A 439,189-nucleotide genomic window follows, 5' to 3' on the forward strand; every position below is an offset into this window, starting at 1 on the left:
ACTCGAGAGTAGCAACTCTCCTCCGGGTAACCAGAGTGCCACAGCGGACAGGCATCGTAAGGACAGGCCTCGGAGAGGAGAGGGGCTACCCGAGGATGGCCTCAAAGTATGCATAGGAGTTGGGAAGGCAGAGGAACAAGTGTGTTCAGAGACGCAAGGTCGTAGAGGGAAGGAGAAGGAGGGTGCTGGGCGGTCGGGCCGGATTGTGAGGGTCTCTAAGGCCAGCTGGGGTGTGGAGCCTTTATCCAGATGGCGATGGGAACCATCTGGGATTCACGCTGAGAAACTGGAGTCTCAGGAAGCGCCCCGGGCACAGATGGAGGGTGTGACAGGGCTGCGTGAAGCCAGCTGAGAGGCCACCTCAGTCAGCCCTGGGAGAGTGACCTTGGGGATGGAGAAGAGGAGTTGATGGTTCTCAGGCCTGGAGCTGTGGATCCCGGGACTGTCTGGACGCGGGGCCGCAGGTTGCCTCTGCATTACCCTGAGAGCTTTCCGAATTACTTCCCCGCTGCCTCACATTTACAGCCAGTTTCTGCCCACTACTCAGGATTGTCTGCCGTGGTGGCTTCTCACACAAGCCTGTACTTTCCTGTTGGAGAATATTTCCTAGGAGATGCAGCCTATATTCCAGTTCATCTCTGGCGTCATAAATCATGACTGTGTAGAAAGGCTTGAGTAACTTGAACCCATTTTACAAACCCATTTAATTATCCTAATGTTGCTGAATATATCACATAGGGTGTTAGCATATAACTAACTGAACCTAGAATAATCCAGGGATCCCAGTGAACGCTGATAGCCAGCCTGCTGGACAGACCGGTGGCTGTGTCACTTGTGGTGAGGAGGGGCCAGGACCCTCCCTGGGCTTTCCCCTGTGCACTCCGAGCTGCTCCTCCCGACCTCTGGGATGGAGCAAGTAAGAGAAAGAGGAAATGCAGAGCCCCCACTTCCTGATATTTTCTCCTGACTTCATACCTCCTGTTTTCACGCTAAACTGCCTGGCCCCTCTGGGATGACCTAGGATGAAGAGAGCCTCTCTTCCTGCATATGATGGTCCTTGCTGTGTTTCCTCCTGTGCTGCAGGATGTTTGATACAGCTTCGTGAGTGGTAACTACATGTGCACATTTAGGCTCCAAAAGAGTCTGCATCTCAGCCTCGATAGGACCCTTGGCAACTGACTTAGGCTCACTGAGCCTCCATTTCCTATTCTGCAAAGTTAGAATCTTAGTAGCTCCTCGAATATGGGGGATTGTAAGGGTGGAGTGGCTGATGTAGATATTTAATTTTTTTTTTTTTTTTTTGAGACAGAGTCTTGCTCTGTCACCCAGGCTGGAGTACAGTGGTGTGATCTCGGCTCACTGCAACCTCCACCTCCCGGATTCAAATGATTCTCCCGCCTCAGCCTCCCTAGTAGCTGGGATTACAGGTGCCCACCACCACACCTGGCTAGTTTTTGTATTTTTAGTAGAGATGGGATTTCACCATGTTGGCCAGGCTGGTCTTGAACTCGTGACCTCTGGTGATCCACCCACCTCGGCCTCCCAAAGTGCTGGGATTACAGGCATGAGTCAATGCACCCAGCCTGATGTAGGTAAAACACCAGGACAGGTGCCTGGCACACATATGACAACTCTGTTATTAGTTGTCTGCCTGGTGATGGTCTGGGATGTGGCGGTCTTGTGCCATATATTTCCTCCTGGGGAAGAATATGCTCACAAACACTATGGGCAGGCCAGTGGCCTGACCTTGTCCCAACCCAGGCTGTTACAGCTTCACAGACCCCAGTCAGTGTGGGTTGGGCTACTTGAAACGCAGGAAAGGATGTTTATTTTTTTGTTTTTGTAGAAACCACAGGAGCTATGGCTTTCCACAGATTTAAATCAACATGCCTCTGGTTCCTGTGTGGTTAATTAGCTCCACCCAGCCTGCAGGCTCGGGGAGTTGCCCTCCTCAGAGTGGATTCCTGGCTGTTAGCAGACCTCCAGGGTCTTTGCTGCCCTGGTGACAAAGGGCACAGCACAGTGGACCCAGGAGGACCTGAAAATGTGAGTTAGAGGTGCCCCTCCTCTCCTGTCAAACTCTCCCAGTTCTGTTTCATTTGAGGAGCATCCCCAGGAACATGCCTGCTCTGTGTTCATTCACCCCTGACATTCAGCCCAGGGACTCCTGTGGACCATGGGATGGTATTGGCCTCTGGTTATCTGGGGCTCTGATTCAGTCTCCCATTTTCATTCACTGTCCCAGAGGCTGTTTACCTCCTCTTGATCTAGACTGGGGCTCCTCAACAGCAGGACCTTGTCTGACTGGTCCTATCCCCTGGGCTGGCCTTCAGCAGGCCCTCTGGGGCTCATGGTTGTGCTGGGTTCTCCGTGAGGCTCTGAGCATTTCCCTCACCTGCGCCTCTAAGGGGTCCACCAATCACCAGGCTTAAAAGCACTCAGAGAGATCTTTGGCTTTAGCTGCTGACCTAATAACTAAGAGGGAGAGTGCTGGGATTGCATCTGGTTTCTCCTCATGGAGGGGTTGTTGATGAGCTCTCTTCACTCATCCAGGAAAATTCACTAGGCTTGACTGTGCTTTATGACAAATGAATAAACAAATCTTTCAGTTTGTGCAAGCCAACTGTGTGGTGTGTCAAGTTTCACTTCCTCCTGGGTCCAACTGCTGCCCCACCAGGGACAGGATAGATCTAGAGACCCTGCAGGAGTTTCCCAGTCCCCTAAGCTTCACTTGCTGAAATATCTTCTTCCCACTTCAGCATAACATGTGACACATGTCAGCCATTTTGGAGATGGCCAGGTGAGAGGACAATCAATCCACATGCCTAAATGGAACCAACGGACACGCGCCAGCTTGCTTCTCCAGCCTATGCTCTCAGACACTTGTAGAAGACCAGAGGGAAAATGGAATCAGAAAAAACAGCAACAACAACAACAACAAAAAGCCATCCAGGGCCATGCACAGTGGCTCGTTCCTGTAATCCCAACAGTTTGGGAGGCCAAGGCAGGTGGATTGCTTGAGCTCAGGAGTTCAAGACCAGCCTGGGCAACATGGTGAAATCCTTTCTCTACTAAATACAAAAACTAGCTGGGTGTGGTGGCATGCACCTGTAGTCCCAGCTACTCGGGAGGCTGAGGTGGGAGGATCACCTCAGCCTGGGAGGTTGAAGCTGCAGTGAGCTGTGATGGTGCCACTGCACTCCCACCTGGGTGACAGAGCAAGACCCTGTCTCAAAAAAACAAAACAAAACAAAACAAAAAAATCCAGGTGGGAAAAGGCCCAATCAGTGCCAACTCACTGCTGGGATTAGTGGAAATGATTAGTCACCGGAAGGCAAATCGTGGAAGAATGAAGAGATGACAGAACCTCAGGAACTACACCCAGAGGCCAGCTGTGCCGTGGGCAAAGCATCATGCAGGTCATCCCCAAGAAGGGGAGAAGGGGTAGAGCTCAGACTCTTGCCTGCTTCCCCATAAGTCCAGTTTACTCTGGGCTGATCCTTTCAGCATGGCAGCCTCCATGGGGAGGCACGAGATCGAAAGATGAAGATGTCTATGGGGGTGAAGAAGAATGGCAAACTTTGCAGGCAAGAGTAGGCATTAGAGAGATCAGAGGAGGAAGACAATAGAGAAGGATGACACAGGACAGGCTATATCTAGAGGATATAGTGCCATGGACTTTGGACTATTCCAGAGAGGCTGAGAGACCTGTCTCCTGCCTACAAGGCTCTTTGAACCGTACCCTTCTTTTTGCTAAAGTGCTGCTGAGGCCTGTCTCACTTCCCAATGAAAAGCAACTCAGGAAATTGGCTTCCTGCCCCGCTTCTTCTTTGGGAGAGAGAAACAGAACTGAAGAGGAAGGAAGGAAGCCCAAAGAAACAGAGGCTTTCTTTCCTGGCTGAGATTTGTTGGCACTGCCCACTAACATAGAGAATAAGGCGGTTCCCTAAGCAAGCCTTAAGCTGGCATGAGGCTACAAACAAGTGATTGTATCTTCGTTCTGCTCAGCAGCCCACCTGGGCTGGCCTGGACAACTTCAATTGTGTACTGAGGTCTTAAGCTGGCCATGGCCCTTGGTAAAGCAGGAGAAAGGAATAAGGCTGGAAGATACAGAATTTGCTTGATGCCTTGCCTATATAATTCCTTTGCTGTTGCAATTGGCAACTCTTTGCTTGCATTATGTGAAAAAAGGCGGTAAAAAATTGTCAGAAATGTTTGCCACCAGCCTAACCCCACCTCCCATGCATTGCTCCCAAGAAAGCTAATTAAGACCCATTGCTATTAGAGTTACATGATTCTGAAGGCTTGTTATGACAAGAAAAAATAATGAAGACATGGTTCCTCCAAGTCATAAGCATCCAAGTCAAAACATACTGCATCCCAGCCGAGTGTGGTGGCTCACGCCTGTAATCCCAGCACTTTGGGAGGCCAAGGCAGGTGGATCACGAGGTCAGGAGTTTGAGACCAGCCTGGCCAAGATGATGAAACCCCGTCTCTACTAAAAATACAAAAATTAGCCAGGCACAGTGGCGGGTGCCTGTACTCCCAGCTACTCAGGAAGCTGAGGCAGGAGAATCGCTTGAAACCAGGAGGCAGAGGTTGCAGTGAGCCGAGATCACACCACTGCACTGTACCCTGGGCAACAGAGCAAGACTCCATCTCAAAAAAAAGAAAAAAACATCCTGCATCCCTTGTCCCTTTGTGTTCCCCTAGACAAGCCTCTGGGCTGGCTTTGCCTATCTCATGCACGCAGGCAGTCATCCTCCTTCGGCCGGTGCATACCTGACTCCTACTCAGTGCCAGGCCCAGAGAAGACTGTGAGACCTGCCCTTGAGGAGCTCTGTTTGCAGGAAGAGAGTGATAGGCACACAAATTATTTCCAATAAACTACAGAAAATGTCACCAGAATCTCTATTGTGATCCTGTCCCCCACCCATCTCTGTTTCATAGATTGGGGGAGAACAGGCCTGGGTGGAAAGTCATGCACTTATGCCCTCTCCTGACCAGCCCACATGTCCTACCCCAGACAACAGTGGTTCAGGCATGACTCTGACTTCTCATGGGAAGGAGAAGCTTGCTCAGCCCCTCCATCAGACTCATTTCTGCATGTCTTTAGGGAAGTCTCTCAGAGAGGTCCCCACCTCCTGACTCCTCTGTGGCTCTTCTACTGCAAACCCAAGGACACTTCTGAGAATCACCCTTTACCATCAGGAATCTCAGGCCACGGGACATAGCCACTCTCTCCACTGAGCTCTATCTCTGTCCTAATCAGAATGGATTGTAGTAGGGGCTTGTTTGTTCTATCATCTTTACCAAGTGCCCAGGGAGCTTCTAGAAGCCACTGGAAAAGCTTCTGCCTTCCAGGAAAGATAGAATGGGGTAGGGAGTGAGTCCTTGATAGTGAAGCAAGAACCTGTGGCAAGGAGGAAGGTCCATAGTGCCAGACCAGGTGGCTCATGCCTGTAATTCCAGTACTTTGGGAGGCTGAGGTGGGCAAATGGCTTGAGCCCAGGAGTTCAAGACCAGCCTAACAACATAGTGAAACCCATCTCTACAAAAAATACAAAATTAGCCAGGTGTGGTGGCATAAGCCTGTAGTCACAGCTACTCAGGAGGCTGAGGCGGGAGGATCACTTGAGACCAGCAGGCAGAAGTTGCAGCGAGCTGAGATCGTGCCACTGCACTCCAGCTTGGGCAATAGGGTGAGACTCTGTCTCACAAACAAAAAATTGGCACTTTTTGAGCTCTAGGATGAGGACAGCACTGTGCCAGGCCCCAGGATACAGCAGAAACCAAGACTGCTAAACCCTTCTGCCCTCACTGAGCTTGTGATCTTGAAGTCTGGTCTTTGCCTGTCTGCTGCTCAAACCAGGCCCTGAACCTGGAGGGCTTGACTTCTCGCCCTCAGTACAGGACCACTACCCTGCCCTATAGTGGTGGGTGTAGTCACAGCATCACCAGGCCAGGCCATGAGCACTAAAATAATACTCAGGTATCAGGGTTGTCTTAGGAGAACCCCTCTTGGCTCCTCCAGGTTCTGGGCTGGGTGGTAGCAGGTATCAGTCAGGTAACCACATCTGGGTTACCACAGCTATGTATGTATTAATAACCCCTCCAGCTGGAAGGCCTGGCATGGACATCAGCTTTCTGAGAAGGCAGTCTTTCTGACAATGAGCTAACAGTACAGACTGAAAATTCCTTTTAAGGCTGGGCAAAAGACATCATCTGCTACCAAGAGAACAAGAAAGGCCACATATTCAGCTGAGATTCCAACCAGGCCCACCTTCCATCTCCAGCTCTGCTCCAGGGATCTTCTTGGGGTTCACAGGGTTGCCACATCCCTCTCCTAGCCCTGCATGATCATGAGCCTCTCTGAGGAGGATGGAGTTCCAGGAGTAAGCTCATGTGCTGCCTGAACCCAGGGCAGGGTTTGGGGCACAGTGATTGCTGAGTCAGAGCCACTGGGGTCATACTCAGTACCTCTTCAGCCTCTCATATGCATTCTAGTCATTACATTGGACACAGGAAGGCAGAGTTACCCCCTGCCCCCAGCATACCATGTGCTCCTCAAAGAAGCCCAGGAATACACATCTTCAGCATCCCCCAGGAAACTGTTAGGAAGATGCATAGGAAGAGAGCAAGAGACAGGAGGCAACTCAACAGCCAAACAGGTTTATTTACAGGAATAAGCCTGAGAGGGGTCCCAGTCAGGAGTCTGCCTGAGACCCTGATCGATTACAAGCTGAGGCTTTTATAATAAAGTTTCTATTGGGGAGGGGTTGGGGAAGTGCTGGCTGGCTGGGACTGTTGTGGACTTTTCCAGCTGGGAGTAGATGTAGTTAGGGCCGTTATGCTCTGTTGAAGCTGTAGGCAGGGTTGACATTTGCTTTGTTTCTGAGAACACAGTGGCCAAGGTTGTAAAATGGCATAACTATTGTTAGTCCTCATATTCTCCCCCTCTTGGTTTTAATTATCTCTTTGGATAGGGTTTTTAGCAGAGGGGCAGCTACTCGTTCTGACCGCTTCCTGCTGGTTTAGGGGTGATGGTGTGGGGGGAGGTAGCCTTCCTCTGGTGATGAAGTCATTCGTTGTTGCTGCGGCAGGAATGCCGCCTTTATATGTCCCATTGTGGTGGCCCAAGCAATTGAAGTAACTCTTTCTAAAATGAACTTTTGAAAACAATTTAGCGGCAGGGTGCAGTGGCTCACGCCTGTAATCCCAGCACTTTGGGAGGCCGAGGCAGGCAGATCACGAGGTCAGGAGATCGAGACCACAGTGAAACCCCGTCTCTACTAAAAATACAAAAAATTAGCCGGGCATGGTGGCGGGCGCCTGTAGTCCCAGCTACTTGGGAGGCTGAGGCAGGAGAATAGCGTGAACCCATGAGACAGAGCTTGCAGTGAGCCAAGATCGGGCCACTACACTCCAGCCTGGGGGACAGAGCAAGACTCCATTTCAAAAAACCAAAAAAAGAAAAAAAAGAAAACAATTTAGCAAGCAGGGTAAAAACAATGAAAGGACTGATGAAAGGGAGTGCCCAAGGGAGGAAAGAACCGAAAAAGTCATTGGGGGGTTGTTGGGGTAGACATTCTGCAATCTTTCTAAGTTTGGATATTCCTTCTTTTACCAATCTAGATTTGTTTGTAAAGAAACAGCATTCTTGGCTGGGCATGGTGGCTCACGCCTATAATCCCAGCATTTTGGGAGGCCGAGGCAGGCAGATCACCTGAGGTCGGGAGTTTGAGACCAGCCTGACCAACATGGAGAAACCCCGTCTCTACTAAAAATACAAAATTATCCCAGTGTGGTGGCTCATGCCTGTAATCCCAGCTACTTAGGAGGCTGAGGCAGGAGAATCACTTGAACCCGGGAGGCAGAGGTTGCGGTGAGCCGAGATCATGCCATTGCACTCCAGCCTGGGCAACAAGAGCAAAACTTCGTCTCAAAAAAAAGAAAAAGAAATAAAGAAATAAAAAGCATTCTTCTTACAGGAAGAGGCATAGACCTCCCTTTTTTGCAGTGAGGATGTCTAGTCCCCTATGGTTTTGAAGTACTACTGCTGCAAGGGAGTTTATTTGATCTTGTATGTGATCCAGTTGAGTTGCTATTTCCATTAGTCCCTCCTTTAGTTGGGTAGACAGGGAAACTGAAAAAGCTATAAACTTGTGGAACTAAAGCCTATTGCAGAAGAGATTCCAAGAGCAGCGAGGATTGGAATTACCTGGATTGCCCTTTTTGTTTTGGCGTGTGTGTGTGTGTGTGTGCGTGTGTGTGTGTGTGTGTGTGTGTGTAGTAGGAGGAGAAATTCTTGGTCCTTTGTGGCAACAGACAAGGGAGGCATAACTAAGCTAAAGTGCAAGTTCCAGTCCAATTAACAGACAGGCAGCTGTAGAAATTATGTCCACATAAGAAGAAATAAGGGCTGGAGGGGGCTAGACAGGCAGCAACATATGCTTGAAATAATAGGTGGTAGTTTGTGGGCGGCAAGCCACCCAGGCGCCGAGGCAAGAGACCGAGGACACGAGCTGTTCCAGTATAATAAAATATAAAACAAGAATAGTCATACCAGATATAGATCTTAGATATGATTATATATGAATATCATTAATCATTAGTTGGTAGTAATTACTCTTTATCCCAATATTATAATAATCCCTGCTCTATAATCATAACCTAGGAAAAACCAGGCCATACAGAGACAGGAGCTGAGGGGACATAGTGAGGTGTGACCAGAAGACAGGAGTGTGAGCCTTCTGTTATGCCTGGACAGGGCCACCAGAGGGCTCCTTGGTCTAGCGGTGACGCCAGCATCTGGGAAGATGCCCGTTGCCAGGCGGACCATGGTCTAGCGGTAGCAAAAGGTGTCAAGGAAGAACACCCGCTACTTAGCAGACCGGGAAAGGGAGTCACCTTTTCCCCGGGGGAGTTTAGAGAAGACTCTGCTCCTCCACCTCTTGTGGAGGGCCTGACACCAGTCAGGCTTTCCCGCAGTTATCCGGAGGCCTAACCATCTCCCTGTTATGCTATGCTTCAGTGGTCACGCTCTTAGTCCACCTTCATGTTCCATCCTGTACACCTGGCTCTGCTTTCTAGATAGCAGTAGTAAATTAGTGAAAGTACTAAAAGTCTCTGATATGTAGAAATAATGGCATAAGCTGTCTTTCTCTATGTCTTCTCTCTCTCTCTCTGCCTCAGCTGCCAGGTAGGGAAGGGCCCCCTGTCCAGTGGACACGTGACCCATGTGACCTTACCTATCATTGGAGAAGACTCACATTCTTTACCCTGCCCCTTTTGCTTTGTATACAATAAATAACAGTGCAGCCAGACATTCGGGGCCAATACCGGTCTCCGCGCATTGGTGGTAGTGGTTCCCCGGGCCCAGCTGCCTTTTCTTTTATCTCTTTGTCTTGTGTCTTTATTTCTACACTCTCTCGTCGCCGCACACAGGGAGAGACCCACCGACCCTGTGGGGCTGGTCCCTACAGTAGTTTGAGGCATCCCGACCTGATCCTCCTTCTCATTCAAATGACACAAAAGAGGAAGCTAGGTGGGCATAGGTTAATAGTTGGAGAAGGGGGTAATGAGTTACCAAAGGTATTTCTGAGAATAGTCTGTGTTCAGATGAATCAAGAAAGAATTGGGTTGGACCTGGAAGGGGAAGAAGTTGGCATTTGGATTTTTCATGTCTACCATAGATATTGAATAAAGGCAACGTATTAGCTGGCCCTTACACTGCAAAAATCTGACCCTTGAGGCTGGGTGCAGTGGCTCGCGCCTGTAATCCCAGCACTTTGGGAGACCAAGGTGGGTGGATCACTTGAGGTCAGGAGTTCAAAACCAGCCTAGCCAACATGGTGAAACCCCATCTCTACTAAAAATACAAAAATTAGCCAGGAGTGGTAGTGGGTGCCTGTAATCCCGGTTACTTGGGAGGCTGAGGCAGGAGAATTGCTTGAACCTGGGAGGCGGAGGTTGCAGTGAGCCAAGATCACGCCACTGCACTCCAGTCTGGGCAGCAGAGCAAGACTCCGTGTCAAAAAAAAAAAAAAAAAATCTGACCCTTAGTTACATTCATAAGCGTTACTACATGTAGGGAGAGAAAATCTTCTTTTTTGTTTTTTGTTTTTTTTTTTTGTTTTTTTTTTTTGACACGGAGTCTTGCTCTGTCGCCCAGGCTGGAGTGCAGTGGCGCAATCTCGGCTCACTGCAAGCTCTGCCTCCCGGGTTCACGCCATTCTCCTGCCTCAGCCTCTCCAAGTAGCTGGGACTACAGGCGCCCGCCAGCATGCCCGGCTAATTTTTTTTGTATTTTTAGTAGAGACAGGGTTTCACCATGGTCTCGATCTCCTGACCTCGTGATCCGCCCGCCTCGGCCTCCCAAAGTGCTGGGATTACAATCGTGAGCCACCGCGCCCGGCCAGGGAGAGAAAATCTTAAGGGGTAAGAGGGAGTGGCTATGGCTGATGAGTTGGGTCACTGATGAGAATGGGTCACTTCCTCCTGTTGTAGAGGAATAACTAGAATCTGTTGTGTGAGAGAGAGAAAGAAAGAGGGAGGTTACAGTCCGAGCATTTTAAAGACCCTTCTGGAACTCCGTTTAAGGAGCAGGTGAAACATATAAGGGCCTGAGTAGTGAGTGGAGTGGTGGTTCCTATAGGTCCTGTAACCATGCGGCTTTGGATAGGGGATAAAAAGTTGTTAGTTGTTTGAGAACGGCCTGACGCACCTTTTTGGCTATGGCTGTGGCAGGATCAGTACTTGGTTCCCAGAATGCAGATCCTAAGGTAGTTTTAGTAATGGTGAGGGTTGCCAAGGAAATTGGTCCAGGCTTCTAAAGGTCCAGGGAGATAATGGTATATTGGGGACAAGGGGGGCATGCAGACCCAACAGAGTTCTGTGGAGCCTAAGTTGGCTTGTTTTAGTAAGTTGTAAGACAGCTGCAAGGTATGGTTTAAGTAAGGGGAAGAGTGGTACTAGAAGGAGACAAAGAACAAAAGAAAAAAAGGACATTTGAGATGGAGTGTAGTCTGCAGAAGTTTCCTGCAGCCATATCTCATAAAAGGAGAAGAAATAAATTATGGGGGTGGGGGGAGCCTGGATACCAGGAAAGGTCTTCTACAAGGCAGCAAATAAAATTACTGAAAGAGTTGGTGGTTAAAGAATTGTGGGGAGTCAAGTGATCTTGAGTTTGGTGGGTCCTGTAAGAAAACAAGAAAATTGAGACAGGTTGGGATTAAGAGGAGGAGCCCTTTTAAGTTTTGAGAAATGTATCCAGGGAGCTATGCCCTTTAATTTTGCTGCAGTGGGGGGATTGGTGGTTGTTAAAATGCCAGCTTTTAGTAATCTGGTGATGATGGGTTTTATTCCCTTAAGTCCAGCCTGACTGAGGGGATATTGGGGTTGTGAAACAATTTGGGAGGGGTCCTTAAGTTTTATTAGAAACGGCTGGTGGTATATGGCAACAGTGGGCTGAGAAGTGTCCCATACTATTGAGTTAACTCCTTGGATTGAAATTGTTGAGGACTGGGTTTGGGCTTCATTGTTTTCTGGCTGGCAAAGGAGCCAGTATGCAGGCACCTGCAGTAAGGCATTCAATTGTAATGTGGCCCCAAATTTATTGAGTATATCTCTTCTAATAACGGGTGTAGGATACTGCGGAATTACTACAAATGAGTGAGTAAAGGCAGTATTGAATAAGGTGCAGTATAATGGAGGTGTTTGAGAGTTAGCGATAGGGTGGCCATCAACCCCAACAACAGAAATGGAAGAACAATTTAGGGGTCCATAATACTCTGGAAGAACTGAGAAACTTGCCCCAGTATCCAATAAGAAGGAGATTGGCTTACCAGATGCCATCCCAATTACCCCGGGTTCTGGAGACTCACATGGCATGGGTACAAGCAATCCCGGGCACCGTCAGTCTTTGGCCACTAGCGTCAACAAAGAGCAGAGGTGTCCCTGCAGTGGGTTTGGGGACTGACTGGAGGATGCTGTTGAATGGGAAGGGCATTCTTGTTGAGAGCAGTCCATTTTCCAATGTCCCCATTTGCCACATATAGGGCAAGGCTTTGTTGGAGGCCATGGGTTTGGGCAGGCCTTTGCCCAGTGTCCCGGATTGCCATGCCAAAAACAGGTGCCGGGGCCCTGAGAAGGTGATTTCTCCTTGGAACCTCTCTGGAGGGCAATGGCCAGCATCTGGTATTTAATCTTAGCCTGTTTCTCCTTTTGCATTTTATGTTCTTCCTCCCTGTTATTGAAAACCTTGAAGGACAGATTTAAAAGGTCACTTTGTGGGGTTTGGGGTCCCTCCTCTAGTTTTTGCAACTGTTTCCTGATATCTGGTGCTGATTGTGAAATGAAATGTAAGTGAAGATAGGTTAGACCCTTTTGTGATTCAGGGTCTAGTTTTGTGTATTTGAGCATAGTCTCTAATAACCTTGATAGGAAAAGAGCTGGATTTTCATTTGGGCCTTGGGTTATTTCTCTAATTTTTTCATAATTTACCTTATCGGCATGGGCACATTTTTCCATGCCAGCCAGGACACAAGTGACCACACGGTTACAGCATTGGATGCCAGGGTCCCCCTGTTGGTAAGTCCATTCGGGGTTGGCTAGGGGAACAGCAATGGCCGCAACAGGATTATGGACTGTATCCTGCTGATGAAGTGTGTCAGCATGGGCTTGAGCAGCTAGCCAAATGTGCTCTTTCTCATCTGGGGTGAGAGTGGCTGAGAGGATAACATAAATGTCATGCCAAGTAAGGTTATGTGACTGAGTAATATAAAGAAATTCCTTCCGGAAGTGGGATGGGCCAGTGGAAAAGGAGCCAAGGAGCCTCTCAACCTCTGACATGTCTGAGATTGAAAAGGGAACATGAACCCTGACTATGCCTTCTGCCCCGGCTACTTCGCAGAGGGGAAGGGTGGCCGGGGTCTGATTTTTTTTTGAGACAGAGTTTCACTCTTGTTGCTCAGGCTGGAGTGCAATGGTGCAATCTCGGCTCACCACAACCTCCGCCTCCCGGGTTCAAGAGATTCTCCTGCCTCAACCTCCCAAGTTGCTTGGATTACAGGCATGTGCCACCACGCCTAGCTAATTTTGTATTTTTAGTAGAGATGGGGTTTCTCCATGTTGGTCAGGCTGGTCTTGAACTCCTGACCTCAGGTGATCTGCCCGCCTCGGCCTCCCAAAGTGCGGGGATCACAGGCATGAGCCACCGCACCCAGCTCTGATTGTTTTTTGAATGAGTGACAGGTGGATAGGGGAATGAGGGAGGTGGCAATGGTGCTGGTGGCTCTTGAGGAGCCTGGGGCTGGAGATATGGTGGACGTTCCTCAGCAGGGTTGAAATTCCTTTCAGGGGCTGAAGGGGAGGGGTGAAAAGGGGACTGGGAGTTTTCGTTTAGCAATAAAACTCGATGAGGGGAGCAAGACTGATAGAGGGAAAGTTTTGAGTGTAAATACATAAAATCTTGGATATAAGGGATCTCGGACCAGTTGCCATTTCGTTGTAAGAAATTGTTAAGATTGCTCGGGCTGGGCCGAGTGCGGTGGCTCATGCCTGTAATCCTAGCACTTTGGGAGGCCAAAGTGGGCAGATCATAAGGTCAAGAGATCAAGACCATCCTGGCCAACACGGTGAATCCCCTTCTCTACTAAAAATACAAAAATTAGCTAGGCGTGGTGGCATGTGCCTGTAGCCCCAGCTACTCGGGAGGCTGAGGCAGGAGAATCGTTTGAACCTGGGAGGCAGAGGTTGCAGTGAGCCAAGATTGTGCCACTGCACTCCAGCCTGCTGACAGAGCGAGACTCCATCTCAAAAAAAAAAAAAAAAAAAACGATTGTTTGGGCTGGGCATTGTGGCTCACGCCTGTAATCTCAACACTTTGGGAGGCCGAGGCGGGCAGATCACCTGAGGTCAGGAGTTTGAGACCAGCCTGGCCAACATGGCAAAACCCCATCTCTACTAAAAATGCAAAAAACTAGCTGAGTGTGGTGGTGCACGCCTGTAATCCCAGCTACTAGGGAGGCTGAGGCAAGAGAATCTCTTGAACCTGGAAGGCAGAGGTTGCAGTGAGCTGAGATTGTACCACTGCACTCCAGCCTGGATGACAGAGCGAGACTCTGCCTCACAAAAAAAAAAAAAAAAAAAAAAAAAAAATTGCATTGCATTGAAGTTGGAGATTGAAAGTGCCACTTTCCGGCCAGTAACTCAGTAACTGACATTATCCAATTTGTACTGTGGCCAGGCCACGGTGCAGAAGAAAATTAACTGTTTAGGTTTTATAATGTCAGTAAGTCCCAAATGAACGCTGATTTTGTTGTTTTCGTTTTTGGTTTTTTTGACAGAGTTTCGCCTAGGCTGGAATGCAGTGGCGCGATCTCGGCTCACTGCAACCCCCACCTCCCGGGTTCAAGCGGTTCTTCTGCCCCAGCCTCTCGAGTAGCTGGGACTACAGGTGTGCACCACCACACCTGGCTAGTTTTTGCATTTTTAGTAGAGACAGGGTTTCACAATGTTGGCCAGGCTGGTCTTGAACTCCCAACCTCAGGTGATCCACCTGCCTTGGCCTCCCAAAGTGCTGGGATTACAGGCGTGTGCCACTAGGCCCGGCCTCTCTCAAGACTTTTTGCAACGGAAGTGGGAAGTGATCCTGGACTACTGGCTCCGATTCCCTAGAAAGGGAGCTGGTCTGGCGTCAGCTCTGGACCATTTTGGCAGGCCCCAAACTTGGTTTTGCCCTATATAGCCTAAGGATGCGACACCATGCGGACAGAAGACAACAGCACCCTCAGTCCTGGCCCTGGCCAGCTCCCAACTGGATGTTCTCTGCTGTCCCAATGCGTGCCTAGAGCTGTGGAGACAGCTTTGGGAAAGGTGTTTCCTGGGGCTTCAGGGTACCCCCCCCACTCAGGGAAAGAGTCGCCAGCAGCCTCATCCCCCGTCTGCTTCTAGTGCCAAGTAGGGGGACCCAATCACACAAGTGGAGGCACCTCATCTCCATCCAGTACCCTCCCAGATCTCACAGTACCCTATCAGGCTACCCCTCTTAGGCGGTGCCCTCAGGAGCTCTCTGGCTGGAGGAAGGAGAGACAGAGAGGCTCCCGCAAGCGCTGAGCTCTGTCTATACCGTGTGCGGGTCCCGCGCTGGGCTCCGTGGGGCACGGGTCCTGGAGGCAGGCAAACGCTAAGGCGAGGGAGTGCGCACAGGAGGGCTCCTTATTGGTTCCCCACCTCTGAATTCAAGGTTTGCTGTCTGGGGTCTCAGACAGCAAATAAGAGGGGCCCCAGACTCGCCCCTCTTATTGCCTGCCCGCTTCCCTTGCCCAGGGAGAAAGGCACTGGCGAATCACAGGCTCCCCGGGTTGCAGCTACACTCGCCCCGATGCCCTCACGGACTGTGCCGGCAGTGGTGGAGAGAAAAGTCTAGTTACACCACCAGCTAGCGGCCGCGCTCGGACTGGCTCCCAGCGCTTGGGCTACACGCGGGCTCCGCCCTGCCCGCCCCACGGCCTTAGCCCTGCCCGCCCCACGGCCTTAGCCCTGCCCACAGTCCCGCTCGGCCCCGCACTGCCGGAGATTTTCGTCCACTTCCGGGCGGCCTCACCTCGACCCACGGCCGGCCTCCTGACTAGCGCTTTCCGGGAGCTGGCGGCGTTCTTAGCCCCGCTCACAGCCCAACTCTTCAGCCCCGCCCACCGCTGGCAGCTTAATCCTCTGGCGCCACCTCCTGGGAGGCCGCGGACACTGTCTCCCTCTTCGGCCCAGAGCTGCTGCTGGCAGTCCACTCGGCTGGGCTCACCTGGGGGGCATCTGGAGCCGCTACCAAGGTTGGGAGCTCTCCCTATCCCCAGCCCGAACCTGCCCAAGGCCGTGCGTCTCGCCACACAGAGCCTTCACAGGGACATGGACAGAACAATTCCTCCGACCCGAACTGAGACTCTAGGATAATCGCCACCAAAGCTGGGGGTAGTGGGGCTAACCAGGGCCCCAGCAACGCGGTCTCCATGCTGCCCATGCCCTAGGCTGTCCTTAGGAGGGCCCCTCCTGCAGGAGCACCCGAACTCCAGCTGATGGGAGCCCCCACTTTGAACCTCTTGCCGAACCTCCTCTAGATCTTCTAGGATCCCCACAGGGAAATGGTACCCAGCATTTCTCCACAGGTGCTTCAGATAATTCTTTGCTGCTCTACAACAGGAACAAAATTTCATGATCAGAATTAAACCTGGCCGGGCACGGTAGCTCACGCCTGTAATCCCAGCACTTTGGGAGGCCGAGGTGAGTGGATCACCTGAGGTCAGGAGTTCAAGAGCAGCCTGGCCAACATGGTGAAACCTCGTTTCTACTAAAAATACAAAAACTAGCCGGCTGTGGTGGTGGATGCCTGTAATCCCAGCTAATCCGGAGGTTGAGGCAGGAGAATCGCTTGAATCCGGGAAGTGGAGGTTGCAGTGAGCCGAGATGGCGCCACTGCACTCCAGCCTGTCCACCAGAGCAAGATGCTGTCTCAAAATAATAATAATAATAATAATAATAATAATAATAATAATACCTAAAGTGTTTGGGTCACACTTAGAACTGAACACGCCTCACACTAGCAAAAAGACCCAGACCAATAACTCCCTTGCCCTCTCTGGGCCTCAGTCACTTTGCCTCAAGGTAGGTGAAGAAGGTGAGCAAAACATGGAAAGAGTCACCAATGGATTTGGATTTTTAAGATACTGAAATCCCAGGCCAGGCACGGTGGCTCACGCCTGTAATCCCAGCACTTTGGGAGGCCAAGGCAGGCGGATCACGAGGTCAGGAGATCGAGACCATCCTGGCTAAAACGGTGAAACCCCGTCTCTACTAAAAATACAAAAAAATTAGCCAGGCATGGTGGCGGGCACCTGTAGTCCCAGCTACACGGGAGGCTGAGGCAGGAGAATGGCATGAACCCAGGAGGTGGAGCTTGCAGTGAGCTGAGACTGGGCCACTGCACCAGCCTGGGTGACAGAGCAAGACTCCATCTCAAAATAATAATAATAATAATAATAATAGTATAAAAAATGAGCCAGGCGTGGTGGCAGGCACCTGTAGTCCCAGCTACTCGGGAGGCTGAGGCAGGTGAATCGCTTGAACCTGGGAGGCAGAGGTTGCAGTGAGCCAAGATGGCGCCACTGCACTCCAGCCTGGGTGACAGAGCGAGACTCTGTCTCAAAAAAAAAAAAAAAGGAAATCCCAGCGCTTTGGGAGGCCGAGGCGGGAGGATCACTTACTTGAGGTCAGGAGTTCGAAACCAGCCTAGCCAAGATGGCGAAACCCCATCTCTACTAAAAAAAAAAAAAATACAAAAATTAGCCGGGTGTGGTAGCATGTGCCTGTAGTCCTAGCTACTTGGGAGGCTGAGACATGAGAATTGCCATAACCTGGGAGGCAGAGGTTGCAGTGAGCCAAGATCATGACACTGCACTCTAGCCTGGGCCACAGAGCGAGACTTTCAAAAAAAAAAGGAAAAAATAGGCCGGGTGCAGTGGCTCATGCCTATAATCCTAGGACTTTGGGAGGCTGAGGTGGGTGGATTGCCTGAGTTCAGGAGTTCGAGACTAGCCTGGGTCACACAGTGAAACCCCGTCTCTACTAAAATACAAAAAATTAGCCAGGTGTGGCAGCACGCACCTGTAGTCCCAGCTACTCAGGAGGCTGAGGCAGGAGAATTGCTAGAACCCAGGAGGCAGAGGTTGCAGTGAGCTGAGATCGTGCCACTGCACTCCAGCCTGGGCGACAGAGCAAGACTCAGTCTCTAAAAAAAAAAAAAAAGAAAAGAAAAGAAATAGAGAAATGAAGCTCACTCTCGAAAGACTGATGCTTGAATTGGGCCTTCTTTGCTTTAGGGGAGCTAGGAAAGGGCCTCTCCTAGGAGCTTGTTCAACCTGTTGGCAACAAGGGGAGGCAAGGCTGTGGGCTACAATGAGGTAAGTAGTATGGAGCCTCTAGTCCCCCCAAGACTGGTGGTATTCTTTTTTTTTTTTTTTAAGACGGAGTCTCAGAGTCTTGCTCTGTCCCCCAGGCTGGAGTGCAGTGCAGTGGTGCGATCTCAGCTCACTGCAAGCTCCGCCTCCATGGTTCATGCCATTCTCCTGCCTCAGCCTCCCGAGTAGCTGGGACTACAGGCACCCACCACCATGCCCAGCTAACTTTTTAATATTTTTTAGTAGAGACAGGGTTTCACCATGTTGGCCGGGATGGTCTCATCTCCTGACTTCGTGATCTGCCTGCCTCGGCCTCCCAAAGTGCTGGGATTACAGGCGTGAGCCACTGCGCCCAGTCCCAAACTGGTGGTATTCTAGAAGCCAGGCTGGCCTAGACACACCACAACATTTTCCAGCTAACAGCCCTGATCCCAAGACTAGCTCAAAGATCTAGGCTTAAGGCAGTGCCTAGATCTTTGTGCCAAGAGAAAATGCAGATTCCTCTAGCATTTTCTAGAGACCAGCACTGTCTCCAAGCCAGGCCAGAGTCATTCCAGGTCAGAGGAATGTGTGAAGGCAGATTCCTGTAGGTCTGATGTTCCTTCTTTCCTACCCTCCTGTCTACGACCCTCTAACCCCAGCTTGAAAGACCTGAGCAGTCCTCATCCAAATCAAGGAACAGGGATCTGGCAGGAGTGCCAGGGGTCAAGGGTCTGCTGGGCTAAACAGCGGATATTCCCCCATCCCCCAAGAGGCAGGGCAGAGCAGAGGCCAGAGGTCCTTCTGGCTTTAATGTTCTCTGCCAAGACCAAGTATTCCCTTACTTGAATTCAGAACAGTGAGTCCACTCATTACCCAGTGGCTTCAGGTTAGATGTTAAGCAAAAGTTTCTGAGGTCAAGAGAGTAAGGATGGAGTAATTTCCTGGGCCCCTGCTGCTAGGCCTAGGGAGTGAAGTGTGTGCTGGGGACAGCCTTTCCTGGCACTTAGCATGGTGCACATTCAGGTCCTAACTCCAAGTAGTTGTTGGACCTTCAATAACCCCCCACCTTGGGACTCAGCTCTTGCCTGCAATATCGGACCAGCCTCTCTGGGTCTTGAAAGCTTTGAGCAGAGGAGCAGTGGTCACGGTAAGGAGCCAGTGATGGCAGAGTTGAGCCCAGAGGAGGCACCAGTTGTTCTGTGACCAATCACTCGATTCTGCCCCTTTGCCCCTTGAAACACAGCTGCTGCATCTCCTGCCGCCCACACTCTTGAGCAGTGTCCTAGGACAACCCATCTGCCCCTTCCTGGGCATTGAGTCATGATCAGCCTACCCAGCTGGCCTGTCCATCCCAAGCCAGGGACTGAAGATCACCCCCCAACCCCCAGAACCTACAGGCCAACCAAGGCAGAGCAGCCTGGCCAGAAACCATTGTTCCCACCCCAAGGCCAACACAAACCTGCCTTGAGACTACCTGGGAGACTAGCCAGTCCCAAGCCCACAAGACAATGCGGGCAGGAGGTGAGGTAGAGCTGCAGCCAGAGGTATCCCTAGGTCCCCATCTTCACAGAGACCTGGCCTGAAGGACCCCTACCCAGGAGGTACAGGGGCTGACCCACTCTGGGGCAGAAAACCTGTGACATCTTTCCCACCATCCTCCTTCCCAGCCAGTCTCACTGGGTTCTCTGCTATCCCCCACCCCTTACAGATGAGGAACTGAGGATGTAGGAGACTTGTCTTAGCTGACTCACAGGCAGAAGAGGGGTGAAGGGGGCATTACATGTTGGCAGAGTTTCTGGAGTGCACACCCAGCCCTCCCAGCACAGAAATGGTAAGGTTTACGTGGAGGCCACTGGGCCAACCCCAAGTGGACCTGGCTGAGTCTCCTCTTCCTCGTCACATGAGCCCCCAACCCCTCCTGTCCAGGAACCTCTCCAGATGCCAGGGAAACAGATGCCCAAATGCAACGGTGTTGTAATAAAGACACTGCTTTTATTTAGTTTGATATGTTTCTTTACAGAATGCAGAAAACACATCTTAAAATCATATAGAAGGAAATCAAAACACATCAGTGGTTGGTGAACACTTGAATGTGAGATTGGCTCTCCATCTCAGAGTCCAGCGGCCATCACCAGCCCAGCGCTCAGGGGAGCAGGCTGCCTGCAAAGGCATTGTTGCTGTTGTTATTCTGTTCACTGCCCCATCGCCTCCAGTTGCTATGGCAACAGGCCATTCTGGGCCAGCCACGTCTCTGCATGGCAGTGACCAATGGTGGAGTTGCTAGGGGCGACGGAGCTGTTTGGAAGGCCTTTCAAAGCCCTCACCTGGAACATTGGGAATTGTTTATTTTTTGATGAGGTCATCAGAAATAATCTCACCAGGTCAGATCCCACTTGTGCTCCTGTCTCTGGGGCACCAGGGAAACTCTGACTTGGAGGCATGAGCCCAGTCACCAGTGGTCCACTGAGCCTGCATTTACAGGCTCCCCCACAGGGGCACTGCTCACTCCAGAGTACCCCCTGGGGACTGGGGCAGGGGAGAGGAGCTGGGCCCTGTGGGAGAAGGCGCAAGGGGAAATGCCCTCTGGAGAACAGTAGGACGGAGACCCCTCCCCTCCTACCAGCCCTCCCCTCCTGAGGCAGCACACACAAATCCTCTGCAAAACAGTCGATATGGCTTAGAAGTAGCTGCTCCGTGTGCAAAGGGAGCCTGGGTCCACCCACCCACCCTTAATCAGGGAAGGGATACATTATTGCGAAAGGCATTCCTCCCTAAAAGGTACTCAAAATAACTCTTCAGACAACAAGAAAAGTCATGCTCAAAATGGTTTCTTCCACAGGAGGAGAATCGAAGCAGAGTGGGCGCCCCTGAGTCATGGGACAGAGATGCAGATGGACGGACGGATGTTCTGCTAAAAAAGACAAAAGAACCCCAGTGTAATTCCAGAATTTAAACCATTAGGAAAAGTAGGGGGAAAAAAATCAAAATAAGCAAAGCCGTCAGTTCCATGGAATCAACACTAAGAGCTCGTACAAACTGCTGTAAGCATCACCATTTTTAATCTTTTTTTAATAAAACAATTTGAGGCTGTATAAAAACTTTAGTAAAAAATTAGCTTTGAGAGCTCACAGATTTTTATTATGAACTATTGCTGGCACTCCTCCCCAGCCACCAGACCTTTTCCAGTAGTTCAGGCCCAAGGCCTGGGACTGGAGTGCCAGAGAAAAGGGATGGGGTGGGTCGGGGCAGGACTGTGGACTGTTAGGACAAAGTGGCCAAGGTCAAGTGAGGAAAGAGCATCACATGACATAAAAATATTGCATCTTCACCAAAATGTCCCCCACTGAGTGTTTCAAAAAACCATGATATTCCTTTTAGGAGGAAAAAAAAACAACGCACGCACAGAAGAAGGGTAAAACAAAATAGGTTGATGTGGTCGAGACCTTCGACCTCCCAGGTGCCCCCGCAAGCAGCTGGCCCACCCTGGAGCACCAAAGTTGGGGGTCACAGCCACCGCTGCCTCTTGGAGTCCCTTTTTCTTGGAAATGAAGACCCCTTGGTGGTGGGCCACTAGTGTACATGGGCTGGAAGTGGGGATGTCCATGGCCCAAGAGACCCCTCCAGCTTCCAGCCCCTGGCAACAGCGGGAGAGCAAACCCAGCACCAGGGACCTGGCGTGAGCCAGGGCCGGGAGGCCCCCAATCAGGCTCTGGGGTATCAGAGCAACCAAGTTGACGTAGTGTGAAAAAATAGTATTCCTTTGATAAAAAATACTGTCCCTTGGTCTTCTCTAAGTTTGAAACACCCTGGGAGCTTATTTTTAGCAAAGCAATTCCCCATACCCACCCAAAAATTATACATACAATTTTAGGTAAACAGCAGATTAAATGTAAAAACTTAACCTTAACTTCTGAAAGTCCTTTGAATTTAATCTTTAGTTACTGTTTTCCATGTTACATCCTGCAGCTACACACACGTGAATAGAAAAAACAGTACAGTTAGTGTTAAAGGCAAAACGCAGAGAGCCAGGGGGCCGCCCGGCACTGCCTGCGAGTTCATTCATGGTTCCTCGCTCCCTCCACCTCCACTCCACATGGTGCTTTCAGAGTCAGCCATCAAAAATGAAGCGAAGAATTCTCTATGAACAAACCAAAAGCTGTTAGGCAAAAAATAAAAATAAAAAAGTCCCCAAAGTCTCTCCAGCTGCTTTGGGGTTTGGGAGGACCAGAGAGGGCGGGCTTGTCCAGGTCCCTGTGTCAGTGTGTGCTAGGTCAGGTGTCGGCTCCCGGTGGGCGATGGTCTGCAGGCCACCGGTCTCCACAGACAACACCATGTTGTCTCCAGGCCCCTGCCCTACCCTGCCTCCACTCAGGCGCTTGCGGGTTAAGGAGGGACATAGGGAGGAGGTGACCGGTATGGGGTCATGTTCTTGGGACGGGAGCCCTTGCCCTCCATGGGTGCTGTGAAGGGCGGTGGGGGCTGGTAGGGAGGCGCATTGGGATCCTCATCCCGCAGGGGCGTGTACTCTCCCACGGTGTCCTGGTTCAGAGGAGTGGTCTCGGGCACACTCTGGTTGGGGTACTCGGGAGGGGGTAGGGGAGCCTTCTCCTCCTGCAGAATGAGTGGCATGCTGGAGGAGGGTGGGGGCTTGGAGTCGTCCAGTTCATCTGCAAAGATGATAGGCACCCCCTTCTTGATGAAGGTGGCCTGGTCCTCAAGGGTAAGCTTGCCCTTCCGCTTCTTGCGGTAGCAGATCATGGCAATGATGCCAGCAATGAGCAGGATGGCTGCGACCACCACGGCCGGAATGACTGTGTGCAGGTAGACGTCATCCTCACTGCTCTTCTCAGGGTCCCTGTCAGGCACTTCTGTGGGCGGCATCTCTGAGGGCACTCTCCTGGGTGGTGCCACAGGGATAAACTGTAGGTGCCGACAACTGCCAGAGCCCATCACAGCGATGCTTGTGGCTTTAAAGTCAGGCTCTAGGGCGTTGGAGAAGGCAGGCCGAGGTTTTCCATCATCCTCCGCGATCCGGCGGCTCAGCCCAGCGATCTGCTCCTTGGGGCAGGGCTCCAAGGGCAGCGTGTTGTTGGTCCACTCCACCACGATGGAGCCCCGGGTGATATTCTGCAGGGTGACGGTGCTACAGTTTCGGTCTCCAAAGGCGAAGGCCAGTTTCTTTACCAAGGCAATCTTCTTGTGGATGTCATTCAACACCAGTGCCGGGTCACCCACAAACTTGGCCTTGAACCTTGCAGGAGCCCTATCTCCTTGGGGGCGCCTGTGGACGTGGATCTCGAAGGCATCCACAGCCGACAGGCCCCCCTTGTCTGTGGCGTGCATGAAATACTCGTGTTTGCCCACGTGGCTGCTGTCGGGAAGGCCATACATGAGCTGGCTGTTGCTGTTGAACTGTACCCAGGACTTCTCGCCGACCAGCTGCTGCTCCCGTAGTTTCAGGGTCAGCTTCAGCTTGTCAGTGGTGGTGTCCTCATGGTCATAGAAAGTGTCTGACGGGATCTTCACCTCAAAGTAGGTGCCAACCCAGGCATCTACCCTATCAATATGGTTCTTGAGCTCTGGGCGCTGGTTGGGTTCTCCGCCATGGGGCACTCCACTGGTGGTGATGCGAATACGAGTAGGCGGTGAGGCAGTTTCCAATCTGGTGATGGGAACTTTGGTGGTGACCCGGGGCACTGGCCGGGGTGTCCGTGGTTTCTTGGTCGGCCTGCGAGTCGTGGTGGTAGAGGAGTCAGTTGAAGGCGTTGCTGGTTTTGGTGTGGATACTCGTGGCTTCTTGGTGGTGGTTGTGGGAGGGGTAGCAACTGCAGTAGGCTCCACATAGCCAGGAATGGTCATCGTTGGGCGAATCTGGCCAGGAACTGTGGTGCTGGCTTCTGACACCCGAGTAGGCTGGATGGGGCCTAGGGTTGGGGTTTGAATAATGGCGCCTCGAGTCCGGATGGTGACCGTGGGTTTTCCAGGAACAGGATCCCTGACTGGAGGAGCCATGGTCTCTGTTGGAGGAGCAATGGCTGGAGATGTGGGGGTTGGCACGATCCTGGATGGGGGCTCCTGGATAGCCGTGGTTGGGGGCCCAATGGCAGTGACAGGTGTGGGTGTAGCATGTATCTGCCTCCGGATGCGTTTGGGAAGAGGGGGCTTCTTATTGGCGATGTGCCAACCCACCACAGGGTAGCCAAGCTGAGCAGACATTGCGCCCTCCCTGGCAGGGGCCTCCACACCACGAATGTCAGGCACACTGTTCTGGTTCAGGGAGCAGCCCAGCTTCCAGGAGAGAAGGGCCCCATTCTCCACCACCTTTTTTGCATTTCCCGGGCCAGCCATGAAGGCCGACATGTCAAATAGTCTGTTATTCACCACTGGCACTAATTTCATGTTGTGAAGCTCTACTTCTGAGAAGCTCCGCATCCTGTGCAGGAGGTCAATCCTTTGCTTTGGGGCCATCTTGGTGAGGTCAGCATCCAAAATCACCGTCAAAACAGTCACAGGTTCATCCGCAGCACAGGCAGATGATACCACCTCACCAGGGTCTGGGGAGGCTGTCCTCACCGACTGCAGCTCACTGTGGTCTTCAGGGTAGACCTCGATGGAGAACACACTGGAGGTCTGGGGGATGTGGCTCCCGTTGGCCCCCAGCCGTGCAGCGCTCACTGAAATGTAATGCATACCCTTATCAGTGTCAAGGGGGAGGCCCTCCAGGGTGTGGCTCTGCGAGTCCCAGTGCAGCCAAGATGGCAAAGCCTCCTTCCCTGCCGCTGATACCTAGAAGAGACACAAGCATAAATTAAAAGTACTATTGTCACTGCATAACCTGAATATGATCACAACAGTTAACCTGAACTGTGTGACAGGCTTAAGGTGTAATTCAGAATGCCTGCTGGGGAAGCTGATTCCTCTCCCCTAGAGAGACACAACTGAGTTTATTTACCTGTCACAAGACTAGGGCTATGAGACGGGCTAGCTTGGGAGGCAAATATCTCACCCAAGGCCACACAGTGGGGAGACAGCAGTGCTGGCACTCAAGCACATGTCTCATTCCCGAGAACTGATGCCATGGAGCTCACGACCGTTGTGGATTTTATAACAGTGACACACCCTGCCACCTACTTGCCCATTCTACCTGAAGAATCAAGTCACATTCCAGCCCTCAGCATTCCTTTCCACCCTTGCCTCAGACTTCTCCCCGGCCCTCTGCAGACACCACATCCTTGCTCAGGTCACATGCCTGGCCTGGAGGACCGTTCCTGCCCCAAAGTGGAGATGCACACAGGTCTGGGTACAAGGGAAGGCTCAGCGCTCTGAAGGACTCACATTACAACATCACGTTACATTCAAGTGTAGTGGGGCACATTTGTGTAGCAAAGAGAGTTAGTTGTGTCTAATGTTTTCATTTACCCTGCTTCTCAAATCTCAAGACAAACTGTGGTGCCCAGGGAGCAGAGACTAGAATCAACTATTCTAGAATAGTGCTTATTAAAGGAATCCCAAGGAGCTCTGGTCTCTCTAAAAGAGAGAGGTTCTACAGTCAATCAAGTACAGGAAATACACAGAGCCCTCTTTTGCTCTTGGAGAGACCAGGCACAGAAGCAGGCCTAAGGAGCTCATCACCTTATTCCACTCAACAGCATCTCCCAGACTTCTTTTGGTGTGGAGTCCCTTTCCACAGAGATATAACTGGTCATACTCAGAGCACCCAAGGAAATGCCACCATAGAAACCTACACCATCAGCTGACAAGAGGAAAATATGACTTAGCCCTTGCCCCGGCCCCATCTGTGGCGCCTCTTACTTTTGGGAAACACCTACTCCTGCCCCAATGCAAGAAAGGTGACACCCCCCATTCTCTGGTTGGCCTGAAGGCACTCCCATCTCCATTGTCCTATAACAAGTACCAGAGACAAACTGGCCAAAACACAGTACATCACACTGCCAGCCTCAGCTCAGGACTGCCCTTCATGGCCACTGCTTGTCAATAGGGGGACCCTAAAATGCTTCCCTCCCTGTGGCAGGAAAGCTAAAGCCACTGACTGCTGGATTCCCCAGTGGCTCTGGTTCCCTGGGCTTCCTCCTGCCAAAAGACAAGGTACTTGAGTGATTTGGAAAGGAGACCCCAGGCTTGTACCCAGGTGTCCAGGCAGCAGCCTTATAAGAAACTAGGTAATTTTCCCCCTTTAAACTAATTTAAACAGGTTTCCTACACCCAGCAAAAGCGTATGAGAAAGCTGGGCATGGTAGCTCATACCTATAATCTCAGTACTTTGGGAGGCCAAGGCGGGAGGATTGCTTGAGGCCAGCAGGCATTAGAGACCACCCTGGCCAACACAGTGAGACCCCCATCTCTATTTATCTCAAAAAAAAAAATTTTTTTTAAACCATGAGATGACTGACATTGTTAGGAGTTACTATTACTGGGCCAGGCATGGTGACTTACCCCTGTAATCCCAGCACTTTGGGAGGCCAAGGTGGGCAGATCACCTGAGGTCAGGAGTTCGAGACCAGCCTGGCCAACATGGCGAAACCCCGTCTCTACTAAAAGTACAAAAATTAGTCGGATGTGGTGGCAGGCACCTGTAGTCCCAGCTACTCAGGAGGCTGAGGCAGAAGAATTGCTTGAACCTGGGAAGCGGAGGTTGCAGTGAACTGAGATCGCACCACTGCAACCCAGCCTGGGTGACAGAGTGAGACTCCATCTCAAAAAAAAAAAAAAAAAAAAAAAAAAAAAAAAAAAAAAAAAGGAGTTATTATTATCAGGGTTATCATTTCCTAATTGCTCTCTGAGCCGCTCATTAAGGGTCAGCAAATAGTGTTTCTTTTGTGATACCACATTACATCAACTCTAAGATGTGCCATCATCTAATTAAGAATCCCCACCCTGAGGCCGGGTGCGGTGGCTCACGCTTGTAATCCCAGCACTTTGGGAGGCTGAGGCAGGCGGATCACGAGGTCAGGAGATCGAGACCACAGTGAAATTCCGTCTCTACTAAAAATACAAAAAAAAAAAAAAAAAATTAGCCTGGCATGGTGGCGGGCGCCTGTAGTCCCAGCTACTCGGAGAGGCTGAGGCAGGAGAATGGCGTGAACCTGGGAGGCGGAGCTTGCAGTGAGCCGAGATTGCACCACTGCACTCCAGCCTGGGTGACAGAGCGAGACTCCGTCTCAAAAAAAAAAAAAAAAAAAGAATCTCCCACCCTGTCACTCACCATCAAACATCAGAAATGTTAAAATATCTGTAAACATGGGTGTCTTCAAATTCATGAAAAACACTAAATATATTTTTCTAATATTTTTTAACTATAAAAATCACACTTATTGGCTGGGCGTGGTGGCTCACATTCCTGAATGGCTAGGCACTCCATCAGTGTTGATAAGTCAGCAGGCTGTTGCCTCTCCAAATCTGTCTTCAACTACACAAGGGCACTTTTTTTTTTTTTTAGACAGAGTCTCTATCACCCAGGCTGGAGTGCAGGGGCGTGATCTCGGCTCACTGCAAGCTCCACCTCCCGGGATCACGCCACTCTCCTGCCTCAGCCTCCCAAGTAGCTGGGACTACAGGCGCCCGCCACCATGCCTGGCTAATTTTTCGTTTTTTTTTTTTTTTTTGAGATGGAGTCTCGCTCTTTCGCCCAGGCCAGACTGCAGTGGTGCTATCTCGGCTCACTGCAGGCTCCACCTCCCGGGTTCATGCCATTCTCCTGCCTCATTCTCCTGTAGCTGGGACTACAGGTGCCCGCCACCGCACCCAGCTAATTTTTTGTATTTTTAGTAGATACAGGGTTTCACCATGTTAGCCAAGATGGTCTCGATCTCCTGACCTCGTGATCCGCCCGCCTCAGCCTCCCAAAGTGCTGGGATTACAGGCGTGAGCCACCGCGCCCGGCAATTTTTTGCATTTTTAGTAAAGACAGGGTTTCACCGTGTCAGCCAGGATGGTCTCAATCTCCTGACCTCGTGATCCGCCCACCTCGACCTCCCAAAGTGCTGGGATTACAGGCGTAAGCCACCACACCCGGCCACAAGGGCACTTTTTAACAGAAAACAGAGAAGGGCCCTGCCTTCTCAAAGCTTCCCAGCCTGGCTCACTTCCTATTCTGCTGACTCCAATAGCCAAAGTTCTGCTATCAGGCAGTTCCTACAGAACAAACTCGGGCCATTCTATAGGAAGGCTCCCACGGCGAAGCCATCCTTGTAAGCCATACACTTACTTTAACTATGCCAAGTAACTTAAAAACATGTTAATATCATGTAACAAACAATAAACACTAAAGAAAACCTCAGGTTTCACCAAAGCAAGTTATAATGCTCAATTTCAAATTGGGAGATGGGAGATGAGAAATGTGCTTTATTTTGACTACTGAGAACAAATTCTTTCACTATTTATTTAATTTTATTTATTTATTTATTTTTGAGACACAGTCTCACTCTGTCACCTGGGCTGGAGTGCAGTGGCATGATCTCAGTTCACTGTAACCTCTGCTTCCTGGGTTCAAATGATTCTCCAGCTTCAGCCTCCTGAGTAGCTGGGACCACAGATGAGTGCCACTATGCTCGGCTAATTTTTTTTTTCTTTTTCTTTTTTTAGAGATGAGATTTCGTCATGTTGCCCAGGCTGGTCTCAAACTCCTGGCCTAAAGTGATCTGGCTGCCTCAGCCTCCCAAAATGCTGGGATTACAGTTGTGAGCCACTGCACATGACCAGATTCTTTTACTATTGTCTACCCATGGCTTTGTAGCCATGTAAAGTTTACCCATGTCTTTGGGGCAAGTCATGTCAGAAAAACAGAGCTGATATGGTTCACATCAGTGTCACTGCCCAAATCTCATGTCAAATTATTATTCCTAGTGTTGGAGGTGGGGCCTGGGGAAGGGGACTGGATCATGGGGGTGATTTCTCATGGATCGTTTAGTACCATCCCCCTAGTGCTGTTCTCATGATAGAGTTCTCACAAGATCTGGTTGTTTAAAAGTGTGTAGGCCGGGAGCAGAGGCTCACGCCTATAATCCTAGTACTTTGGGAGGCTGAGGTGGGTGGATCACTTGAGTTCAGGAGTTCAAGACCAGCCTGGTCAACATGGTGAAACTCTGTCTCTACTAAAAATACGAAAATTAGCCGGGCATGGTGGCAGGTGCCTATAATCCCAGCTACTCAAGAGGCTGAGGCAGGAGAGTCACTTGAACCCAGAGGGCGGAGGTTGAAGTGAGCTGAGATTGCGCCACTTTACTCCAGCCTGGGCAAAAGAGCGAAACTCCAACTCAAAAAAAAAGGCCGAGCGCGGTGGCTTACGCCTGTAATCCCAGCACTTTGGGAGGCCGAGGCGGGAGGATCATGAGGTCAGGAGATCAAGACCATCCTAGCTAACACAGTGAAACCCCATCTCTACTAAAAATACAAAAAATTAGCGGGGCGAGGTGGCGGGCGCCTGTAGTCCCAGCTACTCGGGAGGCTGAGGCAGGAGAATGGCAGTGAACCCGGGGGGCAGAGCCTGCAGTGAGCCGAGATCACGCCATGGCACTCCAGCCTGGGTGACAGAGCGAGACTCTGTCTCAAAAAAAAAAAAAAAAAGTGTGTAGCACCTCCCCAAGCCTTCCTCCTGTTCTGGCCAGCCGTGTGAAGTGCCAGCTCTCCCTTTGCTTTCCACTATGACTGGAAGTTTCCTGAGGCATCTCCAGAAGCAGAAGCCACTATATTCCCTGTATAGCCTGCAGAACCATGAGCCAATTAAAACTCTTTTCTCTATAAATTACCAGTCTCAGGTATTTCTTTATAGCACCATGAGAACAGACTAATACAAGAGCCAAGCCTCTCCAACCTAGTCACCTGCTTTCCCCTCTGCAAATTTTGACTCCCCAGGGTCCTGAAGTCCCAGCCATTATCTGGCTGCAGGACAGGTGTCTAGATCTACAGCCCTAAAGGCAGTCACTCCACGGTCATGGGTACTACTCAGGAGGAAAAAGTACTAACCTGAATGTTCTAAAACCCCTGCATCTCCAGTCTTGGTACTGGTAACATCAGGCCTAAGCAGCACTTTGGTACTGGTGACATCAGGCCTAAGCAGCACTTTGAGTGGCAATGATTCTTTATATACATATATGTATATATAAGGGTCTCACTCTGTTGCCTAGGCTGGAGTTCAGTAGTGTGATCATGGCACATTGCAGCCTCAGGCTCAAGCAATCCTCCCACCTCAGCCTCCCAAGTAGCTTGGACATAGGCACGTGCCTGGGTATTTTTTTTTTTTTTTTGTAGAGACAGGGTCTCATTATATGGCCCAGACTGGCTTTAAACTTCTGGGCTCAAGCAATCCTCCTTCCTCAGCCTCCCAAAATCCCGGGATTACAGGTGTGGGCCACCATGCCCAGCCCTTAAATATACATTTTTTGAGCCAGGGTCTCACTCACTGTCACCAGACTGGAGTGCAGTGGTGCAATCACAGCTCACTGCAACCTCAAACTCCTGGGCTGAAGTGATCATCCCACCTCAGCCTCTTGAGTAGCTGGGACTACTTGAGCCAGGTGTGTGCCACCAGGCCTGGCCAATATTTACTTTTTTGTAGAGATGGGGTCTTCCTATGTTGTCCAGATTGGTCTTGAACTCCTGGGCTTCAGTGATCCTCCTGCCTCAGCCTGCCAAAGTGTTGGGATTACAGGTGTGAGCCACCATGCCCAGCCATGATTCATTTTAATAGAAGGGCTACAGGAAGCAAAACAAACCTAATTTCCACAAGGAACCTGGCCAAGTCACAGGCACACTGGCACCTCTGCATTTTCAAGGCCATTTGGGGAAAGCCCCTACCTGGAAAGTCTGAATATGACTGAAGGTTTGGCAGTGTCCACAGTCCCCAGAGGATGCCACTAGGAGCCCTACCCTCCCAAAGGGACTCAGCTCAGGGCTTAGCTCATCCCGGAGGTGCTTGGGGATAAAGCACCTGCTCTACCCTAACAAAGCAAGAGCCCCTCAGTCCACGGGAACTCTGGATACCTCCTCAGCTTTCAAAACTTATAGGCTCTGGATCACTTCTCTTCTTCTCAGGGCCTAAGGGTGAAATAGGATATGAAAGTTCCTTCTCACAGATGCAGACCAATGACAAGCCAGGACTCATCCCCTTAACAATGGGGATAACAATCCTCATTCTCCTACTCCATGAGAAGGCCCATCTTTCACTGCGAATCCCAGCTCCAGGCTGGCTGGCACTTGACCCAAGCTTGGCCCCAGTGTCCTCATCTGTAAAATCAGGGAAACAATCCCAACCTCATATGATTATAGTGCCAGGCACATGACGGACTCTGCCAATAATGGTTCCTATGGCTCCCATGGGCTCTGAGAAGAACCAGTAAGTAATTTGAGGCTACTGCACAAAGGGGCCCAGGGCATGTCCAGGCTCCTCTCCCTAGTTCTCCTTCCCAACTGACCTTGGACCCAGTGCACAGCGGGGTCCTGTCTCCCTGTTCATACCACAAAACAGAAGCTCAAAGCATCTAAGGTAAGTGGGGAGGCAACAGGCAATGAGGGAGCCAAAATCATATAGAGAAACAAAGATGAGGTTGGGCAAGCTCAGGGAGTTGCCTGTCAACACTTGTCTGCCAGAAGTAGATGAAAACACTAAGGGGCATGGGGGAAGTGGGGGACCTGCTGCAGGTGAGAACCCAAAGACCTGCTTTCACCTCTTCAACCTAAAACAGGTGGACTAGGCCAGGCACAGTGGCTCACACCTGTAATCCCAGCACTCTAGGAAGCCAAGGCGAGAGGATTGTTTGAGGCCAGAAGTTCAAGACCAGCCTGGGCAACATAGTGAGACTTTGTCTCTATAATTAATAAAATGGGTGCACTAGATCCTGGCACATTTACACATGGGATTTTGACTATCCTTAGAGTCCTTGGTTTGCCTGGTATAAAGATTTCTGCCTACTGTACCATAGCCACCCACAACTAATCCTCTAAAGGCTGCCAGGCCAGGGGCCAGGAAGGGCAGAAAAGAGGCAGGAATTGGGGCTGTGAGGTCCTTAGCAGCAGAGGCACAGAGGCACAGGAGTTTGGGGTGACAAGCTGGTCCCCACCGTGGAACTCCTCCAGCATTTCAGGTCACTCTACCAGCCAACACCAAACGACAACACTGCCTTGGAGCTGGGAGGGGCAAGGCCTGCTGACCTTATAGTTGCTGTCTTGAAAGAAGCCTTCAGACAGTTACTAGGCACATCTGCAGGAGGCAGAAACTGCACAAGAAAGCCTGATTTAAGGAGATCACAGGCTGTAGCTCACAGGCCACCCAAAAGGCCAGAAAACTTTCTGGTTTCGGCAACCCTTAGAGACAATGTGCTTCTGAGATAGAAAGTGAGTCTAGCATTAAGGAAAAAAGATCTTTTTTTTTTTTTTTTTTTTTTTTTTTTTTTTTTTTGAGACGCAGTCTCGCTCTGTCACCCAGGCTGGAGTGCAGTGGCGCGATCTCGGCTCACTGCAAGCTCCACCTCCCGGGTTCACGCCATTCTCCTGCCTCAGCCTCTCCAAGTAGCTGGGACTACAGGCGCCCGCCACCACGCCCGGCTAATTTTTTTTGTATTTTTAGTAGAGACAGGGTTTCACCGTGGTCTCGATCTCCTGACCTCGTGATCCGCCCGCCTCGGCCTCCCAGAGTGCTGGGATTACAAGCGTGAGCCACCGCGCCCGGCCAGATCTTGAAAAGCCTATAACCAGCTTCTGAAATCCTGACCCACAAAGTGCATCCCAAAACATTAAGAATCAAAACCACAAAACCTGGGCAGATCCACAAAAAGTTCCAAAGACTGAGCTGGGCATGGTGGCTCACACCTATAATCCCAGCTACTCAGGAGGCTGAGGCGGGAGGATCACTTGAGGCCAGGAGTTGAGCCCAGCCTAGGCAACATAGCATGACGCAGTCTTAAAAAAAAAAGGGTGGGGGGGTGGGAGGGGGGCGAGCATGGTGGCTCAAGCCTGCAATCGCAGCACTTTGGGAGCCGAAGCGGGTGGATCACGAGGTCAGGAGTTCAAGAGCAGCCTGGCCAACATGGTGAAAGCCCATCTCTACTAAAAATACAAAAAAAGGGCCAGGCACAGTGGCTCACGCCTGTAATCCCAGCACTTTGGCAGGCTGAGGTGGGCGGATCACCTGAGGTCAGGAGTTCGAGACCAGCCTGGCCAACATGGTGAAACCCCATCTCTACTAAAAATACAAAAAAAATTAGCTGGGTGTGGTGGCAGGCACCTGTAATCCCAGCTACTTGGGAGGCTGAGGCAGGAGAATTGCTTGAACCTGGGAGGCGGAAGTTGCAGTGAGCCGAAATCGCACCACTGCACTCTAGCCTGGGGGACAAGAGTGAGACTTCGTCTCAAAAAAATAAATAAATAAAATACAAATAAATAAAATTAAAAAAAATTAGCCGGGCATGTTGGTGCGCACCTGTAATCCCAGCTACTTAGGAGGCTGAGGCAGGAGAATTGCTTGAACCCGGGAGGCGAAGGTTGCAGTGAGCCAAGATCATGCCACTGCACTCCAGCCTGGGCGACAGAGCATGACTCCGTCTCAAAAAAAAAAAGCAAAGGTCTAAAACTGTGATGCCCACAATAAATTACCATGACCAACGACCAGGGAACTGCCAAATTTGAACATTTTGGTCAATTTTGGTCACTCCTCAGTCTCTGGGACACTCCTCCAGCTGCTTTACTGGTGCCCTCCTGTACACAACAGACCATCAAACACTGACTTTGATACAAAGATACAGCACCTGTAGGCACTAAACACCATCAGCCTGGGCAACACGGCGAAACACCATCTTTACAAAAAACACAAAAATTAGCTGGGTATGGTGGTCCCAGCTACTCAGGAGGCTGAGGTGGGAAGACTGCTTGAGCCTGGGGAAGTCAGGGCTGCAGTGAGCTATGATTGCGCCACTGCACCTTGGCCTGGGTGACAGAGCAAGATCTGTCTCAAAAAAAACAAAAGTGGCCGGGCGCGGTGGCTCATGCCTGTAATCCCAGCACTTTGGGAGGCCAAGGCGGGTGGATCACGAGGTCAGGAGATCGAGACCATCCTGGCTAACATGGTGAAACCCCGTCTCTACTAAAAATACAAAAAAAAATTAGCTAGGTGTGGTGGCGGGTGCCTGTAGTCCCAGCTACTTAGGAGGCTGAGGCAGGAGAATGGCGTGCACCCAGGAGGCGCAGCTTGCAGTGAGCCGAGATCGCGCCGCTGCACTCCAGCCTGGGCGACAGAGGGAGACTCCGTCTCAAAAAACAACAACAACAAAAACAAAAACAAAAAACAAACCAAAACAAAAAAAACACCATGAAACTCAAGCAAAGTCTCTCATCCCAAGCCAGTACCATTCCACACCTGAAGAAAGAGCAAATGGGTGGAGGAGCTTCTATTACTTAGTTCTCATAAAAGCAGGTTTCCACCCATAGTCTGAGTCAGTTATGCATAGCTGAAAAACAAAACTGAAGAATTAGGCTCTCTCTAGGGCCAAATAATTATAATTGGCTTATGAAACCAAGAAAACACAAGCTTTATCATTCAGGGCCCACAAGATGATGTCTTATCCATGCAAGAGTTGCAGGACTTAGAAATGGCAAGCAAAGACTCTAGACAGATGGACGAGCACTTTTACAGCTGATGATGGCCAGTAAAGAGGGATCCTAAGAATAACATATAATCGAGAAACTGATTTGGTGAGCATTCTTTCTCACTACAAATCTTTTGGAGGGAACTTTGGGCCTTTGTGGTGGCACCTTCCACCAATACCTCTGGACGTGTCAGCCCTTAAGGTGTGAGCTGGGCCCTTCCCCGTGTCCCCCAACAGACCCATTTCAAAGTGATACAGGCTGCTGCCCTGTGACATCCCAATGCTGGACCTGTAGAGGCCTGCCTTGGCAAAGTCCCTGCCTTCCTTCAGACCTGGTCATCAATTCCCGACCTTTCAGCTCCCTCATCCCTAGTCAGGCTGCAGAGCTGGGCCAACCTGCAGCCATCTATGGCTGGGTACCATAGAAAACATCCTGGAGGCACTCCCACATGAGACAGTCAAGGCCTCCTCATCGCAAGCTGACTGTGTGTCCTCTGCTCAGGGAAGCAGGAGACGGACCCTCTGATGGAGTATTAGCCTTGGTGCTGACTCACACTCAGGGTTATCCTGTGTCTGTGCCATGGACTAAGACAATGAGATAAATCTGCTCTGTGGCCTTCTGCTAATGAGGAACATGGGCAGTCACATGGCTGTGCTGCAGGGAGATGGCACAGACCAACAGGAAGAGCCTCTAGCTTAAGGTCAGAGGGCCAGGCCTTTGTCCCCACTGAGGTAAAAAATCATGAAGGAAGTTAAGTACATGTGGCCTTAGCAGAGCCACACCCACAAGAGATTATCATTGGTCCTGCTGTTAGACGTGTAAACCTCAAAGCAGAACCTGGCCCCTGCCACAAACACCAACGCCACAGGATCAATACTGAACACACTGTTCAGCCCAGTCAACGCCCTTCTGGTCTGAGCTACAAAGCATTTTATCTCATGTTCACTGTTCTCATCTAAAAGCAAAAATTAGTCTTTTTCCCCAAAAAAGTAAAGGGCAGCTTAACATAGTTAGAGCCACTAATAAAATCCTCAGAATCAGTCCTTCAATCTGGAGCCCTGACATCATCTATTTTACTTTGTCGTGTTCTCCTTCAGTCTTTGTCAGTGATTTTTTTAAACATAGAAGCCTATATTTTCACTAAGTATTTGAGTTGATGAGTCTGGGCAAATGCCATTCTGACAGCCCACCCCCAAGGATGCCTTCCATCGCCAACCCGCATTTCCCGGTGTGCTTTGTTCACAAGGGGTCCATTCAGAAATGGGGAACACCCACTAGAGGCAGGAAGAAACTGCAGTTCATCTCACACAGGCGGGGTTGCCACAAAGCTCTCAAGCATCCAAAGAAATGCTCCTTTCATGAACTCCCCTTCCTAGCCAAAGAGAGTGCCCATTGTTCTCAGGGGAACAATTGGGGGCCCGTGCCAGCAGCTGAGAGCACAGTCCCAGGAAGGGCTGCTCCCAGCCTGCCAACATCTTGGGCTGAGGGAAGGTCCACATTGTCTGCAGGCAAGAAGGCTAAAGGGAAGCAGGGATGAAAAGCCATCCTTGCAGGCTCTACCAAAATAAGACATCTGAGGGGCAGCCTGGACATTTCATGAAATGTAAAGATGTCTCTCCCTGACCACCTTCGAGGAGAGGTTAGAACATCTCCTGGCATATAATCACATTTCTCAGCCAGTCCCACACTCAAGTCAGAGGAGAGATGCCTGCAGGGATCTAGCACCAAACCCAAGGGAGACAAGAGTGGCTCATATTGTGGCCAGCCCAGGACAGGCCAGGATACACTGAGTGAAGTCCAGGTTGGCTTCTGTGGGACCCATCCCCACAGACCCTGATAAGGAGAAAGGGTCCTCTCAGCTCCAAAAGTAGCTGTGAGAGCCAAGGACAGTCAAGAGCTGGGCTGAGCTTTGTATACAGGCATCCAGTCTGATTCAAGGCAGCAAACATCAAGACTATCTGCTTTAGGGTTTCCTAAGGCCACAAGAGAGGAGACAGGGGCCAGATGGCACAGGTCTCTCAAAAAAGCTATGCTGGCCATGAGGACCTCGAGGCAGCCCACAGCCCCTTCTCACACGTCTGGTCAAGGCAGTCCATGTGTGAGTTAAGCTGGGGTCAATAACAGAACATCAATTCTCAAGGCAGAACTGGAGAACAGCATTGGTTAAGCAACAAGTGCTGGCCAGGCTGAGACTGGACAAGGGCTGTCAGAACATGAAGGAGTGTCAGGGGTGGCGCAGAGCAGAAGAGCCAGGATCTTGGGGCTATACCCTCCGGGCAGGCAGGTCCCTTGTTTAATCTCCTGACCCCGCAGACTGACGTGTAAAATATACACCAACATAAAATGTAGCGAAGCACTTGCTTCAGGCGCTTTGTTGGGTATATCAACAGACTGACACCAGGCAGCACAACCTCCTGAAATAAAGAAGCCCACACAGGTCAGGCTAGGCTTTGCAGGCAGTCAACACAGCTCACTTAGAATGAGAACTTAATTTTCTAGCCCTTCAACAGACCAGCATCTAAGTGTGCTACAAACACCGGATTATTCTACCATCAACCCCCATGCATATCCCCTAACCAGTCAGCAAGTATGACAACTATGCCATCTAATCTCACCAGGTCTTGGGACAGACCGTGCAGATCACGTTCCACCTGAGTCTTCATTTGGCAACTCAGCCCTGCCCAAATAGACCAACCCTCATCTGGACATCCCACATGGGGCTTAGGAGGAAGCACGCCAGGCTCAGTACCTCCTACCTCAGTTCTTCACCAGCTTCTTCTTCCTCTGATACTTGGGGAAGAAAGCCTTTGAAAAGCCCCTTAGGGACCCACTTCTCTCTCTGTTTACTTTCACTTAAATTGACAACCCTGCCACATGTGGGCACTGGCCTTTCTCTGCTGAGGAGCCCAACTCCATGTGCTCCCAACAACTTCTCAAATTCCCCACATGGAGCTCTGCAACCCACCACTGTCCCACATGTCTTCCCATTGTTGCTCCATCTCTGTTAATGCTTTATCACATAGCAAGCCTTTAATTAGGCATCTACTTCGAAACAGGTCCTATGCCAAGTATCTAGAACCCTACACAGGGAACAATGATAGCTTACCAGCCAGACATCACCTTTCACTCAGACTGTCCTTTCACTTTCACCAAGGTTGGCCCTGATCTTCCAAACCTGTGGTCCTGCAGCCTTCATTCCAAAAGCCAGAACTGTAAACCAGCCATTTACTTAGCAATCAGTTTTGGGCCCCATGGTAGGTCAGCTTCTGCTCTGGCTCAAAGATGCCCTCATGCATGGCAGGTTGTACAAACCCGTCTCATCACATGTGACACCATCCATGTCAAGGCATACCCAGTGTGTCTCTCTCTTCCACAGCTCTGCAGTGTCGGAGGTGGGAGGCAGGGTAACAGACAACTACAAGGGAAGTCTTCTAAAACTGACTAGAACAAAGCATTCAATTATAATTCCAAAGCATGCTGACACACAAAATAAACACAGGTCAGTTACCTGAAGATAAGACCTTATATACTACAGGCTCAAGAAGCCTCTTGGGGGCCGGGCGCGGTGGCTGTCTCCTGTAATCCCAGCACTTTGGGAGGCCGAGGCAGGAGGATCACAAGGTCAGGAGATCGAGACCATCCTGGCTAACACAGTGAAACCCCGTCTCTACCGAAAACACAAAAAATTAGCCGGGCGTGGTAGCAGGCACCTGTAGTCCCAGCTACTCAGGAGACTGAGGCAGGAGAATGGCATGAACCTGGGAGAAGGAGGTTGCAGTGAGCCGAGATAGCGCCACTGCACTCCAGCCTGGGTGACAGAGCGAGACTCTGTCTCAATTAAAAAAAAAAAAAAACCTCTTGGGTGCTCCCTACAAACTAACTCTGTCCCTACAAGGTATGTGCTCCAGGATAAGTCACTTAGCTATCACTTCGTCATCTAAAAATGGAGCCACACTATCTGCTGAATGGCTCACAGAAGCAAGGAAATCCCAGTGGCAATGAACTCACCTAGCACCCAGATCTGAACCCCCAGTAACATTCACCACAGAAAGGAATCAGGCTCCTTGAATAAATGGCTGAGGGAGGGTGAATACAAGACAGGCCTGGAGCATCTTATCCCAGAAAGTAAGGAAGCACTCAAATGATTGACAGGGGCATATCACAAGAATACAGGAACCAACTTAAAGGGGCTCCCAGTGGTCAAATCTGGGACAATTTGAACACCACAATAATTAAGATGAGCAATAAACTATTGAATATTAGGAAACAGTGAGTTTGTACTAATAATGGATCAATAAACACACAGTCAAGAGTTAGAGGGACAGGGTGGGGCCACTTTCCAATGCGAAAATACAGTAAGAAGTCATTTGAAACTGTGTGTGTCACAGGGCCTGAGGCCTCAAAACACGGCAAGGCCATAGTACACTGTGGGGCAGCAGGTGAGCTTACTCTCTTGCTGCCCCAGCACAGGCTAGCATTTCTCCCTGCATACAGCAAGGCAGGCTTTGACAATCCAAAACAGGTTTGCAAGTGCTAAATGGGTCCTCATTCCCTCTGCCAGCCTACAAACATTTGAGGGCCTACTATGTGATGGAAGGCAAACATGACTAACAAAAAAACAAGAATTTCAAGTACAGAAATCTGCTAAGAAGAAGATGACATAGAGTTTTGTGGGAAAGCTGCTTTTACCAGGGTGGAAGGAAAGGGCTCCAACAGATGATGTCCAAGTTGAGCCTGAAAGATATGGCTGTACTCATGACAAAAGAAGAAAGAATCAAAAGCTTGGGGTGGACCCTAAGCTAGGTGTGTTCACTGGGCAGAAAAGGACCAGTGTGGCTGGGACAAAGTACACAAAGAAAAAGATGTGGGAGAAGAGGTCACAGGCCAGATCATATGGGGTTCGATTCTTGGTGCAGCTCAGTAAAAAGGGATTTTGAATAGATGTAAGCTTTAGAAAGATAAAGACATCTCTTGACTCAATATGGAGAACAAATTGAGAGGTCAAGAACAAAGGCAGGGGGATCCTAGGAAGAGGTAAGCAAGCAGTAGCTTGGATGAAGGGCAGTACCAGTGGGTGCAAGATATGACTGGGGTTGCTTCAACAAGCATCCTTAGGACCAGTATCTGAAATGTTCCTCACACACTCAAGAACAGTGGGCAGGCTGGGCGTGATGGTCATGTCTGTAATCCTAGCACTTTGAGAGGCTGAGGCAGTAGGATCACTTGAGCCTAGGAGTTCAAGACCAGCCTGGGCAACAAAGTGAGACCCATCTCTACAAAAAAATTTAAAAATTACCTGGGTGTGGTGGCACACACCTATAGTCCCAGTTACTTGGAAGGCTGAGGTGAGAGGATTGCTTAAGCCAGGAAGTGGAGGCTGCAGTGAGCCATGATAGCGCCACTGCACTCCAGCCTGGGCAACAGAGCAAGACCCTGTCTCAAAAAAAAAAAAAAAAAAAAAGAATATTAGGCAGCCATTAAAAGTTACATTCCCACGTAACATTTAATGACTACGGGTAAAAAAAAACTCAAGCTACAGTGAATGAAAAATGTTAAAAAAAAAAAAAAAAAAATAGGCCCGGTACAGTGGCTCATTCCTGTAATCCTAGCACGTTGGGAGGCCGAGGCAGGCTGATCACCTGAGGTCAGGAGTTTGATACCAGCCTGGCCAACATGGTGAAACCCCGTCTCTACTAAAAATACAAAACGTGGGCTGGGCAAGGTGGCTCACCCCTGTAATCCCAGCACTTTGGGGGGCCAAGGTGGGCGGATCACGAGGTCAGGAGTTCGAGACCAGTCTGGCCAATATGGTGAAACCCTAGCTGGGCATGGTGGCGCATGCCTGTAGTCCCAGCTATTCAGGAGGCTGAGGCAGAAGAATAGCTTAAACCCGGGAGGCGGAGGTTGTACTGAGCTGAGATCACGCCACTGCATTCCAGCCTGGGCGAAAGAGCAAGATTCCATCTCAAAAAATGTGTGTGTGTGTGTGTGTGTGTGTGTGTGTATATATATATATGCCAGGAGTGGTGGTGCAAGCCTATGTATGTATGTATGTGTGTGTATATATATATATATGCCAGGAGTGGTGGCGCAAGCCTATAGTCCCAGCTACTCAGGAGGCTGAGGCAGGAGAATTGCTTGAACCTGGGAGGCGGAGGTTGCAGTGAGACAAGATCATGCCATTGCACTCCAGCCTGGGCGACAAGAGCAAAACTCCATCCCCCCAAAAAAACACAAAAATTAGCCAGGTGTGGTAGGGCATGCCTATAGTCCCAGCTACTCGGGAGACAGAGGCAGGAGAATCATTTGAACCCGGGAGGTGGAGGTTGCAGTGAGCTGAGATTGTGCCACTGCACTCCAGCCTGGGCAACAAAGTGAGACTCTGTCTCAAAAAAAAAAAGGTTAAAAAATATATCCACTATGATCCTAGGTCTGTCTAATATGTTAAGATGTCTGTGTGCGTATGCGGCATGAACACCTCTTGATGAGCACAGAAAATGGTAGAGGACTTCACTCTGAATGGTAGAAACCACAGATTTTCTTTTTCCCTTTCTATATTGTCCACAATGTACATTTACGCATCATTATTATAATAAGAAAAAAAAACTCCTTTAATATAAAGACTTTCTAAATCCTGCTTTACAGATGCAGAAACCAAAGCTCTAGGAACAAGATCAGGCTTTCTGACCTTCTGACTCCCCAACCCATATAATCCTGGTGGTTAAGACTGGAATGAAGAGTCACACATCTTCATCTGTTTTTCTACAAGCTCATCAGCTACTAAATGATCTGCTTTCCACAGATAAATATGCTCAGATAAAACCCTGTTTTCTCAGTAAAATCTCTTCACCTCCCTGGTAACTAAGCCTATTAAACATCTCTCTGCCAAATACCACAAATATCTAGTTTGCTGTATCAGTTCAAGGCACTTCTGGCCAAGATTAATACATGTAAAACATTCCAATGGCTACTGGAACAAAGGCAACCAATGCAGGGTATGGATATTCAGGATTAAATCTGAAGCTGGGCAAGAAATGTACCTTCCAGAGCCACCACTCTGTATCTAATGGTCAGATTAGCATCTGGCTTGCTGGGATATTACAAAGATTACAAGGAAACTTCATGCAAACACTCTGCAAACTAGGAAGAGCTCTGTGAGCTGCTACATGTGAGCTGCTACATGGGCCAAGATCTTCAGAAATACGGTTGCCCCAGAGACCAGAGGTCACTCTGAGAACAAGCCACGGCTTAAAAAGAAGGGGACCAACAGGGAAAAGGAGGCAAGCACAAGAAGGGAGCAGGCTGAAGGGGAGGTCCACCCAGATTCAGGGAAAAGGGCACAGACTCACCTCTGCAAGGAAAGAGTGGCATAGAACTTGTGGCCATTTCTAATCTAGAAGCCTGGGGCTTGCAGGTCAGGGGGGCAAGCTGGTAAACACCCATCAGAGCCTATATGTGCTTTGACCAATGGAGTAAAATGGAAATGTTGCTGTGCAAGTTCCCAAGTCTGGGCCTTAAGAGATTGGGCAGCTTCCTTTCCTATTTCTTGAAATATCTAATCTTAAAATCCAGCTATCGTGCTTTGAGGACACCTAAGCAGCCCATGGAGAGGTCTACATGAAGAGGAACCAAGGACACTGACCAACAGCCCCAGCTAAGCTCCCTGTCAACAGGCAGCATCAACTTGCCAGCCATGAATGAGCCAACTTAGAAGTGAATTTCTCAGCCCCCGGTGAGCCACTCTACCTAGTATCATGTGAAACAGAGATAAGGTTCCTTATCTCTGAATTCCTGGCCAAAAAATGTTGAGCAAACAAGCTGGTTGACTTAAACCACTGTTTTGGTGGTTTAAACACACCAACAGAAAGCCAGAACACTAAATGTATGTAGAAGTCTGAATGCAGAGAACATACAGAAAATACCTAACAAAGTATAGGTCTTAGAATACTTTTAGTTCACATGAAGGCCACACCTCTAGAGAAGGAATGCTGTAGGGCAGGAACCAGAAGTTTGAGACCAGCCTGGGGGACAGAGTAAGACCCTATCTAAAAAAAAATTTTTGTAACTAATTTTTGTATTTTTTGTAGAGTTGGGGTTTCACCATGTTGCCCAGGCTGGTCTCAAACTCCTGGACTCAAGCAATCTGCCTCCCTCAGCCTCCCAAAGTGCTAGGATTACAGGTGTTAAGTCATCACGCCCAAACTAAAAAAAAATTTTTTTAATTAGCTGGGTGTTGCGAGGCTGAGGCAGACAGATCACCCGAGATAAGGAGTTTGAGACCAGCCTGGCCAACATGGTGAAACCCCATCTCTACTAAAAATACAAAAATTAGCCAGGCATGGCGGTGCGCGCCTGTAATCCCAGCTACTCGGGAGGCTGAGGCAGGAGAATCACTTGAATCTGGGAGGTGGAGGTTGCAGTGGGCTGAGATTGCATCACTGCATTCCAGCTTGGGTGACAGACAGAGACTCCATCTCAAAATTAATTAATTAATTAAAATAAGTTAAAATTTTTAAATTAGCTGGGCGTGGTGACGTGAGCCTGTAATCCTAGCTACTGAGGAGGCTGAGGCAGGAGAATCACTTGAACCCAGGAGGCGGAGGTTGCAGTGAGCCAAGATTGTGCCATTGCACTCCAGCCTGGGCGACAAGAGCGAAACTCTGTCTCAAAAATAAATAAATAAATAAATTAGCTGAGTGTGGTGGTGCACACCTGTAGTCCCAGCTACTTGGAAGGCTGAAGAGGGAAGAAAGCTTAAGCCTGGGAGGTTAAGGCTGCAGTGAGCCATGGCTGTACCACTGCACTCCAGCCTGGACAACAGAGCAAGACCCTGTCTCAAAAAAAAAAAAAAAATTGTAAAAGAATATTTCTTTCTTGACATACGAAATTCAAAAATCTGTTTCAGGTCAGAATGGGACTATAAGTGTAAAAAATTAAAAAAGAAAAGGTATCCACAGTAAAGTTTTATTGCCCATTCATTTACATATTGTAAAGGCTACTTTAACACTACACAGGCAGAGTCGAGGAGTCCTGACAGAAACCATATGGCCTGCAAAGCCTAAACTATTTACTGCCTGGAGCTTGGTGCAGTGGTACATGCCTGCAATCCCAGCACTTTGGGAGGCCAAGGCAGGAAGATGGCTTGAGCTCAGGAGTTCAAGACTAGCTTGAGCAACATGGCAAAACCCCATCTCTACAAAAAGTACAAAAATTAGCCAGGTGTGCTGGTATGTGCTTATTGTCCCAGCTACTTGGGAGGCTGAAGTGGGAGAATCACTTGAGCCTGGGAGGTGAGCCATGATCATGCCAGTGCACTCCAGCTTGGGTGAAGTGTGCTGACTTCTGCTCTAGAAGATGTTCATAACTTGAGGGGTACATCCCACCCACCTGTCCATGAAACAAACTCACTCAGGATCTAGGGGAAATTCCATGGTTCCACAAACTCAGACAGAGAGATGGTGCTTCATCACACAAAAGCTTCGTATTTCACCTGATTTCTATTCTGGGTCAACCAAGACACTCTTCTCTACACGGGCCTCAGATTCCATTGTTCTCTGGATGGCTTCTCCAAAGGATATGGGGCAAGGCTGAAGTTTGGGTACTAATTTTGGTTCTTAAGTGATCAATTACATCAGCAAACATACATCAGCAAATTAGAGCAGAACTCCTACATTTATTTATATCTTACTTTAAAAAGTAAGTTCAAAGCATAGAAGTCCTATATTTCCTGGGTTTAACTCTGTGTTTTATGAAAGGTAACCTTTCCCTATACATGTGACAGACCTTTCCAACAAATCCCTAAATCAGTGTTCAGTAGAACTTCCAGAGTAAAGGCTACTACATGGTGATGCCCTCAGAATAGGAAGGAACAAGAATAAAGTTTAGGATGCTATTCTGAGTATATAGAAATCCTCTTATGAACATCAGTGGCTGTCCCTCGTCTAAGGGGGTACTGAAAGAACTAAGCTCAGAATTGGTGGAGCTTAGACTTGGAAAGGAAAAGCCACCAAAACTAAAATGGAAGATGAGAACTCTTCCTCATTTATGCTTTATATCCAGTCTCACCTTGATGATGTCTCCACTGGAGGCAATCAAATCTGTTGGAATGGTCACTCGAAATGAGCGCCCGACGACAGCCGTGCCATCAGGAATGCCAACCACTGTGGGAACAGCCTCATGGAGGTCTGAGAGCACTGAGTGCATGGATGCCTCAAGCTGGTTTTCCCAGTCGCTGACAGCCTCTGAGGGTTCACTGGGCCAGTGGGACTGAGCCATAGCCACAGAGAGCAGGAGGAGAAAGGTCCTCCCGCAGAGGGGGCGCAGCAGTGAGAGGCCCACAGACATCCTCATCCCAGGCCCAAGTTTGCTCAAGTCGATAGTCTTGCTAAGTAAGGAAGCAAGTGACTTGGTCCCAGAGCTGGGTTCTCACCCTCTGCACACCTGCTCCATCCCGGAGCACACAGAGCCTGAAAAAAAAAGAAAAGCAGATTCAGACTTGAGCAATTCCAGTGGTTCAGTCATATACTATCCTCCAGGAGTTACTGTCAAAAACATCTACCCCAAGTTGGATCAAGCGTCTTACCCCCATGCTCTCTTATACAGAAGCCAACAGTTTCGTGCAACTCCTTAGCACTGGAAATGTGGCTGGTCCATTAAATATAAAATACACACTGGATTTTGAAAACTTCATAAAAAAGAATGTAAAATGCCTCATTAATACTTTTAAAATATTGATTGCAAGCTGAAATGATATGTATTAGTAATATTTTGAATATAGTCAGATATATTCAGTAAAATATATTAAGTAAACAATAAGTATTAACAAAGAATAAATAATAATGTATTAAATAGGATGGGCGCCGTGGCTCACGCCTGTAATCCTGACACCTTGGGAGACTAGGGCGGGTGGATGACTTGAGGTAAGGAGTTCGAAACCAGCCTGGCCAACATGGTAAAATCCTATCTCTACTGAAAATATGAAAATTAGCCGGGCACGGTGGTGGGTGCCTGTAATCCCAGCTACTCAGGAAGCTGAGGCAAGAGAATCACTTGAACCCGGGAGGTGGAGGTTGCAGTGAGCCAAGATTGCACCACTGTACTCCAGCCTCGGTGACAGAGCGAGACTCCACCTCAAAAAAAAAAAAAAAAGTATTAAGTAAAATATATGATTGAAATTAATTTAATCTGCTTTTCTTCATGTGGCTACCAGGAAAATTTAAGTGACATATGTGGCTCATGTTATATTTCTCTTGGGTGGCACTGCTTTAGACCTAACTTCCAATTTACAGGAAATATGGGAGCCATGCAAAGAAAATCACACAAATCTAGAATGAGATCTTCTGCAAAACAACTGGCCTGGTCTCTCCAAATGCTGACATCCCTAAACGTCAGATGACTGTTCTCGATTTAGAGACAGCAACCAGACTTGATGTGTGTATCTTTCTGGGGGTGGGGGAGTGGGGACAGAGAAGGCTCTTGCTCTGTGGCCCAGGATAGAGTACAGTGTCATGTTCATAGCTCAATGTAACCTTGAACTCCTGGGCTCAAGTAAATAGCTGGGACTTCAGGTGCACACCACTCCACTCAGCTAGTTTTTAAAAATCTTTTGTACAGACAGTGTCCCACTATGCTGCCCAGGCTGGCCTCAAACTCCTGGCCTCAAGTGATCCTCCCACCTCAGTCTCCCAGGATTAGAAAGGTGAGCAATCTTGCCAGGACAATGTGTACATCTTGACTGGATTCTGGATTTACTTTTTAAAAAACACATGAGCCCAGCTCCCAGAGGGGTAATTGAGGAATTTTGCATGTAAACTGGAAATGAGATTTACTGTTAATTTTCTTAGGTGATATGATGGTAGTAAGACTCTACAGGGCATCATCCTCAATCTTACGAGTTGTATTTTGGAGTACTTAGGGATGAAGTGTCAAACACTCTGCAACTCACTTCAAAATGATTCAAAGAAAAAAAAAATGTATACATGTATATATAGAGATACATCCGTGTGGCAAATGTAACAATGAGGCTTAGAAAAATACTTTGAGGCCGGGCGGACGCCGTGGCTCACGCCTGTAATCCCAGCACTTTGGGAGGCTGAGACAGGCGGTTCACTTGAAGTCAGGAGTTCAAGACCAGCCTGGCCAGCATGGTGAAATCTTGTCTCTACTAAAAATACATGCCAGGCATGGTGGCTCACGCCTGTAACCCTAGCACTTTGGGAGGCCAAGGCAGGCGGATCACCTGAGGTCAGGAGTTCGAGACCAGCCTGGCCAACATGGTGAAACTCCGTCTCTACTACAAATACAAAAATTAGCCAGGCGTGGTAGTGCGCGCCTGAAGTTGCAGCTACTTAGGAGGCGGAGGCAGGAGAATCCCTTGAACCTGGGAGGCAGAGGTTGCAGTGAGCGGAGATTGCACCACTGCACTCCAGCCTGGGTGACAGAGCGAGACCGTCTCAAAAACAATAAATAAACATAGACATACATACATACATACATACAAATACAAATACAAAAATTAGCCAGGTGTGGTGGCGCGTGGCTATAATCCCAGTTAATCGGGAGGCTGAGGCAGAAGAATCGCTTGAACCCAGGAGGTGGAAGTTGCAGTGAGCTGAGATCATGCCACTACACTCCAGCATGGGCGACAGAGCAAAATTCTATCTCAAAAAAAAAAAAAAAAAAAAAAAAAAAAAAAAAAACAAACCTTGGGCTGGGCGTGGTGGCTCATGCCTGTAATCCCAGCACTTTGGGAGGCTGAGGTGAGCGGATCACAAGGTCAAGAGTTCGAGACCAGCCCGACCAAAATGGTGAAACCCAGTATCTACAAAAAATACAAAATTAGCTGGGCATGGTGGCACATGCCACCTACTACTTGGGAGGCTAAGGCAGAGAATCACTTGAACCCAGGAGGCAGAGGCTGCAGTGAGCTAAGATCACATCATTGCACTTCGGCCTGGGCAACAAGAGCAAAACTTCATCTCAAAAAAAAAAAAAAAAGAAAAAAAAACTTTGAAAAGACTAAAAAAAAAAAAAAAAGCCAGTAACTGCATAGAGAAATGCAGCACCTGCCCACTCCTCACACCCACCCTAAGCACTAATTACAGGACCCATTTATTAAACACATATTTGCAAACTCCACGCCAGTAAACATGCCCCACACCCCCAAGAAAGTGACTAGAAATTTGCACATTGTACTCTGGTCCCCCATCAGTTTCAGGTAGTTCAGGACACCTACTCTAGGCTGGCAGGCACACAGATGCCTTACAGAACTTACTGGCTGCCCACAGGTGACAAGAACCATCATGAGCAATTCCCATTCTGGAAAAAGATTAAACTCTGCCCTGAGCCCATGCTGTTAAGGGGTCAAGTGACATTTTCTGACCTGAGTAATGCAAAGTAAATAAACCCAAAATTGCTAAAGAAAACAAAGCTACTACGGCTAGGTGAGGTGGCTCACACCTGCAATCCCAGCACTTTTGGAGGCCGAGGTGGGTAGATCACTTGAGGTCAGGAGTTTGAGACCAGCCTGGCCAACATGGTGAAACCCCGTCTCTACTGCAAATACAAAAATTAGCCAGGCTTGGTGGTGCACTCCTATAGTCCCAGCTACTCAGAAGGCTGAGGCAGGAGAATCGCTTGAACCCGGGAGGCAAAGGTTGCAGTGAGCAGAGACTGCACCACTGCACTCCAGCCTGGGTGACAGAGCGAGACCCTGTCTCAAAAACAATACATACATACATACCTACATACATACAAACAAACAAATACAAATATAAAATTTAGCTGGGTGTGGTGGCAGGCACCTGTAATCCCAGCTACTCGGGAGGCTAAGGCAAGAGAATCACTTGAACCCGGTAGACAGAGGTTGCAGTGAGTGGAGACTGCACCACTGCACTCCAGCCTGGATGACAGAGCAAGACCCTGTTTCAAAAACAATACATACATACATACACACAAAGAAATACAAACACAAAAATTAGCCAGGTGTGGTGGCAGACACCTGTAATCCCAGCTGCTCAGGAGGCTGAAGCAGGAGAATTGCTCGAACCCAGAAGGCAGAGGTTGAAGTGAGCCAAGAATGCGCCATTGCATTCCAGCTTGGGCAACAAGAGCAAAACTCCATCTCATTATTTAAAAAAAAAAAAAAAAAAAAAAAAAAAAAAAAAGGCAAAATAAACCAAAAGCAAGCAGAAGGAAATAATAAAAAGCAAAAAACCCCAATGAAACTGAAAACAAAAACAGAGAAAAACCATTGAAACAAATAACTAGTTATTTGAAAAGATTAACAAAATTGATCAATCTCAAGAATGATAGAGGAAAAAAGAGAAGACAATTACTAACATCAACAATGAAGCAGGAGATATCACTAGATATTGCAGACATCAAAAGAAAAATAAGGAAACACTATAAACAACTCTACACAGACAAATACGAATCAAACTAAACAGATTCCTCTCAAAAAATACAAACTACTACAACTCATCCAATATGATATAATTTCTATTAAGAAAATTATTTTACAGAGGCAGAAAGGATAAAATTTTTTAAAGACAGAAGTCCCAGCTACTCAGGAGGCTAAGGCAGGAGGTTGGCTTGAGCCCAGCAGTTCAAGGCTGTAATAAACCATGATCATACCACTGCACTCTAGCCTGGGTGACAAATTGAGACTGTCTAGAAAAGGAAAAGGAAAAGATAAAGGAAAACGAAAAGAAAAGGAAAGAAAATTATTAAGGAAATTGAATTTGTAATTTATTTTTATTTTTATTTATTTATTTGAGATGGAGCCCTGCTCTTTCGCCTAGACTGGAATGTAGTGGCACAATCTTGGCTCACTGTAACCTCCGCCTCCCAGGTTCAAACAATTTTCCTGCCTCAGCCTCCCGAGTAGCTGGGATTACAGGCTCCCACCACCACACCCAGCTAATTTTTAATAGAGACGGGGTTTTGCCATGTTGGCCAGGCTGGTTTTGAACTCCTGACCTCAGGTGATCCACCCACCTTGGCCTCCCAAAGTGCTGGGATTACAGGTTGAGCCACCACGCCCGACCCTGAATTTGTAATTTTAAAACTCCCACAAAAAGAAATCTACAGGCCTGAATGACATCAGTGGTAACTTCTACCAATCTTTTCATTTTTTTTTTTTTTTTGGAGAAGGAGTTGGCCAGGCTGGTCCTGAACTCCTGACCTCAAGTGATCCACCCGCCTTGGCCTCCCAAAGTTCTAGGATTACAGGCATGAGCCACTGCCAGGCACAAACTCTTCCAGAAAGCAGACAAGGAGGAAACACATCCTGATTCATTTTGTTTTAATATATTGAATTTTCTTTATTTAACTTTTTACTTATTTTTCTTTTTTTTTTTTTCATTTTTCTTTTTTAGAAATGGGGTCTTGCTATGTTGCCCAAGCTGGATTTGAACTCCTGGGCTCCAGCAGTCCCCCCACCTCAGCCTCCTGAGTATCTAGGACTATAGGCATTTGCCACCACACTTGGATCCAATTCATTCTATTAAGGTAGCATTATGCTGATACCAAAATCAAACCAAGATATTACAACAAAACTATAGACCAGTATCTATCATGAAAACAGACACGAAAATCTTTAAGAAAACATGATCAAACAGAATTCAGCAATATATTAAAAGAAATATATACCATGACCAAGTGGTACTTATTCCAGAGATGCAAGGAGAGCTCAATATTTGAAAATTAATCAGCTCAATATTTGAAAATTAACCATATTAACAGGCTACCGAAAAAAAATCACATGGTCATAACAATTGATGCAGAGAAAGTATCTGACAAAATTCAACACTGATTCATAATAAAAAAAACTCTCAGACAAACAGGAACAGAGGGGAACTTCTTCAACTTGATAAAGAGCATCTACCAAAAACCCCTACAGCTAACATTGTATCTACTGGTGACAAACTGAGTGATTTATCCTTAAGAACAGAAACAAGGCAAAGAATGTCCACTATCACCATTCATGCACAACATAATGTTAGAAGTTCTAGCTAGTGCAATAAAGTGAGAAAAAAGTATAGTGGCCAGGCGCAGTGGCCCACACCTGTAATCCCAGCACTTTGGGAGGCCGAGGCGGGCAGATCACAAGGTCAGGAGTTCAAGATCAGCCTGGCCAACATGGTGAAACCCTGTCTGTACTAAAAATACAAAAATTAGCCAGGTGTGGTGGCAGGTGCCTGTAATCCCATCTACTCAGAGGCTGAGGCAGGAGAATCGCTTGAACCCGGGAGGCAGAGGTTGCAGTGAGCTGAGATCACGCCACTGCATTCCAGCCTGGGAGACAGAGCAAGACACTGTCTCAAAAAAAAAAAAAAAAGTACTTAGTGAAAAGTGCCCACTGCAGAAAGATACAATACTATTAAGGTAAAATGTTTATGGGAGGCTGAGGCAGGAGAATCACTCGAGCTTGGGAGGCGCAAGTTGCTGTGAGCTGAGATCACGCCACTCCACTCCAGCGTGGTAGTGCTGGAGACACTGGTGTGGGAGACAGAGTGAGACTGTTCACGCTTGTAATCCCAGAACTTTGAGAGGCGGAAGCAGGCGGATCACTTGAGGACGGCAGTTCGAGACCAGCCTGGCCAACATGGTGAAACTCTCTCTCTACTAAAAATACAAAAAAATTAGCTGGGCATGGTGATGGGTGTCTGTAATCCCAGCTACTCACGGGGCTGAGGCAGGAGAATCACTTCAACCCAGAAGGTGGTGGTTGCAGTGAGCTGAGATCACACCATTGCAATCCAACCTGGACAACAAGAGCGAAACTCCTTCTCAAAAAATAAATAAATAAATAAAACAAAATAAAATAAGTAAGCAAAATGTTTAAATTACATATTGTTTATGGATTCACATATAATAAGAAAATCACACAGAGGTTCATAAACACTAAATTCAAGATTTTGGTAACTGCAAAAGGAGGGCAAGGGGAAAAGGAGGGGTGCAAAAGGGTCTCCAACTTTGTGTTTTACTTTCTAAATCTTATAAAAATATGGAACGGGGTGGGCGCAGTGGTTCACGCCTGTAATCCCAGCACTTTGGGAGGCCGAGGCGGGTGGATCACTTGACGTCAGGAGTTCCAGACCAGCCTGGCCAACATGAAGAAACCCCATCTCTACTAAAAATACAAATTTAGCCGGGTGTGGTAGCACATGCCTGTAATCCCAGCTACTCTGAAGGCTGACACAGGAGAATCGCTTGAACCTGGGAGGCAGAGGTTGCGGTGAGCTGAAATTGTGCCATTGCACTCCAGCCTGTGCAACAGGAGCGAAACTCTGTCTCAAAATAAAATAAAAAGAATACAAAAAAATTAGCCAGGTGTGGTGGTGGGCACCTGTAATCCCAGCTACTCAGGAGGCTGAGGCAGGAGAGTCACTGAAACCCAGGAAGCGGAGGTTGCAATGAGCCAAGATCGTGCCACTGCACTCCAGCCTGGGCAACAGGGCAAAACTCTCAAAAAAAAAAAAAATAAATAGGAAAAGAAATAAAGAAAGAAACAACATTAAGATGTGACAAAGTAGTTGGGTGGCAGATACTTAGGGGTATGTGATGTTAGGCTATGTTCTCTACTGAGTACTTGAAACACATGAAGGTGCAGAGCTTGATTGAATTCTGTGATCTCAAAGTTAAAAAAAAAAATCCTGGCCAGGCGCAGTGGCTCACGCCTGTTATCCTAGCACTTTGGGAGGCCAAGACGGGCAGATCACGAGGTCAGGAGATCGAGACCATCCTAGCTAACGTGGTGAAACCTCGTCTCTACTAAAAATATAAAAAATTAGCCGGGCGTGGTGGTGGGCGACTGTAGTCCCAGCCACTCGGGAGGCTAAGGCAGGAGAATGGTGTGAACCCGGGAGGCGGAGTTTGCAGTGAGCCGAGATCGCACCACTGCACTCCAGCCTGGGCAACAGAGCGAGACTCCATCTCAAAAAAAAAAAAAAAAAAAAGAAAGTTAAAGATGTCTTACAATTTAGCACGATACAATTTGATTGATTCCTGTCATCAATGTGAGATAAGCAATAGGTAAAACATTGTCCTCTTTCCTCTTTACTACCTTGTTCCACACTCCAAGGCCCATAGAACCAGGTGGCTCTCACAGGATTTCAGACCCATTCCTCCACAGGAACCTTCCCTCCCTGCCATCAGTAGATGGCTGGGTCACTTTTGCCCACCACAGGCTCACCAGCAATGTTAAGTGCCACACTCAGCAAAAGGGACCAAATGACCATGTACATAGATGGAGGAGCCCTATGGGCATCAGTTCCAAGAACCATTTAACTTCCAGTGATGTCTGAGGGGTCCTCCACCAGGAACTCCTTCTCAACAACCAGCACTCCCAGTACTCTGGTGAGGGTCTTCTCCTCAGAGCTCTATAAAGTGCTCCAACTTGAAGGTTTTTCTTCAACTCCTTTCTGTGTAGTTTTTGTTTTGGTTTTTTGGTCACCTAGGCTGGAAATGGTGTAATCACAGCTCACTGCAGCCTCAACCTCTGGGCTCAAGAAAACTTCCTATCAGCCTCTCAAGTAGCTGGAACTACAGGTGTGTGCCACCACACCAGGCTAATTTATAAATTTTGTTGAAGAGATACAGACTATATTACCCAGGCTGGTTTCAAACTCATGGGCTCAAGCAATCCTCCTGCCTTGGCCTCCCAAAGTGTTGGGATTACAGGCATGAGCCACTGTGCTTGGCCTACAGTTTTCTTTACTGTTGCATAGTGTTTTCTTTACTGGCGCATAGTGTTTTCTTTACTGGCCTTTTCCTTTCTTATGCATTTTAATCCTTTTTTTTTTGGAGAGGGAGTCTCGCTCTGTCACCCGGGCTGGAGTACAGTGGCGTGATCTTGGCTCACTGCCTCCGCCTCCCAGGTTCAAGCAATTCTCCCTGCCTCAGCCTCCCGAGTAGCTGGGACTACAAGCACCTGCCACCACGCTTGGCTAATTTTTGTATATTTTTTTTTTTTTTTTTTTTTTTTTTTTTTGAGACGGAGTCTCGCTCTGTCGCCCAGGCTGGAGTGCAGTGGCGTGATCTCGGCTCACTGCAAGCTCCGCCTCCTGGGTTCACGCCATTCTCCTGCCTCAGCCTCTGCGAGTAGCTGGGACTACAGGTGCCCGCCACCACGCCCGGCTAATTTTTTGTATTTTTAGTAGAGACGGGGTTTCACCGTGGTCTCGATCTCCTGACCTCGTGATCCGCCCGCCTCGGCCTCCCAAAGTGCTGGGATTACAAGCGTGAGCCACCGCGCCCAGCCAATTTTTGTATTTTTTAATGGAGACAGAGTTTCGCCATGTTGGCTAGGCTGGTCTTGAACTCCTGACCTCAGGTGATCTGCCCACCTCGGCCTCCCAAAGTGCCGGGATTACAGGTATGAGCCACCGTGCCCAGCCGCATTTTAATTCTAATTTAGTAAATGGCTCAGCTCAACCAACACCCCCACAAGACTGTAAGTTGTGGGAGAGCAGGGATACATCTGCTGCAATCACTAATATGTGTCCAGCACTCATCCAGTGCCAGACATACACCATACACCTAATGAATGAATGGGGAGACACAGGACCTTTCTTTTAGGTTCTTCCCATCATCTTTAGTCTTTACTTCACTTATTAGATCCAGCTGATCTTTCACTATTCCAATCTCATTCTCAATTTTAGAATTCTCAGCTTCTTTAAAAAGTCAGTTATGAGACACACCCTGCCCTACCAGGAACTTAAGCTGTCTGCTATCTGCGGACACATGACGACATGGGGTGTCTGTTTCATGGGCATGACTAAGTGCTCTGCATTTAGCAGGCAGGCGATGTTCAGGGTACAACTCCAACTACTATGTGTTGGTTTTCCATGCTCTAAGGAGAAAAATTTTTTGCAACTTGGTAATAAAACACCCTTTTGTCTTTCTGATGCTGGCTTCCTATAAGCAAGGGTCATGTCTGCCTACGCTAGGAATCTGATAGGTTGCATCCATATACTTGTATCAGAATGTCCTTCTGGAAGTTTTTTTTACACAGTCTCATACTCATACACTCGGTCATTCAGATAGAGGTACTACAGAGATCCTCCTCCTCGTGGTTCAGAGACCAAGGTCCAAACAGAGGTAAATATTCAATCGTGATCACATACAGCTTGGTGGCCAGAACATGTGGGAGAAAAGAGTGCTTGGAAACCACAGAAAGATTCCGGCCACAGCCACCTAGTCTTCCTGACACAGCTACCCAATTTAACACCTCACACTCATTCACATTATATCCTCTAAAAGAGTAGGAAATGCTCAAGGCAGCCCAAGAACATGTCTTAGATGGATTCACCACTGGCTGACAGGAGCTACCGAAGCTCTCCTTTTCGAGTAGCTGGAATGGGAGCCTATTCCTCTGTGCCAGTACCCAGTGCAGTACCCACAACTGAGTCTAAGCTCTCAGCACTGCCCCAGACCCCAGACCCTGAGACTCACTGCAGATAAACACCCTCAGCCAGAAGAACCAGAGCTAGTTGGTGTAGGGCCAGTAAGTGGCTCGCATCTGCCAATGACAAGGCACTCCCTTCCTCCCAGTTGTGATATGTGGGACTCTCAAGTGATGGGCAGAAGTAAAATGTCAGGCCAGGTGCAGTGGCTCACGCCTGTAATCCCAGCACTTTGGAGGCTGAGGTGGGCGGATCACGAGGTCAAGAGTTCGAGACCAGCCTGGCCAACATGGTGAAACCCCATCTCTACTAAAAATACAAAAATCAGCCGGGCATGGTGGCAGACACCTATAATCCCAGCTACTCAGGAGGCTGGGACAGGAAAATTGCTTGAACCCGGGAGGCGGAGGCTACAGTGAGCCAAGATCACACCACCGCACTCCAGACTGGGCAACAGAGCAAGATTCCGTCTCAAAAAAAAAAAAAAAAGAGGCCGGGCGCGGTGGCTCACGCTTGTAATCCCAGCACTTTGGGAGGCCGAGGCGGGCGGATCACGAGGTCAGGAGATCAAGACCACGATGAAACCCCATCTCTACTAAAAATACAAAAAATTAGCCGGGCGTGGTGGCGGGCGCCTGTAGTCCCAGCTACTCAGAGAGGCTGAGGCAGGAGAATGGCGTGAACCCGGGAGGCAGAGCTTGCAGTGAGCCGAGATCACGCCACTGCACTCCAGCCTGGGTGACAGAGCAAGACTCCGTCTCAAAAAAAAAAAAAAAAAAAAAAGAAGTAAAATGTCAAGTTAGCAATAATACCTAAAAGGTAGTGACCTTTGTAGCCAAAATATATTAAAGCTACCCTAGAGGCAGGTATATTTAAAGTTTATCAGATCAGTCATCAGGGATATAACTAGGAAATCAAAAACATTATACAGTAACTGGCAAGGACACCAGGCATCCAAGGGTATGGTTCAGCAGGTAAGGATCCCACAGGCCCCTCCCATCACCACCACCAATACCATCCCCAGGAAGATGCAACCAAAGGATGTTGCTTGGTGGGAGGAAAGGGGAGATGCCCATGAGAAGCCAGGCCCTTATGACCCCATTCTGTCCAGACAGCTTTATGGAATGGGTGGCTCTGTTCCACTCAGGCTGCCTCCCCAGAGCTATGAGTGCCCACGCACACGTGGAACTCAGTTAATAACTGCTTTCCACTCAACAGATGTGAAGAACAAATGCACATGTGGCACCAACTCAATTTGCCATAAACTTAATGTTTCCTCATCCATAGAAAAACCCAGTGAATGAAACTTTCAGATATATATATTTTTTAAGTACCTCTGTTTTTAGTTTTAAGACAGGGTCTCACCATGTTGCCCAGGCTAGAGTGCAGTGGCTATTCACAGAAACAATCATACCTCACCAGCCTTGAACTCCCCAGTGATCCTCCTGCCTCAGCCTCCCAAATAGGAGACTATAGGCACAGGCCACTGCACCAGGCTCTGAAACTTTCAGACATCTTAACCTAAAAACTCTGAAAGAACAGCTATTAGTTTTTCCTTCCCAAGAATAAAAGGAAAGTTGGGAGACTCAACCCATTATTAACTACACAAAATTTGGCAGAGGTAGCCCATCCCACCACTCCTAGGAGCCCCTACTCCCAAATAGCTACGCTACCTAAAAATAGTAGTTAAGCTGTTAATTGCTATCATTTGCAACAGTAATTAAAACATTTAAGGAATGGCCAGGTGCAGTGGCGCACACCTAGAATCCCAGTACTTTGGGAGGCCGAGGTGGGCAGATTGCTTGAGCCCAGGAGTTCAAGACCAGCCTGGGCAACATGGCGAAACCCTGTTTCTACAAAAAAGTACAAAAATTAGCCAGGTATGGTGGCGCATGCCTGTAATCACAGCTACTTGGGAGGCTGAGGTGAGTGAATTGCTTGAACCCAGGATGGTGAGATTGCAGTGAGATTACAACACTGCACTCGAACCTCGGTGACACAGCAAAACCCTATCTCAAAAAAAAAAAAAAATTAATAATAATAATAATAAAGAAAATGGGATATTCATTTTAAAACCAGATTAAAATAATACCATGTTCCTATTTTAAATGGTTTTGGAAAACATAAAAAGCAGAAATCTTAACCACTTCAGGTTCAATCTAGCAAAAAACACTTTGACCAGTTAAATATTAACTGTCAGTCCAACATTAATATAAAGTTTCTGAAAGGTTAACCAGTTTAAAACTGCTCAATATCATGGCCAACAGGATGTACTCAACACAATGGAAAACAGTGGTGTGAAGTCACTGTTTATTTGAGCTCCAAATATAAAAAAAAAATGGCAGATGTCTCTGTTTCTAGTTAAAAACAGGCCTTTTTGACTCCTTGGCGTCAGATGAGAAAGGTCTGAAGCCAAGCAACTGGTGACGATTCAAGGTATCACCCTAAAATTAAAATTGCTCAGTTCAGGGGATAGATGAGGTTTCCCTGACATGGGACAGGTTCCTACCTAAACTGCAGACAATGTGGAAATACCACCAGTGATATGGAGGGAGCCCCAGGACCATCAGGGAACTGGAGGACCAACCAAAGGGAGCCAGGGTCACATATACAGCGAGAGATTTTTTTTTTTTTTTTTTTTTGAGACGGAGTCTCGCTCTGTCGCCCAGCCTGGAGTGCAGTGGCGCCATCTCGGCTCACTGCAAGCTCCGCCTCCCAGGTTCACGCCATTCTCCTGCCTCAGCCTCCCAAGTAGCTGGACTACAGGCGCCCGCCACTACGCCCGGCTAATTTTTCTGTATTTTTAGTAGAGACGGGGTTTCACCTGTTAAGCAGGATGGTCTCGATCTCCTGACCTCGTGATCCGCCCGCCTCGGCCTCCCAAAGTGCTGGGATTACAGGCGTGAGCCACCGCGCCCGGCCCTACAGCGAAAGATTTAAAGGTAAAAATATGTGGGAGAAAAAATACCACCCCTGAGAGGCAAGCACTACACATTCTATCAAACATAAAAGCTACTTTGAACACTTCTCTCACTTGGAAAATTCTTGCAAATTCTCACTTATCACAGATAAACAAAGGGCAGTGGCTTCTGCTGGCGGTGGTTTGGTTTTTTCCAACGAAGACAGGAAGCAAAGGTTTAAAACCTAGATATAAATCCACCTAGGTACAGACATGTTCTAGGGAAGGGAAAGAAAAGCAAGGTTCAAAACCCAGAACAGTCATTCTCCACTGAACCATGGCTTTTAATCTGAGTAGATTTTAACATGATACGTGATGGGGCTCACTGAAAGAATTCCTTCTACATTCCACTGAAGTCCATACACTGCACTAAACATTATTTATTACCGAACAGTATACTTGACTTTGAAGATGGTTAAGTTTTGTACTGTGTTTTTCACAATTTAAAAAGGTGGGTTTGGGTTTTTTTTTTTTTTTTTTTGAGAGTCTCTCAATCTATCACCCAGGGTGGATGGAGTACAGTGGTACAGTAATAGCTCACTGTAACCTCGAACTCCTGGACTCAAGTGATCCTTCTGCCTCAGCCTCCCACAGCTGGGACTACCGGTTCATAGCACCATGCCTGGCTCATTTTTTAATTTTTTTTTTTTTTTTTTGAGACAGAGTCTTGCTCTGTCACCCAGGCTGGAGTGCAGCAGCACAATCTTGGCTCACTGCAACCTCTGCCTCCTGGGTTCAAGAGCTTCTCTCGCCTCAACCTCTTGAGTAGCTGGGATTATAGGTGCCCACTACGACGCCCGGCTAATTTTTGTATTTTTAGTAGAGATGGGATTTTACCATGTTAGCCAGGCTGGTCTTGAACTCCTGATCTCAGGTGATCTACCCACCTCGGCCTCCCAAAGTGCTGGGATTATAGGTGTGAACCATCATGCTCGGCCATTTTTTAGTTTTTATTTTGTAGAGACAGGGTCTCACCATGTTGCCCAGACTGGTCTCAAACTCCTGGCTCAAACAATCCTCCCGCCTCAGCCTCCCCAAGCACTGGGATTATAGGGACGAGCCACTACAGCCAGCCCCTAAAAAAAACGTTTTTAATGGTTAAGATGTTATATTAAAATATAAGCCTGGGCAACACAGTGAGATCCCCATCTCTACAAAAAAAAATTTAGGCCAGGCATAGTGGCTCACACCTATAATCCCAACACTTTGGGAGGCCGAGGTGGGTGGATCACAAGATCAAGAGATAGAGACCATCCTGGCCAACATGGTGAAACCCCATCTCTACTAAAAATACAAAAATTAGCTGGGTGTTGTGGTGCACGCCTGTAGTCCCAGCTACTCAGGAGGCTGATGCAGGAGAATCGCTTGAACCCGGGAGGTGGAGGTTGCAGTGAGCTGAAATTGTGCCAAAAAAAAAAAAAAATTTAGGCCGGGCACAGTGGCTCAGGCCTGTAATCCCAGCACTCTGGGAGGCCGAGGCAGGCAGATCACAAGGTCAGAAGTTCGAGACCAGCCTTGCCAATATGGTGAAACCCTGTCTCTACTAAAAATACAAAAAAAATTAGCCAGGCCCAGTGGCGCACACCTGTAATCCCAGCTACTCAGGAGGCTAAGGCAGGGGAATTGCTTGAACCTGGGAGGTGGAGGTTGTGGTGAGCCGAGATCGCACCACTGCACTCCAGCCTGGGCGACGGAGTGAGACTCCGTCTCAAGAAAAAAAAAAACCAAAAAACTTAAATTTTAAAAAATTACGGCCGGGCACAGTGGCTCACGCCTGTAATCCCAGCACTTTGGCAGGCCGAGGCGGGCGGATCACGAGGTCAGGAGATCGAAACCATCCTGGCTAACACGGTGAAACCCCGTCTCTACTAAAAATACAAAAAATGAGCCGGGCATGGTGGCAGGCGCCTGTAGTCCCAGCTACTCAGGAGTCTGAGGCAGGAGAATGGCGTGAACCCGGGAGGCGGAGCTTGCAGTGAGCTGAGACTGCGCCACTGCACTCCAGGCTGGGCGACAGAGCGAGACTCCGTCTCAAAAAAAAAAAAAAAAAAAAATTTTTTTTTAATTAGCCAAGTACGTAGGTATGCACCTGTAGTTCCAGCTACTCGGCCTCAGGTGGGAGGACTGCTTGAGCCTGGCAGGTCGAGGCTACTGTGAGCCATGACTCCACCAATGTGATCCAGCCTGGGTGACAAAGCAAAATAAATAAATAAATACACCATCTTTATGTTACGTATATTTTGCCACAATATTTTAGAAAACATTACTTAGAGTTACACCAATTAGACTTCAGAAGAAAATACTTTAGGAGGCTTTGAGGGGCATATCCCCGTGATGACATGGTCCAGACCTTTAATCATCAGTGCCCAGGTAAGACACTGAAGACAGAAAAGGATAAACTGAGGCCAAAGACAAGGACCAGGCCAAACCATCCATTTGAGTTTTTTTTCTGTTTTGTTTTGTTTTGTTTTGAGACGGAGTCTCGCTCTGTCGCCCAGGCTGGAGTGCAAGTGGCGTGATCTCGGCTCACTGTAAACTCTGCCTTCCGGGTTCAAGTGATTCTCCTGCCTCAGCCTCCTGAGTAGCTGAGGCTACAGATGCCTGCCACCACGCCCAGCTAATTTTTGTATTTTTAGTAGAGACAGGGTTTCACCATATTGGCCAGGCTGGTCTTGAACTCCTGACACTGTGATCCGCTCGCCTCAGCCTCCCAAAGTGCTGGGATTACAAGCATGAGCCACTGTGCCTGGCCCTAACTGTCCATTTGGCTGCAGCAGCTAGAGTGGGAGGTGCAGTGGTGGTGGAGGAATAAGTCTGAGAGGTGGGTGGCCAGCCTCAGCAGAATCCAAGTGGGAATGAATTACCACATCCTTGCACCTGTGTGGTATCCAAAAATGTAATTAAAGCAAACTACAATTCTCAGAAGACAGCCCAACAATTAACACTTTAGCACATGTTTACCAACTACCTACCCTGTGCTAGGTGTGAGGCTTTATTTGCTATAGATGTGGTCTTTCCAAGTTTCACACAAAAATATTCAATTAAGATTTATATACATTACTAAATCAGGAAACACAAGTGGTAACAAACCAAGTATTTATACTAATACATTATAAACAGCCATTTTCCAAGTGCTTACTGTAATAGAAACTGAAAGTTGCCTTCTGACTTCCCCAAACTCCCCCTGGCTATCCCATCCCTTCCCCAACTCAGTACAAAGGTACAGTGGGGTTACGCTGTGGGGGCAGGATGATCAGTGTCTACTGGGGGTCAAGGCTGGATGCCAATGGTTCCCTTGAGAGAAAAGCGGGAGAACAGGTCCACTACAGGGGTCTTGACAGCATTTACTCTTCTGCTTTCTCTCCCAGTAGATGCCCGGCACCAAGCAGGTACTCAGCAGATGCCTGCAGAGTACAGGAAAGGAACTTCCACTAAATCCCCTAAATAATTCACCAAGCGGCCAGGCGCCGGTGGCTCACACCTGTAATCCCAGTACTTTGGGAGGCTGAGGCGGGTGGATCACAAGGTCAAGAGATCGAGACCATCCTGGCTAACATGGTGAAACCCCGTCTCTACTAAAAATACAAAAATTAGCTGGGCATGGTGGCAGGCACCTGTAGTCCCAGCTACTCGGGAGGCTGAGGCAGGAGAATCACTTGAACCTGCGAGGCGGAGGTTGCAGTGAGCCAAGATTGTGCCACTGCACTCCAGCCTGGATGACAGTGCAAGACTCTGTCTCCAAAAATAATAATAATAATAACTCACCAAGCATATAGGCAATGATCACCTGATTTCACACTTTGAAGTTCAATGCTGAGCTTTCTGGCATTTTTTCCATTACACTACAAAAGATTAAAAATAAGTGCCATAGCTCAAAATTAATATGATAATCTAGCAATGATGAATTAAATTTAGAAAAAGTGTGCTGGCTGCTGGCCTTTCTGACCCAATTGGCTAATCAGACTCCAAAACAGAGAAGTGAGGTGAAATGTCAGGGAAGCTCCAGGCAACCCAGCCCTTGACCCTGCCAGCAGCCCTATAATAAAGGCTTGGGACCCTAAGCACGATGCCTCAGGAGCCAAACAGGTATGTGGGAGTCCTGGCATATTCACCGCAGAATATTTATCTAGGCAAATGCTTCAATCTTCAGTGTTTAAAGTGGTGACTTGCTTTTAGCCACATTCTTGTTTTTGGCTACATTCTTAATGCTCAACCATCAAAAACATTTCACCCATGCCAGGAACTGCCGTATCAACACACTGTGTTTATAAAAGAACAAGACAAAACTAGCACCCACTCCCTTTGCTCAGGTTTTCCTTCCTGCTAACAGAATTCCTTCCCTCCCACAGATGGTTCTAATTGGCCCTTTTACCTGCTTCAGCCTTGCCACAGCTACAAATTCTAAAAAATCACAAACTTCTCTGACGTACTTCCAAAAGCTAGAGCAAAAGAGCCAAAAGACATTCTTCCATTCTCACAATCCCTGCTCTGCAAAGCTACAGCCATTCTATGACCAGTGAAATGGTGGGCCAGGCCAACACTATGGACAGGGATGCCCACCACACCTGATTTCAGAATCAGGCTTGCATAGAGGGGCCTCAGAGAGCACCAGTTCCCAGTGACCTGGTGAACGCAAGGCTCCTGGGCCAGGCCCCACTAGCTCCCACATTGCTGGCCTTCCCCAGCAAAGGATGTTGGGCTGCTTGTTAAAGACCACAGCACAGGCCGGGCGCGGTGGCTCATGCTTGTAATCCCAGCACTTTGGGAGGCCGAGGCGAGTGGATCACGAGGTCAGGAGATCGAGACCACGGTGAAACCCCGTCTCTACTAAAAATACAAAAAAAAAAAAAAAAAAAAAAGACCACAGCACATATCTGGAAATATGACCAGTTCAGGCTCTTCTATACAAAGTAAAATCAAGAAAACCCATTACTCTCAAGTGCTTTCCTCCTCCTCAAAACTTCAGGGGATCCTCAGCTGCTGTCTGCCACAAAGAATTTGCACCCAGATTAACAAGACTGAAGAAATCCTTAAAGATGCCCTTGCTCTCACCTTCTTCTGTCTCCATCTCTTTTCTTTGATCTTTGATCATTCTCTCAGCACACAGGAAAAAGTGGGATTCCATTCCATACTAATTATTTGGAAATTAATTCCTGCATTTTAGAAACCAAGGATTAAAAATGAAAAGCAGGCAAGGCACAGTGGTTCATGCCTGTGATCCTAGCACTTTGGGAGGCTAAGGTTGATGGACTGCTTGAGCCCAAGAGTTTGAAATCAGCCTGGGCAACACAGGGAGACTCTGTCTCTGCAACATATGAAAAAATTGGCTGAGTGTGGTGATGCATGCCTACAATCTCAGCTACTCAGGAGACTGAAGTGGGAGGATCGCTTGAGCCTGGGAGGTTGAGGTTGCAGTGAGCCGTGATCATGCCACTGCACTCCAGCCTGGGTGACAGAGCAAGACCCTCTGTTGTCTCAAAAAATAAAAAATAAAAATAATGATTTGCATAAAGACGGGAAAGAAATTCTGCAGGGCATTTATGTGCTCACATTAGAAGCCAACTGAAGATACATGAGAAATGAAGATAAAGCATCTGAAGAATTAAGCTGTGGGCTGGTGGGATCTCCATCCGCCTGAACTGTAGGAGTCAATCCATGCCTGAGTGGCCCAACCTGGAAATTCAGGAGATCCCAGGGCTATTTGGAAGAAGAAAACACCGTCCATGCATCAGCAGATTAAGGCCACCACTGAAAAGTACCTTAGAGCTGCTACTCCACCTCCCCATCCAGTACTTAGAAATAGATAAATTATAATAGCACCCTTTTGATAAGATGGAAGATCTCCTGCATTTATCCTTTTAAATTTTCCTTTAAAGATACAGGGTCTCACTCTGTTACCTGGGCTGGAGTGCAGTGACACGATGATGGCTCACTGCAGCCTCACCCTCCAGGTTCAAGTGATCCTCCTACCTCAGCCTCCCAAATAGCTGGGATTACAAGCATGGCACCACTACACTTGGCTAATTTTTTACCTTTCATAGAGATGGGGCCTCACCATGTTCTCCAGGTGGTCTCAAATTCCTAGGCTCAAGCAATTCTCCCACCTCAGCCTCCTAAAGTGCTGGGATTACAGGCATAAACCACCATATCCAGTCCAAATCATTATTTCAACTGGCAGCTAACTACTTAAAGGTCTTATTTTGTAAATAAAACATTTATTTTATGTATTGTTATGTATCTGTCCAGTGAATCTTAAATCAAAAGTTCTGTGGTCTTAAGAATAGACTTGGGGCCAGGCTGGGTATGGTGGTTCATGCCTGTAATCTCAGCACTTTAAGAGGCCAAGTAAGGCAGATCACAAGGCCGGGAGTTCGAGAACAGCCTGACCAACATGGTGAAACCCCGTCTCTACTAAAAATACAAAAATTAGCTGGGCTTGGTGGCCCATGCCTGTAATCCCAGTTATTCAGGAGGCTGAGGCAGAATTGCTTGAACCCGGGAGGCAGAGGTCACAGGGAGCCGAGATCTCACCACTGCACTCCAGCCTGGGCAACAAAGTGAGACTCCGTCTCAAACAAACAACAAAAAAAAAGAATACACTTGGGGCCAGGCGCGGCAGCTCACACCTGTAATCCCAGCACATTGGGAGGCCAAGGCAGGAGGATCACTTGAGGTCAGGAGTTTGAGACCAGCCTGGCCAATGTGGTGAAACCCCGTCTCTACTAAAAATACAAAAATAGCCAGACATGGTGGCAGGTGCCTATGATCCCTGCTACTTGGGAGGCTGAGGCAGGAGAACTGCTTGAACCCAGGAGGCAGAGGCTGCAGTGAGCCGAGAACACGCCACTGCATTCCAACCTGGGCGAAAGAATGAGACTCTGTCTCAAAAAAAAAAAAAAAAAAAAAAAAAAAAAAAAAAAAAAACTTGGCTGGGAGCAGTGGCTCATACCTGTAATCCCAGCATTTCGGGAGGCTGAGGCAGGAGGATCACTTAAACCCAGGAGTTTGAGAGCAGCCCTGGCAACATAGTGGGACCCCATCTCTATTAAAAATAGGCGTGGTGGCTCACGCCTGTAATCCCACCACTTTGGGAGGCTGAGGCAGGCAGACCACCTGGGTCAGGAGTTCGAGACCAGCCTGGCCAACATGGCAAAACCTGTCTCTACTAAAGTAAAAATTAGCCAGGTGTAGTAGTGCGTGCCTACTCAGCTACTCCCCAGCTACTCAGGGAGACTGTGGCAGGAAAATTGCTTGAACCTGGGAGGCAGAAGTTGCAGTGAAACTCCGTCTCAAAAAAAAAAAATAATAATAATAAATAATTTAGGAGTAGGCCAGGTGTTGTGGCTCATGTCTGTAATCCCAGCACTTTGGGAGGCTGAGACGGGCAGATAGCTTGAGCTGATGAGTTTGAGACCAGCCTGGGCGACATGGTGAAACCCCGTCTCTACAAAAAAATACAAAATTAGGCCAGCATGGTAGCCTGCACCTGTAGTCTCAGCTACTCGGGAGGCTAAGGCAGGAAGATCGCTCGAGCCTGGGAGGCGGAGGTGGCAATAAGCCAAGATCTTATCACTGCACTCCAACCTAGGTGACAGAGCAAGAGTCTGCTCTGTCCTAATAAAGACCCTAATAAAAAAATTAGGAATGAAGAGGCATCATCTCTGTCAATTACTCATAGATGGTTCAGAAAAAAAGGTATAGATAGAAAAGAGAATGACAGAGCAAACATAGCAAAATGCAAACAAATGATGACTCTAGATGGAGTATTTGGGAGTTTCTTGAATTATTCTTGCAATTTTTCTGTAAATTTAAAATTATATCAAAAAGAATTTTTTTTTTGAGACAGAGTCTCGCTCTGTCGCCCAGGCTAGAGGGCAGTGGCGCGATCTCAGCACACTGCAAGCTCCACCTCCCAGGTTCACATCATTCTCCTGCCTCAGCCGCCCGAGTAGCTGGGACTACAGGTACCTGCCACCACACCTGAGTAATTTTTTCTATTTTTAGTAGAGACGGGGTTTCACCGTGTTAGCCAGGATAGTCTTGATCTCCTGACCTTGTGATCCATCCACCCTGGCCTCCCAAAGTGCTGGGATTACAGGCATGAGCCACCGCACCCAGCCAAAATGGAAAAAAACAAGTGGTAGAGAAAGGAACACGGGTCATGGTCCAAGTCCCCTCTCAGGATGTCCATGCCAAAGCAGGTGTAGGTACCGACAATTGTGAAGCAAAGTCAACAGGTAAGCTCTGTAATCTGTGACAGCTATATAACCCTCCCCCTACCCCACCCCACTTACCTCAAACCCCAGCGCTTTGTCCAGTAGGAATCTGGATTCCAGGCACTAATCCCCCAGACAGCATGATTCAAAACACATACCCCACCAGGTCCCAAGTCCTCCCAAGTTTACAAAGGGAAGTGAGGATATTTTAAAAGCATTTTCCTCTAGAAACATTACAAACACAAAATATACAAAAAAAGTATTTTGTTTGTTTTAAAAGTGACTTGGGTTATAATGGAAGAAAATGTCACACTAGGGCCCAAAATTACTACATTGAGCTATGTTTTCTTGAGATTAAAAATAGATTCTATCTTCCCTTCCCAGGAACCTTCCCTCCTAGAGGAAAAAAATCCCAAATCAGACCATTACCAAGTTCAGAGGTCCCAGAGCTAAGGGCAAAATGTGGGCAGGCTGCATCCAGTGTTTCCCAATATCCGATTCCCTACTATTGGTTCCCAGTCTATCTCACAATGATGTCATCAGCTGTCTGGTCCTCCCCTTTGACTTAATGCAATAAAAGTAATTCAAGGGCCAGGCACGGTGGCTCACACCTGTAATCCCAGCACTATTGGAGGCAGAGGTGGCGGATCACCTGAGGTCGGGGATTCGAGACCAGCCCGACCAACATGGAGAAACCCCTTCTCTACCGAAAATACAAAATTAGCCAGGCGTGGTGGCACATGCCTGTAATCCCAGCTATTCGGGAAGCTGAGGCAGAATCGCTTGAACCCGGGAGGTGGAGGTTGCGGTGAGCCAAGATCACGCCATTGCACTCCAGCCTGGGCAACAAGAGCAAAACTGTGTCTCCAAAAAAAAAAAAAAAAAAAAAGGTAATTCACATGGAGGTAAAATAAATTCCAACACCACACTAGGACACAAATGAAAAGCAGGTCTCCTTCCTAGGTCCTCAGGTGAGCAGACTGAGTTTCTTCAGTAGCTCTCCACAAATGACATATTGAATGTGTATCTCTAAACACATAAACAAGCACATCTCTTCTAATTTCATTCTTAAAGTTCAAATGAAATCAAATTCTTCAAAACTGTTCCTTTTTTTGCCGGGCGCAGTGGCTCACACCTGGCAGGCGGATCACAAGGTCAGGAGTTCGAGGCCAGCCTGGCCAACACGGTGAAACCCTATCTCTATTAAAAATACAAAAAATTAGATGGTCATAGTGGCGCGCACCTGTAATCCCAGCTACTCAGGTGGCTGAGGCAGGGGAATCGCTTGACCCTGGGAAGCAAAGGTTTCAGTGAGCCAAGACCGCGCCACTGCACTCCAGCATGGGCGACACAACGAGACTCCCTATCAAAAAAAAAATAACTGTTCCTTTTTCTAATTTAGCAGAACTGAGAGACCTCAGCCCCAATGGGTAGATCCTTCTCATTCACCCCTATTGTGTGTGGCACATCTAAATGTCTAAGTATCTTGCATATCTTGCTCTCCAGGGTGTTCTCATACTCATCCTTGCATTCTTCTTAGAACATATCTAAGGATATAATCTTAGATGTGGAATTGCTGGGTCAAAGGATATGTACATTGGAATTGTTAGATTTGGCAAAATGTCCTTCAATTTACATTCTCACTTAAAGATACAAACAACTTTTCTCTTATTTTCACTAACATTTAAGTATTGTCAAACTCTTTCATTAATAACATAAGATGGATGAGGAAGGAGGTGGGGCAGTTTGAAACAACATGAGACAGCAGTTTGCCCTGCCCTTATTGTTTAATGGGCATACTGGGCAGCAGGTGTCATAAATTCAATCTAGGAGTAATGGCACTTAATAGTTAGCCAGTATGATAATACAGGAGGGTGAGCATCTAGACAACTAATGAATCAAAACATGATGCTATGTTTTTCTAGTAAAACTTGAGTACCTCAGGAAAATTGCTATCAAGAATTTATGGGGCTGGCCAGGCATGGTGGCTCACGTCTGAATTCCCAGCACTTTGGGAGGCTGAGGCGGGCAGATCACGAGGTCAGGAGATCGAGACCATCCTGGCTAACATGGTGAAACCCCGTCTCTACTAAAAATACAAAAAATTAGCCGTGTATGGTGGCGGGCGCCTGTAGTCCCACCTAATTGGGAGGCTGAGGCAGGAGAATCGCTTGAACTCGGAGGCGGAGGTTGCAGTGAGTCAAGATCACGCCACTGCACTCCAGCCTGGGCGACAGAGTGAGACTCCATCTCAAAAAAAAAAAAAAAAAAAAGAATTTATGGGGCTAATTACTCCAAATAATAACACATATGTAGTACTGTTGTTGCTTCCATGTGGTTTCCTCCCAGGTATCTCTCTGGACCAAGGCACTTCCTGGGCCAACCCCAGAAGAACACAGGGCTCAGGGTAGTGAGAACACAGATACAAGTGCTGAGCACACGAAGGGCAGAAGAGGGAAGCTAGAGAGTAACTTTGGTTCTAAAGTCTAACCTTTATACTGTAGTTTTACTGTTCTGGAAAACATTAACCTTTTGCAAATTCATACTGCCAAATTTAAGTTTGTTGCCTGTTGTCCTACTGAAGACAGGGTCTGGGAGGAATGCAGGAGCCCAGCTGTTCTGTAGGTTGCACCCTCCAGGGTCTTAACGTACTAGGGGAAGAACCGTCCGTCTGTCCTAGGCCAGTGCAGCCATCTGGGATAGACAGTCATGTGCCTAGGCAGAGAGGAAGAACCCCATCTCTACAAAAAATACAAAATTCTCAGTAATTAAAACATCAGGCCAGGCAACGGTGGCTCACACCTGTAATCCCAGCACTTTCGGAGGCCAAGGCAGGTGGATTGCTTGAGCAATCCAGGAGTTCGAGATCAGTCTGGGCAACATAGAGAAACCCCATTACTACTAAAAATACAAAAATTAGCCAGGCGTGGTGGCACGTGCCTGTAATCCCAGCTACTGGTTAGGCTGAGACAGGAGAATCACTTCAACCTGGGAGGCGGAGGATCCAGTGAGCCAATATCACACCACTGAACTCAAGCCTGGGCAACAGAGCGAAACTGAATCTCAAAAAAAAAAAAAAAAAAAAATCAAATACTATATATCTAACAGTTCACTCTTAGGTATATACCCAGAAGACACTGTCAAGAATATTCATATCAGGCTGAGCGCAGTGTCTCACACCCATAATCCCAACACTTTGGGAGGCTGAGGTGGGCAGATCACCTGAGGTCAGGAGTTCGAGACCAGCCTGGCCAACAGGGTGAAACGCTGTCTCTACTAAAAATATAAAAATTAGCCAGATGTGGTGATGCACACCTGTAATCCCAGCTACTTGGGAGGCTGAGTTAGGAGAATCACTTGAACCCGGGAGGTGGAGGTTGCAGTGAGCCAAGATCATGCCACTACACTCCAGAGTGAGACTCTGTCTCAAAAAAAAAAAAAAGAAAAAGAAAGGGCCGGGCGCGGTGGCTCACACCTGTAATCCCAGTACTTTGGGAGGCCACGGCGGGCAGATCACAAGGTCAGGAGATCGAGACCATCCTGGCTAACACGGTGAAACTCTGTCTCTACTAAAAATACAAAAACTTAGCCGGGCATGGTAGCATGCACCTGTAGTCCCAGCTACTCGGGAGGCTGAGGCAGGACAATGGCGTGAACCCGGGAGGCGGAGCTTGCAGTGAGCCGAGATTGTACCGCTGCACTCCAGTCTGGGCGACAGAGCGAGACTCCGTCTCAAAAAAATAAACAAACAAATAAATAAATACATAAAAGAAAAAGAAAAAGAAAATAATGGTATAAATCTCTCTTGCAGAACATTCAGCCCTCCCCTCACCACCCTGGCTTCTGCTGGCAGTCTGACACCATACCTACAGGCGGTTCCAGAGCAGTGCCTCCCCCCCAGGCCTCTCCCATGCCTCCCTGACTCTGGAATTCCTTACATTCTCCTCCTAAAGGACGATCCTCAGAAAGCTTGGATTCAAAACAAGAAAATAGGCTGAGCATGGTGGTTCACACCTGTAATCCCACCACTTGGAAGGCTGAGGTGAGAGGATCACCTGAGGCTAGGAGTTTGAGACTAGCCTGGGCAACCTAACAACACCCTGTCTCTACAAAAGGAAAAAAAAATAGGCTGGCATAGTGGCACATGCCTGTAGTTCCAGCTTTGCAGAAGGCTGAGGCAGGAGGATGGCTTAAGCCCAGGAATTCAGACTGCAGTGAGCCATGATCATGCCACCGCACTCTAGCTTGGGTGACAGAGTGAGACCTTGTCTCAAAAAAAAAAAAAAAAAGAAAAGAAAAGAAAAACAAAACCTGATCTAGGTCTAAGCAACCTAAGTGGACATAAAGATGAAAAAATCTAAATTTGGCTTCAAAATTATTTAAGTATTTACAAAAATGAAATTAAATGTGAAATAATAGCAAAACAAACAAAAGTACCACAGGCACATGTTAAGTGTCCCAGTACTAGGGAAAGGCTTGATAAATTCTGGTATACTACATGACACTTTTGGGGCAACTTCCACCTCAAAGACTCAGGCCACGGTTTCAGGGTCATTAACAAAGATAAAGGCCAGACACAACCAAGGCTTTTTGTCTCCAAAAGGTTACAGTGAGCCGAGATCGCACCACTGCACTCCAGCCTGGGTGACAGAACAACACTCTGTCCTTGGCCGGGTGCGATGGCTCATGCCTGTAATCCCAGCACTTTGGGAGGCCGAGGAGGGCGGATCATGAGGTCAGGAGATCGAGACCATCCTGGCTAACACGGTGAAATCCCATCTCTACTAAAAATACAAAAAAAATTAGCCAGGTGTGGTGGTGGGCGCCTGTAGTCCCAGCTACTCGGGAGGCTGAGGCAGGAGAATGGCACGAACCCAGGAGGCGGAGCTTGCAGTGAGCCGATATTGCACCACTGTACTCCAGCCTGGGCGACAGAGTGAGACTCCGTCTCAAAAACAAACAAAAAAAGACTCCGTACTCACAGCAACAGCCAATCACGCAGTGGCTCTGTCTCTCAGGTGAGCAACGAGTTATCCTCACACAAGACACGGGCTTGGGCTGCCTACCAAATATCAGGGTAAGCTGGAGTGGGGCCTGCACACAAGAAAACCAAGACCAGTTGACAAGCTCCTGGGCGTGGAGTCTGAGACCACCCTACAATTAATCAACATTCTGCCCCTCCAAGTGATCAAAATTTCAGCCACCTGCCAGCATAGCAGCAGCACTAGCAGTGAACACACCTCCTATCCTGTAAGGCCAGTCTCTACCCAGAGCTTGAGATCAGCAGGTGAGGCCATGACCACAGACACAGCCTTCCATATTCACCCCAGCCCACCCGGCTTGATAACATAGATATGAAAAAGACTCAATTCCAGCTGCTCTAACTTCTACATTTCTTTACAGCTGGGCTATGCCCTACAGGGAGAAACAAGGAACTCCTTTAAAACAGCATTCAAACACAGAAAAAGTTTTTAAACAGAAAAGTCATAAGACAGAGTCTGAGGCAACCATTTAAAAATCAAGACTGGGGCTGGGTACAGTGGCTCACGCCTGTAATCCCAGCTCTTTGAGAGGCTGAGGCAGGCAGATCACTTGAGGTCAGGAGTTCAAGACCAGCCTGGCCAACATGACGAAACTCTGTCGCTACTAAAATTTTAAAAATTAGCTGGGCGTGGTGGCGGGCACCTGTAATCCCAGCTACTCGGGAGGCTGAGGAAGGAGAATCACCTGAACCTGGGAGGCAGAGGTTGCAGTGAGCCGAGATTGCACCATTGCACAACAGCCTGGGTGACAAGAGCAAAACTCCGTCTCAAAAACATATAAATAAATAAGATCAAAATAAAATAGGCCAGGCACAGTGGCTGACACTTGTAATCCCAGGACTCTGGGAGGCCGAGGCAGGTGGACCACGAGGTCAGGAGTTTGACACCAGCCTGGCCAATATGGTGAAACCCTGTCTCTACTAAAAATACAAAAATTAGGCCGGGCGCGGTGGCTCACGCTTGTAATCCCAGCACTTTGGGAGGCTGAGGCGGGCGGATCACGAGGTCAGGAGATCGAGACCACGGTGAAACCCCGTCTCTACTAAAAATACAAAAAATTAGCCGGGCGTGGTGGTGGGCACCTGTAGTCCCAGCTACTCGGAGACGCTGAGGCAGGAGAATGGCGTGAACCCAGGAGGCGGAGCTTGCAGTGAGCCGAGATTGCGCCACTGCACTCCAGCCTGGGCGACAGAGTGAGACTCCGTCTCAAAAAAAAAAAAAAAAAATACAAAAATTAGCTGGGCATGGTGGCACGCGCCTGTAGTCCCAGCTACTCAGGAGGCTGAGGCAGAATAATCGCTGGAACCCGGGAGGCGGAAATTGCAGTGAGCCGAGATCATGCCATTGCACTCCAGCATGGGTGACGAGCAAAATTCCATCTCAAAAATAAATAAATAAAAAATAAAACAAAACAAAACGTCAAGACTGGCTGGACGCAGTGGCTCACACCTATAATCCCAACCCTTTGGGAGGCCGAGGTGGGCAGATCACCTGAGGTCAGGAGTTCCAGACCAGCCTGGCCAACATGGCAAAACCATGTCTCTACTAAAAAATTACAACAATTAGCCAGGCATGGTGGTGCACACCTCTAATCCCAGCTACTTGAGAGGCTGAGACAGGAGAATCGCTTGAACCCGGGAGGTGGAGGTTTCAGTGAGCCCAGATCGAACCACTGCACTCCAGCCTGGGCGACAGAGCAAGACTCTGTCTCAAAAAAAAAATAAAATAAATAATAAAACATCAGGACTAAACTTATTTTACAGATGGGGAAACCTAGGTTTCCACAGTCCCCCAGGTGGCGAGTGATTGAGCAGTATGAGAACCCCTCTCCTAATTCCCAAACAACTTTTTTCCAATCAGCACACTACACAAACGGGGAAAGGGAGAGAGAAAAGCTGAAAAGAAGGGACAAGATGGCAGACAAACAGCCAAAGGCAAGGAAGCTGAAAGTCAGGGGAGGGGCATTGTGAAGGAAGAAGTAAGGACCTAAGACGGGAACAGTGCTGCAAACCCCTCCCACCCAGTGACCCAGGGCAGTGTCACACCCACACTGGGGGGACTGGTTTGACCAGGACTACTGGGTCAGCCTCTCCTCAGGCCCCAGTCTTCCCACAAAAGTAGAGCTCTGAGTACCGGCTATGACCATAGTGTGGGATAAGTGGACGCCACAACTCCAAAAGGAAGACCCAGACCACCCCTAGCCTTGCCAAAGGGACCAAACCTGAGGCTGATCAAGCCTTCAGATCCAGCTGCCTATTCACAAGAAATAGAGAGCAATCCTAAGACGCAATCAGCTAAGTGTGGACTGTGGGAAACTCTACAGGACCAGGTTCTTCAACAGACAATTGTAAGGAAAAGGAATAGAGGGAGAAACTAGATTAAACAGACTTCAAAGACACACCAATTTCGAAAACCAGAAAAAATTAAACTACAGTAACCAAGGATGCAAACTTGGGGGATACAACTATAAAGAAACAAGGAGATGGGCACAAAAAGTAAGGCTGGAGATCAACTTTGGAAGGAAACGGGATGGGGGCCCATGAAAAGGCCTATGGTGGGGCTAGTAAAGTTTTTTTTTTTTTTTTGGTGAGACAGAATCTCACTGTCGCCCAGGCTGGAGTGCAGTGGCACTATCTTGGCTCACTGCAACCTCCACCTCCCGGGTTCAAGCGATTCTCCTGCCTCTGCCTCCCAAATAGCTGGGAACAAAGGCGTCCACCATCACATCCAGCTAATTTTTGTATTTTTTTGTAGAGATGGGTTTTCACCATGTTGCCCAGGCTGATCTCCAACTCCGGAGCTCAAAGCAACCCACCCATCTCATCCTCCCAAAATGCTGGGATTACAGGTGTGAGCCACTGTACCCCACATTTTTTTTCAGACACTGTTTCTCTCTGTCGCCCAGACTGGAGTACAGTGGTGCAATCACAGCACACTGCCACCTCAACCTCCTGGGCTCAAGTGATCTTCCCACCTCTGCCTCCTGAGCAGCTGGGACTACAAGCACACCACCATGCCTGGCTAATTTTTGTTTTTTGTTTTTGTAGAGATGAGGTCTTGCTATGTTGCCCAGGCTGGCCTTGAACTCCTAGCCTCAAGTGATCCTCCTGTCTCAGCCTCCAAAGCACTGGGATTACAGGCATGAGTCAATGTACCCCACCAATGCTCTATTTCTTACTATATAATTAACCAAGTTATACATTTTTTTCTGTTTTTTAAATATCTGGCCTCACTGAATCATATACTTTTTGGGGGGCCTTTTTTCTGTATTTTTATTTTATACTAATGAAGTAAAAACAAAAGGTGTAAAATATATTTTTAAAAATCAGATGGGCCAGGAATGATGGTTGACGCCTATAATCCCAGCACTTTGGGAGGAGGTGGGAGGATCACTTGAGGCCAGGAGTTTGAGACAAGCCTGGCCAACATGGCGAAACTCTGTCTCTACTAAAAACAGAAAAATTAGCCGGGTGTGATGGTGCACAGGCCTGCAGTCCCAGCTACTCAGAGATTGCAGTGAGCCGAAATCATGCCACTGCACTCCGGCTTGGGTGACAGAGCAAGATTCCATCTAAAAAATAAAAATAAAAAATAAAAAGCCTGTAGCTTCTCCTACTTGGAGAATCATACTCTGGCATTTCACATCTAGTTCTAAAGTTGATAAAGCCAAAATAAAGAAAACAAGAATTAAAAGTTCAATTTCATTCATAAATAGATTAATCTTATGCTTTCCAGTGGATTCAGAATATAGGAAAGGCCTGAAGGGACAGCCCAGCCTCCTGTATCCAGGCATTCAGCTACCCGTGGGAGGAGCAGGCCTGCTTCTCTAAATATGGCCCCATATCTGCTACAAGAGTGAGCTTAGGCCTGCAAAACGATCCACAAAAGCGTTTATCAAGACATGACAAAATCAGGGGGCAGACCTAGAGGCAAACAAAGTACCATCCTTCAGAACACTCCTGAAGAACAGGGTAGCATGTAAAGAAGCAATGGCGGCCGGGCATGGTGGCTCACGCCTGTAATCCCAGCACTTTGGGAGGCCCAGGCGGGTGGATCATGAGATCAGGAGTTCGAGACCAGCCTGGCCAACGTGGTGAAACCCTGTCTCTATTAAAAACACAAAAATTGCCGGGTGCGGTGGCTCACGCTTGTAATCCCAGCACTTTGGGAGGCCGAGGCGGGCGGATCACGAGGTCAGGAGATCGAGACCACGGTGAAACCCTGTCTCTATTAAAAATACAAAAAAAAAATTAGCCAGGCGTGGTGGCGGGCGCCTGTAGTCCCAGCTACTCGGAGAGGCTGAGGCAGGAGAATGGCGTGAACCCAGGAGGCAGACCTTGCAGTGAGCCGAGATTGCGCCACTGCACTCCAGCCTGGGTGACAGAGCAAGACTCCGTCTCAAAAAATAATAATAAATAAATAAATAAATAAATAAAAATAAAAACACAAAAATTGGCCGGGAGCGGTGGCTCACGCCTGTAATCCCAGCATTTAGGGAGGCCGAGGCGGACAGATCACGAGGTCAGGAGATTGAGACTATCCTGGCTAACATGGTGAAACCCTGTCTCTACTAAAAATACAAAAAATTAGCCAAGCGTGGTGGTGGTTGCCTGTAGTCCCAGCTACTTGGGAGGCTGAGGCAGGAGAATGGCGTGAACCTAGGAGGCGGAGCTTGCAGTGAGGTGAGATCATGCCACTACACTCCAGTCTGGCCGACAGAGCGAAACTCCATCTCAAAAATAAAAATAAAAATAAAAATGGCCGGGCGCGGTGGCTCACGCCTGTAATCTCAGCACTTTGGGAGCCTGAGGCAGGCAGATCACGAGGTCAGAAGATTGAGACCACGGTGAAACCCCGTCTCTACTAAAAATACAAAAAAATTAGCCAGGTGTGGTGGTGGACGCCTGTAGTCCCAGCTACTCCAGAGGCTGAGGCAGGAGGATGGCGTGAACCCGGGAGGTGGAGCTTGCAGTGAGCTGAGATTGCCCCACTGCACTCCAGCCTGGGCTACAGAGTGAGACTCCATCTCAAATAAAATAAAGTAATAATAATAACAATAACAATAAAAATACAAAAATTAGCCCGGTGTGGTGGCGTGCGTCTGTAATCCCAGCTACTTGGGAGGCTGAGGCAGGAGAACTGCTTGAACCTGGGAAGCGGAGGTTGCAGTGAGTAGAGATTGTGCCATTGCACTCCAGGCTGGGTGACAAGAGCAAGACTCCATCTCAAAAAAAAAAAAAAAAAGGCAGCATTGGCTCCCTGAGCTCCCAGCTCCTTGGCACCCAGTGACCACAGCAAACTGGACACAGAGACCACAGTAAGCCTGACACTGAGGCAGAGGACTGTGCCTTTGGGTACAGCCCACAATGGACCCCATTCTCGCTGGAAGCCCATAGCAGGATGGAAGCAAGGAGGCCAGGACATTCCTCCACCCCCTCACACAGATGTAAAGGACACAGGCAGCTCAGGGCAGCAGAGCCCTCCACAGGAAGAAAGCATACGGAGCCATTTTTATCTCCAGCTATTAGAATCAAAAGGAGACCCTCTTCTCCAAAATAACAGAGGTACCATCTGATTAAATCAGGTAATCAGATGGCCTACATAGGAGATCCCTCTCTAGTCAGCAATGTCCAACTAGAAGAGAAAAAGGCTCAGGGCTCTGAAGAGACAGGGGTCCGTCCCCACAGGACCTGTCAGGTTAGGGCTAGCACTATAAGCAGAAGAACCAACGTCTCCTGCTAAGATTTCTTCCCTACATGAAAGAATCTGGTCACTTTCTAAACTACTTTTAAAATTGGAAAAAGCACATCCTCAGACTTGCAAACACAATGTTTTAGGACCACACTGTTGACCCTTCTGACAAAATATTATTCTATTTTCTAGGTAAGCAGATGCAACAGCTGGTAACACAAACCCAAAGCAGGAGAGAGTCAGACAGAAATCCTACTGTTATCTATTTGTGACTTTAATGAATTCTATTTTTAGGTCTTTAATAAAGAGCCTCTCTTCTACTCTCTTCCTACCAAATTTCTCCACTCAGGTGATTCAATTGTTCCAACACTGCTCAAAAGTCTAAAAACATAAGACACTTCTGGGCCAGGTGTGGTGGCTCATGCCTGTAATCCCAACACTTTGGGAGGCTGAGGCAGGAGGATCCAGCCTGGGCAACATAGCCAAGACCTCATCGCTACAAAAAAATTTAAAAATTAGCTGGGCATAGTGGCACATGCTAGTAGTCCCAGCTACTCAGAAGGCTGAGGTGGGAGGATTGCTTGACCCCAGGAGGTCAAGACTGCAGTGAGCAGGCCTGGCGCAGTGGCTCACGCTTGTAATCCCAGCACTTTGGGAGGCCGAGGCGGGCGGATCATGAGGTCAGGAGATCGAGACCACGGTGAAACCCCGTCTCTACTAAAAATACAAAAAATTAGCCAGGCGTGGTGGCGGGCGCCTGTAGTCCCAGCTACTCGGAGAGGCTGAGACAGGAGAATGGCGTGAACCCGGGAGGCGGAGCTTGCAGTGAGCCAAGATTGCGCCACTGCACTCCAGCCTGGGTGACAGACCGAGACTCCGTCTCAAAAAAAAAAAGACTGCAGTAAGCTATGATTATGCCACCACACTCCAGCCTAGGCAACAGGACAAGACCCTGCCTCTCAAAAAACAAAGAAAACACAATTTCTTCAATCATATATCGCGTAAGAGGTAGAACTTCCTCATTTTCTCCAAGACTTGGAATCCAGCCGCTGCTCAAGGACTACTCATCAGACTGGTCTCCAATATAAAAAATCCTAGAAGGCAAGGCATCCTTGACCACCCCAGAGGCCAGGGCAGATTGGACACAGAGGTGACCTACAGACTGGGCATGGTGGCTCACGCCTGTAATCCCAGCACTTTAGAAGGCCAAGGCAGGCAGATCACCTGAGGTCGGCAGTTTGAGACCAGCCTGACCAACATGAAGAATCCCCATCTCTACTAAAAATACAAAAATTAGCCAGGTGTGGTGGTGCATGGTGTATCATTCCAGCTACTTGGGAGGCTGTGGCAGGAGAATCACTTGAACCCGGGAGGTGGAGGTTGCAGTGAGCTGAGATCACGCCATTGCACTCCAGCCTTGGCAACAAGACTGAAACTGTCTCAAAAGAAAAAAAAAAGAAAAAAAAATGACCTACCAGCCCAAGCAGGAGTGTTTACAGGACATTTACAGTAATCAGATGCATGTTTTATGGAAACATTCCATAGTAAAATTAGGGCCCAGAAAATGGACGTTATCCCAAGTTCTGATTAATAGCCAAATAAAAAGGAAATCTTATTTGGAATTCCATTATTGACTACATCATTTTTCTTGGCAAAAGCTGGCTAGAGAATCAATCTATCCCTGGAGAACAACTGAGCTAATTAACAGAGGTGTTTATGACAACCAAGACAGAACTGGTTCACTTCTGCCCTAGACAGCCTTGGGAATCTTAAGTAAATCTCCCATCAACCCCTAGGATGCCTGGGGGGAAATGTTCCCAGCACAGTGAAAAGGCTAAACAGAGATACCTACAAAATCAAAAGAATTTGACTCCAATTCCACTTCTCTGTTTTAATACATTTACAAACTCTTCCCTCGGTATCCATGAGGGATTGGTTCCAGGATACCAAAATCCACAGGTGCTCGAGTCCCTTATATAAAATGGTGTAATATTTGCATCATAATAAGGACAAAAACATATGAGCAATAGAATCTACGTCATAATTAAGGGAAGGTACTGTGACTAGACGTACACATAAGCCAGATTTATGTTTCTCTCCACCCAAAGATCTCAGTGGAGTAAAGAATAACAAGGCAGCATTGCTGCAAACATGTCTCGCCTCCCCCCATAGGGTGGTTTTTCTCCTATCTCAGAATTGAACAAATGTACAATCGGGTTTCATACCGAGACATTCAGTTCCCAAGGGCAGGCAGGAGACAGTGGCCTTCCTCTATCTCAACTGTAAGAGGCTTTCCTCTTACCAACCCACCTCAGCACAGACCCTTTACAGGTGTTGGGCTGGGGGACGGTCAGGTCTTTCTCATCCCACGAGGCCATATTTCAGACTATCACATGGGGAGAAACCTTGGACAATACCCCGCTTTCAAGGGCAGAGGTCCCTGCAGCTTTCCGCAGTGCATTGTGCCCCTGGCTTATTGAGACTAGAGAATAGCGATGACTTTTACCAAGTATACTGCTTGTAAACATTTTGTTAACAAGGCACATCCTGCACAGCCCTGGATCCCTTAAACATCTTCCTGTATACTTTAAACATCCCTAGATTACTTATAACACATAATACAATGTAAATGGTATGAAAATAGTTGTTCTAACATTTAGGAAATGATGACAAGGAAAAAAGTTTATTCGTGTTTCATACGGACGCAACCATCCTTTTTTCCCAAATATTTTCAATCCACAGTTGGATGAATCCACAGATGTGGAATCTATAGATACAGAAAACTGTGTACCAATTAAGAGAAAGAACTCTGTAAGAGGTGCTTGTTTGTAGATTCTCATACCTCATATACAAAAACAACATCTATAGAAATGAAGAGTAAATGCCAAAACAGGGAATCAAGCGCTACTGTTTCCCTGAATACGACATATCCTTCCAAGTGCTTCATTCATCCTTGAGCTCCCCACAACTGGCACACTTCCCTATACTTAGGGTATCCAAGGGCCGTGACTGCCTCAGCAAGAATGAATCTGTGGCTCCTCATGCCCCCAAGGGCAGGGAACACTGAGACTAGGTCTCCACGTTGCTATAAAAATCACAAATCCATGCAAGTCACAGAAAAGGGACTACAGAAAATGAGCACAATACTTAAAAATAAAAATCAATACAAATCTGCCTTACTTGACATTGATAAATGTGCTTATACAAAGCTGTAAATCACAATTCACTTCTTTTTTTTTTTTTTTTTTTGAGGCGGAGTCTCACTCTGTCACCCAGGCTGGAGTGCAATGGAACTATCTCAGCTCACTGCAAGCTCTGCCTTACAGGTTCAGGCCATTCTCCTGCCTCAGCCTCCCAAGTAGCTGGGACTACAGGCGCCTAACACTACGCCCGGCTAATTTTTTTTTTTTTTGTATTTTTAGCAGAGACGGAGTTTCAATGTGTTAGCCAGGATGGTCTCGATCTCCTGACCTCGTGATCTGCCCACCTCAGCCTCCCAAAGTGCTGGGATTACAGGCGTAAGCCACCGCGCCCGGCCACAATTCTTTTTATGATACAAAAAACTCTTTTAAAAAACTTTATGTGGCCGGGCAAGGTGGCTCACGCTTGTAATCCCAGCACTTTGGGAGGCCGAGGCGGGCGGATCACGAGGTCAGGAGATCGAGACCATGGTGAAACCCCGTCTCTACTAAAAATACAAAAAATTAGCTGGGCATGGTGGCAGGCGCCTGTAGTCCCAGCTACTCGGAGAGGCTGAGGCAGGAGAATGGCGTCAACCCGGGAGGCGGAGCTTGCAGTGAGCCGAGATTGCGCCACTGCACTCCAGCCTGGGAGACAGAGCGAGACTCCGTCTCAAAAAAAAAAAAAAAAAAAAAAAAAAAAACTTTATGCAGGCCAGGCGCAGTGGCTCACGCCTGTAATCATAGCACTTTGGGAGGCCGAGGCAGGCGGATCATGAGGTCAGGAGATCGAGACCATCCTGGCTAGTATGGTGAAACCCCATCTCTACTAAAAATACAAAACATTAGCTGGGCATGGTTGCAGGCAACTGTAGTCCCAGCTACTCGGGAGGCTGAGGCAGGAGAATGGCGTGAACCCGGGAGGCAGAGCTTGCAGTGAGCCGAGATCGCGCCACTGCACTCCAGCCTGGACAACAGAGCAAGACTCCATCTCAAAAAAAACAAAAAAACTTTATGCAGAGATGTTAACTGCAACATTATCTATTACAACCAAAGTAAGAAACAGCCTCCTTCCTGTAGGAGAGAGCTAAAACAAATAAGAAGAAAAACAAACAAAAAAAGAACCAAACTGTCTAAGAACTAGGGACAGATTAATCATTAGAAATGTTATATTCGCCGGGCAGAGTGGCTCACGCCTGTAATCCCAGCACTTTGGGAGGCCAAGGCGGGCGGATCACGAGGTCAGGAGATCGAGACCATCCTGGCTAACAGGTCTCCTGGCTAACACAGTGAAACCCCGTCTCTACGAAAAAAATACAAAAATTTAGCCGGGCATGGTGGCAGGCACCTGTAGTCCCAGCTACTCAGGAGGCTGAGGCAGGACAATGGTGTGAACCCAGGAGGCGGAATTCACAGTGAGCCGAGATCGCGCCACTGCACTCCAGCCTGGGCAACAGAGCGAGACTCCGTCTCCCAAAAAAAAAAAAAGAAATGTTATATTCACGGCCAGGTGCAGTGGCTCACGCCTGTAATCCCAGCACTTTGGGGGGCCAAGGCAGGTGGATCACGAGCTCAGGAGTTCGAGACCAGCCTGACCAACATACTGAAACCCCGTCTCTACTAAAAATACGAAAAAAAAAAAAAAAAAAGAAATTAGATGGGTGTGGTGGTGCGTGCCTGTAATCCCAGCTACTCAGGATGATGAGGCAGGAGAATCGATTGAACCCAGGAGGCGGAGGTTGCAGTGGGCAGAGATCGAGCAACTGCACTCCAGCTCGGGTGACAGAGGGAGACTCAGTCTCAAAAAAAAAAAAAAAGTTATATTCAGGCCGGCGCGGGGGCTCACACCTGTAATCCCAGCACTTTGGGAGATCAAGATGGGTGGGATCACCTGAGTTCAGTTCGAGACCAGCTTGGCCAACATGGTGAAACCCAGTCTCTACTGAATATACAAAAATTAGCTGGGTGTGGTGGCACGCACTTGTCGTCTCAGCTACTCAGGAGGCTGAGATAGGAGAATCGCTTGAATCCAGGAGGTGGAGGTTGCAGTGAGCAGAGATCGAGCCACTGCATTCCAGCCTGGGCAACAGAGAGAGACTCTGTCTCAAAAAAAAAAAAGAAATCTACACTCAAACTTGGTAAAAACACTGCCAAGGGCCATCTCTGGAGGAGACCCAGGAATTAGGGGGGATCACAACTGTCTCTGGAAAGGCGAACCACAGGCTGAGGGGATAGATGGAAGGAAGGTTCCTTTCCCTCCTTTGTATAACCCTTTTGAACTTTTAATTAAGTTAGTACCATGTGTTGTATTCCCTATTTACAGAAAAAATAAAATGGGATGGCCTCACGCCTGTAATCCCAGCACTTTGGGAGGCCGAGGTGGGAGGATCACAAGGTCAGGAGACCAGCCTGGCTAACACAGTAAAACCTCGTCTCTACTGAAAGTACAAAAACTTAGCTGGGCGTGGTGGTGGGCACCTGTAATCCCAGCTACTCAGGAGGCTGAGGCAGGAGAATCGCTTGAACCCGGGAGCCAGAGGTTGCAATGAGCCGAGATTACACCATTGCACTCCAGCCCAGGCAACAGTGCAAGATTCCGTCTCCAAAAAAAAAAAAAAAAAAAGGCAGGGGACAACAAGAGACTTTTCCTTTTTATTTTTTGAGCCAGGGTCTCACTTTGTCACCCAGTCTGGAGTGCAGTAGCGTGATTTGCTGTGATGAAAGCTCACTGCAGCCTCAAACTCCTAGGCTAAGGCCCAGTGGCTCACATCTGTAATCCAGCAGTTTGTGAGGCTGAGGCAGACAGATCGCTTAAGCTCAGCAGTTCAAGACCAGCCTGGGCAACATGGCAAAACCCTCTCTACAAAATATTAAAAACAAAACAAACAAACAAAAAAAAAACTCTTAGGCTCAAAAGATGCCCCCACCTCAGCTTCCCCAGTACCTAGGGAATGTGCCACCACACTCAACTAATTTTTTTATTTTTATTTTTTGTAGAGACAGGGTCTCTCTTTCTTGCCCAAGCTGGTCTCAAACTCCTGGCTTCAAGTAATCCTCCCACCTTAGCCTCCCAAAGTGCTGGGATTACAGGCATGAGACTGGCCTCCTTTTCTTTCCACTTTTTTTTTTTTTTTTTTTTTTTTTTTTTTTGAGACAGTCTCACTCCATCGCCCAAGATGGAGTGCAACGGCACGATCTCGGCTCACTGCAAACTCTGCCTCCCAGGTTCAAGATTCAAGCAATTCTCCTGCCTCAGCCTCCCAAGTAGCTGGGATTATAGGCGCACACCACCATGCCTGGCTAATTTTTGTATTTTTAGTAGAGACGGGGTTTTACCATGTTGGCCAGGCTGGTCTCAAACTCCTGACCTCAAATGATGTACCCACCTCGGCCTCCCAAAGTGCTGGGATTACAGGTGTGAGCCACCACGCCCAGTCCTTTTCTTTCCACTTTTTTTTTGAGATGCAGTTTCACTCTTGTTGCCCAGGCTGGAGTGTCATGGCGGGATCTCGGCTCACTGCAACCTCCACCTCCCATGTTCAAGTGATTCTCCTTTCTCAGCCTCCCAAGTAGCTGGGATTACAGACACCTGCCACCACATCCGGCTAATTTTTCTATTTTTATCAGAGACAGGGTTTCGCCATGTTGGCCAGGCTGGTCTCAAACTCCTGACCTCAGTTGATCCGTGCACATCGGCCTCCCAAAGTGCTGGGATTATAGGTGTGAGCCACCGCACCCGGCCTCTTTCCACTATTATCTTCCATACTACTTAAATGTATGTATTATCCAACAGAGCTTTTCCTGCGCTATTAACGTTTTAAAATTCTAAGGCAGGTGCGGAGGTGCATGTCTATTAATCACAGCACTTTGAGAGGCTGAGGTCAGAGGACATTTGAGTCCAGGGGTTTGAGATCAGCCTGGACAACATAGTGAGATCCCATCTCCACAAAAAGTCACAAAAATTAGCCGGGCACGGTGACATGCCCCTGTAGTCCCAGCTACACGGGAGGCCAAGGTGGGAGGATGGCTTAAGCCTAGTAGGTGAAGGTCTGCAGTGAGCTATAATCATGCCACTGCACTCCAGCATGGGTGACAGACAGAGATCCTGTCTCAAAAACAAATAAATAAGCTGGGCGCGGTGGGTCACTCCTGTAATCCCAGCACTTCAGGAGGCCGAGGCGGGCGGATCACCTGACGTCGGGAGTTCCAGACCAGCCTGACCAACATGGAGAAACCCCGTCTCTACAAAAAATACAAAATTAGCTGGGCGCGGTGGCACATGCCTGTAATCCCAGCTACTTGGGAGGCTGAGGCAGGAGAATTGCTTGAACCCAGGAGGCAGAGGTTGCAGTGAGCCAAGATCACGCCATTGCACTCCAGCCTGGGTGACAGAGCAAGACTTTGTCTCAAAAAAATAAATAAAAATAAATAAGTATAATTCTGTGATTATCATTTTGGCCAGTATGTGATTATTCCTCAACTTTCTTTTGCAGAAATGTCTCTTTTCAAGTACCTTACCTCACCTTCTAGTGCTAGGCTGCTTTAAAAGCCTTATCTTCCTGGAGAGCAGAGGCCCTGCAGGAAAAGGAGGAAACAATATTGGTGAATGCCCACAACTGAAAAAGAATTATACCACACTGACCAACTCCAGAGGAAGTGGGGAATGCCACTGAGTCTCCTGCCCACACCACAAATTACTCACCCTTCTTTGTCAAAGGTCACAGTAAGAAAATGAAACATTTTCTGTACAGTCAATCCAGAACCAAAAATTATAAATAGTAAAATTAATTTCAGTGTATTTTAGACAGTGGTACTTTTTAAAACGATTAGCTCAAAAAGGTATAACTGAGAAGAAAAACCTCAACACTGCAAAACCTCAAACTTGGCTCACTGCAACCTTCACCTTTCAGGTTCAGGCAATTTTCCGCCTCAGCCTACCAAGTAGCTGGGATTACAGGTGCACGCCACCATGCCCAGCTAATTTTTGTATTTTTTAGTAAAGAAGGGGTTTCACCATGTTGGACAGGCTGGTCTCTAACTCCTGAGCTCAGATGATCCACCCGGCTTGGCCTCCCAAAGTGCTGGGATTACCGGTGTGAGCCACTGTGCCCGGCCCAAAACCTCAACACCATTAAATGTATCTCATGACAAGCAAGATAAAGACATTTGGTCATAAAAGTAATTTTTTAAATATGCAGCTGATTGTTCCAATAGAATCCTGCTTTTAAAACATAAATATAAATTAAGTCAACATACTGCTAAAGTTCGTTCAGATTTAATCACTTCAACACAGAACACAGACCAGCTTCACCAACTTTGACACCCTCAGTTTATGATCTTCTACCATTGCATCTCATCCATCTTTCTACCCTGGACCCTGAGTAAAACTAAGAAAATGCTTAGCTATGGCTGGGTGCGGTGGCTCATGCCTGTAATCCCAGCACTTTGGGAGGCAGAGGTGTGCAGATCATGAGGTCAGGAGATCAAGACCATCCTAACATGGTGAAACCCCATCTCTACTAAAAATACAAAAAATATATATTAGCCAGGTGTGGTGGCGGGTGCCTGCGGTCCCAGCTACTCGGGAGGCTGAGGCAGGAGAATGGCGTGAACCCAGGAGGTGGAGCTTGCAGTAAGCCAAGATCGCACCACTGCACTCCAGCCTGGGTGACAGAGCAGACTCCGTCTCAAAAAAAAAAAAAAAAAAAAGAAAATGCTTAGCTATCAAACCTAAGAAATTGGAAAATAGAGAATCCTATTCATTAAGGCTAAATTAAGCCTTCTGGCTGGTGTAATTTTGTAAGCTACTCTAAATTCCTATTTATAGAAATTGCTGGCCGGGCACGGTGGCTCACGCCTGTAATCCCAGCACTTTGGGAGGCTGAGGTAGGCAGATCACAAGGTCAGGAGTTCAAGACCAGCCTGACCAACATGGTAAAACCCCATCTCTACTAAAATTACAAAAATTAGCAGGACGTGGTGGCACATGCCTGTAATCCCAGCTACTTGGGAGGCTGAAGCAGGAAAATCACATGAACCCAGGAGGCGGAGGTTGCAGTGAGCCAAGATCATGCCACTGCACTCCAGCCTGGGCAACAGAGCGAGACTCCATCTCAAAAAAAAAAAAAAAAAAAAAAAAAAAAAAAAAAAAAAAAAAAAAAAAAAAAAAAAAAGCTGGCCAGGCAAGGTGGCTCACGCCTGTAATCCCAGCACTTTGGAAGGCCGAGGCAGGCGGATCACCTGAGGTGGAGAGTTTGATAACAGCCTGACCAACAAGGAGAAACCCTGTCTCTACTAAAAATACAAAATTAGCCAGGTGTGGTGATGCATGCCTGTAATCCCAGCTACTTGGGAGGCTGAGGCAGGAGAATTGCTTGAACCCAGGAGGTGGAGGTTGCGGTGAACCAATATGGCACAATTGCACTCCAATCTGGGCAACAAGAGTGAAACTCCATCTTTAAAAAAAAAAAGCTGGGCACAGTGGCTCACGCCTGTAATCCCAGCACTTTGGGAGGCCAAGGCAGGCGGATCACGAGGTCAGGAGATCGAGACCATCCTGGTTAACACAGTGAAACCCCGTCTCTACTAAAAATACAAAAAAACTGGCTGGGCATGGTGGCTCACGCCTGTAATCCTAGCACTTTGGGAGGCCGAGGTGGGCGGATCACGAGGTCAAGAGATCGAGACCATTCTGGCCAACATGTTGAAACCCCATCTCTAGGCCGGGCGCAGTGGCTCACACTTGTAACCCCAGCACTTTGGGAGGCCCAGGCGGGCGGATCACGAGGTCAGGAGATCGAGACCACGGTGAAATCCCATCTCTACTAAAAATACAAAAAATTAGCCAGGCGTGGTGGCGGGCGCCTGTAGTCCCAGCTACTCGGAGGGGCTGAGGCAGAATGGCGTGAACCCAGGAGGCGGAGCTTGCAGCGAGCCGAGATTGCGCCACTGCACTCCAGCCTGGGTGAGAGCGCAAGACTCCGTCTCAAAAAAAAAAAAAAAAGAAACCCCATCTCTACTAAAAGTACAAAAATTAGCTGGGCGTGGTGGTGCGCGCCTGTACTCCCAGCTACTCGGGAGGCTGAGGCAGGAGAATGGCTTGAACCCAGGTGGCAGAGGTTGCAGTGAGCTGAGATTGCACCACTGCACTCCAGCCTGGTGACAGAGCGAGACTCCATCTCAAAAAAAAAAAAAAAAAAAAAATTAGCTGGGTGTGGTGGCGGGCGTCTGTAGTCCCAGCTACTCGAGAGGCTGAGACAGGAGAATGGCGTGAACCCGGGAGGTGGAGCTTGCAGTGAGCCGAGATCACGCCACTGCACTCCATGCAGCCTGGGTGACAGAGCAAGACTCCGTCTCAAAAAAGAAAAAAATTAATTAATTAAAAAAAAAATGGCCAGGCATGGTGGCTCACGCTTGTAATCCCAGCACTTTCGGAGGCTGAGGAAGGCAGATTGCTTGAGCTCAGAAGTTCGAGACCAGCCTGGGAAACATGGAGAAACCCCATCTCTACAAAAAATACAAAAATTAGGGCGGGGGGCAGTGGTTCATGCCTGTAATCCTAGCATTTTGGGAGGCCAAGGAGAGTGGATCACCTAAGGTCAGGAGTTCCAGATCAGCCTGGGCAACATGGCGAAACCCCATCTCTACTAAAAATACAAAAATTAGCCGGGTGTGGTGATGCATGCCTGTAATCCCAGCTACTTGGGAGGCTGAGGCAGGAGAATCACTTGAACCCAGGGGGCAGAGGTTGCAGTGAGCCAAGATCGCGCCACTTCACTCCAGACTGGGCAAAAGAGCAGAACTCCACCTCAAAAAAAAAAATTAGCCAGGTGCGGTGGCTCACCCCTGTAATCCCAGCACTTTGGGAGGCCAAGGCGGGCAGATCACGAGGTCAGGAGTTGGAGACCACCCTGGCTAACATGGTGAAACTCCAGCTCTACTAAAAATAAAAAAAATCAGCCAGGTGTGGTGGCACGCGCCTGTAGTCCCAGCTACTCGGGAGGGCAAGACAGGAGAATCACTTGAACCCGGGAGGTGGAGGTTGCAGTGAGCCGAGATCACGCCACTGCACTCCAGCTTGGGCGACAGAGCAGGACTCGGTCTCAAAAAAAAAAAAAAAAAATTTAGCCAGGAGTGATGACATGCGCCTGTGGTCCTAGCTACTCAGGATGCTGAGGTGGGAGGATTGCTTGAGCCGGGGAGGTTGGTCGAGGCTGCAGTGAGCCAAGATCCCACCAGTGCACTCCAGCCTGGGTAACAGAGTGAGACTCTGTCTCAAAAAAAAAAAAAAAAAAAAAAAAAAAAAAAAAAAAAAAAGGCCAGGCGCAGTGGCTCACGCCTGTAATCTCAACACTTTGAGAGGCCGAGGCAGGCGGATCACCTGAGGTCAAGAGTTCAAGATTAAGCTGGCCAACATGGTGAAACCCCATCTCTACTAAAAATACAAAAAATGAGCCTGGCCACTGGCAAGTACCGGTGATCTCAGCTACTTGGGAGGCTGGGGCAGGAGAACTGCTTGAACCTGGGAGGCAGAGGTTGCAGTGAGCCAAGATCACGCCACTTTATTCCAGCCTGTGTGACAGAGCAAGACTCTGTCTCAAAAAAAAAAAAAAAAAAAAAAAAAAGAAGAAGAAGAAGAAAAGAAAAGAAATACGCTCTCATCTGCCTCCACAAGGATGAACACACATTGACTCTCACAGGTTAAGATGCCTGCTGTGCGCAAGAGGAAATGCAATATCCCAGTTCAAGTAGGAGATAAAGTTTTTTGTTTTTTTTGAGACTGAGTCTCGCTCTTTCCCCCAGGCCGGACTGCAGTGGCGCTATCTCGGCTCACTGCAAGCTCCACCTCCCGGGTTCACACCATTCTCCTGCCTCAGCCTCCAGAATGAGTAGCTGGGACTACAGACGCCTGCCACCCCGCCCGGCTAATTTTTTGTATTTTTAGTAGAGACGGGGTTTCACCGTGTTAGCCAGGATGGTTTTGATTTCCTGACCTCATGATCCACCCGCCTCAGCCTCCCAAAGTGCTGGGATTACAGGCGTGAGCCACCGCGCCTGGCCAGTTATTTTGGTTTTTTTTATTTATTTTTTTTTTTGAGACCAAGTTTTGCTCTTGTCGCCCAGGCTTTCAGCTCACTGCAACCTCGGCCTCCCGGGTTCAAGCGATTCTCCTGTCTCAGCCTCCCGAGTAGCTGCGATTAAAGGCACCCGCCACCATGCCTGGATAATTTTTATATTTTTTAGTAGAGACGGGGTTTCACCATGTTGGCCAGGCTGGTCCTGAACTCCTGACCTCAGGTAATCCACCTGCCTCGGAATCCCAAAGTGCTGGGATTACAGGTGTTAGCCACCACGCCTGGCCTGGAGAAAAGTTTTTTGTTTTTTGTTTTTTTGAGACAGAGTCTCACTGTGTCGCCCAGGCTGGAGTACAGTGGCTCTATCTCAACTCACTGCAAGCTCCGCCTCCCAGATTCACGCCATTCTCCTGCCTCAGCCTCCCGAGTAGCTGGGACTACGGGTGCCCGCCACCACGCTTGGCTAATCCCTGTGCTGGGATTACAGGAGTGAGCCACCGCGCCCAGCTTATTATTACTTGGCTAATCCCAGTTTCGCTCTGTCGGCCAGACTGGAGTGTAGTGGCATGATCTCAGCTCACTGCAAGCTCCGCCTCCTAGGTTCACGCCATTCTCCTGCCTCAGCCTCCCAAGTAGCTGGGACTACAGGCAACCACCACCACGCCCGGCTAATTTTTTGTATTTTTAGTAGAGATGGGGTTTCACCGTGTTAGCCAGGATGATCTTGATCTCCTGACCTCGTGATCCGCCCACCTCGGCCTCTCAAAGTGCTGGGATTACAGGCGTGAGCCACCGTGCCCGGCTATAAAGTTTTTAAAAATCAAATGCCAGGCCTCCTTTCCTACGCATCGACTGCAGTCTAAGTGGTCCCTAAGTGGTCCCTCCAAATCCCACCATCCTCAACACTAACCAGACATAAGCAACTCTGTGGGCCACTATACCAGGTAGGCAAGAAGGAATTTAAATCCTTGGTTATGCTTGGTCTTCTGGCCCATGGATTCCAGAATGTAGCTCCTCCCCCATCACGGCAGGACATCCCCTCTGTACTACCTTTTCAGTCTCTCTTTTCTGATGGCTCCTTCTCCCTCCCCATCTCTCCTCTGTTAGCTGACTTAACTGCCAGAGGTCCTGACTCCCTCCCTCTTCCTGCCACTCCACCAGCAATATCTTTCTAAACATAGGTCTGGGTCACACCACTCTACTGATTAAAAGGCTCCCCAGACTCCTGCACCCCACATACAAAGCTGGAACTCCTGAGCACAAGGCAGGCCCAGAGCTCCCACCTGCCAAGCTGGAGGACTCCCAAGCACTATTTTAGGTGCTCATGTACATGTGGTTCCCTGTGTCCAGGCCTTGATGTCCCCCACTAATTCCTGCTGGCCCTGAAAGCCACAGCTCAGGAATTCCCTCTCTCCTCAGGCTACTATGCGAGCACGCTTAGTGGGCAGACACTATTAATCATGGGTTCCCCGGTCCCCACTGCCCCCTAAACTGAATTCCTTAAGGGCAGAAGCAGACTCTTTTACATGGGTCCCTAGGATCTACCACAGAATTTGGCAGGTAGTGAATCAAAATATTTGTTAAAATGAATAAATGCATTTTGCCAAATCAATTTTTAAGAACAGTGAGGATTTGCACTGTGCCTCTTTTAACAAAGGCACATGTCAACACAAGCTTTTATATCTCACAGGATCTTCACATGATGGATCCAACTCCCTACTGAAATCTGATTTCTCCAAAATACAGGACACAGGCCATGAGCTCTTCTTCCTTAGTTCACAGCAAAAAAAAACCCACAAAAGTTCAACTAAACTTCTCCATCCTCAAACTATGGATTTTTATGCCTCCAAAATGTAGTACGGTTGAATTCTTTTTTAGAACAGGAACATTCCAAAATAAGGTCTCTGAACTTAACTAAGCACAGAACCTGATAAAATTGCAATACCCCATCTACACCAGACTTTCCAAAACACCTGAAAGCACATCCAACTCTTTATCTGGAATTATGTCCTATAAACACCACCCTCCCTTCACGGAGTCTGGCTTCTATGCCAGGAGTCACTTCTACTCGCTTATTTAGGGAAGCAGCAGGCTAGAATCTTAAGTTAGACTCTGCGCTATGAAGGTGCTGTCCCAGGCTCTTGCCTCAACCAGTCAAAACTTCATCGTCACCATTAAAACTAATTCTGAAATAACTCGATTTACAAAAATAAGAACTTTTCAAGTTATAGAGATTAATGGATGCATTTTAAGTTACCAGTTGAGTTTGTAGGAAACTAACTTAGAATTTATGGCAAAAAGATTCCAAGCCGAGACGACATTTTCTGTGGAGACACTATCCAAATACTCGCAGGTGAACCAGGTCTGCCAAATACAAAGTGAAAAGGTAGTAAGTAAACAAGCTTCCAAAGGAGCTCAAGTAAGGATGAGGGAACCCACCAAGGCTCTGAGCAGCTCTGACAGAGCAGTGGCGGCAGCGGTGCCCTTCCCTGCCTCTGGCGGGGCTCGATGCCCCACAGTCAGAATCCGGCCCAACTGGGCCACAACGCCTATTGGAAGCCCGGGAGGCGGCCCGCAGGCGGCTCACAACCGCGGCCAAGGCGCAGGCTCCGCGTTCCCGGGAGCGCGGGCCGAGCTAAGGCCTGGCCCATCGCCGCGGCGCGCGGCCCGGGCCTTGCAGCCGAACGCTCCGAGCCTTTGCCTGCGGAACCGAGAGCAAAGGGGCGGCTCCGTCCGGGCGGCACCGCCTCCTCACCCACAAGGACGTCCGCGGCCGTGTCCCCGCCCCGGGCCGAACAGCGAGCAGCAGCAGGTGTTCCGCGGAAGGCTCAGCCGGCAGCAGGGATGGGGGCCCGAGTAGCCAGGCACAGCGGATAGGGGCGGGCGGTGCACTCACCCAGCGCCGGCGGGAGGACCGCGGCAGGTGTTCGCTCCTCCCGGCCCCAGGACGCCGCTACCGCCTCTCCCCGGGGACTCGGCGCGAAGCTGCCGCCGCTGCCGCCGCCAAGCCTAAGGAGCGCGAGCGCCGCGCCGCAGCCTCCGCGCGAGCACGTACCGGGCGGTGAGAGGGCGCTGAGCGCGAGGGCGGGGCGCGCGGCCGGAGCCTAGCAACCGCCTGACACGCGAGTGTTGCAGCCAATCCAGCGGCCAGCTCCGCGCGGCGCCGACTGGCTGTCCGAGCGCCGCCCGCTTCTGCCTGCGTCGGCCGCTCCGCAGCGCGCCGCACCCGCGCGCAAGCCCCGCCCCGGCCCGCACCTTTCTGCTCATTGGCTAGCCACTCCCCCGCCCTAAAAGTCACGCCCCATTATGGAAGCCTCGCCCTCACGGCCAGGGAAATCTGTCCCGGGACACACCCCGGCGGCCGGTCCCGGTCACTCGGAGCCTTCAGAACCAGTAGTGTGGGGGAGGGGCGCCCCGCCCAACTTCAGGCCTTTGGGCCTCTAAGACTAATCAAGGGACAGTCAGGACTGCGAACTGGCCCAGCAACTGGCCACCCGCCGACTGCGTTCAGCCCTCCTTATTTCCTTCGAATGCAAATCAAGGGGTATTTCTAAGCCATGAGAACAATCAGGAGGCGTTCTCTCAATTGCAAAGGATGAAAGCCTTCCTGCCCGGCCCTTACACGGATGGGAGACTGAGGCCAGGGACAGGAGCGGTAAGCTAGCTCATCTCCTAGAGCCTCGCCCACAGCAGGCTGGGGAGTCGGAAAGCGCCTCAGGCCTAACCCTCGTCCCCCTCCCCCTGCCTGGAACGCTGGAATCCGATGCCTGCTCTCCTGCCCAAAATAGCTCTAACCCGCAGGCGCTGGTCACTCACTCCTAGTGGCCGGCATTCTTTGGGTGGGGGAAGAAATAAGAGAGGGGGGTTGCTGCCTGGAACATTCAAGGGAGGGTCCTAAAGTAGCTCTAGCTCTCCCCAGGACTTATCTGCAGCCCCCCACCCCAAAAGTCCCAGACTTTACAGTTACTGAACCTAACAGTTACCGGATGGGTCTGGGAATGAGACCCGTGGTGAGCTCTGCTTCTCATCCCCACACTATACGCAGGATGGGTCCATTACCTCCTTGGCCTGTGGCCAGGCTGGAATTCCAGGCCTGCACTCTTGACAGCAAGCACATTCTGAACACAGAACTGGCTGCCACCAGCCATGGTTTCCTCCCTGGATCCCAGAGAGCTCTGGGGCTCCCTGACTTTCCCTCCCTCCTCAGGAGTGTCTGGGAGAAGCAAGTTACAGAGAGAAGAAAGGAATGCGCCATCTCCCAAAAACATACCTTTTTGCAATTATCTATACTTCAGTGTCTAGATAGACAGTAGCTATCTACTCATTCACAGAGACAAGAAAAGGAAGGGGCTAGGTGCTGTGCTCCCGCCTGTAGTCCCAGCACTATGGCAGGCCGAGGCAGGCTGATGGATAACTTGAGCTCAGGAGTTCTAGACCAGCCTGAGCAATGTGGTGAAACCCTGCCTCTACAAAAAAGTACAAAAAAAAATTTTTTTTGACCAGCCGCGGTGGCTCACACCTGTAATCCCAGCACTTTGGGAGGCCAAGGCGGGTGGATCACCTGAGGTCAGGAGTTTGAGACCATCCTGGCTAACACGGTGAAACCCCGTCTCTACTAAAAATACAAAAAAAAATTAGCCGGGCATTGTGGCATATGCCTGTAATCCCAGCTACTCGGGAGGCTGAGACAGGAGAATCGCTTGAACCAGGGAGGCGGAGGTTGCAGTGAGCCAAGTTCACACCACTGCACTCCAGCCTGGGCAACAAAAGGGAAGCTCTGTCCCCCCCCCCCAAAAAAAAAAAAAGTCAGGAGGCTTGGCTGACGAGACCTGAACAAGCCACTTAGGAGGCCTAACCACCCCCCACCAGAACCCAACCAGCCCCCACTGGAGTCCATACCAAAGTTGACACAGAAATAGCTGTCTTCATGGTCCCCTAGACTGGCTTGGGGCTGTAAAGTTAAGGCCTCGTTACTCCCTTTAGTTCTTTTTTTTTTTTTTTTTTTTGAGACGGAGTCTTGCTCTGTCCCCAGGCTGGAATGCAGTGGCGCGATCTCGGCTCACTGTAAGCTCCGCCTCCCGGGTTCACGCCATTCTCCTGCCTCAGCCTCCCGAGTAGCTGGGACTACAGGCGCCCGCCAACACGCCCGGCTAATTTTTTGTATTTTTTTTTTTTAGTAGAGACGGGGTTTCATCGTGTTAGCCAGGATAGTCTTGATCTCCTGACCTCGTGATCCGCCCGCCTCGGCCTCCCAAAGTGCTGGGATTACAGGCTTGAGCCACCGCGCCCGGCCTACTCCCTTTAGTTCTAAGAGTCAAAGCCTTTACCCTCAGTGGGAACTGCACAGCCTACTCTAGAGTTCAGCACAAGGTCCCCAGTAACTTACCTTCCAAACCCCAGCAGAGCCTAGGCCGCTCCAGGCCAGGCTTGGTGCTCACAACCAGTTGGTGGGCAGAACCAAAAGTGAGGTCTGGGCCAGGCTCAGTGGCTTATACCTGTAATCCCAGCACTTTGGGAAACCAAGGCAGGTGGATCGTTTGAGCTCAGAAGTTCAAGAGCTGTCCATGGCCATACCACCCTGAATGCACTCAAGCTCGTCTGATCTCAGAAGCTAAGTAGGGTCGGGCCTGGTTAGTACTTGGATGGGAGAAGTTTGAGACCAGACTGCGCAACATGTTGGCAAGACCCCCATCTCTACAAAAAATTAAAAAATTAGCGAGGCATATGGCACCCATCTGTGGTCCCAGATACTCAGGAGGCTGAGGTGGATCACTTGAGCCTGGGAGGTGGAAGTTGCAGTGAGCTGCAGTCATGCCACTGCACTCCAGCCAGGTGACAGAGCAAGACCCTGACTCAAGAAAAAAAAAAAAAAAAGAGGCCGGGCGCAGTGGCTGAAGCCTGTAATCCCAGCACTTTGGGAGGCCGAGGCGGGCAGATCACGAGGTCAGGAGATCGAGACCATCCTGGCTAACATGGTGAAACCCCGTCTCTACTAAAAATACAAAAAATTAGCCGGGCGTGGTGGCGGGCGCCTGTAGTCCCAGCTACTCGGGAGGCAGGAGAATGGCGTGAACCCGGGAGGCGGAGCTTGCAGTGAGCCGAGATCGCGCCACTGCACTCCAGCCTGGGTGACAGAGTGAGACTCTGTCTCAAAAAAAAAAAAAAAAAAAGAAAGAAAAAAAAAATGAGGCCTGGGTTACTCCCAGGAGCAGCTACTCAAAGGATCCATGTGTCCATGTGGTATGGACTGGGGAGGACTGATCAAGAGGCAAAGAATGAGGATCTTCAGGCCTGTCAGTCCCCAACTCTCTTGGGCCTTCAGCCCCAAGTGTTTCCTCCACATAGACCCTCAACCTGAGGATTCAGGAAGATTATCTGATTAAGGTTTGTCTCCTCCACTGAAGTATGAGCCCTTGATGCTAGAGACCAACTTGCTTGGCCCCACATAGCAACCACCACCTAACAGCAAGTGGCAGATAGCAGAGGCTCAATTTTTTGGTTTCGGAAGGAAGGAAGCAAGTTGCTTCTCCAAAGGTCCATGCCCTGTGCAAAGCCCAAGGCAAATGTCCTGGTGTTTGCTTGGGGCTCATGTGACTTAAACTAAGACCTTGGTTTTAGTTAGAACAAATTCAAGGGACATTACCTGGACCAAACTTCCTGATGGTCCTAGGATTCCAGGGCTTTTCACCCTGGCGTGTTTCCAAGAAGCTGAGGGTCAAGGACCAGTGCCCATCCTCAGATTCTTCCCAGGGGAGGGAGGCCTCTGCTGCTGATTCCTCTCCAGGCCTGACAGAGAGGGGCAGGGGCTGGTGCTGGTCAAGGGTGGAGGCTCCTGACCCAAATGCCAGGCCCACAGGCCTGCCTGAGTCAGAGGGCTAGCAAGCAGGGCCAGCCAAGTCACGGCAAGGGAGGAGTCCCTTTTGTCTGGATTTAACAGAAGGCAGATTGTTTGGCAGCTCTGGCAGAAAGAAAGGACTGATAAGTTCACCCGAGATAAATTGCCAGTAGGCGTGTTTGTGGGTCACCACCAGCCTTCCCAGAAGCCAGTTCCTCCCCTTGCAGGGCCCTCCACTCCAGCACTTCCACCAGACCCCTCCATACATGGCTGGCAAAGAGCATTCCTCCAGTCAACTGGGCCACAGCTTCCACACCTGTCCCTCTAGGAATGTAGAGTCCTATGGGGCAGGAACCCCATAGCAAGGGGGAGTGTTGGTTGAATAAATAAAAGACACCTTTCTTTTTTTGAGATGGAGTTTCGCTGTTGTTGCGAACTCCCAACCTCAGGTGATCCACCTGCCTCAGCCTCCCAAAGTGCTGGGATTGCAGGATTGCAGGCATAGTCACCGCTCCCGGCCTATTCTTTTTTTTTTTTTTTTTTTGTGACAAAGTATCTCTCGTCCCCCAGGCTGGAGTTTGATGGCGCGATCTCAGCTCACTGCAACCTTCGCCTCCCGAGTTCAAGCGATTCTCCTGCCTCTGTCCCCAGAGTAGCAGGGATTACAGGCGCCTGCCACCACACCCAGCTAATTTTTGTATTTTTAGTTGAGACGGGGTTTCACCATGTTGGCCAGCCAGGCTGGTCTCAAACTCCTGACCTCAGGTGATCCATCCGCCTCGGCCTCCCAAAGTGCTGGGATTATAGTTGTGAGCCACCGCGACTGGCCTTCTTTATTTTTATTTATTTATTTATTTATTTTTAAACAGAGTCTCCCTCTGTCACCCAGGCTGGAATGCAGTGGCGCAATCTTGGCTCACTGCAACTTCTGCCTCCTGGGCTTAAATGATTCTCCTGCCTCAGCCTCCTGAGTAGCTGGGAATACAGGCGCGATGCCTGCCACCATGCCTGGCAATTTATTTATTTATTTATTTATTTATTTATTTATTTAATCTTTTTTTTTTTTTTGAGACCGAGTCTTGCTCTGTCGCCCAGGCTGGAGTGCAGTGGCACGATCTCCATTCACTGCAAGCTCCGCCTCCTGGGTTCATGCAATTCTCCTGCCTCAGCCTCCTGAATAGCTGGGACTACAGGCGCCCACCACCACGCCCAGCTAATTTTTTGTATTTTTAGTGGAGATGGGGTTTCACCATGTTAGCCAGGATGGTCTGGATCTCCTGACCTTGTGATCCGCCCGCCTCGGCCTCCCAAAGTGCTGGGATTACAGGCGTGAGCCACCGTGCCTGGCCAATTTTTTTTTTTTTTTTTTTTTTGAGACGAAATCTCACTCTGTCGTCCAGGCTGGAGTTCAGTGGCTCCATCTCTGTTCACTGCAACCTCCGCCTCCCGGGCCCAAGCGATTCTCCTGCCTCAGCCCCCTGAGTAGCTGGGACTACAGGCGCCCACCACCATGCCTGGCTAATTTTTTTTTTTTTTTTAGGCGGAGTCTCACTCAGTCACCCAGGCTGGAGTGCAGTGGAGCAATCTCGGCTCACTGCAACCTCCGCCTCCCAAGTTCACGCCATTCTCCTGCCACAGCCTCCTGAGTAGCTGGGACTACAGGCGCCTGCCACTACACCCAGCCAATTTTTTTTTTTTTTTTTTTTTTGAGACGGAGTCTTGCTCTGTCTCCCAGGCTGGAGTGCAGTGGCGCGATCTCCGCTCACTGCAAGCTCTGCCTCCCGGGTTCCCGCCATTCTCCTGCCTCAGCCTCTCCGAGTAGCTGGGACTACAGGTGCCCGCCACCACGCCCGGCTAATTTTTGTTTGTATTTTTAGTAGAGACGGGGTTTCACCGTGGTCTCGATCTCCTGACCTCGTGATCCACCCGCCTTGGCCTCCCAAAGTGCTGGGATTACGAGCGTGAGCCACCGTGCCCGGCCTTTTTTTTTTTTTTTTTTGTATTTTTAGTAGAGACGGGATTTCACGGTGTTAGCCAGGATGGTCTCGATCTCCTGACCTTGTGATCAGCCCATCTTGGTCTCCCAAAGTGCTGGGATTACAGGCGTAAGCCACCACGCCTGGCTTCTAATTTTTGTATTTTTACTAGAGACGGGGTTTCACCATGTTAGCCAGGCTGGTCTCGAACTCCCGACCTCAGGTGATCCGCCCACCTTGGCCTCCCAAAGTGCTGGGATTACAGGCATGAGCCACTGCGCCTAGCCTCAGCAGAGGCTTATTCTTTACATGTACACACTGGAGAACGTGACTGATTAGCTAACATTCACCTTTTATTCCTTTATTAGTTCACCTCAGGATGGCTGGAGGACCACTCTCATTCATCCCAGAAATGTCAAGCATTCCCTACACTAGAGATAGGGCTCTCAGAGGCCCTTCCTGTCTCTGTCAGCACCCAGCCTAGAGGCAAAAGCTATATTTTCACCTGGATCCAACACTTTCCAGTGTTTCAGGGGCATACTCATCAGCCATGACAGAAGGGTCAGAGTCAGTGTTTGCTTGGTGCCCCATCAATGTCTCTGACTAAAGGGCCACTGAGGGGTGCCCAGGCCAATGAGAAGGACAGACCCAAATAAGATCTAGCCAGCTCTGAAAGAGGTGTTTCTGCCCTAGAAAAGCCTCTGGTTGACCCCTGAGCCAGATTTGGACTGACATGTGATGGAGAAGAGAACAATTCTGCTAAGCTGGACGAATATGGGTGGTGTCCCCCACGACTTTGGGTTTAGGGGCTAGCTGGTCAGTAACTGAAGAGAATGAACAAACAGACCCCCCAGCTTTGCTTGCTTCCACTGACTGCCTGGCTAGACTAAACCTAATCTAGTGTTTAGTCCAGTGCTCAAGGTCACAGACACAGTGTTTTGGGAATAGCCATGCAAAGTCAGTCTTGGGGGACTATCTTATCCCAGAGCCAGCAGGGAGCGGAATGTAGCTAAGGGAGGGGGCATTGGACATGTATGTCCACCCACGGGGAAAGGTGTTTTTTGGCCAGGTGTGGTGGCTCATGCCTGTAATCCCAGCACTTTGGGAGGCCGAGGCAGGCGGATCACCTGAGGTCAGGAGTTCGAGACCAGCCTGACCAACATGGAGAAACCCCATCTCTACTAATAATACAAAATTAGCCGGGCGTGGTGGCCTATCCCCGTAATCCCAGCTACTTGGGCGGCTGAGGCAGAGGAATCGCTTGAACCCAGGAGGCAGAGGTTGCAGTGAGCTGAGATCACGCCACTGCACTCCAGCCTGGGCACTGGGCAACAAGAGTGAAACTCCATCTCAAAAAAAAAAAAAAAGTATAAAGAATAAGCCCCTCCTGGCCAGGCATGGTGGCTCATGCCAGTAATCCCAGCACTTTGGGAGGCCGAGGTGGGCGGATCACGAGGTCAGGAGATCAAGACCATCCTGGTTAACACGGTGAAACCCTGTCTCTACTAAAAATACAAAACATTAGCTGGGCGTGGTGGCGGGCGCCTGTAGTCCCAGCTGCTCAGGAGGCTGAGGCAGGAGAATGGTGTGAACCTGGAAGGCAGAGCTTGCAGTGAGCCGAGATCATGCCACTGCACTCCAGCCTGGCGACAGAGTGAGACTCTATCTCAAAAAAAAAAAAAAAAAGAATAAGCCTCTGCTGAGACTCAGAGCTGAGTTCACTGTATGATTTTGCAAAGCTGCTTGCCCTCTCTAAGCCCCTTGGTCACCTCATCATCAAGTGACCTCATGTGTGGGCTGTGGTCCTGTCTGCTCACTAAAAGTGACAGAAGACCAGATTATGTGACTGAGTCACGGCCAGGGTGAAACATCCATCCATGTCTTGTTGAATCCACAGATATTTACTGAGTCTATTGTATGCTAGGAACACAGCAAGAAATAAAAGGGACAAGTCCTTCCCTTGTGGAGCCCAAATTCCCCACAAATAAGACAGTAAATAAAATAAGTAAATACAAATGTAATAATCAGGTAGTTACAAAGGGGATGAGAGGGAAGGGGGGAACCGGGGTGTACTGTGTGGTGCAGAACATCTGAGAAATCCACTCTTTGAAGGCAGAGCCTGTAGGAGGTGATGGAGGAAACCCTGGGGTTTTCTGGAGAGTGAATGGAATAAGCCTAAAGAAAGGCCACAGTGAAGGCTTAGGAGAATGTGGGCAGGGCAGGCCTGAAAGACCTTGGAAATCCCCAAGGCCTGAGCAGTGAATGGAGTGGTGATAAAGCAGAGAAAGCAACAGATGGGAGAGCAGGCACCAGCGCTAGATTTAACCAGGCTGGGCTTTGCCAGAAAGGTAGGATCCCAGGAGCAAGGGGCATGGTAGCTGAAAGATGGGAGCAAGGAGGAGGAGGAGGAGGAGAAGGAGGGTGGGAGGGCCAGGGCAGGCAGTGCCCTCAGGCCTCCAGGAAGGAATGCAGTTGGGCGAGGGGTGAGGGGACAGCAGCTGAGCTCCAGGCTTGCAGCACTTCCTTCCCCTGTAGGTGGGGAAAGAAAGGTGGGAGCACAGAGGAGGGCTCGGGGAGGAGAGAGCAGGCAGAGTGGAGGCAGAGATGGGGGTCATGTGGAGGAGAGGCAACAGGCATCAGGGAAGTCAAGTCAGAACAAGCATTTAGAAAGAAAATTTCTCACTTGTCCTGCCTCCACCTTCCCTGGAATGCAGAGAAGCCACTCCCCTCCTTCCAGCCCCAGGAGAGAAAGGTCGAAGGGGAAGGGACGTGGTGGAGGAAGGGCTCCCTTGGGCCTGGATAACTCCATATGTAAGGACCTCAGGGGAGACCCAGCATGGCCCATCAGAGAGGGCCCAGCGTCAACTGCCTGGGGAAAGGAAACCCATGGACTGCGCCAAAAGCAGAGGTGGGAGAAAGGAGAGAGTGGAGAGGAGAGGGCAGCTGGGGAGCAGGGAGCAGTTGGGGAAGGTCCTGCCTTAAGATGGATTCCAGGGCAAACCCCCACCTACCTCCCCCAGAACTACTGCTTGACACAAGCATGCTGGAGGCCTTCAGGACACGTGCAGGGTCACCTGGTAGGCACAAAGCGCAGGCCAGCTGTCCCATCCATCTCTGGGATGCTCTGGGCCGGTGACCCTCAAACGTCCTTCCCAGCAGCTGTCACTTAACCAAGCTGGACAGAATTTCTGGCTGGGGTCGCCCACGAATATGTGTGACTCTCAGGTAAAGGTCTATGTCCATCAGATGAATTAACTATGCTGGACCTGGCAGGGGACCCCAGGGACTAGGAAGGCCTGGAGTGGGAAGTATTAGGGGCTGAGCTCAGAACTGGCCTTTAAGGTAAGAAAGAGAGAGACCCCAGCTTGCAGCCCAGGCTGTGGGCCTTCGGGGGTAGGCATGACTGGCTATAGCATGGTAGTGGCTCTCTGCAGAGGCACTGACATGTCCCCAGTACTGTACAAAAACCCATTCATGGTGTGTGGAAGGTTTTTCTAGAAAAGGTTAAAAGAAATATTTCATCATCTCCATGCCCCGGAATACTTAAAAGAATGTAGCAGCTGATAAAATATAAAGGTGAGGACATGTAGGTGTGAGGAAGGCTGCTCCAGGGCCCAGCAGCTGCTCCTCCTACTTTGGGGAAATCCCAGGGAGAAAGCCTGGTCTCAGCTGACCCCCTATTCTCCCTCTGCCCAAAACCCCCCTATGCTCACTCTGCTGCCTGGGGCTCTCAGCGATTTGTTCATGGTCAGCAGCACTGAGGCCCTGGCCAGCACAGAAGTGGGAAATCTCAGGCCTCCTCAGGACACCTACAATGACTGGGAACAGACTTGTTTCTAGTAAGCCCCCCTGAGCTCACAGGAGGCAGAGCTCAGGGATGCCCAGGCCACTTGCTGTTACAGTCAAGGTCTTACCCAGGGTCAAGGCCCCAAGGGCTGGGTGTGCACAAGCAGGTGCGCTGGTGCCTGCCTCTGACTGACTGGGGCCTTGGGCAAAGACTTCTCTCTGTATCCTTTCCCCCTGTGACTCCTGTGGACCAGAGCTTTCCAAAGGGCCCTTAGGAATCCTAGGTTCTGTTTGCTTTTTTTTTTTTTTAGATGGTGTCTCACTCTGTCACCCAGGTTGGAGTGCAGTGGCACAATCTCGGCTCACTGCAACCTCCACCTCCTGGGTTCAAGCTATTCTCCTGCCTCAGCCTCCCGAGTATCTGGGATTACAAGCGTGTACCACCACACCCAGCTAATTTTTGTATTTTTAGTAGAGAGAGGGGTTTCGCCATGTTGGACAGGATGGTCTCGATCTCCTGACCTCAGGTGATCTGCATACCTTGGCCTCCCAAAGTGCTGGGATTACAGGGGTGAGCCACTGCGTCTGGCCTTCTGTTTGCTTTTCTTCCTAGGAATAGGATCAAGCCACAGGAGTGGATAAGGAAAGAGGAGGGTGGGGAAAGAGGAAAATTAAACCCAGGAATGAGGAGTGGGGGGGAGTCCTGAGGTGGGGCTGAGCAGCCTAGGAGGATAGCCTTTGGGGGAACCTCTGGAAGGAAGAGGAGAGCACTTGGTTCCCTCCCTACTCCCGATCCCCCACCCCCACACATTCTTTCCCTGAAGAATTCCAGCAGCATTTGCATGCATGAGAACCAGGCAGTCCCTTTGGCATGGACATGCTTCCGTCCCAGTTTCCTGGGTACCCTCCCTCAATTCCCTCCCACCCGCACCAGCTCTCCTTTCCCATGCTCAGGCAACTAGAGAGCTTCCTCACCTGCTGCTGCCAGGCCTCCTCCCTCCCTCTTCCTGCAGCTGTTCCCAGACAGCTGGATGAGGGTGGGACACTGTCCCTGGCTGACCTGCCAAGACCTCCTCCTCCCCTGTCTTGATGGCTTTGCTGCCCACCCTTTCAGATGTCCTTGGCCTCAAATTCTGGAGACCCTCACCCACTGGCCACCACAGACGTGGGCTGCCTACCCGCTTGCCTTGCCAGCAGCAACAGCTGCTGCTGTTCCCAGGCTCTTCTAGGGCCAAGGTCCCCCTGCCTCCTATCGGCCTGAGGTGCCAGCCTCTACCCTGCACCCCCCTTGTCTTCTTGGGCCTTGGTCGTCTGAATACCTTCTCCCTCCTAAGAACAACGGCCTGCAGAAGGAGGGGCTACAGGGCCCTGTCCTCAGCTGGAGACTCTGTGTGCAGCACGCTGCTAATCCAGTCCACTGTGGCAGCAGCCAGAGCTAACTTCCAAACCCAAATCTACCTGTGATCCTGCCCCGCTCAGCATTCTTCCTGTCTTCCAGCTGCCGGAGGACAAGGATCCCTCACTTCCCCCCTGACCAGCCTCCTGGTCCTATCCCCTCCACTTTACCTCACCTCTCCCTGCTTCTTCACCCTCCACTTCTCCCCATGCCTCTCCACTTCCACATCTTTCTTTTTTTTTTTTTTGAGACGGAGTCTCGCTCTGTCGCCCAGGCTGGGAGTGCAGTGGCGCAATCTCGGCTCACTGCAAGCTCCGCCTCCTGGGTTCATGCCATTCTCCTGCCTCAGCCTCTCCGAGTAGCTGGGACTACAGGCACCCGCCACCACACCAGGCTAATTTTTTGTATTTTTAGTAGAGACAGGGTTTCACCGTGGTCTCGATCTCCTGACCTCATGATCCACCAGCCTCGGCCTCCCAAAGTGCTGGGATTACAAGTGTGAGCCACTGCGCCTGGCTCACATCTTTCTTTTTTCAAATGGAGTCTCGCTCTGTCGCCCAGGCTGGAGTGCAGTGGCGCAATCTCGGCTCACTGCATCCGCCTCCTGGGTTCAAGCAGTTCTCCGCCTCAGCTTCCCAAGTAGCTGGGACTATAGGCACCCGCCACCATGCCCAGCTAAGTTTTGTATTTTTAGTGGAGACGGGGTTTCATCATATTGGCCAGGCTAGTCTTGAACTCCTGACCTTGTGATCTGCCCGCCGGCCAAAGTTCTGGGATTACAGGCGTGAGCCATTGCGCCCAGCCATGAGTGAAATTTTGATTGAAAATTAGGCCTCTAGCCAGTCACGGTGGCTCATACCTGTAATCCCAGCACTTTGGGAGGCCCAGGCGGATGGATCACCTGAGGTCAGGAGCTTGAGACCAGCCTGACCAACAAGGTGAAACCCCATCTCTACTAAAAATGCAAAAATTAGCTTGGCGTGGGAACGGGCACCTGTAGTCCCAGCTACTCAGGAAGCTGAGACAGGAGAATCGCTTGAACCTGGGAGATGGATGTTGCAGTGAGCTGAGATCACACCATTGCACTCCAGCCTGGGTAACAAGAGTGAAATTCTGTCTCAAAAAAAAAAAATTAATTAATTAAAAATACAAAAAATTAACTGGGCACGGTGGCATGTGCCTGTAATCCCAGCTACTCCGTAGGCCGAGGGAGAAGGATTGCTTGACCCCAGGGGGTGGAGGTTGCAGTGAGCCGAGATTGCGCCATTGCACTCCAGGCTAGGCAACAAGAGTGAAACTCTGTCTCAAAAAAAAAAAAAAAAAAAGGAAAAATAGGCCTCTTGGATCTTTTAGTCTGCGCTGGAGACCTGTAGCCTTCTGGAAAGACCTTCCACAGAGTCCCATTGGCAATTTTTTTTTTTTTTTTTTTTTTTTTTTTTGAGACGGAGTCTCGCTCTGTCGCCCAGGCTGGAGTGCAGTGGCGCAATCTCGGCTCACTGCAAGCTCCACCTCCAGGGTTCACGCCATTCTCCTGCCTCAGCCTCTCCGACTAGCTGGGACTACAGGCGCCCGCCACTACGCCCGGCTAATTTTTTTGTATTTTTAGTAGAGACGGGGTTTCACCGTGGTCTCGATCTCCTGACCTCGTGATCCGCCTGCCTCGGCCTCCCAAAGTGCTGGGATTACAAGCGTGAGCCACCGCGCCCGGCCTCCCATTGGCAATTTTGAGCCCAAATTCCACAAGCCCACACACTTTCAAGGACGTGAAAGGATGTCCAGCCTCCTGCAGAATAAATTAAGCCCCACCCTCACCCTATCCTAAGCAACAGGGACCTCCATGTGAGAAGGCCACATGGAGGAGGAGCTGGTCAAGACTTACCAGTCTCCTCCTCTCTCCTTGACCCCCTATAGACGCTCTCACTTGTGAGGGTTCCTCTTCCACCTACCCAAGTTTTGCCCACCCCACTCAAGAACAACACCCCCAAGCCTTCCTGACATCTGACTCCTCATTGTCTAGGAAACCTCAAGCTTCTAGAGGGCAATGATTGCCCTTGATAATACGTTACCATCACTGAGCGCTGTCCTATATCCTTGGCACACAATATCTCTCCATGCCTTCCAATAACCCTCTGTCACAGTTATTATTGGCCCCACATTACAGATGAGAAAAGTGAGGCCCAAAGGTTAAGTCACTTACTAAAAGTCCCATAGCCAGTAAGTGGCCAAGCTATGAATCTGTGCTTATCTTTGTAACCTTTACTGGGCCTGGCCCAGAATAGGAATTCCACTAATGCTTGCTGAATGAGTCAATGAACAGATACAATTCCATCAAACCAGTAGCTACCAGGACCTATCCAACCCTAGGGCCCAGGACACAGAGGCCTTGGAGCCATGTAAGGGGCTTCCAGGCCAGTCCAGGAGGAACAAGGCTAGGTTTCTTTTTTTTTTTTTTTTTTTTGAGATGGAGTCTCGCTCTGTCGCCCAGGCTGGAGTGTGCAGTGGCGCAATCTCGGCTCACTGCAACTTCTGCCTCCCAGGTTCACGCCATTCTCCTGCCTCAGCCTCTCCGAGTAGCTGGGACTACAGGCGCCCGCCACCACGCCTGGCTAATTTTTTTTTGTATTTTTAGTAGAGACGGGGTTTCACCGTGGTCTCGATCTCCTGACCTCGTGATCCGCCCGCCTCGGCCTCCCAAAGTGCTGGGATTACAAGCGTGAGCCACCGCGCCCGGCCACAAGGCTAGGTTTCTGTCCCTCTCCCACCTTGGGCATGTGGCCAGCAGCTACTTTGAACTTACCTTGGTGGAGTCTTGACACTGTTGAATTATGGTAGTAGTCAGGATCCAGAGACAGAGAGAAGAGGCTGCAGGGCAACATCAGCAAGGAAGAAAAGGCAGAGGCCTCCAGGTTGGCTCACCCCCTTAAAAAAGCAGCAAAAAGGCTGGGTGCAGTGGCTCACGCCTGTGATCCCAGCACTTTGAGAGGCCAAGGCAGGTGGATCACCTGAGTTCAGGAGTTCAAGACCAGCCTGGGCAACATGGTGAAACCCCGTCTCTACTAAAAATACAAAAATTAGCCAGGCGTGGTGGCATGCACCTGTGATCCCAGCTACTCGGGAGGATGAGACAAGAGAATCGCTTGAACCCGCGAGGTGGAGGTTGCAGTGAGCCAAAATAACACCACTGCACTCCAGTCTGGGCAACAAACAGAACGAGACTTCCTCTCAAAAAAAAAAAAAAAAAAAACAGCAAAAAGGCCTAGGGCCCATTGGATGAACAAAGATATTCTCAGGGTGGCCTGATTATAGGGTCTTCTGCAGTTCTGGGGTTTAGTCTAAGCCCACTTCAGTCGTTATTTGTAATCAGGGTAAGGAATTGGGAGAAGGGCAGGGAAGTGGCCAAATCAAATCATAAAGCCCTTTACTGAGCACCTACTCCATTCCTAGACATTCAAGAAGGCAAAAAGCAGAGAAATAGAAGTCATAGGCAGGGCAGCTGAGAAGCATGTGTTTCTGCTCTTGGGTAGCAAAAGCTGCACCCAGGAAACAGAGGTGTGAGGGCCTGGTCTGAGAAGGCCACATGGAGGAGAGGTCACTGTAGTGGAATCTTTGGAGAGGGGAGCAGCTGAATTTCCTACTGGCTTGGTGAACTCCCAGGAAGAGTTCAGCAGTAGCAGGACATGTCCAAGCCTGGCCAGATGGACAAGAATGGTGCAGAGGTGATTGTTCCAGCAGGCCTTGACCAGGCATCCTAGACTTCGCTGGAACTTGCCTGACTCTGAGCAGAATGATCTGGAGTATGGGTCAAGCAGGGGGAGCACAGGGAACAAGATAGGGGAACTGACAAGAGAGCCAGCTGGTCAGCCTCCTGGCCTTGCATTGCCCCACACAAAGGTCATCCATTCCTGATTCCTTTCATAATGAAATAAAATGTGCCCATAATGAGGCCCATGGTGGGACATGGTGGGACCTGGTGGGACCCAGTGACTTAAGCAGCAGGACATGGGTCCCAGGAAATCCAGTGAAGCACAGGCATTCCTTGGCTCCCTGTTCCCAGCAGCTGCAGGAAGCTGTTCCAAGCTGCCGGCTCTCCCAGCAGCCCCCAAGGACCGGAGAAAATCTTGTTTCCTGCCATCCCCCTAATTGGACACACAGAGTCCTGGATGGGGGCAGCTGAGTACTCCATGGCATGCCCCAGGGAGATCATGGGCTGCCAGACTACATTTAGGAAGGCAGTGTGGACCCTGTCTCGAGACCAAGCCTGGGAAAGGGATACCATGGATTTCATACCTTATGGTAGGGTCTCCAACCTTCCTTATCTCCACTATATGAAAAAGCTATAGACAATTTTTCCAGAAACACACCCTCTACACACACCATCTTGCTGCAATTTAAAAGAGTCCCTGAGGCCGGGCGCGGTGGCTTAAGCCTGTAATCCCAGCACTTTGGGAGGCCGAGGCGGGCGGATCACGAGGTCAGGAGATCGAGGCCATCCTGGCTAACACGGTGAAACCCCATCTCTACTAAAAATACGAAAAATTAGCCGGGCGTGGCGGCGGGCGCCTGTAGTCCCAGCTACTCGGAGAGGCTGAGGCAGGAGAATGGCGTGAACCCAGGAGGCGGAGCTTGCAGTGAGCCGAGATCACGCCACTGCACTCCAGCCTGGGTGACAGAGCAAGACTCCATCTCAAAAAAAAAAAAAAAAAAAAAAGAGTCCTTGAAAGTTCTGCAGTACTAGGAGCTCCGGCAGTGTTCTTAAGGTCAGAGAAATTCCAGTGTGGTTCTGTCTCAACTGGCTGTGAGCCCTGGGCCCACCCTTGGCCACCTTGACTTGCACTGCCCTCTAGAGCCTGAGGGGTTGGGCTAGGAAAGCCTTGAGAGACTCATCTGCTCTGTCACTTGCTTAGGGCTACTTCAAATCATCCTACGAGAGAGTGGAAAAGAAATGGCAGCTTCTGGTTGGGTATGGTGCCTTGTGCCAGTAATTCCAGCACTTGGGGAGATCTAGATGGGAGAATTGCTTTGCTTGAAGCCAGGAGTTCAGGACCAGCTAGGGCAACATAGCAAGACCTTATCTATAAAACAAAAAAAAAAGAAAAAAAATTAGCCAGACATGGTGGCATGCATTTGTAGTCCCAGCTACTCAAGAGGTTGAGCTGAGAGGATCCTTTCAGCCCAAGAGATCGAGGCTGTTGTGAGCTGTGAACATGCCATTGCACTCAAGCCTGGGTGACAGAGACCGAGTTTCTTTTTTTTTTTTTTTTTTTGAGACAGAGTCTCGCTCTGTCACCCAGGCTGGAGGGCAGTGGCACGATCTCGGCTCACTGCAACCTCTGCCTCCCGGGTTCACGCCATTCTCCTGCCTCAGCCTCTCCGAGTAGCTGGGACTACAGGCGCCCGCCACAACGCCCGGCTAATTTTTTGTATTTTTAGTAGAGACGGGGTTTCACCGTGGTCTCGATCTCCTGACCTCGTGATCCGCCCGCCTCGGCCTCCCAAAGTGCTGGGATTACAAGCGTGAGCCACCGCGCCCGGCCGAGACCGAGTTTCTTATTTATGTATTTATCTATTTTTGAGAGTCTCACTCTGTCACCTAAGCTGGAGTGCAATGGCTCAATCACGGCTCACTGTAGCCTCAACCTCCCAGGCTTATGCAATCCTCCCACCTTACCCTCCCAAGCAGCTAGAACTATAAGCACATGCCACCACGCTCGGCTAATTTTTTTGTTTGTTTGTTTTGTTCTTTTACAGGCAGCCTCCTGAGCCAGAGTAGACTCCGAAACACCCCTTGCTATTTTGTAATTTTTGTAGAGATAGCGTTTTGCCATGTTGCCCAGGCTGGTTTCTAACTCCTGAGCTCAGGCTATCTGCCCGCCTTGGCCTCCCAAACTGTTGGGATTTCATTCATGAGCCATCTTGCCTGGCCAAGACCCTGTTTCTTTCTTTTTTTTTTTTTTTTTTTTTTGAGACAGAGTCTTGCTCTGTTGCCCAGGCTGGAGTGCAGTGGCACAATCCCGGCTCACTGCAAGCTCCGCCTCCCGGGTTCAAGCCATTCTCCTGCCTCAGCCCTCCCAAGTAGCTGGGACTACAGGCGCCCGCCACCATGCCTGGCTAATTTTTTTGTATTTTTAGTAGAGACGGGGTTTCACCGTGTTAGCCAGGATGGTCTCAATCTCCTGACCTTGTGATCTGCCTTCCTCGGCCTCCCAAAGTGCTGGGATTACAGGTGTGAGCCACCGTGCCCGGCCAGACCTTGTTTCTTTCTTTCTTTCCTTCTTTCCTTCCTTCCTTCCTTCCTTCCTTCCTTCCTTCCTTCCTTCCTTCCTTCCTTCTATAGAGTCTCATTCTGTCACCCAGGCTGGAGTGCAGTGGTGCGATCTTGGCTCACTGCAACCTCCGCCTCCGCAGGTTCAAGCAATTCTCCTGCTTCAGCCTCCCGAGTAGCTGGGATTACAGGCTCCTGTCACCACGCCAGGCTAATTTCTTTGTATTTTTAGTGGACACAGGGTTTCACCATCTTGGCCAGGCTGATCTTGAACTCCTGACTTTGTGATCCACCCGCCTCAGTCTCCCAAAGTGCTGGGATTACAGGCGTGAGCCACCGCTCTTTCTTTTTTTTTTGAGACGGAGTCTTGCTCTTGTCACCCAGGCTGGAGTGCAATGGGCTCACTGCAATCTCCGGGTCCCGGCTTCAAGCAATTCTCCCGCCTCAGCCTCCCCAGTAGCTGGGATTACAGGCACCATCCCCCGCAAACCACGCCCGGTTAATTTTTGTATTTTTAGTAGAAACGGAGTTTTGCCATGTTGGCCAGGATGGTCTCGAACTCCTGACCTCAGGTGATCCACCCGCCTTGGCCTCCCAAAGTGCTAGGATTACAGCTGTGAGCCACTGTGCCTGGCCAACCCTATTTCTAAAAAAAAAAAAAAAAAAAAAAAAAAAGAAAGGTAGTTCCAAACTCAGTTGAGAAGCTAGGCCTGCACTTGTGAGTACAGAACAGAGCTGTCCACACACAATAGATTTGCCTAGACCATCAACATTGCTTCCTTACCTTCTGCCCATCCAGATGGGTCTGGCTGCCAGCTTGTGGACTCCTGGAGGCTTTTGAGGCTCTGAGCTCTCATCCACAAACACACACATCCATCACCAATCCTTCTGTTTTTCCTTTTATTTATTGGCAGTATGAGTCACTCACTACATTTATATGTGTGTGTGTCTGTGTGTATGTATGTGTGTTTGTATATGTGTGTGTATATATATATATATATATATATATTTTTTTTTTTTTTTTTGAGACACAGTCTCACTCTGTTGTCCAGACTGCAGTGGTGATCTCAGCTCACTGCAACCTCTGCCTCCTGGTTTCAAGTGACTCTCCTGCCTCAGCCTCCCTAGTAGCTGAGATTACAGGTACAAGCCGCCACATCCAGCTAATTTTTTGGTTTCTTTTTTTTTGGTTTTTCTTTGAGACGGAGTCTCACTCTGTCACCCAGGCTAGAGTCTCGTGGCAGGATCTCAGCTCACTGCAACCTCCACCTCCCAGGTTCAAGCAATTCTCCTGCCTCAGCCTCCCGAGTAGCTGGGATTACAGGCATGCACCACCACACCCAGCTAATTTTTTTTTTTTTTTTTTTTTTTTTTGAGGCAGAGTCTCGCTCTGTCACCCAGGCTGGAGTGCAGTGGTGTGAGCTCTGCCTCCCGGGTTCACGCCATTCTCCTGCCTCAGCCTCCCGAGTAGCTGGGACTACAGGCGCCTGCCACCACGCCTGGCTCATTTTTTGTATTTTTAGTAGAGACGGGGTTTCACCATGTTAGCCAGGATGGTCTCGATCTCCTGACCTTGTGATCCGCCCGCCTCGGCCTCCCAAAGTGCTAGGATTACAGACGTGAGCCACCGTGCCTGGACTAATTTTTTTTTTTTTTTTTTTGAGACGGAGCCTCGTTCTGTCGCCCAGGCTGGGAGTGCAGTGGTGCAATCTCGGCTCACTGCAAGCTCCGCCTCCTGGGTTCACATCATTCTCCTGCCTCAGCCTCCCGAGTAGCTGGGACTACAGGTGCCCGCCACCACACCTGGCTAATTTTTTTTGTATTTTTAGTAGAGACGGGGTTTCACTGTGTTGGCCAGGATGGTCTCGATCTCCTGACCTCGTGATCTACCTGCCTCGGCCTCCCAAAGTGCTGAGATTACAGGCGTGAGCCACCGCACCCAGCCAATTTTTGTATTTTTAATAGAGATGGGGTTTCATCATGTTGGCCAGGCTGGTCTCGAATTCACGACCTCAGGTGATTCTCCCACCTCGGCCTCCCAAGTGCTGGGATTACAGGCGTGAGCCATCACGCCTGGCCAATTTTTTATATTTTTAGTAGAGACAGGGTTTCCCCATGATGGCCAGACTGGTCTTGAACTCCTGACCTCAGGTGATCCACCCACCTCGGCCTCCCAATGTGTTGTGATTACAGGCGTGAGCCACCATGCCTGGCTTTTTTTTTTTTTTTTTGACAGATCTTGTTTTGTGGCCCAGGCTGGAGTACAGTGGTGTGATCATGGCCCACTGCAGTCTTGAACTCCTGTGCTCAAGCAATCTTCCCACCTCAGCCTCCCAAGGAACTATTTTATCTTATTTTATTTTATTATTATTATTATTTTTTGAGACAGAGTTTCGCTTTTGTTGCCCAGGCTGGAGTGCAATGGCGCGATCTCAGCTCACCGCAACCTCCGCCTCCCAGGTTCAAGCAATTCTCCTGCCTCAGCCTCCCGAGTAGCTGGGATTACAGGCATGCACCACCATGCCCAGCTACTTTTGTATTTTTAGTAGAGACGGGGTTTCTCCACGTTGAGTCTGGTCTCAAAGTCCTGACCTCAGGTGATCTGCCCGCCTCAGCCTCCCAAAGTGCTGGGATTACAGGCGTGAGCCACCGTGCCCGGCCTATTTTATTTATTTATTTATTTTGAGACATAGTCTTGCTCTGTGGCCCAGGCTGGAGTGCAATGGCCCAATTTCTGCTCACTACAAACTCTGCCTCCCGGGTTCAAACAATTCTCCTGCCTCAGCCTCCTGAGTAGCTGGGATTATATCCGCCTGCCACGACGCCCAACTAATTTTTTGTGTGTGTTTTTAGTAGAGATGAGGTTTAACCATGTTGGCCAGGCTGGTCTCGAACTCCTGACCTCAGGTGATCCACTCACCTCAGCCTCCCAAAGTGGTGCTGGGTTTACACTGCACTCCAGCCTGGGAGACAGAGCGAGACTCCGTCTCAAAAAACAAACAAACAAAAACTCTATGAGAGCAGAACCTTTGCTGTATGTTTCTGTGAGAAAAGTGTTCAGTAAATAATAGTTTTTTATTTTATATATATATATATATGTTTGTTTTTTCTTTTGAGATTGAGTCTTGCTCTGTGGTGCCCAGGTTTGAGTGCTGTGGCGCGATCTTGGCTCACAGCAGCCTCTGCCTCCTGGGTTCAAGTGATCCTCCTGCCTCAGCCTCCCACGTAGCTGGGACTACAGGTCATCATGTCTTGCTAACTTTTGTATTTTTAGGAGAGAGGGTGTTTCACAATGTTGGCTAGGCTGGTCTCAAACTTCTGGCCTCAAGATCCACCCGCCTTGGCCTCACAAAGCGTTGGGATTACAGGTGTGAGCCACCGTGCCAGGCCTATATTTATTTATTTATTTTTTCAGAGACAAGGTCTCACTATGTTGCCCAGACTGGCCTCAAACTCCTGGGCTCAAGCAATCCTCCTGCCTCACCCTCCCAAAGTGCTGGGATTACAGGCATGAGCCACTGTACCCAGCAAAATATTTGTTAAATAAGAAAAATCATAAAGCTGAAACTAGATCTATATACAATTTGGCAGAAGGATTCTATGACCACTCATCAGCTGTGTGGCTTTGAGCAAGTTATTCAATCTTTCTATTTTTCCATTCAGTTTTCTTACCTTTCCACTCAGTTTCTTTTCTTTCTTTCTTTTTTTTTTTTTTTTTTTTTTTTTTGAGACGGAGTCTCGCTCTGTCGCCCAGGCTGGAGTGCAGTGGCGCAATCTCGGCTCACTGCAAGCTCTGCCTCCCGGGTTCACGCCATTCTCCTGCCTCAGCCTCCCGAGTAGCTGGGACTACAGGCGCCCGCCAACACGCCCAGCTAATTTTTTTTTGTATTTTTAGTAGAGATGGGGTTTCACCGTGTTAGCCAAGATGGTCTCGATCTCCTGACCTCGTGATCCGCCCGCCTCGGCCTCCCAAAGTGCTGGGATTACAGGCTTGAGCCACCGCGCCCGGCCTCTTTCTTTCTTTTTGAGACAGAGTCTCGCTCTTGTCACCCAGGCTGAAGTGCAATGGCTCGATCTCGGCTCACTGCAACCTCCACCTCCCAGGTTCAAGGGATTCTCCTGCCTCAGCCTCCCGAGAAGCTGGGATTACAGACGCCCGCCACCATGCCCGGCTATTTTTTGTATTTTTAGTAGAGAAAGGGTTTCACCTGGCTGAGCATGGTGGCTCACGCCTGTAATCCCAGCACTTTGGGAGGCCGAGGTGGGCAGATCATGAGGTCAGGAGATCGAGACCATCCTGGCCAACATGGTGAAACCCCTTCTGTACTAAAAATACAAAAATTAGCTGGGCACGGTGGCATGCGACTGTAATCCCAGCTACTCGGGAGGCTGAGGCAAGAGAATCGCTTGAACCCGGGAGGTGAAGGTTGCAGTGAGCCGAGATCACATCACTGCGCTGCAGCCTGGCAACAAAGCGAGACTCCGTCTAAAAAAAAAAAAAAAAAAGAGGGAGACAGGGTTTCACCATGTTGGCCAGGCTGGTCTCAAACTCCTGACCTTGTGGTCCGCCGGCCTCGGCCTCCCAAAGTCCTGGGATTGCAAATATGAGCCGCCACGCCTGGCCCATTTACTACAAGTTTATGCATACTTCCTCTGAGGGCAGGAGTTCTTACCTTGAAGGCTGTGGGCAGTCTTTACGGGTCTCTGGAAAGAAAGAGAGAGAAGGAGGGAAGGAAGGATGGAAGGAAGGAAGGAAGGAAGGAAGGAAGGAAGGAAGGAAGGAAGGAAGGAAGGAAGGAGGGAAGGAGGGAGGGAGGAAAAGAAAGAAAGAAAGAAGAAAGGAAGGAAGGAAGAAAAAAAAGGGCTGGGCAGAGAATGAATGGGCTTGCAAAATACTCTTTCAGCCAGCCATTTCCAGAATTCAGGTGTGGACCATACAAAAGGGAGCCTGGCACAGTGTTGTTTTTCATTGTCTTGGTAATACAGGACATAAGAGCTGAGAAAAATCTTTGGAAAGTTGGGGATCCAAGGTTAAGGTAAGGAATATCATTCTAGGCCCCATCAGCCTTGGATAGAGGAGCTTGATTCTCAGAGGCAGGTGATGCTCCATTCTCCAGCAGATGGCGCTAACTGTCCTTATTATATCTGAGGGTTGCCAGCTTAGAGACTGTTCTCGGAGACCTGAGATAGGGACTGGTCGCAGGAAATGGTGCCAAGGAAACGGAAGGTCATTCATTCACTAATTAAACAAACACCAACTAAACACCTATGTGCCAAGACCTATTCTAGACACTGAGAATTTGGCCATGAACAAGACAAAGTCCTACTTTTACAAGGGGTGCATTTTAGAGATGTGTTGTCAAATATGATAGTTACCAGTTTACACATGGCTACTGAGCACTTGAAATGTGGCTAGGCCGCGGGGCGCGGTGGCTCACGCCTGTAATCCCAGCATTTTGGGAGGCCGAGGTGGGCAGAATACGAACGAGGTCAGGAGTTCAAGACCAGCCTGACCAACAAAAATACAAAAATTAGCCGGTTGTGGTGGCAGGTGCCTGTAATCCCAGCTACTCAGGAGGCGGAGGCAGGAGAATCACTTGAACCTGGGAGGCAGAGGTTGCAGTGAGCTGAGATCGCACCACTGCACTCCAGCCTGGGCGACAGAGCGAGACTCTGTCTCAAAAAAAAAAAAAAAAAGCTTGCTTCCTTCCTTCCTTCCTTCCTTCCTTCCCTCCCTCCCTCCCTCCTTTCTTTCTTTCTTTCTTTCTTTCCCTCTCTGGCCCAGGCTACAATCTACTCGGCTTGCTGCTGCCCGCTCCGCGGACTGCCTGGGACTGCCGGCGCGCGCCACCGCTGCCTGCCTTTTCTCCTTTGGACGCAGGCACGCGTTCGCCATCTTGGCCACGCTGGTCGCCAGCTCCTGACGCCGAGTGCTCTGCCTGCCTCAGCCTCCCGAGGTACTGGGACTACAGACGGAGTCTTGCTCACCCAGTGCTCGGTGTTGCCCGGGCTGGAGTGCGGTGGCGTGGTCTGGCCTCGCGGCAGCCTCTACCCCCCGACCGCCTGCCTTGGCCTGCCAGGGTGCTGGGATTGCAGCCCCTGCCCGGCCGCCGCCCCATCTGGAAGGTGGGGAGCGCCTCTGCCCGGCCGCCCCGTCTGGGAGGTGAGGAGCACCTCTGCCTGGCCGCCCCGTCTGGGAAGTGAGGAGCGCCTCTGCCCGGCCACCTACCGTCTGGGAAGTGAGGAGCGCCTCTGCCCGGCCACCCACCGTCTGGGAAGTGAGGAGCGCCTCTGCCCGGCCACCCTGTCTGGGAAGTGAGGAGCGCCTCTGCCCGGCCGCCCCGTCTGGGAAGTGAGGAGCACCTCTGCCCGGCCACCCATCGTCTGGGAAGTGAGGAGCGCCTCTGCCCGGCCTCCCATCGTCTGGGAGGTGAGGAGCGCCTCTGCCCGGCCGCCCCGTCCGGGAGGAAGTGAGGAGCACCTCTGCCCGGCCGCCCCGTCCGGGAGGAAGTGAAGAGCGCCTCTGCCCGGCCGCCCCGTCCGGGAGGAAGTGAGGAGCGCCTCTGCCCGGCCGCCCCGTCCGGGAGGAAGTGAGGAGCGCCTCTGCCCGGCCGCCCCGTCCGGGAAGAAGTGAGGAGCGCCTCTGCCCGGCCGCCCCGTCTGGGAAGTGAGGAGCGCCTCTGCCCGGCCGCCCCGTCCGGGAAGAAATGAGGAGCGCCTCTGCCCGGGCGCCCCATCCGGGAAGAAGTGAGGAGCGCCTCTGCCCGGCCACCCATCGTCTGGGAAGTGAGGAGCGCCTCTGCCCGGCCACCCACCGTCTGGGAAGTGAGGAGCGCCTCTGCCCGGCCGCCCCGTCTGGGAAGTGAGGAGCGCCTCTGCCCGGCCGCCCCGTCTGGGAAGTGAGGAGTGCCTCTGCCCGGCCGCCCCGTCTGGGAAGTGAGCAGCGCCTCTGCCCGGCCACCCCGTCCGGGAAGAAGTGAGGAGCGCCTCTGCCCGGGCGCCCCGTCCGGGAAGAAGTGAGGAGCGCCTCTGCCCGGCCGCCCCATCCGGGAAGAAGTGAGGAGCGCCTCTGCCCAGCCGCCCCGTCTGGGAGGTGAGGAGCGCCTCTGCCCGGCCGCCCCGTCTGGGAGGTGAGGAGCGCCTCTGCCCGGCCGCCCCGTCTGGGAGGTGAGGAGCGCCTCTGCCCGGCCGCCCCGTCTGGGAGGTGAGGAGCGCCTCTGCCCGGCCGCCCCGTCTGGGAAGTGAGCAGCGCCTCTGCCCGGCCGCCCCATCCGGGAAGAAGTGAGGAGCGCCTCTGCCCAGCCACCCCGTCCGGGAAGAAGTGAGGAGCGCCTCTGCCCAGCCGCCCCGTCTGGGAGGTGAGGAGCGCCTCTGCCCGGCCACCCATCGTCTGGGAGGTGAGGAGCGCCTCTGCCCGGCCACCCATCGTCTGGGAGGTGAGGAGCGCCTCTGCCCGGCCACCCATCGTCTGGGAAGTGGGGAGCGCCTCTGCCCGGCCACCTATCGTCTGGGAAGAAATGAGGAGCGTCTCTGCTTGGCCGCCCCGTCTGGGAAGTGAGGAGCCCCTCTGCCCAGCCGCCCCGTGTCTGGGTAGAAGTGAGGAGCTCCTTTGCCTGGCCGCACCGTCTGGGAGGTCTACCACGGAGGCCAGAAGCAATGTGGGGGCTGGACGTGGTGGCTCACGCCTGTGGTCCCGGCACTCTGGGGGGCGAGGCGGGTTGATGACTTCGGGCTAGGAGTTCGAGACCAGTCTGGCCAACTTGGCGAAACATGAAGAATACAACAGACAAACCAACCAACCAACTCAGTGACAACAAAACAGGTCTACCCTGGAGTCATACTCTAATTTTTTCTATTTTCCTCCCTTTCTGATCCTTTATCCCACTTTCTTTTTCTTCCTCTTCCTTCTCCCTCTTCTTTGTCAAATAGAGGATTGAGTTATTATCACTGATCCATATAAAGTCCCTCTCTCATTTATTTTAACTCCCACCCCCATTTCTATTCCCCGACTTCCCATGTGCAACCTTCCTAATATGTTTGATATGCATCTTTTTGTATGTATTTTTAGAAAATGTTTATTGTTTTTGTATGCAAAAAAAATTAATTAAAAAAAAGACTACAATGAAATTCACTAAATGAGATGCAAATGGAATGAAAATGGTTAAAACATTTTGAATAAATTAAAGTTGCCAAATAAACAGAAAAAAAAAAAAAAAAAAAATAGGGCCAGGCGCTGTGGCTCACGCCTGTAATCCCAGCACTTTGGGAGGCCAAGGCGGGCAGATTGCCTGAGTTCAGGAGTTCGCGACCAGCCTGGGCAACACGGTGAAACCCTGTCTCTACTAAAATACAAAAAATTAGCCAGGCGTGGGTGCGCCTGTAGTCCCAGCTACTTGGGAGGCTAAGCCGGAAAATTGCTTGAACCCGGAAGGTGGAGGTTGCAGTGAGCCGAGATCGTGCCACTGCACTCCAGCTTGGGTGACAGAGCGAGACTCCATCTAAAAAAAATAAAAAGAAAAAAAGAAAAGAAATGTGGCTAGTTTAAATTGAGATGTGCTGTAAGTGTAAAATATACACCAATGTCAAATATTTCGTATGGAAAAAATAACCTAAACTAATATTTTAAACATTAATTTTTATGTTGAAATGATCATCTTTCATATACAAGTGAAATAGCCTATTAAAATAAATTTAACCTCTTTCTTTCTTTCTTTCTTTTTTTTTTTTTTTGAGACCGAGTCTTGCTCTGCTACCCAGGCTGGAGTGCAATGGCATGATTTTGGCTCATTACAACCTCCGCCTCCTGGGTTCAAGTGATTCTCCTACCTCAGCCTCCCAAGTAGCTGGAATTACAGGTGCCCACCACCACACCCAGCTAATTTTTGTATTTTTAGTAGAGACGGGGTTTCACCATGTTGGTCAGGCTGGTCTTGATCTCCTGACCTCAGATGATCCACCTGCCTTGGCCTCCCAAAGTGCTGGGATTACAGGCGTGAGCCACCGTGTCTGGCCTCACTACGTCACCCAGGTTAGAGTTTAGTGGCATGATCATGGCACACTGCAGCCTCCACCTCACAGGTTCAATCGATTCTCATGTCTCAGCCTTCCCGAGTAGCTGGGATTTATAGGCAGATGCCACCGCACCCAGATAATTTTTTTTTTTTTTGAGATGGAGTCTCGCTCTGTTGCCCAGGCTGGATGGAGTGCAGTGGTGCAATCTCGGCTCACTGCAAGCTCCGCCTCCCGGGTTCTTGCCATTCTCCTGCCTCAGCCTCCCGAGTAGCTGGGACTACAGGTGCCTGCCACCACGCCTGGCTAATTTTTTGTATTTTTAGTAGAGACAGGGTTTCTCTATGTTGGCCAGTCTGGTCTTGAACTCCCGGCCTCAAGTGATCCACCTGCCTTGTCCTTCCAAAGTGTTGGGATTACAGGTGTGGGCCACCTTGCCCAGCCGAGACTTTTTATTTATTTAGTTATTTTGAGATAGGGTCTTGCTCTGTTGCCCAGGCTACAGTGCAGTAGTATAATCATGGCTCACTGTAGGCTCAAACTCTCCAGGTTAAGCAATCCTCTTGTGCCTCGGTGTCCCAAGTAGCTGGGACTACAGGCATGTACCACCATGCCCAGCTATTTTTTTTTTGGTAGAGATGGGGTTTCCCTCTGTTGCCAAGGCTGGTCTTAAACTTCTGGGTGCAAGTGATCCTCCTGATTGGGCCTCCCAAAGTGCTTGGATTACAGTCGTGAGCCACCTTGCCCGGCCGAAGGGAGACTTTGTGAGTTATATCTATGTATGTTTATGATATTAGAAATTAGAACTGAGAAAACTTTAAACTTTTTTTTTTTTTTTTGTCTTTTTAGTAGAGACGGGGTTTCACCGTGTTAGCCAGAATGGTCTCGATCTCCTGACCTCGTGATCCACCTGCCTCGGCCTCCCAAAGTGCTGGGATTACAGGCGTGAGCCACCGCGCCCAGCCTAAACTTTTTCTTTTTGTTTGTTTGCTTGCTTTTTATTGAGACAGGGTCTCACTCTGTCACCCAGACTGGACTGCAATGCTGAGATCACGTGTCACTACAGCCTTGACCTTCTGGGCTCAAGTGATCCTCCTGCCTCAACCCCTTGAGTAGCTGGGATTACAGGTATGTGCAACCACACCCAACTAATTTTTCTTTTTTTCTGCAATGTTTGTGGAGATGGGGTTTTGCCATGTTGCCCAGGCTGTTCTCTAACTCCTGATCTCAGGTGACCCACCTGCCTTGGCCTCCCAAAGTTTTGGGATTACAGGTGTGAGCCACAGCAGCCGGCTACTATTTGCCTATAAACAATAGGCCGGATGGGTCACCTGAGTATTAAATCATATTTATAGCAGGCCATTGGTTTGGGTAGAACTCCTGTACTAGGCCCAAAAGACCAAACCAAAATTGAGTTACTTGTGCTGAAGTGCCATTCCACGAAGCTGCAACTAAATTATTTATCTAATCTTCTAAGAAATCGGGAGAGAGAGACCGAGTGCAGTGGCTCACGCCTGTAATCCCAACACTTCGGGAGGCTGAGGTGGGTGGATCACCTGAGGTCGGGAGTTTGAGACCATCCTGACCAACATGGAGAATCCCTGTCTCTACTAAAAATACAAAATTAGCCAGGCGTGGTGGCACATGCCTGTAATCCCAGCTACTAGGGAGGCTGAGGCAGGAGAATCGCTTGAACTCGGGAGGCGGAGGTTGCAGTGAGTGAAAATCATGCCATTGCACTCCAGCCTGGGCAACAAGAGGAAAACTCCATCTCAAAAAATAAGAAAGAAAGAAAAAGAAAAGAAATCAGGTTGGCCGGGTGTGGTGGCTCACGTTTGTAATCCCAGCACTTTGGGACGCCAAGGCAGGCGGATCACGAGGTCAGGAGATTGAGACCACGATGAAACCCCGTCTCTACTAAAAATACAAAAAATTAGCCGGGCGTGGTGGCGGCCACCTGTAGTCCTAGCTACTCGGAGAGGCTGAGGCAGGAGGATGGCATGAACCCGGGAGGCAGAGCTTGCAGTGAGCCGAGATTGTGCCACTGCACTCCAGCCTGGGCGACAGAGCGAGACTCCGTCTCAAAAAAAAAAAAAAAAAAAAAGAAATCAGGAGAGAGAGAGATAATAGCCAAATCTCCAAAACAAGTCAATTTTAGACAACATGATGCAGAAATTCCCTCTGCTTTAACCTCTACAAAGAACATACTTTTGAAAGAACCAATCCCCTTTTGTTCACTCTTTCTGCTTTCCTCAACCCTTTTCTGCCTACACAGCCAAACTGCTCTGCTCAGTTCATCAGAACACTCACTGTATTTTATGTTATTTTATTTTTTTGAAACAGAGTCTCACGCTGTTGCCCAAGCTGGAGTGCAGTGGCGCAATCTCAGCTTATTGCAACCTCCACCTTCCGGGTTTAAGAGATTCTTGTGCCTCAGCCTCTGGAGTAGCTAGGATTACAGGCATGTGCCACCACACCTGGCTAATTTTTGCATTTTTTTAGTAGAGACGGGGTTTCACCATGTTGGCCAGGCTGGTCTTGAACTAGATCCACCTGGCTCTGCCTCCCAAAGTGTTGGGATTACAGGCGTGAGCCACCACGCCCAGCCTCATTCTATTTTATAGAATGAAGTGTTGCCTGATTGTGGAATCATAAATAAAAGCCAGTTAAGATCCTTAAACTAGCTGGGCACGGTGGCATGCACCTGTAGTCTCAGCTACTCAGAAAGCTGAGATGGGAGAGTCACCTGAGCCCAGGAGTTCAAGGCTTCAGTGAGCCACTCCACTGCATTCCAGCCTGAGCGACAGAGATTCTATCTCAGAAAGAAAAAAAAAAAAGAAAGAAAAAAAAAAGAGAGATCCTTGCTGGGCGCAGTGGCTCAAGCCTGTAATCCCAGCACTTTGGGAAGCCAAGGCAGGTGGGTCACCTGAGGTCAGGAGTTCAAGACCAGCCTGGCCAACATGGTGAAACCCAGATTCTACTAAAAATACAAAAATTAGCCAGGCGTGGTGGCGGGTGCCTGTAATCCCAGCTACTCAGGAGGCTGCTGCAGGAGAATCATTTGAACCTGGGAGGCAGAGGTTGCAGTGATCCGAGATCGCGCCATTCTACTCCAATCTGGGCAACAAGAGCAAAATTCCATCTTTAAAAAAAAAAAAAGCGATCCTTAAACTAAATTTGTTGTGATTTTGTTTTTGACAAGATTGGAAGATTGGATTAAAAGAGATAAGATCCAGCTATATGCTGCCCCCAAGAGGCTTACTTTAAATATAAGGACACTTTGGGAAGTTGAGGTGAGCAGATTGCTTGAGCTCAGGATTTCGAGACCAGCCTTAGCAACACCATGAAACCCAGTCTCTACAAAAAATACAAAAATTAGCTGGGTAGGGTGGCCTATGCTTGTAGTCCCAGCTATTCGGGAGGCTGAAATGGGAGGATGGCTGAGATAGGCCACTGCACTCCAGCCTGGGCAACAGAGCTAGACCTTGTCTCAAAGAATGAATGAATGAATGAATGAATGAATGAATAAATGGCCGGGCGTGGTGGCTCACACCTGTAATCCCAGCTCTTAGGAAGGCAGAGGCAGGAGAATAGCTTGAGCCCAGGAGTTCCAGACCTGCCTGGGCAATATAGCGAGACCCCGTTCTCCACCAAAAAAAAAAAAAAAAGACAATAAATAAATAAATAAACACAAAGAAATTATAAGAAATGGCCGGGCCGGGCGCGGTGGCTCACGCTTGTAATCCCAGCACTTTGGGAGGCCGAGGCGGGCGGATCACAAGGTCAGGAGATCGAGACCACGGTGAAACCCCATCTCTACTAAAAAATACAAAAAATTAGCCGGGCGTGGTGGCGGGCGCCTGTAGTCCCAGCTACTCGGAGAGGCTGAGGCAGGAGAATGGCGTGAACCCGGGACGCGGAGCTTGCAGTGAGCCGAGATTGCGCCACTGCACTCCAGCCTGGGCGAAAGAGCAAGACTCTGTCTCAAAAAAAAAAAAAAAAAAAAAAAAAAAGGAATGGCCGGATCCAGTGGCTCACGCGTGTAATCTTAGCACTTTGAGAGGCCGAGGTGGGCAGATCATGTGAGGTCAGGAGTTCAAGACCAGCCTGGACAACATGGTGAAACCCCGTCTCTACTAAAAATACAAAAAATTAGCTGGGCGTGGTGGTGGGCGCCTGTGATCCCAGCTACTTGGGAGGCTGAGGCAGGGGAAGCGCTTGAACCCAGGAGGTGGAGGTTGCAGTGAGCCGAGATCATGCCACTGCACTCCAGCCTGGGGAACAGAGAGAGACTCCTTCTCAAAAAAAAAAGAAAAAAAAGAAAAAAAATTGTAAGAAAAAATAGCTCACAGCAGTCTGAGTTATGTGTGGTGTGCAGGCACAGAGAGACTTCCGGTATGAAACTTCAGTCATGCTCCCTCCCTCAAGCCCATGCCTGGGGGCAGTTGTTTAAGGTTATTTTGGGTCAGGCACAGTGACTCATGCCAGTGCTTTGGGAGGCAGAGGCAGGAGGATCCCTTGAGGCCAGGAGTTTTATACCAGCCTGAACAACATAGTGAGCTCCTGTCTTTACGAAAAAAAGTAAAGAAAAATATTCTTGCTGTAGCCTGAGCCTGTAGTCCTAGTGCTAGTCCCAAGAGGAGTGCTTGAGCCCAGGAGTTTGAGGCTGCTGTGAGCTATGATTAAAAAAATGACTTGAAAAAGAGTCATTTTGTTCTTGACTGCCTCACCCATTATCTTCATGCTCCTGGAATTTGTGATATAAAGAAACAATGGGGCCTGGGCAGAGTGGCTCACACTTGTAATCCCAGCACTTTGGGAGACTGAGACTGGAGGATTGCTTCAGTCCAGGAGACCAGCCTGGGGAACATAGTGACACCCTGTCTCAATAGAAAAAAAGAAAAAAGAAACAATGTATAAGCAATCAATGGCTTATGTTATTTTAATGTAAGTTATTGGTAACAACTCAGGAATTGCTTCTTCTTTCCTTTAAAAATCCACCTGTACAGCCAGCATGGTGGCTCATGCCTATAATCCCAGCACTTTGGGAGGCCAAGGCAGGCGGATCACCTGAGGTCGGGAGTTCGAGACCAGTCTGATCAAAATGGAGAACCCCCCCCCACCATCTCTACTAAAAATACAAAATTAGCTGGGCGTGGTGGCACATGCCTATAATCCCAGCTATTCCAGAGGCTGAGGCAGGAGAATCGCTTGAACCTGGGAGGCAGAGGATACAGTGAGCTGAGATCTCGCCATTGCACTCCAGCCTGGGCAACAAGAATGAAACTTCATCTAAAAAAAAAAAAAAAAAGACCAGGCTGGGCTCAGTGGCTCACGCCTGTAATCCCAGCACTTTGGGAGGCTGAGGCAGGTGGACCATGAGGTCAGGAATTCAAGACCAGCCTGGCCAAGATGGTGAAACCCAATCTCTACTAAAAATATAAAAATTAGCCAGGTGGCAGGCGCCTGTAATGCCAGCTACTCGGGAGGCTAAGGCACAGAATTGCTTAAACCCGGGAGGCAGAGGTTGCAGTGAGAAGAGATTGTGCCACTGCACTCCAGCCTGGGCGACAGAGTGAGACTCAGTCTCAAAAACAAAACAAAACAACAACAACAACAACAAAATGGCTGGGCACCGTGTCTCACACCTGTAATCCCTGCAGTTTGGGAGGCCAAAGGGGGCAGATGACAAGGTCAGGAAATCGAGACCATCCTGGCCAACATGGTGAAACCCCATCTTTACTAAAAATACAAAAATTAGCTGGGTATAGTGGTGCATGCCTGTAATCCCAGCTACTCAGGAGGCTGAGGCATGAGAATCACTTGAATCCAGGAGGTGGAGGTTGCAGTGAGCCAAGATCACACCACTGCACTCCAGCCTGGCGAAAGAGCAAGACTCTGTCTCGGCCGGGTGCGGTGGCTTACGCCTGTAATCCCAGCATTTTGGGAGGCTGAGGTGGGCAGATTACCTGAGGTCAAGGGTTCGAGACTAGCCTGGCCAACAAGCTGAAACCCCATCTCTACTAAAAATACAAAAATTAGCCAGGCGTGGTGGTGGGCACCTGTAATCCCAGCTACTCGAATGGCTGAGGCAGGAGAATCGCTTGAACCTGGGAGGTGGAGGTTGCAGTGAGCCAAGATCGCGCCATTGCACTCCAGCCTGGGTGACAGAGCAAGACTCCGTTTCAAAAAAAAAAAAAATAATAATAATCCACCTGTACTTGCTACTAATCAGCATATGTGTGTATGTATATATATATATATATATATTTTTAGACCCTGTTGCCCAGGCTGGAGTGCAGTGGCATGATCTCAGCTCACTGCAACCTCCACCTCCTGGGTTCAAGCGATTATCCTGACTAAGCCTTCCAAGTAGCTGGGATTACAGGTGCCCACCACCACGCCCGGCTGATTTTTCTATTTTTAGTAGAGACGAGATTTCATCATGTTGGCCAGGCTGGTCTTGAACTCCTGACCTCAAGTGATCCACCCATCTCAGCCTCCCAAAGTGCTGGGATTACAGGCATGAGCCACCTTGCCCGGCCAATTTCTTATACTTTTTGTAGAAACTGGGCCTCCCCAGAGGTTGCAGTGAGCCGAGATTGTGCCACTACACTGCAGCCTGGGTGACAGAGTAGGACTGTCAAAAAAGAAAAGAAAGGGCCGGGCACAGTGGCTCACGCCTGTAATCTCAGCACTTTTGGAGGCTGACATGGGCAGATCACCTGAGGTCGGGAATTCGAAACCAGCCTGACCAACATGGTGAAACCCCATCTCTACTAAAATTACCAAATTAGCTGGGTGTGGTGGCGCATGCCTGTAATCCCAGCTACTCGGGAGGCTGAGGCAGAAGAATCGCTTGAATCTGGGAGGTGGACATTGTGGTGAGCCAAGACCACACCATTGCACTCCAGCCTGGACAACAAGAGCGAAACTCTGTCTCAAAAACCAAAACAAAACAAAAAAAAGCCGGGGGTGATGGCAGGCTCATGTAGTGCCAGCTACTCGGGAGACTGAGGCAGGTGAATCGCTTGAACCCAGGAGGCAGAGATTGCAGGTAGCCGAAATCTTGCCATTGTACTCCAGCCTGGGTGACGGAGCAAACTCTGTCTCAAAAATAAATAAATAGGCTGGGCGCGGTGGCTCACACCTGTAATCCCAGCACTTTGGGAGGCCTATACAGGCGGATCATGAGGTCAGGAGATCAAGACCATCCTGGCCAACATGGTGATACCCCGTCAAAAATTAGCTGGCCGTGGTGGCGTGTGCCTGTAGTCCCAGCTACTTGGGAGGCTGAGGCAGGAGAAACGCTTGAACCCGGGAGGCAGAGGTTGTAGTGAGCTGAGATCGTGCCACTGCACTCCAGCATGAGGTCAGAGCAAGACTCTGTCTCAAAATAAAAAAATAAATAGGCCCATGCCAGGTGCAGTGGCTCACGCCTGTAATCCCAGCACTTTGGGAGGCCGAGGCAGGTGGATCACCTGAGGTCAGGAGTTCGAGACCAGCCTGACCAAGATGGAGTAACCCCGTCTCTACTAAAAATTACAAAATTAGCAGGGCGTGGTAGTACATGCCTGTAATCCCAGCTACTTGGGAGGATGAGGCAGGAGAATCGCTTGAATTCCGGAGGCAGAGGTTGCAGTGAGCCGAGAATGTGCCATTGCACTCCAGCCTGAGCAACAACAGCGAAACTCCGTCTCAAAAAATATATAAATATAAATATAAATAAATAAATAAATAAATAGGCCAGGCGTGGTGGCTCACGCCTGTAATCCCAGCACTTTTGGAAGCCAAACAGGGTAGATCACGAGGTCAGGAGTTCAAGACCAGCCTGGCCAAGATGGTAAAACCCCGTCTCTATTAAAAATACAAAAATTAGCTGGGTGTGGTGGCAGGTGCCTGTAATCCCAGCTACTCAGGAGGCTGAGGCAGGAGAATAGCTTGAACCTGGGAGGTGGAGGTTGCAGTGAGCCAAGATCGTGCCACTGCACTCCAGCCTGGGCGACAGAGTGAGACTCCATCTCAAAAATAAATAAATACATAAATAAGGCCGAGCATGGTGGCCCATGCCTGTAATCCCAGCACATTGGGAGGCCGAGGTGGGTGGATCACTTTAGATCCGGAGTTCGAGACCAGCCTGGCCAACATGGTGAAACCCTGTCTCTACTAAAAATACAAAAACTAGCGAGGCGTGGTGGCACACGCCTGTAATCCCAGCTTCTTTTGAGGCTGAGGCAGGAGAATTGCTTGAACCTGGAAGGCAGAGAGTGTAGTGAGCCAAGATCGCGCCACTGCACTCCAGCCTGAGCGACAAGAGTGAAAACTCTGACTGTAACAAAGAAAATAAATAAATTAATAAATAAAGCCAGGTGCAGTGGCTCACACCTGTAATTCCAGCACTTTAGGAGGCCAAGGCGAGTGGATTACTTGACATCAGGAATTTGAGACCAGGCTGGCCAACATGGCGAAACCCCATCTCTACCAAAAATGCAAAAATTAGTCAGGTGTGGTGGCACACACCTGTAATCCCAGCTACTCAGGAGACTGAGGCAGCAGAATCTCTTGAACCTGGGAGGAGGAGGTTGCAGTGAGCTGAGATTGTGCAACTGCACTCCAGCCTGGGCAACAGAGCAAGACTCCATCTCAAAAAATAAAAATAAAAAATAAAACTATAAAAAGGACAGTGGTAGGCCGGGCACAGTGGCTCACACCTGTAATCCCAACGCTTTGGGAGGCCGAGGTGGGCGGATCACCTGAGGTCGGGAGTTTGAGACCATCCTGACCAACATGGAGAATCCCTGTCTCTACTAAAAATACAAAATTAGCTGGACGTGGTGGCGCATGCCTGTAATCCCAGCTACTAGGGAGGCTGAGGCAGGAGAATGGCTTGAACTCGGGAGGCGGAGGTTGCAATGAGCCGAGATCGTGCCATTGCCCTCCAGCCTGGGCAAAAAGAGCAAAACTCCGTCCAAGAAAAAAAAAATAAAAGGGCAGTGGTAGTTATATGTATATAAACAATTTGTTTTTGGAGAGTCAGGGTCTGGCTATGTTGCCCAGGTTGGAGAGCAGTGGCTATTTACAGGTGTGATCAGGTATGTGCAATCTCTTTTGGCTGACTGGTAATTTTGAAATGAAGGCCAAACATTGTAAATTTTACCTTTTCAAATGCTGGATAGTATTGTATTCCTATAGATATTTTTGAGCATTGTTCTTTAATACATTTAAACATTTGATTATTTTGAGGCTTGATTTTAATCTTCGTTAGGTAGGATCAGAGTAGATTTTGGCCTTACACAAATTTTCATCCATAATGTATGGCAATACCCTTTTTTTTTTTTTTTGAGACAGAGTATTGGTCTGTCGCCCAGGCTGGAGTGCCCTGTCGCGTTCTTGGGTCACTGCAACCTCTGCCTCCTGGGTTCAAGCAGTTCTCATGTCTCAGCTTCCCAGGTAGCTGGGCTTACAGGTGTGCACCAACAATACACCTGGCTAATTTTTTTTTTTTTTTTTTGAGACAGAGTCTTGCTCTGTCACCCAGGCTGGAGTGCAGTGGCACGATCTTGGCTCGCTGCGAGCTCCGCCTCCCAGGTTCATGCCATTCTCCTGCCTTAGCCTCCTGAGTAGCTGGGACTACAGGCGCCCGCCACCACGCTCAGCTAACTTTTTGTATTTTTAGTAGAGACGGGTTTTCACCGTGTTAGCTAGGATGGTCTCCATCTCCTGACCTCATGATCCGCCCGCCTTGGCCTCCCAAAGTGCTGGGATTACAGGCGTGAGCCACCACGCCTGGCCACACCTGGCTAATTTTTGTATTTTTAGTAGACATGGGGTTTCCTCATGTTGGTCAGGCTGGTCTCAAACTCTTGGCCTCAAGTAATCCACCTGCCTCAGCCTCCCAAAGTGCTGGCCAGCAATACCCTTTTTTTCTGAGAAGGAGTTTTGCTCTTGTTGCCCAGGCTGGAGTGCAATGGTGCAATCTTGGCTCACCACAACCTCTGCCTCCCAGGTTCAAGCGATTCTCCTGCATCAGTCTCCTGAGTAGCTGGGATTACAGGCATGCGCCACCACGTCCAGCTAATTTTGTATTTTTAGTAGAGATGGGGTTTCTCCATGTTGGTCAGGCTGGTCTCGAACTCCCAACCTCAGGTGATCTGCTCACCTCAGCATCCCAAAGTGCTGGGTTACAGGCATGAGCCACCTCACCCGGCCTTTTTTTTTTTTTTTTTTTTTTTTTTTTGAGATGGAGTCTCATTCTGTTGCCCAGGCTGGAGTGCAGTGGCGCAATCTTGGCTCACTGCAACCTCTGCCTCCCGGGTTCTAGCGATTCTCCTGCCTTAGCCTCCTGAGTAGGTGGGACTATAGGCGCGCATCACCACACCCGGCTAATTTTTTATATTTTTAGTAGAGACGAGGTTTCATCATATTAGCCAGGCGGGTCTCGAACTCCTGATCTTATGATCCACCCCCACTGGCCTTCCACAGTGCTGGGATTACAGGCATGAGCCACCGCACCCGGCCCAGCAATATCCGTTTAAGCGTGCTACACAATGCCCCACGAATTAGGAGGGCTTTAGCTATGTTTGGTGGAAACAATTTCTGGCTCAGACTAAGAGTTGGTGATTGTTATTTTACTCTTTTTAGGTAATTCTTTCACTGGCTTGGGTAGTTTCCTCACATACTCGTAAGATTTGGTGATAGTTATCTTATTCTTGTTTTTTGTTTGTTTTTTTTTTTTGAGACGGAGTTTCGCTCTTTTTGCCCAGGCTGGAGTGCAATGGCGTGATCTCGGCTCACTGCAACCTCCGCCTCCCAGGTTCAAGCAATTCTCCTGCCTCAGCCTCCCGAGTAGCTGGGATTACAGGCACGTGCCACCATACCCGGCTAATTTTTTGTGTTTTTAGTAGAGACGGGGTTTCACCATGTTGGCCAGGATGGTCTCGATCTCTTGACCTCGTGATCCGCCCACCTTGGCCTCCCAAAGTGCTGGGATTACAGGCATGAGCCACCGTGCCCGGCCTAGTTATCTTATTCTTTTTGGGTAATTCTCTCCCTGGGGTTGGGTAGTTTCCTCACATACTTGTGCTGATTATCACTCAGCTGAAGCCTCAAGCAACCGCCTTGGAAATCGCCTGTTATCTCTCTGTGGAGTTCCGTCCTCTCTAATCTCTAACCATTTTTGCTTCTCCAAATTGCCACTTTGTTTCTTTTATTTTTTATTTTTCTTTTTTTAAGATGGAGTCTCCCTCTGTCACCCAGGATGGAGTGCAGTGGCGTGATCTCAGCTTACTGCAACCTCTGCCTCCCAGGTTCAAGAGATTCTCCTGCCTCAGCCTCCCAAGTAGCTGGGACTACAGGTGTGCACCACCACGTCCAGCTAATTTTTGTATATATTTTTTTATTTTCAAGACAGAGTTTCACTCTTGTCACCCAGGCTGGAGTGCAATGGTGTGATCTCAGCTTACTGCAACCTCTGCCTTCCGGGTTCAAGCAATTTCTCCTGCCTCAGCCTCCCAAGTACCTAGGATTACAGGCGCATGCCACCACACTGGACTTTTTTTTTTTTTTTTTTTTTTTTTGAGACAGAGTTTCGCTTTTGTTGCCCAGGCTGAAGTGCAATGGCTCGATCTTGGCTCACCGCAACCTCTGCCTCCTGGGTTCAAGTGATTCTCCTGCCTCAGCCTCCCGAGTAGCTGGGATTACAAGCATGGGCCACCATGCCCGGCTAATTTTTTTGTATTTTTAGTAGAGACGGGGTTTCTCCATGTTGGTCAGGCTGGTCTCAAACTCCTGACCTCAGGTGATCCGCCAGCCTCGGCCTCCCAGAGTGCTGGGATTACAGGCATAAGCCACCGCGCCCGGCCTTTTTTTGTATTTTTAGTAGAGATGGGGTTTAGTCATGTAGGCCAGGCTGGTCTCGAACTCCTGACCTCAAGTAATCCGCCTGCCTTGGCTTCCCAAAGTGCTGGGATTACAGGTGTGAGCCACCTTGCCTGGCCTAATTTTTTTTTTTTTTTTGAGACAGAGTTTCGCTCTTGTTGCCCAGGTTGGAGTGCAATGGCGCGATCTTGGCTCACTGCAACCTCCGTCTCCCGGGTTCAAGCAATTCTCTTGCCTCAGCCTCCGAGTAGCTGGGATTACAGGCATGCGCCACCACCCCGGCTAATTTTGTATTTTTAGTAGAAACGGGGTTTCTCCATGTTGGTCAGGCTGGTCTTGAACTCCTGACCTCAGGCGATCCACCCGCCTTGGCTTCCCAAAGTGCTGGGATTACAGGCATGAGCCACTGCGCCTGGCCAATTTTTGTATTTTTAATAGAAACAGGGTTTCACCTGTTGACCAGGCTGGTCTTGAACTCCTGACCTCAGGTTATATGCCCACCTTGGCATCCCAATATTCTGGGATTACGAGTGTGAGCCACTGTGCCTGGCCAGTTTTGTCCTTTTAACTCAGGGAACCTACCAGACTCTACCTAGTTTCCCCCTTATTGTACTTGGAAACTATCTGCAGACAATAAACTGGTAGTAATCACTGAGCTCATTTTGTTCTTTTTTTTTTTCTTTTTTTTTTTTTTTTTTTGAGATGGAGTCTTGCTCTGTTGCCCAGGCTGGAGTGCAGTGGCGCAATCTCGGCTCACTGCAAGCTCCGCCTCCTGGGTTCACGCCATTCTCCTGCCTCAGCCTCCCGAGTAGCTGGGACTACAGGCGCCTGCCACCACGCCCGGCTAATTTTTTGTATTTTTAGTAGAGACGGGGTTTCACTGTGTTAGCCAGGATGGTCTCGATCTCCTGTCCTCGTGATCCACCCGCCTCGGCCTCCCAAAGTGCTGGGATTACAGGTGTGAGCCACCGCACCCGGCCTACACTGAGCTCATTTTGTTTGTATCTTTTTTTTGAGTCGGAGTTTTGCTCTTGTTGCCCAGGCTGGAGTGCAATGGCGCCATCTTGACTCACTGCAACCTCCGCCTCCCCGGTTCAAGCAATTCTCCTGCTTCAGCCTCCCCAGTAGCTGGGATCACAGGCACCTGCCACCACACCTGGCTAATTTTTATATATATTTATTTATTTATTTTAGACAGAGTCTCGCTCTGTTGCCCAGGCTGGAGTGCGGTGGCACGATCTTAGCTGACTGCTAGCTTCGCCTCCCGGGTTCACGCCATTCTCCTGCCTCAGCCTCCTGAGTAGCTGGGACTACGGGTGCCTGCCATAATGCCCAGCTAATTTTTGTATTTTTAGTAGAGACGGGATTTCACCGTGTTAGCCAGGATGGTCTCGATCTCCTGACCTCATGATCCGCCCGCCTCGGCCTCCCAAAGTGCTGGGATTACAGGCGTGAGCCACCGCGCCTGGCCTTTTTTGTATTTTTAGTGGAGATGGGTTTTCACCTTGTTGGCCAGGCTGTTCTTGAACTCCTGACCTCAGATGATCTGCCTGCCTTGTCCTCCCAGATTGCTGGGATTACAGGTGTGAGCCACCACACCCAACGTTGTTTGTATCTATTTTTTCAAGTATCACTCTCTTGTGTTGCCTGATGTACAAGGTCTGAAAAGCACTGTATGATATGTTTTGTCTGTTTATTTTATTTTATTTTCATCTATCTTTCTTTTCTTTTCTTCTCTTTTTTTGAGAGTCCTGCTCTATTGCCCAGGCTGGAGTGCAGTGGCACAATAACAGTTTACTGCAGCTTCAATTTCCTGGGCTCAAGCGGTCCTCTGGCCTCAGCCTCCCGAGTAGTTGGGATGACAGGTGCTTGCCATCATGCCCTGCTAATTTCTGTATTTTTATTGTAGAGACAGGGTTTTGGTCTGTCATTAAGGCTGGTCTCGAACACCTGGACTCAAGTGATCTGGTTTCCTCGGCCTCCTAAAATGCTGGGTTTACAGGGGTGAGTCGCTGTGACAGCTCAATTTTTTTTCTTTCTTTTTTTTTTTTTTTGAGATGGAGTCTTGCTCTGTCGCCCAGGCTAGAGTGCAGTGGCACAATCTCGGCTCACTGCAACCTCCGCCTCTCAGGTTCAAGCGATTCTCCTGCCTCAGTCTCCTGAGTAGCTGGGATTACAGGTGCCTGCCACCATGCCCAGCTAATTTTTGTATTTTTAGTAGAGATGGAGTTTCACCATCTTGGCCAGGCTGGTCTCGAACTCCTGATCTCGTGATCCACCCACCTTGGCCTCCCAAAGTGTTGGGATTACAAGCGTGAGCCATCAAGCCCGACCCTTTTTTTTTTTTTTTAGATGGAGTCTCGCTCTGTTGCCCAGGCTGGAGTGCAGTGGAGCAATCTCAGCTCACTGCAAGCTCCGCCTCCTGGGTTCATGCCATTCTCCTGCCTCAGCCTCCTGAGTAGCTGGGACTACAAGCACCCGCCACCATGCCCGGCTAATTTTTTTTATTTTTATTTTTTATTTTTTTTATTAATTTTTTGCACACAAAAACAATAAACATTTTCTAAAAATACATACAAACAAAAAGATGCGTATCAAACATATTAGGAAGGTTGCACATGGGAAGTCGGGGAATAGAAATGGGGGGTGGGAGTTAAAATAAATGAGAGAGGGACTTTATATGGATCAGTGATAATAACTCAATCCTCTATTTGACAAAGAAGAGGGAGAAGGAAGAGGAAGAAAAAGAAAGTGGGGGCCGGGCGCGGTGGCTCACGCTTGTAATCCCAGCACTTTGGGAGGCCGAGGCGGGCGGATCACGAGGTCAGGAGATCGAGACCACGGTGAAACCCCGTCTCTACTAAAAACACAAAAAATTAGCCGGGCGTGGTGGCGGGCGCCTGTAGTCCCAGCTACTGGGAGAGGCTGAGGCAGGAGAATGGCGTGAACCCAGGAGGCAGAGCTTGCAGTGAGCCGAGATTGCGCCACTGCACTCCAGCCTGGGTGAAAAAGCAAGACTCCGTCTCAAAAAAAAAAAAAAAAAAAAAAAAAGAAAAAGAAAGTGGGATAAAGGATCAGAAAGGGAGGAAAATAGAAAAAATTAGAGTATGACTCCAGGGTAGACCTGTTTTGTTGTCACTGAGTTGGTTGGTTGGTTTGTCTGTTGTATTTTTCATGTTTCGCCAAGTTGGCCAGACTGGTCTCGAACTCCTAGCCCGAAGTGATCAACACGCCTCGCCCCCCAGAGTGCCGGGGCCACAGGCGTGAGCCACCACGTCCAGCCCCCACATTGCTTCTGGCCTCCGTGGTAGACCTCCCAGACGGGGCGGCCAGGCAGAGACGCTCCTCACTTATTCCCAGACGATAGGTGGCCGGGCAGAGGCGCTCCTCACTTCCCAGATGATGGGTGGTCAGGCAGAGGCGCTCCTCACTTCCCAGACGGTGGGTGGCCGGGCAGAGGCACTCCTCACTTCCCAGACGGGGCGGCCGGGCAGAGGCGCTCCTCACTTCCCAGACGGGGCGGCCGCATGCCCAGCTAATTTTTGTATTTTTAGTAGAGACGGTGTTTCACCTTGTTAGCCAGGATGGTCTTGATCTCCTGACCTCATGATCTGCCTGCCTTGGCCTCCCAAAGTGTGAGATTACAGGTGTGAGCCACCATGCCTGGCCTGTGCCAGCCCAATTTTTTTTTTTTTTTGAGACAGAATCTTTGGTCTGTCGCCCAGGTTGGAGTGCAGTGGCACAATCTCGGCTCACTGAAAGGTCTGCCTCCTGGGTTCATGCCATTCTCCTGCCTCAGCCTCCCGAGTAGCTGGGACTACAGGCGCCCGCCACCACGCCTGGCTAATTTTTTGTATTTTTTTAGTAGAGACGGGGTTTCGCCATGTTAGCCAGGATGGTCTCGATGTCCTGACCTCATGATCCGCCTGCCTCGGCCTCCCAAAGTGCTGGGATTACAGGCGTGAGCCACCACACCTGGCATACCAGCCCAATTTTAATTTAACTTTTTTTTGAGACAGAGTCTTACTCTGCTATTGTCCTTTTTTTTTTTTTTTTTTTTTTTTTGACACAGAATCTGACTCTGTCACCAGGCTGGAGTGCAATATAGTGATCTCGGCCCACTGCAACCTCCTCCACCTCCCGGGTTCAAGAGATTCTCCTGCCTCAGCCTCCCAAGTAGCTGGGACTACAGGCACGTACCACCACGCCTGGCTAATTTTTTTGTATTTTTAGTAGATACGGGGTTTCACCATGTTGGCCAGGATGATCTCGATCTCTTGACCTCGTGATCCACCCGCCTCGGCCTCCCAAAGTACTGGGATTACAGGTGTGAGCCACCATGCCCGGCCTATTGTCCTTTTTATATTCTTATTTTTTGTAATCTTGGCTTACTGCAGCTTCGAACTCCTGGCCTCGGTGATTCTCCAATGTCAGCCCCCTGAGTAGCTGGGACTACCTGCATGGGCCACCATGCTTGGCTAATTTTTGTATTTTTTGTAGAGACGGAGTTTCACCATGGCTGACCTCAAACTCCTGGGCTCACGCAATCATCTTGCCTCAGCCTCCCAAAGTGCTGGGATTACAGGCATAAACCACTGTACTCAGCCTTTTTTCTTTTTTCTTTCTTTTTTTTTTTTTTTTTTGAGACAGATTCTCACTCTGTCACCTATGTTGGATTGTGGTGGTGTGATACAGCCGTGACTCAGGCTCAAGAGATCCTCCAGCCTCAGCCTCCTAAAGTGCTGGGATTATAGACATGAGCCACTGTGCTTGCCTATCTGGTTCTTTTTTTTTCTTTTGAGATGGAGTCTCGCTCTGTCACACAGGCTGGAGTACAGTGGCGTGATCTCGGCTCACTGCAACCTCTGCCTCCCGGGTTCAAGCAATTCTCCTGCTTCAGCCTCCCAAGTAGCTGGGACTACAGGTGCGTGCCACCACGTCTGGCTAATTTTTAGTATTTTTAGTAGAGGCAGGGTTTCACAGTGTTAGCCAGGATAGTCTCAATCTCCTGACCTCGTGATCCACTCGCCTTTGCCTCCCAAAGTGCTGGGATTACTGGTTTGAGCCACCGTGCCCGGCTGCATTTTTGAGACGAAGTCTTGCTCTGTTGCCAGGCTGGAGTGCAGAGGCGTGATTGTTGCTCACTGCCACCTCCGCCTCCCGGGTTCAAGTGATTCTCCTGCCTCAGCCTCTCAAGTAGCTGGGACTACAACTGTGCGCCACCATACCCGGCTAATTTTTGTATTTTTAGTAGTGACAGGGTTTCACCATGTTGGCCAGGCTGACCTTGAGCTCCTGATCTTGTGATCTGCCCACGTCAGCCTCCCAAAGTACTGGGATTACAGGCGTGAGCCACCGTCCCGGCCTCCATCTTGGTTTTAAGTGGAAGTTCCTAACACCAAACAATATGGGCATGGTGGCTCTGGGAGGAAACCTCAACAATTAGGGAGGCAGAGGTAGGAGGATTGCTTAAACCTAGGAGTTCCAGACCAGTTGGCAACAAAGCAAGACCCTTATCTTTTTTTTTTTGAGACAGATGGAGTTTCGCCCTGTGGCCTAGGCTGGAGTGCGGTGGCGTGACTTAGGCTCACTGAAACCTCCACCTCCTGGGTTCAAGCCATTCTCCTGCCTCAGCCTCCCTAGTAACTGGGACTACAGGCACGTGCCACCATGCCCAGCTAATTTTTGTCTTTTTGGTAGAGACGGGGTTTCACGATGTTGGCCAGCATGGTCTGCATCTCTTGACCCGGTGATCTGCCCTCCTCAGCCTCTCAAATTGCTGGGATTATAGGCATGAACCACCACGCCTGTCCTCTGTTTTGCTTTATAAAGATGTGTGTCACACTATGTTGCCCAAGCTGGTCTTGAACTCCTGTGCTCAAGCAATCCTTTCACCTTGGCCTTCCTACATGTTGTGATTATAGGTGTGAGCCTCTGTGCCCTGCCTTATTGAGAGCTATTGGACATGGCTGTAAAACAGAGAGAATCAATGAGGATTTAACATTGAAAAACCTGCCTGCCACAATTGGGCAATGTATTGAAGGGGCTGGAGTGAAAGTGGCTGTTTACCAGCAAGCTAAGAGGTGAAACTCATCTGTAATGAGGGGCCATACAGTTCTGTGTCTGCTGGTGGCTGTGCTCACAGAGATGGGACCTAAAGCCAGAGCTTGTCTGTATCCTCCTGATGCCCAGGGGGTCCACACTGTAATCCATGGGATTTGGGAAGGCCTCTGCTTCAGCACAGGCAGGCTTCCTATAGGGGAAAATCTCAGGAACATGGAGGGAGCTACTCAGTGAATCATTAGCCTGGGTCAAAATGGAGATGGCAATGATCAGACCAGTCCAACATTAGAAATTGTCTTCCCCTGGCAACAGCCAAGGAGGAGGCAGGGAATGTTTTCTGTTACTTAAGGTCACCAGGCCTGGAGTGGGAAGGCACAGCTCCTCTAGGCCATTCCTTGGGCTGGCCTGGAATCATGTGCCTGGGCTTGTTTGACTGCAAATCATGAGAGCCCCATGGGCTGTGCAGGATCTGTGTCTCTGGGGCCCTTCAATATAGAGTAGACACAGGTTAACTGAAGCTGACCATTGCCTGGGGTGTTCTGACCTGTGAGATGGGAGCCAAAGGGAGGCCAGGGTTCCGGCTTTACTCCACACTGTTTTCCTGGGTTGGGGAAATTACTGGACCTCTTCTCTCTGAGCTTTGCCATCTATAAAACGGGTTTGGCTGGGTGTGGTGGCTCACATCTGTAATCCCAGCACTTTGGGAGGCCGAGGCAGGCGGATCACAAGGTCAGGAGTTCGAGACCAGCCTGAGCAACATGGAGAAACCCTGTCTCTACTAAAAATACAAAAATTAGCCGGGCGTGGTGGCACACGCCTGTAATCCCAGCTACTCAGGAGGTTGAGGCAGGAGAATCTCTCGAACCCGGGAGGCAGAAGTTGCAGTGAGCCGAGATCGTGCCACTGCACTCCAGCCTGGGCGACAGAACAAGACTCCATCTCAAAAAAAAAAAAAAAAAAAAAGCGAGAAGGGGATGGGGGAGGGAGTGATTGTGGGGGGAAAAAATGAGAAGGTAAAGCAAAAAAATAAATATTGACTGGGCACGGTGGCTCATGCCTGTAATCCTAGCACTTTGGGAGGCTGAGGCAGGTGGATAGCTTGAGCTCAGGAGTTCGAGACCAGCCTGGGCAACATGGTGAAAGTATGTCTCTACAAAAAATACAAAAATTAACCGGGCGTGGGGGTGTGTGCCTGTGTAGTCCCAGCTATTTGGGAGGCTGAGGTGGGAAGATCACTTGAGTCTGGGAGGTCAAGGCTGCAGTGAGCCTTGAAATTGCATCACTGCACTCCAGCCTGGGTGACAGAGTGAGACCCTGTCTCAAAAACAAAACAAAAACAAAAAACACACACACAATTTAACCATCATATTTATCATCACCATTCTTCCAAATACTTGTGGAAGTATATGCCTCAGCCTCCCAAGTAGCCGGGACTACAGGTTCGTGCCACCACGCCTGGTTAATTTTTTGTATTTTTAGTAGAGATGGAGTTTCACTGTGTTAGCCAGGCTGTTCTCGATCTCCTGACCTCAGGATCTGCCCTCCTTGGCCTCCCAAAGTGCTGGGATTACAGGCGTGAGCCACCGCGCTTGGCCCCTTCTTGCTCTTAAGATCATGTTTATTTAGGTATAATTTAGATACAATAAAATGAACAAATCATAAGTATTCTGTTTATTTGTTTGTTTTTTTAGAGACAAAGTCTCACTTTGTTACCCAGGCTGGTCTCAAACTCCTAAGCTCAAGTGATCCTCTCGCCTTCATCTCACAGGGTGATGGGATTACAGGCCTGAGCCACCCTGCCTGGCCTATGCATTTCTTTATATTGATGAGTAGTATTCCATTGTATTGATATAGCACAATTAGTTTATCTGTTCATCTGTTGGACATTTGGATTTTTTTCAAATTTTGGTTATCATGAATAAAGGACTTTGGTGTTGTTATGCTTCCATTTATCTTGGGTAAATACTTATGAGTGCAATGGCTAGATCATATTGTAGATATAAATTAAGAAAGACCCTGTTTTTCCAAGTGGTTGGAGGCCGGGTGTGGGAGGCAGGAGGATTACTGGAACCCAAGAGTTTGAAATCAGCTTGGGCAACATAGGGAAAAATAAACAAAACTAGGCCAGGCGCGGTGGCTCAGGCCTGTAATCCCAGCACTTTGGAAGGCCAAGGTGGGCAGATTGCCTGAGCTCAGGAATTGGAGACCAGCCTGGGCAACAGGATGAAACCCCATCTCGACTTAAAATACAAAAACTTAGCAGGGTGTGGCAGCGTGCGCCTGTAGCCCCAGGTACTTAGGAGGATGAGGCAGGAGAATCCCTTGAACCCGGGGACTCGGGAGGCGGAGGTTGCAGTGAGCTGAGATCGCATTGCACTCCAGCCTGGGCAAAAAGAGCGAAACTCTATCTTAAAGATTAAAAAAATAAAAAGGCCGGGCGCGGTGCCTCATGCCTGAAATCCCACCGCTTTGGGAGGCCAAGGTGGGAGGATTACCTGAGTTCATGACCAGCACAACCAACATGATGAAACCCCGTCTCTACTAAAAATACAAAAAATTAGCCGGGCACGGTGGCTCACGTCTGTAATCCCAGCATTTTGGGAGGCCGAGACGGATAGATGGCGAGGTCAGGAGTTTGAGACCAGCCTGACCAATATGGTGAAACTCCGTCTCTACTAAAAATACAAAAAAATTAGCCAGGCGTTGGTGGCGCATGCCTGTAACCTCAGCTATTAGGGAGGCTGAGGCAGAAGAATTGCTTGAACCCGGGAGGCGGAGGTTGCAGTGAGCCGAGATTGCGCCACTGCACTCCAGCCTGGGCGACAGAGCGAGACTCCGTCTCAAAAACAACAACAACAACAACAACAAAAACAGACTACCGCCCTAAGCAGTGAAAGAAACCCAAAGGGAGCCGAATGGCTTGCATACAGAAAGGCTGGGCAGTTGCTAGGCGCGGCTCGCGGGTAGTCTCTAAGCCTCGCGCAGTGACTGGCTGAAGAAGAACTTCCGTGGGAGGGGCGCGGTGACCCATGCCTGTAATTCCCGCACTTTCGGAGGCCGAGGTGGGCGGATTACTTGAGGCCAGGGATTCGAGACCAGCCTGGACAATATGGTGAAACCTCGTCTCTAGTAAAAATTAAAAAAAAAAAAATTAGCCGGGCATGGTGGCGGGCACCTGTAATGCCAGCTAGTAGGGAGGCTGAGGCAGGAGAATCGCTTGAATCCCGGAGACAGAGGTTGCAGTGAGTCGAGATAACGCCACTGCACTACAGCTGGGGCGACAGAGCGAGATGCCGTGTTAAAAACGAAAAAAAAAAAAAAAACTTCCGCAGGCACTTCCGACTCCCGGCCGACCCTGAGCGTCGGTGATTGGCTGGGCTGGCCGTACGCGGGACCTCCCGGGAGTTGTAGTTCTTGAGGCTCGGCTGAGGATGCCGGGAAGGGCTGGTGGTCGGGGGCCTAGAGCGGCGGTTGCACTTAGTTGCGGCTGCTGTCACCATGTCCCGCGTTTTGGTGCCTTGCCATGTGAAAGGCACCGTAGCCCTCCAGGTGGGCGACGTGCGGACCTCCCAAGGCCGGCCTGGCGTGCTGGTCATCGATGTCACCTTCCCCAGCGTCGCTCCCTTCGAGGTGAGCAAGCCTGGTGGGCGCGACCGAGGCTCCCGGGCGGGGCCGACCTGGAATCTCGGTCGTTTCCCAGGCATTTAATCTTTTACAGGAAAGCCTCTGCCGTCTTCCCTGCGCTTGCAGATTAGTTAGTCATTCATTTATTTAGTCCTTCAGTTAACACATTTTTCCTAGAATTGAGCTTCCTGTCTTGTTCTCTGCTGTCTCTTGCCCACATCCAGGACAACGCTGGCATGCAGGTGGCCAGAGTGGGCTAGGTTTTGCTGGAAATACCAAATAGTGAACCAAAATAGAAGTTAGGGGTCATTTTTTCCCTGGCCACAGTTGGGGATCGCTAAGCAATGATTTACCCCAAAACCTGCCGCCTCCCCCCGCCCCCCCGCTTTTTTTTTTTTTTTTTTTTGAATCGGAGTTCACTCTTGTTGCCCAGGCTGGAGTGCAATGGCACTATCTCGGCTCACCGCAACCTCCGCCTCCCGGATTCAAGCACTTCTCCTGCCTCAGCCTCCCAAGTAGCTGGGATTACAGGCATGCACCACCATGCCTGGCTAATTTTGTATTTTTAGTAGAGACGGGGTTTCTCCATATTGGTCAGGCTGGTCTCGAACTCCCGACCTCAGGTGATCCGCCCACCTCGGCCTCTCAAAGTGCTGGGATTACAGGCATGAGCCACCGCGCCTGGCCACTCTTCCCCATTCTTATAGTCCCTGCCAGAGGTCACTTACCTCAACACCATCCCCATAATGACTCGAGTTGCCAATCTCCAGTTGCACTTCCACATCACTTGATAGAGTGACTGGACACTGTATGACTCAACAAAGAGGGCAAAACCCACCTCCAATGGCCTGGCATTGAGAGCCCTTTGTGTCTGTGTCCCACCTGTTTCTGTCTCTTTTTTTTTTTTTTTTGAGATGGAGGTTCACTCTTGTTGCCCAGGCTGGAGTGCAGTGGCACTATCTTGGCTCACTGCAACCTCTGCCTCCTGGGTTCAAGCAATTATCCTGCCTCAGCCTCCCAAGTAGCTGGGATTATAGGCACCCACCACCACACCCGGCTAAATTTTTGTATTTTTTAGTAGAAACGGGGTTTCACTGGCCGGGCGTGGTGGCTCAAGCCTGTAATCCCAGCACTTTGGGAGGCCGAGGTGGGCGGATCACAAGGTCAGGAGATTGAGACCATCCTGACTAACACGGTGAAACCCCGTCTCTACTAAAAATACAAAAAATTAGGCCGGGTGCGATGGCTCAAACCTGTAATCCCAGCACTTTGGGAGGCTGAGGCGGGCGGATCACAAGGTCAGGAGATCGAGACCATCCTGGCTAACACGGTGAAACCCCGTCTCTACTAAAAATACAAAAAATTAGGCTGGGCGCGGTGGCTCACGCTTGTAATCCCAGCACTTTGGGAGGCCGAGGCGGGCGGATCACGAGGTCAGGAGATCGAGACCACGGTGAAACCCCGTCTCTACTAAAAATACAAAAAAATTAGCCGGGCGTGGTGGCAGGCGCCTGTAGTCCCAGCTACTCGGAGAGGCTGAGGCAGGAGAATGGCGTGAACCCGGGAGGCGGAGCTTGCAGTGAGCCGAGATTGCGCCACTGCACTCCAGCCTGGGGGACAGAGAAAGACTCCGTCTCAAAAAAAAAAAAAAAAAAATTCAAAAAATTAGCCGGGCGTGTTGGCGTGCGCCTGTAGTCCCAGCTACTCAGGGGGGCTGAGGCAGGAGAATGGCGTGCACCCGGGAGGCGGAGCTTGCATTGAGCCGAGATTGCACCACTGCAATCCAGCCTGTGGGACAGAGAGAGACTCCGTCTCAAAAAAAAAAAAAGAAACAGGGTTTCACCATGTGGGACGGGCTGGTCTCGAACTCGTGACATCAGGTGATCCACCTGCCCGGGCTTCCCAAAGTGTTGGGATTACAGGTGTGAGCCACTGCGCCCAGCCCTGTCTCTCTGTCTCAGGAGCTTTGTGCTGTGGTGTGTGGTTCTCCCCCAAGCTGTTCCTTACCATCAGCTGGGAAACTTAATTAAAGAGCCCAACCTTGGAAATCCTGACTTAGTAGACTAAGGTGAAGCCTGGATAATTTATTTAGTAACACATTTTCTTGGGTAATTCTGATGAGTATCCAATGACAAGATCCACTGCAGTAGTCAAGCCGAATCACTGGCTGTTCCAGTGGCACACCAGGTTCTCTCACCCTTTGGCAATTATTTGTATATGCTACTTTTACATTATCTACATTTCTTTTTTTTTTTTTTTTTTCCCTAAGAGGGAGTCTCGTTTTGTCACCCAGGCTGGAGTTACAGTGGCTTGATCTTGGCTCACTGCAACCTCCACCTCCTGGGTTCAAGCAGTTCTCCTGCCTCAGCCTCCCGAGTAGCTGGGACTACAGGCATGCCACACCACGCTCAGCTAACTTTTTGTATTTTTGGTAGAGATTGGGTTTCACTATGTTGGTCAAGCTGGTCTCGAACTCCTGAACTCAAATGATCCGCCCGCCCCAGCCTCCCAAAGTGCTGGGATTACAGATGTAAGCCACCGCACCCAGCCTACATTTTCTACATTTCTTATTTTTGAGACGGTGTCTCGCTCTGTCGCGCCCAGGCTGGAGTGGAGTGGCGTGATCTCAGCTCACTGCAAGCTCCACCTCCTGGGTTCACTCCATTCTCCTGCCTCAGCCTCCCGAGTAGCTGGGACTACAGGTGCCCACCACCACGCCTGGCTAATTTTTTGTATTTTTAGTAGAGACGGAGTTTCACCATGTTAGCCAGGATGGTCTCGATCTCCTGACCTCGTGATCCGCCCACCTCGGCCTCCCAAAGTGCTGGGATTACAGGTGTGAGCCACCGTGCCCGGCCACGTTTTCTACATTTCTTAGTCCACTTGGTGAACTCTTCCTCCTTCAGGCCTCATATGTACATTTTCTGCCTCTTCCAGGGTTAGAACTCTGCCCTCTAGCAGCATCTTGGACATGTGGCAAGATCTGCAGTCATGGTTTGTTTCCATGACCTACTCATTTAGACTGTGAACACCTTTAGGAAGGCAGAATTGTCTTTGGGCCCTAGTGATACTTGTTGAAATTGTTAATTTAGTAGAAGAGTACATTCAAAGGGGAAGAGGCAGGTGGATCACCTAAGGTCAGGAATGTGAGAGCATCCTGGCCAACATGGTGAAATTCTGTCTCTACTAAAAATACAAAACAATTAGCTGGGAGTGGTGACATGTACCTGTAGTCCCGGCTACTAGGGAGGCTGAGGCAGGAGAATCGCTTGAACCTGGGAGGTGGAGGTTGCAGTAAGCTGAGATCACGCTACTGCACTCCAGCCTGGGCAACAGAGCAAGATTTCCTCTCAAAAAAAAAAAAAAAAAGCAGGGAAGGAAGAGGTGGCATCTTTGACCTTTGAGCTTTTCAGGCCCTGGGCCTGGGTCTGACTTGTTGTAATGGGTTGTATGTGTTCTAGTTGCAGGAAATCACGTTTAAGAATTACTACACAGCTTTTTTGAGCATCCGTGTCCGTCAGCACACCTCAGCACACACACCTGCCAAGTGGGTGACCTGCCTGCGGGACTACTGTCTAATGCCCGACCCACACAGTGAGGAGGGAGCCCAGGAGTATGTATCGCTGTTCAAGCATCAGGTCAGCTGGGCCTCAGGATGGCCAGGGCAGCCCAGATGAGGACTTATCAGAGGTGGGGGTATTGGATCAATATACCAAGAGGGAAGAGGGGGCCAGTCTGGCCTAGACTGTGGCTTCCAGGGAAGTGCCTTGGAGGGACTACTGTTCCTTCCTTCCCAAAGGCCTGCGGGGTGGGCAGCATTCTGGCTCATTGCTGGTTGGGAGGCTTTTGGGCAGTGAGCTGGGTCCTCGCTGGGTCCTTGTGTGTGTGTGTCAGATGCTGTGTGACATGGCTAGAATATCGGAGCTGCGCCTGATTCTGCGGCAGCCATCACCACTGTGGCTGTCTTTCACAGTGGAGGAGCTGCAGATCTATCAGCAGGGACCAAAGGTAAGTGACTAGCTCAGCTGCTGGCTGGCCCTTTCCCCAGAAAGCTTCTATGACTGGGAAAGCTAGGTGGTGGGGTGGGTAATGGGTGAAGATTGTGAATGGGGCCTTCATGGAGGTTAGCTGGGTGTGAATGCTGGAAGCTCACAATGAGAGGTGAGGCCATGTCCCTACATCCCCTGACCTTTGGGGCCACCTGCTACTTTCAGAGCTGGAGCCTTTAGGTGCCGGGAGACACTTTTGAGCTTATGTTTCTGAGGACTCTGTCTGCACAGCAGGAGAACTTAGGTAGTCTGACTGTCCCTTTAGGTCTCTGTGGGCTCCCTAAACAGGGTTTTCCCAGTGTCTGAGGCCCAGGGGCCCTTCTCTTTGCTCCTAGGACCTTGGAACCTGGTCCCAGAGCTGTCCACTTTGTCTCACTCAGGGCAGTACATCTTTGCTTTGCAGAGCCCCTCCGTGACCTTTCCCAAGTGGCTCTCCCACCCAGTGCCCTGTGAGCAACCTGCACTCCTCCGTGAGGTAAGCCCTCACCCTAGGTAAGAACCACGTGTGAATGGCTCTAGTGTCCAGCACAGGCCAGGTGGACCCCTTCCTGTAAAATTCTGGGGCTGGGCCCAGGGCCCTTGGGTGTTATCTTCCTCCTGGGTATTCTGTGGGATTTGAGGCATCTCTGTTGTGGGGCTACATCAGGCCCTAACCTCATGTTTCATAAGCCATCTGAGAATGTTCTTGGTCTCAGCTGGAGGGCCCCTAGCCCAGGTTGGCCTCTCTGGAGCCCTAAGGGCACTGCTGGGGAGAGACCCATGGCCACTGACCCCTCCTTCTGGAGCAGGGTCTCCCAGACCCCAGCAGGGTATCCTCCGAGGTGCAGCAGATGTGGGCACTGACAGAGATGATCCGGGCCAGTCACACCTCCACAAGGATCGGCCGCTTTGATGTAAGTAATCGCTTCCCTCTGCTTGGCTTGCTTTGCCCTGAGCAGATCAGACCTGATGGTCTTTTGTATTTCAGGTGGATGGCTGTTACGACCTGAACTTGCTCTCCTACACTTGAATGGTTGCTCCTAGCCAAGATGTTGGCCTTTCTGTGCCCACCCAGACTTGGTTTTGGCCACCAGAGGCTGAAGTGTGTTTCCTGTGCATTCCAAGTGTTGCCTGCATGCCTGTTCTGTCCGGGCCACGTTCACAGATTCAAGATTCTCAGGGGCTTACCATGTTACTTCAGCATGAGCTCCTGGCAGGGGGTGCTCTGTCTTCGCCTGGCTGCAACTCAATTCTTCCTTCTACCCAAAAACACTCGTCAGTTATACTTACTGAGAATCCCTGAGTGCCCTCTGCCCCTTCTGCCAACATGCACATTCCTGTCTTCTGCCTATTCCCTCACCTCAGTGCAGTAGGGCTGGGCTGACCTACTAAAACCTGCTCCATGTATGGACCTGGAAGGCCATTGCTGCCATGGCACTTGGGACACTTGAGGAAGAAACAGAAACCTTATTTCTTCCTGTGTGTCCCCTAGTGGTTTTCTTTCCATTTGTGTTATGCCACAGAAAGAAATTTCCTGTCTAAACTCTTCTGCTGCCTGCCTAGGAAGGAAACCTGAAGATTTGGGCAGCCTGAGTCTCTCGGTTTCTGAGCTGGCTCCTGAATATATGTTCAAGTGGGTGTGCCCATAGGGCCTGGGCACGTGTCTCTAGCAAAACCAGGGCCTGAGAATAAGAACTGGGACCCTTCTAGGCAGGGCGCGGTGGCTCACGCCTGTAATCCCAGCACTTTGGGAGGCCAAGGCAGGTGGGTCACCTGAGGTCAAGAGTTCCAGACCAGCCTGACCAACCTGGAGAAACCCCGTCTCTACTAAAAATACAAAAAATTAGCTGGGTGTGGTGGTAGGCACCTGTAATCCCAGCTACTTGGGAGGCTGAGGCAGGAGAATCTCTTGAACCCGGGAAGTGGAGGTTGCGGACCTGAGATCGTGCCATTGCACTCCAGCCTGGGCAACAAGAGCAAAACTCCATCTTAAAAAAAAAAAAAAAAAACAACTGGGACCCTTCTGCCATCTGACATAGCCCAAAGCACATCTCTATCCTTTCTCCCAGTTGCCCCTCTCCTTTTTTGTTGTTTTTTTTTTGAGGTGGAGTTTTGCTCTTGTTGCCCAGGCTGGAGTGCAGTGGTGCAATCTTGGCTCATTGCAACCTCCGCCTCCCGGGTTCAAGCGATTCTCCTGCCTCAGTCTCCTGAGTAGCTGGGATTACAGTCATGTGCCACCATGCCTGGCTAATCTTGTATTTGTAGTAGAGACGGGGTTTCTCCATGTTGGTCAGGCTGGTCTCGAACTCCCGACCTCAGGTGATCCACCTGCCTTGGCCTTCCAAAGTGCTGGGATTACAGGCATGAGCCACCGTGCCCGGCCTGCCCCTTTCCAAGAGATATGCTTAGCATGATGAGAGATCAACCACGGTGGGGAGTGGGTCTAAGTAAGGGTTCCCATTGTTGCATTTTAAGAGGCCTAGGTCCTCCATTAACTCAGGCCAACTATTAAGTGATGCAGGCTGCTCTTCCTTCATGTGAGAAAAACCTGTTTCCCTCTGGTTCTTCCTGGCTTTGCACCTGGTGGCTATTACAAAGCAGTACTGCAGTATGTCTTGGACCTGGAAAGTTGGACATGTGTGTGGCTCAACAGTTTTCTTGGGGGAGTTCAGTGACCTTTTGGTGGCCACCCTCTGCTCTCACCTGTGAGTTCTTGCAGGTGGCGACTTTATCTGCAAGGTCACTTACATAGCCCCACTCAGCTGCTTCGGAAAGCGTGATGGAGCAGTAGTCCTCAGTGTGTGTGTGAGTGAAGAGGACCTTATGGTAGCAGAGACCATGCTTCATTCCTGGCTGTGTCCCCATCCGAAGGCCTGGTATGCAGTAAGATCAATAAATACTTATAGAATGCATGACTGCTGGCTGTCTGCCTGGTGGGAGAGCTGTGGAACTAGGGGTCCACATGAGGACAGACTACTGTGGTGCTGCCTACCTGCCAGGCTGGCCCACCTTCCCCACCCCCACTTGACCTTACTCTCTTGAGGTACTAAAGGTATGATTCAGACCTTTCAGCCCTTTCCAGAACTTTGACCCTTTGGAGACAGGGTGGTTCTGCAGAGGGCGGTTCTGCAGGGGGCGGTCTAGCCCCTAGCTTTGTTCTGGGCAGCCCAATCAGCTCTGGATTGCCCAAGCTGCCCTGAAGAGCCAGCCGAAAGAGCCGGAGGCTGTTTCCCTGTGGTTGCGAGTTCCTGCATTCTCTGCTCTAAATCCCAGCCTGCCCTCGGGGCTGCCCACGCCCCCTTCAGATCCTTTGCTCCGGAGAGAGACCTGTCCGAGCAGAGGCCTGGACTACATCTCCCGGCGTGCCTGGCAGTGTGGTGGCCTCTGTGCGCCGTCTGCACTCGTTGCAGGCGACGATGCAGAGGGCTGTAAGTGTGGTGGCCTGTCTGGGCTTTCGCCTGCAGGCATTCCCCCCGGCGTTGTGTCGTCCACTTAGTTGCGCACAGGTGGGATAGAGGGTGCGGATCCTGGAGGGTGGGGGAGGGAAGCGGCTGGGGGCTAGGGCCCTGGTGGCACTAAGCCCAGCCGCCCGCAGGAGGTGCTCCGCAGGACACCGCTCTATGACTTCCACCTGGCCCACGGCGGGAAAATGGTGGCGTTTGCGGGTTGGAGTCTGCCAGTGCAGTACCGGGACAGTCACACTGACTCGCACTTGCACACACGCCAGCACTGCTCGCTCTTTGACGTGTCTCATATGCTGCAGGTGAGCCGGGGGAGCACGCTGGCCGCCTGATCAGGCCTTCCTCCCTGTTTACAGTGATCCACTCCTTGGCTTTGTTTGCTGTGAACTGGATTCCAAGGACAGCCTTCCCAGAAGAGCTAGAGGTCATGGGGGTGTCATGGATAGGTCAATGGCCCCAAGGAAATGAGCTCAGAGGGTCTCATCATCTCATCCTTCTAGCTTGCCCCAACTAAGTGGTGTGCCTTAATGTCCTGGGTTTTCCAGGGCTGACACCCACTCTCATGTATTGGGCTGGGTGTTGGTTTGAAAAGGGGTTATTTCAGGAAAGTGCTAGGTCCTGTCCAGTTCCCTGGCAGTCCCCCCGCACAGAGTGATGGGGGAGGTCAGGAAATCAGAAGGTGGTCCTTTGCCACGTACAGAACCAAAAGACTGGTTAGTCACTTTGGGTGGGCTGGACTGCACTGTGGATGGCAGGGAGGATGCATCCTTGCTTAGTGGCCTTTTGGATTGTAGCTGTTGCAATGGCCTGAGGCTTTCAATCTCTTCCCCAGACCAAGATACTTGGTAGTGACCGGGTGAAGCTGATGGAGAGTCTAGTGGTTGGAGACATTGCAGAGCTAAGACCAAACCAGGTGGGCCCTTTTGTTTCTGCTCTATGAGTTTTCTTAGTCATGAGCCAGCAAATGGGCTGAGTCCCTACCTCAGGCTTAGGGGCACAGAGATGAGTCAAACACAGCTTCTCAGGGCTTGCAGTCTTGGACAGAATCCCTGAGTCATTTCCAGAGACACAGACATTTGTAGGGAGGGGAATATCCCAGCCTTACTACATCAGGCTAGGAGGCCAGAAACCAAGGTTAATATGCTACTCTCTGGCCATCCTTTCTGCCTAACCCCTCTCTATTCAACATGTGGTCCCTGGCCAGGCGACGTGACTCAAACACCTGTAATCCCAGCACTTGGGGAGGCCAAGGTGGGTGGATCACCTGAGGTCAGGAGTTCGAGACCAGCCTGGCCAACATGGCAAAACCTCGTTTCTACTAAAAATACAAAAATTAGCCGGGCGTGGTGGCACGCGCTTGTAGTCCCAGCTACTCGGGAGGCTGAGGCTGCAGCGAGCTGAGGTTGCACCACTGCACTCTGGCCTGGGTGACAGAGCGAGACTCAGTCTAAAAAGAAAAATAACAACAAAGTGTGGTCTCTAAACCAACGTCTTTGGAGCTTGTTAGGAATATACTCTCAGGCACTGCTCCAGACCTGCTGAATCAGAACCTTCATTTTAACAAGATCCCCAGGTGATTCATGTGACCCCTCAACCTCAGGCTTTTTGTCCATCCAGTGGGGAGGCTAAGGAAGTTTTTGGGGGGCATTGCTATGGAATACTTAGGAGAGCCTGAGATCATCAAGATGACCTTTGAAGCTTTTGTTCTGTGGGTTGGCACATGGGCTGAGTCGTCCCAGGTTTGGGTAGGTGAAGCAGCAGGTCCTAGGTGTCATAGATTAAGCGTCAGATGGGGCTCTCAGTACAGAGTTGGGGGCGGTGCAGAGGTCTTACCAGATCAGGGAAGCACCCCAAGGTAGGGAGGGGATGAAAACTTACTTGGTGCATGAGGATCAAAGACCTTGGACTTGGGCCCAGACTTGTACCTTGCACACCCTGAGTCCTTCACATTAGGGTTCATAACCTTTTGGTAGCTAAGTGGGTCCAGGGTTGTGTCTGGCTCACCCTTGGCTTTGCCCTCCTGGACCTGGAAGCCAAAACGCTCCACTTTGGTCCTAGGGGACACTGTCGCTGTTTACCAACGAGGCTGGAGGCATCTTAGATGACTTGATTGTAACCAATACTTCCGAGGGCCACCTGTATGTGGTGTCCAACGCTGGCTGCTGGGAGAAAGATTTGGCCCTCATGCAGGTACACCCCCTCTGTGTTCTAGGCACCTCGTCTTCCTTGTTCATAGAGCAGCATCCTTGTTGTCCAAGACAGGGTTGGCACAGACAAGGGACCTGGAAAATGGCTGAGTGAATGAACAGCTATGAGACTCAAGAGCAGGCCCTCTCTGGAGCATGCCAGGGTTTGGTGGTGGGGGATTACCAGGCATGGGGAGGGGGTCTTGGCCCCTCTGGTGTGAGGTGGCAGAACTGGGATTGGGTCATCTCTATCACTTAGTAGCTATGTGACCTTATAAGATGGGAACCAGCCTACTACCTTTTTTTTCCTCCCTCCTCCTCCTCTCCACTGTCTCACTACTGTCCAGCTCTGCAGTGTCCAGCCCATGGTAGGTGCTCAGTAAGTGGCCCCAGATGCTCTTGTGTTTCTGTCTTTTAGGACAAGCTCAGGGAGCTTCAGAACCAGGGCAGAGATGTGGGCCTGGAGGTGTTGGATAATGCCCTGCTAGCTCTGCAAGGTGAGAGGGCTGGGCTGGAGTTGGAGCCAACCTTTGCCTTCCTGGCTTCATTGACTGCTTAGCACAGAGGCCATACCAAGAAGAAGGTGTGGAAGGTGTGATACTTGTGTGCCATAATTTTAAGTTTGGTATCTTGCCCTCTTCCTACCTACCACAAGGGTCCATGGGCTAGGGACAAGGGCATCTTCTCCCACTTACAGAGTAAGATGTGCTCAGGGCTTGTTCTGGTCCCTGAATAAGGCTTTAGTCCAGCTTTGAGGGATGCTGGGACCTGGATATTTGGTCACTGGCTCCCTGGGCTCAGGCCCCACTGCAGCCCAGGTACTACAGGCCGGCGTGGCAGATGACCTGAGGAAACTGCCCTTCATGACCAGTGCTGTGATGGAGGTGTTTGGCGTGTCTGGCTGCCGCGTGACCCGCTGTGGCTATACAGGAGAGGATGGTGTGGAGGTGTGTCAAGAAGTGGTGTAGGGGGCAGTACAGGGCAAAGATGCATGTGAGGGGTTGGGGGTATGTGGTACAGGGAGCTTCCCATCTGCCCTCTGGTGTTTCATACAGATCTCGGTGCCAGTAGCGGGGGCAGTTCACCTGGCAACAGCTCTTCTGAAAAACCCAGAGGTGAAGCTGGCAGGGCTGGCAGCCAGGGACAGCCTGCGCCTGGAGGCAGGCCTCTGCCTGTACGGGAATGACATTAATGAACACACTACACCTGTGGAGGGCAGCCTCAGTTGGACACTGGGTGAGCTGGGCCAGCACTCAAGGATAGGGTCCTGGAGGTTGGGGTGACCCTTAATAAGACTAGCCAGCCCATGACTCCTCCAAAGGTTATGTAGCCTGGAGCCTTCTTGAGCCTCCCTTCCCTGAAGGTGCCACTGTGGCTTTGCCCATTAGAAACTGAAGATGAGGCCGGGCACGGTGGCTCATGCTTGTAATCCCAGCACTTTGGGAGGCCGAGGCGGGAGGATCACGAGGTCAGGAGATCGAGACCATGGTGAAACCCCGTCTCTACTAAAAATACAAAAAAATTAGCCGGGCGTGGTGGCTGGTGCCTGTAGTCCCAGCTACTCGGGAGGCTGAGGCAGGAGAATGGTGTGAACCCAGGAGGTGGAGCTTGCAGTGAGCCGAGATTGCGCCACTGCACTCCAGCCTGGGCGACAGAGCAAGACTCCGTCTCAAAAAAAAAAAAAAAAAAAGAAACTGAAGATGTTGGCCGGATGCGGTGGCTCACACCTGTAATCCCAGCACTTTGGGAGGCCAAAGCGGGCGGATCACGAGGTCAGGAATCAAGACCATCCTGGCTAACACGGTGAAACCCCGTCTCTACTAAAAATACAAAAAAAAAATTAGCTGGGCATTGTGGCGGGCGCCTATAGTCCCAGCTGCTCGGGAGGCTGAGGCAGGAGAATGGCATGAACCTGGGCGGTGGAGTTTGCAGTGAGCCGAGATCGCGCCACTGCACTCCAGCCAGGGCGATAGAGCGAGACCCCGTCTCAAAAAAAAAAGAAAAAAAAGAAACTGAAGATGCTGCCGGGCATGGTGTCTCACACCTGTAATCCCAGCACTTTGGGAGGCCAAGGTGGGTGGATCACGAGGTCAGGAATTCGAGAATAGCCTGGCCAACATGGTAAGACCCCATCTCTACTAAAAATATAAAAATTAGCCAGGCATGGTGGCGGGTGCCTGTAATCCCAGCTACTCAGGAGACTGAGGCAGGTAAATCACTTGAACCTGGGAGGCAGAGTTTGCAGTGAGCTGAGATCGTGCCACTGCACTCTGGGCCTGGGGGACAGAGTGACTCCATCTCAGAAAAAAAAAAGAAACTGAAGATGCTCAGCAGGTGGGCAGCATGGCCTCTAGGGGATAGGAGGTGGTTGGTTGGCTGACGGCAGTGAGGGGAGGAATAGAGCCTGGAGTAGCCCAAGCGAAGGGGCCTTGATGCTAGATAGTGTGTTACTTGAGGACCTCATAAGGACCTCCTGTGGCCAGGACTTCTATGGGCTGTGGCTTATGTCTCGTGTCATTCTCCAGGGAAGCGCCGCCGAGCTGCTATGGACTTCCCTGGAGCCAAGGTCATTGTTCCCCAGCTGAAGGGCAAAGTGCAGCGGAGGCGTGTGGGGTTGATGTGTGAGGGGGCCCCCATGCGGGCACACAGTCCCATCCTGAACATGGAGGGTATCAAGATTGGTAGGTGGACCAAGGAAGCTGGGAAGCCCTTGTCTCATCCCCAGGAGGGTGGGGGCACTGGCAGGGTGGTGCTGATGCATGGCTTATGCTTGCTTGACAGGTACTGTGACTAGTGGCTGCCCCTCGCCCTCTCTGAAGAAGAATGTGGCGATGGGTTATGTGCCCTGCGAGTACAGTCGTCCAGGGACAATGCTGCTGGTAGAGGTGCGGCGGAAGCAGCAGATGGCTGTAGTCAGCAAGATGCCCTTTGTGCCCACAAACTACTATACCCTCAAGTGAAGCTGGCTCAGGGTGGGGCTGTCCCTTCCAGGAGTTTTGCCCCTACAAGGGGTCAGTCAAGAAGCTGAGGCAGAACTCACTGGGGGTGGGCAGTTAAGGTGGAGGCTGATTCTAATTGTCTGGTTGAGGAGCCACACCACCTATTCCCCCCACCTAACTCATGCCACTCCAGCTTCCTTCAGGACCCTGCTTCTGAGTGACGGACCAGCTCACACAATGTCTTGTTTCAGTCCATGATCCCACTGACCTACTCTTGCCTGCTGGAGAGTAATGAGAAGCTTTGGTTCTGCCATCTCTCCCACTCTGCCAGGTGCTGGCTGTGGAGCAAAGGCTCACCTTTGCGGGGAAGATAAAACCTGCCCAACCTACCTCACCATGGTTTTTCACATTGCAAAGGGTAATAACATGGGTAGTGTGGACTTAGGCTACCCCCTCCAGTTTGCTTTCCATAAATGCAAATTGTACCTACTGCAAGTCAGGAATGATTGCTGACTCACAGTAGGGCTGCTATGCCTGTGTGTAAACTTGGGGATGGCTGAAGGAATACAGACTCACTCTTCCACATTCCCAAGTTGGTCTAGTGTGCTGCCCAGTGGCAAACCATGGCAGGCTCACCACCTATTCTGAGCTCCAGGGGTGTTGTAGGGCAGGGTGGGCTTCCTCCCAGACTTGCCTTACCCTGGGCTGACCTTTGCCCCTGGTATGCATTAACGGACTCCACTGAATCCTAAAAAAAAAAATTAAACTTCCTTCTTACTTGCCAGTCTCTAGCTTCATAGTTCTCTGTTCACAGGGTTCCTGAAATGCCAACCCAATGCCTGCCTTCCTGGCCTCCAAGACAAGCTTGGAATAGGTTCTCCTTGAAAGGGGCCAGTCTATAAAAATGGAGATATTGCCCCTGTTGGGCACCCCATCCCTGCTCCTCCAGGGAGCTGGCATCACCTCTCCCCTCCCTGCAAGTTGTTGCATCTGGGTCCCAAGGGGCAACAGCTTCCAGGATGTTCCCTCTCTCACTGCCCCTGTGCATGCACACCCTTGTTCTGTCTGAATAACCACAACAACCGATGCACTTCCGTGTTTAATAAGCCACATCCTCAGTTGAGCCTGGGGTGAAATGTGAGATCCTGACTCTGTGCAGTAGTATTAGTGGGTGGGCCAGGGGCTGTGAATAACATTATCCTCAGTACAGCCGCAATTCCAGGGCCCCCTACCACAAAGATGGCTTAGGCAAAGGCAGCCAGATGGAAGTGTGACATCCAACAGGGAGGAAGTAGGCAGGGGTCACTAAAGTGGCTGGTGGCCCAGCAGATGGAAACAGAAGTACGGCCACAAGGGAAGGAGGCAGGTCCAGGGCTACAGTGCTTTCAGGTACTGGTGTTTCTATAGGGGCATTTGCCACCCACATCTTTGGAAACTACCCTGGCCTACTGTGACATGGCAGGGCTGCCTGGTTCTTGAAGGCAGAGAAGATGCTAGTGGGGAGGAGCTGAGCCTGTGACGTGCATTTGCGCCAGGTCCAGATGGGAAATGATGAGGCTGCAGGCTATGATGGGGCCACTGTGCACTAAATGCTTGGTACCATCCTATGAGGGCACAAGGTACAGACTCACATTCCCATAGGCACTTAAGCAGTGGTGGGTAGGAGGCTACCCCAGGGGTTCAGCTGTCCTCCTTCAGGTACTCAGCTTACCCCCAAGAAGGACTGAGAGGAATATGAGTAGGACAGTTGGCAGATGACAATTTCCTTTGCCTGGCTCACAGGAGAAGTCTGGTTGGGCCAGGTATGTGGGTGTTTGGTGCCTCCATCTGGATGATGCCAGCAGTTACACCACCCTGCCTTATACCTGAATGGCCAGCTAAATAACCATAGAGCTTAAGGTCTGGTTCAGGTCAGGATTCCCTGGCTCCTTGCCAACAAAGCAAAACCAGAGATTCAGAAAACTCAGGGCCTAGGAGAAAACAGACCTGCCTTACAAACCCCAGAGCTGGTCAACCTCAGGCTTCCTCTCAGGAAAAAAATTTTTTTTTTTGAGATGAAGTCTCGCTCTGTCGCCCAGGCTGGAGTACAACAGTGCAATCTCGGCTCACTGCAACCTCTGCCTCCCAGGTTCAAGCGAATCTCCTGCTTCAGCCTCCTGAGTAGCTGGGATTACTGGTGTGCGCCACCACACCCGGCTAATTTTTGTATTTTTAGTAGAGATGGGGTTTTCACCATGTTGGTCAGGCTGGTCTTGAACTCCTGACCTCCTGATCTGCCTGCCTCAGCCTCCCAAAGTGTTGGGATTACAGGCGTGAGCCACCATGCCTGGCCAACTCAGGAAAAATTTTTATGGGGTCACATCTTGGAGATGGGAAGAGGGACAGGAAAAGAAACGTAAGACAAAAGAACTGATGGTCTTCCCAACCCAGAGGCTTCCTGAGTTATCACCCCTGAGAGAGGAGGAACACAATCTCTCTCCTTAAGGCACCCAGATAAGGGTACAGGCAAACTCTTCACTTGCCCAGTGCCTGGGTGAGGGAGCAGGGTCAAGAGGCAGAAGAGGCCCAGCCCTGCAGGCACTGGGTACTCCCTGCTACCAACCCTGAACCCCCGACAGTTGTCCCTGATGTCTGGGGAGTAGCAGAACCCAGTGTAGAAGCCAGCAGACCCAGTGATGCCCTTGGAGACCCTCTCTGCTGCCTTCCCTTATTCTCTGTGGGTTTTGAGAGGTTCATTTGCTGCCATTTCCCTGAAAGTGAAGGAGAGAGAGAAGAGAGAGGGGTTATTCCATGGGCAGAACAGTTGCTGAAATTGGCTCCCCCAAGCTCCTTCTTGGGGGCTGAGCTAGGCTCAGTAAAGTCACATAACAATCCAGACCTCTCTGCTGATCTCCCACAGCCCACCCTGGGCCCAGCACCTTCTCCCTGCAGACCCATTCTTCTTCCTGGTTCTCCATGTTAGTACGGCATTGCCATCCTTCTCTAGTTTTATTCTTTTTATTTATTATTATTGTTATTACTTTTCTTTTTTTTGAGACGGAGTCTCGCTCTGTCGCCCAGGCTGGAGTGCAGTGGCGCAATCTCAGCTCACTGCAAGCTCTGCCTCCTGGGTTCACGCCATTCTCCTGCCTCAGCCTCTTTGAGTAGCTGGGACTACAGACGCCCGCCACCACGCCCGGCTAATTTTTTGTATTTTTAGTAGAGACGGGGTTTCACCGTGGTCTCGATCTCCTGACCTCGTGATCCGCCCGCCTCGGCCTCCCAAAGTGCTGGGATTACAAGAGTGAGCCACCGCACCCGGCCTACTTTTCTTTTTTTGAGACGGAGTTTCACTCTTGTCGCCCAGGTTGGGGTGCAATGAAAAGATCTCAGCTCACTGCAGCCTCCACCTCCCGGGTTCAAGCAATTTTCCTGCCTCAGCCTCCCAAGTAGCTGGGATTACAGGCGCCTGCCACCACACCCAGCTAATTTTTGTATTTTTAATGGAGACGAGGTTTCGCCATGTTGGCCAGGCTGGTCTCAAACTCCTGGCCTCAGGCGATCTACCCTCCTCAGTCTCCCAAAGTGCTAGGAACAGGCGTGAGCCACCGTGCCCGGCCTGTTATTTATTTGAGACAGAGTCTCACTCTGATGCCCAGTCTGGAGTGCAGTGGCGTGATCTGGGCTCACTGCAACCTCTGCCTCCTGGGTTCAAGTGATTCTCATGCCTCAGCCTCCTGAGTAGCTGGGATTACAGGCGTAGGCCACCATGCCCAGCTAATTTTTTCTATTTTTAGTAAAGACGGGGTTTCCCTGTTGGCCAGGCTGGCCTCAAACTCCTGACCTCAAGTGATCTGCCCATCTCAGCCTCCCAAAGTGCTGGGATTACAGGCATGAGCCATGGGGCCTGGCCTCTTCTCTAAGACAGAAACCTGGGCAGTGGCAGCCTTTCTAACCTCTAGTCCTAACTCTTGGACCCCTTTATCTACTTGCCATGAAGTAGGCATTTATAAAGGCAAATTAGATCAGACCACAGCCTTGTTTAGTCTCTCAATGGTTCCCAGGGTCCAACAAGCTCTCACATTCAAGCTCCAGCATCACAGTCTTACCTATTCTAATATGTCACCCTTATCCTTCCCTCTTAGCCTTGCTCTATCCATTCACTTTGCTTGGTACACTTTGTTGCCCTGTGGCCTTTGATCTCGGCTTAGTTGTCTTTCTTGGGAGAAGCCTTCCCTGACCACCCTTGCCCCATGCATTGCTGCCCTCCCCTAATAAATCCCTGGCTCCCCATGAGCAGGGCCCGGGTTGTCTTTGTTCTCTGGGCCTCGTGTGGCCCCTATCATGTGATAGGGGCCTAGAGATTATCTGAATGAATGCCCTGATTAGTGAGTGCATGTTTTGCAGAAGAGGAGGCTGACCCTGATGAGGTCAATGTGCTAAGGACAGAGATTACTGCCTTCCCAACTGAGGGGATTGTGCGGAGTGGAATCCAACAAACCTGTCAGTTCATCTCTCTGAAATTATGACAATACCACCACCTATCCTACAGGCTGCTGAACAGCATGCCGATGGACTGTCCAGACCTTGCTGTCATCCTAACTTGAAGCCTGAGCTCTGCGTGCAGACTTGAAGCTTGCTACAAAGGCCATTAAGCTGGTGGGCTTATAGCCTGAGAACTCCCCTCTCTGTCACCAGCACAGGAGTGTCCTTGGAACGCCAAGCATGGGGTTGCGGTATGGACAGATTTACTCACCACGAAGGGAAATGGGTGGAGCCATCAGGCGTGGATCCATTCTGACCACCCAGACCTGGAGGCAAAAACACATCCAGAGCTGCAGCAGGCTGGGATGGGAATCTGAGCAGGCATCAGCCCAGGTCAGGTTACAGACCACTGGTATTGTTTGGTGAAGTCTGGTGAGGGTCCTAAGGGACTAATGGTATTGCCAGTTGAGAGTTCTGAGGAACAGATACATTGTGATGGGTGGACTGGTGGGGATTCTGGCGTAAAATGGTACGGTGGCATGAGTCAGGGCACAACGTTAAGTTCTCCCATCCAAGTACCTGGCTTAGCTTCCGAGGTCAGATGCGTTCAGGGTGGTAAGGCCATGAACCAATGTTAAGTTCTGATGAGCCTCTTGCAGGATAGTGGGGAACCCAATGGTACAGTCGGGAGAGGGTGGGGGCGGGGGCGGCCAGCCCACGGAGGTTCATAGGAAGCCTCACCTGGACGGTGATACAACCCGGTCACTGTATTCCCGTAGAACCCCCACGCCAGCTGGATGCCCAGGAGACTTAACACCAACCACAGCAGCAGCAGCTTGAAGAGGGTCACGCGCATGTCCTGCGCCTCCCACTCCCGCAAGAACTCGCCGCCCAGCGCGCCCAGTACCGTGGCCGGCAGAGCCTGCAAGGCCTGCCCAGACCAGGACTCCGCCATGACTGGCCCTCGCCCCACCCGAGGTACTGTCACCGTAGTCCCCACCACGCACGCGTGTGGTCTTCTGGGACCAGGCCCGTTAGTGCGCACGCGTAAATCCAGGCAGGGCGGGGCCTACTTCGCATGCGTGAAGAGTTGGCAGTTCGGGGAGGAGTATTAAAACCGCGCACGCGCACCTAACCCCACCCCACTTGCTTAAGGGATGAGTGACTCCGGGAGTACAAAATAGCAACCAGGTCTTTTATAGCGCCGGAGTTCCCGTGATGCCCCACGCGGCTGCAATGATTGGTTAAGGGTTTTGCTTTTAGGGCGTGGACGGGCTCCTGAGCAATAGTGGATGAGCTGTGAGTGCGCGCGCGTGCGCGGGGCCGCGACCTGTGCCGGCTCGAGCCCGCTGGGCACTCGGGGGCGTGCACGTCGTTCCCCGCCCTCCCGCCGCCGCCCGCCCTCGCTCTCTCGCGCTCCCCTCCCGCAGCTCGCGGTGCTCCGTGGGTTCTCTCGTTAGTCCACGGTCTGGTCTTCAGCTGCCCGCCTTCGTCTCCGAGCTTGCGACTCGCGGACCGGCGTCCCCGGCGCGAAGAGGCTGGACTCGGATTCGTTGCCTGAGGTGAGCGGAAGGGTTCCCTCCAAGCGCCGCGGGGCCCCAGGCCCGCCCGTCCGGGACTCTTCCGGCCGGCAGGCCGCCGCCCCGCCGCGGCCGCGGCCGCGCCCCACTGGCTGCTCGTGGCCGAGCCGCCCCTGGCCGAACCGCCCCTGGCCCCTGACCCTTGACCTGACTCGCAGCCCGGGCCCCGCGCCCCAAGCGGGGACCCCGCCCGCGCAGTCCCCGGAAGCGCGCCCCGTAGTCTCCTGTGCCCCTTCCCCCGCCCGGCCAGGCCTGGTGGAGCCCAAGCTGCCCGCCTGCCCGCCCTCGGTCCCGCAGCTTCCTCTCCTGGCAGCGCCGGGCAGGGCGGGGGCTTTGGGCCGGGCCCCGCGACCGCGCAATGTAGCCGGCCGCTGAAAGCGCGCGTGGCTGTCGGAGTTGAAATGGGAAAGTAACTCTTTACAACTCCATTTTGCTTTTTACGTTTAACGAGAAACGATAATCACTGTTTTATATTGATTAAGGTCCAGTTACACTTTGGGTAGGTTTTCTTTTAATGCAGACTTGTTGGAGACTGTGTAAGTAAGTAAAAGATTGTATTGAACTCAGGGGTATGATCTACGGCCATACCACCCCGAACGCGCCCGAACTCGTCTGAAAGCTTTGGGGTCTGTATTGAGTGGAAAAGGGGTATTTTCCAGTTGGAAAAATAAAAAACACACTCAAAACTATAAATGATTTAAGCGATGTTGCATGAAAATAGATGCAATGTTGCTTAGTCGAAGTCGCTGTATTGATTAGGAATGACCTAAACATCTGTGCCTTAGTTACTGATTGGATCTACAGTTACAGGTTGTCTTCATTGAATAGCGCTATTTGCATCCCAGTTGATTTGTTCACAAACCTTGTTTAGTAGTTTACGGTGGAAAATTGGAATCCTTTTTACCTCAGAGTTGGTTCCACTTGTGTTTTTTAATAGTTCTGATTTTAAATTTTTACCTCTGTTGACGTGTTTGGTTCTTTTTGTCTTGAAGAAAGTCTTTTAAAATAAACGTTTCTTGCGGGTGTGTAAGTAGATTATATTTCACTCTGCCTTTCTGAAGGACAAAAATTGAAAAACCAAAAAACATCCATAATTTAAAATGTTGTATGTGGTGAGAATTTTTCAACCACTTAGTATCACCCAGATGTGTAATGTGTACCATGTGGATGATAGTCACCTTAGATGTGGCTAGATTGGCGGAGGTACTGTTTTGAGCATTTGGCACAAGTGACGTTGGACTGAAAAAAGACTAGTTTTTAATTGTAAAGAATGACTTATTGAAGGATCTCTGGATAACTTGTCTTAATTGGTTCCATCTACTTTTGTGGCGCACTGATGGCTCTTGGGGACATTAAATATATAAGGTGCACCTTGGTTTGAATTAAAGTCTGGTGCTAGATTTATCCTCTCTGTTCTCATAAAAATCTGTGTTGGAGGGAAGAAGAGAGTAGGGATACTGTATAGTTCTTGAGTTTTAGATTTAAGAGGAATCTTTCAGGACTGGTTGTCCAACCCCATTTGCAGATGAGCAAACTTGAGTCCCAGAGACTTAAGTAAATTTCCCAAGATTATCTATCTAGTCAGGAGCAGACCAGAACTGTCTGCTCTGTTAAGGTATTCTCCATTTACTCCCAAGCAGTTGGCCTCCAGAGTCAGCTAAAATTCAGGACTTCCAGCTTATTCCATTGTTTCTTCTTTTAAACCTTGTTGATGGTGAATAGTTTGGGAGAAACTGTTCATTTGCCAAAAAATTTCAGTTCATTGGCTTACACAGCACTCTCCCCTTGTTAACTGTATGGTCTTGCCTTCAATTGAGGGAGATAGATGAAGGTAGGAGGGTGCCTGGCTGGCCTAATCATGGCTTTAAGTGTTGGGATTTTTTTTTAAGGGACCAACTTCTAGAGCAAGGCCTACACTTTACTGCTTCAAAACCAAGATATTTAGGTCAGGCTAAGATATTTTTAGTTAACTGTGGGCACTTTTGACTATTGATCTGGGGTACTGCATGTATCAAACAATTCCCTGTGCACATGTATGTGGTGGTGGTGGTGGAGTATTTTCGTAGTCTTGATTTCTTTCCATTTGTCAGTTAACTCCTTTTTGAAAGTTTATTCTGGTCATATGGGGGTGTAAGTTATTAGGAGAGTAAAAACAGGCAGCTCTTCAAGCGTTTCTTGCCCATGGGGTGGAGTCCATGCAGTGACTGGAGAAGGTGCTAGTTTGCGTCTTTTTAATTGTGGTAGAGAGCTGAGAGATTTATGTTAACTCTGAGAAGAAAGACTGATAGTTCAGCTTCTAAGAGAGCTAATTTGAAGCTGCTGGCCTTCTGTAGACAGCACCTTGGGTTTAATTGCATTGTGGTTACTAGTGATTATGATAAATAGTACATAGTCACTGGATTTTAAAATTGGCCATATAGTTGTAGCTTTATATTTATTTTTATTTTTGAAATGGAGTCTCTGTTGCCCAGGCTGGAGTGCAGTGGCGCGATCTCAGCTCACTGCACCGTCTGCCTCCTGGGTTGAAGCGATTCTCCTGCCTCAGCCCCTGGAGTAGCTGGGACTACAGGCACCCACCACCATTCCTGGCTAATTTTTGTATTTTTAGTAGAGACGGGGTTTCACCGTATTGGCCAGGCTGGTCTTGAACTCCTGACCTCAGGTGATCCGCCTGCCTTGGCCTCCCAAAGTGCTGAGATTACATGGGTGAGCCACCACGCCCACCCATATTTGTAGTTTTGAAAGGATCCTGGCTGGGCGCGGTGGCTCACGCCTGTAATCGCAGCATTTTGGGAGGCCGAGGCAGGCAGATCACGAGGTCTGGAGATCGAGACCATCCTGGCTAACACGGTGAAACCCTGTCTCTACTAAAAATACAAAAAAAATTAGCTGGGCGTGGTGGCGGCCGCCTGTAGTCCCAGCTGCTCTAGAGGCTGAGGCAGGAGAATGGCGTGAACCCGGGAGGCGGAGCTTGCAGTGAGCTGAGACCGCGCCACTGTGCTCCAGCCTGGGCAACAGAGCGAGACTTCGTCTCAAAAAAAAAAAAAAGGATCGTAAGTATTTTGCCTGACTCTACCATTTAGTTTATTCCTTTGTTTACCTGTCCAATGGAACTGTTTGCTTGTAACTACACATTAATACAACTAAATTTTGAACCTGTTAATGTTACATGCCTTGCTATACTTGGGGCTCTTTGGGGACATTCTCATTAAGTATTTGTGGGATTAAAATTTCCAAGACAGTTTGAAGTTTGTAATTACTGTAAAATCCCTCATCTTTAATCTGTGGAGCTGTAGTATTAAGTGAAGGCCTCGGTATGTTCATAATTACGATAGTCATGTGACTGAAAATCAAGCACTGAAGCTGCTCATTCTGGGTGTTGGTCTCAGTTTATTGATGCTTTCTCCAAATACATTTTTATAGCTAGTAATAATGAAAAACATCAAATACACTTGCTAAATTGCGATCGGTATGCAGTTTATGCCAAACTGAGCTTGATTTCATTTTTTAAGAGGATGAGTACATATATTTAAGCATATGTATGTGTGTGTGTATATATATACGTATATATGTGTATGTGTATATATGTACGCGTATATGTGTATATGTATATATGTATGTGTACGTATATATGTGTGTATATACATGTGTATACATGTGTATATACATATATATAGCATATATGTGGATATACGTATATATACACACATATGTACGTGTGTATATATATGGGTGTGTATATATATATTTTCTCTTTTGAGACTGAGTCTCACTCTGTCGTCCAGGCTGGAGTGCAGTAGCACCATCTCGGCTCACTGCAACCGCCGCCTCCTAGTTCAAGTGATTCTCGTGCCTCAGCCTCTGGAGTAGTTGGGATTACCGGCATACGCCACTGTGCTCAGCTAATTTTTGTACTTTTAGTAGAGACGGGGTTTCACCATGTTGGCCAGGCTGATCTCGAACTCTTGACCTCAGTGATCTGCCCCCTTTGGCCTCTGAAAGTGTTGAGATTGCAGGTGAGAGCCACTACACCTGTCCATATTTAAGCATATTTATAATAGTATCTTACATTTAAGTGAAGGGAAAGAGGAAAACATACACAGCCAATGAAGTAAGTTTGAAGTGGAGTGAAAGGAAAAGTTGGAGGTAAAAAGAGGTTAGAGAGGTGGGCAGGGGCCAAATCATATAGGGCCTTTAGGACATGGGAAATTCTTTGGATTTGTTCTGAGATTAGACGTCATTTAGATATTCTTTAGAAAGGGGATGACATGATCTGATATTAAAAAAAAAAACTAGAATCACTGTGAGTAGGAATAGATCTAATTCCATTCTGACTAAATAGTAAACTAATATGGTAGTTTGGAGAAATACAAAAAGGAATTCCTGGCTGGGAGCAGTGGCTGATGCCTGTAATGCCAGCACTTTGGGAGACCGAGGCAGGTGGATCACTTGAGGTCAGGAGTTTGAGACCAGCCTGGCCAACATGGTGAAACCCTGTCTCTACTAAAAATACAAAACATTAGCTGGGCGTGGCGGCAGGCGCCTATAATCCCGGCTATTCAGGAGGCTTAGATAGGAGAACCACCTTAACCTGGGAGGCGGAGGTTGCTGTGAGCTGAGATCCCGCCATTGCACTCCAGCCCGGGAGACGGTGCGAGACTCAAAAGAAAAAAAAGGGAAAGGATTTCATAATATTAATTTCGTTGACTTAATGACTTCAGCCTATTTTATTTGAAGTCATTGGTTCTTCTCTTCTCTTGAGACAGGGTCTCACTGTCACCCAGGCTGGAGTGCAGTGAGTGATCTTTGTTCACTTCAATCTCTGTTTCCCAGGTTCAAGCGATTCTCGTGCCTCAGCCTCTGGAGTAGCTGGGACTACAGGTGCGTGTGTGTGTGACCATGCCCAACTAATTTTTGTATTTTTAGTAGAAACGGGATTTCACCATTTTGGCCAATGGCCTAGATCTGTTGACCTCGTGACCCCATGACCTGCCCATCTCGGCCTCCCAAGGTGTTGAGATTACAAGCATGAGCCACCAAGGATTTGTTTTTTAAATTTTTTTGCTTTTTTTTTCTTCTTCTTTTTTTTGTACTAGAGTTGGGGTCTTGCTATGTTGCCCAGACAGATCTTGTACTCCTGGGCTCGAGTGGTCCTCCTGCCTCAGCCTCCCAAAGTGCTGGGATTACAGGTGTGAGTCAAACGATTCTCGTGCCTCAACCTACCCACTAACTCGATACAGGTGCCATCCACCACCTGCCCACCACCCTCGGCTAATTTTTGTATTTTGTATTTTAGTAGAGACAAGAATTTTACCTTGTTGGCCAGGCTGGTCTCAAATTCCTGACCTCAGGCAATCCACCCGCCTCAGCTTTCTGCTGGGATTACGGGCGTGAGCTACCATGGCCAAGATTTTTAATTTCTGAAGCTTACAGCTGCTCTAAAGCACAAGGATTCAGTTCCATGATTTAAAAAAGTTGCTTGTTTTGACTTCAAGTATATGGTTGAGCATTCTAGCTTTTGTGTACATTTTTATTTTACTGTATTCTTATGGCCATTGTATCCTACTCTGTATGTTGCAGATGAGTTGTGATTCTCTGGTGTCTCTTCCATGGACCTAGAGATCATGTGCTCTACTACTGGGATTTTTTTTGTAACTTTGTTGTTTGGGATATAGGCTTTGAGAGGTTAAGGAAGTAAATTTAAGATGGATATTTAATGTTGTAACACTTCGTTAATGCTTTTTTCTACAAGATAATTTTATTATGTGATATGGCAGCTTTGTTGGAAATACCTGTTTTTTTGTGTGTGTGGAAAATTTCTTTTCTGGATGAAATCTCTTGTTTAACTTTTCCAGTTATTCATAATGAAGCACTGTTTATCTTTTGAAGATCTTAAGTTCAGAAAAGGAAGGCAGGCTGCGTACAGTGGCTCATGCCGGTTATCCCAGCACTTTGGGAGGCCGAGGTTGGGTGGATCACCTGAGGTCAGGAGTTCGAAACCAGTCTGACCAACATGGTGAAACCCCATCTCTACTAAAAATACAAAAATTAGCCGAGTGTGTTAGTGGGTGCCTGTAATCGCAGCTACTCAGGAGGCTGAAGCAGGAGAATCGCTCGAACTTGAGAGGCGCAGGTTGCAGTGAGGCAAGATTGCTGCACTCCAGCCTGGGCAACAGAGCGAAACTCTCTCTCAAACACACACACACACACACAAAAGAAGGAAAGAAAAGGAAGGCACTAGAGTATCTTATTTAAGAGCATGGATTCTGGAGAGAAACTGACAGTTAAATACTAGCTCTGACACTTGGCTTGAGACCCTTGACAATAATATGACTCCTTTGTAATTCAGTTTTTTTCTTCTGTAGAAAGGGAATGGTAAGGGAGCGCCATGAGATTTCAGTGAGAGAGAAGCACTTACCTCAAATGCCAGACCTGTAGCCCGTCAACTAACTTATTTTACTTACTTATTTATTTATTTATTTATTTATTTTTTTTTTTTTTTGAGACAGAGTCTTGCTCTGTCGCCCAGGCTGGAGTGCAGTGGCGCAATCTCGGCTCACTGCAAGCTCCGCCTCCCGGGTTCACGCCATTCTCCTGCCTCAGCCTCTCCGTGTAGCTGGGACTACAGGCGCCTGCCACCACGCCCGGCTAATTTTTTGTATTTTTAGTAGAGACGGGGTTTCACCGTGGTCTCGATCTCCTGACCTCGTGATCCGCCCGCCTCGGCCTCCCAAAGTGCTGGGATTACAAGCGTGAGCCACCGCGCCCGGCCTACTTATTTATTTATTTATTTATTTATTTATTTTATTTATTTTTTTTTTTGAGACGGAGTCTTGCTCTGTCGCCCAGGCTGGAGTGCAGTGGCGCAATCTCGGCTCACTGCAAGCTCCCCCTCCCGGGTTCACGCCATTCTCCTGCCTCAGCCTCTCCGAGTAGCTGGGACTACAGGCGCCCGCCACCACGCCCGGCTAATTTTTTCTATTTTTTTTAGTAGAGACGGGGTTTCACCATGGTCTCGATCTCCTGACCTCATGATCCGCCCGCCTCGGCCTCCCAAAGTGCTGGGATTACAAGTGTGAGCCACCGCACCCGGCCTACTTATTTATTTTTTGAGATGGAGTTTTGCTCTTGTTGCCCAGGCTGGAGTGCAATGGCGCGATCCCAGCTCGCTGCAACCTCCACCTCCCGGGTTCAAGTGATTCTCCTGCCTCAGCCTCCCGATTAGTTGGGATTACAGGCACATGTCACCAAGCCCAGCTAATTTTTTTTTGAGACGGAGTCTTGCTCTGTCACCCAGGCTGGAGTGCAGTGGCACAGTCTCGGCTCACTGCAACCTCTGCCCTCCGAGTTCAAGCAGTTCTTCTGCCTCAGCCTCCCGAGTAGCTGGGACTCCAGGTGCCTGCCACCACGCCCGGGTAGTTGTTGTTGTTGTTGTTGTTTTTTTTTTTTTTTTTTTTTTTGTATTTTTAGTAGAGACAGGGTTTCACAGTGTTAGCCAGGATGGTCTTGATCTCCTGACCTCAGGTGATCTGCCTGCCTCTGCCTCCCAAAGTGTTGGGATTACAGGTGTGAGCCACTGCGCCTGGCCTACTTTTTTTATTATTATTTTTTTGGAGACAGAGTCTCGCTGTGTCACCCAGGCTGGAGTGCAGTGGCGTGATCTCGGCTCACTGCAAACTCTGCCTCCCGGGTTCATGCGATTCTCCTGCCTTAGCCTCCCGGGTAAACTGGGACTACAGGTGCATGCTGCCATGCTTGGCTAATTTTTTTTTTGCGTTTTAGTAGAGACGGGGTTTTACCATGTTGCCCAGGCTGGTCTCCATCTCCTGAGCTCAGGCAATCTGCCTGCCTTGGCCTCCCAAACCAAAGTGCTAGGATTACTGTGAGCCACCGTGCCTGGCCTTCTGGCTTTTTTTTTTTTTTTTTTTTGGGACAGAGTCTTGCTCTGTTGTCCAAGCTGGAGTGTAGTGGCACAATCTCTGCCTACCAGGGTCCAAGCGATTCTCCTGCCTCAGCCTCCCAAGTAGCTGGGCCTACAGGTGTGTGCCACCATGCCCAGCTAATGTGCGTGTGTGTGTGTGTGTGTGTGTGTGTGTGTTTTACTAGAGATGGGGTTTCACTTTGTTGGCCAGGCTGGTCTCGAACTCCTGACCTTGTGATCCACCTGCCTCGGCTTCGCAAAGTACTGGGATTACGGGTGTGAGCCACCATGCCCGGCCTTTTTTTTTTTTTGAGAGATAAGGTCTTGTTATGTCATCTAGGCTGGAGTGCAGTGGCACAGTTATAGCTCATGGTGGCCTCCAACTTTTGGTGTCAAGGTATCCTTCCGTCTCGTCCTCTCTAGTAGCTGGGACTACAGGTGTGTGTGACACTGCGCTCAGCTAATATTTTTACATTTTGTAGAGACAGAGTCTCACTGTCTTGCCCAGGTTGGTCGCAGACTCCTGGGCTCAAACAGTCCTCCCACCTCAGACCCCCAAAGTGCTGCAAGTATGGGCATGAGCCACTGAGTCCAGCTATCTTCAACTTTCACTATTCAGGTTACAGTTTGTAGTACCTTTTTTCGGGGGTGGTGGGGAGGATAGCGGGAGTAGCACCCTAAGATTTCTTAGAATAAAACAGGGCTTACTGCTTGGTTCCTGGTACATGAGAACAGTGGTTCCTAGACTCGACTGTTCCCAAACTGGGAATCCAGTTCCCCAAGTTGGAATCACCTGAGGTTTGTTTTAATTACCTTCATGGAGGTATAATTTACATACAATAAAATGCACATACTTTAAATGATAGTTTGATAGTTTTTTTGTTCTTTTTTTTTAGACATAGGGTCTTGTTCTGTCACCTAGCTGAAGTGCAGTGTCGGAATCATGGCTTACTACATCCTTGACCTCCTAGGCCCAAGAATTCTCCACTTTAGCCTCCCGAATAGCTGGGACTGCTGGTGTGCATCACCACACCTGGCTACATTTTTATGTTTTAATTTTTTTTTTTGTAGAGAGAAGGGTCTCACTATGTGCTCAGGCTGGTCTTGAACTCCTGGCCTTAAATGATCCTCTCGTCTCAGCCTCACAAAGCCCTGGGATTATAGGCATGAGCCACCACAAACCGCCAGTTTGATAAATTTTGATAAATGTGTATACCCATGTAATTGCCACTCAGTCGAGTTAAAGAGCATTTCCTCAAGGCTTTAAATTTTTATTTATTTTTTTTGAGACAGAGTCTTGTTCTGTCATCTAGGAGTGCAGTGGCGCAATCTTGGCTCACTGCAGCCTCCGCCTCCCAGGTTCAAGTGATTCCCCTGCCTCAGCCTCCCGTGTAGCTGGGACTACAGGTGTGTGCCACCACACCCAGCTAACTTTTTGTATTTTTAGTAGAGATGGGGTTTCACTATGTTAGCCAGGATGGTCTCGATCTGATCTTGTGATCCGCCTGCCTCTGCCCCCCAAAGTGTTGGGATTACAGGCGTGAGCCACTGTGCCCGGTGGTTTTTTTTTTTTTTTTGAGATGGAATCTCGCTCTTTTGCCTAGGCTGTAGTGCAGTGGCGCGATCTCAGCTCACTGCAACCTCCGCCTCTCGGGTTCAAGCGATTCTTCTGCCTCAGCCTCCCGAGTAGCAGGAACTACAGGCACCTGCCACCACGCCCGGCTAATTTTTTGTGTTTTTAGTGGATACGGGGTTTCGTCATGTTGGCCAGGCTGGTCTCGAAGGCCTGACCTTGTGTTCCGCCTGCCTCGGCCTCCCAAAGTGCTGGAATTACAGGTGTGAACCACTGCGCCTGGCCTGAAGTTTTTTAGACTAGTTTTTTTGTTCATTCGTTTTATTTGCTTGGCTTCCTAGAATATGGCAAGTTTTGGTTTGTTTTTGAGAGAGAGTCTTGATCTGTTTTCCAGGCTGGAGTGCAGTGCAGCTATCATGGCTCACTGCAGCCTCTAACTCTTTTTTTTTTTTTTTGAGACGGAGTCTCACTCTGTCGCCCAGGCTGGAGTGTAGTGGCGCAATCTCGGCTCACTGCAAGCTCCACCTCCCGGGTTCACGCCGTTCTCCTGCCTCAGCCTCTCCGAGTAGCTGGGACTACAGGCGCCCGCCACCACGCCCGGCTAATTTTTTTGTATTTTTAATAGAGACGGGGTTTCACCGTGGTCTCGATCTCCTGACCTCGTGATCCGCCCGCCTCGGCCTCCCAAAGTGCTGGGATTACAAGCGTGAGCCACCGCGCCCGGCCTGCAGCCTCTAACTCTTGTGCCCGAGTAATGCTCCTGCCTCAGCCTCACGAGCATCTGGGACTACAGGCAAGCAGCACCATACCCGGTTAATTAATTTATTTTTTATAGAGATGATGTTTTGCCATGTTGTCCAGGCTGGTCTCTAACTCCTGAGCTCTGGCCTCGCAAAGTGGTGGGATTATAGGTGTGAACCACTGCACCCGGCCTAGTTTTTTATTTTAAGAAATATATATACTTGGTAAAAGTAAAATCCTGCAATAAGGTTTACAATAAGCATATATAAATTCTTTTTTTTTTTTTTTTTTTTTTTTTGAGACGGAGTCTGGCTCTGTCGCCCAGGCTGGAGTGCAGTGGCACGATCTCGGCTCACTGCAAGCTCCACCTCCCGGATTCACGCCATTCTCCTGCCTCAGACTCCCGAGTAGCTGGGACTACAGGCGCCCGCCACCTCGCCCGGCTAATTTTTTGTATTTTTAGTAGAGACGGGGTTTCACCATGTTAGCCAGGATGGTCTCGATCTCCTGACCTCGTGATCCGCCCGCCTCGGCCTCCCAAAGTGTTGGGATTACAGGCGTGAGCCACAGCGCCCGGCCTAAGCATATATGAATTCTTAGCCAGCTCACTGGGAGGTACCTAATGGTTCATTTTTCTCTGTCAGTTTTACTAGATACGCATTGTCTTAGAGGCAATGTAAGTTTGGAATTAGGCCAAAGTCAAATCCTGATTCTGTGCATCCATTGAAGGTTAACCTTATAATGTTTACAATTTGAGGCCGGGCGCGGTGGCTCACGCTTGTAATCCCAGCACTTTGGGAGGCCGAGGCGGGCGGATCACGAGGTCAGGAGATCAAGACCATGGTGAAACCCTGTCTCTACTAAAAATACAAAAAAATTAGCCAGGCGTGGTGGCGGGCACCTGTAGTCCCAGCTACTCGGAGAGGCTGAGGCAGGAGAATGGCGGGAACCCGGGAGGCGGAGCTTGCAGTGAGCCGAGATCACGCCACTGCACTCCAGCCTGGGTGACAGAGCAAGACTCCGTCTCAAAAAAAAAAAAAAAAAAATTTACATTTTGAGATAAATGATTTCATGCTCTTATTTAGGAAACTTGAAGGTATGTTACCTCAGGGATTGTTCCTTGCCCGTCTTTCCCCAAAGAACTTGAGTTTGAAGTGATTTTCACTTGGCAGAAAATTGAAGGTTTTCTTCGTTGCTTACCACCATCTGCCTCATGCCTGCTGCTCTTGATCTCCATGTGCCCTTACTGCTACAGAAAGGAAAGCTCTTGAACTAACACCAGCTCTTGGCAGCCACTTGATCAGGATGGCCAAATAATGGCAGTACAGGTTGAGTATCTGAAATGCTTCAAGATCCTTTTTGGGTGCTGGCATGACATTCAAAGGAAATGCCTAGTGGTGCCTTTCAGACTTTGAATTTTTGGATTTGGGATACTGAACCAGTAAGTATAATGCAGATATTCCAAAATCTGAAGAAATTCTGAAATCTGAAACACTTCTGGGCCCAAGCATTTTGGATAAGCCGTACTCAACCTATACCAGGCTCAAGTTCATTATGGACAGATGGATGGATGGTAGTTTGGCCCTTTCATCAGGAATTTCCCATGCAGTCAGTAAACAAAATAAACAGCTCTATGTTTTCAACTTCATTTCCCCAATTTTTTTTTTTTTTTTTTGAGACGGAGTTTCATTCTTGTCGCCCAGGTTGGAGTGTAGTGGCCCGATCTCCACTCACTGCAACCTCTGCCTTCCAGGCTCAAGCCACTCTCCTGCATCAGCCTCCCCAGTAGCTGGGATTACAGGCATGTGCCACCACGCCTGGCTAATTTTTTTTGTATTTTTAGTAGAGATGGATTTTTGCCATGTTGGCCAGGATGTCCTCGAACTCCTGACCTCAGGCAATCTGCCCGCCTCAGCCTCCCAAAGTGCTGGGATTACAGGCATGAGCCATGGCACGCGGCCCTATTTCCCAAAAGTTTAATGGTATTTCCTCTGTGCTATGCACAGTCTTGGTTGTGGGTAAAGTTGGGGTTGATAGACAGGACAGGTTTCTACTAATTGCACTGAAACAGTTTTGGGGTTTTATTTTTTTATTTTTCTTTTGATACAGAGTCTCACTCTGTTGTGCAGGCTGGAGTATAGTGGTGGCATCTTGGCTCACTGCAACCTCTGCCTCCTGAATTTAACCGATTTTCCCACCTCAGCATCCCATGTAGCTGGGATTACAGGCGTCAGCTGCCATGCCCTGCTAAGTTTTGTATTTTTAGTAGAAATGGGGTTTCGCCATGTTGGCCAGGCTGGTCTTGAACTCCTGGCCTCAAGTGATCCACCTGCCTTGGCCTTCCAAAGTACTAGGATTACAGGCGTGAGCCACTGCGCCTGGCCGAATTCTTGACCTACTAAAAGTATCCTAACTGGTAGCTTCACTGCTGTGGTGTGCAGCTGATCCAACTGTGGTGCGCAGCTGATTGTGAAACCATTTTCTTTTTAAAATCTCTGTGCCACAAATTGGTTATATAATGTTTCTTTGCTTCTAGAAATTTGTTTTTTTCAGCAATTTGTTTGAGCACCCAACTAGGTGCTTGTGCCTGTGCTTGTCTGAAAATGGTGAATAAGACAGATACGTTTCTTACATTAATGGAGTTTGGCAAGTAGAAACTTTGGAGGAAAATTATGTGCTCTTATTTTAGACAACTCTGTAAGTCTGATTGGCCAGTAGCACAGTTCACAGCAGTTTAGAAAAATGCATGCTTGGGGCTGGGTGCAGTGGCTCACGCCTATAATCCCAGGACTTTGGGAGGCCGAGGCAGGCGGATCACGAGGTCGGTAGATCAAGACCATCCTGGCTAATATGGTGAAACCCCGCCTCTACTAAAAATACAAAAAATTAGCTGGGCATGGTGGCACGCGCCTGTAATCCCAGCTACTTGGAGTCTGAGGCAAGAGAATCACTTGAACCCAGGAGCTGGAGGTTGCAGTGAGCCGAGATCATGCCACTGCACTCCAGCCTGGGCAACAAAGTGAGACTGTCTCCAAAAAAAAAGAATGCATGCTTGGGTGAGAAGGTGGTGTAGCCTGTGTTTAAGAACATAGAAGACAGGCTGGGCGTGGTGGCTCACACCTGTAATCCCAGCACTTTGGGAGGCCGAGGCCGGCAGATCACTTGAGGCCAGGAGTTCGAGGCCGGCTTGGCCAACATGGTGAGACTTTGTTTCTATAAAAAATAAAAAAATCAGCTGGGCATGGTGGCGTGGGCCTGTAGTTTCAGCTACTCGAGAGGCTGAGGCAGGAGAATTGCTTGAACTCATGAGGCGGAGGTTGCAGTGAGCTGAGATTGCGCCACTGCACTCCAGGCTGGGCAATAGAGCGAGACTCTGTCTCAAAAAACAAACAAACAAAAAAAAATTAAAGTAACAAATGCGGTAAAAATGTGAAAATTAAGTCACGTCCAGAGCTATGCTGTGTAGATTCTATTTCTTGGATAGTTGAGAAACGGAAGAAAGCTTGCTGTAATCATCACTCTTTCTTTTGCAGAATGAGCTCTTTGGAGAATTATGAGGTAAAATTATAATTATTTTAAGTATGATGAATTAGTCTTTTTTTTTTTTTTTTTTTTTTTGAGATGGAGTTTTGCTTTTGTTGCCCAGGCTGGAGTCAGTGGCATGATTTCGGGTCACCACAGCCTCTGCCTCCCGGATTCAAGCAATTCTCCTGCCTCAGTCTCTGGAGTAGCTGGGATTACAGGCATGCGCCACCACGCCCAGCTAGTTTTCTACTTTTAGTAGAGATGGCGTTACTCCATGTTGGTCAGGCTCATCCCGAACTCCTGAGCTCAGGTGATCTGCCTGCCTCAGCCTCCCAAAGTGCTGGGATTACAGGCATGAGGCACCATGCTCAGCCGAATTAGTCATTTTTAAGGCCATGATTATTTTATCTCCATGGAAATTTATTCATTATCCTTCCAAAATATTGTAAAGATCTTGATCTGGTAGAAGCACCATAGTTATACAGTTGAGTTATTTCTAATTCTGTTTCTTGGCTGGAGAACTGTTTTGTGTTGGCTTATAGTGATTGGCTGATAAATGTGTTCATAATGCATTCATTATAACCTAGCACCACCTCAAAACATCTTTTGTGGTTTATTATATGCCAAAAGTAAGCTGAAAATTGTGCAAAGAGGGAGATTTGCTGTGAATGTAAGAAAATAAGTATTGTAAAATGTGTAGTTCATAAACAGGTTATCAAAATTATTCAGCTAATTTGGGTTGTAAGAATTTTTTTTAGTGTCAGGGTCTTGCTTTGTCACTCAGCCTGGAGTACAGTGGCACCATCATAGCTCACAGCAGACTTCAACTCTTGGGCTCAAGTGATTCTCCCCCTTCAGCCTCCTACGTGGTTGGGACTACAGGCATACAGTACTGCACCCAGCTATTTATTTGGTTTTTGAGACAGGATCTCACGCTGACACCCAGGTTGGAGTGCAGTGGTGCGATTACAGCTCACTGAAGCCTTGACTTCCTGGGCTCAGGTGATTATTCCTCCTCAGCATCCCCAGTAGCTGGGACTACAGACGCAAGCCGCCACGCTTGGTTGGCTAATTTTTGTGTGTGTTATAGAGACAGGGTTTCGCCATGTTGCCCTGGCTGGTGTCAAATTCTTGGGCTCAAGCAATCCATTTGCCATGGCCTCCCAAAGTGCTGGGATTATAGGCATAAGCTACCTTGCCTGTGTGTTTTCATATTTTTTTAAGAGATGAGGTCTCACTGTATTGCCCAGACTGGTCTCCAACTCTTGGCTTCAAGCAGTCCTCCTACCTCCCAAAGTGCTGGGATTGCAGGTGTGAGCCACCGCACTTGGTCAGGAGTTTTACATACTATGCGTTGTTACTTGTAGATCTTGTTTGGAAAGAAGTAACTTCCTAAGGCCAATTCAGAAAAGAAGGGTAGTAACTTAGAGGAAGTACATTTGAAGGCCCTAGTGTCTGATATTAGTAATTTGGGCTTTGGAAATTAACTCTTTTTTTTTTTTTTTTGAGACGGAGTCTCACTCTGTCGCCCAGGCTGGAGTGCAGTGGTGCAATCTCAGCTCATTGCAAGCTCTGCCTCCCAGGTTCATGCCATTCTCCTGCCTCAGCCTCCCGAGTAGCTGGGACTACAGGCGCCCGCCACTATGCCCGGCTAATTTTTTTGTATTTTTAGTAGAAACAGGGTTTCACCGAGTTAGCCAGGATGGTCTTGATCTCCTGACCTCATGATCCGCCTGCCTCAGCCTCCTAAAGTGCTGGGATTACAGGCGTGAGCCACCATGCCCGGCTGGAAATTAACTCTTATATACCATCCCCCTACCTCACCTTTTTGGCTACAGTCTTGCTCTGTCACCCAGGCTGGAGTGCAGTGGCATGATCATAGCTCACTGCAGCCTTGAATTCCTTGGGCTCAAGGGATCCAGCTACCTCAACCTCCTGAGTAGCTAGGATTACAGATACATGGCACCAAGTCCTGATACAGCCTTCTCTACCAGAACAAAGTATTGATTCAAGCTCACATAGGCCTGAAAGAGCACTGAAAGACGAAGTGCTGTAGGAGTTCAGGGATGAAGAAGAATTTATAGTGGAGTAGCCATGAAGCCACTGAGGCCTCTGGTGGTGAGGGTGTAACTCTTGGCCTTTAAAATGAGGTTTAGGGGAAATGTTATGAGTAGTGGGAATCAACCCTTGGCCTGAACACAGATAATCTTGTTTTATCTCCTTATAGAAACAGGAGGTGGAGGGTGGCCAGTTTTGGTTAGACTAGGGAAGATGTTGGGAGAGAGGGGGGCAGTATGCTTCTGTAGTTTCTTTTTTTTTTTTTTTTTTTTGAGATGGAGTCTCGCTCTGTCGCCCAGGCTGGAATGCAGTGGCGCAGTCTCGGCTCACTGCAAGCTCCGCCTCCTGGGTTCAAGCCATTCTCCTGCCTCAGCCTCCTGAGTAGCTGGGATTACAAGCACATGCCACTATGCCCGGCTAATTTTTTTGTATTTTTAATAGAGAAGGGGTTTCACCATGTTGGTCAGGCTGGTTTCGAACTCCTGATCCACCTGCCTCGGCCTCCCAACGGGCTGGGATTACAGGCGTGAGCCACCGTGCCTGGCCGCTTCTGTAGTTTCTTGAGTTCAGATTCAAAGATGGATTTTTGCATATTTATTGCTTTATTTCTTACCCCCTTGATATAATCTACTATATAAATCTTTCAAAGTCCATACATTTAAAAATTTACCTTGTTCGAAAACATAATAGTTTTATTTGGTAAATTCAAACAGTGCAAAAGGATATATGGCCCCTAGAGGTACCTGTTGTGTTTCTTGTAGACCAGTGCATGTAATCCCAGCACTTGGGGCAGCTGAGGTGAGCTCAGGAGTTCTAGGCCGCAGTGAGTCATGACCACTCCACTATGCTCCAGCACTGCAGCCTGAGTGACAAATCAAGACCCTTTCTGGAAAAAAAAAAAAAAAAAAGGTCCTGTGTACTGTTCTAGAGACAGTCTATACATATACCAGTGTTCATTGGTGAATATTGTGTACCTCTGCCAAGCCCTGTTTTGTATATCTGTACATCCCGCCATTACACTATAGTATGATAGCATATGACATATTTGGCACCTCACCTTTTTCATTAAATAATCTTGTCTCAGAGATCATTTGTTAACACACTTTTTTTTTTTTTTTTGAGATGGAGTCTCGCTCTGTCGCCCAGGCTGCAGTGCAGTGGTGCAATCTCGGCTCACTGCAAGCTCCGCCTCCCAGGTTCACACCATTCTCCTGCCTCAGCCTCCCGAGTAGCTGGGACTACAGGCACCCGCTGCCACGCCCAGCTAAGTTTTTGTATTTTTTAGTAGAGACGGGGTTTCACTGTGTCAGCCAGGTTGGTCTCGATCTCCTGACCTCGTGATCCGCCTGCTTCGGCCTCCCAGAGTGCTGGGATTACAGGCGTGAGCCACTGTGTCCAGCCTTTTTTTTTTTTGAGACGGAGTCTTGCTCTGTCACGCAGGCTGGAGTGCAGTGGCCCAGTCTCAGCTAACTGCAACCTCCGCCTCCCGAGACAGCAATTCTCCTGCCTCAGTCTCCCAAATAACTGGGATTACAGGCGTGAGCCCCCAGTATTAAAGCCCTGTAATAATACTGTAATACTCAGACAGCAAAATTCTTTTTTTTTTTTTTTTTTTTTTTTTTGAGACAGTCTCGCTCTGTCGCTCAGGCTGGAGCAGTGGCGCGATCTCGGCTCACTGCAAGCTCCGCCTCCTGGGTTCACACCATTCTCCTGCCTGAGCCTCCAGAGTAGCTAGGACTACAGGTGCCCGCCACCATGCCCAGCTAATTTTTTTTTTTTTTTTTTTTTTTAGTAGAGACGGGGTTTCACGGTGTTTTAGCCAGGATGGTCTCGATCTCCTGACCTCACGATCCACCCGCCTTGGCCTCCGAAAGTGCTGGGATTACAGGCGTGAGCCACTGCGCCCTGCCAGCAAAATTCTTTAAGCCCCCACTGGGGCTTAAAATCTATTGATCCTACTGCCTACCCTTTCACTGCTCCTCACCTTTAGTTTATCACTGTAATTACCCCCTTTTATGTATTCTCCACTCCCTGTTCTGTCTCTCATTTTATCTTACCTGGCAAAATCTCAGCCCTGGTTTAAATCTTACTTTTTTTTTTTTTTTTTCCAACAAAATCTTGCTCTGTTACCCAGGGTGGAGTGCAGTGGTGCGATCTCAAGGCTCACTGCAACCTCCGCCTCCTGGGTTCAAGCAATTCTCGTGTCTCAGCCTCCCGAGTAGACGGGACCACAGGAGCGCACCACCACACTTGGCTAATTTAGTAGAGATAGGGTTTCACCATGTTGGCCGGGGTGGTCTCAAACTCCTGACCTCAAGTGATCTGCCCACCTCAGCCTCCCAAAGTGCTGGGACTACAGGTGTGAGCCACCGCGCCTAGCCTAAATCCTACTCTTTACCTATTCTGTGCTTTTGACTGAATGTAGCGAAAGAAAAAATTCACTGACTTGTCTCTCTTTGAACTCATGGACCCTTGACCTCAAAGGTGGCTGCTTTTAGCACTGCCTAGCAGTCCCACTAAGATTCCTTAGTCCGTTTATTCTCCCGCTTTTAGGATAATATAGCACCATGTCCTTTGGTTCGAATCTCCTGTTCCCTTTCCTTGTCTCTATCAACTGTTAGGATCTTGCTTCTTACTTATTTCTCTATTCCTGTGGATCAGTCCCTTGGGAGTCCATTGTTCTATCTAAGGTCAGCCTTTCCACTTGCAAGCTAAATCTCATTCCCCTCTAATCTGGTAATGTTGCTCTAGCAGTTCTCTCCTCTCCTGCATCATCATTTTCTGCATACAGTCTGTTGGTCAGATCTTAATACCCCACCTAGCTGCAGTGAATGCTGGGAAATGGAGTCTTTATAACTGGCAGCCGTGTGACTATGAAGGGGAAAGCTATTGAGGCAGATAAGCAGGCAGTCTCTGCCATACTTTCAACGCTTATTTAAAAAAAAAAAAAGAAAAACCAACTATTTTGGGAACAATTTTACTGAGATATAATTCATATATCACACCATTCATTTGAAATGAACAGTTTGGTGGGTTTTAGTATATTCACAGAGTTCTACATGTATCACTACAGTCAATTTTAGAACACTATTATCACCCCAAAAAGAAACCCTGTGCTCTTCAACTGTCATCTTCAATCTCCCTATCACCACACCCAGCCTTAGGTAACCACTAATCTACTTTGTGTCTCTATAGATTTGCCTATTGTGGATATTTCGTGTAATGGAATCATATATTGTCTTTTGTGACTGGCTTCTTTCATTTATGTAATGTTTTAAAGGTTCATCCATGTTGTAACATTTATTTTCTGACTTTTTTTTTTTTTTTTTTGAGACAGGATTTTGCTCTGTCATCCCAGCTGGAGTGCAGTGTCTTGATCGCTACTCACTGCCACTTTGCCCTCCTGGGCCCAAGCGATCCTGCTGCCACAGCCTGCAGAGTAGGTGGGACCACAGGTATGTGCCACCACGCCTGGGTAATATTTTTATTTTTTGTAGAGACAAGCTCTCACTATGTTGACCAGGCTAGTCTTGAACTCCTGGGCTCAAGTGATCCTCCCACTTCAGCCTCCCAAAGTGCTGGGATTATAGGCATGAGCCACCAAGCCGAGGCTGATTACTTTAAAAAATTTTTTTTAGTAAAGATGTGATCTCACTATGTTGCCCTGGTGTTGAACTCCTGCTTAAGCAATTCTCCCACCTCAACCTCCCAGAGTGCTAATAACTGCACCCGGCCTTTTTTTTTTTTTTTCATGATGAAGTTTTGCTTTTGTTGCCCAGTCTGGAGAGCAGTGGTACGATCTCGGCTCACTGCAACCTCCACCTCCCAGGTTCAAGCGCCTCCTTAGATTGTGCCCATTCCACCTCCCCTTCCATTAGGGTTCTTTCTTCTGGGCACCCTCGTACCCTTGCCGTAGTTTTCTCATCCCTATCCAGTTAACCACTCAGTCACTTTGCTTGCCCTGCCAAGGCTCTGTTCTTCTTCTTTTTTTTTTTTTTTGGAGACAGAGTCTCGCTCTGTTGCCCAGGCTAGAGCGCAGTGGTGTGATCTTGGCTCACTGCAACCTCCACCTCCTGGGTTCAAGCGATTCTCCTACCTCAGCCTCCTGAGTAGCTGAAATTATAGGCACCCACCACCACGCCTGGCTAATTTTTGTATTTTAGTAGATATGGGGTTCACCATGTTGGCTAGGCTGGTCTTGAACTCCTTACCTCAGGTGATCTGCACCCCCCTCAGTCTCCCAAAGTGCTGGGATTACAGGTGTGAACAGCCGTGCCTGGCCAGGCTTTGTTTCTCTATTAATTACAGACCTAATCATGCTGGTCCAGTGGCTTTCCCTTCCTTACAGAATAAAATGCAGATTGCTCTGCATGACATACGATATCCTCCAGTCTAACCATCACCCCATCTTTCCAGCCTTATTTTCAAAAATCTCCTTTCCAAATTCTTTTTTTTTTTTTTGAGACGGAGTCTCGCACTGTCATCCAGGCTGGAGTGCAGTGACGCGATCTCGGCTCACTGCAAGCTCCGCCTCCTGGGTTCACGCCATTCTCCTGCCTCAGCCTCCCGAGTAGCTGGGACTACAGGCGCCCGCCACCACACCTGGCTAATTTTTTTGTATTTTTAGTAGAGACGGGGTTTCACCGTGTTAGCCAGGATGTTCTCAATCTCCTGACCTCGTGATCTGCCCGCCTTGGCCTCCCAAAGTGCTGGGATTACAGGCGTGAGCCACCACGCCCGACCACCAAATTCTTGTACTACTGGTCATTGAGGTTATTTGCTCAAGCTGTTTCCTCACCTTAGAAAGTATTCCTGAACCATCATTACCACTCTTCCCAGGGGACTTGCCCTCCTTCTTCAAGGTCCATCCAGGTCAGATATCATCTTATCTGAAGCCCTCTGGCAGAATCACTTGCTTTTTCTCTTGAGTTCATACCAGAGAAGATAAGCTTTTGTTACAGCACTTAATTACATTGTGCTGTTTTCCCTAAGAGTGTTTTCCAGATAAAGCTACATCTCTAGTAGCTAGAACAAGGAATGGCCCATAGAAGACAGTGGTTTGGGGCCGGATGCAGTGGCTCACGCCTGAAATCCCAGCATTTTGGGAGGCCAAGGCAGGTAGATCACTTGAGGTCAAGAGTTCGAGACCAGCCTGGCCAATATGGTCAAACCCCATCTCTACTAAAAATACAAAAATTAGCTGGGCGTGGTGGTGTGCACCTGTAATTTTAGTTACTCGTGAGGCTGATGCAGGAGAATTGGTGGAACCCGGGAGGAGGAGGTTGCATTGAGCTGAGATCACGCCACTGCACTCCAGCCTAGGCAACAGAGAGAGACTCTGTCTCAAAAAAACGAAAACAAAAAAGTGGTTTGTTTGAGACTGGTCGGGGCAATAAGAATTGAGACAAGGAGCCGGATGCAGTGGCTCACGCCTGTAATCCCAGCACTTCGGGAGGCTGAGGCGGGCGGATCGCGAGGTCAGAGTTCGAGACCAGCCTGACCAACATGGTGAAACCCTGTCTCTACTAAAAATACAAAAATTAGGCCAGGGGCGGTGACTCACATCTGTAATCCCAGCACTTTGGGAGGCTGAGGCAGGCAGATCACGAGGTCAGGAGATTGAGACCATCCTGGCTAACACGGTGAAACCCTGTCTCTACTAAAAATAAAAAATAAAAAAATTAGCCGGGCATATTGGCGGGTGCCTGTAGTCCTAGCTACTTGGGAGGCTGAGGCAGGAGAATGGCGTGAACGCGGGAGGCGGAGCTTGCAGTGAGCCAAGATTGCGCCACTGCACTCCAGCCTGGGCAACAGAGGAGACTCCATCTCAAAAAAAAAAAACAAAAAATTATCCAGGCATGGTGGTGCACGCCTGTAATCCCAGCTACTCAGGCGGCTGAGGCAGGAGAACTGCTTGAACCCGGGAGGCAGAGGTTGCAGTGAGCCGAGATTGCACCACTGCACTCCAGCCTGGGCGACAGAGCAAGATTATGTCACACGCACACACGCACACACAGAATTGAGACAAGGGACCTGTAGTCCCAACTATTCTTGAGGCTGAGCATGTGTCTTAAAAAAAAAAAAAAAAAAAAAAAATGGCCAGTGCAGTGGCCCACGCCTGTAATCTCAGCACTTTGGGAGGCCAAGGCAGGTAGATCGCTTGAGCCCAGGAGTTTGAGACCAGTCTGGCCCATATGATGGAACCCCATATCTACAGCAATTAGCCAAATGTGGTGGTGTGCACCTGTGGTCTCAGCTACTTGGGTTACTGAGGTGGGAGAACTGATTGAGCATGGGAGGTTGAGGCTGCAGTGAGCCATGATCACGCCACTGCACTCCAGTCTGGGTGACAGAGGCAGACCCTCTCTGATAAAAAAAAGTTGACACAAGGCCACTGGGCCTGGCAAGGAGAAGATCACCATTGCACTGCAGTAGTAGGTGGTAGAGTGACTAAGAAGGAAGCATAAAAGATGGATGGGAGCACTTAGAATTTATCTTTAAAGTACCTGATTTTTATTTTTTGAGACAGAGTCTTGCTCTGTTGCCGAGGCTGGAGTGGTGCGATCTTGGCTCACTGCAGCCTCCGCCTCCCAGGTTCCAGCCATTCTCCTGCCTCAGCCTCCCAGGTAGCTGGGATTACAGGCACGCTCACCATGCCTGGGTAATTTTTGTATTTTTAGTAGAGATGGGGTTTGACCATGTTGGCCAGGCTGGTCTTGAACTCCTGATCTCAGCTGATCACCCCCCTTGGCCTCCCAAAGTGCTAGGATTACAGACGTGAGCCATCACGCCCGGCTTCTAAAAGACCTGATGTTTGTGGTGACCATTTTCTAGAAAAATTTGTAACATTAAATTGTGGATATGTCTTCTTTTGACCAATCCAGCAGCTGTGGGAGACATGTTTAGAACAGCGCTGTCTTTCTGTGATGGTGGACATGCTGTATATCTGCACTGTCCAGTACCGTAGCTCCCAGCCACATGTGGCTATCGAGCATTGAATATGGTCAGTGTGGCCAAGGAACTGAATTTGAAAATGAAAATTTTTAGGCCAAGTGCAGTAGTTCACACCTGTAATCCCAGCACTTTGGAAGGCTGAGGCAGGCAGATGGCTTGAGCTCAGGAGTTTGAGACCAGTCTAGGTAACATGGCAAGACCTTTTATTCAATACTTTAAAATTTTTACTTACTTGATAAAAAGGAAGAACATTTTAAAATTTAAACATCCGTTTTTTGTTGTTCTTGTTTTTGACACAGGGTCTCACTCTGGCACCCAGGCTGGAGTGCAGTGGTACGATCATGGCTCACTGTAGACTTGACCTACTGGCTGAAGCTGTCCTCTCACCTCAGTTTCCCACCCTTACCCACCGAGTAGCTGGGATTACAGACGCTCACCAACATGCCTGGCTAATTTTTATTTTTTGTAGAAATGAGGTCTCACTGTATTGCCCAGGCTGGTCTCGAGCTCCTGGACTCAAATATCCTGGGATTACAGGTGGGAGTCACTGTGCCTGACAAGCATTGTTTTTTTGTTTTTCTTTTTTGTTTTTTAACGATAAATTAATTCGCTATGTGCGGTGGCTCACGCCTGTAATCCCAGCACTTTGTGGGGGCTGAGGCTGGTGGATCACCTGAGATCAGGAGTTCGAGACCAGCCTGGCCAATAAGACAAAACCCTGTCTCTACTAAAAATACAAAAATTAGCCGGACGTAGTGGTGGATGCCTATAATCCCAGCTACTTGGGAGGCTGAGGCGGGAGAATCGCTTGAACCTGGGAGGCAGGATTGTACTGAGCTGAGATCGTGCCATTACACTCCAGTCTGGGGGACAAGATGGACTCTGTCTCAGAAAAAAAAAAAAAAAAAAGATAGGCTGGGCACAGTGGCTCACGCCTGTAATCCCAGCACTTTAGGAGGCCAGGGTGGACGGATCACCTGAGGTTGGGAAGTTCAGACCAGCCTGACCAACATGGAGAAACCCTGTCTCTACTGAAAATACAAAATTACCCGGGCATGGTGGTGCATGCCTGTAATCCCAGCTACCGGGGAGGCAGAGGTTGTAGTGAATTGAGATCGCGCCATTGCTCTCCAGCCTGGGCAACAAGAGCGAAACTCTGTCTTAAAAAAAAAAAGTCACATGTGGCTACTAGCTACCACATTGGGCAGTGAAGCTGTGACATTACCAGTTTTAGGATTGAATGCAATCCAGACTTTGTTGTGTTCACATTTGAAGCAGTGACTCTGCTCCCTAAATATGTATAATTTTTACTTTTTTTTTTTTTTTTTTTGACGGATTCTCACTCTGTCACTCAAGCTGGAGTGCAGTGGCACGATCTTGGCTCACTGCAGCCTCTGTCTCCTGGGTTCAACTGATCTTCCCGCCTCAGCCTCCCTAGTAGCTGGAACTACAGGTGTGTACCACCACTCCCGGCTAATTTTTGTATTTCTTTTCTTTTTTTTTTTGAGACGGAGTTGCTCTGTCACCAGACTGGAGTGCAGTGGTGCGATCTCGGCTCACTGCAACCTCTGCCTCCCAGGTACAAGCGGTTCTCCTGCCTCAGCCTCCCAAGTAGCTGGGACTATAGGTGTGTGCCACCACGTCTGGCTAATTTTTTGTGTTTTTAGTAGAGATGGGGTTTCACCGTGTTAGCCAGGATGGTCTCGATCTCCTGATCTCATGATCCTCCTGCCTCAGTCTCCCAAAGTGCTGGGATTACAGGCATGAGCCACCACGCCCAGCCAAATTTTTGTATTTTTAGTAGAGATGGGGTTTGACCATGTTGGCCAGGCTGGTCTCGAACTCCTGACCTCAAGTAATCTGCCCGCCTTGGCTTCCCAGAATGCTGGGATTATAGGGGAGAGCCACCACACCTGGCCCCTTAATCTTTTAAATTGATATCCATGACGCCTTTTACCTTTTCTGAAATAGATTTTTTCAGTTTCTCTACTGTCACTCTATCAAAATTTGTAAATTTTCCTTGGAATACTAGACAGAGGATTAAGCCACATGTTTTTCCAGTCCAACTTTTGTTACATCTGTATTTTCCTTTTACATGTTGACTGGTTCAAACTGGCTAGCATCCCAAGTAAGGTGTGAATTAAATCCTGACATGGGGCTGGGCGTGGTGGCTCATACCTGTAAGACCAGCACTTTGAGAGGCCAAGGCAGGCGGATTACCTGTGGTCAGGAGTTCAAGACTAGCCTGGCCAACATGGTGAACCCGTCTCTACTAAAAATACAAAAATTAAGGCTGGGTGCAGTGGCTCACGCCTGTAATCCCAGCATTTTGGGAGGTCGAGACAGGTGGATCACAAGGTCAGGAGTTCAAGACCAGCCTGGCCAAGATGTTCCCCATCTCTACTAAAACTACAAAAATTAGCCGGGCGTGGTAGCGGGTGCCTGTAGTCCCAGCTACTTGGAAGGCTGAGACACGAGAATCGCTTGAACCCGGGAGGTGGAGGCTGCAGTGAGCTGAGATCGTGCCACTGCATTCCAGCCTGGGTGATAGAGTGCGACTCCATCTTAAAAAAAAAAAATTCCGCCGGGTGCTGCGGTGGCTCACGCCTGTAATCCCAGCACTTTGGGAGGCCGAGGCGGGTGGATCACGAGGTCAGGAGATCGAGACCACGGGTGAAACTCCGTCTCTACTAAAAATACAAAAAATTAGCCGGGCGTGGTGGCGGGCGCCTGTAGTCCCAGCTACTCGGAGGCTGAGGCAGGAGAATGGCCTGAACCCAGGAGGCGGAGCTTGCAGTGAGCTGAGATTGTGCCACTGCACTCCAGCCTGGGCAACAGAGCGAGACTCCGTCTCAAAAAAAAAAAAAAGAGAAAATTGCCAAAGACTGCTATGTGAAATGCAGAGAATTGCTCATTAATGCATGGTTTTAATTTACCTACTGAAGCATAGTCAGTAGCCACTGTAGCATCTGAAGAACATATGATAGACACACCACTCCCACACTCAGCACCCAGGTAAACAAGGCAGGCAGCAGTGCAGATGAGCTATAGTTATCCCAGGAAATCACTTTGACTTGTAAAGCGTGAAAAGGACTGGCCTTCACTTATCATTCTTTCTATAGCAGAGCTCCCTAAAGCTCAGAAAGCCACAGCTGGCTGGATGTCATGGCTCCACCTATTATAATCCCACCACTTTGGAAGGCAGAGGCGGGTGGGTCACTTAAGCCTAGTAGTTCATCACTGAGCCCAGGAGTTCGAGACCAGCCTGGGCAACATGGCAAAACCCCATCTCCACACACACACACACACACACACACACACACACAAATACAAAAAAAAATTAGCTGGGAATGGTGGCACACACCTGTAGTCTCAGCTACTCGGGAGGCTGAGGTGGGAGGATCACCTGAGCCCAGGAGTTTGAAGCTGCAGTGAGCCGTGATGACAGCACTGCACTCCAGCCTGGGCAACAGAGTGAGACCTTGTCTCCAGGGAAAAAAAAAAAAAAGAGAAAGCCACGCCCTTCCTTGACATCATCTGTAATGAGTAAACAGACATTAAAACACTCAGAGTAAACAGGTGTAAGACATGCTAGAACCAAAGAACCAAGAGTTGATGATTTCAGAGTGACTCAAACATATGTGACATTATTTCTTCCTCTGGTGTGTACAGAAAAAAGATACACACATCTAAAAGAAATGTATGCAAAAACATCATAAACTATCGCAAGGACAAAAAACCAAACACCGCATGTTCTCACTCATAGGTGGGAATTGAACAATGAGAACTCATGGACACAGGAAGGGGAACATCACACTCCGGGGACTGTTGTGGGGTGGGGGGAGGGGGGAGGGACAGCATTAGGAGATATACCTAATGCTAAATGACAAGTTAATGGGTACAGGAAATCAACATGGCACATGGATACATATGTAACAAACCTGCACATTGTGCACATGTACCCTAAAACCTAAATTATAATAAAAAAGGGTAGAAAACAAACATAATAGGATTTTTGTTTGTTTGTTTTTGTGACTCGGAGTCTCCCTCTGTCCCCCAGACTGGAGTGCAGTGGCGCGATCTCGTCTCACTGCAACCTCTGCTCCCGGGTTCGCGCCATTCTCCTATCTCAGCCTCAGTAGCTGGAACTACAGGTGCCTGCCACCACGCCTGGCTAATTTTTAAAATTTTTAGTAGAGACTGGGTTTCACCGTGTTAGCCAGGATGGTCTCTATGCTGATCTCATGATCTGCCCGCCTTGGGCCTCCCAAAGTGCTGGGATTACAGGCGTGAGCCACCACACCCGCCCCCTTTTTTTTTTCCCCCGAGATGGAGTCTCGCTCTGTCACCTAGGCTGGAGTGCAATGGCACGATCTCGGCTCACTGCAGCCTCCGCCTCTCGGGTTCAAGCGATTTTCCTGCCTCAGCCTCCCAAGTAGCTGGGACTACAGGGGCATGGCACTACGCCTGGCTAATATTTTGTATTTTTAGTAGAGACGGGGTTTCACCATGTTAGCCAGGATGGTCTCAATTTTCTGACCTCATGATCCGCCTGCCTCGGCCTCCCAAAGTGCTGGGATTACAGGTGTGAGCCACCACGCTCGGCCTGTGTTTTTTTTTTTTTTTTTGAGACGGAGTCTCGCTCTGTCGCCCAGGCTGGAGTGCAGTGGCGCAGTCTCGGCTCACTGCAAGCTCCGCCTCCCGGGTTCACGCCATTCTCCTGTCTCAGCCTCTCCGAGTAGCTGGGACTACAGGCGCCCGCCACCACACCCGGCTAATTTTTTGTAGTTTTTTAGTAGAGACGGGGTTTCACCGTGGTCTCGATCTCCTGACCTCGTGATCCGCCCTCCTCGGCCTCCCAAAGTGCTGGGATTACAAGCGTGAGCCACCGCGCCCGGCTTTTTTTTTTTTTTTGAGACGGAGTTTCTCTCTTGTTGCCCAGACTGGAGTGCAATGGCGTGATCTTGGCTCACTGCAACCTCCGCCTCCCAGGTTCAAGCGGTTCTCCTGCCTCAGCCTCCTGAGTAGCTGGGATTACAGGCACCCGCCACCACGCCTGGCTAATTTTTTTTTTGTATTTTTAGTAGAGACGGGATTTCGCCATGTTGGCCAGACTGGTCTCGATTTCCTGACCTCAGGTGATCCATTTGCCTCGGCCTCCCAAAGTGCTGGGATTACAGGCGTGAGCTGCCACGCCCGGTCATGTAAGTTTTAAAAAGCCCATATGGTCACACTGAATGTAGACATAGAGTTAATGAAATACATCAGAGACTGAGTTTGTGAAGTTAAGGAAAAATATTAAAACTAGTTAATCGCCCTAAGTTACATATTAATTAATCGAGTCTTTCACAGTGTCACCAAGGTTTGCCTGAGTAGGCAAAGGAGAATAATATGCTAAAACTGTAGAATCACTTCTCTTGACGCAGGGAAGGAAGGAGGGTAAGAGAGTGGAATGTTCAGAAATGTGGACTCTGAAACGGATTGCTTAATTTGCTTCAGTGTCCAATTCTGCCTCTTACTGGCTAGCAGTGTGACTGACGTTGAACAAATTAGCCTTTCCGTACTCAGTTTCTTCATCTGTAAATGAGAGTATTAGAACTTACCTTACAGGAGGACTGTTGCGAGGATTGTCTGTTTAAAGTTTATAACTACATTATTTGTTAGCTGTTTCTTACATTTTTCCTCTTCTACAAAGTAGTGGTGGGAGACAAGGCTTCCCTACCTTTAGTTTGATGCCTGTGGTTCTAAGTATAAGGAGAAAACGGAAGAGAGGAAAGAGGAAGTAAAAAAATGAAAGATGATCTAAATAAATGGAAAGGCGACCATGTTCGTATGTCAGAAGACTTAACATTGTAAAGATGGCAGTACTCCCCAAATCAGTCTATAGATTCAGTGTAATTCCTATCAAAATTCCAGCTGGCTTTTTTGCAGAAATTGACAAACTGTTCCTAAAATGCATATGGAAATTCAGGAAACCCAGAATAACCAAAATAATCTTGGAAAAAAACAAAGCTGGAGGACTCACACCTCCAGATTTTAAAACTTACTGCAAAGCAACAGTAATCAAGACTGTGGTACTAGTGTAAGGGTAGACAATATAGACCAATGGAATAGGATTAATCCAAAAGTAAACCCTCAGTTGATAATTAGTTGATTTCTCAAGTGTGCCAGGACCATCCAGTTGGGGGGAAAATAGTCTTTTCAGTAAATAATGCTGAGGCGACTGGATTTCCAAATGAAAAAGAATGAAGTTGGACCCCTTACCTCATATCATGTATAAAAATTAACTCAAAATGAATCAAAGGCCTAAAGTGTAAGACTTAAAACTATAGAAAGAAGCATATATATATTTTTTACGACCTTGAATTTGGCAGTGGTATTTTAGATATGCCACTAAACCATCAGTAACCAAAGGGAAAAATAGATAAATTTGACTTCAACAAAATAAAAAACGTTGTGCCCCAAAGGACATCATCAAGAAAGTAAAAAAACTGAGTTTAAAAATGGGCAATAGGGGCTGGGTGCGGTGGCTGACTCCTGTAATCCTAGCACTTTGGGAGGCCGAGGCAAGTGGATCACCTGAGGTCGGGAGTTTGAGACCAGTCTGGTCAACACGGTAAAACCCCGTCTCTACTAAAAATACAAAAATTAGCCAGGTGTGGTGGTAAACGCCTGTAATCCCAGCTATTTGGGAGGCTGAGGCAGGAGAATTGCTTGAACCTGGGAGGCGGAGGTTGCAGTGAGCCGAGATCACGCCACTGCACTCCAGCCTGGGTGACAGAGTAAGACTCTGTCTCAAAAAAAAAAAAAGGCGGGCGGGGGGCAATGGGCCAGGTGCAGTGGCTCACGCCTGTAGTCCCAACACTTAGGGAGCCAACATGGGAGAATCACTTGAGGCTAGGAGTTTGAGACCAGCCAGGGCAACACAGCAAGACCCCATCTCTACATAAAAGGCAATTAAAATTTTTTCCCCTGAGACAGAGTCTTGCTGTCACCCAGGTTGGAGTGCAGTGGCGCGATCTCGGCTCACTGCAACCTCCGCCTCCCAGGTTCAAACAGTTCTCCTGCCTCAGCCTCCTGAGTAGCTGGGATTACAGGTGCCTGCCACCACACTAGGCTAATCTTTGTATTCATAGTAGAGAATGGTTTCACTATGTTGGCCAGGCTGATTTCGAACTCCTGACCTCAAGTGATCTGCCCATCTGAGCCTCCCAAAGTACTTGGATTACAGGCGTGAGCCACTGCACCCAGCCAAGATAATTAATTTTTTAGAAAGTGGGGGCATCACTTGAGCCCAGGAGTTTTAAGACCATCCTGGGCAACATGGTGAAACTCTGTCTTTACAAAAAAACCACAAAAATTAGCTGGGCGTGGTGTGTGTGCCTGTACTCCCAGCTACTTGGGAGACTGAAGTGGGAGGATTACCTGAGCCTGGGAAGTCAAGGTTGTGGTAAGCCATGATAACACCACCGCACTCCAGCCCGGATGACAGTGAGACCCTGTCTCAAAAAAAAATTAAAAATTGTAAAAGAAATACTGTTATTTGTATATTGTTACTGGTGACTTAATTAGATATAACTGACTTTTGGATAAATAAACCTCTACTCCAAACTCAAGTTATTTCTGAGACTAAACCTATCCTGGAAAATGACACGTCTGGGAGAGCGAAGCGTGATTTCCTTTCTTGACAAACCATGTAATTGTAAAGAACGCTGGATTATAGCAAAGTGGAAAGGAAAGATAATTCTGCAAAGTTTCTCCTGCATTTTTCAAGGAAAAAACAGCAAGTTTGATTTTCTGTGCTTGTACTTTTTACTTCTCTTTTTTCTGAGACACAGTCTCACTCTGCCACTCATGCAGTAGTGAGATCTCGGCTCACTGCAACCTCCACCTTCCAGTTTCAAGTGATTCTCGTGCCTTAGCCTTCCGAGCAGCTGGGATTACAGGCAGGTGCCACCATGCCCAGCTAATTTTTGTATTTTCAGTAGAGACAGGGTTTTGCCATGTTTGCCAGGCTAGTCTCGAACTCCTGACCTCAAGTGATCCACCCACCTCGGCCTCCCAAAGTGCTGGGATTATGGGCATGAGCCACTGTGCCTGGCTGGACTGGGGTCTTTAAACGTGAATTCCCTCCCTATAAACAAAGGTGGAGACAGAGTCTGGACATTTCTAGGAAGGGAAGGCACAAACAGAATAGAAGACATATGCAGTAATCTCAAACACACCAAAGCACCCAGAAGGAATGGAGTGCAGGCTGAAAGTGCAGGGAGGAAGGTGGGGCTGGAGAAGGCCCAAGAACAGGCAATGATTTATTCTCTATCTATAAGGATACTTTTCAAACCATAACAAGATTTAAGTCAATACTGGAACAAATATTGTGGGCATGTTGAACTATAAACAAAGCAAAGATAGCCTTTTTTTTTTTTTTTTTTTTGGGATAGATTCTTGCTCTGTAGCCCAGGCTGGAGTGCAGTGGTGCGATCTCAGCTCACTGCAAGCTCCGCCTTCCGAGTTCATGCCATTCTGCCTCAGCCTCCTGAGTAGCTGGGACTACAGGCGCCCGCCACCATGCCCGGCTAATTTTTTGTATTTTTAATAGAGACGGGCTTTCACCATGTTAGCCAGGATGGTCTCGATCTCCTGACCTCGTGATCTTCCCGCTTCGGCCTCCCAAAGTGCTGGAATTACAGGCGTGAGCCTCCACACCTGGTCGAAAGAGGTTATTTCTCAAGAATTGAATGTCTTCTAGGTAGGATGCTTCTCAAAGGTGGCAGCCTTTTCTTTTTCTTTTTTGGATACGACGGAGTTTTGCTCTTGTCGCCCAGGCTGGAGTGTAGTGGCGCTAACTCGCGTTAACTTGGCTCACTGCAACCTTTGCCTCCTGTGTTCAAGTGATTCTCCTGCCTCAGCATCTCAGTAGTTGGGATTACAGGTGCCCACCACCACGCCCACCTAATTTTTGTATTTTTAGTGGAGATGGGGTTACACCATGTTGGTGGTCAGGCTTGTCTTGAACTCCTGACCTCAGGTGATCCACCCACCTTTCAAAGTACTGGGATTGCAGGCATGAACCAGCACACTTGGCCAAAGCAGCCTTTTCTTGAAATGGGGAGTTCCTGTTGACATTTCTTTGCATCCCATAGGGTCATGGTTGTTTGACTTCGGGCAAAAACCCATACAGATTAGGCCTTATGAGAGATGTAAAGTTTATTAAATCTTTTTTTTATTTTGTGAGACAGTGTCTTACTGTGTCACTCAGGCTGGAGTGTAGTGGCGTGATTTCAGCTCACTGCAACCTCTGCGTCCTGTACTCAAGTGATCCTCCCACTTAGCCTCCTGAGTAGCTGTGACCACAGATGCACACCACCACACCCAGCTAATTTTTTGTATTTTGGGTAGAGATGGGGTTTCACTGTGTTCTTTAGGATGGTCTCCAACTCTTAGGCTCAAGTGATTTGCCTGCCTCGGCTTCCCAAAGTGCTGGGATTACAGGTGTGAGCCACCGCGCCCAGCGCATTTTTTTATTTTTATTTTATTTATTTATTTATTTTTGAGACGGAGTCTCACTCTGTCACCAGGCTGGAGTGCAGTGGCACGATCTTAGCTCACTGCAAGCTCCACCTCCTGGGTTCACGCCATTCTCATGCCTCAGCCTCCCAAGTAGCTGGGACTACAGGCACACCCTTCAGACGCCCGGCTAATTCTTTGTGTTTTTAGTAGAGACGGGATTTCACTGTGTTAGCCAGGATGGTCTGGATCTCCTTACTTCGTGATCTTCCCGCCTCGGCCTCCCAAAGTGCTGGGATTACAGGTGTGAGCCACCACGCATGGCCAATTTTTTTTATTTTTATGAGATAGGGTCTTGCTATTTTGCCCAAGCTGGTCTCAAACTCTGGACTCTAGCTATCTTCCCACCTCAGCCTACTCAGCCTCCTGAGTAGATGGGATTACAGGCATGAGTTGCCACACTTGACTCTAACTGGGGAACTTCACTCTCTTTTTTTTTTTTTTGAGACGCATTTTCACTCTTGTTGCCTAAGCTGAAGTGCAGTGGCACCATCTCAGCTCACTGCAACTTCCACCTCCCGGGTTCAAGTGATTCTCCTGCCTCAGCCTCCTGAGTAGCTGAGATAACAGGTGCGCACCACCATGCCCAGCTACTTTTTGTATTTTTAGTAGAGATGGGGTTTCACCATGTTGGTCAGGCTGGTCTCGAACTCCTGACATCGTGATCCACAGGCCTCGGCTCCCAAAGTGCTGGGATTACAGGCGTGAGCCACCGTGCCCACCCTTTTTTTTTTTTTTTTGACAGAGTCTCACTGTGTTGCCCAGGCTGGAGTGCAGTGGCGCGTTCTCAGCTCACTGCAACCTCTGCCTCCCGAATTCAAGTGATTCTCATGCCTCAGCATCCTGAGTAGCCTTTCAGGGGTTACAGGTGCCTGCCACCAACCCAGCTAATTAATTTTTTTTTTTTTTTTGAGACGGGGTTTTTCTCTTGTTGCCCAGGCTGGAATGCAATGGTGAGATCTCAGCTTACTGCAGCCTCTGCCTCCTGGGTTCAAGAGATTCTCCTGCCTCAGCCTCTCGAGTAGCTGGGTTATGGGTACATGCCACTACATCCAAGTTATTTTTATATTTTTTGTAGAGATGGGGTTTCACAATGTTGGCCAGGCTGGTCTTGAACTCCGGACCTCAAGTGATCCGCCTACCTCAGCCTCCCAAAGTGCTGGCATTACAGGCATGAGCCATTGCTCCCAGCCTTGACTGCATGCTTTTGTTTGAAGATTTGTATTGAGCACATTTCCCTATCATCGATATGCTTCTTATTGTGCTTTCATGATTAGTAGTATCTCCAATTTACTCCCTTTTTGCAAAAAAAAAAAAAAAGTTAAATCACTAGATTTTGTAGATTTGGATAAAATTCTATAATATCTATATCTATCTATATATATACGTATTCACTGCTATATGTAATATTGTCCTGAGAATTCACAAATGAGTAATGGCAGCACTGTCAGCCCTCTGAGTTTTTTTGTTTTGTTTTCATTTTTTATTTTTGTCATTGTTGTTTGCCCTCTGAGTTTTATTCTGGTACCCCTGGGGATTGTCTTATCCATTCTGGTTGGGGAACATAACCTTTAGACAGTATAGTTTTGATAATGAGTATTTATTATTATTATTATTATTTTTGAGACAAGAGTCTCTGTCACCCAGGCTGGAGTGCAGTGGCATGATCTTGGCTCACTGCAACCTCCACCTCCTGGGTTCAAGCGATTCTCTTGCCTCACCCCACCATGCCTGGCTAATTTTTATATTTTTAGTAGAGATGGGGTTTCATATGTTGGCCAGGCTGGCCTCAAACTCCTGACCTTGTGATCTGCCGGCCTCGGCCTCCCAGAGTGCTGGGATTACAGGCGTGAACCACCATGCCCAGCCGAGTATATATTATTTAGGATTAGTTTGACTACAGGTAACAGAGACTTGAAAAATACCACCTTAAATAAGACAGTCATTTATTTCTCATTCATGTGGAAGACACATGGAAGGTAGGCAGTCTTGGGGCTGAGATGGTGGCTCCCAAGATCACCTGAGATCCAGGCTCCTTTTTACCTTTTGGTTCCTCCAACCCCACGGTATGGCATTCATTCTCACATACCTGGATGGCTGCTTAGAAACCAGCCCGCTCTTTAGATTTAAGCAGCAGGAAAGGAGGAGGATAATGAAGAAGACTTCACTTTAAGAAACACTTTCTGGAAATCCCACAACATACTGCTGATTCTCACATCTCATGGTACATGGCCATGTCTCCAAGGGAAGCTAGGAGGTGTAGTCTACCACAAAGTACATAGCTAAAAATTGAAGTATGGTCTAAGAGAGAAGGGTGGGAATTGGGATGGTTGACCATCACTGTCTGCCAGATGGAAGGAATCTGCAGATTTCTTTTTTTTTACCCCCAACTGGGGGCAAGAGTGGTGGTAACAGCTTCATTGAAATATAATCCACATACCTTACAATTCACCTTTTTTTTCTTTTTTTTTTGAGACAGAGTCTCGCTGTCGCCCAGGCTGGAGTGCAGTGGCGTGATCTCGGCTCACTGCAGGCTCCGCCCCCCAGGGTTCACACCATTCTCCTGCCTCAGCCTCCCGAGTAGCTGGGACTACAGGTGCCCGCCACCTCGCGTGGCTAATTTTTTGTATTTTTAGTGGAGACGGGGTTTCACTGTGTTAGCTAGGGTGGTCTCGATCTCCTGACCTCGTGATCCGCCCGCCTCGGCCTCCCAAAGTGCTGGGATTACAGGCGTGAGCCACCGCGCCCGGCCCTACAATTCACCTTTTTAAAGTGTGAATTATATATACTGTGGGCTGGGTGCGGTGGCTCATGCCTGTAATCTCAACACACTGGGAGAGACAGAGGCGGGAGGATCGCTTGACCTCAGGAGTTTGAGAGCAGCTGGGGCAACGTGGTGAAACCCGGTCACTACTAAAAATACAAAAAATTAGCTGGGTGTGGTGGCATGCACCTTTAGTTCCAGCTACTCGGGAGACTGAGATGGGAAGATCACTTGAGCCTGGGGAGGCTAAGGTTGCAGTGAGTGGAGATCGCACCGCTACACTCCAGCCTGGGCAACAGAATGAGACCCTGTCTCAAAATAAATAAAATGTGTGAATTATATATACTATAATCAATAGTTATAGTATATTCATAGAGTTGTGCAGCTATCACCACAATAATTTTGGAAAAGTCTTTTTACCTGAGAAACTCCACTATTCCATTAGTCATTTTCCATTTCTCTCCACCCCCAAGTCCCTGCCCTGGGCAACTACCAGTCTGTTTTCTCTTTCTGAATTTGTTTATTGTGGACAATTTTATATAAATGGAATCATGCATGTTGGTTTTTGTGACTGGGTTCTTTCACTTACATAACATTTTCAAGATCCATCCATACTATAGCATATATCAGTACTTTATCCTTTACCACTGAATAATAATTCCATTCCATTGTATGGATATATTACATTCATCAGTTGTTGTATATTTGGGTTCTTTACATTTTTTGACTATTATGAATAATCCTACTATGAATATTCATGTAGAGGAACAAGTTATTATGTGGACATATGTTTTTGTTTCTCTTAAGTATATACCTAGGAATAGAATTGCAGGGTCCTACCTACTCACATCCTTTGCTCATTTTTTAATTGGATTAGATTATTTGTCTTTTTATTATTGAATTGTAAGAGTTCTTTATTTTTTAATTTTTTCTATATACTGTATTTAGGCCTGGTGAGGTGGCTTATGCTTGTAATCCCAGCACTTTGGGAGGCTGAATCGGGAGGATTGCATGAGCCCAGGAGTTCAAGACCAGCCTGAGTAATATAGTGAAACCCCATCTGTATAAAAATTAGTCAGCTGTGGTGGCAGGAGCCTGGTAGTCCCAGCTACTGGAGAGGTTGAGGTGGGAGGATCACTTGAGTTGAGCCTGGGAGGCAGAGGCTGCAGTGAGCCAATATTGCACCACTGCATTCCAGCCTTGGTGACAGAATGAGACCCTTTCTGAAAATAACTACATAATAGATAAATACATAGATAGGTTAGATAGGTACATAGATTGGATAGATGCATAGATAGATGGGCGGTAGCTCACGCCTGTAATCCCTCAGCACTGTGGGAGGCCGAGGCGAGTAGATCACTTGAGCTCAGGAGTTGGAGACCAGCCTGGGCAACGTGGCGAAACCCCGTCTCTGCCAAAAAGACAAAAATTAGCTGGGCGTGGTGGCACATGCCTGTGGTCCCAGCTACTGGGGAATCTGAGGTGGGAGGATCACTTGAGCCTTGGAGGTGGAGATTGCATTGAGCCAAGATCACGCCACTGCATTCCAGCCTGGGTGATAGAGTGAGACCTCATCTCAAAAAAAAAAAAGATAGATAGATGGATAGATAAATAGCATGCTGTTGTACTTCATGCCAGAAAGAGTTCTCTCTTTTTTTTTTTTTTAGACACAGTTTCACTCTGTTGCCCAGGCTGGAGTGCAATGGTGCAATCTGGGCTCACTGCAACCTCTGCCTCCTGGGTTCAAGTGATTCTCCTGCCTTAGTCTCCCGAGTAACTGGGATTACAGGTGCCCGCCACCACACTCGGCTAAGTTTTGTATTTTTTGTAGAAACAGGGTTTTGCTGGGTTGGTCAGGCTGGTCTCGAACTCCTGACCTCAAGTGTTCTGCTCGCCTCAGCCTCCCAAAGTGCTGGGATTACAGGCGTGAGCTACCGTGCCCAGCCCAAAAAGAGTTCTTTATGACTTCAACCTTGCAAGAGATCCTGAGCCAGACCACCATCCTAAGCTGTTTTTTTGTAGTTGAGTCATAAGAGTTTTGAGACAAGGTTCCACTCTGTCACTCAGGCTGGAGTGCAGTGATGCAGTCATAGCTCACCATATCCTCCACCTCCAGGGCTCAAGCAGTCCTCCCACCTCAGCCTCCTTGGTAACTGGGACCACAGGTGCATGCTACCACAACTGGGTGATTTTTTTTTTTCTTTTCTTTCTTTTTTTAGAGACAGCGTCTCACTGTGGTTCCCCAGGCTGGAGTGTAGTGATGCAATCTCAGCTCACTGTAGCCTCCACCTCCTGGGCTCAGGGGATTATCCCACCTGAGCCTCCCAAGTAGCTGTGATTAGCGTGCACCACCGCTCCTGGCTAATTTTTTGTATTTTTAGTAGAGACAGGGTTTCACTATGTTTCCCAGGCTGGTCTTGAACTCCTGGACTCTCAAGCAATCCACCTGTTTCGGCTGCCCAGATTGCTGGGATTACAGGCGTGAGCCACTGCGTCCGGCCCTTTTCTTTCTCCCCTCCCCTCATGCTTCTGTCCTTCCTTTCTCAGTGTCTCACTATGTTGTCAGGGCTGGTCTCTTAACTCCTGGGCCTGAGCATTCCTCCTGCTTCAGCCTCCCAAAGTGTTGGGATTACAGACATGAACCACTGTGCTCGGCCTCAGCTGATTTTTCTTTTTCGAGACGGAGTTTCGCTCTTGTTGCCCAGGCTGGAGTGCAGTGGCACGATCTCGGCTCCCACAACCTCTGCCTCCCAGGTTCAAGCAATTCTCCTGCCTCGTTCTCCCGTGTAGCTAGGATTACAGGCATGTGCCACCACGCCCGGCTAATTTTGTATATTTTTAGTAGAGACAGGGTTTCTCCATGTTGGTCAGGCGGTCTCAAACTCCCGACCTCAGGTGATCTGCCTGCCTTGGCCTCCCAAAATGCTGGGATTATAGGCGTGAGCCACCACGCCCAGCCAAGAATGCTGTTTCTTTACAAACAAATCTAGATTGGTAAAAGAAGGAATATCCAAACTTAGAAAGATTGCAGAATGTCTACCCCAACAACCCGCCAGTGACTTTTTCGGTTCTTTCCTCCCTTGGGTACTCCCGTTCATCAGTCCTTTCATTGTTTTTACCCTGCTTGATAAATTTTTTTTTTTTTTTTTGAAATGGAGTCTTGCTCTGTCACCCAGGCTGGAGTGCAGTGGCCCGATCTTGGCTCACTGCAAGCTCTGTCTCCCGGGGTTCACGCCATTCTCCTCCCTCAGCCTCCCAAGTAGCTGGGACTACAGGCGCTTGCCACCGTGCCTGGCTAATTTTTTGTATTTTTAGTAGAGACGGGGTTTCACCGTGTTAGCCAGGATGGTCTCAATCTCCTGACCTTGTGATCCGCCTGCCTCGGCCTCCCAAAGTGCTGGGATTACAGGTGTGAGCCACTGCGCCTGGCTCAATTGATTTTTTAATGTTAATATTGTATCCTGCAACCTTACTGAACTTGTTTATTCTAAAAGTTTTGTTTAGGATTTCCCACATTACAAAATCATCTCATGTATGAATTGAGATAGTTTTACTTCTTCCTTTCCAATTTGGATGTCTTTTATTTCATTTTCTTATCTTATTGCCCTGGCTAGGACCTCCAATATCCTGCTGGATAGAAGTGGCAAGAACAGGCCAGGTGCGGTGGCTCATGCCTGTAATCCCAGCACTTTGGGAGGCTGAGGCAGGTGGATCACCTGAGGTCAGGAGTTCAAGACCAGCCTGTCCAACAAGGTGAAACCCTGTCTCTACCAAAAATTCAAAAATTAGCTGGACGTGGTGGTGCATACCTGTAATCCCAGCTACTTGGGAGGCTGAGGCAGGAGAATCGCTTGAACCCAGGAGGCTGGAGGTTGCAGTGAGCTGAGATTGGGCCAGTGCACTCCAGCCTGGGCGACAGAGTGAGACTCCATCTCAAAAAAAAAAAAAAGAAGTGGCAAGAATAGACTTTCTTGTCTTGTTCCTGATCTTAGGGGGCAGACCTTTTTTTCAGTCTTTTACCATTAAGTATAATGTTAGTTACGAGTTTTTAATGTATAACCTTTTGGTGCCAGGTGGAACGGTGTACTAGAAGTTTGAATTTGAGTATGCTAATAGAGACTTATGCCCTGTGGTTACCAAAGCATGTGTCATAGCCTGTAAGTTACCTATGGCTTCTTGTGCATTGCAGGTAACATCTGTGTTTTGTGTTTCAGCAATGGCTGCCATCCGGAAGAAACTGGTGATTGTTGGTGATGGAGCCTGTGGAAAGACATGCTTGCTCATAGTCTTCAGCAAGGACCAGTTCCCAGAGGTGTATGTGCCCACAGTGTTCGAGAACTATGTGGCAGATATCGAGGTGGATGGAAAGCAGGTGAGTATACTTTTCATAACAACTGATGCCATTTTCCATGTTAGAATATTTATGGAGCATGTAGAGAATTAGAGCTTTTTGCCTCTTCAGTATACTATATAACAAAAATGTTGGAAAGAATAATCCATTCTCATCCTGCCATCTTAGTCTAAGTTTGTTCTTTTTTTTTTTTTTTTTTTTTGGAGACGGAGTCTCATTCTGTCGCCTAGGCTAGAGTGCAGTGGCTCAGTCTTGGCTTACTGCAACCTCTGCCTCCCAGGTTCAAGCGATTCTCCTGCCTCAGCCTCCCAAGTAGCAGGGATTACAGGCATGTGCCACCACGCTGAGCTCATTTTTTGTTTAGTAGAGATAGGGTTTCACCAGGCTGGTCTCGAACTCCTGACGTCGGGTGATCCACCCACCTCAGCCTCCCGAAGTGCTGGGATTACAGGAGTGAGGCACTGTGCCCAGCCTTCCCCCAGGTTTAAAGGATTCTCCTGCCTCAGCCTCCCCAGTAGCTGGGATTATGGGAATGTGCCACCATACCTGGCTGATATTTCTATTTTTAGTAGAAAAGGGGTTTCACTACGTTGGCCAGTCTGGTCATGAACTCCTGACCTCAGGTGATTGGCTGTTTTTTCATTTTTAACTGTTACTCATCCAGATTTTGTTTACCTTCATACGTATTTCACATGGTGTCCTTAGCATATGTGTTGTTTTTTTGTTTGTTTTTTGTTTTGTTTTGTTTTTTGAGACAGAGTTTTGCTCTGTCGCCCAGGCTGGAGTGCAGTGGCGCAATCTCAGCTCACTGCAACTTCCACCTCCTGGGTTCAAGCAATTCTTTCGCCTCAGCCTCCAGAGTAGAGTAGCTGAGATTATAGGTGCGCGCCACCACGCCTAGCTAATATTTGTATTTTGTTTTTTTTTTTTTTTTTTTTTGAGACGGAGTCTTGCTCTGTCACCCAGGCTGGAGTGCAGTGGCACAATCTCGGCTCACTGCAAACTCCGCCTCCCGGGTTCACGCCATTCTCCTGCCTCAGCCTCTCCGAGTAGCTGGGACTACAGGCGCCCGCCACCACGCCCGGCTAATTTTTTGTATTTCTAGTAGAGACGGGGTTTCACCGTGGTCTCGATCTCCTGACCTCGTGATCCGCCCGCCTCGGCCTCCCAAAGTGCTGGGATTACAAGCGTGAGCCACCGCGCCCGGCCAATATTTGTATTTTGTAACGATGCAGTTTTGCCATGTTGGCCAGGCTGGTCTCAAGCTCCTGACTTCAGATGATCCACCTGCCTCAGCCTCCCAAAGTGCTGGGATTACAGGCGTGAGCCACCTTGCCCAGCCATATGTGCTCTTTTCAAGTTTACTTATATTTGAAGTTTAGTTCATTGCCATATAGATAATGCTCAGATGAACTTCTCTGTATGCTTGGACTTTTAAAAAAATTCTGTCAAAGTATTTAATCAAATGTCCCAGTATTAGATTACCAGTTCAAGCTCCACCTCCTGGGTTCCTGCTATTCTCCTGCGTCATCCTCCCAAGTAGCTGGGACTACAGCCACCAGACCGGCTAATTTTTTATATTTTTAGTAGAGACGGGGTTTCACCATGTTAGCCAGGATGGTCTCGATCTCCTGACCTTGTGATCCGCCCGTCTCAGCCTCCCAAAGTGCTGGGTTTACAGGCATGAGCCACCGTGCCCGGCCAAAAGATTTTTTTTTACTTTAACATAAAATAGCCTGCCACAATTGTTTTATTTTATTGTCATTGATAGTGAGGACCGTGCTTCCCCATTTCTGTCCTAAAAGCCCTCTGGCAAGACTGGAACAAAGCTCTTGTGAAATTGGAGGGTTTTTTTAGGTTTTAATTTTGGTTTTGGTTTGTTTGGTTTTTTTTTTAATCTTCTGCTTCCTTTTGTTGTCTTAAGTAATGCTTTACTTGGCCTCTCATTTTTTTTTTTTTTTTTTAAATAAAGAGACAGGGATTTTACTTTGTCTCCCAGGCCTAGAGTGCTATGACATGATCATAGTTCACTGCAGCCTTGAACTCTTGGGCTCAAGTGATCATTCCACCTCAGCCTCCCAAATAGCTGGCACTGTAGGTATATGCCACCACACCTGGGTAATTTATGTTTTTAGAGATGAGGTCTCCTTGTGTTGGTCCAGCTGGTTTCAAACAACTGGGCTCAAGTCCTCCCACCTCAGCCCCAAGTGGCTGGGGTTACAGGCACAAGCCAGCATGCCCAGCTGTCCTATACATCTTTTGAAGTGGGTCAGCTGAAAGGAAAAAACGCCTAAAACTAGAATGAGGTGCTTTTCTCCAACATTCTCGTTTTTCTTGGGCATTCAGTTATATGTCTCATATGCTGCTGACACTTGATATATTAGCTTCCATTAATTCATCCCCTTTCTCCTTTCTTACTTTGTTTTTGTTTGTTTGTTTGGAGACAGAGTCTCCCTCTGTCACCCAGGTTGGAGTGCAATGGCACGATCTTGGTTTACAACAACCTCCGCCTCCCGGGTTCAAGTGATTCTCCTATCTCAGCCTCCCGAGGAGCTGGGATTACAGGTGCCCACCACCAAGCCCGGCTAATCTTTGTATTTTTAGTAGAGACGAGGTTTCACCATGTTGGCCAGGCTGGTCTCGAACTTTTGACCTCAGGTGATCCGCCCGTCTTGGCCTCCCAAAGTGCTGGGATTACATGCATGAGCCACTGCGCCTGGCCACTTCTTACTTGTCTACATACTTATTTCTTTCTGTCCCAGGGCCACCTAGCCTCCTTTTGTGGCACCGTGTAAGGAATGTGGGTTAGATCAGCTGCTCAGAGCTCCAGGGTCCCTCATTGTAGGGCTTCCTGATAGTTGTTTGACCATCAGTAAGCTGCCTGACCTTTGAGCCTTCTTCATTTGTAAAACGGTTTTTATAGGTGACATCAGGGTTTTGTGAAGTAACGGAAAATGTTTGGAAGCACCAAAGCGCTTTCTAAGAGATGAATACTGCCATGCTCAAAACCCTCTTTTATAGTTTGTAGTCTTTTTTTTTTTTTTGAGATGGAGCCTCGCTCTGTCACCCAGGCTGGAGTGCAGTGGCGTGATCTCTGCTCACTGCAACCTCTGCCTCCTGGGTTCACGCCATTCTCCTGCCTCAGCCTCTGGAGTAGCTGGGACTACAGGTGCCCACCACCACGCCCGGCTAATTTTTTGTATATTTAGTAGAGACAGGCTTCACCATGTTAGCCAGGATGGTCTTGATCTCCTGACCTCGTGATCTGCGTACCTCCCAAAATGCTGGGATTACAGGCGTGAGCCGCGGCGCCAGTCCTGTAATTTGTAGTCTTTTTTTATTCAAATACAGAGTGAGCCACGATGATTGCTCTTATGCTAATAGGAACTTTAAGATACTTTTTGGCCCAAGTATAGATGGCAAAAATACAACAAATACCAGCCTAACAGAATTTTGGGATGTACCCTGAAGGTGGCAAACCAATACAGAGTGTTAATTCAGCCTCAGTCTTCTGCATGGATGCTTGGACATAGGTGTTTTTGTGGTCCTGATAGGAAGACTGATTTTATATGGACACAGGGCCCAGTTGTGACAAACTAGGTAGAAATGTGATGACATCTTCAGGATTGGTGTCAAGTTATAGCCCTCTTACTTAACTTAGATTGATACACCATACCTAGAAAGATCCATTGGCTTGGGGAAACAATGTCAGGTTGGCATTTTCATAGCTCATTTCTCAAAAGCCTAGTAGTGAATGTGTATTACTGGTTGTATCCTAACATTTTCTCCAGAGAGTGGCTGTTAATTGCTGCATGTCTGTGAGCCTGAATTGGAAGGGTCTTTTCCATCTGTGGCAATATGTATGTTTTAGAAGCAGCTCTTTGGTTCTCTTGGAAACATCATCTCTGCCTGGGCATCTTGGAACAACCAGAATCTTGCCCATAAGAAATTTAGAGACCTTAACTTAAAACCTTGAGGCATGGTCTGTGAGTATTTTTCTTGTGCTGCAAACCTTGGACATCACTGACCCTCGCAAGATAGGGGGAGGTCCTCACTTGAGGAGAGTCCCCTGGAATAAAAGTGTGTGATTGAAGAGCATATCACAGACTACCTGCCTGCCTCAGAGCAACTCAAGAGTCCCCAAGATGGGAGAGGGTACTGTGTAGGAATATTCGTTTAACAGTATGCAATAATACAAGGCCAGATGCGGTAGCTCACACCTGTAATCCAGCACTTTGGGAGGCTGAGGCAGGAGGGTCACCGGAGGTCAGGAGTTTGAAACCAGCCTGCCCAACATGGCAAAACCCAATCTCTACTAAAAATACAAAAAATTAGCTGGGCGTGGTGGCGGGCACTTGTAATCCCAGCTACTCGGGAGGCTGAGGCAGGAGAATCACTTGAACCCGGGAGGCAGAGGTTGCAGTGAGCTGAGACTGTGCCACTGCACTCCAGCCTAGGCGACAAGAGCGAAACTCTGTCTCAAAAAAACAAACAAACAAAAAAAACAGGCAGTAGTGCAGCCTAGGGAACCATACAAGATTGTAGGTGATTAGGCCGGGCGCGGTGGCTCACGCCTGTAATCCCAGCACTTTGGGAGGCCGAGGCGGGCGGATCACGAGGTCAGGAGATCGAGACCATCCTGGCTAACACGGTGAAACCCCGTCTCTACTAAAAATACAAAAAATTAGCCGGGCGAGGTGGCAGGCGCCTGTAGTCCCAGCTACGTGGGAGGCTGAGGCAGGAGAATGGTGTGAACCCCGGGGGGCGGAGCCTGCAGTGAGCCGAGATCGCGCCACTGCACTCCAGCCTGGGTGAAAGAGCAAGACTCTGTCTCAAAAAAAAAAAAAAAAAAAAAAAAAGATTGTAGGTGATCATGGTACCAAGAGTAGGCCTGCTCACAATGAAAAGGCCCCTTCTGATATGAGACAGACTCAATACCTTGGAAGCATTTTATCAAGTGCCAATAGAGGCTGGATATATGACTAAACACCATGGGGTGGAGGGGGCTGGGAGAGTGGGATTTGCCAGGGAGTAAATGAGCTCCATTATTGTGAGGGCAGACAGATTGTGATAATTGGGCATCAGTATATCTTAGTAACACACGCCAGAATGATGGTGTACATGACACAAGTACAGTGGGCCTTGTGGAGGTTCTTTGTGATGCATCCTGGGGCAAAAGTTGGGGGGTGGAAGAGCCATCAATTTTAAGGAAGAAATCATTTAGAAACAAATTTGAGTTGTGAAGGTGCTAAGAGAAGAAAGATGTGTTCCAAGTATTGGAGGGAGACCTCCTGGGCCTCTGTACAGAGGATGTTTAACATGGAGTCTGGTGATAACAGTGGGATAGCAGAGCTGGGTGCAGTGCTGGACAGTGTTGAATGGGACTTGTATTCAGAGCCCAGGCATCAGTTTACCCTTCTACCACAGGAGAGTGAGGATGTACCCGGATGTGAAAGGAGTACTCTCACCTTATGTGATGCATTATTTCAGACATTTCTTGAGTAGTAAAGGCACAGCCAAAAAGGCTTTCCTGTCATCTCAGGCCTTGCCTAAGAGCCAGCATGGTGTCTTTTCCTACCTACCAACTCAAAATACAGATTTGTCTCCATGGTTTCCACATTATAGCAGAAAATTTACATAGTCTTATATCTTCCTCTCTTGCCTGTATGCCTGGTGGAATGTTATTTAAAATTTGATTTCTTGGCCGGGCGCGGTGGCTCAAGCCTGTAATCCCAGCACTTTGGGAGGCCGAGGCGGGCGGATCACGAGGTCAGGAGATCGAGACCACGGTGAAACCCCGTCTCTACTAAAAATACAAAAAATTAGCCGGGCGCGGTGGCGGGCGCCTGTAGTCCCAGCTACTCAGGAGGCTGAGGCAGGAGAATGGCGTGAACCCGGGAGGCAGAGCTTGCAGTGAGCCGAGATTGCGCCACTGCACTCCAGCCTGGGCGACAGAGCGAGACTCCGTCTCAAAAAAAAAAAAAAAAAAAAAAAAAAAAAAAAATTTGATTTCTTCCCTCCTATCTGCTTTCTTTCCTAGTAGAATGTTACTTATAATTAAACACTTTTATAAGCTCCAGAGTTTTTTTTTTTTTTTTTTTTTTTGAGACGGAGTCTCGCTCTGTCGCCCAGGCTGGAGTGCAGTGGCGCAATCTCGGCTCACTGCAAGCTCCGCTGCCTGGGTTCACGCCATTCTCCTGCCTCAGCCTCTCCGAGTAGCTGGGACTACAGGCGCCCGCCACCACGCCCGGCTAATTTTTTGTATTTTTAGTAGAGACGGGGTTTCACCATGGTCTCGATCTCCTGACCTCGTGATCCACCCGCCTCGGCCTCCCAAAGTGCTGGGATTACAAGTGTGAGCCACCGTGCCCAGCCTGTAAGCTCCAGAGTTATTTTTGACCTGACATTTTGAATTACGCCACTTGGTTCAGTTCTAGTATCTGTTTTGTTTTTTTGTTTTTTTCTAATTGTGTCAAGGTCTCGCTGCCTAGGCTGCAGTGCAGTGGCACAATCTCTGCCTACTGCAACGTCTGCCTCCTGGGCTCAAGCAGTTCTCCCACCTCAGTCTCTCAAGTAGCTGGGACTACAGGCATGCACCACCACAGTCAGCTAATTTTTTTTTTTTTTTTTTTTTTGTGATGGAGTTTCGCTCTTGTTGGCCAGGCTGGAGTGCAGTGGTGCAATGTTGGCTCATTGCAACCTCCGCCTCCTGGGTTCAAGTGATTCTCCTGCCTCAGCCTCCTGAGTAGCTGGGATTACAGGCATGCTTCACCACACCCAGCTAATTTTGTATTTTTAGTAGAGATGGGGTTTCTCCACATTGGTCAGGCTGGTCTCGAACTTCTGACCTCAGGTGATCCACCCGCCTTGGCCTCCCAAAGTGCTGGGATTACAGGCATCAGCCACTGCGCCCGGCCCACACTCAGCTAAGTTTTATTTTTTATTTATATTTTTGTAGAGACAGAGGCTCACTTTGTTGCCCAGCCTGGAGTGCTGGAGTGCAGTGGCGTGATCTCAGCTCACTGCAACGTCTGCCTCTCGAGTTCAAGCAATTCTCCTGCCTCAGCCTCTTGAGTAGCTGGGATTACAGGCGCACGCTGCCACGCCTGGCTAATTTCTTTTGTATTTTAGTAGGGACGGGGTTTCACCATGTTGCCCAGGCTGGTCTCGAACTCCTGAGCTCAGGCAATCAGCCCGCCTCAGCCTCCCAAAGTGCTAGGATTATAGGCATGAGCCACCGTGCCCGGCCACACTCAGCTAATTTTTAAGGTGTTTTTGTAGAGGTAGGCTCTCAGATTTTCAATTTTGAGAAATTTCAACCTAAAATAATTTAAACATACTCTCATTTGAGCTTGATGCTCATAAAAGTAAATACTCGGCCGGTGTGGTGACTCATGCCTATAATACCAGCACTTTGGGAGGCCGAGGCAGGCGGATCATGAGGTCAGGAGATCAAAACCATCCTGGCTAATGTGGTGAAACCCCGTCTCTACTAAAGGTACAAAAAATTAGCCGGGCGTGGTGGCAGGCGCCTATAGTCCCAGCTACTCAGGAGGCTGAGGCAGGAGAATGGCATGAACCCGGGGGCAGAGCTTGCAGTGAGCCAAGATCTTGCCACTGCTGAGCAACAGAGTGAGACTCCATCTCAAAAAAAAAAAAAAAAAAAAACCAGGCGCGGTGGCTCACGCCTGTAATCCCAGCACTTTGGGAGGCTGAGGCGGGCAGATCATGAGGTCAGGAGATCCAGACCATCCTGGCTAACACAGTGAAACCCCGTCTCTACTAAAAATACAAAAAATTAGCTGGGTGTGGTGGCGGGCACTTGTAGTCCTAGCTACTTGGGAGGCTGAGGCAGGAGAATGGTGTGAACCCGGGAGGCGGAGCTTGCAGTGAGCAGAGATCGCGCCACTGCACTCTAGCCTGGGCGACAGAGCAAGACTCCATCTCAAAAAAAAAAAAAAAAAAGAAAAAATGTAAATACTGCTATGTTTTATTGTTTTAGACCGTCTGCCATTTCAGTGTACTATGGTAAGTGTCACTTTTTCTAAAAGTGGGTGGGGGGATTAACCTTGCACCCCTGTGGTTGTTTTTCCCATTGCAGGTAGAGTTGGCTTTGTGGGACACAGCTGGGCAGGAAGATTATGATCGCCTGAGGCCCCTCTCCTACCCAGATACCGATGTTATACTGATGTGTTTTTCCATCGACAGTCCTGATAGTTTAGGTGAGTGGCCCTGCACCCTGATGTTTATCACTGCCTGTGTAGCTAGTTGGCATCTGGTTTCTGGGCATCAAGTGGCTGAAAAGCAGACATGAACTTCAGAGAAGCAATCATCATCAGTGGCCGGAGTCCTGGAGTTTGGGATTGTAGAGCGTGGGCCTTGGGTCCCTTTCAGCCTAGGTCTCCTGTGGCTACTGTATTTAAAATGTATCCACCTAGGCAGGGCACGGTGGCTCACACCTATAATCCCCGCACTTTGGGAGGCCCAGACGGATGGATCGCCTGAGGGTCAGGAGTTTGAGACCAGCCTGGCCAACATGGTGAAACCCCGTCTTTACTAAAAGTACAAAAAAATTAGCCAGGCATGGTGGTGCACGCCTGTAGTCCCAGGTACTTGGGAGGCCAAGGCAGGAGAATCGTTTGAACCTGGTAGGCAGAGATTGCAGTGAGCCGAGATTATGGCACTGCATTCCAGACTGAGCGACAGAGCAAGACTCTATCTCAAAAATAATAATTATTATTATTACTAAACAATATTAAATGTTATTTAAAAATCTAACTGCCTTGTAAACTAGATGAATTCCAAATACAAAAATGAGTAAACTAAGGCTGGTGCGGTGGCTGACACCTGTAATCCTAGCACTTTGGGAGGCCAAGGCTGGCAGATCACCTGAGGTCAGAAGTTTGAAACCAGCCTAGGCAACATGGTGAACCCCTGTCACTACTAAAATACAAAAGTTAGCTGGGTGTGGTGGCATGCACCTGTAATCCCAGCTATTCCAGGGGCTGAGGCAGGAGAATCATTTGAGCCTGGGAAGCGGAAGTTGCAGTGAGCCAAGATCGTGCCACTGCACTGCAGACTCCATCTCCCAAAAAAAAAAAAAGCAAACTAGATGAGTTCCAAATGTAAAGCCATCTCTTTTGGGGAGAGACTGTTCTTTTTTGGTTGCTGTCTTAGCCTTTTTCTGAAGTGTCTTAGCTGATAGAAGATTGAATGTGATCATTTCATTAGCCTAAACACAGCCACATAATTCAGAAGTCAGTAAGTCAGTATTCTTTTTTTTTTTGAGACAGAGTCTCGCTGCCGCCCAGGCTGGAGTGCAGTGGCGCGATCTTGGCTCGCTGCAGGCTCCGCCCCCTGGGGTTCACGCCATTCTCCTGCCTCAGCCTCCTGAGTAGCTGGGACTACAGGCGCCCACCACCTCGCCTGGCTAATTTTTTGTATTTTTAGTAGAGACGGGGTTTCACTATGTTAGCCAGGATGGTCTCGATCTCCTGACCTTGTGATCCGCCCGCCTTGGCCTCCCAAAGTGCTGGGATTACAGGCGTGAGCCACCACGCCTGGCCCTTTTTTTTTTTTTTTTTTTTGAGAGGGAGTCTTGCTCTGTCTCCCAGGCTGGATTGCAGTGGCTCGATCTTGGCTCACTGCAAGCTCCGCCTCCTGGGTTGACACCATTCTCCTGCCTCAGCCACCCGAGTAGCTGGGACTACAGGTGCCTGCCACCACACTGGCTAATTTTTTGTATTTTTTAGTAGAGATGAGGTTTCACCATGTTAGCCAGGATGATCTTGATTTCCTGACCTCGTGATCCGCCTGCCTCAACCTCCCAAAGTGGTGGGATTACAGGCGTGAGCCACTGCGCCCGACCCAGAAGTCAGTATTCTTTAGAAAAAGACTGAAGAATGCTGACCTGACATTCTGTGAAACCAGGCTTGAAAAAACTTGCTTTCAGTTTGTGCTGAAGATGATGAGGTATCTATTAATAAACTTGTGCTGCAGCCCTCCCTGTCATGACAGGGCAGCAGGTGAGTCAAAGATGTTGTCATCATTACCACCAACAGCCTTTGAGGGTCTACTTGTGGCCTCGGGTTGCGTTAGTGTTAGAGTGATTGTGTTGTTATGGTTGTCCACACCTTAATGATGATAACTGGGGTTGCTCCAATACATTGAGCCACTTGTTTAAGGTCATGCTGGCCCAAGGAGCCGAGCTAAGATTGAGTCCTCTGTGCAGTATGTCCCAGGACAGAGTAAGAGCACGTATTCCATGCCATTGGTTCACTTAGATCATTTTCAGCAGTTGTGATTGATTGATTGATTGATTATTTAGAGGCAGGGTCTCGCTCTATTGCCCAGGCTAGAGTGCAGTGGCACAGTCTCGGCTCACTGCAACCTCTGCTTTCCAGGTTCAAGCAATTCTCCTGTCTCAGCCTCCCGAGTAGCTTGGACTACAGGCATATGCCCCCACACCTGGCTACTTTTTGTATTTTTAGTAGAGACTGGGTTTCTCCGTGTTGGCCACGTTTATCTTGAACTTCTGACCTCTGGTGATCCACCCACCTTGGCCTCCCAAAGTGCTGGGATTACAGGTGTGAGCCACCGCACCCAGCCTAGTTTTGGTTTTCAAACTAATACGGCTTCCTTTTGTGAAGCTGCTGGAAGGCCCTGGAGGCTGGGCAGAGCTTTAGGCCACAGAGAAAATTTGAGCTAGTTGACACTCTCCAATCAGATACACACATAAATAACTTCACCTAGATCCTATCGGAACGAGAAGGACTGTGTGCCTTTGCCCTCGATATCTAGGGTATAATTCTTGAGGGAAAAAACTGCCTCCAGAGCAAAACATTTTGTCTCTTCAGTCTCACTCTTTTCTTTTTGAGACAGGGTCTCCCTTTCTTGCCCAGTCTTGAGTGCAGTTGGATGATTCAGCTTACTGCTGCCTCGACCTCCTGGGCTCAAACAATCCTCCATCTCAGTCCCCCCCAGTAGTTGGGACTACAGGCACACACTGCTGTGCTTGGTTAATTTTTATTTTTTTAGGCCGGGCATGGTGGCTCACGCCTGTAATCCCAGCACTTCGGGAGGCTGAGGTAGGCAGATCACCTGAGGTCAGGAGTTCGAGACCAGCCTGGCCAACATGGTGAAATCCCATTTCTACTAAAAATACAAAAATTAGCTGGGCGCGGTGACTCATGCCTGTAATCCCAGCTAGTTGGGAGGCGGAGGCAGGAGAATCACTTGAACCCGGGAGGTGGAGGTTGCAGTGAACTGAGATCGTGCCATTGCGCTCCAGCCTGGGCAACAAGAGCAAAACTCTGTCTCAAAAAATATATATATATATATATTTTTGTAGACATGGGGTTTTGCAGCCAAGCGTGGTGACTCACATACCTGTAACCCCAGCACTTTGGGAGGCCGAGCCGGGCAGATCACTTGAGGCCAGGAGTCTGGGACCAGCCTGGCCAACATGACAAAACCCCATCTCTACTAAAAATACAAAAATTAGCCGGGCATGGTGGTGCGAGCCTGTAATTCCAGCTACTTGGGAGGCTGAGGCAAGAGAAAATCGCTTGAACCCAGGAGGCAGAGGTTGCTGTGAGTCGAGATTGCGCCACTGCACTCCAGCCTGGGTGACAGAGTGAGACTATCTCAAAAAAAAAAAAAAAGAGAGAGATGGGGTTTCTCTATGTTGGCCCAAGTTGGTCTTGAACTCCTGGCCTCAAGTGATCTTCCCACACCTTGGCCTCCCAAAGTGCTGGGATTACAGGTGTGAGCCATCCTGCTCAGCTTATTTTTGTTTGTTTTGGTTTGGTTTAGATAGTCTTGCCTTGTTGCCCAGGCTGGAGTACAATGGCACAATCTCAGCTCACTGCAACCTCCTCCTCCCGGGTTCAAGCATTTCTCCTACCTCAGCCTCCCGAGTAGCTGGGATTACAGGCGTGTGCCACCACGCCTGGCTAATTTTTTTTGTATTTTTAGTAGAGGTGGGGTTTCACCACATTGGTCAGGGTAGTCTTGAGTTCCTGACCTCAGGCAATCCCAAAGTGCTGGGATTACAGGCGTGAGCCACTGCACCCAGCCACCAGTTTATTTTCTTTTTATTTATATGGTATACTCCTATTTAATAGCTCTTTATTTTGTTGATACAGACATTTGACTTCTGATGACACATGTTAGTGAGGCAAACTACTGGTGGGATTCTGCCGACTCCCTAGTCAAGATAACTGAGAACTTTTAAATGGCCCATAACAAAATCAAGCTAGGTCAGTCAGCTCAGAAAAAGGGCCCCACCTATCTATTAAACTCTCCTGCAATGATAACTGGTCAGAGTGCAGCATTCTCCACCATCCAGACCCTATCCCCAGGTGTGCATCAGAGAGGAGACCAATTTGCCTATTCACTTTCTACTGTGGCTCTCTTCTCTAGGTCTTGCCCTCTGTGGGAGGGGCCAGAACGAAAAAAGTCATGACTATAGTATAAAAAAGGAAGAGGTTGAAAGCCAAAGACCTCCTTTGAAACCCAGAGATACTGTTTTTATTTATTTATTTAATTTATTTTTTTTGAGATGGAGTCTTGTTCTGTTGCCAGGCTGGAGTGCAGTGGTGCGATCTCAGCTCACTGCGACGTCCGCCTCCCAGGTTCAAGCGATTCTCTTGCCTCAGCCTCCCAAGTACCTGGGACTACAGGCATGTGCCACCACGCCCAGCTAATTTTTGTATTTTTAGTAGAGACGGGGTTTCGTCATGTTGGCCAGGATAGTCTCGATCTCTTGACCTCGTGATCTACCTGCCTTGGCCTTCCAAAGTGCTGGGATTACAGGCGTGAGCCACCGCACCCAGCCTAAGCTTTTAAATTAATATATAGACCAGGCACACAGTGGTTCACATCTATAATCCCAGAGCTTTGAGAGGCCGAGGTGGGAGGATCACTTGAGCTCAAGAGCTTGAGACCAGTCTGATCAACATAGTGAGACCCTATGTCTACTGTGGGCAAGATTTTATTTTCTGACTCCTGATGTAGATAAAGATTTCTTTTCTCTATTTAGTTCTCTGGAATTCCCAAAGTCCCCCTGTGAAACCCTACTGTAAATCCGTGTAATGTGCCCTGATATGATCACATTACTTTGGGGCTGGGAGAGATTACACGTGATCAACATACTGAATTAAACATTTAAAATTAAGTTTGGGCCAGGTGCGGTGACTCATGACTGTAATCTTAGCACTTTGGGAGGCCAAGGCCGGCGGATCACCTGAGGTCAGGAGTTTGAGACCAGCCTGGCCAACATAGTGAAATCCCGTCGCTACTAAAAATACAAAACTTAGCCAAGTGTGGTGGCATGTACCTGTAATCCCAGCTACTGAGGAGGCTGAGGCAGGAGAATTGCTTGAACCTGGGAGGCAGAGGTTGCAGTGAGCCGAGATCGCATCACTGCACTCCAGCCTAGGTGACAGAGTGAGACTCTGTCTCAAAAAAAAAACAAATAGATAAAGTTTGAAAATTTATTCACCAAAAGTGACGAGTCAATTTATTCAAATTCTATGTACCTCAAACTCCAGGAAGGGGGTAGACTATTGGTATAATTTCACATATTCAGGAAATAACTACAGCACCTACTAATAGAACATCTATTCTAGGCCAGGCACTGTGGCTCACACCTGTAATCCCAGCACTTTGGGAGACCAAGGTGGGTGGATCCTGAGGTCAGGAGTTCAAGACCAGCCTGGCCAACATGGTGAAGCTCTGTCTCTACTAAAAATACAAAAAAATTCATCCGGACGTGGTGGCAGATGCCTGTAATCCCACCTACTCGGGAGGCTGAGGCAGGAGAAGTGCTTGAACCTGGGAGGCAGAGGTTGTGGTGAGCTGAGATCGTGCCACTGCACTCCAGCCTGGGCGACAGAGCAAGATTCCATCTCAAAAAAAAAAAAAAAGAACTTCTGTTCGAGATGAGGGAAGACAGAATAGGCTCCCCTCAATGCCCCCAAAAAAGTAAATCAGAAAATAACAACAGTAAACCCAGTAACAGTAAATATTACAAATAACATTTGTAGAGGTGGGTCATGGTTGTATGCTGTTTTATTTATTTTTATTTTTGTTTTTTTGAGACAGACTTTCTTTCGCTCTTGTCACGCAGGCTGGAGTGCAATGGTGCGATCTTGGCTCACTGCACTCTGCCTCCCAGGTTCAAGCACTTCTCCTGCCTCAGCCTCCCAAGTAGCTGGGATTACAGGCATGCACCACCACGCCCGACTAATTTTTGTATTATTAGTAGAGACAGGGTTTCAACATGTTGGCCAGACTGGTCTCGAACTCCTGATCCACCTGCCTCGGCCTCCCAAAGTGCTGAGATGACAGGCCTGATGAGCCACTGTGCCTGGCCTATTTATTTTATTTTATTTATTTATTTATGTTTTTGAGACAGAGTCTCGCTCTGTCGCCCAGGCTGGAGGGCAGTGGCATGATCTTGGCTCACTGCAACCTCCACCTCCCTGGTTAAAGGAATTTCCCTGCCTCAGTCTTCCTAGTAGCTGGGATTCCAGGCGTGCACCACCATGCCCAGTTAATTTTTTTGTTTTGTTTTGTTGTTTTTGAGACGGAGTTTCGCTCTTGTTGCCCAGGCTGGAGTGCAATGGCAGGATCTCGGCTCACCGCAACCTCCGCCTCCCCGGTTCAATCAATTCTCCAGCCTCAGCCTCCCGAGTAGCTGGGATTGCAGGCATGCGCCACCACGCCCAGCTAATTTTGTATTTTTAATAGAGACGGGGTTTCTCCATGTTGGTTATGCTGGTCTCAAACTCCCGACCTCAGGTGATCCACCCGCCCCAGCCTTCCACGGTGCTGGGATTATAGGCGTGAGCCACTGCGCCTGGCAATCTTTTTGTATTTTTAATAGAGATGGGGTTTCACCATGTTGGCCAGACTGGTCTCAAACTCCTGACCTAAGGCGATCCACCTGCCTCGGCCTCCCAAAGTTTTGGGATTATAGACGTGAGCCACTGCGCCCAGCCTATTTATTTGTTTTTAAGAGGTGAAGTCTCACTTTGTCACCCTGGCTGGAGTGCAGTGGTAGCGTGATCATAGCTCACTGCTACCTTGAATCCTGGGCTTCAGTGATCCTCCCACCTTAGCCTCCCAAGTAGGTGGGAATGTGGGCACATGTACCACTGTAAACTGCTAAGTTTTTGTATGTTTTTGTGGAGATGGGTTTTTTATTTTTTTGATACAGAGTCTCACTCTGTTGCCCAGGCTGGAGTGAGTGTAGTGTGGTGATCTCGACTCATCACAACCTCCACCTCCTGGGTTCAAGTGATTCTCCTGCCTCAGCCTCCCAAGTAGCTGGGACTACAGGTGTGTGCCACCGCACCCGGCTAATTTTTGTAATTTTAGTAGAGATGAGGTTTTGCCATGTTGGCTAGGCTGGTCTCGAACTCCTGACCTCTGGTGATCCACCCACCTCAGCCTCCCAAAGTGCTGGGATTACAGGCATGAGCCACCACGCTGGCTGGAGATGGGGTTTAGCCATGTTGCACAGGCTGTTCTTGAGCTCCTAGGCCCAAGCTGTCTACTTGCCTCAGCCTCTCAAAAGTGCTGGGATTACCAGTGCGAGTCACCACGCCCAGCCTCTTTTGGTTATTTTCAAAAGTCACTTTTTTTTTTTTTTTTTTTTTTGAGACGGAGTCTTGCTCTGTCGCCCAGGAGTGCAGTGGCGCGATCTCGGCTCACGGCAAGCTCTGCCTCCCGGGTTCACCCCATTCTCCTGCTTCAGCCTCCAGAATAGCTGGGACTACAGGCGCCTACCACCACACCCGGCTAATTTTTTTGTATTTTTAGTAGAGACAGGGTTTCACTGTGTTAGCCAGGATGGGCTCGATCTCCTGACCTCATGATCCGCCCACCTCGCTTCCCAAAGTGCTGGGATTACAGATGTGAGCCACCACTCCCGACCAAAAGTCACTCTTGAGCCATTTGAAATACCAGTAAACCCCATAGGGTAGAAGTTACGCTGACAGTCCATGAACAAGTTAGAGCATGTGGACTCTGGGTCAGCTGCTGCCCTAGAATGGGGACCCCTTCTGTAAGCTATGTCAGAATCATCTACCAGCAGTGACAGATGTCCTGTAAAGTGTCTGCCTTTGTGGGGCAGGAAGTACCCCCCATGAAACTACCTTGTGTTGTGGATCTTTTGCTCCTCCAGAGCCCTTACTCGGGGCCCACCTACAGAGATGCTCAGCACCACTCTCGGCTGGACTGAGAAAAAGCTGGTGGTTCTCTGTTTAAAGGAAAGGGATTATATTTCCCCTTTTTTATGGTTTTGAAACTAGTGGGTTTCGTTAAATGTCTGGCATTCTTCGGAAGCCACAAAGAAAGTGTCTCTGCAATTTCACTGAGGTTCTTGGAAAGTCTTCAAGATAGAATTGTATGTATCCCCAAATTCTCCACATTTTTCTTTCAGAAAACATCCCAGAAAAGTGGACCCCGGAAGTCAAGCATTTCTGTCCCAACGTGCCCATCATCCTGGTTGGGAATAAGAAGGATCTTCGGAATGATGAGCACACAAGGCGGGAGCTAGCCAAGATGAAGCAGGCATGATCTGGGGCAGGACTGTCTTGTAGTGTTCTTGAACTAGGGCCCCAAGTTTGGAGGTTTGGGGAGCCCAGCAGGAACCTTCACAGGCCAGGTTGTTTTAGAGGCTCAGAAGCCCCTCTGTGGCCCTCTGTCCCTTATTAATTGGGATAAGATAGTTCACTAGTCCTGTGAGATGGAATTTTTTTTATGAGGTAGTGCTATGCCCATAAGGACTGCTGGCCTGAGAATGAACCATTTCATCAGTAGCTAGTAGTCAGTGGCTATAGATGTAGGAACTTTCTTTTTTTTTTTTTTGATACGGAGTCTCATTCTGTCACCCATGCTGGAGTGCAGTGGTGCAATCTCAGGTCACTGTAACCTCCGCCTCCGGGGTTCAAGCGATTCTTCTGCCTCAGACTCCCGAGTAGCTGGGACTACAGGCGCCCTCCACCATGCCTGGCTAATTTTTTTTTTTTTTTTAAAGTATAGATGGGGTGTCACCCTGTTGGCCAGGCTGGTCTTGAACTCCTGACCTCGAGTGATCTGCCCGCTTTTGCCTCCCAAAGTGTGGGGATTACAGTTGTGAGCCACTGTGCCCGGCCTCTGTTAGACTCTTATTTTTATTTCTTGAGACACAGTTTTGCTTTTGTCACCCAGGCTGAAGTGCAGTGGTGCTATCTCGGCTCACCGCAACCTCAGCCTCCCAGGTTTAAGTGATTCTCCTGCCTCAGCTTCCCAAGTAGCTGGGATTACAGGCATGTGCCACCATGCCTGGCTAATTTTTGTATTTTTAGTAGAGATGGGTTTTCTCCATGTTGGTCAGGCTGGTCTCAAACTCTTTTTTTTTTTTTTTTTTGAAACGGAGTCTCGCTCTGTCGCCCAGGCTGGAGTGCAGTGGTACAATCTCGGCTCACTCCAAGCTCCGCCTCCCGGGTTCACGCCATTCTCCTGCCTCAGCCTCTCCAAGTAGCTGGGACTACAGGTGCCCGCCACCACGCCCGGCTAATTTTTTGTATTTTTAGTAGGGACAGGGTTTCACCGTGGTCTCGATCTCCTGACCTTGTGATCCGCCCGCCTTGGCCTCCCAAAGTGCTGGGATTACAGTTGTGAGCGACCACGCCCGGCCCTGTTAAGACTCTTGATTGCCTTCCCTAGCTATTACTTTGGTACATGTGAGGCCAAAGATAAATTAGTGGCAACTGAAAGATAAGGAAATCATGAAGGCTGGGAGTCCAGATAGAAAGCCCTAATGCCTTCCCTCTCCCCCACTCCCAATGCCTTTTTATTTTTATTTTTATTTATTTATTTTATTTTATTTTATTTCATTTTATTTTTTGAGACAGAGTCTTGCTCTGTCCCCCAGGCTGGAGTGCAGTGGCTCAGTCTCAGTTCACTGCAAGCTCCACCTCCCGGGTTCACACCATTCTCCTGCCTCAGCCTCCCGAGTAGCTCGGACTACAGGTGCCTGCCACCACGCCCGGCTAATTTTTTTTTTTTTTTTTTTTGTATTTTTAGTAGAGACGGGGTTTCACCGTGGTCTCGATCTCCTGACCTCGTGATCCGCCCGCCCTCACCTCCCAAAGTGCTGGGATTACAAGCGTGAGCCACCGTGCCCGGCCCTAATGCCTTTTTAAAAGTGATGATGGATGTGGCATCTTGGCCTCTCAGAAACCAGCTGGCCTAATGGCAGGGCTTCCTCACTGGAGGAGAAGCATTGAGATCTTCAACCTAAGTTCTCTTACTCAGGTTTCTCTGTCTGAATGTCAAGGGTAGGCTCTATTTCCTTCAGGGCATTTAGTTCTGGATTGGTAGCTTGAGTAATTTTGCTCTTGATTGACTCCTTAACCTTCCAGGGCTCCTCTGACCTCTTCCCTCTTTCTACTTCCCAGTGAATACCATGTTTATTGGAGATTTTATGTTTGGTAGGGGTTAGTTACCATATGTCAGTTTTAAAATTTCATAAGTTTAGCAGTTTTTTTTTTTTTTTTTTTTTTTTTGAGACGGAGTCTCACTCTGTCACCAGGCTGGAGTGCTGTGGCACAATCTTGGATCACTGCAACCTCCGCCTCCCAGGTTTAAGCAATTCCCCTGCCTTAGCCTCCTGAGTAGCTGGGGTTACAGGCGCCCACCACCACACCCAGCTGATTTTTTGTATTTTGGTAAAGAGGGGTTTCACCATGTTGGCCAGGATGGTCTTGATCTCCTAAACTCGTGATCTGCACAGCTCAGCCTCCCAAAGTGCTGGGATTACAGGTGTGAGCCACCACACCCGGCCAAGTTTAACAGCTTTTGAAAGTCTTTTTTTTTTAGTCTGGGTACAGTGGCTCATGCCTGTATCCCAGCACTTTGGGAGGCCGAGGTGGGCAGATCACTTGGTCAGGAGTTCGAGACCAGCCTGGCCAAAATGGTGAAACCCCATCTCTACTAAAAAATTAGTTGGGCGTGGTGGTGGGCACCTGTAGTCGCAGCTACTCGGGAGGCTGAGGCGGGAGAATCGCTTGAACCCAGGAGGTGGAGGTTGCAGTGAGCTGAGATCATGCCATTGCACTCCAGCCTGGGCGACCGACAAGAGCAAAACTGTCTCAAAAAAAGAAAAAAAAATCTTTTAGCTGAATTTGAATACTCTTTACTTACTATATGTATGCGACACTATTAGCTAAAAGGACTATTTTTTTCTCTTTGCTAGGAGCCGGTGAAACCTGAAGAAGGCAGAGATATGGCAAACAGGATTGGCGCTTTTGGGTACATGGAGTGTTCAGCAAAGACCAAAGATGGAGTGAGAGAGGTTTTTGAAATGGCTACGAGAGCTGCTCTGCAAGCTAGACGTGGGAAGAAAAAATCTGGGTGCCTTGTCTTGTGAAACCTTGCTGCAAGCACAGCCCTTATGCGGTTAATTTTGAAGTGCTGTTTATTAATCTTAGTGTGTGATTACTGGCCTTTTTCATTTATAATTTACCTAAGATTACAAATCAGAAGTCATCTTGCTACCAGTATTTAGAAGCCAACTATGATTATTAATGATGTCCAACCCGTCTGGCCCACCAGGGTCCTTTTGACACTGCTCTAACAGCCCTCCTCTGCACTTCCACCTGACACACCAGGCGCTAATTCAAGGAATTTCTTAACTTCTTGCTTCTTTCTAGAAAGAGAAACAGTTGGTAACTTTTGTGAATTAGGCTGTAACTACTTTATAACTAACATGTCCTGCCTATTATTTGTCAGCTGCAAGGTACTCTGGTGAGTCACCACTTCAGGGCTTTACTCCTTGACAGATTTTGTTGGCATAGCTCTGGGGTGGGCAGTTTTTTGAAAATGGGCTTGCGGCCGGGCGCGGTGGCTCACGCTTGTAATCCCAGCACTTTGGGAGGCCGAGGCGGGCGGATCACGAGGTCAGGAGATTGAGACCACGGTGAAACCCCGTCTCTACTAAAAATACAAAAAATTAGCCGGGCGTGGTGGCGGGCGCCTGTAGTCCCAGCTACTCGGAGAGGCTGAGGCAGGAGAATGGCGTGAACCCGGGAGGCGGAAGTTGCAGTGAGCCGAGATTGTGCCACTGCACTCCAGCCTGGGCGACAGAGCGAGACTCCGTCTCAAAAAAAAAAAAAAAAAAAAAGAAAATGGGCTCAACCAGAAAAGCCCAAGTTCATGCAGCTGTGGCAGAGTTACAGTTCTGTGGCTTCATGTTAGTTACCTTATAGTTACTGTGTAATTAGTGCCACTTAATGTATGTTACCAAAAATAAATATATCTACCCCAGACTAGATGTAGTATTTTTTGTATAATTGGATTTCCTAATACTGATATTTGTCATCCCCAAAGAAAGTGTATTGGTTTTTTAAAAAAGAAAGTGTATTTGGAAATAAAGTCAGATGGAAAATTCATTTTTTAAATTCCCGTTTTGTCACTTTTTCTGATAAAAGATGGCCATATTACCCCTTTTCGGCCCCATGTATCTCAGTACCCCTATCTGGAGCTGGGCTAAGTAAATAGGAATTGGTTTCACGCCTGAGGCAATTAGACACTTTGGAAGGTGGCATAACCTGTCTCACCTGGACTTCAGCGTCTGGCTCTAATTCACAGTGCTCTTTTCTCCTCACTGTATCCAGGTTCCCTCCCAGAGGAGCCACCAGTTCTCATGGGTGGCACTCAGTCTTCTCTCCAGCTGACTAAACTTTTTTTCTGTACCAGTTAATTTTTCCAACTACTAATAGAATAAAGGCAGTTTTCTAAACTTCCTGTATCCTGTTGTTTGTGTTGCTGTCTCCAGGGCTTGGGGCAGGAGGATGCAAGGACTTCCTGGCCTAGCTCACCCTGGAGAGGTTTGTTGAGGGTGCAAAAGACTAGCTTGTGCCCCACCTCCCTCCCACCCAGCAGCTAATCTGGTCCCTCTCAACAACACGGAAATGATTACCCTGTACCGCATTCTAGTCAGATTTGGGGGTAGGGTGAATGCAGCCTACTGAGGAGGCCAGTGAGGGAGGACTCGGGCCGCGTTTCCTTGGCCCTGGCGAGCTACTGGGCTCCACTTCAGGAGGCTGGGGCAGAGCTTCCAGGACTCTGCCCTGTTAGAAAACCCGCACGAGGGCGGTGCCGCTTTGGAGACAGGGAGGAGGGAGACCGGAAGCCTAGATCCCTCTGGCTGTCCCCTGCACTGCCGGTAACATGGCACAGGAGAGGAGGGCTGTTTGTGTATGGGCAGCTCCTGCAGCTGCTGCCGTCGCCCACCAGCCTATGCCAAACCACACATCCTAATTGAGGAACCTCTGAGAAAAAACGGAGCCCTCGAGGGCCCCAGCCCTTGGAAGGGTAACCTGGACCGCTGCCGCCTGGTTGCCTGGGCCATACCAGACATGCCCGCGGCTCCTCCCCGATTGGGAGGAGCACGCGTCCCGCTCGGGCGCACTCTCCAGCCTTTTCCCGGCTGAGTAGGAGCCGAGCCCTCCGGGTAGGGCGGGGACCGGATGAGGTGGGACCCTCCGGTACAGAAAACTGCGCCACGTGACCCGCCGCCGGCCAGTTAAAAGGAGGCGCCTCCTGGCCTCCCCTCACAGTGCTTGTTCGGGGTACTCCGCTGGCTTGGACAGTTGCGCCATGTGTGCTGCTCGGCTAGCGGCGGTGGCGCCCCAGTCGGTGTACACCTTCTCGGCGCGCCCGCTGACCGGCGGGGAGCCTGTGAGCCTGGGCTCCCTGCGGGGCAAGATACTACTTATCGAGAATGTGGCGTCCCTCTGAGGCACCACGGTCCGGGACTACACCCAGATGAACGAGCTGCAGCGGCGCCTCGGGCCCCGGGGCCTGGTGGTGCTCGGCTTCCCGTGCAACCAGTTTGGGCATCAGGTGCGCCGGGCGGGGTGGGGCGGGGTGGGGCGGGGGCGGACGTGCAGTGGTGGCTGGGGGTGCTGGCGGTGTCCTGGTGGGTGCCGTAGGCTCCATGCGCGGAGAGTCTAGCTACCCTCTCGCTTCCTTTCTGTTGCTCGTAGCTGCTGAAATTCCTGTCCGCCCTTGGGATTGCGCATGGAGGGCAAAATCCCGGTGACTCATAGAAAAACTCCCTTGTTTGTGGTTAGAACGTTTCCCTCCCCCTCTTGACCCCGGGTCCTAGCTGCCCTTCTCTCCCGTAGGAGAACGCCAAGAACGAAGAGATTCTGAATTCCCTCAAGTACGTCCGACCTGGTGGTGGGTTCGAGCCCAACTTCATGCTCTTCGAGAAGTGCGAGGTGAACGGTGCGGGGGCGCACCCTCTCTTCGCCTTCCTGCGGGAGGCCCTGCCAGCCCCCAGCGACGACGCCACTGCACTTATGACCGACCCCAAGCTCATCACCTGGTCTCCGGTGTGTCGCAACGATGTTGCCTGGAACTTTGAGAAGTTCCTGGTGGGCCCTGACGGTGTGCCCCTACGCAGGTACAGCCGCCGCTTCCAGACCATTGACATCGAGCCTGACATCGAAGCCCTGCTCTCTCAAGGGCCCAGCTGTGCCTAGGGCGCCCCTCCTACCCCGGCTGCTTCGCAGTTGTAGCGCTGCTCTCTGGGGGGTTTTCATTTATGAGGGTGTTTCCTCTAAACCTACAAGGGAGGAACACTTGATCTGTCAGGAAATACCCCCTCGAGATGGGCGCTGGTCCTGTCCATCCCAGTCTCTGCCAGACCAAGGCGAGTTTCCCCACTAATAAAGTGCCGGGTGTCAGCAGAACTGTGTGTATGTCCTGTGTCATTGTCATTTGGGGATACTTTTTCTAACCTCATTGTCGTAGTGGTGGGAACTTAATCCTCCTTCCCTTATCCTAGCCAAGTCTGAACTTTCTGTCCTTTTGTCTGCAGCGTGTAGGATCCACTCTTTCTTTTGTGGGAAGTCTGGCTCCTGGCCTGCATTTCTGCCTTCACCAGAACATGCAAAGGGCCATCCCAAGACCCAGTTAAAACAAAGTCCTTACTTCAAAAAAGACACATGGCAAGGATTGACTGCCTAACTCAAATAATAGACTTCTGACTACTTGCTGCACACGGAAATGACTGTCACAAAATAACATGAGCCCCCACTCACGTTTTGAGTCATGGCCTCTCCAATTGTTAGGTCCACACAAGCCCATTTTGCACAGTTGGAAACTCATGCAATGTTATAAATTCTGTTATTTCGCTAGATCTTTCCATGTTGCTACCAAGTGCTTGTAACTGCTGTGATGCTGATCTTACAAGTTTCTGCCTCGTGTTCAAGAGTGAGAAAACTACAATTTAACTGGCCTTTCTGAGTATGCCCTGCCCAACACTTAAACGTGCAGTTGCACATTCAGGCCCAGGATAAGGGCTTGTCTTTGAAGCCAGCTGCTGCTTCTCGGGCACCACTCAGGTCCAGCCTATCTGTTGACCCTGCTGCCAATAATCTTTAAATTTTTTTTTTTTTTTTGAGACACAGTCTTGCTCTGTCGCCCAGGCTGGAGTGCAGTGGTGCAATCTCGGCTCACTGCAAGCTCTGCCTCCCGGGTTCACGCCATTCTCCTGCCTCAGCCTCCTGAGTAGTTGAGTAGCTGGGACTACAGGCGCCCGCCACCACGCCCGGCTAATTTTTTTCTACTTTTTAGTAGAGACGAGGTTTCACCGCGTTAGCCAGGATGGTCTCGATTCCCTGAGACCTCGTGATCCGCCCGCCTCGGCCTCCCAACGTGCTGGGATTACAGGCATGAGCGGCAATAATCTTTCAAGACAGATTTGGAGCCATTTCCTAACGCAGTGCAGGGGACTGCAGGGCCTGGGTGTAGCTTCCACTTGTGCAAACAGGTACCCAGAGACATGGTAGTGCTGTTCACCCAGCTGACTGTGGACCAGAGGTTCTGGAGTCCCAGCATTTGTGTTCAAATTCGTGACTCAAGGTCCTTATGTCTGAACCAACTCTCAAGGACTTTTCCTCTTGCCCTAAGCAGCGATCTTTGCTGCTGCTTTCCCCCTTTGTCTGCCCTTAGGTCACTAAGGATTGTAGGGCCTTCTGGACCTGCTCTGGCTCCATCCTGAGAACTGAACAGGCCCACCTCCCTCTGGTTCTCTCTGCCCCAGCCTTTGAGTCCCCCTTGAGGTGACCCAGGCAGAACTATTAGCTTCCCCTTTGGACCTCACTCTGTGTTGTTCCTTGGAACTCTCAGGAGTCTCATACTCTGTTGCCCAGGCCGGGGTGCGGTGGCATGATCTCAGCTCACTGCAGCCTCCACTTCCCAAGTTTAAGCGATTCTCCTGCCTCAGCCTCCCCAGTGGCTGGGATTACAGGTGCCTGCCACCATGCCTGGCTACTTTTCATATTTTTAGTAGAGACGGGGTTTCGCCATGTTGGCCAGGCTGGTCTCGAACTCCTGACCTCAGGTGATCTGCCCGCCTAGGCCTCCCAAAGTGCTGGGATTACAGGCGTGAGCCACTGCGCCCTGCCAGAGTGGAATGTTATTATATTAATAGACCAGTATTTGTGATGAATATCATATGCTGGGCCCTGTGGGCCCTGAGATGGCTAGCCCCTGTACCCCTCCTAGACTGTTAACTTTTGGGGAAGAAGATTAGTCATTCACAAATGCAATCAAGACTCCTGAGTGGCCAGTCATGGACGCTCACACCTATAATCCCTGCATTTTATAATCCCAAGTAATCCAAGGAGGGCAGGTCACTTGAGGCTAGGAGTTGGAGACCAGCCTGACCAACATGGTGAAACCCCTGCCTCTACTAAAAATACAAAAATTAGCCAGGTGTGGTGTCGGGCGCCTGTAATCCCAGCTACTTGGGAGGCTGAGGCAGGGAGAATTGCCTGAACCTGGGAGGCGGAGGTTGCAGTGAGCCGAGATCACGCCATTGCACTTTAGCCTGGGCAAGAGCGAGACTCTTTCTCAAAAAAAAAAAAAAAAAATCCACTCAAATGGTACCAAGGCTTTTTGACATTTGTAGACTTCAAATCTGACTCCTGGAATGGAGAATAGCAACCTGTAAATCTGGGTAGACCCAGATTACCTGTGACCCCTAATGTCCTACATGTCTTTTCCCAAAAGCACTTTGCTCCCTTATTCATTCATAATCCAGTCCTGTGCCATGTGCTCTGCCAGGTTCCTGAAGAAGTCAGAAGGACAGTATATAATTAGCAAAAAAGCATGTTTTGTGCTTTGAGAATAGGAAAAAAAGACAAGAATAAAATTGGGCACCTTAGCCGGGCGCGGTGGCTCACGCCTGTAATCCCAGCACTTTGGGAGGCCGAGGCGGGTGGATCACGAGGTCAGGAGATCGAGACCACGGTGAAACCCCGTCTCTACTAAAAATACAAAAAAATTAGCCGGGCGTGGTGGCGGGCGCCTGTAGTCCCAGCTACTCAGAGAGGCTGAGGCAGGAGAATGGCGTGAACCCGGGAGGCGGAGCTTGCAGTGAGCCGAGATTGCGCCACTGCACTCCAGCCTGGGTGACAGAGCAAGACTCCGTCTCAAAAAAAAAAAAAAAAAATTGGGCACCTTACGCTAGTTAAAAAAAAAGAATAAATAAGAGGACCAGGCCCAGTAGGGAGGCTCATGCATGCCTCCTGGAAAACGTGACAGTGAGGCTGGGTGTGGTGTCTCACACCTGTGATCCCAGCACTTTGGGAGGCCGAGGTGGGCGGATGGCTTGATGGCTTGAGGTCAGGAGTTTGAGATGAGCCTGGCCAACATGGTGAAACCACGTCTGTATTAAAAATATGATAATTAGCTGGGCGTGGTGGCGGGCGTCTGTAATCCCAGCTACTCAAGAGTCTGAAGCAGGAGAATTGCTTGAACCTGGGAGGCGGAGGTTGCAGTGAGCCGAGATGGTATCACTGCACTCCAGCCTGGGCGACAGAACGAGACTCCATCTCAAAAAAAAAAAAAAAAAAAAATAGCTGGGCGCGGTGGCTCATGCCTGTAATCCCAGCACTTTGGGAGGCCGAGGCGGGCGGATCACGAGGTCAGAAGATCGAGACCATCCTGGCTAACACGGTGAAACCCTATCTCCACTAAAAATACAAAAAATTAGCCGGGCGTGGTGGCAGGCACCTGTAGTCCCAGCTACTCAGGAGACTGAGGCAGGAGAATGGCGTGAACCTGGGAGGCGGAGCTTGCAGTGAGCCAAGATTGCGCCACTGCACTCCAGCCTGGGTGACAGAGCGAGACTCCCTCTCAGAGAAAAAAAAAAAAAATTGAGACTGAAAAGAAGTCAAGAAGCAGTTGGTTAAGGAATAAGCTGATGGCGGGTGGGGAGGCAGGGAGTATAGTGTGTGAGATCCTGAGATGAGAAGTTGGCATTATTGACTGAGTCGGCAACAGGTGGAGCAGGTTTTGGGGGTAGGTGGATGTGTTCAGATTCAGATATATTGCATTAGACATGCAGACAGAGGTATCTGGGGCAGGCAGTTACAAGAGGCGCAGAAGAAGAGACTGTTTAAAGGCAATGGTCTAGCCACGGGAGCAGTAGCCACTGGAGAGGATGAGGTCACGTGGGGAAAGTGGCAAGAAAAAGATTAGGGGACCTGGGCCTGAGGCCTATAGATTCACAATCCTTCCAGATTAGATGGCAGAGAGAAATAGCTGGGGAGGAACAAGGCTGGAGAAAGGAGCCAAGGGAAGGGACAGTTCCTAAAGAATAGTTAGCTGGAACCCATGCTTCTGGACCACCTGCAGTCTCAGGGGGCATCTGGAACCAAAGCTAGAAAGCCATGTGTCTAGGAGGTACCAGGTCCTATTCTAGGAGATGAATATATAGTGCCCAGGAGTCACCCAGCTACTTATGAAAATATATGTTCCATGACCCACCTCCAGAGACGCTGAAGTGGAAAGTCTAGGGACCTAGGGTCCTACTCAGTGTTCTCCAGCTGGACCTGTGAGAAGAGACATCCCACTTCAACTTTCCCCTTTCCTGTACAGGGTCAATGTGGCCTAGGCCACACTCTCTGGTTAGGCTACAGGATGGGAACCCAGAACTTGCCAAAAAATTCTAACTTCTCTCCAGGATGCCTGGTGATTCACCCCTCCTTGCCCCATGCCACCCCCACCATCTCAGTTTATGCCTTGGACTACCAGTGAAGGGAACTTTTTTTGGTTTCCCCTGAAATTACTCAGCTTCAGTAAAGGGAACTTCTGAACTCCCAGTATGCCTGATCCTGGCTGGAGAACATTCCTCCTCAGACTTTAAGCTGTATGCCTCCTCTCTCAACTAGAAGTCATTTCTTTTTTCTTTTTTTTTTTTTTTTTGAGAGGGAGTCTCGCTCTATTGCCCAGGCTGGAATGCAGTGGCGCAATCTTGGCTCACTCCAACCTGTCTCCCGGGTTCAAGCGATTCTCCTGCCTCAGCCTCCCGAGTACCTGAGACTACAGGCGCCCGCCACAATACCCAGCTAAATTTTTTGTATTTTTAGTAGAAGCAGGGTTTCACCATGTTGGCCAGGCTGGTCTTGAACTCCTGACTTCAAATTATCTACCCACCTGGGCCTCCCAAAGTGCTGGGATTACAGGCATGAGCCACCATGCCTGGCCAGTCCTTTCTAACTCTCTCTTCTCCAGGAAGTTTCAGAGTAAAGCCAGTTAAGACTTCACTGTCTTCCCCCAACACACACAGACACACTCTCACACATACACATTCTTTTCATTCAACCATGCAACTGCTACTGCTCTGACCGATACCCACCCCACCCCATTGTGAATCAGCAGCTCAAACGAACAAGTAAAAGAGTAGAAATCACATTCAGCCTGTGTGAAGTCCTGGCTTTAAAAGCAGAAATGGCTGCAGAGCATTGCTCGCACAGAAAACACATACAGCATTTAGGCCACTGACCTAGGTTCAGAAACTTCCATTTTCAGCAGTTCTTGCAGAAGGGCTGCTTTTGGGTTTTTTTTTTTCAAACATTAAATCTGATAAAATTAGGTCAGGCATTTCTTGCACAATTAGCAGTTGATCAAATGACTTCCTAGGCCGGGCTCGGTGGCTCACGCTTGTAATCCCAGCACTTTGGGAGGCCGAGGCGGGCGGATCACGAGGTCAGGAGATCGAGACCACAGTGAAACCCCGTCTCTACTAAAAATACAAAAAAATTAGCCGGGCGTGGTGGCGGGCGCCTGTAGTCCCAGCTACTCGGAGAGGCTGAGGCAGGAGAATGGCGTGAACCCGGGAGGCGGAGCTTGCAGTGAGCCGAGATCACGCCACTGCACTCCAGCCTGGGCGACAGAGCGAGACTCCATCTCAAAAAAAAAAAAAAAGACTTCCTTATTCTGACTCAATGTAGTCCTAAAAACAACATTTAAAACAAGTTTATTTTCAGGCTCGGTGCAGTGGCTCACACCTATAATCCAAGCACTTTGGGAGGCTAAGGTGGGCAGATTGTTTGAGCTCAGGAGTTTGAGAACAGCCTGGGCAACATGGCGAAACACTGTTTCTACAAAAAAATACTGGCCAGGCAAGGTGGCTCGTGCTTGTAATCCCAGCACTTTGGGAGGAAAAGGCGGGTGGATCACGAGGTCAGGAGTCCGGCCAATATGATGAAACCCCATCTCTACTAAAAACACAAAAATTAGCTGGGCGTGGTGGCGCACGCCTGTAGTCCCAGCTGCTCCAGAGGCTGAGGCCGGAGAATCGCTTGAACCTGGGAGGCGGAGGTTGCAGTGAGCTGAGATTGGGCCACTGCACTCCAGCCTGGGTGACAGGGCAAGACTCTGTCTCAAAAAAAAAAAAATGAGCCAAACTTGATGGCACATGACTGTGGTCCCAGCCAGCTACTTGGGCAGCTGAGGTCAGAACATTGCTTAAGCCCAGGAGATCGAGGCTGCACTGAGCCATGATTGCGCCACTGTACTCCAGCCTGGGAGACAGAATGAGACCCTGTCTCAAAATAAATAAAACAAGTTTATTTTCAGAAAAGCATTCCTGGCCTGATAAGTCTAATAAATCTGTTACATTTTAACTTTTGGATAAGATAGAGTAAAAAGTACCGGCTAAAGATTTCCCCAAGGGGCCAGGCATGGTTGCATGCACCTGTAGTCCCATCTACTCAGGAGGCTGAGGTGGGGGAATCACTTGAGCCCAGAGAGTCAAGGCTGCAGTGAACTGAGATTGTGCCACTTCACTCCAGCCTGCGCGACTCCAGCCTGGGCTGTCTCAAAACAAACAAACAAACAAACAAAAAACCCCCCAAAAAACCAACCTGGCCAACACGGTCAAACCTTGTCTCTACCAAAAAATATAAAAATTAGCTGAGTGTGAGGTGGGCAGATCATGTGAGGTCAGGAGTTTGAGACCAGCCTGGCCAACATGGTCAAAACCCATCTCTACTAAGAATACAAAAATTAGCTGGGTATAGTGGTGCGCTCCTGTAATCCCAGCTACTTGGGAGGCTGAGGTAGGAGAATTGCATGAACCTGGGAGATGGAGGTTGCAGAAGCCAAGATTGTGCCACTGCACTCCAGCCTAGGCAACAGAGTGAGACTCCATCTCAAAAACAAAAACAAAATTAGCCAGACATGGTGGCATGTGCCTGTAGTCCCAGCTACTTGGGAGGCTGAGGTGGGTGACTCGCTTGAACCCAGGAGGCGGAGGTTGCAGTGAGCTGAGATCGTGCCACTGCCCTCCAGCCTGGGCAACAGAGAGAGACCCTGTCTCAAAAAACAAAATTTTTTTTTCCCAAGAAAACACAGCATGAGTTTATTTTTATTTTTATTATTTTATTTTTTTGAGACGGAGTCTTGCTATGTCGCCCAGGCTGGAGTGCAGTGGCACCATCTCGGCTCACTGCAAGCTCCACCTCCCAGGTTCACGCCATTCTCCTGCCTCATCCTCCTGAGTAGCTGGGACTACAGGCGCTCGCCACCAGACCGGCTAATTTTTTGTATTTTTAGTAGAGATGGGGTTTCACCATGTTAGCCAGGATGGTCTCGATCTCCTGAGCTTGTGATCCACTCGCCTCTGCCTCCCAAAGTGCTGGGATTACAGGCATGAGCCACCACGCCCGGCCAACAGCATGGGTTTATAAAGAGCAGGGCATGATCCCTATCAGAGTACTCTGAATTGACATGTTTTTGTTACTGCACTCACCAAGTAAGCGGGAAGAGTATGCATTCATATACAGGTGTGACACACCTGGGCCGGCACTAAAATAAAGCCCAGCTCCAGCCAGCCACAGAAATTAATGGGTATCTGCCTCACATCAGACACTGACTGATTGGGAGCTGAGGGGGACAAATGTCAGAAGTCCTTGTCCAAGGAATGAGGTCTCATAGGCCTTGGCCCTGAAATGGTGTAATTCTCACTGCCTCTCAGAGAGGCTTTGTACAGAGACATTGCTGATCTCTACTCAACAGCCATTCCCAAGTCCTTCCTCCTGGCTGGCTGGCAGAATCTACTTTCCTGCTGTAAAAATAGGGGCAGGTGACCTAATCTTGGCTACAAAGAGATGCAGAGGCTCCTGGGAAAGCCCCCATGATCCCAGGAAAGAGGATCCTGTTTCCTCTCTCCCTTCTCACTGGTGGGTGTTGTTGAGGGTACCCAAAATTCTGGGAGCAAGGCAGCCACGTTGGAGCTTTGAAGGCAAAGAACTAGAAGGCCCCAGAGAAACAAACTGATGTCTTTCAGCTTTAACCTTCCCAAGAACTCAACTCCAGACGTGTCATGTGAAAAAACAAGAACCACCAAATGGGTGGGCCAATTGCTGCTGGGGATTCTGTTAGTTGCATCTAGAAGCAATGAGACTGACATGACATGACAGTGGTGTGTTGGGCAGGGGTGCTAGGCAACTTGTTGCCCCTAACTGGCTGGCAGAATATTTTCCTAGCCAGCCTTACCTGTTGTAAATGTAAGAGCAGGTGACCTGATTTTGGCTGTGAAGAGACGCAGAGGCTCCTGGGAGACCCACTTTTAGTGCCCCTCACAGGTCCAGTGTAATTGTGGCCCTCAAGACCAGTAGAGGAGACCACAAAGCAAGCCCACTTGATCCAAATTCCTAGCAGCATTTTTCTAGCAGCATTCAGGAACAAATGTAGCTTACCCTCAGTGGTGTCCTACAGTTCTGAAGACCACCTGGCTTCATAGGGAAGCAAGTAAAGGGAATCTAAATCTCCCTGCAGCAGAATACCCCAGTTACCTTTGTCCCCAGCACGTGACTGTGTGTGTGTGCATGTACAAGTGAATGAATCTAAAGTCCAGGTCTCAGGCCAGGTACAGTGGCTCACGCCTGTAATCCCAGCACTTTGGGAGGCCAAAGTGCGTGGATCACCTGAAATAAGGAGTTCAAGACTAGTCTGGACAACATCTAACATGGCGAAACCACGTATCTTTTTCTTTTCTTTTTTTTTTTTTTTTGGAGTTTTGCTCTTGTTGTACAGGCTGGAGTGCAGTGGTGTGATCTCGGCTCATTGCAACCTCTGCCTCCCGGGTTCAAGTGATTCTCCTGACTCAGGCTCCTGAGTAGCTGGGATTACAGGCGTCTGCCATCATGCCTGGCTAATTTTTTGTATTTTTAGTAGAGATGGAATTTCACCATGTTGGCCAGGCTGGTCTTGAACTCCTGACCTCAGGTGATCCACTGGCCTCGGCCTCCCAAAGTTATAGAGTTACAGGCGTGAGCCACCACGCCTGGCCCAGCGAAACCACATCTCTACCAAAAATACAAAAAAAAAATTAGCTGTGTGTGTGGTGGCACGTGCCTGTAGTCCCAGCTACTGGGGAGGCCAAGGCATGAGAATTGCTTGAACCCAGGAAGTGGAGGTTGCAGTGAGCCGAGATTGTGCCACTGCACTCCAACCTGGGCAACAAACTGAGACTCTGTCACATACACACAAAAAAAATAGTAATAAAAAAAATAGGCCGGGCACGGTGGCTCACACCTGTAATCCCAGCACTTCGGGAGGCTGAGACGGGCGGATCATGAGGTCAGGAGATCGAGGCCATCCTGGCTAACACGGTGAAACCCTATCTCTACTAAAAATACAAAAAAAAAAAAAAAATTAGCTGGGCGTGGTGGCAGGCGCCTGTAGTCCCAGCTACTTGGGAGGCGGAGGCAGGAGAATGGCGTGAACCCGGGAGGCGGAGTTTGCAGTGAGCCAAGATTGCGCCACTGTGCTCCAGCCTGCTCCTTCCAGACAGAGTGAAACTCTGTCTTAAAAAAATAAATACATAAAAATAAAAAATAAAGTCCTCGTCTTCTGAGCATCCTTTGTGGATGTCATCATATATACCCCCAAAGGCCAAAAGGAATATTAAGTATGCCTTTGCTTTCTACACTAGTTGCTTAAGTTTCCTTCCCAGAGAAGTATCTGCAAGCATGACCCTTCATGTTCTTGTGACACTTTTTTTTTTTTTGTGACAGAGTTTTGCTCTGTCGCCCAGGCTGGAGTGCAGTGGCTCGATCTCGGCTCACTGCAAGCTCTGCCTCCCGGGTTCACACCATTCTCCTGCCTCAGCCTCCCAAGTAGCTGGGACTACAGGTGCCCACCAACACACCTGGCTAATTTTTTTGTATTTTTAGTAGAGACAGGGTTTCACGGTGTTAGCCTGGTTGGTCTTGCTCTCCTAACCTCGTGATCTGCCCGCCTTGGCCTCCCAAAGTGCTGGGATTCCAGGCATGAGCCACTGCACCCAGCCCTTGTGACACTTTTATCACACAACATGCAATACTGTATTACATATGTAACCATCCTCCATCCCTAACCACACTGTGAACCCCTGGAGGGTAGGGACCATGAGCACATAATACTCAAATACTATTAGTCCAGTGAATAAATGACTAATAGTTGGATCATTCTTTCTTTCATTTATGCAAGAAATGCCTACTGAGAATTTGCACTGTGGAAAGGGCAAAGGATACACGCGAATTAATGTTAAATACTGGTTCATGGTTAAGACTGTGATGGTAATAGAATTACAGGAGGGATACAAGACACTGGCGGCATCTGGGCCCAGGCTGCCACACCCTCTGCTCAAAGAGGGCTGGCCATAAACACAAGTGGCATAACCAGAATGGAATCTGTCCATTGGCACAACTTCCCCATATAAAAAAAGTGATCCCACTTCCTCTCTGTGAGATTTGTTCAGTTTTTTGCCTCTATTATCTTCTGCAATAACCTAATCCTTATATAACAGAGGTTAGAAATCACTGAGAAGACATTTAATTTTTCTAAAGTGTACTTCTAGAGTCTTTTTCTTTTCACAGTCCCCTGGGCAGGTTAAGGAGGCACAGGTGAGAAGGAACCAAAAATATTTCTCCCCTGTTGCCACCTCCAATTAAAGTATGTCTAATATTTGTGAATACTGCCATGTGTGCTCTGTTAGTGCTGGCCAAGTGTGGACCAAGAATAACTTGGGAGAGCCAAGTCCTATCAGGTGTAAAGAAAACTGTGGTAGCAGCTAAGACAAAAACCTTATGATCTGGAATCAAATAAAGCTTAAAGGCCAGGCGTGGTGGTTCAAGCCTGTAATCCAAGCACTTTGGGAGGCCGAGGTGGGTGGATCACCTGAGGTCAGGAGTTCAGGAACAGCCTGGCCAACATGGTGAAACTCCGTTCCTACTAAAAATACAAAAATCAGCTGGGTGCGGTGGCAGGTGCCTGTAATCCCAGCTACTAGGGAGGCTGAGGCAGGAGAATCCCTTGAACCCAGGAGGCGGAGGTGGCAGTGAGCTGAGATCGCGCCACTGCATTCCAGGCTGGGCGACAGAGTAAGACCTTGTCTCAAAAAAAAAAAAGCTTACAGTTCACATACCCAGACATTATTAATCTTTTTTTTTTTTTTTTTTTTTTGAGACGGAGTTTCGCTCTTGTTGCCCAGGCTGGAGTGCAGTGGCACGATCTTGGCTCACTGCAACCTCCGCCTCCTGGGTTCAAGCAATTCTCTTGCCTCAGCCTCCCAAGTAGGTGGGACTACAGGAATGTGCCACCATGCCCAGCTAATTCTGTATTTTCAATAGAGATGGGGTTTCACCATGTTGGTCAAGTTGGTCTCAAACTCCTGACCTCAGGTGAACCACCTGCCTCAGCCTCCCAAAGTGCTGGGATTACAGGCATGAGCCACCATGCCCGGCCCGACATCATGAAACTTTTTTTTTTTTTTTGAGATGGGGTCTTGCTCTGTTGCCCAGGCTGGAGTGCAGTGGCGCAATCTCAGCTCAGTGCCAGCTCCGCCTCCTGGCTTCATGCCATTCTCCTGCCTCAGCCTCCCGAGTAGCTGGGACTACAGGCACCCGTCACCACGCCTGGCTAATTTTTTGTATTTTTAGTAGAGACGGGGTTTCATTGTGTTAGCCAGGATGACCTCGATCTCCTGACCTCGTGATCTGCCCTCGTTGGCCTCCCAAAGTGCTGGGATTACAGGCGTGAGCCACCGCGCCCGGCCAACATTGTGAATATTTAATTAGACATCACAGTCGAAGATCAACCAGTACGTGACCAATAAGCCAGGTTTTCTTCTAGCTCCCTTCCTGGTTTCTCTTCTGTTCTTGTGGCCCAAGGTCCTCTGGTAATGGATGGATTGTCCACTTCTGGGATCTTGGTGTCCTACCGGGCCTATGGTTCTCTCTAGGATAAAGTGGCTCAACATAGAACACAGCCCTGGGGCCAAGATGTCTCCAGAGCTGAATCAGTTACCCTTGTCATTTCCTCCCAAGTCCCTAGGTCACTACCACAACAGGAACACGCAGGCAGATGTTCATTATTTTCAGTTCTCTTTTTTGTTTTATTTTTGAGACAGGATCTTGCTCTGTCACCCAGGCTGGAGTGCAGTGACACGATCATAGGATCACAGCTTTCTGCAACTTCAAACTCCTGGGCTAAAAAGATCCTCCCACCTTGGCCTACTCAATAGCCGGGATTACAGGTGCACGTCACCATGCCAGGCTAATTGTTTTATTTTAAATTTTTAAATTTTTTTTTCCTTTTTTTGAGATGAAGTTTCGCTCTTGTTGCCCAGGCTAGAGTGCAGTGGCGTGATCTTGGGTCATGGCAACCTCCGCCTCCTGGGTTCAAGTGATTCTCCTGCCTCAGCCTCCCAAGTAGCTGGGATTACAGGCAAGCACCACCATGCCCAGCTAATTTCTGTGTTTTTAGTAGAGACTGGCTTTCACTAGGTTGGCCAGGCTGGTCTCAAATTCCTGACCTCAAGTGACTCGCCCACCTCAGCGTACAAAAGTGCTAGGATTGCAGGAGTGAGCCATGCTTGGCCCCGTTTTTTTTTTTTTGCCTCCTAAGTAGCTGGGACTACAGAGTGAGATCTGTCTCAAAAAACAAAACAAAACAAAAAACGGCTCAGCGCGGTGGCTCACACATGTAATCTCAACACTTTGGGAGGCAGAGGTGGACAGAGCGCTTGAGCCCTGGGGAGCAGGGCAGAAGTTGCAGTGAGCCAAGATTGTGCCACTGCACTCCAGCGGGGATGACAGAATGAGAACTTGTCTCAAAAACAAACAAAAAGAAACCCCCACCATTTATTTATTTATTTATTTATTTATTTATTTATTTATTTTTTTGAGAAGGAGTCTCGCTCTTTCACCCAGGCTGGAGTGCAGTGGCGCAATCTCGGCTCACTGCAGGCTCTGCCCCCTGGGGTTCACGCCATTCTCCTGCCTCAGCCTCCTGTGTAGCTGGGACTACAGGCGCCCGCCACCTCGCCTGGCTAATTTTTTGTATTTTTAGTAGAGACGGGGTTTCACCGTGTTAGCCAGGATGGTCTTGATCTCCTGACCTCGTGATCCGCCCGCCTCGGCCTCCCAAAGTGCTGGGATTACAGGCGTGAGCCACTGCGCCTGGCCTATTTATTTTTTGAGACGGAGTTTTGCTCTTGTTGCCCAGGCTGGCATGCAATGGCACGATCCTGGCTCACCACAACTTCTGCCTCCCGGGTTCCAGCGATTCTCCTGCTTCAGCCTTCTGAATAGCTGGGATTACAGGCGCATGCCACCACGCCCAGCTAATTTTTATTTTTATTTATTTTTATTTTTATTTTTTCTTGAGACGGAGTCTCGCTCTGTCGCCCAGGCTGGAGTGCAGTGGCGCAATCTCGGCTCACTGCAAGCTCCGCGTCCCGGGTTCACGCCATTCTCCTGCCTCAGCCTCTCCGAGTAGCTAGGACTACAGGCGCCCGCCACCACGCCCGGCTAATTTTTTTTTTTTTTTTGTATTTTTTTTAGTAGAGATGGGGTTTCACCGTGGTCTCGATCTCCTGACCTCGTGATCCGCCCGCCTCGGCCTCCCAAAGTGCTGGGATTACAGGCGTGAGCCACCGCGCCCGGCCCAATTTTTATATTTTTAGTAGAGATGGGGTTTCACCATGTTGGTCAGACTGGTCTTGAACTCCTGACCTCGTGATCTGCCTGCCTTGGCCTCCTAAAGTGCTGGGATTACAGGCATGAGCCACTGTGCCCGGCCACCCCCACCATTTAAATCAAACAAACTCGCTAACAAAGTTTAAAGACTTTGTAAATAATGGTGACCTTGTAGTCTGGCACATGACTGGAATCCCAGCACTTGGGAGGCCAAGGAGGGAGGATCACTTGAGGCCAGGAGTTCAAGACCAGCCTGGGCAACATGGTGAAACCCTATCTATACTAAAAATACGAAAATTAGCTAGGCATGGTGATGCAGACCAGTAGTCCTAGCTATTCGGGAGGCTGAGGTAGGAGGATCACTTGAGCCCAATAGGTCGAGGCTGCAAGTGAGCCGTGATTACATCACTGCACTTCAGCCTGGGCAACAAAGACCCTGTCTCAAAAAAAAAAAAAAAAAGGTGATCTTCTAACTATGGAGTTCACTTTATTCTTCACATTTCAACTACCAGCATTTTGCAATCTTTTATTTATTTATTTTTCTTTTTTTCCCTCCAAATACCCAGATATCAAGAAGTATATTTTGCAATCCTAATATTAATTTTTAAGGACTACCAATAATTAGTGCGCTATTTTCATAGCTATTAAAAGCACTAAATTCCTGACTTAAAAATATTGTCCAAATTTTTCATTTTTATAATTAGGTTTTGTCCCCTTTTCTAGTGGTGCTGAGGACTTGTCCTACTTGTCCTCCTTAAGACTGCCATAAATGGTTTGGTGAAATTTCTAAAAAAAGAAGAGGGAAGCAGACACCCTGAAATGTAGATTCTGAACCGATGTCAGTAACCAACTTTCTTTTTTTTGTTTTTGAGACAGTCTCGCTCTGTCACCCAGCCTGGAGTGCAGTAGTATGATCTTGACTCACTGCTACCTCCATCTCCCATGTTCAAGCGATTCTCCTACCTTAGCCTCCTGAGTAGCTGGGATTACAGGCGCCCGCCACCATGCCCAGTTAATTTTTGCATTTTTAGTAGAGACAGGGTTTCACCACATTGGCCAGTCTGGTCTCGAACTCCTGACCTCAGGCGATCCGCCTGCCTTGGCCTTCCACAGCCAAAGTGCTGGGATTACAGGCGTGAGCCACCGCGGCTGGCCTCAGTTTTCTTTTTCCATAAATAACAGGACTAAACGTAGTGTTTCTTTTTTGATAACATTTTTAAGAGTTTCAGCCGGGCACGGTGCCTCACACCTTTTTTTTTTTTTTTTTTGAGACAGAGTCTCGCTGTTTCACCCAGGCTGGAGTGCAGTGGCGCGATCTCGGCTCACTGCAGGCTCCACCCCCCGGGGTTCACGCCATTCTCCTGCCTCAGCCTCCCAAGTAGCTGGGACTACAGGCGCCTGCCACCTCGCCCGGCTAATTTTTTGTATTTTTAGTAGAGATGGGGTTTCACCGTGTTAGCCAGGATGGTCTCGATCTCCTGACCTCGTGATCCGCCCGCCTCGGCCTCCCAAAGTGCTGGGATTACAGGCGTGAGCCACCGCGCCTGGCTCCTCACACCTTTAATCCCAGCACTTTGGGAGGCTGAGGCTGGTGGATCATGAGGTCAGGAGTTTGAGACCAGCCTGCCCAACATGGTGAAACCCTATCTCTACTAAAAATACAAAAATTAGCCAGGCGCTGTGGCGCACACCTGTAATTCTAGCTACTCAGGAGGCTGAGGCAGAAGAATCACTTGATCCAGGGAGGCAGAGGTTGCAATGAGCTGAGATTGCCCCACTGCACTCCAGCCTGGGGGACCCAGCAAGACTCCGTTTCAGAAAAAACAAACAAAAAAAAACAAACAAAAAACGAGTTTCAAAGAACTTTCATAGAAGCAGACTTGTTAGGGTTGGCTCTGCAGATGTAGAATCATCATGTCGTGGTAACTCTTATCTACAGGGGATTAATTGCTATGTGGTTATTTAAGGCAGTTTTTTTTTTTTTTTTTTTTTTTTTTTTGAGACGGAGTCTTTCTCTGTCCCCTAGGCTGGAGTGCAGTGGCACGATCTCGGCTCACTGCAAGCTCCGCCTCCTGGGTTCACGCCATTCTCCTGCCTCAGCCTCCCAAGTAGCTGGGACTACAGGCACCCGCCAACACGCCCGGCTAATTTTTTGTATTTTTAGTAGGGACGAGGTTTCACTGTGTTAGCCAGGATGGTCTCGATCTCCTGACCTCGTGATCCGCCCGCCTCGGCCTCCCAAAGTGCTGGGATTACAAGCGTGAGCCACCGTGCCCTAATGGTTCTGTGTCTGAGTTACACCACCGTGGGCGTGAAGCACCCTCAGCCATTTTGTCTCTGCTCCAAAACTTCCTACAATGCCTGCCTGCCTTTTAAGGCAGGATATATGGTCTGTCTGGCCTCCTTTCTAGCTTTAGATCCCCTTAGGCTGTTGTTGTGTTATAGTGCCCGGCTCAACTGGCCTAATCCCCACTCTCTGATCCTGTCCTGCCTGTTCCAGAAATTATCTTCTGGTTCCTTGAGTCTCCCCTCCTGTAACATGCATCCTCATCTTTATTCTGCCAGCATTTTTTTTCAATACTGCACTCAAATGCCACTCAAGTCAAAGGCTTCCTATGAGAGCGGGGGTTGTGCCTGGCGTTCTATAACCTTCGGTTCACACTCTTTTTCTTTTTTTTTTTTTTTTTTGAGACGGAGTCTTGCTCTGTCACCCAGGCTGGAGTGCAGTGGCGCAATCTCGGCTCACTGCAAGCTCCACCTCCCAGGTTTATGCCATTCTCCTGCCTCAGCCTCCGGAGTAGCAGGGACTACATGTACCTGCCACCACGCCCGGCTAATTTTTTTGTATTTTTAGTAGAGACGGGGTTTCACTGTGTTAGCCAGGATGGTCTCGATCTCATGACCTCGTGATCCGCCCGCCTCGGCCTCCCAAAGTGCTAGGATTACAGGCATGAGCCACAGCGCCCGGCCTTTTTTTTTTTTTTTTTTTTTAGAGGGGGTCTCGCTCTGTTGCCCAGGCTGGAGTGTAGTGGCGCAATCTCGGCTCACTGCAACCTCTGCCTTCCAGGTTCAAGCGATTCTTCTGCCTTAGACTCCCGAGTAGCTGAGACTAGGCGTGGGCCACCACGCCTGGCAAATTTTTTTTTGTATTTTTAGTAGAGACGGAGTTTCACCATATTAGCCACGCTGGTCTCGAACTCCTAACCTCGTGATCTGCCCTCCTCGGCCTCCCAAAGTCCTAGGATTACAAACATGAACCACCGCGCCGGGCGCCCGGCCTTTTTTTTTGAGACGACATTCGGTCTCCACGTTGGTTAGGCTGGTCTTGAACGCACGACCTTAGGTGATCCTCCTGCCTCGGCCTCCCAAAGTGCTGGGATTACAGGCATGAGCACCGCGCCTGGCCGGTTCACACCCTTTATTTGTATTTATTTATTTTTTTGAGACAGGGTCTCACTTTGCCTTCCAGTCTCGAGTGCAGTGGTGCCATCTTGACTCACTGCAACCTCGACCTCCTGGGCTCAAGGGATCTTCCTACCTCAGCCTCCCGAGTACCTGGGACCACAGATGCGCGCCACTGCCTGGCTAATTTTTGTATTTTTTGTAGAGACGGGATTTCGCCATGTTGCCGAGGTTGGTCTCTAACTCCTGGGCTGAACCTATCCTCCCGCCTCAGCCTCCCAAAGTGCTGGGAGGACAGGCTTGAACCACCGCGCCCGGCCTGGTTCACACCCTTTAATGAAACTTACCACATATGGCTAGGCATTGGGGTTATTTCTGAAACATCTCTTCTTTCCTACTAGATTCTATGAGGGCAGGAACTAGGTCTTATTTTTCTCTGAGGACAAGGACTGTTAGACAAGTGTATGGAGACGCATCTAGACCAACTGCCTGACTTCCTCTTTCCTCTGGGTTTACTTCTCCCTCCAAGAGGAAGGTTGTGTGTGTGAGCGGGGCGACTGGAAAACATAGTGTTCAGGACGTTGTATCTTGTTCCAGGAACTAAGTACGTGCCTGGGTAACTAATGTGGAGTACCTCTCCTTTCCCTGTTGCTATCGCCCCTCTGTGGCTGCTTGGCAAGTAGCTCAGCATGAAGATCTGACGGAATTCTGCGGTGGGCCAGGTGGCTCTGGCGTCGATTGTTTAAGGCGACTGTTAATGACTACAGCACACCATTGAGTCTTGGTCCCAAGGCGCTGGTGCACATGGTACTTCCCGAAATCCCTGCAGGGCCGCTGGAGCAGGAGCCCTGATCCCACGTTTGGGCAGCTGACTCGCCTAAGGTCTCCAGCTGAAAGCGGAATGGCAGGGGTGAGAATGAGCAGACCTAACTACCGGGCTTCTCGTACCTGGCCTGCATTTATTTAGTACCAGGATAACCTCGAAGGCCAGGCTCGGGTGCCCGATGGGTCGTGGGCTTGCTGTCTAACTCCCTGAGATCGGCGGGCTGAACAGAGCTTCGGAGTGTAGCGCCATCCTGAACAGAGGAAGGGGAGCCCGACGGCCGCGTAGCGGGCGGCAGGGCGGGAGGAAGTAGCAGCTGCTGCTCCCCGCCCACCCCTCTCGCGTGTGCCTCTCCGCTCCACTGTTCGCCGGTGAGCTAGGTGGCGCGAGAGGGGAGGGGAGGAAAGACAGCGGCCGCAGGAGCCGAAGGCCGCGGCTCGAGGTGGGGCAGGGGCGGGCACGCGAGCGTGCGTGCGTGGGCGCGGTCTATAGCACGCCGCGCGCGGGGCGGATGTCCGGGCCGGCTGGGTCGGGGACGCGGACGAGATGGCGGAAGGTGGAGGCTGCTGTGAGCGACCGGATGCGGAGACTCAGAAGTCCGAGCTTGGAGCCTTAATGAGGACCACACTCCAACGCGGGGCGCAGTGGTGAGCTCCCGGCTCGTTCTTCCTCTGTGCAGAACCAGGGGCCGAGAAAAAGGGGCCTCCTTTTTCTCTGCTAGAGTAGGGGCTGGGCGGGGATGATATGTAGTGACCCTGGAAGAGTAGCCTGACACCTGCCCCTCAGGAGAAGAAGTCCAGGATCAGCTCTGGGAAAGCGCAGGCGGGGCCTGAGGGTCGTCTCAGCTCATTTGGAGCCCTAGGGGGCGGGCCCGGCGGGGGCCAGGAGGAAGGATGTGGAGAAGGGGAATGTTGGTGGGGACCCTTAAGGGTGGGGAGAGCCCTTTACCATGAGGACTCGCCGTGTGACCTTGGGCGAAGGTGTCACAGACCTGGATTCCTCACTGTTAAAACCAGGATAGCAATATTTGGCTCACCGCCCTCAGTGGGTTGAGGGGAAAATCAGAAGTAGATACTTTGTAACTTGTAAACTTCCAGCAGATGTCAAGGTCAGAAGCTGAACAAATGTCTGAGAACCCCAGATTATTTTGGTAGCAAGTGTCAAAAATATTTGCGGCAACAGTATCTCGGAGTGGGAGAGGAGGATAGCCTAGGTCCTGGAGCTAGATAGAAGATAAAGAGTCCGCTCTCTTCCTCGGCGCTGCCTACGAAGGTGGCAGCCATCTTCTCCTCGGCATCATGGCCGCCCTCAGACCCCTTGTGAAGCCCAAGATCGTCAAAAAGAGAACCAAGAAGTTCATCCGGCACCAGTCAGACCGATATGTCAAAATTAAGCGTAACTGGCGGAAACCCAGAGGCATTGACAACAGGGTTCGTAGAAGATTCAAGGGCCAGATCTTGATGCCCAACATTGGTTATGGAAGCAACAAAAAAACAAAGCACATGCTGCCCAGTGGCTTCCGGAAGTTCCTGGTCCACAACGTCAAGGAGCTGGAAGTGCTGCTGATGTGCAACAATGGAATTTTCCAAGTGTGTTCAGGGCTGTCTTGCTCCTTACCTACTTGATTCTCTTACAGATCTTACTGTGCCGAGATCGCTCACAATGTTTCCTCCAAGAACCGCAAAGCCATCGTGGAAAGAGCTGCCCAACTGGCCATCAGAGTCACCAACCCCAATGCCAGGCTGCGCAGCGAAGAAAATGAGTAGGCAGCTTGTGTGCACATTTTCTGTTTAAATAAATGTAAAAACTGCAAAAAAAAAAAAAAAAAAAAAAAAGAAGATGAAGAGTCCAGAATTTAGAAGACCCAGGCTGAGTTATTAGGCATCTTAATAGATTGTTTAGTAGAGGGGACAATACTTTGTACTACTACTGGAGAGATTCCTGGGTGGTATTATTGTGTAGGAGTAGAAAAACTAAGGCTAGACTTTGCACTGAGTATGATTGTTACCCATCTTGTTTTGTTTTGTTTTGTTTTGAGATGGAGTTTCACTCTTGTTGCCCAAGCTGGAGTGCAGTGGCGTGATCTTGGCTCACGGCAACCTCCGCCTCCCGGGTTCAAGCGATTCTCCTGCCTCAGCCTCCCGAGTAGCTGGGATTTACAGGCTCACACCACCACGCCCAGCTAATTTTTTGTATTTTTAGTAGAGACCGGGTTTCACCATGTTGGGCAGGATGGTCTCAAACTCTTGACCTTATGATCCACCCGCCTCGGCCTCCCAAAGTGCTGGAATTACAGGTGGGAGCCACCGTGCCCGGCCCGAGTGTTACCCATCTTTAAGAAATCATTGTGGTGATGATCTGCAGAGGAATTGAGCGGGAGAATAGAAAAATTGGGGTTACGAGGAGTACAGATAACAGCTTATGTATTCACCTTGAGCTAACCAGTTTGTGAAAGGCAAGGTAAACAGAGGTACCTTTTTTGTGTTTTCTTTTCTTTTTTTTTTTTTTTTTTGAGAAGGAATTTCGCTCTCGTTGCCCAGGCTGGAGTGCAATGGCGCGATGTCGGGTCACGGCAACCTCCCCCTCCCCGGTTCAAGCGATTCTCCTGCCTCAGCCTCCCCAGTAGCTAGGATTACAGGCATGCACCACCATGGCCGGCTAATTTTTTTTATATTTTTAGTAGAGACGGGGTGTCTCCATTTTGGTCAGGCTGGTCTCAAATTCCTGACCTCAGGTGATCGCCCGCCTTGGCCTCCCAAAGTGCTGGGATTACAGGCGGAAGCTACTGCGCCCGGCCTAGCAGAGGTACTTTTTAAGTTAACCTGTATAGGGTTCATAAAGAATACTCAGCAGAAGCAGAGGAAGTTTAAGATAGACTAAAATCATACAGTAAAATTGTATGGAAGGTATTGCTCAAGGGATTTGGAAGAAAAATAGCATTTTAGAGACGGATGTGTTTATGAATTCTTGTGACCTCTGGGAAGCTGCCTGACCTCCTCTCACATTTGTTGGTTATAAAATTTTAAGGATGCACCAATATAATTGTTGATGCTTTGTTGCTCCACAGAGATTCTGTTTAAATTGTTAAACAGCATAGTGATACTTTTTTTTTTTTTTTTTTTGAGACGAAGTCTCGCTGTGTCACCAGGCTGGAGTGCAGTGGCACGATCTCAGCTCACTGCAATCTCTGCCTCCCGGGTTCAAGCGATTCTCATGCTTCAGCCTCCCGAGTAGCTGGGATTATAGGCATGCACCACCATGCCCAGCTAATGTTTGTATTTTTAGTAGAGTTGGGGTTTCACCATGTTGGCCAGGATGGTCTCGATCTCCTGACCTCGTGATCCACCTGCCTCAGCCTCCCGAAGTGCTGGGATTACAGGCGTGAGCCACCGCTACCGGCCAGTGTAGTGATAATTTAAAAATATAAACAGGTCTGGTGCAGTGGCTCATGCCTGTAATCCCAGCACTTTGGGAAGCTGAGGCAGGAGGATCACTTGAGGCCAGGAGTTCAAGCCCAGCCTGGGCAACATAGCAAGAGCTAGCCTCTACAAAATAAAAATAAAAAAATAAATTAGCCAGGCATGGTGGTATGTGCCTATAGACACAGCTACTCAGAGGCTGAGGTAGGAGGATCACTTGAGCCCAGGAGTTTGAGGCTACAGAGAGCTATGATTGTGCCACTGCACTCTAGCCTGGGTGATCCTCTCTCTAAGGAAATAAATAGGTAAATAAAATACCACATTTGCTTACATTTAAGTAAAAAAGTGGTAAGTTGAATATGAAGCACAACTTAATGCATTTTGACAAGATGAACATACCTAAGCACTATTATATGTACATGTGTATGTGTATATTTATATATGTACCTGCATGTTATATACTTTTTTTTTTTTTTGACAGGGTTTTATTTCTGTCGCCCAGGCTAGAGTGCAATGGCGTGATCTCAGCTCGCTGCAACTTCTGTCTCCCGGGTGCAAGTGATTCTTGTGCCTCAGCCTCCTGAGCAGCTGGGACTGCAGGCATGTGCCACCACGCTTGGCTAATTTTTGTATTTTTAGTAGAGACAGAGTTTGTTGCCCAGGCTGGTCTTGAACTCCTGAGCTCAAGTGACCATCCGCTTCAGCCTCTCAAAATGCTGGGATTACAGGTGTGAGCCACTGCGCCTGGCCTTGTGTGTACATTTTTGGAACTCATTTGGTCCTTAAAGGAAAACTGAAGTGGGTGGTGTTTCTAACCCATTTTCAGAAAGAGCATTAGTTTAGTGCTGTTCATGTCAAGCAAAACAGTGTAACCAAACTCTCTGCCTGGACTGGACCTCTGTAAAGATCATTATGAAATTAATGACTTGGGGCTGGGTGCGGTGGCTCACGCCTGTAATCCCAGCACTTTGGGAGGCTGAGGTGGGCAGATTACCTGAGGTCGGGAGTTTGAGACTGTCCTGACCAACATGGAGAAACCCTGTCTCTACTAAAAATACAAAATTAGCCAGGCGTGGTGGCACATGCCTGTAATCCCAGCTACAGGAGACTGAGGCAGGAGAATCGCTTGAACCCGGGAGGCGGAGGTTGCAGAGAGCCGAGATCACACCATTGCACTCCAGCCTGGGTGACAAGAGCGAAACTCTGTCTCAAAAAAAAAAAGAAGTTAAAAAAAAGAAGTTAATGACTTTTATGGGTAATTTTACCCATAAAAAGACTCCATTTAGGCTGAGTGTGGTAGCTTATGCATGTAATCCCAGCACTTTGGGAGGCCAAGGCAGGAGGATCACCTTAGATCAGGAGTTCGAGACCAGCCTGGCCAACATGGTGAAACCCCATCTCTACTAAAAATACAAAAAAATTAGCTGGGCCTGGTGGTGCATGCCTGTAATCCCAGCTACTTGGGAGGCTGGGGCAGGAGAATTGCTTGAACCCAGGAGGTGGAGGTTGTAGTGAGCCAAGATCATACCACTGCACTCCAGCCTGGGCAACAAGAGTGAAAATTCTGTCTCAAAAAAAAAAAGAGGCCGGGCACAGTGGCTCATGCCTATAATCCCAGCACTTTGGTAGGCCGAAGTGGGTGGATCACCTGAGGTCAGGAGTTTGAGACCAGCCTGCCCAATGTGGTGAAACCCCGTCTCTGCTAAAAATGCAAAAATTAGCTGGGAGTGGTGACGGGCGCCTGTAATCCCAGTTAGTCAGGGGGCTGAGGCAGGAGAATCGCTTGAACCTGGGAGGCCGAGGTTGCAGTGAGCCAAGATTGTGCCACTATACTCCAGCCTGGGCGACAGAACAAGACTGTCTAAAAGAAAAAAAAAGAAAGACTCCATTTAAATAAGCATTTTGAAGCCACTTGTTTTCTTTCTTTTATTCACTCTTTGAACAATCATTTCACTTAATGGATGCATACCCTGGGCCAGACTCTCTGTGCCATGTGAGGCCTGGGCCCTGCTCTTGCTCTTGTGACAGTGTTTTTTAGTGTGGATTGCATATGCCCCAAGTGGAAGGACCATAAAAAAGATTAAGGAAGCAGCTGCAGAAATTTATAATCTCAGCTTTTCTGCTACAGTAAATTTTTGTCTCTCTCTAGGTATCTTATTGACAGCCGGTGGTTCAAGCAGTGGAAGAAGTATGTGGGCTTTGACAGCTGGGACATGTACAATGTGGGTGAACATAACCTATTTCCTGGCCCAATAGACAACTCTGGGCTATTTTCAGGTATAGTAAATGTTGCTTTTCTAGCTAAACATTCACCTGGGCAGTGGCCTGATGTTATGTGCATCTGTAATATGGATGTTGTGAACTTTCCTAGTGTGAGGAGATAGAAACAAGTATCCTCATTTTGCATCTATAGCAGAAGTCTTTGCAAACCCTTAATGAGAAGTTAAGCTACTTTTTTCCCTTAAATTAACTGCATCTGATAAGAGCATGCTTCTAACATTTTAACTTTCTCTCTTTGCAAATTAGTTCTGCTAGCTATTTCACATTTTAAGTTAGTATATGGAATGGAAAGAAATAGGATGTCATTTTGAAATCGTATCTAAAATTTAAGAACCAGAATTTTTTGTTACCTTTGCAGTGGAACAAATTGTAAACCTGTGAACTTTCATCAAGAATTCCTGTGATGGCTGTTTTTATCATATAACTAGTGTGAGGAGAGGTTGAAGGTCAGTAGACAGAGTTATGACTATAGTCAGCTCCCAGTGGGAACTGTGGGAAAAGCGACATGTAACACACTAGAGGTTTGCTTGCACTTGTACATGCACTGAGATGACAGAGTCAGCTTTTCCCAGGCTTTCTTCTGCCTGACTTCAGACCTCTTTAAAGTCATGATAGAGGTGATCTATCATGGGTGTCAAAAATCAGGGCAGTGCCAGGAGTGGTGTCTCATGCCTGTAATCTCAGCACTTTGGGAGGCCGAGGCAGGTGGATCACCTGAGGTCCGGAGTTCGAGACCAGCCTGGCCAACATGGTGAAACCCCGTCTCTACCACGTTGGCTAGGATGGCCTTGAGCTCCTGGGCTCAAGCTATCTTCCTGCCTCAGCCTCCTTAGTCAGTGAGACTACAGTGTTCTACCACTCTCAGCTGTTTTTTAAGTTCTTTGCTAGAGACGGGGTCTTGCTATGTTGCCCAGGCTCGTTGAACTCCTGGCCTCAAGCCATCCTCCCACCTTGGCTTCCCAGAGTGTTGATGTGAGCCACTGTGCCTGGCCTAACTTGGATATTTTTAAAAATGAGCAGTGCTTCAGCTCAGACCTTGTTTTAGGAGAGGTCTACATGGTATAAACAATATCATTTACTTTGTTTCCTGAAATAGGTCAGATGGTGGCACTATGCCACGAAGTTGCCCTAAGGAATCATTTCATTATGTTCACATTTTGTTCTTTTTCTCATTTTTATGAAATGGAGAATTCTTAAGGTTTTAAATTCAGGCATACTTTGGCTTATTGTGCTTTGCTTTATTATATGTTGCAGATACTGCATTTTTAGCAAATTTTGTAGGTATTTGGCAACCCTGCCTTGACAATCTGTCAGTTCCATTTTTACAACAGCATGTGCTCACTTCATGTCTCTGTTACCACATTTTGGTAATTCTCAAAATACTTCAGAGTTTTTCGTTATTATTTGTTATGGTGATCAGTGATCAGGGAGCTTTCTTTTTTTTTTTTTTTTTTTTTTTTGAGATGGAGTTTTGCTCTTGTTGTCCAGGCAGGAGTGCAGTGGCACGATCTTGGCTCATGGCAACCTCCGCCTCTTGGGTTCAAGTGATTCTCCTGCCTCAGCCTCCCGAGTAGCTAGGATTATAGGCATGTGCCACCACACCCGGCTAATTTTGTATTTTTAGTAGAGACGGGGTTTCTCCATGTTGGTCAGGCTGGTCTTGAACTCCCGACCTCAGCCTCCCAAAGTGCTGGGATTATAGGCGTAAGCCACTGTGCCCAGCCAACAGGGATCTTTCATGTTGCTATTGTAATTGTTTTGGGGCATCATGAAGGGAGCCCATGTAAGACAGTGAACTTAATTGGTAATTATTGTGTGTATTCTCGCTGCTTCACCAACCAGCCATTCCATCTCTCTTTCTTTCCTCAGGCTTTGCTATTGCCTGAGACACAATGACATTGAAATTAGGTCACTTAGTAACCCTAACAACATCTTCTAAATGTTCAAGTGAAAAGGAGAATTGCATGTCTCTCACTTCAAATCAAAGCTAGAAATGATTTGAGTTTGGTTCAGGCAGCCGAAATAGGTTGTAAGCTAGGCCTCTTGTGCCATATAGCTAGCCAAATTGTGAATGGAAATGTAAACCTCCTGGACTTAAGTGATCCTTCCACCTCAGCCTCCTGAGTAGCTAGGACTACAGGTGCTTGCCAGCATTCCTGGCTTATTTTTATATGGTTTTTTTTTTTTTTGGTAGAGATGGAGTTTTGTCATGTTGCCTGGGAGATGGAGGAACCCAGGAAATGGTGATTTCAGTGAGCTGAGACTGCGCCACTGCACTCCAGCTTGGGCGACAGAAGTGAGACTCCATCTCAAAAAAAAGAAAAAGTGCTACTCTAGTGAACACATGAATTATAAGAGCCTGAAACAGCCTTATTGCTGATATGGAGAAAGTTGTTTATTCATTTATTTTTTTTTTGAGACAAGGTGCCACGTTGTCTCAAGAAAAAAAAAGGTAGCTAACCTTGACCTTCCCAGGCTCAGGTGATCCTCCCACCTCAGCCTCCTGAGTAACTGGATGGGCCCCACCACACCCGACTAATTATTGTATTTTTTGCAGAGATTTTTTGTAGGTTTTGTCATGTTGTTGAGGTTGATTTTGAATTCCTGGGCTCAAGCAATCCTCCATCCTTGACGTCCCAGAGTGCTGGGATTACAGCTGTGAGTCACTGCGCCCAGACTAAACAACAGGTTTTATTTTATTTTATTTTATTTTTATTTATTATTATTATTTTTTTGAGACAGAGTCTCACCATGGGGTTTCACCATGTTGGCCAGGCTGGTCTCAAACTCCTGACCTTAAGTGATCTGCCTGCCTCGGCCTCTCAAAGTGCTGGGATTACAGGCCACTGTGCCTGGCCTAAACAACAGATTTTAAATGTAGACAAAACACCCTTCTATTGGGAAGATGCCATCTACCTCTTTGCTGCTAGAGGGGAAAAGTCAGTGCCTGGGTTCAGAGCCTTTTTTTTTTTTTTTTTTTTTTGAGACAGGGTCTTGCCCTGTCACCCAGGCTGTAGTGTGTGATCACAGCTCACTGCAGCCTTAACCTCCTGGGCTCAAGTGATCCTCCCACCTCAGCATCCTGAGTAGCTAGGACTATAGTTGCTTGCCACCATGCCTGGTTGATTTTTATATGTTTGTTTGTTTGTTTTTTGTAAGACAGAGTCTCACTCTGTCGTCCAGGCTGGAGTGCAATGGCACGATCTTGGCTCACTGCAACCTCCACCTCCCAGGTTCAAGTGATTCTCCTGCCTCAGCTTCCCAAGTAGCTGGGATTACAGGCATGCACCACCACGCCCAGCTAATTTTGTTTTTTTAGTAGAGACGGGGTTTCTCCTTGTTGGTCAGGCTGGTCTCGAACTCTCGACCTCAGGTAATCTGCCCAAGATGGCCTCCCCAAGTGCTGGGAGTACAGGCATGAGCCACCACACCCGGCCTCCCAATATTTTTTTTTTTTTTGAGACGGCGTCTCACTGTGTCATCCAGGCTGGACTGCAGTGGCATGATCTCGGCTCACTGCAAGCTCCGCCTCCCAGGTTCACGCGATTCTCCTGCCTCAGCCTCCCGAGTAGCTGGGACCACAGGCGCCTGGTGCCTGCCACCACGCCCAGCTAGTTTTTTTGTATTTTTTTTTTTTTTTTTTGAGACGGAGTCTCGCTCTGTCACCCAGGCACCCAGGCACCCAGGCTGGAGTGCAGTGGCGCAATCTCGGCTCACTGCAAGCTCCGCCTCCCGGGGTCACGCCATTCTTCTGCCTCAGCCTCTCCGAGTAGCTGGGACTACAGGTGCCTGCCACCACGCCTGGCTAATTTTTTGCATTTTTAGTAGCGACGGGGTTTCACCGTGGTCTTGATCTCCTGACCTTGTGATCCACCCGCCTCAGCCTCCCAAAGTGCTGGGATTACAAGCGTGAGCCACCACGCCTGGCCTAATTTTTTTGTATTTTTAGTAGAGACGGGTTTTCACCTTGTTGGCCAGGATGGTCTCGATCTCCTGACCTCGTGATCCACCCATCTCGGCCTCCCAAAGTGCTGGGATTACAGGTGTGAGCCACCGTGCCTGGCCTCCGGCCTCCAGCCTCCCAATATTTTTAGCTCAGTGTTGAGACCTACTGCTCAGAAAAAGCACTGAGCTAATCTTATCAAAATGTTACTGCTGCCGGGTGCAGTGGCTTACACCTGTAATCCCAGCACTTTGGGAGGCCAAGGTGGGCGGATCACGAGGTCAGGAGTTTGAGACCATCCTGGCTAACACGGTGAAACCCCGTCTCTATTAAAAATACAAAAACAAAATTAGCTGGGTGTGGTGGCGGGTGCCTGTAGTCCCAGCTTCTCAGGAGGCTGAGGTGGGAGAATAGCATGAACCCGAGAGGTGGAGCTTGCAGTGAGCTGAGATTGCGCCACTGCACTCCAGCCTGGGGGACACAGCGAGACTCTGTCTCAAAAAAAAAAAAAAAAAAAAAAGTTACTGCTCCATTGCAATGTACCTAGTTACCCAAGAGCTCTGATGGAGATGCATGAGGAGATTAATGTTGTTTCATACCTACTAAAAACATCCATTCTGCAGCCTGTGAGTAAAGAAGTAATTTCAACTTTTTTTTTTTTTTTTTTTGAGACAGAGTCTCACTCTCTTGCCCAGACTGGAGTGCAGTGGCTCAATCTTGGCTCCCTGCAACCTCTCCCTCCCAGGTTCAAGCAATTTTCCTGCCTCCTCCTCCCAGTTTCAAGTGATTCTCCTGCCTCAGCCTCCTGAGTAGCTGGGATACAGGTGCCCGTCCCTCCACCCGGCTAATTTTTGTATTTTTAGTAGAGGCTGGGTTTCACCATGTTGGCCAGGCTAGTCTCAAACTTCTGACCCCAAGTGATCCTCCCACCTCAGCGTGCCGAAATGCTGGGATTACAGGCCTGAGCCACCGTGCCTGATTTGATTTCAACTTTCAAGTCTTATTATTTAAGAAATATATTTTATAAGACTATCTGCCATAGATAGTGATTCTCCTGAAGGATCTGGGCAAATTAAATTGAAAACCTTTTGGAAAGGATTTACCATTCTAGATGCCATTAAGAATATTCATGATTCCGCCAGGTGCGGTGGCTCACGCTTGTAATCCCAGCACTTTGGGAGGCTGAGGCAGGCGGATCACGAGGTCGGGAGATCGAGACCACGGTGAAACCCCGTCTCTACTAAAAATACAAAAAAAATTAGCCGGGCGTGGTGGCGGGCGCCTGTAGTCCCAGCTACTCGGAGAGGCTGAGGCAGGAGAATGGCGTGAACCCAGGAGGCGGAGCTTGCAGTGAGCCGAGATTGCGCCACTGCACTCCAGCCTGGGCAACAGAGCGAGACTCCGTCTCAAAAAAAAAAAAAAAAAAAAGAATATTCATGATTCCACCTGGTGCAGTGGCTGATACCTATAATCTCAGCACTTTGGCAGGCTGAAGTGGGTGGATCCTTTGAACCCAGGAGTTGGAGACTAGGGTGGGCAACTTGGCAAAACCCTATCCCTATAAAAAGTACGAAAATTAGCTAGGCCTGGTGGCATGCACCTGTAGTTCTAGCTACTTGGGAGACTAAGGCAGGAGCATTGCTTGAGTCTGGGAGGTCGAAGCTGCAATGAGCTGTAATCATGCCACTGCACTCCAGCCTGAGTGACAGAGTAAGGCCTGCCACTCCCACCTGCCCACACACATGCACAAAAATATTCATGATTCATGGGAGGAGGTCAAAATCAACATTAATAGGAGTCTGGAAGAAGTTCATTCCAACACTTACGGATGACTTCAAGGAGCTCAAGACATCAGTGGGGGGAGTAACAGCAAAAGTGGAAATAGCAAGAGAACTAGAACTAGAAGTGAAGCCTGAAGATGTGACTGAATTATTTATTTTTTATTTTTGTTTTTATTTTTTTTGAGATGGAGTCTCCCTCTGTCACCCAGGCTGGAGTGCAGTGGCGCCAATCTCGGCTCACTGCAACCTCCGCCTCCTGGGTTCAAGCAATTCTCCTGCCTCAGCCTCCCAAGTAGCTGGGATACAGGTGTGCACCACCATGCCCGGCTAATTTTTGTATTTGTAGTAGAGACGGGGTTTCACTACGCTGGCCAGGCTGGTCTTGAACTCCTGACCTCATGATCTGCCCACCTCGGCCTCCGAAAGTGCTGGGATTACAGGCGTGAGCCACTGCGCCTGGCCTATTTTTAATTTTTATTTTTATTTATTTTGAGACAGAGTCTTGCTCTGTCATCCAGGCTGGAGTACAGTGGGGTGATCTCAGCTCACTGCAGTCTCCACCTCCTGGGTTCAAGCAATTCTTATGCCTCAGCCTCCCGAGTAGCTGGGACTACAGGCACGCGTCACCACGCCCAGCTAATTTTTGTATTTTTACTAGAAACGAGGTTTCACCATGTTGGCCAGGCTGATCTTGAATTCCTGACCTCAAGTGATCCGCCTGCCTCAGCCTCCCAAAGTGCTGGAATTACAGGCATGAGACAACATGCCTGGCCTGAATTGCTTTAATCTTGTGATAAAACTTGAATGGCTGAGGAGTTGCTTCTTATGGATGAGCAAAGAAAATGGTTTCTTGAGATGGAATCTACGTCTGGTGAAGATGTTATGAGCATTGTTGAAATGACAACAAAGGAACGCTGCCCTGAAAAAGGCGTGTAAACTAGTCGGAGGGATGGTAGGAAACCCTAACCACCTCATGTATGATTTATTTATTTTTGAGATGGAGTCTCGCTCTTTCACCAGGCTGGAGTGCAGTGGCGCAATCTCGGCTCACTGCAACCTCTGCCTCCCGAGTTCAAGCAATTCTCCTGCCTCAGCCTCCCGAGTAGCTGGGACTACAGGCGCCCGCCACCACACCCAGCTAATTTTTGTATTTTTAGTAGAGATGGGGTTTCACCACGTTGGCCAGGATGGTCTTGATCCCTTAACTTCATGATCTGCCCGCCTCGGCCTCCCAAAGTGCTGGGATTACAGGCATGAGTCACCTTGCCTGGCCAATTTTTTTTTTTTTAACATTGTTTTGCCTTGAGTTACAGGTGAGTTGCACCATGGGGTGTACATTTTACTTTTACAATTTCATGGCCTCATTGATCATCGGGAGAACAGTGGCTTCCACTGTTCTCTGAGTGGCTGTTGATGGGCATAGCCTTGGCAGGGAAACTCCCATCGTGAGAGGTGATCAGTCTTCCCTCCTTTCTTTGAGCAAGTGTGTTTCACCCCATGGGTGATCAGTTCTGACTCCCAGTACTGTTGCCTGTCTGGTGGGTGTAAGATGAATGTTTAGCATGTTGCATATGTTCTTTCTCCGCTCCACAGGGGATTATGCAGCTGGGCTTTGATTTAGAGTGTTTAAAGCTAAAAATGCTAATTGACTGTTGATTAAATGAATTTAACTTCAGTGCCTTATTTAGTTTCTTAAGAAATCTTTCAGAGGAAGACAATATCTGACTTTAATGTGTTATCACTAAGAATATTTTGGCTGGGTGCAGTTGCTCACACCTGTAATCCCAGCACTTTGGGAGGCCGAGATGGGTGGATCACCTGAGGTCAGGAGTTCGAGACCAGCCTGGCCAAGATGGTGAAACCCCATCTCTACTAAAAATATAAAAATTAGCCGGGTGCAGTGTCAGGCGCCTGTAATCCGTTACTTGGGAGGCTGAGGCAGGAGAATTGCTTGAACTCGGGAGGTGGAGGTTGCAGTGAGCCAAGATCGCTGCACTCTAGCCTGTGCAACAGAGCAAGACTCCGTCTAAAAAAAAAAAAAATATTTTGACATCTGCGCGTGGTGGCTCACTCCTGTAATCCCAGCACTTTGGGAGGCTGAGGTGGGTGGATCACCTGAGGTCAGGAGTTTGAGACCAGCCTGGCCAACCTGGTGAAACCCTATCTCTATTAAAAATACAAAAATTAGGCCGGGTGCAGTGGCTTACGCCTGTAATCCCAGCACTTTGGGAGGCCAAGGTGGGTGGATCATGAGGTCAGGAGATCAAGACCATCCTGGCTAACACGGTGAAACCCCATCTCTACTAAAAATAGGAAAAATTAGTCGGGCGTGGTGGCACGTGCCTGTAGTCCCAGCTACTCTTGAGGCCGAGGCAGGAGAATTACTTGAACCCAGGAGGCAGAGGTTGCAGTGAGCTGAGATCATGTCACTGCACCCCAACCTGGGTGACAGAGCGAGACTGTGTCTCAAAACAAAACAAAACAAAAAAGACAAAAAGAAAAATTAGCCAGGCATGGTGGCAGGCGCCTTTAGTCCCAGCTAGTCGGGAGAATGGTTTGAACCTGGGAGGTGGAGGTTGCAGTGAGCCGAGATTATGCCACTGCACTCCAGCCTGGGCAACAGAGTGAGATTCCACCTCAAACAAATATATATATATATATATATATATATATATATATATAGACAGATAAATATTCATAATGAACAATTTTTATTGTGGAATCTGGAAGCCCTTTGTAAATTGGAGTTTGTTCTTTTTTTTTTTTTTGAGATGGAATCTCACTCTGTCGCCCAGGCTGGAGTGCAGTGGGGTGATCTCAGCTCACTGCAAGCTCTGCCTCCCAGGTTCATGCCATTCTCCTGCCTCAGCCTTCTGAGTAGCTGGGATTACAGGCCCACACCACCACACCCAGCTACGTTTTGTATTTTTAGTAAAGATGGGGTTTCACCATGTTGGCCAGGCTGCTCTCAAACTCCTGACCGCGTGATCCGCCCACCTCGGCCTCCCAAAGTGCTGGGATTACAGGTGTGAGCCACCACGCCCAGCCTGGAGTTTTTCTTTTTTATCCTCTTCTCTCCCTCCAGTTATAGAAGAAATACAAATTACTCATAAAATGTTCATGGATAAAGACAAAACATGGATAAAGACAAAAGTCTGCTCTGTATAATGACCAGTGACAGAATTTTAGAATTTCATACCTGTTTCTTTCTGTAAATAATTTTCTTATTTCTGAAAAGTATATGGAAATCATGTAAAACCATCATTTCTGGGGCAAAGAGCAGTGACTTATGTGCTCTTTTCCTTTTTTAGATCCTGAGAGTCAGACCTTGAAAGAACACTTAATTGATGAATTGGACTACGTATTGGTCCCCACCGAGGCCTGGAATAAACTACTAAACTGGTACGGCTGTGTAGAAGGCCAGCAACCCATCGTCAGAAAAGTGAGTTATGTGAATTGTCCCACCTGCTGGTCACTATCTGCAGGTGCTTTCTGTTGGACACTGACTAGTGTTTGCTAGGAAAATGAACATACCTCAGTGGTTGAATAGTGGTGCTTGAGGCCTTGTTTCTGGATCTCTTTTTTTTTTTTTTTTTGAGATGGGTCTTGCTCTTGTCGCCCAGGCTGGAGTGCAACGGCACGATCTCGGCTCACTGCAGCCTCTGCCTCCCGGGTTCAAGTGATTCTCCTGCCTCAGCCTCCTGAGTAGCTGGGATTACAGGCGCCTGCCACTACGCCCGGCCAATTTTTGTATTTTTAGTAGAGACAGGGTTTCGCCATGTTGGCCAGTCTGGTCTCGAACTCCTGACCTTGTGATCCGCCCGACTCGGCCTCCCAAAGTGTTGGGATTACAGGCATGAGCCACCACGCCCGGCCTGTTTCTGGTTCTCTTTAGGAAATTGTGGTTGTGAGCGAAGTTGCTCACCCAGGATATTATCATGAGTGGCCTCTAAACATCAGAGCTGCCCAGTGGCTTGGAATGTGCCCAGCAGTGCTATGAGAGCACTTTCTGGAAAATTCTATGAGAGAGTTCACTGGGGGCATATGGACATATAGTTAATGTCCTGCATCTTGTTTATCTTAAAAAACCTTTATGATACTGCTTTTCCCTCTATGCTTAAGAGTCTTTGAGCCAGGCGCAGTGGCTCACACCTGTAATCCCAGCACTTTGGGAGGCTGAGGCTGGCGGATCACGAGGTGAGGAGATCAAGACCATCCTGGCCTGGTGAAACCGTCTCTACTAAAAATACAAAAATTAACTGGGCGTGGTGGCACATGCCTGTAGTCCCAGCTACTCAGGAGGCTGAGGCAGGAGAATTGCTTGAACCCAGGAGGCGGAGGTTGCAGTAAGCCAAGATCACCCCACTGTACTCCAGCCTGGCAACAGAGCGAGACTCCATTGCAAAAAGAAATAGAGTCTTTGATCAGGCCGTGCACGGTGGCTCATGCCTGTAATCCCAGCACTTTGGGAGGCCGAGGCAGGCGGATCACGAGGTCAAGAGATGGAGACCATCCTGGCCAACATGGTGAAATCCTGTCTCTACTAAAAATACAAAAATTAGCTGGGTGTGGTGGTGGGCCCACTGCACTCCAGCAGCCACTGCACTCCAGGCTGCTGACAGAGGAAGACTCTGTCTCAAAAAAAAAAAAACAAAAAACAGTGAAGAATAGGCTTCTCTCTAATATCATCAAGATACTCTTGGTCTTAGTGGGTAGAAAAATATATATATATATATATATTTTTTTTTTTTGCGGGGTACAGAGTCTCGTTCTGTCGACCAGGCTGGAGTGCAGTGGAGCAATCTTGGTTCACTGCAGCCTCCGCCTCCTGGGTTCAAGCGATTCCTCTGTCTCAGCCTACTGAGTAGTTGGGATTACAGGCACATGCCACCATGCCTGGCTAATTTTTGTATTTTTCGTAGAAATGGGGTTTCACCATGTTGGTCAGGCTGGTCTCGAATTCCTGACCTCAAATGATCCACCCACCTCAGCCTCCCAGAGTGTTGAGATTACAGGCATGAGCCACCACACCCGGCCAGAAAAAATATTTTTAAACTCTTTGTCCAGGCACTGGTAGCTTTAAAAATCTGTTCTTTCGATTCCTTGATCAGTAAAGGAAATGGATTATCATGAGTTTTCTGCTTTTTGCTTCTGATAAGATATGCTACATCCAAGACTGCCCAGCTGCAAAACCGCTCTGCCCTCACCCCTGCCTCTTGTTCATAGGTCGTGGAGCATGGCCTATTTGTCAAGCACTGCAAAGTCGAGGTGTATTTGCTGGAACTGAAGCTCTGTGAGAACAGTGACCCCACCAATGTGCTGAGCTGCCATTTCAGCAAGGCAGACACCATTGGTGAGAGGCTGGGCTGGGGTCCCTGGTATGTGGTGAGAGAGTGTAGGACATTGTGGCTGATGGGAGGGAAGAGGGCATTATTTTATATTCCCTCTTTAGATTTGTTACCCAACTCATCTCGAGCTGTAGTTGCCATTCCTGACCTGGAAGCCTATTCCCCCCAGGAATTCTTATGGAGAGAACACTGGGCCTGCTCCTTGCCCATTTGTCTATGATAACGAAGATAAGGAAATGTAGATCCAAAGAAGTTTAAGAATAACTTATTTAAAAATCTCAGCAAGGTTTACAGTGAGCTACAATCCCACCACTGCACTGCAGCCTGGGCATCAGAGCAAGATCCTGTCTCTTAAAAAACAAATTGCAGCCAGAAAATGGCAGAGCTAGCTTTTGAAGCCATATCTGAGTTAACTCCAAAGATAAGCTTTCTCACTTTCTATGTTGCTTTTGCCCTATAAATGAGAGACACACGTTAGAGAAGAAGCATAGGGAGACTTTCCAGGCATATGAGTGCAAGAGGCCACCCATGGGAGATGATTGATTTTAAGAGTTATCAGGGGGTTGATCCAGAGCACCTGTGAGCATCTGACAAGAAAGAGGATGAGCATTAGTTTGCCATGGCTGTCTTTAGCCTTGCATGTGGACAAAGCCCCAAGTAATATTTCTGCCTGTTCGTAGCAACCATCGAGAAAGAGATGCGGAAGCTGTTCAACATCCCTGCGGAGCGAGAAACACGGCTCTGGAACAAATACATGAGCAACACCTATGAGCAGTTGAGCAAGCTAGACAACACTGTCCAGGATGCTGGGCTATACCAGGGTCAGGTAGGAGGGCCCAGGCCATTCCCCAGCAGGTAGCTCTGCCCAGGGTGTGTGGCCAGATACTTTCTTCTAAGCATGTTGGAAGCGCGGTGGTTTGAACTCTCCTCATTTGGTTTCCCCTTTCACTCAGGTGCTAGTAATTGAGCCTCAAAATGAAGATGGCACATGGCCCAGGGAGACCTTGCAGTCAAAGTAAGTGAATTTCTTCTCCCTTGTCGTAGGCTCACATGTGCAAAAGAGACAGTCTTTACTAAGGCAGTACTTGTACTAAGAAAAATTGTTCTGATTCAGATGAACAACGCCTATTTTGTATATCCAGAGTTCATGCTTCTGGATGAAGACCCTGGCTTTTGGTAGCAGGGCAGCATCTAAGGGAAGCCTGTCAGGATATCTCAGCAAGGTGGCGAGCCTCTCCTCGTGGAGAATGAGAAAAGGAGGAAGAGATCTGAGGGATCAAGTCTAAGGTTGCTGCTCTACCAAGAGGTTGCTTTGTTTTTGTCATGCTTTTATTTTCTCCACCTGTAGTTAGAGGCCTTGATGGATAAGAGGAAAGCTAAGGCATGGGGTTTTATATGACTTAAAAGTGATAGTTGGCCGGGCGCGGTGGCTCACGCTTGTAATCCCAGCACTTTGGGAGGCCGAGGCGGGCGGATCACAAGGTCAGCAGATCGAGACCACGGTGAAACCCCGTCTCTACTAAAAATACAAACAAAAATTAGCCGGGCGTGGTGGCAGGCGCCTGTAGTCCCAGCTACTTGGAGAGGCTGAGGCAGGAGAATGGCGGGAACCCGGGAGGCGGAGCTTGCAGTGAGCCGAGATCGCGCCACTGCACTCCAGCCTGGGCGACAGAGCGAGACTCCGTCTCAAAAAAAAAAAAAAAAAAAAAGTGATAGTTGAGGCCTGAGCACGGTGGCTCATGCCTGTAATCTCAGCACGTTGAGAGACCGTGGGAGGTGGCTCACCTGAGGCCAGGAGTTCGAGACCAGCCTGGCCAACATGGTAAAACCCTGTCTCTACTAAAAATACAAAAATTAGCCAGGCATGGTGGCAAGTACCTGTAATCTCAGCTACTCGGGAGGCTGAGGCTCGAGAGTTGCTTGAATCCAGGAGGTGAAGGTTGCAGTGAGCTGAGATCGCACCATTATACTCCAGCCTAGGTGACAGTGCAAGACTCTGACCACCCCCCCGCCCCGCAAAAAAAACAAAAAAAGGTGATAGCTTGATTCCACCTGTTTCTGCCCAGTGGCCTGTTACTCATTGTTGCCCTGGGAGCTTGCTGGGTGAATTGTTCATCTACAAAACTTGGACTAAAGACACATCTGTCTCAAGAGATATTCATGTGGTATGTGGAACTGTGCATGTTCTTAGGGAGATAAAGAAGTGATGAATTTTCCTTATGGTATAAGTTTTGGAAATTATATCTGTGTTCCAGGAGTTATGGGAACAATGTTGCGCTCTGTCCTTTTCCCTCTGTTAGGCCTTGGACTGTGACCATTACATAGTAGTGGGCTCCTAGGTCATTTGAGAACGATGAAAACTATGAGTTCTTAAGAGGAGAAACGTTAGACCCCCTGAAGTCCAGTCATGGACTCCAGTTTAAGAAACCCTGGTTGCCAGTTGTTGACAAGGTGAATAAAATAGCTGTGGCAGGCATAGCTGTGCTCATCTTCACCCTGAGATATCCATATCCTAATTCCCAGAATCTGTTTCAGAATCTGTCACTATGTCAGGTGACATGGCAAAAGGGACTTTGCAGATGGGATTAAGCACAATGGTGAGTGCCTGTAGTCCCAGCTACCTGACAGGCTGAGGTGGGCACATTGCTTGAGTCCAGGAGTTTGAGGCTGCAGTGAGCTATGATTCTGCCATTGCACTCCAGCCTGGGCGACAACAAGACCCCATCTCTATTTTTTTTTTTTTAAAAGGCCAGGCGTGATGGCTCACGCCTGTAATCCCAGCACTTTGGGAGGCCGAGGTGGGCGGCGGTTTGAGACCAGCCTGACCAACATGGAGAAACCCCGTCTCTACTAAAAATGCAAAATTAGCCGGGCATGGTGGTGCATATCTGTAATTTCAGCTACTCGGGAGGCTGAGGCAGGAGAATCGCTTGAACTGGGGAGGCGGAGGTTGCAGGGAGCTGAGATTGTACCATTGCACTCCAGCCTGGGGAACAAGAGCGAAACTCCATCTCAAAAAAAAAAAAAAGTCTGTTCACCAGTGAGTGAAGACAAGCTATAAGCCATACAGTGAGAGAAGAGATTTGTAATCCATGTCTGACAAGTTGTGTCCAGAATTTTTTTTCTTTTTTTTTTTTTTTCCCCTGTGATGGAGTCTTACTCTGTTGCCAAGGCTGTAGTGCAATGGTTCGATCTCAGCTCACTGCAACCCCCACCTCCTGGGTTCAAGTGACTGATGCCTCAGCCTCCCAAGCAGCTGGGACTACAAGCGCCCACCACCATGCCCAGCTAATTTTTGTATTTTTAGTAGAGACAGGGTTTTACCACGTTGGCCAGGCTGGTCTTGAACTCCTGGCCTGTAGTTATCTGCCTGCCTCAGCCTCCCAAAGTGCTGGGATTACAGGTGTGAGCCACCACACCTGGTCGTATATCCAGAGTTGCAAAGAAACTCCTACTAGTCAATACGAAAAGGTCAGGCAACACTAGTAAAAAAAGAGGCGAAAATGTAGAATTATATGCACATGCTGCTACTCAACAATCCTGTTGTTAGGCGTATAACCAATAGAAATATATCCCATGTTCTCTTAAATACATAGTTCAGGATGTTTGTGCTAGCACTGCTTGTCATAGTTACAAACTGGAGCTAACCCAAATGTCCACCAAAAGTAAATGGATAAACTGCAGTAAGTGTAAGCACACAATGAAATTCTGTACAGCTTTGCACAACAATGATGAGTCTAATGAAAAATGATGAATGAGAGAAGGTGGAAACAAAGCAGGGCATAATGATTCTGTTGACATAAAACTTTATAACAGGCAAAATTAACCTTGGGGATTCATGGTCAGGACTGGTTAGTGTTGGGAAGAATTGCGACTGAATCGTGAGAAGGACACCTAGGGGTCTGGGGGTGTCCTGTTTCTTGGTCAGGGTACTGGTTACATGGATGTATCACTTGGTGCAAATTTCTTGATTTTATACACTCAGGAGTTTTGTTTTTTTGTTTTTTTATAGACAGAGTCTTGCTCTGTAGCCCAGGCTGGAGTGCAGTGGCATGATCTCGGCTCACTGTAACCTCCGCCTCCTGGGTTCAAGCAATTCTTGTGCCTCAGCCTCCCGAGTAGCTGGGATTACAGGTGCACGCCACCCATGCACAGCCAATTTTTGTATTTTTAGTAGAGACGGGGTTTCACCATGTTGGCCAGGCTGGTCTCGAACTTCTAGCCTCAAGTGATCCGCCTGCCTCGGCCTCCCAAAGTGTTGGCATTACAGGCCTGAGCCACTGCGCCCAGCCAAAAAAAATCAATAATAGGCCAGGTGCAGTGGCTGGCCAACATACTGAAACCCCATCTCTTAAAAAATAGAAGAAAATTAGCCAGGTGCAGTGGCACATGCCTGTAATCGTAGCTACTGGGGAGGCTGAGGCATGAGAATGGTGGTGGGGATTGCAGTGAGCCTAGATCGTGCCACTGCACTCCAACTTGGGTGATAGAGTGAGACTCTGTCTCAGGAAAAGAAAAAAAATAGGTACAATAATAATCAAGGTTTAAGAAAGCAACTAATATCTATAATATTCCAGAGATAAATTCTGGGTAATTCCAACATAGGTGAGGGGGCAGGAATTAGTATAGAGCAGAGAGAGATGAGAATGTCCAGAACTACTATTTCTGGGGATGAGAAAGGTGAACAATCGTAAGTTTATGTAATTTATGGGGAAAAATAAAAATAGAGGTCCTAATAAGTTAACGGAACAACTAATAGAAATGGAAAATTGAATGTATAACTTTGAAACATGCTATGTTAGTTAGGAAAGGCCTGCTGGCAGGTAAGAACAATCTGCGAATTAGCATATTAAGCAAGATGGAGGCTTACATCTTTCTGAAAAGAATTTCTGATGTAGGCAGTCAATCCATTGCTGATGTAGCAGCTCCATGGCAATATTAAACCCAGCTGACCTACCTCTTCCTTTTTAGGACATTTCTCAGATATCATACATCAAACCTTCCTTTGTATCTCATTGGCTAATCGTATGACAATACCTGGCTTTCAGGAAGGCTGGGATGTACTGTATAGCAGGACTGCATCACGTCCAGCTAAAAATTGGGGTTCTCAAACTAAGGAAGGAGGGAAAATAGCTATCAGGAGGCGACTAGCAAACTGCCACACCTGCAAAAGGAAAATTAATAGAAGGCAAGAATGAAAGGGGAAAAAAAACTAAGAAGTATGATAATTAGAAAACATGTTAGAACATGTGGAAAAAGGGGAAAAAAAAAGAAAAACTGAAATAAGGAGGCTGAATTAAATTCAGTTAAGTCTAATAACAGCATTAGAATCATTGTAGATGAGTTAAATTTACCAACCTAAAAACAAACTCTCAGATCAGACTTTAAAAGACAAACCACACCAGGGATACAGTGGTGTGTGCCTATAGTCCTAGCTACTCAGAAGGCTGAGGAAGCTTGCTTGAGCCCAGGAGTTTGAAGTTACCGTGAGCCATGATTGCATCATTGCACTCCAGCCTGGGCAACAGAGTGAGACCCTGTCTCTTTCTTTTTCTTTTTTTTTTTTTTTTTTATTTAAGATGGAGTTTCACTCTTGTTGCCCAGGCCGGAGCGCAATGGCACGATCTTGGCTCACTGCAACCTCTGCTTCCCGGGTTCAAGCAATTCTCCTGCCTCAGCCTCCCGAGTAGCTGGGATTACAAGCATGTGCCACCACGCCCGGATAATTTTGTATTTTTAGTAGAGATGGGGTTTCTCCATGTTGGTCAGGCTGGAGACCCTGTCTCTTGGAAAAAAAGAGTCAGGCATGGTCGCTCATACCTGTAATCCCAGCATTTTGGAAAGCTGAAGTGGGAGGATTGCTTGAGGATAGGAGTTTGAGACCAGTCTGGTCAACATAGCAAGACTCCTGTCTCTACAAAATTTTTTTTAAAGATTAGCTGGGCATGGTAGCTTGTGCCTGCAGTTCCAGCTACTTGGGAGGCTGAGGTGGGAGGATCCCTTGAGCACAGGAGTTTGAGGCTGCAGTGAGCTATAATTGTGCACTGCACTGCAGCCTGGGTGACAGAGCAAGAGCTTGTCTCAAAACACAAGAAAACAAAACAAGGCTGGGCGCAGTGGCTTATGGCCTGTAATCCCACTTTGGGAGGCAGAGGTGGGTGGATCACTTGAGGTCAGGAGTTCAAGACCAGCCTGGTGAACATAGCGAGACCCCCTATCTACTAAAAATACAAAAAATTAGCCAGGAGTGGTGGCGTGCACCTGTAATCCCAGCTACTTGGGAGGCTGAGGCAGGAGAATCGCTTGAACTCAGGAGGCGGAGGTTGTAGTGAGCTAAGATGGCACCATTGCACTCCAGCCTGTGTGACAGAGCAAGACGCCATCTCAGAAAACAAACAAACAAACAAACAAAAAACATGTTTAGTAATACATTGTGTGTCAAAGACACAGAGAAGTTGAAATTGAGGGAATGGAAATAGTGGCTTACGCCTGTAATCCCAGCACTTTGGGAGGCCGAGGCAGGCAGATCACCAGGTCAAGAGATCAAGACCATCCTGGGCCAACATGGTGAAACCCCGTCTCTACTAAAAACACAAAAAAATTAGTTGGGTGTGATGGCATGCTCCTGTAGTCCCAGCTACTCGGGAGGCTGAGGCAGGAGAATCTCTTGAACCCGGGAGGCGGAGGTTACAGTCAGCCGAGATCGCGCCACTGCACTCCAGCCTGGGCGACAGAGCAAGACTCCATCTCAAAAAATAACAAGAAAACATACTTAAAGGGAATATGTCATTGAAGGAAGGTCACTAGTTGGCTTAATAACTTTTTAAAAACCTACCAATAGAGTCAGTTTTATATATTTCTTTTTTTTTTTTTTTTTTTTGAGATGAAGTCTTGCTCTGTCACCCAAGCAGGAGTGCAGTGGCGCGATCCCTCCCAAGGTGGTGGAATTACAGGTGTGAGCCACCATGCCTGGCCAATATATTTCTATTTATTTATTTATTTATCCCTCAACAGTTCTCCCTCCAATTTTATATATTTCTTGGCAGAGGATAGTAAATGTTTCCATGGATGGATTCCTTGGTGGTGGTGGTGATTGTTTATTTTTTTTTTTTTGAGGTGGAGTCTTGCTCTATCGCCCAGGCTGGAGTGCAGTGGCATGATCTCGGCTTACTGCAACCTCTGCCTCTCAGGTTCAAGTGATTCTCCTGCTTCAGCCTCCTGAGTAGCTGGGATTACAGGTTCATGCCGCCACGCCCGGCTAATTTTTTGTATTTTTAGTAGAGACGGGATTTCACCACGTTGGCCAGGCTGGTCTCGAACTCCTGACCTCAGGTGATCCACCCACCTTGGCGTCCCAGAGTGCTGGGATTACAGGTGTGAGCCACCACACCTGGCCGGTTGTTTATATTTAACTGTCTTTTTTTCACTAATGAGGACCACCTTGTAAATTCTGGGCATTTTCAGAGTTTTCTCTTCCATGTGAATTGCTCCAGCTAACTTAATATTAGTTTCTCAAGGGTTTCGGTAGACCTGGCTTTGTCTCTTTCCATCTGTTTCTTTCTTTCACTTTAATGTCACTTGCCTGAGGTCTATAAAGGCCCTTTAAGGTTGCCAGCCCAGAGCCAGAAGAGATTGGTGTCCCTGCAGTTAAGAAAGCCACCTTTTGCCTACAGATGGTGTTCACAGTGTTGGTGTGGAGTCACAGCTTGACTTTTGGGAAGGCAGCAAGTATTCTGACTGTTAAGAGTTTATTGTGGCTGGACACTGGTAGCTCATGCCTGTAATCCCAGCAGTTTGAGAGGCTGACGTGGGAAGTTTGCTTGAACCCAGGAGTTTGAGACCATCCTAGGCAACATAATGTGACCCTGTCTCTCAAAAAAATAAAACTAGGTTGGGCATAGTGGCTCATGCCTATAATCCCAGCACTCTGGGAGGCCGAGGCAGACGGATCACCTAAGGTCAGGAGTTCAAGACCAGTCTGGCCAACATGGTGAAACCCTGTGTCCACTAAAAATGCAAAAATTAGCCAGGCGTGGTGGCGTGTGCCTGTAATCCCAGCTGCCTGGGAGCCTGAGGCAAGAGAATCGCTTAAACCCAGGAGGCAGAGGTTGCAGTGAGCTGAGACTTCACCATTGCACTCCAGCCTGGGCAACAAGAGTGAAACTCCATCTCAGGCCGGGCGCCGTGGCTCACGCCTGTAATCCCAGCACTTTGGGAGGCCGAGGCGGGCGGATCACGAGGTCAGGAGATCGAGACCATCCTGGCTAACACAGTGAAACCCCGTCTCTACTAAAAATACAAAAAAATTAGCTGGGCATGGTGGCGGGCGCCTGTAGTCCCAGCTACTGGGGAGGCTGAGGCAGGAGAATGGAGTGAACCACAGGGGGCAGAGCCTGCAGTGAGCCGAGATCGTGCCACTGCACTCCAGCCTGGTTGACAGCGAGACTCTGTCTCAAAACAAAACAAAACAAAACAAAAAGAGTGAAACTCCATCTCAAAAAAAAAATTGGGGGCCCTAGGAGATGTTGACCCAGCAGGGCGTGGCGCTGCAGAACTACGACAGCAAGCTGGTCAAATGCATAGAGGAGCTATGCCAGAAGCAGGAGGAGCTGTGCCGGCAGATCCAGCAGGAGGAGGACGAGAAACAGCGGCTGCAGAATGAGGTGAGGCAGCTGACACAGAAGCTGGCCTGCGTCAACGAGAAGCTGGCCCGCGTCAATGAGAACCTGGCACGCAAGATTGCCTCTCGCAGTAAGTTCTACCAGACCATCGTGGAGACGGAGGCCACCTACCTCAAGATGCTGGAGAGCTCCCAGACTTTGCTCAGTGTCCTGAAGAGGGAAGCTGGGAACCTGACCAAGGCTACAGCCTCAGACCAGAAAAGTAGCGGTGGCAGGGACAGCTGACCAGACCATGGGCAGGGCCTGCCTCTGTGCGCCCCTCAACTCAGCCCCAGCAAGTCTGTCCACAGAGTGTCTTCTTCATGGCAGCAGCTGCCTTCTTTCACTGTCTCAAGTGCTAAGAGGGGCAGCTGCCAACCTCCACTGGCATCAGTGACAAGCCCGGGGCACAGCCTGTGGGTCCTGGCTTCGTGCTCACACGAAGATGGTGGGCTCTAGGTCAGCTCTGCAAGGGGCCTGTCTCTGTGGCACCCACACTCCTGGGCTGCCAGGGAGGCCCTAGTCTGAGCACCATGGGGGTCCCCTCAGCCAGCAGAGGCCCAGGGCAGGGAGCAGGGGTTCTCCTTCATCCCAGAACCCAAACCTCGGAGCTCACCCCTGTGGCCTGTGACTGTCAGTAAAGATTATCTTTGTAAAAATAAATAAATGATTGAATGAATGAATAAAAAATAAATTAGCCAGGCTTGATGGCTCATGCCTATAATTCTAGCACTTTGGGAGGCTGAGGCGGGCAGATCACTTGAGGCCAGGAGTTCGAGACTAGCCTGGCCAACATGATAAAACCCTGTCTCTACTAAAAATAAAAAAAATAGCCAGGCATGGTGGCATGCACCTGTAATTCCAGCTACTCAGGTGGCTGAGGCATGAGAATTGCTTGAACTGGGGAGGCGAAGGCTGTAGTGAGCTGAGATTGGACCACTGCACGCCATCCAGTGTCTGGGTGACAGAGTGAGACACTCTCAAATAAATAAAGTTAAATTAAAAGAGTTTGTCATTATCTTAATTATAATTCCAGGTACCAGACTCTGGATACTTGAGGTCAGTCTCTTTTTTTTTTTTTTTTTTTAAGATGAAGTCTCGCTCTTATTGCCCAGGTTGGAGTGCAGTGGCGCGATCTCGGCTCACCACAACCTCCACCTCCCGAGTTCAAGTGATTCTCCTGCCTCAGCCTCCGAGTAGTTGGGATTACAGGCATGTGCCACCATGCCTGGCTAATTTTGTATTTTTCGTAGAGATGGTCCTCTGTGTTGGTCAGACTGGTCTCGTGTTTGAGTTGTAATTGATAATCACGTGACATGCCTGGGGAGCAGGACTTACCAGTAGAAAGGTGCCTGGGAGTCCAGAGGCTTGACTACAGTGTCCCTTAGGAGCAGAGGTATCCTTGTTTGGAAGCATGGTGTCTGTTTTCAGAGTGTGGCATGAGACCCAGTCACAAATCAGAGTGAGATCTTGCTTACCTAATATATATGCCTGAGATTCAGACATTTCCCCTGGCTGCCTATTTTCCAGCCTGTAATGCCCAGGGTGTGTTCCACAGTTGCCTGAAGGTCTAGAGACAAGTCCCTGCCCTAGTGCTCAGCATTTCCCAGATTGTAGTAAATTTTCTGAAGAGAAGTTTTGCTTCTGACTTGTCTGTCAAAGATAGAGTATTTTTTAATAGATAGGGTCTTGCTTTGTTGCCCAGACTGGAATGCAATGGCATGATCATAGTTCACTGCAACCTCAAACTCCCGGGATCAAGGGATCCTCTCGGCTCAGCCTCCCGAGTAGCTAGGACTGCAGGCACGTGCTGCTATGCCTGGCTTTTTCTGTTTTGTAGAGACAAGGTCAGCCTCCCAAAGTGCTGGGATTGTAAGCATGAGCCACTGCACCCAGCGTAAGGATAGAGTTTTTTTTTTTTTTTTTTTTTTTAATCTTACTGTGTAAATTTTCAAGCATATAAAAAGTATCCTTATATGCCCTTAATTTGGTTTCTTTTTGATTGAATTTACTATGAAAACTACTGGCAGTATTTTCTAGAACATTTTAAACGTCAAATAAAATTTTTCTTTAATTTCTATCACCTGGAAATGTTGTCTCTTTAAGAAATTGACAGGTCTTGGATATCTCAAATGATTTGTATGGATTTTTGCCCTTTTTAAAAATAAATAAATAAATAGAGACAGGGTCTTGCTATGTTGACCAGGTTGATCTTGAACTCTTGGCCTCCAGCAGTCCTCCCACCTTGGCCTCCCAAAGTGCTAAGATTATAGGCATGAGCCACCAGGCCCGGCTGATTTTTGCCCTTTTAAGCTCAAGAAAATAGATAAGTTATCAATGAATAGTTACTGAAAAGAGGAGTGCCGTACTATGTATCTTGAGGTTCTGTGGATCAGAATTTGAATTTCACTATTCTGTCTTACCTGCCCTCGGTGCTGAGATGACTGAGTCTGCCATTGCATATCAGACCAGCCTTGGGCAGCAGACTTTCTTTATGCATAAGAGGCTAGGAAATCACACTGGACATCTCACTGGACAGGATTGAACGCATGCATGCTTAAGTCTCCCATGTGGTGAATGAGAGTACCCTTGGCTGTGGTGAATCTCACTTAGTGCAGCTGCTTGAATTCTTGGACTCCTTTGTAGCATGAGGATGAAGCTGTGTGAACGAAGTCCTCTTTAGGATTAGAGAAGGGTACATTTCCTTATGGGAAGGTGAGAGACTGAGGAGCCCTCATTCTCCCTTACTGTGACCGCATTGTGGAGCAAACCTCAGTTCAGGTACCTGCTTAGGCCCTATATAATTTCCTGATGTGCCCACTGCTGGTATACAAGATCATACTTGTTTTTGCTGCCACGTTTTTCTTCTCACAGGGAAGCCAAGCTGAGATCAGATCCCATGAGGGTGAACACTGTGTGGGAACAGCACATCTTCTTAGTCATTTTCTGTATTCTAAAAATAACCCAGTATTCTAGAAGGGAAATCCCAGTTTTATATTTGAAACAATGGAGGAGGATTCACTTTCTTCTTTGGCTGAATGCAGTGGCTCATGTATGTAATCCCAGCCCTTTGGGAGGCTGAGGCAGGAGGATTGCTTGAGTCCAGGAGTTTGAGACCAGCCTGGGCAACATAAGGAGACTGTTGCTATGGATTACAAAAAAAAAAAGGTAAAAATTAAAAATTTTAAAATAAGATTTACTTTCTTCCTTATGTCCTTATATAGATTCTAGCAGATTGATGAAATTGATAGCAATTTAAAATTTGGGCAATTAGCCCTTGAATTAATTTGAAAGTAGAAATCTAAAATAAGAGCCTGAAAAATCTTAAAACATGAGTTTGAAACAGGTTACACTGGCAAATTTGGAGAAACAAAATTCTCCATAGAAGGCGTAGTGAAACCAAATTGCCATTTTTCTGTTCTCATGTCCTTATAGCCAGCTATTTAATTTGCATCCAGCCTTTTTGGGGAAAGTCATCTCTTATTGCTATTTCTCTTTTTTTTTTGAGATGGAGTTTTGCTCTTGTTGCCCAAGCTGGAGTGCAATGGCACGATCTCGGCCCACTACAACCTCTGCCTCCTGGGTTCAAGCAATTCTCCTGCCTCAGCCTCCCAAGTAGCTGGGATTACAGGCATGCGCCACTAGGCCTGGCTAATTTTTTGTATTTTGGTAGAGATGGGGTTCCACCATGTTGGTAAGGCTAGACTCGAACTCCTGACCTCAAGTGATCCACCCACCTCAGCCTCCCAAAGAGGTGGGATTATAGGCGTGAGCTACCTCGCCTGGCCTTATTGCCATTTTTCTTTGCCTTTCACTGATAATTTTTAAAATTTAGGGAAGCAGGCCAGATGCGGTGGTTCACACCTATAATCCCAGCACTTTGGGAGGCCAAGGCAGGCAGATCACAAGGTCAAGAGATCGAGACCATTCTGGCCAACATGGTGAAATCCTGTCTCTACTAAAAATACAAAAAATTTAGCTGGGTGTGGTGGCACGCGCCTGTAGTCCCAGCTACTCGGGAGGCTGAGGCAGGAGAATTGTTTGAACCCGGGAGGTGGAGGTTGCAGTGAGCCAAGATTGTGCCACTGCACTCCAGCCTGGCGAGAGAATGAGAATCCGTCTCAAAAAGAAAAAAGAAAAAAGAAAAAAAATTCAGGGAAGTTTATGATTTGTAAATCAAACCAGGATGCTTGAAGATGAACCTTGTGGTTTTTTTTTTTTTTTTTTTTAAGAGATGAAGTCTCGCTCTGTCACCCAGGCTGGAGTGCAGTGGCGCAATCTCGGCTCACTGCAACCTCCGCCTCCCGGGTTCACGCAATTCTCCTGCCCCTCAGCCTCCCCAGTAGCTGGGACTACAGGCACATGCTGCCATGCCTGGCTAATTTCTTTATTTTCTTTTTTTTTTGAGACAGAGTTTCGCTCTTGTTGCCCAGGCTGGAGTGCAATGGCGCGATCTTGGCTCACCGCAACTTCTGCCTCCTGGGTTCAAGCAATTCTCCTGCCTCAGCCTCCCGAGTAGCACCATCACATCTGGCTAATCTTTTTTTTTTTTTTTTTTGAGATGGAGTCTCGCTCTGTCACTAAGCTGGAGTGCAGTCGTGCAGTCTCGGCTCACTCCTGGGTTCAAGTGATTCTTCTGCCCCAGCCTGCCGAGTGGCTGGGATGACAGGCACCCGCCACCACGTCCAGATAATTTTTGTATTTTTAGTAGAGATGTGGTTTCACTGTGTCTTGAACTCCTGACCTCATGGCCAGGCTGGTCTTGAATTCCTGACCTCATGATCCTGACCTCATGATCCGCCAGCCTTGGCCTCCCGAAGTGCTGGGATTACAAGGGTGAGCCACCTCACCCGGCCTAATTTTGTATTTTTAGTAGTGACGGGGTTTCTCCATTTTGGTCAGGCTGGTCTCAAACTCCTGACCTCAGGTGATCCGTCTGCCTCAGCCTCCCAAAGTGCTTGAGATTAGAGGCGTGAGCCACTGCGCCCGACCTGGCTAATTTCTTTTGCATTTTAGTAGAGACAGGGTTTCACTGTGTTGTCCAGACTGGTCTCGAACTCCTGAGCTCAGGCAATCTGCCTGCCTCGGCCTCCCAAAGTGCTAGGATTACAGGCATGAGCCACTGCGCCTGGTCAGCCTTGTAGTTTTTCACACTGAAAGGGTATGTGGTGGTGTGGACTGATGTGACAGGAAGACCACTTAATTTGTGGACTCTTCAAAGTTTACCTTGAAGTAGTATGAATACAGGCTTTTTGCAATTTATTTTAACTTAATATGAAGAATATTTATTCCTTGAGAAGCAACCTAAGGCATTAAATAGGGCTTGCTCTTTGCAAAAAGTCAGTAGCATTGTTTCTGCTTCTCTCTCCCAGATCAAGCACTGCGCCTAGCAGAAATTTTACTACCTCTCCAAAATCATCAGCAAGTCCCTATTCCTCGGTGTCTGCCTCTCTCATTGCAAATGGTGATAGCACTAGCACCTGTGGGATGCACAGTTCCGGTGTCAGCAGGGGGTAAGAGCAGGTCCTTTCACTCTGCTTCCTTTCCCACGGTCCTTTCCCAGGCTGTATCTTGAGAGCTCATCTGCTGCTACACTAAGCATAGTGGGGTTAGAGTTCCTCATGGGAACATGCTGCATGTAGTTTCTCACTCCATTTCATACCTACAGTAAAGTGTGCTTCCAAGTTCTGATCTGTGTTGCTTGTCCTCCTGTGAGCTGGTGTTTTCCCCACAGCCTACATCACAGGTAGTCTCGGGGGTGGGGGGGTCACTGCATTTGCTTATGAAGGGATGGGCTGGCACATATGGCAGAATAGTTGTGAAGGGACAGTGCTTAGCTGTAGATGTCCGTGATCCTTTCTCCAGGCATTTCAGGCACACCTGCCACATGGCATAGATGTGGGGAAGAGGGCGAATGAGGTGAGGAAATGTGCATGAACTTTCAGGGCCAGTCAAGCCTGGGTGTGGCGTGGTGGGTGGTAGCAGATGCAAGCTCTTAATAACTAAAATGGTCTTCCCTAAAGTCACCTGGCAAAATTAGCATTTGCCAAAGCCTAACAGGAAAATTCAAATAGCGTTTCTTTCCTTAAGGATGTGTTTACCAGCTGCTAGTGTGTCAAGTAAAGGGTGGGGCAGGTCTGGAGGGCAGGGGAGGGGGCAGAGGGAATTTGCATCATGGGCTTAGTACCACACAAGTTCTAGAGGCCCCCATAGGAGCCTCAAAAAGCATCTTGAGGGCATGTGTTTTGCACTTGCTTTTATTGCTGATGTGTGTTGTGTTTTCCAGTGGATCTGGCTTTTCTGCTTCGTATAATTGTCAGGAACCACCATCCTCTCATATACAACCTGGGCTCTGTGGACTTGGAAACCTGGGAAACACCTGCTTCATGAACTCTGCTTTGCAGGTAGAGGAGAGAACTTCCATTCAAATAATACAGCATCTTGAGGTTTGGGTGGAAGTGGCTTGCAAAGGTACTTGGTGGATCCTCTCCCAGGAGTCCCTGCCTACCCCTTGTTAGTGCTTCAGTAGTCTCTGCTAGGGCATCTCCCACTAGGTGGTATAGAATGGCTTCATCAGTGTTTGTGGACCCCAGATGTCTTTGTAGTCAGCTCTGTGTTTGGTTTTATAGTAAGATTATTTTGAATTTTATTGACTGTTGAGGTATGATCTCTCTAGAAAATATTGGAGTGCATCCCTGATTGGTCTCTGGTGGGATGAGGAAAACTTACAGCAGGTGATGCCAAGCTCAATTATGCCTTGCTGAAGGCTGACTACCTTTTCACTAAAAACAGCTGTCCCAGCTGGGCGCAGTGGCTCACGCCTGTAATCCCAGCACTTTGGGAGGCCGAGACGGGTGGATCACGAGGCCAGGAGTTCGAGACCAGCCTGGCCAATGTGGTGAACCCCCCCCCCACCCCCAATCTCTACTAATGATACAAAAATTAGCTGGGTGTGGTGGCATGCGTCTGTAATCCCAGCTACTCAGGAGGCTGAGGCAGGAGAATCACTTGAACCTGGGACGCAGAGGTTGCAGTGAGCTGAGATCACGCCACTGCACTCTAGCCTGGGCGACAGAGTGAGACTCTGTCTCAAAAAAAGAAAAAAAAGTCCGGGTGCAACACAGTGGCTCATGCCTGTAATCCCAGCACTTTGGGAGGCTGAGGCGGGTGGATAACCTGAGGTCAAGAGTTCGAGACCAGCCTAGCCAACATGGCAAAACCCCATCTCTACTAAAAATACAAAAATTAGCCAGGTGAGGCCGGGCGCTGTGGCTCACGCTTGTAATCCCAGCACTTTGGGAGGCTGAGGCGGGCAGATAACGAGGTCAGGAGATCGAGACCACGGTGAAACCCCGTCTCTACCAAAAATACAAAAAATTAGGCGGGCATGGTGGCGGGCGCCTGTAGTCCCAGCTACTCGGAGAGGCTGAGGCAGGAGAATGTGGCGTGAGCCCGGGAGGCGGAGCTTGCAGTGAGCTGAGATTGCGCCACTGCACTCCAGCCTGGGTGACAGAGCAAGACTCTGTCTCAAAAAAAAAAAAAAAAATTAGCCGGGTATGGTGGCACACACCTGTAATCCCAGCTTCTCGGGAGGCTGAGGCAGGAGAATTGCTTGAACCCAGGAGGCGGAGGTTGCAGTGAGCCGAGATTGCGCCATTGTATTCCAGCCTGGGCAACAAGAGTGAAACTCCATTTCAAAAAAAAAAATAGCTGTCCCACCCCATGCTCCTTACTAGAGAAAATCCAAAATCCCCTCTTTGAAACTTGTTTATTGGCCAGGCGCAGTGGCTCACACCTGTAATCACAACCCTGTGGGAGGCTGAGGGGGTAGTATTGCTTGAGGCCAGGAGTTTGAGGCCAGCCTGAGCATCATAGCGAGACCCTGTCTCAAAATGGAAAAGAAAATAAACCTTGTTTATTAATTCATCAAATATTTATTGGGCATATATTATGTGACACACTGTAATAGTCATGGGCTGCAAGGAGTTAAAGTCAAGCTTCAAAGTTAGGAGGGCACAGTCCCCAAGACTGCTCTCATTTCCGAAACCAACTGCAAGTTTGCAGGTTTCCAAGACCACCCTTAGTTTTGGTAATTTGTTTAGAAGGAGTCATGGAATTTACTTAAAGTTATGATGATGGTTTATTGTGGTGAGTGGATGTAAACTAAAATCAGCCAAGGGAAGAGGCATACAGAGCAGAGGTCAGGAGGATCAAAATGTAGAGCTTCTGTTGTTTTCTACCTATGGAGTCAGTACGTGGTACTTTCCTTTTTTTTTTTTTTTTTTTTGAGACAGCATCTCTTTCCTCTCTCTGTTGCCCAGGCAGGAGTGCAGTGGCGCAATCTTGACTCACTGCAACCTCCGCCTCCTGGGTTTAAGCAATTCTCATGCCTCAGCCTCCTGAGTAGCTGGGATTACAGGCACATGCCACCACGCCTGGCTAATTTTTGTATTTTTAGTAGAGACAGGATTTCACCATGTTGGCTAACCAGGCTGGTTTCAAACTCCTGACCTCAGGTGATCCACCCACCTCAGCCTCCCAAAGTGCTGGGATTACAGGCATGAGCCACCGTGCCTGGGCAGAACATGGTGCTTTCCTGGCATTGATGTGTAATGATGCATATGGAGTGCTGCAAACTATGGAAGCTCACGTGAGCTTCAGTGTCCAGAATTTTTATTGGGGCTTCATTGTATAAATATGATTGACTGGCAGGGCATGGTGGCTCACGCCTGTAATCCCAGCACTTTGGGAGGCCAAGGTGGGCGGATCATGAGGTCAAGAGTTTGACAACAGCTTGGCCAACATAGTGAAACTCCGTCTCTACTAAAAATACAAAAAATTATCTGGGCATGGTGGCGGGCACCTGTAATCCCAGCTACTTGGGAGGCTGAGGCAGGAGAATCTCTTGATCCCGGGAGGCGGAGGTTGCAGTGAGCCGAGATCATGCCACTACACTCCAGCCTGGGTGACAGTGCGAGACTCTGTCTCAAAAAAATATATAATAAAGTATAAATATGATTGACTACCTAGGTGAACTGATACCATGTGACCCAAAGCCCCCACCCTAAGTCACATTTTTGGTTTTTCTGGAGTGGCTAGCCCTTCTCAACCTAAGACTAGACTGTACAGTTCTGATCAGCCTCTTCTCCACCTCCAAAATTATATTGTTAGATTATCCAGTATGACCCAAGGCCCACCAGGCATAACATTCCAGGGGCAAATAGATTATCTCCCAGAAGCCAAGGGCAAAGCTAGACCTTCTGTTTGAGCAAAGCAAAATTCATTTTTTTTTTTTTTCTTAGAGACAGGATCTCTCTCTGATGCCCAGGCTAGTGTGCAGTGGCATGATCATAGCTCACTGTAACCTTGAACTCCTGGGCTCAAGTGATCCTCCCACCTCAGCCTCCCAAATAGCTGGGACTACAAGTTTGTACCACCAGGCCTTGCTAATTATTTTTTCTTTTTGTTTTGTATGTGTGTATTTTGTTCGTTTGTTTGTTTTTTTTTTTTTTTGTGGAAACGGGGTCTCACTTATGATGCCCAGGCTGGTCTCAAACTCCTGGCCTTAAGCAGTCTTCCTACCTTGGCCTCCCAAAGTGCTGGGATTACAGGTCTGAGCTACTGCACTTGGCCCAATATTCTTTACATAGGGACTCAGTGGTAAGCAAACCAGCAATGGTTTTTATCCTCATAAAATTGATAATCTGGCTGGGCACAGTGGCTCACACCTGTATCCCAGTGATTTGGGAGGTCCAAATGGGAGGATCACTTGAGCCCAGGAGTTTGAGACCAAGCCTAGCTAACATAAGCAAGACCCTGTCTCTAAAAATTAAAAAAAAATTTTTTTAAAGACTTACATTCTCACCTTTTTTTTTTTTTTTGAGACACAGTCTTGCTCTCTTGCCCAGTCTGGAGTGCAGTGGTGCAATCTTGGCTCACAGCAACCTCTGCCTCCCGGGTAGCTGGGATTACAGTCATGTGCCTCTACGCCCAGCTAATTTTTTGTATTTTTAGTAGAATGGGGTTTCAACATGTTGGCCAGGAAGGTCTTGAACTCCTGGCCTCAAGTGATCCACCCTCCTTAGCCTCCCAGAGTGCTGGGATTACAGGTATGAACTACCACACCTGGCCTACAGTCTAACTTTGAATTTTTTTGTAGCGTGAGCAAAAACATAAAACATTTGTTGAAAGATTAGATAACCCTTGGGTTTTGAAATTATTTTCCGGCCGGGCGCGGTGGCTCCCAGCACTCTGGGAGGCCGAGGCAGGCGGATCACCTGAGGTCGGGAGTTCCAGACCAGCCTGACCAACATGGAGAAACCCCATCTCTACTAAAAATACAAAATTAGCTGGGCGTGGTGGCGCATGCCTGTAATCCCAGCTGCTCGGGAGGCTGAGGCAGGAGAATCGCTTGAACCCAGGAGGTGGAGGTTGTGGTGAGCCGAGATTGTGCCACTGCACTCCAGCCTGGGCAAAAACAGCGAAACTCTGTCTCAAAAAAAAAAAAAAAAATTATTTTCCTCTTGTGGTGAGGTGGAAGTAGCCTAATACTGAAGAAGAGGTGTGATTTGGCTTTTCATGGGCAAGTTTTTCCAAGTCTTTGTACCCTCAATTTTCCTCAGCTATTGAGTGAGGATAATGATGAGTTTTATAGTTCTAAATGTAAATATTAGGGCAAAAAGGGTTAAAATTTCATGATTTAAGCTTCCATCTCATGATGCTAGGAAAAAGAACCCAAAGGAAGTAGAAGGAGAGAAATAATAGCGTTAAGAACAGAAACTAATGAAAAAGGCTGGGCACGGTGGCTCACTCCTGTAACCCCAGCACTTTGGGAGGCCGAGGTGAGCAGAATATCTGAGGTCGGGAGTTTGAGACCAGCCTGGCCAACATGGTGAAACCCCATCTCTACTGAAAATACAAAAATTAGCTGGGTGTGGTGGCCGGCGCCTGTGATGTCAGCTACTCAGGAGGCTGAGGCAGGAGAATCGCTTGAACTCAGGAGACAGAGGATGCAGTGAGCCAAGATTGCGCCATTGCACTCCAGCCTGGACAACAAGAGCGAAACTCTGTCTCAAAAAAAAAAAGAAACTTTTTCATTAAACAAGAATTATTCAATTATTCCGCTTTTTTCCTAAGGTAGTTTTTTTCAGAGACAAAGTCTTAGCCAATGCATATGCTGTCCTCTAAGACCACGTCCCTCAGAGATTAGCTGCAAGGGGTCCACCAGCTTGGCCTCCTTGAGGCTATGCTTTACTGTCGTGAGCCTTCAGAGAATCTCCTGAGTGCCTCATTTTGTTGGCATTGTCCCTCAGTGACCCTTTAGAACTTGATTTATCTTGTATCTCTGGTACTGTCTAGAAGGTGTGTAAAGCCCTCATCATGTTCTGTTTCAGTGCTTGAGCAACACTGCACCACTGACTGACTACTTTCTCAAAGATGAGTATGAAGCCGAAATCAACAGAGACAACCCTCTAGGGATGAAAGGGGAAATTGCAGAAGCCTATGCCGAACTCATTAAGCAGATGTGGTCTGGAAGGGATGCCCATGTGGCACCTCGCATGTTCAAAGTAGGTAGACATATATATATGGTTGAGTATCCCTGTATATAGATGCCTGGGACCAGAAATGTTTCGGGACTTCAGGTTTTTTAGGGGTGTTTTTTTTTTTTTTTTTTACAGTATTTACATTATGCTTACTAGTTCAGCATCCCCATTCCAAAATCTAAAATGTTTCAATGAGCATTTCCTTTGAATATCATGTCAGTGTTGGAAAGGTTATGGATCTTTAAGCATTTGGATTTCAGATTTTCGGATAAGGGATACTCTCCTGTACTTTTTCCCACTTTGGGGAGAGTGGTTTAGTGTTGTTATGAGGCATTCCTTTTGTCGCATTTTGGGATTAAGATGGGATCTGGGCCAGGCGCTGTGGCTCACGCCTGTAATCCCAGCACTTTGGGAGGCCGAGGTGGGTGGATCATGATGTCAAGAGATTGAGACCATCCTGGCCAACACGGTGAAGCCCCATCTCTACTAAAAATACAAAAAGTAGCTGGGCGTGGTGGCATGCGCCTGTAGTCCCAGCTACTTGGGAGGCTGAGGCAGGAGAATCACTTGAACCTGGGAGGTGGAGGTTGTAGTGAGCCGAGATCGCGCCACTGCACTCCAGCCTGGTGCAGAAGTTATTTGTAAGCTGCCTCCTCAGAATGCTGTATTCTGTGGTGGCAGTATTTAAATAAATGGTCAGTTTCCTAAGCCAGACTACAAAAATTCAGTTTCTTGGAAGGCTGAGGTGGGAGGATCCCTTGAGCCCAGGAGTTTGAGACCAGCCTGGAAAACATAGTGAGACTCTGTTTTTGTTTTGTGTTGTTTTGTTTTGTTTGAGACAGAGTCTCACTCTCTTGCCCAGGTTGGAGTGCAGTGGCATGATCTTGGCTCACTGCAGCCAACACCTCCCAGGTGCAGGCGATTCTCATGCCTCAGCCTCCTGAGTAGCTAAGACTACAGGTGTGCGCCACCATGCCTGGCTAATTTTAGTATTTTTAGTAGAGATGGGTTTCGCCATGTTGGCCGGGCTGGTCTCAAACTCCTGATCTCAGGTGATCTGCCTGCCTTAGCCTCCCAAAGTGCTGGGATTATAGACATGAGCCACTGTGCCCGACCAAGTCTCTGTTTCTTTAAAAACAACAAAAAAGTTGGCCAGGCGCAGTGGCTCACACCTGTAATCCCAGCACTTTGGGAGGCTGAGGCGGGCAGATCACAAGGTCAGGAGATCGAGACCATCCAGGCTAACATGGTGAAACCCCTTCTCTACTAAAAATACAAAAAAAAAAAAAAAAAAAAAAATTAGATGTGATGGCAGGCGCCTGTAGTCCCAGCTACTCGGGAGGCTGGGGAAGGAGAATGGCGTGAACCCGGGAGGCAGAGCTTGCAGTGAGCCAAGACTGTGCCTCCGCACTCTAGCCTGGGCGACAGAATGAGACTCCGTCTCAAAGAAAAAACAACAACAAAAAAGTCCGGGCGCGGTGGCTCATTCCTGTAATCCCAGCACTTTGGGAGGCTGAGGCGGGCAGATCACGAGGTCAGGAGTTCGAGATCAGCCTGACCAACATGGTGAAACCCCATCTCTACTAAAAATATAAAAATTAGCCAGGCGTGGTGGTGCGCACCTGTAATTCCAGCTACTCAGGATGCTGAGGCAGGAGAATCGCTTGAACCTGGGAGGTGGAGGTTTCAGTGAGCCGAGATCACGCTACTGCACTCCAGCCTGAGCGAAAGAGCAAGACTCTGTCTCAAAAACAACAACAACAACAACAACAAATTAGCTGGACATGGTGATGTACCTGTAGTCCCAGCTACCAGGGAGGCTGAGGTGGGAGAATTACTTAAGCCTGGGAGGTCAAGGCTGCAGTGAGCTGCAATTGTGCCACTGTACCTTGGCGACAGAGACCCTGTCTCTAAAAAAAATGAAAATTCAGTTTAACTTCTAGTATCATCTGAAGGCTGTTTCCAGGTTCTCTGAGCCTGGATTCTACAGGCTTTGTGGTTTGAGTTGGGACCCCCTGAGTTAAGAATTGGGCTCACATTCTTGGAAGGTGATGTGAGGGGCAGTTATCACTGGGGTCCCTCAGCCAGGAAGGTTTAAGGAGAAGACATGGATACACTCAGAGCAACTTGGGCTTTCCATTGCCCCAAATGCTTTTTCCTGCTGAGGTGGAGGTGCCTTGCTCCCTCCCGCTCAGCAGATTTAAGCTGAAATCTGAAAGATCCTATTTAGCCTGTACCACTGGGATTCATGGAGCTTCATGAAGCATATGATAAGACATGCATATTTATGATTCAGAGAGGAAAAAAATAGCACCTTAGCTCAGTGAGAAAACTAAACTCTCAGGTGGTTTGTTGAAATTGAAAACTAATTATCTTTCATCCCCTTGGTCACATTAATCCCTGGGAAATATATAAATGACTGTTCACATACTAAGTCACAAAGAGACTAGAATTGGGTGGCAACGGCTGGGTGCGGTGCCTCACATCTGTAATCCCAGCACATGGGGAGGCCGAGGTGGGTGGATCACTTGAGGTCAGGAGTTCGAGACCAGCCTGGCCAATATTGTGAAACCCCATCTCTACTAAAAATACAAAAATTAGCCAGGCGTGGTGGCACATGCCTGTAATCCCAGCTACTCGGGAGGCTGAGGCATGAGAATTGCTTGAACCTGGGAGGCGGAAGTTGCAGTGAGCTGAGATTGCGCCACTGCACTCCAGCCTGGCAACAGAGCGAGACCCTGTCCCAGAAAAAAAAATAAAAAAGAATTGGGTGGCAACACACTGTGCTGAAGCTAATGTAAATAAACAACTGGAAGGTAGTGTTTAGGGATATTAGGGAAGTGTGGAGCTTCCTCAGTGATGGATGTGTTATATATATCTGCACTGTGTTATGGTAGCCACCAGCTCAAGCACCTCTGAGCACTTGAGATGTGGTTCATTTGACCGAGGAACTGAATTTTTAATGGTTTTTATTGTAATTAATGTAAATTTAAATTGCCATATGTGGCTAGTGGCTGTGGTATTAGAGAACAGGTGTAGAACGGCGGTTCTCCATTTTTTTTTGTTGTTGTTGAGACAGCCTTGCTCTGTCGCCCAGGCTGGAGCGTACTGGCACAATTTCGGCTCACTGCAGCCTCCGCCTCCTGGGTTCAAGTGATTCTCCTGCGTCAGCCTCCCACGTAGCTGGGATTACAGGTGTGCACCACCATGCCCAGCTAATTTTTGTATTTTTAGTAGAGATGGGGTTTCACCATGTTGGCCAGGCTGGTCTTGAACTCCCAACCTCAGGTGATCTGCCTGCCTCAGCCTCCCAAAATTCTGGGATTATAGGCATGAGCCACCGTGCCTGGCTGGCTCTCCATAGGATACATCACAATCTCTGGGAGTGCTTAATACAAGACAGACTGCTAGACCCATCCCCAGAGTTTCTGATTGAATAGGTTTGGTGTGGGGCCTGAGAATGTGCATTTCTACTAAGCTCCCAGGTGATACTAATGCTGCTGGCTGGGGACCATACTCTCAGAATAACTGGTGGAGAGTAATACTGGACAGACAGTATTTAGGGACCTGAGGGCTGTTATGTACAGGAGGATTCCTCCAGCTGATGAAAGTATCGTTTGTAATGTCCTTATGGAGTTTAAGACTCTGAACCAAAGAAGGACATGTTAGAGAGGGATTCATGTCAGTACTTGGGTGTGGTTACTCAGGGTACCCCACCCTTCCTCCTTAGGACTTAACGGCAGTGGCCCAGGTTCCAGGTTCATCCTCCTGGCTCTCTGATCTAGGCCTTCTCTCTGGTGGGAACCACTGGCCTCCTGGAGGCTCTTCAGGAGTTAATTGGACTACTCAACCAAGTGTTCTCTCTCACTGCCCCAGCTAACTCCTCAAAGCTATTTTTGATGACAATTCTTATTTGATTTAACTAGTTCTTTACATATTATGCCTTCTGATGCAGTTGCTTTTGTTGTAGACTCAAGTGGGACGTTTTGCTCCTCAATTTTCTGGCTACCAGCAGCAAGATTCTCAGGAGCTCTTAGCCTTTCTTCTAGATGGATTGCATGAAGATCTGAACCGAGTAAAGAAAAAGCCCTACTTGGAGCTGAAGGATGCCAATGGGCGGCCAGACGCGGTATGCCATTAATGATGTCTGAACGATAATATGCCAAAGAAGCTGCCTCCTATTGAGAGTGCAGGGATATTCTTCTGGTCTTTGAGTGTTGTTGCCAGGGCCCTGGTTGCTTCTCACTGTAGCTACGGTTATAGGGATATGGTCTCTGGTCAGAAAGGGGCTAACAAACCTAAAAAAAATTAGCCAGCCATGGTGATGCATGCCTATAGTCCCAGTTACTTGGGAGTCTGAGGCAGGAAGATCGCTTTGAGTCCAGGAGGTCGAGGCTGTAGTGAACCATGATCACGCCAGCCTGAGCGACAGAGCAAGACCATGTCTCAATCAATATAATATATATTTGAAATATATATATATATATATATATAAACGTGAAATATATATATGTGTGTTGGGGTGGGGATTGGGTGTAGAGCTGGCATGTGGTATGAGTATGATACACTAAGAGTAGTCCTGGCCTTGCTTGTCCTGGATCAAGCTCTTGGCTGTACAGGTTGCCACCTGATTGATCTCCAGGTTTGCTGTGAGTCATTCTGGATGCAGGGGCAAGGGGTGAGAGGTGTTGAGAATGTCCTATTTATCCCTTTCACGCAGGTGGTGGCAAAGGAAGCCTGGGAGAATCACAGGTTGAGGAATGATTCTGTGATTGTGGATACTTTCCATGGCCTCTTCAAATCTACTTTGGTTTGCCCAGAATGTGCTAAGGTTTCTGTGACCTTTGACCCATTTTGCTATCTAACACTGCCACTGCCCTTGAAGAAAGATCGAGTTATGGAGGTTTTCCTGGTTCCTGCTGACCCTCACTGCAGACCTACTCAGGTGACAGAATCCACACCCTTATGGCACCCCTCACTGCAAGTGGTCTCCAGATCCCAGTGGGACTGCTGCTATCTGCTGCATTGGCTGCCTCTGAGTCCCCTTGGTACTTGCCTGGGTATGGGCCCTTGGCCTCCATCAGAGCTTCGTGTAATCCCATATCATTTAAGGCCTATTGTGAAGGTCTTTGGGGCCTCTCTGCTTCTCTGTCACTTTTTTTTTTTTTTTGAGACAGAGTTGCTCTGTCGCCCATGCTGGAGTGCAGTGGCATGATCTCAGCTCACTGTAACCTCTTCCTCCCAGGTTCAAGCGATTCTCCTACCTCAGCCACTCAGTAGCCGGGATTACAGGTGTGCACCACCATGCTCAGCTAATTTTTGTATTTTTAGTGGAGATATAGTAGAGACAGGATGTTACCATGTTGGCCAGAACTCCTGACCTCAAGTAACCTGCCCATCTTGGCCTCCCAAAGTGTTGGGATTACAGGCGTGAGCCACCGCACCCAGCCTCTGTCACTTTTTTGGCCACACGTCATTCACGCGACCAAAGTAACCTGATCTACTAAGTGGTTCTTGAATCTGAATGTTGGGGAACCAGAAGCAGGGTACTTTTCGTACTCAGATATACCCTCAAATAACCTAGGACAGCCTGTACAGAAGATTAGACCATATGAGAGGTGTGAGCAGCAGGTCTTAGTGTCTAACCCTGCTGATGGCTCACTGAGTAATTGTATTGCTTAGCCTTCTGGCTTTGGTTTCTTTATCTCTAAAGAAAGTTGAGGGCCGGGAGCGGTGGCTCACGCCTGTAATCCCGGCACTTTGGGAGGCCGAGGCGGGTGGATCACGAGGTCAGGAGATTGAGACCATCCTGGCTAACACGGTGAAACCCCGTGTCTACTAAAAATACAAAAAATTAGCCGGGCATGGTGGCGGGCGCCTGTAGTCCTAGCTACTCGGGAGGCTGAGGCAGGAGAATGGCGTGAACCCGGGAGGCAGAGCTTGCTTGCAGTGAGCCGAGATTGCGCCACCGCACTCTAGCCTGGGCGACAGAGTGAGACTCCGTCTCAAAAAAAAAAAAAAAAAAAAAGTTGAGGCAGGCGGGGTGCCGTGGCTTACGCCTCTAATCCCAGCACTTCAGGAGGCCAAAGCGGGCAGATCACGAGGTCAGGAGTTCGAGACCACCCTGACCAACATGGTGAAATCCTGTCTCTACTAAAAATACAAAAATTATCCAGGCTTGGTGGTGTGCACCTGTAATCCCAGCTACTCAGGAGGCTGAGGCAGGAGAATCGCTGGAACCCGGGAGGTGGAGGTTGCAGTGAGCCAAGATCACGCCACTGCGCTCCAGCTTGTGTGACAGAGCGAGACTCTGTCTCAAAAAAAAAAAAAAAAAAAGAGAAAAAAGAAAGTTGAGGACGGGCTTGGTGGCCAACACCTGTAATCCCAGCACTTTGGGATGCTGAGGTGGGAGGATTGCTCGAGGCCAGGAGTTTGAGACCCTGTCTCTACAAAAAATAAAAATAAAATAAAAAGGTAGGACCAGATGGCAATTTGAATTTGTATAATTTTAGCAGTTCTTTAGAAAGTACTCTAAAGAATTAAGAATAAAATGAGGCAATGTTTGGAAGAGAAAGAGATGGCCTAGCCCACATGCTGCTGCCTGTGTACTGAGGAGGATGCCGACATAGAGGTCTTGCTTATTTGCTCTGCTTCTGACTCATCTGTACCCTGACCTCACCATACGCTGTTTCTAGAAGGGCTTCTCTGCCCCTGGTGATGCCTGCTTCTCCTAATTCATTTCGCACCCTTTGTGGGGCACCCCTGTGACCTTGACCATCTCTGTCTTACAGTACCGTGTGACTGTGCCGCTGATGGGGGCTGTGTCCGACCTGTGCGAGGCTCTCTCCAGGCTGTCTGGCATTGCTGCAGAAAATGTAAGGCGGGGTGATCAGTGGCACTCGGTCTATTTGGGATCCTTCATAGCATTTGGAGTTTACGTTCATCCTTGAAGCCACTTTTTGGGGTTGTTGTTATTGCCAGCACAAATGTGATTATTTGTATGTGTCTGGATGCCTCACTCATTATGCACACTGTGGCTGAGACTGTCCCTTCCAGCTCCAGGAAACACTATCTTTCCTTCATTGGGTTCACACTAGCCGTGGTCGAAGGACCAGGAGTAGTGCTCTGCTGTCAGTTCTGTGCACTGAGGGTGGCATAGAGACTGCAGACTGTGGAATACTCCAGAGGCTCTGAACAACTGCTGGTTTCTGGTTAGCACCACACTCCTCGCCCTTCCTGCCACTCCAGGGCAGATGCTACCAGCATGTTCAGTTCTGATGGCAGCCATGCTGCTCCCCCTTGGGCCTTGGCCCTCAGCTCTCTGGGGCTGTTTGTGTGGTGGTTTCTCTAGAGGCAACACTTGAGTATGGGTATTTTTTTTTTTTCATTTGTTTCTGGTTTTAAGCAGTTAGTAGGGGTACTCTTAGCCATTCTGTGGTCTGTTACTGTTCATTCTTAGATGGTGGTCGCAGATGTGTATAATCACCGATTCCACAAAATTTTCCAAATGGATGAAGGTTTAAACCACATCATGCCTCGGGATGACATTTTCGTGTGAGTACTCAGCAGTTTCTGCTGCAGGTCAGGTCAGAGGACACATTCTAGAGACTTTGCTGCATTCATATCTCCAGAACAAAAATTTGGGCAGTCATTGCTCATGCGGATTGGCCCTGACCCCTGGGTGCAAGAGATACATATTGAGGGCATCGTGGGCAGCCATCAGTGCTCAACCCCTCCTGCCCTGCAGAGCTAGACATTCTGATAACTCTCCTCAGCACAGCCACAGCCTTTTTTCAACAGTTTTGCCTATGAAGAAGGCCAAATCACTGCTCCTACAGATGGTCCTACCATCAGAGATGCCTTTCTTAAGAGGAATCCCAGCTGTGTGATGGGAAGATGGTAGTAGGGGTGTGGTACGGAAGGATCTTGTCCTTTCTCTGCCACAGGCTTTAGCTTCTCAGTGAGTACAATGATACTACCATCCCCAATGCAGAAATGACAGGGAGGGCCGATTTAAACAGCTGTTTTCAGCTAAAACATTCTGTAAGCTCTGAGACTGAGTTTCTTCATCTCTGTGAGGACAATACAAAGGTCTCCTCTGCCTTCCCACATGCTGCTTCATGGCTGCTCTGTGTAATTGTATGTGTGTCCCTCTTCCAGGCACAGTGGTGTAATAACCTGCCTGCTGCTCCCATACATGAACTTGCCTGCTGCTCCCAGGCAGCCACTTGCCCAGGAAGTATGGAGCACAGCCGTACTGTCCCTCCCTCTTTACCTCTCACTCAGGAACTTGCCTCTGCTGAGAAAGGGTTTTAGGATTTTGTTTTGGTTTTTGTTTTTGGCTGAGGAATTCAGTATGTAAAGGAGACAGTTCCTTCCCTTTACATTTTTGGGCCTATGACTTCTGGATCACTCTAAAAGGAATAGTTCCTAGCCACACCCAAGATCTATTTCTGTTCTCACTTGCACAGGCACAGCCAAGAGCTGACACTGTGCCAAGGGCTAGAACATGGGAAAGTCCACTTTCACAGCCATTTATAACCCCAAGCCCTTAACATGGTCTCTATAAATTCCAGAAAGTAGTGTTTTCACACACCTGAGCTGAAAGGAACTGGAGGATTACCCTGTGGGGAGCTTAGCAGACCACCAACAAAGGAATTTTCAGAGGGCCTAAGGGCCAACCATTGGAAAAACAAATTCTTTTATACATGAATTTGAATTGACAATTGTTTTATGAAAGCAATAGTAGCATCTGGTATTTTTATTTTATTTTATTTTATTTTTTTTAGACAGAGTCTCGCTCTGTCTCCCAGGCAGGAGTGCAGTGGTGCAATCTTGGCTCACTGCAAGCTCCGCCTTCTGGGTTCACGCCATTCTTCTGTGTCAGCCTCCTGAGTAGCTGGGACTACAGGCACCTGCCACCACGCCTGGCTAATTTTTGGTATTTTTAGTAGAGCCAGGGCTTCACCATGTTAGCCAGGATGGTCTCAATCTCCTGACCTCGTGATCCGCCCGCCTCGGCCTCCCAAAGTGCTGGGATTACAGGCGTGAGCCACCGTGCCTGGCTAGCATCTGGTATTTTTTATTTTTTATTTATTTATTTTTTTGAGATAGAGTCTCGCTCTGTCGCCCACGCTGGAGTACAATGGCATGATTGTGGCTCACTGCAAGCTCCACCTCCCAGGTTCACGCTGTTCTCCTGCCTCAGCCTCCCGAGTAGCTGGGACTACAGGCGCCCGCCACCACGCCCGGCTAATATTTTTTGTATTTTTAGTAGAGACAGGGTTTCACTGTGGTCTTGATCTCCTGACCTCATGATCCGCCTGCCTCGGCCTCCCAAAGTGCTGGGATTACAGGCGTGAGCCACCGAGCCTGGCCTTTTTTGTATTTTTAGTAGAGATGGGGTTTCACTGTGTTAGTTAGGGTGGTCTTGATCTCCTGACCTCGTGATCCGCCCCCCCTTGGCCTCCCAAAGTGCTGGGATTACAAGCGTGTGCCACCGTGCCCGGCCTGCATCTGCTACTTTTTAATGTGTTATACACTGTGCTACTAAATTATTTAATTCTTACCACACCCTTTAAAGTGAGTAATCCCATTGTCCACCGAATAAATAGACTAAGAAGTTAGGTTGCTTATTACTAGCAGCCAGAAAATGGCAATGTGGACCTGGAACCTGGGGCAGCTGCACTCCAAGGCCTGGTTCTTTACCACTGTGCTGGACCACAGTATTTACTCAAGAGCACACCTTGGACATTTTTGTGTATTCTTAGAAATTCCTCCTGCATAAACTTAAGTCAGGACTGTTTGCTAGGCATTTGGGGAGGGGGTGTGTGTGTGTGCGTGTGTGTGTGTGCGCGTGCGTGCACGCATATATATTTAGTTTCAAAATTTGAATCAGTAAGTTTGTGTCTCCCCCTATAGGAAGAGGGAAAGACTACAGTCGGTTGCCAGCAATTTTGGTAACATCTGTTCCAGGATAAAACATCTATAAATCTCCTCAATCTCATGTATTCACTAAGTAAGACACATTTTTCAAAATCATTGATTTGTATCTAGCAGTTTCTTTGGTTATCTCTGATGTTTTTCAGAATTAGATATGATTCTTTTACTTCAGTGTTTTTGAACAAAGATGACAATTAGTTTTATAAATTTGCTTGCTCATTTGGAAAAAAAGAGCCTTTGGCTAATATCCTAGGTGTACATCTTTGTACAGTATTTGGTCTTATTAAAGGGCAGGGCACTCAATGCATTTTTTTTTTTTTTTTGAGACGGAGTCTCGCTCTGTTGCCCAGTCTGGAGTGCAGTGGCGAGATCTCGACTCACTGCAAGCTCTGCCTCCTGGGTTCACGCCATTCTCCTGCCTCAGCCTCCCGAGTAGCTGGGACTACAGATGCCCGCCACCATGCCTGGCTAATTTTTTGTATTTTTAGAAGAGATGGGGTTTCACCGTGTTAGCCAGGATGGTCTCAATCTCCTGACCTCGTGATCCGCCCGCCTTGGCTTCCCAAAGTGCTGGGATTACAGGCCTGAGCCACTGCGCCCAGCCAACTCAATACGTTTTTTAAAGATGAGCTCTTTGATGACAAAAGATGAACTTGGTGGCTGGGCCCAGCTGTGTGCCTTTGTGTTCAGAGTGATGATCTGAATGATGGCTGTTATCTGTGTTGGGTCCCAGTTGAAGGACCACAGAGTTTGAGGCCGTGGTTGGAAGAAGGAGTATCACGATTAGCCCTCAGTCCCAGGTTGTATAGGTTCACATTGTGCTGACAATGGTCCTTCTTTGGATTCCTGACTCAACCTCTAGAAACATCTTGGCAATAGTTATAGCCACCTTTTCTACTCAAATATGCTCTGTCCCAGTAATCATAGCCCTGGCCACCACATAGCTTCAGCTCAGATCTCTGTTGTTCACAAGGACCTACTACTAAAAGTGCCCTCTTGTGTGATTGACGCAGGTATGAGGTCCGCAGCACTTCTGTGGACGGCTCGGAATGTGTCATGCTTCCAGTCTACTTCAGGGAGAGGAAGTCCAGGCCATCAAGCACTTCCTCCGGGTCAGCGCTATATGGGCAGCCACTGTTGCTTTCTGTCCCCAAGCACAAGTTAACGCTTGAGTCTTTGTACCAGGCTGTTTGTGATCGTATCAGGTTGGTGGCAGGAATGTGATTTGGTTGTTATCTGAGATGAAGATATACCCAGTAATAGTAGTGGCAACTCCTGCCAAGTGGCTATGTTGATCCTATATGCTCACCTCTGTAAGAAATGCATTTGCCGGGTACAGTGGCTCATGCTTGTACTCCCAGCACTTTGGGAGGCCAAGGCGGGCAGATCACCTGAGGTCAGGAGTTTGAGACCAGCCTGGCCAAGATGGTGAAATCCGTCTCTACTAAAAATACAAAATTAGCCAGGCATGCCGGTGGGTGCCTGTAGTCCCAGCTGCTTGGGATGCTGAGGCAGGAGAGTCGCTTGATTCTTGATTTTCCCGGGAGCTGGAGGCTGCAGTGAGCCGAGATCGCACCACTGCACTCCAGCCTGGGTGACAGAGTGAGACTCCATCTCAAAAAAAAAAAAAAAAAAAAAATGCACTTGTGCCAGCCCCTGGATGGGCCAGGGCAGGTGCTATTGGGATGAGCCACCTGGCACATCTTAGGTACCATGATCCTAGGAGTCCAGTCCTCTTAGAATCATTTTCAGGGAGGCTAGCACTTTGATGGCATTTGTATTTTATTTCTGAAGTGTTCCACTATCGTTCTGAAGCTGGAAATTAGGATTATTGGGAAATACCTTCAAAAATGATGGTGCCACATGACTTTCATATAAGACTCGAGACAAACTTTCTTAGAGTCTTCATTGGCTAATTTCTTGTGGGTTTTTTTTTTTTTTTTTCCTTCCAAGATGGAATCTTGCTGTGTCGCCCAGGCTGGAATGCAGTGGCGCGATCTCGGCCCACTGCAACCTCTACCTCCCAGGTTCAAGTGATTCTGCTGCCTCAGCCTCCCAAGTAGCTGGGATTACAGGCATGTGCCACCACACCTGGCTAAGTTTTGTGTGTGTGTGTGTGTGTGTGTGTGTTTTTGTTTGTTTGTTTGTTTGAGACGGAGTTTCACTCTGTTGCCCAGGCTGGAGTGCAGTGGCACGATCTCGGCTCACTGCAACCCTCACCTCCCAGGTTCAAGTGATTTCCGGCTAATTTTTGTATTTTTAGTAGAGAGGGGGTTTCACCATGTTGGCCAGGCTAGTCTCAAACTCCTGACCTCAAGTGATACTCCCACCTCAGCCTCCCAGAGTGCTAGGATTACAGGCATGAGCCACCATGCCTGGCCTAACTTTTGTATTTTTAGTAGAGATGGGGTTTCACCATGTTGGCCAGGCTGGTCTGGAAATCCTGACCTCAGGTGATTGCCCACCTCAGCCTCCCAAAGTGCCGGGATTACAGGTGTGAGCCACCATGCCCGGCCATTTGTGTTTTTAATTTCTTAAAATATTGAGCCACTGCGTTATTTTATTTTATTTTATTTTATTTTTTGAGACAGAATTGCTCTCTGCCCAGGCTGGAGTGCCTAGTGGCATGATCGTGGCTCACTGCAACCTCCGCCTCCCACGTTCAAGTAATTCTCCTGCCTCAGCCTCCTGAGTAGCTGGGATTACAGGCATGTGCCACCATGCCCAGCTAATTTTTGTAGTTTTACTAGACATGGGGTTTCACCATGTTGGCCAGGCTGGTCTCGAACTCCTGACCTCAGGTGATCCACCTGCCTTGGCCTCCCAGTGTGCTGGGATTAGCCACCACATCCGGCCCAGTGGATAATTCTAAAGCACTTCTATTTACATAAATTGCTTTGTGAGTAGCTATCATCCATATAAATTATGAACTACTTCTTAGCCGCATGGTGGAAAAAATAGATAAATGTTACAACTAACAATCTTTTTCTTTTCTTCTCTTTTTCTCTTTTTGAAGCCGCTATGTGAAACAGCCTTTACCTGATGAGTCTGGCAGCTCACCCTTGGAGCCAGGGGCCTGCAATGGCTCCAGGAACAGCTGCGAAGGTGAGCATGCACCATGCTGTGTGGCTGTCACTGACCAAATACCTCCTGTTTTCCCTCTTCTTCTAAAGGTGTTATACACATGGGAGAAGGGGGTTAGGACTGGGTTGGGGCTCTGCCTACAGCAGCAGCCTTAGGAGTTAGGTCTACAACATTCTACTCTGCCAGTGCCTGTTGTCCAACTTTGCTACCTTGTGGAATCTTCCTTTTTTTTTTTTTTTCCAGATAGGGATCTCATTCCTGTCACCCAGGCTGGAATGCAGTTGTGCAATCATGGCTCACTGTTACTTCAGACTCTTGGGCTTAAGTGATTGTCCCACCTCAGCCTCCGGAGTAGCTGGGACTACATGTGCATGCCATGACACCGAGCTAATTTTTAAATTTTTTGTAAAGACCAGGGGTTGGCCGGGCGTGGTGGCTCACACCTGTAATCCTAGCACTTTGGGAGGCCGAGGTGCCGAATCACGAGGTCAGGAGATCGAGACCATCCTGGCTAACACGGTGAAAGCCCGTCTCTACTAAAAATGCAAAAAATTAGCCAGGTGTGGTGGCGGGCACCTGTAGTCCTAGTTACTTAGGAGCCTGAGGCAGGAGAATGGCATGAACCCGGGAGGCAGAGCTGGCACTGAGCCGAGATCGCTCCACTGCACTCCAGCCTGGGCCACAGAGCGAGACTCTGTCTCAAAAAAAAAAAAAAAAAAAAAAGACCAGGAGTCTTGCCATGTTGCCCAGGCTGGTCTTGAACTCCTGACCTGAAGCAATACTCCTGCCTTAGCCTCCCAAAGGGCTAGGATTACAGGTGTGAGCCACCCCACCTGACATGTCACTCTTCTTTTTGGGACTTAGGTGACTCAGTGGCTTTATTTCTGTAAAACCATATATGTCTTTCAAGCTCGTGCTGTAAATTTTTTCTTTTCTTTTTCTTTCTTTCTTTTTTTTTTTTTTGAGATGGAATCTTGCTCTGTTGCCCACACAGGAGTGCAGTGGTGCGATCTCGGCTCACTGCAACCTTTACCTCCCGGGTTCAAGCACTTCTCTACCTCAGCCTCCCAAGTAGCTGGGATTACAGGCGCATGCCACCATGCCTGGCTAATTTTTGTATTTTTAGTAGATACGGGGTTTCACCATCTTGGCCAGGCTGGTCTTGAACTCCTGACCTCGTGATCCACCCGCCTCAGCCTCCCAAAGTGCTGGGATTACAGGTGTGAGCCACCATGCCCAGCTTTTTTTTTTTTTTTTTTTTTTTTTTTAAGAGAAGGGTCTTGAGGCTGGGTGCGGTGACTCACACCTGTAATCTCAACACTTTGGGAGGCCGAGGTGGGTGGATCACGAGGTCAGGAGATCGAGACCATCCTGGCTCACACAGTGAAACCCTGTCTCTACTAAAAGTACAAAAAATTAGGCATGGTGGTGGGCGCCTGTAGTCTCAGCTACTCAGGAGGCTGAGGCAGGAGAATGGCATGAACCCGGGAGGCAGAGCTTGCAGTGAGCCGAGATCATGCCACTGCACTCCTGCCTGGGTGACAGACTGAGACTCCGTCTCAAAAAAAAAAAAAAAAAAAAGAGTAGGGTCTTGATTATCACCCAGTCTGGAGTGCAGTGGTGCAATCATGGTTTACTGCAGCCTCAACCTGCCAGGTTCAGGCTATCCTTCCTTCCACCTTGCCCTCCTGAAGTGCTGGGATTACAGGTGTGAGCCGCTGCGCCCAGCACATAAATTCTCAGTTGCAGACGGGTGCGATGGCTCACGCCTGTAATCCCAGCACTTTGGGAGGGCAAGGCAGGCAGATCATCTGAGGTCAGGAGTTCAAGACCAGCCTGGCCAACATGGTGAAACCCTGTCTCTACTAAAAAATACAAAATTAGCCAGGCATGGCAGCGTGTGCCTGTAATCCCAGCTACTTGGGAGGCTGAAGCACGAGAATCGCTTGAACCCAGAAAGCGGAGGTTGCAGTGAGCTGAGATTGCATCACTGCACTCCAGTCTGGACGACAGAGCAACATTCCATCTCAAACAAAAACAAAAACCAGCAAAAACAAAAAATTATCAGTTGCAAAACCAGATGTCCAGATTCCTCCAAGACGTGCAGTCCTAGAAAGTGAGAACTGACTTTAACTAATTAATTTATTTCTATATGGAGTCCACTTTGTTGGCCAGGCTGGAGTGCAGTGGCACAATCTTGGCTTACTGCAGCCTCAGTCTGTTGGGTTCAAGGGATTCTGCCACCTCAGCTTCCCGAGTAGTTGGTACTATAGGTGTGCGCCACCACACTTGGCTAGTTTTGTATTTTTAGTAGAGATGGGGTGTCTCTATCATGGCCAGTCTGGTCTCGAACCCCTGACCTGAAGTGATCTGCTCACCTCCGCCTTCCAAAGTGCTGGGGTTACAGGCCTGAGGCACTGTGCCCAGCCAAGAATTTACTTTAAAAATAATGACCACAAGCCTCCGTCATCAAGAGATACTCCAAATTATTTTTGGCATTTTAGGGTTGAATACGTTTTATTATATTTGGATTCTTTGTTTTAGACAGGTTCACACTCTGTCGCCCAGGCTGGAATACAGTGGTGCAATCATGGCTCACTGCAGCCTTGACCTCCTGGGCTCAAGCAATCCTCCCACCTCATCCACCTGAGTAGCCAGGACTACAGGAACGTGTCACCATACCCAGATAATTTCTTTTTCTTTTTTTTCTTTTTTGTAGAGACAAGCAAGGTCTTCCCATGTTCCCCAGGCTGGTCCTGAACTCCTGAGTTCAAGCAATCCACCCACCTTGGCCTCCCAGAGTGCTGGGATCATAGGCATGAGCCACCACACATGGCCAATATTTGGATTCTTTTTTTTTTTTGAGACTGAGTCTCGCTCTGTCACCCAGGCTGGAGTGCAATGGTGGGATTATAGGCGCCCACCACCACGCCTGGCTAATTTTTGTATTTTTAGTAGAGATGGGGTTTCACCATATTGGCCAGACTGGTCTCGAATTCCTGACCTCAGGTGATCCACACACCTCGGCTTCCCAAAGTGCTGGGATTACAGGCATGAGCTACTGCATCCAGCCCCAATATTTGGCTTCTTATTCTTGCCCGAAATGTTATGTTCATTTCCCACTAGGGTTAAACAGGAATATATTTTGTGTATAGGTCCACCAGCAGAGGTGTTGGAATGGTAATAGTAGTCTCTGAACAGACCCTGGGTGATCTGTGACACTCTGGAAGCTAAGGCAGTCTGATCCCCAGCTCAAGGTATGGGGTGGACTTGAACAAGTCACATCATCCCTCTGAACCTTGGTTTACCTGTCTGCAAAAGGATATCTGCTTCACAGATCTGCAATTACAATTTGAGGTCATGTGATTAAAGGACAGGGCACATGAAAGGCACTCAATCAGTAACAACATCTTGTGAGTGTGTTTGCTATTTTTACTGCTAACCCTGCTTCTTAGGCATGTCCGGGACAATGAGTGTCACCTTTTGAATCCTACAGGTGAATCTTGGTGTGTAGACTTCAGACCTTGTTTAAGCATAAAGGTTTTTTTGTTTGTTTTCTTTTGCTCTGTCGCCCAGGCTGGAGTGCAGTGGCACAATCTCAGCTCACTGCAACCTCCGTTCCCTGGGTTCAAGCAATCCTCCCACCTCAGCCTTTTGAGTAGCTGGGAACTACAGATGTGTGCCACCATGCCCAGCTAATTTTTCTTTTTTTTGTAGATACAGGGTTTCTGCATGTTTCCCAGGCTGGTCTCGAACTCCTGGGCTCAAGCAATCCATCCACCTCAACCTCCCAACGTGCTGGGATCATAGGCATGAGCCACTGTGCCCAGCATAACCACAAAGCATTTTTAGCCACTACTGCCATGGCTCCTTGTTAGGCCTGTGACTGCTGACCTTTAGGTCCCCTGCTGATTCTCTGAGTGACTTTGGGTAGCTGCTTTCAGTGGATCCTGCTTTTTCTTTTTCTTTTCTTTTCTTTTTTTTGAGACGGAGTTTTGCTCTTGTTGCCCAGGCTGGAGTACAATGGCGTGATCTCAGCTCACTGCAACCTCTGCCTCCCAGGTTCAAGTGCTTCTCCTGCCTCAGCCTCCTGAGTAGCTGGGATTACAGGCACCTGACACCATGCCTGGCTAATTTTTGTATTTTTAGTAGAGATGGGGTTTCACCATGTTGCTCAGGCTGGTCTTAAACTCCTGACCTCAGGTGATCCGCCTGCTTCAGCCTCCCAAGGTGCTGGGATCATAGGCTGCTTTTTTTCTCATCCTGTGAAATACAGTCCATGGCATTTAATTCTGACTGCATTGGCCCAAGGCTCCTGGCATTATCCAGGTAACTGGCAGCCAGTGGCATGGGCCAGGACAGAGTTCTTATAAGTATGAGGGCACTGCTCATTTCCTGAGTGGGACTGAGGCAGTTTTGGGTTCTGCCCTTCTCCAAGAGGCATCAGGCAGGGCAGGTTTTTCCTTGCCAGTGTAGGAGGGGGACAGGCTTATTGTGTGTAAAGGGACAGTGTCATGTCTCAGGAGTTAAGCAAGTTCGGAAAGGAACCTCCATGAGAACCAGGGGTTGTGGGCTCTTAAATAGCACATTCTCCTTTTCTCAGAATTTCCGTTTTTACTGATCAAGTATGTAGATTCTTTGTTTTAAATCTGCTCTTCTCTGTTACTTTTACACCAGCTTTTGGAGTGGTCCCCATCTTTGCTAAAGTTACTTATTTGATACTTTAACTTTCCCTTTAGACTGTGTGCTCCCCTTATGGAGCCCTGGAACCTAGCATGGTACCTGCACCTAAGAGACCTTTAGTAAATACTAAAGGAAAATTCAGGATAGGTTTTTTTCTGGAGGAACTGAATACTTATTATTTGTGTTTATTATAATATTTGAAAATAGCTGGGCCTGGTGGCTGACACCTGTAATCCCATCATTTTGGGAGGCCGAGAGGGCAGATCACTTTAGGGCTGGAGTTCAAGACCTGCTTGGCTAACATGGAGAAACCCCGTCTCTACCAAAAATACAAAAATTAGCTGGGCGTGGTGGTGCGTGCCTGTAACCACAGCTATTCAGGAGGCTGAGGCAGCAGAATTGCTTGAAACTGGGAGGCAGAGGTGGCAGTGAGCCGAGATTGCTCTAGCAATCTGTACTCTAGCCTGGGCGACAGAGTGAGACTCCACTTCAAAAAAAAAAAAAAAGACAACTGACTTTTAAGTTGTGTTTCTTGGCCGGGTGCAGTGGCTCGCACCTGTAATCCCAGCACTTTGGGAAGCCGGGGTGGGCAGATCACGAGTTCAGGAACTAGAGACCATCCTGGTGAACATGGTGAACCCTTGTCTCTACTAAAAATACAAAAAAGTAGCCGGGTGTGGTAGCACGCACCTGTAGTCCCAGCCACTCGGGAGGCTGAGGCAGGAGAATTGCTTGAACCCGGAAGGTGGAGGTTGCACTGAGCTGAGATCACGCCATTGCATTCCAGCTTGGACGACAGAGTGAGACTCCGTCTCAAAAAATAAATAAATAAATAGGGCCAGGCGCGGTGGCTCACGTCTGTAATCCTAGCACTTTGGGAGGCCAAGGCCGGTGGATCATCTGGGGTCAGGAGTTCGAGACCAGCCTGACCAACATGGTGAAACCCCGTCTCTACTAAAAAAATATAAAAATTAGCCGGGCATGGTGGTGCACGCCTGTAATCCCTGCTACTCAGGAGGCTAAGGTAGGAGAATTGCTTGAACTGGGAGGTGAAGGTTGCAGTCAGCCGAGATCGTGCCATTGCACTCTAGCCTGGGTGACAGAGTGAGACTCCATCTCAGATAGATAGATAGATAGATAGATAGATAGATAGATAGATAGATAGATAGATAGATAGAGTGGCTAGAGTGAGACTGTCTCGGATGGATCTGGCTGGCTGGATGGATGGACGGAATGGATGGATGGACGGAATGGATGGAATGGAAGATAGTGTTTCTCACCAAGCTGTCTTCTTGAGTGTTGAGTATGTGTTTCATTTAAGCCCTTTTCTCTCTGTGGGCCTAATGGTGAAGTTGCAAGAGTGAGAGACCATGTGCTGTGATGGCCAGTAGACAGGATGGCAGGGCTTCTGAATCTCATTGTGCCTGCGGGTGGCTCATTTAAGCTCTCTCAGACTGTGCCTCCTCATCGTGGAATAGCAGTGCCCAGTCTGCCTGTCTTGCAAGGGTGTGGTGAGAGTCACATGTGAATTCAAGTTAAATGCAAAGGAATAGATTTAACTTCATAAACACAGAATAAAATCTGGAAGGAAACACCATAGTTATGTATTAAATAAAATTTTTAACATTGAAATGGTGGGAAATTATATACATATTGTTTTCCATTTATGTGCCAGGAGAAGATGAGGAAGAAATGGAGCATCAGGAAGAAGGCAAAGAGCAGCTTTCAGAAACAGAAGGCAGTGGGGAAGATGAGCCAGGAAATGACCCCAGTGAGACCACCCAAAAGAAGATCAAAGGCCAGCCCTGCCCAAAAAGGCTTTTTACCTTCAGTCTTGTGAACTCCTATGGAACAGCTGACATAAATTCACTTGCAACTGATGGAAAACTACTTAAACTCAACTGTAAGCACTTTTTCTGACGTTTCAAGCTGGGCTTTAGGGACTTAGGATCTGTTTGAAAATCCTTGCACTCGACACTCACTGCATTGGGCTTTCACAATCTCTGTGCCTCCAGGAGGAGCACTTGTATGATCCTTGGCTTGAAGCCCCCTCAGGACTGTTTCAGAGATCCTCCTACCTTTTAGGCTTTTCTCCTGAGTCCCTGATGACCTCGGAGGAAAGTAGGTCTCCCTCCACTCCCTCTGCGGGAATTTGCTGTGTGTCGATAACCTTTCCCGTGGCCACCCTTGGCAGCAACATTTCCCCATACTTGCTCACTTATAAGAATAAACGCATATTTATTTTGTTCGTTAATACTCATGAAATGTGACCCATTCAGAGGATGGTCATGGATTTTGTAGCCTCACCGACACATGGAGGTTGTAATGGGGACTGCTGTACAGACAGGAAGAGGCATTCTGAGGGATTGTGTGAAAAGCACAATTGGCCAGTGAAGACACCTCTGCCAGTTGGGGGAGGAGAAGCATCTCTGTCTTTCAGCTCCCTTCCCACCTCACCCTCCTGAGTAGCTGAGACTACAGGCGTGCACCACCACACCCAGCTAATATTTGTAGTTTGTGTAGAGACAGGGTCTCACTATGTTGCCCATGCTGGAACGCCTTGCAAATTCTAGCCATCTTCTCAAACTCCAGTCTTTGACTCTTCAGCTTAATCTTCTCCTCTCTCCCCTATGCTAAGTCCTGGAAACTGCCTGCAGGCAATCAGCTAGGGTGATGTAGGGGTCTCTTTTTTTTTCCTTCTGTCAGGGATCTCCTTCCTGCTGTATCCAATGTCTGAAAACAATTCTTTCATCCATTTTGTCAGGTTTTTTTGTGGTTTATGGTAGGATGATAAATCTGGTCCCTATTACTCCATCTTGACCTGTGCCCTTTGAGAATTCTCAATAGTTAGTTCCTTTGTAGCTTATCCGTATCACTGAGGAAGTCCTTGCGAAAGGCTTTTTGGGGCTGGGGATCAGAAGGGCTGGCCCATTGCAGAGCATTGCTCTTGGCAGTGGCTGCTGATGTGGGAGAAGGTGTTGATGGTGTGGCCTGAGTGTGGTCCTTCTCACTCCTGTCACTCGGAGAGCCTCTCCTATTGCTTGCCATTCCATAACAAGTGACATTTTGGTCCTCCTCAGCTCGATCTACACTGGCCATGGATTGGGACAGTGAAACTCGGAGCCTTTACTATGATGAGCAAGAATCTGAGGTATGTCCCTCGGGGTTCGTGGTCGGTGGTGTCTGCTGGTTTCTGCACCGGATGTGGACTGCGATCACTTTCACCAGTTGGACAGCAATTTAGCAAGTTATATTTAAGACTGAGAAGGAAAAGCACTTCAAGATTTTGTCATTTTATGTTCAGAGGCTCTAGAAAGTGTACTGCATTCCAGGTGGGAGAGCCTCTGTAGGCCTTCATGTCTTAATGCAGTAAGATCTTTTCCTCCAGCAGAACTGAGTGCTTTGTTTCCCATAGGCCTATGAGAAGCATGTGAGCATGTTGCAGCCTCAGAAGAAGAAGAAGACCACAGTGGCCCTGAGAGACTGCATCGAGCTGTTCACCACCATGGAGACCCTTGGGGAGCATGACCCCTGGTACACAGCTCCTGCCTGTCTGGGCAGAGGCCCCATGCACCCCAGGACTCAGATCTGCTAGGGCCATCTGTGCACATCAACCCCTTTGTATTTGGATGTGTCACTTCTTTATATAGCCAACCCTACAACATAATCCTCTGTGAGTTGAGTTTTCCTAGGAAAGCCGTCACACCATTTTGGAAGACAGGTCCCTGGCCAGAAGCAGTAGTGTTGAGTGCTGACTGAGAGGATGGCAACTGTCAGGACTGCAGCTGTGCCTCCATGCATGAGTGCCCAGGTGGCACTGGCTGCCAGCTTGCCCTACTAAGTGGAGGTTTCTCTTTTTAGGTACTGTCCCAACTGTAAGAAGCATCAACAGGCCACAAAAAAGTTTGACCTATGGTCCTTGCCCAAGATCCTGGTGGTCCACCTCAAACGTTTCTCCTACAACAGATACTGGAGGGATAAGCTCGACACAGTCGTAGAATTCCCAATCAGGTGGGTCATGGTGACTACAGTGTTAGGAACATTTAAAAACAGGCAGAAAATCTTGGCACTGATTGGCTGAGCAGTTTGCCACCAAAATTTCTGAGTAAGGATGTGTGTTGCCGGGGTCTAGGAGGTCAGAGTTTAGCTGTAGTTACCCCTCCCGTCCCTATCCTCCCATCTTTGGGGAAGAGACTCTCCAGTGGAAGTATTTGCCCAGACACAGGCTGCTGCCAATCACTCCTCCCACTGCTAGTTTCCCTCTCGAGTCACTTAGGCCACCTAACTGGCCTGCCTGTCCATCATGTGTCACAGGTAGCCTCACCTTAGCAGAGGCAGCACAATAGGTGACAAGGCAACCAAGAATAGCCTGTCAGGGAGAGTTGGGTTATTATTGGGGGCTGCATGTGGGCTGCATACCTGCCATGATCCTGTCCCTGGGGTAGGGACTGGGACTGGCTGTCTACTCATATCCTCTCAAGCCCCACAGTATAGACTGTAACTAAGAACAGGAAAGTAAGTCAACAGATAGATGTTCCCTGGCTGGGCACAGTGGCTCACATATCATCAGTTTGGGAGGGCAAGGTGGGAGGATCACTTGAGCCTAGGAGTTCAAAACCAGCCTGGGCAACATAGAGAGACTTCCTCTCTACAATAAATAAAAAATATATTTAAAAAAGATAGGCTGGGCACGGTGGCTCATGCCTGTAATCCCAGCACTTTGGGAGGCCAAGGTGGGCGGATCACAAGGTCTGGAGATCAAGACCATCCTGGCCAACATGGTGAAACCCCATCTCTACTAAAAATACAAAAGTTAGCTGGACGTGGTGGCGCACACCTGTAGTCCCAGCTACTCAGGAGGCTGAGGCAGGAAAATCGCCTGAACCTAGGAGGCAAAGGTTGCAGTGAGCCAAGATCGCGCCAATGCACTCCAGCCTGGTGACAGAGCGAGACTCCATCTCAAAAAAAAAAAAAAAAAAGAGGCTGGCACAGTGGCTTACACCTGTAATCCCAGCACTGTGGGAGGCCAAGGCGGGCAGATCACTTGAGATCAGGAGCTGGACACTAGCCTGGCCAACATGGTGAAATCCTGTCTCCAGTAAAACTACAAAAATTAGCTGGGTGCGGTGGTGCACACCTGTAATCCCAGCTACTAGGGAGGCTGAGGCAGGAGAATTGCTTGAACCCACTTGGCGGAGGTTGCAGTGAGCCAAGATTGTGCCACTGCACTCCAGCCTGAGCAACAGAGCAAGCCCCTGTCTCCAAAAAAAGAAAAAAGAAGGGAGTTGCCCACAAAATGTAGATTTTAAAATGCTTTCTGGGGGAAAGAATAGATACATGAAGTATAGCATGTCAGCAGGAGACTCCAGGTGATGGATAATAAGTATTTGTTGTAAAAATTCTTTATCTTGGCTGGGCGCGGTGGCTCACACCTGTAATCCCAGCACTTTGGGAGGCTGAGGTGGGCAAATCACGAGGTCAGGAGTTTGAGACCAGTCTGACCAACATGGTGAAACCCCATCTCTACTAAAAGTACAAAAAACAATTAGCCAGGCATGGTGGCACATGCCTGTAATCCCTGCTGCTCGGGAGGCTGAGGCAGGAGAATCACTTGAACCCAAGAGGCAGAGGTTGCAGTGAGTCAAGATCGCGCCACTACACTCCAGCCTGGACGACACAGTGAGACTGTCTCAAAAAAAAAAAATTCTTTATCTTTTCTGTGTGTTTGAACATTTTTAAATAAAATATTGGAGGAAGAAAGCTTTCTGGGGCCTGTTTTGGTTGAGTTTAAATTATTATGGCACCAACTGTAATTCTGTTAAGAACAGCCATTTCTGCATACTTGCTGAAGCCCTCTGTGTGTATCTCTAGACCCTCATCACCATTTTGTCTGGTGCTGGAGTTACCCAGAAAGAGGTTCTCCCATTTTCTTTTGTTGTTGTTGTTTGTTTTTTTTTTTTTTTTTTTGAGACGGAGTTTCACTCTTGTCGCCCAGGCTGGAGTGCAATGGCACGATCTTGGCTCACTGCAACCTCCACGTCCCGGGATCAATCTGATTGTCCTACCTCAGCCTCTCAAGTAGCTAGGATTACAGGTGTGTGCCACCATGCCCGGCTAATTTGTGTGTGTGTGTGTGTGTGTGTGTGTGTATATATATATATGTGTGTGTGTGTATGTGTATATGTGTGTGTGTGTATATATGTGTATATATATGTGTATATATATACTTTTTTTTTTTTTTTTTTGAGACAGAGTCTTGCTCTGTCACCCAGGCTGGACTGCAGTAGTGCGATCTTGGCTCACTGTAAGCTCCGCCTCCCAGGTTCACGCCATTCTCCTGCCTCAGCCTCCTGAGTAGCTGGGACTACAACCATACCCAGCTAATTTTTTTTATTTTTTAGTAGAGACAGCGTTTCACCGTGTTAGCCAGGATGGTCTCAATCTCCTGACCTCGCAATCCGCCTGCCTTGGCCTCCGAAAGTGCTGGGATTACAGGCGTGAGCCACCGTGCGTGGCCTAATTTTTGTATTTTTAGTAGAGACAGGGTTTCACCACGTTGGTCAGGCTTGTCTCGAACTCCTGACCTCAGGTGATCCACCCGCCTTGGTCCCCCAAAGTGCTGGGATTGCAGGCATGAGCCACTGCACCTGGCCCCATTTTCTAGCCTGAATATGTCAGTGGTCAGAACACGGATCCTAGGGTCCCTTCCATCATGGTCTTTCTCGAATAGTTTGAGTGCCTCCCTGTGTTCTGCCCTGTTGCATAACAGAGGTTGCTGGGTTACTCTAACTACTTTGGGTTTAACATATTCAAGAACTATTTTTGTGTTTTGTGCTCAGAGGGCTGAACATGTCCGAATTTGTCTGTAACCTGTCAGCAAGGCCTTACGTGTACGACCTCATTGCCGTGTCCAATCATTATGGAGCCATGGGGGTTGGCCACTGTAAGTACTGACATCTGCTTCCTTCTGAGATGTTGAAATATGCTCGGCCATCATCTCTCACCAGTGGACCAGGCATTGCCCTAAATGCTTTGCTTATGCAGTTTCACGGGCTTCATGCTGCAGGCTTTCTTCATACTGATTCCACTCTCTGTTTTTTTTAATTCTTTTTTTTTTTTTTTTTTTTTTTTGAGATGGAGTCTCGTTATGTCGCCCAGGCTAGAGCACAGTGGCGCAATCTCCGCTCACTGCAAGCTCCGCCTCCAAGGTTCACTCCATTCTCCTGCCTCAGCCTCCAGAGTAGCTGGGACTACAGGCACCCGCTACCAAGCCTGGCTAATTTTTTGTATTTTTAGTAGAGATGGGGTTTCATCATGTTAGCCAGGATGTTCTCGATCTCCTGACTTCGTGATCCGCCCGCCTTGGCCTCCCAAAGTGCTGGGATTACAGGCATGAGCCACTGAGCCTGGCTGGTTTGCTCTTTTTTTGAGACAGATTCTCACTCTGTCACTCAGGCTGGAAAGCAGTGGCGCAGTCTCGGCCCACTTGTAACCTCCACCTCCCAGGTTCAAGCGATTCTCGTGCCTCAGCCTCCCGAGTAGCTGGGATTACAGGTGTGTGCCACCACAGCTGGCTAATTTTTGTATTTTTAGTAGAGACAGGGTTTTGCCATGTTGCCCAGGCTGGTCTTGAACTCCTGGGCTCAAGCAAACCACCCTGCCTTGGCCTCCCAAAGTGTTGGGATTACAGGTGTGAGTCACCGTGCCCAGCCTGTGTTCATTTTTATTTGCTAATTTTTGCACACAAACATACCATTTGGGCAAGTTTCTCATCCTCAGTTTTCTTGTCCATGAGGTTAGGCTGGTTGTGTGAGGGTCCACATTGGGCCTACAGTTGGAACTTCAAAATTGAAAGCCACCATTGCTGCTATTGTGTCAAGCACAGACTGTGTGAACTGGCCTTGGGCACCTTCTCTGTTGCCCTTTCCCATGATCCTCACCACCACTTTGTGTAGTCAATGCTATAGTGAGGAAACTGAGGCTGAAGTGTTAAACACCTTACCTAAAGCCACACAGTAAGTTGACACTGGAAATCAGATCTCCATTGGATTCTGTAGTTTCTGAGAATCTGGGTGGAGCAGGAACTGGGCTGGGATTGCTGTAATAAACACATCCTGCTTGGGAATAGTGTAAAGTCAAGACAAGAAGCATTGCCTGTGGGAAATGCTTGAATCATTGTGGGAAACTGTTACCCAACCACAGACTCTGGACTTCTAGTTTTAGAGAAAGATAATTTTTTTTTTTTTTTTATATGGAGACTAAGGTATGTTGTTCACGTCCCAGCTCTGCAAACCCAAACACCCAATGTTCCCCTAACTGGGATTATTCTGCAGGCTCCAGAGGCACTATGTATTCTGTTGATGTTAGTAGCCACCTGCCTAGACGCAATGGGGGAGATTGACTTGGCATGTCCTTGTGAGAGCTATTGTTTTGCTTAAATCTTAGAAGTTTCAGCTCCTTTTATGGGTTCCCTGGTTTTGGATTATTGCACATAGCCATCCTGAAGATTAGCACTGAATAGCTCTATTTTTTGGATTAGTTTCCCAAAATTATAGTTTAAAATCTTGGTCCCTGACAGCTCCATTTTTAGCCTTTTGATCCTGTTTGAGAAGGAACAGATTAGAAAAGAAGGTGAGTTGTTTTTTGGTTGTTAAGACACACACTGTAAACTATTTTTAATTTCAGGGGTTTTGTTTTGGGGATTTTTGTGTTTATTTAGTGCAAGCCTAATAAACTAGCCAGATTAATTCTCTGGAGACCGCTAGAGTATTTTCTTTGTTGACTTGGCAGACACTGCATATGCGAAGAACAAACTGAATGGGAAATGGTATTACTTTGATGATAGCAACGTGTCCCTGGCCTCTGAGGATCAGATAGTGGTGAGTAGGCCATGATATGTGGTTCTTCCTCATGTCTTTATGGATTAAAGCTGGGAAGAGCGTCTATCAGGCTAGTTGGTTATTTCATCATCCTGATGTGACAGTGGGAGCTAGGTGTGACAGAGCTGGCTGGCATTCCTTCAGGGACCTTCATAAATGAGAAGCTCAGTTCTCCTCAGAGTTCTCTGCACAAGGCTCCTTCCATTCCCTGCTCCCTGGCAGGGGCATCCATCTTCAGGTGGAAGGGTCTCCTGTGTGTGGATATGGAAGATCCTTGAGGGTTTTGGACAGCTAGAGAAAAGCTGGGGAAAATGGGTGATTTTTCCAACCACTGAATGGTCTTTCCCTCTCTTGTATTTCAGACTAAAGCAGCTTATGTGCTATTTTACCAACGTCGAGATGATGAATTTTATAAGACACCTTCACTTAGCAGTTCTGGTTCCTCTGATGGAGGGACACAACCAAGCAGCTCTCAGCAGGGCTTGGGGGATGATGAGGCTTGCAGCATGGACACCAACTGATGCTGACTCCACGATCCTGCCACCCTGTAGCGCCAGTGTAATCCCCCAGGAGAACATCTTTGACACTCTGCAGACTGCTAGTGTTCTGTCTAAAAACTAGACAAGGAAATACCCTTCTTTTATTAGCAGAAGGAAAAAAAAAAAAAAAAAGACCGTTTACCTAGAAGAAGCTATGTCAAGAGGCTGAATTATTTTTATTTTTAAACAGGTGGTGAGAAATTTCTGTGAAACCTGTGAAGCTGAAAAGGGGGTGGGATGGGGGTACACAATGGAGTATGTCTGATGGATCCCAAAGAATGGAGAGGAACACAGGCGCTGAGTTTGGAGCAGCCTGGAGACCCACCCCACCTGCAGGGCTGCCCTGAGCGCCTGGATTTCTGGTTCTGATGCTGATACTGGTCACCCCAAGTAGTCTGCTCACAGTAACCCAAGCCTCAAGTAAACTCCCCTTTCCCTCGCTACGTGCACTGATATGGGTTTATAATTTTCTGAAAGTTACCCACTGAAGCCCATTTCTCCGTTGAGCCATCTTGTAATTTCCAGCTTTCTCCCCGCTAAGGAAATGAAGATATCTAGTGTTGGGGATCCTGGCCCCGCAACCTCGTGTGGAACCCAGCAGTTCTGTTATATCCCCTGCTACCCTAGATGAATTAAGACAGTTAAATACTGTGTAGCACTTTTATTACATAACCCACTTTTTATTAGATAACGCTTAAAGGAAGTCAGTACATAAAACTGCCCGGTGCTGTGTCCCGTCCAGTTGTTTCCATGTTGGCTTGTGAACAGAAATCTTTATGGGAGTTAGCCGGGAAAGGGCTCCAGTTCATGCCAATTTAGGGTAGTAATACATTTTGGTGTTACCCAGATGCTTTCTAGAACGGGTTCTTCCCTCATCCCTGCCAAGACTCTTCCCAGGGCCCCCAGTCGAAAGCCCCGTCCCCACTCCCACCGCGGGGCCAGCTGCTGCGTGTGGGCAAGGCCTTAAGGAACCGGACTTACGGATCCGGGCTTTTTTGTTTGACCTTTAACCTAATCCGTGGGGGTTTGGGGCCTGCGCGGGGCACGCGCATGCGATGACCGTTGGCTGGGTCGGCGTCACTGCGCTGCGGGTGAGGACAAGGACGTGGCTGCCGACCCGCCGAAGCGCGGGGTGCCGGTACGGCCGGCGGCCTGGGAGCCTCTGTGGGGCGGGAGGCAGTGGCGGGGCGGGCCAGGAAGCTGTGGGAAGTGGGGCGGGGCGTCTTTGGGGCTTCTGGCAGATGGCGGGTTCCTCCGCGAGAGCCGAGAACCGCCTACTCCAGGAGGAAAGCCCGAGGGTTGTGGGTCCTGCTATAGCCAGGGCCAACCTCCAGAAAATCGTGGCCGTTCAGGGGTAGTTTGCAGCCTCATTTGTAACATTGTTGTGTTATCCTGTGCATTTCCAATGCATTACATAAAGACATGGTCGCTTTTAGGAGAAATGTCTGAAAAACTAAGAAGATGCAGAAAGGAACTGACTGCAGCCATTGACCGGGCCTTTGAAGGAGTTAGTTATTCCCAGGAGTGCACAGGCCAGCAGAGGCTGGAACTGAGCGCCGCGCCGCTCTCCTCCGCGCTGCCTGTGCCCAGGCTCCTCTGCAGAAGACATCCTCTGGCAGCCTGCTCTTCTGCTGCTCCTTTTGCTGCTGTCCCATGTGCTCCTAAGAATGAGAACCCTGCCTTTGCAACAAACCATGCCCCGGTAAATGCAAAACCACATGCTCTGTGCCCCGAGAGAAAACCTCTGACCAGCAAGGAAAATGTATTGATGCATTCCTCCATTTTGGCACCCGAAAGAGAGTCTTGGAGAACTGCAGGAGAGGGGGAAAACTGGAGAAAAGAAAATTTAAGGTGATTCTAATTTTGATAGCTTAATAGCTACAATTAAGGGGATTCTTTTTTTTTTTTTTGAGACGGAGTCTCGCTCTGTCACACAGGCTGGAGTGCAGTGGCGCAATCTCGGCTCACTGCAAGCTCCGCCTCCCGGGTTCACGCCATTCTCCTGCCTCAGCCTCTCCGAGTAGCTGGGACTACAGGCGCCCGCCACCGCGCCCGGCTAATTTTTTGTATTTTTAGTAGAGACGGGGTTTCACCGTGGTCTCGATCTCCTGACCTCGTGATCCGCCCGCCTCGGCCTCCCAAAGTGCTGGGATTACAAGCGTGAGCCACCGCGCCCGGCCAATTAAGGGGATTCTTGTTTCTGAAAAAATTGTTGAAGATCCTAGATTCAGTTCATGACAGTGCTCTTGCCTCCTTTTGGCAGCTCTGTGACTGCATTTGGGGAGTTCACAGACATTCTTCAGAATCTGGCCTAGGAAACAGTTACATTTTGTGTATATGTTCCAGTTGAGGGGCTAGTTGTCAATCGTTGATGTCAAACCAGTCACGGAAACCACTTTGCAGTACCCAAAGGCGTAGTGGACGTAAAATAACCTGGTTTTAAAAATAACCTTATTTTTTAAGTTGCAGAAACAAAAGTCTTAATTCCATCTTAACTCCTGTGTTTGAATATGGACACTGGGGCCTTTGATACCCTCCTTTGCCCACATTAGGGAGAGGCTGAATTGAAGGCTGGGCCCTACTTCCTGGCTTCATCTTTGCCTCTGCTCCCCACTCTTACCCCAGAGCTTTTTGGGCCATCATCAGGTCTCCTCTAGACTTTCTTCTCCCAAGTAACTTGAAATTGCCTGGTCCCAGGCACCTTGACTTGGAGAAGGGATGAACATATGAGATGAAACTTCCGGCCGGGCGCGGTGGCTCACGCCTGTACTCCCAGCACTTTGGGAGGCCGAGGCGGGCGGATCACGAGGTCAGGAGATCGAGACCATCATGGCTAACATGGTGAAACCCTGTCTCTACTAAAAATACAAAAAATTAGCCGGGCGTGGTGGCGGGCACCTGTAGTCCCAGCTACTCGGGAGGCTGAGGCAGGAGAATGGCGTGAACCCAGGAGGTGGAGCTTGCAGTGAGCCGAGATCGTGCCACTGCAGTCCAGCCTAGGCGACAGGGCAAGACTCCGTCTCAAAAAAAAAAAAGAAACTTCAAAGTTCTGCCATCTTGGCTGCTTCATAGGAAGGGAATAAAGAGGCCATTTAATTGGTTCAACTCCACAAAAAATTTTTTTCCTTCAACTCCACAAATATTTATATTGGTACTCATAAGCAGTGCAGGCCTTGCCGGGTGTGGTGGCACGCCTGTAATCTCAGCACGTTGGGAGGCTGAGGTGGGTGGATCGCTTGAGGTTTGGTGAAACCCCGTCTCTACTAAAAACACAAACATTAGCCAAGCGTGGTGGCACGTGCCTATAATCCCAGCTACTTGGGAGGCCAAGGCAGGAGAATTGCTTGAATCCTGGAGGCAGAGGTTGCAGTGAGCTGAGATCTTGCCATGGTACTCCAGCCTGGGCAACAGAGCAAGACTCCATATTAAAAAAAAAAGAATGCTGGGCACAGTGGCTCACGCCTGAATCCCAGCACTTTGGGAGGCTGAGGCGGATGGATCACCTGAGGTCAGGGGTTTGAGACCAGCCTGGCCAACATGGTGAAACCCCGTCTCTACTAAAAATAGAAAAATTAGCTGGGTGTGGTGGTGGCCGCCTGTAATTCCAGCTACTCCAGAGGCTGAGGCAGGAGAATCGCTTGAACCCAGGAGGCGGAGGTTGCGGTGAGCCGAAATTACGCCATTGCACACCAACCTGGGCGACAAGAGCAAGACTCCATCTTTAAAACAAACAGGCCAGGCGCGGTGGTTCACTCCTGTAATCCCAGCACTTTGGGAGACTGAGGCGGGCAGATCACCTGAGGTCAGGAGTTCGAGACCAGCCTGGCCAACATGGTGAACCCCCCGTCTCTACTAAAAATACAAAAATTAGCCGGGCGTGGTGGCAGGCGCCTGTAATCCCAGCTACTCGGGAGGCTGAGGCAGGAGAATCACTTGAACCCGGGAGGCAGAGGTTGCAGTGAGCCGTGATTGCGCCATTGCACTCCAGCCTGGGGGACAAAGCGAGACTTCGTCTCAAAAAAATAAATAAATAAACAAATGCAGGCTGAGTGAGGTGGCTCATGCCTGTATTCCCAGCACTTTGAGAGGCTGAGGCGAGTGGATCGCCTGAGCCTAGGAGTTCGAGACCAGCCTGGGCAACATGGCTAAACCCTGTCTCTAAAAAAGAAAAAAATTTAGTACAGTCTGTGATGCTCGTGAGTCATTATGGTAAAGCTGTTAGTCAATTTATCCACTGATGTAGCAGTTTCCAATTGTCCTTTAATCAAAGCATAAATGACAAGGTCACCAGTAAGTTTTTGTCTTTGAGATTATCTAAAACTGAGTTTCCCTTCAATATTTTCTTGAAAGAGAATCTAATTCCCCACCTTTTCTTCCCCCCCACCTGGGGGCTGCAGGAAAGATATGGAGAGAGATATGAAGGCTGACTCAAACATGCCACTCAACAATTCTAGCCAAGAGGTCACAAAATATCTGCTTGATATGACTGGTGAGTACAGTGGGCAAGTCCATCCTGTCCTTGGGAAGATAGATCCTTCACATGGGTCTGAGTCAGCAAATATCTCAGATTTACGAAACGCTCTCGGCCAGGCACGGTGGCTCATGCCTGTAATCCCAGCACTTTGGAAGGCCGAGGAGATCGAATCACGAGGTCAGGAGTTCAAGACCAGTCTAACCAATATGGTGAAACCCCGTCTCTACTAAAAATACAAAAATTAGCCAGGTGTGGTGGTGCGCACCTGTAATCCCAGCTACTCAGGAGGCCGAGGCAGGAGAATCGCTTGAACCCAGGAGGCAGAGGTTGCAGTGAGCCGAGATTGTGCCACTGCACTCCAGCCTGGGGGACAGAGTGAGACTCCCATCTCAAAAAAAAACAAAAAAGAAAAACACTCTCTTCTAGCTTGGGTACCATACATAGCGAGATCTGTCTCTCAAAATTTTTTTTAATTAGCTGGGCACAGTGGTGGGTGCCCATAATCCCAGCTACTAGGGAGGCTGAGGTGGAAGGATCACTTGAGCCCAGGAGTTCAAGCTATGATCATACCACTGTACTGCAGCCTGGGCAACTGTGCGAGACTCCATCTCAAAAAAAAAAAAAACACCACCACCACTTTTTGGGGGGAGAGACAGAGTCTCATTATATTACCCAGGCTGGAGTGCAGTGGCACAATCACAGTTCACTGCAGCCTCAGCCTCCTTAGGCTCAGGTGATCCTCCCAGCTCGGCCCCCCAAGTAGCCATAGTACTACACTAGTACTACAGATTCACGCCACCATGATTGGCTAATATTTGTATTAGGGTTTTGCTATGTTGTCCAGGCTGGTCTCGAACTCCTAGTCCCAAGTAATCCACTTACTGTGGCCTCCCAGTACTGGGATTACAGGCAAGAGCCACCACTCCCGGCCAAAGCACTCTTATCTTTTTATTTGGTAGATTTGTTTTGCTCAGACTCTGCATTGAGTAGAGAACGGAATGTTAACAAACCCTGTCCCTTCCCTCATACAACTGATTATCTTGTGAGGTGATACATCAATCAGGTCATGTCATAAATGTTTAGATACATTGAGTCCCTGAAGGCAAGGGATGGTGGCCACTAGGACATGGTGATTGAGCTTAAATTTTTAGGAAACAGGACATAGGCAAAAAGGAGAGAGTAGTTTAGCTGGGGTCGGTAATTAAAGATTAGGAGAAAAGGGCTGGGCACAGTGGCTCACACCTTTAGTCCTAGCACTTTGGGAGGCTGAGGCGGGCAGATCACTTGAGGTCAAGAGTTCGAGACCAGCCTGGGCAACATGGCGAAACCCCTTCTCTACTAAAAACACAAAAAATTAGCCAGGCATGGTGGTGCACGCCTGTAATCCCAGCCACTTGGATGGCTGAAGCGTGAGAATTGTTTCAACCCAGGAGCAGAGGGCAGAGGTTGTAGTGAGCCGAGATCGCACCACTGCCCTCCAGCCTGGGTGACAGAACAAGACTCTGTCTCAAAAAAAAAAAAAAAAAAAAAAAAAAAAGATTAGGAGAAAAATTAGAAGTCAAAAGCTTTCCTATAATTCTACCACCCAGAGATAACCACTGTTAATATAGTATAGCATACATCCTGTCAGACTTTTTTTTTCTACATACAAATCTGAATGTCCTGTATGTGAACTACATGTGCTCTATTTTTTATTTTGTCTTTTTATTATTATTATTAGTATTTTTTATAAATAGAGACAAGGTCTTGCTTTGTTACCCAGGCTGGTCTTGAACTCCTGGTCTCAAGTGATCCTCCTGCCTCAGCCTTCCAAAGTGCTGGGTTTACAGGCACACCATGCCAATGTGCCCTGTTTTCAAAAAACTCATACTACAGCTCCTAGTAAAGGGATGTATAACCTTGGGTGCTGCCTGAAGCTGTTGTTTCTGAAGGATCTCCAGGTTATGAGGGAGGAAAGGGAGGCCTGGTGAGGGTAGGGTACTCACCCTGGGCCACAAAGTAAAACCCCTGCCAGCCTGTGACTTCAGTGGCCTGAGTCTCCTCCAGTAACCCCAGGAGGTAAACTGAAGTCATTACTGCCTCTATCCACCATCTTCCTTGGCTTTCACCAACATCAGGGAGCTTTTTTTTTTTTTTTTTTTTTTTCTGAGACAGGGTCTCACTCTGTTGCCCAGGCTGGTCTCAAATTCCTGGGCGCAAGTTATTCTTCTACCTCAGCCTCTCAAGTTGCTGGGATTGCAGGTACACACCACCGCTCCTGGCTGGGCAGCAGTTTGATTACCCTAAAGACCTTATTTCCTTGTTTTTTTTTCACATTGTGTCTTGTCATCCCTGAGAGCCAGGACAACCATGTACATTTCCATACCCTCCCACTTATACCTTTCTTGGGGACTGGCATATAGTTGGAACTCAGTAAATGCTTGGGCCTGAAAGGAAGGTACCAAACCCACCTTAATTTGGCAGTCTGGCAGCCTGCCTGTCCTGGGGCAGGAATGCCTGCTTTTACACAATCCCTGATGAATGACAACCCATTCATGGTTTTTAACTTGCTCCTGAAATGTCTTCAGAAACCTTCCACTGGAATTGTAAAGCTGAATGTTCTTATTTTTAAGACCATACAAGCATCCGAACTATTGAAGAATTGGCTGGAAAAATAGAATTTGAAAACGAATTGAACCACGTGTGTGGTCATTGCCAAGATTCACCCTTCAAAGAGGAAGCCTGGGCCCTGCTCGTGGACAAGAGCCCTCAGAAGGCCACAGATGCTGACCCTGGCAGCCTCAAACAGGCTTTTGATGATCATAGTATTGTTGAGACTGTCCTGGACTTGGAAGAGGACTACAATGTGATGACCTCTTTTAAATACCAAATTGAGTAAGGACAGTTATAAGCTTTGATTCCTTACAGCAGGGGGCTGCCCTTGAGCCTAAGCAGAAGCAGCTACAATGGCCGTCAGGGGCCACATTTCTCAAAAGGTTGGCAGAACCTGAATTACCAGACCCTTTTTAAATCCCAGTTGTGTCCCTTTTTAAGCTGTGAGACCAGTCTTTTGAATTCCATTGCTTTGAAATGTTTCCTATTACTGATTTTTTTTTTCACTTTCCTTGACATCTTGAATGTGTTTTTTTGATTGATGTTCAATATACCCAGTACCCATGGTAGGTGTGGGTTGTGGGCCTCTGCTGTGTCTCTTAGTGTTCTTTTCCATGGGCCCCTAAAAAAGTACAGGAGTGGCCAGGCACAGTGGCTCACATCTGTAATCCCAGCACTTTGGGAGGCCAAGACGAGTGGATCACTTGAGGTCAGGAGTTTGAGACCAGCCTGGCCAACATGGCCTAACCCCATCTCCACTAAAAATACAAATATTAGCCAGGAGTGGTGGTGTGCACCTGTAGTCTCAGCTACTTGGGAGGCTGAGGTTGGAGAATTCCTTGAACCTGGAGGCGGAGGTTGCAATGAGCCGAGATGGCACTGCTCCCCTCAATCCTGAGTGACAGAGCAAGACTCTGTCTCAAAAAAATAATAATTTAGCTGGGCATGGTGGTTCGTGCCTGTAGTTCCAGCTACTTGGGTGGGGACTGAGGCGAAAGGATCACTTGAGGCCAGGAGGCGGAGGTTGCAGTGAGCTGAGATCACGCCACTGCACTCCAGCATGGGTGACAGAGTGAGACCCTGTCTCAAAAAAAAAAAAAAAAGAAAAAAAAAGGGAAGAAAGGAAACTGAATCTCAGGGAAGTGCCCACCTCTTGAGCTAATAAGAGGAAGGAATATGGGGGTGAGGCAGAGCTGGCAAAAGACTGTTTTTTGTTTTGTTTTTAAAGACCAAGTGAAGTATAGTATAAGAAGTGGGGAAAGAGTGGAACAAGGAGTTAGATCTGTAACTATGAGTAGTCAATTGAGATAACTCAATACTTTGGACCTGATTGTTTTTAAAGACTGAGTGTAGTATAAGAAGTGGGGAAAGAGTAGAACAAGGAGTTAGATCTGAAACTGTGAGGAGTCGATTGAGATAACTCACTACCTTTGGACCAGCCAGGGCTGTTTACATGTGCTAAAGCCCCAACAAACCAAAGAGTTGGGGAGAAAGGCCTAACTAACAGCTGAGTGATTGCCCAACAGACTGTCTTTTAGGCAAGTGACTCTGGCATAGGGCAGGCTGCATAGACAGCAACATCCCTTACCACAGGCCTAGTGATTCCTCTGGGCTCGAAGGTGGAGGCTACACACCCACTCCTTAGCAGAGGTTGGCCTGGCACCTGCTGGTGCCCCAAGAACTATGGCATGGTTAGATGCTGGCCACTTGATTGCATGTGCCTCCCCAGTGGGCGTGCCCTGGTTCCCAACCAGTTGTGGCCACTGCCACTGCCCTGCCTGGGGCAGGAGTAGAGGTTAAGGCTAACTACAGGCTCCTTCCAGGCCGCCTACCACTCAGACCCTGCAGGAGGTAGCACAAAGTATTCACAGCCTGTGGATTCAGAGGCCAATTTCTTCTCCCTGAGCAAGAAGAATGGAAGCAAATGAAAAGTGCTCACAGTATGCTCAACTGCCCCTGCTCAGGTGAAGAGTAGCCTGTCTGGATGGAGAGATGTCAGGCTACTTGATACTCAGAAAAACAGGTCTCAAAACAGTGCCTTCCAAATAATACATATGGATGTGGACACTCTTCTATAGATGAGGGGGAGCTTAACTCCTGTCCTTACCCCCATATTCCCACCTCATTACCACCCTTTGAAGGTGAACTAGACTTAATGATTCTTCCCACGACTAAAGTAGGAAAAGGGAAAAGTCACAAACTTATAGTGGGGAAGCCTGGCAGACACCTAACCAAGTGATGTCATGTATATGTCATGAGAGGGGTGCATCACTTCCCTGGTATTCCTACCAAAAACCCAAGTTCCCACTGTATGATCATGAGACAAATGTTAGACAAATCCAGACGTGGGTACATTCTACAGGATACCTGGCCAGAACTCAAGACTGTTGAGATGGCCGGATGCAGTGGCTCATGCCTGTAATCCCCAACACTTTGGGAGGCTGAGGCGGGCAGATCACTTGAGGTCAGGAGTTCGAGACCAGCCTGGCCAACATGGTGAAACCCCATCTCTACTAAAAATACAAAAATTAGCCAGGCATCATGGCATGTGCCTTTAGTCGTAGCTACACAGGAGGCTGAGGCAGGAGAATTGCTTGAACCCAGGAGGTGGAGGTTGCAGTGAGCCAAGATCGCATCACTGCACTCCAGCCTGGGCAACAAGCGAGACTCAACCTCAAAAAAAAAAAAAAAAAAAAAAAAAAGAAAAAAGGCTGTTGAGGTCATGAAAAATAAGGAAAGACTCAAAAACTATCAACAGACCAAGAAGACACAATGGCTAAATGCAACATGGAATCCTGGAGTGCATCCTGGAACAGAAAGAGAACATTATTGGAAAAACTGATAAAACTTGAATAAAAACTAGTGTTTAGTGTATTGATGTCAGTTTCTTAGTTTTGACAAATGTATCAGAGTTATGTAAGATGTTAACATTCGAGAGGCTGAGTGAAGGATATATATGAAGTATCTTTTCTGTAAATCTAAAGTTATCCCCAAACTTAAAATGCATGTAATTGCACTTTGGATCAAGTGCAACTGATCTCAAGTTTGTGAAAATGTGTATGAGCTCATGTGCAAAAAAACTTTTAGGGGTGATGGATAAGAGGGTATAGTCTTTTTTTTTTTGTCATCTGTATTTTCTAATTGATCTGCAGTGGACATGTATCACTTCTGTAAAGACAAAAGCAGTTAGTTTAAAAACCCTCATCTCCAGTCAACTAGCCATGGACATCCTTCACAAAGTACCTGTCCACACCCAACTTTCAGTTTCTGGAGTAGAGCCTAGGGGCCACAACAGGAGGGCTTGGCAGGACCCTGACACGAGGGCAGTCCTTTTCTGGGGGAGCTAGATCCTCAGGAACTGGATTATCTAGGTCTCAAAGAGTTGTTTCTCAGGAGCTCAGTTAGTTCACTGGTTTACTAGTGGTCAGGGCCTGGCCCCTCCCAGGTGGGGCTTTGCAGATGTGGCTGTATTAAATAGGGATCTAGCCGGGCAGGGTGGCTCACGCCTGTAATCTCAGCACTTTAGGAGGCTGAGGCGGGTGGATCACTTTAGGTCAGGAGTTCAAGACCAGCCTGGCCAACATGGTAAAACCCTGTCTCTGCTAAAAATACAAAAATTAGCCGGCATTGTGGCGCATGCCTGTAGTCCCAGCTACTTGGGAGGCTGAGGCGGGAGAATTGCTTGAACCCAGGAGGCAGACATTGCAGTGAGCTGAGATCGTGCTGTTGCACTCCAGCCTGGGTGACAGAGTGAGACTCTGTCTCAAAAAAATAAATCAATGGGGATCTATCTATCCCTAACTCTAGAAGACTTTGAAATTAATTTTTTTTCCTACCTGGAGTAGAGACGGGAATGAGGGCCCAGCACAGGGTGGGGGTGAGGAATGAGGGAGAATATAGGCTCTCCCTGGCCAGAGAGACAGGTATGTCTTTGCTTAAGCAAAGACTTTATTTAAAAATTCAGATTTTCCGAACAGGCAATTCATCCTGGAATCTTTGAATGTGGAACTTTTCCTCACTGTAGAAATGCAGCTATACAGTCAAGCAGGTGAGCCCTGAGCCTCTCCATGCCAGTCCCAGATTAGCAGGGAGTGGGCACATAGGCCTCATTTCCCTGGTGACACGATCTACTCCTGTTTCTGCATCTCTGGCTCCCTGAGGTGCCCAAGAAGAACTTCCCGCCTTCGTCATCTGAGTCTATACAGTGGGCAGATACACGCTCATTTGCTCAGAACAGGGTTTGGGGAGCTGTTCTCCAGGGATTTAGTTGGAGGGGGAACAAGAGCCCAGAATTTTAATATAACTTCCTCAGGTTTGTAAAGAGCTAGGACCAAATCCTTCTCAGGGAGACTTGATAGTTGACCTTGATCATGACTGAGAAACTTTAAATATTTTACATCATTCAGTTCTCTCCCCCACAGTTCATCTTGGCAAGCCAAACAATCACTGAATTGTTTCCGTGGAAACACCAAACTGCAATTTGGATTACCAGAATCAAAATAGAAACAAGACAGCTTCAAAAATAAATAGCTTTGGAACTTGCTAGTTGCAAACTGCAAATTCAAGCCATAGCACAAGGCATATGAGAAGCTGGACCCATCTAACCCTACGACAAGAGATTTCCAGGATCCATGGCTGCATCCCACCAGTGTTCATGCCAAAGCCAGTAGAAACCAGGGTTGTAAGCCAACTGATGATAAACTTCGTAACAATACTTAAGGAAGGAGCTGGTCTTTAGAAGCTTCTAGAAAGAGAGATTTAAGAGCTGGAAGGGAAGGCTGAGAAGAAAGGGCAGGAACAAGGAGAGAGATAAGTGAATGGCGGAGTGAAGTTCCAGCAGGGAGCACAGAGTCACAGCTGAGGCCTAGGAGAAAAGCAGCAATTCTTCCTTTTTTTTTTTTTTTGGAGACAGAGTCTTGGTCTGTTGCCCAGGCTGGAGTGCAGTGGCACAATCTCGGCTCAATGCAACCTCTGCCTCCCAGGTTCAAGGGATTCTCCTGCCTCAGCCTCCTGAGTAGCTGGGATTACAGGCCTGTGCCACCACGCCGGGCTAATTTTTGTATTTTTAGTAGAGACTGGGTTTCACCATGTTGGTCAGGCTGGTCTTGAACTCCTGACCTCGTGATCTGCCCGCCTTGGCTTTCCAAACTGCTAGGATTACAGGGGTGAGCCACCGTGCCCGGCCAGCAATTCTTTCAAAGGGGAAATTCAAAAGGGCTGGCTGCAGGCTGGAAATGACCCGGCCCTCAGTTCATTCCGATTCCTGTGTTCCCCACACTCACAGGCATCACTGCCTGTGTAGTCACATGGATCTGGTTCTACATTGTGGACTCTTGCCAGTTGAGCTCTGGGGGCACTTTCATTAGCACACCTCTGCCTCTGTGAGGCTCAAGCCACCACAATTGGGCACTGGGACCTACCTTCTCATCTCTAGGACTCGGGGTTCCCCTTACCCATCTCTCTGCTGCTCCCCTCACTCTTAGGATAGGGGAGCCAACTCCTGGCACACCTGCCCTGATTCCTTGGCATTCTCCTGGGCCCACCCCACCACCATCTCTTTCAATCCCAGAGATGATTCCAACAGCATACGGAGACCAGAAGGAAGGAGACAGACACCTGGGGGCCTGTGTCCCTCACCTTTTCACTCAGGAATGCAGTGATAAAGTAACACCATTCTGCCAACTGGTGAAATTGTGAGTTGTCAACGTTCAAGGGTCAGTGAAGAAGATTTGCAAAAGGGGCCTAGCTCAGGCCAATCTCCCTCCTGAAATGGCTAGACCAGGGGCTCACCTGGTGTTAGAGTGCTGTTTCTTTTCTTTTTTTTAAGACAGAGTCTTGGCCGGGCGCGGTGGCTCACGCCTGTAATCCCAGCACTTTGGGAGGCCGAGGCAGGCAGATCATGAGGTCAGGAGATCAAGACCATCCTGGCTAACACGGTGAAACCCTGTCTCTATTGAAAATACAAAAAAATTAGCTGGGCGTGGTGGCGGGCGCCTGTAGTCCCAGCTACTCTGGAGGCTGACGCAGGAGAATGGCATGAACCCAGGAGGTGGAGGTTGCAGTGAGCGGAGATCGCGCCACTGCACTCCAGCCTGGGCGATGGAGACGGGGTTTCACCATGTTGGCCACGCTGGTTTTGAACACCTGACATCAAGTGATCTGCCCGCCTTGGCCTCCCAAAGTGCTGGGATTACAGACATGAGCCACTGTGCCTGGCCCAGAGTGGTACTTTTTTTTTTTTGAGAGGGAGTCTCGCTCGGCCTCCCAAAGTGCTGGTATTACAGGCATGGGCCACCGTGCCCAGCCTCAGAGTGGTACTTCTGATTGAGCCACAAGATGTTTTAATGTGGTAGCAAAGGCCAATGAGTCATGCAAACCATGGGAGGACTTGGGAAGCCAATACACCTGATTATAGATGATTATTGAAAAGGCTCTGGGCCAGGTGCAGTGGCTCAAGCCTATAATCCCAGCACTTTGGGAGCCCAAAGCGGGAGAATCACTTGAGCCCAGCAGTTAGAGATCAGTCTGGGAAACAGGGAGACACCATCTCTATTTTTAAATTTTGTGTGTGTGTGTGTATGGCAGGGTCTCACTCTGTCACCCAGGCTGAAGTGCAGTGGTGTGATGTTGGCTCACTGCAACCTCCGCCTCCAGGGTTGAAGTGATTTTCCTGCCTCAGCCTCCCAAGTAGCTGAGATTACAGGTGCCTGCCACCACACTTGGCTAATTTTTGTATTTTTTGTAGAGATGAAGTTTTGCCATGTTGGCCAGGCTGGTCTGGAACTCCTGACTTCAAGCGATCCACCTGCCTCGGCCTCCCAAAGTGCTGGGATTACAGGCGTGAGTGACCATGCCCGGACTATATTTAATTTTTTTTTTTTTTTTTTGAGACGGAGTTTTGCTCTTGTTGCCCAGGCTGGAGTGCAATAGTGTGATCTCTGCTCACTGCAACCTCTGCCTCCCAGATTCAAGCGATTCTCCTGCCTCAGCCTCCCGAGTAGCTGGTATTACAGGCATGCGCCACCATGCCCGGCTAATTTTGTATTTTTAGTAGAGACGGGCTTTCTGCATGTTGGTCAGGCTTGTCTTGAACTCCCGATCTCAAGCAATCCGCCTACCTCAACCTCCCAAAGTGCTGGGATTACAGGCGTGAGCCACCGTGCCCAGCCCTTTTTAAAAAGTTTTTTATAAAAAGAAAATTAAAAGCTGGGCATGCTCACGCCTGTAATCCCAGCACTTTGGGAGGCTGAGGCGGGTGGATCATGAGATCAGAAGTTCAAGACCAGCCTGGCCAAGAAGGCGAAACTCCATCTCTACTAAAAATAAAAAAAAAATTAGCTGGGCGTGGTGACAGGCACCTGTAATCCCAGCTACTTGGGAGGCTGAGGCAGAGAATTTCTTGAACCCAGGAGGCAGAGGTTGCAGTAAGCTGAGATTGCGCCACTGCACTCCAGCCTGGGAGACAGAGCAAGGCTCCGTCTCAAAAAAAAAAAAAAAATTAAAAGAAAAAGGCTGTGTCATCCAGAAACAATCTGAGGCTCACGCTATTTGCATTATCCTTGGAATGTGTGGGAGAACATTAATATTTTAGGTTCCAACTAAATATCTAGAGGGAACAAAGGTTTACTCAGGAAATCTATTTGACGATGGATCCCAGCCGTAGTGGGGAAGGACTCTGTGTTCTAGGCTGTCTGGAAAATGCCTGATTTGACAAAGAGTTTTGGCCTCAGGCCTGGCATAAACTCGGCTCATGCCTGTAATCCCAGCACTTTGAGAGGCTGAGTAAGGCCGATCACTTGAGCCCAGGGGTTCACGACCAGCCTGGGCAACATGGTGAAATCCCATCCCTACAAAAAATATAAAAATTAGCCTGGTGTGGCTGGGCCCAATGGCTCACGCCTGTAATCCCAGTACTTTGTAAGGCTGAGCTAGGCAGATCACTGGAGGTCAGGAGTTTGAGACTAGCCTGGCCCACATGGCCAAACTCTGCCTCTTCTAAAAATGCAAAAGTTAGCTGGGTGTGGTGACGGGCGCCTGTAATCCCAGCTACTCTGGAGGCTAAGAAGATGGCTTGCATCCAGGAGGTCGAGGCTGCAGTGAGCTGAGATCACACCACTGCACTCCAGCCTGGGTAACAAAGTGAGACTGTGTCTCACGAAAAAAAAAAAAAAAAAAAAGTCAAAACTAACTTCTAGGAAGCAACTACCATTTTTTTAAATAGAAGCAGAGTCAGTCAGGCCTGGCGCAGTGGCTCACGCCTGTAATCCCAGCACTTTGGGAGGCTGAGGCAGGCAGATCATGAGGTCAGGAGTTCGAGGCCAGCCTGGCCAACATGGTGAAACCCTATCTCTACTAAAAATACCAAAATTAGCTGGGTGTGGTGGTGGGTGCCTGTAATCCCAGCTACTTGGGAGGCTGAGGCAAGAGAATCGTTTGAACCAGGGAGGCAGAGGTTGCAGTGAGCCGAGATTGCACCATTGCACGCCAGCCTGGGCAACAAGAGTGAAACTCCGTCTCGGAAAAAAAAAAAAAAAAAAAAAAAAAGCAGTCTCACTGTGTTGCTGAGGCTGGTCTCAAACTCTTGGACTCAAGAGATTCTCCCTCTTCTCTGCCTCCCTAATTGCAGGGATTACAGGTATGAGCCATCGCACCAGGCTGCAACTATTTTTGGGAGCAGACAGGCTGTTTTCTGGGCACTTTGGGTGAGAGAAGTTGCTGGGAACTGACCTGGGAAAGCATCTTGTAGGAGGCCCCTCAACAGGAGCCCTTTGGAGCTTCTGAGGCAAAACACAAAAAAGAGAAATTGCCTGGGCATGATGGCTCATGCCTATAATCCCAGCATTTTGGAAGCCAAGGTGGGCAGATCACCTGAGGTCAGGAGTTCGAGACTAGCCTGGCCAACATGGTGAAACCCCGTCTCTACTAAAAATACAAAAATTAGCTGGTGTGGTGGCGGGCGCCATAATCCCAGCTACTCTGGAGGCTGAGGCAGGAGAATTGCTTGAACCCGGGAGGCAGAGATTGCAGTGAGCTAAGATTGCACCATTGCACTCCACCCTGGGCCACAAGAACAAAACACCATCTCAAATAATAATAAATAAATAGATAGATAGATACTTGTGAATGTCAAGAAAATTAGGTACTGCAGTCAGCTTCATTTCCATCCTTGGGCTGTAGCTGGAGTTGTATCAGAGGGAGAAGCCCTTGGGGTGGCTTGTTTTGTTTTTTTGAGACAGTCCCGCACTATTGCCCAGGCTGGAGCACAGTGGCGCAATCCCAGCTCACTGCAACCTCTGCCTCATGGGTTCAAGTGATTCTCCTGTCCCAGTCTCCCAAGTAGCTGGGATTATAGGCACCTGCCACCATGCCCAGCTAATTTGTTGTATTTTTAGTAGAGACGAGATTTCACCATGTTGGCCAGGCTGGTCTCGAACTCCTGACCTCGTGATTCGCCCGCCTCAGCCTCCCAAAGTGCTGGGATTACAGGTGTGAGGCACCACGCCCGGCCCTGTATGGCTTTTTGGGCCTCAGGCCCATAGGCCTCCCACCACGTCTGCCGATGGGTAGCCACATACAGTTCCAGGAACATCTGAAGAGCCAAAGATGTTGATTGTTCCTGGGACATGCTTGGATGCTTGGTCTGTGTCACCCTCGCCAAACCTGGCAGGAACACAGTAGTTAATTTTTTTTTTTTTTTGAGATGGAGTCTTGCTTTGTCGTTCACGCTGGAGTGCAGCGGCGTGATCTCGGGTCACTGCAACCTCCGCCTCTTGGGTTCACGCCATTCTCCTGCCTCAGCCTCCCGAGTAGCTGGGACTACAGGCGCCCGCCACCATGCCCGGCTAGTTTTTTGTATTTTTAGTAGAGATGGGGTTTCACCCTGTTAGCCAGGATGATCCTGATCTCCTGACCTCATGATCCGCCTGCCTCGGCCTCCCAAAGTGCTGGGATTACAGGCATGAGTCACTGCATCCAGCCTAATTTTTTTTTTTTAAGCCTTAGGAATAAATTAAGAAACAATATCTTTTTCTGATGATCCCCAGAGACAGGCAGTGTAATTTTAATTAACCCAGTCTTATTAGGAGATAAGTTTACTGTTCATTCTACAAAGACACTTAACTCATGGAACACTGAGTCACTCTAACCCTTGACTTCATTACACAAAATGAAACACTTCTGAAGAAATACAGAATTTCCTAACTCACAGCAGGATCAAAGAACAAAGGCTCCTGCTTTGGCATTTCAAAGTTGAACACAGTTCTCAATAAGAAGGCCACAGTCAAATACTAATGGAGTCTCAACTCTAAATTAAAATGACTAATCATTAAACTGTTCAACTTAGAGTAATAAAAGATTTCTAGATACAGACCCCTCTGGCCTATAGTCAGTCTGGGACGGGCTAGAACCAACCCATTGTGTGGCTGGGCTCCTTCCATATTTTCCTTGCACAAGCAATGAAATGCAGCAGGGAAAGCAGTGGAGCTGGTAGAGGGCAGGGTGAGAAGACACCCAGTGAGGACTCAAGGGAGAGGAGAGACCAGGGCAGCCTCAGGTACAGCTCATACCTGAACTTCCTTGGCCTCAGAGAGGGTTGCTGTGGTTGCCCATGGCTCCCTACAGGCCACAGGAGGCCGTTGGTCTGGAAATGAGAGTGAGAGCAGTTTAGGCTGGTGTCTGGCAGCTCTGCCATGGGTGTCCCGGGAAAATTCAACTCCTCCATAATGAGACTTTGATGGGACACACATCCCTGAAAATAATGTAAAAAATAAGAAACAAGAACCATTGCTTTCTACAGTGGTCCACTCAGTGGCCCCAATGTCATTTACTGTACTGGCTTGGAAATGGGCAAATTCTGGAAACTATCCATCCCATGAGGATTTTCCCCTTCATATAATATAGGAAAGGGAAAAACCAGTCTGAATGGGTGGTGTTTATTCGAAATAATCTTGTGAGAGCCTTAGGAACTAAAAAGATGGTATGTATCTGATTTTCATATCTTTTTTTCTTTTTTTTTATTTTTGAGACAGAGTCTCACTCTGTCGCCCAGGCCGGAGTGCAGTGCCATGATCTCGGCTCACTGCAACTTTTAACTCCCGGGTTCAAGTGATTCTTCTGCCTCAGCCTCCAGGATAGCTGGGACTACAGGCAAGTGCCACCACACCCACCTAATTTTTGTATTTTTGGTAGAGATGGGGTGTCACCATATTGGCCAGGCTGGTCTCGAACTCCTGACCTCGTGATCCACCCACCTGTGCCTCCCTCCCAAGTGCTGGGATTACAGGCGTTAGCCACTGCGCCCGGCCCTGATTTTCTTTTCTTTTTTTTTTTTTTTTTTGAGACGGAGTTTTGCTCTGTCACCCAGGCTGGAGTGCAGTGGTGCGACCTTGGCTCACTGCAAGCTCTGCCTCCCGGGTTCATGCCATTCTCCTGCCTCAGCCTCCCGAGTAGCTGGGACTACAGGCACCCACGACCACGCCTGGCTAATTTTTTTTTTAGTAGAGACGGGGTTTCACCGTGTTAGCCAGGATGAAATCGATCTCCTGACCTCATGATCTGCCCGCCTTGGCCTCCCAAAGTGCTGGGATTACAGGCGTGAGCCACCGCGCCCGGCTTTTTTTTTTGAAATGGAGTCTCGCTCTGTCGCCCAGGATGGAGTGCAGTGGTGTGATCTCGGCCCACTGCAAGCTCTGCCTCGCTCTGTCACTCAGGATGGAGTGCAGTGACACGATCTCGGCCCACTGCAAGCTCCGCCTCCCGGGTTCTTGCCATTCTCCTGCCTCAGCCTCCCAAGTAGCTGGGACTACAGGCACCCGCCGCCACGCCTGGCTAATTTTTTTTTTTTTTTTTTTGTATTTTTAGTAGAGACAGGGTTTCACTGTGTTAGCCAGGATGGTCTTGATCTCCTGACCTAGTGATCCGCCCACCTCGGCCTCCCAAAGTGCTGCGATTACAGGTGTGAGCCACTGCACCTGGCCTCTGATTTTCATTTTTAAGAGACAGGGTCTTGGTCTGTCACTCAGGCTGGAGTGCAGTGGCACAATCATAGCTCACTGTAACCTCAAACTCCTGGGCTCAAGTGATCCTCCCCTCTCAGCCTTCCAAGTAGCTGAGACCACAGGTGCACGCCACCATGTCCAGCTAATTTTTTTTTTTTTCTTTTGGTAGACAATAGGGTCTCACAGGCCGGGCGTGGTGGCTCATGTCTGTAATCTCAGCACTTTGGGAGGCTGAAGTGGGCGGATCACCTGGGGTTGGGAGTTCGAGACCAGCCTGACCAATATGGAGAAAGCCGTCTCTACTAAATATATAAAATTAGCCAGGTGTGGTGGCGCATGCCTGTAATCCCAGCTACTTGGGAGGCTGAGGCAGGAGAATCGCTTGAACCTGGGAGGTGGAGGTTGCAGTGAGCTTAGATGGTGCCATTGCACTCCAGCATGGGCAACAAGAGTGAAACTCCTTCTCAAAAAACAAAAGGGCCGGGTGCAGTGGCTCACGCCTGTTATCCCAGCACTTTGGGAGGCCGAGGTGGGTAGATCACGAGGTCAGGAGATCGAGACCATCCTGGCTAACGTGGTGAAACCCTGTCTCTACTAAAAATACAAAAAATTAGCCGGGTGTGGTGGCAGGCACCTGTAGTCCCAGCTACTTGGGAGGCTGAGGCAGGAGAATGGCGTGAACCTGGGAGGAGGAGCTTGCAGTGAGCCGAGATCGAGCCACTGCACCCCAGCCTGGGCAACAGAGCGAGACTCTGTCTCAAAAAAAAAAAAAAAAAAAGAGGTGGGGTCTCACCATGTTGCCCAGGTTAGTCTTGAGCTCCTGGCCTCAAGCAATCCTCCTGCCTCAGCCTCCCCAAGTGCTAGGATTACAAGTGTGAACCACTGTGCCTGGCTTCTATTTCATTTCCTAAGTAAACTTAAAAAATTAAACTGGGACATCAGTTTGATAAACTTGAAAGAAAAAATAGGCCAGGCGCAGTGGCTCACGCCTGCAATCCCAGCATTTTGTGAGGCTGAGGCAGGCAGATCATGAGGTCAGGAGTTCGAGACCAGCCTGGCCAACATGGTGAAACCCCCCCCGTCTCTACTAAAAATACAAAAATTAGCTGGGTGTGGTGGTGGGCGCCTGTAATCCCAGCTACTTGGGAGGCTGAGGCAGGAGAATTGCTTGAACCCGGGAAGCAGAAGTTGCAGTGAACTGAGATCACACCACTGCACTCTAGCCTGGGTGACACAGCAATACTCCATCTCGGGGTGGGGCGAGGGGAAGAAAGAAAAAATATGTATGCTTTTAAATGTTTTATCTTATTTTTGATAACAAAAAATACATATATGTTGTTGCAAAAACTCAAAAACTTCAGCAAGATAAAATGGAAAGCCAAAGTCCCATATAAGCCCACTGCTCTTCAGAAATAATACAAGGTCTACAATATTATTAGTTTTAAGAAAGTGCTTGAAAAAACAGGACAAGGGAAAAAGCCAGGAAGAAAAATGGCTTGTGAGCAGTGATGCTCTGGACATTTGCTAGCGCATGTCACCTCTTTCACTGGCAGGCTTATCATTTTATTTTCTCTGTTCACAAGAAGATTTAGGGTGTCCTGTAATATGTCTACTGATCAAAAAATGCAAACACTCTGGTAGCATAAGTGGCTAAAAATAAGAAACAAAGAAATCCTGAGGCCTGAAAATGTATTGGTCATGTGTAGGGAATATTTTAAAGACCCAAAAATGTTGTTTGGAGTCATGCTGCTACCGCAACAGTTTTACGAGAGCCCTTCTGCTACACAATATTCCATAAGGAGGCCTGCCCGCCTTTGGCCAAAGTACAGGCACCCTGCTCCAGATGCCCCACAACCAGGCTGCTGCCTCAGCTCTCATCACCACCATTTTCACATTTCATTCCAATAAATAAGGATGCACTTAATCCTTGTCAGGGGCAGCACCTGGTACCCAGAATGCTGGACCTTCCCTGCCCTCGTGCTCATTGACCCCACCTCAGCAGGGCCTCTGACCCTGGGTACCTGGCAGGCTTCAGGGACTTTCTGCTGCTGGCCAGCCCAAATGTCCTGCAATTTGTCTTTCTAGCTGAGACCAATAAATCAACTGTGGACTGGTCAGAAGCCATCATCATCACTGCTATCAAAACCCAGGTCATAGGGCAAATTCTTTCCTGCCTCCTTGCATAGAGGGGTCTCTGAACATCCGAGATGGAGGCCACTGAACCAGCTCATCTGGTGGTCCCCCTGGGAACTGCTGGAAAGTAGCCTGTTGTCTTGGGAAGAGCACCCGCTGGGCTGCAAGAGTCTTCCCTGCACTGCCCTTGCTGCCTTATTGGGCACGACTGTTCCTCCCAAAATAGGGCAGACTGGTTTTTTGGGGCTCCTGGGACACTGCAGATGCAGAGGCTGAGCATGGGGTTCCTGCTGCCTCAGGAAGGGGCTTTGAGGGACAGAAATTGCAGGCTGAGGACTCTGATATTTGGAATTGAATTTACAGGTCTGGATTGGGATTTGTTTTTGCTTGCTGGCTAAGAGCCTGCCTCTGTGGGCCCTGTGGGCCTTCCTGGGCTGCTGCTGCTTGTCTTTCCCTCGCATTTCTACAGTCCCATCTTTCTGTTTAATCACCAAATGTTCACGTGGGTCACACAAAAACATACTTTGGGCTTGATATTTTGGGCAGGCATTCTTAATGCTGGTTGAAAAGTTGTTTATCTCCAGTGATGTGAGCTGTGAGGCTCCTTGGGAAACCAGATCCCTGTCACTAGGAATCTTATGGCCTGGGATGCTGGAACCATGGTTCTTGGCACCTGTTTTAGTAACAGCCCAGTTCTTGCAGTTAGTCTGCACTGCCTTGTCCTTTACATGCCTATTTCTTTCATGGGACGCAAATGCTGGCAGTGCAGCCTCTTCTTGGAGAGCATCATTCTTTGCTCCTTCACCCCAGACACCAAATTCTCCAGGCTGTAGGGAGCCCATACCAGGATTCCATGCAGCAGGGAGGGCCTGGGCCTGCCATAAAACTGGTTTCTCAGAGGTGTATTTTTCCTGCCTGGTGAGATTGAGGCTCTGGGCCAAAGGTGGCGACGTCTGAGAAGCGCTGTCTTTCACTGGAGGCACTGAGATCAATCTCTTCAGCTCTGCTAGGACACTGGGCACATTCAGCTGGCCTAGCTGCTCACACAGATGGTGGAATTCCTGACTCTGCTGAGCAACTAAAACTTCAAGGTGCTTCAGGTTGGACTTCATTTCTATAAACTCTGCTTGTCTCTGGGGAGAGAGGCAGTGAGAAAGACAGTGATGGACAGTGCAAGTCAGAAAGCACAATAAAACGTGAGAACAGACCAATGGATGTGACAGCAGAACCAAGGCTTGCTCCTTGTAGGGAACCTCCCAGGGTAAGCACAATTACACTCTGGAGTTGAACCCCTGGGGCCCACATCATGTCAAGGAACCTTGGGGAAGGAAGCTAGCCTATATGCTGGCCCCTTTCCAAGTGGCCTGTGCTGGTCTCTGCTCTTAGCTGAAAATTTGCAACTTTAAAGGTTTCTCGGCCAGATGCAGCGGCTCACGCCTGTAATCCCCAGCACTTTGGGAGGCTAAGGCAGGTGGATCACGAGGTCAAGAGATTGAGATCATCCTGGCCAATATGGTGAAAAACCCCCTCTCTACTAAAAATACAAAAATTAGCCGGGCGTGGTGGTGCACACCTGTAAGTCCTAGCTACTCAGGAGGCTGAGGCAGGAGAATTGCTTGAACATGGGAGGCGGAGGTTGCAGTGAGCCAAGATTGCGCCACTGCATGACAAAGTGAGACTCCGTCTCAAAAAAAAAAAAAAAGTTTCTCTCTGGGTCTAGTTCAAAGCCCAAAACACACTTGGAAAGAGGTTGGGGTTTACACTTACAGCTTCAAATCTTTCCTTCATCTCAAGGATGGCCTGCTCCATGTTGCCTTTGTCCTGGACTGCCTCAAACACCAGGTCATTCTGGGCCTGTACAGTCTCTTGTACTAAATACAAAACAATGACAATTCACCTCCTGAAGACTATGTATGGTATGTCCCATTTGCCCAAACCACAGAACCACAGCAGTGAAAAGGGAGGAGCTGGATGCAGACAGGAGTGGTTCCTCCAGGCTCTCCTTCCCTCCCTCCTTGACAAGATCCTGGCTAGGGCAGACCTAACCTCAGCACCTGCTGGGGACTCTGACAAGCAGTTGCCCAGACAACAGCATAAAAGCCTCTGTGGCCTTCCTTCTTGGCCCTGTCATCAGAGTGATCTTAGTAGAATGCACCCTCTGAAACCTTCATTGAAACTTTTTTTCTTTCTTTTTTTTTTTGAGACGGAGACTAGCTCTGTCACCCAGACTGGAGTGCAGTGACGCGATCTTGGTTCACTGCAACCTCCGCCTCCCAGGTTTGAGTGATTCTCCTGCCTCAGCTCCTGAGTAGCTGGGATTACATGTGCATGCTACCACGCCCGGCTAATTTTTGTATTTTTAGTAGAGACGGGGTTTCACCATGTTGGCCAGGCTGGTCTCGAACTTCTGACCTCAGGTGATCTGCCCGCCTCAGCCTCCCAAAGTGCTGGGATTACAGGCGTGAGCCACCATGCCCAGCCCATTGAAACTTTCGATGGTACCCCACTGGCCACTGAACAAAATCTAAATCTTTAAATTGGCCAGCAAGATCTGGGCTCACTTCCCTTTACCCATTTGTCCTCCTCCATGTCTCTGGACTCTGTTTTCTCTCTCACCATTGGCCTTGGTGCAAAGTCTTCCCTTAGCTTCAAGTACCCTGTTTCTGTCCCTGTCATCCCCCCCACCCACCAATCACCACCTTAGTCCAGCTAATTCCTATTCTTTCTTCTACTTTCAGCAGTCACCTACTCAGAAAATACCATTTCCACTCGGCTAGGGTGTTGCTTCTCTCTGCTGGTAGCACCGTGTATGTGCCCTACCATCATTTATTGCCCTCCACTTATTTATCCCATACTTACACTTGGACCCAAATAGACTTGGGGACCTAGGTGCTAACTACATCAGGACTGATACTGATTTTCCTCTTTTGCACAGTGAGATTCTGCACACACACACACACACACACATTTATTTAATGACACATTGTGTTGCAATTTATTGCCATCCTCTTGCTAGACTACAGGTCGTATGAAGATGCTTTTATATTTATTCAACGAATGTTTAATGAGCATATACTATGTGCCAGGCACTATGGATATAGCAGTTATCAAGACAGATAAAGCTAGCCGGGCGTGGTGACTCACGCCTGTAATCCCAGCACTTTGGGAGGCTGAGGCAGGCAGATCACCTGAGGTCAGGAGTTCAAAACCAGCCTAGCCAACATGGTGAAATCCCGTCTCTACTAAAAATACAAAAATGAGCCAGGTGTGGTGGTGGGTGCCTGTAGTCCCAGCTACTTGGTTGGCTGAGGCACGAGAATTGCTTGAACCTGGGAGGTAGAGGTTGCAGTGAGTTGAGATCCCGCCATTGCACTCCCACTCCAGCCTGGGTGACAGAGCGAGACTTCGTCTCAAAAAAAAAAAAAACAAAATTACAAATAAAACCCTCTTGAAATTGCAATCTTAGGGAAAACAAGTAGTTAATGACTAATTATACAAATAACTATAAATGTAATAACTGCTCTAAAGGAAAAACATATTGTGCTTGAGACCATGTAACTGTAGACTTAGTCACTCTCAGGGGTAAGATTTCCCTAAGAAACTGATATTTAGCTGAATTGTCATAAAACTGTAAGGGAAAGAATATTACCAACAGAAGAAAGAGCATGTTCCAAACAGAGGAATTGAGATCAGCATGGCTGAAACATGGTGAGCAAGGGGCCCAGGAGCAGGCCACAGCTGAGGGAAGGCAGTTCACAGCTACACAGAGGGGTGTATGAGCCATGGCAAGATTGGTGGACTTGAATTCTTTTTTCTTTCTTTCTTTTTTTTTTTTTTTTGAGACAGAATCTCATTCTGTCGCCTAGCTGGAGTGCAGTGGCATGATCTCAGCTCTTTTTTTTTTTTTGAGACGGAGTCTTGCTCTGTCACCCAGGCTGGAGTGCAGTGGCGCAATCTCGGTTCACTGCAAGCTCCGCCTCCCGGGTTCACGCCATTCTCCTGCCTCAGCCTCCCGAGTAGCTGGGACTACAGGCACCCGCCACCACGCCCGGCTAATTTTTTTTGCATTTTTAGTAGAGACGGGGTTTCACCGTGGTCTCAATCTCCTGACCTCGTGATCCACCTGCCTCGGCCTCCCAAAGTGCTGGGATTACAAGCGTGAGCCACCGCGCCCGGCCTGCTCACTGCAACCTCTGCCCCCTGGGTTCAAGCAGTTCTTCAGCCTCAGCCTCCGGAGTACCTAGGATTACAGGCATGCACCACCATGCCCAGCTATTAATTGTATTTTAATAGAGACAAGGTTTTGCCATGTTGGCCAGGCTGGTGTCAAACTCCTGACCTCAGGTGATCCACCCGCCTCAGCCTCCCAAAGTGCTGGGATTACAGGCATAAGCCACCACGCCTGGCCGAAATATACATCTTTATCTGAAAGTTTATTGTCAGACACTGTGCTAGGAGAATGGGAAACAATTTTGAACTATCTACCTACATGATTTTTTTTTTTTTTTGAGACTGTTCTGTTGCCAGACTGGAGCGCAGTAGTGCAATCTCAGCTCACTGCAACCTCTGCCTCCGGGTTCAAGCAATTCTCCTGCCTCAGCCTCCCGAGTAGCCGGGACTTTAGGCACGCGACACCACGCCCAGTTAATTTTTGTACTTTTTATTAGAGACGGGGTCCACCATGTTGGCCAGGATGATCTCGATCTCTTGACTTCATGATTCGCCCACCTCGGCCTCCCAAAGTGCTGGGATTACAGGAGTGAGCCACCATGCCCGGCCGAATTCTACAGCCTAGAAGAGGGAAAAAATAATAAACAGGCTGGGCACAGTGGCTCACACGTATAATCCCAGCAACTTTGAGAAGCCGCTGAGGCGGGAGGATTGCTTGGGCCCAGGAGTTCTAGACCAGCCTGGGCAACATAGTGAGATCCTGTCTCTACAAAATGAAAAATAAAAATTAGCTGGGTGGGGTGGTATGTGCCTGTGGTCCTAGCTACTCGGGAGGCTGAGGTGGGAGAATTGCTTGATCCCAGGAGGTCAAGGCTACAGTCAGCTGTGATTGTGCCACTGCACTCCAGCTTTGATGACAGAGCGAGACCCTATCTCAAAAATAAAAAAAGAAAGAAAAGAAAAAAGCAGTAAGAAATGGTACATTTTATGTTATGTGTATTTTACCAGAATTTTTAAAAAGTGCGTCCAGGGCTGTGCCACCCCACTGGCAATGCTGGCTGCCTTCTGGAAACTGCACATGCCTCACTCCCTCAGTGTGTAAATTCACAAACACTAATGGATAACAACAGAAAATGGCATGAAAACAATAGGAATCAGCAATTTTGCACAGGAAGTTTTGGGAAATGTTTACTGTAGTCTCCCTACAGTTGGGAAAAAATTGAACAAACAAGATGAATTTGGTGGCAGGGCGTGGTGGCTCATGCCTGTAATCTCAGCACTTTGGGAGGCCGAGGCGGGTGGATCACCTGAGGTCGGGAGTTCGAGACCAGCCTGACCAACATGGAGAAACCCCCGCCTCTACTAAAAATACAAAATTAGCCGGGTGTGGCGGCACATGCCTGTAATCCCAGCTACTCGGGAGGCTGAGGCAGGAGAATCTCTTGATTCTCACCACGCCTGGCTAATCTCGTGATATAAAAACTAAGTAGACTGGGCACAGTGGCTCACGTCCGTAATCCCAGCACTTTGGGTGGCCGAGGCGGGCAGATCAGCTGAGATCAGGAGTTCGAGAACAGCCTGACCAACATGGAGAAACCCCGTCTCTACTAAAAATACAAAAATTAGCAGTGCGTGGTGTCGCATGCCATGCCTGTAGTCCCAGCTACTCGGGAGGCTGAGGCAGGAGAACCGCTTGAACCCGGGAGGCAGAGGTTGCGGTAAGCCGAGATCGCGCCATTGCACTCCAGCCTGGGCAACAAAAGCAAAACTCCATCTCAAAAAACAAAAACAAAAAACCAACAACTAAGTAAAGGCTGAGCGCAGTGGCTCACGCCAGTAATCCCCAACACTTTGGGAGGCCAAAGCTGGCAGATCACAAGGTTTGGAGATCGAGACCTTCCTGGCCAACATGGTGAACCCTGTCTCTACTAACAATATAAAAATTAGCTGGGCATGGTGATGCACGCCTGTAGTCCCAGCTATTCAGGAGGCTGAGGCAGGAGAAACACTTAACTCGGGAGGCAGAGGTTGCAGTGAGCCGAGATTGTGCCACTACACTCCAGCCTGGCGACAGAGAGAGACTCCACCTCAAAAAAAAAAAAAAAAAAATTAGCTAGGCATGGTGGCATGTGCCTGTAGTCCCAGCTACTCGGGAGGCTGAGACAGGAGAACCGCTTGAACCTGAGAAGGGGAGGTTGCAGTGAGCTGAGATTGTGCCACTGCACTCCAGCCTGTGTGACAGAGAGAGACTCTGTCTCAAAACAAACCAACCAACAAACAAAAACTAAGTAAATATATTGAGACGTGAAAATGGAACCCCTAAACTAACATGAAACAATGTAATCCAGCATAGTTTTTTTTTTATTTTTTTGAGACGGAGTCTTACTCTGTCGCCCAGGCTGGAGTGCAGTGGTGCGATCTTGGCTCACAGCAACCTCCGCCTCCAGGGTTCAAGCGATTCTCCTGCCTCAGCCTCCTGGGTAGCTGGGATTACAGGCATGCGCCACCATGCCTGGCTAATTTTTGTATTTGTAGTAGAGACGGGGTTTTACCATGTTGGTCAGGCTGGTCTCCTACTTCTGATCTTGTGATCCGCCTGCCTCGGCCTCCCAAAGTACTGGGATTACAGGCATGAGCTGCTGTGTCTGGCCCAAAGAATTTTTTAGAAAGCAAATTTTCCCATATTTCTCACCACAGGTACAAGTTCAATTCCATGTGTCAATCAATTAGAAAGAGGCTGTTTACTTAGGTATTGGATTCCTGCTCCTAAACTCAATTAGTCAAATATTCTTCAGACATCCATGTACATATTTATAGTAGAGAGCAAATGTAATTATCCTTCCATAGAGAAGTTCCTAAATAGTAATGTTTCTTAGCAACAATGGGCATTACTGACCCTCACAAAAGCAGAGCATCACAAAGGCAAGCGAAGTGTTTGATTCTGGATTAAGTGCTCAGAAAGCATCCATCTGAGGTCCCATACATTCAGTTCTTGTCCCCAGGACAACATATGTTTGGCGTCTTCTCTTTTATAGGAGCTTTTGTATCAAACTCATTACTTCCAAAGTCTATCCCTGTTTTTTCTTTTAAAAAAATTTAGTTATGAAAATAACTGAAAACCATAATAGTATAAAAAGGCATACAATGAAAAATGATTGAATCTCTCCTTTGCAAACCTTGTTCTCACTTCCTGGATTTAACATTATCATCGGTTTCTGGAATTTTACATTAATACGTGTGCATATCTGTATATACATTATAGGTCCTCTGTTTGTATGTGTATGTGTGTCTATAAGAGTATTCATTTCATTTTTGCTTTGACTATAAACATTAGATATTTTTAGCTTTTATGTAAAAATGCCATTTAAAATCCATTTCCATATTCTGGACAATATCTGTTTTCCTGTTAAGATGATTTTTAAACAATTTGTTTTTATTTTAGCAATTTGACAAGGCCTCAGTTGAGATGAGATCAGATTGTGATGCAAGCTTTTCCCCGGATGGCCAGTGATTTTCCTTTTACTCTGTAGTTTTATTCTCCCTCAGGTGCTGATGAGAGCCTAATGAAAGATCTGGCAGCCTCCTTGTATAAGATGAGACCACCTCCAACTTTTTTAGGGATTCTCTTCCCAATTTTCACTGGCTGGTCACACTTCCCAACAAGATGTATCCTGGAGCACGTGAAGAGCACCTTTTTGTTGTTTTAATTTAACAATGAACAGATATTTCAATTCTACCATATTCATATAGATGGATCTCACTCTTCATAACAATTATATCTATTTTGCTTAGAAAGGCTTTTCCCATTCTAAAATTATAAAAATGTTGTCCATGGCCGGGCGTGGTGGCTCATGCCTATAATCCTAGCACTCTGGGAGGCTGAGGCGGGTGGATCACGAGGTCAAGAGTTTGAGACCATCCTGGCCAACATGGTGAAACCTTGTCTCTACTAAAAATATAAAATTTAGCTGGGTGTGGTGGTGTGCACCTGTAGTCCCAGCTACTCAGGAGGCTGAGGCAGGAGAATTGCTTGAACCTGGGAGGCAGAGGCTGCAGTGAGCCAAGATCGCGCCACTGCACTTCAGCCTGGGTGACAGAGCGAAACTCCGTCTCAAAAAAAAAAAAAATGTCCATGTTTTCTTCCAGTTCTTTTTATAATTTAGTCACCAGACTTAACATATGAGGTAAAGTAGTATACAAGAGGCTTTGGTAATTCACTTTATTACTCTGGTCCTTAGTGTCCTCAGCTGAACAACAAGAAGAGTTAGATTAGATGGCCACAGTGACCCTTCTGGCTGGGCAGGCTGACTGGGAAAATATTTAATGACCTCATCTGTGAAGGCACCAATTACATAACAACACAGACAGCACTTTCACACAGTATCTTTACTTCCCTATTCCCTGATGAGCGCAGTGAGTAGAGACTGAAAACTTGCAGAATGCACTGAGGTGGAGTTCAATGCTCTAGGATAGCTGGACTGGACCTGGTCATATGCTACAGGATTTGTCTGGTTCCTCTCTCAATGATTAATTTTCTGCTTCCCATCATTTCCTACCAAGAAAGAGAATTATTCTGGATAGGCTACTTGTGCCCATTTTCAAGAATGACCTGTCCTAATTCATATGATACTACTGTGTTTGTTACTGAGTCTTTTGTTTTTCTTTTTCTTTTTTGAGACAGAGTTTCGCTCTTGTCGCCCAGGCTGGAGTGCTATGGCGCAATCTCAGCTCACTGAAACCTCTGCCTCCTGGGTTCAAGTGATTCTCCTGCCGCCCAAGTAGCTGGGATTACAGGCCTGCACCAGCACGCCTGGCTAATTTTGTATTTTTTTTTTAGTAGAGATGGGTTTTCACCATATTGGTCAGACTGGTCTCAAACTCCTGACCTCAAGTGATCCACCTGCCTCAGCCTCCCAAAGTGCTGGGATTACAGGTGTGGGTCACTGTGCCTGGGCTTTTTTTTTTTTTTTTTTTGAGACAGAGTCTGGCTCTATCGCCCAGGCTGGAGTGCAGTGGCAGGATCTTGGCTCACTGCAACCTCCCGCTCCTGGGTTCACGTCATTCTGCCTCAGCCTCCCGAGTAGCTGGGACTACAGGCGCCCACCACCACACCCAGCTAATTTTTGTATTTTTAGTAGAGATGGGGTTTCACCATATTGGACAGGCCAGACTTGAATTCCTGACCTCGTGATCTGCCCGCCTCGGCCTCCCAAAGTGCTAGGATTACAAGTGTGAGCCACTGTGCCCGGCCCCAGAACAAGTTTCTAAACAGATGCATAGTTGCCCTGTGTGTGGAATGCCCAGGTTGAAATCCAGCAGACAGTATAGTGCTTCTATTCAGACAGTTGGGGATTAATTTTTAGGCCACACAAAAGGCATTAATTTTTGTAAATTATGAGCAGTCCATCCCATGGCATTTGAATAAGTTGATTTCAACTTGTTTATAAAATAAACACACAGACAAATGCAAACAAGTGCAGATGCATAGTCATCAGCTCATCGTTTTGCTAGGAAACAGGTGGTTCTAGAGAGGTATTCACCTAAGGAGAACTGTATATTTGCTCTCTTCTCTTTATAGGGCAAGGGCCACGGTTTCATCTAAATGTAAACCACTAATTGGTGGAGCACAGGATTTTATAAACCACAAACTATAAGTAAAATTGAGAATGCGGCCGGGCGTGTTGACTCACGCCTGTAATCCCAGCACTTTGGGAGGCTGAGGCGGGCAGATCATGAGGTCAGGAGATGGAGACCATCCTGGCTAACACAGTGAAACCCCGTCTCTACTAAAAATTTTAAAAATTAGCTGGCCGTGGTGGCGGGCGCCTGTAGTCCCAAGCTACTTAAGAGGCTGAGGCAGGAGAATGGTGCGAACCCAGGAGGCGGAGCTTGCAGTGAGCCGAGATTGCGCCACTGCACTCCAGCCTGGGTGACAGAGCGAGACTCCGTCTCAAAAAAAAAAAAAAAATACTGATAATGGTGCTGTGATTCACAACACAGCTCTCACTGAAACCAAGGCAGCAAGAACAGCAGCAGGTACTACGGTATTTCTAACTCCTAAGGGGGCAGTCAGTGTCTATAGACAGCACAGGCAGCAATTTGAGACTCAAGGATGTTGCTGACTCACTTCAGGCAGTGAGATGAGAAACCTAGCAGAGCTACCTGCCCTGAGGCAGCATGGTTACCAGGTGGGGGATTAGTGCTTCACAAAAGGCATCATGGGACCAGAGCATTGTCACATAGAGGTGGGCCCCACTACCCAGCTTAGTGTGCTCCACATCTCTTCAGGACTAACCCTATATACCCATCCTCTCATCTGAAACCCTGTGAGGAACCTCACCACTGGAAACCAGGCTAGGGTCAGAAAGTTCATGTTCATCATTCACCAGTGCCCTCTGCTGATACCTCAAACATGAGGCACTCACATGTCTTGGCCACAGTCTCCAAAGAATCCAAAATAGATTGGCTTCTTGAACTGAGATGTTCCTCAGACTTTTCCACAGATGTCTGCAACTAAGAAACCCAAAATTATGAAATAATTCACAGGCTGTTGCCTTATTCTACTATCTTAGAGAATTGTCATTTCATGATAAATAGGGGTAGTTAAAATATTGCTATTCTACATTAACTAAAGCCAATACAATATAAATATTAAACTTCTTAAAATATAAGATGTTCTAACTCCTTGAAAAGTAGCTGTACTTACCCTGTGAATGCTTTCTCTAACATTAGAAACAAAGTTGTATAGAGTCTCACTAGAATAGGAGGGAAAAAAGAAAACAAATCTTTATGAAATATTGAAGTGATAAGTAACATAAATGATTCCATAAATATGGCAGATCTCTACCTAGCATAGCATCAAAACATTGCTTGATTAGATCTGAAGACTTGACCCTGAGAAACCTTAGTGCCCAGGAGGGAAAAAAAAAGAGAGTCCCAGCAGTTTGGGAGGCCAAGGCGGGTGGATCACGAGGTCAGGAGTTCAAGACCAGCCTGGCCAAGATAGTGAAACCCCATCTCTACTAAAAATACAAAAATTAGCCGGGCGTGGTGGTGGGCGCCTGTAATTCCGGCTACTGGGGAGGCTGAGACAGGAGAATTCCTTGAACCTGGGAGGCGGAGGTTGCAGTGAGCCAAGATCATGCCACTGCACTCCAGCCTGGGAGACACAGTGAGACTCCAACTCAAAATAAAATAAAAAGTTAAAAAAAAAAAAAAAGAGAGAACACAGACTTCCTATGACCACTAAGGCAAATCGCATTTTTCTTTTTAAAATCCATACTCATATAGATATTTATATGTAAATATTAATATGAAAATATTCATTTCTAATGAAAAAGAAGCTATCAAAGTTATTCCTCAACTATACATACTACTCTTTTTTTTTTGAGACAGAGTCTTGCTCTGTCGCCCAGGCTGGAGTGCAGTGGCGTGATCTTGGCTCACTGCAAGCTCCACCTCCTGAATTCACGCCATTCTCCTGCCTCAGCCTCCCAAGTAGCTGGGACTACAAGCACCCACCACCACACCTGGCTAATTTTTTGAATTTTTAGTAGAGATAGGGTTTCACCGTGTTAGCAAGGATGGTCTCAATCTCCTGACCTCGTGATCTGCCCGCCTCGGCCTCCCAAAGTGCTGGGATTACAGCTGTGAGCCACACCGCGCCTGGCCACATCCAATTCTTAAAAAAAGACTGACACATGGGCTGGGCATGGTGGCTTACAGCTGTAATCCCATCACTTTGGGAGGCTGAGGCCAGTGGATCACCTGAGGTCAGGAGTTTGAGACCAGCCTGGCCAACATGCCGAAACCCCGTCTCTACTAAAAATACAAAAATATTAGCCGGGCTTGGTGTCACGCGCCTGTGGTCCCAGCTATCTGGGAGACTGAGGCACTTGAATCGCTTGAACCCAGGTGGCAGAGGTTACAGTGAGCCAAGATCTTGCCACTATACTCCAGCCTGGGCAACAGAGTGAGACTCCATCTCAATAAACAAAACAAAATAAAAGCCAAAGAATTCATGCATTGTATGATGAAAACTCATGGACATGAACAGAAGATCAACAGACACTGGGGCCTAGTTGAGGTGAAGGGTGGAGGAGGGAAAGGATCAGAAAAAAAATAGCTATTGGGTACTATGCTTAGTACCTGGGTGATGAAATAATCTGTACAACAAACCTCAGTAACAAGAGTTTACCTATGTAACAAACCTGCACATATACCCCTGAACCTAAAATAAAAGTTTAAAAAAATTCAAAAAAATTTTTTGAATGTAAAATTTAAAAGATTTCATGCATTCTATTCATTTTTGTTGTTTTGGTTTTTTGCTTGTTTGTTTGAGATGGAGTTTCACTCTTGTCGCCCAGACTGTAGTGCAATGGTGCAATCTAGGCTCCCTGCCACCTCCGCCTCCTGGGTTCAAGTGATTCTCCTGTCTCAGCCTCCTGAGTAGCTGGGATTACAGGCACCCGCCACCATGCCTGGCCGCATTCTATTCTAGACTCTAAAATAAATAATGTTGTCCAACTTCCTAATCCTGATCATCTGAAAAGAAAAATCAAGGGGCAAATGTTTAGGAAAAATAAGTGTAACATTACTTGAATATTACATTTCTCTTAGAAATCCTCTAGTTTTTATTTTTCAGAGAGAAAAAAATTGTGGTAGACTATATGCAAATCTACCACAAATCATATTGACAAGAAGGCAGTTAAGAATAACTAGGAGGCTGGGTATGATGGCTCATGCTTGTAATCCCAGCACTTTGAGAGGTCGAGGTGGGAGGATTGCTTGAGCCCAGGAGTTCAAGACCATTCTGGACAACATAGTGAGACACCATCTCTGAAAAAAAAAAAAAAATTAGGTGGGCACAGTAGTGTGTGCCTCTGATCGAAGCTACTTGGGAAGCTAAGGTGGGAAGACTGCGGTGGCTCATGCTTGTAATCCCAGCACTTTGGGAGGCCGAGGTGGGCAGATCACCTGAGGTCAGGAGTTCGTGACCAGCCTGGCCAACATGGCGAACCCCGTCTCTACTGAAAATACAAAAATGAGCTGGGCATGCTGGCATGCACTTGTGATCCCAGCTACTCGGAGGCTGTGGCAGGAGAATCACTTGAACCCAGGAGGCGGATGTTTCAGTGAGCTGAGATCGTGCCATTGCACTCCAGTCTGGATAAGAGTGAAACTCTGTCTCAGAAAAAAAAAACATAAAATAAATAATAATAATAATAATGGCCAGGCACGGTGGCTCATGCCCATAATTCCAGCATTTTGGGAGGCTGAGGTGGGCGGATCAACTGAGGTCAGGAGTTTGTGACCAGCCTGGCCAACATGGTGAAACCCTGTCTCTACTAAAAATACAAAAATTAGCCAGGTGTGGTAGCAGGCGTCTGTAGTCCCAGCTACTCAGGAGGCTGAGGCAGGAGAATCGCTTGAACCCGGGAGGCAGAGGTTGCAGTGAGCCAAGATTGCGCCACTGCACTCCAGCCTGGTGACAGGGCAAGACTCCGTCAAAAAAAAAAAAAAAAAATCAATCTATAATTCTCTCTCTCCCTCTTTCTCTTTCTCCCTCTTTCTCTGTGGGTCTGTCTGTGTGTGTGTCTGTGTGTGTGTGTGTGTGTGTGTGTGTGTAAGTCCTATGGTTTGGTTTCTCTGGAGAACTCTAATACATGCTATTATGCTAAAATTGAATTATTTAATTACTGACACTCTATGTCTTGTTTTGCTCAGAAAAGGTGAGTTCTGTCATCCATTTGAAAGGTTTACATACCTGTCACATTTGTCTTTTGCCCTTTTCTTTTTCTCCTCAAACTGTTCCAAGAGGCCTTTTGATTTTCCAACTGACAAAGGAGGAGGAAATAAACCTCCATCTTTTATATCTCCTCCAAACAGCTGGGGCTTTGTCTGGTACTTTGTGAAAATGCTAGGTTCACCCTGTTAAATGAAAAAAATATATAGCATTTCACACATAAAAATATTTAAAGCATTCACTATTTTCTGTACAATGCAGAGTCACATTTAAGTGCAAACCATATTGCTGTAACGTAACATAGCAAGTAGTATTTCCATTTTATTTTTGTATACACCAGAAAATTATATTTAAAATAAAGCAACTATTTTTATTAATATAGATTTTTGCCTTACCAGCCCAGAGAGATTTTAAATGTCAACTAAAATAGCTTAGAATCAATTGCATAAATTTAAAGGCAAGAACAGAGAACCATTTATGCTATTTCTGAGATGATGTGTTAAAGTTTTCATAATCATAATTTTAACTCAAATTGCTGTTGCTCAGCTGATAGTGAACTAAACTCATATTGGTAAGTTTGATGTGGACTGGACAGTGGGCATGCTGACAAATGATGAGCCACTTTCTGCATTCTTTGGCAAAACTCTGAAACATTCAGGGAGGTCATTTATTCCTTCATATCACTAGATACCAATTTTTGTACTGAAATACTTATTTCAGAGCATACTTTACTAACTTAAAGCACTGACTGGCTGGGCACGGTGGCGCCCGCCTGTACTCCCAACACTTTGGGAGGCCAAGGTGGGTGGATCACAAGGTCAGGAGTTCGAGACCAGCCTGACCAACATGATGAAACCCCGTCACTACTAGAAATACAAAAATTGTTCAGGTGTGGTGGCTCATGCCTGTAATCCCAGCACTTTGGGAGGCTGAGGCAGGCGGATCACCTGAGGTCAGGAGTTTGAGACCAGTCTGCTCAACATGGCGAAACCCTGTCTCTACTAAAATACAAAAAATTAGTCAGGCATGCTGGCAGGCGCCTGTAATACCAACTACTCAGGAGGCTGAGGCAGGAGAATCGCTTTAACACAGAAGGAGAAGGTTGCAGTGAGCCAAGATTGCGCCACTGCATTCCAGCCTGGGCGACAACAGCGAAACTCCGTCTCAAAACAAAAAGAAAAACAAAAATTAGCTGGGCGTGGTGGCACACACCTGTAATCACAGCTACTCAGGAGGCTGAGGCAGGAGAATCGCTTTAACACAGAAGGAGAAGGTTGCAGTGAGCCAAGATTGCGCCACTGCATTCCAGCCTGGGCGACAACAGCGAAACTCCGTCTCAAAACAAAAAGAAAAACAAAAATTAGCTGGGCGTGGTGGCACACACCTGTAATCACAGCTACTCAGGAGGCTGAGGCAGGAGAATCACTTGAACCCGGGAAGAGGAGGTTGCACTGAGCCAAGATTGTGCCACTATACTCCAGCCTGGGTGACAGAGTGCGACTCTGTCTCAAAAAAAAAAAAAGCACCAACTTAATCTTATTCGTTAAGTCCCTATTTGATGCATGTTAAGTCTGTATATAAAACTTGAGACCAGGCTGGGCACAGTGGCTCACGCCTGTAATCCCAGCACTTTGGGAGGCTGAGGTGGGCAGACCACCTGAGGTTGGGAGTTCAAGACCAGCCTGACCAACATGGAGAAACCCCGTCTCTACTAAAAATACAAAATTAGCCAGGCATGGTGCGCATGCCTGTAATCCCAGCTACTCAGGAGACTGAGGCAGGAGAATTGCTTAAACCTGGAAGGCAGAGGTTGTGGTGAGCCGAGATCGTACCATTGCACTCCAGTCTGGGCAACCAGAGCAAAACTCCGTCTCAAAAAAAAAAAAAAAAAACCTTGAGCCCGGGAGTTCAAGACCAGTCTGAGCAACATGGCTAAACCCCAGCCCTACAAAAAATATAAAAATTAGCTGGTGCAGCTGGGCACGGGGGCTCACGCCTGTAATCCCAGAACTTTGGGAGGCTGAGGCGGGTGGGTCATGAGGTCAGGAGATTGAGACCATCCTGGCCGACATGGTGAAACCCTGTCTCTACTAAAAATACAAAAATTAGCTGGGTGTGGTGGCACACGCCCATAGTCCCATCTACTCGGGAGACTGAGGCAGGAGAATCGCTTGAACCCAGGAAGTGGAGGTTGTAGTTAGCCGAGATCGTGCCACTGCACTCCAGTCTGGCGACAGCGAGACTCCCTCTCAAAAAAAAAAGAAAAAAATTAGCTGGGTGTGGCCGGGCATGGTGGCTCACACCTGTAATCCCAGCACTTTGGGAAGCCAACGCAGGTGGATCACTTGAGGTCAGGAGTTCGAGACCAGCCTAGCCAACACAGTGAAACCCTGTTTCTACTAAAAATACAAAAATTAGCCATGCATTGGGGCAGGTGCCTATAATCCCAGCCACTCAGGAGGCTGAGGCATGATAATTGCTTGCACCCAGGAGGCAGAGGTTGCAGTGAGCTGAGATCGCACTGAAGCAGGAGATGTAAAGAGAAAAACAAGTTTTCTCTTGCTGGGCTGACTCACTCCAAGACCTAGCAATAGGCAGCAGAGCTCTGGCAGGGCTTTGATAACACTATCTGCAAAACCAGAGCCCTCAAGGAATGTGCTCCAGAGTCCCCTCTCCTCCCATTCCCAGGCAAGGGTGGGAAGGCAGGTTTTTCTCTTTTCCCAACTTCCCCCTCCCCTTTGATAATCCTTCCTTAGTGATACTCAAGGTTACTTTACAGAGTTTTACAATTCCTGTTTCTCTTCTGTGCAACATGACAAGGTCACAAGACGAGCTTGAGTAAGATATGTACCAGATACAAAGCCTGCTTTAGTTTGATAAGTTCCTGTTTTCCTTCCAATGCAGCTGCAAGGTCACGAGCTATGCTGGGATGATGAAACCTGTCACTGTTTGATTAACTGCCTTTGTTCTGCTTCTGTATGCCCGCTTGCCTGCATTATATACTTCATGCCACCAAATTCCCACCATGCCATTCAAACTGGCCAATCCTCTTTCAGAAATGTGTATAAAAGTCAAGCCCTGTTTTTGTTCAGGTCTCAGCCTTTTGGATGCGAATCTGCGGAGCTGGTGCACACCTTAATAAAATCCTCCTGTTTCACCCATTTGGTCTCTCTGGTCCTCTGACTCCTGCCACAGCACTGCTGCACTACAGCCTGGGCAACAGAGGGAGACTCTGTCTCCAAAACAAAACAAAACAAAACACAACATTTATTTACAGGTGCCTCCAAAATCAAAATCTTTTTGACTCACAAGAAAACACAGGTTGATCTCAAAGAATCAGGCTGGGCATGGTGGCTCACACCTGTAATCCCTGCACTTTGGGCAGCCGAGGTGAGCAGATCATCTGAGGTTAGGAGCTCAAGACCAGCCTGCCAACATGGAGAAATGCTGTCTCTACTAAAAACACAAAAATCGGCCATGTGTGGTGGCACACACCTATAATCCCAGCTACTAGGGAGGCTGAGGCAGGACAATTACTTGAACCTGGGAGGCGAAGGTTGCAGTGAACTGAGATCATGCCACTGGACCTCAGCCCAGGTGACAGAGCAAGACTCTGTCTCAAAAAAAAAAAAAAAAAAAAGGAAAAGACAGGTTAATCTCAAAAAATCAAGGATTCAAGAGACTCTGTTCCTCATTCTGGCCTTTACTCACTAACCTAGGCCTCAGAATCCTCATCTCCTTCTTCTTCAAGGACATAATGTAGTATAGTTGACTAAAGTATACAGATTACATGAAGTTTATTATTTAAAAATTCTGTCTAAAATAAAATTTATGTTATTTTATTTCTATTTTATGAAAACTATTTTTACTTATTAAATTCTCACGAACAATAGTATGACTAGCCTTAAGCAAATACATATACATATATATTTGCCTCTCCCTAGGAGTGGTCAAGGGATTGACACTATTTTATGACACTATTTTATGTTGCTTTGTAATAGAAGAAACTGCAAATATAAATGTTGCCATTTCAGACTATCAAGTCAAATGAGTCACTAATCAAGCACAAACCCCTTTAGGAGAGTAATCCTTACAGATGTACAATTCTAAAATATATTCCAACAGGATAAGTAATTTTTTTAAGGCTAGAAAATAAGTATTGGTTGTTGGGTTTTTTGTTTTGTTTGTTTGGAGATGGAGTCATGCTCTATCTCCCAGGGTAGAGTTCAGTGGTTTGATCTTGGTGCACTGCAACCTCTACCTCCTGAGTTCAAGCGATTCTCTGCCTCAGCCTCCCGAGTAGCCGGGATTACAGGCGCCTGCCACCACACCCAGCTAATTTTTGTATTTTTAGTACAGGCGGGGTTTCACCATCTTGGCCAGGCTGGTCTTGAACTCCTGACCTCGTGATCCACCTGCCTCGGCCTCCCAAAGTGCTGGCATTACAGGCATGAGCCACCACACCTGGCCTTGTTTGTTTTTTTTTGAGACAGGGTCTCACTCTGTCACCCAGGCAGGAGTACACTGGCAGAATCATGGGTCACTGCAGCCTTGACTTTCTGGGCTCAAGCAATCCTCCTGCCTCAGCCACCACAGTCGGCTAATTTTTGTACTTTTGTAGAGATGAGGTTTTGCCATGTTGACCAGGCTGGTCTCAAACTCCTGGGCTCAAGGGATCCACTTGCCTCAGCCTCCCCAAGTGCAGGGATTACAGGTGTCAGCCATTGCACCTGGCCAGAGTAAGTATTCTTTATAGCTTACCTCCATAATGACTGTGAAATGTGTGCAGATCAATTCTGGAAACCAGACTCACCTCCAGAGAATTCTGTTGTGACTGTTTTGAATGTCTCAAGTGGGCACCAAAGTCCAAGGGTGCTGATAGGGTTTCTGAATTTTCTGGACAGAACTGAGATCCAAAGAGGAACTGGGAATCACTGAGACTGGAATAATCATTTTGATTATTATTCCAGTTAGATGACTTCTTGTTCCTGAAATTTAGCAAAAAAAGTGTATCAAATGGACAAATATCCTGAACAAATGAAATCATAGTTCACAGCTGTCCATTTCAGAACATTTTGGGCAGAGTGATAGCTTGTTCTGACCTTCAAGTCCCCTGTATGTTGTCAGTACAATGAAACACAAGGAAATTCTGAATACCACATATTTTTATTACAATCTGGGAACAACCAGATGGAAACTCAAACAGAAAGGACTGACATCATCATTCTTTGTATAACAGCATTCTGGGCTACAACACCATATTGGAAATTACAGTTCATAAAATTGTAGAGATTAAAAGAATGTTATCATTTTATTTTATTGTTTTGAGACAGGGTCCTACTCTGTCGCCCAGGCTGGAGTGCAGTGGCATGAGCTCGGCTCACTGCAGCCTCAGCCTCCTGGGTAGCTAGGACTACAGGTATGTGCTACCACACCCGGCTAATTTTTGTATTTATAGTTGAGATGGGGTTTCACCATGTTGACCAGGCTGGTCTTGAACTCCTGACCTCAGGTGATCCACCCATCTCAGCCTCCCAAATTGCTGGGATTACAGGTGTGAGCCACCGTGCAGGGCCAAGAAGGTTATCTTTTTTTTTTTTTTTTTTTTTTTTGAGACAGAGTCTCACCCTGTTGCCCAGGCTGGCATGCAGTGGTGCAATCTTGGCCCACTGCAACCTCCACCTCCCAGGTTCAAGCCATTCTCCTGCCTCAGCCTCCTGAGTAGCTGGGATTACAGGCACCTGTCACCACATCTGGTCAATTTTTGTATTTTTAATAGAGACGGGGTTTCACCATGTTGGCCAGGCTGGTCTCTCGAACTCCTGACCTCAGGTGATCTGCTCACCTCAGGCTCCCAAAGTGCTGGGATGACAGTCATGAGCCATTGCACCTGGCCAAGAATGTTCTGTTTTTAAAAGATCAATCTGTTCATCATTAAAATAGATAAATAAAATAAGGTATATGCATTAGCTGATTCAGCAGCCAGAAGCATTAAGTTAGATTTATATATAATTGGCCGGGCGTGGTGGCTCACGTCTGTAATCCCAGCACTTTGAGAGGCCAAGGAGGGTGGATCATGAGGTCAGGAGATCGAGACCATCCTGGCTAACACGGTGAAACCCTGTCTCTACTAAAAAATACAAAAAATATTAGCCAGGCGTGATGGCGGGTGCCTGTAGTCTCAGCTACTTGGGAGGCTGAGATAGGAGAATGGCATGAACCCAGGAGGCGGAGCTTGTAGTCAGCCAAGTTTGCACCACTGCACTCCAGCTTGGGCAACAGAGCGAGACTCCTTAAAAAAAAAAAAGATTGATATATAATCACATGGGATTTTGAGACTTCTCAAAAACATAGTTTTGAGTACAAGAAAAGGTAAAAATTGAATGAACTTGGCCAGGCACGGTGGCTCACGCCTCTAATCCTAGCACTTTGGGAAGTGAGGTGGGCAGATCACGAGGTTAGGAGTTCAAGACCAGCCTGACCAACATGGTGAAACCCTGTCTCTACTAAAAATACAAAAATTAGCCGGGTATAGTGGCAGGCACCTGTAATCCCAGCTACTTGGGAGGCTGAGGCAGAAGAATCACTGGAACCTGGGAGGCAGAGGTTGCAGTGAGCCGAGATTGCACCACTGTACTCCAGCCTGGGTGATACAGTGAGACTGTCTCAAAAAAAAAAAAAAAAAGAATTAACTCTTATTACAGACCATTTATGTAAATTTTTAAACCTACATTATACACACCAAACAATTATGTAACTGAGTGTATAGAAAGTAATTGGAGGGTACACATTAATTCTAGAGTGTGTGCCTACAGGGAAGGAACAGAGCAGCGCTGAAGGGAGAGAAGGAGGCATAATAAAACAATCACAGATAGGCCTTGTTATGGACTGGATGTGTCCCCCACAAATTCATATGTTGCTATGATGGTATCATCATAACAATCCTGATGTGACAGTATTTGGAGATGAGTCCTTTAGGAGGTAATGAGGGTTAGATGAAGTCATGAATGTAGGGTTCTTATGATAGGATTGGTGTCCTTATAAAAAGGGACACCAGAGGCTGGGTGTGGTGCTCATGCCTGTAGTCCTAGCACTTTGGGAGGCCAAGGTGGGCAGACTGAGCTCAGGAGTTTGAGACCAGCCTGGGCAACACTGTGAAATCCCATCTCTACTAAAATAAAAAAAAAAAATTAGTTGGGCATGGCGGTGTGTGCCTGTACAGTCCCACCTACTCGGGAGGCTGAGGCAGGAGAATCACTTGAACCAGGAAGTTGGAGGTTGCAGTGAGGTGAGATTGTGCCACACTGCACTCCAGCCTGGTGAGAGAGTGACTCCGTCAAAAAAAAACAAAAAAACAAAAAAACAAAAAAAACCCAGACATCTGTGTAACAATTTGTGTTACTTAACATTGTTGCATAACCTGAGAAAACATGCTTTTCCTTTTTTTTCTCAGCCCCGAACAGAGTTTGACCCACATATTTATTGACAGCAAGCCAGTGGTAAGCATTATTTCTATAGATTATAGATTAACTAAAAGTATTCCTTACAGGAAACAAAGGGATGGGCCAAAACAAATGGATGGGCTCTGGCTAGTTATCTGCAGCAGGAACATGTCCTTAAGGTGCAGATTGCTCATGCTATTGTTTGTGGTTTAGGAATGCCTGGAAGTGGTTTTCCGCCCTTGGTGGGCCAGGTGTTCCTTGCCCTCATTCCGGTAAACCCACAACCTTCAGCGTGGGCATCATGGCCATCACGAACATGTCACAGTGCTGCAGAGATTTTGTTTATGGCCAGTTTTGGGGCCCGTTTATGGCCCATTTGGGGGCCTGTTCTCAACATGTCCCCCTTTTTTGTTTTGCAAAGCGATAAAAGCAAAGGCAGCTTTGTCATGGTGAGCTACTTCTTGCAGGAGTTGGGATCTGCATCAGCAGACTATACAAAGACAAACAACACAGATTAAAAGCACAATCATCATTGAAATCACAGGGCCTCCAAGTGTCTTTATCCATTTTAATGGGTTAATAGCTGCTAATCTGTCTGATGCTCCTTCAAACACTCCAGTTCCTGGCATTAAGGTCAGGTGCGCCTGGGATGCTTTAAATATTTGTTCTTTTAATTTTGCCATATCCAAAGACAAGTTTGTACAGTGTCCTTCTAGATACTTTTTTATTCTTTTCCAAATTTCAATCTTATTTAAGAGCCATTAATAGTTTCCACAAATCCTTATGTTTAGCTCCTACAGCAGGCCATATCATTTGAGGGTGAAGTGCCACTATACTGCCATGTTTCCAGATAATAGGAACTCTTGCCATATTTCTTACAATTTCTACCATCTGACTGTTTTGTTTAAACCAGCTGAACATAGTGTGGCCATGGCACGCTGACTGAGAAGTGCAATTCAAGCTTGGTCTCTTAGGGGACCGATGAATAATGATTCCACAGGAATCGTTACACAGCACCTATGCCTATTCTGCAATGCAATCTTCCCAAACAAGTACATTCATTATTTCTGGCCAGGTCCAATTCTGTTTACAAATAGGTTTTTGAGGGCTGTATGCCTCAATTATAGGAGCAGATTTATGGTAAATACTGAGACCAGAAAGAAAAATGTGTCATAGAGTGATTATATCCAGGCATTATTGCCAGCCAAGATAGATAAATATGCCCAATAAGTATAATTGTTCTCTGTGTCAGCCCTTGTTGAAGGAATACTCATGGCAATGGTGATCACCGCTATCATAGCTATCATTAAATTACAATTGTGACTGGTTGTCCTGCTTTCCTAAGGTTTTCTTCCACCATCTGTGACAGCTTCTTGATCTGTCCCCAGGTAGGTGGCTGTGTTCGATGGGTGTTGCTTGTGACAGTTGGGGTCCTCCTCAGCATCAGTCTCAACATGGCTGCAACTGGTGGGTCTTTGGGATCCTCTCAAAACCTTTTTCTGGGTATCTGGCTTATAGTTAAGGTTTAAATGTCTTGATGGCACCCAAATTGGCTATTGATTCCGTCCTGGAGAAACACAAGCATGACCACTACCCCAAGTTATTATTTTACCTATTTACCAACTTTTTGTTATCAGATCTCTCCACCAAACCAGTTGTTTTTCTTCTGTCTTTGTAGCTGGTTTCTGTAGATGCTGTTCAGCTGCTGATAGCATCTGGCCTTTAGGCAGGCTCCAAAAATTTAAAGTCAATAATGCTAGATTCAATTGTATATGGGGTGTCCCATAATCCCTGTTTCTCCCCTTTTGCTTTTGCAACTACTGTTTCAGGGAGAGATTCATTCTTTCTACTATGGCTTGTCCTTGAGAATTATATAGAATGCAAGTAATGTGTTTAATATTCCATAGAGAGAAAAATGTAGCTAGAGCTTGGCTAGTGCAGCCTGGGGCATTATCTGTTTTAACACAAACTGGAATATCCATCACGGCAAAACACTGCAAAAGGTGACATTTAACACAGGCAGAAGACTCTCCTGATTGGCATGTAGCCCAGACAAAGTGAGAAAAGGTGTCCACACATACATGTACATAAGCTAGTCTCCCAAACAACGGAACATGTGTGACACCCATTTGCCAAAGAGAATTAGGTTCCAATCCTTGAGGATTAATTCCTCCTGTAAAAGATGAGGAATGCACCATTTGGCAAGTTGGGCATCACTGGATGATAGCTTTAGCTTCTTTCCAGGTAATGCTGTATCTGCGTTTGAGACCAGAGACATTAACATGGGTTAAATTGTGAAAGTGTTTGGCATTAGATATTGCAGTAGCAACTAGGCAATTAGCCATTTGATTCCCTTCAGTTAAAGGTCCTGGAAGAGGTGTATGAGCCCTAATATGAGTAATGTAAAAAGGGTGCATTCTACTCCTAACTGCTGTTTGCAACTAGGTAAATAAAGTCATCAGTTGTTCATCTGTATGAAATTGTAACTGAGCATTTTCAATTAATTGTGTGGAAAACCATGAAGAATCCAAAATCACATTAATAGGCATATCAAAAATAGTCAATACCTCAATTACAGCTACAAGCTCCGCTTTTTGAGCTGAAGTATAAGGTACCTGAAAAACTTTACCTTTCAAGACAGAATAAGCTTTACCATTTGTAGACTAGACCCATCTGTAAAAACATTCTCAGCACCTTCAATTGGTTTAAATTTAGTTATTTTAGGGAGAATCCAATTAGTTAATTTCAAAAATTGAAACAATTTTGTTTTAGGAAAATGATTATCGAGAATGCCCACAAAGTCAGCTAAGTGGGTTTGCCAAGTAAGACTATTTATAAAAGCTTGCTGTATTTGTGCCTTCGTGAGAGGGACAATAATTTTTCCAGGATCATATCCATGTAATTTAACAATCCAAGTTCTCCCATTTCCTATCATAGTAGCGATTCGATTCAAATAAGGAGTTAGAGTCTGTGAATTAGTATGTGAAAGAAAAAGCCATTCTACTAAGTCCTGCTGTTGGGCAATAACATCAGTAGGTGAATGATGAGCTGGAAAAATTAGCAAATCTAGAGTCTTCTCTGGATCTGTTCTATTTATTTGAGCCTTATGGACTTGCTTTTCAATCAACTGTAACTCTGCCTCAGCCTCCTTTGTTAATTGTTGAGGGCTAGTGAGACTAGGATCTCCTCTAAAGATAGAAAATAGATTACTCATGGCATAGGTAGGAATGCCTAGAGCAGGTTGTATCCAATTAATGTCCCCTAGTAATTTTTGAAAGTCATTTAATGTTTTCAATTGATCCCTACATATGGTTACTTTCTGTGGCACAATAGTAGTGTCATTTACTAAGGTCCCCAAGTAGGAGTAAGGAGTATTAGTCTGAATTTTGTCAGCAGCTATAAATAAACCAGTGTGAGAAATCGAATTTTGCAAGTGATCGTAACATTGGAGCAATATTTATTGAGTGGGGGCAGTACAAAATATATCGTCCATATAATGAATAATGTAACACTGAAAATTTTTTACAAGTAGGTTCAATTGCTTGCCCTACATAAGTCTGGCAAGTTGTTGGACTGTTCAACATGACTTGTGGGCAACACTTTCCAGTGAAAATGCTTAGCAGGCTGCAGGTTGCTTACTGCAGGAATTGTAAATGCAAACCATTCACAGTCTTGCTCAGCTAAGGGGATAGTAAAGAAACAGTCTTTTAAATCTATGACTATTAAAGGCCAGTTTTTTGGAATCATAGCAGGAGAAGGCAATCCTGGCTGTAATGTCCCCATAGGTCGTGTAACTGAATTAATAGCTCCTAAGTCAGTTAACATTCTCCATTTACCTGATTTTTTCTTAATAACAAAGACTGGAGAATTCCAAGGGGAAAATGTTGGAGCTATGTGTCCTTTTTCTAATTGTTCAGTAAGTACTCTAAAGCCTCCAGTTTCTTTACTTAGCGGCCATTGTTCTATCAAAATTGGCTTATCTGTTAACCATTTTAAAGGTATAGGTTCTGGAGGCTTAACAATGGCTGCCATCAAAAATTATATCCTAAACCTTGGCAGGAACTTTGTCTTTCCACTTGAAGCAGTTCCTTCAAACCTTGCAATTTTTTTCCTAGTCCCATACCAGGGACATACCTTATTTCATGCATCATATGTTGACTTTGAGGGCTGTATAACTGCTCAGGAATTAGAACTTGTGCTCCCCATCATTGTAATAAATCTCTTCCCAATAAATTTATAGGTACAGAAGTTATAATTGGTTGAATAGTCCCAGGTTGTCCATCAGGCCCTTCACAATGCAAAATATAACTACTTTGATATACTTCAGGGGCTTTACCAACTCCAACTATGTTAAATTGAGTAGGTTGAATTGGCCATGTGGATGGCCAGTGCTATAGAGAAATGATTGAAATGTCCACTCCTGTATCCACTAAACCTTTAAATTTCTTTCCCTCAATAGTTATTTCACAGGTAGGAAGTTTATCAGTAATTTGATTCACCCAATAAGCTGCTTTGCCTTATTTGTGCTTCCAAATAATCCTGTTCATTTAATTTCGCTTTCCCCATTTCTACATATGGCACAATCAGAAGTTGTGCTATATGCTCTCCTGGCTCTGCTTTCCAGGGAACAGAAGTAGATATAACAATTTGGATTTCCCCATTGTAATCTGAATCAATGACTCCTGTTTGTACTTGCACTCCTTTTAAATTTAAAGTAGATCTATCTGGAAGTAATCCTATCATCACTGCTGGCAAGGGTCCACAGACCCCTGTTGGAACTTTTGCGGGGGTTCCCCAGGCAGAAGGCTCACAGCTTTTGGGCAGCATAAAACTGAGAGATGAAGCCAGCTGGACATCCTGGGCTGAGTGGGGACTTAGAGAACTTTTATGTCTAGCTAGAGGATTGTAAATGCACCAATCAGTGCTCTGTGTCTAGCTAAAGGACTGTAAATGCACCAATTGGCACTCTGTAAAAATGCACCAATCAGCGCTGTGTGTCTAGCTAAAGGATTGTAAATGCACCAATCAGCACTCTGTAAAAACACACCAATCAGCACTCTGTGTCTAGCTAAAGGATTGTAAATGCACCAATCAGCACTCTGTAAGAATGCACCAATCAGCACTCTGTGTCTAGCTAAAGGATTATAAATGCACCAATCAGCACTCTGTAAAATGGACCAGTCATCTTTCTGTAAAATGGACCAATCAGCAGGATGTGGGTGGGGCCAAATAAGGGAGTAAAAGCTGGCCACCCCAGCCAGCAAAGGCATCCCTCTTGGGTCCTCTTCCACACTGTGGAAGCTTTGTTCTTTTGCTCTTCACAATAAATCTTGCTGCTGCTCACTATTTGGGTCCACACCACTTTTTTTTTTTTTTTTTTTTGAGACAGAGTCTCGCTGTCACCCAGGCTGGAGTGCAGTGGCGTGATCTTGGCTCACTGCAGGCTCCGCCCCCTGGGGTTCACACCATTCTCCTGCCTCAGCCTCCCGAGTAGCTGGGACTACAGGTGCCCGCCACCTCGCCTGGCTAATTTTTTGTATTTTTAGTAGAGACGGGGTTTCACTGTGTTAGCCAGGATGGTCTCGATCTCCTGACCTCGTGATCCGCCCGCCTCGGCCTCCCAAAGTGCTGAGATTACAGGCGTGAGCCACTGTGCCCGGCCCACACCACTTTTAAGAGCTGTGACACTCGCCACAAATATCCACGGCTTCACTCTTGAAGTCATCAAGACCATGAACCCACTGGAAGGAAGAAACTCCAGAGACATCTGAACATCTGAAGGAACAAACTCTGGACACACCATCTTTAAGAGCTGTAACACTCATTGCGAAGGTCCACAGCTTCATTCCTGAAGTCAGCAAGACCAAGAACCCACTAGAAGGAATACATTCTGGACACATTTTGGCGCCCAATGTGGGGCCTTCACCAAGCAGTGAGTACCATCAGACCCCTTTCGCTTGCTATTCTATTTTTCCTTAGAATTCAGGGGCTAAATACCAGGCACCTGTCAGCCAGTTAAAAGTGACTAGCATGGCCGCTGGACTAAAGACATGGGTGTCAGGCTTTCTAGGAAAGGGCTCTCTAACAACCCCTGACTCTTCAGAGTGGGGAGCATTGGTTTGCCTGGAACCAGCTTCTGCTTTTCCTGTACTTCTGGGCTGAGATAAAGGTTGACAGAGAGGAAAGCCATTCAGCTCTGGGGTCTCGACAAGTTGGTTGACCCTGCGGCCATGAGCAGAACTCTCAAAGTCATGTCACCCAAGCGAGACTTACCCATCTATCCTATCTATCCTGACCCTTGCTTCCTGGGTCCTAATGCTTGTCAGATAAACTTTCTCTCACCTCTCTTCTCTGAGGCTAGTCCTGCTTGTAAAAACCACTCTCTGTCTGGTGCTTTTCTAGTTTCTCTTGTAATAATGATTTCTAGTATAAACTCCAGGACTCTATTCCCTTCGTTAGGCATCTGGGCTCACCAATCAGAAAGACATAATTTTTGCCCAAAGCTCCGTCGTAGGGGGGACTATCTGGAATTTTAGGACCCCTCCTCAGACTAGCAGGCCTAACAAAAGCTATTCCTGAAGCTAGGATATGGGAGCTTCAGAAATGATATCCTTCCTATTCAAGTGGGGATAAAAGGTGTCACTCTTCCAACCCTGGAGATCCCTCCCCTCCCTCAGGGTATGGCCCTCCATTTCATTTTGGGGGCATAACATGTTTATAGGATGGGTTAAAGTCCCAGTACTAACAGGAGAATGCTTAAGACTCTAACAGGTTTTTGAGAATGAATCGGTAAGGGCCACTAAATCCGATTTTTCTCAGTCCGCTTTGTGATCTAGGAAGACAGGCAAGGGTACAGGTTTTTGAGAATGTGTCGGTAAGGGCCACTAAATCCGATCTTCCTCAGTCTTTCTTGTGGTCTAGGAGGAAAACTACTGTTTCTGCTGCTGTGTCGGTGAGTGCAACTATTCCAATCAGCAGGGTCCTGGGACCGTTGTGGGTTCTTGGGCAAGAGGTGTTTCTGCTGTGCATTGGTGAGCACAACTATTCCAATCAGCAGGGTCCAGGGACCATTGCAGATTCTTGGGCAAGAGGTGTTTCTGCTGTGCATTGGTGAGCACAACTATTCCAATCAGCAGGGTCCAGGGACCATTGTGGGTTCTTGGACTGGGGGTAGAAACAAACAAACCAAAACCATGGGCGGTTTTGTCTTTCAGATAGGAAACACTCAGGCATCAACAGGCTCACCCTTGAAATGCATCCTAAGCCATTGGGACCAATTTGACCTGCAAACCCTGAAAATGCGGTGCCTCATTTTTTTCTGCACTATGGCCTGGCGCCAATATTCTCTCTTTGATGGGGAAAAATGGCCACCTGAGAGAAGTATAAATTACAATACTATCCTGCAGCTTAACCTTTTCTGTAAGAGTGAAGGCAAATGGAGTGAAATACCTTATGTCTAAGCTTTCTTTTCATTGAAGGAGAATACACAACTATGCAAAGCTTGCAATTTACATCCCACAGGGGGACCTCTCAGCTTACCTCCATAACCTAGCCTCCCTATAGCTCCCCTTCCTATTAATGAGAAGCCTCCTCTAATCTCCCCCACCCAGGGAACAAGCAAAGAAATCTCCAAAGGACCACAAAAACCTCCAGGCTATTGGTTACATCCCCTTCAAGCTGTAGGGGGAGGGGAATTTGGCCCAACCCGGGTACATGTCTGCTTCTCCCTCTCTGATTTAAAGCAGATCGAGTTAGATCTGGGGAAGTTTTCAGATGATCCTGATAGGTATATAGATGTCCTACAGGGTTTAGGGCAGACCTTCAATTTCTCTTGGAGAGATGTCATGCTATTGTTAGATCAAACCCTGGCCTTTAATGAAAAGAATGCACCTTTAGCTGCAGCCTGAGAGTTTGGAGATACCTGGTATCTTAGTCAAGTAAATGACAGAATGGCAGCTGAAGAAAGGGACAAATTCCCTACTGGTCAGCAAGCTATCCCCAGTATGGGACCTTGACTCAGATCATGGGGACCAGAGTCGCAAACATCTGTTGACCTGTGTTCTAGAAGGACTAAGGAGAATTAGGAAAAAGCCCATGGATTATTCAATGATGTCCATCATAACTCAGGGAAAGGAAGAAAATCATCCTGCCTTCCTCAAGCGGTTACAGGAGGCCTTAAGAAAATACACTCCCCTGTCACCCGACTCACTCGAGGGTCAATTGATCCTAAAAGATAAGTCTATTACCCAATCAGCTGCAGATATCAGGAGAAAGTTCCAAAGTGAACCCTGGGCCCTGAACAAAATCTGGAGGCATTATTAAACCTGGCAACCTCGGTGTAGGGACCAAGAGGAACAGGCCCAAAAGGAAAAGTGAGATCAGAGAAAGGCTGCAGCCTTAGTCATGGCCCTCAGACAAACCAACCTTGGTGGTTCACAGAGGACAGAAAATGGAGCAGGCCAATCACCTGGTAGGGCTTGTTACCAGTGTGGTTTGCAAGGACAGTTTTAAAAAGAGTGTCCAATGAGAAAAAAGGCTGCCCCCTTGCCCATGTCCATTATGCCAAGGCAATCACTGGAAGGTGCACTATCTCAGAGGACAAAGTCTGCTGGGCCACAAGCCCCCAACCAGATGATCCAACAACAGGACTGAGGGTTCCCGGGGCAAGCGCCAGCTCATGTTATCACCCTCACCGAGCCCTGGGTACACATAACCATCGAGGGCCAGGAAATTGACTTCCTCCCGAACACCGGCACAGCCTTCTCAGTGTTAATCTCCTGTCCCAGGCGGCTGTCCTCAAGGTCCGTTACCATCCGAGGAGCACTGGGACAGCCTGTAACCAGGTATTTCTCCCACCTTCTCAGTTGTAATTGGGAGACTTTGCTCTTTTCACATGCCTTTCTTATTATGCCTGAAAGTCCCATACCGTTATTAGGGAGGGATATATTAGCCAAAGCTGGAGCTATTATCTACATGAATATGGGGAATAAGTTACCCATTTTTTGTTCCCTACTGGAGGAGGGAATCAACCCTGAAGTTTGGGCATTGGAAAGAACAAACTCAAGTTCCAGCCTTAAGCCTTCCCACAGGACAAAACTTCTTTTTTTTTTGAGACGGAGTCTTGCTCTGTCACCCATGCTGGGATGCAATGGCGCAATCTCAGCTCACTGCAACCTCCACCTCCTGGGTTCAAGCAATTCTCCTGCCTCAGCCTCCTGAGTAGCTGGGATTACAGGCACCTGCCACCATGCCCGTCTAATTTTTTTATTTTTAGTAGAGATGGGGTTTCACCATGTTGGTCAGGCTGGTCTTGAACTCCTGACCTCATGATCTGCCTGCCTCAGCCTCCCAAAGTGCTGGGATTACAGGCATGAGCCACCATGCCCAGCCAAAACTTCTCTTTCTACATCACAGAGAGAGCAGGGAGAGCTCTTGGAGTCCTTACTCAGACCCGCAGGACAACCCCATAACCAGTGGCATACCTAAGTAAAGAAACTGATGTAGTAGCAAAAGGCTGGCCTCACTGTTTACGGGTAGTTGCGGCAGTGGCCGTCTTAGTGACAGAGACTATCAAAATAATACAAGGAAAGAATCTCACTGTCTGGACTACTCATGTAAATGGCATACTAGGTGCCAAAGGAAGTTTATGGCTATGAGACAACTGCCTACTTAGATACCAGGTGCTACTCCTTCAGGAAATGGTGCTTCAAATACATACATGCATAGCCCTCAACCCTGCCACTTTTCTCCCAGAGGATGGGGAACCAATCAAGCATGACTGCCAACAAAAAATAGTCCAGACTTATGCCACCGAGATGATCTCTTAGAAGTCCCCTTAGCTAATCCTGACTTTAACCTATATACTGATGGAAGTTCATTTGTGGAGAATAGGATATGAAGGGAAGGTGATGCCATAGTTAGTGATGTAACCATACTTGAAAGTAAGCCTCTTCCCCCACGGACCAGCGCCCAGTTAGCAGAACTAGTGGCACTTACCCGAGCCTTAGAACTGGGAAAAAGAAAAAGAATAAATGTGTATACAGATAGCAAGTATGCTTATCTAATCCTACATGCCCATGCTGCAATATAGAAAGAAAGGGGGGCCGGGCACGGTGGTTCATGCCTGTAATCCCAGCACTTTGTGAAGCCGAGGTGGGCGGATCACGAGGTCAGGAGATCGAGACCATCCTGGCTAACACGGTGAAACCCCATCGCTACTAAAAATACAAAAAATTAGCCGGGCGCGGTGGCGGGCACCTGTACTCCCAGCTACTCAGGAGGCTGAGGCAGGAGAATGGCGTGAACCCAGGAGGTGGAGCTTGCAGTGAGCCAAGATTGCGCCACTGCACTCTGGCCTGGGCAAAAGAGCAAGACTCTGTCTCAAAATAATAATAATAATAATAAAATAAATAAATAAAAGAAAGAAAGGGAGTCCTAACCTCTGGGAAGAACTCCCATTAAATACCACAAGGAAATTATGGAGTTATTGCACATGGTGCAAAAACCCAAGGAGATGGCAGTCTTACACTGCCAAAGCCATCAGAAAGGTGAAGGAGAAAAGGCAGAAGGAAACCATAGGGCAGATGCTGAGGCCAAAATTGCTGCCAGGTGGAACCTCCCATTAGAAATACCTATAGAAGGACCCTTGGTATGGAACAACCCCCTCCAAGAGATTAAGCCCCAGTATTCCCCGACTGAAACAGAATGGGGACTTTCATGGGGGCATAGTTTTCTCCCCTCCGGGTGGTTAACAACAGAAGAAGGAAAGGTACTTATACCTGAAGCCAGCCACCAGAAAATACTTAAAACCCTCCACCAAACTTTTCATATGGGTATTGAAAACACTCATCAAATGGCCAAATCCCTATTTACAGGGCCAAATCTCCTCCGGACCATCCGACAGGTAGTTAAAGCCTGTGAGGTGTGCCAAAGGAATAATCCTTTGGTTCATTACAAGGTCCCTTTGGGGGAACAAAGAATAGGTCACTATCCTGGAGAGGACTGGCAGTTAGACTTCACCCATATCCCTAAGTCAAAGGGATTTCAATACTTGTTGGTCTGTGTTGATACCTTTACAAATTGGATAGATGCTTTCCCTTGGAAGACAGAGAAGGCTCAGGAAGTGATTAAAGTCCTAATACATGAAATAATTTCTAGATTTGGGCTTCCCCAAAGCTTACAGACCAACAATGGTCCGGCTTTTTTTTTTTTTTTTTTTTTGAGACAGAGTCTCACTCTATCGCCCAGGCTGGAGTGCAGTGGTGTGATCTCAGCTCACTGGAAGCTCCACCTCCCGGGTTCACACCATTCTCCTGCCTCAGCCTCCTGAGTAGCTGGGACTATAGGTGCCCACCACCATGCCTGGCTAATTTTTTTTACTTTTAGTAGAGACGGGGTTTCACCGTGTTAGCCAGGATGGTCTCAATCTCCTGACCTCGTGATCCGCCCGCCTCGGTCTCCCAAAGTGCTGGGATTACAGGCGTGAGCCACCGCACCTGGCCAATGGTCAGGCTTTTAAAGCCATGATAACTCAGGGAATTTTGAGGGCACTAGGGATACAATATCACCTTCACTGTGCCTGGAGGCCACAATCCTCGGGGAAGGTTGAGAAAGCAAATGAAACACCCAAAAAGCATTTAAGGAAACTAACACAAGAAACTCATCTCCCATGGCCTAATATTTTGCCTATGGCCTTGTTGAGAATCTGAAATTCTCCTCACAATATGGGGCTCAGTCCATATGAAATGCTGTATGGACAACCTTTTATCACAAATGACCTCCTACTTGATCAGGAAATGGCCAACTTGGTCAAAGACATAACTTCTTTGGCAAAATATCAACGAAACCTTAAAAACCTACCTGAAGGATGTCACAGAGAAAAGGGAACAGAGTTGTTTCAACCAGGAGATCTAGTGTTGGTCAAATCTCTCCCATCTACCTCCCCATCTATGGATTCTTTGTAGGAAGGACCATACTCAGTAATCCTTTCTACTCCCGCTGCAGTTAAGGTGGCAGGAGTGGCATCTTGGATTCACTACAACCGAGTTAAATTTTGGACACCACCTGCAGAACCTGCAGGACCGTCAGTTCAGGAGTCCCAAGATCAGCCAGACCAGCCTCAATAAACCTGCGAATGGTTGGGAGGACGTGCATCTCCTATTTTGAAAGGAAACATCCCAGACTATAAAAGCTCCTACCACTGATCCTGAGGAAAAACCCCTTCCTCCTTAAAAAAAGATAAGTGAAAACCTACATAATCTTTATCTTTAATACCTCTCCTTGCCCCTTTAATGGAATCCTTTTACTATTTCATAATATTATTAAGCAGCATACTAACCATACTCTTTACGATAGGACTACATACTGTAGCTCCTGCTGGGACGCAAATCCTAATGACATCAACCTTTTTTCTATCTTCCTTCCTTCTGACAGCAATTTACTCCTACCTTTAACTCAGACTGGATAAAATGATCTCGTGTTCTGGAGCACCCTCCTTACCTTCCTATTTACTCTTTTTTTTTTTTTTTTTTTTTTTTTTTGAGACAGAGTCTCGCTCTGTCACCCAGGCTGGAGTGCGGTGGCGCGATCTCGGCTCACTGCAAGCTCCGCCTCCCAGGTTCACGCCATTCTCCTGCCTCAGCCTCTCCGAGTAGCTGGGACTACAGGCGCCCGCCACCACGCCCGGCTAATTTTTTGTATTTTTAGTAGAGACGGGGTTTCACCATGGTCTCGATCTCCTGACCTCGTGATCCGCCTGCCTCGGCCTCCCAAAGTGCTGGGATTACAAGCGTGAGCCACCGCGCCCGGCCCTTCCTATTTACTCTTTGCCTATCTATCCATCCTGCTTCCTTGGACACCTCATACAATTGCCCCTCCACTTCCACTAGCTCCTAATTACCTGTACAAGACTCTCAACTTAACCCACTCTCTGTTAAACCAGTCCAATCCTTCCCTGGCATATGACTGTTGGCTTTGTAGCTCTTTATCCATTAGCACAGAGCCATACAACTAATACCCCTACTTATAGGGTTAGGAATGGCTACTACTACAGGAACTGGAATAGCCAGTTTATCTACTTCATTATGCTACTACCACACACTCTCAAAGGATTTCTCAGACAGTTTGCAAGAAATGACTAAATCTATTCTTACTCTACAATCCCAGATAGACTCTTTGGCAGCATTGACTCTCCAAAACTGCTGAGACCTAGACCTCCTCACTGCTGAGAAAGGAGGACTCTGCAACTTCTTAGGGGAAGAGTGCTGTTTTTACACTAACCAGTCAGTGATTGTACAAGACGTCACCCAGCGTTTACAGGAAAAGTCTTCTGAAATCAGACAGTGCCTTTCAAACTCTTATACCAACCTCTGGAGTTGGGCAACAAGGCTTCTCCCCTTTCTAGGTCCCATGACAGCCATCTTGCTATTACTTGCCTTTGGGCCCTGTGTTTTAATGTTCTTGTCAAATTTGTTTCCTCTAGTATCAAGGCCATCAAGCTACAGATGGTCTTACAAATAGAACCCCAAATGAGCTCAACTAACAACTTCTACCGAGGACCCCTGGATTGACCCACTGGCCCTTTGGCTGGCCTAGAGAGTTCCCCTCTGGAGGACACTACCACTGCAGGGCCCCTTCTTTGCCCCTAACCAGCAGGAAGTAGCTATAGTGGTCATCGCCCAATTCCCAACAGCAGTTGGGGTGTCCTGTTTAGAGGGGGGATTGAGAGGTGAAGCCAGCTGGACTTCCTGGGGCGAGTGGGGATTTGGAGAACTTTTCTGTCTAGCTAGAGGATTGTAAATGCACCAATCAGCGCTCTGTGTCTAGCTAAAGGATTGTAAATGCATCATCATCAGCACTCTGTAAAAACGCACCAATCAGCATTATGTGTATAGCTAAAGGATTGTAAACGCACTAATCAGCACTCTGTAAAAAAGCACCAATCAGTGCTCTGTGTCTAGCTAAAGGATTGTAAATGGACCAACCAATCAGCACTCTGTAAAAACACACCAATCAGTGCTCTGTGTCTAGCTAAAGGATTGTAAATGCACCAATCAGCATTCTGTAAAAATGCACCAATCAGCACTCTGTGTCTAGCTAAAGGATTGTAAATGCACCAATCAGCATTCTGTAAAAATGCACCAATCAGCACTCTGTGTCTAGCTAAAGGATTGTAAATGCACCAATCAGCACTCTGTAAAACGGCCCAATCAGCACTCTGTAAAATGGACCAATCAGCTCACTGTAAAATGGACCAATCAGCAGGATGTTGGCAGGGCCAAATTATGGAATAAAATCTGGCCACTGGAGCCAGCAGCGGCAACCCACTCGGGTCCCCTTCCACACTGTGGAAGCTTTGTTCTTTTGCTGCTGCTCACTCTTTGGGTCCACATCACCTTTTTTTTATTTTTTATTTTTTGACAGAGTCTTGAACCATCACCCAGGCTGGAGTGCAGTGGTGCTATCTCAGCTCACTGCAAGCTCTGCCTCCCAGGCTCATGCCATTCTCCTGCCTCAGCCTCCTGAGTAGCTGGAACTACAGGCGCCCACCACCACGCCTGGCTAATTTTTTGTATTTTTAGTAGAGATGGGGTTTCACCATGTCAGCCAGTATGGTCTTGATCTCCTGACCTCATGATCCACCCACCTCAGCCTCCCAAAGTGCTGGGATTACAGTCATGAGCCACCATGCCTGGCCGGGTCTGCACCACCTTTAAGAGCTGTGACACTCGCCACAAAGATCCATGGCTTCACTCCTGAAGTCAGCAAGACCACTAATCCACTGGAAGGAAGAAACTCCAGATACCTCTGAATATCTGAAGGAACAAACTCCGGATACGCCATCTTTAAGAGCTGTAACACTCACCACTAAGGTCTGCAGCTTCATTCCTGAAGTCAGTGAGACCAAGAACCCACCAGAAGGAATAAATTCTGGACACAAATCTACTGCGGCACTACCAGCTGTGGTGGGGGACAGGCATTGTACATGGATGAGGGAATTGCCTGAGCCGGAAATGCCCCAGTTTGGAAAGGGGACCAGGACGGGACCCTCATGGTGTTTCCTGGATTTAAAAGGAAAAGGCTCAAATGTAGCTATAATATTTCCCTGTTGATCTGGGGGGTGTATCCTAACAGGGAACTGCCAAGCCTCTATATCACCCTCTTGTCTAGCTTGCTGTATTCTTGCCTGAATAGAACTGAGAGCGATTGCTCAAGGCGCTGCTCAGTCACTGGGGCAACCACTTTTCGCCCAGTGTCCTCTGGAAAAGAAAGATCTGGAGGGTCAGGCCACTATTCTTCTTCAAAATAAGGAGCGGGCGCAGAAGGGTAGAGATGAAACTCTTCCTCCTTTGCCACTTTAGCTTTAACTGGCAAGCAAACCTGCTCTGTTACCTCTTCTGTTACTTTGTTATACTTTCCTTCCTCCTCATCATTAGTGTGAAAATCTTCCAAGGTGGAATGAACCAGAGCCCACACTTGTCCCATTGTTACCCTGATGCTTCCAAGCTCCCATTCTTACTCACCACAGGGATTGCTTAAGAGTACTCAGGTGTCCTCCAGCTTAGTTCCACATTCTCCAACCATTGCTCTGGTGACCCTTCGGCCAGGGTTCAAGCCCCACGTATGGGCACCACTTGCTGAGACCAGCTCGGTCGTGGAGAACCTAACCCAGCGGCATTAGAAGAATTAAAGACACACACACAGAAATATAGTGTGGAATGGGAAATCAGGGGACTCAGCCTTAAGAGCTGACAGCCCCGAACAGAGTTTGACCCACATATTTATTGACAGCAAGCCAGTGATAAGCATTATTTCTATAGATTATATATTAACTAAAAGCATTCCTTACAGGAAACAAAGGGATGGGCCCAAAGGGATGGGCTCTGGCTAGTTATCTGCAGCAGGAACATGTCCTTAAGGCACAGATCACTCATGCTATTGTTTGTGGTTTAAGATTGCCTTTAAGTGGTTTTCTGCCCTGGGTGGGTGAGGTGTTCCTTGCCCTCATTCCGGTAAACCCACAAGCTTCAATGTGGGCATCATGGCCATCACGAACATGCCACAGTGCTGCAGAGATTTTGTTTTTGGCCAGTTTTGAGGCCCATTTATGGCCAGACTTGGGGGCCTGTTCCCAACAATGGGGTTTCACCATGTTGGCCAGGCTGGTCTCAAACTCCTGACCTCAAGTGATCCACCCGCCTCAGCCTCCCAAAGTGCTGGGATTACAAGCATGAGCCTCTTTTTTTTATTTATTCATTTTTTGAGACAGGATCTTGCTCTGTCACCCAGGCTGGAATGCAGTGGCATGATCCCATCTCACTGCAACCTCTGCTCAGGTGATCCTCCCAACTCAGCCTCCCTAGTAGGCATGCACCACCACACCCGGCTAATTTTTTTTTTTTTTTTTGTAGAGACAGGGTTTTGTCATTGTAAGGCACATGGATGTGCTTTAGTCAAGGAATAGGCCAAGGCAGATATCCAGGCCTGCATGACTCAGCAAGTTTGGCGTGCAAGCGCATTACTCCACCTGTTATATAACCTGCTTGTGTAAGTTCATACTTGGCTCTATGCCACTATTGTCTGAAAAAGGTATAACTGCAGCCAGGAGCGGTGGCTCACTCCTATAAGCCCAGCACTTTGAGAGGCCAAGGTGGGCGGATCATAAGGTCAGGAGTTCTAGATCAGCCTGGCCAACATGGTGAAATCCCCTCTCTACTAAAAATACAAAAATTAGCCAGGTGTGGTGGCACATGCTTGTAATCCCTGCTACTTGGGAGTCTGAGGCCAGAGAATCACTAGAACCCAGGAGGCAGAGGCTGCAGTGAGTCAAAATTGCACCACTGCACTCCAGCCTGGGCGACAGAGCAAGACTCTGTCTCAAAAAAAAAAAAAAGGTATAACTGTCCTGCTGACACTGTACAGGGGTCTCTTGGGGGCTTGGCTTGGCTCAGCTCAACATGGCTTGACATGGTGGGCATGCTGGTGCCCAGAGAAAGAGAGAGAGAGAGCCGGAGCTGTCCTTCTTTGCAGATGGACAGGCAGGAACCAGGATACACCTCAGCTTGCTTGTGCCCAGAGAAAGAGTTAAGTTGCTGACCCGGAAGGGAAGGGAGAGCCAGCTGCACAGCTGCGCGTGGGGGCAGCCAGCTCAAGCATCCAAGACAGGGTGGACAGTGTGAGAGTAAGCTGCTAATAAGAAAGCCAGTGTGAGAGTAAGCTGCTAATGAGAAAGCTGCAGAATAAAACCATATTCATCTGCCTACAGACCCCCAAATGTTCTTTCTATTTATCCACACACTCCCCTTGGACTTCAGCATGGGCTGGACCCAGACCCGGGAACTGACAGTCATGTTGCCCACGCTGGTCTCTATTACCATCTGAGCTCTGCCTTCTGTCAGATCAGTGCCAGTATTAGATTCTCACAGGAGCACAAACCCTATTGTGAACTGCACATGCAAGGGATCTAGGTTGTGCGCTCCTTATGAGAATCTGATGCCTGATGATCTGTCACTGTCTCCCATCATCCCCAAATGGGACCGTCTAGTTGCAGGAAAGCAAGCTCAGGGCTCCCACTAATTCTACATCACAGTGAGCTGTATATATATATATATATATATATATATATATATATATATATATATATTTTAATTATACTTTAAGTTCTAGGGTACATGTGCACAACGTGCAGGTTTATTACTTAGGTATACATGTGCCATGTTGCTTTGCTGCACCCATCAACTTGTGATTTACATTAGGTATTTCTCCTAATGCTATCCCTCCCCTAGACCCCCACCCCCCAACCAGCCCTGGTGTGGGATGTTCCCCGCCCTGTGTCCATGTGTTCTCATTGTTCAACTCCCACCTGAGTGAGAACACGTGGTGTTTGGTTTTCTGTCCTTGTGATAGTTTGCTTAGAATGATGGCTTCCAGCTTTATCCATGTCCCTGAAAAGGACATGAACTCATCCTTTTTTATGGCTGCATAGTATTCCATGGTGTATATGTGCCACATCTTCTTAATCCAGTCTCTCATCGATAGACATTTGGGTTAGTTCCAAGTCTTTGCTATTGTTAATAGTGCCACAATAAATATACACATGCATGTGTCTTTATTGTAGAATGATTTATAATCCTTTAGGTATATGCCCAGTAATGGGATTGCTGAGTCAAATGGTATTTCTATTCTAGATCCTTGAGGAATTGCCACACTGTCTTCCACAATGGTTGAACTAATTTACACTCCCACCAACAGCGTCAAAGTGTTCCTATTTCTCCACATCCTCTCCGGCATCTGTTGTTTCCTGACTTTTTAATGATCGTCATTCTAACTGGAGTGAGATGGTATCTCATTGTGGTTTTTGACTTGCATTTCTCTGATGACAAGTAATGATGAGTATTTCTGCATATGTCTGTTGGCTGCATAAATGTCTTCTTTTGAGAAGTGTCTGTTCATATCCTTTGCCCACTTTTTGATGGGGTTGTTGTTTTCTTGTGAATTTGTTTAATTTCTTTGTAGATTCTGGATATTAGCTCTTTATCAGATGTGTAGATTGCAAAAATTTTCTCCCATTCCGTAGGTTGCCTGTTCACTCTGATGATAATTTCTTTTGCTGTGCATAGCTCTTTAATTTAGTTAGATCCCATTTGTCTATTTTGGCTTTTGTTGCCATTGCTTTTGGTGTTTTAGTCATGAAGTCTTTGCCCATGCCTATGTCCTGAATGGTATTGCCTAGGTTTCCTTCTAGGGTTTTTATGGTGTTAGGCCTTACATTTAAGCAATTCTCGTGCCTCAGCCTCCCGGGTAGCTGGGCTTACAGGAGCCCACCACCACACCCGGCTAATTTTTGTATTTTTTGGTAAAGACAAGGTTTTGCCATGTTGGCCAGGCTGGTCTCAAACTCCTGACCTCAAGCAATATGCCTGCCTCGGCCTCCCAAAGTGCTGGGATTACAGATGTGAGCCACTGTGCCTGACCATAATTATTCCATTATATATTACAATGTAATAATAGGAACAAAGTGCATGATAAATCTAATGCACTTGAATCATTCCGAAACCATTTCTCCATATCCTGGTCTGTGGAAAAATTGTCTTCCACAAACTGGTCCCTGTTACCAAAAAGGTTAGGGACTGCTGCATTAAAACACACACACAAATCATTCCTTTATCAAATGTTAAATTCAAAGCAATTAGATAACATATAAGTACATATTGTGAGCCAAAGAAACCTTTATAATATTAATACAAACTACTTGTTTCTATTTTGATATAAACATTATTATTAAAACAAAAAGAAACTCTAATAGTTCAGGATAGAGAAGGGTGATTATTTTTACTCAGAAATGAAACCAGCCCTAGTCCCATAGACAGTTGTTTTTGGATAAACGTAGAAATTGACCCTCCTCCTGTTAAAGCTTTAAACTTGCATTTGTTTATCTGAGTTCCTTCCTCAGGAAAGGACCTTCAGGCCTCTCAAAAAAGTATCAAATAACTGAAACTCACCAGATCACTGCACCAGATGCCTCCTTGCCCCTCCCTAGTTCTTGTTTTCTTACAAATTGTTACATTTCCTCCCTGCTAAATAAACCCTTAATTTTAGTCAGGGAGATGGATTTGAGGCTAAGCTCCCATCTCCTTGGCTGTAGCACCCAATTAAAGCCTTCTTCCTTAGTAATACTCCTCATCTCAGTGATTGGCTTTCTGCGTGGTGAGCAGCAGGACCTAAACTGAACCCCTGGTGTTTTGGTAACAGAAACATTTCCTGAGATAAACTAAGTAATGGGTTACAAACATATAATATGGGTAACATAATCACTGCTCAAAATAGTTGTCTATGATTTTCCTCTTGGGCCAAAGAAAAAAATTAACTAGGCTTGGTAGGCTGGGAACAGTTTTGTGAGCCTACTGAAATTATGTAGGATTTATATCTTAAAACTATGAAGGCCGGGCACGATGGCTCACGCCTGTAATCCCAGCATTTTGGGAGGCTGAGGCGGTTGGATCACCTGAGGTCAGGAGTCCCAAGACCAGCCTGGCCAACATAGCAAAACCCCGTCTCTATAAAAAAACAAAAATTAGCTGGGCATGGTGGCGCATGCCTGTAATCCCAGCTACTGGGGGGCGCTAAGGCAGGAGGATTGCTTGAACCTGGGAGGCAGAGGTTGCAGTGAGCCGAGATCGTGCCACTAAACTCCAGCCTGGGCAACAGAGTGAGACTCCATCTCAAAAAAAAAAAACAAAAAAAAAACAGAAGGCAAAAGCTTCATGACATTGGATTTGGCAATCTTGGATATGATACCGAAGGAACAAGCAGCAACAAAAACAAAAAAGTTCAACAGACAAATTGGACTTAATGAAGATTTGCTGGGTGCGGTGGCTCATGCCTGTAATCCCAGCACTTTGGGAGGCTGAGGTGGGCGGATCACCTGAGGTCAGTTGTTTGAGATCAGACTTTCCAACATGGTGAAACCCTGTGTCTACTAAAAATACAAATATTAGCTGGGTGTGGTGGTGGGCACCTGTAATCCCAGATACTTGGGAGCCTGAGGTGAGATAATTGCTTGAACTCAGGAGGCGAAGGTTGCAGTGAGCTGAGACCACGCCATTGCACTCCAGCCTGGGCAACAAGAGTGAAACTCCGTCTCAAAAAATATACATATATATATAATCTAGAAATAAAGATATTTTTCACTACTCTCTATCAACTGTAAGCATTTTTTTTCTTTTTGAGAAATTAAAAAAACAGTGCTCTAGGTTTCTGATCAATTGATAACTTCAGGAAGGTGTTAACGAGGAAAGAAACTATCCGGTGATAAGAGCATATCATAAGCAATTACAAATCCCTTAAATATACACTACTTCTCAGGCATACTCACTAAGTTAGCAGTGGCAGGCTTATTGCAGGATGGTAGACACCAATGTAAGTACTTTAGTGGAGTAGTTGAGAGGACAATACCTCAATGAGCCTTGTCAATACCTAGAGTGGCTCTTAATCTCCACAGTACCTAGAAATTGCACTGTACAACTGAACATATATCTGAACATTGTCTCGATTTTGCTCCTTGCTATTTCAGTAGCAGTTGCCGCAACAGGACTGAGTGTCCAGATGTTGGACCTTCTCTGATACTAACAGGCCCAATGCTAGATACAAAGTCATTACTCAGTTGACACACAGAGCTAGATTCGTACCACTTTTGTAATGGACAGAATAAAAAAAGCAGAAGAAGATGCAGCAGAGACAGAAGAAGAGAAGAAGAGTCTGTACGGGGTACCTCTGAGAGGTGACAGCGTGCTGGCAGCCCTCGCTTTCTCTCGGCGCTTCCTTGGCCTTGGCGTTCACTCTGGCTGTGTTTGAGGAGCCCTTCAGCCTGCTGCTGCACTATGGGAGCCCCTCTCTGGGCTGGGCGAGGTCAGAGCCGGCTCCCTCTGCTAGCAGGGAAGTGTGAGGGAGAGGCATGGACAGGAACTGGGGCTGTGCGCGCACTTGCAGGCCAGCTCAAGTTCCAGGTGGGCATGAACTCGGCGGGCCCCACACTCGGAGTGGCCAGCCTGCGCTGCCGGCCCCAGGCAGTGAGGGGCTTAGCACCTGGGCCAGCAGCTGTGGAGGGTGCGCCGGGTCCCCCAGCAGTGCTGGCCCGCCATAGGCTCCTATGTGGCCCGAGCCTCCCCGACGAGCACCACCCCCGGCTCCATGGTGCCTGGTCCCGTCGACCGCCCAAGGGCTATGGAGTGTGGGCATATGGTGTGGGACTGGCAGGTAGCTCTGCCTGTGGCCCCAGTGCAGGATCCACTAGGTGAAGCCAGCTGGGCTCCTGAGTCTAGTGGGGACTTGCAGAACCTTTATATCTAGCTAAAGGATTGTAGATACACCAATCAGCACTCTGTGTCTAGCTCAAGGTTTGTAAATGCACCAATCAGCACTCTGTATCTAGCTAATCTGGTGGGGACTTGGAAAATCTTTATGTCTAGCTAAGGGATTGTAAATACACCAATCAGCACTCTGTGTCTAGCTCAAGGTTTGTAAACACACCAAGCAGCACCCTGTGTCTAGTTCAAGGTTTGTAAATGCACCAATCAGTGCTCTGTGGGGACTTGGAGAACTTTTGTGTCTAGCTCGGGGATTGTGAACACACCAATCAGCACCCTGTCAAAACGGACCAATCAGCTCTTTGTAAAACAGACCAATCAGCTTTCTGTAAAATTGACCAATCAGCAGGATGTGGGTGGGGCCAAATAAGGGAATAAAAGCAGGCTGCCTGAGCCAGCAGTGGCAACCCACTCTGGTCCCCTTCCACACTGTGGAAGCTTTGTTCTTTCACTCTTTGCAATAAATCTTGCTCCTGCTCAATCTTTGGGTCTGCACTGCCTTTATGAGCTGTAACACTCACCAGGAAGGTCTGCAGCTTCACTCCTGAGCCAGCAAGACCACAAACCCACCAGAAAGAAGAAACTCCGAACACATCCGAACATCAGAAGGAACAAACTCTGGACATGCCACTTTTAAGAACTGTAACACTCACTGCAAGGGTCTGTGGCTTCATTCTTGAAGTCAGTGAAACCAAGAACCCACCAATTCTGGACACACCTCCATTATTATAACCTAGTGGGGAGGGAACCCTCTTTTTTTTTTTGAGATTGAGTCTCACTCTGTTGCCCAGGCTAGAGTGCAGTGGTGCAATCTCGGCCCACCACAAACTCCACCTCCCAGGTTCAAGCAGTTCTCCTGCCTCAGCCTCCCCAGTAGCTGAGATTACAGGTGTGCACCACCTTGCCTGGCTAATTTTTGTATTTTTTTTAGTGGAGACGGGGTTTTGCCACGTTGGCCAAGCTAGTCATGAACTCCTGACCTCAGATGATCCACCCACCTGGGCCTCCCAAAGTGCTGGGATTATAGGTGTGAGCCACCATGGCTGGCCAGAAACCCTTTTTATATGAAATCAATGAAACTAGAAAATCCTTTTTTTTTTTTTTTTTTTTGAGACGGAGTCTCGCTCTGTTGCCCAGGCTGGAGTGCAGTGGTGCAATCTCGGCTCACTGCAAGCTCCACCTCCCAGGTTCACGCCATTCTCCTGCCTCAGCCTCCTGAGTAGCTGGGACTATAGGCACCCCCCAACATGCCTGGCTAAATTTTTTTGTATTTTTAGTACAGACGGGGTTTCACCGTGTTAGCCAGGATGGTCTCAATCTCCTGACCTTGTGATCTGCCCGTCTTGGTCTCCCAAAGTGCTGGGATTACAGGTGTGAGCCACCATGCCTGGCCAGAAAATCCTAAGGACTAGACAATATAACCAGAAAACTTACCCAGAGCCTGAAGGAATACTGAGCATCTCTTTGATATTCCAGACATTAAAATTCATTTCTTATAGTTATACCTATTAGAAATAACAGATGAATATTAAGAAAGTTAACAGTATAATTTTTTCCAAAGATTACTAGTGACTATTATATGTACATGAAGACATTCCAGCAGCTATATTCCCATCCAATTAGTGAAAATTTCCTTTTTTTTTTTTTGAGACGGAGTTTTGCTGTTGTCACCCAGTCTGGAGTGCCGTGGCTCGATCTTGGCTTACTGCAACCTTTGCCTCCTAGGTTCAAGCAATTTTCCTGAGTAGCTGGGATTACAGGCACCCACCACCATGCCCGGCTAATTTTTGTACCATGCCATTGTCTCAAAAAAAATAAGTAAATAAATAGAAACACAAAACCATTTATATTTGCACCCCCAAAAAAGAAATACTTAGGTATAACTGTGACAAAATATATACAATATCTATATGAGGAAAACTACAAAACTCTGATGACAGAAATCAAATTAGAACTAAATGGAAGCTGGGCACAGTGGCTCAAGCCTGTAATTCCAGCACTTTGGGAGGCCGAGGAGGGCAGATCACTAGGTCAGGAGATCAAGACCGTTGTGGAGGCCGGGTGCGGTGGCTCACACTTGTAATCCCAGCACTTTGGGAGGCCGAGGCGGGCGGATCATGAGGTCAGGAGATCGAGACCACGGTGAAACCCCATCTCTACTAAAAATACAAAAAATTAGCCGGGCGTGGTGGCGGGTGCCTGTAGTCCCAGCTACTCGGAGAGGCTGAGGCAGGAGAATGGCGTGGACCCGGGAGGCAGAGCTTGCAGTGAGCCGCGATAGCGCCACTGCACTCCAGCCTGGGCGACAGAGTGAGACTCCGTCTCAAAAAAAAAAAAAAAAAAAAAAAGACCGTTGTGGCTAACACAGTGAAACCCCGTCTCTACTAAAAAATACAAAAAATTAACCAGGCGTGGTGGCAGGTGCCTGTAGTCCCAGCTACTCAGGAGGCTGGGGTGGGAGAATGGCATGAGCCTAGGAGATGGAGCTTGCAGTGAGCCGAGATCCCACCACTGCACTCCAGCCTGGGCGACAGAGCGAGACTCCAGCTCAAAAAAAAAAAAAAAAAGAACTAAATGGAGAGGCCAGGCGCAGTGGCTCACGTCTGTAATCCCAGCACCTTGGGAGACCGAGGCGGGTGGATCACTAGGTCAGGAGATCAAGACCATCTTGGCTAACATGGTGAAACCCTGTCTCTACTAAAAATACAAAAATTACCTGGGCATGGTGGGATGTGCCTGTAGTCCCAGCTACTTGGGAGGCTGAGGCAGGAGAATTGCTTGAACCTGGGAGGCATAGGTTGCAGTGAGACAAGGTCACACCACTGCACTCCAGCCTGGGGCGACACAGTGAGACTCCATCAAAAAAAAAAAAAAAAAAAGCCGGGCGCAGTGGCTCACACCTGTAATCCCTGCACTTTGGGAGGCAGAGGCAGGTGGATCATTTGAGGTCAGGAGTTTGAGACCAGCCTGGACAACATGAAGAAACCCTGTCTCTACTAAAAATACAAAAAATTAGCTTGGTATGGTGGCGGGTGCCTGTAATCCCAGCTACTCAGGAGGCTGAGGCAGGAGAATCACTGGAACCAGGGAGGCAGAGGTTGCCGTGAGCCGAGATGGTGCCACTGCACTCCAGCCTGGGCGATCGAGTGAGACTCCACCTCAAAAAAAAAAAAAAAATTAGCAGGGTGTGGTGGCACAAGCCTATAGTCCTACTTACCTGGGAGGCTGAGATGGGAGGATCACTTGAGCCCAGGAGGTCAAGGCTGGAGTGAGCTAAGATTGTGCCACTGTACCCCAGCTTGGGCGATGGAGAAAAAAAAAATCGCAAAAAATTACTTCTCAAACTATGTCAAAAAATTAAAAATAAAAAATTTAAATAAATAAACAAGCTAGGCATGGTGACATACACCTGTAGTCTCAGCTACTTGGGAGGCTGAGGCGGCAGGATCACTTCAGCCTAGGAATTCAAGGCTTCAGTAAACTGTGATCCCACCACTGCACTCCAGCCCAGGAAACAAAGCAAGACCCTGTCTCTTAAAAAAAAAAAAAGAAAGAAGCCGGGTGCGGTGGCTCACGCCTGTAATCCCAGCACTTTGAGAGGCCGAGGCAGGTGGATTACGAGGTCGGGAGATCGAGACCATCCTGGTTAACATGGTGAAACCCTGTCTCTACTAAAACAATACAAAAAATTAGCCGGGCATGGTGGCGGGCACCTGTAGTCCCAGCTACTGGGGAGGCTGAGGCAGGAGAATGGCGTGAACCCGGAAGGCAGAGTTTGCAGTGAGCTGAGATCGCACCACTGCACTCCAGCCTGGGCGACAGTGCGAGACTCTTTCTCAAAAAAAAAAAAGACATGTCATTTGCTTTTTGCGAATACATATAAAGCTCAAAATACCTTACACTCATGGAATTAGAAATACAAGCCTTTTTTTTTTAGATGAAGTCCCACTCTGTCACGTAGGCTGGAATGCAGTGGCGTTATCTTAGCTCATTGCAACCTCTGCCTCCCGGGCTCAAGCTATTCTCCTGCCTCAGCCTCCTGAGTAGCCGAGATTACAGGCATGGGCTGTCACTCCTGGCTAATTTTTTTTTTTTTTTTTTTTTTTTTTTAGTAGAGACAGGGTCTCACCATGTTGGCCAGGCTGGGCTCGAACTCCTGACCTCAAGTGATCCACCTGCCTTGGCCTCCCAAAGTGCTGAGATTACAGGCGTAAGCCACTGTGCCCAGCTAGAAATGCAAGCATTTAAAATGCCCTTATAGTTCCAGGTATGTGACAGTGTGCCAGCATCAAAGGGGTGAGTCTAAGGAGGTCCTGTATGACTAGAAGGTAAAAAAGGTAGTCTCTCTCAGACTACATGACCAAACTCCCCCCTTACTGTTGAAAATGAAACCAGCAACTCCAGTTAACTGGATTAAGCAGGAGAGATTCAATATATGTGTGGTAGAAGATGAAGTAACTTTTCTTCCTTTTGATTAGTTATCCTGCCTTTACTTGTGCAGCATGTCTGTGTTTACCACATGGTTTACCCAAGCCTGAGATGTCCATCCTCCCAGAATTCAACCAGAAGAAAGATGTCCTACAAAGGTCAGGAAGCTGTCAGTTATATTTAGTCATGACTGGTCAACCCCTACCACACAAGAGGTCTTTAGATCATCCAATTTTATACTTTCTATGAAGTATGGAGTTTTCTAATGGTTTACAGAAAAAGTACACTGTTCCTTGATCCTGAGTGGATCAAGCCCCACGTACCCTCTCTGTTGGTGGTGGATTTTGAGATGTTGATGTTTAGATTTACAAAGGCTGCAACTCTGGACAGCATAAGTGGGGAAAACAGAATAGGAGCAAAGTAAGCAAGTTCTTTGTTAGCTGAATAAAGATAAAAAAACACATAGAGGTGATTATGGGTCAAATTAGCAAAATATGGCTAAGGGTGATTTCTCAGGATGGAAAGCAAACTCTCTTCCCTCAGGCATTAGGTCTCTGACCTTGACTCCTAGCGCGGCAGTTCCCAACCTTTTTGGCACCAGGGACAAGTTTTGTGGAAGACAATTTTTCCATGGACATTGATTGCGGGTGGGGGTGGGGATGGTTTCAAGATGAAATTGTTCCACCTCAGATCATCAGGCATTAGAGTCTCATAAGGAGTGCACAACCTAGATACCTTGCATGTGTAGTTCACAATAGGGTTCATGCACACTCCTATGAGAATCTAATGCTGCCACTGACCTGACAGGAGATAAGAGCTCAGGCTGGCCCACTGCTCACCTCCTGCTGTGTGGCCTGGTTCCTAATAAGCCATGGACTGACTGGTACCGGTCCAGGGCCTGGGTGTTGGAGACCCCTGTTCTGGGGAACTAGATTGCATTGACCTGGAGGTCTGCTTATTCCATAGTGGCAGAAAGAAATAATTGTGTGCAGAGCAAGAACACACAGAAAAGCATGTTTCCCTTAAGAGATACAAGTTATTGCTGAACCCAAACTGATTTAGAAATATTATATGTAGAAATCTGGCCGGGTGCAGTGGCTCACGTCTGTAATCCCAGCACTTTGGGAGGCCGAGGTGGGCGAATCACGAGGTAAGGAGATCGAGACCATCCTGGCTAACACGGTGAAACCCCGTCTCTACTAAAAATACGAAACACACACACACACACACACACACACACACACACACAATTAGCTGGGCATGGTGTCAGGCGCCTGTGGTCCCAGCTACTCAGGAGGCTGAGGTAGTAGAATGGCACGAACCCAGGAGGCGGAGCTTGCAGTGAGCAGAGATCACGCCACTGCACTCCAGCCTGGACGATGGAGCAAGACTCTTCTCAAAAAAAAAAATAATAATAATTAAAAAGAAGTAACCTCTTGACAATCACTATGGCTCTCCCGTTTTTTTCTCTGCAACACAACATCATTCTAATACACTATATATCCTATTAACTTGTCTTTTCTGTCTCTACAGATATCCATGTTTACTAGAATGTAATATTAAGCTCTTTTGAGGACAATAATTTTTGCTTTATTTACTACTACAGCCCTAGAACCTAAAAATCATTTCTGGAACATAATAGGAGCTCAGGAAACATTTATTGTTTAATGAGTTAAAAACTTGGGAACTAAATTACAACTAGATTTTGTGGAACAAAACATGCCAAATAGTCACAAATTTAAAATATATAGTTTTCTTTTCTTTTGAGATGGGGCTTCATTCTGTTAACCAGGTTGGAGTGCAATGTTGCAATCTTGGCTCACTACAACCTCCACCTACCAGGCTCAAGCAATCTTCCCAATTCAGACTCCTGAGTAGCTCGGACCACAGGTGCATGCCATCATACCTGGCTAATTTTTTGTATTTTTGGTAGAGACAGGGATTTACTGTGTTGCTCAGGCCACGCTCCTGAGCTCAAGTGATTCACCTGCCTCGGCCTCTCAAAGTGCTGGGATTTACAGGCGTGAGCGACCACACCCAGCCCAATTTTTTTGGGGACGCAGTCTTGCTTTGTCGACCAGCCTGGAGTGGAGTGGCATGATTTTGGCTCACCGCAGCCTCCATCTCCCAGGTTCAAGTGATTCTCCTGCCCCAGCCCCCCGAGTAGCTGGGATTACAGGCATGTGCTACCATACCTGGCTAATTTTTGTATTTTTAGTAGAGACAGGGTTTCACCATGTTGGCCAGGCTGGTCTCGAACTCCTGACCTCAGGTGATCCACCCGTCTTGGCCTCCCAAAGTGCTGGAATTACAGGCATGCGCCACCATGGCCAGCTAATTTTTGTATTTTTAGTAGAGACGGGGTTTCGCCATGTTGGCCAGGCTGGTCTCGAGCTTCGGACCTCAGGAGATCCGCCTGCCTCAGCCTCCCAAAGTGTGGCGTGAGCCACCACGGCCGGCCTACTGCGAGAATCTTGAGGCTGCGATGTGAGGCCCTCCAGGTGCCCCTCCCGTTCCTCCACTGCAGAAAGTTCTAGCAGAAAAAAGCAGGTCTCTTACTCAGACTTCAGGCCCCCTGTGGCCACAGGCCCGCCTCAAACACCAATGGCCGGCCATCCTCTCTCATTTTCCGCCTCTTCTCCACCTGGAGACACGCTCTGAGCTCCTAGAGTAAATCTTTCTGATGTCTTTCCAGAGGCCTCACAGGGTTTTCCCTACTCATAATCAAAGAGAAATCCCAGCGGGCTTCTCTGGGTCTCCGCTCACTCTGGCTCCCGGGGTGTACCCGGTCTCACTCCTCAGCTCCAGGCGGGGATCTGGGATAGGAGGTCACAGACCCCTGCGAGTCGGATGAAAACTGCTCTCCAAGGATTAAGTGCGGAAGTGAAGCCTCCTTCAAGAGCCAGAGCGGCCATCGCCATAGGGAAAGAAAGGACAGGGGAGGGACTACAAGACGAACGTCCCGGGAAAGCCCGGGAGGACCGCTGGTATCCTGAACCCAGACCCACGGCCCCATCCGGCTCCTCAGCCCCTCTCCCCGCCTCCCCCCAACCCACCCTGCCCAAAGCCCTCCTGTCCCCACCTCTGGCTGCTGGCACGCGCCCGACCTGGGACTGCCCTGACGTGGCTTCGAGCTGGCCGCGTCCCGCTGCCGCTGCCACAGCACGCGCGGCCCCGGCCCCAGGTCCTCTTCTGACCAATAGGGATTCCGTCCCGTCCCAGGGCCCCGCCCCGCCACGACAGGCAGCTAACGGTTTTAACTGTCCTAATGGCAGCACGCGCGGCCCCGCCCCCAGGGTCTCCTCTGACCAACTGGGATTCCGTCCAGTCCCCAGGGCCCCGCCCTCGCCGCGACAGGCAGCTAACGGTTTTAACCGTACTAATGGTCTCAGCCGCGCTGATCATGAGCCCCGCCAAGCTGCCTGCCCGGCGCCACACCTCTGCACGCCACACCCAGCCCACGTGCACCCCATGCAACGTTCCCTCACACCCCCACACTCACGCCGGAATGGCCACCCTCGGCCCACCTGGCGTGCAGACCTACTCACTTGTCGCTTGACCCACACCCCACTGTGTATGACCAGGACAGCATGTGGGGTGGACCTGGTGGCCAGGGGCCAGAGTGCAGATGATGCTTGGGTGGTCTGAGCAAGGGCAGGACAGGCGGAGCAGCTGGGACGAGAGGCGCTGGGGCAGATGGGGACATCGAACCGGGCCCCTGGAGGAGAGAGAAAAGAGGCAAGAAATCTTCTGAGGTTTCTGGCCTGCTGGATGCTGGAGTGGCCTGAGGGCAGGGACAGTGGGGGTAGGCAGGAAGGATCTATGTAACTCTGCCTCTGGTGCTTATAGATGACTTAGAAAGCAAAAAACATGCATGAGACCAGCCTGGGCAGCATGGTGAAACCCCAGCTCTACAAAAAATTAGTCCGGCGTGGAGAATGTGCCTATGGTCCCATCTGCTCAGAGGCTGAGGTGGGAGGATTGTTTGAACCTGGGAGGTAGAGGCTGCAGTGAGCCGAGATCGCGTCACTACACTCCAGCCTGGACGACAGAATGAGACCTTGTCTCAAAAAACAAACAAAAACAGGATGTAATCACCAATGGAGTATAAATGGAAAGGAGATTGGGTTGAGCCCCAGGACACACCAGTTTAGAGGCCTTTGGAGATGAGGGAAAAGCAGCCAAGGAGTTGGGGCAAGCCTGGTCAGGAGACAGGGAAAGACACCAGGAGAATGAGGCATTCTGGAAGTCACTTGGAACTGCTTCAAAGAGGAGGCGGAGATCAGCTATGACAAATGCTGCGGATGTGTTCAGGGAAGATTAGTTAGAATTAACTTTGGGTGACCTTGGTAGGAGCAGTTACAGTAATGTAGTGAGGATGAAAACCTGATTTGTGTATGGATTCAAAAAATCAGGAGGAGAGATTTGGCTTATCCATACAGTGGAAAACTACTAAGCAATAAAAAGAAATGAACAATGGATACAACAACATGAATAAATTTCAAAATAATTATGCTGAGTGAAAGCCAAACACAAAAGAATACATGCTGTATGATCCAATTTATATAAAATTCGAGAAAATGCAAATTAATCTATAGTGACAGAAAGCAGAGGTGTGGCATTGCCTGAGGCAAATGAGTGCCATAAGGAAAGACTACAACTAGGCAGAAGGAAACTTGGGATGATGGACATATTGACTATCTTCTTTTTTTTTTTTTTGAGATGGAGTTTCACTCTTGTTGCCCAGCCTGGAGTGCAATGGCGCAATCTCGGCTCACTGCAACCTCTACCTCCCGGGTTCAAGCGATTCTCCTACCTCAGCCTCCCAAGTAGCTGGGATTACAGGTGCCTGCCACCACACCCAGTTAATTTTGTATTTTTAGTAGAGACAGGGTTTCTCTATGTTGGTCAGGCTGGTCTCGAACTCCCCACCTCAGGTGATCCACCTGCTTTGGCCTCCCAAAGTGCTGGGATTACAGGTGTGAGCCACCATGCCTGGCCATATTTACTGTCTTGATGGCGATATTTCAGAGGTGTATACATATATTGAAATGCATCAAGTTGTTCATTTTCAATATGTGCAGTTTATCATGTATTAATTTTACCTAAATAAAGCTATAAAAATTAAAACATGGCTGGGCACCATGGCTCACGCCTGTAATCCCAGAACTTTGGGAGGCCAAGGTGGGAGGATCCCTTGAGTCCAGGAGTTTGAGGTTAGAGTGAGCCATGATCATGCCACTGCACTGAAGCCTGAGCAACAGAGTGAGACTCTGTCTAAAACACATTTTTTTTTTAAGTAAAAATGGGCCGGGCATGGTGGCTCATGCCTGTAAGCCCAGCACTTTGGGAGGCCAAGGTGGGTGGATCACAGGTCAGGAGATCGAGAACATCCTGGCTAACACGGTGAAACTCTGTCTCTACAAAAAATACAAAAAAAAAAAAAAAAAAAGCCAGCTGTGGTGGTACGCACCTGTAGTCCCAGCTACTCAGGAGGCTGAGGCAGGAGAATCGTTTGAACCTGGGAGGAGGAGGTTGTAGTGAGCCGAGATGGTGCCACTGCACTCCAGCCTGGGCGACAGAGCGAGACTCCGTCTCAAAAAAAATCAATCAATCAATCAATAAAAATACAAAGCATTAGCCAGGTGTGGTGGCACACGCCTGTAATCCCAGCTACTCGGGAGGCTAAGCCACAAGAATCACTTGAACCCAGGAGGCGGAGGTTGCAGTGAGCGGAGGTCATGCCATTGCACTCCAGCCTGGGCAACAGAGCAAGACTTCACCTCAAAAAAAGAAAAAAAAAATAGCTGGGCATGGTGGTGGGCGCCCATAGTCCCAGCTACTTGGGAGGCTGAGGCAGGAGAATGGCGTGAACCTGGGAGGCGGAGGTTGCAGTGAGCCGAGATCGCGCCACTGCACTCCAGCCTGGGCAACAGTGAGACTCTGTCTCAAAAAAAAAAAAAAAAAGTAAAAACGTTACAGATAGAGTTGAAGCTCCATTCAGTCCTCCCTAATACCATTCTCCTTGCTCCCCTCCTCCCCTCCCCAGGTGATTTCTTTTTTTTTTTTTTTTTGAGACGGAGTCTTACTGTCGCCCAGGCTGGAGTGCAGTGGTGCTATCTTGGCTCACTGCAAGCTCTGCCTCCCGGGTTCATGCCATTCTCATCCTCCTGAGTAGCTGGGACTACAGGCGCCCGCCACCAAGCCCAACTAATTTCTTTTTGCTTTTTTAGTAGAGACGAGGTTTCACCGTGTTAGCCAGCATATTCTCCATCTGCTGACCTCGTGATCCGCCCGCCTCAGCCTCCCAAAGTACTGGGATTACAGGCATGAACCCCCACACCTGGCCTGTATTTTTTTTTTTTTTAGTAGAGATGGGGTTTCACTGTATTAGCCAGGATGGTCTCATCTCCTGACCTCGTGATCCGCCCACCTCGGCCTCCCAAAGTGCTATGATTACAGGCATTAGCCACCGCACCTGGCCCCCAGGTGATTTCTATCCTATATTTGTTTCCCATCATTCCTATGCACGCTTTATTTATTTATTTATTTATTTATTATTTATTATTTTTGTTGTTGTTGTTGTTGTTTTGAGACAGAGTCTCACTCTGTGGCCCAGGCTGGAGTGCAGTGGCATGATCTCAGCTCACTGCAAGCTCTGTCTCCTGGGTTCACACCATTCTCCTACTTCAGCCTCCCTAGTAGCTGGGACTACAGGCGACCGCCACCACGCCCAGCTAATTTTTTTGTAAAGTGGAGACGGGGTTTCACCGTGTTAGCCAGGATGATCTCGATCTCCTGACCTCGTGATCTGCCCGCCTTGGCTTCCCAAAGTGCTGGGATTACAGGTGTGAGCCACCGCGCCCGGCCTTTTTTTTTTTTTTTTGAGACTGAGTCTTGCTCTGTCACTCAGGCTGGAGTGGAATGGCGTGATCTCGACTCACTGCAACCTCTGCCTTCCAGGTTCAAGCGATTCCCCTGCCTCAGCCTCCCGAGTAGCTGGGATTACAGACGCATGCCACCATGCCCAGCTAATTTTTCTATATTTTTAGTAGAGACGGGGTTTCACCATGTTGGCCAGGCTAGTCTTGAATTCCTGACCTCAGGTGATCTGCCCACTTCGGCCTCCCAAAGTGCTGGGATTACAGGCGAGAGCCACTGCAGCCAGCCCATGCTTTTTATTTTTAATTATTACATTTAAAAAATTATTTATGTAAAAATAGAGATAGGGTCTCATATTGACCAGGCTGGTCTTGAACTCCTGGACTCAAGCAACCTGCCCACCTTGGCCTCCCCAGGTGCTGGGATTACAGGAGTGACCCACCACACCCAGCCAGTTCATATGTTTGTATACATAAACATGTGGATTATTTATTTATTTATTTATTTGAGACAAGGTCTCATTCTGTCTCTCAGGCTGGAGTGCAGTAGCACAATCATGGCTCACTGCTGCCTCGCCCTCCCGGGGTCAAGCAATCCTCCCACCTCAGCCTCTCGAATAGTTGAGACCACAGGTACACGTCTCCATATCTGGCTAATTTTTGTATTTTTTGTAGAGATGGGGTTTCGCCATGTTGCCCAGGCTGGTCTGTAACTCCTGGGCTCAAACAATTCACCCACCTCGGCCTCCCAAAGTGCTGGGATTACAGGCATGAGCCACCATGCCATGCCAATTTTATAAATTATATACTTTGGGCCGGGTGCAGTGGCTCACGCCTGTAATCTCAGCACTTTGGGAGGCCGAGGTGGGCGGATCACGAGGTCAGGAGATCGAGACCACGGTGAAACCCCCTCTCTACTAAAAATACAAAAACTTAGCTGGGTGGGGTGGCGGGCACCTGTAGTCCCAGCTACTCAGGAGGCTGAGGCAGGAGAATGGTGTGAACCCGGGAGGCGGAGCTTGCAGTGAGCCAAGATCATGCCACTGCACTCCAGCCTGGGCCACAGAGCAAGATTCCATCTCAAAAAATACATATATATATACTTTGTACTTTTTTTTTTTGAGATAGAGTTTCCCTCTTGTTGCCTAGACTGGAGTGTAATGGCATGATCTCGACTCACTGCAACCTCTGCCTCCTGGGTTGAAGCAATTCTCCTGCCTCAGCCTCCTGAGTAGCTGGGATTATAGGTGCCTGTCACCACACCTGGCTAATTTTTCCATTTTTAGTAGAGATGGGGTTTCACCATGTTGGCCAGGCTGGTCTTGAACTCCTGACCTCATGATCTGCCCGCCTCAGCCTCCCAAAGTGCTGGGGCTACAGACATGAGCCACAGCACCCAGTCTGACTCAACATCTTTTTTTTTTTTGAGATGGATTCTCACTCCGTCACCCAGGCTGGAGTACAGTGGCACAATCTTAGCTCACTGCAACCTCTGCCTCCCGGGTTCAAGCGATTCTTCTGCCTCAGGCTCCTGAATAGCTGGGACTACAGGCATGCGCCACCACGCCTGGCTAATTTTTGTATTTTTAATAGAGACGGGGTTTCACCATGTTGGCCAGGCTGGTCTCGAACTGCTAACCTCGTGATCTGCCCACCTTGTCCTCCCAAAGTGCTGGGATTACAGGCATGAGCCACTGAACCTGGTCTTTTTTTTTTTTTTTTTTTTTTGTAGACGGAGTCTCGCTCTGTGGCCAGGCTGGAGTGCAATGGTGCGATCTCTTCCTCCTTGGCCTCCCAAGTAGCTGGGACTACAGGCACCACTACGCCCAGCTAATTTTTGTATTTTTAGTAGAAACGGGGTTTCACCATGTTGGCCAGGCTGGTCTTGATCTCTTGACCTCGTGATCCGCCCGCCTCAGCCTCCCAAAGTGCTGGAATTACAGGCGTGAGCTACTGCTCCCGGCCAACTCAACATCTTTACTGTTTTGTTTTGTTTTGTTTTGTTTTTGAGATGGGGGTCTCATTCTGTCACCCATGCTGGAGTACAGTGGTGCAATCTCCATTTACTGCAGTCTCCACTTCCCGGGCTCAAGTGATTCTCCCTCCTCAGCCTCCCAAGTAGCTGGGACTGCAGGCGTGTGCCACCACACCCAGTTAATTTTTTGTATATTTGGTAGAGACAGAGTTTCACCATGTTGCCTAGGCTGGTCTCAAACTCCTAAGCTCAAACATTCTGCCCACTTCAACCTCCCAAAGTGCTGGGATTACAGACGTGAGTGACCACACCTGGCCAACATTTCTAAGATTTACCTCTGTGGATTTTAATATCTGTAGCCCATTAATAGTAATGCCAGTAATTTCATTGTGTGACTATAGCCCAATTTTCTTATTGTCCTGTTGGTCAACACTTGGGTTGCTTACAGTTTTTCCTCTGTATAGATGCTACAATGAATATTCATTCCTTCATTCATTCATTTATTGAGATGGGGTCTCATTCTGTCACCCAGGCTGGAGTGCAGTGATGTGATTACAGCTCACTTCAGCCTCAATCTCCTCAGGCTCAGGCGATCCTCCCACTTCAGTCCCCCAAATAGCTGGAACTACAGGTATATGCCACCACACCCAGCTAATTTTCGTATTTTTTGTAGAGACCAGGTTCGCCATTTTGCCCAGACTGGTCTGGAACTCCTGGGCTCAAGCGATTTGCCCACCTTGGCCTCCCAAACTGCTGGGATTACAGTTGTGAACCACCAAGCCCAGGCCAATGAAACTTGTAATACCTGTGAGTTCGCATGAGAGGGGCTCTCCAGGGTGACTACACTGGGGTAGACATTCTGGATATTAGGGCTTGTGCCATTGACACTAGCAGGGTCTTGGGTGTTTTACTGGCACATTTTTAGAGGCTGATTGTTAATTTCTTTTGGTTATTAAAGGGGGTGAACTGTTCAAGTCCCTCTTTTACAAATAAGAGAAAATTCAGTCAATAATTTGTCAAAGGGTAGCTCAGAATGGAAACATAATGTCAAATCTTTGCATGTTCCTTCTTCTGTTCTTCTGTTATGCCCTATTCCTTTACTTGGCCCTTGTAACATTTCACCTGTCATGATTAGCATTCCCGGTCACCACAAACTCCTAAGAGATAAAATTGTTAGAGCCTATTCTGAAGCAGTGATTTTATCCTAAAAGCCACCAACCTTTTTAACATTTCTTCTGACTCCATGGAATGCTTTCTAAATTTATATGCCTGGCAGTATGGATGCACAGGTTTTTAAATGCAGGATTTGCCTGCATTTAAAATGTTCTTTGAATATTTCATTGGCTGCGAATCCATTAGACTCTACCATGGAGCCCTGTGTGTTTCTCTATATAAGGGCTCTTTCAGGCCGTTAATGCCAAGGGTCAGGTTATTCTCATAGAGAAGAACTAGGGCAGCAAGGACAAAGAGGCAACAGGTCATGTGCTGCCTCAACAAACAGCAGCAGCATTATGCAGTCACAACCTTCCCTTGTCACTAAGCAACAAAAAATTGACCTCCAGAGATTCTCTTTCCTGAAGACATCCTCCAAAAGACAAGAGGAAAGTTTGCCTTTTCTGCTCCCTTCTTGGAAAGATGCAAAGTGCTTTAGTAGGCTCCTGGGTAAGAGTGCACTTTATGTTAATCCTGGCCCCTGGCCCTCTGGTTGTACCCGAAATCTGACTGAGTCATGACGGTGAAGTGAAAAGGTTTTCATCTGGCATCCAACCTGGAATAGGACCCTGAGCTACCCACTTCCTCTCCACCATCTTGAGGTCACCCCTGGAGGCTGCCTAGTCTTCCTAACACTTTGCCCCCTTCCGTGCATCATGGTCTCCTGCAAGCCAGTGGAAAATCCTAGTCCTCTAGCCACCCCGTTTATTCCAAGTTAATTGTTTGAGCCTCCCAAGCTTTTGGAGTTTGGCTGCTGTCTAGTCTGGGAACATTTGAGGGCAAAGATTGTGTTTTTGTCCATCTGTATTTCCCATGCTCAGCCCCATGCCTGGAAGACAATAAAGGTCTGATAAATACTGTTGAGCTAACCGGAATAGAGAGTGAGGGGTTCCTGACAGAGAAGGATAGACAGACAAAGTGATCCACGTCTTCAGTGGGATGGAAAGATACGAGGCTTTCTAGTCCTGTTAAATAGCCCATTGCGATGGCCAGAGGGCAGGCTTAGGATGGGTTCTTCTGCTCAGTGTTATAATTGTGGAGGGCCAGACACACCCATCGTCTCCAGGGAGAACTCAGGACAAAGAGGTTGGGCCATAGGAGTTCCCAGACATGATCATCCACAGAGTGCCCACGTAATGACATCAGCACAGTACAGCCCCTTTCTTGGACCTCTGAGAGTTGCTTATTTCTGTCTCTTGACAGTTCCTCTCTGAAATTCTCTCCAGGCTGGGCGCGGTGGCTCACGCCTGTAATCCCAGCACTTTGGGAGACCAAGGTGGGCAGATCACGAGGTCAGGAGTTCGAGACCAGCCTGGCCAACATGGTGAAACCCTGTCTCTACTAAAAATACAAAAATTAGCCGGGTGTGGTGGCGGGTGCCTATAATCCCAGATACTTGGGAGGCTGAAGCAGGAGAATTGACCGAACCCCGGAGGCAGAGGTTGCAGTGAACCAAGATCGCACCACTGCACTCCAGCCTGGTGACAGAGCAAGACTCCGTCTCAAAAAAAAAAAAAAAATCAGCCTGGCATGATAGTGGGTGCCTGTAGTCTCAGGTACTTGGGAGGCTGAGGCAGGAGAATGACTTGAACCCAGGAGGCAGAGGTTGCAGTGATCTGAGGTTGTGCCATTGTACTCCAGCCTGGGTGACAGAGCAAGACTCTGTCTCAAAAAAAAAAATTGTGGGGAGAACAACAAAGGGGATTTCTTCTCAGGCTCTTTAGCGAAGGACCACACCCCTGATCAGTGGCCCTGCCCACAAATCTCTGCTCTGAATTAATGGCACTCCTTCCCTACACATGCATAGCCCAAGTGGGTCATTACAGCTGGGGTCAACTGTCCCAATGATGGATGAAGACACTTCTATACTGGCCCATCTCCAGGAGTGTCCTAACTCCTTAGATTCTTTCTATTCTGTCAGGAACTTCCATGAGGGGCTTCTGGTCTGGCTTTCCTGGAACCCTCCGTTGAGGTCCTGAGGTCTAGGATCCATGGTCGAGATTTGAGTGAGTTTTATCCTCATTCCTGTCTTGTTATAGCACAACAATGGCTTCTATGGGCACTACAGAAGCCAATTCAAGAGTGAAAGTGCTAGAGAATACCGCCTTGCAGCCAAGCCCCAGCCTCCAGCAGTGTTCCTGCAGCGATGTCAGGTACAAGGCAGTCCTGAAGGCAGCGGGGGTGACTAGACCAGTCCAAGAGCATCATCCCAGCCCTTCCATGGATGTACTGACACCTATCACTGGGACAGGCTTTACCTTTCTTCTCTGAGATGTCAGATCTTTCCCCTACAGACAGGGTGGAAAAGAGTGAGTGCCAAACTGAACCGTATTGCTCACTGCCCCTTCTAGATGGACAAAGGGTAAGGGCCTAGCTGGGGTGGGTAGCTACAAGCAGAGAGCCTGTAGAACCCAGGAAGTAAGCCTTGAGGTTTGCTGACAACTACCTTCACATTCAGATTCCTTAATGCTAAGAAAGCCCATGGTCCATCCCACAGCCAGCTTCACAGTCCAGGTCCTTAGAAATTAGTAGAAGGCCTTCTCTGGTCAGGGAAGTAGTACAGGAGGCAGCTGGGTACTGGCCTACACATTTGGCCAGGGAATACTGGAAAGGAGTGATGGCTGAGGTAGCCTGGAGTGGCTATAACAGGCTTCTGGAGAATGGGAAAGGGATACAGGGCCATAGGCCCTTTACTACTTACAGGCCTGGAGACAAGGAAGGGACACTGTGTATCATAAATCAGGGTCACAGCTGGGAAAGGTGGCTCACGCCTGTAATCCTAGCACTTTGGGAGGCCGGGGCAGGTGGATCACTTGAGGTCAGGAGCTCGAAACCAGTCTGGCCAACATGGTGAAAGCCCATCTCTACTAAAAATACAAAAAAAAAAAAAAAATAGGCCAGGTGCAGTGGCTCACACCTGTAATCCCAGAATTTTCGGAGGCTGAGGCAGGAGGATCACCTGAGGTCGGTAGTTCAAGATCAGCCTGACCAACATGGAGAAACCCCATCTCTACTAAAAATACGAAATTAGCTGGGCTTGGTGGCGCATGCCTCTAATCCCAGCTACTCGGGAGGCTAAGGCAGGAGAATGGCTTGAACCCAGGAGGTGGAGGTTGCAGTGAGACAAGATCAGATAGCACCATTGCATTCCAGCCTGGACAACAAGAGCAAAACTCCGTCTCAAAAAAAAAAAAAAAAAATTAACCAGGCATGGTGATGCACACCTATAATCCCAGCTACTCAGGAGGCTGAGGTAGGGAGAATCGCTTGAACCCGGGAGGCAGAAGTTGCAGCGAGCCAAGATGGCACCACCACACTCCAGCCTGGGTGACAGAGTGAGACTCGGTCTCAAAAAATGAAATAACATAAAAAATAAATAAATAAATAGGAGTCGCAACAGTAACAAGCATACTCAAAACAGCAGAACTCAGAAGGGTATGTTTACAAAGGATTGCTTGTGACAGCCTCAGATAAAGGCATTCCCACAGGCTGGTAACAACCAAGTGGTTAGTACTACTGAGCCCAAAGGGAGACAAGGGGGAGACATGGCTTCTAGAATCGAGAAGGAGATAAAGGTATGAAAAGGATCACCCTGACAGGAGCAGTGATCCTAGGTACAGAGACATAGCCAGGTGGGAGGTGGCCTAGGAGGGAGCCAAGAGAAGAAACACCTCCTCTCTCTTTTCCTCCATCTCCTCCCAGGGCTCCCTGGTGCCAGAACAAAAGGATCCTAGTATGGAGTGCAGTCAGGTCAGCCTCCAGAGCAACAACTGGGTAGAAGGTGGCCCAGAGGGACCTGAAGGGGTGCCTGAAACAGGTACCACCCACTGCACCTTCTTGCTTCTCAGCCTTTTGCCAGGTCCTACTTGATCTGCTATCTGGATTTTCTATGAATTGCTTTCCCAGGCTGAGACCAGGGTCCTGGAGGCTGCTATTTTATGGAAACTCAACTTCCTTAGCTTATACACTTGCAAGGGCTGCCTGCTACAGCCTACCAAGCCAGGCCCAGATGCAGCTCCAGACTGCCCATCCAGGGCCACCTCCCTTTTGAGAGTGATGGGATCTGTGAAGTACAGAAAGAGAAGCAACCCAGAGATTTCCTGCTGTATGTTTGTCATCGCCCTCAGTGGCAGCTCTCCTCCCAAAGACTGGAACATCCTATTAATCTGTTAAACTCATTCCTCAGAAACAGACATGTAAGGGACATGTTTTGGCTGCTGATCAATGTAAGGACTTGCTACATAAAAAATTTACTAGCATTAGCCATCAGCAGTCCCAAGTAGCATAATCTGTGTCTTGGATTCAGGTTATATAAATGTCAAATTTCATGGTTCTTTCTAGGTCTAAAGCTGTTTTAATTAATAGGACTGCTCAGAGAAGTTGCACGTTTTCTTTTTGCACTGGCTGAGAGGTACCAGGTTTCAGCTGGCAGATTCTAGCTATTGTTTAAAGCCTTTCCAAGATATAGCATCCACTCTCCTTTTGGTTTGTAAAATTTTTGTCCATGACATACAGATGCAAGAAAATTATGTTTTCTTTTTTTTTTCATATTTTTCTAAAGCAGATTAATCTATGTCTAGCCGTCAACTGCCTGATTCTTGGGAAATATAATTCTGGTCCTCTTAGTTCCTCAGATTGGACAGGAGTCCTGTCTGGTTGGGTGCATGTTCTTCACCTGTGGTGTCATGATTGCTGGGCCCCTGCTACCATCCCATCCCTCAGTTTGCCAAGGAGCTTCCTCTCTTAGTGCAGGCTGCCCAGCCTCCACAGGGGCCCTTAGCCCTCCCACATGCAAATACTGCCCCTTCCAAAGAAGCCCACCTCTCCTCCAAGTCCTCTTAAGATGGAATCCCAGTCCTAGCTCTACCTGCTCAGAAACCATGGATTTTACCACCTCGATGGAAAAGGAGCCTTGAATGATTAAGAAACAAAGATGCTAGTGATCATTCTTTGCAGAGCAAGAATACCTAGAATTGCCTGGGTAGAGAGGAAATGACTGTGCTTCTCACCAAGCTCCCACAGTTTTGAGAGAACAAAACTCATTGGGCGTCAATAAATTATCCTGCCACTATAGGAATAGTGAATTTCCAGTCAGAGGTGCCTCCGACCAGAAAGACATGTACATTCTAAGGCTAAGTGCAATTCGGTAGCTGAGGATAGACAACGGAGAAATTTGGGGGTCAATTGAAACTTGCCCCAGACTCCTAGATTTTAATTAAAACTTCCATTGAAATAATTATCAATTCATAAGCAGTTGTAAAAAATAATAGAGATTTCTTTTACACTTTGCCTGGTTACCTTCAATGGTAACATCTTGCAAAGCTATAGTATAATATCACAACAAGGACATTGACATTGATTGATATAATCACTAAAGTTCATTCAAATTTCCCTAGTTTTACTGGTGGGTGCGTGTGTGTGTGTGTGTGTGTGTGTGTGTGTGTGTGTGTGTGTGTGTATTAAGAGCTACGGGCGGGGCGTGGTGGCTATAGGCCAGGCGCAGTGGCTCACACCTGTAATCCCAGCACTTTGGGAGGCCGAGGCAGGCGATCACAAGGTTAGGAGATCGAGACCATCCTGGCTAACACAGTGAAACCCTGTCTCTACTATAGGCCAGGCGCAGTGGCTCACACCTGTAATCCCAGCACTTTGGGAGGCCGAGGCAGGCGATCACAAGGTCAGGAGATGGAGAACATCCTGGCTAACACGGTGAAACCCCATCTCTACTAAAAATACAAAAAATTAGCCGAGCATGGTGGCGGGCGCCTGTAGTCCCAGCTACTTGGGAGGCTGAGGCAGGAGAATGGTGTGAACCCGGGAGGCGGAGGTTGCAGTAAGCTGAGATCGCACCACTGCACTCCAGCCTGGGCGACAGAGCGAGACTCTGTCTCAAAAAAAAAAAAAAAAAAATTAGCCAGGTGTGGTGGCGGGTGCCTGTAGCCCCAGCTACTCAGGAGGCTGTAGCAGGAGAATGGCGTGAACCCGGGAGGTGGAGCTTGCAGTGAGCTGAGATCACGACACTGCACTCCAGCCTGGGCAACAGAGCGAGACTCCATCTAAAAAAAAAAAGAAAAAAAAGAGCTATAAAATTTGCCGGGCACCGTGGCTCACACCTGTAATCCCAGCACTTTGGGAGGCCAAGGCGGGTGTATCACCTGAGGTCGGGAGTTCAAGACCAGCCTGACCAACATGGAGAAACCCCATCTCTACTAAAAATATAAAATTAGCCGGGGTGGTGGTGCATGCCTGTAATCCCAGCTACTCAGGAGGTTGAGGCAGGAGAATCGCTTGAACCCAGGAGGCGGAGGTTGCAGTGAGCTGAGATCGAGCCACTGTACTCCAGCCCGGGCAACAGTGCGAGACTCCATCTTGGAAAAAAAAAAAAAAAAAAAAAAGCTTTAAAATTTTATCACCTGTGTAGTTTTGTGTATCTAACACCACAGTTGACTGTGGTGGTAGACCAACATCGCAAGGGATCCCTGGTGCTGCTCTGGTTTTTTTGTTGTTTTTTTGTTTTGTTTTTCGAGTTTCACTCTTGTTGCCCAGGCTGGCGTGCAATGGTGTGATCTTGGCTCACTGAAACCTCTGCCTCCCGGGTTCAAGCAAATCTCCTGACTCAGCCTCCTGAGTAGTTGGGATTACAGGTACCCACCACTGTGTCCGGCTAATTTTTTTGTATTTTTAGTAGAGACGAGGTTTCACCATATTGCCCTGGTTGGTCTCAACCTCCTGATCTTGGGTGATCTGCCTGCCTCGGCTTCCCAAAGTGTCAGGATTACAGGTGTGAGCCACCCTGCCTGGTCTATGTAATTTTTTTTTTTCTTTAAGACAGAGTCTTGCTCTGTGACCTAGGCTGGAGTGCAGTGTCCTGATCTCAGCTCACCGCAACCTCTGCCTCCCAGGTTCAAGTGATTCTCCTGCCTCAGCCTCCTGAGTAGCTGGGATTACAGGCATGCACCACTACACCCGGCTAATTTTGTATTTTTAGAAGAGACGGGGTTTCTCCATGTTGGTCAGGCTGGTCTTGAACTCCCGACCTCAGGTGATCCACCCGCCTAGGCCCCCCAAAGTTACAGGCCTGAGCCACTGTGCCTGGCCCCCACTTCTAAATCAATCAATCTTCCATTTCTAAAATTTTGTCACTTAAAAATGTTATAGGCCGGGCGCAGTAATCCCAGCACTGTAATCCCAGCACTTTGGGAGGCCAAGGTGGGTGGCTCACACCTGTAATCCCAGCACTTTGGGAGGCCAAGGTGGGTGTATTGCTTAAGGCCAGGAGTTCAAGACCAGCCTGGCCAACATAGTGAAACCCCATCTCTACTAAAAATACAAAAAATTTGCTGAGCTTGGTAGCTCACACCTGTAATCACAGCTACTCAGGAGGCTGAGGCAGGAGAATCGCTTGAATCTGGGAGGCAGAGGTTGTGGTGTGCCGAGATCATGCCACTGCACTCCGGCCTAAGTGAGAGAGCAGGACTCCATCTCAAAAAAAAAAAAAATTACATAGGCCAGGTGCGGTGGGTCATGCCTGTAATCCCAACACATTGGGAAGCCAAAGCAGTGGATTGCTCGAGGTCAGGAGTTCAAGACCAACTAGGGCAATATGGTGAAACCCTATCTCTGGTAAAAATACAAAAATTAGCCAGTGTGGTGGCACACGCCTGTAATCCCAGCTACTTGGGAGGCTGGGGCATAAGAAGCTCTTCAACCTGGGAGGTGGAGGTTGCAGCAAGCCAAAATCACACCACTGCACTCTAGCCCGTGCGACACAGTGAGACGGTCTCAAAAAAATAAATTAAATTAAATTAAATTGAAATACTTATATAAAGCTGGGCACAGTGGCGCATGCCTCTAATCCCAGCACTTTGGGAGGCCAAGGCAAGAGGATTGCTTGAGCCCAAGAGTTCAAGATCAGCCTGGGCAACATAATGAGACCTCATCTCTAAAAAAAAGTTAAACAATTAGCCAGGCATGGTGTCATGCACCTGTGGTACCAGCTACTCTGGTGGCTGAGGTAGGAGGATTGCTTGAGCCTGGGAGGTCAAGGCTGAAGTGAGCCATGATTGTGTCACCGCACTCCAGCCTGGCAAAGTGAGACCTTGTCTCAAAAACAGTTATATAAATAGAATAATACAATATGCACCCTTTGGAGACTGGCTATTTTTGCAGCATAATTTCCTAGATATTCATCCAAATTATTGTGTGTATCAATAGTTCACTTATTTTCATTCACTGAGTAGTATTCCTTGGTACCAATGTACCAGTTTGTTTAATCATTCATCTGTTAAAGGATATCTGACCTGATTCCAGTTTTTGGCTCATACAAATAAAGCTGTTAAGAATATTTGTGTATAAATTTTTGGTTGAACATAAGTTTTTGTCTCTCTGGGATAAAAGCCCAGGAATACAATTGCTGGGTCATATGGTAGTTGCATGTTTAGTGTTTTTGTTGTTTTGTGTTGTTTTTGAGACAGAGTCTTGCTCTGTCGGCCAGGCTGGAGTGCAGTGGCACGATCACGGCTTACTGCAACCTCCGCCTCCCGGGCTCAAGCAATCTCATTACAGGTGTGTGCCACCATGCCCGGCTAATTTTTGTATTTTTAGTAGAGACAGGGTTTCACCATGTTGGCCAGGCTGGTCTTGAACTCCTGACCTCAGGTTGTCCACCCACCTCGGCCTACCAAAGTGCTGGGATTACAGGGATGAGCCACCACGCCTGGCTGCATGTTTAGTTTTTAAAAGAAACTGCCAAACTGTTTTCGAGAGTGGCTTTACCACTTTATATTCCCATCAGCAATGCATGAATGATCTGGTTTTTCTGCATTCTCACCAATACCTGGTGTTGTCTCTATTTTCAATTGGAGCCATTCTGATAGATATGTAGTGACATCTTATTGTGGTTTTAATTTGCATTTCCCTGAGGTTTAATGATGAATATCTTTTTGAGAGGTGACAGCGTGTTGGCAACCCTCACAGCCCTCGCTCGCTCTCCGCACCTCCTCTGCCTGGGCTCCCACTTCGGTGGCATTTGAGGAGCCCTTCAGCCCGCCGCTGCACTGTGGGAGCCCCTTCCTGGGCTGGCGGAGGCCGGAGACAGCTCCCTCAGCTTGCGGGGAGGTGTGGAGGGAGAGGCGCAGGCGGGAACTGGGGCTGCGCGCGGTGCTTGCGGACCAGCGCGAGTTCCGGGTGGGCGTGGGCTCGGCGGGCCTAGCACTCGTAGTGTTCGGCCCGCCCCGCGCAGTGAGTACCTGGGCCAGCAGCTGCTGTGCTGAATTTCTCGCCCGGCCTTAGCTGCCTTCCCGCGGGGCAGGGCTCGGGACCTGCAGCCCGCCATGCCTGAGGCTCTCCCGGCTCCCCACGCACTCCGCGGGCTCCTGTGCAGCCCGAGCCTCCCCAACGAGCGCCGCCCCCTGCTCCACGGTGCTCGGTCCCATCCACCACCCAAAGGCTGAGGAGTGCGGGCGCACAGCGCGGGACTGGCAGGCAGCTCCACCTGCAGTCCCGGTGCGGGATCCACTGGGTGAAGCCAGCTGGGCTCCTGAGTCTGGTGGGGACTTGGAGAACCTTTATGTCTAGCTAAGGGATTGTAAATACACCAATGGGCACTCTGTATCTAGCTCAAGGTTTGTAAACACACCAATCAGCACCCTGTGTCTAGCTCAGGGTTTGTGAATGCACCAATGGACACTCTGTATCTAGCTACTCTGGTGGGGACTTGGAGAACCTTTGTGTCCACACTGTATCTAGCTAATCTGGTGGGGACATGGAGAACCTTTGTGTCTAGCTCAGGGATTGTAAACGCACCAATCAGTGCCCTGTCAAAACAGACCACTCGGCTCTACCAATCAGCAGGATGTGGGTGGGGCCAGATAAGAGAATAAAAGCAGGCTGCCCGAGCTAGCAGTGGCAACCCGCTCCAGTCCCCTTGCACGCTGTGGAAGCTTTGTTCTTTCACTCTTTGCAATATATCTTGGTGCTGCTCACTCTTTGGGTCCACACTGCCTTTATGAGCTGTAACACTCACCGGGAAGATCTGCAGCTTCACTCCTGAAGCCAGCGAAACCACGAACCCACCGGGAGGAACGAACAACCCCAAACACGCTGCCTTAAGAGCTGTAACACTCACCACGGAGGTCTGCAGCTTCACTCCTGAGCCAGTGAGACCATGAACCCGCCAGAAAGAAGAAACTCCGAACACATCCGAACATCAGAAAGAACAAACTCCGAACACGCCGCCTTTGAGAACTGTAACACTCACCGCAAGGGTTCACGGCTTCATTCTTGAAATCAGTGAGACCAAGAACCCACCAATTCTGGACACATTTTCATGTGTTATTTGTCATCTGTAAATCATCTTTGGTTAGATGTCTTCATGTTTGCCCATTTTTTAATTAGACTGTGATCTTACTGTTGAGTTGAGAGACTTTCTTATATATTCTAGTCCTCTGTTGGATATATGGTTTATAAATATTTTCTCCCAGTCTGTAGCTTGGTTTGCAGTGGTGCAATCATGGCTCATTGCACCCTTGACCTCTTAAGCTCATGTGATCCTTCCACTTCAGCCTTCCTAGTTGCTGGGACCACAGGTATGCACCACCACGCCTGGCTAATTTGTTATTTTTTGTAGAGGCAGTGTCTGGGAGCCTTGCTACACTGCCCAGGCTGGTCTTGAACTCCTGGGCTCAAGCAATCTTTTCTCCTTGGCCTCTCAAAGTCCTGGGATTACGAGTGTAAGCCACTGCACGGCCTCAGATTGCTTTTTTTTTTTTTTTTTTTTTTGGAGACATAGTCTCTCTGTTGCCAAGGCCGGAATGCAGTGGGGAGATCTTGGCTCACTGCAACCTCCGCCACCCAAGTTCAAGCAATTCTCCTGCCTCAGCCTCCCGAGTAGCTGGGATTATAGGCGCCCACCACCACACCTAGCTAATTTTTGTATTTTCAGTAGAGACAAGGTTTCACCATGTTGGCCAGGATGGTCTCGAATTCCTGGCCTCAAGTGATCTACCCGCCTCTGCCTCCCAAACTGCTAGGATTATAGGCATGAGCCACTGTGCCCAGCCTCAGCTTTCATTTTGAGGAATGAAAGCTTCCCACCTTCTTGGAGTTTTCATTCTGCTTGAAGACTACCATCAGACTGTCTAAGGCAGGCAGTTCTGAAAAGGGAACTTTTTTTTTTTTTGAGACGGAGTCTCAGGATCTCGGCTCACTGCAAGCTCTGCCTCCCGGGTTCATGCCATTCTCCTGCCTCAACCTCCCGAGTAGCTGGGACTACAGGCACCTGCCACCACACCCAGCTAATTTTTGGTATTTTTAGTAGAGATGGGGTTTCACCATGTTAGCCAGGATGGTCTCGATCTCCTGACCTCGTGATCCACCTGCCTCGGCCTCCCAAAGTGCTGGGATTATAGGCGTGAACCACCACACCCAGCCTAAAAAGGGAACTCTTAAACACACATACAATAAGCTCTACTCTGAAGATTCTGGTTCAGGGATGGAGCCAGCCCCTGTATTTTATCTGGGGACCTGCCGTCAGCCATTACCTATACTCCCAAACCAGCCAAGCCTGACCTCACCAGATCTGGCCACTTCAGGTCTACCGCAGGAGAAACTGAGTGGCTGGAGAGGGAATGGCTCTGAGGGCAAAGCCAAGCACAAAGGCAAGAAGGTGGTCTTGGGACAGATTCCTGCTGAAGTCTGGAGGCCTAAAAGATGGGCTTTCTCTGCCTGGGAGTGGAGCAAGGCTCTCTAGCTCCAACTGAGCCAAAGTAAATGCCCTGGGGCCAGGACCTTCTGTCCCTGTTCATTAATTTTTTTTTTTTTCTGTCGCCCAGGCTGGAGTGCAGTGGCGCGATCTCAGCTCACTGCAACCTCTGCCTCCCAGGTTTAAGCAATTCTCCCGCTTCGGCCTCCTGAGTAGCTGGCATTACAGCCAAACACCATCACATCCAGCTAATTTTTTTGTGTGTTTTAGTAGAGACGGGGTTTCATCATGTTGGCCAGGTTGGTCCTGAACTCCTGACCTCAAGTGATCTGTCCGCCTCAGCCTCCCAAAGTGCTGGGATTACAGGCGTGAGCCACCAAGTCCGGCTAATTTTTGTATTTTTAGTAGAAACGGGGTTTCACTATGTTGGCCAGGCTGGTCTCAAACTCCTGACCTCAGGTAATCCACCTGCCTTGGCCTCCCAAAGTGCTGGGATTACAGGTGTGAGCCACCATGCCCAGCCGGTTTATTGATTTAACAGCAACATTTATTGAGCAGTGTCAGGCATTATTCTCAGTGCTGAAGTTATAGATGTGAGCAAGACAGACCGCCTTTGCCCACAAGAAGCTTATGTTTAATGGCGGGGCATGAGATGTTCTAATCAGTGGGGGTAACATCATGTAGAATAATATAGTATGTTAGCAGGTGAAAAATGCAGGGTTAGGGTGATGGAACTATTGGCCTAGTGCTCAAGGAAGGAAAAGAGGGAGGTGTGAGGGAATTATATGGCCAGGAGAAGGAATAGGTGGTGCAAAGCCCTAAGTGGGAGCACCTGGTGTGTCTGAGGAGCAGTGGGGAAATCAGTGTGGCTGGAGGTAACAGAAGGACCAATATCATGTGGGTCCTACAGACCACTATGATGACTTTGGCTATCACAAATAGGAGGAACTGTTGTGAATTTTCAGCAAATGAGATGTGATCTCATTTATGTACTAACAGAATTATCTGGCTGCTAAGCGGACAACAGACTGGAGAGGCAAGTTTGAAAGCAGGCACACCAGGCAGGAAGCTCTTGCAATAATTCAGGCAAGAGAGGAATGTGGCTTGGATCGGGGAAAACAGTGGGCATGCTGAGATGTGGTCTGGTCCTGGGCACATTTTGACCACAGTATCAACAGGATACTTGCACATTCAATGTGGGGTATGAGAGAAGAGAATCAAGGGGACTCAAGGTGTTTGACAGGATCTGGCTGCCATGGTCTGAGCTGGGGGAGGCTGTAGGTGGAGTGTGTCTAGGGATGACCCAAAGCTCAGTCATATGTTTGGAGATGCCCAATTGGGTATTTACATGGAGATGTGGAGTAGACAGTTGTCTACTGAGCCCAGAGTTCAGGAGACAGTTTGAGCTGGAGATAGAAATTCCAGTTTTCAGATGGCATTTAGAGCCAAGAGGCTGGGTATGTTGATGGGGGAGTAAGTGTGGATGCAGGGGAGGAGAGGACTAAAGTCCTGGGCAATCAAGAGTTAAGGCCCAACTTGAAACTTGGCCACTGCTCCCCTGATGGGAGGATGTCCTAGCAGATGCCTCCTTATTGAGGACCCTCTTCAATAAGGGTTCCACGGGCTTCTGCTTCAGGGCAAGTCCCAGGTTGAGATATCCCAGGACTGAAGCATTGCTTTAATTAGTCTCTGCCCTCTGTCTGCTGGCAGTTTAGCAGCTTAGGGGCAGTGGCTCCCGGTGACTTCCCTCCATTAGGAACCCTGAGGCAGTGATCCGGGTAAGGGCGGGTAAATAAGCATCATTTTCCCCATTCACCTTCTTTCTCACTATCTTTGAAGGAGCCGGCGCAGCAACACTTCTTCTCCAAGCACGACAACCGTACTTCCTTTGACAAAGTGAGTGCCAAAGACAGGAAGAATGGCAGGCAGTCCCCCAGCCTAAGCTGAAGTCTGGACAGAGCAGGTGGTAGGGTGCAGGGGATGACACTGAGGGAGGGCTCCTTATGAAGGCAGAGGAGTGGCTATCTTCCCCCACAAACTTTCTCCTCTGGGAAACAGCCTATTCCCCCAAACAGAGACATCTCTATGTTGGTTTCCTCTGCCAACTTGCCAGACAATGTGCAAGTATCCTGTGGGCCACTAACTTTCTGGGTGCTTCACCTTAGAATGAAAGACATCACTGGGGAGGCAGGCCAAGGAGGCCAGGGTACAGGCCAAGACAGCCAGGCATAGGAGAGGTATCACCAAGCAGACTTGGGGTTAGAAGGCCCAAGAAGGTGCTTGGTGCCAGGAATATGGGCCAAGGGCCCGTACCGTTGAGGAGGGTCCCTACTGCCTGCTGCAGGGAATCGGAAGGCGGAAGGACCTGGAGCGGCTGTGGCAGCGGCACACCTTCCTGCGCTGGGCACCCTGTGAGATAGAGTTGCGCCAGGAGGGGCCCCTGGAATCTTCTTACCAGGCTGATTTCCGACCAGGCTCAGGACTCAGTGGCCTCCCCCAGCGCCTCGTCCACTTTGTGCAGGTCCAGCCTTCCCATACCAGGACCACCTACCAGCAGAACTTCTGCTACCCATCCCAGGGTGGCCACTGTGGCAGCTACAAGGTAGGGTCCCAGGCGCCGGTCACTGACATACTGCCTGACCTCCCAGGGATCCCAAGACCCAAGCTGCTGCAGCACTATCTTCATGCTGGGGTCTCTGAGTGTCTAAACGGTCCAGAGCATTAAACAAGGACAGCTGACACAGCACATTGTCTGTGTTTGCAGCCCACAATGGGATGCAGCCCAAGAGGCTGAAAGGTAGTAGTGGGCTGCCAGGTCTTGTGCCTGTCTCCCATGGCACTTGTGCCCATGGTGTGTTTGTGTGCTGGGCGTGAGAGGTGCTGCTCTGGGATCCCTGCCACTAAGTGAGAAAGGGTAAGGCCTGCAGGAGGCTAAGAGTCCAGGAGGATTGCCATAGCCACAGCAGGTGGGTTCCAGGGCCCCAAGTACTACTCTGTTCTTGCAGTAAACCCAGCTGTAGAGAGGAAGATTAGAGGGCAGTCCCCAGCCTAAGTTGAAGTCAGGACAGAGCAGGTGGTAGGGTAGAGGGGGTGACACTGAGGGAGGGTCCTTATGAAGGCAGTGGAGTGACTATCTTCCCCAGAACCTTTCTCCTCTGGGAAACAGCCTATTCCCCCAAACAGAGACATCTCTGTGTTGGTTTCCTCTGCCAGCATGCCAGACAACGTGCAAATATCCTGTGGGCCACTGACTTTCTAGGTGCTTCACCCTAGAATGAAAGGCATCACTGGGGAAGCAGGCCAAGTACTCAGTGTAGCTATGGCAAAAGCAGACCCCAGAGACCAGTACTAGTGGGCAACAAAGGCTGGAAGAAGGAAGAGTTGGCAGCTTTCTCAGGAGGCAGCTGCCTTTGAGGGGTTTGTTGGGTAGCCACACAGTCCTGTCCAAGAGACAGCTGCTCCACAGCTGAGACAGAAAGAGACTTCCCTGGGCCACAGAATCCACTGAACCACCCCTCCCTGTGGGGGTGAGCAGAGACCCTAAGAAGACACTCTAACTTGGATCTGGAGGTCTTCCTAACCCTGTGGTATGCTGTTGTTGTTTTCTGAGCACTTCTCTGGTCATCCTATCCTGCCATCCTTTGGTGACATGTGACAGCCCTTCCTTACTGTCCTAGTGCTCTCTAATCCCCAGGACAGTAAGGAGGCACTGTCATCACATGTTGCCAAAGAATAAGCTGAGGCTTAGATGGAACAGAAACACCAAATCACTTTGGGAACAACGACCAGATCCAAGAGGCTCCTTCTGGACCCTCATCCCTAGGGGCATTGAGACCCCCAAAGGAAGGCAGGGGCAGTGGAAGCAACAAGGGAGTTCACACCAGGGTCCACACGCTAGGTTTTAGCAGCACTTTTACTTCCACATCCAAACTCCCTGGGTCCTCACAACAGCCCAGTGAGGTAGGTAGGGTAGGAAGGTTTCAGAGATCCCCATTTATAGATGAGGATGCTGAGGCACAGAGAGGTGAAGTGACTTGTCCAAGGTCATACAACCAGCAGTGTAGAGGGCTCAAAGCCAGCATTCCTCCGCTCGAACTCCTGTGCTCTGGCCCTCTGGCAGTTCCCACATCCTCTCTATTCTCTCTGTGTCCCCCACCCTCTCAACTCTCCTGGGTCTACAGGGACCCTAAAGGCAGCCTGGCAGCTGAGATTTTTCAGGAATGGCAACTGGGGTAGGCCTGGTCAACTCCAGATAGGAACTGACCCTGAAGAGCATGAGGCCAGCTTTCCTTCTCCCTATTTCCCAGTTGGATGGAAGGCCCAGTAGGTCCCAGGGCAAGGATGGAGCTAGGCATGATTCATGAATGAATGGTGATAAAGGTAGGTGTAAGCATATGTGTGTCCTGCACAAAAGACAAAGGCTCCCCTAACCCAAGACCCCAAGGCAGTGTCTCAAGTGCTCACCCCTGTGCCTCTCTCATCCCACAGAGCCATAGTGAGTGTCCTCAGCAGCAAAAGGAGCCATAGAAATAGCTGCCTCTGGCAATGAGCTGCTCCAGTGGACAGCTCCCACCAGGCCTTCAGACTCCATCACGCAGACACAGTGCCTCCACGGCTTGACTGGGGCCCTGGGCCACACCCCCAATAACAAACAGCCGGGGCCCAGCCTGCAGACTAGAGCAGGAGCAGCGGGCAGTGGGCATGGCAGGCAATGCCTCCCAGCGCCGCCGTGCAAGGCTAAAGCTCTCCACAGAGCCCAAAGGACATGGCTGGTTTCCTGCAAGAAGGAGAGAGAAGGCTGTGAGAGGCACAGGCTGTAGGGACTCCAGGCCCTTTTGCTCCCTAAGCCCAGAGAACAGCCCAGTAGATATCACCCCAGGATGAGCTATCAGGGTCTTGCTCCTCATTGCCTGTGTTCATCATTTGTTCATTCATTCATGTTTCTATATGTCCTCTTGGCTGTGCATACAGTGGTCATTTGTCCTGCTGCTGTCTCGTAGACCCTTGCTGGTGCTTGACAGAGCCCCCAGTCACTGAGGAACACCCTGAGTGCTGGGCCAGGCAGACCACATCCTGCCTGCTTCATAGATAGGGAAAAGAGCTCACAAAGCCCTGACCCCTGGAGTGCCTGGAGATGGGCAGAAGGTGGCACACATGCTGGGGGCTAGTCTTTCCTGTCTTGGGACTCCCTCCTCTCCCCAGCCCCATAGAGACTTACCAAGGCCCCCAATGGCCACAACGTGGCCCCCAAGGGACCCAACCACAAAGTCTGCCCTCTTATCCCTCATGCGCAGGCTGCGGGGCAGTTTGGTCCAGGACCCTGCAGGAGAGGGGAGGTCAGATCTAGTCATGTACGCACTATGCCCCTCCATCCCACAGAGAGTGGGAGGACAGCCCAGGACAGCCACTGCTCACCATGCTCCAGGTCAAACATCTCCACAGTGTTGACAAAGTGTGGGCGAGAGTAGAAGTTGTGGGGCCCAGGCTGCTGCAGGCCACCCAGGCTAAAGACACTGCCTTCAGCCATGGCGCAGCCAGCAAAGGCCCGACGGCTGGGTAGGCTTGGATGGCGGGTCCATGTACGGGCCTCCAGATCAAAGGCTTCAAAAGCAGTCACTGGGAGCTTGCCCTGGCGGCCCCCTGTCAATGGAATTGGGGTACCTGGGAAGGAGCCCAGGAGGCTTGGTGGGCTCCTTGCTCACTAGGTTGCTAATCTGCCTGCCTCAGCCTCCCACATCCTGCTGTGTGCATACTTGCACGTGAATCATCCACCCTACAGTCTCTCAGGTACTGTGGTTTGGTTTTCCAACCACAGCAAGACCACCAGGGGTCAGAGCCTCAGAGCAGGCATGGATCACCCCAACAAAGCTTCTCTTGTTCTGCCATCCTGGACTAAGCCCGATCCCTATCCCAGCCAACCTATGAGGATGAGGATTTCTAGACTCTAAGCCCCTTTCCCACATCCCCCAGGCCCTTACCCAGGACATAGATCTTGTTCCCGTGCAGGAAGGTGGAGGCCCCATAGCAGGGTGTGGGCATGGAAGGTAGTGAAAGCCAGCAGTCCCGACGGGGCTCATACACACGTACCTGGGCCTGGGGGGCCGTGTCAGAGCCCATTCCCCCCAGAGCATACACCATACCATCTGCATAGAAAAGAGTAGTTCAGATTGTACCTCAGCCTGCCAGGGTACCCCACCCTGACAGCTGCCCTGGTAAGGCCTGGGGGTGGCTGGAGACCCATGTGTTTATGGCATCCCTCCCCAGCAACAGACACACTACTACCTGCCTGCAGTGGGGGCTGGGAAAGCTGGATTCCTACTCTGGCCAGGGCCCCTCCGAGTAAAGAGCAGGAGGCAGCCGATCTAATTATAATCCGACTCTGTCTCCCTGGAGATGCTATGGCAACAGAGTCTGGCATCCAAGCAGGGCTGGCCTGGGCTGGTGGTCAGACCTGGAGGCCACAAGGTGGGGACTCCCCTTGGGGAGGAAGATGGGGGGATGGCTTAAGCCAGGGGTGAGAAACATGGGGATCTGCTTAGCACAGAGCTCAGTCTGGGGAGGGGGATTGGGGACCAGCTGGAGTTGGGACGGGGCTGGGAGAGGAATGGCTTGGGTCTGCTGGATAAAGATACTGTCCACAAGCCTTCTGCTCCAGCATCCCTGCCAGCACCTCTGTGTGACACTCTTTCATTATAGTAGGCTCTTGCCCTCTGTTAAACCCTCAGAGTCAGCTACGACATGTCTGGGGGCCTTGGGGTAATGGGCCAGTCAGCTGGGGGCTTCCATGGCAGCAATCCCAGGTCAGCTTGGCCTTTGTCCATATCAGGCTCCCTGGCGTGTGGGAAGGGTTGGGGGTGGGGCAGGAAGTCTAAGCACAGGCTCTGAGCCAAGGCCCTACTCCTCTCCCCCACCCTAGACTATTTATAACCCTGGGAGTCATTAGGCCATCCCACCCCCATCTCTTAGAAATGAGAAGTGGGGCAGGAACATGGCTGGGGTCTCCCATCATCCTGGGATCGGCTTGGGCTTTGCCTCCCACTTTGGCCAGAAAAGGCAGTTAATAGAAGGCTGCTGAAAGCCTAGCTCAAAGCTAGGTTGGAAAGGATACAGGGGACAAGGCCACATCCTGGGCACCCATGTAAAAATTACAGCTCTTGTTCAGTCTCTGAGGGTAAGGGACTAAGTCAGGAAATAATAAAAGGTGTTAGGGTACCTGAAGTGCCTTCCTTGGGAGGCCACTCACCTCTCTCCACAGTTGCAACCCCCATGGCTGCTTGAGGGAGGGTGGCCCGACGCTCCCAGCGGCCCTCATCCATCAGGAAGGCCTCTACGGCAGCTACCGGGCTCTGGACCTCATCCACACCACCCACCACTAGCACCTGCTTGCCCAGAACTACTGCAGCTGCGCCAGCCCGGGCAGTGGGCAGGGGTGCCAGTGCCAGCCATGTGTGTGAGGCCATGTCCAGTGTCTCAGCAGTGTCCAGGGGCAGTCCAGCCCGGCCACAACCCCCCAACACCAGCAGGTGCCCATCTTGGTGTGCCACTGTGCCATAGACCCGGCAAGTGGGCATGGGGGGGAACACCTGCCAAGCAAAGGCCCGGCCACCTCCTGCAGACATGGTGTTCACAGCCAATGGCAGGCCATGCTGTCTGTTCAGACTGTAGGCCTCACTGGGAAGGCATGACAGGGCCTCATCTTGATTCTGCCAGGGCCACAAGAGGTATATGACCAGTCCAGGGACCTTGCCTTCACCTGGAGGAAAGAGGGAAAACAGGGGTCAGGGCACTGACCGGCCCCTCAGGAAACAGATAAGCAGCCTGTAGCTAAGGGCAGGGCTGGCCCAAAATCACTGGTGGGAAAGGCAGGGGGAGAAGCCAACCCCTCTGGCTAGCACACCACTGTGGAGGCCCTCCTGGAGTGGGAAGGAGGGCAGGCCCCAGGTACCCAGGAGCCTTTCCCCTCTCCCATGGAGGCATGAAGGATTCTCCTTCCCACCCACTACCCAAACCACTCAGCAACTGGGTCAAATCTGGGTCTAGGAGGGCAGTAGTAAGGTGACTAGAACAGGACTCTCCATCCAGGACCCTTCCTTTCCCCTCAACAAGCCTCACACTGGTCCTGCATGAGGGGAGTCCTTACTGGCTTCCAGAGTGCCCTGGGCAGCCTGGGGGTCCCCACACCTGCTGTCAGGGGTCAGACTCCAGAGTATCCTTACAACATCCTGGGGGCCATTCCACAGGGTTAATTTAAACCATTCCCACCAGTAAAAGACCAGAGTCAGGGTGTGTTTCAGACTAGGGGGAGGACTGCACACCAAGGTTCCACACACTCCTCTCGAGGTCCCCCCTCAGGAGTTTGCCCATTCCAAACCCCCAGAAGCTAGATTCCCTGGTGTCCAGAAGTGGGGTTGGGGCGGGGGGGCCGTTGGAGGAATCTCATGACCACAGGACTCCAGGATCCGAGTCCAGGGCGTTTCCAGCAGGAATGGGCAGCTGGACTTCTGGGTTCCCTCGCATTAGATCCCCAAGTTCTCCAGCCACCCCTTTCTCTTGGTGGCTGCACTCCTGGACCCCTGGCAGGAGGGCCTCTTGGCCCCAAACTTCCAGCTCAAGGATGTCGGGGGCGGGTCTGGGCTAACGCGCTTGGGGTTCTACACCCCGCGCCCCAAACTTCCCCTGAGCGCGGTTCCCGCGGGACTCACCCGCCGGTGCTCCGATGCTGCCAGGGTACGGGGTCCACCGTTCCGCCTCCGCTGACGCCGGATCTGGCTGGGGCTGAAGTCGGGCTCTGGCGGGGCTCCGGCACTGCTCCGGCGCGGGGCGGGGCTGGGCCAGGTCCGCCCCTCGCTCCCCTCCCGCTCCGACTCAGGGAAACCTCCTCTCGCCTTAACCCTGCACATGCCGCAGCTGGAGCACGGCGTGCCGATCCACGGTCATACGCAAAGGGACAGACAAACGGACACGTGGACACTGGGCCTGACAGAATTTAGCGTCCGACCTCGGACAGGAGTAGAAATGAGGCAGCGGCGAGCGACACAACACGTGTATGGCAAGGGGCAGTTCTGAGCCCGACCCAGCCTAGGTGTGCAGGCTGTGTCAAGCAGGCAAGCCGAACCCGAGGGCTTGAGGGGCCGGCGCCTGCCCACCTCCGCGGAGCTCCCAGGAGCCCAATGACAGGCTTCCCGGCGGCGCCCCCTGGAGGCCACTGGGGACATGGCCTGGGCCTCTGTCGTGTGGGGGCAGCCTGGGTCGCCCTTACCTGGGCATAAAGCAGGAATAGGTCTTACAGTGTACACTGAGGCTAGCGGGGATGGAGGGACAGAAGGCACCGGCCCTTCTACAAACCTGGGTGGGGAGAATTCCTGGAAGGAGTGATACTGAGCAGAGGATGTGCTGGAAGAGTCAGAGGCCAGGGGACCTCCCAGTGGGTCACTCTGGCCTCATCCTGTAGGGCCTGAGAGACCTGGGCTACTCCGGGACCCAAGGCACATTATAACTATCCATTTTTAGGATCCTGAGCTTGCCTCTAACCAACTCTGGGGTCAAGCAAGAGCAAACTGGTGTGACAGGGGCCCACCTACCTCTGGCCCAGACCTTGGCCCTGCCTATCTTCTCAGCATTCAGAGTATTAGCTAAGTCTTCAAGCTGGGGGCCCATTTGTACAGGTCAGTGGTACCTGTGGGAAGAGGTCCTTGCAGTTGTCTGTGTCTGCTCACTGCCTTGTCCCCCTTTCATGGACAGTGCTTATCTTAGTTTCCCCAAAGCAGACCTGGACAAAGATATACATGCATATAGTTAGTAAGGGAGGTGAGGCCAAGAAACACCAGCAGTGGCAAAGAGACAAGGAAAGCAGCCAATAAAGGAAGCGTCATCAAGCAAGCTACCACTGTGGGCAATTGGGACCAAATCCTGCTGGGGATTCTGGGAGCCACCATAGAACATAGACCTTACATTATTGCTGCCCCCAAGAGCAAGGGGAGCTGAGGTACTCATTCTCAAATCTCCATTAGTCGTGGGTTGAGAGCTGTTTGGGGGCATTACCTATTAACTCCCTGGCCAACCTCAGATCTGGCCTTCCCAGAAGTCTATGTGTAGACCCTTCTGCACGACCGGAGAAGACAGCCTTTGCCCTTTTCAGGGACTGTCAGTTGGATTCAGTCGGCCTGCACAGAAATGGTGGTGCCAAGGCTGGTTACAGACTGCACAGACCCTGACTTGAAGGCCTCAATCCTCCTTGTCCCACTTCACCTTGGACTTGCTCTTCAGTGCCCTCACTTGGGGCACTGTTTCCACCCTCTTGTGATTGCCAATAGGCTTCCAAGAGGCTCACACTGCTCTGCAGCCCCCTTCACATTTGCTACTGTTCCCTTTCCAAGCTCCCTCCCTCTCCTTTCCAGCAATTAAGCTCTTACAAGCCACTTGCCTTTAGATGCCTCCCAACACCCCAAGTCTCTCTAGTCTCCCCTTCCTCCCCTCCAGTCAAACTCTTGAAGCCATCTGTCCTCACAGGCTCCACCTCCTTGTTACTTGCCACCTCAATGTGCTGCCTCTCCTCCCCAAAAATTGTTCTTGGAAAAGTCATCATGGAATACCATATAGCTAAAACTATATGCACCTGTGGTCCTTAACTAAATCTTGCTAGCATCTTCAAAGTTTTGCCCCTTGTGACCTCAACTCCCTCCTGATGCTTGCCCCACCTCTGAGAATCTTTATTTTTTATTTATTTATTTATTTTGAGACGGAATCTCGCTCTGTCACTCAGGCTGGAGTGCAGTGGTGCCATCTCCGCTCACTGCAAGCTCCGCCTCCTGGGTTCATGCCATTCTCCTGCCTAAGCCTCCCAAGTAGCTGGGACTACAGGGGCCCGCCACCACGCCTGGCTAATTTTTTTTTTTTTTTTTGTATTTTTAGTAGAGACGGAGTTTCACCGTGTTAGCCAGGATGGTCTCGATCTCCTGACCTCGTGATCCGCCCACCTCGGCCTCCCAAAGTGCTGGGATTACAGGCATAAGCCACCATACCCAGCCCGCCTCTCAGAATCATTTTTTTTTTTTGAGATGGAGTCTCACTCTGTCACCCAGGCTGGAGTGCAGTGGCACAATCTCGGCTCACTGCAAGCTCCGCCTCCCGGGTTCACGTCATTCTCCTGCCTCAGCCTCTCCGAGTAGCTGGGACTACTGGCGCCTGCCACCACGCCTGGCTAATTTTTTGTATTTTTAGTAGAGACGGGGTTTCACTGTGGTCTCGATCTCCTCACCTGGTGATCCGCCCGCCTCGGCCTCCCAAAGTGCTGGGATTACAAGCGTGAGTCACCGTGCCCGGCCTTCAGAATCATTTTTGAAACGGAGTTTCGCTCTTGTTGCCCAGGCTAGAGTGCAGTGGCGTGATCTCGGCTCACTGCAACCTCCGCCTTCCAGTGGTTTCAAGTGATTCTCCTGCCTCAGCCTCCCAAGTATCTGGGACTACAGGCACGTGCCACCATGCCCAGCTAATTTTTTGTATTTTTAGTAGAGATGGGGTTTCACCATGTTGGCCAGGATGGTCTCAATCTCTTGACCGCGTGATCCGCCCGCCTTGGCCTCCCAAAGTGCTGGAATTACAGGCATGAGTCACTGCGCCTGGCCTAGAATCTTTTGCAGGCTCTGCTTCTTCTCCATCACCAGGAATTGGCTCCTCAAGATTCAACCCTGGCTTTTCTCCCTGGCACACATATTTCCTCTTGGGGGAATCCCTCCCAGGCCACTGCCTTCATTCACGTCTAGAGCTCCATCAGATCTCTCTGCTCAGATAGAGGTGGGTCCAGGATCCACTGAGAACCATATAAGGCTGGAGGGGCAGTGGCTCACATGTGTAATACTAGCACTTTGGGAGGCTGAGGCAGGCGGATCACCTGAGGTCAGGAGTTCGAGACCAGCCTGGCCAACACGGTGAAACCCTGGCTCGACTAAAAATACAAAAAAAATGGCCAGGCACAGTGGCTCACGCCTGTAATCCCAGGATTTTGGGAGGCCAAAGTGGGTGGATCATTTGAGGTCAGGAGCTTGAGACCAGCCTGGCCAACATGGTGAAACCCCACCTCTACTAAAAATACAAAAATTAGCCAGGTGTGGTGGCAGGTGCCTGTAGTCCCAGCTACTCTGGAGGCTGAGGTAGGAGAATTGCTTGAACCTGGGAGGCAGAGGTTGCAATGAGCTGAGATCACACCACTGCACTCCAGCCTGGGCAACAAAGGAGGCTCTGTCTCAAAAAAAAAAAAAAAAAAAGAAAAAAAGGAAGAAGAAAGAAAAAAAGAGCCATATAAGATGCCAAATGGAAAGCAAGGATTGGGTCCTGGGATCGCCCTGTGTTCTCTCCCATCTCATCCTGTCTGGTCCCAGTTCTGCCTGTAGGCTCAGCAGCCACTAGAGCTCAGGTCAAGTCAGACTGCACTCTGATGAGTGCTCCCAAAGAGTTCCATCTAGGGCATACTGGGCACCAGGAGGCAAAAAGTTCGGCCCTACCACCCCCAAAGATAGCTTGGTACCCCCATGATCCTTATCCCTAATCGCTATCATTTCCCCAGTTCTCATGTCTGGAAGGGACACAGCACAGCCAGAGGATGGACCTACCCTTCCTAGTTCTCCATTTGCCCTAACTTCTGAGCTGAACATCACCAGAGAGGAGTCTGGATATAATTGTACTGGTGCTATCCCTGGAGGATGGGCTCTGGCTCTCCATGGAAGGGGTTTCTGTTTGCACAGCCATGGCCCACCTGCACACAGGAGGCCAACACTGCCAGCTTTGGAGAAGCTACAGAAGGTAACTGGTTGAATCGGTCCTGAATAAGTGAACAGTCAATCCTCAACCATGGACAGGGCCAGAGACTGGACTCACCCACAGGTGGGGACTGGGGGCGCCAAGGTGGGGCTTCCTGACTGCACCCCATGAGATCCTGGTCCTTGGGAACCTACTCTTGCTTTCTCTTCACCAGGAAAAAAAGGCTAGAAGCACTGACCCCAGAGGAACAGGAGATTTTGCAGTTCCTGCTAGATACCTTGACTACACTTAAAGGTAGCAAGGACCTCACCATCAGTGCTGAGGCCCTGGGAAGCTAAGAGGCACCAGATGAGGCCTATGGCACTGCTGGGTGGACTAGGCACTTGTCTTTAGGAGTACCTGGACCCCTCTATATAAGCAGGGAAAATACAGAGCAACCAGAGGATCCTGGTTGGAAAAAGGGCAGGAAAAAGGGCTAGTACCCAGTCCCTAAATGAAGCATCCCGCCACCCTCCTGTGATTGCCAATAGGCTTCCACCTGACCCCAACTACCAAATAAGGCATCACTGCAAGGGTCAGGGTCCAAGAGTTGTGGCAATATTTCTGCCTCCTGGCTCAGGCTCTGACCCTAGTGCAAATGCCCCCACTACCTCATCCATGAAACCAGGACTCCCAGGATGGCTCCCAACCTGGACTTGCAAACCTCTGACTAATGGGACCTTCGGTCAGAGCTGTGGAGACCACTCTGACCTCTCATTGAAGTCACAGACCCCTAGGGTTGATTTTGACCTATGTCCTATAACCACCACCCCGTACTAGCCCAAGAGCATGGGTAAAAAGACTGAGGTCCCAGACTCCTAGGCAAAAGGAAAGGGGTTTTGGGCAGTGTTACGACTGGAAGCAGGACTTCCTTCCATTGAGGGGCTGAGGCTGGGCCAGTGACTATACCTGCCCCCACCTGCCTGAGCAAGTATACTCAGGCCCACAGTGGTATACTGGAGCTTCCAGACTCAATGTGCGCTTGGGCTTGCGTGCACCACTTGTGATCATGTGCACACCAGCCTTTCATGCCATGTGCCATGGGCCCTATTCTCAGGAAGAGAGGAAGGCCTGCTGTCCTCGGAGGAGATACCCTTACTGCAAAACAAAGGAGATCACCTGAGACTCCCTGTCGGGAGGCACTCCTCTTTCACCCTCTGGTCAGGTGTCTGGGACTGAAGTGGGCATTGTCAGTGGCTAAAGGAAGATCAGAGGGCCTGAACCTTGCCAGGAGCCCCTCCCAGATGTCAATGCACCACTAGCTCCCCTCAGAAAAGGTGTCAGATGACCCCTAATCCAGTCTTAGCCAGGCTCTAGTGAGTCGTCGCCTGGGGCCGCGTCAGAGGGCACCTCTGTTCTTCAGACTTCTGCACAGGGCCGAACGGGTTTGGAGCAGTCACCGTGGCCACCGCCTCCAGGCAGTCCTCCTTGGTACCCAATCTCCTCCGCCCCCAGACTTTGTGGGGAAATGGGGTCTCAGGGGTCAAAGGTCAGTAGGGCGGGCTGGGTCCCGGAAGCGGAAGCGCAGTGCACTTCCGGCGCGCAGCGGGCGGCCATGTTGGAGCAGCGGAGGCGGCGCAGAGGCGCGTCTTGGGTCCCCGCGGCGGCGCCGGTAGGTTGGAGCCGCGGGCCTAGCCGCGCCGCGGAGGGGCGGCCCGCGAGGCGGCAGGGCGGACGGGCAAGCGGCCAACTCTTCCCGGACCCGCGTCCTCCGCCGGCCTGGCCGAGACCCCCACCCCACCCCCACCCCGCGCCCAGCGAACCCACCCTGGGGCTGTGCGGTCCCGATCGGGCTAGCACCGTTCACCCTGTACATTTCGCTGCCTCAGTGACCCCCGCCTCACGGCTTGGGCTCTAAGGACGCGCACTCCCAGCCTGAGGGCCCCGATCTGCCCCCTCCCCCGGTCTGCCTGTATGGCGCCTCTCTCACCCGCTATCTTCCGTCAACTCCTGCCTCCCCCAGGGGTACGTGTGAAGGGAAGTCGGAGGCCGGGCAGCAGCCTCTGTTTCCGAAGCTTCTCGAAAGCCCAGAAAACCCCTCCCAAGAGCCCAGCCTAACCTGGGTGGAAGAGCGCCCAGGTCACCCCAGATATTTGCGCTGGGGCGCGTGTGAGGGTGGGAAATAGGTCCCTCTCTCTTCTGCAGTTCACAGTTCTGGGAACTACATCCCCTCAAAAAACATTAATAAAGAACTAAAGTCATGTGCAAGGATTGTGCTTGGAGAACGGTCTCTGGGGAGGGAAAGTGCCCAAGACACCTGAGGATCCAAGAATGTTTCCAAACAAAGAGCCCCAGGGCATTTCCTCTAGGGTATTCTGAAGACTTCATCTGCTGCATTAGAGCGGTGGGAAGAAACTACACAGACAGGCCTCATGGCCCGAGGGACCTGCCTGATCCTGGCTGATCTTTTAATGCTCTGGTGCAGCTGGAGAGCTGCCTCCTGCTTCTGGGAGCCCTCAGTGTTGGGTTGGGTATTAGATGTTAGTTATGATTGATGGCCACAGCTTCTTTAAAGATGTCTGGGACTAGTTGGGTGTTCTCAGTCACCTCCATCTGGGCTGTACTGAGGTCTGTGGCCCTCCAAGTCTTAGGTAGGACAGTTCATACTGCTTATGTCCCCTTGACTCACCATCCTACTTGCAGCCTTTGGCTCCCATTGTCCTTAAACATTGAGTTCTTGGTCTGGCTTCCTGGTCCCTGGTCTGCCTGGTTGCCTAGAGAGATGTCATTGGCACCTGCTACTCATCAGCTTTTTAGTTTCTGTTGAAGAAAAGTCCGACTCTTGATTAGGTCTCCATGCCTCTGGAGCTAGAAAATGGGTTGCTGAGTACCGTGTCTAGGGACTGAAAGCAAAACTTCTGGTGGGCAGGGAGATTCCCCCACCCCACTCCAGCTCCACACATGAACAGCAGCAGCTGGAGAAACAGATGGGCATGGACAGTGAGTGTAAGTCTGGGCCCTTTGGCTAACATTCAGGGTTCTTTGTTGCTCTATCCTTGCCTGTTTTTTCACCTAGATCCCAGATCCCACACCAAGTATGCCTTAACCCTTTCTCACTTTGGAGCCATTGCATTAGCTATTCCCCTTTTTGCTCCATTTCAATCTAATCCTTTTTCATTCGTCACTCATATCCTAGCTAGCTGTTGCCTCTCCCAGGAATCCTTTCCTGACCCATTGGCAAACTGAGCTGAGTGCCAGCATTCACTCCCAAGAATCTTAATGGTGTCTTTTTCTGGTCTTCTAGCCTGGTTTCCTTGAGGACAGGGATATTGCCTGTATTCCCAGAGCTGAGTAATTCTAGGTTTCTGGCCTCAGAAAATACAGAGTTGAATTAAAATGTACCAGGCTCAAATCTTTTCAGGGACCCGGCAGCAGGTTGGATGGCTCTTAGGTATTTCTGAGCATGTATCTTGAAGAAGCTCCCTGACCCTTACCCTCTCCTCCCGCCCCAGCATGGCAGAGGATCAGGAGACCAGGGTTTTACACCAGGAAGTGTCTCACTCTGGCCAGATTTCTCGGTGTCATGGAGATTGGGGCACTGATTGACCTGTCTATGTGTTCTGGACCCTTGTCTTAGTGCCATTCTTATTGACTCTTTTCCTCTTGTCTTGGAGGTGCCAAGCGCTGGTTTGCGGATACCCAGGCAGATCTGCAGTGCCTAATGCCATGAGTGTGGTGGTTCAGCATGTGGAGGAAAAAGCTGTGCACTCCTGGTCGCGCATCTCCACGGCAGGGAAGAAGGCCCTGGAAGAGGCGCTGCTTGTCTTTAACCCAATGAGCCAGGATCTCAGTGCCACAGAGGCCCAGCTTGTGGCCTTCCTGCAGGGCCTGCGAGATGATGGCTTCCAACCTACCATCCTGCGCAGTGGTGATGTCTATGGCTATAGTTCATGCACAGCTAATCCCCCAAGCCAGACGAAACTGCAAGCTCGTGCCCCTAACCCAACTGCCACATCACCTCCAGCCAGTGCTCCCCGAACTGCCATGCGGTTGCCTGCAGGTCGGGCCACACTGCTTCCCGTGCCGCTATCTGGCAGACTGGCCAAAGCATCCACACCAGCTCTTGCCAAGCATGCTACCACCAACCTGCTGCTGAGCTCTCTGAAGCAATCAAGTGCCAGCCATGCCCAGGGTGCAGCAGTGGGCTTCCCCACCCACCTTTATCCAGGTGTCTACCCTGCCATGCGGCTCTCTGTTGTCCTTGAGGCCCTGGTTCCACTTAAGACTCCCATGCCCTGCTTGGGTGCCAAGCACAAGGCACAGTCACTGCAGCTCTCACTTGCAGACTCTCCTCTGAAACTGCGGAAAAGTTCAGGGAAGGGTCCAGGGAACCCCCGGCCCAAAGCTCCCAGAAAAACCACAAGCAAGGGCCCCAAGTGTCTGACTCGCAAAGGCCCTGGGGCTGGACCCCGACGAGGCTCTGGGCACCAGAGCAAAACCAACAGAGCCACTGGGTCCCCCAGTGTCCGGCGAATGAAAGGGGGTTCTGCCCTGGGCACCAAAACAGCCCAGACCAAGGTAGCTCGAACACTGGCCAAAGCTGCTCATGCCCAAGCCAAGGTGGCTCGAACACAGGCTAAGGCTGCTAAGGCCCGGGCCAAGGCCAAAGCCAAAGCCAAATCCAAGGCAGCACGGGTCAAGGCCAAGGCCAAAGTCATGGCAGCACGGGCCAAGGCTAAAGCCAAGGTAGTACGGGCCAAGGCCAAGGTGGCTCGGACCCAGCCCAGGGGCAGAGGCAGGCCAAAGGGGTCTGCTAAGTCCAGAACTACAAGGAAGGGCCAAAAAAACCGCCCTGAGACTGTTGGGCAGAAGAGGAAAAGGGCTGAGGAGGCAAAAGATCTTCCTCCCAAGAAGAGAACACGGCTTGGGCCCCGATCTCCTAAGGCATGGCTAGGGCCTGGAACAGCAAAGCTGCTGAAGTTCCGTGCCATAAAGGTAGATAGGCGGTCCTCGGATGATGAGGTGCGGCAGCAGGCTCAGCGGATCCTCCGCGTGAACCTGTCACCTGTAATACGGCTCCAGCCATTGCTGCCATATTCAGCAGTCTGATTCCTTCACACGGCAATGTTTGGGGAAACTTAAGCCCTGCTGTCTGTGTGGCCAGTGGCACAGTGTGCTATGCCCGTGGACTCCACAATCTTGAGGACTCCGGGTACCTCTCTAGGGCCCTGGTGACCACCAGCCTCCTTTCAGAAACTAGAGGGGGTGGGGTACGGTGGGGTGGGTGGGCGGGAGGGGTGTTTTCATGGCGCGATGCACTGTGACTTGTTATTCAAGTTGTATGTCTACTGTTCCATCTATCACGTTTTATACCTTTCCACCTTCCAGTCTCCCTGCCCACCTTCCATGGTCTTTTGTGTGTGTGTGGCTGCTGGCAGGCCAGCTTGAAGATATAGGGAAAGTGGTCCCAGAAATAGGCCTGCCTATTTCTGGGGGTTGTGGGAGGAGGCAGCTCCTGGGCCCCTTTGGAGAGATGAGGGGAAATTGGCTTCTGTGGTTGTCTGAGAGGCATCCCCTGAATGCAGGAGCAGAGCCACTATGAAGTAAGACACTTCCCTTTGAGGCTTCTCTGGTTTGTGATCCAGACAGGCCCCATTCAGGACAGTAGGCCCCATGCAGGACAGTAGGTTCCATGGGGAGCCTTGCAGCTAGTGGGTTTTTAGGTCCTGGAATGGAGCCTTTGTGGTGCTTCTCCCTAGGGACCAAACAGACAGCCTGGCTAAAATCTTGGGGCTTAGCCTGGGCTTTTCTGGTGTGGGACCAGGCCCAAAGGGGTTGAGGTGCTTCTCCCCCTCTGCTCTTCTGGGAGAGAGTAACTATCCTCAACTTCGATTGGTGGCAAGGTACTGGTGGTTGAGTCAGGACCACAGAGCTTGCCCTCAATGACCAAATAATTTTCTCCTTGGTTGGGTGAGGTTTTCCATGACTGCCTCTTCAGCAGTGCTTTCTGTATGAATTTTAAGTGCTCTCTCTACTCCCAGGTCCAGTCTCATCATGCCCTCCAACATGGTCCATATGTTAAAATACATTGTCACCCTTCCTGCTTTAGAGAGGGGGCTGGGCCCTGGGACCTGAAGGAGGTAACTGTCCTGCCCATCTGTAGTCCATCACTGGCTGCCCAGGCTGAATGGCAGTGCCTGGGGTTGGCAGGGAGGGGCACACATTCCCCCTCCCTGGGGTAGGGGCATCATTTCAGTGAGAATCAGATGTTTTCTGTTTCTGGGTTTGTCTGGGCCCCATAAGCTGCCAGCTGCCCTGGGTGGTAGACCTGTGGAGAAGCTCTGTGCTTTTTGGTGCCCTCCTGCCTCTTCTGCATCTTGTGGCATGCATCCCCTGGATGTGTCCTCCTTTGGTTTCCCAAGCTCTGGGACCTTGCTCCCAGCTGTGCTGTCGCCCCACTACCCTGCATGCTACTTGCCTCTGACAGCTCATTCATTCATGATATGAATATGAGGAATGACCTGAGAGCCACACTCAGCTCCTCAAGGGCAGCCCAGCTTGGGGCTCACGCCTGTAATCCCAGCACTTTGGGAGGCCAAGGCAGGTGGGTCAGTTGAGGTCAGGAGTTTGAGACCAGCCTGGCCAACATGGTGAAACCCCATCTCTACTAAAAATACAAAAATTAGCCAGGTGTGGTGGCGCACACCTATAGTCCCAGCTACTTGGGAGGCTGAGGCTGGAAGAATACTTGAACCTGGGAAGCGGAGTTTGCGGTGAGCCAAGATCTCGCCACTGCACTCCAGGCTGGGCGACAGAGTGAGACTCTGTCTCAAAAAAAAAGAAAAAAAATCAAGGTTCCCTGTGGGGTGGGGCGGAGGTGGGTGGGTATTCCTAGGATCTCTAGTCAGACCCTGCCCCTCCTAGTCCAGGCTTCTACAACAGTTTCCCAGGGAGTGCCAGGTATCCTTTCCCGATGTGGCTGCATCAGCATCCTGGTTGTTGGCTGGGGCCGGAGCCAGAGCCTTCGAACTTCATCCAGTAGGCCCTGAGCCCTACTTCATTGGCAGTCACCTGCAGGTGAGGGCTCCGGAGGCTGGTTTCTTTGGGTGTTCTGGGCTGGTTCAGCCCTGTTGGGAGTCTGGGTCATTGCCAGGAGCTAGAGGCCTGTGCTGTGAAATTTTGGAGTAGAGGTCTGATCATTAACCTCTCTAGTCAGTTTCCTTGAGTCCTAACCCAGGACTCAGAATTGCCCCTGTGACTCTTGCGACCAGGGAGGCCATGACATTAAGAACGTGATCTCCCAGAGTGGCCATGGTGGCAACAACACCTGGTAGGCAGAGAGTGGTGAGGGTGCAGTGTGCCCATGTGTGGAGGTATGGGGTCAGGGCCTGGTCACTCACTAGCCCTATGGCTGCAGGTGCTGAAAATGTCACCATCGGCCGGGCGTGATGGCTCATGCCTGTAATCCCAGTTCTTTGGGAGGCCGAGGCGGGGGGGATCACAAGGTCAGGAGATTGAGACCATACTGGCTAACACAGTGAAACCCTGTCTCTACTAAAAAATACAAAAAATTAGCTAGGTATGGTGGCAGTCGCCTGTAGTCCCAGCTACTCGGGAGGCTGAGGCAGGAGAATGGTGTGAACCCGGGAGGCAGAGCTTGCAATGAGCCGAGATGACGCCACTGCACTCCAGCCTGGCGACAGAGCAAGACTCCATCTCAAAAAAAAAAAAAAAAGTTACCATCAAGGCCGGGTACAGTGGCTCACGCCTGTAATCCCAGCACTTTGGGAGGCCGAGGCGGGAGGATCACGAGGTCAGGAGATCGAGACCATCCTGGCCAACACAGTGAAACCCCGTCTGTACTAAAAATACCAAAAATTGTCCAGGCGCGGTGGCTCACGCCTGTAATCCCCACACTTTGGGAGGCCGAGGCAGGCAGATCACAAGGTCAGGAGATCGAGACCATCCTGGCTAACACAGTGAAACCCTGTCTCTACTAAAAATACAAAAAATTAGCCAGGCGTGGCGGCATGCACCTGTAGTCTCAGCTACTCGGGAGGCTGAGGCAGGAGGATGGCGTGAACCCGGGATGTGGAGCTTGCAGTGAGCCGAGATCGAACCACTGCACTCCAGCCTGGGCGACAGAGCAAGACTCTGTCTCAAAAAAGAAAAATATAAAAAATTAGCCAGGCGTGCTGGCACATACCTGTAGTCCCAGCTACTCAGGAAGCTGAGGCAGGAGAATCACTTGTACCTGGGAGGTGGAGTTTGCACTGAGCCGAGATCGCACCACTGCACTCCAGCCTGGGCAACACAGCAAGACTCCATCTCAAACAAAAAAAGAAAGAAAGAAAACATCACCATCCAGCTGGACCTAGAGGGTGCCTTCTACTTCACCCACTTCAAGGCTTTCCCAGTGACCCAGTGCCCCAGCCTGAAGGCTTGCTTAGCAAGTGCTGACCCTGTGCTTCCCTATTTGATGGCCACCAATGATGCTTGTCCCTGGTGACTCCCCAGACATTCCACCTAGCAGCTGTGCTCCTTGAGCACTCAGTGGACCATGCCGCTCCTGGCACATGTACAGATACTTTGTTCACAACTGCCCAAGCCTCTTTCTTGGGATCCCTCCTACCCCTAGCCACAGAGTCAGTGACCTCGTCTGTGACCAGCATTACTCAGACATCAAGCCTTCCACTGAGGGCAAGGTCAGGCCCAGGGAAAGGGGGGTTGGGCCCTGAGGTGATATAATTGGCTCAAACCTGCTTCTTTCTCCCAGTTAATTTTCAAAGTTCTAGACCCAGCCATTCCAGTAGAGGACCCAAACAACCCTGAGATTTAGGGTAATCATCCCCAAAGGCAATCCTGTACCCTTTGTGTGTCAGGACAGAGCTTGTAGATACTGGGGGAAAGAGGCCCTGCCTCGAGTGGGCACCGGTGGGACAGGGCAAGTAGGCAAGCTCAGTCTTCCAGGGCCGTTCCCCAGCCCTGCCCCATCATGGTCCTTTTTGTGGCCTCCCATTTATACCCCATCACTGTTCCCCATACTTGTACCAAGTGTATAGGGACTGGCATGGGGAACAATTTCCATTATGTCTCTGCCCATTATTGAATCCCTTTGTGAGGCCCTGTCATAGTTCCTCATTTCCTCATACCTGTCCCCCGTCTCCACTCCTATCACTGCCCCTCATAGCTCTTCCCTTTGTGGGCCCCCATCACTGCCCCTGTCATAGTTTACCTGTCATTGCTCCTCCAACTCTATTCATGACCCTGACCTTTGCCCTTTGTCCCTGTGTCTACGTGGCACCAGGGCATCTCTGGATGTAACACCTTCCTTGTAAAGAAGGCTTTGTTAAAGACTCCTAGTAGGAGAGCTCAGAATCAGGCCAGGAGGGTACCAGAGCAGGACAAACGCCAGACTAGTTATTTCTCTACACCCACTGGGCACTCCCTGCCCCCCTTAAGTGCAGTTATTACCAGCTGCTCACCCTGAGCCCTCATGGTGGGTCTGCAAGCTGCTGTTGTTTTCACCTCAGATCAGAAAAGAGGGGAGGCCTGCAGAGGAAAGATACAGGAGGTAGCAGACCTCCTGTATCTTAGTAACGGACCTAAGGTGTGGAGCAGGGAGAGGAGCCATGGACCCATTCCTTCATCTATGTATTTGTATAACAAGCACCCATTGAGCTGTACACTCTGTCAGGCATCTTCTGGGCAGTGTTTGATGGGAGGCAGACAGAAAAGGTATCTGCCTTCTTGGAACGGACATCAAGTCAGAAAGACAGTTGATAAATAACCCATCTGTGACCATGCATTGTTTAATGATGGGGATGCATTCTGAGAAATGTGTCATTACGCAGTTTCATCGTTGTGGAAACATCTAGAGTGTACTTGTATAGCCTACCAGACTTCTAGACTATCTGGTATAGCCTATTACTCCTAGGCTACAAACCTGTACAGCATGTGACTGTACTGAAAACTGTAGGCAGTTGTAACACAATGGTATTTGTGTATCTAAACATAGAAGAGGTACAGTAAAAACATGGTATAAAAGCTGAGAAATGGTACACCTGTATAGGGCACTAACCATGAATGGCACTTGGAGGCCTGGAGGATGCTCTGAGTGAGTCAGTGAGGAGTGGTGGGTGAATGTGAAGGCCTAGGACATTACTGCACACTACTGTAGATTATAAACACTGTACACAGGCTATACTAAATGTATAAAAACAAATTTTTTCCTTCTTCAATAGTAACCTTAGCTTTCTGAAGTTTTTTTACTTTACAGACTTTTAACTTTTTACAGCTTTTATAACACTTAGCTTAAAACACATGTACAGCTGTACAAAAATATTTCCTTTATATCCGTATTTGATAAGCTTTTCTCTATTAAAATTTTTTTTTTTTTACATTTTAAACTTTTTTGTTAAAAACTAAGACACTGCCAGGCACAATGGCTCACTCCTGTAATCCCAGCAATTTGGGAGGCAGAGGCGGGCGGATCATGAGGTCAGGAGATCGAGACCATCCCGAGACCATCCTGGCTAACACAGTGAAACCTCGTCTCTACTAAAAATACAAAAAATTAGCCAGGCATGGTGGCGTGCACTTGTTGTCCTAGCTGCTGGGGTGGCTGAGATAGGAGAATGGCATGAACCCGGGAGGCAGAGCTTGCAGTGAGGCGAGATAATGCCACTGCACTCCAGCCTGGGTGACAGAGCAAGACTCCATCTCAAAAAAAAATAAAATAAAATAAAACAAAATAAAAACTATGACACACACACACATTAGCCCAGGCCTACATAGGGTCAGGATCAGCAATATCACTGTCTTCCACCTCCAGATCTTGACCCACTGAAAAAGATCTTTAGGGGCAGTAGTATGCATGGAGCTGTCATCTATGATAACAATGCCTTCTTCTGGATACCTCCTGAAGGAACTGCCTGAGACTGTTTTACAATTAATTTTTTTTTGAGACAGGGTCTCACTATGTTGCCCAGGCTGGGGTGCAGTGGCACCATCTCTACCCATTGCAGCCTCTGCCTCCCAGGCTCAAGTGATCCTCCCACCTCAGCTTCCCGAGTAGCTGGGACCACAGGCCTGTGCCACCATGCCCGGCTAAGTTTTTTTCTTTTTTTTTTTTTGAGATGGAGTTTCGCTCTTGTTGCCCAGGCTGGAGTGCAATGGTGCAATCTTGGCTCACTGCAACCTCTGCCTCTTGGGTTCAAGCAATTTTCCTGCCTCAGCCTCCTGAGTAGCTGGGATTACAGGCACCCACCACCATGCCCAGCTAATTTTTTGTATTTTTAGTAGAGACGGGGATTCACTATGTTGGCCAGGCTGGTCTCGAACTCCTGACCTCATGCGATCCGCCCGCCTCGGCCTCCCAAAGTGTTGGGATTACAGGTGTGAGCCACTGTGCCTGGCCTTTTTTTTTTTTTTCTTTCTTTTTTTTTTTTTGAGATGGAGTCTCGCTCTGTTGCCCAGGCTGGAGTGCGGTGGCGCGATCTTGGCTCATTGCAAGCTCTGCCTCCCGGGTTCACGCCATTCTCCTGCTTCAGCCTCCCAAGTAGCTGGGACTACAGGCGCCGGCTACCACGCCCGGCTAATTTTTTGCATTTTCAGTAGAGACGGGGTTTCACCATATTAGCCGGGATGGTCTCGATCTCCTGACCTTGTGATCCACCTGCCTCGGCCTCCCAGAATGCTGGGATTACAGGCGTAAGCCACCGTGCCCAGCCTAATTTTTGTATTTTTTTTGTGGAGACAGGGTTTCACCATGTTGTGCAGGCTGGTCTTAAATTCCTGAGCTCAAGCTATGTGCCCACCTTGGCCTCTCAAAGTTCTGGAATTACAGGTGTGAGCTACAGTGCTCGACCATGTTTTACAATTACTTTTTTAAAAAAGGAGAAGGAAAGCTGGGCATAGTGGTACATGCTTGTAGTCTCAGCTACTCAAGAGGCTGAGATGGGAGGATTGCTTGAGTCTGGGAGTCCCAGTCCAGCCTGGGCAACATAGAAATTTTCTCTAAAAAAAAAAAAAGTTTGACTAGGCACAGTGGCTGACACCTGTAATCCTAGCACTTTGGGAGGCCAAGCAGGCGGATCACCTGAGGTCATGAGTTCAAGACCAACCTGGCCAACATGGCGAAATCCCATCTCTACTAAAAATAGAAAAATTAGCCAGGCATTGTGGTGCACACCTGTAATCCCAGCTACTCGGGAGACTGAAGCACGAGAATCACTTAAACCTGGGAGGTGGAGGTTGCAGTGAGCTGAGATCGCCCCTCTGCACTCCAGCTGGGCGATGGAGCTACACTCCATCTGAAAAATGTTTTAAAAAAGACTAAAAAAAAAAAAAAAAACTAGAAGACACACAGTCTAAAATAATGATAAAAAGTATGGCATAGTAAATACATAAACAAGTAGTAGTCATTTATTATCATGAAGTATTATATACTGAACATAATTTATTTTTTTTGAGACAGGGTCTCACTCTGTCGCCCAGGCTAGAGTACAGTGGCATGATCTCAGCTCACTGCAACCTCCGCCCCCCAGGTTCAAGTGATTCCCCTGCCTCAGCCTCCGGAGTAGCTGGGATTACAGGCACCCGCCACCATGCCTGGCTGACTTTTTGTATTTATTTAGTAGAGATGGGGGTTCGCCATGTTGGCTAGGCTAGTCTCGAACTCCTGACCTCAGGTGATCCACCTGCCTTGGTCTCCCAGAGTGCTGGGATTACAGCTGTGAGCCACCGTGCCTGGCCTACTGTACATAATTGCATGTACTGTACTTTTATATGACTAGCAATGCAGGTTTGTTTACACAGTATCATCACAAACGTGAGTAACGTATTGTGCTACATACAACATTATGACAGCCACCATGTCACTAGGCAATATGAATTTTTCCTCTCCATTGTAATCTGATGGGTGCACGATTGTAATACCTATGTGGTTTAGCTGAATGATAGTAGATTTTTAGTTTGGACTATGGGCTGGCAAGCTGAATCCTTTACTGCATTAGGGAAGCAGGTTTCAGATACCTGATGATACCATGGTGGGGTGTCCAGGAAGTAGTGGGATGTGCAGGTCTCAGTTCAGGAGTAACATCAGGATTGGAGAAAGGGGATCCTCACTACAGAAGTGGAATTATCACCATGGGGAAGGCTGTGGTCATCCTAAGACAACATTCCCAGAGAAGCAGGGATGACGGAGCCCCACAGCATGAGGGCAGGAGGAGTGGATACAAGGATGTGGAGAGGGCAGAGACTCCCCCATTCCTTTCCCTCTCTCCAGTCATAGAACGTGAGGACCAAGGCACCCAAGGTCTGACCATCTGTGTCTCCAGAGCTCCTGCATGTGACTAACCTCTGTGTAAACTTCTCCAAACTGCACACCCTGGGTGACAGGCCCCTGGGAGACCTCAAGGGACACCTCTTCTACTACTATGCTTTCTATGAGCTTGTGCCCAGAGGCAGTTGCCTGTGCCTTGGGCACACCTCTAAGTGCAGGTCTGCACCTGGGACCCCAGCCAATGTGGTGAGGACAATGGGAGGGGCATTCCGTGGCTGGTGGGGTGGGCAAGCTGGGACACCAGAGCAGGCCTGCCTTGCTCTCCTCCCTATCAGGTACATGGGCTTTGCATCTGTCGCCACCAGTCGGTGCCCACTGTGAGTGCTGCCAAGACCTGCACCAGGATCATCCATGACATGCAGCAGAGCCTGGGCACCCCCATGCCTGCTGGGATGAATGCCATGCTCTACTCTGCCTGGCCATACCTGCCACAGGTCCGCCCACCCCATATCTACATTTCTGGTTCTGCCTCAGAATGTGAGTGCCACGGGCATGTCTACAGTTGTCACTTTGACACGGCTGTGTGTCTGGTTATGTGAGTGGAGGCGTATGTGATGTGTGTCAGCACAACACAGCTGGGTGCCACTGTGAGTTCTGCTGGCCCTTCTTCTACTGTCATCCCTGAGAGGATCCCTGTTCCCCACAGTCCTGCAGACATGAGTCCTTCAACCCCTAATCCCAACATTGACTCTCATCCTTCAGCTCCATGGTGACCTCTGACCTAATTCCATCCTTAACCTCTGACCTCTGATCTAGCCTGTGACTGTGACCCTGTGGGTGTCCTGGAAGGGGATTTGTGTGATGCTCACATGAATGAGATCCATGGCCTCCTCTCTGGGCAGTGTTGCTGCAAAGTATATGTATGGGGTCAGCACTGTGACTCCTACTGGCCTGGTCACTATGGCCTGAGCTCCACCCAACCTCAGAGCTGCCAGTGTGAGTGACACTCAGGGTGGGCCCCTGCCTCCATGTCCTCCTGGCTCTGCCCCCAATTACTGCCCTGATAACACATGCACCTACCCACCCCACTGCAGTTCCATTAGCAAGCTGAGAGCCCTAAGCCTTTGCCTGCAGGTGTGACCCCAGGGGTCAGGTCCCTGGTACTCATGTCTGTTATCCCTCCGTTGGTACCTGTCACTGCAAATGCTTTGTCTCTGGACAGGACTGTAGCCATTGTCTGGTGAGGCTTGACCCACCTTCTGATTTAACCTTGACCTTGGGCACTGAGCTTCTTGGAGCTATAGCCTTATAATGAGTATAAGGCTATAGTTATCATGACTGTGGACTGAGCCTTGTACTTGGGTGGGTGCTGCTCACTGACTTGGTCACCAGGGTCAGCATCACTTTGGCTAGCTGAACCTGTATATGCCCTCAGGTGGGAGTTTCAGAGACAAAAGGGAAATTGATTAAACTTGTATTATACACTGGATTTAAAGGGTTTTGTCTTTGTTTTTGTTTTTGAGACAGAGTCTTGTCTTGCTCTGTCACCCAGGCTGGAGTGCAGTGGTGCAACCTCGGCTCACTGCAACCTCCGCCTCCCGATATCAAGCAATTCTCATGCCTCAACCTCCTGTGTAGCTGGAATTACAGGCACGCAGCACCACACCTGGCTAATTTTTGTATTTTTAGTAGAGGCGAGGTTTTACCATGTCGGCCAGGCTGGTCTCCAACTCCTGACCTCAAATGATCTGGCTGCCTTGGTCTTCCAAAGTGCTGGGATTACTGGTGTGAGCCACCACACCCGGCCAAAGGTGTCTTTTTTTTTTTTCTCCAGCAAACATGTTTAGAGGAAGACTTAGTCCAAGGAATAACTCCATCCTCTCCTTGCCTCGAATGTTACAAACTCTTTGCTTAACTTTTTTTTTTTTTTTTTTTTTTTTTGAGATAGAGTCTCACTCTGTCGCCCAGGCTGGAGTGCGGTGGCGCAATCTCAGCTCACTGCAACCTCTGCCTCCTGGGTTCAAGCGATTCTCCTGCCTCAGCCTCCCGAGTAGCTGAGATTACAGGCACCCGCCACCACACCTGGCTAATTTTTTTTTTTTTTTTAAGTAGAGGCGGGGTTTCACCATCTTAGCCAGGCTGGTCTCGAACTCTTGGCCTCGTGATCCACCCACCTCAACCTCCCAAAGTGCTAGGATTACAGGTGTGCGCCACTGTGCCCAGCCTCTTTGCTTAACTTTTATTTAACCCTGATTGTGTCCTCATCTCCTTCTTATGTCTCTCTGTGAAGTTATTCAGGAGTGCACCATGGTCTTCTCTCTCACTTTCAGATGCAGTCAGAGGAACATTCAGGCCCTTTCTCACCCTTTTTCCCTCCATAGGCAGACCCAATATAAGACTTCTCAGGCCCCTCCCCTCCTCTTGCTGTCCAGATCTTCTTGCCCTCCCCAACCCAACTACTGTCTCCTACAGCCCGAGTTCTAGGGTCTGGGCAGTGACCCCCTCAAGGCTGCTGGCCCTGTGACTATAACTTTGCAGATGCTACAGTAACAGGTACAGGGCGGGGCCTGGAATTCATGGTCAAATGGCAAGAATCAAGACTTCACCCTGACCCCTCCTCACCTCTGTGCTCCCTCAGGTATTCTGCAGTGGTGAGTCTCTGCATATCCCACCCCCACCTCTGTGGCTGCCACTGCCATGAGCACTAATCTGGGTATTTCTTTTTTTTTTTTTTTTTTTAATTTGAGACAGAGTCTTGCTGTGTCGCCCAGGCAGGGTGGCATGCAATGACACAAACTCGGCTCACTGCAACCTCTGCCTCCCGGGTTCAAGCGATTCTCCTGCCTCAGTCTCCCAAGTAGCTGAGATTACAAGCATGCACCACCACACCTGACGAATTTTTGTATTTTTAGTAGAGACGAAGTTTCACCATATTGGCCAGGCTGGTCTCGAACTCCTGACCTCAGGTGATCTGCCCACCTCGGCCTCTCAAAGTGCTGGGATTATAGGCTTGAGACACGGCGCCTGGCCTAATCTGGGTATTTCTGTGCTGCCCTTGGCCACAGCTGAAGCCAAGCTTGGCTAGGTTCTCCAGCAAGCCAAGCTCTGGCTGCCTATAAGTATCAGGAGGGTCAGAAGCAGAAAGAAATCAAAGCTCAGACACTGGGGCTCACTGGAAGAAGTGAATGTCCAGATAACTATTTGGAGGAAGAGGCTGAGCAGGGTTGGAAAGACTTGGAAATCCAGGTATGGGTGTCAGCATGGTCAAAAGTTCAGTGTCTGGACAGAGGTCATATTATTCCCAGGACAGTATGGGAAAGGACTAGGCTTCCTTAGAGGGAGCCCCCGGCTTGCTCCTTTCCACTGTGCAGAAGCCCCAGGGACTGCCTCTGACTGGCTTCAGCCCCGACTTCAGAGATAGCATCACGCTGTTTTTGTTTGTTTGTTTTGTTTTTTTGTTGTCGTTGTTTTGTTTTTTTGAGATGGAATTTCACTCTTGTCATCCAGGCTGGAGTGCAATGGCATAGTCTTGGCTCATTGCAACCTGCGCCTCCTGGGTTCAAGCTATTTTCCTGCCTCAGCCTCCCGAATCACTGGGATTACAGGAACCCACCACCACACCTGACTAATTTTTGTATTTTTTAGTAGATACAGAGTTTCACCTTGTTGGCCAGGCTGGTATCGTACTCCTGACCTCAGGTGATCTGCCCGCCTTGGCCTTCCAACGTGCTGGGATTACAGGCATGAGCCACTGCGCCTGGCTGACAGCATGACCCTTGATGTGCCCTCCACACTGTCTGGCAAGACCATCACAGTCACCAGCTGCCCAAAGTGAGGAGTCTGGGGAACAAGATGAAGTCACAGGTCACTAGGATCTTAAGAGGGATAGGGAGGCCGGGCCCGGTGGCTCACGCCTGTAATCCCAGCACTTTGGGAGGCCGAGGCGGGCGGATCACGAGGTCAGGAGATCGAGACCACGGTGAAACCCCGTCTCTACTAAAAATACAAAAAAAATTAGCTGGGCGCGGTGGTGGGCGCCTGTAGCCCCAGCTACTCGGAGAGGCTGAGGCAGGAGAATGGCGTGAACCCGGGAGGCAGAGCTTGCAGTGAGCTGAGATTGCGCCACTGCACTCCAGCCTGGGCGACAGAGCGAGACTCCATCTCAAAAAAAAAAAAAAAAAAAAAAAAGAGGGATAGGGGCCTGGGAAAACAGATCCTTGGGTTCTTGAGGGAATGGGAGTCTAAGCCCTGAGGGTCGTAGGTCCTGGAATGAGAAGTCTGTGTCTCACATCCAGGCCCCAGAAAAGCCCTTTCCCCTGCATGGGCAGCTGGTCCTGTATTTTGGACTGGCTTGACTTTGCCCATGTGGTCAGTGAGAATGGCCCTTCTCTCCTGGTGCCCACTGGTGCCTCATGGCCTGTAGTGTGACATTGTCCTGCTCTATGAAACCTAGGTCAGTGGTGTGGATGTCAGGAGTGTGGATGGGTGGTGGTAGGGGTGGATAAGAGTGGCTCTGTGACTGCTGACCCCTAACCCCAGGAACCTGAAGACTGTCAGTCATTAGTCAGTGTCTGTGTTCAATTCCTGCCCAGCAGCACCCACTGTGCCCATCTGCTGCCCTCAGAGCAGCTGTTTCAGGTGGCCCTGCTTCATGCACACAGTTAGGCAAGACCCTGTGACCCCCAACCCTGTCACTCCCAATACCAGGACCCCATTATGCTGCTCACACATTCGAAACACACCAAACCAAGTGGAAAACCGTCAGTATGGCATATCATCATGTCATAAAACAAGCAAAACAGGTACTTAGTTTAACAATAAAGCAGGATTTAAGAAGTTGGTCTTTTTCCATTCATGATGAAATGTTGGGCTCACTAAGTGCACAATAGAAATGAGGCATCCCAGCTGGGCACAATGGCTCGTGCCTATAATCCCAGCACTTTGGGAGGATAAGGTGGGTGGATCACCTGAGGTCAGAAGTTCCATACCAGCCTGGCCAACATGGTGAAACCCTGTTTCTTTCTTTTTTTTTTTTTTTTCTCTTTGAGACAGAGTTTCACTCTTTTTGCCCAGGCTGGAGTGCAATGGTGCGATCTCGGCTCACTGCAACCTCCGCCTCCTAGGTTCAAGCAATTCTCCTGCCTCAGCCTCCCCAGTAGCTGGGATTACAGGTGCCCGCCACCATGCCCAGCTAATTTTTTGTATTTTTAGTAGAGATGGGGTTTCACCATGTTGGCCAGGATGGTCTCGATCTCCTGACCTCGTGATCCGCCCGCCTTGGCCTCCCGAAGTGCTTGGATTACAGGCGTGAGCCACCGCGCCCGGCTTATTTTTTTTTATTTTTATTTTTTGAGATGGAGTTTCTCTTGTTGCCCAGGATGGAGTACAATGGTGGGATCTCGGCTCACCGCAACCTCCGCCTCCCAGGTTCAAGCAGTTCTCCTGCGTTGGCCTCCTGAGTAGCTGGGATTACCGGTACGTGCCACCACGCCCAGCTAATTTTGTATTTTTAGTAGAGAAGGAGTTTCTCCCTGTTGGTCAGGTTGGTCTCCAACTCTCATCATCAGGTGATCTGCCCGCCTCAGCCTCCCAAAGTGCTGGGATTACAGGTGTGAGCCACAGCGCGTGGCCTTTTTTTTTTTTTTTTTTTTTTGAGACTTTGAGACGGAGTCTCACGCTATCACCAGGCTGGAGTGCAGTGGCACGATCTCGGCTCATTGCAACCTCCACCTCCTGGGTTCAAGCGATTCTCCTGCCTCAGCCTACCAAGTAGGTGGGACTACAGGCGCGTACCACCACGCCCAGCTAATTTTTGTATTTTTAGTAGAGACGGGGTTTCACTATGTAGGCCAGGATGGTCTCAATCTCTTGACATTGTGATCGTCCCGCCTCAGCCTCCCAAAGTGCTGGGATTACAGGCATGAACCACCACACCCAGCTGAAACCCCATTTCTACTAAAAATACAAAAATTAGCCTGGCGTGGTGGCACTCCCAGCTACTCGGGAGGCTGAGGTGGGACTGAGCCAAGATCGCGCCACTGCACTCCAGGCTGGACAACAGAGCAAGCCTCCATCAAAAAAAAAAAAAAAAGGAAAGAAGAAAAAGGAAAGAAAGAAAAGAGGGAGGGAGGAAGGAAGAAAGGAAGGAAGGAAGGAATGAAGGAAGGAAGCAAGCAAGCAGGCATGGAGGCATCTCTGGGACCACATGATCATTTCAGCATCACCTCACCTCTTCTCCTCTCCCCATTCACCGCAGGGCTGTGGTTCTATACAGACTTTCTGCTTTGATCCAGGAACATGCTACTCCACGACACAGGCTATAGCAGACCAAGAGGGAGTGTGGAGGACTGAGGGAAGGTTAATCCATCTGGATTCAGTGATGTCGTAGGGGCTCCACCCTACATCTGGCAGAGATATAATTTTTTTTTTTTTTTTTGAGAGGGAGTCTCGTTCTTGTCGCCCAGGCTGGAGTGCAATGGCGCGATCTTGGTTCACTGCAGCCTCCGCCTCCCAGGTTCAAGCAGTTCTCCTGCCTCAGCTTCCTGAGTAGATGGAATTACAGGTGCCCACCGCCACATCCGGCTAAATTTTTTTTTTTTTTTTTTTTTTTTTGAGATGGAGTCTCACTCTTTCACCCAGGCCTGAGTGCAGTGGTGCTATCTTGGCTCACTGCAAGTGCCGCCTCCCGGGTTCACGCCATTCTCCTGCCTCAGCCTCCTGAGTAGCTGGGACTACAGGTGCCCACCACCACACCTGGCTAATTATTTGTAGAGACGGGGTTTCACCATGTTAGCCAGGATGGTCTAGATCTCCTGACCTCGTGATCCGCCCTCCTCGGCCTCCCAAAGTGCTGGGATTACAGGTGTGAGCCACCGTGCCCGGCCTTTTTAAAAAAATTTTATTTATTTATTTATTTATTTATTTTTTGAAATGGAGTTTCACTCTGTTGTCCAGGCTGGAGTGCAGTGACGTGATCTCTGCTCACTGCAACCTCCACCTCCCGGGTTCAAGTGATTCTCCTGCCTGAGCCTCCTGAGTAGCTGGGACTACAGGCACATGCTACCATACCTGGCTAATTTTTTTTTTTTTTTTAGTAGAGGTGGGGTTTCACCATGTTAGCCAGGATGATCTCAATCTCCTGACCTCGTGATCCGCCCAACTCGGCCTCCCAAAGTGCTGGGATTACAGGCGTGAGCCACCGCACCCGGCCACCCTGCTAATTTTTTTATTTTTAGTAGAGTTGGGGTTTCACCATATTGGCCAGGCTGGTCTCGAACTCCTGACCTTAGATGATCTGACCGCCTTGGCCTCCCAAAGTGCTGGCATTACAGGTGTAAGCCACTGCGCCTGGCTCAGAGACATAAATTTTATTTTACTTATTTTAATTTTTTTGAGATGGAGTCTTGCTCTGTTGCCCAGGCTGGAGTGCAATCTCAGCTCACTGCAAGCTCCGCTTCCTGGGTTCACGCCATTCTCCTGCCTCAGCCTCCTGAGTAGTAGCTGGGACTACAGGCGCCCGCCACCATGCCTGGCTAATTTTTTTGTATTTTTATTAGAGACGGTGTTTGACCGTGTTAGCCAAGATGGTCTCCATCTCCTGATCTCATGATTCGCCCACCTCGGCCTCCGAAAGTGCTGGGATTACAGGCATGAGCCACTGCACCTGGCCAATTTTATTTTATTATTATTTTTTGAGACGGAGTCTCGCTTTGTCACCCAGGCTGGAGTGCAGTGGTGCTATCTCGGCTCACTGCAAGCTTCGCCTCCTGGGTTCACACCATTTTCTTTCCTCAGCCTCCCAAGTAACTAGGACTACAGGCGCCCACCACCATGCCCGGCTAATTTTTTGTTTTCGTATTTTTAGTAGAGATGGGGTTTCACCATGTTAGCCAGGATGGTCTCGATCTCCTGACCTCATGATCTACCCACCTCGTCCTCCCAAAGTGCTGGGATTACAGGCGTGAGCCACCATGCCCGGCCTATTTTATTTTATTTTATTTTATTTTATTTTATTTTATTTTATTTTATTTTTTGAGAGGGAGTTCTGCTCATCACCCAGGTTGGAGTACAGTGGCGCAATGTTGACTCACTGCAACCTCTGCCTTCCAGGTTCAAGCGATTCTCTTGCCTCAGCCTCCTCAGTAGCTGGGATTACAGGTACCAGCCACCTCGCCCAGCTAGTTTTGTTTTGTTTTGTTTTGTTTTATTTTATTTTATTTTATATTTATTTTATTTTATTTTATTTTATTTATTTTATTTTATTATTTTTTCATTATTTTATTTTTTTATTTTATTTTATTTTATTTTATTTTTGTATTTTTAGTAGAGACGGGGTTTCACCACAATGGCCAGGCTGGTCTTGAACTCCTGACCTCAGGTGATCTGCACACCTCAGCCTCCCAAAGTCCTGGGATTACAGGCATGAGCCACCTGCACCCAGCCTCTTTGCTTGTTTATTTATTTATTTATTTTGAGACAGAGTTTCGCTCTTGTTGCCCAGGCTGTAGTGCAATGGCACGATCTCGGCTCACTGCAACCTCTGCCTCCTGGGTTCAAGCGATTCTTCTGCTGCAGCCTTTGGAGTAGCTGGGATTACAGGCGCCCGCCACCAAGCCCAGCTAATTTTTTTTGTATTTTTAGTAGAGACGGGGTTTCACCATGTTGGCCAGACTGGTGTCGAATTCCTGACCTCAGGTGATCCATCTGCCTCGGCCTCCCAAAGTGCTGGGATTACAGGCGTGAACCACTGTGCCCGGTCTCTGAGACATAAATTATAGCAAGACAGGATTGGTGCAGTGAGGCTGGGAGGCAGGGGATCATAGAGGCCTGAAGTTGCAGCAAGAGGATTAAGACCTACATAGATGGAGAGTGTAGGCAGAGGAACCCAGGCAGGGGAAACAGCTCATGCAAAAGACAGAAGATAAGAATAGGCAAGTGCCAGATCTTATAGGACCTTTTGGGCCAGGAGAGGGGCTTAACCTTTATCCCAGGGGAAGTGGGGAACCATGGAAGAGATTTAAGCAGGGAAGAGATGTGGGGAGAATGTATTGTTTGGCGGAAGGCCCAGATGGAAGCTCCCAAAATGATTCTGAGTGAGAGATGGCATTCTCTCTACTAGATTGGGGCCACTGGAGATGGAGGAAAAATTGACTCAAAAGAGATTAGGGGTTCGAGGGGCCAGGCATGGTGGCTCACGCCTGTAATCCCAGCACTTTGGGAGGCCGAGGTGGGATCACCTGAGGTCAAAAGTTCAAGAGAAGCCTGGTGAACATGGTGAAACCCCATCTGTACCAAAAATACAAAAATTAGCTGGGCATGGTGGCAGATGTCTGTAATCCCAGCACTTTGGGAGGCCGAGTTGGGCTGATCACGAGGTCAGGAAATTGAGACCAACCTGGCTAACACGGTGAAACCCCACCTCTACTAAAAAAAAAAAAAAAAAAAAAAAAAAAATTAGCCAGGTGTGGTAGCATGCACCTGTAGTCCCAGCTACTTGGGAGGCTGAGGCAGGAGAATTGCTTGAACCTGGGAGGCAGAGGTTGCAGTGAGCCAAGATCACAGCATTGCACTCCAGCCTGGACAACTAGAGCAAAACTCTGTCTCAAAAAAAAAAAAAAAAAAAAAAAAAAGAGAGAGAGAGAGATTAGGAAACAGAAGGGGGGCTGAGGGGTGGGGGTAGGGATGTCCCCCTTGGATGAGGACCAATCCAAGAAAGGTAGCAAGTGTTAATGAGTGGGGCTGATTGCCTCTTGCTGGCTTCCCTTGACCCTCTTGCTAGCTTGTGCACCTGCCATGGGTGAACGCGTTGCCTGGGCTGGGGTCTTTGTACCCTGGGGCCTCAGACATTTACAGGAGTTCCACCAGGCAGGCTCATGGAGGCAGCAAGGCCAGGCCTCTCCAGCACCATGCCTGAAGCCTGTGCCTGCCTGTTCTGCAGCATCTCAGCCCTGCTCCATGGGGATGGGCCTCAGTGAGTGTATGTGCCAGGCTTGAAGTGGCTTCAGGGTAGGGGTTGCAGGAGCACCATGAGGTTCATCTAATCTTTCCCTTCCTCTGCCAGCATGTGTGCCATCTGCAAGGTTCACTGAGCACTGAGTGGGGCCTGCTGTGTGGGCAGTATCCCTGCCATCTTCATATCGTTGGTCATACTTGTGACCACTGTGTGCCTGGAAAGCAGGCTTTGGGCCTCTGGCTGCACTGATGAGCCTTCAGGGCCTGTAGGCATGAGGTTGGGGGCCAGCTGTCTCCTGTCCTCGCATGGCTTGATTGCTTTGTCACTCTCCACAGAGTGCCGCTGACACACTGAAGTTACCACCAGTGCCATCTATAACCCTGTGAATGCGCAGTGCATGTGCCAGGCAGGACTTGCTGGTTGCTGCTGTGACTACTGCCTCCCTGGCTACTGAAGCTTTTGGCACTGCCAGCCCTGTGCCTGCAATGGGCATGCTGAGTTGTGCCACCCCCTTATATGTATCTGCCAGGCCTGCCAGGCTGGCACTGTAAAAGGTGAGCACTGTCATTGGATGGGTTGAACAGGCCCCATACCATGTGCTACTTCCCCCAGGTGCTTGGATGGCTACTATGGAGACCCCACTCTAGGCTTGGGCCAGAGGTGCTGGCTCTGCCTTTGTCCTGGGCACCCTGATTCCAGCCTCTATCATGGGAGTTCCTGCCATGTGGACAGCATGAGTGGGCATATCCTAGTCTTCTGTTTACTTAGCTATGCAGGTGAGGCATGGTTGGCAGTGACAAAGCCACAGCCCTGGTCAATTGTTCACAATCCCATCAGGTCCACATGACAAATCTTCCCAATGGTACCTATATGCTGAGCTGGGCACCATCTGCAAGGCATTCCTGTTCTGAGGAAGGAGGGCTGAATGGGGGGAATTACAGGTATAGACCTTGAAAGCCAGGAAGATGGGCTATAATATACCTATTATGTCCCTCCTGGCCAGACCTCAGACTTTCTGGCTGCGTATCTGAGACCCACAGGCCCCCAGGGTACAGGAAGACACATATGCCCCAGTCCTCTCCAGGCCTCAGCTATGACTACTGCTCCTGTGGCTATTTTGGGCGCCTGGCCAGGAGGATACCCCAGAAGAGTCCATACTGGTACTGCCAGTGCTGCAATAACAATCTCCATGATCCTGCTGCCTGTGAACCCCACAGTGGGCACTGCCAGCATTCTATGCACCACAGCCATGTCCCTGGCTATGCCCATTGCAGGCCTGGCTTCCACAGCAGTGACCTGTGTTGCGGGAAGTCAGGGACCCCGAATGGAGGGACCAGCTGAAGCCATGGCAGAAGAACGTGGATTGTGAAGATTTCATGGACATTTATTGGTTCCCCAAATTAATACTTTTATAATTTCTTATGCCTGTCTTTACTGCAATCTGTAAACATAAATTGTGAAGATTTCATGGACACTTATCACTTTCCCAGTCAATACCCTTGTGATTTCCTATGCCTGTCTTTACTTTAATCTCTTAATCCTGTCATCTCGTAAGCTGAGGAGGATGTATGTCGCCTCAGGACCCTGTGATAATTGCATTAACTGCACAAATTGTAGAGCATATGTGTTTGAACAATATGATATCTGGGCACCTTGAAAAAAGAACAGGATAACAGCAATGTTCAGGGAACAAGAGAGATAACCTTAAACTCTGACCACCGGTGAGCCGGGCGGAACAGAGCCATATTTCTCTTCTTTCAAAAGCAAATGGGAGAAATATCACTGAATTCTTTTTCTCAGCAAGGAACATCCCTGAGAAAGAGAATGCACCCCTGAGAGTAGGCCTCTAAAATGGCCCCCTTGGGTGTGGCCATCTTCTATGGTCAAAACTGTAGGGATGAAATAAGCCCCAGTCTCCCATAGCACTCCCAGGCTTATTAGGACGAGGAAATTCCTGCCTAATAAATTTTGGTCAGACCGGTTGCTCTCAAATCCTGTCTCCTGATAAGATGTTATCAATGACAATGGTGCCCAAAACTTCATTAGCAATTTTAACTTTGCCCTGGTCCTGTGGTCCTATGATCTCGCCCTGCCTCCATTTGCCTTGCGATATTCTATTACCTTGTGAAGCATGTGATCTCTGTGACCCACACCCTGTTCGTACACTCCCTCCCCTTTTGAAAATCACTAAAAAAAACTTGCTGGTTTCACGGCTCGGGGGGCATCATGGAACCTACCGACATGTGATGTCTCCCCCAGACACCCAGCTTTAAAATTTCTCTCTTTTGTACCCTGTCCCTTTATTTCTCAACCCGGCTGATGCTTAGGGAAAATAGAAAAGAACCTATGTGACTATCGGGGGCAGGTTCCCCTATAGACCTGGGCTCAGAGGGCTGCCAGCATGAGTTTGTGGGTGGGGACATCCCAGGGTGACCAGGTGGGATTTTCACTCCCCAGATTGGCCAGGGCTTCCTCTCCCCAGGCTGCAGTTGTGACCCTTGAGACAATGTCCTCATGTGGTGCCCATCTGAGGCTGAAGCCTGTGCTGCTCCCGCAGTCTGGGGCAAGACTGCAGCCACTGGGCACCCCTCTTCTGGAACCTGGGAGACCCCTGGGGCTGTGAGCTCTGTGGCTGCCATGCTCAATACACTTTGCCATCAATGTGCCACCCAGTGAGTAAGCCCATATTGTACATAGCATGTGGTCATAGCCAGGTGTGAATGAACTTGCACTTGCCTATGACACAATGTGACTTATGGTTGCTGTGAGTGAATGTGACCACCAGCTCCAGTACTGGTACATGGGGCTGCAAACAGCTGTTTGAGTCTCTGCTCTCATGTGGTGTTAACTATGAGGTGGTGTCAGGGTGTGGGGGAGTATGGACACGAGGCTGCATGTGCCCAATCCCACATGCAGCCATGCACTAGTTTGTGAGTGAACCACTGTCATGGCAAGCAGAGTGAGCGTGATGAGGGGTGGAGACAGAGTGGGGCTGGAAGAAGGAGACTGAGGAGGTACAGGTGGAAGGTTAGGATTGAGATCTGGTGCAGGCAGAGAGAGATGGCCATGGGAAGCAAGTGTTTCTGGGAGGAAAGTGGTCAGAGACTGAATGAGATGAAGCTTGGAGCGTGTTCTTGTGTCCTTGGCAAGGAGAGGGGTGGGAGTCAGACTCAGGGAGTCAGTTTGGCATAGGAGGAGGGGCATGGAAACAGTGGGTATGCAACTCAGGACACTAAGGAAAACTAAGGGCAACAGGTCAGGAGATGAGAACGAGTGGGTCCGTGGGAAGCAAAGGCTGACAATGTGGGAAGGTGCGGATTGGCCAAGGGAGCAGGCCACAGTATCAGGGGAACCAACCCCTAATATTTCAACATAGGTTCTTTCTATTTTCCCTAAGTGTCAGCCAGTCTAAGAAATAAAGACAAATAGTACAAAGAAAAATTTTACAGCTGGGCCTTCAGGGGTATCATCACATATTGGTAGGACTGTGATGGTGACCCCCAGCCGCAAAACCAGCAAGTTTTTATTAGGGATTTCAAAAGGGGAGGGGGTGTATGAACAGAGAGTAGGTCACAAGGATCACATGCTTCAAAGGACAATAAAGATCACAAGGCGAAGGCAAAACTAGAATTACTGATGAGGGTCTATGTCCCATTGTACACACATTGTCTTGATAAACATCTTAACAGGAAACAACGTTCGAGAGCAGACAACCAGTCTGACTAGAATTTACCAGGCTGGAATTTCCCAATCCTAGTAAGCCTGAGGGTACTGCAGGAGACCAGGGTGTATTTCAGTCCTTATCTCAACTGCATAAGACACAAACTCCCAGAGTGGCCGTCTATAGACCTTCCCCCAGGAATGCATTCCTTCCCTAGGGTATCAATTATTAATATTCCTTGCTGGGAAAAGAATTCAGCGATATTTCTCCTACTCGCACTTCCGTTTATAGGCTCCCTGAAAGAAGAAAATTATGGCTCTATTCTGCCCGATCCCGCAGGCAGTCAGATCTTGTGGTTATCTTCCCTTGTTCCCTGAAAAATTGCTGTTACTGTGTTTTTTTCAGGGTGCACTGATTTCATATTGTTCAAACACACATATTTTACAATCAGATTTCATATTGTTCAAACACACAAGTTCTACAATCGATTTGTACAATAGTGGTCCTGAGGTGATGTACATTCTCGGCTTACGAAGATAACAGGATTAAGAGATTAAAGTAAAGACAGGCATAAGAAATTATAAGAGTATTATTAGGGAAGTGATAAATGTCCGTGAAATCTTCACAATTTATGTTCAGAGATTGCAGTAAAGACAGGCGTAAGAAAATATAAAAGTATTAATTTGGGCAACTGATAAATGTCCATGAAATCTTCACAATTTGTGTTCTTCTGCCTTGGCTCCAGCCAGTCCCTCCATTCGGGGTCCCTGACTTCTCACAACACCAGAGAAAGCAGGAAGGGAGAGGCTCTCAGCCAAATGCAAGTGTGGGTGCTGCCTTGGGCAGGAACACAGCTGGGAGGAAATACAAGTATGTGTGTGCCATGCATGTCTAAGCACTCATGTCCTTTTCCCTCTCCCAAAGAAGGGTCTTTGGCCCTGCTGACCAGCCTATGCTTTCTTCCTTCAGGTCACAGGTCAGTGCCCCTGCTGGGCAGGGTCTGGGAGCTGCAAATGCTCCCAGTTGCAGAATGGGTATTGGGGTGACCCTGAGCAGGAGTGCAGAGGTGAGAGGGGCACTTGCATATTCCACAGCCAGGGGTGAGGCTGCCCTGCAGGGGCTGCTCAATATGGAGTAGCAAGCGAGTGGTTGGGGTTTTCCTGAGGGAGAATACAGCACGTTTATTGCTGTTTCCCCAAAGAACTTAAAGAAATACTAGTGAAAACAGCTGAAGGGAAACAGCAAGGCTAGGCGAAGGATGCCTGTAGAGAGGACACATCAGGTGGCTCTTTCCTCACCCTGCCTATCAGCCCTTGACTCTGGTTGACCCCTGACAGGGCTGTAGAGCCCCTGGAACCCTGTGCTGTTTTCCTGCCCAAATACTGCCATGCAGTATGGCCTCTCTGTCCAGGGTAAATGCCAGTGCCCATGGCAGTTCTGAACAGTGGCTTAGGCAAGGGTTGGTGTGCACCCTCACACCTACATGGGGCCATTCTCATCCTTCAGTATTTTTTTTTTTTTTTGAGACAGAGTCTCGCTATGTCGCCCAGGCTGGAGTGCAGTGGTGAGATCTTGGCTCACTGCAAGCTCCGCCTCCCAGGTTCATGCCATTCTCCTGCCTCAGCCTCCTGAGTAGCTGGGACTACAGGTGCCTGCCACCACGCCCGGCTAATTTTGTTTTTATATTTTTAGTAGAGACGGGGTTTCACCATGTTAGCCAGGATGGTCTCAATCTCCTCACCTCGTGATCTGCCCGCCTCAGCCTCCCAAAGTGCTGGGATTACAGGCGTGAGCCACCGCGCTCAGCCCCTTCAGACATTTTTTTTTGAGATGAGCTCTCACTCTATCACCCAAGCTGGAGTGCAGTGGCACAATCTTGGCTCATTGCCGTCTCAACCTCCCAGGCTCAAGGGATCCTCCCGCCTTACCTCCTGAGGAGCTGGGACTACAGGTGTGCACCACCATGTCCAGCTAATTTTTGTATTTTTTGTAGAGATGGGGTTTTTCCATGTTGCCCAGGCTGGTCTGGAACTCCTGAGCTCAAGTGATCCACCCACCTTAGCCTCCCACAGTCCTATTATTTTTTCAGAAATAGGGTCTCATGGGCCAGGCATGGTGGCTCACGCCTGTAATCCCAACACTTTGGGAGGCTGAGGTGGGTGGATCATGAGGTCAGGAGTTTAAGACCAGCCTAGCCAATATGGTGAAACCCTGTCTCTACTAAAAATACAAAAAAAAAAAAAAAAAAAAATTAGCCAGGCGTGGTGGTGGTTGCCTGTAGTCCCAGCTGCTCAGGAGGCTGAGGCAGGAGAATTGCTTGAACCTAGGAGGTGAAGGCTGCAGTGAGACGAGATCGCACCACTACACTTACAGAGCGAGATTCCATCTCACAAAAAAAAAAAAAAGAAAAGAAAAGAAAAGAAAAAGAAATAGGGTCTCACTCTGTCACCTGGGCTGGAGTACAGTGGCATGATCTTAGCTCACTACAGCCTCAACCTCCCAGGCTCAAGTGATCCTCCCACCTCATCCAGCTGAGTAGCTGAGACTATAGCACGCGCTGCCACACCTGGCTAATTTTCAATTTTTTTTTTTTTTTTTTTTTTTTTTTTTGTAGAGACAGGATCTCCCTATGTTGCTCAGGCTGGTCTCAAACTCCTGAGCTCAAGTGATCCTCCTGCCTCAGCCTCCCAAAGTGGTGGGGTTACAGGTGTGAGTCACTGCACCTGGCCCATCCTTCAGGAATCTTGAAGGTAAGGCTAGAGCTAGTGTCATCTGCTCGCTACCCCGACCCTATCTTTCTGCGGCCTGTGCCTGTGACTCACAGGGCTCCATCTTGCCCAGCTGTGACTCACACATGGGCACCTGCTTCTGCAGAGAGGGCATCTTAGGGCTGAGGTGCCAGGCATGTGCTCATGGCTCCAGAGGTGCCTTCCCACACTGCGTCTCCTGTCCCACCTGCTTCACCTTCTGAGACCAACTCCTGGCTCTGCTCCCCCTGCAGCTGGAAGCTGTGGCCCAAGAGGTGGCCACCCTATGCCAGAGGATGCCTGGTTGGGGTGTTAGGGCCCAGGGTGGACACCTGCAGGTCCTAGATTGGGTACTGTAGCAGGCACAGGCTGCTCCCTTCAACCTGGGACCCTGCCCACTGTTCAGTGGGCTCTTGTTGCCTTCCACAACTCCTCCCATAGCCTGGACATACAGTCACAGCCTAGGAGCAGCATCAGCAACAGGTATATAGCCAGGGAGACTGTGGGTGGGAGCCGTGGGGGAGTCACAGGAAACCATGGCTTGAACATGGGGTTGTAGGAGACATATTCCACATCTGACCCAAGCCCACCAGCTGCAGCAAATCCAGGCCATAGCAAGCTCCACAGGAATCCAGGCACAGGAGACATGGCATTGGGAAAGGGGACCTTGGGGCATGACTGCCATGATCCATATGCAAGCAGCCATGCAGATCATCCAGCGCTTCCTCATGGGTACATATCTGCTTGTTGCATGTCTGTTCACAGCCAAGGGCAGGGTTAATAGGGTATCCAGGACACTATCGTGATACTCCTTCCAGAATGAGGAATATTCATCAGGGCTGACCAGGGGTCAAGTGGGAACACTAGTGTGTGGGTAAATTTTTAATAACTGGCTGTGAGTCAGGGGAAACTGATTTGTAGCATTTATCAATATCCATGATGTAAGTAATGCTATCATGATTAATTTCAGTCTACCATACCATTTGACAACTTATTTGCAAAATTCCTGAAAATTTAACAATTGGCTCTTTTTATTTTATTATTATTATTATTATTTTTGAGAGGGAGAGTCTCGCTCTGTCACCCAGGCCGGAGTGCAGTGGCATGATCTCAGCTCACCACAACCGCCACCTCCTGGGTTCAAGCGATTCTCCTGCCTCAGCCTTCTGAGTAGCTGGGATTACAGGCGCCTGCCACCACATCCAGCTAATTTTTGTATTTTTAGTAGAGATGAGGTTTCACTATATTGGCCAGGCTGGTCTCAAACTCCTGACCTTGTAATCTGCCTGCCTTGGCCTCCCAAAGTGCTGGGATTACCCGTTTTTTTTTTATTATTTAAAAAAATTTTTTTTTTAGAGACAGAGTCTCGCTCTGTTGCCCAGGCTAGAGTGCAGTGGTGTGATCTTGGCTCACTGCAAACTCTGCCTCCTGGGTTCAAGCAATTCTCCTGCCTCAGCCTCCTGAGTAGCTGGGACTACAGGCGCACACCACCATGCCTGGCTAATTTTTTGTATTTTAGTAGAGATGGGTTTTCACCGTGTTGCTCAGGCTGGTCTTGAACTCCTGAGCTCAGGCAATCCGCCTGCCTTGGCCTCCCAAAGTGCTGGGATTACAGGCGTGAGCCACTGCGCCCAGCCAACAATTGCCTCTTGTAAGCCTCCAGCACACCACTGGATAGTTGTGTCTAAGGCAGGATCAGTGAGAGGCTAGGGTCAGGGTTCGTTGGCTCAGAGTTCAGGGTTCAGGTCTAAGATCCCTACCCTCTTCCCCACAGACAAAGGTGTGGACACAAGTGTGGAGCTGGCTGTCAGTGTCCCTTCCCCAAGGTGGGGGCAGTAGGCATTGCTCTTCTGCTGGGTCAGATCCAGGGTGCTCTCACTGTACCGGATGCCATGGGCCAGAAGCTGCCCGAAGCTGAAGGCATCCTCCATCAGGCAGAGTGAACCAGGTGAAGGGCCAGGAGGCTGGAGGTGGAAGTCAGAGGGTGGGCAGAAAAGGGATGCCTAACTGAACACCTGTGTTCTTCAAGGAGGGTACAACCTGGGCCCAGCACCAAGCACTGGATGTTCAGGGGGTGCTGGCTGAGGGGGGAATGGAATTCATGCAGGGCCCGCAGAGCAAGGGCTACAGGGAAGTGAAGTTGGCACTTGAAGGCCTGGAGGGCACTGTACAGGAGGTGATACCCCACTTATACTCTCAGCTCCTTTACATCCCTTGTTCAATGACTGCTGTGATTTCCATTCTTCCTGACATTCTTGACTCACTATGATACCACAGTGCCACCAAGTACCCTGACCATGATAACACTCAGCCTAGTTGCTACTATGCTGTGTCCTCTCTGTGACCCCCTAACCCTTGCCCAAGGTAGTAGGGCGCCTGGCCCAGATGGCACTGGCAGTTGAGGTGACCCCAGGCCCAGGGCATCTGTCCAGTGTAGCTAAGGTGCTCAGGGCATGTTTTGTCCTGAGTCAGCAGCAGGCCCAGGAGGCAGAAGAATGGGCAGCATGAGTCGTAGGCAGGGCTGAGGGCCTGGGCAAGATGAAATGGGGAAGAGTGGGCACTGAGGTCTCAGGGACCCCTCTGGAACAGTGGAAAGTGGGGTTTGGGCTGGGGCTGGGCTACACTGGACTGAGGCGGGATCTCAGTTCTAAATTCTCCTTTTCTCCAGGAACCTTAGGCAGTAATATATTTGAGGCAATATATTCTGGGTAGGGTGGGGTTTCAGGTCCAGCCCTGCCCTAGGAGTTGCAGGTGGCCCCTTTGGCTGTGGCCGAGCTGCAGGAGGACACATATGGCCTGGTAGCCACTGTGCGGGATGCAAAAGAATGCGTGCAGCAGGCTTGAGCTGAGGCCCAGGAGCTCCTGAAGAAGGCATAAAGCAGCTTCAGCTGCCTGCATGGTGCGTGGCTGGCCTGCAGTAGGGCAGGCACAGGGAAGGGTTTAGGGTCAGATGGAAAGGTCAAGGCCAGAACAGGGATGTTGTGGAAGGGTTAAGGCTGGGTCCAGATCAGATCTTGACTCATGTAGGGATCAGGGCTAGGGTCAAGGTTTAGACCAGGGATCAAGTGTTGATTAGGTCCAGGGTTTATTTAAGGTTAGGGCTGGGTCAGGGTCAGGGTTGTGATAGAGACTGGGGCCAGGATCAGAGGTTAGAGCCAGGGATCAGAGCCTGGCTCAGATGACCTGACCTCAGGGTTGGAGTGCTACCTGACACAGAATACACAGGCACTGGGCAAGAAGGCAGCCACCCTGCAGGCCCTGGAGCAGCAGGCAGCTGAGCTGCTTGGGCACGTGATGTGCTTTGCCACCAATAAGTATGCCACCTGCTAATTACTGTCTATGGAAGCCATTAAGAAGGACTGTGGGATCACCTGGGTAACTCAAAGTGGCCCTAGAGTGATCCAGGAATCTCCTGGCCTTGGGAGACCAAAGATCCTACTGAGTGCCCACTGACCCTGAGTGACCCCCCCCATGTGGCCCCACGATGTCCCCCAGTGGCCCTCTGGCCTT

At 48.8% G+C, this 439,189-nt stretch overlaps 13 protein-coding genes across 78 annotated transcripts; 9 read left to right on the forward strand and 4 right to left on the reverse strand.

Annotated features, from left to right (window-relative positions):
* Nucleotides 1-19,905: 19,905 nt before the first annotated feature.
* Nucleotides 19,906-92,296, reverse strand: DAG1 (dystroglycan 1). 26 transcript variants are annotated; one of them, XM_063609647.1, is made up of 6 exons: nt 91,995-92,161; nt 84,548-84,599; nt 63,447-63,593; nt 62,949-63,049; nt 44,595-44,995; nt 19,906-24,719 (listed from the first exon to the last, which is right to left on the reverse strand). In XM_063609647.1, exons 5-6 carry the CDS (start codon nt 44,877-44,879, stop codon nt 22,317-22,319), a joined length of 2,688 nt encoding a protein of 895 aa, XP_063465717.1. In that variant the 5' UTR covers nt 44,880-44,995; nt 62,949-63,049; nt 63,447-63,593; nt 84,548-84,599; nt 91,995-92,161; the 3' UTR covers nt 19,906-22,316. The 26 variants fall into 26 exon arrangements, with proteins under 26 accessions (XP_063465717.1, XP_063465726.1, XP_063465750.1 ...); XM_063609656.1 differs by lacking the exon at nt 63,447-63,593 and adding an exon at nt 59,986-60,080 and having other exon boundaries at nt 84,543-84,599; nt 91,995-92,147; XM_063609680.1 differs by lacking the exons at nt 62,949-63,049; nt 63,447-63,593 and adding exons at nt 51,217-51,294; nt 71,095-71,206 and having other exon boundaries at nt 84,543-84,599; nt 91,995-92,147.
* A 47,411-nt stretch (nt 92,297-139,707) lies between these two features.
* NICN1 (nicolin 1, tubulin polyglutamylase complex subunit) lies at nt 139,708-146,866 on the forward strand. 4 transcript variants are annotated; one of them, XM_055277096.2, is made up of 6 exons: nt 139,708-139,932; nt 143,388-143,564; nt 143,821-143,934; nt 144,379-144,450; nt 144,764-144,868; nt 144,943-146,866. In XM_055277096.2, exons 1-6 carry the CDS (start codon nt 139,801-139,803, stop codon nt 144,982-144,984), a joined length of 642 nt encoding a protein of 213 aa, XP_055133071.1. In that variant the 5' UTR covers nt 139,708-139,800; the 3' UTR covers nt 144,985-146,866. The 4 variants fall into 4 exon arrangements, with proteins under 4 accessions (XP_055133071.1, XP_063466561.1, XP_063466549.1 ...); XM_063610479.1 differs by having other exon boundaries at nt 139,711-139,932; nt 143,394-143,564; XM_063610491.1 differs by lacking the exon at nt 143,821-143,934 and having other exon boundaries at nt 139,709-139,932; nt 143,394-143,564.
* Nucleotides 146,867-146,994: 128 nt separating this feature from the next.
* On the forward strand, nt 146,995-153,324 carry AMT (aminomethyltransferase). 6 transcript variants are annotated; one of them, XM_055277015.2, is made up of 10 exons: nt 146,995-147,460; nt 147,550-147,717; nt 148,248-148,328; nt 149,474-149,605; nt 150,020-150,098; nt 150,403-150,548; nt 150,657-150,837; nt 151,293-151,373; nt 152,127-152,282; nt 152,383-153,324. In XM_055277015.2, exons 1-10 carry the CDS (start codon nt 147,371-147,373, stop codon nt 152,559-152,561), a joined length of 1,293 nt encoding a protein of 430 aa, XP_055132990.1. In that variant the 5' UTR covers nt 146,995-147,370; the 3' UTR covers nt 152,562-153,324. The 6 variants fall into 6 exon arrangements, with proteins under 6 accessions (XP_055132990.1, XP_055132994.1, XP_055132992.1 ...); XM_055277019.2 differs by lacking the exon at nt 151,293-151,373 and having other exon boundaries at nt 152,383-152,486; nt 152,734-153,324; XM_055277017.2 differs by lacking the exon at nt 151,293-151,373.
* Nucleotides 153,325-153,626: 302 nt separating this feature from the next.
* Nucleotides 153,627-158,176, reverse strand: TCTA (T cell leukemia translocation altered). Its single transcript, XM_055277178.2, has 3 exons — nt 157,746-158,176; nt 157,276-157,330; nt 153,627-155,290 (listed from the first exon to the last, which is right to left on the reverse strand). Exons 1-3 carry the CDS (start codon nt 157,957-157,959, stop codon nt 155,248-155,250), a joined length of 312 nt encoding a protein of 103 aa, XP_055133153.1. The 5' UTR covers nt 157,960-158,176; the 3' UTR covers nt 153,627-155,247.
* Nucleotides 157,784-218,832, forward strand: RHOA (ras homolog family member A). Of its 10 annotated transcripts, XM_063610688.1 has the most exons (9): nt 158,311-158,566; nt 163,418-163,465; nt 177,740-177,857; nt 181,656-181,893; nt 186,441-186,560; nt 197,902-198,059; nt 206,140-206,260; nt 214,489-214,619; nt 217,288-218,832. In XM_063610688.1, the coding sequence occupies exons 4-9, from the start codon at nt 181,698-181,700 to the stop codon at nt 217,459-217,461; spliced, it is 900 nt and encodes a 299-aa protein (XP_063466758.1). In that variant the 5' UTR covers nt 158,311-158,566; nt 163,418-163,465; nt 177,740-177,857; nt 181,656-181,697; the 3' UTR covers nt 217,462-218,832. The 10 variants fall into 10 exon arrangements, with proteins under 10 accessions (XP_063466767.1, XP_063466733.1, XP_063466743.1 ...); XM_063610693.1 differs by lacking the exon at nt 181,656-181,893 and having other exon boundaries at nt 158,327-158,566; XM_063610663.1 differs by lacking the exons at nt 163,418-163,465; nt 181,656-181,893 and having other exon boundaries at nt 158,273-158,566.
* A 216-nt stretch (nt 218,833-219,048) lies between these two features.
* Nucleotides 219,049-220,792, forward strand: GPX1 (glutathione peroxidase 1). Of its 4 annotated transcripts, none has more exons than XM_055277109.2 (2): nt 219,049-219,938; nt 220,223-220,792. In XM_055277109.2, exons 1-2 carry the CDS (start codon nt 219,693-219,695, stop codon nt 220,580-220,582), a joined length of 606 nt encoding a protein of 201 aa, XP_055133084.1. In that variant the 5' UTR covers nt 219,049-219,692; the 3' UTR covers nt 220,583-220,792. The 4 variants fall into 4 exon arrangements, with proteins under 4 accessions (XP_055133084.1, XP_055133101.1, XP_055133092.1 ...); XM_055277126.2 differs by having other exon boundaries at nt 219,538-219,938; nt 220,082-220,792; XM_055277117.2 differs by having other exon boundaries at nt 219,560-219,818.
* Nucleotides 220,793-237,054: 16,262 nt separating this feature from the next.
* Nucleotides 237,055-302,835, forward strand: USP4 (ubiquitin specific peptidase 4). 15 transcript variants are annotated; one of them, XM_055276961.2, is made up of 22 exons: nt 237,055-239,233; nt 244,155-244,282; nt 253,321-253,451; nt 255,236-255,362; nt 256,038-256,183; nt 256,311-256,372; nt 269,390-269,530; nt 270,304-270,421; nt 275,411-275,584; nt 279,531-279,689; nt 280,281-280,505; nt 282,352-282,435; nt 283,020-283,114; nt 286,516-286,707; nt 288,519-288,607; nt 294,945-295,172; nt 296,350-296,420; nt 296,685-296,803; nt 297,131-297,280; nt 300,109-300,212; nt 302,060-302,148; nt 302,511-302,835. In XM_055276961.2, the coding sequence occupies exons 1-22, from the start codon at nt 239,133-239,135 to the stop codon at nt 302,667-302,669; spliced, it is 2,892 nt and encodes a 963-aa protein (XP_055132936.1). In that variant the 5' UTR covers nt 237,055-239,132; the 3' UTR covers nt 302,670-302,835. The 15 variants fall into 15 exon arrangements, 14 of the variants coding, with proteins under 14 accessions (XP_055132936.1, XP_055132948.1, XP_055132955.1 ...); XM_055276966.2 differs by having other exon boundaries at nt 238,962-239,233; nt 294,948-295,172; XM_055276973.2 differs by lacking the exon at nt 280,281-280,505.
* LOC129482045 (large ribosomal subunit protein eL32-like) lies at nt 239,276-240,393 on the forward strand. Its single transcript, XM_063610735.1, has one exon. The coding sequence runs from the start codon at nt 239,885-239,887 to the stop codon at nt 240,209-240,211; it is 327 nt and encodes a 108-aa protein (XP_063466805.1). The 5' UTR covers nt 239,276-239,884; the 3' UTR covers nt 240,212-240,393.
* A 136-nt stretch (nt 302,836-302,971) lies between the features above and the next one.
* C1H3orf62 (chromosome 1 C3orf62 homolog) lies at nt 302,972-331,877 on the forward strand. Of its 5 annotated transcripts, none has more exons than XM_063610443.1 (4): nt 302,972-303,825; nt 304,124-304,538; nt 307,085-307,176; nt 309,774-312,627. In XM_063610443.1, exons 2-4 carry the CDS (start codon nt 304,129-304,131, stop codon nt 310,037-310,039), a joined length of 768 nt encoding a protein of 255 aa, XP_063466513.1. In that variant the 5' UTR covers nt 302,972-303,825; nt 304,124-304,128; the 3' UTR covers nt 310,040-312,627. The 5 variants fall into 5 exon arrangements, with proteins under 5 accessions (XP_063466513.1, XP_063466517.1, XP_055133049.2 ...); XM_063610447.1 differs by having other exon boundaries at nt 302,972-303,778; XM_055277074.2 differs by having other exon boundaries at nt 302,972-304,538.
* On the reverse strand, nt 323,036-374,736 carry IHO1 (interactor of HORMAD1 1). Its single transcript, XM_055276997.2, has 8 exons — nt 374,613-374,736; nt 368,537-368,607; nt 342,611-342,785; nt 337,819-337,982; nt 334,759-334,807; nt 334,478-334,565; nt 325,650-325,753; nt 323,036-325,015 (listed from the first exon to the last, which is right to left on the reverse strand). Exons 2-8 carry the CDS (start codon nt 368,590-368,592, stop codon nt 323,864-323,866), a joined length of 1,788 nt encoding a protein of 595 aa, XP_055132972.1. The 5' UTR covers nt 368,593-368,607; nt 374,613-374,736; the 3' UTR covers nt 323,036-323,863.
* A 7,069-nt stretch (nt 374,737-381,805) lies between these two features.
* C1H3orf84 (chromosome 1 C3orf84 homolog) lies at nt 381,806-396,457 on the forward strand. 2 transcript variants are annotated; one of them, XM_055277131.2, is made up of 4 exons: nt 381,806-382,048; nt 383,638-383,751; nt 395,139-395,195; nt 395,620-396,457. In XM_055277131.2, the coding sequence occupies exons 1-4, from the start codon at nt 382,022-382,024 to the stop codon at nt 396,022-396,024; spliced, it is 603 nt and encodes a 200-aa protein (XP_055133106.1). In that variant the 5' UTR covers nt 381,806-382,021; the 3' UTR covers nt 396,025-396,457. The 2 variants fall into 2 exon arrangements, with proteins under 2 accessions (XP_055133106.1, XP_055133112.1); XM_055277137.2 differs by having other exon boundaries at nt 381,807-382,048; nt 395,623-396,457.
* A 737-nt stretch (nt 396,458-397,194) lies between these two features.
* KLHDC8B (kelch domain containing 8B) lies at nt 397,195-407,545 on the reverse strand. Of its 2 annotated transcripts, XM_055277025.2 has the most exons (7): nt 407,214-407,545; nt 402,002-403,068; nt 400,543-401,052; nt 399,278-399,442; nt 398,715-398,939; nt 398,518-398,619; nt 397,195-398,076 (listed from the first exon to the last, which is right to left on the reverse strand). In XM_055277025.2, the coding sequence occupies exons 3-7, from the start codon at nt 400,916-400,918 to the stop codon at nt 397,880-397,882; spliced, it is 1,065 nt and encodes a 354-aa protein (XP_055133000.1). In that variant the 5' UTR covers nt 400,919-401,052; nt 402,002-403,068; nt 407,214-407,545; the 3' UTR covers nt 397,195-397,879. The 2 variants fall into 2 exon arrangements, with proteins under 2 accessions (XP_055133000.1, XP_055133008.1); XM_055277033.2 differs by having other exon boundaries at nt 397,195-398,619; nt 400,513-401,052.
* A 70-nt stretch (nt 407,546-407,615) lies between these two features.
* On the forward strand, nt 407,616-411,414 carry CCDC71 (coiled-coil domain containing 71). Its single transcript, XM_055277011.2, has 2 exons — nt 407,616-407,706; nt 409,709-411,414. The coding sequence occupies exon 2, from the start codon at nt 409,761-409,763 to the stop codon at nt 411,141-411,143; it is 1,383 nt and encodes a 460-aa protein (XP_055132986.1). The 5' UTR covers nt 407,616-407,706; nt 409,709-409,760; the 3' UTR covers nt 411,144-411,414.
* Nucleotides 411,415-439,189: the final 27,775 nt, after the last annotated feature.

This window comes from Symphalangus syndactylus, chromosome 1 (assembly GCF_028878055.3).
Source record: "Symphalangus syndactylus isolate Jambi chromosome 1, NHGRI_mSymSyn1-v2.1_pri, whole genome shotgun sequence".
Classification (NCBI taxonomy): Eukaryota; Metazoa; Chordata; class Mammalia; order Primates; family Hylobatidae; genus Symphalangus; species Symphalangus syndactylus.

Excerpts from the sequence above, each read along its gene's own strand:
- DAG1 (XM_055276812.2), bottom strand. The coding sequence starts at position 44,879 with ATGAGGATGTCTGTGGGCCTCTCACTGCTGCGCCCCCTCTGCGGGAGG. Across the intron at positions 24,720-44,594 it reads CCAGTGGAGACATCATCAAG|GTATCAGCGGCAGGGAAGGA; the intron begins GTGAGACTGGAT and ends TGTCTCTTCTAG.
- NICN1 (XM_055277096.2), top strand. The coding sequence starts at position 139,801 with ATGTCCCGCGTTTTGGTGCCTTGCCATGTGAAAGGCACCGTAGCCCTC. Across the intron at positions 143,935-144,378 it reads TCTATCAGCAGGGACCAAAG|AGCCCCTCCGTGACCTTTCC; the intron begins GTAAGTGACTAG and ends TTTGCTTTGCAG. Across the intron at positions 144,451-144,763 it reads AACCTGCACTCCTCCGTGAG|GGTCTCCCAGACCCCAGCAG; the intron begins GTAAGCCCTCAC and ends CTTCTGGAGCAG.
- AMT (XM_055277015.2), top strand. The coding sequence starts at position 147,371 with ATGCAGAGGGCTGTAAGTGTGGTGGCCTGTCTGGGCTTTCGCCTGCAG. Across the intron at positions 148,329-149,473 it reads CAGAGCTAAGACCAAACCAG|GGGACACTGTCGCTGTTTAC; the intron begins GTGGGCCCTTTT and ends CTTTGGTCCTAG. Across the intron at positions 150,549-150,656 it reads CAGGAGAGGATGGTGTGGAG|ATCTCGGTGCCAGTAGCGGG; the intron begins GTGTGTCAAGAA and ends TGTTTCATACAG.
- TCTA (XM_055277178.2), bottom strand. The coding sequence starts at position 157,959 with ATGGCGGAGTCCTGGTCTGGGCAGGCCTTGCAGGCTCTGCCGGCCACG. Across the intron at positions 157,331-157,745 it reads CGGGTTGTATCACCGTCCAG|GTCTGGGTGGTCAGAATGGA; the intron begins GTGAGGCTTCCT and ends TTTTGCCTCCAG. Across the intron at positions 155,291-157,275 it reads TCCACCCATTTCCCTTCGTG|GGAAATGGCAGCAAATGAAC; the intron begins GTGAGTAAATCT and ends CTTCACTTTCAG.
- RHOA (XM_063610688.1), top strand. The coding sequence starts at position 181,698 with ATGGCTCACTGTAGACTTGACCTACTGGCTGAAGCTGTCCTCTCACCT. Across the intron at positions 198,060-206,139 it reads TCGAGGTGGATGGAAAGCAG|GTAGAGTTGGCTTTGTGGGA; the intron begins GTGAGTATACTT and ends TTCCCATTGCAG. Across the intron at positions 206,261-214,488 it reads CGACAGTCCTGATAGTTTAG|AAAACATCCCAGAAAAGTGG; the intron begins GTGAGTGGCCCT and ends TTTTTCTTTCAG.
- GPX1 (XM_055277117.2), top strand. The coding sequence starts at position 219,693 with ATGTGTGCTGCTCGGCTAGCGGCGGTGGCGCCCCAGTCGGTGTACACC. Across the intron at positions 219,819-220,222 it reads AGATACTACTTATCGAGAAT|GAGAACGCCAAGAACGAAGA; the intron begins GTGGCGTCCCTC and ends TCTCTCCCGTAG.
- USP4 (XM_055276961.2), top strand. The coding sequence starts at position 239,133 with ATGGCGGAAGGTGGAGGCTGCTGTGAGCGACCGGATGCGGAGACTCAG. Across the intron at positions 244,283-253,320 it reads CAACTCTGGGCTATTTTCAG|ATCCTGAGAGTCAGACCTTG; the intron begins GTATAGTAAATG and ends TTCCTTTTTTAG. Across the intron at positions 256,184-256,310 it reads CTGGGCTATACCAGGGTCAG|GTGCTAGTAATTGAGCCTCA; the intron begins GTAGGAGGGCCC and ends CCTTTCACTCAG.
- LOC129482045 (XM_063610735.1), top strand. The coding sequence starts at position 239,885 with ATGGCCGCCCTCAGACCCCTTGTGAAGCCCAAGATCGTCAAAAAGAGA.
- C1H3orf62 (XM_055277074.2), top strand. The coding sequence starts at position 304,093 with ATGCATTACATAAAGACATGGTCGCTTTTAGGAGAAATGTCTGAAAAA. Across the intron at positions 304,539-307,084 it reads TGGAGAAAAGAAAATTTAAG|GAAAGATATGGAGAGAGATA; the intron begins GTGATTCTAATT and ends TGGGGGCTGCAG. Across the intron at positions 307,177-309,773 it reads ATATCTGCTTGATATGACTG|ACCATACAAGCATCCGAACT; the intron begins GTGAGTACAGTG and ends CTTATTTTTAAG.
- IHO1 (XM_055276997.2), bottom strand. The coding sequence starts at position 368,592 with ATGAATTTTAATGTCTGGAATATCAAAGAGATGCTCAGTATTCCTTCA. Across the intron at positions 342,786-368,536 it reads AGTATTCCTTCAGGCTCTGG|GAACAAGAAGTCATCTAACT; the intron begins GTAAGTTTTCTG and ends GCTAAATTTCAG. Across the intron at positions 334,566-334,758 it reads TTAGAGAAAGCATTCACAGG|TTGCAGACATCTGTGGAAAA; the intron begins GTAAGTACAGCT and ends TGGGTTTCTTAG.
- C1H3orf84 (XM_055277131.2), top strand. The coding sequence starts at position 382,022 with ATGCAAAGTGCTTTAGTAGGCTCCTGG. Across the intron at positions 383,752-395,138 it reads TGTTCCTGCAGCGATGTCAG|GAGCCGGCGCAGCAACACTT; the intron begins GTACAAGGCAGT and ends CTATCTTTGAAG. Across the intron at positions 395,196-395,619 it reads ACCGTACTTCCTTTGACAAA|GAGGGTCCCTACTGCCTGCT; the intron begins GTGAGTGCCAAA and ends CGTACCGTTGAG.
- KLHDC8B (XM_055277025.2), bottom strand. The coding sequence starts at position 400,918 with ATGTCTGCAGGAGGTGGCCGGGCCTTTGCTTGGCAGGTGTTCCCCCCC. Across the intron at positions 398,940-399,277 it reads GAACAAGATCTATGTCCTGG|GGGGCCGCCAGGGCAAGCTC; the intron begins GTAAGGGCCTGG and ends TTCCATTGACAG. Across the intron at positions 398,620-398,714 it reads GATGTTTGACCTGGAGCATG|GGTCCTGGACCAAACTGCCC; the intron begins GTGAGCAGTGGC and ends CCTCTCCTGCAG.
- CCDC71 (XM_055277011.2), top strand. The coding sequence starts at position 409,761 with ATGAGTGTGGTGGTTCAGCATGTGGAGGAAAAAGCTGTGCACTCCTGG.